Raw genomic sequence first — 576,716 nt, 5'->3', positions numbered from 1 at the left:
GTGGCTGTCGTGTTCTCCTTGCATAATGTGAACAAAAAGGGAAATATAGTTAGCACAGCGCTGAGCGCTCGGCGACTGAATATGCAACCGCAGACAAAGCTTATAGCCAGGTTTCCCTGTGTAGAAGCCTGGGCTGTGCATAACAACAGGCTTCTCTTCTTCTTGGGCTTTTAGATACATGCTGAAGTTCTCAATCTTCCAGATGAAAATACCATTACACTGCCGTGCTTCCATTTCAGTAATTTTTTCTTCCAGATTTCGAATTGTGCGCTTGAGATTCACCATGTGCGTGCTCTGTGTCTCCATCTTAGCAATCAGTTCTCGGATCTGGTGATCTTGTCTTACCAAGCGACCTTCCAGTTGCTGAATGGTCTCCTTGAAGTTCTGGACTTCGAAACTACATTCACATTGGGTTGGAGGGAAAAGTGATGGGTCAAAAGGTACTTCTCCAACGAAAGACATGGGAGATGGGGTAGAAACAATGATGCCTTGGAGCGCCTGAGCCATCATTCTCATATGAACCGGAGTGAACTCTTGAATATGGCGTGCCAACTCATTCCTCTGCATCTGGAATTTGAAAACACAATGGGGCTCATAAGCACTTCCTTTGACTAAAATCAAACATCTAGCCTTAGTGTAGGAGGGGGAAAAACAATTGAACTGGAAAGCGGAACTGGCTTATCTTCCAGTAAATATCTAAAACAAGAACTGAACAGGAGAAAAGTGTTACTACTGCACAGGTGAGGAAGCAATTTAGATTACCTTACTGATAAGCACAAGGAGAATTCCCCAGGTATAAGCAACTTATTAGTAGATATGCAGAATGTGTAGTAACAGTATCACAAACCAGCACTGTACTCTGACTTCTTCAGTTTCTCACAAACATTTCACATGAAGTTTTCTCATTTAAAAATTTGTAATTGGCATGAATCTAAGCTTTCACTAAGTAAAGCAACTTTTTAAAACTCATGGTTGTAGAGACAGATTTGAAAACATGTGGAGGCACAGTTTCTGATGTAACAAACTGATTTTCCTCCTATAAATCCTATTATTCCACTCATACTGAGCATACTGCCCCTTGAAAAATATCCTAACTAGTTTACTGGGAAGAAACCCTTAAACAGTGATTTCAGAAGACAGCTAGCTGAAAAACATTCATGCAGAAACATCATTTATAAATACAGGTGACAGACATAATTCTTAAAACATAAATTTGATTAATAAAGAAATTTCATTTGTTGGGTACTTTAGTGCATCTACACAGAACATTTTTATTATTTATACCTCACATAAATAATTTATTTAGCAAATTTTAATGCCACTTTTCTGGGGAACCTGCTCAAGGTGGCTTACAAAATAAACGTAATACCAATGAAACAGTAAATGTTATTAATTAAAAATTCAGCATTACAGACACAGACACAGTTAAAAAGCCCCAGACAACTGAGCAGCTTAAGAGTTTCAGACTACAAATACACACACACACACACTAAAAAGGTGTTAAAAGACTCCTTAATTAAAAGCCTGGGTGAACAAAATCCTTTTGCTTAAAAGAGAACAGTGTAGGCATGAGGCAAGCTTCAAGGGGAAGGGCATTCCACAAATGAGCTGCCACTACTGAAAAAGCACCGTCTCTGGCTATAGTAAATTGGCTAAGAGAGAACAAATTGAAACTAAACCCTGAAAAGACAGGGTAATGGTGGTTGGGAAGACGGATATGCTCAAAGACATTGTGCTCCCAACTTTTGATTGAGTTCAGCCCTTGTTGACTCAGTTAAGAGCCTTGGGGTTATACTGGACTCAGTGTTATTGATGGAGAAGCAAGTTAATGCAGCTGCAAAAAAAAGGCTTGCTTTCAACTCAGCCTAGTCTGAAAGATGACCCCTTACCTTGACACAGCTGATCTGGCCACCTGGATCCTTGCCACAGTAACCTTGAGACTAGAATACTGCAATGCACTATAACTTGGTCTCCCCGCAAAATAATTTGGAAATTCCAACTGCTGCAGAACATTGCAGCTCTGTTATTATCAGGCACTAGACTGAGCATGCATCTTACTCCCATGCTACAGTTACTCCACTGACTGCACATCAGTTATTGGGCTTGATTTAAGGTATTGACTATCACATACAAAACCATTAATGGCCTTGGACCCTCATATACACTATACTGCCTCTTCCACTGTGCACTGCCATGACAACTTCACTCATCTGAGCAAGGTTTTCTGCGGGTGCCCACCTGCAAATGGGCAAAATCAACAACTGCCCATATAGTGCCTTCTCCGCTGTGGCCCCCACTTTATGGAATGGCCTGCCTGAGGAGGTCAAGAAGGCTCCCAATCTCCTGGCTTTCCGCAAACATTGCAAAACTGAATTATTCAACAGGGCTTTCCTGTGGAGACAATAAAGTTGCACTGTACTAAATGATTCACAAAGTTACGTGGCGAAATCATTAGGCCCTGTGGACTATACTACTGTGTTTAGCTTGCTGAAACTAGGATCCTACTAGATAATTTTTGCATCATTTAATATGTTAATACTTACGCTTTCCTTCACTTTGAGAGTATTGGCTATAATGTATGATATGCAGGTAACACTCTAACTTACTTTTTCTGGACATCCAAAGGCACTGTAAGTACACGGTACTGGAGCAGTAGGGCAGTCATTGTTATAGTGGTTAACCAACTAAAACAAACAATGAGAACACTGTCATTTGGAGCACAGATGGTTGCTTATGATACACCAATCTAAAACACTACCATATATCATTCATCCCAGACCAAAATAACTAACAATTAACTACTGTGAAATTAATAATGCTTTCCTGGAACAAATGTACACTTTATGCTGAAAAAAGCTACTGGCTAATTTACTGCTCAGCATATGACAATTTTGTTTTGGTAAGCCAATTCCTGATTTTCTGGAGGGCTAACGCTACATTGTATTTTGACACATTTTACTCCTAATACATTCTCTCTGTACACAGACATGTCTGGAAACCCTCTGGGTCTTGATTAGAAGCCTGATTTAGAAGAGTAAAGGAAACCAAAGCATTTACTGAAAGCATGACATATGAAATCTCTCACATAGCACAAGGCACAAAAAGGCTTCTTTTCACTGCTACTTGGCTACTCCTAAACAAGCCCATCTCATAACCCCTTTTGAAAAAGAAATACGCTGATCTATGAAGTATCAAAATCTACACTGCTATCCTGCTATAGTAAGAGAGAAAAAAAAGATAAGTTTCTTACCTGCTCTCTGATTAGTTCTGTATCGCAGTATTCACAGAAAACACTTGCCAAGGGGCACTTCTGATCATGAAACTTCATTTTAAATGCAAAAGGAAAAATAATTAATTTCACTGAAAGCGGACTGATAATTATTTTTAAGTATAGTTAGATGTACTGTGTGATAGGTAGATAGCAGTACTTAAAAACAAGGAAACTATGGGGAAACGTTTTAACTACACTGACATTTTGGTGGGACTAGATGGAATCTACATGCTACCAATGGGAAATCTCTAGATATATTGCATGGCAAAATGAATGTTTGTTAAGTAGGGCAACAGACCTTACCAAGAAGTAAATGATAATGTAAGGATGTAAAGAACTGTTGGAGAAAGAACTGGGAGACAGATCTTAATAAAGACACCTTCGTTTTTAACAGAATGTGCAATAAAATACAAAATAAAAACTACAATTTGATTTTTGATATTTAAATTAATATTATATACACTTGTCTTTGGAGAAAGGTAAAAGGGGTCAAATCCTTGTGACTATTCCAATAAAAGCTATTTCCAGTTGTGTTCCAAGTAACTTTATATTCTGAATTAGATCCATTTCATAGACTCATAGAATTGGAAGGGACCACCAGGGTCATCTAGTCCAACCCTCGGCACAATGCAGGAAATTCACAACTACCTCCCCCCACCAAGTGACCCCTATTCCATGCCCAGAAGATGCCCAAGATGCCCTCCCTCTCATGAACTGCCTAAGGGCATTGAATCAGCATTGCTGGCAGATGGCCATTTAGCCTCTGCTTAGAAACCTCCAGGGAAGGAGCACTTACCACCTCCTGAGGAAATCTGTTTCACTGAGGAACCGCCCTAGAAAATTCTTCCTAATGCCCAGATGCCTCTTTTGATTTAATTTCAACCCATTGGTTCTGGTCCAACCCTCTGGGGCAACAGAAAACAACTCAGCACCATCCTCTATGTGACAGCCCTTCAAGTACTTGAAGATGGTTATTTCTTAAAGACTATACAGGAAAAAGTGACTTCCCAAATGATCAAAGCATTTGTCAATGTCTTATTGAAAACAATTCTAACACACATGTAAATCTATACAAAACAAAAAAGAAGCAGACTGTTCAACACACACACCTCTTTATCTTCATATGCCATACTCATGACACAGTTGGGACAAGTGACTTGCCGTCTTGGACATTCTAGCATGATGTGTTCTTGTAGCTGATTCTTTCGGAAACAGCCGTGGCACTGAGGACATTCCTCAGAAGCAAAGCCACAATGCAGCTGATGGTCCTGTGGCAGAGCAACAACAGACCACAGACTCAGAAACAATTTTTTTGAAAATTAGCTCAAATAATTATTTTGCTTCAAGACAGCTTAAACTGATTGCTATGCAGTCTTTGACACATGCTGAATTCAATGATAGTCAAGGGGAGGGGCCATGGCTCAGCTTGTAGAGCATCTGCTTGGCATGCAGAAGGTCCCAGGTTCAATCCCCGGCATCTCCAGTTAGAAGAAGAAGAAGAAGAAGAGTTGGCTTTTATATGCCGACTTCCTCTACCACTTAAGGCAGAATCAAACCGGCTTACAATCACCTTCCCTTCCCCTCCCTACAACAGACACCCTGTGAAGTAGGTGAGGCTGAAAGTGTGTGACTGGCCCAAGGTCACCCAGCTTGCTTCGTGTGAAGGAATGGGGAAACAAATCCAGTTCACCAGATTAGCGTCTGCCGCTCATGTGGAGGAGTGGGGAATCAAACCTGGTTCTCCAGATCAGAGTCCACCGCTCCTAACCACTACACCACACTGGCAAGGGACTAGGCAAGTAGGTGACGTGAAAGACCTCTGCCTGAGACCCTGGAGAACTGCTGCCAGTCTGAGTAGCATAGGGTATCTGGACAAGCTTGTCGCGGACTTATTTGAAAAGCAGCATTGAACCAAGGCTCTGAAGCCTCTTATTCAGTGGCACTGAAAAGACATTAGCTGCTTAAGCCATTTCAAAATCTTTAAACAAAAGTACCAAGGACTATTCTGTACTGACCGTGTATTTTACACTCCTAACATTTTAACTTGCTCTAGGATCAGGGTTAGGGAAGAAAGTGTCCCTCTCACTGGCTGCAAAGGATTTGTTCAGCATTAGCCTTATAAGCCAAAGGCTACTTTAAATAGCACAGAGTTTGGAATGGAAAACACTGCTGTGTAGGAAACTGTGTGCAAGTACTAAGAAGCCACATCCAGCCTCCTGTAGCTCAGCAGCCACAGTTGTGACGTGCATTCAGTCTCCATACTATTTTCTCATAAAAATGCTTGCAGAAAGTTCATCACATTTGCAATGCCCAAAGATCCACTCATTTCTGGTTGAGATAAGCAGGCCTCACAGCAAACAGCCACAGATTTGCAGCACAACAAACAGCTTTAGCTACTGCAGTACAGACAGAGGTTTGGGCTATAGCATCTAAGGTACATCCTATTAAATCTGGCAGAATGTTTACCTATCTCCCAGCCCTATAAGTTGGTGTTCTGTTTCTTTCTGATGCTAACCAACAGTGCATACACTTGGGCTGCAATCCTGAGAGGAAAAAGATTTTTAAGAAAGGTTTAATGTACCCCTACCTCTAGTTGCCTTAGTTCCATCTTCTGATCACAGCCATTGTTAGGACATTTCACTGTCAATGAGAGAATTTCACGTTTGGCAAAATTGTCAGGAAACAGCTGATTTTCTAGTAAGATTTCATTGTCTATTGGACATTTCTGACCAGCATCTCTGTGAAAAAGAAGAAACGGTACCATGAAGACAAGTATCTTCCTCCACATATGGCAAACAGAATAAAGATATGCAATGGATCCCGTCATTATTACATAGCGTTTTTGTTGTGTGAAGTCCTCAGTCATCTTGTGAGGTAGATTATTATTCCATTACAGACATGGGAACTAAGCCAGACTCATCAAGAGCTCCTATGGTTGAAATGGAATTTCCCAATATTTCATCCGTATCTTGTACCACATACAGAATGGTAAACAGTACCTGGAATACCAGCCAAGGGAAATAACCATGGTTATAGGCTATCGTGTCCCTCCCAGCCCCATTCAACTGCAAGGGAAGGAGTTGGTAAAAAACAGGAGCATGGGACTAGCAACAGATTAGGCTCTTCCATCTGTTCATACTTACACAAATCTTAGCTATTCCTATCAGAATAGTCTAAATATGCAGGTTTCCGGCACAGCTGGATGAAACAACAGAGGACAAACAGTTTCAGAGAAAGCTTTGGGTATACAACAATGGAATACATGTTGTTATACTACATTTTATATAGGAGGTATAGTACATGTATGGGTAAGTGAGATGATGGCCGAATTACTTTAACAGAATATCTAGCCTACTTTTAGGTTTTAGTCCAATACACTCACAGCTACACTGGAAGACAATGAAAGACAGGACTTCAGCTGAAGAAAAAAGGAAGCTTACATTCAACGTTTTATTAGTCAGCACCTGTCCACAATATTTCATTTAAAGGAAACAGACTTGGTTTTGAAACTTGAGAGGAAACTTGTTGAAGTGGTTTTGCTTTTTTTCCCCAATGGAACAGGGACTATGACTCAAAGCCTACTATTTTTGACCTGGAAAAATAAAGCAGTCAAGAATTGCTATAGATCTTATAGACTCACAAAGCCTGTTACAAACATCCGGTTTATATTCCAGTTCAGGTAGCTGCTAGACCACAACTGCTATCTGAGGAACCCAATTTCCAGTTGCAAAATACACAAGGTAACTAAGCTTTCACCTGCAGTCTAAATGACAACGCTCTAGTTCCAGCTTTAAGAAGCAGGCTGTGACTGTCTTTTGAAGACAGAACCTGAATATTCCAACATTAATAATAATATGAAATAGAGGACAGTGGGAACTGCTATCTATTTACATATAAAGTGCCTTTCATTATTAAACATATAGCATGCATAGAGAGAGGACTTTTACACTGTAGAGAGTCTTGGGATGCACAGAAACTTATTACGTTGCATTTTATATGTGCAGTGGAATTTTACTCCTGCTACAAAATTGTCCTGGAGTGTGCAGTGCTTTATTTTTTCTCTCCTAGTGAAGTATTAGTCATTCAGATATATGCAAGACAATGGGAGAGACTCTAATTTACGAGGGTTGTTCCTGCCTCTGCAACTTCAAGGGGCAGGCTCTCCCACTGTAGACAGCAGTCAGCTAAGAGAAGGGAAATGTTCAGTGGGATCCACTGAGAACATAACCTGCTTCTACTAATCATTGTTATCCTGCCCTTTGTTTAAGAAGCTCAGGGTGGTATACATGATTCTCCTTTTATCCTCATAACAAACCCCGTGAGGTAGGTTAGAATGGACCGGAACAAAGCCAATCAGCAAGTATCATAGGTTGAGGATAACCCAAGTTGTATGTTCTGTATGAAACTGGAGTGGGCAGAATGTTGGAAATTTGTTTCTCTTACATCTTTCTCATTAGGGAAAGAGATGAGTGAGGAATTAGTGGCTTGTAAGTCCTTAATTTTATCTGCTAGTAATTTAACATACTTAACATATAACAGTTGGATCTTTCTATGATTCTTTTAAATAGGAAGAATTTTTAAGCCCGCCACTTTCCCAAGAGTTGCAATTAATAGGCACAACTTCCAGTTGCAAGCTAGCCACTTGCTGTGTTAAGCAACATTCTCTGTAGTGGCTCCCACCATGGGTAACAGATCAGGAAGGCTCCCACACCCCTCATACCACAGAATGGGCAAAAGTAGAAATGTTCAAGAGGAAATTTACATGAAGAAATCAGAATAGTCCAGGAGGGTACCTTTGTAATGCAACAGGACTAGGGCTGTGCAGCTTCCCCCCCGGTATTTTTTGGGTTCAGGTTTAATAAATCTGAAAAGCCAAATGTAATGGATTTGGCTTTTTTAATTCATTTAAGTATTGTTCAATTAATTAATCAATCTTCAGAGTGACAATTTCTGGTAACAAAACATGAACTAGCACACTGCCAAAACACAATAAACAATTCTTAAAAGCTACGACAAAAAAAATCTATATCATGTTAGATCCCAATTAAATAATTAGAGGATGCCAGCTTGCAGTAATCGAATATAACTTTTTCTTACAGACTTCCAAAGGGTATCAGGATTGTTGATAGCATTTTAGCTATCTTGCGAATTGCCATACCCTTCCTATCTTTGCTATATTTACAGATAATAAATGTTAGATTTAATTTTTAGAAATTTACGCTGCAAGTCTGGGACTTTGGCGGCAGTGATCTGTAGCTTTGTGTTCCGAACTATCAGTTCCCCCCATATGACTTCAGAATACAATTTGTCTGGAAACTTGTTCAGTACTTTTAAGGTGAGGACATTTGCTTTTTCCGAAGCGGAGTCAGTACTGTACATGGGAGCAACTTTGTTAAATACCTGCCAGTTACACAATCATGAATGCAATATACTTGAAACTTTTCCATTATTCCAATACTGATCATTATAATTTTTCTTTTGCATCAGTTAAGGACCTTTGCTACCAAGCGGCTGGACACATTTCAGAACTTCACAGTCCTTGATTAATTTCCCCCCACAAGCTGATCTTTACCTGATGGATTTGACAATGCAAGCTTTGCAGAAACGGTGTCCACATCGCGTCTGTACTGCTTCTCGCAGAGCCATTAAACAAATAGGACATTCGTATTTACTTTCCAGCGGGGGGTCAAACTCCACGTCGTAGCCCTGAATGTCTTCTACGAAAGAGTTGGAAAGTGTCCCACTAGTCCCGTTGCTGACACTGCCCACAACGCTCTCCTCTTTGGCTCCAGAGCTGCAGGCGCTGGCCATAGCTGCACAGCAGCCACTCTCTTGATCACTGGTTTCAAAGCTGGTGTTACTATGTAGTAGACTCATAGTAATTAGTAAGGTGCCAAGGTATTATCTGTGAAGAGAGACAGAAGAGAGAATTGAGCTCCCAGGGTTCTGCTTTGAGTGCAACAGTTTGCTATATTGTGACCACTTTTTTCCAGGAGGCAGGAAAAAATATCTTTTCCAAAAACCAACTATTGCTTTTCTTTTGAACTACTTTCGCAATAGAGAGGATGCTCCAGAAACACGGCCTCTCTTCTCAAGCCATATTACCATTGGGACACCAAAAGGCCAAGGAAACAATCAAACAGAGACTCTTGGACCATGCCCTTTAATCAGATAGGGCTCAGATTCATAAATATTCAACCATCTTGCAATACATCAAACCTTTCCACCCTGCAGACTACCCTGGATTCCTGGAAGTATCCAAATATCGAAGGGCCTTTACTCTTGCGTGTTTCAATGCCTTACCTTCAGCTCTTCTGGAAGGCAGGTACCTATCTCTGTACTCCCTTTCACCAACAACTATGCTCATGCAAAACAGAGAAAGTGGAAACAACAGAACATGTTCTGCTGCAATGTCCCTTCTACAACGACATAAAATCGCAGTACATTCTCCCCATACTGTCAGCCTTTCCTGGGAGAACTGAAGAAGTTAAAGTTTCGCTTCTCTTAGCAGACTCCTCTCAGGAGATAACCATTCTAGTAGCCAAATTCTGCCTCTGGTCTAGTGGGATTCGTAAACGGCTAATTGAAAACCTTTCCCCATAGAAGATCTTTCCTTCTCTTCTTCAAATCATCCTTCCTGGAATCATCAACTTTTTATTATTTTATTTTATTTTATTATTTTAACCTAACTTTGATTTTTATTCAGAGCTGATATTGTATCGAAATAAAACTTGATTGACTGATTGAACTACTTTCACATTTGCTCTGCGGCAACAAGAGTACTGCTTCTTCCACAGCTGCCAAAGTGAACACATTTAATTTAATCTATACCTTATTTCAAGTTAATTTTCAGTAGCAGCAGGGAAACAGTTAAAAAATCTAAAATTAAATCCAAGTACAAATACCAGCCACTTATTGCAAGAGCAAGAATACATAGTGTCGACAAATTAGGAATAGAAATGAGCCACGTATTAGGGCATAAAGCACAGAATTATTATTCTGCAGGTAGGTTATTGCTTGCAATTATGAGAAGTCTGACATAGCTCTGAAACAACAGTATTTTGAAATAACATTTTGCAGGAAAGATACTTAAAGAAAGCCCTACAATATTATTTATTAATAGTCCCTCAGTTTCACCACTTTCCCTCCGCCAGTATTATACCTGATGTTCACTCTGGCACAATTCTTAGCATAGGCTTCCAATCTGATAAGGACATTTTGGACTCATATCAGTGAATAAGTTCAAATACTTCATAACACTCTGACGCTGACCTGCACATGTGTCATCAGACATCACATTTAGACATCAGACATTACAGCCTGTAACTCCCTGCCTGTGCATCCCTCCCCCACCTACTCATAAGCCCTCTCATAGCTTGCACTCATAGCTGACCACTTTCCCTGACAGTGATGAATGCAGCTGGGCCCACCTACAATGGGTACCAAGAGTGCTACTACCAAGCACTACCTGCATGCTCTTCCCTAACAGCATCAGGCAGCATATGCAGCTGGGAGCACTCACAAGCGAATGGGTGGGGGAAGGGCATGCAGGCAGCAAAAGAGGTGCAGGGATGGGGGGGTCAGTGGCAGTGGGCCCCACCAGAAGTCCGGGGGCATGGCAGTTGCCCCACATCAGCATATGCCAATGCCAACCCTGATGATAAGACCAGAAGCTACACTGGGGAACAGTACTGGGAAGAGCCACAGGTAGCGTGTCTCATGAGCCATTGAGCAAGTATCTCTGCTTTAATATATATGCAGAAGCAGACATAGTTTGCTTGCTATTCTGTTCTCCACTAGTCCTGCATCTGCTAACTCGACAAGAGCTAAAGTTTGCATGTATGCTCTGAATGCAGACACTAAACTAGGGTGGAGGTAGAGAAGGAAGTTACAGCCCCACCCCCCTTCACGCATGTTCTTTGGAAAGCAGGCATGGGGAGGCAAAAGAATACAGGCAGAGAATACAGGCAAAAGAATACAGACAGAGACTAAGCTATATCCATTCCTCTTGTTTTAGGCAGTTACAGCGGACAGTGGCTTACATTTTTCTTGTGTTCTCCAGAAGGCAGAAAACTGGAGAGCAGGCTGGGAAGGAAGGGAACAGAAGTCAAGGCTCCCTCCACCATCAAAAAGAGCAAAACCATTATGAAAGACAAAACCCCACAAAAAGGAAGGATCCAATGATACAGTTAAGATCACATTTCTAAACTATCTTGACACTTTAAATTTCACTGAAAACTGACCACATCATTTTTTCAAATCTCCTTCCCAGATGCTGTTAGAGAAAAATCTGCTTTCTAGGGGAGAAGGTCATGCACCTGGGATTCATATATAAAGAGAATGCGGCTGTGTTTAGAGATATAACATTTCCAGAAATTTTGGAGCTACAGACAACCACCGAAATTGGGGGTGTTGACAGGTATGCTTTCTTTATTTACCTTTTTAGTGCTGTAACAATACAGAATTTTAAAATTATCATATAATAATTATAAAAATTATCATATAATAACAGTCACACAGCCCGGATAACCTACAAGAACCGATATCATATAATACATTGTAGTCTTTGGCACATTTTACCAAATTTACAAGTATAAATGCCTTAGAGCCACATCCAAAGCCCTGGCACAAAAGGGTTTAGGATGGGGTCGGAGCACCACGCTGGCATATCTCAAAGACAGATAAATGGAAATCCCTTTACATGTCATGCCAGTCTAACCACAGAATTATGTTTCCCAGGAGTGTGCTCCTGGTGGAGCAGGCCTTTGTTGGCTTCCTCTCCAGTTTCAGGCATAGTCCTGATGCCAGCACAATGTTCTTCCCCCAAAAAAACACATACACACACACCCTGGCATAGTTCAAATACCTCCCATACAGGCACATGCAAGGGAAAAACCCACTTATCCCTTTAAAGCTGCCAATCATGGCTCTCCCAAGCATTATATACTGTAAACCCTAGCCAGGACACACATAGCTCAGACGATAAGAGTGTGTGGCATGGAGCCCGTCTCTCTGGCTCATGTTGTACAAAGACTGAAGGACTCTGGTGGTGGGTACCACACAGAAAAAACACAACAAGGAGGCACTGAGCACAAACAGCCAAGGGCGACACCGAACACTGCTGTTGCATTTGCCTAACACTGCTCTGCTCAGAACCATTACAGTACCCCACGCCAGGAACACAGGCATTCGAGAGAAGACCCTACTCCCCCATAGGGGAGGAATCTATCCAAAACAAGTCAGCACCTGCCTAAAATGAAGACTGGTGTAATCATCTCACCCTGCAATCACTCTATGTATTTCTTCAACCATCCTTACTCCCACAGCTAAAGTAGGTACAAAGCTGAAAGAGATAGGGCTGGCAGATATGTTGGCACTCCAGTAGCATACTGTCAGCACAATCCCATATTGGTGTCACCTCCTCTTTGGCAGGTGGAAGATACAAGAAGCACAAGTGCAGTCTTGGGTGGCGACCAACAACTCCACTCCAAACTGTGCTACTTGCTGACTAAACACGAATGATGCCGATTGCCTTAGAGGATCAGAGAGCACCATGAAACCGCCCCAGCAAACAGTGCAGACACAGTTCCACTGCAAGGGATTAGTAAGTGTTAGCTCAGTTGTTACACTACGTCCCCCAAGAAGGGCACCCCATCACGTGGGGAGCAGCTGTGGACCCTGCCTGAACACCACAAGCAGAATTCTGGCAGTCATTTGTTAGTGCAGAACATGACTCATTACTGCCACCATCTCTCTTCAGACTCTGCAGGTAGCCACTCAAAAGGGTGGGGGCCAGGAAGGACAGCATTCCCAATATGATGCCAACCATCTGCTGAATCTATGGAATGACCAGTGGCTGCAGTGACCAGTGTGCATCTTGGTGCTCTGCTGTGGGGTTGCCAACTCTCTTAGAACAGCCTATCTCCTGTGCCATTGCAAGCTGTTCAACAAACAGCTGTTTGACTACCATAGTTGCCTTATATACACTATTGGGACAATTCTACCTGTGACTCTATAGCTTGTCACTGCAGCTTGCAAAGGCAGCAGCTTGCAAAGGCACAAGAGCCTTATTAGAGCAAGAGAGATTGCAACCTGTCTTCTGATCTAATTTGTGTTCTTGATGCTGTTCAATAAATGTGGATCCCTCAACAGCCATGTGTCTGAGACTCCACCATTAGGTTCAAGACTCATACCCTGCTCATTCCTAACCTTAGCTGTCTTCAGCAGGCAGGTAATATAGGGACAGGGCTGAAGGGGTTACCTGGAAGGGGGGACAGTTATGCTTTTGCATGGAGAAAGGGAAGGTTGTTCAGGATGACACTTCCCCACACCACTGCTGGTGTCTGATAGGCCATGCAGCTTACATAAGGGGAGGGTTCAGGTGGGGATGGACAGAACATAAAGATCGCTGTGGCAAATGGGAACAGAAAGAACTCATTATCACAAGAGCAGGAAATGGTGCATGGGGGCTCACTGGCCAAAATCATGGATCTGTAGGGCAACCAATCAGTATGTAAGCTGTCTCCTCCAATGATAGCTGATGGGGCAATATCTCAGACTGTACTCAAGAGTCCAACTGCTGCCTCTGAGATTTTTTCTTGTGGGATTGAACTGGAGCCCTTGGATACACTATACCTGTGCCATTCCATTGCATCATGCCACTATCTCTGCACTCTTCCCTGCTCTGTTGTATTTGGCCACTGTTGAAACCAGGCCTGCTGGGGGATGGCTAATGACCTCTGCTGTGTCTCATTCCTGAGTAGCCAGATGGTTGAGAAAGAATTCTCTCAAGTAAGAGAGGCATGGGTTCTAGTCCAGCCTCTGGCCCCTGGTTTGCTGCTGCTCCATCTGTTGCTGGGGAAAAGGTTAGCTTTGGCTTCTGGCCAGCACCCCACTCACTGTGAATTGATGCCATGCCCCCCTCCGTTTGCCACATGGGTGCTTCTCCCCAGTGACCAAAGGGGTGACAGGATTGCTTTTGGTGAAGGAGCACTTGTAGGTACCCTTGTTGCTACCCTGGTGTCTGCATTTCCCCTTGCCTGGATAAGGGGAACCCAGCTATCGGAGGGGATTCAAACCCACTCCAGTGCTCCTGTCAGTTGTGCCACAGAATTTTATTAACCAGAACTAGTGGGGGGCAGTATTTCGAAATCATACTCAATTAGAGTTTACAAACCACTGATTAGTGTGTGTGATGTCTTCATGCAGCCTTGATGGGAATTAACCATGATAGATTATTTTTAAAAACTGAACTAACTTAATAAAAGCCGTAATTCACCAGTGTGAATTTTACTATGATACTTTGCACTGTGAAGTTATTTGCACTGGTTATTTATAATGCAGCGAGCCTACTTACCGAGAGTAACCAGACCAGAAGAACAGCATACCTCATTACTTACCAAAATGGTTTCAAGGCATCTGATTTAACACAGACTAGCTTAAGTTGCAATCAAGAAAATTTCTCAAATTACTGTTTGCATTATGTTGTGTGCATGTAAAGTACTGTCAAGTCGCAGCTGACTTACGGTGACCCCTAATGGGGTTTTCAAGGAAGAGCCTTACAGAAGTGGTTTGCCATTGCCTTCCTCTGCATAGCAACCCTGTAATTCCTTGGTGATCTCCCATCCAAATACTAACCGGGGATGACCCTGCTTAACTTCCAAGATCTGACAAGATCAAGCTAGCCTTGGCCATCCAGGTCAAGGCTTATATTACATTACTGATTGCCAAATCCTTTGTTTTGTCTCCCATCCAATGGTCCCCATAAAACTTTGAACATAGATGACTTACAACAATATTTGTGAAGTCTCTTGAATATCTCAATAGAAAGTAGTTTCAGTGGTAAATAACAGGAGTAAGTGTTTACAAATAATAGCTGGGCATAGTAGCCAACCATTATTTTCTAACATTTTTTTAAATGGAAAGGAACTTGTCTCCATAACAGATAATATGCAGTATTTCTAGAAAGTTAAGAGAACCCTTCTGTTATTCTCAGTTTCTTTACCCTTCAGGAAAAATAAATGCCATCCATTATCAAGGTAACATTTCTTACGCTGTGTGTTCAATCTATTTTTACTTCATCTATACCCTGCCTTGCACCCCAAGGAGGATGAAAAGTAGCTTACATTCTCCTCCTCATTTTTATACCTCACAGGGTTGTTGTGAGGAAGTTAGGCTGAGAGTGTGTGACTGGCTCAAGACCACCCAGCTAGCTTCTGTGACACAGTGAGAATCCAAACCTGGGTCTCCCAGTTCCTACTCTGTCACATTAACACTATATAACTCTGTCTCTCCTTCTAGCTCCAAGACTCCAAGCACTTCCCATTGTATTTAAGTTGCTTACTCAAAGGGAAATTTGAAATACTTATAGTGCAATCCTAAACAGAGTTACACTAGTCTAGCCCACTGAAATGAATGGGCTTAGACTGGAGTAACTCTCCTTAGGAATGCAGAGTTAGACTCCATGGTGCAATATTAAGCAAATATTTCCTTTAGAAAACGTTCTTTAAGCAACCTAGCTTAAATATTCTATTCAATAGTAAATGTTAAAAGTTGTAGTGGTTCAAGTGTTGCCAAAAATGTAAGTCAATACTTATTTTCTTGCAATAACTCCCATGTAATTCCTGTGGCGCAGAGTGTTAAGCTGCAGTACTGCAGTCAAAAGCTCTGCTCACGACCTGAGTTCGATCCCGACGGAAGTTGGTTTCAGGTAGCCGGCTCAAGGTTGACTCAGCCTTCCATCCTTCTGAGGTTGGTGAAATGAGGACCCAGCTTGCTGGGGGTAAAGGGAAGATGACTGGGGAAGGCACTGGCAAACCACCCTGCAAACAAAGTCTGCCTTGGAAACGTCGGGATGTGACGTCACCCCATGGGTCAAGAATGACCCAGTGCTTGCACAGGGGACCTTTACCTTTACTTAATTCAGAGAGACTTACTGCTGGCTAAACATGCACAGTACTGGGTTCACAGTATATTTTAATTTGTTACAGTAGTTTGAAATCATGTTTAAAAGAACTGTAATTCAAAGTTGGGGTTTCAAGGTATGGGAAGACATTCTGCATGCATACAACAGGAGGGGTATAAGGTACCATTTTCTCACCCATTCTGTGCAGAAACCTCCTCCTAACCTCACTGTCAGGTTATGGGCAAATTCTGATCCTGTACAAAATGCCAATTCATATAATGCATGTGAATTACTGCGGAATAACTACCACCTACTGGTAATATATATTAACATTTATCCATAAGCATAAATTAAAGGGAGGGACAGCTCAGCCACCTCTGATACAGGGGGTGGAGCATATTAAGTTACGTCAAAAGATCTTAAACATGTATCGTAAAAGACAAACATGTATAGTAAAAGACAAACAAATAGGTAGATATCATGTACAATCATCAGTAGTACCTTGGTAAAAATCAGGGTATCAGAATAAATATCTGCTCAATATAGACAACAGCTTACCAAGTCATTGAATTCTGATCATGGTAAGTTATTACTTGGTAAATGGCATCTTATATTTACTCCAGGATTGGACAAGCTAAGCATTTAATACTATTTGTGAGAATAGAGCAGGGACCTTTCCATACCTTGCAAGGAATCCGTCCCATCATCCAGAGAACAGCACTTTAAAAAAAGCAGCAGCAGAGGTTTTAATCAGATTTTCTTACATCAAACTCAACTAGCTACTAAACCATCCAAGCAACAGAGGAGTTTCACTTCCATTGTGGACTGAAAAGCTTCATTTGTAATCTTGGTTTACAGGGACATGTTTACAGATACGCAAATGTTATTCAGGCCAAACCTCGGCAAAAAACAGAAACGATCTTGTGGTGAAACATTTACAACAGCCATCCACCTATGAGAGTACAACGCTATGTTCTCCCTACACACAGTACTGGACAGTTGCTTCGACAACTTCTATAAGGTTAGTACCAGACTGGGGAATCCCCATAGTTGTTAAGCACTAGACAGGACTTCCGGGATAAGTTTCAGTTTCTGTTTCAGGTAAATAAGGAAACAGAATGTAGTTTTAATTACAGAGATCTTGTGTTGGTTGTCTTAAAGATGCTGCAGTTGTTAACACTTTGCTTTGTTAGTATTAATTCAAAATTAAAATATTAATTTAAAACTGTGAAACAATAAATATTCTTAATACAGAGGCAAAAAGCATGGCAGAAAATGAAAAATTAGGGAAAAGGACCCCCAAAATTGAAATAATTTCTCAGCCATGGTTATATGAAACAATTATATATAATGTGGATTCTTGAGTGAAAATTTCACATCTACTAAAGAGTACAGCCGTGAATCATTAAAAAAACAAAAAACCTCTCCCTGTACTCTAGTTTACAAGTTAAGATGACAGAGGTCAGACAGCTTGTATTTCAGGAAGTTATGTGTGATTTAACATTATGAATCAAAGTTCCTAATTTAAGAGAGCGCAGCTCTACCAGGATCTATCTCATGACAACCACATTTCTTCCTGTATAGTCTACTTCAAGAAATAAAGATTGCATTGCTAAATAAAAAGACAAATACCTGTTTGTATTTAAATTTTCCTTTTAAAGTGCTTTTTATCTTATTTATACAAATATTAACGTTGGATGCATCGGATCATATTTACAGATTTAATAGACGATCATAGATGTTGTTTTTCTTCTTATTTGGGGACATATAAGTAAGAAACATCCAGCAAAACTCTGACAACGGCATCAGATCCATTTTTCCCATTCAATAGCGCCGAGTGGTGGCAGCTTGTTAACCAACTACTGCTTAAGCTGCTCCTGGTTTTTAGCCGCCTACTTAAGCAGGAGTGGGTGTGTAATATTTTTACAGATTATTTAGAGTAACTATTAATATTATTTGTACATTGCACCATGAACGTGCATTAGAACAGAGGTAGAAAATGTTTTCAGCTGAAGTACTGAAACAAATGCACTGTCCACCTGTTAAAATACTGGCGCATGGCCTGACAAAAGGGGAAGGTCACAAAGATGAGGCTTGTGCTTGGCCAGACATACTGGGTTCCTATGGGTTCCTTAGGGGAGGGGATGTGGCTCAGTAGTAGAGCATCTGCTTGGCATGCAGAAGGTCCCAGGTTCAATCCCCAGCATCTCCAGTTAAAGGGACTAGGCAAGTAGGTGATGTGAAAGACCCCTGGCCTGAGACCCTGGAGATCCGCTGCCAGTCTGAGCAGACAATACTGACTTTGAAGGACCAAGGGTCTGATTCAGTATACGGCAGTGTTCATGTGTTCAATAGGTGGAAGAGCACAGCCTGAGCCTCAGAGACTCTCTTTGGACCCAGGTGGCAGCGGTGTTGGACCCAGGTGGCAGCGGTGTTGGACCCAGGTGGCAGCGGTGTGGGTCCAAGGGACTACGATGCCTGTTGCCTTCTCCCACACCACTGGCCCAGCCAACACTAGTGGGGCTTGTCTTGATTATTCTAGCAAAGAACTGGTCCTGCGTGCCAGGTAAAATGATCTAGCATAGGCGCTGTTCAGCACACATGTCAGGGCTTGCTTGCTCCTGGCACAGCACTTTATCCTCTAACAGCAAGAAAACAAGTTCTTGTGTTGAGCTGCTTAGAATCTAAAGATTGTATACAGAAGTTAACAACAGAAAGAGGGTAGGAAAATACAGCCTAACACGAGAAGTATATACTTAATGGGAAATATTTTTTATTGGGGGGGGGGGAACAACTGAATATGAAGGTTATGGCAGGCAGTTCTAGGTTTAATGGGCATTAAGAATGTCATTTGAGGGAGCATGGGACCTTCATATGGTTGAAGATTACAGGTACTGGGACAATGAAGAATAGGATAAGAAGAAGAAGAGTTGGTTTTTATATGCCAACTTTCTCTACCACTTAAGGCAGAATCAAACAGTCTTACAATCGCCTCCCCTTCCCCTCCCCACAACAGACACACCCTGTGAGGTAGATGAGGCTGAGAGAGCTCTAGAGCTGTGACTAGCCCAAGATCATCCAGTTGGCTTCATATGTAGGAGTGAGGAAACTAATCCAGTTCACTAGATTAGCATCCTCTGCTCATGTGGAGGAGTGGGGAATCAAACCTGGTTCTCCAGATCAGACTCCACTGCTCCAAACCACCGCTCTTAACCACTACACCATGCTGGATAAAAGAGAGATAAGATAAAGCAGGATCCGGAAAAGCTTTAATAGTAAGGATGTATATTTTTTCTGGACCAAGACGTAGATGGAAAAACAGTGAAGGAATTTAAAACGAAGGATGTGAGAGAAATGAGAGATATAGGTAGTTTTGGCAGCAGAGTTCTGGATGGAGGCAAGGGAGCGAAAGTACAACCACTGAAGTCCAGCGGCAGCAATCAGGGAAGGACTCATTTCACCTTGGCCCTAAACGTTTTTCTGCACAGCTTCCTGACAGTTTCTCACTCCAATGTCTTAGGTTTGGGGCACTCGGCACCAGACACTTTTTGTCTTTTTAAAAATGGACAGCACCGGAGCTTAGGGTGGAAGAGCACCGCCGCTGAAATACTAATGTAGCAGAGCATAAGAGGCAGCCCATAACTGACAGTATCCCCGTTTGTGTTTACCTGGCAGGGCTGCACACCCGTTTCCGAACAGCAGCTCTCCCTTTCCTGGTTCAAAGCAGTTAACCTCCTCTCTACCCAAAAAAATGAGAAAGAGGGGGAAACTTGACAGAAAAGTGTGGGATGGGAGGAAACAGAGAGAGTGCTTGAATGTGGGGCGTTCTGGGCATGGTGGGGGAGAAAAGAAGACAGATCTGGCTAGGAAAGAAGGCTCTCATCAGTCACCCCCTTTTTAAAATAAATTTTATTATATCTAGAAAGGGTACAGAAGGAGAAAAGGGGCAAGGGAAAAATTGAGATGTCCAGCATACTATTATTAAAAAAGTTAAGTACAAAAGTAAATCAGGCAGACTATGGGTGAAAACACATGGGAGGTTTTGCCTTGGATTTGCCGCTCTCTTGATGCACATTTTCCCTGTCTGAATTCTCAAAATTCTGCATGGGGGCTTACTGTTGAGTTTTGAGAATTTGGCTGGGGAAAAGGTGCATTTAGAGAGCTGGCAAACCCCAGGCAAAACCTCCCATGCATTTGTCCTGCAAATCTACACCGTTTTGTGGTCAAATATTCACACTTATTAAATTAAAAAAAAGATATGTAAACATATTTAAACTCCCCCCCTTTTTTAAAATAACCATTGCACTAACCAAAACGACGGCCCACGCTTAAGGAAACCGCCCGCCCCGGCAAGCCCAGCTTGCTCCTGAAAGCCTGCTGAAGAAGCTGCTGATAACGCCCCCCCCCCCCAATTTGCAGAGACAGTCATGCTAGGAAAAGGGCAAGAGTCCAGGAGCACCTTAAAGACTAACAAAAATATTTTCTGGTAGGGTATGAGCTTTCGTGAGCCACAGCTCACTTCTTCAGATACAGCTAGAATGCGAATCCATCTGTCTTTAAGTAGAGGAGAGTGAATTCAGACAAGCATTAGTATGTAAATGTTAACAGTATGTACATGTGAATAGCAGGCATACCACACCTAATCCCATCACGCCTGCTATTCACATGTACAAAATTGTTAACATTTACATACTAATGCTTGTCTGAATTCACTCTCCTCTACTTAAAGACAGATGGATACGCATTCTAGCTGTATCTGAAGAAGTGAGCTGTGGCTCACGAAAGCTCAGACCCTGCCAGAAAATATTTTTGTTGGTCTTTAAGGTGCTACTGGACTCTTGCCCTTTTCTACTACGGCAGACAGACTAACACGGCTACCCACTGGGAATTATGCTAGGAAAAGTTGAGGGCAGCAGGAAAAAAGGAAGACCCAGCAAGAGATGGGTTGACTCAATAAAGGAAGCGAAGACCTTCAATTTGCAAGACCTGGGCAAGGCTGTCAAAGACAGGACATTTCGGAGGACTTTCATTCATAGTCGAAAAGGGCAAGAGTCCAGGAGCACCTTAAAGACGAACAAAAATATTTTCTGGCAGGGTATGAGCTTTCGTGAGTCTTTTAAGGTGCTACGGGACTCTTGCCCTTTTCTACTACTGCGGACCGACCAACACGGCGACCCACTGTGAATTATTTTCATTCATAGGGTCGCCATGAGTCGGAGGCGACTTGACGGCACTTAACACAACACACACACACATAACACAACACACACAAACTGGCAGAGAAACCAAACTCGGACCCGCCCGAAAGGAGAAGCGAAGCGGCTCGGCGCCCTCGCCCACCCAAGCACGGCTCAGCCACGGCGGGGGGGGTGGGGGTGGGAGAGGCCGAACCCAAGCCCGACGGAAGCCGAGAGGGGGGCGGCCGCGGGGCTGGCGCGAGGCCTGGCTCCGAGCTGCCCGCCACGCCGGGAGGGAGGGGCGGAGGGGGACGCGCGCGCCGCCCTCGGCAGAGGCCAGGCCCCGCGGCCTATACGCCGCCCGGCCCGGGAGCGCCCCAGCGAGCAGCAGGCGGCCGCGCTTACCTCATCCCCCCGCGGTCCCCTCGCCATCCGCCGCCCGCGGGAAGCCGTCCCGGCCGGCCGAGCGAGGAGGCGGCCTCACGCCGAGCGGCGCTTCCGTCACGGGGAGGCCAGAAGGGCGCCTGTGTGCGCGAGAGGCGGCGAGACAGCGCCCCTCGGCGCTCGGTCTTCCCAGGCCTCTTCGGGCCTGGCTGGAGTAGCAAGTCGGTTCCCCTCAGGCCAGGGCTGTCGGTAGAAATCAAAAGTGAAACCCGGGGCATCAGCCGAGGGAGGCCGGGGGCTGTCCCCGAAGCCGGGGGTGGGGGAAACCAGATAAAAAACACCACACGGCGTTGCTCCGGGCGCGGGCCGATCCAACCCAGCGGCGCGGAAAGTGTGCGCACGCGCGTGAAGCGCCGCCGACTCGTGGCGACCCTATGAATGAAAGTCCTCCAAAATGTCTATAAAATTATGCATGGTTTGGAGAGAGTGGACAGGGAGAAGTTTTTCTCCCTCTCCCATAATACTAAAACACGGGGTCATCTGCTAAAGCTGGAGGGTGAGAGATTCAAAACAGATAAAAGTATTTTTTCACACAACGCATAGTTAAATTGTGGAACTCCCTGCCCTAGGATGTGGTGATGGCTGCCAGCTTGGAGGGCTTTAAGAGGGGAGTGGACATATTCATGGAGGAGAGGGGTATTTATGGCTATTAGTTAGAATGGATACTAGTCATGATGCACACCTATTCTCTCCAGGATCAGAGGCGCATGCCTATTATTTTGGGTGCGGTGGAACACAGGCAGGACGGTGCTGCTGCAGTCGTCTTGTTTGGGGGCTTCCTAGAGGCACCTGGTTGGCCACTGTGTGAACAGACTGCTGGACTTGATGGGCCTTGGTCTGATCCAGCAGGGCCTTTCTTATGTTCTTATGAATGTCCTGGAAAAGCTGTATAATACATACAATGAAACAGGATTACAAGACGGAAGAATAAGGCAACAAAACAGTGATATATACATTAAGCGTAACAGGATGTCAAGAGAAGGCATTCCTACAAAAATATGGGCCCTCCTATGTTATGAAAGGCTTTATCATGACCAGACTTGCCATTTACTTCACTGAGTGAAATCCTGGGTTGGTGCTAGGGTTGCCAACCTGCAAATGGAGCCTGAAGATCTGGCATTTACAATTAATCTTCAGACTACAGAGACCAGTTCCCCTGGCTTAAATGGCTGCTTTGGAGGGCGGACTCTATGGTATTATACTCTGCTGAGGTCCTGTCCTCCCCAGGCTCCACCCCAAATCTCCAGCAATCAGAATTTTTATACTGTGAAAAACTGCCTTAAGAACGATTTTATCCACTCTAAACGAGAAACCATTTCATAGCAGTTTTTCTCCCTGGTTCTCCACCAAATTTTTCAGTTTCTTCTCAGGAAACATTGGAAAAAAACTATAATTGTTGAGAACTCTATGGTTTCATCACAAAATTTTGTCCAAGTCCTAAGGAAGTGTGACGTCACTTCTGGCTTTCCCTGGAAGTGATGCTACACTGTCAGCTAGAGGCCATTTATTTGATTTTAATTTTCTCTCACCACTGCTCTGAGTGGACACCCCTATTTGATGTTCTCACCACTAAACCAGTTCAGGGGCTCTATGCTACCCACACCAAACCATCAGCAATCAAGTCGAAGGGCCATTTCATGTGCAAGATGCATGGAGCCCCACCTAATCAGGAACTCTGAGAAATATGTGCCTATCAAATTAGCTTTAAACACCTTTGTAGGGACTAAGCATTCTATTTTTAGCATGTTCCATACATACACATGCTAAAAACATAATATGTGAATAGTCCTGAGAGTCCTGCTACTCAATACTACATGCCTACTCAGAAGTGAACTCTGTCATGTAAAATGGAGCTTATTCCTAGGTAAATGTGCATAGGATTGAAGAACAGAAAGTTATATGGATGTTTTGAATAGCAGACAAAGCAATTTTGTATGTTCACCCTGCCATCTTGTGGCATTTCTTTTGAATAACAGCTTGACATTTCTAGCAGAAGAACCCTGGGGACAATGAACAATTGTAATCTGCTGGGACCAAGAGGACCCAAGTATAAGCAATTATATGACAAAATCTGGATGTGATGAAAATATGTATTATCATTATCATCATCATTATTGTTTATGCTTATATTCCACTCTCCCCCTGTCTAGCAGGGCTCAGGGAGGCTAACAACCAACACAAACATAATAACAATAGAATGTAAAACTATTAAAACCACAGCAAGTGAATTCAATTAATTGCATCTAAAACCATATAAAGATGGTGCTTAATAAAAACCGACAAATGCCGGATATCATGTATGGTCCTGCAGAAAACCGGGGGTGGGGGGAGATACATCAGCTAGCGGCAGCCCAGGTGAGAATCGGGAGGGCTGGTGTGGTGGAGAGACTGGTTGGCAAACAGTGGAGAGGGGTCCCGCAGTCCAGGCTGGCATATGGTGTTTGCCATATACACCGTTGCTGTCCGAAACTATGGGCCTGGTGGAACATCCCCGTCTTGCAGGCCAGGCGGAACTAGGCCAGATCTTTAATGGCCCAGGTCTCCTTTGACAGAGAGTTCCACCAGGCTGTGGCCACAGCTGAGAAGGCTCTGGCCCTAGTCGAGGAAGGCCAGGTGGCCTTCTAGCCAGGGACCACCAGGAAGTTGCCAGTGGATGAATGAAAGGCTCATACTCCCAGGAATGAACCGTCTAAGCAGTTTACAAATTCAAGCTCAATCTTGATTCTGAATGAAAGGCTCTCTGGAGCTCTCTTTACTGGAAAAGGCGGTCCCGAAGATACGAAGGTTCCAGACTGTTTAGGTCTTTGAAGGTAAATACCAATACTTTGAACCTGATCTGGAAAACAATCGGAAGCCAGTGCAGCTGCTGGATGTGTGCTCTCCAGGGGACCCTTGAAGGGGAACACTGCAGCTGCATTCTGGACCAGCTGCAACTTCCAGAGCAGCCTCAAGGGTAGCCCTGCATAGAGCAAGTTATAGTAATCAAGTCTGGTGTGTCTTGTTACATGGATTCTATTCTCAGACCCTATGCCGTCAATGTCCTCGGTTATGTGTGAGACACAACAGACTTCCTGAGAAAAATACAATCTGTTAACAGTCTTCCAGGAAACACTATTTTGGCCACCGTGGATGTTGAGTCTTGGTACATCAACATCCCACTCAAAGATGGACTGCAGGCTATTAGGAACACCATCCCTGACAACCTTGCAACCAAGATCTGCCAGTTTGACCTCACCTGCAGCTACTTCAGATTTGGTGAGGATGTATTCCTTCAGATCAATAGCACAGCAATGGGCATTTGCAATGCACCACAATATGCCAACATTTTCATGGCTCATCTGTAGCAGTGTTTCCTCAGCTTGCATCCATTAACATTTATCTTATCCATGAGATTTATTGATGACATTTTCATCATTTGGACACATTGGAAAGAAGCACTGGAGAAATTTGACTAGGCCTTCAGCAACCTCCACCCCACAATCAATCTGACCATGAACCAATCCATACAAGAAATACATTTTCTAGATGCCACTGTACAAATAAATAACGAAAGCATAAAAATCACCTTATACTGGAAACCTACTGATAGACAAGCATATCTACCTGCCTCCAGTCACCATCCCAAACACACTAAACAATCCATTGTCCACAACCAAGCTCTGTGCTACAGCCGGATCTGTTCCAATCCCTCAGACAGATATTTTCATTTGAAGGAACTGCAACAGACATTTTTGGAATTACAATACCCATCTGACGTAGTAAGGAAACAGATCAACAAAGCCAGAATTTTACCAAGGGATAACCTCATACAAAATAGGCCCAAACGAAACAACAATAGTGATCACATATAGCTCTCAAATCAAACTGGTTCAACACATCATTAGCAACCTACAACTAGGGTTGCTAGATCCCCCCTACTGATCGGCAGGAGGTTTTGGGGGCTGGGGTTGAAGTGGCCACATGCGCGGGTGTGCTCACGCAATGACGGCACTTCTGGTTTTACTTCTGTAAGTGCCGCATCTCCGCAGCTGTTTTAACACTGAAACCCCCGCACATGCACACAGCTGCAGCCCCGGAGTGGCTGGGTGGATTGCCCGCCAATACCATCCACCTGGCAACCCTAAATACAACTCATGCTGGATAATGATGCTCCACTTTCACAGGCATTGGGAGGTAAACTTTTTCTTGCTCACAGATAGCCCCCTAACCTTAAACAACTTCTCACCCATAACAACACCCTTCCTAACTTGGACATGGACTCTGGAACCAGAGCCTGCAACAAACCAAGAAGTCAACTCTGTCCTAGGGTTGCCAGCCCAGGTTTGGGAAATACCAGAAGATTTTGGGGGTGGAGGGCAGGGTTTGGGGAGGGGCTTCAATGGGTTATAATGCCATAGAGTCCACCTTCCAAAGTGGCCATTTTCTCCAGGTGAACTAATCTCTATCACCTGGAAATCAGATGTAATAGCAGCCACCACCTGGAGGTTGGCAACCTGCTCTGCCCCCATATTCTTCCTGACAGCACAATCACTGAACCAAATAACACCAGCCCTACCATCTCAGGCTCATTCACTTGTTCATCTTCCAACATTACACATGCTATCAAATGTTATGCCTTTTCACTCTCTACATCTGGACCGGAATTCCAGAAAGGCAGATGCTACTTAATCTTCAACATTTCTCCCCATTTACATTTGCTTTCTGTACCAGCCAACCCGAAATACATACGTACCTCACACATTAAACAAAAATCATAGCAGCTTATAACACTTAGTAAAATAACTAATTTCTAGTCAACCCAGTAATCTCCAGCTGGAGAGTAGCAGTCACCCCACCCCCACCCACCAAACAATGTTCCTTGATGAGCTGTAATTCCAGAGGGGTAGTTGTGTGACTCAGTAACGGATAGGGATCTAGTGGGACCTTAAAGATTATCCATTTTTTTTTAAAATCAGAGTAATATTTTGTAGACTAGAACCCACTTCTTCAAATACGACATGGTGGGTTCTCACTAGGCAGCCTTTGCAGGGGGAGCAGGAGGCAAGGGGCCATGAAATGCAGGAAGTACAGTGCGTAATAAAATCAGGTAAAATTAAAATCCAGTCATAAAAAGTACAAAGACCATTCACTAGTTATGCTAAGCCACTTGACACCTATAATGGATGGGAAGTTCCGCATTTTGCTAAGATCATGAGCACCGGTGTCAGTCTTTACGTTGCCAGAAGACTTCTGTTTATTTCTGATGAGCTGTGTGTCTCTTTTTCCAGGGACTGAATAAGATTCCATGCCTGTAGTGACTCTTGCTGCTGCTTGGAAAAGGATGAATAGGCACATTTGCATGAACACCAGCTGAAAGTTCCAATCAAAAATTGTTTGTAGCAGATTGAGAAACGCCCCCCACCCCCTTTTCCTTTTTCTGCTGCTCCCTGATTGGCTCCAAGCCCACTCAATCTTATGATCTGATACAAACTGCAAATCTAAACTGAAAGTATATTGTGCAAGACTGTGCTAGGTGATCTATTTAGACCAGCTGTCAGTAATTCCTCTTTCTGTCTGTATTCCTCTTTTGGTCTGCAGTGCTGTACCATGGGGATCCTTGAATTTAGGAACCAAGAACCCCCACTCCAGAACCAAGTCAGAACTTTGCTAAGACAGTAAAAACTCAGTGGCAGTTGCTGAGAAAAAGGAAGCCAGGCTGAGAAGGTGATTTGGTAAGTTCTGGTTAAAACTGGGTAGAGCCAGTTAATGAAAGACCCTTGGCTACATATCTGGAGCAAGAGGGGGGAAAGTTAAGAAAATTGTGGTTATACAGGCCCAGGTATTACCTAAATACATGTGAAGGCATCTCCTTTCTAGCACAGAACAAACGCATGTATTTTGGGTACTTCAATACTTGGGATCTATCCTGTGTATACTAAGGTCCAGATTCAGATCAACACTCAGAAAAACAAGGGGGGGGGGAGAAGTCTCTTAAACAAACGGGATTTAATTTTATAAACAGAAAGAGAAACCAAATTAATCCAAGTGATTTGCAGAGCACAGGGGGAGTTACAGAAAGGAAAATTCATAGTGATAGCTACAGTACAAAAACCTTTCCCTAGAAAAACTGCCTACCTACTTGGTGAGAAAAACTAAAAGGGGGACATGGAGACATACGAGTATGTTTCTGGAGAGAAGGGGGGGTTGTCTCAGCAGCATTGGAGCAGTGTCAGGGGATGCAACTGACCAGGTGGGGAAGGAGATGCAGAGACAGGTCCGTGAAGTAGAAAAGCGAGAGTGCCGATCGAGAGGCTGGGATAACAGGATGCATTCCAAACTGGCTACAATTGGATTGAGGGGTAACTCTTTATATCCTTTTGCTGAGACTAAGGAGGGGATGCAGTTTTGGCATCAGAATGTGGAAATAATAAAAATGCAATCTTTCAAAGATGAGCCAGGTTAAAAGCCCTGGTGTAGCACAGGATAACAACTACAGCCACAGCCAATCGCACCCTGTCCCTGCAGTTGTGATCGAACTAATACTTTCAAAATATTCCCTTATATTAATCTAGGTGTTAATTTGATGATCTTCCCTAAAGTCACATGTTCAAGTAGGCAGTTCAGTTAGTTGAGAGTGCTTGCATGAACCTGTTGGAAATGCTGCTTAGATTAAAACTGTTTGAATTACTCCTCATTCCTCTGGTCTCTATTTTACATTACATGGTGTCAGAAGTGGGGAATGAGGATTGTGCTGGCTTCCACTGCAATTTATTTGGTGAATTAGGAGCTGCTCAGGCCCCACCTGCAGCAAGCCTCTGTAAGTAGCTCTTATTCAGCATGGATATGTTGCAACCACCATCAGGCCTGCAGCTCTCTGGGGACATTGCAGACAATTGGAAAAAATGTAGACAGCGGTTTGAACTTAATCTGGCAGCTATTGGAGCTGATGAGAAACCTGATTAGGTCTATTAGTTGTCTATTTTTCTGCATATTATAGGAGAGAAGGCTTTGGACATTTATAATACTTGTAGCTTTGCAGAAGGTGAACATATGAAACTTAAGGTAATAACAGATACGTTTGAAAAATACTGAATGCCTGAAAAATACTGAATGCCTAAAAAGAATCAGTTACACCAAGCAGAGGGGTCTCCTTTTATTGGGGGAAATTAGCTGGAGACTGGTAAAGCTTTTACTTTGCAAGAGGTTGGCGTGGGGATCTTTAAACCAATTTCTACGCCAGATGAGCACACCAGTGGAAAAGGTTCCCAATAAAGAAGCATTTTGTTAATTTTGAGGTTTTTAATAAAATTGTCAAATTAGTTTGCACATAGAAACAAATTCCCAATTCAACAGAACTCAACAGAATACAACAGGGGTTGGTCACAAGAATTGAAGGAATTCAGGGGGAATTATATTTACCTTCCGAAGAGCAAGGTCCAGATAGAGGCAGCTGCGTGGAGACAAGAAGTGACCTGCACTACTTGCAAGGAAAGGAAAACGATACACGCAAGAATCACGGCACACACTTTGGATCCAGAAAAGCATTAATAATTTGCTGTGGCAAATGGGGCTATATTTACACACGCACAAATGTAGTTGGAGGAGCCAGCTTGACCTGAAAAACAAGAGCTTGACCTTGTAACCTTCTCTATTAAACACACAAATGTATTTTGTGAAATCTGTCAGTGCACAGATTCTTTCTACCACACGATGGTGCTAATTGAATAGGAAAGTAAACGTGCAGGTTAATAGCAACTCTGTGCTAACCACTGCAGTCTTCATGTCTTTTGCCATTTAACCCAATTGGTGTCCAAGCTGCTGAAGCCAGGATGGTCTGCACCATGTGTTCTTGTAAAAAAAGACACATACACTGACATTAACTGCAAGACAATCCTGCAAGATGCAACATGAGAATGAGATTGGAAGAAATTGACAAGTGCCATTTTACTCATTCCTGTAGTAATGTGACATGATAAGTAGCACCTGCTAAAATCTCCTCTTCTGTATAGTTTCAAAAGGCATTCAAGTGCCATCTTTCTGTTGTGTGTGATCATCCTACATGTGTGTGCGACTTGGAGCTGGACTCACTCCACCCTTGTCAGAGTATGGACCCTAAAATAAATTTGAACCAGGACTCAACTCCAGGTCCTGCTTTTCATTGCTAGGACTGATAAATCTTGGGACATGTGATATAATACAGCAGTGTATGTCTCTTAATAGGTGTAGAATGCATTTATTTCAGTAATGAAATAACTACAATCAGACCCCAGATATCTGGGATTATGGATGATTTCCCCTACATTTTCCCATACTGACTGCTGCCACATTCTATAGGCTTCTGCTTTTAAACCTTTGCTCTGTTTAAATGCTACTACCTAACTAATGTAACCTGTTTGCTATTCAGATCATATGACTTTTTCTTATATGACTTTTCCCCACTGGCTTCCTTTTGTCGTTTCATCTTGTGGTTACTTTCAAATGTCTCCACAGTTCCACTTCCCTACTCTTTCTTTATGTGCTTCTGGTTAACCCTAAAATTACCACTTCTCTCCCCTGTATCCATTTTTTTTCACTTGCTGTTTCCAACCACCAGACTGCTCTTCCACTTTGCATCTGGCTTGCCTCTATTACTACATAAAGCGCAAGCACCTGCAAATTGTCTTATCGCCTAAAGACAGTGTTTGTACACATGTGTGCAATGGACCCCTTTGGGCCAGGCTACTTTTCTAAGCAACAGCAAGTTTATATTTCTCCACTCTAAATTTCGATCTGAAAGAACCCAAATGACCTGGTGCAGATAAGGAATGAGCAGGGAAAGGATTAAGCAAATCAAATCTTAAGCAGTCCATCACCCAAATTTCTTCTCCCAAAAGTTCTTTTGCTTAGAAAAAAAACAGAGCATGCCTGTGAATATATTGCAGAGCTCCCCAGCCTTGCTGAGCCTACAAATATTTTTACAATTTTGGGGTTGGATCTAGTGCAAGGACCTTGCAAGGTCTGTGCGAAGGTCCCCTGTTTTCCTGATTTCCCCCTGCCCTCAGAAGACATTTCCAGCCATGAGAAAGTTTATTCCTGGGATTCTGGGTTGTGCAGAGAGTATAATCATAGAATTAAAAAGTTGGAAGGGGCCTAAAGACCATCCATTCCAACCCACTGCACCATGCAGGGTGACCTAAAGCATCTCTGACAAATAATCGTTCTATCTCTACTTCCGAGGAGGGAGAACCCACAACATCCCTGGGCAACCACCCCTGAACTGCCCTTATTGTTAAAAGGTTTTTCCTAGTATCATGCCGATGTCCCCCAACCCATAATTTAAACACATTGTTACGAGTCTTATCCTCCACTACCGAAATAGTGTCCTACCCTCCTTTAAATGGCAGCTCTTCAAATATCAAATTCCTTACTAAAATCCAAATATACAATATCCACAGCATCCCGACCATCTACCAGATCTGTCACCCAATCAAAAAAGGAAATGAGATTGGTCTGACAGGACCTATTAGAGACAGATCCATGCTGACCGCTTCTTATCACCAAATTATTCTCTAGGTGTTTACAAATCAGCCCTTTTAAAATCTGCTGAAAGATTTCCCCTGGGACAGAGGTTAAACTGACTGACCTATAGTAATGGCCATGTGGCTCAGGAGGGTGTAGTGGGGAGGCTCAGAGGGTGGCTCAGGAGGCTATAGTGGGGAGGGGGAGGGAAGGAGGCTAAATTATCCCCTTCTTCTGTGAGTAGACCTGCAGCTACGCAAAAGGCAAGAGGGGTGATTTCACCCCCTTTTGCCAAAAGGCAAAAGGGGTGATTTCACCCCTTTCTGCCTACTGCAGCTTGTTGACACATATGCACACATGAAGCTGCCTTATACTGAATCAGACCCTTGGTCCATCAAAGTCAGTATTGTCTACTCAGACCGGCAGCGGCTCTCCAGGCTCTCAGGTAGAGGACTTTCCCATCACCTACTTGCCTAGTCCCTTTAACCGGAGATGCCATGAATTGAACATGGGATCTTCTGGATGCGAAGCAGATGCTCTACAAACTGAGCCACAGCCCCTCCCCTAAAAGGGTAGGGACCCCTGTTCTATCATGTCCCCCTTAGCTGTCTTGTTTTTTGTAAACTGCACAGTCCCAGACTATTAAACCTTTCCTCATAGGAAAGGTGCTCCAATGATTTGTCCACCAAGCTACCGCTACTTTAAGTGGCAGCAGCCTTGCAGAGTCGTAGATTGAGGTTTTTCAATCACCTACGATGCACCCTTTTAACAGGAGATGCTGGAGACTGAACCTGGGATCTTTTGCATGCAAAGCAGATACTATACCACTGAGCCACAGTCCCTAGACCCACATGCATATTATTCCACGTGCATTGCACGACCCTGGGAATAAACTTTCCTAGGGTTGGAAATAGCTATTGAGGGGAAGAAGCCAGTAAAGACCCACAGCTGTTACATCTTTCTGTTGATGGATTGCAGGCTTCAACCCAGAGAATGGGCACTATCACAAATGGTTGCCATGGGGCACTGGAGCCAATTACAAAGTGACAGAAGGTTCTAACTCAAGCATCATCCCATGAAGGAGGCATTTGTTTATAGAAATATAGAGCTGGAAGGGACATCAAAGGTCATCTAGTCCATCCCCCTGCACAATGCAGGAAATTCACAACTACCTCCCTCACCCCCATCCTCCCAGTAATCCCTACTCTATGCCCAGAGGAAGGCAAAAAAAAAAAAGTGTTCCTTGTAAATATAAAGATGATGACTCCTGGGCTCTTTTGAATTATCTTCTGCACCAAGAAATCAGAGGAAATCCAGGATTGGCTCTCATTTTGTTGATGAAGGAAATGGCCAGAAAAACATCAGTGAGCACCATGGCATCATTTGGTGCCTTGTTAGGGATTGCTGACATATTGTATAGTTAGTCCCTGAACAGAATATGCATCTGTTGACATAGGTGGGTCTCCAAAGATTTGATTTTTATTATGTTGAAGGGACTGTAATTTGTTATCTGTTTGTTACAGAAAATCCAAGCAAAAAGTACTCTTAGTTCATTTTTTCACAGAGGTTTGCAGCGGTTTCACTTTTGTTTTGCCACGCTGCTAATTTTTGATTTTTCATGACTGCTTTGAATTTTAGGGGGGAAAAACGCTTCATCCCCGCGTCAAGTCAAACCTGTTTTGGTCCGTTCTTTCCTTTTGCTACGCAGTTTTTGGTGCAGATCTCCATGAAAAACTCTCTGGGGTCGGATGTATTCTCCCCACCCATGCAGGCAAATTTCTCCTCCCTCCCCGTGACTCGCCACTCATGTGAACGGTGATTGGATAAGGGGAGTTTTGTGCTCCGACATGTATCGCAGGCCGCCATTCCACCTCCACAGAAGTCTTCCGGCCGGAGATGTGTGCGTTTCCTCTTCATAGGAGTGCCGGGCGGCGCATAGCTGCTGCAGATCGCACTCTTTGTTCTTTGGAGAGCGAGTGCCGCAGCTTTGCTTGTGGGGGGAGGGTATGTTTAGGGGATCACGCCCAGGGGACAGCCTCCCTCCAAGTCAGGACGGATCAGCATGCTGCGAAGGGAAGGGAGAGTGTTTGGCCATTTATGCATGGGAGGTTTTGCCTTGGGTTTGCCACTCTTTAAATGTACATTTCTCCATTCAAATTCTCAAAACTCTGCTTTGGGGGCTTATTGTTGAGTTTTGAGAATTCGGATGGGGAAAATGTGCATCCTGAGAGTGGCAAATCCAAGGCAAAACTCCCTCCCGTCACCCTTCTGAGGAGGGGCAGCCAGTCTGCTCTGGATGTCCCTCCTCTCCCCCACCCCATGCATCCTGTGCACCCCCAACCGAACAGAACAAAGGAACTATGGAAATCTTGGGAAAGTGTGCGGATCTGCATGCTGCAAAGGGAAGGGAGAGTGTGCATCCAGAGAGCATCCAGAGAGCGGCAAATCCAAGGTAAAACTCCCCATACATTTGGTTGCATGAAAGTGGAGTCGAGTGGTTTGGTCTCTTGAGCGCTCGCCACCAAGGTTCACCCCCAAGGCTGCCAGCCCTCCTGGATGGAAGTTCCTGGCACTGGATGGCCAGAGCTGTACTGGGGGTGGGGGCACAACAATGACCATCTGTCAAAGTCTGGGAAAGGGGGGAGCATCGCCAAGTATGGGGGTGGGGGGAAACGGGGAGCATGGTAAATAGAAAAATTATATAAGGAAACCAGAGGGACTGGTGCTTGTTTTTCTGCACTGGGGACATGTCCACAGAGGTGAACCGCACAAGGTAATCCGCTGGGTGGAGTTGGGGCGTAGTTGGGGGCGGGCATAAACAATGAGCTTATCAGAAGGGGAGGGCTCCAGAAAAGGGGCAGACCAAACCTTTGCAGAATACTGCCTGCTTTGTTCCCATGAAAAACCAAAACTTCGGGATTGACGGGGATGATCCGCGGCCATGAAAATTTTTTTTAAAGGTTTTTTTTTTTTTTTGCTCCATGGCAAGAGAGCAGCAAAATCGTCCATGAAAAGTTGACCTTAGTCTTATGGGTGGCATAGGTACATGAACTGGCCTAAAACTGGGTGCTAGGCAGAAGGACAAATGTCAGCCCTCTTTCCAGGTAGGGTTGCCAGCTCCAGGTTAGGAAATACCTGGAGATTTTTGGGGCAGGGCCTGAGGAGGGCTGGGTTTAGAGAGGGGAGGGACTTCAGTGGGGTATAATGCCATAGAATCCACCCTCCAAAGCGGTCATTTTCTCCAGGTGGACTGTTCTCTATTGGCTTGAGATCAGTTGAAATAGCAGGAGATCTCCAGCTAGTACCTGGAGGTTGGCAACCCTAGTCCCAGGTGTTAGAGCCATCTCTATAGCTCAAAAATATTTCTTCATATTTTCATATGTTTTCTTGAAGTTCATTTAATTTTTCATTAACTGCCTACTCCCACATGAACCTACCCAACCACTCTGGTCATCTTCAGAAACCCTGCCTTGGGTATGCCTGGCATCTGAGGCTAGACAGGCTGGCAACCGGAGAAAGGGCCTTCTTGGTTGTGGTGCTGAAACTTTGGAACTCCCTCCCCAGGGAGATTCTTCTGTCCCCCTCTATCATCGTTTTCTGCCAGTAGATGAAGACTGTTCCCCTGTTGGTGTGTCTTTATGTGTTGATTTGCTTTAAAGTGTATTAAATATGATATATACATTTGTTTTTTAGTACTTTTAAATATTTGAAATGTTTTAACGCTCACAGCCTTGGGGCATCTAAATTCAGTGGAAAGGCAGCATAGAAATGTTTTAAATAAATAAATTTTATTGGCGGCTAGTATGTCAGATAAAACAGGTAAAACAGAAACTGACCATATAGAGTAGATGTTTACAACCAAGGACAACAAAATTAGGAATCATCCAATTTTACATTTCCACAGATTAAGGATGTACATTAAGGTGATGTAGCTTCATTGCTACTGCACAATATTTTGCAACCTGGGTGGTGATTGGTGAGCTGTCTTCTAGCAGAAACCTTTTGGTCCATTCACCCTCATCACCAGAGCCCATTCCCCTAATCAAAGGGTCAATAATATTGAAGCGGGCTGACTTTTAGAGGGGACATCTAAAAAATACATGCTCAATGGTTGCCAGCTCCCCGGTGTTACACAGGCAATATTTTAAATAATATAAATACACGAAGCTGCTATTGAATCAATGTCCATATAACAATGACAAGTTCTTTCCCCCAAAGTGTTTCACATAACACCGTTCACTAATCCTGAGACAGCCCTGCATGGTAGGCCAGTATGATTTCCAGGAACTGAGGCTTAGGCTTAGCTGACAGCTCAAATCCAAACAGCAACACCCAGCTCATGCTATTAACCATATCCATAATTGAGGAGGATGGAGTACACATCATATACAGGTCACAATACCTACCCAGTTAAGCTCCTCATAAAAAGAAGGTCAGACTCTTCAGATGTCCGTAACATTTGTGTGTCCCACGGGAAAGCGTTGTTTTGATAAGCTGTGTAACTCTGGCATGGTCAAAACAAAACAAAACAGGTGTCAGCTGGAGTTGGAGCTTTTCAACTGTGAATGATCATAAGCCACTTGTGGTTAGTAACCACAGGGGTTGGAAGGGATAGGGCTTGAGCAAGATCAACAACGCCACAGGAGGCTTTAAAAGTGTGGCTTGGAGAGGGGGAAGCATGTGGATACTTGTGTGTGTGTGTTGGGATGAGATGGACCCAGATGCTTAGTGCCAACTGAACAGATACACAAACATCTGGAGCTGGCAGACAGGTAGGCTGACCAAATCCATTGCAATTTTCCAGTTGTTTGATAGAGCTTTAAGAATGTGTCCAGTTGCCTTCCTCCTCTTTTGGCTTTGTTTCTCCTATCATCGAAACCGCAGTCGCACTTTCCTACAACATTGTGTCATTAAAATGGTGTCAGTTTCATTCACACAGGATATGTTCAAGAGGCTCGACTCTGGGTATAATTCCTAACAAGAATTAATGGACTATTGGCAGCTTTCTGTTGCCCTTTGGATATATCATAATGAGACACACTTCCTGTAATAATGCAGATCTAATTGTATCGCTTTATCCAAATTTCCTTGAGTTAAAAAAAAAGTCTTAAAGTTTTTGCCCAGGAAATATTAATAATTAAAATGCTCATGGTAATTGCCTGCCTGAATTGAAAACATTACTGCTCCCAATTTGTAAAGGGTCCTTTTTCCCAGCTTAAAATAATTTTCTTCCTTTTTGATATTAAAAATAAAAGCTGCAAAACATTTATGTGGAGGTAATTTTAGCGATATATGAATTCCTGATGGGGTAAACACCAGGGGCACAATACATCGGGAAGTGTTTCTGAAAAACAGAACACAGTTTGATATAGATGTAGTCTGTGAGGGCCAATCTCTAATGGTGTTCTCGGTTCAATCATCTCCTAAACAAGCAGATGGAATGTATATTACTTGGTACCTGAGACTTGGAAAAAGTATTCGATGAGGGGGTTGTTGTAATTGGGACATTTTCCCCTGGCATTTTAGTTCTGAACTTTTCAGAGGCAGGTGAACAAATCAATCTTAGGTAACACCTGAGCTGCATAAAAGACAGCAAGTATTGGGGTGACACATGTGACATTATCTTCATGGAAGCTTTACCCATGGTGAGATGGTTTTATAATTACCTTGCCTGAATGATATCCATGACTGCGTGGTTCATCGCGATGACCTAGAATGGGAGCAGGACCCTACCTATTTTATTCTGTACTTCCAAGTCAGAGAAGTGCCAAAAAGGATGATAGTGCTTACTGCGCTAGACAGAATTTGAAGGACTTTATATGCATTATTTTGTGGTTCTTAACAGCAACGGTTAGGGTTAACTACACATTACTAGGAAGTCTGGCTGGCATCACTCTTTCTCCTTGCCCATCCAGTAATATTAAAAAAATTCCAGACATGATGACAGCATTATCCACTCTGCAAACGAGACAGGGAAGAATGGGGAAATGCTGAAGGACATAATAATTCCATACTTTTCTTTTATAAAATGTTACTAGAGAGATGCAAGTTGGTGAGAGCAACGTATTCCCCATGAACAAATATTGAGGCCACTATTATGCATGTCATAGCAAAAGGAGGAGGGGAGGGGACAAACTTACTCAAGAATAAGTAGTGAACTGATGGCACAGGTGAAGTTTGAACCAGTCTGTTCTGACTCATAGTGCATGTTCCCAATTAAGACACAAAGGACAACTATTGTGAGATAAAGAACAACTATTGTGAGGCAAACTGTGGTGTACATGACAGAATGCAGTAAACATTCCTTCTTTCCCATTGTAGCAGGATCAGCCACAGGAAAAAAACCAGATCTTAGGTCTCAACTCAGCAGATGATAACGGTGAGGTCAGATGCAATAGAGTGTGGTGTTCTAGTACCTTTCATAGGTAGAAGAGGGAATTTTGGCAGCTGCAGCTTTCCTTGCTCTATAAGTGCTTGGCATGACAAGCAATACCTCCCAAAGTTCCTGCTCCTGTTCAGCTGTCAAAGGTGCTGTTGTCTGTTGTATCTTGTTACCCTAATATGTAACTTCAGCTGGAAACTCTGATGCTGCTGCTACCATTAAATATTTCGTGAAAAGAGTATTTTTATGCTCATTAACTTCCTGGGGACTAACATCCCAGTCCCAAAGACAGGACTTCAAGGGGACTAATATCCCAAACATAGCATATGAAATGTGGGGCTTATTTTCACATAATATATTTAGGACTGGCATATACAACAGCTTCAGTATGATTGTATGGGTTACGTGTAAGGTCTGACACAAACATTTCTTATAATGGTATCTGAAGAAGTGAGCTGTGACTCATGGAAAGTCATACCTTGCCAGAAATTTTGTTAGTCTTTAAGGTGCTACTGGACTCTTGCTCTTTTCTACTGCTGCAAACAGACTAACCTGGCTACCCATCGTGATCTATTTCTTATAATGGTATATGATCATTTAAACTAGTATGCCAATCTGTTTAAACCACGTGACTAAGATGCAGAATAGACATTATAGAATGCAGCTGGGACTGAGCAGTGATCATAACGATGAGAGCAGCAAGCATGAAGGGCTTTCTAGCATTCTTGGGTAGATTGCTTATCATTGATATATGGCTCCACTGATAATTTACACTTCATGTTTTTAAAAGTGTGCAATGCTTGAGGTCAAGATACTCCAATTTTCTCGTTCCCTATATGTCTTGCCAAGTCGATTTATACTCTAATGCACCTCAATCAATGCTCATATTATGTATCTCAGATGAAGCAAGCTGTTACATATAAAAGCAAAGCTGTTTGTTCTAATTCTGTTTTTGAGGACAGAATACACATATGGACAATCTGTGCGGTTTCAGCTTCCCTATATGGCAAACAAATGTGCTCTCTAAAGCTGTCTTTGGTGTCTAGATTTAAAGTAGAACAGGCTGGGCTGGATCCAGACTAGTTTTCCATGGGTGCAAGGACTTCTGCCCATGCAGGGTGGTTTTTGCGCCTTCCTCCTCACATGGCAGCCTGAACACCCCCCCCAATCCTGTTCCTGTGGAAAAGGGAACTCTGCATGCACAGGTTTTGCACTCACAGAAACATTATTTTGGATCCAGGCCATTGTTCTTAACAGCCTCACCAGCCTGTGGTCATAAGCAGCCTGTCCTTTTAAGCTAAACATGCGTTTAGAAGGTAGAAAATAACTGAATCCAGACTGTGCCCCATCCTCCCTCTCCTTTTGAACTGGTGATTAGAGCTGTCAATTTGATGACATTAGTTATCTGTTTAGAAGATGCATGAGTGTAGACTCACGTGCAGCAACAAGCATGCAGTCTACTGCTGCATGCAAGTTCTCTGGATCAGGGCCAAATTTGTAGACTTGCATATGAATGAATGAACCAGTGGATCCAGCAAAGCTTATTTCCCAGTAGCCATGCTCAAAACCTGGCTGCCAGGCTCCAGTCTTGTGTAGAATTAGGCTACTTTGAGTTAAGCAGCTTATCTGTGTGCAGGACTGGAGCCCAAAACATTATTTTTTAAATAGCTGCACATTGATTGAAAGCCAGCATTTTTTTTAGAAAAGTACAGCCCAATTTATATTGCTTTAAAGTAATACAGTAGATCTCTGTCACCTGATAGCTGAATGCCATCTGGTCAGTTTTTAATTGTAAAAATCTGTACAGAAGTATTTCCAAGCAGAATTTGCTGCATTTTTTTCTCTTTCAGAAAGTAAGCCCCGCCTCACCCCTATGCAATGGACAGGAAACACGTAATCAAACATATAGCCTACTCCATTCTTCTGGCAGATCGTTCATCTATTTTATCCTTCAAAGTGCTGTTTGCATCTTTAAACAAGCAAAAAGTCAAAATCTGCCTTTAAGAAACAAAAACAAAACAGCATTATTTTTTAAAAAATTTCAAAACCACTTCAAGAAGAAGAGAGATTTGTAATGCCACAGGCACCAGCACTGATTAGCACAGTGTAGAAGAATAAGAATAAGGGCACTTTCACACAGCCCAAATAATGCACTTTCAATCTGCTTTCAATGTACTTTGAAGGTGGATTTTACTGTGTGAACTGGCAAAATCCACTTGCAAACGATTGCTAAGGTGCACTGAAAGTGGATTGAAAGTGTATTATTTGGGTTGTGTGAAAGTGTCCTAAGAGTTGGTTTTTATATGCCAATTTTCTCTATCTTTTAAGGAGAATCAAACTGGCTTACAATCTCCTCCCCTTTCCCTCCCCACAACAGACACCTTGTGAGGTAGGTGAGTCTGAGAGAGTTTGAAGAAAACGGTGACTAGCCCAAGGTCACCCAGATGGCTTCATGTGGAGGAGTAGGGAATCAAACCTGGTTCTCCAGATTAGAGTCCACCGCTCTTAACCACTACACCATGCTGGCTCTCTGGAAAAGCTGAACACTAGGCCGCTTGATCTGAGCAAAGCAAGGGAAGTTGACCAACCTAGGGTGAGTCAAATGATTTGACAAGAATATGATGCGCAGTTCTGGAGTTCAGCGAGAACTCCTTTAATGTACATCTGTACTCACCCGAGGTTGGTCAACTTTCCTTGCTTTGCCCAGATCAAGTAGCCCACTGTTCAGCTGTCATCCTTGTAGATACATGTGTATTTGTACAACATATTTCCATGGGAAAACCACTGGAACTGTTGTTGTTTTTTAATTTACCATTTTCATTTACCAGCATGGTGTAGTGGTTAAGAGCGATGGTTTGGAGCAGTGGACTCTTATCTGGAGAGCCGGGTTTGATTCCTCACTCCTCCACATGAGTGGCGGAGGCTAATCCGGTGAACTGGATTAGTTTCCCCACTTCTACACATGAAGCCAGCTGGGTGACCTTGGGCTAGCCACACTCTTTCAGCCCCACCCACCTCACAGGGTGTCTGTTGTGGGGAGGGGACGGGGAGGTGATTGTAAACCGGTTTGATTCTTCCTTAAGTGGTAGAGAAAGTCAGTATCATGGAGCAGCAGCAGATAAAAATCAACTCTCCTCCTCCCCCTCCTCTTCCTTCTTCAACACCCTTAATTCATTTTTCGAAGACTCACCCATCTCTAGACTGGGCATGTCAATATATTTTCAGTACTTGATGGGCATTTCTGCTAGCTAACCGGTAATGCCAGGAAGCCTCATTTACTAATACTGACACTTAACAGCAGCATTTATTTACCCTTATAGCATTCACTTTGCATCACTTAACTTCTTTTCCAGCTTCTCACTGTCCTTTCTTTTTCCCCTCTTAGGCAATTCAACATCTGCCAGCCATGGAGATGCTGGCACCACCAAGTGTGAACTTGTGCTCCACATCAGAACAAACTCAACAGCCATATAAGAAGTTTTCAGAATGGAAATTCAAGCTCTTCAAAGTGAGATCTCTTGAAAAGTCACTTCCTGAAGAGAGCCATCTGGCTAACAACGATAAAGGAAAAGCGGCAGCCTCTTCGGACAAAGTCAATGATGCAATGCCTTTAATGCCGCCAGAGCCCTTTCATACAGGAAAAAATCTGAACAATGGCATGCAGGCTATAGATAAAGAGGAATTTTATATAAACCAAAGAGAAATTGAAGCACACCGAGTAAACTTGCAGCACCTCTGTCGCATATGCGGTTGTTCGTTTAAAAATGATCCTTGTAAGGGAAGCCACCCAGTACATGGGCCAGTGGATGACGAAATGCAGGCCCTTCTGAGAAAAAAAGAAAGAAGGGCCACTTCTTGGCCTGATCTACTTAACAAGGTCTTTAAGATTGATGTGAGAGGCGACATGGACACAATCCATCCTATCAATTTTTGTCACAACTGCTGGAGCGTTATCCAGAGGAAGTTCAGCAGTGCCCCATGTGAAGTGTATTTTCCACGGAAAGGCACCATGGAGTGGCACCCCCATTCAATGAGCTGTGATGTTTGTGGCACTTCCTCCCATGGAATAAAGAGAAAGAAGCCAGCCCCAAATCCACAGGCGAGCAAAAAGCTCAGGATCCTTGCTGAACGTGCTAGAAAGATAATGTATGCAAGAAACCAAAAGCAACTCAACAGCAAAAGCATCATGAAAAAGATTACCAACTGCAAAAAGATCCATCTCAGTACCAAGATGCTCACAATAGACTATCCTGCAGATTTTGTAAAGTCAATCTCTTGCCAGATTTGTGAGCATATCCTGGCTGACCCAATAGAAACAACATGCAAGCACTTATTCTGCAGACTCTGCATCCTTAAGTGCCTCAAAGTAATAGGAAGTTATTGCCCAGTCTGTCGCTATCCTTGTTTTCCGACTGATCTGGTGAACCCTGTGAGATCCTTCCTGAACGTACTCAACACTTTGGCTGTGAGGTGTCCAGTGAAAGACTGTCACGAGGAAGTCACTCTTGGAAAATACAGCCACCACCTTTCCAGCCACAAGGAGAAAAAAGACAAAGGGACTTACGTGCATGTAAATAAAGGTGGCCGACCAAGGCAACACTTACTTTCACTGACCCGGAGAGCCCAAAAGCATCGCCTGAGAGAACTCAAGCTTCAAGTGAAAGCATTTGCTGAGAAAGAAGAAGGCGGAGATGTGAAGTCTGTGTGTCTAACCTTATTTCTGCTGGCTCTGAGAGCGAGAAATGAACACAGACAAGCTGATGAGCTGGAAGCTATGATGCAAGGGAAAGGATCAGGACTTCATCCAGCCGTTTGCTTGGCCATTCGAGTGAACACTTTTCTCAGCTGTAGCCAGTACCATAAAATGTATAGGACTATAAAAGCGATAACAGGAAGGCAGATTTTCCAGCCACTGCATGCACTCCGAACTGCTGAAAAGGCCCTTCTGCCAGGTTATCATCCATTTGAATGGAAACCACCTTTGAAAAATGTGTCTAGTAACACAGAAGTAGGCATTATAGATGGACTTGCAGGCCTACAACATTTGGTTGATGACTACCCAGTAGATACCATTGCAAAAAGATTTCGGTATGATGCTGCCTTGGTGTCTGCCTTGATGGATATGGAAGAAGACATCCTTGAAGGACTGAAAGCTCATGATCTGGATGATTATTTGAAAGGACCCTTCACTGTGGTGCTCAAAGAGTCCTGTGATGGAATGGGAGACGTCAGTGAAAAGCATGGCTGTGGCCCAGCTGTCCCCGAAAAAGCAGTTCGATTCTCTTTTACAGTCATGAACATCACCATGGCTCATGGCAATGAAAATATAAGAATTTTTGAAGAAAACAAGCCCAATTCAGAACTGTGTTGCAAACCCTTATGCCTAATGCTTGCTGATGAATCAGACCACGAGACATTCACTGCTATCCTGAGTCCTCTTGTAGCAGAAAGAGAGGCCATGAAAAGCAGTGAACTGATACTTGATATGGGTGGAATCCCAAGAACCTTCAAATTTATCTTTAGGGGCACTGGATATGATGAAAAACTTGTTCGTGAAGTAGAGGGCCTTGAAGCTTCGGGTTCTACATATATTTGTACACTCTGCGATTCAACTCGCTTGGAAGCCTCTCAGAACTTGGTCCTGCACTCCATCACAAGAAGTCATGCTGAAAACCTGGAGCGGTATGAAGTATGGAGGTCCAACCCCTATCATGAAACTGTCGATGAACTACGTGACAGAGTAAAAGGTGTTTCGGCCAAGCCTTTTATCGAGACGGTTCCTTCAGTAGATGCGTTGCACTGTGACATCGGCAATGCCGCTGAATTTTACAAGATATTCCAGTTTGAGATTGGTGAGGTATACAAAAATCCCAGTGCATCAAAAGAAGAGAGGAAGAGATGGCAGTCAACGCTTGACAAGCAGCTGAGGAAGAAAATGAACCTGAAGCCTGTAACAAGGATGAATGGAAACTTTGCTAGAAAGCTCATGTCAAAAGAGACAGTCGAAGCGGTCTGTGAACTCATAAAGAGTGAAGACCGACAGGAAGCACTCAGAGAACTTGTGGACCTTTACCTAAAGATGAAACCAGTATGGCGATCTTCATGTCCCAGCAAAGAGTGCCCAGAACTACTGTGCCAGTATAGCTTCAACTCTCAACGTTTTGCAGAGTTGCTGTCCACAAAATTCAAGTACAGATACGAGGGCAAGATAACCAATTACTTCCACAAAACTCTTGCTCATGTGCCAGAAATTATAGAAAGAGATGGTTCTATTGGTGCTTGGGCAAGTGAAGGAAATGAGTCTGGAAACAAACTATTTAGGCGTTTTCGGAAAATGAATGCCAGGCAGTCCAAGTGCTATGAAATAGAGGATGTCTTGAAGCACCACTGGCTGTATACCTCAAAGTATCTGCAGAAGTTCATGAATGCTCATAACACATTGAAAACCCAGGGGATAACAATCAATCCAGAACAGAATGTGGAAGATTTTATTACACTGGAAGACTCATTGCAAATTACTGATTCCATGGAATTTTAAATATATGGAAATTTTGCAGAGGTCTCGCAGTTGAGTTCCCTTTTATAGGGAAGGTGTGGGTTTTTTATACTAAGTGGTAAAGAATTCTGTCCTTAGTCAAAGGAATGTGATAGTGTGCTGTTCTGGGCAATGGATCACAGAACCTGGTGATGTGTGCAGCATACTGGTATGGTTTACCAACAAGTTTGTTGAAGAAAGTTTGTAGGAGAAAAGAAATGATCCTTTTTTTTGGCTTTGGTTTCAGTCTACTATTTAGTAGTTGTGTCAAAGCTCATGAGGTTTTAGAAAAGCTTGTAGGCTTCAAATGAGCATTTTAAGATACAGGATGGTGGATTTTTTTTATTTCTTTAACTGTATTTTTAACACTGGGTAACAACTGGTTTGTCCTTTTTTATTACTTGCCACCAGTTTTTGTTAAAAGTAGATTCTCTGCATGGAGACATTTAGATGAAAGTCTTTTAGTGTATAAAAGCTGAACTCCAAAGGTAGATATCCCCTGCTGATTAAATATTTTTAACATTTATAACCAGGAAGCAACTTTAGACTTCAAACAGGTCCCAATGCCTTAGATACTGCACAAGCATAAAAGTAGGTTGAGGTTTAAAATAATAATATCTGTATTTTTTTAAAAAAAATCAGAAAGTGTTGTTCAATCTGGCTATAAATGCATTGTTATACTCCTTCAAACACTGAGGATTTATTTAAAATTTTATGATAGCTGATAATTGTAACAGCACTGTCTGTAGGAAATTACAGAATATAACAATAGCATTTAATTATCTTTGAAGTATAATAATATAGGATGTATTTAACAGATATGGCCCTCAATCCAGAGAAAGCCAAGCTCAAGTTTCAATAAAGTTAATGGCAATTAAGCACAACTAACTTTCTTTGGACTGGGGGCAATCTGAGATATAGTTGAACGTTTGACCCATTTTACTTGTTTCATGTAACATTCTTCTATAATTGGCATAACGTTCACAACACTGATTAGTCGATCACTATTTCTCTTCATCAGAGTTAACAAACTAGAATAATATCTTCTTGTTTTCTGTCCTTGGTTCTCATCCCACATGACTGTATTCTTGACTTTTCCAATGAATTAACTTTTCTGCTTCACCTCCCACTTGATAAATGAAAGCTTATTTACTTATTTTGTTCTGAGAATATTTTAATGTTGGTCAAGCCTCTTGAAACGGTGACAACATTAAGTGTGGCTAATAAAAGTCACTTTTATCATTCTGAACTGTATTTTTAAAACTATTAGTAGGATAGTGTATGCAAAAATGCCACAGTTAATTGGTTCACAAATAGATATACAAAGTACAGTTCTTCCTAATATATCTAATTCTTCACGAGACACAGTTCCACACATTTTTCTTTCTCTCCTTCTTACCATCCAGTGAAAAACAAACACATGGATATGATGTCATAACCCTTTGCGCTTTCAGATTCCTCACAAGTGGTGGCCAATGAAATAGAGCCAGGTTGAGAAACTCCAAGCACAATGATGTCATGGCACACGTTTTACTTAACTCTATGTTATAAGGAAGACAGGCAGAAAGAGATGTTGGGCTATGGGTTGGAGAGGAACCCCTAATTTCATGTAACATCTACTTGCACACTAAACAACAGCAGCTGTATAAGTGCGCAAGAAATCCCACTGATTTGATGTAACTAAGCTTGCTTAAATGTAAGCTTTGGTTTTAACTGCCTTGAGGGATTGTGATTAACATAATTTATACATCTGGTTGCTGCTTATCTATTTGTTCCTTCATTAACTTTTTAAAAAAAATACACTAGGATGCCTATCCAGGGTATTCTGCTCACTAGAGCACACACTTTTTACTACATTTTGCTGGCAAGTTCAGGAAAAAGCAAATGTAATATTTTATCTTTTAATGTTCTTTTACTCAATTTCTTTTTAGTCAACACTGTTTATCTCTATAGCAGACGGTGCCAATGCTTTATATCCTTTGTGGTTGTCTGCTTTGACTACTATCTGTATTTGTTCTTTACTTTTAAAATAGTAGTTTTCTGATCCTGAATTAGTGCTTCTGATCTGATGCTAAGCATATTTGAAGGTCTTAAAGTCTCTAGTTGCACACTACCTGCATTAAAAGCCACTTTCAGCCAGTTCAGTTAGGTTTGGATGAGCATCGTGATACAGATGGAGATGTACACTTTCATTGGTATCAGTTATGTACTTGCAAACGTGGATCCACCTTGCTGCATTGGTGTACGTTAAAATACATAGGACAATTCCATGCAATGGCTTAAGCAGAAGGACATCTGCCTACTGAGCATGACTTTCTTCCCTCTCCCCTCATATTGTAGCCTGAAATGCCATTCAAAATGTTGTTCTTGAGAGAAAAAAGGACATTTGGGAGTAGCATTTCAGGGGCATTTTAGGCTACAGCAGGAAAAGGAAGATGAGAAACTTGTGCTCTGCAGATGGGAATCCTTCAGCCCGTAGAAATGTGCTGGATTCAAGCCAATGCATTTGAGCTGAGCTGTCTGACAGCGTGAATACATTTTGCCCGATCATATTGTTGCGTTTTAAGTACGGATTTGCTATATAAATATGATATGCACAAGAGGATTACAAGGTGTTGGTAGGGAAGCAGGTTCCAGATTAGAAAATTACATTTTATTGTGTAAATGTTTTATTTTTATTTTAAAATTGTCTATGGTCATACTTTTCTGCATGTTTATTATTTGAATGTGTATGATTGATGAAGAATTGAGGTGGCCAGAGCAGGGGAGCAAACAAAATGCTGAGTCTTTGAAATTCCAGTGGTAGTTACTTTGACAATGTTTCTGACAGTGTCAGGATTCCTCCTACAAGAGTAAGTTTGCACTAGGAAAAAGGAGCAATTCCTCTGTATTTTGGATTGTATTGGGGAAAAGGATATATTCAGCATCAGCAGCAGATTTTTCAGGTCTTTGTTGCTGTGTCTATGGATTATTGACATTTGGAGAATCTTGCACTGTCGACTTGGCTGATGTTTAACCACTGCATAAGCCACTATAAAGAGGCTACATTTCATTTACAGACAAGTCAAGTAGGCTCAGCAAAATCAGGACTTCCTTTTGCACGATATTTTAACTGTCAAACACTGATCTTCATAACTTTTTCTACCTCATAGCTTTAGGCTCTGCAACTGCATGGCTGTATGTCAAAACTGTTCCAACGCACCCTTCTATATCCTGTTGGCATACATGGGTGAAGCAAGGAATGTGCAGAGAAATCTATCCATGGCTAGGGCAAATACACATGCCTGCACTGTGGTCCCTATTCAACACTTGTGAAACTAGAAATGTTGCTGAATATTTGGCCTACTGACTCCAATTTCCCTCATGGATAAGGCTGTACTTGACTCAGTATATGTTTGCCCTAGTACTCTCAACCACATTGCTTCTTTGTTATATTTGTGCCTTAGAACAAAACCATGTAAAATATTCTGATCTAAGCTATTAGTTTGGAAGTTACACTTATATCCCCACTTGGCAGGCATGACGTCTGGTATGCTGCCAAGGAAAGTAGAGGGTGGCTGGTTGTAGTCAGTACTTTTTTTTTTTTTTGGTTTTGTATAAACTTGGATTTAGTTTGTCTTCTCTTTGTCTCACATCATTTAAATAAGGCATCTATTTAGTTTAAATGTTTAGCCCCCAAAAAACAACAAAAACAAAACAAAACCACACCTTCAAGTGATTCTTTTGTGAAGAATGGCAAAAAGCACAGTGGGACCAGCATCTGAACACAAGTGATTGTTTGATCACCAAGAAATGTGATTTGTGCTGACTCATGACAAAATGAATGGTTTGCTGTGAAGTTTGGGAAGCAGGGCTGTGCAACAACTTTAAATAGGTGAAAACAACGTATAGTCTTCCTACTCTGAAAACTGCATTTCTTTTCTAGTCTTAACCATTGGAATAAATACCTCAGATGCTTACTTTGTTGGATGAGAAATTTTGTTGTTCAAGTGTGCTGAAACCCCCGCCCCTCATTTTCTGTAGTTTTATTGTCTTGTATGAGGTGTTTTATCAGGCAGCCGGCCCACTGCCAAAGAACTTGGATTTAAGCTAAGTTAATTAATTCAACACGTTCATTAAGCTGAATTAATTCTTCAATGTCACTTTGATTTCATTGGCTCGTGGATCAGGAGACTGGTGGTTGTAAGGTGACCTGCTCGACGTTTTGCCAATGGGCACTGTTTTCCATTCTACTGTATTCTTTGTTAGCGTAATCACTATTGAAGTTAATGGAATTGTGCTTGATTTCAGCGTTGCCTGCCGTAAATATTCTAAACCTGTCAGTTAGTCTTTCCAATCCACCAATTACGAAACTAATGTCATTATTATTTTTCAATGAATACAAACATGGACTTCCTGTTTACCTGATCACCACTTTCCAAGGTTTTACAGCACACCGCAGTTCTGTATTCAAACTCTGGCTGCAAGGTGAGGAATGACAGAATCAAGGAATTGCCAGCCCCAGTGCAGTGAGTACTTTCAACCCACTGGGAGCTCTCTGGGTTGGATCCAAAGGTTGTTTTCCATCAGCAGAAAGGAAGATCAATCTTTGTCAATTCCTCCTTCCTACTGCAGACCCCCTACCCTGTTGCTCTTGAGTGTTCCTTGTCCCTCCAGAAGCAGAATTTCAGGGAATTCAGTGGGTTGCAGTGGGAGCATGGAATGGGTGAAGACTGCTCTTCTTTTTCTGGTGTAAAATGCTCACAGCAACAGAAAAGGACCTCTAGATCCAGCTCCCTGCAGGGGAATTGCTTCATTAGGGCGCTGCCTAACTTAAGACAACAACAACAGTGATTCTCATTCATTCATCTTTTCATTTTTAAGGATTTAAGCAAGTCCTGAGTTCTTAACTTTGCCATCATAAGAGTCAAGGGACTTCTTCAAACCATGAGATTTTTTCATGGTGAGAACTGGCCACTCCATGATGGATTTTCAAGTGTTATGTCAGACATTTGTCCAGGAATTTTATTTTTTACTCTGGTTTATATTATAAAACTTTGTATTTTATATTTTAACTTTGAATAAACTGTTTGATTCATACTTATTTAGCTTTTCTGTATGTTTATTTAGCTTTTCTTTGCTTTTCTTCTGCTGCATAAATCTCACGCTCCCGGGAAAGGATATTTACCACACATTAATATGATAACAGTTAAAAACTTACAACATTGTATAGACAGGATAAGACAATGTTTGGGGGATGGGAGGATCCAAGCACTCCTTCCCATACTCCCTTCCATTCTCCTCTACCTCATTTCCCTCCTTCCTGCCCAACCTGCTGCACACCTATTCGTTCCCTTAGCACTAACTCTTTTTCCTCTAGCCTTGCCCATCTTTCATTCCAAATTTGCTTCTGCCCATTTACCCAATATTCACCCTAGCATCCCCTTCCATTTTCATCACCCTTTCTCTTTATTTCCCATCTTTCCACCTCCCTTTCCAACCCACTGGTTGAGTGCCTCTTACCTTTCTCTCTGCTTCCCAATGACTCCTGTTTCCTTCCTGGCACAACCATAAGCATAAGTAGGGGAGAAAGGGTAACTATATCACAGCAATGACAATAGGGGAAAAAGTTAAATATCCTTTCCCCTCAGTGCCAACATCACACCCTCACCCCACGGCTGCTTTTAAAGTAGGAGTTGTGGTAGAAAGTGCTGTCAAATGAAAGCCAACTTATGGTGATCCTGTAAGTAGGGTTTTCAGTGCAAGAGAAGTTAGAAGTGATTTGCAACTGCCTGCCTCTGCAAAGCAACCTTTGATTTCCTTGGTGGTCTCCCATCCAAGTAGTTACCAGAACGACCCTGTTTAGCTTCTGAGATCTGATGAGATCGAGCTAGCTTGGGCCATCCAAGTCAGGACTAAAGAAAGAGATGCCTTCTCTTATGCTTTGGCCCTATTTTCCAGCAATTTACCATACAAGCGTTTTACTGGTTATGTTTAGCATCATTTCATTCATAATAAAGAAAAAAGTATGACAGTCCAGTGGCACTTTCAAAAATAACAAATTTATTGTGGCATAGGTTTTCAGGAAGTACATTTGTGAGTACATGCATGAGTACACAGAGAGAGAATTCATGTATTTGTTTAGCCATAGGCCGTTACAAAATATCCTTACATATGTACAAGAAGCTTAAAGAGTATACAGGAAGTACATGCACAGAAGATATAGCCTGAAGAAAGGTGTGTGTGTGTGGATTTTATTACAAAATGAGGCCAGAAGGCCCAAGAATGTCAGAGAGACCATGCAGAGCAAAAATGAAAATGAGATTCACTCAAAAGGGTAAAAGATTGAAAGCGAATAAGGTTGACCTACTTGAATAGAGTCAATAAATGCCTGAAAAAGGAACAATTACTTCCCATCATGAGTTAGCTGGAGGAAATGGACCCTTGAGCTGTAATCCCAAATGGTCACTGCCACAGCACACTCTAAATAAGTAATAGAAAAGAGCAAGAGTCCAGTAGCATCTTAAAGACTAACAAAAATATTTTCTGGCAGGGTATGAGCTTTCGTGAGCCACAGCTCACTTCTTCAGATACAGCTAGAATGTGAATCCATCTGTCTTTAAGTAGAGGAGTGTGAATTCAGACAAGCATTAGTATGTAAATGTTAGACCTTGCATTCATGGCTTATTACCAATGCTGATTTCTCCACACCCATCTCTCCCCTGGACATCACAGACTCTTCTGCAAACCACACCTAATCCCACCATGCCTGCTATTCACATTTACATACTGTTAACATTTACATACTAATGCTTCTCTGAATTCACTCTCCTCTACTTAAAGACAGATGTATTCACATTCTATCTGTATCTGAAGAAGTGAGCTGTGGCTCACGAAAGCTCATACCCTGCCAGAAAATATTTTTGTTAGTCTTTAAGGTGCTACTGGACTCTTGCTCTTTTCTACTACTGCAGACAGACTAACATGGCTACCCACTGTGAATTATCTAAATAAGTAAGTAAGGGATTATTGTGGATCAGAATCTCAGTCATAGCAAGGATTTCAACTGAAAACCGTGTTGTTATTTGCACAAGACAGGATGTCCTGATCAGTGGAATGGCAGAGTGAACAGCCCTTCAGGTACAAAAACAAACTTCACATTACCAGGAATTAAATACCACTTTGTGTAGCCTTGATCATGACTTTGCTATACTACTTTTCTTCCATAATGAAACACAAAGTGTACATGTTAGCTTCCAGGCACTGATTGAACCCAGACTGCTGCATCCCATCTCTCGGGTCCCACCTAGCCTTGATATGGTCCTTGCAATTTCCTATACTGAATAAAGCTCTGGTAACAACAGTTTTGGCTGGATCTGATCATGATCATTGTGCGAGGAGTTACATCAAATATAGATAGGACAAGCCTATTCTGCTCCAGGACTGAGTGGGTTTTAATGAGTTCCTCCTGGGCGAAGACATGCTTTGTGAACACAGAGTGCTTCTGAGCAATTGAAGCCAAATGAGGAGAAGTCATAGCTATAGCCTTGGGGAGCCAGCTAGCAATACACTCCAGGATGGAGTCTTGGTTGGAACATACTTGGGAGAGTAATCTCCTAAGCAGGGCCATGTCCGCACTTAGCATTTGCGGCGCCGGCTTCTGCGGGCTTTCCTTGCATGTTCCCACTGCAACTAGCCCGAAGGATTCCGAGGACGTCTCCAGAGCGCAATTTCGCCACGTTAAGAGCATCCGCTTATTCGTCGAATTAAAAAAATAAAACGTCTTCCACCTCCGCAGCCTTAAAGTGGGAACATGCAATGAGTATTAAATCCACTTCCTGCTGCCAGCCAACCCCCGCACTCCCCCCGCCTCCCTTACTAACGCTGGACCAATTGCCGTCCTTGCTTGGAGCGCCGACTGGGCATGCGTGGGAGCGTGCCGGTCTGGGCTTTTCAAATGCAGCGGAGAAAGGAGGCGCGGTGGGAACAGGAATTTAAAGGCGTTTTGGATACTTGCGTACTGGACACGTGTAACTTGTGAGGTAAGTGGCTAGTGCGTTCACGGGCCTTGTTTAACAAGAAGCAAGTCTCGTTTTATTCAGTGGGATTTGCTCCTAGGAAAATGTTCTTAGCCTGAGACGATGGCCTTTTATGCAGGGATGTTTCCCTGCGGTCACCCCTGCCAGCTGCTTCGGGGCTTCCTGTTGATTATGCATGCCTTTTCCGACAGTGAGAGGTTGCCTCGCTCTCCCCACATGTTTCGCCCATGTTTTCCAGAGGCTGTTTTAACTAGAATCTGGAAAACATGGGCAAAACGCGCAGGGAGAGTGAGGCGACCTCTGACGGGCAGAAAAGGCATGCATAATCAATAGGAAGCCCTTAAGCAGTCAGCAGGGGTGACCACGGGGAAACAAATCTGCATAAAAAACCAATATTTTATGCCAATAAAGGTTTTGATATATATATAAAAAACCAATATGGCTGGTAAGTTGCAAACAAGCTGGCTCATGATGCTGGCTCACAGGGGAAAGTCCTGCCAGTCATTTCTCATTTTCTCTGCTCAAAAATGCTTCTCCTGTCTAGGCTGTGTGCTGTGTTGAAAAACTAGCGATCTCCTCACTCGATAGGGTTGCCAAACCTCCAGGTATTAGCAGGATATCTCCTACTATTACAACTGATCTCCAGCCGATGGCAATTGGACTCTATGGCGTTGAAGTCCCTCCCCTCCCCAAACCCCACCCTCCTCAGGCTCCACCCCAAAAATCTCCCACTGGTGGCAAAGAGGGACATGGCAACCCTATCACTGGACCATGAGGAAAGAGGAGACAGAGGCAGTAAGCCTGTTTTCTCCAGCAAACCAAATCTCCTCTTCTTGCCATCCTCCTTTCCCCTCTGTGGTCTTTCCTCCTACAGTTCCACTCTTTAAAAAGTTGAAAAGCAATATTTAAAATCAAAATAATGTTGCATTTAATTTATAGGGTTTTTAAAAAAGTGTGTGTTCTACCAGCCCAGTCCATTTTTCTCTCTTCTCATATTTGTTTTTCTGTCACTTCCTCCTCTCCACTGTCCAAGGATACCTTTATCTCCTATTTTCTACTGCATCATTCCTAATGATACATAAAGGTGCAGAAGACGCAGAATCCACTAGAGCGTAATTATGTCCCCTGTCCCCCTGAAACCCTTATGGTCTCTGGCCTGGAGGGAGATGGGGATAAATAGGTTGTATCAGAAATTATGTGTGACAAGTGATGTTTTACTTACATAGTTACTTGGGGAGTTGGCTGTGGATTATTTGATTGAAGGAGTAGGTGTGCAGTTGTTGTAAGTGAGTAGGACTGTAGGGTTGCACAGTAAGCAGCTTTGACCCACACAACTAGCTATCTTGGCTAGCAGAATCACAAATACAGCTGTCCAGTGAAAGAGTGGTAAGTGAATATAAACAAAATAAACAGGGCTGCTTAATCAAAGAGACTCTTCTGGAAGTAGATGGGAATGTGACAGAATGTGACGTGATCATACTCTTGTTCAGTAATTTACACTTATTGTAGGCAAATGAAAAGCAACGCACTCTCTGCTTGGTACTTACATAATATGACTATGTTGTGGGAAATGTTTTTCAGTTGTTTATGCATCTTATAACTACAGACTGAGCAAATGTGGAATGACTGACTGATTTATTTTTAAGTTACTTTAAAGAGTCATGATTTAGGCATCCAGGGAGGCGGTCTTCTCTCCAAACGGCTGTCCACAATTTTAGCTGAAGATAAAGGAGTAGCTGAGGTGACCTTTGCACATAACAAAACTCCTATAGCGAAGTCATGTCTGTGGATTATCCAACATGCATCGGTGAAGATCACACATGAATGTTGATTGCATGTGTATAAATAATTGCGTTCTCACATGCTCTTTGAAGAAGCTCAGACCAATTTCGTTTTATTCTCGTAACGATTCCGTCAGGTAAGTTAAGCGGAGAAACAGTGACTTGCCCAAAGCTACATGAGAAATTTCAATCCAGATTTCCCCATCCAAGTCTTCCACATGATACCAGCAATCAATATGCTCCCCTTGTAACACACACACACACACACACACACACACACACACACACACACACACACAGTAATCTACACATGAGATTCATGCATACTTCTACACAGAAATGAATCGCCTATAGGAGATTTTCTTAACATGTCAGAGTAATAATAATAATAAAAACCCCAACTTTTATTTATACCCTTCCCTCCCCCGGCCAGGCCAGGCTCGGGCAGCTAACAACCCCAATTAAATATACAATGGAACATAGTGCTACAAAAGTTAAAACATTGAATTTTAATTTCCCCCCTCAAATCCTATCTTTGGTGCCAAAATGTATTGCCTGTAGGGAGGGATGTCACTACAGCAACAGTTATCTGCTTTAATAGCATATCTCAGGAAGGAGAGTGGACTGCAGCTAACAATAAGACATATAGGGAAAACTGAGAGGACAAAAAGGTAGGAAAAGACCAGGAAGGGAAAATAGGGAAAAGAAGGGGAAACAGGGGGGAGAGGAGGGAAGGGGAGGGGTGGGGTGGGGAGGGGGGAGGCCAGCATCTAGATGATACCGTCACTGCCTTCAGCCATAAGCCTGGCAGAATACCTCCATCTTACAGGCCCTGTGGAACTCATCTAAATCCCACAGGGCCCGGGTCTCACTAGACAGAGGGTTCCACCAGGCTGGTGCTAGGGCCGAGAAGGCCCTGGCCAAGGAAAGCCAGACACTGTTTGGGCCAGGGATTTCTAATAGATTGTTATTTGCCAATTGTAAGGCTATTTAGCCTTACAAAGGTTATATTGGGAGAGGCAGTCCCGAAGATACAGTAGTTAGGGCTTTGAAGGTTAGAACCGAAACCTTGAACTTGATCCAGAATTCAGTCTGGAGCCAGTGCAGCTGACGAAGCACACTGATGGGTGGCATGTGGAAACCTTCTCCCCAATTGCCACCCTCTGTCCCTGGCCATGGAGAAATGAAGACAGCCATTGAAGGGCTGTCCCATGCACTCCAATGCCGGTGAGGCGGTTGGTCAACAGCTCTCAGTCAACCATGTCAAACACTGTTGTGAGATCGAGTAACACAAGCAGTGCCAACCCACCCTGATCCAGTTGTCTCTGGAGATCATCTGTGAGAGTGACCAGCATTTTCTCCATCCCATGGCCAGACCAGAAACCAGATTGAAATGGATCCAGTGCCAATGTTTCCTCCAGAAATTCCTGCAACTCTTCTGCTGCCACTCTCTCAACTACCTTGCCGAGAAATGATAACTTCGATACTGCGCAGTACTTGGCAGGATCGAGTGGATCCAATTATTTTCAAGAGCGGCTTCGCCACTGCCTCTGTTAACATCCTGGAAAGACCCCTGAAGTCAGAGGTCAGTTTATAAAGTCTTCCAAGGGAGGAGGAGGAAGAAGAAGAGTTGGGCCGAAAACGCACGGGCACTTACTCCTGTCTCCGCCCAGTCTCCTCCCTGCTTTTTTCCATTTTCAAGCCGGACCAAATTCTCGCAAACGGACGAGACCTTGGATGCTGCTGGCCGAGCGTTGTGTCGACCTAAAATGAACCTGTCTTAGCGATTGAGGACCCAAACCGTTACCCCTGGCTCCCTTCAGATGAACAGGAGCCTATTCTTCGGCAGTCACGACGTCCCACACGCCTCCAAACCCCTCCCTGCGCAACCTCACCCCCTTTTGTTTCCAAATTTTTTGAAAAGTGGGAGCACAGGGCTGTCATTGGTCAGTGAGTCAGCGAGTCGGCCAATCACCACCGGGAGCATGCTTTGCTGAACGGCCAGGAAGTGCGTGTCTCCAGCGTTTTCTGTTTTGACGGGCAGATCAGCACGCTGACTCGCCACGGATCAAGAGAGGTTCTGCGCACAGATTGTCTCCCCGCCCGGTTTGAACTGATCCTGGCTGGAATGGGGAGGACACTGGGAAGAAACCGGAGTAAGTGCCCGTGCGTTTTCGGCCTTGGTTTTTTATATGCCAACTTTTTCTACCTTTTAAGGAGAATCAAACCGGCTTATAATCTCCTTCCCTTGCTCTCCCCACAACAGACACCTTGTGAGGCAAGTGAGGCTGAGAGAGTTCAGAGATAACTGTGACTAGCCCAAGGTCACCCAGCTGGCTTCATGTGTAGGAGTGGGGAAACCAACCCAGTTCTCCAGATTAGAGTCCACTGCTCCTAACCACTACACCATGCTGGCTCTCTTGTACTCCTCCCAGGCTAGCCTTGACCAGCCAGGAAGTCAAGGAGACAAGTTTTTGGCTTCGCAGCTGAAAAGATCCTGTCCATGTCAGAGTGTGAGAGGCACCTGAAATGATCTAATATTGGACCTGAAGGCAGCCAAAGGGTCTCTAGTTCACTCACTGTATTACACGTAGGCAGGAGATTATCACCTAAACAAGGAGGAGTTGGGAGTCCCAAACAGACCTTCAGAGCAAAGTGGTCTGACTATGGCACTCTATCCATGGAGACTGGACCCAAGTCAGCATTGTTTTTGATGTTGAGTATTACAATCCAAAGTCACACAGCCACCAATGTGAGTAAACTAATCTACAGCATTAGTTCAATACCTGTCTTCAACTCTTTATGGCTTTAATACAATAAATGGGGTTTCCCTCTGTATTGTGCTATGTAACTTATGTGCTGACTGGGTCTTTTCTGGGGGCAGGACTCCTGGCTGGGAGATGGCAGACAGGGCTCCCTAGGCAAGCATTGGTAGTCTTGGCAGGCAATGCAGAGGCCGATACAGAAGAACAACCAGTGGGATGTGGGGTGTGGCTGGGCATACATAATGTCATGTGGGGCTGGTTGTAGTATTGGCAATGTTGGGTTGAGAGGGTGTGCCCCATGGCCTCTGAGGGAGGAGCTGGAGACTGGGGGGGGGGGGCAGGAAGGGCTAGCTTCCTAGGGCAGGTCCAGCCTTAAACGAGGTAGTGCTGGGCAGAACTGGCAGAGGAAGAGCTGATGGGACCTAAGATGTAGAGAAAGCAGGGAAGTGATGCGGAACTGTCCCAACATGGGGCACAGCTACATTATATCAGCTCATGGCAATAAAGAAGTATTTGTTGTTATAGTCTGGCTTGAAGTGTCTTTGTAGCTTCCATGCACACCTGGGCTCCCCCAAGCCTACTATGGGCTCTCATCTTGCAACCCCCCCCCCCAGCTCTGCAGTTACACCTGGGACCACACACACACTTATTGATTGATTATAATAATTGATAATAATTGAATAATTATACTTATTAATTATTTTTGATGGCCAGACTTTTTACCTCTTCTGCATAATAGAATCTACCCTACATAGTCTCTCAATCAGACACAGAACAAGAGCAACCACCTTGTACAAATTAATCCCGCACTTCATAACAAACTACTCTTCCATTGGAAAAATGCCAGAGGAAGATGAAGTCAGTTTTATACTCTGTAAGCTAGAGTGAGGTCTGCAATAGTGCCAAAGCTGTAGGTGATGTGTTACCTCTTTCACTGTGGCAAGATTTAACAACATGTGAGCTTCCTTCTACCACATATCACACAATAATCTCAGAGTAACACGGAGAGTAAAACCGAGCGAGAGTTCGCGCATTGTTGGGCTGTCCAACCCCTCCATACACAACTGAGAACCCTGGGAAAAGAGGGAAAACTCACACTCCATATTCAAGCTTCCCTGTGCCTGTTCTGTAAATGAAACTTTTAATAGCTAATGAAAAAGAGACACTTCTTGTTTGCCTGAAATTTGGCAGGAAGCATCTCTGGATGGAACAGTATAAACCACATTGGATTGAAATTGGACTGAAAACAATATAGTTGCAGACAGAAATGTGTTCCCTGTTGAACCCAATGGACACAAATAAAATAGAATAAAGAGTCCAAACAGAGTCCAAATAATTGGTTCGTATAGGTTATCCGGGCTGTGTGACCGTGGTCTTGGTATTTTCTTTCCTGACGTTTCGCCAGCAGCTGTGATTCAGCTCAAACCCAACCCCTTTCTGACTATATATTACTCTTCCTACACACTTGACACTGAGAGACACTGTCCTTCAGTGTTACTCCTCTGAAGATGCCTGCCACAGCTGCTGGTGAAACGTCAGGAAAGAAAATACCAAGACCACGGTCACACAGCCAGGATAACCTACAAGAACCAATGAACTCTGACTGTGAAAGCCTTCGACAATATTTAGAGTCCAAATAAAATAACGAGTCCAAACAGGTGTAATAATAACCATTTAAAATATAATGAGTAAAACTAATTAAACAAATGAACCAAAAACAATCTGGAGAAAATTTCTGTGTACATCTCTGCTAGGTAGTATAAAGGCTTTTATAACCCAAACTGAAGTTTACACTTTATTAATCTAGAAAAAAAATCCATTAAAATGAAAGAACAATCAAAGCACTAGTAGGAAGCAGTCTTTGGTTCGGGATATCAGTGCTGTGTCTCAGCTAAAAAGTTAATCCCAGTGTGAACCTATTCAAATAGTTTTCGGATAAAGGACTTTTTCATAGGAGTGGCTATCTTCATGGGGGTTCTCCTGCGCAATGCTTTCATTGGTTGCTTTTCCACTGGTATCTTCTCCTTGGGAGTTTGCAGATCCCTGGTGAAAGGTACATGTTCATTGCAGAAGTATTTGACATTTACCTGAGAAAGGTGAAGCAACATGTTCTCAGACAGTTCCATGCATTGGGCATGGACCCAATGGCCGTCTCCATTTGAACAGAAGATCATTGCTGGCTTGTTGAGCTCTGTTGAGTAGAAGGGCACCCAGGTATTGATATCAACATCACAGCTTTTAGAGCAGGTGATCCAGTAGCCTTCTGACTCATCTTCTTCATCATCTTCATTATGAGTATCAATATAGCTGATACTGTCAAAGCTGAAAGAAAATTCCTCTGAATCTTCAAAAGGAGTGGAATCTCCTGGATCTTCTGTAGAACTTTGACTGCATACTTGGGTCATCTCTTCAGAGTCCTGCTCACTTTCTCCTACTTCTTTGCATCTCAACATATAAAAATAATTTGCATCTAAATTTAACTGCCTGTTGTCCCCTGGTATACCGAGCAGTACAATTCCATTTCCCATATCACTCCCAAACCATATCTTGCAGTGCTTGATATCTGGGGTCCATTCTGGTGCCTCCCTTCCCATTATCACTATCTTGTTATCTTCTAGGTTTATTGTATTACAAACCATTCTTTTCTGGTTGTCAGAATGGTAACCCCCAACAATGACAAATTCATTTTCTTTCACCTGTGACACAATGGCGCTGGAAACCGAAATCCCCCCAGACAAGACACAGCAGTTCACAGCCGGGCTGCCTATGGGGAGATCAATTTTTATCTTATAGAGGTTTGGAGGTCTGGTGTTAGTTTCAATGGAATGGCCCCCTATGATGTAGATGGTATCATTTCTGGCAAGGGAGAGATGAAAAGAGAATCCACTCTGAAGTTCTGAGAGAACGTATGAAGTACAGCATCCAAACTCAGGGTCAACCAGAAAAATCTGTGGCATGCAGTCGACCACTCTGTTCCAGTTTTCTGTGGTCCTTTGTCCAAGAGCCATGTATGACCTCCCTCCCACTATAACAATCATTTTTTTCCCTTGATTATAAACCACATCAACTGTATGGCCGTATCTAGCTTCAGGGATCTCTCCAACCAATTCCTTCTCAATGCATCTAAAGGTGGATTTCTTGCTAGTTTTGCTTGCTATGTTCATGATGTACAATTTATCAGAAAGTTCATTGTTTGGATTTTTCCCTCCATGGATGATGTACTGGCCTTTCTCAGCCTCCGTACTGCTTTTCATTGTGCAGACCGCAGGGTAACGCAAAGGGGGAAGGTAGCAGGAATCTTTGGAGAAGGACGCTGGCCTCAGTTTGAGCTCATCCTTTTTGAAATCAAGAAGGAAAACCCCAGTAGGACAGGACCTCTTTGGCCAGCCTTTCTGTCCAAACAAGAAAACTTGGCCATTGAAGTTCAGCAAAGAAAATCCTGGTTGGATCAGGGAAGAGTTGTTAATAGTTGGTATCATCTGAAGAGACATCTTCTCTGTCAAGCAGGCCACAGTATTACCGATATCTGAAAAAGAGAACCAGAAGATGATTGCACATACAGGCTGAGGGTAATTAAGTCAGTAATTACTTGGCTAAGTGGCTGAACATATTAGATAACGTCTGTCATCACAGTATCATTAGAAGTAGTACCTTTGAAAAATGCGATGAGAGCCACAAAATAAGAAAGCTATGTGAAATCAAACAGCAGAACAAGGTATGCCTATTTAATTACAATTGCACTGCTGTATAGAACAAGGTCAGGACTCATGAAAAAAGGTGAACATACACAGGTAGGGATGCCAGCCAGATGGCAACAAGCAGGAGTCCAGGCGGGTGGGGATAAGGGAACGCCAGTAGGTTTTACCATAGAGTTTTGGTAATTCCTACAGAGGTGTGATGTCACTTCTAGGTTTTTCCCTGAACTGATGTAACACTGTCGTCTGATGGTTTTTTCTTCTTCTGTCCTGTCGGCAACCAGAGTGCAACAGGAGCTGGGAAGGGAGATGCCCCATCCCCAGTGGGCAGATGGCAAGCCTATTCACAGACATGGCTTTAAGTGCCCTTCACAGAAGCAGAGAAAAATAAGCCAGTGAGGATATCATCATCATCACATGACATCCCTTACTCCGTGTTCAAAGAAAAGAGAAGTAAGGAAAAAGAAGGTTATCAAGGTGTGCCCTTTATGAGAGCTTCTGATAGACAGCTATCTGCTTATATATGGATCACAGATCTTCCCCACTTTCCTTTCTTCTCAGCAGTCCCATCAGATCCTGGGAAAGTTGATACCTAAAGATGTGGGAGTCATGTGGACTGATAGCCACATGGGCTGGTGGGATGCAGTGAGGAGGGGGAAGGGAACAGTTCTGTCAGGACAGCTCTGCTGAGGGAAGAAGAAGAGTTGCTTTTTATATGCCGACTTTCTCTACCACTTAAGGAAGAATCAAACCGGTTTACAGTCTCCTTCCCCTCCCCACAACAGACACCCTGTGAGTTAGGTGGGGCTGAGAGAGCTGTGACTAGCCCAAGGTCACCCAGCTGGCTTCATGCATAGGAGTGGAGAAACAAATCCAGTTCACCACATCAGAGTCCATCACTCCAAACCACCGCTCTTAACCACTACACCACGCTGGCGCTCCCACTGGAAGCCCACTGACCCATATGGTTATTACTCTGTGCATGTCCTGTGATCCCCCGTAAATATAGTCTGCCTAGTAAACACTAGGATGTGATGTCACCCCATGGGTCAGTAATGACCCAGTGCTTGCACAGGGAACTATTTTTACCTTTATCTTTAGAAGCCTTTCCAAGTTTACATTGAGCTAATATTCTTTTTGTTTCTAAATTCTGAGCCTGGAGCATTAAGGTTTTGTGGCCCCAAAAGATCTTTTGCATTTGCAATTCAAATGGAGATGAACAATTGCAAAATGTGCTGTAAGAATATGGAAAGGAGCTCATTTCTTCACAAGCAAGAAATAATCCTTGTCCTAAATCAGTTATCCCTGTCTTTTCATCCTCATATATTTTTAATTGCTATCCATATTTAAAGCCCTTTTGTTAACTTACTTCATTGTAAATTCACAATTTTTTTTAAAAAGGTGAGTCTTACATACTGCAAGTGTTGTAGTGTGTAGAACGTTCCACAAATAGTTCTTCTGTCTTCACTTTCCCTGCATATGAGTTCACAGTTTTTTTAAGTTAAAAAATTGTTCACCTGAATTATTTATATTCCTGACATCAATTATGCTTTAAAACCTAAATAGTGCTGTCCCGAACAGAGCGACACCCTTTTAAGTGCATGGATTTAGAAGGGTATAACTCTGCTGAGGTCTGCACTGTGTAAGGGATAGTTTCAAGGAAATGCATTTCCAAGTCCTGAGGACCAAGAACCAGGGAGAAACCTAAGCCATGCATTACCATATTATTATTTATGATTATTTGTCCAGAATTTAGAAAATTGTACATGACAGTTTCCCCACAGAGGTCACTTAGAATTGTTCCACAGGGTGGCAGTTACTGAGTTACTGAGCTATTTATTTATTTATTTATTTATTTACATCATTTATCGTCTGCCTTTCGCACTGAGATTCAAGGCAAATTACACAGTGCATATTTGTCTCAAACAGTCAATACATTCAACATTTATGACATCCAGGTGGTTCTTGGGGATTTCATAGGTTACAGTGGTGTGCGCGGAGTTAACTGGGTTCAACATTACCAGTCATGCTGAACCCTGCTGCCTTAAAGCTTGAGGGTAGACTGCACGTCTGCGTGATCAACCATGTGTTGGGGTTGCCCAAACTAGGTCCAGAATGGTCAGTTACTCATTTCATGAGTAAAATGCATGCTACATTGGGGATCCATACTCGATCCTCCAGCAGCTGTGGAGGGAAGAGACGAATTGGGAGTCTGGCTGCAATGTGTATATGCTAATACTTTTCCCTTGTACTATTTTTCTTGAATAGCATTTGCTTTCCCCAAGTTGCAATAGGAGAACATACAGGTACAATAGGGATGCCTTGTCTTCTTTTTTTCCCCATACTGAAACTACTAGCAGCTGGGAGGGGAATGTACTGAAAAACAAAATGGGGAAAAAAGTAACTCTCCCCCCGCCTCAGCACTGTGCCATCATTTCAGTTTAGTTTACAGTACTTCTCTGGATATTTAGAAACACTGAAGGGTTCTGTTTTTATCTTAGCAAATGAAATGAAGACTTTGATTAATATAATAGCTGGTAAATTAAAAAAAAAAAGTCTATGTCTGAATAGTCTTGCCAAAATAATTTTTTTGAAAAGTAGACACATAAGAACTGTGTTGGGGAATAAGGAGAGAGGCCTTTTTATTCTCAGGGAATTCATTTGTCTAGAACAGTGGTTCCCAAACGTTTCGGCCCACCGCCCCCTTGGTTCCACAAACACAACCCCAGCGCCCCCTACCCTATCCTATAAAAAGCCTTATTCAAAATAGGGGTTTGCATGACTCACTAAAGAAGATAATAACAGTAAAATTTCAAAACAGTAACAATTAATTGCACATCTGTTCAAAATCAAATTAAAACTTTTTAGTTGAAATTGATTCAACAAAACTGATGAACTTGATCCAGTGGTACCAGCTCTTCAAAGTCTGGGGGGAAATTCTGATAGTTTCCACCAAATTTGCCAGCAGGGTGCCATAGCTTGATCTATTGTAAATTAGTGAACAACACAGTTGAAGGAGCCCTGCCTCTAGCGCCCCCTGCTTCCCTCTTGCCTCTTAGTGCCCCCCTAGGTAATCCCCCCCCCAGGGGGTGGTACTGCCCACTTTGGGAACCACTGGTCTAGAAGAAGGAACACATAGTGTCAAAACTACTGTTTCTTAAAATAGAAAAACAAGTAACACCAGTCTTGCATATAATTTTTTTGGTCCAAATGGGGTAGATTTCAATAATAGTGCTTTCTGATTAACTGCCAAATTATCACCATTCAACTGGAATCACTAGTAATTTAGTAACTGCAGATATTCATCTAATCAGATAGCAACCTACTTTGTGAAGTTACATTTTTTCAGATCGAAGTAGAAAAATCCTGTAACTTCCAATCTTCTTTTCGTTATTCTTATCTTTATCCTTCTTCTTCACATTACTAGTCCTATTACTACTATCACTTGTAATTTCAATTTATTTGGCATTAGTATTGCATGTGATCTGCGTGGAAGGTCTGCTATTGAGAAAATACTAAAAAGACACAGGTAAAGGAAAGTATGTGTGCAAACTACTGTGCAAACAAAGACTTCATTTCAGATATATGCCAGTGATTGTCTGTTTCTTAATTTCATGTCAGAGAATTAATGTGAATTAAACCATTATAAGGAGTGTGTGCATGTATGTGTGGGGCCATGATGCTGATCTTTAGTGATATGTAGATGGGAAGAAATTTGAGACAAAACTGCCCCACTTTTACACATAAAACTTCCCTTTAAAAATCCCCAGGATTTCAAGACAAAACCCCAGGCCAGTTTTCTATTACCAAGAAAAGGCAATACAACACCCAAACTCTTTGTAGTTACCCATTTCTAGGCTGCTCTCTCTCATTCTTAGCCGCGCTAGTGCTGAGGTGTGCAAATACCATTTCTCAAACGATTTCTTTTTTCTTTTTTAATTTGCATTTGGGTAAGATATGATGGTTTTGGGACCTACCTGAGTGATGGAGGCTTTTACTTCTTACTGATATATTTTCACCAAAATCGAGATTCAGAAATCAGCACTTGTGGATTCTTCTTTGACTGTTTTGTATCACAGAAAGAAGACAAGCAGGCAAACTCTTTTGCTTAGTCTACAGATGTGTTTTGGAGTATTCATTGATGTGACTAACTGACTGTGACCATTTTCCCCACTTCAGATGGCACAAAAAGAAACACACCACTTGCAACTGTTTCAGCTTTAACCCTTTCAGGCTCTGCTAAACCTGAAAAACAACAGGAACTAGTCATATTTTAGGCTGAGTATTGTCAGGAAATCATATTTCCTTCTAATATTTAGATAGAGTCCCAAATAAGCTTATATATGGTAGTGTTTTCAGATCATTACTGCAACATGGGATATCACATTTTGCACTGTCACATAATTTAAGGTATTAAAAAGTAAGATACTATAATGTTGCCTTGAACCCCCACCAAATAGCAGGAAAAATTAGGAATAAAAAGCCTGTCTGCATCATGATAATCTCTACTCTCCAAGTAATACAGAATATGTGACCGTGCCAAAATCAACCCATTTCTCAGAGTGAGGTATAACGGAAAAACATACATGTTTGGACTATTTTTATTCAATACATAAGGGATGAAATTAAAGACAGGACTACATGAAATTAAAGACAGGACTGGGTACAACTGTGCAGTGTGCTTGTGTCTATATCACTACAATATATTGACTACAATTTACTTGAGGGCCATTTCAAATACTATGAAGATGCTACCTGCAATAGTAAGTGGAAGCCCATCATAGTATTGAGATGTTTACCTGTAAGATACATGATAAAAAGACATATCCATATTTAAACATCTTGGTGATACACTTAAAGCATCTTAGCTTAAATAATGTATGTGAATGAGCCCTGAACTGGTGACATACAAGAGAAATTGTATTAAATAGTGCATTTTTTTCTGAAGCAAATAGAATGCTTCAGTGCCAGAGGAGAATAGAATCCAAATGTTTCTCCTGCCAGTTCGAAGAAGATTGAAAAGTACTTTTCTTATTGTTTTCAAAGGTTCCAGTTTGGTTCAAAGAACTATTCTCCTAGGTAATGGCCCAATTACCTCCTTTCCCTTGCTAATTTTTAAAGTTGATTGGAAATGTGAGAAGACATTGAAAATCATATCAGCTAAATGAAATTGGACCCTGTAGCTACAATCAAAAGGGATCGCTATGGGCAATTGCAGTTAATGTTTTAGTACCACAAATTTGCATTACCACAATACCACAAATACCAGTGCTGCTGCACCTGACACCTGCACACATTTTGACAGTACTACAAATTAGCAGATTTGGGATTTTTTCGGCACTTTTGGAAAGACAAAGATTCTTGACCCACATCTACCATAGACAAGCTTATTGCCACATTTCACGTCAGTACTGCAGCATCCTGGTTCCTCCACTTCTGGCTTCGGATTGCTCAGTTTCATGCAAGTTTTTTATGGTGCTTTAGAACTTATCATTATAGCCATTGCCAATCTAAAAGGATCAGGCGCAAAGGAGGACAGGTCTCTCATACTTTTAGCAGTCTCGTAGAAGAGGGAATATCAGCATATTACTTTTCTTCCCTGGAACTTCTTAGAATTCACTCTTCTTCACAATTATTAAAGGTACCAGTGACCAGTCCTCCTTGCAGCTGATCTTCCAGTTCCAGGGTTGTGTTTTATGCTGATGTGACAGGTGACATGTGCATCAGGGTTTTTGTGTGTGTGGTGGTACTGGTACTGAATACCGGCACCTTTTGGGGGGCTGATGGAGAAATCGGTGCAGTCTCATATGAGTACCAGCACCTTTCTTTGGGGGTGGGGGGGAAGCACTGATGTGCATTAAATACAAAACCCAAATTAGGGCAATGCAAAATGGCGCTGTGTGCAACAATATGCGGCATCAATCCTCACCTACGTATCTACTTCATTCCAGAGTTTTATTTGATATTAAAGATGTGGAAGCACATTTCCTCTGAATGTAGTAGTAGTACATTTATTGCGCCATTGCCCCAATAAAGATTAAGAACATAACAGCAATGTTACCACGAGTAACCTCTGAATGTATATTTCCCTCTTGGATAATGAGAAAAAAGCTAATAAATAGTACTGTTTCTTGACGTACCACACATATAAGGCATCCATAGCTTTGGTGTGCATGATTTCCAATGTCATTTAATGAGGGAGAAAGAAGTGGAAATTGGGCCACCTTGCACATCAGCTAATGTTTTGCACATTTCACGCAATGTTCCAGGTTTCACACAATGTTAGTGAGGAAAGCGTGAATTGGCCCTTGGTTCAGAACATGCAGATAACAAGTACAGCTGTGTATCAAAGAGTTTTCTGCATAGCAGTTGCTGCTTTAACTTGGACATTGAAACTTTTCTTTTCTGTCTTGTCTTTTCTTTTTACTCTCTTCCTTAAAATTCAGGAGACTATGAGAATCCTAGTGTAGCATTCAAATATGATGTGTATAATGGGAAGCCTGTTGCCAGGGCTATGATTTTCCATTGTTTAATGGAATTAATAACTATGTAATTGAAAGCATGCTAATACTCAGCTGACCTGCCTCCATGATTCAGCGGTGGCATTCCTCATTTGGCTTAAACAGTGGGGAGGAAGATTCCCATTTGGGGATGCATAAATTGATTCCGCACAATCTGCTGATGATCAGCAAAGCTTAATGAATGATAGCCTCAAGTAACCTCATTACAAGAAACCTGGATGGATGAGCAGGAAAAATGCATATTTTTTCAAAGGAAAAGAAAGTGGTTTCTGCTTCAATGAATCATTTTAGAAGCCACAACTCTATAGCTTTCTCTTCAGACTTTTCAATGAGGGAAAAGAATCATATCATTGGCATTCTCTATGTCTTTAGAATAAATTTTGTTGCTATTCATATTTGATGGGAAAATATTTTTTATTTCATTAATATGGATTGATGCAGAGCAGACCAGCAATGCAATCTAGATAGTCAGGTGAATCTAAATCAAATTGAAATAAATGAATTTGTCTTTTCTTTACTTCTCTGCTTTTGAGCCTCTTTCTTTCTTATAGCTATTATTATAGTTATTACACATGTTTATTATCTTTAATTTTCAAATACACATGGGAGTGATGTCATTAGACTGAGGGTTCTTCAAGCAAAGTAAGTTTCCCACTGGTTGCCACAGAGGACCTGGCAATGCTAGCTACCAGCCATGTCTAGTAAAAGGAACCTCCATATCCAGAGGCAGTAAACCTCTGAAACCCAGTGCTAGGAAACAACATCAGGTCAGGGCCTTGGCCTCTGGGCCCTATTTGCTGGTGCTGTAGGGCAACTGTTTGGCCACTGTGTGAAACAGGATGCTGGACTAAAAGGGCCATGGGCCTTTTAGTCTTCTTATGTTCTTACCTATCTGTCCAAGATCACGATATTCCGTGATATTCGGGTAACCAAAGATAAGAATTTAGAACAAGGATTTCCAACCCTTTTTGAGCCTGTGAGCACCTTTGGAATTCTAACACAACATGGTGGACACTACCACAAAATGACTGCCCCAAAATGGCTGTCGCGGGAGGTAGAGCTAGTCACAGAGTGGCCACCACAGCTTACTTTCAGTCGCACAGTGAAGATCCTTGGCTGTGGTGGCAGCTGCTACCAAAGCATTTTTTTTTAAAATCTGCACAGCCAATGAAATACCAGTGGCCAATCAGAAGCCTTGCTGGGAAAAAGCCCCACCCGGCCCCACCCACTTTCTGAAAACACTTGGCAGGTGCCAGGAAAGGTGTTGGTGAGCACCATTGCACCTAAGGGCACCACACTGGGGACCCTCGATTTAGAATGACACTGCACAAGTAGGAGGAGGCTTCATTATCAGTTGCTGGGGACATTGATCACTACGGCAAGAAACACATTTAACTCTCACTCCATTTAGAGTTGCATACTCCGGCTTGGAAAATTCCTAGAGATTGGGGGTAATGCCTGGGGAGATTTAAGTTTCAAGAAGGGACATAGCTCAGTAGGGAGGTGATACCATAGAGTCCATCGTCCAAGCAGTCATTTCCTGCAGGGAAAGTGATCTGTGTAGTCTGGAGACAATGCCAGGCCCTACCTAGGGTTTGGAAATCCTAACTCCATCAGTGACTCTAAATCACTGCTTTATTTTCTTCTCTATAAATGAATAATTACTATTTGGTTACATAGGAAAAAAACTTAATGGGAACAGAGTGGGTGTAAGATCACTTACACTACCACTGACCATAGATGACCTGGCAATTATGGATAGGTAGGGTTGCCAGGTCTTTCTTTGCCACCAGTGGGAGGTTTTTGGGGCGGAGCATGAGGAGGGGAGGGTTTGAGGTGGGGAGGGACTTCAATGCCATAGAGTCCAATCGCCAACGCGGCCATTTTCTCCAGGTGAACTGTTCTCTATTGGCTGGAGATCAGTTTTAATAGCAGGAGATCTCCAGCTAGTACCTAGAGGTTGGCAATCCTACTGATAGGATCCCACCATGGGTTGTACCTTTCAGAGATCCTTGCTAAATACCACCTTTCCCATTGCACATCATAACAATGGGCTTTTTTGCTAGTGAGAATAATAACTATTGGCACCCATATCAAATCAGCAGGGCAAGATACAATTTTTCAGAACTATGGCGCTCTTTCACATTCTCTAATGGAAGGTGACGAAGAAGGGCAAGGCTTTACTATGATTACTCTGATTATTTATTGTTGCCTGGGTGCTCATACATTAAAAAATTTAGGCTCTTTCATAAAGGTCTCGCAATGTACCACAGCCTACCACACTGTGAATGGTGCTCAGAGTAATGACTGTAATAACGGAACAGTAATGAAAAATAAAACAACGTTTCTTCCTCTTGAAAAACCACTAGAATTTGCATAAACCACTCCGATGGTCTGGTAAATGATTATCTGCACAGTCAGTCCCTAGAGAGATTAATATTAGTTTGTTTTTTGTGAAACTTAAAATCTATTTTGGTTTCTTTAAAATGAATGCAAAACAATGCCCTTTTTTCCCTATCAATATCTCCACAGAGTTAAGATGGCATTAGAGATAATGATTTATTTTGGTGTTGTATGTGAAGCTTGTCTTTTATAGTCTATCCTAATTTTTTTTACACAATGTGATATAATAGATGGGCTTAAACCAAGGCCATTTGGATTAGAATCTGTTGTGAGAATATAATGGAGGAGAGGAGAATAATGTAAACAGCTATGAGTCCCCATTAGCAAGAAAGACAGGTTATAAATAAAGTAAGTAAAGAAATAAATAACATGAAGCTTGCTGTGTGGCAATGATTCAATTATTGCCTGTCCTCCTAACCTACCTCACAAGGTTGTTGTGAGAATAATGTATGGGTCCCTGTGCTGCCTGGAGGAAGGGCAGGGTATTTTTTCTTTGCCAGCAAGTCACAGCTGATTTAAGGCGAACCCCTCAAGGCAAGAGATGTTCAGAGGTGGTTTGCCATTGCCTGCCTCCATGTCATGCCCCTGGTATTCCTTGGAGGTCACGTGTCCAAATTCTTGCCAGGGTCAAGGCTGAGAGTGTGTGACTGGCCCAAGGTCACCCAGCAAATGGCAGAGTGGGGATTTGAACCGGGGTTTCCCAGATCCTAGTCCTCGCTGGATATGTGCACTTAATTCATTTTAATTGGTTTTTGGGGTACAGAAAAAAGAGGGGGGTAAAAAGGATAGGGGGGAATAATACACGTTATATGTTCTCTGCAACCCACTTCTATTCTAAGTAGGGTTGCCAACTGCCAGGTAGTAGCAGGAGATCTCCTGCTAATTCAACTGATCTCCAGCCGATAGAGATCAGATCACCTGGAGGAAAATGGCCGCTTTGGCAATTGAACTCTAAGTCCCTCTCCTCCCCAAACCCCGCCCTCCTCAGGCTCTGCCCCCAAAATCTCCCACCGGTGGTGAAGAGGGACCTGGCAACCCTAATTCTAAGCCAAGTCCCGCTTCATATAAACTTAAACTATATATTTCTAGATTATTGTTCACAACTGTTATCTATCTCTAACTCACCTAATTTTTTTATTCCTAATACCATTAATTAATTTTGTTATAACTTGAATATGTGCACTTAATTCATGAGTGACAAGGGAATAGATCACTTCACGTTGCCACTTGCTAGATGATTTCATAGGATCCTTGACTAGATGGACCCTATTATTGAAGGACTTTTAATAACTGTAGAAATACTCCAAGCACCAGAGTGTTGTTCACACATAATGTTCCCTGAATTATAAATTGTAGGAAACCAGCTGGTTAAACTGAAGTCCATGTTTTGGTCATCCAAAATGCCTCCTTATAATGCAAAACACCATTGTAAAGTTGTAGTATTCCATATCATGTAGCTCAGTGTGGACAGTTTATTATGACATAGTGTGCTCTCTCTGCTCATCTTAGGACAGGGGTCCTCAAACTTTTTAAACAGGGGGCCAGTTCACTGTCCCTCAAACACTGTTGGGGGCCATCCCCCCCGCCCAAACGGGAAGGCAAAGAAAAGTTAACTTGCGCCCAGGCAAAGAAAAGTTAACTTGCGGCAGGAGGACGTGCCGCCCCTCCCCCAGGTGCCTCTCCATGGCCGACACTCCCCCCTTCGCTGGGCTGAGAGACCCCCCCCTGCCGCCGCCGCGCACCCTCCTTTCCTGCCTCCTGGAGTGGGAGGCGGGCTGGGCTGGCCCCCTGCTTGTCAAAGAGCGCCTGAGGGGAAGGGGGAAGGGCGCAGGAGGAGGCCGGCGGGAGACGGGGGTCTCTCAGCTCTCCCCTCCCCAGAGGCGCTGCCACCCAAGCCCCCCGCGCGGGGGCCCCAGCGCTCGCTCGCCCGCTCGGCTTGCAGGCAGACGGGGATGTTCTTCTTCCAGTCCGGCATGGCTCCTTCTGCGGCAGGAGGAGCAGCGGCAGCGAGGGGCACATTGCAGTCCGAGGCGGCACCTCCCGTCCCCCGAGCCGCGCGCGCCTGAGGAAACGAAGGCAGAGGCGGCAGCTCCCGGGTCGGCGCAGGTGTCGCCGCTGCGCGGCTGCCACCGATGCTTTATATGGAGAACGGCTGCCTTAGTTTGGGGAAGGGACGGGCGCGACAGCGGCTCCGGAGGGAGGAGGGGGCCAGGTTCAGGACCCTAACGGGCCGGATCCGGTCTGCGGGCCGTAGTTTGAGGACCCCTGTCTTAGGACATTATGCCTCTTCCTGCTGAAACCAGAAAAAAAGCAGCAACAACACTAACAACAAAAATCTGTGGCAGGTATTAGAAAGCTTGACTGCCCTGCACTTCGCTCATGATGACTGGCCATTTTGTGGTTACTTTAAATGCAAAGAGTACAAAGAAAATATATCAACATCACAACAGGGCTGTAATCATCAGGCAAATTAAGTTACAACAATCAAAGTGTCTGCACTGGAGCAATCGCCCATGGAAGTCAATGAGACTACTCAAGAAGTATGTGTGGCTTACTGATTACTCCTGAGTGCCTTGAGGGAAGCAGCGTACGACTTGGGTACTTCTGTGTCTTTCCTTGTGTGTCCCTGGGGTAGGAAGGAACATGGTTGTGGCAGGGGACACAACCTCAGGGCATCAGGTGTTCATTCCAGGGAATGTACTGCTCACACCACTGATCTCCATACAGTTGGGCATTGCTTCCTTCCCATGGTGCATTTTGCATGTGAAGGAAGAAGGCTGATGTCAGGCTGGTGTAGTGCCTGCTTCTCTGATGTCAGTGCCTGCTTCTCTGCTTGGCTGCCATGGAAGTGATGTTCGCATGCCAGGCTGTGATTGGTGGGTGTCACTGGGGTTACTATGACTCTGCAGTTGCTATGCTTTCAGCGCCTTGATGAGGGTGTGTGTGTCTTTCTTACATATATTTCCTTTCTGCTGACCAAGCATTGGATCCGGACTAGTGGTGTGGTGTTGGACCAGTGTCAGCAACATACCAGTGTCTTAGTATAGGCTTTGCCTGACTGTGATGATAACATCTATCTACTTAAGAGATTCACAAAATAACATACAGTACTGTACTTACCCCAAAGGATAATGCACCCTGAATGTAAGATGATGACTCTCTTTAAAATAGTTTCTATACAAAATGTTTTTTTTTAAATTATGGTACATACCTGTACCTTGTATACAAATGTTAAAGGGCACCCTATATTCTTGATGGCATTCCTGGGAAAAAACCCCAAACAAATCTTCCTTTCAGGTAAAGAGCATGAACAAAGGCAAGTCCTGGCTGAAGAATAATACAGCTGAAATTTCTTCAGAGAGGAGAAGCAGGGAAGGAAGGAGAAAGGAGAGGTTAAGTAATAAGCAATGCAAAGGGGACAAATAGAAGTAGCTGGACTCTGAAAAGGTGGACTCTGATCTGGAGAACCAAGTTTGTTTCCCCACTCCTACACGTGAAGCCATCTGGGTGACCTTGTGAGGGGAAGGGAAGGTGATTGTAGGCCAGTTTGATTCTTCCTTAAGTGATAGAGAAAGTCGGCATATAAAATATTGTCGAAGGCTTTCACGGTCAGAGTTCATTGGTTCTTGTAGGTTATCCGGGCTGTGTAACTGTGGTCTTGGAATTTTCTTTCCTGACGTTTCGCCAGCAGCTGTGGCAGGCATCTTCAGAGGAGTAACACTGAAGGACAGTGTCTCTCAGTGTCAAGTGTGTAGGAAAGGTCAGAGAGGGGTTGGGTTTGAGCTGAGTACTGTCCTGCAGAAGTAATGTGCTAATCATTGTCCTGTAAGTATCAAGATAATGTACTAATGAGGGTGTGGTATGTTAATATGGAACCATTGTATCCTGAAGAGTTTAAGAATGAATAAGGCTTGGCTTCCTGCCCTGAAAAACCTCCAGACTAACAAAGGCTACAGTCAACAATAGCCATGCAGATTAGCTTTGGATTTCACACATTAACAGATCACTTCAGGATACAAAAAATTAATCCTGTTGAAAGGGAACCTGCCATTGGCACATACACTGCTCTCAATTGACTCAATATATCTAGCACATCACAATCATTTCACACATTTCACAGTCACAAACTTGAGTTTGCTACTGAGTGTGCATTCCCCAGGGAACAGCAATTAATCCTGGCTCTCTCAGGCATGTACTTTAGTTGCATAATATCCTTTTTTCAAATACTAACTTGCCATATTAATACTTTATACATTTAGGTATATATTTAAAAACACTTTAGGAACCAGCATGGTGTAGTGGTTAAGAGCGGCAAACAACCTTCAGGTATAAGCTGGAGATCTCCTGCTATTACAAATGATCTCCAATAGAGATCAGTTCGCCTGGAGAAAATGGCCACTTTGGCAATTGAACTCTATGGCATTGAAGTCCCTCCCCTCTCCAAACCCCATGCTTCTCAGGCTCTGCCCCAAAAAACCTCCTGCTGGTGGTGAAGAGGGCCCTGGTAACCATATTCAGAAATGTCTCAGCCTCACCTACCTCATAAGGTGTCTGCTGTGGGGAGGAGAAAGTGATTGCAAGCTGCTTTGAGACTCCTTAAAGGTAGAGAAAAGCGGGGAATAAAAACCAACTCTTCTTGTTTATCCATCAGCCTTATTTGAATGGGATGTGTGAAAGCAAGCCCTGAGAGCTGCACAGATCACCACCTAATACCTCTGAATACCCAATATCCTAGCACAGTTCTGGTTTATGTCCAAACACTGTGTCTCAGGCTTGCTTCATGAATAATCACTAAATGGCATTAAAAAAGTACTTTAAATCAACCTTTGAAAATGACCATGTCAGGTTCATATTGCCCAGCTGCATTCTATTAAGAGTAATGCCCTCATCTTATTCCAGAAGCAATGCGTTTTCCAATTACACCACGTGGCATGCTCTACTGATTGGCACTCAGCACCTCGCTTGTCCTTGTCCTTCAGACAGAGCTGAGTGCAAGTCAGTCGCAGGCACCGGAGCAGAGAACAGTGGTGGGAAGGGAGGGAGAGGAGGGGGTGCCGAAAGCAAATGCTCCCAGCTCCACTCCCATGGTGACATTTCCACTCCCATAAAATCAGAGAAGGTCACACTTTCACTGATCGGAGGATAAATAACTGGATACTGTGTAGCAGACAGCAGCAGACAAGTTTAGATCCCCGTTCAGGCATACAAAACGGATATAAAAATGATAGCATTTAGTCCACCCCCTTTCTTTTTTGTTCTTATGTCCACCTCTAAATACAGGGGTGTGTATGTCTGTATCTGAAATCCAGGGAAAATAGATGGTCACAACAACCTGAGAAAATGTATTTCTATGCAAAATCATTCATTCTGTGTGTATGTTTCAGCTTTCAAAATACCCAAAGGCTTCAGTTCCTATTACAAGCTAATGGCCTGCAAAAATTCCACTTAAAGTGCAAAGATTTTCAGAGTTGTAACAGTACAAAAAATGCCTTTTATTGTACGACATTTCCATTTTCTTCATTTTCCCAACTAGAAATAACCATTTGGATTTAATGAAATGAAGTTTAAAAATGGAACAGAAGTAGTTGCAGGTTTATTTGATAAATGTAGAAAAAGAGTTTCTTTAATTTCCACAAAAGGGGCAAGCTTAACACATTTTCTGGTTTTGTAAGCTTTTCTGCCCAGTTGCATAAACATGCTTACTGTGATAGTGGCAGGCATTTGCTCCTTTCAGCAACAAAGTGCACATTTGTTTGATATCCTTGAATGGTCAATTAGGGTTGCCAGGTGCCCCCGGCAATTCACCCCTCTGCCTGCCAACCACTTGAGGGTCGGCGGGAAAATATGCACGGGTGCGCACAGCACTTCCAGTTTACAACCGGAAGTGCCACCTCGCGGGGGGCCTTTTCCTCTTAGTTTGAGTGGTAAAGGGCCGCTTTACCACTGAAACTAAGGGGGAAAGGGCCCTCGCGAGGTGGCACTTCTGGTTGTAAACTGGAAGTGACACACATGCGTGTCGGCGTGCACGTGCAATCCCAACCACAGCCCTACAGCTTCCCGCCGGAGGAGAGAGGGGACCTGACAGCCCTAATAGTCATTGGCATGCATTAAAAGTCACCTTGCCAATGAACATATATGTTAACTCTAGCTGTGGATAAAACAGACATGAAGGAGTTGCATTGGCACCATAATAGAAACTGCCCCCCTGCTCTATTATCAGTGTTTTAAAGGGCAAAACATATGTCCTTAAACCTCCCATCCCCCACCGTATAATGCTAATAATGAAGTGAAGAGCCTGGGTTTCAATTAGTGAAACCAAATGGAAATTGAAGGGTTAACTTCTCCCTTCCTTACAAGGCCCAGGAACCAAAAGACCTACAAGGCCCCTTTCAGACTCTCTAATTTAGGATGAGTTGTCTGTTAACCTTCCTCTCTACCTCTTTGGTGGTCCTCAGAGCCTGCGGTGTATATGAAATGCCTTCTCTCTGGCTGTACCTTTTTCCTCCTTCCTTTTACCCATGACCCCATTTCTTTCTCTTCCCACCCTCAAAGCGATACAAATGTAACCCATGGAAGCTGAGAAACATGTTCCAACCTGCCCCTTCCATTTACGGTTGTTCTGCTACTTAGAAGTTGCTATTATGATTGCTTCATGCACACATTTGAAAGGGGCTTGCCTGTGCCCAAGTCCATGGTGGAGCTGACATATGAATCAGGAACTGCCCAGATCCTAGTACATGCTCATAACCATTACATCACATGAACACATATATGAATACATGAAGCTGCCTTCTACTGAATCAGACCCTTGGTCCATCCAAGTCAGTATTGTCTACTCAGACCGGCAGTGGCGCTCCAGGGTCTCAGGCGGAGGTCTTTCACATCACCTACTTACCTAGTCCCTTTAACTGGAGATGCGGGGATTGACCCTGGGACCTTCTGCATGCCAAACAGATGCTCTAGAAACTGAGCTGCAACCCCTTCTCCACATGTACAGTGGCTCACAAAATTTTGGGGGGTTACAGTTACCCCAACTGTATTTCTGTATTGCCAGCAAAAATATCCCAAAATGATGGTTTGCGTTAGTTGAAGAAAAATCAGCCTAAGCATTTGGTAAACTCCACCACAAGAACCTCCTACATGGTATTATTAGGCACTACATTTATGATATTCTTCTTTCTTACTGAAGGAATGAATTACAATACCATCACTGCCATAGCGTTAGTTGCTACTGTGAGAAAACTTCTATTTAATTTCAGTGGAGAAAAGCCAGTATTCTTTGATCCAAAGAGGGGGAAATGTAGTGCTGTGTCATTGTGTCTATAAAACCTAGCATACAAATAAGCCTTTTAATGCTGTTATTTTGCAGAACTGCTTGAAGAGCAAACGAAACAAAACAGGACGTTGGAAACTGACTGACTACTTTTGTGCTTCCAGGTGGCATTCAGCTGGCATTTGCTGTGCTGTTTCGGTCAGCATCATTTAATTCCCCGGTGAATGTTCACTGGTGTTTTTAGTTCACAGTCCATTTGGCAATATCTATTTGCTTCCTATTATTCGTTAATCATGCTGGGGGCTGAGGGTGAGAGAAAGGAAAGAAGCAAACTCTAAACTTCTCAACATAAGTGGCCATGAAGGCACTGTACAAATGTGAGTTTAATGGCACACAGTACGGCTGAAAATAACACAAGGAATGGCAATAAATTTACTTTAATTTAAAAAATGGGCCAATAGGATGGTGTTATCCTCCAGAGAAATTTGTAGGAGGCCTCGTATGAGTGGATTTGCCAATAAAAGCAACTAAGCAGTTCAATAAAACTAATTAAATTAATCTGTCATCCCCAGGGAACTTAAGCAGGGCATGAAATAAGGAAACGGCGTCAGTTCAATGGTGTTTTTTTAATTGATGTGTTTTACTGGATCATTGGGGGGAAAATCAGTCGGGGGAAAAAAGGGTTTGTGTTTTCTATTGATCATAAATTTAGTGACCATTTCCTCATATGCGAAGAAATCAAGTATCACTTAAAGCAGGCCTTTGGGCAAGAAAACGTCCGTGCTCAGTTTAAATCAGCAAAGGGGCCAAGGGAGAATTGTGAACTAAGAATTATACCCAAGAGTCCTCTGCCAGATGACTTGTGCAAGCCAGCCAAATCATATCTCAAATCATTTTTGAAAAACAGAACCTTCCTCCAAAAGTCTCACTAAAAGAGACCATTCTCCATATCTGTAATGTCCTTTCATGATAGTTAAGACTAAAGGGAACTGAAGACCACCAATTGCCTTTGTCTGTTTGTTCAGTTCCCACAGACCCCTTCAGTAGGTGTTGGCTTGAAGCATGAGGACAGAGGCAAGACCAATGACTGAACTGGCATCATGAAGTATAAAACCTGTTTTTTACAGGACAAAGCTAAGAGAAAGATGGGCTACTTTTGTGGCAAAAGGTGGCAATTGTTCTAGCATTCACAGACTATCCTTTGAAATATGCAATGTGGTCCTATTTATATTTACCCTGAACAAAGTCTCACTAAGTGCAATGGGTCATACTCCCAAATAAACATGCTTAGGAATGCATACTTGAGAAAGACATGAAGAGATTGGTGGGCATTTTGGGCTACTATAGGAAGGCAGAGTTGAGAAAATTGTGCTTCTGCACTAGATGCTACACTGGATCCAGGCCACAATGAGTAGTGTTGCCAGCTCTGGGTTCCTCAGGCTCCACCCCCAAATCGCCAGGTATTTCCCAACCCCACCCATTGCAGAGCCAACATGGTATAGTGGTTAAGAGCAGCGGACTCTAATTTGGGGAACCTGGTTTGATTCCCCACTTTTCTACATGAAGCCTGCGGGGTGACCTTGGGCTAGTCACAGTTCTCTCAGAACTCTCTCAGCCCCACATACCTCACAAGGTGCTTGTTGTGAGGAGAGGAAGGGAATGTTGATTGTAAGCCACTTTGGGAAGAAGTGGACTGGGTTCTGTAAGGCTATTTTGAGGCATTCTCAGTTATTTATTTTTGGCACACAGTTGTTATGTTTTTCAGGAGGAAAATCCCCCCCCCTTTACAGGAAATGTCAGTGATCAGATGAGCAGAAATCTTGTGATTCAACTGAGTGGGTGAATGCATTCAAATATGGAAGGTTGTTAGGGGTGTTATTGCTGAACCATGGTAGAGAAATTATGTTTGTCAAAGGTTGGATAGCTAAGAAGTAGTACTACCAGTATTATCTCAGTAAAGGCTAACTAGAGGCTAAAGGTGAATTAAGACATACAAGGAATGATTTTAGCACATTAGATTGATGCTGTGCTAACAGACAGTGAAAAGTACAGAAAGGGAATACTTAAGGCTAACTCTTATGACCCCCAGAATCAAGAAAAAACTGTTTATAATGGAGAATAGTAACCACTGTGCTATGCAATATTGTGGCCTGTGGCATTGTAAGCAAACTCAGGAGGTTGCATCTATTGACAGCTGGAAATTATACACCTGAAAAACTCTGGTAATTGTGTAGTACTCCTCTCAAATTTTGTGCTCAACTACTGATCAGTGGTTAATGCACAGCAAGACACAATCTTTATTATAGATATAGCTGACAATGAATCACAAAATAGACTATTATGTACAGTTGTTAATAACATTTCAAACTAAATGCTTGTGCACCTAAGACTGCTAATGACTAATGGTGCAGTCCTAAAAACATTTTCCTGGGAGTAAGCCCCATTGAATACACCTGAGTAGACCTGTTTAGAATCGCTCTTGAACACAGCAGTCCTAAGAAGAGTTATAACTTTCCAAGCCGATTTACTTCAATGTTCTTTGAAGGGTTGACTCTGTTCAGGATTGTGCTGCAAGTCTGCTAAACTGAAGTTAAATATAAGATAGCACTACTGTACTAAGAACAGTATTGTAATATAGGGTTGCCAGGTCCCTCTTCGCTACCGGCAAGAGTTTTTTTGGGCAGAGCCTGAGGAGGGCGGGGTTTGGGGAGGGACTTCAATGCCATGAGTCCAATTGCCAAAACGGCCATTTTCTCCAGGTGAAATGATCTCTATTGGCTGAAGATCAGTTGTAATAACGGGAGATCTCCAGCTACTGCCTGGAGGTTGGCAACCCTACCGTAACAAGAGGAATCAATCACTTCTGGTGGCTTTTGCACAATCATGATCAGATCCACCTTCATTTAGTGGTTAGAATGCTGAACTAGAATCTGGGACTGCCAAGTTCAAATCCCCACTTTGCCATGAAGTTTGCTAGATGATCTTGGCAATCCTACTACTCAACTGTACTTGGATTTCGCTGTCAAGGTTTAAAGAGATCTTTTGCCACTAGTATACTGCTTTTCTGTTACTGCTTTTCATTGGATTAATGATAAGAAACCCCCATTAACTTTTAAAATTAGTGATGAAACATTGGCCTTCAGGTGGAGATACAGAGCCAAAGGAGTTTCAGAATATGATGCTAGACAGGGTAACAAGAATGGACATGGCAAATTGGATATGTTTTTGAAAGACAGGTGTTTTGTAGGCTGGTACACTGCTTTGAGTGACACTTGGTTATGAGGAATGGTACATACATTAATCAAAGACACATATTTTCTTTGCACAACACCTTGCTGTTATTTTGTTAGCTGCTTTGAGTTACTGGCAGAAGAAATTCTGAGCTGTAAAACTGAACTTATTTTCCAGCTGATTGATTGTGTCGACATCAGTTAAGTCTTCTTTCTCTGCACCTTTGTTGTTGTTGATATTATGTCTTCTGCTTAGGGCCTTCTTTGTCCCATGTTCTAAAGACTGGTGTGGTGCATTTGGATCTTGGCAAGTTGAGTGTTACAGCTGCAAATAATGAATCAATTATCATCTAGCCAGCGGGAAGGTAGACCAATTCCCTTTGCTGGCTGAACTGAAGTGATTTCTCCTTGCTATCTCCTTCAAAAGTAAGGATGAAAATACACAACTTGGCAGCCTGCAAAATGCTGATGCAGGGCTTTATAAAAAAAAAAAATCACCTGTGCCCCAAATGTTCTTTTAAAAATACTTATTCTTATGTGTGAGGGAATGCTGTAAACAATGTAGTCCAGAACCCTTCAATGCCACACTGAACCCTTCAGGAAGTTCTTGGGACCAGAACGAATGGATTCTGCCCAAAGAAGCTTCTTTTCTTAACAGACCCTTATACATTAGCTCCAGCAAGGCATCCATTTTAGATGAAGTCTCTCACTAAATTGTGTTCAGTAGATCTACATGAATTGTGGCAGCTGGTTTTCAATAAATGAAGCAAGAGTGACTCTGGCTTGTCAAAATAATTATGCCCTAGGCTAGTAGAGTGCTGGTAGATGAAACTTCTGGCAAATCTTCATTGTCGTCATTATTTTTTGCGTGCATTTTTGCTAATGCCCTTTTGCCTTCTTTAATCCCCTCCTCATCCCCTGCTATTTTTCATTCTTATACTAGTGAAAAAAGCATTTTCATTGCTGCTGTGAACTTTTCTTCCATTGAAAGGCTGAATATTTTGTGATAATTGCTTTGCAATTCACTTGGCAAGGAAAACAAAAGATGATCAACTGTATCTTAACCAAAGGGCATGACATTTTATTTATTTATTTATTTATTTATTTATATCCTGCCTTTGTCACTGAGACATGAGGCGGGTGACAGAATACAAAAATGCAATGTAATATTAAATTATAAGCCATCCAATTAATAATGCCATAGGACTGGAATCACAGAATTAGAAGACAATGCAAGTAATGTGGATTACAGAATACCAGGGGGAAATCCTACTGTGTGACCAGTGCAATAGGATCAGGATTACAAAATGCAAACAACAAACTGCCCAAGTCAGGTGTACTATTAACAATGCAAAGAACAGAGTTACAAAGGCAGTAAAACCAAGGTGATACCCAGAATAATCATAGCAGAAGACTATGATACTATTCCATTATAAGGTTGCCTTCCTGGTCTATTCCCAACAGTTACAGTTCTAGTCCCTTTGCAGAAATGTCTTCCTGAATATTTCTGTTTTGTACATTCTGTGGGCCGAAGTATGAGAGTCATCCTACCTGCCTCAGGCAGAGCATTTCACAAGGTAGGATCCACCAGAGAGAATGTGGGTGAACGGACAGTTGCTGATCTTGCCCATTTGCAGGATGGCACCTTCAGAAGGCTTTGCTCAGATGAGCAAACCTGTTGTGATGGAGCATAGTGGGAAAGGTGGCCTTGCGCCTTGTTATGTTTGTCCAAGGCCATTTGTAGGTGATAGCTAAAACATTGAATTGAACTCAGTAACATTTTGGTAACCAATGAAATGTCTGCAGAATGGGTGTAACATGCATGCCCTACCTGGTTCCCAATAGTAACCAAGCTGTGGCATTCTTTACCAACTAGAGTTTCTAGGTTGCCTTTAACAGTAGACCCATGTAGAGAGCATTGCATAGTCTAGCCTTGAGGTAACCATAGCATGGATCTACATGGCCATATCAGCTGAGTCAAGGTAGAGGGGCATGTTCTGGGCTCTCACTGCCGGCGTTCCGGGCCGCATGGGGACAGGAAGCTGCCTACAGGCAGCTCTGCCCCAGCATGCCCCAGGAATGATGCCGGGACGCCCCCTGGAATGCCAGCACAGGCCTTTATGCTGGACCTCCCCATGGGGCCTCCACACCCACAGGGATGTCTGGGCTCCCAGCCAGCGTTGGGGCCACTCATGATGGCGTAAGTAGCCCAGGCATTGGCGCAGGGGGCCCAATGCCAGGGCAGCCCCTTCCTGGTTTCCTGAGGACTTTTGTCCTCAGAAGTCAAGAATGGGCTGTAAGTCTGTCACTTCGTTTTTAGCCTAACCTACCTAACACAGTTCTTCTGAGGACAAACTGGAGGAGAGGAGGTCTATGTGTCCTGCTCTGAGCAGGAAGGAGTGTGAGAAAAAATGTGATAGACACATATGTGCTGAAAAGATTCTTGCTTTCTTATTTGTTTAGCCTCTTAAATGGAAAATAATAGCTTTTTCAGAATGTGTTCACTTGCTTAAAAAAGAATTACTTTCAGATGTGTGACAAGGGAGTACATAGATGTCTGTCTATGATATGAACATATGTCCAGATATAGTTTTATAACTATACCAGGACTGCCAAAAAAAACCCAAATCAGTGGGTTATAGATCAAGCCTGAACTGACGCTAGAAGCTAAAATGACTAAACTGAGGCTGTCGTATTTTGGTCACATCATGAGACGACAAGAGTCACTGGAAAAGACAGTCATGCTAGGAAAAGTTGAGGGCAGCAGGAAAAGAGGAAGCCCCAACAAGAGATGGATTGACTCAATAAAGGAAGCCACAGCCTTCAATTTGCAAGATCTGAGCAAGGCTGTCAAAGATAGGACATTTTGGAGGACTTTCATTCATAGGGTCACCATGAGTCGGAAGTGACTTGAAGGCACTTAACACACACATAGTTCTATAAATTATACAAATGGTGGTTGATTTCTGAAATTTTACTTTGAGATGGCGGGGTGTGCTTGCGAGAATGACTCAGATGTATTTTCCCCCTCTTTCATCATGACTTTTTAATCCAGTTATGCATGTATCTTAAGTCTAACTGGAGTTTCTGCCTCAAGGAAAAATGCACAAGCACTACTTTGAAAGGCATATTTTGTTTGCCAATGAAGTAATACATATTATTCTAAAGCTACAAACCTCAGAGGAAAATAAGAAACATGCCCCCACCCTGAGAAACCATCAAACCGTTCAAGGAAATATTACATTAATAGTAACTGAGTTTAAATGAGACACACTGTTCACTCACTACAGACCTAGTTTCTTGTTGGATATATTTTGTTTTCTAATGTGACTCTCCCCTCCCTTTGCAGACAAGGTGAAGAAAAGCCAAGAACCCAAAATGGATTCCTTCAAACAACCATTTCCCATGCTTGAGTTATCAAACAGAAATAAACAGAATGTTTCACCTATGAGACACAGAGAAATGTCAGTAGCTCTCCCATCACAGTCTGTGGATTAAAAACAAACAAACAGGTAACAAGACATACCTCAGACTTCCTGGGGTGGGCAGGAGAGAAGAAGTCACAGTATGTATGCCTAGAATAGGAGGAAATCTTGACTTAATTTAGGTGTCACATAGTGTGTAGGGAGACTGAAGAAGAGAAACAGAATAGTGTACATAAGGGTAAAAAGGTAAAGGTAAAGGTCTCCTGTGCAAGCACCGAGTCATTTCTGACCCATGGGGTGACGTCACATCCTGACGTTTCCTAGGCAGACTTTGTTTATGGGGTGGTTTGCCAGTGCCTTCCCCAGTCATCTACACTTTCCCCCCAGCAAGCTGGGTACTCATTTTACCGACCTCGGAAGGATGGAAGGCTGAGTCAACCTTGAGCCTGCTACCTGAAACCAACTTCCGTCGGGATCGAACTCAGGTCTTGAGCAGAGCTTGGGCTGCAGTACTGCAACTTACCACTCTGCGCCATGGGGCTCCTATGTGAACATAAAGATCAAATTCTTGGTTTGAAATAAAATCCATAATTGCTATATTGCACAGCATAGCATGTCCTACGAGAGCCAGGGTGGTGTAATAGTTGGACCGTCAGATAGGATCTAGGAGACTTCATGGAAGCTCGCTGGGTGACTTCAGGCCCATCATTCTCTTTCAACCTAATCCACCTCACAGAGTCATTGTTGCAAGGATAAAATGGAAGAGTGGAGAAGAATGTTATAAACTGCTTTGGGTTCCCCTTAGGAGAAAGGCTGGGTCACAGTGGAATCCAACATAAAGCAAGTGAGTTCTCAGAAACTGCTTATCAGGTTCCATATATATTGTGTGTGTTAAATGCCATCAAGTCCAACTGATGGTAAGTTGGCGACCCTATGAATCAATGTCCTCCAAAAGGTCTTATCACTAACAGCCTTGCTCAGGTCTTGTAAACTGAGGACCATCTCTTCCTTCACAGAGTCAATCCATCTCATGTTGAGTCTTCTTTTCCTGCTGCCTTCAACTTTTCCTAGCATTATTGTCTTTTCCAGTGACTCTTGTCTTCTCATAATGTGGCCAAAGTATGATAGCCTCAGTTTAGTCATTTTAGCTCTAGGGGGAGTTCAGGCTTGATTTGATCTAGAACCCACTTATTTGTTCTTTTGGTGGTCCACGGTATTTATAACACGCTCTTCCATATATTAAGCAGCTAAAATTGTGTTAATGTAAAGCTATGCATGAGATATCTGTGGATAACTTAGTTATGTACTTTATGCCCATCCTTGTCCATTAGCATACTGTCTTCAACCATACTTATCCACATAGCTGTTTTGTGTCATGCTGTGATGATACATCTTATTAATTATTTATTTAAAATCTTTATATTTTACCTTTTGTTTCAAGTAACTTTCAGGTCAGCTATCAATAGGATTGCTAATTTTGAGATGGGGCCTAGAGATCTCCCAGAATTGCAACTGATCTCCAGACAATGGAGATTTGTTCAGCTGGAGAAAATAGCTACTTTGGAGGGTGGACTGTGTGGCATTATACCCTGCAGAAGTCCCTCTTGTCTCATCTCATCTCCTCACCAACCCCCACCCTCCACAGGCTCCATCCCCAAATCTCCAGGTATTTCCCAACTAGGAGCTGGCAACCCTAGCTAACATATTAATGCTAACTATGTTATCCATAAAAACCAGTACCAAAAAATCATTTCTGAGTGCAATGAAATGGGATTCAATTACAACGGCAAAACCATAAGAAAAGAACAATCAGTTAAGTGCTCTGTGAAAAACATGGTCTTCAGCTGCAAGGTGTAATGGTTAAGAGCAGTGATTTGGAGCGGTGGAGTCTGATCTGGAGAACTGGGTTTGATTCCCCACTCCTCCACGTGAGCAGCGGAGGCTAATCTGGTGAACTGGATTGGTTTCCCCACTCCTACACATGAAGCCAGCTGGGTGACCTTGGGCAAGTTACAGCTTTCTTAGAGCTCTCTCAGCCCCACCTACCTCACAGAGTGTCTGTTGTGGGGGGGGAAGGGGATTGTAAGCTGGTTTGAGTCTCCCTTAAATGCTAGAGAAAGTCGGCATATAAAAACCAACTCCTCTTCCTCCTCCTCCTCCTCCTCCTCCTTCTATAGTTAAGTGTCTTGGGGACAGAATTTGATAACCAGGAAACTGCTATGAGAAAGCACTATCTCTGATGATATCCCACCTCACTTCTGAAGATCAGACTTCCTGTTATGAACAGGTTGGTGGCTGCAGAGTAGGGTTTTTTGCTACTTTTTCATAACACAGTGATGCACAGTGGGGGGGCTTTAAAAATGGAGACCCCAAACGGGAATAACTTCATAATGTAATTATGCACAGCAGAGCTGGGGAGGGGGGACTGCAGGAACAAAGCCCGCAAATGGAAGGAATTCACAAGGGGTGGGGCTTTCACTCCAGAAACAGAGCTGCAAAATGCCAAGAAAATTCTTGGTATGGAGGCAACCAGAGGGAAAATTTAGCTCCCATGCTCCTTTGCTAAACTACAAGAGAGGCACAGTGAGCATGCGTGAAAACCAATCATGTATTTGTGCATGTTGTTGTGCTACATGAGAAGCTGCCTAGTGAACTCAGATGAATTGTTCAGAGATCACATTATCCCATCATTGAGCAACTGGGGAGATGATCACGAACGGTGAATATGATATTAGCTGAACCCACAGGAGTTTGCACATCCCTAACTACAAACAGCAAGCACCATTTGCTACGCACAGACAAATAAAACTGTTATGCAAAGATGCTGATCTAGTTTGCAGATCCACTGTTCCCCCATTTAATATCTTATTTTCATTGTGGCCATCATAGCTAGGGTTGCCAACCTCCAGGTACTAGCTGGAGATCTCCTGCTATTACAACTGATCTCCAGCCGATAGAGATCAGCTCCCCTGGAGAAAATGGCCACTTTGGCAATTGGACTCTATGGCATTGAAGTCCCTCCCCTCCCCAAACCCCGCCCTCCTCAGGCTCTTCCCCAAAAATCTCCTGCTGGTGGCAAAGAGGGACCTGGCAACCCTACTCATGGCTGAACTAAAGAAATATCTGATTTGGCTGTTAATCAATAAGACACCCAGCTCTTTGCTTCCATACTCAAACATGCCTTTAGGGCTGAATGTGGCTATATGAAAGGAAATTACCCTTTACAGTAACTTTCATAGTAATGGTTTGACAGCAGAAGGTTTGTGCTGTTTTCTCATTAAAAAAATATGGCCCACTCACCAGAATAAACTGCCTTTTGGACTTACTTTAACCACATGGGATTTAGATTTCTGCCTCATAAAGCACCACAAGGCTTCCATTATCCCTTAGTTAATGGAACATCCTAATATTTGTCTTTGTTACTACAGTACAAAAAGTTTCAGGCATGACTGCACCTTTTTGTCACATTAGTATCTGGTGAGACAAAGACAGCAATAATTGAATATGCAGGGAAACAATTGCTAAAGTTGCAGCAGGGAGAATTTGCGATGCATTGATCCCTAGAGTCTTTATGCCTGCCCCAAAGGGAAAGAAAATATATAAAAAAATAGGCTGCCAACTAGCACATACTTTCTGCTCCAAACATTTATTTTGGCCTTATGCTGACTGAAATCTTCCAACATGATAGCTTTCAGCCCCCAAAGGTCTTCTGCTTTCTTAGCATGATCCTCTCTTTCTTCCATGTTTGGAATGCCTCTCCTTACATAATAACCTCCTTGCTTCAGCTATATTGATTCAAAACATTTATACTTCACTCTCTGGATATGCCCAGCTCAACAGATGCAGTGTAAAACAATACGACAGTTAAAAATAAAAACCCAAGCAGCATAAAAACCAAGCAAACAGTAAGCAGTGTCAAATAAATATTTAATAAAAATAATTACTTTGTAGGATTGTTTGAAGATCTTTTCTTTGAACTAAAGCGAGACAATTAAGCATACTGTACCTGGTTTACCTATGATTTTTTACTGGACATTCTTCCAGGATGCCAATTACATTGAAGTAGAAGATTTTTGGCACAGTTGGCAAATCTAGTCGAGAAATATGAATAGGTATGTTTGTCTTTTCCAACAGTGGCAGTTCAGTGTCTCCTACTGTAGAGTATTTATTTTTCTTTAATATTTTCAAGGAGACTTTAATAATAAGAAAAAAAAAATCAATATTTCTAGAACATTGTTTTAATACTAAACAGATTATAGCCAAGATCCCAATTGCATTTTTCAAAATGCTCTCCTGAGTTAAGGGACAGACGGATGCCTCTTGAAAGAAGGCTTTTAGGAGATATCTTACACGTACCAATCAGACTTCATTCTTCTGTAGACCTTAGTTTGTGATCATTATGGGCAGTGCTATGCACATGGTGGAACAGAGAAAAACACAGAATATAGGGCAAAAAATCTCACTTCATGACAACATCAGCTTTCATTTCCCCTCAAAAGCACATTTCTAGCTGTGGAAGCTATGGCAGTGAGAAGAGAGAGAATGTAACTCTGCTGCAGCAGCGCTCTGGACGTTAAGGATTTATTATGTTTATTATTATACTGTATTGAAATGCTTATTTGGCTCAGTAAAACAAGCTTTCTTCCCTAAGCCATCTCCAAATCCTACATGAAAGCCAAATAAAACTCTTGCTAAACTGACACTCTTATCCATAGCTTCAAATTCCCCATCTGAGAAGTCCCCCCCACCTTTTTAAAATGAGGCTTGCTCACCTTTTAGTGGATAGTTTGTTGAAAATGTCAACCCAGTGTGTGGCTGCTGTGAAAAAGGCACATTCCATGCTGGCCATAATTAGAACAGGAATAGAGAATAGCACTGCCCTACACTGCCCTTATACACATCTGTGGTGAGACCACACTTGGAATATTGTGTTCAGTTCTGGTCACCGCACCTAAAGAAGGATTTTGTAGAGCTTGAAAATAGGCAGAAAAGAGCAAACCAAAATGATCAGTGTACTAGAGCAGCTGCCCTGTGAGGGTTGGTTAGAACACTTATGGCTGGGTTGGTTTTTTTTTTTTTTTGCCGTCAAGTCACAGATGACTTATGGTGACCCCACAGGGTTTTCAAGACAAGACATTTTCAGAGGTAGTTTGCCATTGCCTGCCTCTGTGTCACGACCCTGGTATTCCTTGGAGGTCTCCCTTCCAAATGCTAGCCAGGGACAGGGCTGAGAGTGTTTGACTGGCCCAAGGTCACCCAGAAAGTTTCCATGGCAGAATGGGGATTCGAACTAGGGTTTCCCAGATCCTAGTCTGACACTTAACCACTACACAATGTTGGCTCTCTTGTTTAGCCTGGAAAAAAAGATGAGTAAGGGGAGACATGACAGAGGTTTATAAAATTATGCATGACGTGGATACAGTGGACAGGGAGAAACTTTTCTCTCTCTCCCATAATACTAGAACCTGGGGTAATCCACTGATGGGCGGGAGATTCAGGACAGACAAAAGGAAGTATTTCTTCCCACAGCATATAGTTGATTTGTGGAACTCACTGCCACAGGATGTGATCATGGCTGCCAACTTGGAGGGCTTTAAAAGGAGAGTGGAGAAATTCATGCAGGACTGGGCTATCCATGGGTACTAATCATGGTGGAGTTCGACTCCCTCCAGTACCAGAGGTAGCATGCCTCTTTAAATCAGTTGCTGGGGACCACAGGCAGGATGATGCTGTTGCAGTCTTCCTGTTTGTGGGCTTCCTAGAGGTAGATGGTTGGCCCCTGTGCGAACAGAATGATGGACTAGATGGGCCTTTGGTCTGAGTCAGCATGGCTCATCTTACGTTCTTATGTTGTCCCATCTAGTAGAATTCCATGAGCTCTGATTGGCTTGGATTTGCTTGAGACCAAAATCACACGGATTGGTGGAAAGCCCCGGAGGGGACTTTTGGGGATTATTGTCACACTAGCCCTTGTGGTTACAAAGATATGCATGAAACTAGGTGGATATGTCTGCTAAAATTTCAGAAACCAGAGAGGTTGCAGAAGATTTCTAGAGGTCAGAAGTAGGGCTTCAGAGTCCAGTACTGTTCCTTTCTTTCCACATGATTCAAAACCCAGAAAAATTATGCAAAATAGAACAGATTATGAGGGGGGGAAAATCACAAAAGGTCACAAAATTTAACTTTTCCTTGCCACAGAATGGTCATTGCTTAGGTTGAAATTTTTAAAAAAACCTCTGAGTATACATACATACAGGAGGTTTTGGGGGGCAGAATCCAAATCTTTAGTTTTGCTGGGAGATTTTACCAGGAGTCTGGGCATCTCAGTAGATAGGAGATGCGTTTGGATTTGTAGATTTGGTAGAAGAGTCTATAAATTGCACCAAGAAGGATTGCTTGGAAATGAGGTTCCATATACAGAATAATAACATTTAGTTAACCCTTCCCAATCATGGACTAAGTAGAAGTATAAGGCCAAAATCCCATGAGGCACTTCAAACACTTTCCCTTTCTTCTCCAGCTGTTGCTGTGCATTTGCATTGCATCTTAAAATGTGCTTGTCCGGGTTGCTGAATTAACGGATGACCATGCACAAAGACTGATTTACAATCACATTTCAAGCATCCCATGCTTTACAATACATGTTTGATTTGCATCTAAGGTGTCTGATTGGTTCCAGATGTCATAAGTAACTGGGCTGAAGCTGGGATGGCTCTTGGTGAGGTTCTATTGGCTATTATGATATGCTTCTTTGTGACCTAATTAAACCTTTGGGATTGTTGACTCTGAAGGGACTATAGAAGGGGTGATAAGTTTGTAGACATGGCAACAGTCATAATCACAGTTTTGCAGATTTGAAATGTGTTCAGTAAAAAAGTACATTTGGGTTCTATTTTACACCTCCTTTGTTCTGTACTTGCTGTGACTCAATTCATGTGGTATAGACCCACAGGGACCCACAGAGATTCAGATTTTTTTTTTTACAGTACTCCACACTCAAAACCCTCCACATGGACTGAATGCTTCCACTAGAAGTTGGGTTATGTGCATGAAGTTGTATGATTTAGAAGAAAAATGAACATCTATCCCGAAATGTTACATGACAGAACTTGAGTTAACCCCTCACTCAGTCATTCAGATTACCATTCAGGGAATGAGGCGATCTTGCCAAGTTGGAACAAAGACTGCTATATGAGTCCAGTTTTCTAACTAGATCATGATCTTTTCAGAATAATTTCATAATTAACCCTTGTTTAATTGCACAAGTTTGTACTGACCTGAATTTGTGCAATTTTGCACTGGAGATGTGCAAAAGTTCAGTTGCTAAGTTATCTGTGAGTGTGATAACCTAGAAGGGTAAAAAAGAAGCAAAGCCCTCTGCCATATGTGCTCAGGGAGCGCACGAGATAAAAAGTTACTCACAAAATCTACAAACAACACTGTTAGTAATTCCAGCTGTAGAGACATCGTGTTTACGTCTTATATCTTTAGCAGCCTGAGTGCAGCTGCCTTCACAGGTGCTGTCCCACCAGGCCAGGTACATGCAAGGATTCACCCCTTGTGGTTTTGCCATGTTGCTCTGTGCAGATGACACTTAGCTTGTCAGGACAGGACACCTGAAGAAGCAGTGGCAGAGGTAACAACACTCGCACCACTGAATGTACAGGTAAAGGAAGTCTTGTCTGGCTGCAGAACACCAAGCCATTGTTGAGTTGACCTACATCTGAATTTGTCTGTTTTGGGAAATGTTTCTGTAATGCACTGGAAGCATAGAGGACTACTCGCAGCCTTGCTACAGTCAAGGAGAGAAGAACTCTAGGGCGATAACATGAAGTATCCAGTTGTGCAACGATGCTTATCTTTTCCTTGGAAATTTAAATTTGGTTGTGATCAAACCACACCATTCCTCCAATGAAACAGCATTTCTATTTACGGAAGAGGGGGCAGCAATTTCTGCAGATTCCCCCCTCCCCTTGCACCCCTCACTTTGTTCCTTGTACTATTGCCGAGGTCTTGCTGACTTCCAGGAATAAAATTTCAGGGGCTCAGTGTGCTGCAGTAGGAAGGGAATATGATGAAGTGCCACTCAGTGCCACAGATGGTTGGATACACACCAATGGCACACACACATATATATTGTTCACCACACACACTGAAACAGCCTTTTCAGCTTCCTCATTACTCTATTCATGCAATAAAGTTCCCTTTGCAAGCACCGGGTCATTTCTGATCCATGGGGTGATGTCACATCCCGACATTTACTAGGCAGACTATGTTTACAGGGTGGTTTGCCATTGCCTTTCCCAGTCATCGACACTGTACCCCCAGCAATCTGGGTACTCATTTTAAGTACCTCAGAAGGATGGAAGGTTGAGTCAACCTCGAGTCGGCTACCTGAAACCAACTTCCGTCGGGATCAAACTCAAGTAGTGAGCACAGCTTGGACTGCAGTACTGCAGCTTACCACTCTGTGCCACGGGGCTCTTACCATGCTATACCAGACTGCATTTTGCCCATTATAATCTTCTTAACTCTGTCACCTCTTATTTGGAGGGGGGAAGGCTACCTGGCCATGTCCCACCTGACTGGGAAGGGCCCACTCTTGAACCCATCAGCAAGATTCACTTGGACCTGGGTTGGAGCATGGGCAAGACAGTGCAGCCCGGGTAGCCTCAGCAGCAGCACAACAGCTTTGGCAGAGAGCTACAGAGAGCCTCAGAAGGTGTGGCAGCAGCTGGTGAGCTTGGACCAAAACTCTCTGGGCCCAGGTGGCTTAAGACAAGGTGTGGCTATGGAGAAGAGGAGCTGGCAAAGGAACAGAGAAGAGGAGGGTAGAGCTTTGCACAAGGAGCAGGTGTGGAGCTGGGGATTTACAAAGGAAAGAAGTAGAAATGGGAGGGGGATGGGTATAGGAAGAGGATCCAGAAAGGGAAAAAGTTAGCAGTGGAGGTGGTGGTGGTTCAGGTGCTGGTTCTCAGGAGAGGACACAGATTATAGTGTCATGGCTCTCTTCCATGGGGGTGGTTGAAGCTAACCACACCTTCAGGTTAGGGTTCCCAACTACTTGGTTGTGGTGGGCAATTGCCTGCCAATCAACCTGGCTGCCCACTGACCAGCTGATGGTCAGTGGGTGGAAGCAGAAAGGAGAGAGTGCTCCCGGGAACGCTCCAGCCTCCCTTTCCAAGCTGCATGCCAGATTGGTCCTGATCTGGCTTGCAGCTTGGAGAAGGAGGCGAGAATCTTCCTCCTAGCCCTGCTGTCTAGGCACTCCGACTCCAAAGAGCGTGCACACAGAGGGGTTTTGGACTCTCCAGCCTCCCTTTCCAAGTTGCATGCCAGATTGGTCTTGATCTAGTTTACAGCTTGAAGAAGGAGGCAAGAACCTTCCTCCTAGCCGTGCTGTGAGCACGCTCTGACTCCACAGAGCACGCACACAGCAGGGCAAGGAAACAGGAAGTAGTATCAGGAGTGCGCACAAATCCCTCCACCCAGCCCCGTCCAAAAGAAGCTCCTGCCAAAGGTAAGTGGGGACCTGGCAACCCTACTTCAGGTGTGTGGGTAGGACAATTTCTGATAAGCTGCTTGTGCAAGACAGCTGTGTCTAAGGTGGTGCTTTCTAGACTCCATAGACTCCACTTATAAGGTTCCCCTGCACCCAGAGGGCACCACACCTTTACACACTTTTAACATGGAACAGACACAAGTTCAGGATGAGTGCTGAAGGCAGGTCTCCCTTGGACACATGTGGCAAACAACAATCCATGTAGTGTGAACCAGCGTAGTGTGAATAAAAGGGACATGCCATCCACATTTTAAATTCTCTAGGAATTTCCCAACCTGGAGCTGGCAACCCCTCAGGCCTGGTCCCAATGAGTCTTCCCTCAAGGGCCAAAATATGCCAGGAAAGGACCCTCCCCCCACCCTTTTTACTCACAGAAACCCAGCCTGGAATACCTGCCTAGCAACAGCCACTGAGGGAATCGGTTGCTTAAAGCTACAGGAGCTCCTCTTACCATTTTGGGCCTTTAAAACCCCCAAGGTTTTTTTTTTTTTTTTTAAGATTTCACATTTTTCTGCAAACCTGGTGCCCTTTTCAGGTTTGTAGAAAGATCTGTCTTTCCTCAGATTTGGCCAACTTCTTCAGAGTGGGAACCGAGGGAAGAATAACGCAGGTGCCCCTGAGCATGTGCCCCAGCCAAAGCAACAAGAAAACCTGAAAATTAAAGTTACTTTTGCTAACTTTTGCAACCAGTTCCAAATTTAAAATCCTTTCCTCTCTTGGGTCTCTTGGCACCTCCTCTCCAATTCAGACCCCCCCAAACTTGAGACTTGTTTCACAGCCTCCTATCAGTCTCCAGATGGTCATGACCTGATCATCCAAAGGGTCAAACTGATCTGCTGCCTCCTCAGTGCCTGTTAATTAGCATTAATCTGAAGACAGAGTTGAGTCACCCCACCCATGCATAATCCTGAATGAGAGAGAACTGTTGCAAACATGTCTCTATTGCACCTGTGAAATGTTGGGGAGTATGTCTTTAGTGTTAGAACAGGGACACTTGGTGAATGCACTGGTGGCTAACTCAATTCTGTGCATATTTGCTTCCTTCTGTGATATAACGTATTCTATTTCTACTTCTCTTGGAAAGGAGCAGAAAACTCATAGTTAAAGTATATCAACAGATTGTGCTATCGCAACATGTAGGCTGACTTCAGTCCTCCTGTGTGGTTCATTTTATGTGTTTGTTGTTTTCTTTCTAGAATCCCCATGGTCCAGTGCTGGTGTTTTAAATTTACAAAGCAAAAGCACATGTTAACAGTTAAGGTTCAATTACAACACTTACTCTAGTGCAAGACTAGTTTTTTTTCCAGGTATGCCATAAAAGGGGGATCCTCTTCCATTTGCACACAAGTTACAGTTATGTCCTGTAAAAATATTTTCTTGGTGTAAAAAATAAATAAGGTGGTACATTTTTCAATCGAGAGCCAGCATGGTGTTGTGGTTAAGAGCAGTGGACTCTAATCTGGAGAACTGGTTTCGATTCCCCACTCCTCCACATGAAGCTTGCTGGGTGACTTTGGGCCAGTCACAGTTCTCTCAGAACTCTCTCAGCCCACGCAGAGGCAGGCAGTGGCAAACTAACTCTGAAGTCTCTTGAAACCCTATGGGAAGTCAGTTGTGACTTGACAGCACTTTCCACCACCACATTTTTGCAATCATTAGCAATGCTTATGCATGGTAAGTCCATATCTGAGGTGATATGAGTACTAACTGGATTATTGGTCAGGATAAAATGTCCCTCCCCCCCCCCCAGCTGATCTGGCAGCTTTGAATCCATTTTTAGCAGTAGCTCTGATTGCCAGTGAGTTAATTGGGCACATTTAAAATCATTAACTAGCAGAATTTACTAAAAGATCAAAAACCTGTATAATGATAACTTGTTTGCATCATGCAACGTTTCCTGATGGACGGAACGGGGAACCACATTGGATTCATATTTCAATTACTCCTTTACTGGTGATTATAAAAATGATTATCCTAATATTTTACCCTCTTGTCCTGTAAATTATTACTCTGTTAACTATTTGGCTTTTATGAGATGCTCCATTTGATTTGTGGCAAGGGAAGCTCTTCTCTGCTTGTTCCACTTGAGGAAATCCTTCACACAAAATCCTCAGTGCTTTGACCTCTGAAGAATCTACAGTGAAAACAAAAACTGCCAGCAGCAGTATGGTATTTCTCACCACAGAGTGCTAATGAATTGAGTAGATGTTACCTATTTATTCATCAGAAGAAACTTCTCAGGAAAGCAAGCAGAAACAACAAACTCAGATGTAGTGAGAACGTGTTCTATGGAACAAAAATTAAATGGCTTTGGGGAGGGGCTGTGGCTCAGTGGTAGAGCATCTTCTTGGCCTGCAGAAGGTCCCAGGTTCAACCCCTGGCATCTCCAGTTAAAGGGACTAGGCTGGTCTGAGTAGACAATACTGACTTTGATGGACCAAGGGTCTGATTCAGCATAAGGCAGCTTCATGTGTGGCTTGTGCCAAGCTATAGAAAGCTATATAGCTAGGGTTGCCAACCTCCAGGTACTATAAACCAAAATGGTCACTTTAGCAATTGGACTCTATGGCCTTGAAGTCCCTCCCCTCCCCAAACCCCGCCCTCCTCAGGCTCCGCACCCAAAATCTCCAGGTATTTCCCAACCTGGAGCTGGCAACCCTACATAAAGCTGAAAGGGCACCCTATATAATTTTGTTTCCACTGTCCTGGAGCAGGATGATATACAACTAAGAAATGGGAAAAGTTAGGATTTAGATTCTGTGGATGTGGTACTAACCAAATTGATTCTGTAAATTATATTCTTTTGGATTGGCCTGGATTTTCAGATTTGAGAGCCAAATTTATTTTTTCCTTTGCTTAAGCAGGACTTTATCTTTCTAGAATCTAGAAAAGGGCAAGAGTCCAGTAGCACCTTAAAGACTAACAAAAATATTTTCTGGTAGGGTATGAGCTTTCGTGAGCCACAGCTCACTTCTTCAGATACAGCTAGAATGTGAATCCATCTGTCTTTAAGTAGAGGAGAGTGAATTCAGACAAGTATTAGTATGTAAATGTTAACAGTATGTAAATGTGAATAGCAGGCGTGATGGGATTAGGTGTGGTATGCAGAAGAGTCTGTGATGTCCAGGGGAGAGATGGGTGTGGAGAAATCAGCATTGGTAATGAGCCATGAATGCAAGGTCTTTATTCAGCCCAGGTAAATTCATTGACTTTAGTTTGAATATCAACTGTAATTCAGCAGTTTCTCTTTCCAATCTCCCTTTGAAATTCCTTTGTAAGAGAACTGCTACTCTTAAATCTGCAACAGAATGTCCTGGAAGGCTGAAATGTCCTCCCACTGGTTTTTGAATATTGTGGTTTCTGATGTCAGGCTTATGTCCATTTGTAGAATTTAAGTTTTCTTGGCTACTAATAGATGAAGACAAACAAGTAACTTTGTATGTAGCCATAGTAAAATCACATTAAAATCACATTTGTAACTCAGGTTGTAAACCTTAGTCTTCTCTTTTAGTGTGTGATAGCTTGCTGCTTATGACTTTTGTCATGGAAACAGTAATTAAGAAGAAGATGATATTCAGGTTATCATATTTTGCCAACCCCAGGCCAGAAAGAAAGATATATTTCCAGGCTCTGAGGTCTAAAAAATTACTTGTTTTAAAATAAAAGCTAGGCTTGTCAAATATCTAGTAGATGCTATGCCAGAAGATGCTAGACCAGATGGATCACTGATCTGACCCAGTATGTAATGGTTGGTGATACTGCAGATGAGGCAGCCCTGCTGTATACATAAGGAGATAAGGAACACTCTCATTCTCCTTCCTGATTCCTACCATGCGTAGGGCTTTGTATCCTCTGATCCAGCCCAGTGATAAATACCAAAACTGCAAGGAACTTCAGCTATTACATTGTATCGCTGGGTAAGGTATGGAAATATATGAATGGCGCATTCTAGGGGGCTAATGATTTCTAAACTTGTACCTCTTCTGTGGATCATAGGATCTGATTAGATGATATGCTAAACACTAGTTAGGTTGGGAGAAACCCTCAAACCAACTTGTGTTTAATGTGTGACCCAGGACTCACCTTAAAAATAATGTGTGTAGGCAGCAAATCATCTCCTGAGTGCAGCATGCCCGCAGGAGGAGCTTCATTATCCCTTCCATTCCACCCCACACTCTTTCCCTAGTACAAAAGGGCCATGGGTGGGGGCTATTTGCCTTACTGCTGGTTCCATGTATCTTCTGGGCAGATACATGGAACTGACAGTGAGGCAAACAGCCTGCCCCCCAAGCCCCTTCCTGCTAGAGAAAGCACATGGGATGGACGGGAGGGTATGATGAAGCCCCTCATGCCTTCATGTTTCACTTAGGAGACAATTTGACCCCCCCATTTTTACGGCGAGTCCTGGGTCACATGTTAAATGCGAGTTGGGTTGGGTTTTCTTCAAACCCAACTATTCTCTAATTCGACCCATATTGTATTATAGCATATAGATATAAAGAAGAATCAACTTGCAAGAGGGAAGGTGAGGTTTGGGGTTTGCCTTAAAAATCTTTGTTCTGTCCCCTGTACCTGCAACTGAACTGAGGCTCAATATTAATTTTGCACTTTGGTCATTTATGAATGGGAGGTTTTGCCTTTTATTTGCTGCTCTCTAGATGCACATTTTCCCCATCCAAATTCTCAGAACTCAAAAATAAGCCCCCATGCAGAGTTTTGAGAATTCAGATGGGGAAAATGTGCATCAAGAGAGTGGCAAATCCAAGGCAAAACCTCCCATTCATAAATGGCCTTAGTGTGTCCCTCAGATTGACTTCCTGGTCCTTGGGAATCACAGCTGACTGCCTCCATTGCCATTCAGTTTGTCAAATGGGTTGCAAATACAGTAGGACTTGCTTAGCCTGAGCTGATAACAGCCATTGTAGATTTGGATAAAAACTGGTTGTAATCTGGACAATAAGGTTGTTCATGAGTTTTACTTACATTCATGACATTTGATGTGCTACGGCATAAAAAAAATGCAATGAGTGTGACAGTGCTACAAAACCACCTAACGAAGTGACTCAATTAATAGTACTCGCAAATTTAGTAACTGCCTGCTGCTTTTCATGTTGTACCTGTAAAAAGAACAGAAGATAACAGAATAGCCTGGTTTGTAAATGTGTTATGTTGGGAGGCTGGTAGAATCCCAGGATTATATCAATATATCATCCAAAGAAGCAGTGCTCTGCGTCAGTAAACAAGGTGGGTTTCAGATGCTTCTTAGTTTTAAGATATCAATGGCTCTTCAATTATATCTCTCTATATGGTGCCACTGGCAGCATCCAAGGCATCCCTGCTTCTAATTAATCACCTCCACTGAGAATGTAATTAGCAGCTTAATTAGGAGCATCATCCCCTAGCACAGTTTCAGCAGTCTAAACCAGCTGTGAGATACTGGCTAGATCTTAACGAAACCCTACAGCTCTCATAGAATCTCCCACTGAGACAGAAGGCTGTCAAGTCTCCCTAATTTTTGTATCTGAGAAAGAGTCTCTTGATTAATTGCTATCAGGCAGAGGAGCATTTACTGATTATGCTTTCCACCTGGTCAGAACATGGGAAAGAGAGACGGGAGAAACAACACCTTTTAAATATATATATGAACTGCCTCTCCCCCAGGTTGGCTTCCACATTCTGACAATAATGATTGAAAGAGATCGGAAACATTGTTTGCATTACTAATGAGCCTTTCAAATGAGAAATGGTGTCTTGCATGTGATATAGCACTTCTCGCAGAAAGCAAAATGATACAGTCCCTTTTGTTGTCCTAGTTCTTAAGTGGTGCCTTTTGGTGGTGATGCCAAATGGTTGCTTAACAGATTTTCTCTTCAGCTTCTGCTCCCCCTTCTCCTTCTCAAATCCTGCACTTGGAGAATAAAACCACTTCACAGGAACCCAACATGCATATCCTTTATATGCTACCAGCACTGAGAACATGAAGGCATCTGACATGATACATTATGACTGGTTTTACACAGATAGGCTTTCAAGGAGCCACAGGGTACTTTAATGTAGACATTAATATGCTTTAATATAACTGAATTGGTCCTGTTGGGCCCATTGTTACTGTGAGTGGCCAGCAATACATCAGCGATACATGTACTCCATGTGAATCTAGCCTTTCCAACTGGAGCCCACTCCCACACTAAAATAGCTCAGGGTGAGGGAACTACCTCCCTCCCTTTGGCGTCTTACTCCTTGCCTTGGAAGCAGTTGGCATATGGCTCAGGAACGCCCCCTTTTTTTTAGCGCTGCAGCCTTTGCTGGTGTCTGGACACCAGCGGCAGGCTCCGGCAGCATTGCCCGCTGGTGCTGGGGCCACAAATGCCGGTGTGCCCCACCCAGACATCAGTGTTGTGGGCCTTTGTGCCGGCATAGGCCTTTGCCGGCCTCCAAAGTTTTTTGGTGCGGACCACCAGCCCTTCTCAGGAATGCACTGTAAGCCATGTAAGATCTATGCCTTCACTGTAGTAAAACTTATAAAGTAGTTCTGGTTCTATACGTTCCCTAACTACCATTTTCCCTCCAAGTCCATTCCTTGCACACTGTTCAATAATTCTTTGTTACTTGGTTGTAAACTTGAAAAAGCCTCTGGTGTCTCATTTCTACTGATGTAAAATAAGTAAAGGGACTAAGGAGAAAAATTAAAACTCCAATCGAACATTTTGGAAAGCAATCTCTTGTTCGGTATGCATGGATCGTGATAAGCCTAAATATGGTCAAAATCATAATGAAGATTAAAGAGAAATCATACAGCACATTTTTAAAATTATTTTTATTTATTAAACCAAAAAAGGGAATACTAATGGTTAACTGGGGCACATAAATGCATAATCTAAATAAAGGGGACTATATGCTAATAAATACAGCAAGGAATGAGCTACCTGATTACACCCAACAGTCTAAAAAAAAAAAAATCTAATGGCAACATCTAACTACAAAGCAAAGCAGGAACTAATACAACAATAAGCTACAAAAATCTAATCACAACATCCTAAGAAATAAATGATGGTACACAAATTAAAACAGTTTGTACAAAATACGAGAATCAATGACTAAAATAACAAGGGGAGGGAGTTTTCCAATTATTTCAACATATATACAAAATGTAGAAGATCGGAGAATCTCAACAATTGAGGTTCTCTGGTGGAACAAATGGGTTTGAAATCACCCCCCACAAGTCCATGAGAGTCAGGCGGATAAATGCCTCCCCCCTTGTATAGAAAAGATCAGTCCTTGGGAAAAGTTGTGACCCTCCCACAGTTATCCGAGTTGTAGTCTTGTTTTCTTGTGGTGCAGTACTCTCTTGAGTCAAGTCAATATCTGTTATAAACTAAAGAGTTTCCTTTTCTGATGATTTTTCAGAGACACAGACTTTCAAAATATTCAACGGCTTAAAAGCTTTCGCCGTCTTTTCCTTCATCTCTTTCATCATGTTGGAGCATATCTGTGGCTTAGTTCGTTGACATAGGAGGTTATTTTTCTCATACGAGGGAGTATTTGACTTTTCTTCATTCCCTCTTCTTGCCTTTCTTGAAAGACACGCGGAGGTGATGTTTAGCTTGAGAGCTTTCTTACTTTTCTCCTTAAACACCCTATTAGGCCAGATTTGAAAGGATGCCAAGCGTTTCCTCATCCGTAGGAGAATACAAGGTATGATATTTTGATTGAAGGATAAAACCCATACATCACGTGAAAGCAGGGGAATTAGCTATCTACCTATACATCTGCGTGAATTATGTTTAGTCCTACTTTCTTTCTTCAATCTCTTCCTTTTGTTCTGTGTTGGCCAGAGACTGACTTTGTTCTAATGCAAAACATGCAGAAAAGTGGGTTTCATACAACAAGATGAAGGTGAAAATTGGGAGAGACAAGGCAAATAGGCCACAGTGATCTTTATGTTAATGCTTGAAAGTGTCAGGGAGCACCATTCAAATCCTTTCCTGGAGTGTAATTCCCATTGTAGATCCTTGATATCAGTTACTGGGACTGGGAGTCAGACAAGCTGCAGTTCAGTATGGGGCAGGCAGAAGTACAGTTGACCAGGCAAGAACAGAAGGCCAGATTCTACCTTAAGATATCCCCCACAACTGCAAAGGAATATGAATGGTATTATGTCTTTGTATGGCTGTTGGTATTTAAAAAATCTCTGATCAGCAGACAGGCTCAAGGACTTTGATTCTTCCTCAATATAGCAAAACATAGGTGGTGCAAGGTAGCATTTATTTAAGCCTATTATTCAATTATTTTTTCTACAGGAGTTTTTAGTATTGCTTTCACAGGGGACCACAAGGATGTTGACAGAGCCTTAGGGAAACCAGTATTGAACCAGCAGTTCACAATTTAATTATTTTTGAATAAACTAGTTATGATAATTATCCTCTTTGTGGGAATAGCTTCTGCTTTATGATGCATGCTATTATGTAATATAATAAATCAGCTGCTGAAGTACATCACCTTCTTGTTTGTTTCTAATTTTAGCCAGTTTTTATTATTGCCATATACACAGACATTTCCAACAAACCACTGCAGCTTAAACAAATCCTTATTATATAGATAATAATAAAATATTTCCTATTCTGAGTTGTCTGACAGTGTTAACTTAACCTAGGTAAGGTCTCTAGTAGTAATATGTTTTTCAAACAGAGGTTCCCGGGCTCAAACTCCAGAATTTCTAGTTAAAGAAATTGAAGTAGTAAATACTGAAAAGGCCTTTCTTTACAGATATCCAGATTAGACAATACTGAGGGCCAAGGTAGATGTTACCTCTGATACAAGTTGGTTTGGGGGAACCCAACTTGACTGTGTTATTTTTACAGACAGACGTGACATCAGATATGACATCATGTTCCCAAACACACTGGGACCCAATTTGACTCAGGAGTGTAGGGGGATGATAGGCTTGAGCCTTCCCTCCTGTGCTGTTTTCACAAGGTGAAACAGCCGCAGGGTCCCTATTTGTCCTGTTGTGGGGCTCCACATGCTGCAGTCAGCTTGGCTGAAGACCCTCCTCCCCCTGCACTACTATCCTGAGCTGAATTGGGCCCTGGTGCACTTGGGAATGTTAGTTCCCAAATGACATGTCTGACTGGGTCTAAGTGATGTCTGAGGTAACATCTAGTTTGGTCCTGAGCAGTACTGGGACATAGCATGATTAAGTAGTTAAAGTATCAGACTAGGAGTGAAGAAGTTCACTGCATGACATTTTTGGCCAATCATTCTGTCAGATTAAACTATATCATAGGGATGCCATGATAATAAAATGGGGGAGGGGAGAACCATGTAAACCACTTTCATGTCATTGGACATCTGGATGGAAATGTATGGGTAGATACACAGATGACTAGAACTAGATGGACCAATGGTGTAAGGAAATATCATATGTCCAGCATGCTTTAGTGGTTAGAGTATTGGACTAGGATTTAGGAAACCCAGTTCTGAATTCTCACTCTTCCATGGAAGCTTGTTGGGTGACCTTGGGGCAGTCATACACTCTTATCCTAAAGTACCTCACAGGGTTGTTGTGAGGATATTATGGAGGAGAGAAAAATGATGTAAGCCACTTTGGTTCCTCACTGGAGAGAAATGATATCTGTCATGATATATATATATCTGTCATGCGAAAGCACTGAAAGATCCTTACCCTAAAAACCATGTGAATAAATGTCCAGTACAACTACTTTAGGTCTTTAAACTGTTAGGGATTTTTTTTCTACATTAAAATCTTCTCCAGAACCTCAGAAAATCTGTCATGAACCCTCTGAATGCTGCACCAGAATTTGAAACATATAAGGCCCTAACCAGGTCTGTTGGACTTCACCAATAGCCTACATCAATTGAAACTGATTCAGTTAACACAGTTAACAATAGGAATGTTTTAACCAGGTTTGGCAGGTCAATATCTTGTGTTGAACCACTGAAATCACTTGTGAGACTAGCCTCAGATCTGTTAAGTTCCCTGTCATCCAGGCTAAGCAACTATTGAATAGGTTTGCAGCTGCACAGTACCTGTGAATGTGGAGTTTCGTTCCATTGTGGTAGAGTGTCATCTCTTTGCCTTGTTGACATTTTTGCATCTGTGCAGTAGGTGAAAATGATTTTCCTCCAGGGTCATGGATTACCTGGTCAGGTAATTAAAAGATGCAGCAAGAGATAAGAACTACACCCCCCTTAAGGTTGTGTGAAAATGTGCATGCACAAAATAAATTTGATAACACCAATGACCACTAAATGGTAAGACTTTTAAAACAAAATGTTTTTAATAAGCACTGGCTGACTGATGGGTATTTATCTATACCATTGGCTGCTGTGTTGCAAGCATGCAGTGACAACAGGCATGTGAGGGGAAAACTAGAACTCTCATCAGGCTGTATGAGACTGCATGCATGCAAAACTGCCACTTGTTATGTACTGTACAGTTTGAAAATGCAAACAGGAGCCTAATAAACAGGATTGAACCACTCATGAACAACCAATTAATAAAAATACAATTTCCCTGTTCATAACTGGCAAACAAAACATGAGCCAAACAGGCAGATGCTTGAACACCTCTACTTAGTACTCTTGTCTAGCTGCAGATTAGAAGGGAAGGTCAGAAGTAGTGGTCTATGCGTCTGATCTTATTGAGAAGCCCCCTGAGAAGTTTTCAAGGAACCCGAGATTCTGTAAAAACAAACTTTAAAAGTTGCTACTTTAGGACACATGCAGTCAAAATGTAGCTCAGTTGCTCAGTGGCTCATCCTTTGAAAGCTAACTATGTCATTTACTAAACAAGAGCAAGAGAGCTCAATCAGCAGCAATCATTATATATTTCCGATTCAAATTGCCCTTTCCCATCAAAATTTTAGTTCCAACAAAACCAGACATGAAGGTATGCAATGCTTGCAGCTTATTTCAGCTCGTTAAGTTTCCTGACAAATGAAGGAGAGCCAACGTTCATTATAGGGCAGAGTTTTTTTAAATTTAATCATCCTATGAGAAAATTGCAATTTGAAGATTGCATTTTATGAAAATCAAGCACTGTTTTTAGATTCTTACAGAGCATTCCTGACCTTCAAGGGCGAAAGCCCTTAGGAGGCCAGGAAGGGGCCGCGCCGGTATTTAGGCCTCCCATGCCGCTGGGATATTTATGCCAGCGTAAGTGGCCCCACGCTGGTGTGGAGGCCTGGATGTTGGTCTGCCATGGCAGCGCCGCCCCGGAACACCAGTGGAGCCTTTCGTTGGCGTCCCATTGGTGAAAAGGCCTGTACCAGTGTTCTGGGGGGTGTTCTGGCATCCTAGGAGGCATTCCTGGGGCGTTCCGGGGGGAGGAGCTGCTGTTAGGCAGCCTCCTGTCACATTTCAGCCGGTGCCAAGAATGGCGTTGCTGTGCCTGCTTTTTTGCAGACGCGGCCTTGCTATTCTCTATGGGGCTTTTTGCCCCATTTTACATGAAAAAAGCCGGTAAAAGGCTTTTTTTGTGCTTTCGGCCATGGCGCCTCCTCCCCACTGTCCCTGCACGCCGAAAGCTCAGGAATGGGCTGTTATAGTATGTATGTGTTAAACCAAGATCAAGAGATGTATGTTTAATAAAGAAATGTTACTTTAAAAACTGTTTGTGTTATTATGAGAAATATTTCCTATGCTGTGATTTTATTTTTCAACTGGAAGCTTTTCCAAGATATTTTCAAAAAGTGTAATGAGTGAAAGATTTGTATCAGTGTCTGATTTTGTATCAGATATGGGTGTCCTGAATGATTTTCACATTCTTGGCACATGACTAAATACAGCAGCGTCTCCACACGATACAATTTTTGTCATACAAGTGACAGGTAAGTATGATTAAAAAGGTACAAATAGTCCCCTGTGCAAGCACTGGATCATTATTGACCCATGGGGTGACGTCATGTTTACTAGGCAGACTATGTTTACGGGGTGGTTTGCCATTGCCTTCCCCCAGTCATCTACACTTTACCCCCAGCAAGCTGGGTACTTATTTTATCAACCTCAGAAAGCTGGAACGCTGAGTCAACCGTGAGCCGGCTACCTCAAACCGACTTCCGTCGGGATCAAAATCAGGACATGAGCAGAGCTTGGACTGCAGTACTGCATCTCACCACTCTGTGCCACAGGGCTCCTATGATTATGTGAATGAAAAGCATATCATCGGACTTGGTCCTGAATTTGACTTATGATAAGAAACACCACAAAAGATAGGGTAGATGACCATTCTTGTAGAGGCAAAGAGAAAAATTGGTAGATTGAATAAATCATACTTATTTCCAATGTGTCATGCCCTAATTAGCACATATTATATAGGCCAGTTCTCCCCACCTGCAAAGATAAGTGGATATATATGGTGATTTTTACCATGGGCTCCTTTCACATCTGAATATGTTATTGCTTAAGTAAACTTTTGAAAGTTTATGAAGAGGGAGTGTTCACCTATGCCACAGCAGAGTAAGAGGGAATCAAAGTTCAAGAATACTGCACATGTTTCCATGCATAATTTCCCAGGTTCAATCCCTGTCATTTCTACTTTAAGAAGTAGCAGGGCTGGGAAACATCACTAACTAAGGCCCTGGAAAACTGATGTCAGTCAACAAAGGCAATCTTGGTGTGATAATCCAATGGTCAAATTCATCATAAAGCAACCAATTCAAGGAGAACTGTAATTCAGGCTGATGAGCTAATTGCCACCCTAATGTGCAGGTGTTTGAGAGAATCATTTCTGAGATAACACTTCTCACTGTGATGAGCTGGAAGAATGCATAAATTAGAAGAAGGCATACCAAGAATAGCACTTAGGTCATGCTCCAAATTTTCTACCGCTGGAGGTGCACAAAGAGGCACAGATGAGTCTGAGACTGCGCTTAGTTAGGAAAGCCTCTTTGTGGACCTGATAGGGGGATCAATGATTAAAACCAATCTAGAAACTATAAAGTATGTTAGCAAAATAAATTGATTTAATTAATAGATGTATTAAAGGGGAATCAAACATCTTTTCTCCTGAGGAGAACAAAGCAGCCAGGGGGTGGGGGCTGAGTTTTTGAAAAAAACATGGCATAAGAAAATGCCCGAGTAACCCCTTCCTTTGTCCACTGCTGTGATCAGATTTAATGGCTTCATTTGAGGGTTTTTTTTTTAAAGCCATTGGGAGATTGCTCCCATGTTTGGGGATTTAAACACAGTCCTCACAGTCCAAGTTCAATGCTGTGCTACACCACTCTGGCTTTCTTATCCATTACACACACAGTTTTCCTTCTGCACTAGTGTCCTTTGGCTATTCCTCCTTTCTTAAATGCTCCTTTTCCAATTCTAAACTGCTAATCCTTTCAGCATTTTTTACAGGTTCAGTAGAATAGGGAGAGAAAACATGCTCTGCGTAATTTAAATGAGAGAGCAAAAGTTGCTGATAGCCCCCAGTTATGTAAAATAAGGGTCAGGAGGGGCAGATCCAGGCTTTTTAGTTCCCTCTATTTGCACATGTATTAAATAATGGGACAAAGCAACCAACACTTAATAGCCTTTTGGAATTATCAACTTAGGATGTTTTATTTACTATGTTTCTTTCTAAAACAGCCTCTAGCAAAATGTTCCAGTTATTAATATGAGCATTAGATTCTTTCCCCCTTTAATTTGAACGTGCAATGACTGGAAATGAAAATGATTCCCCCTTCAGAGGTGTCTCTGTTCACGTAAATCATATGGGCAATCTTAAGGAAACTGGCAGTTCTTTAATAGAGCACAAATTCTATTCCCAGAGAGCCTCCAAAAAGATTTCAATTAGATGTTAAATTAGACACCTGGAACTCACATATTTCTCTCACCTCCTTAGGCAAAAATAACACGATAATAACTTGACTCACTGTAGGCTTTCTTCATCTATGTGGAGTTCAGTGTTCCATAGAGGAGTTTCTTTCTTTTGAAATAAATTGGAATTTCACTTTCCAGTTGAAAGATATTGTGGATTACGTGCCAGTATTGAAGTGGTATATATAGAAGAAAATCTTATGAAACTGACAAAGCTTCTATGATCAGCCAAGGTAGCAGGTGGTAACATAGAGAAGTTGTCATGCAGAGGCAATGTCTCAATTTTTTCACATGATGAGAATAACACATAGACTAGCCTCCAGATACAAAAGACTTATAAACCAAGGATCTAGATCTTTGTGGCTACCCTTGTGCTACTTCAAATCTGGTGGCATTGCATGTGCCAGAAGTTAGGTTTTCATTTCAAGATAGACTTCAAGAAAACTGAGAAAAGCTTGGGGAAATTCCACATAATGTTGATCAATGTACCCTTTTTACATATGCTGGCCACAATTTGTGAAAAGCCTTCAACCTACATGGTTAGCATACCATCCAAGCAATTCAGATCATAAGAGTTATACTGGTATGCTAAACAACATATTACAGGCGAGAGGTCTTTTTATATGTACCCAAATCACTATGGGAACAACTATGGGATGGAAGCCTTTATAGATCTTAAGCATGGGAGTTTTACCTGGGGTTCAATGCTCACTCGATCCACACTTTTCTGTTGTAAATTCTTAAAATGCAATGCACCAGCAATGCAATGCACCAGCACAAATCACTGCTTTGTAATTGGCTGTAGTGCTTACTGTGAGAAAAATGTCTAGTTCCCCTCTCTTCCCGACGGAAACCCAAGTGCCATTTTAAAAAATTTCCCAAAATGGAGCTCTTTAAAAGGAATGGGGTGAGGGTGAAGGAGAAACTCAAGCATCATTTAAGAACCCATTATTATGTGAGGCAAATGTCTGCTCAGAAAGAACTCTGGGTGGGAGACAAAAATCAGGAAGCATTTGAGCATTTGAGTCCCCACCCCTTGAAACACTGCTTTGTAATTGGCTATAGTACTTACTGTGAGAAAAAAGTCACCCCCTAATTCCCCTGTCTCGCACTTTGGATAATGCATGGAGATGAGGACGATTTGACCTGGGCTGATCTCAGAAGAGATCGAAGAATTGGGAAGACTCGGAATTTGCGAGGGCTGGGCACAAGGTCATCTCTGAGAGATGGAAAACTCATGCATAACTCATGCATAAGTCATAACAACTGAATCAGTCCGGGGGCGAATGTGAGTCAAATTGCCCACGCATAAAGGACCTTAGAGCAGGGGTCAGCAAACTCATTAGTCAAAAGAGCCAAATATCAACAGTACAACGATTGAGATTTCTTTTGAGAGCCAAATTTCTTAAACTTAAACTATATAGGTAGGTACACTGTTTATTAACTTAAGAAACTTTAATTAAAGTTTTAAGTCTTAATTAAACTATAGGTACTGAATAAAACTTGATATCATACTTAATAGTGATCTTATTTATTGATAAAAATTAAATTGTAAGTCCCTGCCATTTCCCCCTCCCCATCCGGAGTCCTCGTCTGGAGGCCTGGTCTACCGCCATAAAAGCCTATTGGTAGACCTGGCCTCCGGCTGAGTCCCATTGGGAGGCCAGGTCTACCCATTGGCTTTCTTGGCAGTAGACCTGGCCTCCGGAGGCCCATAGAAGCCAATTGGTAGACCTGGCCTCTGAAGGGGGACTTTTTCCCCTCCTCGGAGTCCAGGTCTATCGCCAAGAAAGCCAGTGGGTAGACATGGCCTCTGAGGAAAGAAAAATAAGTAAGGTATCCATAAAATTAAATCATGACAATGACTTTCAAACACTTAATGTGAACAATATGAGCAAACTTTTCTCTAGATTCACAGATGCAGTAAACACATGAGAACATAAGAAAGGCCGTGCTGGATCAGACCAAGGCCCTTCAAGTCTAGTAGTCTGTTCCCACAGTGGCCAACCAGGTGCCTCCAGGAAGCCCACCAGCAAGACCAGTGCAGCATCATTGTCCTGCCTGCGTTCCTTAGCACCTGATATAATAGGCCTGCTCCTCTGATCCTGGAGAGAATAGGCATGCATCATGACTAGCATTCATTTTTATTAGTAGCCATGGATAGCCCTCTCCTCCATGAACAGGTCCACTCCCCTCTTAAAGCCCTCCAAGTTGGCAGCCATCACCACCTCCTGGGGCAGGGAGTCCCACCATTTAACCACGCGTTGTTTGAAGAACTATATAGATAGGTACACTTTTTATTAACTTAATAAACTTTAATCAAAGTTTTAAGTCTTAATTAAACTATAGGTACACTGAATTAAACTTGATATCATACTTAATAATGATCTTATTTATTGATAAAAATTAAATTGTAAGTAAGGTATCCATAAAATTAAATCATGACAATGACTGACAAACCCTTAATGTGAACAATGGCCTTGCACCTCCCCGACCCCCACTGACCTCTCAGCGGCCGCCCTGGTGCATCCTGGCTGCCTCGGCCTCCCACGCTCGCCTCTCGGCCTTCTCCAGAGGTGTGTCCTCCCCCCCCCTCTCGCTGGCGTTCTCCAGCGGTGGAAGGGAAGGGCAGGCCATGAGGGGGACGCGCTGGAGCTTGCAGGTGAGGAAGGTGGGGGAGGGTGTGTGTGTGCTGGATCGGAGCCTCCCTCCTTCTCCCCGGTGCTCGGGCCAGCACGTTGCAAAGATCCGCCCCCCCCCCAGGAGCGGTGGCGGCTCTGGGCTGGCAGAAAGGCGGAGAACTTTTGTGGGACTTCTGCGTGTGTGCAGAGCCAGGCCGGGGCAGGGAAGGGATGCCAGGCTCTCTTCCGCTGCGACGTGCAGCCCTGATCCTCCGCCGAAGGAAGCCAGCCCCCCCGCGCCCTCCATGCCCTGGGAAGGTGGCTTCTCTCAGGTGGGCGGCCGCGATCTTGCAGCCCAGAGCCGCACTCAAGGGGCCAAAGAGCCCTATAAACTGAGAGATGGGGCTTACTGTAACAAGAGGTGAGAATTTGTGTACAATTCCTGTTTCTTCAGCTACAACCGAAGGGGGGAAACCTACAGGCACTGAAGAGGTGGGGAGCCTCCTTTTCAGGACAAGTCAGTCCAAAGGGATGATTGTGTAAACATTCAGATAATTTTTTTGCTGCTGTACTCATTATGAAAAGTGTGGGGCATGTAACCATGCCACAGCCACTACTTTCAAAAAGGGAGTCTGAAGAACTGAGTCAAATTGAACGGATGAGAGATGAAGTTCTAGATCTATTGGGGGAAATTAAAAGCTGGTAAATCTCTAGGTCCTGATGACTTACACCTGAGTGTTCTTAGAAAACTCTGTGAGATAGTTGATCTACTAACTTGTATATGTAACCTATGACTAAATTCTGCAGCTATACTAGAAGAGTAGAGAATAGCAAATGTTACACCAATTTTTAAAAAAGGGTCCACAGGGGAACCAGGAAATTACCGGCCAGTCAACCTAACATCTGTCCTAGGCAAATTAGTAGAAACAGCAATCAAAGATAGAATTATTAGGCACACAGAGGAACAAAGCCTACTCAGGGAAAATCAGCATGACTTCTGCAAGGGGAAGTCCTGCCTCAGCAACCTTTTGGAGTTCTTTGAGAAAGTGAACAAGCATGTAGATAACAGTGACCCAGAAGATGTATATACTTGGACTTTCAAAAGGCTTTTGACAAGGTATCTCACCAAAGACTCCTGAGTAAACTCGGTAAACTCAGGAGTCATGGGATAAGAGGATGGGTTCTCTTATGGATTAAAAATTGGTTAAATGACAGGCGTCCATCAACGTCTCATTGATACTGAGTTCCAAAATGACAATGCTCTTCTTCCTAACTACTTAAAAAACCTCAGGTCATGGATAGGCAGTTATTCAGCGCCTTATCTAACCTCAATTACTTCCCCAACATTAAGATGGGCCTTTTCTAGGGCCCGATTTGATGCCCTTCCATCTCCTGTACTTTCAGGAAGGTTTCTTCATTGCCCAAGAGAGACATGCAAATGCTCTTGTCCCATGGATACTGTGGAGACGCTAGCACATATTTTGCTCCACTGTGAACATTATAATGATGCCAGAAATCGTTTAATTACTCCTATCTCGATTTGTACACTCTCACACCTCTGAGGCCTCCTTGGTAGAATATCTACTGGAAGATAGAGTGAGCTATATTTCATATTCCGTAGCAAAATTTTGCTCCTATGTTTGCTGGAAACGGAAGGCATTTATGAAGAACAAAGACCTTATGGACAAACCTTCAGATTAACTAGTATGGATAAGATGTTCTAAGTGGTAATTGTATGATTTTATTATAGGATGTATATTTTATATTTTATGCTGGCCTTTGGCTGTAAATAATAACAATAACAATAACAATAATAATAAATGATTGTTTAAATGACAGGAAACAAAGAGTAGGAATAAATGTGGCAATGAAGTTCAATGTTGGTACCTGTAAGATGACTCACATTGGAACAAAGGGATTGAAAATAAAACATCCAGTATTATAAGGCCCCTGTATAGATCTGTGGTGTGGTGTCACTTGAAATACTGTGTAGTGTGTACAGTTCTGGTCACCATATCTCAAAAAGAACATCACAGACCTGGAAAAGGTACAAAAGAGGGCAACCAAGATGATTAGGGGGTTGGATCACCTCCCTATGAAGAAAGTCCTAGTAGTCTGGGATGTTTTCAATTTTGAAAAGAGATGACTAAGTAGGGACACAATAGATATTTATAAAATTATACATGTGGTGGAGAGAGTTGATAAAGAAAACATTTTCTCCCTCTCCCAAATTACTAGAATTTAAGGGCATACAATGAAGCTGATGGCAGGAGATTCAGGACTGACATAAGGAAATCCTTCTTTACACAGCAAGTGATTAAAATGTGGAATTCGCTGCCAGAGGATGTAGTGATGGCCATAGTCATAGACAGCTTTAAAAGCTGATTAGACAAATTCATGGAGGATAGGTATATCAGTGGCTACTAGCTCTGGTGATTGAAGGGATCCTCCATGTTTTGAAGCAGTAAACCTCTGAATACCAGGGCCAGGAGGCAACATTCAAGGGAAGGCCTCAGCCTCTACGCCCTGTTGTTGGCTCTCCAGAGGGTCTGGATGGCCGCTGAGTGAGACAGGATGCTGGACTAGATGGACTACTGGTCTGATCCAGCAGGGCTCTTCTTATGTTCTTAGCTAATAAGAAGTCCAGATGCAAAGGAAAACAAGGCTACCAGGTGTTGAAGAGTAGATCTGATTCACAGGAACCACCCACCTTTTTGCAGCAGATGGAAGTTGTACAGATTTGATTTATACTAAATGTGTGTGGATGGGGCAAAGTCTGAGGTATGGTTCTATCCTCAGTTTATAAAGAATATATAAACTGGCCTGTCAAGCAGTGTCAACAACCAAAAAGCAATCCAGAAACCCTGACTTGATAATAGCAATGACTCAAAGAGATAGAACTGATCTGGCAAACCAGCCTAGAAAGCTAATCCAGCCATAATTTCCCCCCTATAGTAGTATTTGGCAACCAACATACGTATTATAGGCTTTATTTCCCCTGTTTAAACATTTTCTGAAAGACGTGAATGTACCATCAAATGTGTTATTTGCCGAACATTTGCTACTAAACCTTCAAATAATCCTTCCATGGCTGTTCTATTTTAACACTTATTTATTTATTTACTTACAATATTTATTCCCTGCCTTTCTACCTCAATAGGCCTCCCAGCTGGCTTTCCCCGTGGGAAAAATTGGAATGGGAACAGCATGAGGCAAAGCTGTATTTTTAGTGAATAAATAGAATAGGAATACTAGATAAAAACTGATATGTTGCCCTTTAGTTAAAATCTTTGAAAAATACAGTTGACTTCGTTGAGTTTTGAATCAAGTACTTGAAATACATAAGATATTTCATTAAGCTACTGTTTTCTTAAGATCTCCTAAGGATTCTATCGTCATCTCTGTGTTATCTCAGCATGCCTCCATAAGTCTTTCTGTTACAGTGTTGGAAAAGAGGAAGAAGAGTTGGTTTTTATATGCCGACTTTCTCTACCACTTAAGGAAGAATCAAAACTGCCTTACAGTCACCATCCCTTCCCCTCCCCACAACACACACCCTGTGAGGTAGGTGGGGCTGAGAGAACTCTAAGAGAGCTGTGACTAGCCCAAGGTCACCCAGCTGGCTTCATGTGGAGGAGTGAGGAAACAAATCCAGTTCACCAGATTAGTGTTCGCTGCTCATGTGGAGGAGTGGGGAATCAAACCTGGTTCTTAAGATTAGAGTCCACTACTGAAGAAGGAACCGAAACAGGAATTATCAGCTGGTATTCCTGTCTTGTTGTTGAAATCCTGCTGTGTGACTTCATTAAGAATTTAGAATTTGTTAAGAATTATCACTTATTATTACTACACTTTTTGATGTATGGCCTTGTTGTTGTAATTTTGCTATTGTGACTCTGTTAAGAATTTAGACTTGTTAAAAACAAATTATTTTTGTATTTAACCTTTCATATATTTTACACACAATTTTTATATAACGTTTTGAATTCTTGTTGTTGACCTCTGGTACTGGGTACCTTTGTCTTTCTGATATTTTGAGGTTTTCCTTTACCTTTTTTCTACCTGATTCAGTCTAAGGCAGCTTCATGTTTTCATATCTTCATGTGTTCATATGATTCCATTTCAAAAGGTGAGGTCTGTACCCTAACACCAACAGGATCACAGATAGAGGTAGGGTTAGTTCACTCAGCTGGTTTTGATTTGATTTCTCTGAATTTGATTATTGGTGACTTAAAGCTGAATGGACTGTGTTGAAAGAATGTTGCGTTGAATCCTATAACTTTGTTTTGAGAAGTGAGGAGCCATGCTGTGATGTAAGAAGACTTCCTTAGCAGGAACAAGTTTCCCTCCACAAGAACAAGTTTCTTTTTGCTAAATCAAGGAGTCAAAGAAACAGACTTATTGCATCTGGCATGATATTTAGGGTTGCCAGGTGCCCGCTGGTGGCGGGCAAACCCCTGGCAATTTCCCCCTCTGCCCGCCAACCACCTGAGGGTCAGCGGGCAGACGTGCACGCATGCGTGTATACCGATACCACGCACGTCACTTCCGGTTTAGAACCGGAAGTTCCGCCTCGCGAGGGGCCTTTTACCTTTTCGTTTGAGTGGTAAAGGGCCGCTTTACCACTCAAACTAAGAGGTAAAGGCCCTTTGTGATGTGTCACTTCCGGTTCTAAACCAAAAGTGAGTGAGCGCACACACACTTAACAAGAAGAGCCTCCCACCAGAGTAGGTAAGGAACCTGGCAACCCTAATGATATTTGATGGGTGGACACTGTATTTGACGCAAAATCACTATCATCTCCGTTGAAGTCAAATGATCGATGGGTATTCATGACCCTTGGATGGGATGCTTATGAAATATGTGTATCTGTCCTTTTTCCCACCCCTAACTCACAAACTGCATCTTTTGAAAAGAATGAAAGTAACCTGCTATAGGGGACATCTCTTGGAACTAAGAGCAGGTTCTAATCAGCGCCTCTAATTTAATTTTTCCCTTCCCAGTCTTCTTCAGCATGACTTCTTGTCAAGTTTGATAGGAATGGTAGGTTTTTGGGCCTCCCAAACTGAATTTGGAAGGCTGCAGAAACTATTATTGCTATCAACCGCTGCGATCTAGTGACTTCTGAGTAAGCACCAACTGCAGCAATTAGCTGGTTGTGTGTGTATGTGTTGATGAATGCTGCCAACTGTGGAGACTCAAAGGCACTTGAAATTCTGCTCATCAATATGAGCATATGAGTTAACTGAGAATAAATGGGCATTGCTAGCAGCGTACATTTGATTTTTAAACACATAATTTGAGATGGTTGCAGCCATAGAGGTGACAGAAAATTTCCCATCCTGGTGTTATATCTGAGATTGCCCCAAATATATGTGGAAGTCATGATTTGGTGTTGCATTTTTGAACACCGATAAACCAGGCCTTAGTAGTTGAGAATTTACTGTGATAAATGAATGAAAGACTGGACAATTCTACCAACTATTTTGTCAGATTGCACAGAGAAGCCATTGAAATTCATAAACATCAGCACAACTTTAACAGAAAAGAAGAGAGTTTAAGAATGAATAAGGCTTGGCTTCCTGTCCTGAAAACCTCCAGACTAACAAAGACTACAGTCCACAATAGCCATGCAGATTAGCTTTGGATTTCACGCATTAACAGATCACTTCAGGATACAATGGTTCCATATTAACATATCACACCCTCATTAGCACATTATCTTGATACTTACAGGACAATGATTAGCACATTACCTTTGATACTTTTTGCAGGACAATGATTCAGCTCAAACCCAACCCCTTTCTGGCTATATATTACTCTTCCTACACACTTGACACTGAGAGACACTGTCCTTCAGTGTTACTCCTCTGAAGATGCCTGCCACAGCTGCTGGCGAAAAGTCAGGAAAGAAAATACCAAGACCACGGTCACACAGCCCGGATAACCTACAAGAACCAATGAACTCTGACCGTGAAAGCCTTCGACAATATTTTGAATGAAAGTATGTTTTTCCCCCACACACCTGATTGAAATGAAGATCCAAATCACCACGGGCTATGTGTGTGTGGCTATGTATTTGCAATCTAACAAGCAGTCCCAGGTCCTTTTAAGTCTTGGACATGAAAATTGTCAGTCCTCTAGCCCATCATGCATTAGCCCGGTATGTTACTCACTAGGGTTCTGGTACTAGGCTCGATGAATGCTGAATGTTGATTCTATTTTCTTGTTTCCTGTATGTGTTTGAACTCCAAGCAAATGTGTTTTGTGATTGCATGGCTGGGCACGTACAACTAGCCAAGACCTGAAGGAAGTTGGATGTATCCTTGCGGCTTAACAGAGCTCTACATAATTTGTACTGATCCCTACAGTCCTGCTGCTACAAGGGTGGAAATGTATTCAATGTGTGCCAGGGAGGCTTTTCTGATTCCTTGCCTTGAGCAAAATTAGTTAATAATATTCATTCAGTTACAGTACAGTACAAATGGGGCACATTAAGTGGCTTAAATTAGGTCAAATTGAATCACTGAATTTGTTCTTTAACTTAAAAACAGCTTAATCAGCTCAGAGTGCAAGAGTCTTAAAATAGTTTAATTAAATATTAATATGAGGGGAGAGTTACATTTGGAGCTTTTTGTTGAACACCACCTACAGCAGTTTTATTTATTCTTTGTTATTTCCCCCCCAGAATCAGCCCTTTGGTGACAAAGTTCAGCCATTCTCTTCTGATGATGAATTTGGCTATAATGGTGGCAATGACTGCTTAATTTCCCGAAACTAAGGTCAAGACCACTGCAGGCAGTTCTGGGAAAATAAGCTAGTGGGGGAGAGGGGGATAAGGACAAACCTCAGCATGGCAAGACCTGCAAAACTATTTACCATTCTTGGCAGCTGAAATATTTATAATGCGAGCAATCTCTCAGATTCATGTCCTGCCTTTTAAAGGCAACTCATCATCGACCATGTACAGATGATCCTTAAAAGAAATTAGCACACCATGGAACCTTTTGTGGCAAGCCATAAATACATGTCTTCTCTCCAGGTCTGTGTGCTGTTACTGGGAAGCTAACATTTCTGACACAACTAAAACTCTTTGCTAAAGACCAATTTTACCTCCAGCCAGGACTTCTGATGCCTATATAGACTGCTTTGTGATTGGACTGTGTCATTATGTCTGTTATCTTTTATACATCTCTATGAAGCTGCTAAGGGAAATCACCTGGATTATGATGTTACCAATATGCACGTGATATCAAATTCTTGTAAATTTGGTCCCCTTCAAGCAGGAGGCTTCTATTCCAACAGGTTCTTACCACCCCAGGGGGTACATGACTGTCAGTAGGAAGACACAGACTCCAAAGTGTTACTGAAAAACAGTTTATTGGAAGGCATAACTGCACAATACACCACAAAAGCAAATTGCAAACTGAATCAGATGCATGATACAGGAATAATTTAACCTGCAGGAATATATAAAGAAGACAACAGATAAAGCCACTTTTTTATTCTTAGATGCTGAAAAAGCGTTTGATATAGTGGAACACCAATATTTGAAAGAAACCATGCTTAGTTTTGGTTTCGGAGAAAATTTCTACAAATGGATTAACATAATTTATAATAACTGTCAAGCTAAAATAAGAATTAATGGGGAAATAACAGAAAGTTTTGACATCATGCGAGGGGTTAGGCAAGGCTGCCCTCTGTCTCCTCTATTATATGCTCTATCTCTAGAACCTTTAGCAATCTCAATAAGAGATAATAATCAAATTAAAGGCATATGGATTAAAGGCAAGGAATTTAAATTAAGCCTTTATGCAGATGACACAGTGCTCTTTCTAACAGAAACTGATAAATCTGGAACTGAGATTAGAAAAGTTATCACAGAGTTTAGTAAAAATATCTGGATACAAATTAAATGCAAATAAATCAGAAACTTTTTTTAACTTTGACAACAAAAAGGAGAAACAAATATGGGCAGAAGATCTAAGAAAAGCAGAAAACATTAAATATCTAGGTATCTGGCTAAGTAAAGATAGAACTAAATGTTTAAATTTAAATTGCGGGAAAATAGCTAAAGAACTAAAAGAATATGTCCAAAAATGGCTTCCTCTAAATGTCACACTTCTAGGTCGAGTCAATTTAATTAAAATGATAATCTTACCAAAAATAAATTTTATTTTCAATAACTTATTTGTAGATATACCAAAGAAAATGACTGAAGAATGACAAAAGATCTGTAATAGATTTATTTGGCAGAATAAAAAAAAACATATTCAGAAATAGCAGTCTATATGAACTTAAAGGCAAAGGTGGGGTAAGAATGCCAAATTTACTAGTATATTATCAGGTAGCTAGGGTAAAGTGGTTAAAATCATGGGTAGTAAACGATGAAAAGGAACCTTATGTTAAAATTGAACAAGATTTTGTTAAATTTCCGCTAAATAGATGGCCATGGATAAAAAAAAAAGATAGGAATTTTTTTTATAATAAAGATAATAACTGCATTAATACCATTCTAAAACAATGGGATGTATTAAGAGAGAAACTAGCCCCAAATATTTCCCCACTGTCTTCCTTCCTTTGGAACATCTTAGCCGAGAATCCAGAATTCCAACTCCCTCGCAGAATAAAGACAGATAAACAGAATGATTATCATTATTGGATTAAAAATAATAATAATAATTTAGAACCTCTAGAAAAAAATTTGGATAAGAAAGAAGTTAATATTACCTTTATAGAATATTTACAAATGAAAAAGTATTGGAATAATTTAAAAGAAAAAGAATTAACTAAAATTAGAGAAAAATCTGAGTTTGAGAAATTAATGCTTCAAGATAAAGTTTCAACTTCAAAAATATATGCAGTTTTAGTAAAAGAAAATTTAAATTCAACATTAGGCTATAGGGACAAATGGAACATTTACTTAGATAAACCATAGAGTGATCAAGAATGGGAATATATTTTTTCAAAGGGATTGGATTTCTCAGTTAGCTTGCAAGTAAGAGAAAATCTAATTAAGATGGTGTATATGTGGCATTTAACTCCAATTAGAATAAGTAAAATCTACAAATCAATGAACGATAGTTTCTGGTACTGCGATAAAAAACAAGCAGACTTCATTCATATTTGGTGGAAGTGTGAGAGAGCTATAACGTTCTGGACTGAAATAGTGAAATATCTGTCTGTTGGAATGGAGATTGATATCCCATGTAAACCTGAGAAACTTTTGTTAAATTTAGCCCCTAACCTAACTAAAGATAAACAAGGTATGGGGTTACACCTGATAACTGCTGCTGGAATGACTTTTGCCAGACATTGGAAACAAAAAACGACTCCAAAGATAGAGGAATGGTTGGTTAAAGTAAAAGAAATATATGTATTAATTAAGTTAACAACACATCAGAAAAATGGTGATACAATGAACCTAGACGAGCTATGGTTACGAACTGTAAATAAAATGAAAAATCTTATAATCAAGGGTGGGAAAGGACAACATTCTGCGATGACAGTCTATTTTATAGAGAACTAAACAGTGAAGCTGTAATATAGTCATTCAGGGTGTTTTTTTTTTTTAAGTTTACACACATATATATTGTATTTTAAATTATGACAAGACTGCTACATGTTTTTTTTGTATTTTAAATTATGACAAGACTGCTACATGTTTTTTGGGGTTTTTTTGCTGTTGTTAATTTTATTGAATAAATATTAAAAAAGAAAAAAAAATACACCACAAAAGCAAATTGCAAACTGAATCAGATGCATGATACAGGAATAATATGAAAAAACATGGATTCACCACTAGGCACCACTAGGGTCAGGCAACCCTAACTCCCACCTACCGAGCACAGGGTGAGAGCCTGTCCTTACTAGGACTTGTTGGAGGAAGGGCAGTAGGAGGGGGCAGTGATATTTTGGTCCCACCCTGCACATTTGCCCAGGGCCCCATAATCTTTGGCCCTGAGAGGTAACAACCCATTTAGAGAAAAGACTGGCCTCTACTGGAAGCTGGGCTTTCTTGGGGGCTGCCCAAGAAACCTAAAATTCTTTCCCATGAGTAATTGGCTTTGGTCCATGTAGGGTTGCCAGGTCCCTCTTTGCCACCAGCGGGAGGTTTTGGGGTGGAACCTGAGGAGGGAGGGGTTTGGGGAGGGGAGGGACTTCAATGCCATAGAGTCCAATTGCCAAAGTGGCCATTTTCTCCAGGGGAACTGATCTCTATCAGCTGGAGATCAGTTGTAATAGCAGGAGATCTCCAGCTAATACCTGGAGGTTGGCAACCCTAGGCTCATGATAGTTTACCTTCTACAGAGAGATAAAAACTTGTTTCTTTCAGAAAACACTTGAAAATGGATATTGTAAGATATTTTATTATTATTATTTCTCTTTGATTTTGAATGCATTTTGTTATCCTGGTTTTATGGTTTGGTGCAATGTGATAGGTTTCATGTTGGGGCCTTCCCATCAGGGACTCAACATACTTTGCTGCTCCTCTATGCAAGCAGCAGTGTGAGCTTCCATTTTCTGGGATTGAGTCTCTGCTATTTCCATAGGCACGAGTTGTGTCCAAGTGTGTCCCTCAGTATTTGTATTCTGAGGCAAGAACAGAGGAATCCCTGAAATATTTGAACTTCTACCGCTTTATGTTTCATTATTCACAGGATGCACCTAGATGTCTCAAACATGTGTGAAACTTATATATGCATTCTGCCTGCTTCTCTATGGCCTGGAGAAATCTATATACTCTAAAATCAATATTTTTCTTTTGGGGAAAAAATACTTTGCTAGTGTCTCTTTTGCTGTACTGCAATTATCATCACCACAAATGTCTGGGAGAGTAGCGGAGAAGCCATATAGCTGGATACCAGCATAGTGCAAAAGGGGAACATGCTTTTCTGGTGTCTCAGTTTATTTCCATAGTACGGTGCTAGATTTCCAGTCTCTGGTTTCATTTATCCCAGTGGTGTCCTAGAATCATATATAAGAATCATGGGGATCGAAAAAAGGAAATGAAGTGACCATAGCCATTGTGGTTTGTGTTTTGTCGTGAAGAAAGCTCTCTATATATTCCCATTCCTTTTTATGAGGGAGTACCTAATTCAATGCTTACCTGGCTGAAGAGGCTTCTTTTTTTGAGGCAGGCAACACTATTTCCCCAAAAGCCCATTCCAAGCTCAGCCTAAGTTTACAGTTCATCACTAGCGTAAGATGCTATTCGCCCAAGAATAGGATGAGGAGGATCTTTGCAGTTAGACCGAGTCTGGCTTTATTCAGAACCACTAATTTGAGTAAAGAGGACAAAATGGAACTCACTAGATAGTTCCATAGTAAGGTACTCAAATGAGGCTGAGAGAATGTCAGTGACTGCTGTTCTCTCCTTTTCAACAAGGTTCAGGTGGCGTTGGGGCATGTGTCTTTGTTTCATTAAAATTTTGCCTTTCCTGCCATCTGCCTTGCTTTCAGCATTTTTCTCCCTGCTCAACTGACTTTCTGTTAGGGTTACCAGGTCCCTCTTTGCTACCGGCAGGAGATTTTTGGGGCGGAGCCTGACGAGGACGGGGTTTGGGGAGGGGAGGGACTTCAATGCCATAGAGTTCAATTGCCAAAGCAGCCATTTTTCTCCAGGTGATCAGATCTCTATCGGCTGGAGATCAGTTGAATTAGCAGGAGATCTCCTGCTACTACCTGGCAGTTGGCAACCCTACTTTATTTCTTGAGGCCTGGTGAGAGAACAAGATTCAAGTTCCATGGTACCATACACAGTGGGTCAAGGTTTCGCTTCTGTCCTATACACTATCATTTGTAGGGTTGCCAGGTCCCTCTTCTCCACCGGTGGTGGTTTTGGGGGCAGAGCCTAAGTAGAGCAGGGTTTGGGGAGGGGAGGGACTTCAACGCCATAGAGTCCAATGGCCAAAGCGGCCATTTTGTCCAGCTGAACTGATCTCTATCGACTGGAGATCAGCTGCAATAGCAGGAGATCTCCAGCTGGTACCTGGAGGTTGTCAACCATAATCATTTGTTTAAATTGCCTTACACATAAATAAGAGGGATTTAGAGCCCCGTGGCGCAGAGTGGTAAAGCTGCAGTACTGCAGTCCAAGCTCTGCTCATGACCTGAGTTTGATCCCAACGGAAGTTGGTTTCAGGTAGTCAGCTCAAGGTTGACTCAGCCTTCCATCCTTCCAAGGTCTGTAAAATGAGTACCCAGCTTGCTGGGGGTAAAGGGAAGATGACTGGGGAAGACACTGGCAAACCACCTCGCAAACAAAGTCTGCCTAGTAAAAGTCGGGCTGTGACATCCCCCCATGGGTCAGGAATGACCCGATGCTTGCACAGGGGACCTTTACCTTTAAGAGGGATTGTTTCAGTTTCCCCCCTGCTAAGGATAGTAGATATTGGGAGGGGGTATTTTCTTCAGGGAACAGATCCAGTTGTTCTGTGCTTTTATGTGAAACTACAAATCTTGACAGATCTAACATCACGATTCAGAAATTGTCTCTGACACAGAGAGATAATCTAACCCTTCCTAATCACTGATGTCTCACATTTGGTCTAGTTTGGTATGTGTGTGTTTACTGTAGGAGTGGCAAACCTTAATCTCTGCATCTAACTGCCCCCCCCCCCATAATATTGCTGGAATAACTATTGCTGATGAGGGCAAATCCTGGCCATCACCCTCTGCATCCCTGTTTGGTTGCCAGTGTATATAAGGGAAGCATTTCCTTCTGTCCCTAGCAAGGCAGGTAATGTACCTATCATGAGAGGGGGAGAAGTAAAACCTGGCCATTTGCCTTTATCCCCCACCACCATTTCCTGGCTGAAGAGGCTCCTTTTTCTGAGTCACCTTTTTCTGAGGCTGTCCCCTGCATGGCAGTTGGCTAGGAGGAACTACTTACCTGTCAAATGGGACAGCAAGCCTTTATCCACCCATCTGCCATGTTTTAGAAACATACAAGAAACATTTCCCACTGGCTTGCTTAGCCCTGCATGTTTACAACACCAAATAACAGAAACCTCATAGTTACATAGATTCAGAAAGCCATTCTCAAAGCCATTGTCACAGTGCAATGATTGGCAGAAGGTGGAAATGCTGAGCAAAAAATGCCGGTCAAGATGAATCTGTTCAGTGCCCTGTCATGGCACACAGGAACTTTTATGATATTTCCAGTTGGACCATGGTTTTGGTCAGATTTACATTTATAAATGCCCCACTATGCTTCTTTACTGAGACACAGCTGAAATCTAGTTTCAGTTCAGTGTTAGTTTGTTAGTGCTGTGGTAAAAGATGGCTCTTTGTGCAGTGTTAGGTTCATAGATAGATGATGAAAGCAACTCTTGACATGTGAAGCCACATCTGAAAGATGAGGGAATCCTTGATAAAGACTTTTATCACTCTCTCAAGATGAGTTCCCTGTACCACAGAGATAAGCAACTGAGATAGGTCAGGGCATTCCCACCACTTCAGACTTTCTTCTGGTAAACTGTCAGTTAGCACAGGTGGGTATGAAATGCCACATGTGTTATGCTGTCTTGAAAGGAGTATTTTTTTTTTTTGCTCTTATAGGTTGGCTGCCATGCAAAATGCCTGGTTCTGTAGTTCTACCAGGTGTTCATTGCCTGACTGTACTTTATGAGAAGAAAGCACAGCATGTTCTTGAGGTGTTAATTAACTTGTAATTCTCCTCAAGCAGTTGCTGAGTTTGGGATTCTTTGACTGACTTAGATATCATCTTCGTCTAGTCTGAATGTACCTGTCATACATTTATACTTTGCACATATGAAACATTATATGTATACAGAGGGAAGGAAGCAGAACTGCACATCTTCCACCAAAGATATATAATGAGCACATTTTTGAAAGCAGGCCTGAGAAGTCCTTACTTTTGTTAGAAAAGAGATGTATGCAAATGTGATGCTAGAAGTGTAATGTGTATCTTAAGACAAAGTCATGCAGATAAAAGTATGAGCATCTGTGCCTGAACATCTGTGACTTAAAAATGATTCCAGAAGAGACTATTTTGATTGATTGATTTACTTCATTTGTAGCCTGCTTCCTTTGATACCCTCAAAAGACATCTTTTAAAGTACAAACATGATTCAGTCAGACTAACTGTTGGGCAAAATTGTTTTCTCACAAGTGACCAAATTGAATCATGGGACCATAAAAGCATAGACAGCTAAAATTCAGGAAAGGGGCAGACGAATCCATGGTCCTGACCATGGGATAGAGTCAGGGCTACCCTCTTACTGCATCTAATGCTGTGTTATTGATTGCTTCAAAACTGAATAAAATCTCACCAATGCACAAGCCATAGTGTGCTTAGTGCGGCTTCTGACATACTTTCCCCAAAAGCTGCCCACAACTTTGTCACATGAGTCTCGATTCATTTAGCCCACCAGGCCATTTCATTAATATTCCTGTCACAGATGGGTAAGTGAGACAGAGATTCGGATTAGTCCAACATCACCCTGCAACGTAATGGCTGAACAGGGTTTTAAACTGAAGACTTAAGTCCAATGCTTTAATTCATGGATCAGCTTGGCTCTCACTTGGGTGTAAAAAAACAACAACACAACAAGTGATCCATTTATATCTCATCTCCATTACTTAATTCTATAGCACCATTATTGTACAGAACAGAATTTACAGGGAAACATAAAAAAGACAGATCCCTGCATGGAAGAACTTGCTAGCTATAATGAAAAGTGGGGGAGATTGCAAAGGAAGGAAGAGAAAGGGACGAAGGATGAATGTGCACTAATGCATCTATGCTCCTCTCTCATTATGTATCTGGATTAAATAGTTAATCAACAGGCCTCTGGAAAAATTAGCTACTGAGGGGGAGGGACGAAAAAGAGCGACCTGCCATCATGCAGGTGTATTGGGAGAAAGGCTCAGGCTTAGAGAACTCCAGGGTAGAATAGGGAAAGTTATTTAAGTGACTTCTGTAGTAAATAAAATAATCCAATCTACTCTATTATAATCTACAAAGAATCTGTGTGGCATAGTGGTTGGACTGGGTTTGAATCCACACTCTGTCCATGGAAGATTGCTGGGTCACTTTGGGCCCATCACTTAGCCTAACCTATCCCACAAGGTTGTTGCGGGGAGGATAAAGTGGAGAAAAGGAGAACAATGTGACTGGGCCACTGTGTTCACCATGAGGGAGAAAAGTGGGAAATAAATAAAATAGTTGTTTTATAGTGTGCATTGTCAAAGTTGTTCAGCCAAGCACTTCTCATGCAGCAAAGATATAAAGATTATATATGGACTGGGACCGCACCTAGTTGGCCACTGTGTGAACAGACTGCTGGACTTGTTGGGCCTTGGTCTGATCCAGCAGGGCCTTTCTTATGTTCTTATACCAATGTAAAGTGTTAAATTATTCTGTTTTGTAACATTGTTAGTAAATATATTTTTAGAAATTTATTTATACCCCGCTTTCCCCCCCAATGGGGAAGTAAAGTGACTTACATTGTGTTCCTCTCCTCTATTCTAACCTCACAGCAACTCTGTGAGTTAGGTTAGGCTGAGAGTATATGGCTGGCCCAAGGTCACCCAGCAAGCTTCCATTGCAGAGAAGGGATTTGAACCTGAGTCTCCCAGATCCCACCCTGACACACTAACCACTACACCACACAGATTCTCAAGCAAAACTAGTTTCAAAACCACTAAATGTTGGGATGCTTCCAGATTGAATATGATAATAAACAAATGTTTAGACTCTTGATTGTTTTCCTGATTACACAAACATTTGATGTTTGAGTTTGACTAGCAGAGATGTGCTTGTGTGATACTGGGATCATCTTCTATGCTACAGCTGTGAACATATTTCCTCTGACTGGGTTGCTTTTATCATGTGGGATGGCCTGAACACTCCATAAACCTAAAGATTCATGGTTATAGCTGAATTCATCTTCTGTTTTGTTTGTATGGATAAACCTTTTGCATATCTAATATGTATAACCCTTAGAAAGATGCAAACACTATTTATCACATTACCCACATTCCTTGGTATAACTCAGCTACTGAACGAATACCACCCATTACTTTGAACTGTCAGCTCCGCCATTTAGATTTGCTGCAAATTGTGCATTCATTCTTTAAAGGATGAAAGTTGAGATGCATTTTGTGTGTCTGTGTCTTGCCTCAGTTGGATTTACAACCAGCTCCCTTAAATATGACAAGACATTGCATTAATCCAATGAGCCACTTTCTAGCCAGATAAAATTTTACAGTAAAGATGGAAGGTTGGTGTCTGTTCCAGGCACTGTTGGTGCTGTGCTAGTATTTTTATGTGTGAGTTTAACATTTACAAACCTTTCAGAAACAAACCAGCGGGGGAGAAGTGATGGCGGACTTCTTCCTGAATGAAAATTTAATGCAGCTTTGTTAAAAGTCTGTTTCTTGTATGCCAGTAGATGCGCACAGAGTCGTAGCACATTCTTTTACTGCAAGCAGGGGATAAGAACTATTCACACCACACATTTCTCTCATTAGGAAATTCCACAATGAAATAGGCGGTGGAAATTATGCAGCCATGAAAATACCATGTCGGACCCAGATTGCATGATAACCTGTTGTGACCTTTTTGCTAAGCCAGTCACAGATAAAACCCCTCCCCTCACCAGTGACTAACTCCGGTGTACTAGCAGACTAGAGCAGTCAGAAAGAACATACTGCAGAGCTCAACTGAAAGCCTATGAGGTGATAATGGTGAAGAAGACTTTTTTTTACTGCTACCATTGGGTCTGCTGAATCTCATTCAATTCAGTCATGTAAGGTAGTTCAAAATCTGATGGCTTCCTGAATGGATTCAGCTGGAGATAGTTATCTGGCTATAAACGGTGACTTTTTGCAAGTCTCTTTGCAGACAAAACCTTGCAGATTCAATCTAGCTTGGATGCTAACTTGAAAAAAAGAGCAGGCTGTAAAGGTGTCCGTAACTCTGTCCAGTCATGTTGTTATGAATAGATGCACACTGATCCTTTTGATGGAAGCTGACACCGTTCTTGTAAAAGTCACAAATGAAAATTAGATACACAAGTTTGTAAAATCCTGCTTGGAGAAAGCTGGGGTTCTCTTCCCTAACATAAAGAATCGGTCTCTAACAGAATGAAATATTACTGCTCCTTTGAAGGCTGTTATGAGACTCAGTTTGCAGGTGGATATGGACAACACATCTTTGCTGTTCCTGTTGGATCTGATGATGAAGAGGAAGAGTTGGTTTTTATATGCCGACTTTCTCTGCCACTTAAGGGAGACTCAAACTGGCTTACAATCACCTTCCCTTCCCCTCCCCTCCCCACAACAGACACCCTGTGAGGTAGGTGAGGCTGAGAGAGCGTGACTAGCCCAAGGTCACCCAGCTGGCTTCATGTGTAGGAGTGGGGAAACAAATCCAGTTCACCAGATTAGCCTCCGCTGCTCATGTGGAGGAGTGGGGAATCAAGCCCGTTTCTCCAGATCAGACTCCACCGCTCCAAACCATTGCTCTTATCCACTACATCACACTGGCTCTCACCACACTGATGGCAGCCTTTGATAGAGTAGGCCACTTTGTTTAGTTAAATCATGTGTGGAGTTGGGTGGATGCAAGTTAAGTGATATAGACACAGAATTAGTGTTGGACTGCTAAGAGATAATCTATAACAGGGGACCCCAACATGGTGTCCGCTGACACCTTTCTGGTGCCTGCCAAGTTTTTTTAGGAAGTGGGTGGGGCCAGGTAGGGCTTTTGCCCAGCAAGGAGATTTAACTATTGGAGATTTGTTGGCTGTGCAGATTTTTTTTTTTAATGTTCCTTTGGCAGCAGCTGCCACCACAGCACAAGGATCTGCACCATGTTACAGAAGCTAAGCTGTGGCAATCATTTTGTGGCTGTATATGTATATTTAGAAAGGATGCTGAGTTCCACTACTTCAAATTGTAAAACAAGAATTTTTGGTTAGAGAACAAGTGGGATACAGCCCCGCAACCACTTTTCGAATCTTGGGGAATGAGCATCAAGAGACAGTTCTGGAGTTGCCAGTTTAGGCATGACAGTTGGGGAAATGATGGTTAGAGGAATAGTATACTGGTTAGGGGTTAAAAATGTAGAATGATGAAGTCTAGGAAACTATACGGAGAAAGGTTTTTATTGTTAAAGAGTTCTAGTCAGAAACAGTTACAATTAACAGTTTAGGATATTTTAGAGTATTAATATATGATACCATTAATCTAAATAGTTGATTAGTATATATGAAAAAGCTTCTATAAAACTTCTGGATCAAATCCAGCTGCTAACAGCGCAATCCTAAGCAGAGTTAACACCCTTTTATTCCCATTGACTTCAATGGTTTTAGGAGGATATAACTCTGCAGAGGACTGTATTGTAAAACGGTTTTTAATAGTCATTCATATTTGAATATTTTATGTTTCTTTGCAATACTTTGTTTCTTTTTAAAATGCTTAAGAATATCTTGTCATCCTCTCAGGCCTATTACCCAAGTACCAGGGGTAAAAGAAGAACGTGATTTGTCCCTAAACTGGACTTCACAATAGGGTTGAGAGGTGCTGATAATGCATACTCAGAGATGCAGTTTAAAGAAAAGCTTGCTGGAGAGTCTCCCAAAATGAAAACTAATACAACAAGTGTTGGCTGTGGAGTCCACTGTGCATTAGACCCCCCTTTAAATTTGGTTATTCCTTATGGTTCTCTTCCATGTGGCAACCACAAATGATAAAGCACACGGGGTGGGGGAAAAGTGTAATGCATCAGTTATAAATCCTTTTTGTTCATTCATCATTTGGCTTTTAATTGATGCATATTACCAATGCCTCAAGATGCCTTTAACTCACAGTTTAATAGACCAGTCATTGTTAGACAGAAAGGCCACCTTTAATATTTTCTTTCCCATTCCCCGTTACAGAACACATCAAGCTAAAACAGCTTCTGAAATTAATCAAGTGTGATCTCACCTCCTAAATTTGTCCCCACTGATTGATTAATTGAAACAGTAGTTGGTTAAATGAAATCAGTTAAATTTATTACAGCTTACAACCCTAGGGAAAAAAAAAAGACCCTACTTGCCAGAATCTCTCCAATGTAATTGTTATCCAAGAAATCACAGAATGGAAGGCAAAAAAAAAAAAAATGCGGGGTGCAGGGAGAGATAGATGAGCCAATGGAAGACCCATTGTTTAAACATCAACAGTGGAATTAGGAGGTATGATTCTGGAAGGGCCTGTCAGTGAAGACAGCAAAACGCTCCTGTGCTCATTGCTTGCATCTCCATAGCCTCGTCCCCTAATGCTTTTCTGTTAGTTCTATTCTGGTAAGAAAGCTCAGCCAAGGAGAAAAATGCCTGGAGGAACAAACTGCAAAGATGCAAGCCATGTGCAGGACAAGATTCCACACCCTCCATGTTGCTCTAAAAATCTCCTATCTCAGTTTATATGTGATTGGAAAAGCCCTGGATTTACCCAAACGCTTTTGCTGCCATCATACCTAGTTTGGCGCTTGGTTGATCAGTTTATTGGACCAGTTTCCTTTCCACTGGGGAAGGCAACCAAGCTTTTGAATGCTCTTGCATGGTTTAGTGGTTAAGAGCGGTGGTTTGGAGTGGTGGAGTCTGATCTGGAGAACCAAGTTCAATTCCCCACTCCTCCACATGAGCGGCGGAGGCTAATCTGGTGAACTGGATTTGTTTCCCCACTCCTACACACGAAGCCAGCTGGGTGACCTTGGGCAAGTCACAGCTCTGTTAGAGCTCTCTCAGCTCTCACAGGGTGTCTGTCGTGGGGAGCGCAAGGGACGGTGATTGTAAGCTGGTTTGAGTCTCCCTTAAGTGGTAGAGACAGTTGGCATATAAAAACGAACTCTTCTTCTTCTTCTTCTTCTTCATCATCATCATCATCATCATCATCATCATCATTCAGAGGAAAACATTGCAGGTTTCCTTTAAAAAAAAAAAGCACATCTGCTTTCCTTTTTGTGGTAAGTATTTTCTCCAAAGCTGAACTGATAGGTACCATCATGTCCACAGCATCAGGAAAATCGCATCTGCCTTAGAGTGCTGTTTCTTCAAAAGGACTGGATTTTGGCTCACTTGTCAGTTTTGTTTTGCTGCTCACCTTTCCTAAACCTTTTATTTCAACGTGGAATTTCATCTGTGGTCCAAAGCACAGATGAAAACAAAAGGCTGCGAGTCTTCCAGTGGTCTCCTGTCTTATTAACATTCAGAAAAGGTGTTCGGTGCCGAATTCAAAAAAGGGAGAAGGTGCTGATTGCTACCTCAGAGTGAGGTTTCTCTTTCTAAAATGTTAATTATTGTAGACACTCTGGAGTTTTCTGCAGTGTCTAGGTCACTGGATTTATTTTTTATCATCGTTGATGCAGTCTTTCCCAAGATAGGAGAAAACGAAGTTTGCCTGCCTTATTTCAGGTAAACTCTCCAAGCTCAGAAGTACCAATTACACATAAAAGCACACCATTTTATAAAGCTTTATTTGAATCTCACAGAGGAGGGGGAAAATCAGGCCTAGAATTCAATTAATTTTCCACATGAAAAAGTGCTTCGTATAGGTAATTTCTCCTTACGCAGTTTCTTGATTATGTTTGGAAGCAAATTGCCTTGATTATACCTTTGATGGGAAGGAAAGCCTTTTAATTAATTTCATATATGCTGTAGAGGTGCTAAATCACATCACAGAATGATAAAATTGGTTGGTACTATAGAACATGGCACATGTTGCAACACGTAATGTATAATCTTAAAGAGAGTTACACCCTTCTAAACGGAGTAATTTAATGGGATTTAGAAGGATGTATCTCTGTTTAGGACTGAAGAAGAAGACTTGGTTTTTATATGCCGACTTTCTCTACTTTTTAAGGAGAATCAAACCAGCTTACAATCTCCTTCCCTTCCTCTCATCACAACAGACACCTTGTGAGGTAGGTGGGACTGAGAGAGTTCAGAGAGAACTGTGAATAGCCCAAGGTCACCCAGCTGGCTATATGTGTAGGAGTGGGGAAACCAACCCTGTTTACCAGATTAGAGTCTGCTGCTCTCAACCTCTATACCACGCTTAGCAGTGGCTCTTTTCAGACATTAGATTTTAGTGCTCCAACTGCATGAAACAAGAGTGAATGCTATGCTTGATCCTCCAAATATTTGTGGTTGCCATTTTGTCTGAATGGGGCAACATATGTATTTCCCATGTACTCCTTTGCTATGTACACCATTCACACAAAATGGTGACCGTGTGTATTGGGTGCATTGCACTTAAGTGCTTATTTCCATTACATGAAGTCGGAGTACCAAAAAAGAACATTTGAAAAGGCTAGTATGAATTTTGAATGTGAGACTCACTAGAGGTGTGTACATTTTTTTTTCAGCTGCCTCCTCCAGGCTGTAGAATTAAATCTCTCAGGAGAGGAGACGAGAACTATTGCTACAGGTATCTCAAGATGTTTTTTGTTCTTAAAGGCCTTAAACTGAACTTGGTTCTTCAGCAACTGAACACCTATATTTACCAGACTTGAAAATGTAGCTGCCAGTTTTTTTGTCTTCAGTAATGTCTATGTACATGAAATAACATAGGCTGAACTGGTGAAGCTGTACATTGCTTATCAGAAGGGCTTGGGCAGTGGGGGAAATGATACATCTATTTATGAATTTGACCTCAGAGTGCAGATCAGAAACTGCACAATAATACTAGGAAGAAAAAAAATAGGGAGGTTTATCCCCCCTCCCCAAGGAGAAATAAAGCCTGTGCAACCACAAATACTGAAACTCAAACAAACAAGCAAAATCCAAATGAGATGCATTGCAAGTTTTCAGCAGCATCCTGGCTAGAGGTGACTTGGAGCAGAAAGCTCCCCACAGGCACTTACTCCAAGCCCCCACCCCCCATTAACTGGCCAGCAGAGGGTGGGGAGAGAGAGGACTGGAATAAAAAGCATAGCCTTTTTGATATACTGCTTTACTAGGTTGATACCTGCACACGGAATATATGAGAGACTTATACTAACCAGTATTACAACAAGAACCTATTATACCAGATGTTAGAGTAATTGGTAATAGAAATTACAACATATACACATGCCTGGTTGGGTTGGAACTGTTTGTATTTGTATTCATTATTGTATTTCTGTGTATGTGTGCAGGCTTAAGAAAGGGTTTTAATTAACCACTGATGAAGGCCCCATAGGCCGAAATGCGTTTGGTATGTGGTTACAGTCATCACCCTCAGGATATGCCATTGTGCTATTTTAATGCTTTTAAAGAATTTTAAATTTTACATAGCGCTTCTAATAAATTATACTTTCAATATTTACACATAGACCTATATGTATTTTCTTTTCACCCAACCTTGGGTACTCAGAGACTGGGGTTGGAGCAGAAGGTGTGCCAGACATACTTTCTTCTCCAGCTGGCTAGTGGTAGTTGGGGACAGTCTGAGTGGAAAGCCCACCATGCACCTTTTCTTCCCAAAGCTGCTGTTTTGCATTGTACAAGCTCCTCCCGCTTCCTTAACGCTAAGATCCAACCCACTATATTTATTAGCAACAGAGAGGACTGTGGCCAGCATGATCTAGTGCTGAAGAGTGGTGGACTCTAATCTGGAGAACCGGGCTTGATTCTGCACTCTTATTTATTTCATATTTCATCTTCCACATGAAACCTGCTGGGTGACCTTGGGCCAGTCACAGTTCTCTCAGAACTCACTCAGCCCCACTGACCTTACAAAGTGCCTGTTATGGGGTAGGGGAAGGGAAGGTGATTGTAAGCTGCTTTGAGACTCCTCACAGTAGAGAAAAGAGGAGTATAAAAACTAACTCTTCTTCTCATCCCAAACCCCATTTCAGTGATAGGGCCTACCCCCCCCCCCCCAGTCATTAAACTCTGGCTGACAGACCAAAGGCAGAGACTGAAGAAGAAAATGGAGCTGAAACTATGTCAGTCCTAGCAGCTTTGAGTGATCTAGGAGGAGCAAGGAAAAATAATCCTGAGACCGTGTCCCACTCAAAGACTGCATTCAGAAGTAATCAGAAATAAGCATCAATATATCCAGTTGTTTGCAATTTTGCCTAAACGTCATCACTGTTAGCTTATCCATTAGCTCACTCAAAATTCATGACTACACTGGGCAATGTCCAACTCCAAATTTCCCTTTTTGTTTATTCCATTATATTCAGGAAGCTCTTTGCAGGACCAAGCTCTATCCCAAACAATAAAGAAAAGGCTATAGTCGGACCACGGATAGAGAACTTATTTCAAAAACAGCAACAACCCAGTTCTCACGTTCCGTGCTGACGATCCAGGGGGCAGAAAGTGGGTGAAACCCGGTTTTGCAACAACCTTAAGCCATCCTGATTTCGACTACAACCGGGAGGGAAAGAGGGGGGAGAAACATCGAATCCTGAACTCCAGGCAAACGTGTAGTCCAGAGACTGGGAGGTGGTGAAAAGAGTCAGTTGCAACTTGACGGCACACAAACATCTCTTACCTGGATGGCTCAGGCTTAGTAGGGTTGCCAACCTCCAGGTGGTGGCTGGAGATCTCCCACTATTACAATGGATCTCCAGGCAACAGAAATCAGTTCACCTGGAGAAAGTGGCCGCTTTGGAAGTGGACTCTATGGCATTGAAGTCCCTCCCCTCCCCAAACCCCATTCTTCTCAGGCTCTTCCCCCAAAATCTTCAGATATTTCCCAACCTGGAAATGGCAACCCTAAAGCTTAGGGATGCCAGCCTCCAGGTGGGACCTGGGGATCCTCTGGAATTACAGCTCATCCCTAGATCACAGTGATAAGTTCTCCTAGATAAAAAGGATGCTTTGGAGGGTGATCTCTTTGGAATTGTACCCCACTGAGGTTCCCCAGGCTCCACCCCCAATCTTCAGGCGTCTTCCAACCTGGATCTGGCAGCCCTACCCTCCATCCCCTGCTAGTGGCTGGGGGGACCTGGCAACCCTACCCAGGCTTGTCAGATCTTGGAAGCTAAGCAGGGTCAGCTCTGGTTAGTACTTGGATGGCAAGGAAGTCTAGAGTTGCTGTGCAGAGGCACGCAATTCCTAACCACCTCTGTTCATCTCTTCCCTTGAAATCCCTACTGGGTCACCTTAAGACAGCTGTGATTTGATGGCACCACCACCACCTGAAATTCTGGGCTTTGTGCCTCAAACATTTGAGGAAATTCAGGCATATTATTATAATGCTGCTTTAGAACAGATGAATACGGAATCAAATTAATTCTCAGAGTAAGCCAACTCTATTTTTTTGATGGTGTTGCTCCAGGGATGAATTTGGTTTAGAAATGCAGCAACTGTTGTAATTTTATGCCTCCTCTTTATAGAAAAATGAGATAAAGAGCATGATTTGGGAGCCTTACATTCAGATGCGGATTGATGAATTAATAACCTAAATTGTGCTTTGTGAATAGAGAAAAGGAACATGAGACTCTGAAGTATGGATTTCTGTCCTATTGAATTTGCACAAGAGATTAATAGATGATTGAGAGGCTTGGGAGGAAGACTGATTAATAGAGAACAATACAATGGACAATAACTAGGAAACCATTGCCTGGGGATAAGTGAATGCCGGCACAATAGGATTGTGAATGAGGGGACCGTGATTGTACCCCACTGATTAGGATCACTTAACATGCTGATCATTGCCTGCATTGATTTTCCCACTCTGAAGTTCAAAATAAGTCACAATAGGAGAAGCATATTATTTAGAACCCCTGAGTCGCTGTATGAAATGCCATGATAAAGAACAGTGAACTCAAAAAAAAGCCTTGTTCCAGACTGAGGACGCATGGGGGCAGTGTTGCGCCACTCTTGAAGAAATGCTATTTCCCAGTATTATATAGCAACCATTCATTAAAAAAAGAAAAGGAAAGCAGATGCAGTACAAAGGGGTTTTAACCAAGGAATATTAGATCTGTACTTGGAGGCACTGATTGTGTCTTCTATTAAAATGTATAACAGGGGATGGTGAGAGCAACACAGTTATCCTTTTAAGAATATTGCATATGCAAACACAGACGCATTGCCAGGTAGTTCTGTGGCCGTGAGGCAGTTTGTCCAAACTATTGAAAAGAATAAGTTTTTTTAAAAATCTGATTAATTAGTTTTATTCTGTAAAACTAACAGCTCCTGCCAAAGAAGAAGAATTAATATAATAGAGCAAACCACCCAGCAGGAAAAGCAAGCCATGTTTCGCTACCTGGGCACAGTAAGGCAGCGAGTTCTCTTTCTATTTCACTGCTGATGAAAAAAAAAAGAGCTTTATCGCTGTAACATTTTTACCACAAACTCTCCATCTCTTTCATAAATCTCTCATTCTAAATGTAAGCTCCTCATAACTTGAATTCTCAATATATCTTTGAAGAGCTGGCGTTACCGTTAGCTGTTTAATGCACTTCAGTGAAGAAAGCTTCGAGCAGGACATTATCATGAGATTTCTAGCGAAGTGATTCAGGCAGGAGCACTTGGACTGAATTTTCTAATTGGACCCTGTTGAGGAGATGTGGCAAAACATCTAGGAAGTCTGACCCAGGCTTCATAGTTGACTGAACTCAGGGGAACAGATCACATTGTCAGGTCAGCCCTGCAGTTCATGATTTCGTCTTTGTTAGGTGACACAAGTTAGTCGCAGAATGTCCAGCTCCCAATCCAAAGGCTACCTTTGTGTTTAACTATGTGGCAGGGTAAAGTTTGAAAAATCACATACCTGTTGATGTTTTACAGTAACTAAAAGGAGTTGTCCCTGGCTGGGAAAAACCAACTCAGTTTAACCAACCAATGATTTCTTATAGCTATTATCAAAATGAGGACTATGGAGAGGTTGACAGGTTCCTTATTTCTCCTTTCTTCCACGTAATAATAGTTTCAATTAAATTGTTTATCCCCATGCAGTCCTTTGGTCCCTCATTAAATATCTGGAAAACTGTCTTGACTGTGGCATTCCTATTGGAATGACAACACTAATTTACTATTTGAATACCACTGTGTTTCCTTCCACTGCAGAATTCACCCTTATGTAGTTGTAGTTTGATGTTAGATTTGTTTTGGTCATAGCTAGAAGATCCATCAACAGATCTGGGCGTCCCTGGATAAATAACTTTAAGTAAATCTGCATTCTTAAAATAATTAGTTTTATTTGGCTCCTATTAAAGGCCATAGAGTAGAAAGCAGACTGGAACATTTGGAATAATTATTGAGGCATGCTAATTCCTAGATATCTACATTTGCATGCAGTTTAGAGAGGAGGGAGAAAAAATGGTAGGACATATTAATTCTTTCTAAATTACTTCACTGTTTACACTAATTTTAAACAGGGCAAGAGGTTGGCAGGTTTGGAATAACAGATTTACTGCAGTTCAAATGGAAATACATCTGGGATGAGTTGTGTGTGTTCTTCCTCTATTCTCCCCCTCACACACCTAAAAGTAACTAAGTCTGTTTCTACACAGGTTATTTGCCCCAGGTTTGATGCTGTTGGGAAGTGTCTCTTTGTTCCTGCTTCTCCACTATTGCGGTACATTTGTGTACCACATGGGTTTTCCACATCTTTTCGCTGATCTTTCCTGAGCCTGCTTTATTTGAATCCAATAATAAATTTCAATGGTTAAAAGCAAGATGACTAGTAATTAGTAATTAGTAGGCAGCCCTCCTCTGCAACTGTCATGGTCCAACAGCAATGTATGGAATGATAAACCTTCCAGGATGATAGAGGATAAATTGATCTTCATGTGGGTAATTATCCCCCACACCTTGCACACACATGCATTAATATTAAAAGCCATGCTTCTCCAAGTTCCATACCATGAATTTGTTTTGAAATTCAGATGCCTTAAAGAAATGAAATAAAGAAATGGCATATTTTGGTAACATGCAGACTAAAATGAATGGTATTCTGTAACAAAACAAAAACAGATCCAACATGACAGCTTAAGAGGATCCATTCCGGGTTGAAAATAGCCTTTTGCACATTCTGAGTATTTCCCTTGAAGAAAGGATTCATCTCATCATGCCTCACAGCCAGACCATGTGTCTCCTTCCCCTCATTTATACTTCAACATGAAGATGGTGAGTCTCCCCAGGGAACACATAAGCCCCTTTCCTATAAATGGATTTTAGTCACATGGGACCACCCCCAACAGATAAGTTCCAAGCCCTCCCAGTCCTTGGTCATGACCTCTCTTCTTTTGTTCAGTAGCATCCTGCTTTTTGTGTCTGGGTTGGAATGAGATACATGACAGACCGGAATGTGAAGCACCGTATCGTCAATTCAAGTTAGGTTTATCATGCTATGGAGGCGCTGGCAAGCCTCCAGCAGCACAGTTCCTCACATGTCCTTTCAAGTGATCGTATTTCCGATTTACATGAAAAGTCTCAGAGACAATATACCACTTGCTAAACCAGCTAGGTCAATAGTGTTACAGACAGCATGGACTATGTGCTGTACGTACATCAGGAGTAATTGCAATGTTGTATACTTAAATAAACAAACAAATAAATTTTATTTGCGGCTAGTATGCCAGATAAAGCAGAAACTGACCATACAGAGTAGACCATATACCCTCAGTTTGTGATCTATTTGAGGGTGGATAGCCGAACCAATTATATATTATGGTTGGCCTCTTCTGCTGCAGTAATCACTTATATATGGCGACCATCTTTTAAATTAATTGGGTTGTTTTGTGGTTTTATGGTTTCATATATTTTATTGTTTAATGTTACACTGGAAATTTTTAATATTGTAACCGGCCCTGAGCCCGGCCTGGCCAGGGGAGGGCGGGCTAGAAATACAAAAATAAATAAAATAAATAAATGTTTACAACCAAGGCCAACAAAATTAGGACTCACCCAGTTTTACATTTCCACAGATTAAGGATGTACATTAAGGCTATGTAGCTTCATTGCTATGGCACAATATTTTGCAACCTGGGTGACGATTGGTGAGCTGTCTCCCAGCAGAAACCTTTTGGTCCATTCACCCTCATCACCAGAGCCCATTTCCTAATCAAAGGGTCAATAATATTAAAGCGGGCTGACTTGTAGAGGGGACATCTAAAAAATGCATGCTCCATGGTTTCCAGCTCCCCTGTGTTACACGGGCAAAGTCTCTCCACCCTGGGGATCTTCTTAAAGTGTTGTATACTTACTTACCCTGAAATGTTAGTCCATGGGGGCAGTTACAAGGGGGACAGGAGATGGAAAGGGGACGAGCAGAGTGGGGAGGAACAAGGACACAAGGAAAAGGTCATGTTGGCAAAGAGCTTTGCAAGATTACATAGCTGGGGACAAAAATGGTTCAGAAACAGCTCAGAACGGAAGCAAGACTGCCCATCCTGAATATGTCACTTAATTCTTGATTCATGAAAGTCTATAGGGTGTCTGGATTTCATGCACCTCCAGTTTCCTCATGAGTAGATTTAGTGAAAGGTCTGCAATGCAATTATTTGTATTGATAAAAGTAATGGTTCTCAGAGTAAATCGGTATAGGGATCTATGCAGCTTTCTAATAGCAATGACTTTTGATCGATAGCTGCTGTAGTAGTTACTGTTCTTGTATGTTGTGACCAATAGTGGCTCCCTGAAAGTGTTATCTTGCCCTCTTCAATAAAACAACTACTCATCTCCTCCACATCCTTATTCAAAGGAATTTTTCTGTTGTTCATCTATTCAGTGCTTGTACCAAGTTCCTACCTGCAGTACACTTCCATAAATAATACACTATTATTGGGTTACACTGTGCAATTTTCAATACTTATTGCTCTTCTGGTTTCTTTATTGGTCTTGTGAGGATAAGAGATCAGGAGGAGCTTAGTTATGTGCTGTTGATCTCAGTAAACAGAAACAGTCACAGGTAAAAAAAAGGACAACCCTTTATATCCTGGCTGTTTGACTTTTTCTGTCTTCTTTTATTGAAATCTGAGTTTAAATTGATTAGAAAAATGAAGTGGGAACACATTTATTTCTATTAGCAAGCACATATTCTTTTCTCTTTTGTAAAATACACATTCCCTTTATGTACCAGAAAGGTGTGAGGTTGAGCATTTTTCATTTAAAAAAAACAACGAATGGGAAGATTAATTTCTACCTGCTTTAAAACCAAAACCAAAGGCCTTTGGCTATTCCCACCCCGCACCACACACCACACACCAGTGAAATGTAATAGTTCTCTGGTCTCAAGCATCAGCTAAGAAAAGATACATTTATCGGTTCCTCCAGTATTGATTAAAAGAACAAATTATGCTCCCGGCACTTTATATTAATAGTGAAATGATCCTCCACAGCAGCTTCTGCCAATCTTGCTTAGAGGGAAGCTTGAGCAGTGTTTTGTACTTAGCAAATGAACCCCCACAATGCTTTGCAAGGATTCATTTGAATTTGCTGTATTTCTAGTGTGTGATGTGAAACTGTTACAAATGATGCAGCACTGATGGAGGGCAGATCCTGCGAACAGTCGCCTAAAAGAAGGAAATATAGGGGATTTGGCTTTAATTATTAGTTGAAAACTGAGGTACTTTACCTTTCCCAAAATTATTTTATTTGACTAGTGGTCAGGAGACACAAATAACCACATATATGTGTGTGTTAAGTGCCGTCAAGTCGCTTACGACTCATGGTGACCCTATGAATGAAAGTCCTCTAAAATGTCCTATCTTTGACAGCCTGGCTCAGTTCTTGCAAATTGAAAGCTGTGGCTTCCTTTATTGAGTCAATCCATCTCTTGTTGGGTCTTCCTCTTTTCTGCTGCCCTCAACTTTTCCTAGAATGACTGTCTTTTCCAGTGACTCTTGTCGTCTCATGATGTGACCAAAATACGATAGCCTCAGTTTAGTCATTTTAGCTTCTAGGGTCAGTTCAGGCTTGATTTGATCTATAACCCACTGATTTGTTTTTTTGGCAGTCCACGGAATCCGTAACACTCTCCTCCAACACCACATTTCAAAGGAATCTATTTTCTTCCTATCAGCTTTCTTCATGTATAGATGTTATATAAAACTTGCTATTTAAAAATAATGCGTAGAAGACTACAAATATTTTATCTGTGTTGTTTTTATTTTTTCAGACGTGCATATGAAATCAGAACAAATAACTGAATTATCTCTGACTTTGATGTCCAATCACTGAAACAGATAGTACAGCCTAATTCATGCAGGTTTACTCACAAGTAAGCCTAGTGGTAGCCACAAAAAACATATCCATTATCCAGATATTGTAAGTACTGCAGCCAGCGTGGTGTAGTGGTTAAGAGTGCTGGTTTGGAGTGGAGGACTCTGATCTGGAGAACTGGGTTTGATTCCCCACTCCTACACATGAGTGATGGACGCTAATCTGGTGAACAGGATTTATTTCCTCACTCCTCCTCCTCCTCCTCCTCCTCCTCCTCCTCCTCCTCCTCTTCTTCTTCTTCTTCTTCTTCTTCTTCTTCCAAAGTGGTCATAAACACACATATTTGGAAGAATTGGAATTGGTGGGACTTAGTGCTGCTTCATATTTTTGTTTCATGCACCCCATTTCCTCAGGTGGTAAGGAACACTTTACCTGAGTTGGTTCCCTTTGGAGGACAGAGTGCTGGAGACTTAAAGTGTTTTGTGGTGTTTGTAGAAGAGCCCAGATAAAGGCACAAAAGCACTCCTGCAGGGCAGCAGATCCTCTATATCCGCCAGGCTTATGGCTGAGGCCAGCAATGGTTCTCCCTATAAATACTGGCCTCCCTAATCCTTTTTCCCTCCCTACTGCTGAGCCCTTTCCCCCATTTCGGGGGGAGGTCAGTTCCATCTATTGGGCTGCAGACAACTGATCCTGGAAAGAAAATACCAAGACCATGGTCACACAGCCCTGATAACCTACAAGAACCAACTGTTCTGTGATTTTAGTACCTGTTATGTATGTAAAAAGTTAGGCAAGTAAGCAGGGGGAGACCTAGGAACTTGAGTCCCCGACGAAGGCTCCTAGACCCTGCACGTGCCATTGGCCCCAGCCAGTGCACCCCATTGGCCCTAAGCCAGGACACGCCATTGGCGACCCAAGGATTGTTCCCCCTATCACGGATCAGGGGGAGAGTGGCCGCAGGCGGCCAGCGGGGCATATAAGCAGGGCCGGGTTACACAGTTCCCCAGTTCTGTTCTGTGCTTCAATAAAGTGGTTGCTGTTTGAACTCCATCTCCGACCTCGTGTGTCCTCCCCACGCGGACTTAACAGTGGCGACAAAGGCTGGTAGGCAGTCCGGCTACCCCTGCTGAATCACTCTCGCTGAAATCTCCTTCGCATTTCCGCGACCTCACAGTGCCCAGTAGGCCGGCCTGCTCACCTTGGCTGATTCATTCCGACACACGGGAGATGAAACACACTGAACAATGGCCACCATCGGATCCATGGAGGCGTTCGACATCTCCCGCCCCTGCGAGTGGGAGAGCTATGCCAACCGCATCAACTTCTTCCTGACCGCCAACGACATCACAGACGCCGAGGTGAAGCGCACCGCATTCCTCAGCGTTTGTGGCCCTCGGACGTTCCAGCTGGCCCAGAACCTCCTGGCTCCTGCGAAGCTGGGCAACACTTCCTTCAACACCATCATGAAGGTTCTCGGTGAACACTTTGCACCGCAGCCCATCCAGATGGCCCGTCGACTGGACTTCCACTTGCGGGACCAGGAACCCGGAGAGTCCGTCACCGAGTACCACACAGCGCTGTGCCAGATTTATTGGAATTATTTGGGTTATTTTAAAATGTATTTTAATTATATTTTAAGGTTTTATTGTTTTTATTATTCTGGCTTTTGTAAGGTGCCCTGAGCCCAACCTTTAGGCTGGGGAGGGTGAGGTAAAAATGTAAACAAACAAACAAATAAATATCACATCACCGGAGAGATAGATAGACAGACAGACAGACAGACAGACAGACAGACAGATAGATAGATAGATAGATAGATGGATAGATGGATAGATCGATAGATCGATAGAGAGAGAGAGAGGGGGAGAGAGAGAGAGAGAGAGAGAGAGAGAGGTTCTTCAGCTAACTCACTACAATATATTTCTGCTTCTCTCTCTGTCTCTTCTGTAGCCTGAACTTCACTTTCATTTCACACATTTTGCCCCCTCCCTCCAGCTAGAAGGGGAGCCCAAGTCTTTAAAGCCAGAGTAGGAGCTTGGCTGCAGCCATCTCCTCCTCACACTGACAGTGCATTCCTGAGCTTGGGGGTTGAATCGCCTTAGGAGGCACCATGACCCCAACACCAGTGTTCATGCCACTTACACCATGCAAATTGGCACGGACGCCGGCATGGTACCAGCCCCCCTGGATGGCCGCAGCAGCAAGGTTCTAGGACACCGGTGTGGCCTCCTACTGGTGTCCTCCTGGCGCAAGTCCTCCTGCTGGCGTCCTGGGAGACATTCCTGGGGCTTTCGGGGGGGGGGATGACAATGGACCCCTTTCAGGCTGGGAATGCCCCCTTATGCTGCAGCATTGCTGTGCCACCTTTCTGATGGTGCAGCCTCACTGATTCTTCTGGGGCATTTCCCCCCATTTTCGGTTTTTCCACTGGAAACCCCCCTTTTTTATGCTAGTTGCGGCCACGAAACCTCTTTGGAGGCACTGCAGCAATGCCGTCCCCAACCGCTGCAGGGCTCAGGAATGAGCTGTGAAAGACCATTGAGGAGATAGCTGCAGTTGTTAAGAAACTTTATGAGAACTAGAGTAGTGTAGTGGATAGAGCAGCAAACTAGGATCCTGGGAAACCTGGTTTTGAATCCCTACTTCTGCCACGGAAGTTCACTGGGTGATCTTGGGCTCATTGCAAACAGCCTCACCTGCCTCGCAGGGCTTTTGTTGTGGGAAAAGGGAAGAGGGGAGAATGACGTTCTAAAAAAGCCGCCTTGAGTCTGAACTGGGGATAAAAGCAGGTTATAAATAAACAAATAAAGGCAAATGCATGTGTGCATAACTATTCTTTCATCATATAGGGTAGACTGATGTGAAGTAATCAGTCTGCAAGCTCATAGCAATATGTATGTTGGAAGTGGCAAGACAGGAAGCATGGCAATTTTTTTCTGGGTCTTGTGCAAAAAGATTACATCCAAATACATGTGTCTCTTGTCAGATATGATGGGTACCCATATATAAGCACATTAAAAAAAATACTTGAAAGTGGGAGTTGCATGTTTGGACATTCATCCATCACAGAAGTAAAGAACTGTTTCGTTGGTGTTTGTGGTCTGATCCATCCTAAAGCATCAGAAATGGTTCAGGCTTTAGACTATCTTGTACAGTCTCTGCCATGAGACATACGTCTGTGAATATGCTCATAATTGTGCCAGAGAGCTTTGACCAATCACAACTCATCATAGTATGAACACTATATATTATTTACATGCATGTACCTACTTTCACAATTTATGGTGTTTGTCATGAGGCATGTGGTGTATATACACACACACACACACATATTATATTATCTATCTATCTATCTATCTATCTATCTATCTATCTATCTATCTATCTATCTATCAATCAACAAAAATGATTGGCAGGTTCAGGGAGAACTCTTTCTTAACATATTCTATATTTGTCCTGATACAAAATCATATAATTCATCATTCTGCTCCCCCCCCTTCATCTAGCTGCTATGATGATGGCAATTGCTGCTGTCCAATGTGTGTGTTCATATGGATAATCCCGAATGCTCATGAACTACTGTGAGTAGTTTCTTTCCTGTATCTAGTTCTTTGTGTATTGTGTGGCATTCTGAAACAGACCACACTGTTTTCCCTCAATAATGAAATGCGCATAGTAGATATACTATCGACAAGTTTGTTGTTGCAGTTTTAGAGATTTAAAAGGCTGAGGGAAAGAAAACCTGTCCTCCATGTGGGTTAATCTGTTTGGGCCTCCCATTTGGTTTTCTTTAAATGTTATCCCTTGAGGTGTGTGTGGCCATTTCAGAATAATTGCAAATGTCACCACTTGATATTCAGACTTTAGGCTATTTAGACTTCAGGGATAAAGGTACTACATTTGCCAGTAAACTTTGGTTTAGAAGTACTTTGTCCTTTCCGTCTGTAACACAGCATTATGTAAGTAGCCTTTCTTTCCTATCCTGCGGCAAGAAGAACTGATATTTATACATTACCCCCCCCCAAAAAAAACCTTGATGTCCTGAGATGCCTTACAGTTAACTAGTATAAGCATATGGCTTCTAAACTTAAAGAGCTAATAGGAAAGGCCCTACAGGAAAAAAGAACCCCACACAAATGTTTCTAAAGATTTGAATCTAGCTGTTCTATTAACAGAAACTGCAAGTATCCCATCACATCAAAGCCCCGATTGAAAGTACAAGGAAAGAAGATGGAGGATACAGTAGAGAATGCAATGATCTAAGAAGCCCCACTAAACTGAACAATATGATTGTAAATAGAATGAAACATGCACAACCAGCATCAACAGACCATTCCATATCTTCTTGAAATTAAGCCCTGTTGCACTCAGTGAGATTTACTTATAAGACAGTGATCTTCCTAGGGACTACTTTATATATTACCTACGGAGACATCATTAGTATTGTTCCACAGAAGTATCAAAACCATACCCACACCCATGGGACTGCTGAGGGTATGGCTCTTAAGCTTGTAAATGGTACATCATTTAAGTCAGGATTTAGAGCAGGAATTCTGTGTACCTTGCTGCCATTTCAAGTGGACAAAGGTGCAGAATATCTGCCTCTAAAGTCCCACCACCTGCCAGCAGAGGATGCCAATGTCTTCTTTTTGTAAAAACCACTTATGTTACCTGTAGACGTTTGCCAACACTAAACAGACTGAGACAGCCCAGTACTCAGAAGCCCCATCTTTGTTTTCTTGCTGCTGCCCTTTCTAGGCAAAACAAGTGGCTCATGACATACAACGATAAATATGTGGAAGGTATTTTACTTATTAGCTCAGCCATTTTGTGTTTGGAACTAGACTTTTACCAGCCTGTTTCACCAGAAACCTGGATTCTGGGTTCATAACGCAAGGCTATCTCTTGAAAGAGACATGGACCTCTGTTTGCATCAAAATAAGCTTAGCATACCTATTGTCTGGCTTATTCTCAGACAGAGAATAATATGATGGAAACCAATGAGACCATTTTAGACTAAAAGAAAGCTTGAGAATACCAGTCTATGTTGACAATCCGGAAACTGGAAGTAACTTCCACTATTTATTTATATATACCCCTGCTTTTCTTTCCAATGGGGACCTAAAACAGCTCATAACACTTTGTCTTCACAACAAGCATACGAGGTAGGTTAGACTGAGAGAGAGTGACCAGTCCAAGGTTCCCTGTAAAGCTTCCATGACAGTGTCAGGATTTGAACCCGGGTCTCCCAGATTCTGGTCTCACATTCTAACACTGTGCCTCACTGGTTCTTCATTTGAAGAATGAGGCAGTGAGCCTGCTGGCTGCTCCTAATTCAAGGGGGCTGGCAAAATCGATTCAGGTGACAGAAAAAAGCAGTAACTAGTTCATACTTCTCATGAGATGCACATTTCCTTCCTCACTTCCAATGTAAAACTACGGTGGGAGAAGCTGCCACCTGGATTCAAATTTGCAGTCTTCAGTAAGTGGTACTTAGCATATGAAGAAAATTTTCTGCTATCTCCTTGTTGTTGTGCCATTATCACAGTGGTTTTTAATAGGTTTCCCAGGATTTTTTCTTTTTGCCAAGAAAGCATGCTGTTGCACTAGCAAGGTATAGATATGATGCCATGAAATTGTTTATGTTGACTTCAATTCATTTTTGTTTTTTTTGTTTATGAATTGTGGCTGTCTTCTCACTGTCTTTTCCCATTAATCAGATATGGAGCATACCAGTAGAAGCACTCATATCCAGGGAGAGTATACCTATACTGTTGGTGGTGGTTGAAACTAAGTAGAACCAGTGTGAAATAGTACCTATAAATCCTGTAGAAGCTACTCATGATTAGCCATAAAGCAAGTGGGTATCTATAGGGAAGTCATTCACTTTTCAGCATAACCTACCTTAGTAGTTGTGAAGCTATCTTGCCACTATCATGTCTTGGGAAGAAAGAAGGGGAAACAAATATAATAAGCATTAAAATCATATTGAATTAAAGTGTTAATATATGGCATAATTTCTTTTGGTTTTCATTTTAAGTCCACATTAATCATTTCTTGGCTCAACAGAATCAGCTAGAGTGTCAGTCTAGGATCCGGAGGATCCAATCCATACTCAGCTATGAAATGTTTGGTGACAATATGGGGAAAACCATGTATGCTGCCCTGAGCCCCTTGTTGGAAGTGTGGGACAAAAAATTATAGACCGATAGAATCATAGCTGCCAAGAGCCTCCTTAAGTCCACGGACAAAGTTTCCATGTCACTGCCTTCACACCTCCATGACTAAACACAAATGTTGCATGAAAACAAATTACTTGACTAATTCCAAAAGGTACCCAGAATTAGGGCTGTTGATTTGGTAAAAACTGAACTGGAAAAATACCGAATAAATGCAAATTTGGTAAATTTCTGGTTCGGGTTTACCGAGTCCACAAAATCCTGGAGGTTGGCAAAGCCGAATTTTGCCATTCCTGAATATCCAGCTTTTTTTAGCAATGTCTTTCTGTGGCTCCTCCAGGGGCATTTTTGCAGGTAGAGGTCCCAAATTTTTATGGTACCTAGAAGGGACTCTCCTTGCAAGAACTCCCAAGTTTGGTAAAGATTGGGTCAGGGGGTCCAGAGTTATGGGGTCTGCAAGGGGTCACCCCATCCTCCTCCATAGAAATACATTGGCAAAGTGGCTGGGTTTAGACTCTTTAATCTGATCTCTTCAGTGTATTCAATGGAGAACCTGGGCTTTAAACGGTAGGAAAGTTCCCCCCACACCTCCATATTTCAATAGCCCTACCCAGAATTTTGTCCCCCAATGCCCCCTCCTGGCAGCCCTTGTTACAATAGCACATGGCTGAGTCATATAGAGCTGGCACCTAATGCATCTACAAATGGATATTTGTGGCACATCACGGTCTGGATTTTGTGAGCTGCTGGGTGTTCAGTAGATGCATGCTTCTACCTTGTGGTAGGAGTAAGACTAGATGGCCTTTTGATCCCTTTCACTTATATGAAACCATGTCAAACTGGAGTTTCCTAAATTGGCTAAAAAAATTACAGGAGCCAGAGTGGGTTGCACGTGTTTTAAAATATCTGCCTGCAGGAGACGAAAGGAAAGGACCATATCAGCAGTACAGAGATATATTACTTAACATGGGTATTTTTGCTGTAGGGATGGGCCTCAGGGCTGTCTTAACACATGGGCACACTGGGCAGTTGCCCAGGTGCCCTACGAGCATAGGCCCCCCCTGCTAATCTATGTATGTTGTGACTTGCATATTTAGCATGTGTTTTACTAAAGATAATGAACAATATTAATACTAATTTGGGTTTGGGTTAAGAATAAATACTGAAGTATAATGTAAGAAAGGACTTGTTCATTGGAAACACCAATAAATATATCTCTAATTTTATCGACAATTTACATTTTTTATTCCTGTGAGTGGTTGTGTAGGTAGGGCCCCCAGTGCACTGCTTTTCCTGGGGGCCTATAATGCTGTTAAGACAGCCCTGGCAGTTCTATCATGTGGCAAAGTGAGTTGACTATTCCAGGTCTGCAACTGTGGGTGGCAGAGTGATCTAACTTCACCATGAATTTCTCCTGCACAAGTCCTATTACAATAAGCCTAATGAGGCCTGTGCGAGAGAGTTGCTAGGATTGTGCCATATATTAATTAATGAGAAGGGAGTATTTTAGGCACAAAGATGCCCTAGGCCCTGCAGTGTGCACCAAATCAGACGTGCCTGCTCTATGATTGGCAGGAACCAACACAATCTAGAAAAAATAATCAGTGACACTCCTATTATAGTCAAATTGGGTATGTAAAGCACTTTACAAGACATACACATAAGAAAGAAAATTAAAAGCCACGGCTCCAGACCTTGTACAAAATAAAGGTAGAAACCCCTGTTTTCTTGATGAGTACTGCTGAACATTCCTGCTCCTGTATGGCTGGGATTATTACAATTCTCTTTTTAGTTTCAATCTACATAATCGTTAGTATAGAGTGATGGACCTTGGGTGAAATCCAAGTTGTTAGTTTTGAATGAGTTTCTGAAGTTGGAAACAAATATTAATAATAATAATGCTGTGGGGCCTGAAGCAGACTGGCAAGGCTCTGTTGTTAATGAAAGAAAATTTCACGTATACCAAGCAGAGAAAGACACAAGAAAAAAATCTTTGAATGACTCCTTTATTTCATGTCACACTAGCATTATAATGTGAGGCTGGAGTGCAGGAGAACTTGTTTATTAAAATTCAAAATACTTTGAGAACGCAAAAGTGTTGTCCCTTAGATCAGAATTTTTTAAAAAATCAATTTATACCCCGCCCTCCCTTGCAAAGCCGGGCTCGGGGTGGCTTCCAACAAGACAACCATAATAAATTACAACAGATCAGAATCAATCACATTCTACATTTATACTAATGAAATCAATCCCAATTTAAAACTTGCCTCTGTAATGATATGGCACCTTGGTGCCTGTTCGCCATCGGCAGGAGGTTTTGAGGGCTGAGCCTGAGGAGGGCAGGGTTTGGGGAGGGGAGGGACTTCAATGCCATAGAGTCCAATTGCCAAAGTGGCCATTTTCTTCAGATGAACTGATCTCTATCGGCTGGAGTTCAGCTGTAATAGCAGGAGATCTCCAGCTAGTACCTGGAGGTTGGTAACCCTGTCACCCCTAATGCTGTGGCTGGATAAAAACTTCAAGAAGATGAGATTGGGAGACCCAATGAATGAAGAGAGATGCTGTATTTCTCAACCGGGTCCAACAAGGAAAGGAAAAAGGGAGGGGAAGAAGAAAGAAGAAGAAAGGGAAAAGAGGGAAGAAATGGGGGGGGGAAGGAAGGGAAAGGAAAGAGGTAAAGAGGGAGAAGGGGTAAAGAAAAAAATGAGGGGAGGAAAAAGGGGGGAAAGGAGGGCAGCTTGTATAGAAACCATTGCTGTCCTCAACCATAGGCCTGGTGGAATATCTCCATCTTACAGGTCTTGCAGAACTGAGCAAGGTCTTCTAGGGCCTAGGTCTCACTGGGAATAGAATTCCACCAGGCTGGGGCCAAGGCCAAAAATGTGCTGGCCCTAGTTGAGGACAGCCGGATGACATGGGGACCAGAGACCACCAGGAGGTTGTTTCCCTTGGAGCGTAACACCCTCTGGAGGTGGTCCCATAGATACAAGAGTCCCAGACTGTTTAGGGCTTTAAAGGTTAGTACCAAAACCTTGAGCTTGATCCAGTGCTCCATCTGGAGCCAGTCCAGCTGGCAGAGAACTGGTTGTATAAGTGCTCTCCTTGAGGTCCTTGTGAAGATCTGTGCCGCCACATTCTGGACCAGTTGCCATTTCTGGAGCAACTTCAGGGGAAGCCCTGCGTAGAAAGAAAAGATCTTCCTTACTCTTTTATTTGCAAGTGGCTTTCTCACTGTTGGCAGCTTTTTGTGAATTTTGTGAATAGTAAATGCAAAACTGTTTAACTCAGAGTGACTAAGCTTAAAATGATATTAGGTATTAAGTTATCAGGAATTAAGTTATAAAGGATCAAGTCATGTGCAGTACACAAAAAGCCATCTGGTTTGCACAGATTCATGCATGAATCAAATTCAAGTACAGTTAGCTCAATACAAATAGGACATCACTGTGACATGGAGAGAAACGCACAAGGCTTTAAATGGCAGAGAGCTAGTTATAGAGTGTAATCATAAAAGTGGAAGAATGAACAAGTCCTGCCTATCTGTATCAGGGTAACAATATGAGAAACTCTTCTCCTAGGAGTGAGCAAATCAGTCAAATCTGTAGAACGTGTGTGTGTGTCAGGTGCCATCAAGTCGCGACCCCAGCCAAGGGCTTTCAAGGCAAGTGATTAAGCAGAAGTGGTTTGCCATTGCCTTCCTCTGCAAAGTCTTTCTTGGTAGTGTCCCATCCAAGTACTGTCCCTGCTTAGCTTCCAAGATCTGATGAGATTGGGCTATACTATACCATTCCACATCCCTTGTAGAATATAACAGACAAATAATCATGGTTGAAATTTGCATTATGTAACATTTCCTACTTGGTTGAAGCACATCACTCATTTCCTGGATTTTTTAAATTCTGATTTTAAAATCTAATAAATAATCTAATGTTCCTAGTCTTTAATTGTGTAATATTTTTATGCTCTCAAGGTATTTGATTGTGTCCAACATACACTGTAATTGGGGACACAGTAACCTTTATCAAAGGGTAACCACTTCAATTTAACCAAGGCTATATGCATTTGTACATATCTTAATTAATTAATTCTCTCTGCATCCTAGGGATTTGTACCGCAGTACATTATAACCAATCCTAACATTCCCAAAGGAACATGGATTTTGATAATGTCTGTTTCAGCAATGTAAAGATAAGGTCAAATCTTCCCATTGGGTTAAATAATCTTTGTGTAATTTGCTGTATGTTTTTAGTTAATCACTTGGATTTGGCTTTACTTGTGTTCCTATATATGCCAGTCCCTTACGGCTTCATTTAAATATATCTATAAATGTCAATGCATTCAACTTTCCTGAAATCAAACATCTATTTTCATACTGTATGTCTTATGGGCAGAAATTCAACCATATTCTTTTTCATTGTTACGAATTGTTGTGGGACAGATTTTGAAAGGTCTAAAATATAGTATAAAATTTATTTCACATAAAATGTTATGTAAGACATCTTTTTCACTCTCTGATAATGATTTTCTGTGTCTTTACTGAAATGGCAAAGAAGAGAACAGTTCTGACATTTATGCAGTGGTAGATATGATGTGGGGGAGCGTTTCACAACTTAAATTCTTTCCTACAGAAAACCTTGTTCCATTTTGAAAGATGATCAGATGGGCTTATGAGAAACCAGCTCTGCTTGTCGGTTTCCTCCCTTATGCCAGATACCCATGGGAAAATTCCAGTAGCCTCCTCTTTGTCATGACTAACACTGCCTCTTTCTTGACTGTAATTAATTTCTTAAAAAGGAGGTGCAAGGCGTCAGCCCTACTGCAAAGTGCCTGGTTGTTTAAGCATATTAATTTATTAAGAAGAAGAAGAAGAAGAAGAAGAAGAAGAAGAAGAAGAAGAAGAAGAAGAAGAAGAAGAAGAAGAAGAGTTGGCTTTTATATTCCAACGTTCTCTACCACTTAAGGAAGAATCAAACCAGCTTGCAATTACCTTCCCTTCCCCTCCCCACAACAGACACCCTGTGAGGTAGGGGGAGCTGGGGGAATGTGTCTACCCCAAGGTAACCCAGCTGGCTTCGCGTGGAGGAGTGGGGAAACCAACCCGGTTCTCCAGATCAGAGTCCACTGCTCCAAACCACTGCTCTTAACCACTTTGCCACTCTGGCTCTCACCAATTTAACCAATTTATATGCCACCTTTTGGTTCCAACTGGGCTCCTCAAGGCAGCTTGCAACATTTTAAAGACCATTTAAATTGATTTAAAATGCACACACACGCACCATTAAAAACATGAAAAAGAGGCAGTCAATTAATCTAAAGACATTCCAGAACAGACATGTTTTCAGTTTTCTCCAGAAGGCCTGCAGAGATGGCACCAGCGATGGGGAAGGATTTCTGCAGCCTGGAGGAAGTACTTTAAAAAACCCTCATTTGGGCCTCTGCCAATCTTAAACAAAGCCGGTCCTTGCAGGAGAGCCCTGTTCATTAATCTCAGGGTTTGGCAGACTGATATGAGAAGAGACGGTCCTTTAGGTCCTGTGGATGCAAACCATTTAGAGCCTTAAAAATCAATACCAGTACCTTGAATTGGGCTTGACAGCAAACTGGAAGCCAGTGGAGTTGAACCAGGTGTTATGCTTGCTGCTGTTTTCTGAACTAGCTGAAGCTTCTGAACCTTTTTAAATGGCAACCCCATATAGAGTGTATCAGGATGTTACTAAGGCATTCATGGCAGCGACCAGATTGGCTTTTTGCAGGAACAAATGTGCTTGGCAAATCAGGCTAAACTCCATTCAATCCCAGTTCTTTTGGTGCTTTGGTTATTCCATGTTATGTGCTCAGAAATTGTCTCGTTTGTTGCTCTTTTGTATTTAAGGGTACAACTAATTCAACATGCACTCAGATTGAAATGAACCATAGGCTGACATATAGGTATCCCCAAGGGCAATTTTGGAGATTTGGATCCTGATCAATGCATGTGGAAGGAAGAAGGCAACTTTCCCAACTTCCCCCACTCACTGCAGCCTACCCTGTCCCCATAATTGTGCTCCCATGGGGCTGTGGACCTGGAGGAACTAGCAAACTGGGAGTCTACAGTAGAAGGGGAATTCAGCAAAAACCTCCTTCCTTTCCCCCCACAGATGGGAAAGCTGTTCTGTTAGAGAAGCTGCTGCTGTGTCAACAGGACAGCACCTTGGGATCCAAGCCAGAATGTTTTATGTGGAGCCTATTTTGGACTTCAGAAAAGGCACCTTCAGTGTTGTTCATGTAATTATTCATTTTATTTTTGGACTTCTGGGGCTTTGTTTGGCTCTAAAAAATAAAGTTACTTATTTATTTATCTACTTCATTTGTGTTCCGACATCATTTGCCTTTCCTCCTGAGAGGTAGGTTGGGCTGAAAGTGTATGACCGGTGCAAATTATCTAGCTCTGGTTGCTGACCTCCAGGTACTAGCTGGAGATCTATTATTACAACTGATCTTCAGCCGACAGAGATCAGATCACCTGGAGAAAATGGCCGCTTTGGCAATTGGACTCTATGGCATTGAAGTCCCTCCCCTCCCCAAACCCCTCCCTCCTCAGGCTCCGCCCCCAAAACCTCCTTCTGGTGGCAAAGAGGGACCTGGCAACTCTACACCTAGCAAGTTTCAATAGCAAAGTGGGAATTCTAACCTGGGTCTCCCAGATCCTAGTTTGACACCCTAACCACTATACAACACTGGGTTTTACCACTTCTCATTACTAAGGGTTTTATTTTTTTTAATTTGATTTGATTTCTCTCCTGCCCCCACCTCCACTGCAGTGGGGCTCGAGAGGGCTAACAACACATAGCTTATATGATTAATATCCAATAAATATATAAATACATAAAATTGAATATCGGGATACATGTTTTCTACAAAGGGTTGAATATACATATTTTAAAAATCCCTAGGCAGCATTACTACTGTCTTCATTCTGAAGTTATGGGAGGGATGTATAAGTAAACACTTAAAAATGCACTCCTTTACCTATTAATAATCATCTATTAGCAGAGTGTTAAGCTGCAGTACTGCAGTCATAAGCTCTGCTCACGACCTGAGTTCGATCCCAACGGAAGTTGGTTTCAGGTAGCCGGCTCAAGGTTGACTCAGCCTTCCATCCTTCCGAGGTCGGTGAAATGAGTACCCAGCTTGCTGGGGGTAAAGGGAAGATGACTGGGGAAGGCACTGGCAAACCACCCCGCAAACAAAGTCTGCCTTGGAAACGTTGGGATGTGACGTCACCCCATGGGTCAGGAATGACCCGGTGCTTGCACAGGGGACCTTTACCTTTACCTTTTTATTAATTTCAACATTGTTCTCTTAGTAATAGCAGAAATCAGCCAGCTTGTAGAAAGATTGGGACAATATGAACATTTTGCATGACTTTCACTAACGTTTTGGTTTTCAAACTCTGTTCCAGGGAACATGGGGTTCCTTGGAAGCATGTCAGGGCTTTGCCATTTTAAAGAACAGTAAGAGCAGACCAGCTCCCCTGAAAGACAGCTTGCCTAACAATAGTGAGCTCTGTAGAATGTCCTACAAAAACTGTATGTGACCTCATCCATCTCCAGAATGCTCTGCAACACATTTGGTTACAATAGCAAATGTTTAAGGGTCTAAAATCAATATGAAAACCATTCCCTCACGGTACAGAGTATGAAAACCACTACACTAAAGCTACAGGAACTGGCTACATGGCTGAGTAATGGAGAGCGAAGAAAGACATAAATTGATCAAATAACATCTGAAAATCACCACTAGTACAACCTATCTCTAACATTGCTTGTATACTGCAGATCTTTGCAGAACTGAAATCAAGAGATGTCATATACTTGAGTGAATCAAGTATTCTTTTTCTCTTGGAGAAAAATTGGAAAAGTGGATGGGGGGGGAAGCATTGTGTATGCAGCCCATTGGAACTGTACTGAAGACAGATCAAACACAGTTTTCATTAGGACCTGTCCAAAAAGAGTTGATGGGTTTTTAAAAGAGTTTGAGCTAGCAGCACTGTGCAAACAAGGATGAATATCAAATGCCAGGTCTTTTATTTCAGCATCCACTTTGCATGAAATTTGGAGATTTTCAGAGAGTTGTTAAGGTCAGCTCCATCTGTCTGTAGATGTATAGATGGGGCCATTAATACCCTTTCAGTTGCCTGTGCATTGGGATATCCTGCTGAGTTAATGGTTCGGACTCACTCACAGACTATCAAGGGCACACGTGAAACACTGGAACCCAACAGGCAATGAAGTGGTGAATTCAGAGACTATGAGGTACAGCATGCATTAGACAGGAAATGTGCTTCATTTTGAGTTTTGTGGATAACCACAGCTTGGAATGGAGCTGTTGAAATATTTTAAAATGTTCTTAAATTGAAAACAAATCTTGTGAAGCGTACAAAACAGTGTTTTAGCAAGAGCTTTGCTAAACAGAGAAACAACAATGAAGCTTTTTTTAAACCAATGGAACCTTTTCTATCATGTTAAAGGAACTGGTGAAAGTGATACCAAAATAACACGTAGTTATTGTTGAGTGTGATTCCTTACTCTATGTAAGCAAATATTGGTAGCACAATCCAAGCGGAGGCGGGATGTGTGTGTGTGTGTTAGTTTTGCCACAGCTGGGGATGGGGAAGCCACGACACAGCTGGGTCACCTCCTGAGTGGTTTGCTGTGCTGAGGTGAGCAACCTGCTCAGGCAGATTCCCCAAACCATTGTGGAACTGCTATGCCACCATTTTTGCTGGCGTAAATTCACATTGGCAAAAATGGGCGTTCCTGGGGTGAAAGGACTTAGGGAGCTGACAAAAGTCAAACTTGCCCCTGGGAACACTTCCTTTGGTGTGGGTGCGAGCCCTTATGCTGGAGGAGCGTTGCTGCCAAGGCTGCACCAGCGCCCATGCCTTGGGCTGTAGAGCCACTCCTCGGTGCCAGCGTGTGGCTCTGCGCCAGTGTTAATGCCCATTTGGATGGCGCAAAATGCACTTACGCCAATGCAGGGGTCATGCTGCCTCCAAAGGCCTTTTGCCCTCCTTAGGATTGCTCTGTTAAAGATATTTTTTAATAAATGAAAGAAAAGAAAAAATCATGTTACAGTCTTCACAAAGATGAAGAGGAATAGGCTATGCCTCAGATATCTGATGAAGTATAACATGTCAATATTTCTGCAGGCACAGTTTATTTAAACTACCTATTCTAATACACACTACATTCAAATTCTCAAGGTTTTTTGTCCTGTATATAATCTTTGCTTTTGCAAGAACTCATCTAATTGGTGAGTTGCACCATCTGTAATGTACTCCAGACCCTATGTCCACTGAGAGTTTTCTCTGGATTCCAAACAGTTAAACATTTGCAGCGAGGTTTATCATCACATCAAGCCAACTATAAAACAACTTGCTGACTATAACGCATGCCCCCGTTGGTCGCTTTTTCATTCCAGGGAGTGGGACTAGCTGAGCTTATTCTTTCAGTGTGCTGGTTTGTATGCATTTTTATTGCTCAGCTACTGAACTTGATCTCTTGCATTGCAAATGCAATGGACTATATCAGGGAGCATAGCCCATTTTTATACAGTAGGTTGCATCCAAAGACTCCCTTCCCGTTAGTGAGAGTCTCCCTCGATCCAAACAAGATTACTAATTAGCAGAAGAGAATCTTTGGATCCAATCCTTTGGTACTGATAAGAGCCAAGGCACATTAATAACCCAACTCTAAGCATGATTATTTAGAAGTATACATTCTAGTAGTAGTTACTTCCACTAAAGTATAAGTGGAATTGTAACCTCTTTCTTTTTAATCTTGCTCTATACTGTGCAAGGGAAAGGTTAAACAATGTTTTAAATGGGATATGCTGGAGATATTATTCTCTTCAGTTTCATTGTTACAGGTATGTACCAGAACAAAACATCAAAACCAGAGTATGCTAAATTTTTTAGAGAAAATTGTGTGTACTATTATGCCATTTACATCAATCTATCTGACCTTAAAGGAGCCCCATGGTGCAGAGGGGTAAGTTGCAGTACTGCAGTCCAAAGCTCTGCTCACGACCTGAGTTCGATCCCAATGGAAGTCGTTTCTGGGAGCCGGCTCAAGGTTGACTCAGCTTTCCATCCTTCCGAGGTCGGTCAAATGAGTACCCAGCTTGCTGGGGGTAAAGGGAAGATGACTGGGGAAAGCACTGGCAAACCACCCCGTAAAAACAAAGTCTGCCTAGAAAACGTCGGGATGTGATGTCACCCCATGGGTCAGGAATGACCCGGTGCTTTCACAGGGGACCTTTACCTTTTATCTGACCTTATGCCAACAAAAATAATGAATTAAAAATAAGAATTCTCAATAGGTGCCAAGCAAAAAGTTGCCAGCAATGTACACATCGTACATTTTTTTTGTTTGACATAAGAAATCTACCTTCTGGAATTCAAACTTTTTACAAATTAACCATCAGTCTCCATGAACATTTTAGGGAAATTCTTGTAACACAGGACAACAAACGTAATACACATATCATCTGTTTTCACACTGTGATAGACACTTAAACATGCCTCATATAAAGGTAACATCCAATCAAAACCTCTGAAGGAAGAACTTGAAATCTCATCAGGGTAAAGGCCCTTCTAACAGAAACTAATTTAGTAATTTCAAATAAATTTGAGCTTGAAATACTGTGGAGCACCTGTACAAATAGTTACTGGAGCCATATAATTTTGGAGGGTAACATTTTGTGCTATCAACAAGTTTACAATGAATTTTTTGCTGCATCCTTTAAAAGTTAAGGATGCAACAACAAATAATCATTGGAAACATGTTGCCAAACATGGCTGTCATGGTTTAGTGGAGCCTCAGACCAGGGGTCCCCATATGCTAGACAGGAGCTCCTTCCCTAGCTCCTCATAGGCTCACCAAATGAGCAAGCATCCCTTAGTGCCCCTGCCCATGAAGCCTCAGGCCCCTGTGCCTTCCCAGCTCCTGCACATATCAGTGTTCCTTTGTTGCTTCCTTGGTCCAGTAGTTTCCAGGAGTCTCTTAGACCCCCTTGAGTCCTGTCCCCAAAGTCCTCTGCTCTTTGTAACAAGACCTGCCCCAAGTCCAAAGCCTTATGCAGAGATGCCCTGGCTGTCCCAGAGTCCTTACTGTCAGGTTTGAGGCTCACCGCCTCTGCCCCACTGGATGGCTCACAGCTGCTCTTTCTGCTCACTCTCTTGCCTGCTTGGGCATCTTTTCCTTTGCTTGCTGCAGCCGCCCAAATCTCTGCCACGTGCCTTTTCCCCTTGGTGGCTGCGCAGACTATCTTTGCTGCTGGCGCCCCCTCTCCTTTGGGCACTGCCGCCTCTGCTTCTGCTGCAAGGCTCTTTCCTGCTGTCTCTGCCTCCTTCTTCCTCCCTGATCTGCTCTGCTGGCCGCCTCCCTCCCATGAGTATGGTAGCCCCTTTTTAAAGGTTCTGGCTGCCTATTTGGAGCCCCCCCCCCCCCTGCTCAAGCTGTGGGAGAGCCCTAGCTGCTAAGCAGGCCTGCTGGGATCCTCTGGTCAGTCTCAATGGCCTTATCTAGGAGAAAAATTGCTGGATTTGACAAGGCATGTCATTTTACCTTTATGTCAGTCACCTGATAACTGAACACCAAGTGATGACTTGCACTACGAATAGGTCCTCAGAGATATAATGCTAATTAGAATGTTATCATCTCACATTCAATGATTTACTGTAATTTTGTCATCAAAGTATGATTTATCAAATGTGGAGCAATTCAGTGTAGAATAGTCCACTGATATACGTGTGTGAAGCATCATGAGCCCTCAAAAGCTGAAAAGCCATTATTTAGCCTCCCCCTCCCTCCCTTACTTATCTGCACTTAGCTTTGGTGCAGCAGCAGAGCTCTGTTGTCCCGCTGAAGCTAAGTGAAGGTAAGTAAGGGAGGGGGGAACCCCATGGGGGGAGGGGAAGCAAACTGAGGATGGGACTGGACACAGCCTGGATTGCTTTCATATCCGCACCCCCCCCCCGCCCGGCCTTCTCTGCACCCCAGAGAAGGCTGGCAGGGGAGAACTGATAGAAATCCATGCCACGCCGCCTCTCAGAGTCCAGAGAAGCGGTACAGCATGGATTGCTTTCAGATCCACCCCAGGCTTTCTCCGGATCCTGGAGAAGGCGGGTGGGGTAGATCTGAAAGATGCAGGGGTTTTCAGTATTTTTGAGGTTTGGGTTTATTAACCCGAAAATTCTCGAAAAATCCAGGTGAAATAAACCTGAACCCAAAAAATACTGAAAAAAGTTGTGCACACCCCTAGCTGTGACTTGATGATACCAGGGCATTTTATTCTAGAAACACTGAGCTGAAAGTTATTGCATGATGACTGCATCTCATATAATTGCCTGAGTTGACTTCAAGAATACAGGTTAATGTAATACATTTTTAGGAACAATGCTCATATTTTACACAGAATTATTGGGTGCAATAGAAAGAAGTTATAGAAAAACATATTGTCTTATCAGGGTATTTGCTCTCCAGATCACAGCACTATTTCTTCTCAGCCTGATATTTTCCACAGTAAAGTTCACTTTCTGTATTAATTTGGAGCTGAACTCCACCATAAGCCTTTGATGATCAAATTTACCAACTTCAAAGATGACAATGCCCTCTGAAAAGAGCATTCCTTTTTTGGGGGGGTACTACATGGACACTTCTGCTTCTTGTCCCTTGGTTCCTTAGTCACTGAATTGTTCCACTATAATACTGTGACCTCTTGTCCTTCTTTTACTCTTCATGTCTATGAAGATGAAAGGTAAACATTACCCATGGCATCATACTATTCACAACAAAGTTCTGTTTCCATGTTACATAGAGTGTTACTCTGCCAGTTCACTATGTACTGCACTCTGTTCTTGTGGGCACAAATTCAACGCAATTGTAAGAGTCTATTAACACTTTTTAAAGACACACTAACTTCTAAGTAGTGAAATGGAAGCTGACACATGCAACAGAGGTGAAATGGCTACCCAAAATTATGTTGGTCATATGGCCTATATCCCTGAATTATGTCCAGTGGGGGGTATGACTTTTCTTTCAGGCAACTTTTTACATCCAGATCTTAGAAAGCTAGGTTGGATCTACCAGTCCCCTTCACTGACACCCAGCAGCATACAAAAATGATAGATAGATGGCTCCAAGAAGAAGAGAGTTGACTAATAAATTGGAGTTGAACAAATTGTTACTAAACTTATATTGTTGTACCTTTCTTTACAATTGTAACATTCATATTCATTCTCGTTTAGCATCCTTTCTTTCCAAAGCAAAACCAATAAAGCCAGTCACATGGAATAACTCCAGTGGTTTCAGCTTGTAAAGAGTAATTTAGATCGCCATGAAAGAAGGAATCAATTTCATTTTGGTTCAGTAAGGAGCTGCTGTTTTAAGGTCAAACTTTGAAAAAAAATGGCCTTTTTTTAGACAACCAGGGGCCAGCTTTACCTGCTGAGCTTTCAAAGAAACAACTAATTAAGAGCTTTTTCGCAACTCAAGTTGATCACCCCAAATAAAAAAGTCTTTTAAAATCCCAAATGACTCTTGATAATTTCAGCTTTTGGCATTATACTCATTTGACACAGTTCTGCCTAGAAGCAGTATTTTACTTTATTATTTCTGTACCGTCTAGAAATTTAATCAAACATGAAGCACCTGAGAATCCCCTTTACTGCTCATCATTTTATGACATTGATGTTAGCACTAGCAGCTACTTTATTGCAGTGTCAGTGGTCTTTACAGCTATTGCAGGAAGTCTAAATTAGTTGTGCATTGTGTCTTATTCGTAGTCTAAATCTTTCAACATTGTCATGGACAGACTATTACCGTCTGATGCCACTGAACTTAACTCTTCTGAGCCCTTTATGGATAGTGGACACTTTATGGTGGAGTGAATTGAGTTCAAAAACTCCCAGGTGAGGAGGAGGCATGATTCTATTAACCTTAATGGCTGCCGGGTGGATGGTTTGGAGGAATTATGGAAGAGCCGACTAATAATGTTTTTCATCACATGCAGTCCCCATGTTCTCTGCACCGTGCATTTCAGAAGAACTTTTAATTTCTCTTTGCAGCAGAATATGTTCAGTCCCTTCTTTGGATGAAGATTAAAGACTGCCATTCAGGCTTTCCTAATAACCTTGAGGCTAGATTACTGTAATGCACAGTCCACTGTGTACATTAGGTTTTGGTGTTGACTTTCAGTTATAATTCAGCATGTTAATTTTGACTGGTAGAAACTGCTTGATATCTACTTTCCTAATTGACTACTTTGTCTCTGTCACAATTTCAAACAACAAATGAGAGCTCCCTCCTCACAACATCTGTGTACAGAGAAGTATCTTTGGTGAATGCTCCATAATGATGAAATTCCTTCCTCTTGGAGATTTACCATGGAGTTAGGGTTGCCAACCTCCAGGTACTAGCTGGAGATCTCCTGCTATTACTACTGATCTCAGCTGATAGAGATCAGTTCACCTGGAGAAAATGGCCGCTTTGGCAATTGGGCTCTATGGCATTGAACTTGTGGAGGCTAGGGAATATGTAGCCCCAGCCCCTGTGTACACACTTCATTCTACAGTGAGCATAGGGTTGCTAACTCCAGGCTGGGAAATCCTTAGAGATTTGGGGTTGGAACCTGAGAAGGGTAGAATTGGTAGGGAGGAACCGCAGTGCAGTATAATGCCAAAGAGGTCCATACTCCAAACTTGCCATTTTCTCTAGGGCCGAGGTTCCCAAACTGTGCTTTGTGAAACATCTCCTAGTGCTCCATGAAGAGATTGGAAAGAAAACTACTATTATCGTTTGGTTTAGTATATAGGTGCTAGGTGAAAATTAATGCTACGTGATGAATTTCTCTCCTGAAAAGTGCTCCATGACTCAAAAAGTCATGGGAAACTCTGCTCTAGGGGAACTAATCTCTGCAGTCTGGACGTGAATGATAATTCCTGGGGATCTCTAGGTCATACCTGGAGGTTGGCAACTCTACACTATACACAAACCAAATATGCACAGGTTCTGTATTTTGGCGTAACCACGTATAGTTAGGCTTTTAAAAAACAATATGGGTTGCTTACAATCATGCCATCTTTTGCTTTCAGTCTTCAACATTTTTTACATTCAATTCATAAGGATCCCTATTTTGGTTTTGGTTTGAAAAAAAGCACAACAAATTTTACATCACTCTGACGAGACAGAGTAGAAATCTAAGCACATAAATTAAAACAGTCCACAAAATGGTGTAAAGAGTTCCAGTTTCAAAAAGCGAAGACTAGCGAATTTTGGAAAGACCACTGAGCCCTCTGATTGCCATAAAATGGAGAGATTAATTTCTCTCTCTTTAGGGATAAACTGGAAGAACCATTAAAGCTCAGGTAAATCCCATGATGCCTTCCCTTTAATGGCATGCATTTCTGGAGCTATAAAGGAATATAGGAGCAGAGCAGCCGTGTGTGTGGAGAGGTGGAGGTGGGGAATCGGAAAGAACAGACATATTAAATTAGATGTCAGAAAAGTGCAACTTTAACTATTGCAACTTTAACTTTTGAAGAGATGTATTTCATATCCCGAGGACAAGAAACAGGAGGGAATTCAGCATGGTCAGCTAGTGTACAGATGAATCTCATGGTGGAGCCGCACATTACATTCAACTCTGTGGTTATTTTAAAAGGCTTTCCCCCCCTTTCCACAAGCAGCTTCTGGGGCTGCCTTTTTGAGGGGGAGACTTCTGTGAGGAAAGCCTTCTCTTCTCTATGAAATGAGGGGGAGAATGTATGGGTACCTGTACTTCCCCCCCAGTGGGAGAAAAATGGCTAGGAGTTTCATTTTACAGTAGGAAAACAGAAATAGAGGAAAGCCTCCCCCCGCCCAGGTTCTCCATCTCAGAAAGAAGCCCCAGTGTCTGCATTTGGAAAATGAAATGACCAAAACCTGGGTGTGGGTGTGTGTGGATTGGGTGACATCATGCATCTCTAGGAATTGCCAGAAACTCTATGGTAAAACCATCCTGGGGATTCTTAGAATGAATTGATGTCACTTTCTTGAGAACATATGAACATAAGAAAGGCCCTGCTGGATCAGACCAAGGTCCATCAAGTCCAGCAGTCTGTTCACACAGTGGCCAACCAGGTGCCTCTAGGAAGCCCCCAAACAAGACGACTGCAGCAGTACCATCCTGCCTGTGTTCCACAGCACCTAAGATAATAGGCATGCTCCTCTGATCCTGGAGATAATAGATATGCATCATGACTAGTATCTATTTTAACTAGTAGCCATGAATACCCCTTTCCTCCATGAACATGTCCACTCCCCTCTTAAAGCCTTCTTGTTAGCATTTTTCTTCCCCCCAGATGGTGGAGGGGCACAAGGCAATGGCAGCTGGATGATGGGAGATCTCCTGCCACTGATGGCAACTTGGTAAGCCTAGTTCATTTCAAGGTACTGGTTATCACTTACAAAGACTTTCAAGACTTGGACCCAGATATTTTCAGGGCTACCTCTCCTGGTATGCTCCACAGTGACAGCTTTGCTCATCTGAGCCTTCTGCAAACCACTCTGCAAATAGGTAAGCCATTTTGCAAGTGCATTCTCTGTTGTGGCCCACACTTTGTGTCATTAAAAGGGTGCATGTGGTACCTGTATTTTTTGCCCCCCTTTTTTTGGCCGAAAAAAATAAATGACTTTTTAAACTCTAGCTGGTAATCCTGATCCCCAAAAGTTGAAATAAAATCAGCCTTTTTCTAAAATCATTTTGAGATTGTTGGCTACAGCAGTAGAAACCCTCTTTAAAAGAAAAAAAATGCTTCAGCACATTTGTGCCGAACTATGCAGTGCTTTAAAGTTTAAATCCCCCCCTTTCTTCTGATCCATTATAGTCTATGGAGAATATTACTGAGGCTCTGAGGGGTATTTTTAATGTAGAAGCACCAAATTTTATGGGGGCCCTTTTTCCCTCAATTGATGGGGCTCTTTGAGGCCCATAAAGCTGGACCCTCTGACCCAATCTTTACCAAACTTGATGGTTCTTCTATGAAGGGTCACCAAACTCTATGCTGAAAAATAGGTGCCTGTACCTTAAAAACAGCTCCCCCGGAGCCCCAGAAAGATTCCCCATAGGCTATAATGGAGCCAATTTTTTCAGATTCCCCCCCAAAAAAAACCTTACTAGTATGGGGATTCAGGAATATTTGTGAATCATGAAACGTTTCGGGTCCAATATACCCAAATCTGAATCCCCCATTTTTTTTTTTGCATACTCCTATGTATAATGGCCTGCCTGAGGAAGTCAGGAAGGATCCCAGATTTCTAGCATTCCAGAGATTGTATAAAAAAGAATTGTTCAGGACAGGATTTTTATAAAGGGTGCAGTATAATGGAAAGATCCTGAGGATGCTTCTTTATCCTGCTGTTACTATTGTTTTCAACTTCTGCAATTCCATTTTCTGCATAGTTAATGGTATATCATGTCTGATATCTTTTTCATTGTTTCTAACTTTGTAATCTAGCACTGTTGCATTGTTTATTGGATGACTTCTGCTGTCATTACAGTGTTTGGGATGGGGGGGGGCAAAAGTCACACTGAACTGGGAAAGGGAAAATGGGGGCATTATAGAAAAGGCAGGAGAGGAGATAGTGTCATTGGACAGTGTGTTTCAATGCAAATGTGTTCTAGCATTGATCATTAAAAGTACTTGACTTAGAATGTGCACTGTGTCATTAATATCTGACAACTCCAACACACAGAATAATGTCTTAGTTTAAAAAGCCTCAATTAAACATTGAATAACAACAACAACAATGATGGTGATGATGTATAACAAAATACTAATACTAATACTAATAATACTAATAATATTTCTATCCTGCCTTTCCTCATAGTTGAAGGCAGCTTACAAGTTACAATTAAAGCATTATAATTAAAACCAATAGAATAAAACCCAGATTCCCCCCTTCCTCTCAAGTTGCCTACAGATTATGTATAGGGTTGCCAACCTCCAGGTACTAGCTGGAGATCTCCTGCTATTACAACTGATCTCCAGCTGATAGAGGTCAGTTCACCTGGAGAAAATGGCCGTTTTGGCATTGGACTCTATGGCATTGAAGCCCTTCCCCTACCCAAACCCCACCCTCCCCAGGCTCCATCCCAAAAATCTCCAGGTATTTGCCAAACAGGAGTATCCAAGAACCAAAGAGCTCACATTTATAATGGCCGTTGCTCAGCCATGACTTAGGCCTTGCTTTCTCTCAGTTTGTAGAGGCCTCCACTTCATTGATTTACCTCAAGACACCAAGAAGGTGACTACACTGGCCACAGAGGTTAAAAATGGTTTCATTTGTGCCTTGGCTTTGTGTCTTAATTCTGCACTTCAGTTCAGTTGTCATTCAGTCTTGATTCTGTACAACAGCACATGTTGCCTGTTGTGCAGTTATAAACAAGATTAAAAAAAAATTCCCTGACTTCTCAGATTTAATGAACTGAAATCCTTGACTGAATCAAACAGATGCCATCTGTATCATGTGAGGAGCAATTGTGTGAGGCACAGACAACACTGGGAAATGAACTGAGAGAGGTGAAAAATTACCCTGCCTTTAAGGCATTAAGAGCTCCTTGATGAGAATGGTTGCTTGGCAGCTGGATCTGTGCCAGCTCCTGCAGACACACAAAATTTTTGGTAATTAATCCATGGAGGGAGCTAAGTAACAAATCAAATGCAATAGGGGCCATTTCTTAGCACAGGTAATCTCATCCCTGCTTTCGGAATAGAATAAATTGGCATGGCAGGTTTGCCAGGTTGAATGTAGTCAACACCCACAGCATGGAATGAACCACTATTTGTCAGTGAAGCTGTGTTTTTCTCTTTTAGGACAGAAAGGCAGAAAGCATGATGAGGAATGGAGCCACTCGGAAACTTCAGACCTTCAGAACCGAGGATGTTTTTAAGCACAGGGAGCACAAATTCATTGCCATCTTTTTAAAAAAACACGCACACACCTTGAAATCCTTTCAAAATCCTTTGCTTCATTAAGGAAAGCAAGCAAAAGTGGATTCATCTCATGTCCTAAGGGCTACTGGGAAAGAGAATGAATGAAGCAAGGTCTCTTGTCACCTAACCCCTTTGATCTCAGGAAATTGATCTTTGCTTCTTCCTGAGTAGAAGAGATTATCTGGGAACTGTACAATAAATGGTGGTGAAAAAAAACTGCCCTAGTCCACATCAATTTATCCCTGAGGGAAGTTATTTATTAATCCCAAATTAAAAGATCAATTCTGGCTCCTGGATGAGGGCAAGAATAATAACAGTTAAGCATCTAATCCTATTAATGATGTTAAGTACCATTAATATTAAGAAAGGGGTCTTAATTCTACATCATAGTGTTTCAAAGGTTTTTGGTAATTTCTCCACATGTTAAAGATTGGACAATCTTTTACCTATATGGGATGAGGAAGAGGATGCATGCCTTTGATTAGACATGACATCCCATCTCATAGAAAATTAGAAAGGCACATGCCACATATCAAAGTGATTTGTCCCATTCCTATCCCAGTAGGGTTGCCAGCCTCCAGGTACTGGTACAAAATGAGTATAGGTATATCCTACATCAAATCACTAAGATGCTAAGTAGGTTTTGGTGATAATAGTAACTTCAATATACATTCAGTACAATAACAAAAAAAATATACAGGAACCAACAGTCCTCCAATTCTTTGAATTGAAATGAAAAGTCTCTGCTCAAATACACCTAATCAAAGGCGCATACAAAATGCAGTTCAAGTTCACAGGTCAAAAGGTAAGCGCAGCTGGATGGAAACAATCCTCTGTCCTTAGACATGCTAACCATATAATAGGCTCCGTAGCGTAGGTGTGTTGTTATCTTGGAAGAATTTCTCAGTACAATGCAGAGTGCGCCCCAAGAGGGGCAGACAGCCTTCCCGGGTACTTGTGCTGTTTCAATTCATTCCATCAGTGTGCTCTTCAAGCTATAATCACAGATTCAAAAAACAATTGTGTATCAAGAGCTGCCGACGCAGTCAGTCCCGTAGTGGGTGGTCATCCATATTACTGCAGAAGGTAGGGAAACATACAGTAGGGTCTTGGAAGGTGTTCTTGAACTTAGAAATTCAAAAGTTCAATTGAGTTTCTAAAATCTGGTATCAAGCAGTACCTGATGAATGCTAGGGTCACTCCCTTCAAAATGAAGCTTCTAGAGATGTAAATGAGAAGTGCTCTGCCATGGAACAGTACAATATAACTTCCTTGAATGACATTGAATTGTTCTTTCTGTAGTCTCCAACACAAATGGGTAACATTAATTAATGGGTAGATTCTGATCTCTTTTTTCTAACAAGTGTGTGCTGCCCCTTCAGTAGTTGGAGTCCCCTAGAGACTCAATGCCCAGTATATCTGGGAAGTTATGATTCCTTGGAACATGATCCTGGACTGAAATAATTATGAAAGAGGTTGCTATGAGAAGAGACTGCAGGTTGAGTTCACAACAGTGCAACATTTCCATACCCAGTCCCATATTCAGCTCTAACTTGCAAAATAGAGCCAACAACTTCTTATCATATATGTGTATCTGCCTGTTTCTCTCTTCATTCTCCTCTTCTTTAAATAAAATTGCAATGGCACCACTGGTATGACCTAGCTTACATCAGCATATGTCCTCATTCTGGATTACAATTCATCTGGAAGAACAATGGTGGACAGAGCTAGTTTAAAGCTAGTTATAGAAAGCCAATTAAGGAAACACATTTATAAATGCATCAAGTGAAAGGTAGCTGTAGATTTTCTGTGACCCAACCATCCCTTGTGTTAGAATGGAATATATGGAGCATTGTGGTATAAATACTTCTGTTTTGATCTCTGCTGCCCATAATTTGTTACACAGCTTGCCCAATGATATCATATTTACTTATGTCATTGATCGGCTTAGAGCATCCTTGTTTTTATCTGTAGCTGAGATATGTTTAAAAAATGACATCAGAACACTGGTTTTTCCCCCCAGTGAGTTAAAGTTAATGTGCAACGAGCACAAACTAATTGGTTCTAATGTGTATGACGTGGGGATGCTGAACGGTATAGTATTTCATCAGATCTCAGAAGCTAAGCAGGGTCGGTACTTGGATGGAAGACCACCAAGGAAGACTCTGCAGAAGAAGGCAATGGCAAACCACTTCTGCTTTTCACTTGTCTTGAAAGCTGGTTGCTGGTGTTGCCACAAGTCGGCTGTGACTTGACAGCACTTTACACACACATACACACACACAATGTGTATGACAGTTCCTGATACTTTGAAAAGTATGCTTCCCATAGCACATATGATAGTTGTGGGAAATAATTTTATGGCTTCTGCAAGTCTCACATTTTCATGTCTCACCATTGTGGATGAATCACTGAAAATATAAGGTTCCAGGACTTACCTGGAGCCTGGGTTGCGGGATCCGGGCCGAGGGGAAGGGCAAAAGGACAACTGGTAGGTTGGGGTGGGGTGGCTAAAGGCACGTGGCCCTAGAAGGTGGGGAGGGCACGTGGCAGGGCACCTCACCAGGGGGCCAATGGTTGAGCCGCCTCCTTATTTGGAGTTAGGGCTGTTGGGGTGGGGTTTTTCACTCAGGTCCGCTCCCAAGGTATAAAAGAGGGAGCGGGCCTGGGTGTCTGACAGAGCGCCGCTGGACGTTGCGGGGAGAAGATCGGCCTGCTGCGTCAGCCAGCGAAGCTTCCGTCAGCAAGAACGAGCGGCTGCTCTCACTGAAGGGGTTTGGTCCCCTTGTGGCGTATAATAAAAAAAGTGAGAGCTTGAAATCGCAGGCATGTGGCTCCCCTTGCATGGGGTGAATTGCGGGCCTTGGACAGCAGATTGGCGGGTGCTTAGCCGAGTGAGCATGCCTCCAAGGCGCACAAAACCGGCAAAAAACCCCAGCCCCCTGCCTCGGATGAGGAGTGGGGCCGGGGCAGCCAGGCGTTCCTGGGAGCATTTAGCCCCAGGACGCCACGAGGCGGTGGAAGGGCCTGAGGCCGCCGGGACTTCTGAGCAGGGCCGAGGAGCGCTGGCTCAGCACACACGCAGCATCCAGCTGCGGAGGAGGCAGGAGGAGGCTGCAACCATGACGCCAACGCGTGTCACCAGATCCTCAGCTGGGCGGTCGGAAGCTTCTTTGCAGGAGCTGTCAGATGCAGTAGAACAGTTAGCAAATAGGGTGGAACTACTCACCCCACCACCTAAGCTTACTGAGGGCACGACTTCCAAGGGAAAGAGACGCATCATGAGTCATCTTCTTCAGATTCTAGCAGCCCAGTTTCAAAAAAGCGCAGGTCAAGTAAAAGGGATTCAGGATCCAGAAGGAAGCATGCAGGTGGCCGATCGGCAGGGCGCACTTCAGAGGGTGAGCATTCCTCCAGCGGGGACTCAGACACACGGGGGGGGGGGGACTACTGGCTGGCGTCTGCTAAAGTGCCAGGTTTGCCTTCCTGGGCACTCCGACGGCGAGCTTCCCAGAAACCCAACATACAAAATGACCCTGGCCAAGTTTGGGACATTGATAATCCAGAGGTTCAGTCCGCTTTGCCGCCCCAGTTTACGGATGGTGAAGACCCCCTGGGTCTCCATTTACCAAGGGATTTGTGGGAGGATATTTTAGAAGGCTTTTACATTGACCTCTTCACGTTAATAAAGCCTGAGGTGGAGGAAGGGCATAGATCTTATTCATCCTCCAAGGACAGGAAAAAGGAGAAGGAAAAGCAGAGCAGCAAGGAAAGAACATTAGACAAGTGGCTATCAGGATACACTATATTCATGGGAGTTGTAGCTTCGACCTACCCAGACCGTGGTTGGCATTTGGCCAACCACTTGGCCAATGTGCTTCAGGCCCATTCTTTGGCCGGCAATGCGGCGGCTATTGAATACGACAAGGCCTTTAGGAAATGTGCCTCTCAAAATAGCGGGACTAGATGGGATCTTCTTAACGATAAGTTATGGCTGATAACTGTAGGGCCTAATATCAACCCAAGGAGCGACAGCAGGAAGAGTGACAGATGGTTTGGTCCACGTCGGGAGGTCTATAGGCGGGTCTGTTGGGAGTTTAATCAGGGCAAATGCCTGAGGGTGAAGTGCCGTTTTAACACGTTTGTGAGAACTGTTTTGGCTCCCATGCCAGACTTAGTTGTTCCAAGGGAGGGGCAGGCAGTAATTCCTTTCGAGGAAATAGGCAAGCGGCTCCCGGACCCCGCAAGGATGTGTCAGTCACCAGTAGCAGCAACAATGGGGGCAAGCAGTGAGCGCCATCTGTTCACGCTCACACATACCCCAATTCAGTTGACAGCATTGGCTTATCAATTATCCAGATAAAAGGGTGGCACGTTATCTATGGGAGGGGTTTTCTAAGGGATTTTGCATTCCTTTCTTTAAGCCACGGCGTCCCATGTTCGCAGGTAACTTAAAATCAGCACGGGAGATGCCTCACATTGTCAGGGAGAAAATAGCCAAGGAATGCCGGGCAGGTAGGGTGGCTGGCCCCTTTAGTTTACCCCCAATGGTCAACCTTCGGGTTTCCCCGTTGGGGGTGGTGCCTAAAAAGGCCCCTGGAGAGTTTAGGCTCATCCACCACCTGTCATATCCTAAAGGGGCTTCAGTTAATGTTGCCATCCCCCCGAAACTCTGCTCTGTACGGTATCAGTCATTTGACCATGCGGTGGCCATTGTCAGATCCTTTGGCCCTGGTGCTTTGATGGCAAAGTGCGATATACAGTCCGCCTTCCGCTTACTGCCGGTTCATCCAGCGGACTTCTGCCTCTTAGGGTTCCATTTTGAGGGCGCATAGTATGTAGACAAAGCAATGCCAATGGGGTGCTCTGTGGCATGTGCGGCATTTGAGACTTTTAGTTCCTTTTTGGAATGGGCTGTCATACAACGGACAGGTTGCAAGCAGGTTACCCATTATTTGGATGATTTTCTGATGGTGGGCCTGGCTGGGTCTGCCATTTGTGTTACCCTGTTGACAGCCTTCACTGATTTAACAAGGGAGTTGGGCGTGCCTTTGGCCATAGACAAGACGGAAGGCCCTGCCCCTTGCTTGAAGTACCTGGGCATTGAATTGCATACGTTGTCGGGCACTTCTAAATTGCCCGCCGACAAACTGCTGGCGCTACGGGCACTACTGTCCTTGCTGTTAAGAAAGAAGAAGTGTACCTTGCGGGAAATGCAATCGATTTTGGGGCACCTTAATTTTGCATGCAAAGTGGTGGCGCTGGGGAGGGCCTTTTGTGCCTGCATGTACAGGGCCACGGTAGGCATTAGGGCCCCCCACCATCGCATCAGAGTTTCCCATGAGTTGTAGGACTTGGCTTCAGTTTCTGGACCAGTTTAATGGTGTTTCCATGTGGCAAGAAAGCTGGGCGCTGGGATCTGAGTTACAGGTGTAGTCCAATGTGTCAGGGAGTATTGGCTTCGGAGTTTATTTTCAAGGAAAATGGTGCGCACAGCCATGGCCAGCTCATTGGTCTGATGCAGAGGTGGTAAGGGATCTTACCTTCCTGGAACTGTTCCCGATAGTGGTAGCAGTTAGGGCTGTCAATTCGGTTCGGTCCGAACTGAAAATCAACCGAATTTCCCCTGATTCGGTGATTTTCAGTTCGGACGGATCCGAACTCAAATCTGGCGGGCAACCGGGGGGGCCGAATTCAGCGAGTTCGGGAGTTCGCGAATAAATTCAGCCAATTCGGCCCCCCCTTCAGGGTAGCCCGCAGAAGGGAGGCGGGCTGTCATTGAAACTCATCTACGCCTCCCGCCCGGGAGGCGCAGATGAGTTTCAATGACAGCCCGCCCCCCTTCAGGGTAGCCCGCAGAAGGGAGGCGGGCTGTCATTGAAACTCATCTGCGCCTCCCGCCCGGGAGGCGCAGTTTCAATGACAGCCCGCCCCCCTTCAGGGTAGCCCGCAGAAGGGAGGCGGGCTGTCATTGAAACTCATCTGCGCCTCCCGCCCGGGAGGCGCAGATGAGTGTCAATGACAGCCCGCCCCCCTTCAGGGTAGCCCGCAGAAGGAAGGCGGGCTGTCATTGAAACTCATCTGCGCCTCCCGGGCGGGAGGCGCAGATGAATTTCAATGACAGCCCGCCCCCCTTCAGGGTAGCCCGCTGAAGGGAGGCGGGCTGTCATTGAAACTCATGAAATCCCCTTCAGGGTAGCCCGCTGAAGGGAGGCGGGCTGTCATTGAAACTCATCTGCGCCTCCCGGCCGGAGGCACAGATGAGTTTCAATGACAGCCCGCCCCCCTTCAGGGTAGCCCGCAGAAGGGAGGCGGGCTATCATTGAAACTCATCTGCGCCTCCCGCCCGGGAGGCGCAGATGAGTTTCAATGACAGCCCGCCCCCCTTCAGGGTAGCCCACTGAAGGGAGGCGGGCTGTCATTGAAACTCATCTGCGCCTCCCGCCCGGGAGGCGCAGATGAGTTTCAATGACAGCCCGCCCCCCTTCAGGGTAGCCCGCTGAAGGGAGGCGGGCTGTCATTGAAACTCATCTGTGCCTCCTGCCCGGGAGGCGCAGATGAGTTTCAATGACAGCCCGCCCCCCTTCAGGGTAGCCCGCTGGGAGGCTCAGATCAGTTTAAATGGCCCCCGCGCGCCTTCCGGGAATCCCTGAAGGCGCGCTTCGGCTGAATTTTCCCCCGAACTCCGGATCCCCCCGAATTACCGGGGATCCGAAGCGGGGGAGTTCGGACTTCGTCACGTACCGACCCCACAAAGGTCAAATTCGGCCGAATCCGAACTGTACCGAATTTTTTTTTTTGACAGCCCTAGTAGCAGTGACAATTTGGCGAGCTCAATTCTGTAACAAGCGCATCACGTTTTGGTGCGATAACCTGTCAGTTGTCCATGTGGTCAATTGGCAATCTTCAAAATCTCCCCGGGTAATGCGGTTAGTCCGAACCTTTGTGTTAACCTGTTTACATGCTAACATCTCTTTTTGTGCATTACATGTTCCTGGTGTTAATAATGGCATCTCAGATGCTTTATCTCGCCAACAGTGGGAGATTCCTTGCGTATTCGGCGCTCAGGGGAGGGCCAGAGCAGTGGCCGGCTCTGGATGAATGGATACTGAGATATGTGGCCCATTTGAAAGAAAGTGGAGCAGCAGCGAAAACTATCAGCGTTCACCTAGCAGCGCTGACTTTCTTTAATAGGGCACATGGGGATGAGGTAACGGGCACCTTGTATATGGCGCGCAGGGCCATCGTGGGATGGAAAAAAGGAACCCCTCACACGCCGGACCAGCGATGTCCCATATCAGTTGGTATTTTGTCAGATTTAATCCATAGCTTAGGGCACATTTGTTGCTCTGATTTTGAGGTTGTTTGGTTCACAGCTGCCTTCACGTTTTTTTTTTTTTTTTTTTTTTTTTACGGAGCTCTTCGTATTAGCGAGTTGGTGCCCAATGCAAAAGGTGATACTTCCAACAGGGCAGTCCAATTAGCTGACATGGGGACTCGGGGCGCCCAGCTGGTAGTCACCATTCGGCTGTCCAAAAAAGACCAACGAGGGCGTGGGGAGCTCATTAGGCTGAATATGGCTATTGGGGCTGGCCCGTGCCCTGTTTCAGCCATGAGACATTGCCTTAGGCTGCAGCCGCTGTGCACAGGACCCATTGTTCGTCCATTCCGATGGCGCCTTTCTGACTCGTTATCAATTTATCCAGGTTTTCAGGCGATGCCTTGGATGGTTGGGTCTACCAGTCATGGAGTTCGGTGCTCATTCGTTCCGTATTGGGGCGGCCACGACGGCCGCTCAAGGGGTTTTTCCTGAAGCACGGATCAGACAAATTGGCAGGTGGTGCTCTGCAGCTTTCTGGGAATATATCCGCCCTCAGTTAAGCTTATATTAACATTATGTTTTGAGTTGCAGCCGGGCGTATCAAGCAAATGTGGCTGGTTGGACACAGCTGGGTGCAGCGAGCTTACCAGTACGTCAAGTCTTCCGGCTGGGGTACGAATTTGGGCCTGGACGAACGAATCCAGATTATATGGATGGGACAAAGTGGAATGCGGTGGGCAGTGTTGTTTCCCACCCTGTTGGCTGCAACCCAGCAGCATGGGGCACCTGATGCACTCGTCATCCACTTGGGCGGTAATGATCTGACGACCCGGAAAGGGAAAGACGTTTCCAAGGAGGCATCTGCAGACTTCTGGAGAATGGCGGCCGATTTTCCAGACATGCTGATTTGCTGGTCGGACATGACTGAACGGCTAATTTGGCATGGGGCTATTAAACCCCATAAGGTGGATTTGTCCAGAAGAAAGGCCACCACAGCCATTGGGAAAACGGTCTGGTCCCTTGGGGGCCTGGTGTTTCACCACAATGATATTTCATATAAGCAACCGGCCTTATTCCAACGTGATGGTGTTCACCTCTCTGATTGGGGTACAGACCTTTGGCTGTTAAGTATCAGGCATGGCCTGATGGATTAGTTGCAGTGGTGAGGCATTGGCGGTAGCAGGGAGGGGAGAGGCTATGTGCCTCTGGCCCCCGCTATGTGGCAGGTGGGCATCTGGGCTAGATATTTGGGGTCAGGCTCCTGCAACACCTTAGTAAGAAATCCCCTTAATGGTCTGTAAAGGCATCGGGCAAATGGGTTGCCGGAGCCTGATGGCAGATTTTTACCTAGCGGTTGTCACCCTGGTGATATAACGATCTGCCAGGTGTACGGGGGATGCCAGTGGGATCACTGGTGGCAGGAGCCGTACAAGTCACATTGGGGTTGACTTTTGTTGCGGATCAGCCCAGAATGCCATGCCAATGCTTCACTGCTGGGGTGGTAGCCAATATATTTCCAAAGTTTAAGAAATTCACAATATTTCCAAAAAGTTGTTGTATAGCCTATTGTTATAAGCAAAGTTTCTTTGAATTTATTTGGGTATTGTCTTCTTTTGCAATCTTCCCCAAGTTATTACCCTGGATCAGCAACCAATTGTTAATTTTTGCTAGTAGTTGTGGGCACAAAGAGGAGGAAGACAGGGTGTGCACAGTAGTAGCCTTGCAAAGAGTTCCACATCTTGGCTGCTTCCCACCCCCCCCAGCACTGCTGAAAATAATTTAGAAAATTTTTATCTGTGATTAAAGCTTTCACTGATAAATTGCCCAGGCAAATTGATGGCATCTTGCAGCCTTAGGCAAGGGTTTGCCTGTCATGAGAGAGCAGATAAGCCCTTACTTAGTGTTTTTGTTCAGTGAATTTTGTAAGAGGTTCATCAAGCAAACCCTTTCTGTGGGCCTTAGCTATCCATCACCGTATTTAAAACATATTTGAAAACGTTTACTTGTGATTCAAGTTCAATTGCGATTTATTCATGTATAAACATGTTTCAAATAGAGGCCCACAACTTTAATCAACTTCATTTGCATCTAGAATTGAACATGTGAAGCTGCCTTATAGTGAGTCAGACTACTGGTCCACCTAGCTTGGCATTGTCTACTCAGACTGGCAGTGGCTCTCCAGGGTCTCCAGTAGAGGTCTTTCACATCACCTAACACCTGATCTGTTCTTCAGCTGAAGATGCTGAGGATTGAACCTGGGACCTTCTGCATGCCAAGCATATGCTCTACAACCAAGCCACAGATGCTTCATTATTTGAAATATTTTGTAATCCTTATGGTGGAAAGTACCGTCAAGTCACAGCTGACTTATGGCTAGGGTTGCCAGGTCCCTCTTCGCCATCGGTGGGAGATTTTGGGGGTGGAGCCTGAGGAGGGTGGGGTTTGGGGAGGGACTTCAATGCCATAGAGTTCAATTGCCAAAGCGGCCATTTTTCTCCAGGTGATCTCATCTCTATCGACTGGAGATCAGTTGAATTAGCAGGAGATCTCCTGCTACTACCTGGCAGTTGGCAACCCTACTTATGGTGACCCTGTAGGGTTTTCAAGGCAAGAGACATTTGGAGGTGGTTTCCCATTGCCTGCTTCTGTGTGGGCTGAGAGAGTTCTGAGAGAATTGTGACTGGCCCAGGGTCACCCAGCAGACTTCATGTGGAGGAGTGGGGAATCGAACCCGGTTTTCCAGATTAGAGTCCACCACTCTTAACCACTACACCACGTATTCCTTATAGTCTCTACAAATTCCCCTAGGGCTTGTTTAAGTGAGAATGATGTCTCCTGATTTTTTCTAAAGTCCGTGTCACAGGTGTAAACATTATGAACTCATTCTAGTTGTATAGATCAATGATTTTCAAACTTTCTACCTCCTTGGAACATTTCCCCTTCACTTGGTCAGCCAAGAAACCTCTGCACATCTGCCATGAAACTCCTGATGCTAGGATGCACACTCAGTTAATCAGGGGCTCTGGTCAAGCCTGTAGGGACTCAGGCCATTTCCACACTAATTATTGGTACTGTTTAATGGAATGTTTTATCTTTTTGTGTCTGCACCATTTCCCCTCCGTTTGGTATCAGATAAGTTTTCTAGCTGTTTAATCTCCTTGTTTTTAACAAACACATATATGACAATGTATGAGGAGCCCCATGGCGCAGAGTGTTAACTTGCAGTACTGCAGTCAAAAGCTCTGCTCACGACCTGAGTTCGATCCCAACGGAAGTTGGTTTCAGGTAGCCGGCTCAAGGTTGACTCAACCTTCCATCCTTCCGAGGTCGGTGAAATGAGTACCCAGCTTGCTGGGGGTAAAGGGAAGATGACTGGGGAAGGCACTGGCAAACCACCCCGCAAGCAAAGTCTGCCTTGGAAAGGTCAGGATGTGACATCACCCCATGGGTCAGGAATGACCAGGTGCTTGCAAAGGGGACCTTTACCTTTTTTATTCAACAATGTTTCCCTTTACTCTGTTTCCAAGACAACTTCCCCCAAGGTGCAGACAAGTTCATTAATTTCTCTGCCCCTCTGTGGTCCACACCCACTTTGTTGCCCATTTCCCTCCTGTTCCCCCTCCTCCCTCCCCTCCCTGCCCACCAATCATTTCCCTGCTTTTTAAAAATGTAATGTATTTTGACTAACGAAGGAAAGTGGGAACATTGAACTTACCCCCTCCCTTGATTGTGTCGCTTAATCCATTTCTTAGGAGACATAACCCTTGAAAGTTGGAGCGTTAGGAAACCTCCCCCCTGATGTACTGCTCCATGTTTCATCACATTGCATGGGTCTTTTTCTTTAATTTTGGGAAAATGCTTCTTGTAACTCAGCTTGGCATTGTGGAGAGCGAGAGAGATCGCGTGCGAGAGAGAAAGTGAAGTGAGGCTAGGCTTTTAAAGCAACAGCTGCCCTCTCTTTCCCTTCCTGGCATGGCTCCCTCCACCCATTTCCCCTTGCCTTTTTTCCTGTGGCTGCTCAAAGAAATTGGGTTATGAAACAAAAGAGGGGGGAGATCTGGGCATTAACACACATGGAAAGGTGAAATGAGATGAGGAATTAAATGACAGTTTAAACATTACCCCACCACACCTTTGCAGCTGAAGCTGGTGTTGTTGGGATCCCTCTGGTACTTGCAAAGCAAACCAGAGGAATGCACTTGGACTTTACTTGTTTGAGGGGTATGGCATGCAGATGTCTCTAATCATGAATTGTGCTTCATTGTGGGGCATCCATTTTGTGCAATTTTTTCCAGGGGGAAGTGGGGGCAGTGTCCAGAGCAATCATCCACCATGTCACAAATGACATGAGGCTCACCAACAGAAAATATCGTATTGTTGAAGGCTTTCATGGTCAGAGTTCATTGGTTCTTGTAGGTTATCCGGGCTGTGTGACCGCGGTCTTGGTATTTTCTTTCCTGACGTTTGGCCAGTAGCTGTGGCCAGCATCTTCAGAGGAGTAACACTGAAAGAGACACTGTTCTTCAGTGTTACTCCTCTGAAGATGCAGGCCACAGCTGCTGGCGAAACGTCAGGAAAGAAAATACCAAGACCACTGTTACACAGCCCGGATAACCTACAAGAACCAGAAAACATCATGTTTAAAGGAGAGCATGGGCAGGATTACACGAACATAAAACAATGTTGCTTAGGTAGGCGTGCGGACAAAAAATTTGAATGTGCTGCCAAACCCCACAGACCAACCACAAGGATACTCTAGAGTATTATTAGCCTCAATGCCATTCTATATGGATCAAGAATGTGCTCTAGAACATGCAGAACACTTTGCTGCAGCTGTGCACAGAATGATGGGCAAGCTGCATTTCAGAGAATCTTACCTTTCATTCTTGATTGTCTCATTAAGGGGGCCTGACAAGCTCCCAATAGGCTTTGGAGATTCCTGGTAGTTTGAAAACCACTAATATAGATGATGATGTATGTATGTGAAAGCAACATTTGACGAGAACATAACTAACAGCTTTGAGTTAAATGGAAGACAGGCTTCATCGCATATACCAGCCAGCAGGTTTTATGTTTTCATAAGCCTCTGCACTACAAAAGCTGTTTGCTATTAATAAATCGTTGATACACAAAAATATTGTTACTGGGTATCTACTTTTTTCCAGAACAGTGAGTAGAAAGCAAGCTATGAATTTCACTCCTACACTAAGATAAGGGTGTGCGTGTGTATTGTATCCATGATTATTCTTGTGAATAAGACCTACTTTGAATCCATTCACTTTGATGGTATTCATGACCTATTTATTCACCTTTCTGTGAGCATTCAGGTGAAGGAGGCTTTGTTTACAGAAATGCTAATACGTATTAGCATAACAAAACTGGTGTATATTAAATATATTCATGAGAATTGTTTGCATTGGAGGTGATATCATAGCCATTTTGAAAAAGAAACCCTCTCTTTTATTATTCACACAATACCTTTGTGGAATAGCTACAAATATTCACAGATAATTTGCAGAATAAAGGACCTGTGTTAACAAAGCACCAAGTAGCCATTGAGGGAACAACAGAAAAACAACGACAAGAAACCTGTGTGATATAAATCACAGACTACATGGTACAAATAACACCCAGGCATCTCCTTCTGGGAACAAAGTATGGATACAGGCGTTTGTTCTACTTGAAGTTTTTCTTCTTCTTCTTGCCTCCTAATATAAATGTGATAATTAGACACATTGGCAAATGGTTCAATTTTGCTGTACTATAAAAACTAATGTGGAGATGTAAACTCATGCAAGCTACAAGCAGATGGCAACCTTCCTGCTGACAATTCTGTCACCAATATGTTGTAGAGAAGTCACATACTATCTGGTGTCAAGGAGCTGTGATTCTGGGGTTGAAGCCTAATGTTCCCTGTTTTTGCCACAGCTCCAGGATCTATCCATGGAAGCCTGTCAGCAAAATGGCTGTCAAAGCTTCCATTACATAGGAGTGGCTAGCATGGCCAACTATTCTGGTTGCCGTTATCATGGGAGACCACCTTCTCAGGGTGGGAACTTCTCGGAGAGCAGGATGAAGAAAGAAGTCAAAACTTGTCCTGAGAAATACATTTAAACCAAGAGTACCAGCCAATAAGAATGTCTACTGGTTCCTGAGTCTTTAGTAGACTTATCAGGACTGATCTTCCTTCTGCTACCTGGTCTATGTGACTAGCAGCTATCCTCCAAACTAGCAGACTCTTTTTAAGTGGAAGAGACTAAACATGGAATTTTCTTTTTGCAACCCATGTGCCCCACTACTAAGTAATGGTCCTTCCTCATAAACATCTAAAGACAGAGCTTCCTTTTGCATGCCTTTGGTAGTATTACAACAGAAAAAGCTTCCCTTGGCAGGGCTTATCTCACACCCTAAGCAAGAATCCCCAACTAGACCAATGAACTAGAATCAACAACAGTGCTGCGGCCATATGACTTTTTGTAATTTAGTGGTAAATACTTTTTAAAGCCTTTTTGCCATGCAGAGAAATCTATTTTTACCATCTATCCATCATAAGAAATCCACCACATGATTGACTTAAGAATTTAATTTCCCAAGCATGTATTTCTTTTGAGGCAGAGAAGGCATTGGAGTTCATGGTACAACTTTAGTTTTGAGCAACAGAAAAAAATACTAAGTACTCCCCTTACATTTTTTAAAAAAATAAAATCTCCCGCTATCAAATTCTTCCAGGAAATCCATGCCAGGTTCCACAATCTAAGGCACTGGCATATAAAAGTACAAAAAGCCTCCTTGATCAATCTCTACTAATTTGCTGCTTGAGATGCAATATGAAAAATGCATCATATTAAGACAGGAGCTTTCCTTTCTTTTGATTATGTCTCTGGAGTCAAGTAAAAAAAATGCAATACAGCCGTTAGAAGGTTATCTAGTGTAACAACCTATCTAGTAAAAGGCAGAGGCAGAAGGTTCTATTCCACCGTGAGTTGTTTTATGAAGTATCTCATGGCTGACAATCAGTGAACTAAATCCACTTACAAGAAGAGATTTACAAGGACTTGTCTATGAAGACAATGTGTTTTCACAGACTTCAGGCAGCTGTGGGACCTGGGATTAGCTAAACTAAATGTATACAACTCACTGAATGCCACAACTGGGGGCTTTCTGTAGGAAACTTTGTGTAAATATATCTATGGAAAAGATCACTAAAATGCTGATCAGAAGATGCATAGGTAGGGTTGCCAGCTCCGGGTTGGGAATTACCTGGAGATTTTGGAGGTGGAGTCTAAGGAAGGTGGGGTTTGGGGAGGGGAGGGACTTCAATGCCATAGAGTCCAATTGCCTAAGCGGCCATTTTCTCCAGGTGAACTGATCTCCATCGGCTGGAGATCACTTGTAATAGCAGGAGATCTCCAGCTAGTATCTGGAAGTTGGCAACCCTATACATAGGTTTTTCAACAAATAGACCAGCCTTCAGGTTGCTCTTTCCCTTCATTAACCTTAACACATAAATGAAGTTCTCCAGAGTTTTTAAGAGCAACTCATATGAGAGCATGAGTTTTGAAAGAGTCTGTAAGCCCCCCCTTTTAGGGAAGCCATACCCAACCAACGATGCTTTGATCCTGTAGTCATTTTCTGTACTTTTATCCACACTGAGCATTGGAGCACTAATGAAGAGTTTTAACACTACAAACTGTTTAATATTTAACACTCAAACATTACTTAATTAAGCAATAAGGCTCAGCAGGTAGTCTGTTTCTGAATGGTTATTGCATGCCTTGGGTGGTATTACAGCCGAAAAAGCCCAAAGTCTGATTACCTTTATTAACCACCTCAGAAGTGAAGTAATCAACTAGTGGAAGAAATGTATTGCCTGAAGAGTACCAGATACATTATTATCAAATAAAAAGAAAATGAAAATCATTGGAGTCATGCACCAAGTGGGCATTATTGCCATGGATGAGACATCTCTGTCAGATAGTTAAACATCCCACTATAATCAAAAAGACACATTCTAGGCTATTATGTAATGGGTGACCTTTAGCAGCAAGTAATTAAGTATGACACATCAGTGTAACACTTGGCATGTCCTTCCGTTAAGTTTTCAAGTTCCAGAGGCTAGATTTCACTTTCTGTATTTTTAGTGTTTTGAGTCCTGTGTTTAGACCTGGGGTGGCTTTTAGCATTGGAGAGTTTGTGTGGACCCAGTTCTTCACAAGTGCAGAAAACATTCAAGTCAGTGCTCCATCCAGAGTGAAGAAGGCTTACTGTGCCATCATAAGGAGTAGGGTTGCCAACTGCCAGGTAGTGGCAGCAGGTGGTCTCCTGCTGATTCAACTGAACTCCAGCCGATAGAGATCAGATCACCTGGAGAAAAATGGCCGCTTTGGCAACTGAACTCTATGGCATTGAAGTCCTTCCCCTCCCCAAACCCTGCCCTGCTCAGGCTCCGCCCCAAAAATCTCCTGCTGGTGGCGAAGAGGGACCTGGCAACCCTTATAAGGAGAGGGTTTAGAAGGGTGTAACACTGTTCAGGATGGTGTAGGGTTGCCAACCTCCAGGTGGGGCCTGGAGTTCTCCCAGAATTACAGATGGCAGAGATCAGTCCTCCCGAGAAAATGGCTGCTTCGTAGGTTGAACTCTATAGCATCACATCCTTGTTGCTCTCCTTCACCATCCCTAAACTCTGCCCTCCCCAGGCTCCATCCCCAAATCTCCAGGAATTTTTAAACCTGGAGTTGGCAACCATAGGATGGTGTTGTATACTTCTTTTTAAAGAAGCTAACCCAGAAAGCCTGAATGCAAGCAGGTTTTAGGTAGAATAGGATGAAAAGAATTTCACTTGTTTTCCATTAACCTTCAGGACCGCTGTGCTTATACAAACTGTTCTAAATCCAGCCAGGCCAATTCTGGGCCCAGATGGACCAGAAGCACTTTTAGTTAAGTGTTGTTACATTTTGTTTTCAAGCCAAGTTGTCTGCTCTGAAGTTTTCAGTGTCCAATGGGCTGAGAAGGGTGTAACTCTGCTTAGGATTGCGCTGAGTTAAGGAAGCTGAGTGTTTGTTTTTGCTCCACTATGTAACAGATGGCATTGTGAGTTAGTGGCTGCCTGCTCCAGCAACCCTATGTGTAGGCTTACCAGGAGACGTGGCTCCATTGGCAGGAGCCTTTCTATATCTGCCTGGTACGATGTGTGCATGCAGCCCGCACAACGTGCCTATCACTTCCGGGTTTACTCGGAAGCAACACGGACGCTCTATCAATCTCGGCTGAGTTTCAGCCGAGATTGATAGAGCATCCGTGTTGCTTCTGAGTAAACCCGGAAGTGACATAGGCATGTTGTGCGGGCTGCGCGCACACATCGTACCAGGCAGATATAGAACGGATGCAACACGGATGCTCTAGCAACCTCCGCGGAAACTCTATGGCGTGCGTGCATGAGTTGCCTGCCAGCCCTCAGCTGGTTGGCGGGCAGCCCGGTGGATTGGTGGGAGTTTACCTGCCACCACCGGGCATTTGGCAACCCTACCTATGTGGGGGTTCCAACCTGGGGTCTCCCAGATCCTAGTTCATCACTCTAATCAGTATACCATGCTGGCTTGACAGGTCTGTCATATCACAGTGTTACCAACTCTGGGTTGGGACATTCCTGAAAATTTGGAGGTAGGATTCCTAGGCTGCAGCAGGCAACCCCTAAGAGAAATGGGGTGTGGTGCAGCCTAGTTAGGGTTACCAGGTCCCTCTTCGCCACCGGCAGGAGGTATTTGGGGCAGAGCCTGAGGAGGGCGGGGTTTGGGGAGGGTCTTCAATGCCATAGAGTCCAATTGCCAAACAAATAGGGTTGCCAACCTCCAGGTACTAGCTGGAGATCTCCTGCTATTACAACTGATCTCCAGCCCATAGAGATCAGTTCACCTGGAGAAAATGGCCACTTTGGCAATTGGACTCTATGGCATTGAAGTCCCTCTCCTCCCCAATCCCCGCCCTCCTCAGGCTCTGCCCCCAAAATCTCTCGCCGATGGCGAAGAGGGACCTGGCAACCCTATAAACAAAGGTTAGGTGTAATGCTATTCAGGCAAATGTAGGCAAAGAAACCTGATTAACTGAAAAGTTACCTATGTTCTAAATGCAATGACAGTGCTTTCAAAGAGCCTCCTGTGATTTTTAAAACATTCATTGAGAGATATAGTGTGAGAGGTTGAAGGAAATGCGATTAACAGCTTTGAATCCAAAAATCAATGCTGAGGGCATTTTGAGAAAGTTACAATAGGCGTCTCTCCAATAGCTGTTTACTTTTCCAATGTTAGGTAAGTGCCTCTTATGATTCCTCTTGTGTTGATAATATTAAGAATCCTTTCTTTTTATGTAATTTCCTTGGAAATATGTATTAACATTGTGCAAAACAGAACTCTTGTTTTTTTCTCTCTTTTTTAACTTTCCTTATTTCTTAGACTATGATCCTTGACTTGGTGCCCTTCCTTGTATTGTCTTTGCTAGTTTCAGCTTTGTGAGCAGAACTACAAAGAAAACCTACAAAGAAAAAAAAACTACAAAGAAAACCAGGCATGTAAGGCTGTGCATGCCATCTGCTGCCCTATTTTTCTATGGCTAAACAATGATTATTGGAAGAGGCATCAATGTGTTGCTTTCTGCTGAGAATGTGCATTTTTAAGGGAAAGTTAAGATGGCATTGGCCCTGTGCAAGTTCAGGATCTCATCATTCAAATTACATAGTGACATAGATGCTGTTATGAGTAAGATACAAGACTGGCCAAGCCACAGAGATGACAATACTTTGCGCTTCTAGAAATATACTGGTCAAAGTTGAAGCATGATTTTTTTTTTTTTGCTGCCAAGTCACAACTGACTTATGGCAACTTATGACTCAAGGCAAGAGACACGTGGAGGTGGCTTGCCATTGCCTGCCTCCATGTCATGACCCCTGTATTCCATGGAGGTCTCCCAACCAAATACTAGCTTGGTTCAGGGCTGAGAGTGTGTGACTGGCCCAAGGTCACCCAGCAAGCTTCCATGGTGCAAATCGAGATTTGAACCTGGCTTTCCCAGGTCCTAGTCTGACACCTTAACCACTATATCATGCTGGCTCTCTCCAAGACAAAACACATGCATCTGAATCCAAAGATCTGATCTAGGTCAAGCTGCTTACTTACTTAATCATTTTATATCCCATCATCAACTTAAAAAAAGCCTCAGAGTGGTCATTACTACTACCATTGCTGCTATTAATATTATTAGTTATATGGTACTATAAGCAAGAACCGACTCCTATTTTAAGAAGTTCACAGTCTTGTTTCCACCTTCCCATCCAGCTGAGGTAGGCCACTATTATTCCTGTTTTACATATCAAGAATTGTTTTGCAAGACAGTGATACTATGATTGATATCCATTTCCAAGATCTCAGTTCAAATCCTGGCCCATCAGATTACTCTAGCTCTTGTTCAATACAGTGAAATATCTTGGCTCATCACATCCAGCTTCAAACCCTAAATAACATTCACTGAACCGCCTAGATTGTAACTCGTAGGAGCACACAGTTGCCAACAATAAAGTGATTGTTGATTTTCTGTGTTTTCTTCTCCAACGGAGGAAGAAGAAAGATGGGGTTTGTAGCTGTCAAGAGTAAAGATGAAATTGGAAAGGGACATCATTAATACTTTTACTGGCCAATTTTCAAGGAGTGGCAGGTGTCTGCAAGTACACTCAGGAGAGCTTTCCATCTACTTAGTGTTCCTCTGAATAGCTGGTAGGTATCCAAGTTTTGTCCTCAGACATTATAATTTAGTGCCTGAAGCAGCACTTTATCTTTTATTTGGACAGATGCTCCATGCAGAGGTGATGTCTCCATTTCAATGAGAACAATTATTATGATTTTGTGTTTTGGGCATCTTTTTGCTTGTTGCTACAATAATACCATATCTACCAATCTCATTAACCCTAACAGTCGTGTGGACGTTGTAGAATTCTAAAGAACTTGTCACTATAATTTCAACACAGTGTTAAGATTTCAGAACAGATTTTATAAACTGTCCTATTCACCCAGCCTTACTGGGTGAATGCAGAAATGTAGATTCTAACACTGTAGTTGTCTTTTAAGTCTTTAAATTATTAAATAAATTAATTATTGATAATGAATGTTAGCTGCTGATATTGTAAATATGTAGAAGTCCCATTCCTCCCTAATATCTCCCATAATAGAAATGCAGTGGTATAATACCATTGAAGACTGTTAAATTAATTGTGCATAAAAGGAGGCCAAATTGGAAAAATACTCAGGTCTACTAGCAAGTGCCTCATTAAAAAACTCTGTCAATAATTCTGAAAGACAGAGCATCTCAAATGTTTGGCTCTCTGCCTAGACCAAACCAGGTTACTTCCTTTATTAACACATAGCAATGGATGGGAGTCTGTTCACTGAAAGAATATCGTTAACAAGTACTGAATCAAGAGAAGACACTGTTTTCTAATCAGCATGATACTTTGTCATCAGAGAGTAGGGGAAATTACTCTTGACTTCATCGGTATAATACTTTGCAATTATTCAGATCCTTTCTTTCAAGAATCTTAAAGTCTTTTCCACATTAATTGATAAAATCTTCATTTGCATGCAGTAGAGAAGCCCATTTGCAATCTCCTTTACCTCTACCTTCATGGAATTACAAGTTCATACATTATCTAAAACAAAGAATTGGGTATGGAAACCTCTCTATCTCCTCTGAATGTGGTACTTCATTTGCATGTATGCTAATTTAAAAGCTGCTTAATGAAGAGGATCAGTACACAGATAAATAAATAAACAGAAGAAATGACAAAGTGAAGCTAGCTTATGACTGGTAAGACTCAGATGGCAGCTTTGCTGAATACAGTGGGAAGCTATACAGAAGAAGAAAGAGTTACACATTAGAGACAGGTATTTTTCTCTCCTCTTGCCAGCTCTCCTTGCTATTCCAACCTGCTCAAGGAAACGGTCATCTCTTTTCTAAATTGAAAAGCCCCAGACTCTTCAGTCTTTCCTATAGGAAAGGTGTTTTAACCCACCAGTCATCTTGGTTGTTCTGTTCTTTTTCCAGCTCTGTAATGTTCTTTCAGAGATACATCGACTAAAACTGCACACAGTATTCCAAATGAGGCCACACCTTAGTTCTATATGGGGCATTATACTATATGGGGCAGTTTTATTTTCAATCCTTTTCCTAATAATCCTCAGCATGAAGGTTGCCTTTTTCACTGTTGCCGCCCACTGAATTGACATTTTTCATTGAGCAGTGAACTATGATCCCAAGGTCTTTTCTCATTTCCATTTCAGCCTGTTCAGACCCCAGCAGCATATACTTCAAGCTGGGATTTTTTAAATAGCAATGTACACGTACCTCACTTTACACTTAGACTGTACCTATTATAATTGTATTTTTTTTTAAAGGAGAGGTATAGATACACCAACCCATCAAACAGAGAGAAGAATGGTAACGTCAGAGTAACAGAGAGGTAACTCCTACTGATGACACCTTTGATTTATCACCTGTGTCAAGGTATTAACAGATTGATAAATTGCTTTCTATAGGAAGATGATGACAGGGCAGGTTGCCTACTTAAGTAGGATGCAAGCGATAGTTCTCTTAAAAATTATATTTTATTATCTGAGTGAGAACATTGGAATATAGTCTAGGTAAGTCACCTCAGCTGACTCACTGTTGGCATTGGCCAATCTCTTTCTTTACTAAATGAGTTTACAACTTGATGGGATTTAATATAGGATAACAGGTTAAAGCAGAAATATCACAGATAATAGAATTTGATTGGGTTAATAAGTATATTAAATATCTTGGATTAACTATTAGTAAAAATATAGATGACTTATCAAGATATAATTTATATTAAATATTAAAGCTGAAGAACATCTGAAACACTGGGCAAAACAGAATCTATTTTGGTTAGGCAGGATAGCCATTTTAAAGATGAAGATTCTTTGGAGGTATCGGTGTTTGTACTCTGCTGTCCCAATTTTGATTTCCAACCAACATCTGGCAAAAATTCAAGAAATGTTCACCAAATTTAACTGGAGATGTAAAGGGATCAGGCTAAAGAAAATTTGCAAGCTTCTAATGATGACGAAGGATTAGAAGCACCAAATATATTATATTGTCCTTATGTTAAAAATCATTATAGAATGGTTCGTGAATGAAGGAATAAGGTACTATGGGATAAAACAATTTATTTGAATAGTGTAGTGTAATAATTAAAATATGGGACTATGGTTGGAGTGACCTAGGTTCAAACCCCACTGTGTGATAAACTCACCCAGCAAAGTTGAGTGAATTCTTTTGTAGCTTAACCCACACCATGGGGTTTTGTCAGGATAAAATGGGAGAGAGGATGATATATACCACCCTGAGCTCACTGGAGAATTAACAACTTAAAAATAAAATAAATAGATGCACAGCCTCAGATAATTTTATTTCACAATTGTTATTGGTCTGCTTCTTCTGTAGTACATTCATGATTTGTGGCTGCTGAAAATGTTCAAAACCTTTGGGAAGACACACAAAGCAATGACACTTCTTCAGCACTATATATAAGCAGCTACTTCACAATGAGAAATTTAATCATCATCAAATAATGTGGCAGAAGAAAGTGGCAAAGTAAGAAAAATAAACTATCCCACTTGGTTTCAAAGAGATTAAAAAGTTAAGCAATTCTGTTCTTTAGCAGCTTGAGCCTGGCAGTAACAAACAGGGAGAACAATATTGCTTGGGAGCAATTTTGCTGGAGGGCAAAATGATTTGTTCATGTTGACAAGGATATTATACAAGAAGGTACCCATGCTAGATTTCAACAGAACTACTCACTGCTTCATCCCACTCAACCAACACATGGCCCTTGTCCAGTTCGCCCCTCTATATGAAGTCCAAACTGTTCAAATGCTTCAAGTGTCATCCAATGAAAATGTAAATAGGAGACTCAGAAGTACTGCTGATATCAAAATTTTCAATTATAATATGGTATGCAATTTTTAGTAGTCTTCCTCGAATTCAGTGTATCTGTCATAGGGCTGTGCATTTCCCCCCCTGTAAAATCTCTGGTTTTGGTTAAATGGTCCCAATTTTTTGGGCGGAGGAGAAGTGAAATAAGCCAAATACCCATACCGGTAAATGGGTATTCAACTTTTTAAAGGTTTTCCTGAAAAATTTGGGTCCATTATAGTCAATGGGAATTTTTTTAAAGCTCTTGTGTGGGCATTTTTCGAGGTAGAGTTACCAAATTTTAAGGGTAGCTACAACAGACTCTCCTTACACAAACCCTGAAGTTTGATAAAGTTTGGGACAGGGGGTCCAATTTTATGGGCCTCCGAAGGGGTCATCCCCTTCTCCATAGGAAAGCACTTACTTACATTGCTTTCCTATGGAGAAAGGGGGGGCGACCCCTTTGGGCACCCATAAAATTGGACCCCTGTTCCAAGCTTTACCAAACTTCAGAGTTCATGCAAGGAGAGTCTGTTGCAGCGACCCTTAAAATTTGATTACCTCTAACAATGCCCCCACAGAGCTCCTGAAAAACAATTCCCATCGAGAAAAGCCTTGGGAAAGCCAAAGCCTGAAAAAGCTGAATACCTATTTGGATTTTTTGGAGATCGGCTATCTGGCTTAGGCTTTATTTTCTGTTTCAACACTGGGCCTCAAATAAACCCGAAAAAAGCCGAAATGCCTTTTTCCAGGTTGGTAAATCTGCTATGCACAGCCCTAATCTGTCATCTTAATAAGGGTTATTCAGCTGCTCTGTGTTTTAAGCATTGTACAGTAAAGGTTTAAAGGAACTGTCTAGCACAAAGTTAAACTTACTAATGCTGTGCTGAATTTAATGAGATGCTAGCAACTTAAATTATGCACCAGATTGTACCTTAGTTCTCTTATTAGTCTCCTAAAACTTTTTTTTTTTTACCCCAGCATATACTTTAGCCCTGATCCTAAATTCTCCCTGATCAGAACAGTTGCCTTATAGGGGAAAGTTCAGGAACACCCTGAAGAAAAGATCCTCCTATTTCCCTAATCTTTGCATGCAAGCACAGACCAGTTAGCCACAGGAACTATTCAGTTGTATTCCAACCTGATAGTGTGGTTTCACATCACAGAAAAGGCCAAAAAGCAGCTTATTAAGTGATTGTGTTTTGATGCTTCCAAGATAATGTGTGTACAGGAAACTCAAATATTTATTTTCTTGCGAGATATGCAAGCACTATTCATTAGAATGCTGTGCACTTTGCTGATAAGACACAAACGAGTTCCGTATTTCCCAGTTTGCAAGTTTATAAAGTTCACTATGGTCATTTATACATGGTCTCTTTAACCTCATTTATTCCCTGTTTCAGCCAGGATCAAAATTTTCAGTATGCACGATACCTCATTCCTTGGAGGCTCAACGCTGTTTCAACGCAACACGAACCTGGCTTTTCCCATTCCTCTTCTGGCCCAAATTAAACCGTTCATCCTGGCTCATTCCAGAGTCATAGAGCATGCATACTTTGTTCTTGGGTTGAGCTTCCCTTCACCATCATGCCCCACCCTTTTCCAACCCCCTCTTCAAAGGAGCACGCAGAGGGAAAAACAAAAGATTGGCTTCTCTCACAGCCCATCACAAAGCAGTGTGTAAAGAGGCGGGGATTCAAGTGCTTCCTGCTTACCTCGGAGCTCTTTCTGAGCAAAAGAAAGGCTTTTTTAAAACAAGGCTTGGATTTCTCCCCCCTCCCTTCTTTCAGATTGCCCCGTTTTTTTTTTTTTTTGTTCTTAAAATCCTTTTTTAATGTGGCAGTTGGGTCTGGGGGGAAGGAAATCTTCTCTCACGTGGAGCAATGCGAAGTAAGCCAATTGCAGAGCAGCATTTAAAGGGGTGGGACTTGATTTGAGCTTGGGAGACTGTTTTTCTGTGTTCATGGTTCGATTAGCTACTGACCCAAAACTTTAGTTTCAAACAATGTCCAGAAGTTTCCATTGATGCAAATTTTGGGATACAGACTGCGACAGGCTAGTAAAATTAACTTATAGAGAAGGGGCTTCTGAATAATTTTGATAGAGCAGAAAAGGTGATTGATTTGAAAAAGTATCATTCTTGATAAGAGGATTCTTTCCCATGCCTGTGATTTGCTGGGGGTGCACCCATACTGGTCTTTACTAGAAGCCAGTATGTTGGTCAACATCAGGTGTAAGCAAGTAGCCATCGTCATTAATTCTGTAATCAGTTTGGCAAATAGCTCATTATGTGTTTAAATTGTGCCTGGACGGTAACACTCCAAACTGCAGGTGGAGCCGGATGCTCTATTTCCCCACTAATTCCATTCAAACACAAACTAGCGTATTAGTGAGAAGTCTAGGAAAGTACCCTGTTCCCTGTGTGCAGGAATTCTTTAGATAGTGCAAAATGTAATTATGTAAGCTCCTAAACTGTGGTGCAATCCAGGGTAAAAATTTTGGGCAGGTGGGTTGAGCACAGTTCCTACTTTCAATAGGGTTGCCAGCTCCAGGTTGAGAAATACCTGGAGAGTTAGGGGGCAGAGCCTGAGGAGAGCAGGGTTTAGAGAGGGGAGGGACTTCAATGCCATAAGAGTCCAATTGCTAAAGCGGCCATTTTCTCTAGATGAACTGATCTCTATCAGCTGGAAATTAGTCATAATAGCAGGAGATCTCCAGCTACCACCTGGAGGTTGGCAACCAAAACTTGCAATCTGAAGCCCAGAGACAGATTTACTACCTTGGTGAGAACTGCAGTCAAAGTTAAATACTCAAGAAACTTCATTGCATTTTCTGGTCAATTATTTTTTTCGATTACTGTATTCAAAAAAACATTAATAACACTAGTGGTTCTAAACTGGCAACAAAATATTCTTTTAAAGCTATAATTCTGAATGTTGTCTAAACAGGCACCTTCAAGGGAGCTCTCCTATGTTGGAATTTAATCAGATAGATTAAAAAATGAATAAAATAAAAGCAGATTGCAAAAAATAACGCCATTAGCCAAACCGTCATTCTTGCTTTTAAATTATTGTTTCTGAAATTTATTTTCTCCTAAAAGAAATTAGGAACATGTTAGTAAAAATTAAATGCCAAATTGGTGCTCGTCTCGCACTAGGATTTTGTTTTGTTTTGTTGTCAGCAGTAAGGCTCACTCTGCTTAATGAGCTGAGAGCAGCAAGAAGGAATTATTTTGAGAGATTCCATATCTTTTCCTTAAAATAACACAATCAGCTCTTCTGTTTCAGGGAAGTTGGTCCCTTAAGCTAGAAATGCATTCTGATTAGTTATCTCATAAGCAGTGAAATGGAACAGAAAGGAAGTGCAGGAGAAATCTTTCTCTGATATGTTTTTCTCCCATGTACATGGAAACAAACAGTTTGGATGAAAGAGCATCTATAAATATCACACATTTGTGGTGTATGAAGGGACCAAATTGGTCCCTGTGTTGGGGCTGCCACATAAAGAACACCCCCTTCACATGAAGAGCTACATGTCTGTCGAGCTGGCCCTGCGCATGGAACTGGTCGTGCTTCTGAGAATGCTACATTTGAGGTCTTGGCCTTTAACTTTCTGCCTAGTAACCTAAGTTTTTCCTCCAGGGCCACACAACTACATTTCCCCTTCAGGTTAGCCTGAAGAATAACTGGCACAAAGACATGCAGTGAACTTCATGCCAGAGTGAAGAATTGAACCCAGATCTCCCTAGTTGTGACCCAGCTATGCTACACACTGGTTTATCAGAAAGCCAGGCTGTAGTTGGTTGCTTAAGATCACAGCATTAAATACTTCTCCTCCTACTCCCCCTGTCTTTCACATATAGATACACATTATTCAGGGGGTGGGGGGGAGGAAGCAGTATGGCATTTTGCTAGCATATGTTCTAATGCTGTATACAGTCTCTGTGTCTAACTAGTCTTTATTCCATCTAAGTACATGCAAGGACTTCATCTGCCCATCCTTTATTTAGCTAGCCTCTCCAATTCTCCCCAAATATTAGACTTCAAGCTACATGGTGTGGAGAGATAGCAAGACCACTCTTTTCTGCGCATGCAGAAAACACTTTATACATTAAGGATTTATACAACTGTGTGTGTGTGAAGTGCCTTCAAGTTGCAGCCGACTTATGGCAACCCCTTTTTTGAGGTTTTCATGGCAAGAGACTATCAGAGGTGGTTTGCCAGTGCCTTCCTCTGCACAGCAACCCTGGTATTCCTTGGTGGTCTCCCATCCAAATATTAACCAGGGCTGACCCTGCTTAGCTTCTGAGATCTGACGAGATCAGGCTAGCCTGGGCCATCCAGGTCAGGGCATTTATACAACTACGGCTACTATTATAATCATTAGGGTTGCCAACCTCCAGGTAGTAGCTGGAGATCTCCTGCTATTACAACTGATCTCCATCTGATAGAGATCAGTTCACCTGGAGAAAATGGCCGCTTTGGCAATTGGACTCTATGGCATTAAATCCCTCTCCTCCCCAAACCCTGCCTTCCTCAGGCTGCACCCCAAAAACCTCTCGCCAGTGGTAAAGAGGGACCTGGCAACCCTAATAAACATTATTACTCATTACAGGTGCTCCAGATTTTTTGTTGGCTCCTAGAGATACTTTGATTTTCTTAGTCCACAACTGGAAATCCATAATACTGATTTCTACTGTAAGTGGTGATGAGTGGAACTACTTAGGTCCACTTTGAAAATGTAAGGTAAAGAACAGAAAGACTGCATTCCATGTTTCATGGTTCTAATCCTCTGGCACAATGGCAGAATGATATCAGTGTCATCACTCTCCCACTGTTCTTGAGGCTGTAGAGCATGGAAGGCAGGGGTCTAGTGTACATGGGGACATCTCTGGAATCTGGTCACCTAAGGCTGCCAAATCTTAGAAGGCATAAGTCGACAAAGAGGTAGAGATATTGGGGTCAAGGGTTCAGGATGCCAGAATCTAACCACTTATCATCACTATGTTAAATGGACATCCTTTCACTGATCATCACTATGTTAGATGGACATCCTTTCATTCAGAGCTATGGTTTTCAATATATTAAGGAAACCTTAGTAATAAATGATTACTACATAGAGAAACAACAGGCTCTTCCTGATTTCCTTGACATCCATCTCTGTCCAGTAATTTGAGCTGGACAAAACCAATTCTCTAGCTACTCGTGTTTAATTCCAGCAAATGTGTGGATTGCTTGGTTCTCAATTGTAGTGTTGATCATCATGATACAATTTCATAACATCAAAATATCTTGTAGCCAATTAGATTTTTCAATGGAATGACATCATTGAGAAGGAGGGCTATATATATATTTTTACATCACATTGGCTTCCCTATGAATGGATATTGTGCAAAGTAGCATGGACTCTATCTGAATACAGGGATCCTTGTCCTAGATCCTTGCATAGTAAAAACTTAAAGGAAGTAATTTTTCACACAATGCATAGTTAAATTGTGGAACTCCCTGCCCCAGGTTGTAGTGATGGCTGCCAATTTGGAAGGCTTTAAGAGGGGAGTGGACATGTTCATGGAGGATAGGGCTATTTATGGATACTAGTCAAAATGGTTACTAGTCATGATGCGTACCTATTCTCTCCAGGATCAAGAAGAGCATGCTTATTATATTAGGTGATGCGGAACACAGGCAGGATGGTGCTGCTGCAGTTGTCTTCTTTGTGGGCTTCCTAGAGGCACCTGGTTGGCCACTGTGTGAACAGACTGCTGGACTTGATGGGACCTTGGTTTGCTCCAGCATGGCCTTTCTTATGTTCTAGCTTTCATCTTCTTTGGAGCCCTCTACAGATGAAAAGAGAGACTCTTTACACTCTCTTTGTATGTGTGAAAGTGTTGGTGGACAGCACACCCCTTTTCCAATGAGCTTTAGGTTTAGGACTTACAGGCAGGTTCCTGTTGTCCATGAAGCTTTTGCTTGATTTTGCTTTACTTTGCTGTGCCATTTGTTCTTCAACTTGATTTCTTGCTTTATGAATAGTAGCTAGCCTTGGAAAAAGTGAAGTTTTTCTTGACTTAACGGAGGTCCTTTGAACAAAATTCTGATAACCATTGCTTAAAAACTGTTAGATGAGGCAATGTATCTGTTGAGTGAAATTGTAAAGGCATTGACTTCTAACATCATTTTCAGCTTTGTAATAAAATGAAAGTGTAGCTGAAACTGACAAGCATGCACTACACACCTGACACAGGAGAGATGGCTCCTTGTTCCCACTACAGCAATGAAACATTTCCAGCAGCTCGCTCAATTGAAAATTAAACCTCTGTAGTGCACATCTAGAGAGCTATGTTAAGATTGACTAATTAATTAGTTAATTAGCACTTTGAAGCAAGTATTACCTCAAAAATAAGATAGGCTAAAGTTGGGATTCTTCATTTTAATTTCTATTTTGCTTTTCGAAAGTCATTGTCTGCACCAGACAAATCCCCAAGTTGGTTGAGAGTCATCACCATGTGTTTTGCCCTGCAGCTAATTGACTTTGGCCATAATCTGATCCTTAGGAAGTTGGCATGCAAATGTTGTAAAGTACTTCTTCTAGTAGAGTAGACTCTTCCTTTCAGACTTGCAGGCTGTGAACGCTCATAACTCTGAATGGTCACTTAGCGAAAGGCTGTCCAAAGTACTTTCTAATCTGTTATCTTACAGAAGATATGTTATCTTGTAGAGGTACATCAATATCAACACACTGACTCTAGTAAGTTGAACTGCTTGTATTTTGGAACAGGCAACATTTATATTTCATGTGACCTTTAGCTTTTGTTCTTATTCCACCCAATTATGGTCCCCAAGACAATCAATTCAGTAATTCAGTAATATCTAAAACTGAGACTAAGATGGACTCATTGCCACAGGCCTCTTCCTTATCAGTGGTGCTGTCCTTGTATGGATGACCCATTGATAAAACAATGACTCTGTAATGAGGCATTTAAAAAATTGTAAAGAATTTATATGCTGATTTTTTTACTTACCACAGCCCTTTGAGAATTACCTTGTACAAATCTTAGTGTCCTCTCAGAATACATTAAACTCCCTGAGTCAATACCCTATTCAGATCTTCTCTGCCCATGCAATATGGGTGAAATTGAAACCTTGGACCATTTGATGCTTCGTTGTCCTCGCTGGTCTCAGGACAGAGAGGCCTTTATTGCTCTAATTCTTACCAACTTGAACCTTCCTTCACATTCCTGGGTGTTGTCATTTTTGCTTGGCGATTCAACAATGGTTTGGTAACATCGAATGTGGCATGCTTTTTGGCCAAGGTTGCTGCTCTTAAGAAGAAAGAATTCTCAACGCCTACCTTTGGTAACCTTTAGTTAGTTTGCTCCACCCCTAGTCTAGCTTAGTTAGGAAATTTTATTCTCCGGGCTGACGCCTGGTTTTTAGTATTGTTAATCAAGTATTGTTTTTATGCCTTTTATGTTTCTCTATGCTTTTTAACCCTTCCCTGTTTCCCCATCCTTCCCTCCTTTCTTGGTCCAAGACTGCGATCATAGACCTAATAAAATTGAATTCCAAACTCCCTGAGTCCTCTAAAGACAGATATTGAGATATTTTTGTGTCATAGATTAAAATCTGTGAACAAAGGCCTTATTGGGAATGATTTTTGAATTCCTCGTCGTTCAATTCCTTTTGCACACTGAGAAGGAAATCTTTCGTTACTTGAAAATGCATAGTAGGTGCACTTTTTGTAGCAACAAAAAAGTCTTTCCGGAATATCAGATAGGGATATGAGAAAAGATTTGAGTTTTCAAAGGAAAATGGTTCTAATGGAGAAGGCCATTCATTAAAAAGACAGAAGATTGCTAGAAAAATAGAAGCTGTAAAGGTCACCTATAAAAATTATAATTTCATTTATACAGAGTACAGATGCAAAGTGGCTGGGGACATTCTACATAAGAACAACACAATAATATATAGAAACCTCCACATTCAAACATTTTTGAAAATATGTTTTTATTATAGATTGAAAGGAAAAGATACATTAAGGAGAACTAACACTAGATCCTCTAAAATCCCTTTAGGTGCTTTTAAAAAGGAAAGCAGAGACAGATTACTTCTGACAGAAACCAATTCCACTCGAAGAGACCCACCACAGCTGAAGCCCAATTACCTGTATTCAGACAAACAGATCTAGTCAAGTAAAACCTCTGAAAATGCCTTTGTGTGCTTTTTTAAAAAAGGGGAGGAAGGAGAAACAGAGATGGACATCTGAACTAATTCCACAGAAACCTGCAGCAGGAACCCTATCATCTTCTAATATACCGAGACAAGTAAATGTAATTGAGTCAAAAATATAGCATAATATGGCATATTGTTCTCTTTTCAGGGGTTATTGAATGGGTTCAAATTGCCATGTATAAACAGGAGACTTTTGTCAAAACCAGTTTGATCTATTTACATAATTAAAGAAGAACAAGAGAGAAATCTGTGAGATTCTGATGGGGAACATCTGAAGCTGCTTTACACTGAATCGGACCCATCTTGGCCCATCAAAGTCAGTATTGTCTTCTCAAACTGACAGTGGCTCTCAAGGGATCACTAGCAGAGGTCTTTCATGTCACCCACTACCAGGCCAGGTCTCTGTTAGTAGAAGGGTTCAGGCCTTAGTTGGACTGTTTCCCATTTAGGCCATTGCTGGAATGTCCCAGACGTTTTCCCTTCCTCCTTCCCACCTCCCTCATCCGACCTTGGCTGTCTCAGGCTTGAGTTAACGAGCTCTTCTGCTGCCTTTGATGTGTATTCAGTAGCTTAGCTCAGCGCTGTTATCACTTGGTTCTCAAAACGTGCAACTGGCATCTGTAAATTAGAACTGTTTATATTCTAGCCCTTTTGACTATGTGAGCACTTGTAGCTTTGGACCATGTAGGCCCTGACCTTACATGATGCCTTCCAATAAACTTACCTGCTTCTGAACGGTCGTCTGAGCGAGTGATTTTATGGAAATTGCCCAGGGAGGTTGGAGAACCTCACACTCCTGCCTATAGAGATCAGTTCCCCTGGAAAAAATGGCCGCTTTGGCAATTGGACTCTATAACATTGAAGTCCCTCCCTACCCAAACCCTGCCTAGCTCAGGCTCTGCCCCAAAAACCTTCTGCCGGTGGCAAAGAGGGACCTGGAAACCCTAGTATGGAACCTCACTGTGGCATTCTGCACCAGCTTGAATTTCCAGAACAGTCTTGAGGGCAGCCCTACATAGAGCAAGTTACAGTAATCCAGCCTAGAGGTAACTATTGCATGGATCACCATGGCTAGGTCAGGGCAGGAGAGATAAGGCACCAGCTGCTGGTCCCGGCAGAGATGGGAAAAGGCTGCCTTGACCACATCTGTGACCTGACCCTCCATTGTTAAAGAGGCATCTAGGATCATACCAGGCTCTTGACAGCAGGCACAGGCGTTAATTGCATGCCACAGGTGTTAATTGACAATCTCTCCCAGGAGTTCCCACACCACATCCAGACTGGCCTTCATCAACCAGAACGGGCCCAGGTCTAGGCACGTGGTGGGCCTCACAGCTAGCAGGATCCACTCATGTGGAGGAGCTAGCAGGGGTTTGCCCTCCAATAGTGGGCAAATGGCATACCTAGTGCCTTGGCAAGCATTATGGATGCAACTGCAATGCATAGTGCTGGCCAAATTCCAGCCAGGGGTTTTGTGACATCTGAATATATGCAGATTTCACAAATATATTGGGAAGGGTCTATTTTTTTTTATTTTTTACAATTTTAGATTTTGGTGGAAACTAGGGGATTCCACTGAGTTTGCGGAACCCTTAATGGCTTCATAAAATGGATTTCACATGATGGCAGGGTCAGTCCTTGACTGCTAGATACAATGACAATGACTGCAGATAAAATTAGCCAGTGTTGTGACTGTTTCTTCTGCTAGACCCCCTCCCCCAGAAACATGTGGATAACTGACCAATACATACAGCCTTCTTAAACTGGCAACTCTGTCAAAGAAGGAAACACGACGAAAGCCCTGCAGTTCCATCCAAGAAAGATTTAAAAATTCCTTGCCTGTTACCAGTCTAGCAGTAAGCTCGATTCTCTGTATGAAAATTATACCTAACTGCTCAGCCTTTCAAGAATACCTTCTCAGACCTTTAATAGAAGTCTTTGGTGCCAGTATTACGCATGTTAGTCTCCTGGAAAACCAAAGCTAAAATGATGCCGGATGACTCCTGCACATAAAGTGGTGGCTCCTTACATGATTTCAACCTCTCACTATGTTACACATACCTTTTGTAAAAAGTGAAAGCTGAGAACAGCTGACAACAAAAGATATAATGTGTTACTCTGTGGATGATGTTTTGTGAAGGCCTATGGCCTGGATGGCCCAGGCTAGCCTGATCTTGTCATATCTCAGAAGCTAAGCAGGGTCAGCCCTGGTTAGTATTTGGATGGGAGACCACCAAGGAATACCAGGGTTGCTGTGCAGAGGAAGGCAATGACAAACCACCTCTGTTAGTCTCCTGCCATGAAAACCCCAAAAGGGGTTGCCACGCCATAAGTCGGCTGCGACTTGAAGGCACTTTACACACACACATGGCCACATAAATAAATTTTTACTTACAAAAGATAATTCCCATGGTTTTCAGGTTTCGGGGCAAAGAGATTATTGGGCTACGCTCTCAGCAATATTTACAGATGCATTCCTGTTAATGTATTAATAATTAAATGTCAAATAGAATTTTTGCTGTAGCTATGTGTGTAACAAAACCTCAATTGCCCCTTTTCCACTGTACAGGGTTCACAGGATGTTATTTTGCCAAGGTATAAGTGTGGGAGTGCTTAAGCCTTTCCCTGGTGGCTAATTTCACTCATAAACGTCTGTGCCCTAGCTCCACAGAGTTCCAGACTCATGTTTCCAAAGTAAATAGAAGTCCAGAATATGACACAAAAGGAGTTTCAGAGGGAAAATGTTGACGGAGGAAACAGCGAGTGCTCTATCATCTTCTGCAAAGATTCCAAAGGTGCTTTGCAACAGAGCAGAGGATTGGGGATCAGTGACACATGTTACTGATGAGTAACATGCAGCTTGGTCGTAGGAACATTTGTTGTGTTTCTTTCCTCAGACCTACCCTACAGCACTCCTAAGTCATTATCCACCTAGCCATATTCTATGACCTGCTCCATGGTTGACACAAGCCCTGTCTCCTATTTCTGCAGACCCAAGCAAACAGAAGAAAATCAAGAATTTGTCTCATCTAGATGGTTTGTCATGTGTGTGTGTGTGTTAAGTGCCATCGAGTCACTTCCAATTCATGGCGACCCTACAAATCAGTGTCCTCCAAAATGTCCTGTCTTTGACAGCCTTGCTCAGATCTTGCAAATTGTCATACACAGCTGTAATCTGGAACTTTTTTTTTTTTTTTTTTGCTGTCATGTCACTTCTGACTTATGGTGACCTCTGCAGGGGTTTTCAAGGCAAGAGACTTCAGAGGTGGCTTGCCATTTCCTGCCTCCTCGTCACAACCCTGGTATTCCTTGGAGGTCTCCCATCCAAATACTTGCCAGGGTCGACCCTGCTTAGCTTCTGAGGTTTGACAAGACCAGGCTAGCCTGGGCTTTCCTTGCCAAGGCACGGGAACCACATAAAGAACATTTTAAGACAAACATCCTGGATTAGCAGGAAAGGATGCTAATTCTTTATCTTGCACCAGTATCAGTCGAGAATAGCTCTTTAGTGTTAATTTTTACTGTGTGAAATCCAAACCTTGTTCTCCTTGAGGTAGTAAACCTTTATCTGAACTTCACAGGTGGGGCTTTTTTTGTACGGAGAAAAATTCATTCATTCGAGCCCATATTTGTAGTCTGAAGTGGTACGGCGCAGAAGAGAATGCTCCTCCGAAGGCTGGGTTGCAGATTAGTGGGTGTATTTGGATCGGCATTAAAGTGTGTGCGTGCGGAGGGGGGCATTTTCAAATGGCTGCACTAATATGTCCATTAGCAGCTGTAATAGGATTCACACAGTTCTATCCTCTCAGATCACACTGAAAGCATGTGTTTCTGATGCCTGCCTGCAGAAGTAGAAGGGTAGGGGAGAAAGTGACATTTCATTTCCCCCTCTGTGCTTCTTGAATAATCGCCTTGTATTTACTGAGAAAGTATGACAACTTCCTCTAATGTTTGATTCTGGAGACCAGCTCCTATTAGTTTTGTTCTGGGAGTAGAGGGTGGGGGAGAGGAGAGGTGTCAAGGGGGGGAATGGTGGTAGGAGGAAAGGATTAGCATGGTCTTCATAAACAATAAAAACCTGAGTCTTGATGGCTTAAAACTCCAGCTAATCCTAACAAGTTGCGAGGCAGTGCAGGGAGATAATTTGAAATGTAAATGTGACATTCTCCTCCATGGTAAATTAACAAGACATGACTGCAGGCTCTCCTTGTCGCAGCTGTCACATTCAAAGAGTTACTTGCGTCCTCCTCTCATCTAATGCTATGACAATAGGCAATCACCAGGAGTCTTCTTCAAATAAATATCAAGTCAAACCTTCTCCCATATAGAGGAGTGACATATGCACTGCATTATCTTTTATTCATGATCCTCAGAATCATGTTTCTATAAACACTGCATGACGGGATTATGCAACAGGACAATTGCTTGCCTCCCCTCCTCCTGGAAAAGAATGAATTCCCTACTCACAGGGCGCAAGTGCGAAAGGCTTCCTCCTCACTTTCTCTTGAGCAACACCATATCCATTCAAACCAAAGTGACAAGGATTCTCTTTCATTACGCCAATCTCCAATATAAACAAACACTCCTTGATCTCATTCTCTGATTGTGTTGGATTTTTTACTTCTAAAGATAAGATACACTTCAAATGACACAGTTTTGTGTAATAGGCTGTGTACAGATGGCAATTTTTTTAAAAAGAAGTCTTTCCCCTTTACCATTCCCATTTTTAAGCATCTATTTTATAACATGGCCATCATTTAGAAAAAAATGGAAAAGCCTTGCTGAAGAGGACATTTACGGTAGTCCATTTTGAGGGGGAAAGAAGGGTTCATAAATCTTTTAAACAAACAAAAACTAGTGCAATGCATTAAAGAGTGTGTTTTGCGAAGGAAAACAACAACAGGAAGTTATTTTTTGTGTAGCATTGATTCTGGAGAAGGAGATTTGTCTTTGTGGCTTTTAAGGAGTTACATGAGTGCTCATGCTGTGCACCATATAAGTGCTCACCCTAGAAATCACTTTAAAAAAACCAGAACCAACTTCTCTGATAAGCTAAAAATGGTGCAGCCACAGAGGGGAAGTGAACATCTCCCTTGGATCTACCAAATGCAAGCACAGTCACACTATTCCCTCATACACAGTATTCTAAATAGCCATGGAAATACTAGCTGGGAAGGAGAACCATATTTAATCAGCAACCTCCAGCTGTTATTTCAGTCTTAAGCTGCTGAGCACTGAACAGAGATATTTCTTCTGTCAAAGCTCCCTGCTAGTATTTTAGGGACAGACTGGCTATTAAGGCCACCTGGAAAGGTCATGGTGAACAGATGGCCAGGGTGGGGTGGGGCGGGCTGCACCATCCTGACAGGGCTGTCCCAGACCCAAGTGAGGGGCAACTAGGGTTGCCAGGTCCCTCTCTGCCACCGGCGGGAGGTTTTTGGGGCAGAGCCTAAGGAGCGTGGGGTTTGGAGAGGGTAGGGACTTCAATGCCATTGAGTCCAATTGCCAAAGTGGCTATTTTCTCCAGGGGAACTGATCTCTATTGGCTGGAGATCAGTTGCAATAGCAGGAGATCTCCTGCCACCACCTGGAGGTTGGCAACCCTAGGGGTGACCTTCACTACACACAGGGCAGGTTGCACCAGGTGGGGCCACTGTGAGCTTTCACCCTGCATGTGGTGTGGAAGGAGGTGTTTGGCTCAGCATCGCCCCTCATGGCATGGGGAAGGATGCACCAGGTCTTGCCCACCGCTGCCTATGGAACAGTTTGTCCAGCTGAACCCCATGTGGCAATTGGGCACACAGTCAAGCCATGTCCAGCGCAGGGCTTGCTGGGCAGGCTGTTAATCCTTCACTCCCTCCTTTGGGGGTAGGGCCAGGGTGGACTGAGAGTGGGGCCCTTTTCCAGGTACATTCTTCTTCCCAGCCTTGTTCCATTCCATTAGGGTGCCTCCAAAGGATCTATATTAGAACAATAATTAGGGGTCTGGTAGTCTAGTTTATTGTTGACACCAAAGTATTCAGGATGATAAATCTGAAAAGAGTATGAAGAGTTCAAAGGTTGACTGAATGGGCCATAGAATTGCAGCCGAGGGCAGCATATGTAAATACAAGTGATAATGCATCTGGACAGAGAATCACATACACAGAGATGGGCTCAGATGATGGCCGAAACAATCCAGGAAAGAGAAGGGGGGTCTTGTAGCAGACATTTCTCCCCCAAGGGAGAAATATAAATAGGGACACACACACACACACACACACACACACACACACATTTGACAGATTGCATGTTTAACACAGGCTCAGATAAAATAAACAAACCAAATGGTGGGAATGCATTGCACTCATAATAGGTTAAAGGTGAGGAGAGGGGTACCCAGCCCTAGCTTCCAGCTCCCCTTTGCTAAGACTTTCCTTTCCCTTTGCCCCGTTTTCTCCTGTTCTCTGTACCCTCCAATGTCTGTCTTTCTATTGTCCCTTGACCCTCTCCTCTGCCTGATGTGCCCTCAGATCCTCCTGGTCTCTAATCTTTTCATTGCCACATAATGTTGATACGCCTTTTACAGACAGCTTTAAACCTGGAAGGGACAAGTGAATCCATTCATATCAGCGGGGATGAAAATAGAACATGCAGCTCCAGAAGTCCTATACCTCTGTTTGGGGCCTTCTGGGAATGAAGAGCAGTGCATTCAACTGGCCTAGATGTTTGTAGCACTAAATTGACTTTTGATCTGATCCAACATAGAAATTCTTAAATCTCTATGAATATTTGTGTGAACTACAAGTTAAAAATGCCTGTTGACCAAAGTGCAGGGTTTTTTTAAGCTATTAGATTTCTTTGTTTTACATTTGTGTGATGTGTCCGTTTCATCTTCTAAAAAAAAAAAAGTTAAGACAAGGAAATACAGTATTTAGAATGTTTTTATTCAACAAGATCTCTTTGGCTGAATATGTACTGTATGTGGAGCATTGCTGTTTTGACAGATGTTGACATTGCCGAAAATAAAAAAAAAATAAAAGGAATTCAGAGAGGAACAGTAAACATCATTTTCCCTGACACAGTTGGAATATGAAAACTGAGGAGAGCATAGTTGGCAGGGTTTTAAAATTTGATAGGTATTTCATCCTTGGTGCTCATTTGATGCATTCCCAGTAGCTGATTTGCTGCTCTGTTTACACATCAGACTCGCAGAGATTACTTTTTTTGCAAAAGCAAGAGCTGGTTTACAGTAGGATTGATTATGGGATGGGGGGAAGGGGAAACGATGACCTGGTAGAAAGACAAACAATTTTTTTGCTGAGAAAAAGCCACCCCAAGTCAGCAGAACCAGAAATTTCATACCTACTGAAGCTGAACACAAGACCTCTGGATACATTTATACCACAGCAGTCAGGAACTGGGAGCTTTGCCTGTGATCCTTTGAAGAAAGAAGAAATCAGTGTCCTTAAATCTGCAAAGTGTGAGCTCTGCCACTGGAAGCTGACACCTTTCTTGTTAAAGTGCCATTCATAAATGATGCTGTCTGGGATTATTTAGAGCTGTGGGAACAGTTCATTTTTTAAAAAACGACAAAAACATATAAAGTGGGCTACAGAATGTGGCTGGAGTGTTTTTTCTCTTGTCTTTCAAAGGAAAGCACTATACTTATCCATTAACAGTTTTTTTTTCTAGAAGGTGAAACAGCTCCTAGATGGCTGCTTTCCCACTGGCTATAACTAGGGCCATTAGCAGCTGTGCTTGCTAGACGGAGCAGCCACATTTTCATACAACCTAACAGAAAAACCATCATTCTCTCACAACCAAAAGAAACTTCTATACACTTTTTGCCAAGCCAAGCTTCTAAATATACATTAGTGTCTCTGGATTGTTAATGTTAGAAATGGATATTGGTAAACAGCCATCATTTTAATGTTTAGAAACCTATAGACTAACAGGAATGCTTAATAAATAATATGAAAAATCTTCCTAAAGTTATTCCTCAGGCTTTGTAAGCTCCCTGCCATGCTCAGTCACAGCAGCTAAAAGATTTGCCCAGAATGGCTTCATAACGATTAAAACAAATAAGAAGATAGTAGGCTTGAAAAATCCACCCTAGATTGAAAAAAAAAAATGTGGGTGAGCAAAACTGGGCAGGTAGGGTGCATGAAGTTGGAAGTACTAGCATGAGAGGGGGGCACCTGTTATAAAAAAACCCCTTTCGTTCATTAAATGGGAACTAACTTCATAAGTTTAAAAGCATATGCAGTATTCCAGATAAGGTGGGCACCCACTGGCCCAATCCTGTTAGGTGGTGGACACAGCAAAGCCCTGATGACCTGGTACAGAAAGCCAGCAATGGCCAATCAGGGCCCTGGATACCCTCAAAAGGAGAAGGGAGGGAGGAACGGGCAGAGGCCTAGGCTTGCCAGCCTCCAGGTAGAACCAGGATCCCCCCCTCCCCCGAATTACAGCTGAACTCCAGATGACAAAGATCTGTCCTCCTGGAGAAAATGGAAGCTTTGGAGGGTGGGGTGGGGGTCATTAGGGAGAGGCTTCAAGGTTGGGGGGGTTGTTGGGGAGAGCTTCAAGGGTAGAGGTCATTGAAGAGAGCTTCAAGGGTGGGGGGTCATTGAGAAGAGCTTCAATGGTAGGGGCTCATTGGGAAGAGCTTCAAAGAGTGGGTCATAGGGGAAAGCTTCAAGGGTGGGGGAGAAGAGGGAATGAAGCAAAGTGGGGGGAAGGGATGCACCCTCTCTGCAAGTTTCTTATATGTCCCCACTTTTATTATACTATTATGAGCTATTCATCTTCCCTTTTCAGTGTGAACTACTGAGCATAATGTATAGTGTAAATGATAGATTTTTGTAAATGTTGTTTTAAAAACAAAAGAAAAAGAAAGAAATTAATTAGCTACACTCAACAAGAATTCAGCTGCATCACTTATTCAGCATTTGAAGAGGCCATCACGCATGTCAAGCTAGACATTCAGTGAGTTTTATGATTATCTTTTTTCCCCTCATAGAACATTTGCCTCAAATTTATCTCTCTGCTATATTTCACACAGCACATAAATGGATGAACCTCTCTCAGAATAACATGGAGCTGTTTCTATCAACCTTTACAAGGCTATAATATTGATATGATTTCATTCAATGTGTCTAATTTCGAACTCTCTCCCTTAAAACCATGAAGATTAAATGACAGCTTTAGTGACCAATGGCCAAAACAATTGATTTGATTTGACACCCGTACGTCAACACTATGTAATAATGTCCACACATATTTTAGCCTTTTGCACTTGGAAAGAAAGACACATAACTTTGTGAAAAATCATTATGACAGTGATTTAGGGGATTCAAGAATGCTGAAGCTTGTGTGAAATTGTATGAAGTGTAATGAAAAAGAGAGAGAATAGATAAAACGTGTAAGCTCAGAACTGTAGTTTCCAATATTTCAAGATTCATAACCTATCCTATTTTGCAATGGGGGACCCTGGGGTCCATTTTTCTCGTCTTTTTTCGGCCTGATGTAAATGTGATGCTGGCAGGAGAAAAAGAAATTGCATGATTTTGTATGCTCATGACATCTCACTTGAACTGTGTTACTATGTGTACAATCAACTATGTGTGATCGCCCAGAATATTCACAAATATTTGAACTGCTCAGGAGATATACCTGCAGAATGGTTTCAGTCCTATTTCTATGAGAAAAGAGAAAATTGAGAGTGTAGGTCACACAAGACCAAGGGATAGGAATGGCTTTAAGCTGAGGCTGGGATGAGGTTGCAGAACTGTGGAAGTTAGTGGGCAAGGAGCATACTAACAATATGGTGCAGGTAATGGTGCATAGTAGGCAAAAGATGAGGAACTTTTACAAAGGTTAGCAGAAGAAGAGAAAGGGGGAGGAAGCTTGAGGCAAAGTCAGAGGAGACAGGGAAATAAGACAAAAAAAGGTAAGGAAGAAACATCACAGTATTTATGGACTGGAAGAAGAAAAGCAGACAGGCGTGTTATGCAGTTGTCCAAAAGAAAAAGTGGCTAAAGACAATGAACAAAACAGGCAGTTGCCTGATTAATAGGAACATAAGGAAGGAATGGGTGGGAGAAATACAAAGTCGAAGGAAGAAGGAGGCAAGGTGAAAGTAGGAGTGAGGCATTAAAACCTAGGTATAAAGGAAGCAGCACACTATTAAGATAAAGGGAGTGGGCACTGTAGGGTCAATGGACACACGGTTATCATGTAGCTGTAGAAAAGAGCAAGAGTCTAGTAGAGTAGAAAAGAGCACAAGTCTAGTAGAACCTTAAAGACTAACAACATTTCTGGCAGGGTATGAGCTTTCGTGAGTCACTGCTCACTTCTTCAGATACCAGGTATCTGAAGAAATGAGCTGTGACTCATGAAAGCACACGCCCTGCCAGAAATGTTGTTAGTCTTTAAGTTGCTATCTGAAGAAGTGAGTTGTGACTCACACAAGCTCATACCCTACCAGAAATGTTGCTAGTGTTTCAGGTGCTACTAGTCTCTTGCTCTTTTCTACTGCTATTGTCAGACTAACACGGCTACCCACCATGATCTATCTCCATGGTCTCAATCAGTGATGGCAAACCTTTTAGAGACTGAGTGCCCAAACTGCAACCCAAAACCCACTTATTTATCGCAAAGTGCCAACACGGCAATTTAACCTGAATACTGAGGGTTTAGTTTAGAAAAAACAACTGGTACATTAACATCCCCATTTCAACCCATGCTAGCGGAGTCGCTCTGCACAGGATCGCGTGGCCGAACGGTCTCCGAGGGGCGAGCCCCTCACCTTATAGAGTGCATAGTGCAGGTACAGGTAAGGGGTGTGTCGCTGGAAGTCATGCAGGGTCTCGGCTGGCGGGTAGTGGAGCTGGAAGATGGGCAGGGTGCGCTTGCAGCACCGCAGACAGGAGGCACGCCACAGGATGCGCCCGAAGAGCTCCAGCTCAGCCAGCCCCTTGTCTGGCACGGCGCCGGGGCCCAGCTCTCCAAAGGCCAGCTCCCCGAGCCAGGGCTCTCCTTACCGCTGCCGCCGCACTCCTGGTGGCAGTGCACCTCGCTGTCGCACAGCAGGTGGTGGAGGCACAGGCTGGCCTCCAGGGCATGGATGCTCTCCTTCCAGCCCTCGTCCTTGTACTGCTCCAGTGGTTAGGCGTAGGTGTGCTGCAGCGGCAGCAGCTCTGTCACCGGGAAGCCGCGGAAGCTGTACTTCTTGTACTGCACGCCAGCCAGGGCGGCCAGCAGCAGCAGCGGCAGCAACAGCCCCTGGCTTTGCCGCTCCATGCCCGCCCCACCACTGCTGACTGATGCTGCTCCGGAGCAGCAGCGGCAGCAACAGCCCCTGGCTTTGCCGCTCCATGCCCGCCCCACCACTGCTGACTGATGCTGCTCCGGAGCCGCTCGGCCGCTCGGAGGCCCATCAGGAAGCCCCGGGAAGCAGGGGGGAAAGGAAGGCTGGAGGCAGGCCCGGCCGGTCCCGCAGGGTCTTAGCACGGCCGGTGGGCAAGGGGAGGGACCAAATGGCCAAAATGCACGGGAGGTTTTGCCTTGGATTTGCAACTCTCTAGCTGTGCTGGGGCGACGACGCACATGGCCACAGAGAAGGCTCTGCATGTCCCCTCTGGCAAGCGTGCCATAGGTTCGCCACCACTGGTCTAAATCCTAGTACGGCTGCCGAACCTTTAGAAATTTGCATAGAACTGGATTGTGGGTTGTGCGTTTTATGGACACTGTATTATTGTGATTTGGCAATCCTCCTAGAGGGTTCAGTGAAGATCCAGAAGGAACAAGAAGCTATATTTCACATACCGACTAGAATTAACTGTCTGTTTTTGTCCTTTCAGGCTTGTCATGCATTAAAGGAATATTCTGGGGTTCACTGAAATTCATGTGAGATGGGGGGCACGATGGCTCGAAAAACATGGTACTACTGAATGACAGCTTTATAGTATTACATTGCTAGCACCCGTATGGCAGTATAACTCTATGCAATTATATGTCCACTTACTCAGTTTTCAACACAATGTGCAGGTTCATTGGTTGTTTCTCTGACTCTATCAGTATTTTTGAACTTTCTGGGACTGACTTCCAAAAAGCATGTCTAGGATCATGATGTCAAGCTTAAAGTTTCCAAAAAAGTATACATTATATAGGGTTGGTGACCTCCAGGGGGGCCTGGAGATCTCTTGGAATTACAACCGATCTCCAGACTGCTGAGATCAGTTGCCCTGGAGAAAATGGCAGCTTTGCAAGATGGACTCTATGGCATTAATACCCTGCTGAGGTCTCTCCCCAAACTTTGCCCTTCTCAGGCTCCACTCTCCAAATCTCCAGGAATTTCCCAACCTGGAGTTGGTATGATTTCTATATTCAGCCTTGCTGCTTAAACACTTTGGTCTATTTCATCCTGCTAGAACTCTCAGGTAGACGATTGTGGTATCCTGTTTCTGGTGGTGCCTGGCGAATTTATCAAAGGAAGCTCGAAAGCTCTTATAATGCAAATAATTGCATTATAAATCCCCACAGGGGGCAAATGTATTCCTGACTCAAGCTGGTGATCGGCTTATGCCTTGAAGCATAGGGACCAGTATACCTTGTAATTTTATCCTTTCTAGTGTAACTGCAGATGTTTTTCTTATAGAATTCATATGTGTCTAATCCTTCCTTTTCCTGAATCTTGCTAAGCTATTTGCCTCAATAATTCACTTTTCCTTTGCTCTAGGTTCTGATGTAGGTGAAGATTTGTAATATTCAGAATTGGTTCCAAAGCCTGGTGTCTCGGTTCATCACAATTCACAAAGAATTCTGCCTCAAGGATATTAGTCATGGGTTCTTGGAAGTGTGGTGATTATACATAATGAAATGAGGACATTAAATAGCATCCTAAGTTTTGCAGGGTGTCTACTGTATAATACAGTGCATGTTTACAAGGTAATACAAATGAATACATATGTATTAACAAAATTAATGGTGAACAATTGCCATAATCTAACTTTACTTTCAAAACACCTCCTGTAAATGAATTGGGTTAATAGTAGCCTTCTGATTGGGTTTATCTTGTAAACAAGACAGTGAACTATGTTCACAAATTCACTTCCACAACTCTAAGACTGTAAACCATAAACTGGAAAATGCAAATTGAGAGAAACTTATGAGGAGCAGATATAATTAAAAGTGTGTCATTGCAGTGCTGAGCAATGCATCACATGCTGTTTAGAAATACTTGCAACAAAACTGCATATCAGAGGAAACAGGGGCAGATTAGAAAGAGGAAGGATTCAGTTAAACTATCAGCTACAGCTCCCAGCTTCTTGATATGCCCCATATGACTTTCCTGCCTTGCTTTCATGTTGCCCAGTCCCTCCCTCCCTCTTTATATGGGAACATGCACACTTTCCCCTAGATGGTAGAATTTAGAACAGCCATAGCAGGACCAGAAACATCATCAGTAGGGTGTGCTCCAAGAAAAAAAAAAAATCATATAATTTTGGATCTGGGATTTGGGTAGGGTTGCCAACCTCCAGGTACTAGCTGGAGATCTCCTGCTATTACAACTGATCTCCAGCCGATAGAGATCAGTTCACCTGGAGAAAATGGCTGCTTTGGCAATTGGACTCTATGGCATTGAAGTTCCTCCCCTCCCCAAACCACGCCCTTCTCAGGCTCTGCCCCAAAAATCTCCTACCGATCGCAAAGAGGGACCTGGCAACCATCGATTTGGGGGAGAAACTTTTACCATGGCTGCCGATTTTGCAATAGGACATTACCAGTTCAGGACTGAAATCCATGTATTGTTTTTTTCAGGTTCCAGAATTTCAAGCCCATTATTTTCAATGGGGAACCAATTTGAAGGTCTGAAGCAGCTGTTTTTAAAGTCAGTGTCCCGAAATTTGTACAGAACATAGTCCATCCTCTAATCTAAAGTATTCCTAAATTTCAAGTGGAATGGACAAAGAGGTTTAATTTTGCAGACCCTTAATTAGATGTCTCTCAGTGCAGACATATTTCTCTCCACTGATTCCTATGGGGGGGGGGGATGGCAGTGCCCCAATAGGAGAGCACTGACCACCAGCATTTTTTCCAAAAATATCCTGGCTGCATCAGTTTTTTAAATATATTCTTAGACTGCCTCCCCACCCCCAGCTTTTGGATGAAAACTCCACATTTGCCAACCTTCCTTGTTGTGGGCTGCTGTTTCCTTTCACAAAGTAAGGAAGGCTTCCTTTGCAGATCCCTATGGTTATCTTTGCAAAGAGTTCAAATTAAAAAAAAGTACAGCATATGTGTGTGATTTAGGGTTGCCAACCTCCAGGTAATAGCTGGAGATCTCCTGCTATTACAACTGATCTCCAGCCGATAGAGATGAGTTCACCTGGATAAAATGGCCGCTTTGGCAATCGGACTCTATGGCATTGAAGTCCCTCCCCAAACCCTGCCCTCCTCAGGCTTTGCTCTGCCAGTGGTGAAGAGGGACCTGGCAACCCTAGTGTGATTGAATGTGATGAATCAATTCAGTTGCTATGAGACACATCTTCATGCTGGCTATCTACTAACTGTAGAAGCAACTTAATTAGTAATTACTACTACTACTACTTAAGGAGTTCACAGAGGAGGAGGAGCTGTGGCATGGGAGTCCAAGGGCTAGGCTACATGAAGTTTGTTTACTTGTTTGTTTATGAGTTGTCTGCGGATTCACCACTTGGATCAGAGCCATACATCAGTTACAAACATGTCACTTTAAAAGCCATAGAAGCTGATTTTGCTGATGAGGGACAGCATGGGTGAAAGAAGAAGAAAGAGAAGGAGGAGGAAGAGGAGGAGAAGGAGAAGAAGAGTTGGTTTTTATATGCTGACTTTCTCTACCACTTACGGAAGAATCAAACTGGCTTACAATCACCTTCCCCTCCCCTCCCCACAACAGACACCCTGTGAGGTAGGTTAGGTTCAGAGAACTCTAAGAGAGCTGTGACTAGCCCAAGGTCACCCAGCTGGCTTCATGTGGAGGAGTGGGGAATCAAACCCGGTTCTCCAGATCAGACTCTACTACTCCAAACTACTGGTCTTAACCACTATACCACACTGGCTCTTGCTTCCCCCTAGCCTTTTTCCTGATCCTAAAGTGCTCCAAGTGGAAAATTATTCACATAAATTTGGAGCTGCATGTGGAGTAGTCTGAGCACTCACAGCTCGATACAGACTCCTCCACAGAAATACCGTCTCTGGGGCTTATCTCCAAAGGTGATTGGCTGCGAGTATTCACCTCCTGATCCCTTGCAGGTATCCCAGCCATTGCCTGGGAAATTAGAAGACTCAAGGAAAAACAAGATGCTGCCTGTTGCTGACATTGAGTACCCGGTCATGAGAAATTACACCGATTTTTAAGGGAGTGTTTTTATTTTTTTTGTAATGCCTAATAATCCTGGATAGGTAGTAGCGCTTCAGAATATCATGGCTTGGGAATTTCAGAATGCACACCCTAATCATTAATGAATTCAAAAGGGTGGTGCCAGTCAGAGAGGAACCCTTGCTTTTTCTCCTCTTTTTTTCTCCACTGTTGAAACCTACATTGTAATCCTTTCTGCTCAAGGTCTTGCCTTCGTTGCCTGTACTACTTGGTATGGCATCACATGCAGTGATTTCAGCCATTAAATCTGTGCAGAAATAGGTTTATCCTTGAAAAGAAATGGTGGTTGGTGTAAGCAAGAACTCTGCACAGTGAGGTGGTTACAGAGCAGTTACTGAACACTCTGGAGTGATGCCATTGTCCATGGGTAGACATCAACCACATTCTGCAAGTTGCAGCACACGTGTTCCCCCCATGTTCATAGGAAACATAGGTAGATATGTACTGTAGCTAAGAGATCAAATTCTCATATGCATATACATAGGGCCTATTTGCATTACAGGTGCCATGAGCTTCAGAGCAAACATATTTGGATGGTAAACGTGCCATTTTAAACAGCTGCAATCAATCACGAGTTCAGCCTCATCTCTCCTCACACCCTTTCCATCTGACTGGATCAATTGACAAGGAGCTTTGAAACTGTGATGCAGCTGTGGTAGTAGAGTTCCATTTCCATCTGCTTTGCATTACAAATTAGACTTATGAGGACTGCTTGCATCAGTACAGTAGGTGAACTTAATTCTCTCCTAATGTTCTCTCCTGGGCAACCATTTCTACTGGGAAAATGGGCTGGAAGAGAAAGGGTTAACCCTTAAAAAGTCAGTACTACAGTCCTGATCCAACCCCCCACCCATGCAGCTACTTTTTAATACTGAAGAAAACACTAGGTGATACAATCATAGATATCCTATAAAATGTGAGGTTTGGCTTTGAGCTAATATATTAAGAGCACGTAGTGCGGACAAAAATTGGACATGCAAACACAAAATATTGTTATTCTATTTAAGTTGGTAAGAAATTGTGAGGGGAAAAAAGGATGGAATAATGTCATACAAGAGTGCCTGAGCACTATCTAAGGACATGAACAGATGTCATGTAAAGGAGCCTTCCTTTAAGTCTAAACAGGAAATGCAGAAGCCCACTCTAGATGTTATATGGCAGCTGTATAAAAGAATGAATGAAAGGAGGTTTCTCACCCTAAATGCCTAATGATAACTCTTTAATAATGTGCAAAGCACATTATGGTGTATTCTTTTATATCTCTCTATCTCTAACTCTCTATCCCATTCTGCCTCTGCCTCTGTCTCTATCTCTGATGTTAAGCGCAGCAGTTTGGAGTGGTGGAGTCTGATCTGGAAAACCGGGTTTGATTCCCCACTCCTCCACATGAGCGGCAGTGGCTAATCTGGTGAACTGGATTTGTTTCCCCACTCCTCCACATGAAGCCAGCTGTATGACCTTGAGCTAGTCACAGCTGTCTTAGAGCTCTCTCAGCCCCACCTACCTCACAGGGTGTCTGTTGTGGGGAAGGGAAGGTGATTGTAAGCCGGTTTGATTCTCCCTTAAGTGGTAGAGAAAGTCGGCATATAAAAAACAACTCCTCCTCCTCCTCCTCCTCCTCCTTCTCTTCTTCTTCTTCTTCTTCTTCTATCTCATCTATCTATTGATCTATCCCATCTATTTATCTATCTATCTGTAGCTCATGTGTAGTTTCTTCTTTATCTCTCCCCCGCACCCACTTTTGCTGGTTTTTAGATTGTTACAGCTATATCAATTGAGTATTTCTGTTGCACAGCTGGGACACATGGATAGAAACAATTTGGACTTGCCCCAAGCCATGGCAATTTCAGGATTAAGTAGATGTCTCACTGGGATTCTGGGGCTGGAATTCCAGATGTATTCTTTTGACACTAACAGCAGTTGTGGGTGTGGGTGGAAAGAGGAGAATATGGATTGAGGCTATGGTGTTGGCAAAGGGAAAGTTAACTCCTTCTACCTGTGTTGATTCCCAGATCAAAACTGGATACCCCCAAGTTGCCCTAAACCTGGTAGGCAGGGGGAAAAGACAGGCCCCTTATCTCTTCCTCAGTGCTGCAATCCTGATCTAGGAATGCCCTGCTGTATCTTTAAAACCAGATTACACATTAAGTATTCCAAAATGATTAACATGATTTAACTCTCACATATCCTTGCTCCTGACATTAAATGCCTCCATATTATTTCAAGCAACAGTATAGATTAAAGTTCATCCAATAATCATTAGGGCTTTTTTCCCTTTCCAATAATTACATCATGCTCAAAATGCAAGTACAGGGATGAAAACTTGATAGGAAAGGGTGCTTGCTAGTTGTCAAAAGAAAGTAATCAGTCTCATCTCCTGAGTAGCTATGCATCATAGAGTTGCCTACAGTCTAAAGTGAATCCTTTGCAACCATTTGCCTAGAGGCAAGAAGCAGCACAACTGCACTACGGATATACGCCAAAGAGATCCTGATGATTCTAGCACCAAAGCCCACACCTAATAACAAAGGGAGGCCTAAAATCATGGCTACATTGTCCATTTCTATAATATCAAGCTATTATCCAATATAATTCAATTTGACAGAATTGTTCTGTAATAAAGATATAAAATATTATCGTCCCCAAAGAAGTCTCAAGTCCTTTCTTCTCATTTTGAAAACATTTTCTTAATCCATTTGCCACGCCATTTATTTTTGTAGTGAATCTCTTTCTTTTTCTTTGCACTTTCTTTTTTCAAGAAAATGGCAAAAAATATATCTTAATGAAGCTGTTTACTTGTAAAAGCACACAGGATTAAAGATAAATCTGCTTTAAGCTTTCACTGTAAAATCTGAGGAAGGAGAATGGGAGCTATACAAAGTCAAATTCATCTTTGCACATTCATCTGTAAAAGCAAGGAATTATATTTGTAAAATCCTATTATTAATATCACTACCATTGTCATTACTTCTGTGCAAATAATGTAGCAATGTGTTATTTGCTGAGGTACTCAAGGTATCCCTTTGGCAGCTGCATGGGGGGTTGCTTGCCTCCCTGTTTATTGCTAGCAATGTTATTTTTAAATAAAAGGATATTGTTGCCATGATTCACTCAACTCATTAATCCATATTATTAACAAGGACATAAAGCCCAGTTAATAAACAGTTATTACTCATGATACCACAGAGAGCATCCAGGATCAGAAGAAATGCACTCCTGAAGACCATACACTGGAGACAAAACTCATGAGAGAGCTGTTGTCTTTCATGAACTTTTCTGAAATGTCCATCTGGATGCCACTGGAACAGAATGCGGGGCTAAATGAATATGTGGCCTGAACCAACAGGGCATGTCTTACATTTAAAAAAAAAATACAAGTCAGGCCAAGATGAGATGGCATTTCATCCACTCACAGAGTGCAATCTTCAGCACAGTTACTACTTTGTCAGTCCATTGACTTACTAGGATGTAACTCTCTCTAGTATTGCACTGTAATTCTTTAAGACAAGTTTAACACAAGAATAATGTTTACTCTGAGATGGTGTTAGTAGTATATAAGAGGCTGCTTCTTTGCCTGGTAGAGTTAAGATATACTGATATGTACTTGGGTAGAGGAGAGCCAGTGTGGTGAAGTGGTTAAGAGTGGTGGACTCTAATGTGGAGAACTGGGTTTGATTCCTCACTCCTCCACGTGTTCATTTGTGAATCGAGATACCTGTTTTATTATTGAACCCTAATAGGGTAGAGATATGAGCCCATTCAGGTAGAATAAAATGATCTTACTGGATTTCTCAGATAATGAAATTTCTTTCATTTCTCAGAGACTGATGATTTACAGAGAGATCATGATCAACAGTAGTGACATCAAAAGGGGGCAGAATCATTATATTTTCCATTAATGGTGACTATATGTACTGTCCAATAAAGTCAGGGCAACAAGGTGATTTCTTGGGCAGCCTTTACTGCTGGTACTGTGATATACAAAGAGACAGGCAGCAGATGATTTTTCAAAAAGTGCAATTAAATCAGGATTGAAAATGTGCAAAGTTGATCAAAGAAAAAAAGAAAAAAATGCATCAAATTAATCATCCCAGGGCCATGCAATCTAGCTGTAAACCCTTAGCAATAAAAATTTAAATGAAAAGGAAGTTAATGTTTTAAAGAGGTTTAAATTTTCCAGAAGAGAACATCTAAGTTTCAGCAGGTTTGGCCTTTTATGAAGTTAGGGATGGAGGCACAGTAGAATCATATGCAAGGATAAAACAATCATAGGCCTCCCTACACTCCAAAAGCTATTTTGACTTACTTTGTTCTTTTAAAGTCAAATTAAAAAGAACTTTGTTCTTTTAAACAAATTACTACCTCATTCAAGACGCAAAGTAGAGTTAGGACAAAATTTTAAAAAAACATTTTATTTTTCCAGTGGCCATTGACATGATTATTTAAACAACTGGGGGAAAGCAAACCCCATGATTTATTCAGGTTTCCAATTTTCCCCACTCTAAGGATGCTTTCTTGCTAGTATTGGAACACCTGGTTCAGTGAAACATAAAAACACAATAGGAATTAGAATAAAGTACTTTATAGAGAAATAAAACATGTCAAATTTCATGTTATTTTTATTCTCATAATGTATTTAGACAGCTATTATAAAACGATATCTGCTTGCAACTAGCAGCAATGTACATCTTTGTTATTGGTAAGGTTCTTTAAGTGGTGTAGTGGTTAACATCAATGGTTTGGAGCGATGGGCTCTAATCTGGAGAACCAGGTTTGATTTCCCCACTCTTCTATATGAACAGCGGAGGGTAATCTGGTGAACTGGGTTGGTTTCCCCACTCCTACACATAAAGCCATCTGGGTGACCTTGGGCTAGTCACAGCTCTCTTAGAGCTCTCTCAGCCCCACCTACCTCACAGGGTGTCTGTTGTGGGGAGGGGAAGGGAAAATGATTGTAAGCCAGTTTCATTCTCCCTTAAGTGGTAGAGAAAGTCGGCTTATAAAAACCAACTCTTCTTCTTCTTCTTCTTTCTTTGTTAAAGATAAGATACCTTAAGGCAAAATGGAGTTGGAGAGAGTTGTGTATACACTACCTCACATGAAAGTGGCCAGTTATAAGACCATAACAAGAGCCCTGCTGGATCAGACCAGTTTTCCATCTAGTCCAGCATCCCGTCACACAGTGGCCAAACAGTTGCCCTGAAGGGCCAAGAAATAGGGCATAGAGGCTGTCCTTCCCCTGATCTTGCCTTCTAGCCCTCGTATTCAGAGGTTTGCTGCCTCTGTCTATGGAGGCTACTTTTATAGCCATTGATGGACCTATCCTCCATGAAACTCCATGACATACAGCTTTATCTGTTGATGGATGGTCATTCAGATTCTGCCCCGGACACAATGACCAGGTGCTTGAATGCCATGTCTAAATGGCTGAAAAAAGACAACTGAAATTGAATCCATTGGCTACGTCAGGTGGTTTGGGGATGGGATGTCAGCTCCCAGGTCTTGACGGCATGCAATTAACACATGCGCCTGCCATCAGGAGTCTGGGTGTGATCCTTGATGCCTCCTTATCAATGGAGGCTCAGGTCACAGCCATGGTTAAGGTGGCTTTTTTCTGTCTCCGCCAAGCCTGGCAGCTGGTGCCTTACCTCTTTTGCCCCAATTTAGCCACTGTTATCCATGCAACTGTCACCTCTTGGCTGGATTACTGTAGCTCACTCTACATAGGGCTGCCCTCGAGACTGATCCAGAAGCTCCAGCGGGTGCAGAATGCCATAGCGAGACTCCTTACAGGGAACTCACTGCAGAAGCATATACTGCCAGTACTAAGTCAACTTCACTGGCTCCAGCTGGAGTATCAGATCAGGTTCAAGAGGCTGGTTTTAACCTTTAAAGCCTTACATATTCTGGGACCCTCATATCTTCGAGACTGCCTGTTCTGGTATAAACCCCCCAAAGGAGATTACAATCCAAGGATAATAACTTGTTGGTGGTCCCTGGTCCCAGGAGCGTGTAGCTGTCCTCCACAAGAGCCAGGGCTTTTTCGGTCCTGGCTCCGGCCTGGTGGAACTCCCTCCCTAGTAACATCAGGGCCCTGCGGGACCTTAAAGAATTCCACAGGGCCTGTAAGATGGAGTTATTCCACCAGGCCTAAAATTGAGGACAGCCGTGGGTGTCATCTGCTGGCCTCCCTACCTCCCCCCTCTATTAGTGTGATCATTTTGTGAACTTGTGGGGGGGATGTCTGATCACAGAGCCTTTCAGTGGTCACTATTTTAATCGAGTGTCATCTGTTGTTTTACTATGTTTATTGTAAGGTTAGATTTTTGGTTTTAATTATATGGTTTTATATTGTGATTTTATTGTTGTTATCCATCCTGAGCCTGGCTTTGGCTGGGGAGTGTGGGATAGAAATTTGAAGTGTAAAATAATAAAATTAATAAAATAAAACTGTTCAATCCACTTTTATAGCTTCTGTGCTCATGGCTGTAGCTATATCCACTCTCAGCGAATTCCACAATTTAACCACTTGTTGACTAAACAAGTATTTCCTTTTATCTGTTTTAAATCTGTTGCCCATCAGCTTCATTGGATGCCACTGAGTTCCAGCCTAGTATCATCTTTTTAACAGTGCCCATCGCTGAGGCAGATGATTCTGAGATATGAAACCAACTGCCCATTGAAGCCTTTAGCTGATAGCAGCTGGCATTTAAAGTTTTACTACTTGTGAACCTGGAGATTCCGGTTAGCTATCAAGGCTAACAGTTATTGACAGTTCCACCATCCATAAATTTGAGTAATCCCCTTTTAAGCCATCTAGGCCATTTAAATCTATCATCATATCTTGTGGCTGTAAATTCCACAAGTTAATTATGTGTTGTGTGAAGAAGGATTTTCATTGCCTGACTAGAACCTTATTGCCTTCAATCTACTGCCATGGATTTCATGCAGTGACTCCATGTTCCAGTATTATAAGAGAGAGAAAAGATAGCTCTATTTACTTTCCCAATATCATTGATAATTATTAAATAATAGGGTGTATTAAGTTCAGATTTTGATTAGTTTCTCTTCAACTACACACTCCTACTAGTAGAAAAGGGCAAGAGTCCAGTAGCACCTTAAAGACTAACAAAAATATTTTCTGGTAGGGTATGAGCTTTCTGTATCTGAAGAAGTGAGCTGTGGCTCACGAAAGCTCATACCCTACCAGAAAATATTTTTGTTAGTCTTTAAGGTGCTACTGGACTCTTGCCCCTTTCTACTACTGCAGACAGACTAACACGGCTACCCACTGTGAATTACACTCCTGCTAGAGAGTCATAGCCAGTTCAGATCCCATATATCAAATTAGGATCCCCCCTTATGCATCTTATGCATCTTTTGAAATGTACATAAATCAAATGCAATTGGCATTTGATGAGGAATTCTTACAGTCTGTTGTGGGTTTTCACCTTTCAGAATAATTTCATGTCATTTTTTTAAAAAAAGATTTTATTTTCATAAATAAGGCATTTTGTTTTTTCTCACATTTACCACTTCATGTGATCACATAGTTGATTTCTTTAAGGTGCTGGACCAAAACACATTGTTTTATCTAGGATTTTTTAATTAGATGTTTCATTTTCTCTCTGTGTTAAGTGCTGTCAAGTCGTTTCTGACTCATGGCGACCCTATGAATCAATGTCCTCCAAAACATCTTATCTCAGCCTTGCTCAGGTCTTGCAAACTGAGGGCTGTGGCTTCCTTTACAGAGTCAATAAATCTCTTGTTGGATCTTCCTCTTTTCCAGCTGCCTTCAACTTTTCCTAGCATGATTGTATTTTCCAGTGACCCTTGTCTTCTCATAATGTGACCAAAGTACAATAGCCCCAGTGTAGTCCTTTTAGCTTCTAATGTCAGTTCAGGCTTGATTTGATCTAGAACCCACTGATTTGTTTTTTTTGGCAATCCCCTGTATCCATAACACTCTCCCTCACACCACATTTCAAAGGAATCTACTTTCTTCCTATCAGCTTTCTTAATTCTCCAGCTTTCACACCCATACATAGTAATAGGAAATACGATGGCATGAATTAACTTGATCTTGGTTGCCAGTGACACATCCTTACACTTAAAAATCTTTTCTGGCTCCTTCATGGCTGCCCTTCCCAGTCTCAATCTCCTTCTGATTTCTTGGCTGCAGTCTCCCTTTTGGTTGATGATGAAACCAAGGAATAGAAAGTCTTGAACAATTTCAATTTCCTCATTGTCAACCTTAAAGTTGAGTAATTGTCCTGTAGTCATAACTATTTGTCTTCTTGATGTTCAGCTGTAGTCCTGCTTTGGCACTTTCTCCTTTAACTTTCAGCAGTAGTCGTTTCAAGTCTTTGCTATTTTCTGCCAGTAAGGTAGTATCATTGGCATATCTCAAATTGTTAATGTTCCTTCCCCCAATTTTCACTCCCCCTTCATCTAAATCTAACCCAGCTTTCATTTTACCCACGTTTAAAATGATCGGCTTCTGTTTTATGGATAGCTTTTACACTGTTTATGTTCAATGTCTTGTTTTTTAGTAGCTTGTAATGTTGTCTTGATTGTAAGTCCCCTAGAGCAGGACTCTGAAGCAGCAACATACCAATATGATTCAGTATTTGGTTCTTGTAGGTTATCCGGGCTGTGTAACCGTGGTCTTGGAATTTTCTTTCCTGACGTTTCGCCAGCAACTGTGGCAGGCATCTTCAGAGTAGTAACACTGAAGGACAGTGTCTCTCAGTGTCAAGGGTGTAGAAAGAGTAATATATAGTCAGAAAGGGGTTGGGTTTGAGCTGAGTATTGTCCTGCAAAAGTATTGTCCTGTAAGTATCAAGATAATGTGCTAATGAGGGTATGGTATGTTAATATGGAACCATTGTATCCTGAAGTGATCTGTTAATGTGTGTAATCCAAAACTAATCTGTATGGCTATTGTTGAATGTTGTCTTTGTCTGGAGGTTTTTCAGGGCAGGAAGCCAAGCCTTATTCATTCTTAAACTCTCCTCTTTTCTGTTAAAGTTGTGCTGATGTTTGTGAATTTCAATGGCTTCTCTGTGCAATCTGACAAAATAGTTGGTAGAATTGTCCAGTCTTTCAGTGTCTTGGAATAAGACCCTGTGTCCTGTTTGTGTCAGTCCATGTTCAGCCACTGCTGATTTCTCAGGTTGGCCAAGTCTGCAGTATCTTTCATGTTCTTTTATCCTTGTTTGTATGCTGCGTTTTGTGGTCCCGATGTAAACTTCTCCACAGCTGCAAGGTATACGATATACTCCTGCAGAGGTGAGGGGGTCTCTTTTGTCTTTTGCTGATCGTAGCATTTGTTGTATTTTCTTGGTGGGTTTAAACACTGTTTGTAGGTTATGTTTTTTCAAAAGTTTCTCCATCCTATCAGTGACTCCTTTAATAAATGGCAAGAATACCTTTCCTATGGGAGACTGTTTTTCTTGAGTTTTCTGATTTTTGTTTGGTTCAATGGCCCTTCTGATTTCATTCTTGGAAAGAAAATTCCAAGACCACGGTTACACAGCCCGGATAACCTACAAGAACCAATGAACTCTGACCGTGAAAGCCTTCGACAATATGATTCAGTATTGTTTCTTTGCTTGCATGGGACGTTTGAGTTAAGAACGATCCCCCTGAGGAAACGTATGTGAAATGTGAAGGGGCAATTTAAATATTAAATACTTTCCCCTTGTACCAATTGCTGTTTTTTTTTTTTGTCTTGGCTTTATTGTAAGCCACCTAGAGCAGGAATCTATAGCAGCAGCATATCAATATCCTAAATAAATAATTTTAAAAGAGCAATATTTTGAGTAGTTTTGTGTCATTCCAATGGCAGCACTGAGCATGGTGTCTGGGTGGATAGCCTCTGTGGGCCACAATTTATGGGCTGGCTGGGCGTACGGATGCACCAGTTTCAGGGTAAATATTGGCAGACTGTGCATCATTTAGAATAAGCTAAATTTCATATGTATGTGTTGATTTCATGCCTGAACAGTCAACAGCAAGGCTGGATTAAAATATGTGGAGACCCTAAGCTAGGTACAGTTTTAAAGGGCCATAGACTCTTAAGGAATTGAAATGTCCCACACAGTAACACAACTTTCCATTCTGTATTAAAAAAATTATTTCCATTGCTCAAGATCCTACTATATGACTATTTGGAAACATGTTCTCTTCCACAATGGCACTATTTCTCACTACATACCCCCCTTTTGCTCCCTTATTTAAACCTCATTAATTATAACCTGTCCTGTTCTCTTTGATAAGTGTTTGAAAGGATTTAAGTTCTTTTCACTTTGTTATTTGCCAGAGTCTCTGCTCATACTTTTATTTTATTGTTTATTATCATAATCACATTATTACACAATGATATATGTAAAAATGAAATTAAAAAAGGATCAGTGGCTTGGCTGGCTACAAACTGAACTTACAATGTTTACCATCTACTCAAAATGATGATAATTTACAATTGATTCATGAATGCTGTGACAGAACCAGCCAGCTGGGACAGAAACAAAATTAATCGGGAAGGCGAAAGAGGGGGATAAAATTTAAAGAGACAATAGTGTTGACAATCTCCAATAGCCCTTTGACTGTTCACAATTGCAGCTATTGCCTGGTACTATCATTGTGTTTTAAGTTTATATAATTGCTACAACTAAGTTTGTGAAACAGCGGAAAACTGCGTGCATTTCCAATAATATTGTCTGGGTTTTCTTTTAAATCTGAGTGAATTTAATGGCTAAATGGCTACTCTGGAACCTTCATTTGACATTTGTTTGACATTTGTTTCTCATTAATTGGATGGATTAATTTGCTTTCTCAATTAAACCTTCCTCTGCAAAAGATATCACTAACATTTAAAGAGAAGATACAGAAGACTTCTTTTTCTAAAGAATTAAAACCCTATATGAAACTCTGGGCAGATTTTCTTATGCTTCTAAAAACCAGACAACAGAGATTTGGGTAAAGCCTATGTATATTCATTCTAATGAAGTGATAAATGCAGGAAAAATTGCACTGAATTCCTTAGTAATTGATATAAAAATAATCAAGTGGCAAAAAAAACCCTTTAACAACAAAAACAACTCTAAAGAATGAAGTAAATTAATTTCCAAAACAATATAATGCCATTCTAGACTTGGCTCTGACAACAAACCATCAAGTTAATTTAATTCCGTAAACATCATTGCTCCAACAAAATGTTGTTTAAATAAATTCATTCTTTCATTAGGCTTCTTAAGAGCACTGTGGAGTGATGAGAAATTACCAAGACGGCTTTCATGTATCAGGATCCCTTCAGTTTCACTTCATTTTCCATCCTGACATGGAATTAATGTGCTGCATTTGCATGCTAAAACACTAGATTTAATTGTAAAAGTGAGGTTGTTAAATTACCTTCCAATTAGTTTATTGTAAATGGTTCATTAAAGTTTTGAAATCACTCACTGCACAATTGAGTCTCTATACTGCTTTGATGCATTACGTCTCCTACCAAGAGCTGACATGAAGACAGTAGTGCCTTTGATGAGTCGTTTTTTGCCCACCCATCTGGTTTTGATCTATAAGCAGCCACTCAAAGACTACTTCATCACATTTGTTTGCACACACAGCTCTCCCTCTCCTGAACAGCATATGCATAGGCACATGCTTAACACTTAAGGATGAAACAACATGCTCTGCACTGAAAGTAGACTGCTGAAATGGGGTGCAACATGTCTTATGAAGTAGCTTGCTGTTGTTGTTTTTAGTAGTGCTTGGTATCAAACTTGTGTATCCAAAGTCCCAGGATATAGTTGGAGGGCACATAATGTGGCATTCGTGTCTATGGACAGAGACACACCCAACTCTAAATGATAGCTCCTCTGGACTACTGTGGCTGAGATTGGAAGTTCTGGAAGCACTGAAGCACCCTCAACTCTGCAGTGGCCAATGAGAGAGGTGTGATGGTGTTGATGTAAGGGAGGGAATTCACGTCTCATGAATGTGGAAGTTGTCACAAGAGGTCAGAAGCCCCAAATCTGCAGGTACAACTTGTTGTTGTGCACTCTTCAAAGGGCTGGGACACCAGCTGATGATGAGCCATTAAAGTTACTGGTCCAGGATGGTGTTAGAAAAGTAGAAGGACCTGGCTAGTTTAAGACTATCTTCCCATTTGATTTTAGGCCATTGGAGATGTAAAAGGGCTGAGTGGAGTACAAGGCTAGAAGCAAAGCCAGGGGAGCAGATAGTCCATGCCTCACTTGACAGTTAGATCTGACATTACTGCTGGGAAAACAGGCAAATCTCCGTCTCCATCTAGTACAGAAGTCATATTCCCCATTTGACCCAGTTGATCTGGCCATGCTGATGCTACAATAAACATGAGGCTAGATTATTGTATAACACCGTACATAGGACTGCCCTTGAAGACAATTAGGAAATTTCAGCTGGTACAGAATGTGCAGTTCTATTATCTGGAGCTAACTGAAATGTGCAAATGTGCACCAATTCTGATAGTGCTTTACTGGCTTGCTGCTAGTTTCCAGGTAAGTGCTGGTAATTTCCTATAAAGCTGTATCCTTGGGGCTGTCTGTTCCAATACATTCAGCAGTGTAATCTTCATTTTGTTGATCAAGGCTTGCTGAATATGGCACCTTGCAGACAGATCAGAATAGCATCTGCTCCTTCCAAAACCTTTTTCAGTGATAGCCCCAGTATAGTGGAAGGGCCTTTCTAAGAACGTCAGGAAGTCCCCCCCCCCCGCACGATATCGATATTTTGGACATTTTGCAAAGATGAATTATTTAGTTGGATGTTCTTATGAATGTTAGATCTACTCTTCGTGTCATCTGTTTGTAGAATTAAAGTTCCAGTGCTTACTCATAGATATCTTAAAGATTTTCGCAAGGCCTATAAGATGGAGTTGTTCCGCCAGGCCTATAGTTGAGGGCAGCAACGGTTATCATCAGAGCTGGCCTCGCTACCCCCCCTCTCTGTTCTGTTTGTCATAAATCTACATCTTGGGGCCCTGACTGCTATCCAGGACACTCGGGCCTATATGTTGAGTACTACTTGTTTTAATTGTTTAATTAATTAATTGACTACAAATTGGGAACTGTTTAAATATTTTTGAACTTATATTTATGGTTTTATTGTTGTATATATTGTTGATGTGAGCCGCTCTGAGCCCTGCCTTGGCCAGGGATTGAGGGCGGGGTATATGTTGAAATATAAATAAATAAAATAACTATTATGCCATTATTTTATCTAACTTTATTATTGTTTTAAATAACATCGTAACTCACCTTCCATCCTTCTTGGAGAAAGGTGGGATAAAAGCCCAATATACCAAGAATCCAGCAACTTTATTGAACTTCACAGGTATAGGTACAGGGCACTTAATGAGAACATCTCTGGGTGTATTCAAACAGCTGCCCCTTACTCATCTTTTTTTTTTAAATTATTTTTATTATTTTCTACAATTCAACAAAAATAAACATATCTCAACAATATATTCAGTTGTAACTACTTGTAACAAAAAAAGCTCATTGCTATTACTGAGAATATGTTATCTATAGTATTCAATGCTATCTGCTATATATGACTTCCCCGCATCTTCTTCAGTCACTAATTCTACTGGTTAACACTTTTGCATTTCAAATTAATTTCTAATCCCTATTTTCTCTCATACAGACTTGCTTTAAGCTATCTATACTACTTCTATAAGCAATTTCAAGTCCTACCTAGTTATAATATTATCATCATTGTCTCTATATAACATTCTATTATTCTATAATAAAGGGATTAGATCAATACATAAACAAATTTTCCCATTAGAAATTCATCAAAGTAAATCCACCGTGCCTCCCTTACACCCTAAAAATAAGCATCATCTTAGCCATTATCTTGTTTTGGGAGGGGATCTGCCAGTCCTTCTTTATTTCCCAATCCCCACCCCCCGTTTTTCAGTATAGTAGCTGCAATTCTGGCCTCTGAAAATGCAAAAGAAGATCCCAGTGATTGTATCCACTGGCTTTTTGTTAAAATTTCCAGCAGCTTCTTGGTAAAATCCTTCGTCATGTCTCCCTCCATCGCTGGCTGCCAGGAAGTGTTTTCTTGGGATAATAATGTTCCTCCTGTCAGCAGTAACTCAGACAAGTAGATTGTAGAGGTATTGAATTCTCTCATGTTGCTCTCTCTCATTGCCAGCTGGTCACTTGCAACTACCTCTTTAAAAATAGATTGTTCTAATTCATTGTCATTTTTTCCAGGTTTTATCACCATTTCCACATAGCATTCAATCATCATCTCCTTAGTAGAATCTTTTTTTCCCATTGACATAATTGTTGTCGTATCTTGGGTCTTCATATCGTGGATCTTCTCAATAATAGTGCCCAGTTTTCTATTAATTGATTTAAATAGGATATTCATCATCTCAGCTAGTTGAAATACTTGATGTGAGAGCGCTTGTTGTTTTTCAAAGTCTAAATCTTGTTGCACTGCAAACATGTCCATTTGTTTGAGTAACATCTCTTCCATCCTCTTGTTTGACATATCTGCTTGTATTCTTATATAGAAGCAGGCTTTGTAATTTTCAAGATATCCTCAATTACGCTTCAAAACGGCACAGATAAAGAAAAGAAAGTAGACAGGAAACTGCAGTATCATAGACCCTGCGTCGTCTCATCTCGGTGGTTAAGTGATAGGAACGATTCGATGGTTACACCGGGGAGCTTCACTTCAAGTCTTCCAGTCTGCCCTGTCTTTTCGATGGTAACAAAGCCCTTCTTATTATCTTCCGGTCTTAAGAGGCGACGTGGCTGGACATTGAATCAAAGAGATCCAGAAGTGGGGGGGAAGGTTTTCGTCTCCCTCCCTCCCCTCAAAGCATTTAATTGGTTGTTGTAAAGTCATTCAAAAGTCCCTTTTATTGCATCTACTCACTGATCAAGTTGATAAGGTCTTAGTCAGTTCATTTAATGGCATTTGTTTATTTAAAAAGTCTCGTTACGCTGGGCAGGGAGTCGCCGGTTTTCGTAGGTGTTTTTATCGTCATTCAGGTCTTCTCAATCAAGATAAAGGCAAAAAGTGTCTTTTTACTCACTCTGACTTCCAAAGGTGAGGCTTCTTGTTCTTTTCATAGATTCTTTGATGGTAATGTATAGAGGAGGTCAAAGCCTAAGGCCAAAGAGTCGTCCGTGGCAATGGTAGCCCCTATGTGCCAGCGGGGACAGCTTCCAAATCTACGAGAGGCTTAATGAAAGCTCTCTCAGAGAATATGGGAGTCCAAACCGCTCTTGAAGGCTGCAGGGGAATTTCCTGCTTCCCGATCCACTATTTAGGATCGAGTTGGGGTGCTTTTTGCACTCCAAATCTAAACGACTCTTGGTGTCTCCTGGGAGCCCCCAGGAAACAATGGCGCTCGGACCAAACGCTCTACAGGAAGTCATCTTCCCCTTACTCATCTGATGGACTTATTGCTTATTGTGTAACACCTGAAATTGTATTTATTAATTAAAATGCTTCTATCTCGCTTTTCCTTATGGTTCAAGGAGGCTTAGAATAATAGTTAAAAATATTTTCAGTTAAAACCAAAAATAAAATAGCAAACCCTGAATCTCTCCTCCCTTCCCTTTCATAAAAGATGCCTACCATTCAAACCCCCACAAAGCCCTGCAAATCAGCAGGCCTTGCAGGAACTCCTGAAGATTTCCAAGTAGGGGCTTCCCTCACCTCCTCAGAGAGCCCATTTTACAGAGCAAAAGCCACAATGTAAAAGGCCCTGGCTCTGGCCAATGCCAGACAAACCACCCTAAGTGGTAGGATAGGTAAAAGATGGCTGCCTGATGACCATAGCTGGCACACAGGAGCATATGGAAAGGAGACGATCTTTCAAATATGTGGGTCTCAGGTCGTGAACGCCTTTAAAGGTTATAACCTGCACTTTGAATTGAACTCAGAAACTAGGCTTTCCAACTCTGGTTTGGGAAACACCTGGAGATTTTCGGAGTGGAGCTTGGGGAAAATGGGGTTTGGGAAGGGGAGGGACCTCAACAAAGAATTCCCCTCCAAAGCAGCTATTTTTTCCCCAGGGGAACGGATCTTGATAATCTGGAGATCAATTGTAATAGCTGAGATCTCCAGGTACTACTTGGAGGATGGCAACCCTATAAGAAACAGACAGGAAGCCGGTGTGGCTAATTCAAATTGCCTCTGACAATTTTAGGGGAATACATCTAATCAAACTCATAGAGACTTACTTCTGAACAAGTGCACTGGAAGACTAGCTTTAAAAGTGGTGCACTGTCACTCAGATACCCAGGAGAGAAAAGTAGAGATAATGCAGTATTTAACAGTATATGGTTGCTCTCTTCTCATGTACCCCATGCAGTAACTTTAGGCATCTTCCATGTGATGGTGTCTACATCCATCCTTAGTCTAGCTCATTGATTTTATATGAATGCCTTGACAAGAAATAAGATGCTGCTTTTTGATCTGGGACTGGTCAAATCAAATGGGTTGCTCCATCACTCCTTTCCACATTCTGCTGCAGGTGAAATTGAAATGGGGGTTCCACACAGTCTGCAACAAATGCTATATGGAGGGTTGCCAGGTCCCTCTTTGCAACCGAAGGGAGGCTTTGGGGTGGAGCCTGAAGAGGGCAGTGTTTGGGAAGGGGAGGGAGTTCAATGCCCAAGAGTCCAATTGTCAATGTGGCCATTTTCTCCAGGAAAAGTGATCTCTGTCGGCTGGAGATCAGTTGTAATAACATGAGATCTCCAACTAGTACCTGGAGATTGGCAACCCTAGCTATATACCTCAGAAAAATATATCCATATGGGCAGGATCATAGATTATATGTAGTGAGAAGTTGGTCCCCTTCAGCAAAAGCTGTCCTGCTTCTTTCTCCGTGCAATTTCCCCTTTGTTCTGTTATTTTCAGGCTAATTAATTTGTTGCTGTGTACTTAAAGCTTGGTGGTTCTCTCTAGGCATTCATAAATAAATATTTGATTATCATTTCTTGTTGAAGGGGAAAGGGGAATGAAGGACTTTTTAAAAACTTTGTAGCAAGCCAGCATTATTAATATGTGTCATTATAACAGTACTACAAAATAACCACAAACCAATAAGCAGGTCAGTGGTGTGGCTTGCTTCCCTCTTCTTAAGCTCCACCCCACAACTGATAATCAAGCATTTATTCATGACTGCGAAAAAAAACAAAAACAAGGAAGCCTGGAGGAACGAGCAAGTAATTAATCAGTCTGGAAAGAGAATGATTTTTTTAAAAAATGGGACAGTAGCCTTAGGAAGCCTCAATAGATTTTTGACTGTCCACATGAGACAATTTGCATTTTAAGTAGAACAAAATCACCACAAATTAAGGACACAGATTACCACAAATAAAGTCTTAACAAGCACAGAAGAATGGGAGGGGGAAACTACAAAAAATACTGGGATGACATGGGATGGCCATGATCTTATCTGCATGTAGGTCTGTCAACTCCATACTGGGAGATTCCTGGAGATTTGGGCATGATGCCTGGGGAGGAGATTGGGGAGGGACAGGACTTCAGGGGGTATAATGCCATAGAATCCATCCTCCAAACCAGGCATTTTCTCCAGGGCAATTGATCTTTGGAGATCAATTGTAATTCTAGGAGGTCTTCAAGCCACACCTGGAGATTGGCAATTATATCTAGGCAGTCTGTAAAAACCAAGTAATTAAATGGCAAGTCTAGGACCAACCTTTGAGTTGGGAAGCTTCAACAGCATTTTGTCTGTTCACATGGACAGTTTAACAGTGCAATTGTATTTTAACCCGAAAAAAATGCCACAGATTATGTCTTTAAAAAATGCAAAACATTATGAGAAGATAAGAGTCACAGGAAAACACAATAATGCTAGGAAAAGTTGACGGGCAGCAGGAAAAGAGGAAGACCCAACATGAGATGGATTGACTCTATGGCCGATAACGAATGGCCATTTTGTCCAGGGATTGTTTCGTGAATGTAGTGAATCTCAAAAGTTAAAAGGCATGTCCTATTCCCATGCACACGATTGACCCACCTTCTAGCGACACATTTTCGGGTTTTCCTACTGCTGTCTTGTTGCGATTTTAATTGTAATTTCGCAGCAATTCCAAGCATTTGCTGTTGCATTTTTGGCACCCGGGTTGACTCCCTGCTGGGAGACTGTTCGGCCCCAACAGCAGCAGCTGCCACCTCCACCCATAGGGGAAGAGTGTCAGAGTCAGCACCTCTCTCTCTCTCTCTCTCTCTCTCCCCCTGCCTCCACCTCCCCCCTCTCCACTTGGCAACTCGGCCACCTGCCTCCACTTGCAGAGGAAGAGCGCCAGAGCCTGCGCCTCTCTCCCTCCTCCACCTTCCCCCTCTCTGCTTGGCAACCCCAGTGAGGTGGAGATGAGTGAAGGCTCACCTTCTTGACCATGCGTTCAATTTTTTGAATGTGTTATCAAAAGGTGCACAACAGGGGAGGGACAAAAAGTTGCTAAGCTTGCCATGCATTAATGGCCTATAAAGGAAGCCACAGCCCTCAGTTTGCAAGACCTGAGCAACGATGTTAATGATAGGACATTTTGGAGGACATTGATTCATAGGGTTGCCATGAATTGCAAGCAACTTGATGGCACTTAACACACACACACCCATGCACACATGCACAACAAATGATGAAAAGCCATTCTCAGAATTTTCTCCATATTTTGGAGCCAAGATGAGGCAGTTACTGAAAGCAATGCAGCTCAAACCCAACCTCTTTCTGACTATATATTACTCTTCCTTCACACTTGACACTGAGAGACACTGTCCTTCAGTATTACTCCTCTGAAGATGACTGCCACAGCTGCTGGTGAAACGTCAGGAAAGAAAATACCAAGACCACGGTCACACAGCCCGGATAACCTACAAGAACCAATGAATAATGGATGAGTTATCAAGTGACGTACATGTATGAGAAGCAAAGAACAATCATTGGGAATACTGGTGTCTCTTCCCCTCCACTCTAATGTGTGAAATGAGGATCATGTCAGGAAGCTCCATGGCACTCGTTACGGAGGAAACTGAATCAGGAAACACCATCTTCGAATTCTTTTTAATATTGAATCAACTGTAAGCAACAATAGCAAATATTCCATTATTTATTTTAATGTTCTGTTTGTTAATCCATTGTATTTGTATTATTATTTGTTTGTTTTAGTAAACCGTGATGGCCAATGGCTATATACAATGAACAAATAAATACAAATGAACAAATGAAGCTGCCTTATACTGAATCAGACCCTTAGTCCATCAAAGTCAGTATTGTCTACTAAACCGGCAGTGTCTCTCCAGGGTCTCAGGAAGAGGTCTTTCACATCACCTACTTGCCTAGTCCCTTTTGTCTAAATTAAGCACATCACACAATGGCTATTGCCAGTGTGTGTCCAACTGGGATTTAAAGAATGGGAAGCAATAATTTTCCAGAACTTGTGTGTGTGTGTGTGTGTGTGTGTGTGTGTGTGTGTTAAACTTACAGTGGGGACACAGATGTCATATTTTATTTCTTCATTTCCTGGAAGCCAACATAGGGCAAGAAACAAGTGGAGCATCTGCAGGATTCTTCTCTAACAGGCAGAGGTCATTTTTGCATGGTAATTAGGAGCCCCGTGGCGCAGAGTGGTAAAGCTGCAGTACTGCAGTCGAAGCTCTGCTGACGACCTGAGTTCGATCCCAGCGGAAGTTGGTTTCAGGTAGCCGGCTCAAGATTGACTCAGCCTTCCATCCTTCCGAGGTCGGTAAAACGAGTACCCAGCTCGCTGGGGGTAAAGGGAAGATGACTGGGGAAGGCACTGGCAAACCACCCCGCAAAACAAAGTCTGCCTAGAAAACGTCGGGATATGACGTCGCCCCATGGGTCAGGAATGACCCGGTGCTTGCACAGGGGACCTTTACCTTTTTAATTAGTAGCACGTTCCAGGCTGAATTGCCCCACATATTTTTTTGAAATATGTGAACATATTTTGCACGCTGAACCATCATTCCGGAAGTGACTGCGAAGCCGTGCTTACTGGCTTTGCATTACTAAAGAGGCCATTTAATGCGACCTTTGGTGTTTGCCATGAAGAATTCCCCTCAAGGAACAATGCAAAACAAACAGAGGCGCGTTAGCTATGCAGGTGAGTGGGGGGAGTGACACTTTTCCTTTTGTGTTGGGACCGTGAAATGGCATTTTTAAAGTTGCATTTTAAAAAAGAGCTTTGAGCGAGCCTCAAAATTGACCATGCAAAAACAGCCACAGAGAGACAATGGTTTCAGTTTCTGTACTGAATCTGGGATTATTTATGCGTGCTTAGTGAACTGCATGTTTCAGTTTGCTTCGAGCCAGGGTTTTGATACAGAATGTTTAGGGCCAGATGCCTTTATGGACATTAAAGAGCTTGGAAAGGCTGCTCTGCTGATGCAAAATGTGTGCAGAACAAGCAGGGTGAGCACCAAGAGAGGAAAACCCTATGATTTGCTGAGAAGTAGATTGATTGATTGGCTGGGATAAGTCTAATTACTACAGTATTATCAATAGCGACATACCCAGATTAGGAATAAAGTGTATTTATGTCTAGCATAAATACGTATTTAGAAGACCCATGAGTACAACCCCTTAATACTTTTGTAATCAGTGTGTTTAAGTGGACTTGACTGGTTTCTGGATCGCGGCCTACAAGGATAAAGGGCAACACATGTTTGAGAGTCACTGATTGTGGAAAACTGGAAAAATAAAATGGATGGAATGCTACATGCAAGCAAATTAGGAAGAGGAATTCACTGTGTAAGAAGTTTACTAGGGTATCCAAAATCTATAGACTTGGAATACTAGGAAGGTAGGATTGCCAACCTCCAGGTACTTAGCAAAAATATGACACCTCTGTGTACACCCAATAATTGAAACAAATTCTGACACAGAAGGGCTCACAAATACCACAACTATGTAATCAAAAAATTCAATACAAACATGAGTTACAAAAACATACACATCAAAAAATCTCACCACTGAAACATACACATCAAAGGATCTCACTATTGACAAAACAAATACACTCAATATGTGGAATAATCAACCATACAATAATATATAGTCCACTGTTAAATTCCTCACAGGTGCAATAAAGTGTCCAGACTAATGGTTATAATATCTCTTTTCCAGGTTGCAAAGATGCTTTCCTGAAGTCAGGAATTCCAGAAGGAGGAAGACGGTTTTCTCGAGTTACCCTGTTTCAGAGTCCTTCATCAGTTCCGTTTCAACAATTTTTTCTTATTCTCTAGTATTCATTTCCCATGATACTGAATACACCAATCTCCATATTTGATCTGTTCCCCTCAGGGATACTGGTTCACCTGGAGAAAATGGCCACTTTGGCAATTAGACTCTATGGCACTGAAGTCCCACCCCTTCCCAAACCCTGCCCTCCTCAGGCTCCACCCCAAGAACCTTCTGCTGGTGATGAAGAGGGACCTGGCAACCCTATAGGAAAGGGATACAAGGGTAGGGTTGCCAGCCTCCAGGTGGTGGCTGGAGATCTCCCGCTATTACAACTGATCTCCAGGTGACAGAAATCAGTTCCCCTGGAGAAAATGGCCGCTTTGGCAATTGGACTCTATAGCATTGAAGCCCATCCCCTCTGCAAACCCTGCCCTCCTCAGGCTCCACCCCCAAAATCTCCAGGTATTTCCCAACCAGGAGCTGGCAATCCTATACAAGGGGCATTGATTATGTAAACATCATTTAGGACAAGCAGACAGCTAAAATAAATCATAAGGATTCTGAGCATGTAAGAGCCTTGGTTGTGAGTTTCTTTGTGGTTACCTCGAGATAATAGTGCCACCGCTGTACTTCCTGCTACGGCAGAAGGTTCTTTTCAAGTCCTAGCTAGGCCAGTGAAGATAGGGATAGGGTTGCCAGGTCCTTTTTTGCCTCCGGCAGGACGTTTTTGGGGTGGAGCCAAAGGAAGGCGGGGTTTGGGAAGGGGAGGGACTTCAATGCTGCAGAGTCCAATTGCCAAAGCAGCCATTTTCTCCGGGTGAACTGATCTCTATTGGCTGGAAATCAGTTTTAATAGCAGGAGATCTTCAGCTAGTACCTGGAGGTTGGCAACCCTAGAACGGGGCCAATGGAGACCTTGTCGTGGTCCCCAGTGACTTTCTTCCTGAGCTGCAAGTTCTTTCCTCTTTTTTGGCAGGAACTCTGGGGGTGTACAGCCATGCATGTAATGAGGGATCAGTACGTGTTCTTCTGCTACTGCATGAGCTCACCCTCCTCCTGCATTCACTCCTCAAATGATCTGCAAACTTCTTCACAAACCAAAAGTTGACATCCACTTCCTCTTCATTCCTCGAATGCCTTTCAATTTTTATTTCAAAAATATTATAAATGTATCCAATTAAGTATTGGTTCACTGCTTTTTTGGGCAAAAGCTTCTGTGGGGTGTATGGTGGCTCCATGATTTTGACCATGGCCATCCAATCAGTGTGGTGTGCCCTTTGGCAACAAGAAGAACTGGTTTCTCCTGAGTCAGTTCTTCAATGCAGATTGGATATCTGACTTGTACTGGGTAAGTGCAGCAGTTCCGTGGAGTGCTTACTGCTCAAATCATATATGTCTAGATGCCTTCTCTTTTCATTAAGTCTGCAATGTTTCCTTTAGTGAGATGCAATGCTGTATAACTAGGAGCATGTCAGCCCCCCCCCCCTCAGCATTGTACAGCAGTTTACTGTTCATATAGTGGATAATTTCTTAACACAAATTTGTAATTTCAAGGCTCATTTTTCCATATCAGCATCAAAACATGACAGATGGATGTCAGCAGGATTGTCAGTAATTGATGATAATGTAGAACAGAGCTGCTGTTTGTAAGGATTCATTGATTTGACAGCATCTCTTGAAACCTTTACCCAGATGTCAGCACGGGAATACATGGCAAGGGCAGATAGACCATGGCACTATTTCATATTCAGTCTTGGATCTTTGTGAAGGCTACACTTGGCAAACAAATGACTAGGTTTTTTTAGACACATACCAGTTTTGTTAATGCTTATATTTCCTGTAACCCACATATTTCAGGTTCTAGAACCACAACAGTTTTTGAATGACTCTTTGGATGGTTCATAACCAGTGTACAGCAAATGGCTTCACTCAGCTTTTCTCTAATAAAACTTCAAAACGAAGAAGGAGGAGAAGAAGGAGGAGTAGGTTTTTCTATATCAGCTTTCTCTACCACTTAAGGAAGAATCAAACCGGCTTACAATCACCTTCCCTTCCCCTCCCCCACAACAGGCACCCTGTGAGGTAGGTGAGGCTGAAAGAGTGTGATTAACCCAAGATCACCCAGCTGGCTTCATGTGGAGGAGTGGGGAAACAAATCCAGTTCACCAGATAAGCATCTGCCACTCATGTGGAGGAGTGGGGAATCAAACCTGGTTCTCAAGATCAGAGTCCACCGCTCCAAACCATCGCTCTTAACCACTACACCATGCTGGCTCTAAGCTACAGGAAACAAACAGTTGAAGGAAAGGAGAGTTTTTTTGTGGTATATTCATTGTATACATCACAACAGAACAGTCTTTCATCCCTTCTCTTTCCCTTCTTGCAGCTGCCATCAAGGACATCCTCCTCCTCTTATCGGTAATTATATTTTCCCCTGGGAACTCCATATCCTATGTCCACCCCTCCTGCCTTTTATTTCCTAGTTCTTGAGTGTGTCAGGTTTTGTGTGCGTTTTGCTCTATGTGTGTGTTTAAAAGTTATTTTTGCAATAAAAACCAATTAATTGTTAAACCAAATCTCCTATTTATTAAGAGTTTTCCACAGGGATTTGATCTCTGTATAAAAATGGAAAATATTCCAGTTACCCCTGCCTCTTACAAAATATAGTCTCCCCAGCTAATTCCCCAACCAAACAGGGAGACTATCTAATTTAGGTAACAGCTAGTTAAAACCTGTCTGTTGCTGGATCTTAAGAGCAAGAACCTAAGTGAGTACCTTATTCCTTATTTGAAAACAAAAGGAACATCACAGCTTTTAAAGGAAAAAATCCCACCCCAGTAAAAAATATCCACCTGTTTTCCCCATTTTCCCCATCTGAAACAGCCAGATTCTCCAAGGTAGAAAATACTCAGAATAAATGCTATCAAGCTTTAAAATTTGCTTTTCATATGCTTCTCTCCCCCAAGATAGCAACCACCCATTATCTTGAGTTCCTCTTTTGAAAGCAATTAATGAAACTTCAATTACTGTAACACAGAGGCACCAATAAATGAAAACATGAAATGAAATAAATGAAAACGTGTAAATTGTGAGCTTGTTATATAGATACAATCACGCTCAGAATATAACGCCTATGCTAGATTTTCTAGACGCATCATTCTGTCATGGGTAAATATTCCTGTGGTATGAAATATCCATATGGTAAGCAGCACCATGCTTTGGCAGGATATAGCTGATAAAATTGGTTCTTGCTTATGGAAACTTAGTAAATGAATCAGTCTTTAAAATGACAAACTACTTCGTTATTGTGGCTGCAAAGGACTTGCATTATTCCCCTTATAGAACTACATTTTATGTTCAGGATGAGAAGATGGGGCCACAAATGGTGGGGGGGATGCCATAGCTGAGCCATAAAACAGTGGAGTCACATGCAGAAGGTCCCTGGTTCAATCTCTGATTTCTCCATTTAGAAAAAACTCAAGTAGTTGGTTTGCAATCTGGTATCTTAATCTTGGTAAAATGGTGTAAATCAGAATAGACAGACCTGAGTCAAGATTAGGAAGATTCATATATGGGTGCTGTCTTCACTGCTCCTTTCTCTGGAGGCCATAAAGTATAGACCTGCCACAATGGCAAGAGTGCTATTCCATCAAGAGGAAGAGAAGATAGTCCATAGTTAGGTTCAAAGGCCTTCTATGGATCTAATCAATATTAAATTACAAAAGAGCAATATATTACAACAAGCACTTGTCCAGTGTGGTGTAGTGGTGTAATGGTTAGGACAAATGGACTCTAATCTGGAGAACTGGGTTTGATTCCCAACTCCTCCTCATGAATGGCAGACTGTAATCTGGTGAACCGGCTTGGTTTCCCCATTCCTATACATTAAGCCAGCTGGGTAACCTTAGGCTGGTCACAGTTCCCTCAGAACGCTCTCAGCCCCACCTACTTCAGAAAGTGTCTGTTGTGGGGAGAGGAAGGGGAGCAGATTGTAAGCTGGTTTGATTCTCCTTAAAAGGTAGAGAAAGTCGACATATAAAAACAAACTCCTCCTCTTCTTCATCTTTCCTTTCCTTTATGAATAAGCTCCTTTTACTTAATGTCTTCAGCATAATCATTAAACTAAAATAAATACTGTCAAAACAAAATTAAGCAGTAAAATAAATAGTCATTATTTTATTACCTCATAATACCTAGAGATAAAGCTGCTCCTAGAAAATAAACCACACATGGTCTGAAAACATGGGAGGAGGGGCTTGACTCCCAAATGGCACATCTGCTTGAGTTCCTTGTGTAGGTTCTTTATCTATTTATTTGTTTAGAATATTTCTATGTTGCCTCTTCACAGTCCTGCTTGAGGTATCTTATAATTAAAAATCACAGAATGAAACACAAGCCATTAAAAACATAAGGCATTAAATATGTGGCATGAAAACTATCCATAGCACAGAGCAGACCCTTTTAAAAGCTGATAAGATAAACCCCGTAATTAAAAGCCTGGGTAAAAAGATGTGTTTTAGCCTGATGCCTAAAACAAGTAAAGTAGGCATCAGGTGATCCTCGAGGGGGAGGGCATCATAATAACATAAGAAAGGCCATGCTGGATCAGAGCAAGGTCCATCAAGTCCAGCAGTCTGTTCACACAGTGGCCAACCAGGTGCCTCTAGGAAGCCCACAAACAAGACATCCCAAAAGCGAGGTGCCACCACAAGAAATGCACTATCCTTAGTCATCACTCAGCTCTCAAGGCAGGGGCACAGAGAGCAGGGTTTAAGAGGCAGATCTCAACTGGTGGGATGGGGGGAGGAGGCAGTCCTTCAGGTACCCTGGTCCCAAGCCATTTAAGGCCATAAAGAGCTAGTACTTTGAATTGTACCTGGGAACAAATGGGTAACCAGTACAGATCCTTCAGCACAGGGGAAATAGGATCCCTGTAACCACCCCTGGCAGTAGCTTGGCCACTACATTTTGGACCAACTGAAGTTTCTGAATCATTTTCAAAGGCAGCTCTATGTAAAGCACATTGCAGTAATCTAACTTGAATGCGATCAGACCATGGGTCACTGTTATCTATCAGTGGGGACAGGATGAGTGCAGAAGAGGTGTCAACCATTCTCTTTTAATGATCAGATTAGCCAGAATTCATCACTGCAGGATGATAAAATCTGTAGAAGATAAAGCAAGTATTGGAGAAACACATTAATTTATCAGAACAATTTCTTGCACGGCATCCTGAGAACCGAAAGAAGGAAAAAAAGAAGCTGGTACAAGAGTGCAAACATTAAATAGAAGAGATGAGGAGTTTGTGTTTAGGTTTTGGGGTTTCTGTTGCTTAACTTCATTTCTGAAAGTGAAAAGCTTCTTCCTCCGACTGGGAAAGATGTGATGAAAATGTAATTGTTCATGTCTCCAAAAGGTATTAAATGTTCCAAATGTCAACTTTTATGCTCGTTCTTGCCTTTTGTTTAACTAAAAGTAATTATGTTTGCATCAGTTTAAGGACTGGGTTTTTATTCTTTGGTAGCACAGTTGAACTCTTTCCTTACTCCCACTTAGTTACCATTCGGTCCTTGTTTCATTATCCATTATCCATTGTGCCCACATTGATTTCTGCATACAATTTAATTTGATAAAACCAAAACGTGCAAAAGTGAGAGTTCTGGAAATGTGCTTTCCCCCATTTAAAAGGTTAGGTAAATCTTATGTAATAGAGTATTAACACAGTGTTCTTCTCTGTTGTCTCTACTGGTGTGAGGTATGCAACCCTAGAGAATTAGAGTTAGGGAAACTTCCAAGACTGAACCAGGATTCACTGAATCCCAACTGTGGTAAATAATTCACCTCTAAGGTGGAAAAATTCAGTTTTCAACTCCTCTTGCACCTATGTTGATGTGGGATGAGGCACAGCACAGCTGTGCCTAAATTGACTCCCAGATTTTTATCAGTTTTTGCCTCAAACAGCCTCTCAAAAAAAGAGGAAAAAGCAAACAGTAGGGAGGATTTTTAGCCAGTGCAACTTGACTGTGGTTCTCTCTAAACTGTCTTCCTGAACCTGCATGTTTTAAACATTTATTCCTGCTTCAAGCTCTCTCTGCACCTTCTCTGAACTGTCCCTCTTGCCTCATAGCCTTGAATTAATTCCCTCATTTGTTTGGGTTTTTGTATCCCTTTGGCCTATTTGCTATGGACCTGATCCAACTGCATCACCTGCCCAGAACTTGATTCCAGTTTTGGGATTCTGCTGAATGTTTAACTACCTAATTTATATAAAATATTGCACTTCTTGTAATCCTCAGCTATAGCCTGTTTGAATCAAGTGCCTTTTGTCCCGGATTATTCTTTGCTTAAAATGTTAAATGGTCATTGTTTAGCAGAGCAGGTGTGCAATTCCAGCTGCTTTATGGGTACATACATAGAATCTTTAATGCTCTCAGTGACTGATGTAAGTACATGAACAAACTACCCATCCAATCAGCTTTTGTCTGGTAAGTATCCTCTGCATTTGGGCCAATTTCCATGAATTTGTAATGTGATTGTTCTACTCAGATATCAAATTCTGAACTTGGCCAAGTGTGTGGATAAAACAGTCCTTATGGTGGGGTCATGTACAGATATGGGAGATGCTTGCAGAAAAATCTGAAGCTTAAAAATTAAAATGGGACTCCCTTCCCAAATCAGACAAATGAGGCCTGCAAGTGTGCAGAAACTGCAACAAGAAAAATATGGACAAGATACCATGGGCTCTAGGGCTCCCAGGTTCCTTTTCGCAACCAGTGGGAGGTTTTTGGGGCAGAGTCTGAGGAGGGCAGGGTTTGGGGAGGGGAGGGACTTCAATGCCATAGAGTTCAATTGCAAAAATGGTCATTTTCTCCAGGTGAACTGATCTCTATCGGCTGGAGATCAGTTGTAATAGCAGGAGATCTCCAGCTAATACCTGTAGTTTGGCAACTCTAATGGGATCACAGGTACCCTTTTGGTCTTCCTAAATAACCCAAAACAGCACACATAGCTTGAGTGGCTGAAGATAAGGGGAAGGAGGAATTACCAGAGGGAGGGGGTAGATGGTTTCCCTCCCAACTCCATCCTGTCAGTGAGGTGTGCCCCAAATGGTGAGCTCGTAAAGGGAAAAAATTCAACCCAGGCCCCAAACATATAGGCTTCAAATTAAAATTTCTAAATAACCAACAGTGTTGATGATCTGTAATAAATGCAAATGACCAATATAAAACCAAACTAGCCCCGTGGTGCAGAGTGGCAAGCTGCAGTACTGCAGTCCAAGCTCTGCTCACGACCTGACTTCGATCCCAACAGAAGTTGGTTTCTGGTAGCCGGCTCAAGGTTGACTCAGCTTTCCATCCTTCCGAGGTTGGTAAAATGAGTACCCAGCTTGCTGGGGGTAAAGGGAAGATGACTGGGGAAGGCACTGGCAAACCACCTAGCAAACAAAGTCTGCCTTGGAAACGTCTGGATGTGATGTCACCCCATGGGTCAGGAATGACCCGGTGCTTGCACAGCGGACCTTTACCTTCACCTTTACCCTCTATAATGAATTATCATAACAATTTGTATAATATTAGCTCAACTTTTAATTCTTTCTGCCCGCATATACCCCTAGGTTTATATTAACAGTGGCCCCAGTGCTGGTTGGTTTTCTGTGTACTTTCACCCCCCCTCCCGAGATAGTACTGTAAATTCTTAACTTTAAAAATGAATATTGCTGACTATATCAGGAATTCTTAGAGACTGGTGCCTCAGTGGCTCATTGCTATCCTTGTTATCAGCCAGCAGAAGCTAATTTGATTTTATCAAGGCTCTCATTCCTTCCACTTCCTTCTTGGGTCACAGAATTCCATGCTTTATATAATTATTAGTATATTTTTGCATGGTACCATGTTTCTTTAGATATGGAAAAGATTGCTATGATTCTTTTCATCAGGACAAAGTGCTGAGACAACAAATAAGGGATTAAAAATGTGTTTAAGAAGCTGCATAATGAACAGAGATGGATGACCTGCCATGACAAACAATATATATTTTGTTCCCATTGAGCTAAATGATTTTCAGAGTCATCTGGCTGCTAATGAATCCTTGTGGGAATACAAGAAGGTGACCTCCACAGAAGAAAATAAAAAGCCAAACATGTGCCCTGCTTTAAAAATAAGCCAACAAAAGCCAGCTTTTACATCTGTTTTAATAAATGTTAACTCTTTGTATGGTGGTGATACAATGGACTGCGTCCTTTAAATGGGATATCCAACATACGCTACTATTGTCATCTCCTGATTAAGTATGCTCTTGAACTCTGGATTTTTAAGGCTTTTCTAAAGAACAGTGTTCTTGACAATGAATGTGCCCATTTTCAGCTTTCTTGGTGACCTGGAAGTATTTTAAATATTTGCAGGTATATTTCTTCTGAAATTTCTTGGAATGGACAAAAATCTTCCTTTTAAATTTTCCTAGTGATCAGGGTTTCTTCTGAAATGCAGCCCACATATAGGCCATTAACACATGGCCATAATCGAATTTGTTTGTCCCTGCTGCTCTCCTTGCCAGGGCTGGGTAGTGCCTTCCTCCCGGCAGGGAAAGGAGCTGCCGCTGCAGCCGGGGCCCAGAAGTCTCTCGATGGGGAGTCGATCCGGGCGCCTGGCACGCATGGGCGAGCTCCTTCCTCTGTTGCGTGACTTTCATTTAAGTCGCAATAACTGAGGAATTAGTTCTCCTGGGAATGTAGCAAAAGACAGAGGGGTCAACGTGCGCTTGTGGAAAGCACGTGCGTGGGGACCTCGCCAATTCGCTGCATTCCCGGGAGAAAAGAGGGGAAAAGCACCCATGCGTTAATGGCCATAGTCTAGAACAGTGGTTCCCAAACTTTTCGGGCCACGGCCCCCTTGATTCCACAAACAACCCCAGTGCCCCCTATCCTATCCTATAAAAAGCATTTATTCAAAATAGGGGTTTGCATGACTCACTAAAGAAGATAATAATAAATTTCAAAACAGTAACAATTAATTGCACATCTATTCAAAATCAAATTAAAACTTTTTAGTTGAAATTTATTCAACAAAACTGATGAACTTGATCCAGTGGTACCAGCTTTTCAAAGTCTGGAAAAAAAATTCTAATAGTTTCCACCAAATTTGCCAGCATGGTGCCATTGTAAATTAGTGCACAACACGGTTGAAGGGCCCACCTGTAGTGCCCCCTGCTGCCCCCTTGCCTCTTAGTGCCTCCCTAGGTAATACCCCCCCAGGGGTAGTACTGCCCACTTTGGGAACCAGTGGTCTAGAAGAAGAAAAAGAAGAGTTGGTTTTTATATGCTGACTTTCTCTACCACTTAAGGAAGAACCAAACCGGCTTACAATCACCTTTCCTTTTCCTCCCCACAACAGACACCCTATGAGGTAGGTGAGGCTGAGAGAGTTCAGAGAACTGTGACTAGCCCAAGGTCACCCGGCTGACTTCATGTGTAGGCGTGGGGAATCAAACCTGGTTCTCCAGATTAGAACCTACCACTCTTAACCACTACACCACACTGGCTATAGTCTAAAACATTACTTGAACCTGCAATTTGAATTCCACATTTATGCCGGCACTGCTCTCCAATTTTATTTTGAAAATAAACATACATTGGCTCTTTCTTTAAAATAGGTGTACATGTGTTCACTGTTACATGAGTCTAGGGCTGAATCCCTCATTTGAGCCAAGCAATGTAAAAATTCCCAGTTTTCAGATTTTTTCTGGTAAAAGGGGTACCTTTTGGGGCCCTAGGTCACAAGGAAGTACCCCAACAAGTCTGATATCCTAATATCCCGTGAGCAAGCCTGTATTTGGAAACATCTGTATTACGTGCAGTCCTCTGCCTCGCAATGCATATCCAACAAGGCCATCAAACACTGGCTATTACTGTTTTGAAATGTCTTTTCTTTAAAAGAATTATAGCTGGGGGATTGGATACCACAAGGGTAATGGGATATGAAGCCTTTGACCTTGAGGTTACTTTTACTAATCCGGCACAAATCTACAGCAACAGAAAATTATTTAACACCAGTGGCCTATGAGCAAGAAGCAGTGTGTCTTTCAGCTTTTTACTGGGCAAGAGTCAAAACTGGAAAGTAATCACCACAGACAGAAATGACTGGAAGTGTCGTGAAGAAGATATAGGGCTGAAAATACTTGGCCCATAAGTTTATTAATTCCTTTACTTCTTAAAATATTTATACACATATTTATATGCTGCCATTCCCTTTGTGGTTCAAGGTGGCATACAATTCATAATTAAAACAACATAATTCCATTTTTAAATATGCAGTTTAAACTCCAGAAACTGCTTATAGCTCACACCCCATTAAACTGCTTGGCAAATAAAATGGCCTTGCAGTATCTCCTTTAAAAAATCAAGGAGGGTGCCCACCCACATCCTAAGGGAATCCATTCCATAAAGTGGGGACCACTACTGTGAATGAACAGGCCCTAGTAAACACTAAGCAGGTGGCTTTAAACAGGTGGATGATTACCAGAAGGTGACAATCAGGGAACTCTGGCTGGCACACAGGGTTGCCCATAATGAGCATAAAAACATAAGAAGAGCCTTGCTGGATCAGACCAGTGGTCCATCTAGTCCTCCTCACACATTGGCCAACCAGTTGCCCTGGAGAGCCAACAAATGAGATCTACAGGCTGAGGTCTTCCCCTGATGTCACCTCCTAGTACTGGGTTTTGAAGGCTTATTGCCTCTGAATGTGTTGCTAACCTCCAGGTTGTGGCTGGAGATTTCCTGCTGTTACAACTGATCTCCAGGTGACATAAATCAATTCACCTGGAGAAAATGGCCACTTTGGAAGGTGGACTGTATGGCACTATACCCCACTGAAGTCCCTCCCCTCCCCAAACCCCACCCCCTCAGGCTCCACCCCCAACATTTCCCACCTGGAGCTGGCAACCCTAAATACCATGCTAAGTAGCCATTAATGGACCTATCCTCCATGAATATTTCTAACCCCTTTTTAAAACCTTCAACGCTTGTGTAGTCATTTAAAACCATCAGCTGTGACTTAACACAACATACTCATTGAGAAAAGAAGAATTTTGTTTTGTCTGCACCTATTGGGGGCGCCCATTGATTTCACAGTTGTCCATTGTGACCAAGCTGATTCACATATATAGGCCTCTTTAAGCCCTCCCCCTTTTTAAGGAGGAAGATTCGAACAAATGATCACTGCATCAATTTGTGGTTGTTTTTGCTGTCAAATCACAACCAACTTATAGTGACCCCACAGGGTTTTCAAGGCAAGAGGTATTCAGAGGTGGTTTGCCATTGCCTGCCTCTGCATAGCAACCCTGTTATTCCTTGGTGGCCTCCCATCCAAATACTGACCAGGGCTAACTCTTCCAAAATCTGACAGGATCAGGCTAGCCATCACATCAATAGTTACATTATAGGCTTATGGACTTGTTACAACCATTCATGTGTACAATCAGGATGTGCATTCAGATACTAACAGATTTTCTGTTCATTAATAGTCACCCCATGGGTCAGGAATGACCCAGTGCTTGCACAGGGGACTTTTACCTTTATAATAGTGCAGACTATTAATAGATTAATAGTTCATTAATCTTTCCCTCTTCCATCTCCCCAGTACATTTGCTCCCCCACGGTGTCCCCATCTGCACCCACATCCTGTTTCCATACTGCCGCCACCTCCATCCCACATGATCTCCCACACTCAGCTTCCTCCCCATGGTGCCCCCCTCTTAGGGTTGCCAGGTCCCTCCTCGCCACCAATGGGTGATTTTTGGGGAAGAGCCTGAGGAGGGCAGGGTTTGGGGAATGGCTTCAGTTGTAATAGCGGGAGATCTCCAGCCACCACCTGGAGGTTGGCAACCCTATCCATTTCATCCACCAGAAGGCCTCCTATATGTGGTTTCATCTCTCACAGCAGCACTTGGATGCTGGTCATCCCCCTCTCCATGTGCTGCTTCACTGTTGCCATCTGGTCCAGGTGGGCCTCCTGCCAGCACAGCCGTGAGCAAAGTTCCTGTGGGGAAGAAAGGGTGTGCCAGGCCTATCCCAGACCCCCTCAGACCCCAGCCTGTTTCAAACAAAACAGAAAGCAGGATCCATTGTAACTGTCTAGAAGAGTACCCCCCACCCCCCTTTGCATAACAGGTCAAGCCTGTTGTTCAATAAACTACGCCACATCCATGCTATACAATGAAAAAAATGAAGGTATTTATGTGCTAAATTTGATTAATGGGCTACACTAAGATAATTTCTCTGCACTGACAAGAATCCATTACCCACTCATATAGATTGTAATTTTTTTCAGTGCGAAATTGTGGTTTAGAAAATAAGGATAATTGCAAGACTGATAATTAGGTTCAGGGTACACATTTAGAAAAGTCATATCTGATTGATGTACTTGAAATGTTAGTGATAAAATTGAGCTCTGTTCAGCATAATTAGGGATAATTGACTTGGCTTTGACATTGACCATAATATAGACACATTCAATGTTGCTTCAGATTAGTGGGAGAAAAATTGCTAATTGAGGGAGGTTTGTTAGGAAAATGGTTAATTAGAGGATTTCATGAGAGGAGTTCAGTCATTGTTACTTCTGCCAAGTTCACAAACATTTGCACGTATCAAAGCAAATGATGCAATTGGACCAATCTGAATCTCAGGCTGGATTTAAGCACTAAAGTTACCAGCAAAAGTAGGTTCACACTTTATTGTGAGGACAATAAACATAGAGATCTTGACAGCCTATGTTGATTTTTAAATCTCCTTGCACAGAGAATTATTCATTCTGATGCTTACTCTGTGTGCTGGCGCTTACCATCCCCCCAATTAAATGTTTACGAGTGGGTGTTGAGAAACAGCTAAAACACATGTGAAGGTTTTATGTATATAATGAGAGAGAGATAAATGGTTCTATATTTAAGAAGGTAATTATACTAAGAAAATGTAAAATTAAGAAGCAAATGTGATATGATTTTACTTTTGTGAGGGACGTATAACTGGGAAAGGAACTGAAAATAAAATGGTCAGCGTAATAACATGTTTGGAATACTGTGTATAGTTCTGGTCACCTCACCACATATCAAAAACGACACTGTAGAACTAGACATGCTGCAGCAAAGGGGTTGGAGCACCTTTGGTTGAAGAATTTGGTATTTTCAGTTTAGGGAAAAAGTGACTAACTAAAGGGAACGTAATCAGGATTTATTAAATTATTAATAATGTGGAGAAAAAGGATAGGAAAAACTCCCTCATCCACAATATTCAAGGTCACCCAATAAGTTTGATGGATTCAGTAGACAAAAAAAAAAAAAACATCTTTGCACACAACGTACTTATAGAATTCTCTGCCTCAAGAGGTAATGATCAGCAAAGCTGAGAACTTGATGCCAAATATATTTGGCAGGCAAACTTACCATTTTTGACAGTTGCGATCACATGCGAGCCAAAGCTAGGATCTTCTCATCTCACTGCTGCCTTGACTTGAATAGTGTGCCAAACTACTTTGTAGTCATGCAGTAGCCATGAGTGCTAAGTTTCATTTCTTTCTGATTTACAATGTTCCTTGGCACCTGAGAAATAGGGGATATTATCCAGGGTCATTTTTGGGTATTGTCATTAAATTGCATATCACTCAGTTTGCTTGCTCTTATATGCATGTGAAATACTGCCAATTCAAACAGATTGGCAGCATCTAATGTTGGTAACTTAGACTCAGACAAACCCCAAATCCTGAGACTTAAAAAATTGCTAAGACTTCTTTTTTGAATCACTATGACTGACTGCCTGGTTTCCTAACCTTTATTTAAACATTTGGCTGCAGTGTGGCGTACAGTGATAGCAGGCCTGTGGGGGTAGGGATAACTCCAATTGGGCTGTGTGAGAACATGCATGCATGAAATGCTGCTGATTGCTTTGTACAGTATTATTTGAATGTATTTATTTATTTTAAACGTTTATTACTGTCTTTCTGCTTTGTGGAACTCAAGGCAGCTTACAATGAAACTAAAACAACAATGTATGGAATGGAATGTCCCGAACAGGCTCAAGTTGCTCAAGAAAAGCCAAACTGCACAATGAAAAATCAGTTCCCACCTTGTGACAGGTGAACACAAGAAGCAATTGAGCTGATAGGAGCTCCAACCATCCCTAGTAGTGATGCTGCTAGTCTGGGTGGCTTTAAAAGAGAATTAGACACATTTATGGAGTGTAGGTTCATGATATTGCCAGGATAACTAAATGGAATTCCCATGTTCATAGGCAGTGTACCTCTCTACACCAGTTACTGGGTTCCACCAACATGAGAAATCTTTGGCATCAATATATCATTGTAGGTTTTCGAGGGACATCTTCAGGAATTGACAAATGTTTGGTTTGATTCAATTAGGCTCTTATATTTTTAGACAATAAATGGTTTCACCCCATGCAGAACGTTATTAATTTATCACTGTGTAATCACAGCCCTTATCCACTTCTAGGATTAGTTAGAAACACTTCTAAGTCAGATAGTGTAACTTCTGGATAGTCTTGAGCCTTGGCCATTAGAACTTTAGAAACTAAGCATAACCACAAGCCTTGCTCTCAGTGCCCCCCAGTTGCGGAAGGGAGGTGAGTTGAAACTAGAATAGTGAAAAGAAACAGGGCTTTCTCAGGAGTGGCTCCCCAATTGTAGCATGCCCTGCCCCTTGAACCTCGGCTGGCACCTACTATGTTGACTTTTAAGCACTTAGCAAAAACATTTCTCTTCATGGAGACTTTTAGCTAATCTTTTTACACATTTTTGGTATTTTAATGTCACTTTGTACATCTTGTCCACTATTGTAAATATTTTTATGTTGCTGATTTTACTGATGATTGTTTTTAACACTGATAATTTTGTAGAGGCAGGATACAAATATTGTAAACAAATAAACCCACCCCTAAAGAGGTGTACAAAATCATTACTGTGCCAGTAATGGAGATCCTGCTTACAGGGATTAACAGTTTGTTGCTGACAGGGAATGGCAAAGAACTACATTTAAGAGTTTCTGGCAAGCTAAACATTTGGTTTAAGTACATAATCATTCAGCTACTGAGAGATAATTGTAATGACTGCATTTTAAAATCTAAGCAAACAGCTATATACTGAGCACTATACACTAATGACACCGTAAATCCTGTATCCATGAAACTTGATGTGGATCCAAACTAAAAAACACGAATGCAGAAGACAGATTTTTTTTTTGTACAAGCTGTTTCCTAGTTCTGTAGATCAGTAGCCTGAAGTTTTGTTGCAGTGGTTATTACTGGCAGACATTATTTTTAAGACAATATGTTATTTTAAAGGAAATCATCATTTAGGACATACCACAAATGCAAGCAAAGGACGTAAAATCTTGCAAATGCTCTCGAACTATTTGATGCTAAACTAAGCAAGTGTCAAACAGAAAAAATGCCCTCCTGCCAGCCTCCAATTAGCTACCCCAGGAAGAATGGGTCTACTCACTGACTGGCTTGAGTCTGCTTCCTGCGGGCCTGCTCTTTCTGTGAGACTACTGATGCCCCCAATTTTCTCTCTTTTCCTGCTGGCTGCCAGATCCTTCTGGGGGGGGGGTGTTGTCATTGGGGCTGTTGCCACATTCCTTTCTGCTGGGCTGGACTTCTGGGGTTCCCCCATCCCTTGGCCTGCCATGGTGAGTATGGGACTGAAACTCCTGTGGCTTCAGCCTGCCTCTGTTCACAGGGAAGGGCTTCAGGGGTTAGGGGCAGGTCTGCAAGGAATCTGGGGATGGGCTTGTCTCCGGACTAGGGTTGCCAACCTCCAGGTACTAGCTGGAGATCTCCCACAATTACAACTGATCTCCAGCTGATAGAGATCAGCTCCCCTGGAGAAAATTGCCGCTTTGGCAATTGGACTCTATGGCACTGAAGTTCCTCCCCTCCCCAAACCCCGCCCTCCTCAGGTTCTGCCCCAAAGACCTTCTGTCGGTGGCGAAGAGGGACCTGGCAACCCTACTCCGGACATTTCAAGATTTTGAGAAGCTACTTCCCTGTCTTCTAAACATTAATAGAATTATGATCCACAACTTGGAAATAATTCAGTCTCGAGAAAAAAAATTCTACAAATTAGCAATGGGTGAACTGTTGTTTGATGATTTGAAATCATCAAAGTGTTTATGAGATTTCTCAGACATCATTTCCAAAAATCTTGTCAATTTTCCTTCTCCCCATTTTATATTGTTGGTTTACATATTCAGTCAGTACCACACACACATGCACTATGTCCCAATGAATTACAATTTGGTTTCACCTACCGGGCAACCACCAAACAACTCTAACCATGGCAGAAATTCTCATGAAAATTCAGTCACACCCTTTCTAACAACTACAACAACAATAAAAAAAAATCAAGGAACAGGGTTCTACCTCTGGAATGCAAACAATAGCGGCATACAATATTTACAATTTACGGCCCATTCCTGAAAGGGGGGCAGTTAGACAATGGCTGGAAGCAGCAGAGCCATGCTGCCTCCACAGAGGCTTCCTGGCTGCTGAAAATAAAATAAAAGGCTTTTTAAAAAAGTTAAAAGGGAAAATGCCCCCACTGAAAGCTCAAGGGGACCTTCCCAGGTCCAAAGGGGTTAGGAAGTTGCCTAAAGGCAGCTCCTTCCCCAAGGATGCCCCTGGAATGCCCTCCTCCCATGCTGGCATGGGCTTTCCCTTCCAGGAATTCCTTGCTGGCATGGCTGCATTGGGGGAAGGTGTCAGTGCAGCTCCCCGGCTCCCCGGCACTGGTGTGTTTGCCCCTGGGATGGCATAAGTGCCCATCATCCCGGGATAAATGGGCACTTATGCCAGTATGGGGTCATACCATTCCTGAGGAGCTTTGCCCCCGCTTCAGGACTGCAGCCTTAGTCACAATCAAGAACTTATGTGGACAAATGATTGCGTCTGTGGTCTATACTACTGTGCATAGCTTATTGCAAGTAAAATCCTATTGTATAGTTTCTGTACCACTTAATGGGTCATGAAAATACTTATGCTAAGCTTCTGTTCTTTATGGTGGTTCCTGATTTCTAAAATCCTAATGCACTGGTTATTGAATGGCCCGTTTTGTTGATTGTACTGACTCAATCAACCAGCATGGTGCAGTGGTTAAGGTGTCGGACTAGGATCTGGGAAACCCAGGTTCAGATCCCCACTCTGCCGTGGAAACTTGCTGGGTGACCTTGGGCCAGTCACACACTCTCATTCTTGACCCAGGCCTGGCAAGCATTTGGATGGGAGACCTCCAAGGAATACCAGGGGTGTGATGCGGAGGCAGGCAATGGTAAACCATCTCTGAACATCTCCTGCATTGAAAACCCTATGGAGTTGCCATAAGTCAGTTGTGACTTGACAGCAAAACACACACACTGACTCACACTGTGTAATCCATCTTGAGTCCCTGTGAGAAAAGTGGACTATAAATAATGTAAATGTCTGTCTGTCTGTCTGTCTGTCTGTCTGTCTGTCTATCTATCTATCTATCTATCTATCTATCTATCTATCTATCTATCTATCTATCTATCTATCTATCTATCTATCTATCTATCTATCTATCTATCCTGGCCCAAACATAGAATACAGAAAACACTACTTGGACAGGTATTCTGGTCATGTTTCACAATAGTCAATGAGAGTTTTATCAAGAGTAGACGTTTTTCCTTAAATCACTTCTGTACCTCTGCTTATGTAACAGTAGATTTTGAAAATGTGGCCTATGGAACACTGACCGTGCATGTGATTTTTAGACTTACCTATGAGCCCCAGTTTGTGGGCCTATGCTTGAGAGGGTCAGGAGCTGGCACAGAGCTGAGGCGCTTGTCCAGTGAGGTGAAGGTATAATAAGGGTTTTGGGGGAGGTCTGGAATAGAGACATCCCCAGTCAGGGCTGCCAGGGTGGTGGCTTTCTGCCAAGTGGCAAAGGACCACGCTGCAGGCTTCCATCCAAATGGGCCCCACATACTGCCATCCCAGGCTACTCCCAGCAGGCAGACTGGGAGTAGGATGCATCAGTCAGCAGGTGGGTTGCGCCGATGCCTTGGATCCAGCCTCTATGCAACACCAATGCCTGATGCTGTAACCAATAAAAGTTGTGGCCATTTCCATTCCAGCAACTGTCTCTGCTTGTTTAATTGTATGCTAAGGTCATCATTGTAAAAGGGTCCAAGGGTGGTAATTGCATGCCAAGGGGGGGCAGCGTTGGGGGCTGCAATAGGTCAGGGACTCCAAGACATTTCTCAATTTGACATTAGGGCAGCAAAGAATGTCTGGTCAGAAATAGAGCTTTATTTGTAATACAGCTGGAGCATTATTAGTTTGACAAATCCCTATACAAATTTCTATATAAACAGCTGATAATTTCAAAACAAACATGATCAACATTCAAACTTACTGTGATAGAGCTTTTCATGTGCAAGTGAGTCAGATTCCTCACTGGATTGCCTTGATGTTTTTCTTTAAAGTTCAAATAAAATGCCATGCCAAACAAAGAACTGACTCACGTTTTCTTTCTGAAGGTGCCAGTGTTTGAATTGCTGCTATTTTGACATGCCTATTTAGGGGATAGTTCAGACAAGAGAAGTCAGCAAAATATGAGATATGAACATTTTAATAAATAAATATAAATAATTATTTGTTAAAGAAGAACATCTATTTTGGAGTATCTTTGGATTTAGAATTAGCTCCAATTAATTGGGGCTTTGCTAGAAAGCATTATATTGGACAGCTATGCATTTAAATTCAGGCCTGCATTTTTTGCACTCTGTTAGAGCTTCTTCATACGGGTTTCTATATGTATATTCTACTGTGGAGAAAATTGGTGAAGTTCTGGAAATTAATTTGTGAAATTTGCTTTACCGCTAAAAAGTACATTTAATTTCCAAATGTATTAATCAACAAGGATGACACACACATATAACTTCAACAAGAGTAACGGATATTACCTCACTTTGAGGACTCAGTAAAACATTGCACACAAAATTTACACCATTGAGAGCCATGCAGCCCCCTGTTTTGTCCCCCTCATACCTTTTATGCCAAACTGCATAGAATTAATTGAATTAACAATTCTTTATGGCAGCTGGTCTGTTCAACAAGGTTTATGATTTATTTTGTACGAACATTTGTAGGGTAATAGATCTTGTGAAATATTGTTCTGCACGGGAGCACCTTGTTTTGTTTCATTTAATTGAATATCAATAAATAGCTGTGTTTTTTTTTTTTACAGAACATCTTTCATCTGTCACCCACCAAACATTCATTAAACAACAGCTTTATTTATTTTTCCCCATTGACAATATAAAAGATTAGTGCTTGTGTTGAAATCTTAAATCAGGGATTACAATACACACATGTCATAAAGCAATTATTGCATCACCCTTTGGAAAAGCACTCCAATCCTTAAATTATGCCCTAATGATTTCAAATAAATATGTTTAGAAATGCAGTTTCAGAGCAGACCTGGACATTAAAGTTAGGTCAGAAGAAAATAAGGGGAAGAAAATACATATGCTTTATCTTTTAGAGTATTAACCAATATTGGCTGTTTACTGGTAATTGGTGTCAACAGGCTTAGATTGGAGTAACTCAGTGCAGGATTGTATTACCAGATCACAAATTTAAAACTGGTTTAAATATAAATGTATGAATGGAAAACTATGATATTTGAAACAATGGCTTAACTGCTGATGTTGTCTAAACTGACTCTGGGGCTCTTAGTTCTAGAATGAGCCAGTGGATGTTTAACAAAAGGTTTCATCATTGCTTCCAAAACTACACTTCGCAGAGTCCATGGAATGAAATTAAAATCAGTTACATCAGTTAGAATCAACTTGTGTTTGTAGTGTTCATATGCCGTTTGTCATTTACCATCCAGAGAGAACAATTCTAAGTTGGTCTGCTCAGGTCTATTCAATGGGGCGTACTCCTAGGAACATTTCTTAGGATGACTTTGTTAGTTATCCTTTCTGAGTTATCCCTAATCTTATAAACTAAAGCAGTAGAAAAAGACAACAATCCAGTAGCACCTTAAAGACTAACAAAATTTCTGACAGGATATGAGCTTTTGTGCGTCACAGCTCATTTCTTCAGATACAACTAGAATGTGAGTCCAATGGAGTCTTGCCCTTTTCTAATGTTACAGTCTAACATGGCTAACCATCGAGATTAGTAAACTATAACTGTGGTCTCATAGAAGATTTTTTTTCTTTTGTGTTGGATTATCAGATAGATTAAAAAATAGCTCTGCCTCATGCATGGCATGATTATCATTGTCAAAGCAGCTGGAGCTACAGCTGTCAACAACCTGTGGCAGAAATTATAACAATAAAGATCAGTGGCAGTGATGATGATACAGATAACAAGCAAAAAGCGATTGCCTGGCAAGCATAAAGGCAGCAAAAACAGAATTAAAATTTCCTATGATATTTCTCTATATGCTAAATCAACATACATGCTACATCTCATGGGTTATTATTCCCATTATATATGAGGTCTTGAAATATATCCATAAATGGTTAGTGCCATTATGACTGTGAAAACCAGTAAGCATACAATTCCCAGTACGTTAAGGTGACAGGACCTCCTGCAAATAATCACACATGTGTAAAATACCTTCTTTCTTATCCAAGAGCAGAGTGAAGTGGGTCGGTGCCTTTCAGTTGGCTATGCTCTTAGAATTGACCCCTTCCTAAGAAGCGGTATGTTATCATATTCAGTTAGTCACCTACTAAGCAGGACTCAACTTAATGTACTTATTGTTGAAGGCTTTCACGGTCAGAGTTCGTTGGTTCTTGTAGGTTATCCGGGCTGTGTGACCGTGGTCTTGGTATAAAATACCAAGACCACGGTCACACAGCCCGGATAACCTACAAGAACCAATTAATTTACTTAATTTACTCTTTTTATTGAATAGCTTCAATGTAATGTATGTGTATATGCAAGTATTACAAAATCTTAAAAGTGTTAAAAGTGTATAGAAGAATACAAGCAAGTTCTACATACTATTTAGTTTTAAAATCCAATACTTAAAATATAACAGTTAAAGAAGTCTGATTTAGTTAAAAGAGTCTGATTCACATTATCTAGAATAGCATATATAAGTAAGTTCATACATACCAAAGCCAAACTGTTCTGAGATCCTCTCAGTCCAAAGACTTCGAGAGATCTAACTTTCTAGCCTTTCCCTGTGTATCTTTATATTGTCCAGTATCATTTTCATCTTTTAGTTTACATTCCAAGATGTACGTCAACTTCAGCTGTATGCTACTTCAGCTGAAATCTTCAGCGGAAATCTTCAGCTGATTTCTTCAGCTGCTTACTCCCATATAAGGAGTTCCTCTTCCAGCAGGGCTATCTGCTGACTAAACAGTTAGTACAAAATCCAGTTATTCTAGCTAATTCATACATTTATAGTATTTCATTTTACAAACATCTTCATATTCTAAGGAACACGGTAAAAATGAATATATTCTTAGTATCCTATTATTATTCTAACATATATAAACCTTAAAACAGCATTACATTTATATAACATCATTATAGAGTAGTCTTCTGCTGAACAGAGCAAACCACTTATTCAGAAGAAAACCACTTGGATCACACTAATTTAGAATTCACCAAGAGCTGAGGGAGGAATGTTTACTTTGAAGTATTTCCTCTGATAACATATTTGGCACAATATCAAAGAAATTCCAGCTGTATTCGCTTTTAGCTGTTCACGTCTAGCTCACTTCACATTCAATCCACTTCACATTCAGCTCACTTCACAGTGTAAGCAGAAATGCTTTTGTAAAGGAAAATAACTCAGATCTGTTACTTAAATGGAATGGAATAGGAGACAAGCCCTGGCTTGTCCTTAAAGGCTTTTAAATGGCTTTTTATGAAAACTCATGATTTTACATAGGATAATTCTGTCTATACACAATACTAATACATCAGTTCATATGTTCCATATGTTAAAGCCTGTAACAAGAGGAGCACACAGCAGCAATATTTCAAAAGCTTAAAAAGCTGAGGAGAGGACAGTTACAGCGTTAACTTGAGCAACTGAAGTAACTTAGAAGGATGCAACTCTGCTTAGAAATGACGCTGAAAGTCTACTGATAATTCAGGTAGAATTACATTAAAACAATTAGCCTAATCGTGGAAGACATTGCACTGTGGTGGAGAAGGTATTCCAGGAAAGGATATTCTTCCCTCTGCAATTTCTCTTTTGTGTCACTCTTTCTAAGGGCTGGGTCTATAGAAAAACCCCTTCTCTCTAGGATGTCCTTTGTCTTCCCCAAAGCTCCATTGAATTCCCAAGGTAGTCTTTACCTTGTGGGAAAGGACCAGCAACAGAACACATTCCCCATCTATATAGACATTTATATAGTTCATCAATAGCATTCTTCTAGCATTTGAGTGCATTTTAAACCACAAACAAATCCCAAATCCTATACAATACAACACCTTTGTTTCAGAAATGGTGGGGGGAACAGAACAGTACATAGTCAGTCTGTACCATTTGCTTTACTTTCCAGGAGGGTTGCAAAAGTTAGGGTTGATTTACACAGGAACTCAACATGGTTGAAATTATCCCTGATGTTGTTCTTGCAATTGGAGTCTTTGGGGGTAAATCGAACATTTTTCACCAGAATAAAATTGACTTGAAAGCAAAGCAAACCCACTGGTTCCCCTTCACATTTAAAGTGTTACAGTATGCAGCTCTCTAGTATTAGATTCTAGCAGCGTGACAGATTACAATAATAAAATGACAAAGAAAAATACACTTTCCACTTTGCAGGAACAAAGGAGGCATCAATCAAATATAATACTTAGTGAAGGAACAGAAGCAGGGTCTTTTAAACATAAAGACTGGCTAAAAATATTTAAAATGCTTTCCACATATACACACACATGCAGAAAAGAAAATATGAACTGGGTAGGCATTCTAAATATATATTCAATAGGCAGACATAAAAGAATATGATTCTTTATTAAAGATGTCTTCTTACTTTGCAACACAGATTAACTGAACCTTGAGATATAATCAAGCAAACTTGTAGAATTCAAATCTTTTTTAAAAAAATCTATTTTGTACAGTGAAAAATATCTTAAATTTCACAAGTACAAATAGAAAAATATCTGATCTACACCTTCTGTTTCTCTGATGACACTGAAGAATTAAGCTGATCAGAAATTTGTAGAAGGTTGTTTGTTGTAAGGCAGATCTGTTTCATTTGAGATGCAAGGTCCACTTCTCCTGAGTCTTATTCATAATCTCAGCCTTGCTTCTTGTGATTCCTCAGTGGTAAATGCCAACCCTGGGTTTTATACATACAATGCTGCTGACAACATAGCCAGCTCCTCCTGGAACAGCCTGAACTAGATGGGAATTTATGCTTTTTTGTGTATATACATAGCAATGCCTTGTCTTCTGAGCATTCCAATCCAGATGTCAATGAGTGCTGATCTGATGTTCATATGCTGTCAGTATTCATCTGAGTGTTTAAACCATCGCTGTGTATGTTTCACACCGCCAGCTGCACACTTTACTGAAGTAAGCCTACATCTTTCATGATGATCATGAGAGTTCTTCTCTCTCTGCTTGGTTTGAACATAGCTAGCAGAGCATTACTGTTACACGTTTGGCACTGGAGAAATTTCAAAATCAGCAGTGGTATCCTGAGCAGAGTCAAGCCCTTCTAAGCCCATTGAAGTAATTTAGCTTGGAAGGGTGTGATTCCATTTAGGATTGTGCCATACTCTTGTAAACCTGGGTGCTGTTTCCAGCATATGTCTCTTCATGCTGCACAAAGAACTCTAATTATAAATCTCATTAAGAAGGGAGGATATCAGTAGTCCATAAAATTGCATGACAGTGGGGGGGGGGCTGTGGCTCAGTTTGTAGAGCATCAGCTTGCCATGCAGAAGGTCCCAGGTTCAATCCCTGGCATCTCCAGGTAAAGGGTCTAGGCAAGTAGGTGATGTGAAAGACCTCTGCTTGAGACCCTGGAGAGCCGCTGCTGGTCTGAGTAGACAATACTGACTTTGATGGACCGAGGGTCTGATTCAGTATAAGGCAGCTTCATGTATTCATGTGTGTTCATCCGTCAGTGCCTCAGGTCAAAACCAAAGTTTTCTAACTGTCAGGGCTGCAGGTTCTCACAGCCTGGTGCCTTTACTTCCAAGCTGCTTTCTTTCCCACAACTCTAACCACCACCCACATTTACAATGTCTGTATTCAAGCCTTTAGCTGTCAGATCTCATGGTGAATGTTCAGGTGGTAGATAATTCTGCTGGCTGTTTTGCTGTGAGATTGACTCTGAGAAGTTGACAAAAGTGAACCCCAGTTTTTACAGCAGGCTGTAATAGATCTGACTTGGAAGAAATATAGGCTGCAGAGATGCACAGTAACAAGGTGACCAACCTGCATCCATTTGCAGGCTTGCAGGGTCCTTTCAGGCTAGTGTTGGAATCTTTGTGTGTCTAAACTTGAATCTTAAAAGAGACAGAGATGCAGCCTCCTCAGCAAGGTTTGGACGGCCCACAGCTCAGGTGAAGGACCCATAGATTGGTAGTAGAACACATGCATAAGGCTCACATTCAATAATTGGTGAAAGGATCACAAGTGCCAGGGGTTGGGAAATAAATGCTCTTTCGTAACTTGCTGCCAGTCAGAGGCATGCTGGGTGAGATGACAGTGCATGGCAGCTTGATATATTCAAACTGCTGTTGCTAAGTTTGGATTATATTTGCACAAGGCGGTTATGCAGATTCAGACCGACTGATACACAGAGACAAAGTCAATCAGAACTCGCTTACCTATTAATTACCCTTATCTTCACCCTCATCTGTCAGAACAAACAATTTCAATTCTCCTGGCCTTCTCAGTTTTCATGCATTGGTTCTGTTTACTAATTCCAAGATGGTAACTCTCGGCTGACATGGAAGGCATAGCAATTATAAGGGGTATCAATTAACAGAGAAAACACGCCTGGCTTAGTTAAACATTCAAACAATCTATCTTGAAAGTTGCTTTCCATTTGTTTTCTGTTCCCTAAACAAGGCGTCATTGTTACAATGGGTCAAAATCTATTTCCACTTTCAGCTACAAAAACCAACCCCCCAAAACAACTCTTTAAAAACTTCCTTGCTCAGCTTCTAATATTCTAATAGACTGCACAACTTTATTCTACAGATCCTGTGTCTGTGTCTGGACTTCCACATAGGGAAAAATGAATCCAAAATTCCAGAATCTGAGAAAAACCCAAATTGGAATCATAAAACGGTATCAGCAATCCCAAATATTCAGGATAATGATAATAAAAATGGTTTCCTTCCTGAAATCTGGATCTCAAATCATTACGAGGTTTTTTGAAGTGCACAAGTCTAGCGACAATGTTACAATTCCTTTCATTTTTAGCATTGTCTTGAAGCTGGTGGCTAATTTGGAAATTCCTCCCTCTATCTTATGAAAAGTTCTGCTTGCCATAGACAGACACATCTTTTTATTAAGATAGATTTGTCATGAGGTGCAAAGATTTCTCGACTTTTGTCCAGTTTTCATGTGCATGTTGTGAACTACACTCAAAATTTCATGCTCATTCGTCTTGGTGGCCTGTAGTAGGGCAACTCATTTCTTCAGGAACAAATTAATTTCCCCCTCCAATACTACTATCTTTTCAACAATTCAAAAACAACGATACCATACAATTTCTCCCTATTCTCTACTGCATCTAGTCCTCAAAAGCTACTTATAAGCATCCAACTATCTATTGTAATTGTTGGAAATTTCCAGGAAAAGGAAAAAAAGATGTTTCCTGTATTAGGGATGTGTATTTCAAAAATTTTCATAATACTTTCCAAACTGGATTTTGGGTAGGGCGTTGTTTTAATTATTCTGATTTTTTAGAACTGTTATCAGTTCGAGTTTTGTTTGTCCAGGAATTTTATTTTGGGTTCTGAAAATTCAGGACCATTATTTTTGTCATTCTCTCCCCCCACCCCAGGCAACAGGAGCTGGGAGGGGAGGGAGACAGGAAGCCAGCCCCAGACGTATCATGCTGCTATTTTCCCCACTGGAGGCTTCTCCCTGCTGCCAGCATCAGAGGCAGCACAGCCCGCCCCACAGCCAGAAAATGGTGGGGTGGGCTGGCAGATTCTGGACTCCTGCAAGAAAAAAAGAAGTATTTCTTCACACAATGTATAGTTAAATTGTGGAACACTCTGCCCCAGGATGTCATGATGGCTGCCAACCTAGAAGTCTTTAAGAGGGGGATGGATATGTTCATGAGGATAGGCTACTAGTCAAAATGAACACTAGTCATGATGCTTACATACTCTCTCTAGTATCAGAGGAGCATGCCTATTATATTAGGTGATGTGGAACACAGGCAGGATGCTGCTGCAGTCATCTTGATTCTGAGCTTCCTAGAGGCACCTGGTTGGCCACTTTGTGAACAGTCTGCTGGACTTGATGGGCCTTGGTCTGATCCAGCATGGCTTTTCTTATGTTCTTAAGTCTTGACTATTGGTCAGCCACTGCTGCTCCCCTGCAACTGAAGAAGAAGAAAAGTTGGTTTTTACCGACTTGCTCTACCATTTAAGGGAGACTCAAACCGGCTTACGATCACCTTCCCTTCCCCTCCCCGCAACAGACACCCTGTGAGGTAGGTGAGGCTGAGAGAGCTCTAAGAGAGCTGTGACTAGCCCAAGGTCACCCAGCTGGCTTCATGGGTAGGAGTGGAGAAATAAATCCAGTTCACCAGATTAGCCTCCACCACTCATGTGGAGGAGTAGAGAATCAAAGCCGGTTCTCCAGATCAGAATCCACCGCTACAAACCACTGCTCTTCACCACTATACCACGCTGGCTCTGCCTAATGAGTCATAAGGGAAGCCCAGAAGAAAGGCCTTTGCCACTCCTTGGGAGCATCAGCCTGGACAGCACCACCCGGTACAACCCACTGTCAGTGCAGGAAAGCACTGGGAAGACATCTGCCAGCCCACTGCTGGTGGCTGATCATGGTGAGGGGGATGGCATATGGGTGCTTTGGGGTCAGAGGCCTCTTTTGCTACCACTCTAGGACTGGCGGAGCTCTGGCACCCTAGGCAATTGCCTAGCTTGCCTACTGGATGGGCTGGATCTGCACTAGAAAACTCCAGGTTATAAACAGGAATTTTTAGAACTTTTAAGGTCAGCTGCTCATTTTAGGCCAAGGGCGGGGGAGAGAATGAATCCACCAGCTCTTGGTGTGTTGCTCAGTTTGAATTGCTACTAATTAACAACTGCTGTCTTACTTCAGCGTATCAACTGGGAATAGTTATTTAGCTCAAGTAAGCATTAGAAATGCTTACATCACCATCCTTTACCATTTATGGCAACTGATTAGGATATTATTAAATCTATAAGGGAATATTTCTAGAGACGTTGGTTTTAAACTTAGCATAACATACATTTGAATTACACTAACATAATTCAAGAGGGGAAAACCCCAATAACAGAGGGGCAAAATTAGTACCCAAGTCAAAATGAATACATGGTGGAGAAACTAGTTTAGGTGTCAGCTTTTTAATATGATTCATTTTGGTGGGAAATACTATGCAAACATTCATGAAAGAGGAGAATCAAAGGTCTTTGCTATATTTTGCTAAAGTGCTTTGTATATATGGCTTTAATTGCACGGCTTACAGAATTCTGAAGCCCTAAGGCTTGCACTTTCCCACAATTAAAGCAATATAAGTAACACTTCAAGTGTTTTTTTTTTTTTTTAAGCCAGAACAGATATATGGTTCAGTGCTAGAGAAAAGAAGACAATTCAGCAGTAACCTTTACAATAGAGTTACTGGGAGCTACAACAACTGGTTTTGAACACCCAGAAATTAGTGATGTTACAGAAATTAATGACAATTAACTTTGTTCAAAACTGAAGTGTCTTTTGATGGTTTCTGCACACTCAGGATGGAATTGTAGCAGCCCTTTTTCTGAGCATATAAATAATAATATAAATGGCATAAAACATATACATGGCATTAAAATGTGAAAATATTGAGTGGATCCTAGGATGTGTTGATGGAAGGTGCTGACTGTTGCTGATCTTCCTGTCTTTTTCCTTCCCCCACCAGTCATTTCTGCATCAGCAAAGTTTATTCCTAGGGTTGTGGAAGCTTCATGGAATAACACCTATGTAGGTCATACAGCTGCAGTGGGGAGGGGAAAGAGGGTGAAATTTTTCCTTCCTGCCTCTTATTTGAGTAGAGCTTCACTGATGAAACCCCCTTCCCACTGCAGCCTGCTAGTCCAAAGAAGTCTCATGGCCCCTGGAATAAACTTTCCTGCTGTTGTGTGTGTGTGTGTGTGTGTTGGGGGGGGGAGCTGAGAAGACTGGCAATCTTTGAAGAGACCTTGCACTGGATCCAATTCATGGTGTAAAAGAAACAACAAAAACAGATGTTTGACAAAGGAAATGATCTTCTGGATTATGAACATTTTTTTTTAATCCATCCTTACTAGTGGTTTCATTTTCTGCTAGTGTCTACTGAGTAGAGCGTTCACCTAGGTTGACAGGTGCTCCCTCACCACCGGCAGGAGCTTTGTTGTGGTGGGGTGGGGGGAGTGTTCTACACATGTGCAATGCGTGTACCACGACAATGTCGCTTTGGGGTTTACTCTGGAAGAGACGGGGATGCTCTAGCACATTCCTCCAAAAACTCTATGGTTTCCATAGAGGTTATTTTTAGCAACATGCTAGAGCATCCCCATTGCTTCTGGGGAAACCCAAAAGCAACATTATCACGGTGCATCCCCCCCATGCACTCAGATTGCACCCCTTCAGCTGGCCTGCTTCCACTCACTGGCCAGCTGAAGGGTGGCAGGCAGGCCCATTAATTGGTGGGCAATTGCCTGCCATTACCGGACACCTGGGGTTTCTAGCACTCATGCAGAGAACTTTCCTTCACAACCAATGATCTCAAAAAGAATTTGGGAACTGTCCTGGACAAAACACGATTCTTATAGTTCAACAGGCAAAATTATTTGTATTCCTTACCTAAATTTACCATTCAGAACACTCTGCTTTTTTCTCCTTTTAAGCCTAGAGCAAATATCTGTTCAGCAAGTGTTTTTCTACACTGTGGTGCACAGTTTACTATTGTACATGAGAATTAAGGTCTATGATTGTTTGTATGGGGTTGATGCACATACAGAGCTTATGCCCTTTTAGTTAGGATGTTGCACTGAGGTCAGGGCAAGGCTTGTTGACATGCTATGACTTTCCCCTCGACATTCATTATACTCTGGAATCAGCACAGACCTATTGCTTTTTTCTATTATCTGACAACACCTTGTGTCCATTATACCTCAAAGGCTCATACAGCTTAAAAAAGGAAAATGACCACAAAATTATGGAGATGTAACACGCTGGCAGAAAAGACCCCCCCCCATCTCTGCCATGGAATAAGTTTTAATATGAGCTTTAGTTTGTCTCCTAGCTGTATCCCTTGTCTCTTCATCACCCACATCCCCTCAAGAACCAAGGGACTACCTGCACTGTAACAAGAAAAAAATGACACAACTTTGAAGAACAGGGTTCTAGTGATGTCTATTTTTTCCCGCTGAAATGTTTCAAGAGCTGTGATTTCATCCCTCAGCTTAAAAGAACCCACTTGAACCATCAGAGTTTGAGTTGAACTTGCAAAGATTCAAAATTGTTTTACATCCTTGTTCAAGGACAGGAACACTAATAGTACTGGTACAATAGGCGGTTAGAGAAAAAAACAAAATATTCCAGTTAACTGAAGTTTTCCAATAACACACATATGGACCATATGTATACTTCATCCTTCTTTGTCTCTCCACATTCAGATATAATTGGACTCTCTCACACTCTCCACAGAAGAAAGGCTTCCTAGAGGCACCTGGTTGGCCACTGTGTGAACAGACTGCTGGACTTGATGGGACTTGGTCTGATCCAGCAGGGCCTTTCTTATGATCTTAAGAGAGACCACCATGAAATGTACAATAACATACACACACAGGTTCAGATGAGAGAAACATTTCTTTTAAAATATATTGATTTTCTAAAGGATAATGACATCACACCCTTTGAAAAAGTAAGTGGGCATAGGTTATTATTAGAAATTGAAACCTACAGTCCTGTGAAATCTGGATAACAGGATTTTGAATACTCTCATAATCATTCAGTTTTGGCCATAAGCCAAAATAACTGTCTAATCCAAGATTTATACAATGTCTTCATAGCAAAGGATTAGGCTATAACTATGAATAGCCTGCAGCCTTCTCAGCATTTTATGCTGATGCTATTATTTTCTCAGTTTTTTAACTTTCATCCATGCTATACAAAGTAAATTCTTCTGAGCTGACTTTTATTAATTTGTTTCATTTGGCTATCAGTTCCACCCCAATATGGAGTCCTTTAGCAGAGATCATTACATCCCCAATAAAATATTTTGAAATCCTCGTTGCAAAAATATGCCCTGCCCAACAAGCCAGGGAATTACTGCATTGGAGCATGTTCAACCCAGCCAGCCAGCCAGGCATGGGCAGCCGGAAGGAAGAAGCTGGGTGCAAAGAGGGGGAAGGCAAAGGGGCCCTGTGCCTGCTGCCACTAGGGTTGCCTGGTCCCTCTTCATCACCAGCAAGAGCTTTTGAGGGTGGATCCTGAGGAGGGTGGGGTTTGGAGAGGGGAGGGACTTCAATGCCATAGAGTCCAATTGCCAAAGCGGCCATTTTCTCCAGGGGAACTGATCTCTGTCTCCTGGAGATCAGTTGTAATAGCAGGAGATCTCCAGCTAGTACCTGGAGGTAGGCAACCCTAGCTGCCACCCTGCAGCAGCGTCACAGCACCTGGACAGCCCAAAAAGACAGGGACTCATCTGCCGTGTTGAAGCATGTTCAGCCCAAACCCCTCTCCACCCAAGCCAGTTATGGACACCTTGAAGGAAGAAGTGGGAGTATGCAAAAGAAGGGCAAAGGTGCACCATGCTGGTTGCCCACCACCCTTCTGCAGTGGGGCATGGCACTTGCCTGAACCAACCAGTTGGGGAGTCAGGGACTTACCATGCTGCAGCACATTCAGCCCGTCCACTGCCTGCCACCCCAGCCAGGCATGGGCAGTCTGAGGGAAGAAGCCAGGTAAAAAAAGGGGGCTCTTCTTCCTGTAGCAACCATTTTGTGGCTGGGTGTGCCTCTCATGGTGGCCGTCTTGTGGTTGCACCCACCATCCTGTGTCAAAATTCCACAGTCTCCAAAACGCTGGGGACCTCGCCATAGAGAATAAGAGAGAAAATTATAGAGCATTGCAGCCGTTTTTCTACTGCTCTTTAACTAATGGTGCGGGGGTCAGGATTTCAGTGGGATCTTCCCTCCACCCCCAGACAAATTTGTAGACAAGGGGCTTTTTTTGGGAGATGAGAGATGGATTACAGTCACAAAGAGCAAGTATACTGCAGCTGTATTTTGTCATGTCAGTCAAATAAAACTTTTGTTGTCTTTACAAACTGAGTCATTGTCATCTCTGAAAAAATCTACTTGGCTGAATTGCTAAACTAGGCCACAAAATTACATAACAATAGCTAAACATCTTAAAGAATGAAACTTGCTGAGGAAGATCATCCTGGCTTTTGCAAAGGAAAGCTTTTCCTTGTAGTGTCAAGAAATGTGTTTACAGTGGTCTGACCTTTTTGCATTTCTGGTAAAAATATTTTTTGTATTTGTATTTTTGTTATTAATACTCAAAGCCAGTTGTACCTTAGAAAGAATGAGTTGCATCGAACTAGTTTTTCCATTAGTGAAAAATTACAGAAGATAGCCCTTTAACCACTAAAAAATTAAACTGGGGATTGCGGAAAACACATAGACAAATGCCGTGTGTGTAATGAGAAGGGAGATTTGGGTGAGATTGACCAAAAAAGAGGGCTGAATGCCACCCATGGTATTAATAGGGTTGCCAGGTCCTATTCACCACAAGTGGGAGGTTTTTGGGGTGGAGCCTGAGGAGGGCGGGGTTTGGGGAGGGGAGGGACTTCAATGCCATAGAGTCCAATTGCCAAAGTGGCCATTTTCTCCAGCTGAACTAGGTTTGCCAAGTCCCTCTTTGCCACCGGTGGGAGGGTTTGGAGGTGGAGCCTGAGGAGGGCAGGGTCTGGGGAAGGGAGGGACTTCAATGCCATAGAGTCCAACTGCCAAAGTGGCCATTTTCTCCAGGTGAGCTGATCTCTATCGGCTGGAGATCAGTTGTAATAGCAGATCTCCAGCTAGTACCTGGAGGTTGGCAACCCTAGCTATTTAGCTAACTAGCTAGCTACTTAACACACAGCAAAATCCAGCCAAAGTTAAGCACCCCAAAATATCACTGATTGCCTTAAGACCACACGCCAGTCTATTGCATTAAAATCAGTAGGCTAGGCAACTGCCTGTATTTAGCTGGATTGTACCCTAACTTAACTAACTAAAGGCAGATGCTAGGTAGAATTATTGAAATCTTATTGATTTCAATGAGTCACTTTAAGTACCTACACAACTCTCTTATTGAAATCAATAGGGCTTTTCCTTATTAAAAGCATCTTCTCCATTTTCTTTCTTTCCAGCTAATAAATTCCATATGCAAAATAAATTGTAGTAGATTTGTTTTTTTCAAACACATTATATATAGCATCATGAATTTAGAACAAAATTGGATGCAAATTTCATGGGAGAATATGATAATAACTGAAGCCACTGAAATGACTAATCATAATAAAGCATATGCTTCTCATAAGAAACAGTATGATAAACTTTGCTGTAACCTTTTGTTCTAAAAGTACAATGATAGATAATACAAATACAGGATCATGTAAACTGCAATATGTTTTCATGCCACTGCCTATAAAACTGATCTCATCATTCCCCCCCAAAGGAACTTAACTGAAGTCATTTGTGAAAAACAGAATGCCCACGTACATCTTTGTATTCTGGCAGACTCTTGTTTATTTTAATATATAATAGCATTGGAATCCAGTCCTCAAGGGGATCTGATATATTTTTAAATAAAAAGATTACCATTACAGCATAGATATTTGTTAACAAGTTGGACAGTGGCCAGGGAGGGAGCAGCTGTTATTGTTTCATGGGGAAAAATGACTCTTTGAAATGTGAAAATGTTGTCAGGATATTTTTGATTCCAGATAATCTTCACTAGAGTGTTACATGATCATTGACCTGCGGATTTCCTGGGCTTTGGTTTTGTGTTCTACTACATGGAGCATAGGGTGTGGAGAGTTGCCAAGAAGGCCGTGTTAACTCCTTAATTCTAACAAAAAACCCTCTGTGTACAACAAGCTTCCATTCTCCTGACACAGCTAAACCACCCCACCGTCAACATCTGTTTTTCTCCCAAAAGGTTATAAGTACAACTTATGGTGAAATGACATCACATGTCACTATGATTGCCAATTCAGGTTGAGAAATTCTTGGAAATTTGGGGTTGGAGCCTGGTGAGGGTGGGGTTTGGGGAAGGGAGGGATACCAACAGGGTATAATCAGGCCAGAACAGGAAAGGGGCAAGTGGGCCAGTTGGCATGGGCCTACTCCCCCTGGTAAAGGCAAATGGGGGGGGGGGCTCTGGTAAGGAATATTGATATTGTAAAGAGAGTCGAGGGGGATCCTTTAGCATAAAATGTAAATATTTTAAAGAAGGTTCATAAAAGATTAATACAGATAATGCAACAATTTTGAACATCCACAGTGACAAGGCAAAGTTGCTTGATTTCTCTAGTATAATTGATGAATTTGCCCAAAGAAAAGCATGTAAAGCATTTCTGAATGTGAAGAAGTGATGACAATTTCCAATCTGAAATAACGAATACAGAATAAACATGAATGTACTTACTGCTTCTTATTGTCTTATATACACCTTGAATAAAGTTGCTTGCCATACCATTACCTTGCCATTACCCTTTTTATAAATTGTTCTAGTTCTTTTATTCTGTTCCGTTATTTATATGTACATCATATACACTACATGTACATGTATATACCCATTAAGGTTGCCAACCTCCAGGTGGTAATCCAAAATAGACACCTTTGTGTATATATTATAAGCCGCTTTGAGACTTCTTACAGTAGAGAAAAGGTGGGGAATAAAAACCAACTCTTCTTCTTCCTATTTGTGGAACCGCTTCCCCATAAAGTATGCTTCACGTCACTTTATCTTTTAGGAACCAAGTTAAAGCTCTCATTTCCCCATGCATCTAGTGGTTGATGCTGGTTCTTCTTTTACTGCTATTTTAATATGGACTTTATAGTTGGTCATTTGAAGTATTGTTTCATTCATTGTTAATGTTTCTATTAATTATAAGCTGCTTTGGATGCTTAATAAATGAAAGATTAGGAACTTTTTTAAAAAGAAAGAAAGCCATTAAATAAATGTTAGGGGTACATTAGTGCATCTGTTATGCTGAAGAATGTGCCTATCTTCCTGGTCTCCTGGAGAAACACAAGAGAGCCTTGGACAATTAGCTCAATTTAATTTTTGAATGCTGCACCATCAACCAGGTGGTCAGCAAACATCCAGTTAAATATTCTTGTATTATTTCCTACTCATAAGAGATATAAAAACCCCCTTTGTGTATCTTGTAAGTAGGGTTACCAACCTCCAGGTAGTAGCTGGAGATCTCCTGCTATTACAACTGATCTCCAGCCGACAGAGATCAGCTCACCTGGAGAAAATGGTCACTTTGCCCATTGGACTCTATGGCATTGAAGTCCCTCCCCTCCCCAAACCTCGCCCTCCTCAGGCTCTGCCCCAAAAACCTCCCGCTGGTGAAGAAGAGGGACCTGGTAACCCTACTTGTGATATAAAAATACTTTTTGCTATCGGTGTTTCAAATCCAAAGGGACAAAAGTAATCTACATTTTTGTGGCTTTACATCATCATGAAATACAGTCTGCTACAGGGGGAAAAGGAGAACGGAAATAAAGAAACAGGCAAAAATATATCTATCAATCTTTATTAAAACAGCCATAGACAAGCACAGCTCTTCACAATTTACCATTGAAACCCTTAGTATTACACTCTAACCACAGGTTTATACAAATTGTAAAAACAGTTGTTTGCACAATTATTACAAACTAATACTACCCATTAAAATTATCGGCATACCGATGTTCTCAGCAGCATCTGACAGATTCTAGAGGCTACTGCACAAATCTTTGCCATTCCTGCTGTAACCTGTGGAATTTCATCTATAAGCAACATTTTAGTCGACTCCAGACCTGAATGGCCAACTAAGCCAGGGGAAGATAAACTTCGAACGAACCTCTTGATATAGTGGACAGCACAGTAGAACATGCTCCATTGTTTAAATTTCTTTTAAAGCACAGGGACATACCCTATCCTCCACAGGAACCTTTCTATATCTCCCACCCACAACCACTGAGGTAAGAGCTTGGCATCTAGCAAGGGTGAATGCTTTTCTGTATCTGAAGATCTCTAATTGGGAGAGGTAGGAGGCAGGAGAGGCTACATATACATGTATAGTACACAACCCTGTGGAGAAGCAAATTCTATCAGGACCGGTAATCCATAGGAAAAATGGGATACTGAGCATGTGATAATAGTTGCTGTATCTTATGTGGTGTAGCTGTAATCGGAGAATGGCCAACTTTCCTTGAGTGCACAATTGTGACATCCTGAGTTTACACATCTATGTATCCATTCATAGTCTGAAATAGCATTCAGTGTAGATAAGGACTTGAGATCTTATGAAATTCTAGCTGTAGAGTCATGGAAAAGACTTGAGGGTCATCAGGATCTGATAAGGCAACACTTTTGAAGCTTGTAGAAAGGCACAATTGCAAAGCTCCCGTGTACAATTCTTGACTGATGTTATCCATCCTGTCTCAAGTTTTTTTTTTTTTTTGCAAGTCTAGCTTTGTACCACATCACTTAGCACTAATGAAGTACATGTGAAGGCAATCACTCTGGAAAGGGGTTATACTCATAACTACCCAATGTCAGTAGCAGAAGGCAGAAAAAATATAACAAGCATGAGTGATTCAGCAATGAATGTCATACCTTCCTGTAATTTTAGACAAACAGCTGACTTTACCTGGCAATTAATTTGGAAATCCATCATTTAGTTATTAGATCAAGGAACAAAGTAAATGAACAACATCAGCACCTACTTACAGTACGTGTTTAATAAGATTAATATTTTGCCTTTCAAATTTCAGCCATTGCCTTGGAGTTGTTTTTTTCAATAATGAAATGATTAATCATTTGTTTTGCAGTGCATGGGTTCCTACCTCTTTTGCAATTTTTTAAGTTTGAAAATTAATAGCTCCTTGGCAGGAGCATTCTGTTCACCATGATACATGAGCTTTTGTGCTTCCCTTTGTCCTAAATGAAATGTATTTTTTAAATTAGTTATGTTGCATTCACAGATAATTAGATCTATTTTACCTGCAAATGTTCCATCTCCCTGAAAATATGAAATCAATTAAGCTGTGTAAGATTGAATAGTCAGCATTATGTGCATGTAAGGCCAATAAATAAAGGTGCCATTTTCACCATGTTCAGTTTTGCTTATTATCTATTTGATAATTAACATAGGACATGGGACAAACTGAGAGCACAATTACACTTAAAAGTTACCTCTCTTCTAAGACATTTTTAACATATCTAAGAGTTCCTTCCTTCTTCTTGATACATCTGAGCTTGAACTGGGTGCTGCACAAATGTATGGGTTCACAGTAAGTAAGCCTAATAGAAAGGTAATGTCATTATAACTAGGGGTGCGCAAAAAGAAAATTCAGTAAAATTCGGATTCAGTTCTAATGAACCTGAGAAGTCTCAGAAAACCTAGACATTCCTGAATACCCCTACTGGGAATATTTGAATCCCCCAAAATTCAGGTCCATTAGACCTGAATCCAATTTTACCCTCCCTTCCCCTCTCCCCTCACTTACCTTTACTCAAGCAGCTATGGTGGCTGCCACTGAGCCCCACATGGAGGCTGGAGGTGGCGGTGGTGGCTGGCAGTGAGTTGCCTCCGAGTCCATTGTGGAGGCCGGAGGTTGTGGCGGCTGGTGGCGCAGAGCTGTATGCCACCTTCAAGACCCACGTGGAGGCTGGAGGCAGTGGTGGCCGGCAGCGCAGAGGTGCACACCAGGCCCGATTTGCAGCTCTGCACAACCTGACACCTCTGAGCCCCATGTGGAGTGCAGAGGTGGTGGCGGTGGAGTTCTGCCCCAGTCTGGCCACCAGATAAGTGAGAGGGAGAGAGAGGGAGAGGAGAGGGGGGATCCCCCCAGTCTTAATTTTTTTAAGCTGGCAGCAGGACCAAAGCAACCCAAAAATACCCCCTGCCCAAATCAGCACTTTTGCGGATCTGCTTTTTGGCTCCCTTTAAATCGCTGCCATTTTTTGTGTGTGCCCAAAACATATCCCTAATTATAGCAAACCCAAATCTCATGGAGAAGCCTTCAATTTTTACCTTTACCCAAGAGTTTTATGTCATTACTAGGGTTGCCAGGTCTGTCTTCGCCACCGGCGGGAGGTTGTTGTGGTGGAGCCTGAGGAGGGTGGGGTTTGGGGAGGAGAGGGACTTCAATGCCATAGAGTCCAATTGCCAAAGCGGCCATTTTCTCCTGGTGAACTGATCTCTGTCAGATGGAGATCAGTTGTAATAGCAGGAGATCTCCAGCTAGTACCTGGAAGTTGGCAACCCTAGTCGTTATTCAAGTTCATTTTGCAGTATTGTCTCTTAGTAAAGGTCCCCTGTGCAACCGGGTCATTCCTGACCCATGGGGTGACATCACATCCCGACGTTTACTAGGCAGACTTTGTTTATGGGGTGGTTTGCCAGTGCCTTCCCCAGTCATCTTCCCTTTACCCCCAGCAAACTGGGTACTCATTTTACCGACCTCGGAAGGATGGAAGGCTGAGTCAACCTTAAGCCGGCTACCTGAAACCAACTTCCGTTGGGATCGAAGTCAGGTCGTGAGCAGAGCTTGGACTGCAGTACTGCAGCTTACCACTCTGCGCCACATTGTTTCTTACATTAACACTAATTGTCAACCTTTATATGACACTGAGAACAGACATGACCTATGAACAGACCTGCAGCTGTTGTTTTTTAAAATTAAACACCACTCACAGGGAACTCTGATGCATACTGAGGCTACAGAATAGGGGCAGAGGTGGATGAGTTTTGCTCCCACTGCTATTTTCCCAGTTGCAATAGACTCCTGAAGTGCTATTTGCTCAGCATCAGGCACCATATGAGTGCTTCTATGTTTCCCCATGAATTACAGAACAGCTTGAGGGAGGGATGGAGGCATGCAATGAGGAAGTGGTGGAAGAGCTCTCTACAAGCCCCATGATGCGGCTCTAATCTGAATTTGGCTCCTGTGTAGCTAGTAGTTTCTTTTAAAATCCACAGGAAGTTCCTACACCCTATGGGTGTTAAGTAACTGAATGTAAAATAGCAATCATGGAACTTTCAGACATGTTTTTTCCTAGTTAACAGTAATGCAGATGCAGAGGTCATTCTAGGAAAAAATCCATGAGAAGGAAAGGGGTTGCCTTCTCCTGCCTGCTGATTCTCCTCTACAACCTTTCCCCCTTGATTCCTATCCCCTACGACCTTTCCCATTTGTTTGTTGTGGTAACATTTAGTCTCACCTTAGGCATCTATACAGAAAACACATGTGGTATAGTGCTCAAGGTGTCAGACTAGCACCTGGGAGATCAGGCTCATATCTGTACTTACCAATGAAGTGCACTGGGTGACCTTGAGCCAGTCCCTATCTCCTAGGCAAACTTACCTTTCATGGTTGTTGTGAGGATAAAAGCGGATGAGACAATAAATGACTCTCTGCTCTGAAGCAGTAGAGTAAGTGAGTACATCATAAAATTGATTTTGGGACCTAGCTGATGAAGAAAATCACCAAAATTATCATGACGCGCTGCTGATCTCTCCAGCTAGATTCAGTCATTGGGTACTGCAAGCATATATTTCCAATTACTCTTTCCTGATCAGGACTTCCATGGATGAGATATTTCTTAGCACACAACATTTATTTTAAAAGCATGTGGAATTTCATCTTGGATATTAAGCAACCAATGAGTTGTTAACCCATTCTTCCATAGTAAATATTGCAAGATATTCTTGCGGAATTAAAATTTTTCAGATGATTTATTGCCAGCTTGTGTTTAATGGTGGTTGACAATTTGCACCCATAAATTATCCACCATGTACTAGGCTGGTTGCCATTAAAGCTTGTTTATTTCATACACAGTGTACATTAGAACTCGTAAACCTAACAAAGCCCATCTAATCATCACATATTATGTTAGTTGAGAATTCTAAAGCTTCAACACTACAGCGATATTATTGCTTCCCGATGCCATGACAACATTCTGAAGTCCCTCCTGCATTCAACTGATTATGGTTTGAAACAAAAAAAGCCTGAAAGATGTAATGAATTCACAAACAATAATTTTATGATAGCAACGTATCTCCAAAATACAGTTTGATTTAACGTGAACATTTGGGCTGATGCAAACTAGCATCCTGCATCATTCCTAAGACAAAATACAATGCCAAACCATTGCTTCTAGCCCCTAACCCATTTATCTAGAACTTTTCATCTTGAGTAAGGATGTGCATTCAGAAAGTAACCAATCAATAGCCAACCTGAACATGCGCTACTAATTAATTAATTAAAATAGTTTAAATTAATTAAACTGTTTTAATTAATTAAAATGTATACTGCCTTTTCTTTTGGCTCAACATTGAACATTGTGAGTTATGTCATTAAAAAATTACTTCCAGTTTTCAGAAACTAGGCAAAATCTGGCTCTTTTCCTGGCAGAGTTGCCATGTTTGCAGCAACATTCTGCTTTCTGATTCCATTTCTGCTGCTGTATTTATATTTGCATTTTCCTAGGACAGTGAGGAAAAAGGCGGGGCACACAATAGATACCCTGTGAGGTAGGTGGGGCTAAGAGAGCTCTAAGAGAACTGTAGCTAGCCCAAGGTCACCCAGCTGGCTTCATGTGTAGGAGTGGGGAAACCAACCCAATTCACCAGATTGGCCAAGGGCCAAGGAAAGATGGGGTGAGATTGGGTCAGGACCTGGGGGGAGATGGGGCAAAGACCAGAGGATATGGGATAAAAGGAGGGCTCCTTGATCAGGATGGGAAGGAGTGAGGAGATGTTGAACCTGGCATTAAGGCTCAGTGCTCCCAAGGAAAAGGGTTGGGTGAAGTACCCCTTGCCCACATCCTGTTCTGAGGCCTGGGGAGACCCAGCCAGGTAGCACACCACAGTGGAAGAAGGCAGAAGTGAACTAGCAGCAGGGGTGCTCACACAGCTACTATTGCCAATCTTCCCCCTTCTGCCAGCTATCATTTTGAATTAGGGCTCCTGTCCATGGACAGAGAGCAGTCACAATAATTGAAACACAGGTGTGAATTCTTGGGTGGGAGACATTCCTCCACACCCTTGAAAAAAATCAGATCTATCATAACAAATAAACCATCAAAAACACCAAACTACATAAAAATAAATAAAACCCTGCAAAAACTGGCAGTGCAATCCTAAGAAGAGTTAGGCTTGCCTAAATTAATTGACGCCAATGGGTTTAGAAGAGTGTAACTGTTTAGGATTTTGTTGTAGATTTGCCACATTACTATACTGTACTCATTATAAGCTCATCTTGACCTGTCTCTTGAAAGAGGAGAGCTAATGAACCTGTCTGGGGAGATAATTCTATAATCTAAATCTCACTACTGAAAAGGGTTCTCCAGTCTGCCAAAGGTAGACCTGCATAGATTCAGTTTCATATAATCGGCAGGCCTTCAGGTACCCTGATCAGACCGGTATAGCTTTAAAGGTTAAAATCAGCTCTTATATTTCCATTCAGAAATCAGTTGGGGGAGAGTAAAAGCTCCGCACACAGTGAGTACCATTCAATCACCTTGCCACTTTAGTTTCCAAATAGTCTAGGACAGATTCAAAGTACAGCACATCACAATAATGTCTTGTGTAAAAGTGCAACATTGACATTCCTTCAGCTGCTGACATTTCCGCCTAACCTGATAAAAGGCGGCTACAACAGCAAATACAGTTTCAGGAGCTTTCCCAAGCTGTGGATCTGGTTTTTGAAGGGAAGTGTACTTCTCTTTAGAAGGAAACAAATTCCAGTTAATATTACTGGAACCTTCATCATTAACATCTTATCTTGAATTAGTCTCACTCTACTATCACTTATCCTACCTATCACTACCTTCAAGTAGCACTTCAGAACTTAGCCATCTCACTTAGATCAGATGAAATGTAAAGATGCAGCTGGCTGTTATCACCATATGGATAGCATCCATCTCTAATAATTTGAACAACTCAGGGAATAAGATGGAACTCAGTGTTGTGGATGCACACAGTATAGGGTTGCCAGGTCCCTCTTCACCACCGGCGGGAGATTTTTGGGGGTGGAGCCTGAGGAGGGCGGGGTTTGGGGAGGGGAGGGACTTCAATGCCATAGAGTCCAATTGCCAAAGTGGCCATTTTCTCAAGGTGAACTGATCTCTATCGGCTGGAGACCAGTTGTATCAGCAGGAGGTCTCCAGCTAGTACCTGGAGGTTGGCAACCCTAACACAGCATATGCCACGGCTGGAGCAGCAATCCTCCAGCACTACCTTCAGCCTGCCAGGTAGAATATAATAGACCTTTCCTCCTAAGTAATAGACCTTTCCTCCTAAGGTAATAGACTTTTTCTCCTAAGAGAGAGAGAGCACAATATACGCATTAGGAGATTTCTGCAATCAGTGTTAGAAAAGTGTTAGACATCACAAATGGTAGACATAAAATAAATGAAAAAAGGTGACTAAATTTTAGTAAATACGCTGCATTTGGATTTTTACAGAAATAATTCGGCCACCTGCCACAGCTGCTGGCGAAACGTCAGGAAAGAAAATACCACGACCATGGTCACACAGCCCGGATAACCTACAAGAACCAATTCAGGCACCATTTGAACTCCTTGAACATAGTTAGAACCCTGACCTAACTAAAAAGCCTGGATTTAGGCCAGAACCACATATAAAGTAAGCTTTCTTTGCTGTCATCGCTGAATCCTAGTCTCTCAGTCTTGATTCACTTATACTCTAGTCATTCACCCTGCTGATTTATTATCCTAAGCTCCTTGGTATACCAGCGGTAAACAAGTGGTCATATCAATGGTCCAAGAAATTCCCCTAGGCAAAGATCAAATGGAGCTTCAACAAGATCTCCAGACATGCCAACAGAGAGATCCAAAATGGATGACAGGAAACAACTTCACTTTGTCAGGTGTGCAGAATTCCCTGAAAGCCGAAACCTGCCCATATTGTCAGCAGGCTGGTCAACAGAGGAGTACCTCCATACCTCAGGATATAGCTTCCTGGTGCTTCCAGCTCCTGAAGACCTAAATGCAAAAGCAGGGCCTCAAAACCCTGAATAGGGCTTTACCCATTTTTATGGCTTCCAAAATCAACTACACTAAATAAGGAAATATATGCACATATCTTTAATCTACATATTTTACACAGGATGCAGAATTCTTCTTTTTCTTGGCACATATTTTTTAATACACCTTTGCAAAGCCTCGTAGAATCCAGAGCAAGTTTCCATTTTCCTTGTGGAATGACTTCAGAAGTTTGCAGGCACAACTAACGTTCAGTGAAATGACAAGAGATGCTGGACTTAAGCTTCCTGTTCCTGTGCTGACTTTCTCACCACCTCTTGCTGTTTCCATGGACAGATGCTGAGTGACTGGAGTCGACCTTCTACTGCCCTGCGCATCTGCTTGACTGACTAGCATTGCCCTTGTGGTGTCCTGTCCACCTGCTGACTCTCCAGCTTCGCTTCCCCTCTAAGAATCTGGCAGTGATGTCTTCCTGTGCCTTCCACCTGTTTAGAATATATCATCCAAATTGATCCTTTCCCTCCTGAGCCGCCGTTTGTGTACATAAAGCTTAATTTCTCTCCTCACAATATCTTATTACATCCCTGCCTTCAAGTGGCTTGACGAAGTGAAATATCTTCTTATTAATAGGCTTAGTGGCAGGGATGTAGCAGCTTACTGTTGTTTCATTTTTTTTGCGGGGGGGACTGCATACATGTGAGTTAAATTAACTTCAAGTGCCAGTCTGTCTGGTATACAGAGTAGATAAATAGGAATCAGGATTCCTGAGAGAATTATTTCAAGCTTTTTTGAGTAATCTTAATCCATATACCTGATTTAACACATCTGCCCAATAGATCCTGCAGTGTCCACTTTGATGATGATGGATGGATGGTGTATTCCATATAATTATGATTGCCAACACTATTCTACCTGTATTAATATACTATAGTTACCAAAAATTTCTAAAACAGATTTCAGATGAAATATTTAAGCCTCGTGTCAGGAACCCAGGGATAATTTATCATATTTAGTTGGAATGGTAGTTATCTGTTTAAAAATAAACTTAAAACTTTAAGAGTTTGTATCCACTAGGGCTCATACAGACAACAAGATTTTCAGAAATGCAGAAGCACTCTTGTTTTCCTCTAATTATGCATGATACATATTTTTTTATTTTTATTTTTGCTGGATTACCACCAGAAGCAAATGGTTTTGTGTAGTTATTTTAGGAACACTTGCTAAAATTAGAATATCTCATCCCCTATCCAGAAATTCAATCAATACTGTTGTGACAGGTCCAAGCTAGGCATGGTCTGAAATGCTTGGCTATGTAAATAGAAATCTTGTGCATTCTTTTCCTCCAGTACTATTTCAGATATCTCTTTTAGAAACTGGAGTGCACAGCGCGCGCCCCCCCCCAACGGAAAGGTTCCCGGGCTTACCTGGAGCCTGCTTTGCCATCGTGGGCCAGGAAGTAAGGCAGAGGCCCGGTCAGTGGTGAGGCTGCGTACCTGGGAGCAGCTGGCTGTGGCTCCGTCTCCACCCAACTGCTGGCTGGGCAGGCTGGTTTGCCGCAAGCCCAACCATTGGGCTTTCGGCCCATTGATTTAAATAGGCCTACCAAGGGCCCTTGGACGGTGGGGCGGGGCCAGTCAGGCAGATGGGGAAAGAGGTTTTCCCTCTGGTCACAGTATTTAGGTAGGTGTCTGTGTCTCACCAACCTTCAGTCGGCTTCGGTTCAGTCCCGCCCTGCCCTCCCAAGTTTCTTAGGTTGTAAAGTTATTTATATTCATAATGTCACAACTTTAGCAGGTGGAGCATGGGGCTGGATTCGGTTTATGGAGGAAAGCAGCCTGCGTGCCCCTTTCTTCTGCTTTGGGGGATCCCAATAAGGGATTTTGGGGTGAGGATTTGGTTTCAGCATGCCCGGAGCAGGGGTGTCTGGATTGCCTCATCCCAGGTGGTGGGGGAACCACCAAGTGGTGCACGTCCAGGTGAGTTTCCAAACCTGCCGTCCCTGCTACTCTCAGCGGGCTTGCTGAGAGTAGGATGTGCACATCAGAACGCTTGGGGTCGCTCAATATCCCTGATCTAGCCCTCATGCTTCGCCAAGGCACATTCAGCTGTTGCCAATAAAAGGTTGTGGCCATTTTCTCCAAACTGTGTCCTGTATGTTCTTGGTTGCATGTTGTTATACTTCAGGTGTGTGTGTGTGTGGGGGAAAGGGAAACAAAGCCTTATGAGCACTTAGCCCTGGGACAACAATATGCTTTATTTATTGTGACCCCAGTAAATTCTAGAGGGGTAGCCCTATTAAATCTGTGGTGGCAAAACCAAAAAGGAATCTTATGTCATTACAAAAAGAAATAAACAGATGCTTTGTAGTTTCAGCTTTCATGGTTAGAATCCATTTCATCAAATGAATGAAATGTATTTTCAATTTGCAGTTATAGCTACACACATAGGAGAACGTTTTTGTAAGGAAGGGAAGCCATTGCAATTCCTATTAAAATGCATACTACAGAGCTGTGATACTATGTAACGAATTAGAATTGTGTGTGTGTTATGTGCCATCACTTCTGGTTTATGGAAAGCCTGTGAATTAATGACTTCCAAAAATGTCCTATCATTAACAGCCTCACTCAGGTCTTGCAAACTGAAGGCCGTGGCTTCCTTTATTGAATCAATCCATCTCATGTTGGATCTTCCTCTTTTCCTGTTGCCTTCAACTTTTCCTAGCATTATTGTTTTTTGTGTGAGTAACACATATGCAAGGAAAAAAGACTAGGAGCAAGTCCCATTGAATAAAATGGGAATTCTGTAATCTATCCCATCAAATTGATCAGGACTCAGGAGCACATCCTGGAAATGATTTTCAGGGTCAATTCAATTGGCCAGTCTGCCCCGATCTCCTGCTTTCTTTGCTTTCTTCAAGGAGGCAACGAGAAGAGAAGAGAAGAGAAGAGTTGGAGCTGGTTGGATTTCAGCATCCAGAGATGAGATTTACTTTCTAATGATAGCACAGGCTCAGGAAGACAGCATCATTTGGAAACTTGCTTCACCTGCCTCCTTTCCCTTGAGGATAAAAACAACTTCCCACATCTTCCCAATTTATCTTCACCCATTAAGCATCTTTACATTGTTGTGAATTAGCTTTTTGTGTCCTGTGTTATTAGAAATATTTTTAAAGTATTTTTTCAGTTGAGTAGTTTTTGAGAAAGACTGATTTCTCACTTTATTCAGTGGGGCTTATTCTCAGGTGACTTTTGTCTCACCTATATTTAGCTGATAAGTGTATTTCCATCTGGCTAGGTCCCTTGGCTGGTGTCTTCCTTATTCTGCTTGCTCCTTATTTTTGGCAGCATATCCAAATGCAATGTGCACTGTAAATCATAAATTAAGTAAAATCTATTCTTTAACAATCCTGTCCCTTTTTTTTAATGTTTCTTGCCAAGTGAACAATTATTGTTACTTTCTAGAGAGCTTGCAGAGCCCTTATCCATCATCTTCAAGATCTCTTGGAGGACAGGAGATGTGTCACAAGACTGGAGGAGGGTGAATGTTATCCCAGTCTTCAAAAAAGGGAGGAGGGATGACCCAGGAAACTTCAGGCCAGTCAGTTTGACCTTTATCCCAAGGAAGATACTGGGGCAGATTTTAAAGAGAATCTGTAGGACAGCTTGGTGATCCAGATAAGTGAGCATGGATTTGTCCCTAATAGGTCCATTGCCTCTACACACCACAACCCTGGTATTCCGTGGAAGTCTCCCATCCAAATACTAACCAGGGCCAACCTGCTTAGCTTCCAAGATCTGACAAGGTCAGGCTAGTCTGGGGCTATCCAGGTCAAGGATACCCATCCACATTTGCAAATATTGTTCAACAGTTAACATGTAAATATATATAAATTCTACAAGTTAATTGCTTTAAGCTGGTGCCTGAGTGTCTCACTTACAGTTCTCAGAGGTTAGAGAGAGGAAAGAGTGAAGAAAATGTGAGTTATCAGGTAATATATCTGACAGAGATGTTTTCCAGTTGGTAGAACGGACTAGATATTGTCACTGAAGAGTACCGAACTAGCTTTCTACAGTGTTTACACCAATCATGTAGGTCACTCATGGGCTAGGGGAAGCCTACCAGACAAAAATCCTTGACATCAGGTAGCCCTTCATACTGGGAGGATGGGTTGAGGAAAATACTACTCTACTCCCCCTCCATATATCTTGAAGTAGCTGTCCTCTTCTGTCAATATATTGTCTGTACCCAACAATCAGTTGGGTACAGCAGAGCTTGCTACATACTGTACTGTCACAGTTCCCTCAACCAAGTGGTGCCAAACAAGTTCCAGTAACAAATGTAGTGAAACAGAAACAAATTTTCCAACAAGAAAATGAACCGATTTTTTTTTTTTTGGTCCATGTGCATCCATAGTTTTTTGAAGTACTGCTGGGGGTGTATGCGAATTTCAATGTCTTTTGAGTTCTTTAATGCTTGAGGAGGACTAATTCTTCCCTTCTTACATTCTTTCCCCCCAAAAGCATTGCTTAGCTGTTCAATCACACAGGCAATTGTTTAACATTAGTTTTTGGCCTGTTTAATTCCTCCCACTTTTAGTATTTAGTGTTTTCCAAACAGATTCTAAGGTTTCCAGTTGTGTAAATTATGTCAGCTGTTGCATAATTAATGATTAAATTAATGACTGGGGGAAAAACCCTGCATGTGAAAATCCCAAGCTGACTGTAAAGTGCTTTCCTTTAAACTCAACATTTCTCATGCTGATTCAGTTATGTGAGTGCATAACACAAAGTGTCAATTGTTAAGGATCATTGCCTAAATGTTCTCTACAGAGCAAAGCCATAGGGACACATACACTGATCAAATGTCACATGGAAATACAACCACAAATTCCTGCAGAATGCACTTCACCGTGACCAAACAAATTGAACAAAATGCCATGTGGATCAGAAGCTTACATGGGGGACACACTTCTTATAAAAAAAAAACAACCTCTTAATCTCTGCCACATCTTATTCTACTGAGAGAGAGAAAAAATGAATACTTGTATCTTTTCCCCTGTGGGCTGAACAGCTTGCAGAGAGGGATTTTGATGAGAAAACCACTCTGCAGAGAAAGCAATAAGTACCCCCATTCACACTGCAGATGTTTTGTGAAAAAAGAAAAACCAAACCCTCAAGGAAAATATTCATGCATTGAGTCTCAGGTGTAGTTTGACCCAGAGAAAGGACAGAGCAGAGGATGCTGGCTAGCTGATGCAATTGGTGCTACAACAGTGGTCTGCTGCATTGAGCATTCTTCTCGTACCCACAAGCCTTCTGGTAGCTTAAGAAAACGGTAAGGAACAAATGCCTTACAAAGACATATTGAAATGAACAAGGAAATCCAATTTCCTTGCAATTTGTCTTACCTCACTCAATATGCTTTTAAGGAGCAAAACCATGAACAAAGACACATGCACACACAAAGAGAGTGAGAAAGAGAGATTAATTCTGCTATGAATAATAGACAATCACCCTGCTCCTGGTAGTGTTGGATGCAAACATAGTTTACATTAAAATAAATACTTCTTTGCTTTCCAGACACTCCTCAGTTAAATGTCCCTTTGGTGTTTTTGTTCCTTAGATTACATAAATACAAAGTGCTGATGTCTTTGAGAATGGCAAGGGGATGCCCCAAGATACTGCAGTGGTGGGAAGTGTGCACACTTAAAGTGGCAGCAGCAGTCAGAAAAGTATGTCTTTAAAAATCAGCCTTGAAATGGGAGGGGGGGATAGAAAACACATTCTTCCCAAGCTCTTTCTTTAATGCTGCATTTTCTGCTCAGCAGAATCATATTCATAGTCAGATTATTCATTATTAAGAGCTTATTTCAGATCAAAACCTGTATGTCAGTAGATTAGGACATGGAGGAAGATTAGCTTCTCACTGTAGGTGGTGGGAATAAGTTCTTTATCTTATCATTAGTATGGACTTTCATGGTTTTTGATCATAATTATTAATTCTGCCAGTAGACTGTTCCACAAGGATTAAAATGCAGATAGGTGTCATTTAAATAACATAATCAAGTTGAAAGCGAGGTTTACTGGCAGGCAAATCCTCTGTTTTATGACAGTCAATTTCGTTTTTGGGACTCTTTTAAATACCATTTATTTGATTTTTTTTTTAAATGTTGCTTATTTTCATAGATATGCAACAGAATTTTACTAGCCTCTTTCTTCAACTTTTATTGTGATCAATACAGCTGGCTCAACAATTTTTTAAGGCTATACATCTTATGCAAACAATGCCTACTGAATATTGTTGAGTGCCTACTGAATTCAGTGGGATTTATTTCTGAGTAAATATGCTTAGGGGCAAACTTCATGTAATGTTGCTGCACAACTAGAGAAAAATTCGGAGTGAATTAAAAAATTAAACCCATCCCCCTTTTTCTTCCTCTCTGATCTCATTGTGCTTTATTGACTAATTGATTAGAGATTGGTTGATTTTACAATTGTGATTTTTTTTAAAAAAAATGTTCAGTTACTTGAGCCAAACATGTTGAAGGACAAATAGAATCTATATGTCTAATTGCCAAGTCTGCCCCCTGCCTGCAGATACTTAAATACACAGATGGGGGCAAGCTGACCCCCTGGGTCTGCAGAAAAATCTGATTTTTTAAAAAAAATACCTGGGGGGGTTTAAATACCCTCAAAACTAAAGAAAGCATTCTCTTCACATGCACAAAGAACACACCTATCGTTGGTGGCTGCCAGCTGCAGGCTCGTCAGCTGAGACTGGGAGATCGGGAAAGGGGTGGCTTCTTCGGCTGGTGAGCCAACAGTGGGATCGCCAATTGAGATTGGGAGTGGGGCGGCCACAGTGGGCTCAGCAATGGGGGGAGGGATCCCCACGTGAGTTTCATGGGCCCCCACTTGTTCTCTAATAATTCTGGCTTTGTCTTCATTTATCAAAATCTTTGCATGTCTATATTCAAGCATCTCAGAAGTATCAGTTAGTCTTCAGCAAGATGACTGTCTAATGTAGCTAGTCAGTGCCCTATGCTACCTGAGCATTGAGAAAATAGGTACAAAAACAATTTTAAAGAGCTGAGAGTACAATTGTTCTGGCATCTGATTTCAACCCATCATTTGTATAACTGCATGCCTACAATCCCTTGTCAGTCGCAATAAAAGTAGCCAAGCATCCCACACCAATGCCAACATGTCTCCCTGATGTGGTATATTTATTGTTTATGCTATAATAGAACAGTCTCCTTCCCCACTCTGATATTTGTATGGGTTTAGTCTCTTAGAGTAGAGTCCCTAATCATTAATTCTGTATGTTAGTTAGAAATGCAGTTTGTGTGAGCTCCCTTGTCCTGAAACTAGTGACAGGTGCATGGAAACTGGCCCACACCCATGGGAGGCTCTCATCTGAAGGGAGGACAGGAGGCCCTGCAAGGCAAGCACAGCCTGCAGGGCTGCTATTTAAAAATGGGAGCGATAGGGCTAACAAGGAGATGCCATCTCTTCTTTCCTTTCAGTAAAGAAATAACAGCACCACAAGACCACCAAGTATATAGAAGATCCTAAATAACCATTTTATAATGCAATCCCAAAATATCAATGCACAATTCTATACAAATACTACTAAGGTTAACATTACAGATGCCATTCAAAACCACACAGAATACTCCATGAGTTCTTCATGTATATAATCAGTCTAATTCAAATCCAATGTGCATGAAAAAACACTGGTTGAAACGATCCTGATTGGAAATCGGGGACAGAATTGAAGAGGAAGGTCACAAGCCGAAGATGACACCTCGGTATTCAGTCGCTTTGTTTAGCTTCCTTGGTTCAAACTCTAGCCATTAGAAAGGAGATGTATATGCATGAAACATCTTCCCTGGAATTCACAGCATAAATTAACAGCTGAGATGCTGTTAACTTATGCTGGGAATTCCAGGGAAGATGCTTCATGCATTCTCCTTAAAGGAAGAGAAAAGCGGGGTATAAAAACTAACTTCATCATCATCACTAGGAGCCCTAGGACAAACACTATCCAAGGAACTTCTGAAAAGCAGGTTCAAATCCGTTCCCGCCCCCCGCCCCCCCCCACAACATTTTCTTTTGCCAGCAGACATACAGTGAAGGAATCAGAGCCACTCCAGTTGTGGCACCCACATGCCTTTGCATGTGGATTTCTCCAGAATCTAGGAAGCTGTCTGGTACTACTGTAAGGGAACTATTCTAGATATTTAAAGGAAGGATAAGCACCAGTCATTTTAACAGATGCCAAAGTATCCTTGTTCTTGTTGATCTCTACTTTGTTATTTTTTACAGGAGTATACTTATGATTATTGACAAGAGAAACAGTCTTGGCAGTGCTAGAATGAGGTCTTCATCCTATGTTAAAATTATATCTATCTCTCTATCTCTGTCTATATCTATCTATCTATCTATCTATCTATCTATCTATCTATCTATCTATCTATCTATCTATCTATCTATCTATCTGGATTGCTTCACACATCTTTCCCTTTGAAAGTTACATGAGGCAGGACTTTCAAGATAGGTGTGTGAATGCAGAAGATCTAGGAGAAGCTTGGCAGGGTTTTTGTTTTCATTTCATCTGCACTACTAGTGGTTCCCTCTTGATACATTCAGATAAAGAATGTGTTACAGGAGCATTCTTGTGTTGTAAAAAAGTAACATGCAACAAAAGATACAAGAATCATCAAGATGGTATGATTAAAAAGCATGATTGGAGCATGATTATTTGCTCTCTCTCTCTCTCTCTCTGTGTGCGTGTGTGTGTTTGTGTGTGTGTGGTGGCATGTATCCTGCCCTCTGTGGAATACACAGATTTCCCCTTCCTGCTGTACACACAAGGAAGAAGAAGAATGTGTCATTGAGTCGCATCTGAGCCATGAGAACCCCTTGCGAGAGGCATTCCAGGCATGAGATGAGATGGTTTGCCATTGCCTCCTTCTGCATAGCAACCCCAGTCTTTCTTGGTGTTAGCCCAGAAAGCTTTTCCAAAAATTTGTTCTTGGGGGTCAGCAGATGCTTAGGAAGTTTGTTTCTGGCTGTTAGGGTATGGGATGCTGTTGTCCTGGTGCCTTCTCCGACTCAAAGGAGGCATGCATCTGTGATGGATTTTGCCCTGCCTGTGGGATTAGTGCATGGAGAAAATTTATAAACCTCCTCCTGTACAAGCATCACTCACATGCTGTTTCTCACTCACCCTCCCTAGGGGTTGTGTGGATTAAATGGTTGCTTCCGGGCTGAGCAGAAATTTTTGTGTGCCATATGATCACCTTTTTAGGGTTCCTTTTCTTCCTGCTGCCTCTGGAAGTTTTTTAATGCCTAGGCCTGGTCTATGGTGAGGATTGCTCTCTAAGTATTTGAAGGGCTGTCACTTAGAGGAGGGCAGGGAACTGTTCTTGTTGACAGCACAGGATAGGACTCGCAATAATGGGTTTAAATTGTGAGCAGAAAGCTACCAGCTGGATATTAGGATTTATTTTTTTTACAGTAAGAGTTGTTTGACAGTGGAATCAGCTACCTGGGGAGGTGGTGAGCTCCCCCTCACTGGCAGTCTTTAAGCAGAGGATGGACAAGCACTTGTCAGGGATGATCTAAGCTGATTCTGCATTAAGCAGGGGGTTGGACTAGATGGCCTGTATGGCCCCTTCCAATGCTATGATTCTGTGATTTTAGTTTGGCAATAATAGGGTGGGTAGCTCATGATAGGTGGGGAGAATTTGGCAGGCACCCTGTGGCATCATGCTACAATGAAGGGTCATTTCCTGAAAAGCCTATCAATTGTTGTATGGCAGGGTGGTTTCTGGGAAGGGGCACCATGGGTGCTGAGCAGCAGCATCCAATACCTTCATTGTTGTGTGGCTTGGGATGGAGGGCAGTGAGGCTTGGCATCTCTCAGTCCAGCTCCTGTGCAGGCAAAATAAACAAAGCTGGCAATTATTTGCTGGCTACATTTGGAGCCAGGGTGTTGTTGTTACCCAAATGAAGGGAGCCATAAACGGGAATACTGGGCAGCATTTCTATTTTTTTAAATCCAGTTGTGACTGTTTTAGAATATTTGTTTTAGCAGAAGAAAGCAAAAAAAAAAAGGGGGGGGGAGGTTCATCAGGTTAGCAAGCATTTACAGGATTTATCACATGAACAGTGTAATTCACAAACTCACCCAAACTCTTTGAGAGTTTGGTTTAACTTTTCCCACGTGAAGAAGTGAAGCCTACCCTAAAATCTGCTTACTCTTCCACTCCATTGAATGCTAAAATCATTGTTTTGCTAAGAGTATTGCCTGGAGCAAATTATATGGTCAGGAGCTACCACGCTGACAGCTGAATTCTTGTCACATTCTTCTCCCACCCTCCAAGCACATTCAGCATGACAGGTACTGCTTCCTAAGTAACCCTTCTTGAAGCCTGAGACTAGAATGAAGTTTGGCTTCCCGGGTTGTTAGCACTTGTTGCATAGAAGCAACCAGCACATCACATTAACAAGCTATTCCATTTGATACACATTTTATTCACGAACTCAGTTGTACAGACACCAACAATGCCTTTGGGGGTCCACTCCTAATCACTGAGGTGCATATTTTATATGCAGCAGTATTATAATACCAATCAGCTGAGCAGATGATGACTCTATTCAAGAGATCACCCTCTTTACATAAATGAAGGTAATTTATTTCTTCCTTCTCACATCCCTGCATATGCTCTGCTTTGATACTGACTAGAACAGGTCTCATTCAGTTTCTCCTCTTTCCTTCCCATTTTTTCAAACATGCCAGTGGCGTTCTTTAACAGTTGAGCTCTTGTGAGAATTCATTACAGCTCAGTGGAGGCAACAGCACATTTTATTTCATTCTGCTGTTCAGTACTGTTTGTAATAGTTTCCTGTTTGCTTTATCACTTTCAGCTCTCACCTAAGAAATAATGGCAGATTGACTAACAAATAAAGATAACATTAATGGTCAGGAGTTGCTTTACGTTCATCCCATCCACATTCTAAGAACACTATAGCAATGTGGAGGCTTATTACAATGGTTTTCCTGTGTTGGACTTAACTCCTTTGTTTCCTTAACTCCGGTTAAGGGAGTGTTACACTTTGCTATATGTGAGGAATACATTTGCTCTATTTAATTATTTAGGGCACAATAAATTCTGTGCTGAACTTATGACATAAGAATATAAGAAGAGGCTAGCTGGATCTGACCAATAGTCCATCTAGTCCAGCATCCCGTCTCATACAGCGGCCAGCCAGTTACTCTGGAGGGTCAACAACAGGGCATAGAACCCAAGGTTTCCCCCTAATGTTGCCTCCTAGCAATGGTATTCGGAGGTTTACAGCCATGGCTAGCAGCCACTGATAGACCTATCCTCCACAAATCTGTAAAATCCCCCTTTAAAGCCATCTATCCTTGTGGCCATCACTAAGTCCTCCAATAGTGAATTCCACATTTTAATCACTTGTGTAAATAAGTATTTCCTGTTGTCCCTCTTGAATCTACTGCCCTTAAAATTCATTGCATGCCCTCAAGTTCTAGCAGTTTGGGAGAGAAAGAAAAGTTCTCTCTGTCCACTTTTTTTACCCAGTGCGTAATTTCTATAACCCTCTATCATATCTCCTCTTAGTTGTTCCTTTTCTATGTTGAAATGTCCCAGACTTTTCAGACTTTCCTTTAGGGAAGGTGCTCAAACCCCTTAATCATCTTAGTTTCCCTCTTCTGTACTTTTTCTAGCTCTGCAATGTCCTTTTTGAAATATGGTGACCAGAACTTCACACAGTATTCCAAACGAGGCCATGCCATAGAACTATATAGGGGTATTCGCCATCGCACCTCACCGGGCTGGCATTTCCACTGTGATCACAAGGTCTCTCTCCCTCTAAGTCTCAGCAAACTCAGGCTTCATTGGCATCTGGTTGAAATTGAGATTTTTTTTTGTTCCAGTGTGCATCACCTTACATACATTTAACTTCATTTGCCGCGTTGTTGCTCACTCAACTGATTTGTGGAGATGCTCCTGGAGCTCCTTACAGTCAGCCTTGGTTTTCACCATCCTGAATTTTTTTGGGTCATTTTCAAACCTGGTCATTGCGCTACTCACCCCCAGTTCCAGATCATTTTCTAACAAATTAAATAGCACTGGCTCCAACACTACTCCTTGTGGGACCCCACTACTTATTTTCCTCCATTGTAAGAACTGTCCATTTATTCCTACTTTCTGCTTCCTGTTATTTAACCAATATTTAATCCATAAAAGGACCCATCCTTTTATGGATTAAGCTTACTCAGGAATCTTTTATGAGATACCTTGTTAAAAACCTTTCGAAAGCTCAAATATATGATATCTACCAGGTTGCTGTTATCTTCATGTTTGCTAAGTTTCTCAAAGAACTCCAAAAGGCTGGTGAGGCAGAGCTTCCCTTTGCATAAGTCTTGCTGATTTTCCCTTGGTAGTCTTTGTTACTCTATCAGTGCATTCCTAAGTAGAGTTACTCCAGTCTAAGCCCATTGAAATGAATGGGCTTAGACTGTAGTAACTCTGCTTAGGAATGCACTGTATGTGCCAATAATTCTATCTTTGGTTACAGTTTCTACAAATTTGCTTGGGACATGTATAAGGCTAAGTGATCTGTAATTTCCTGGTTCCCCTCTGAGCCCCCTTTTTAAAAAAAACCAGTGTTAACAGTTATTGCTCTCCACTCTTCTGGTACAGCAGCTGATTGTAGCAATAAGTTACGTATATAGATTAAGAGATCAACCATCTCACATTTGAGTTCTCTAAGAACTCTTGGGTGTATGCCATCAGCACCTCAAAACTTACTGATTCCTAATTTTCCCAGTAGGTCTAGAACCAGCATGGTGTAGCAGTTAAGAGTGGTGGACTCTAATCTGGTGAACCGGGTTGGTTTCCCCACTCCTACCCATGAAGCCAGCTGAGTAACCTTGGGTTAATCACAGTTGTCTTCGAGATCTCTCAGTCTCACCTGCCTCACAAGGTGTCTGTTGTGGGGAGAGGAAGGGAAGGAGATTGTAAGCCAATTTGATTCTCCTTAAAAGGTAGAGAAAATCGGCATATAAAAGCCAACTATTCTTCTTCTAGAACATGTGTGTCTTTTTACAGACTTCTAATGAACTCTGCTTTACATCTGTGAACTTTGCCTCCACTCCCAAGGAGTTAGACAGTAGCAGGCAGCTGACTCATCTCACTCAGCTGAAGCCCCTCCCAGCAGGACCATGTGCTTATGTGCTTCTAGACTACTCACCAAAGTTAGAAGGAGGTATTCTGACAGGCACACCCCAAATGTACATCACTGAGAAGTGAATAGCAATGAGGCAGGAGGGAATATTGCACTTGGAGGGAAGGATTCAAGGTGACACTGGCTCATGTCTGTTTTTATTTACTTATTGATTCATTTTTATGCAAATTAAATTTTGCTAATTTCCTCTTCTGGCTGTGGAACTTGGAATAAGAAACAATTTTTGTTTACTATTACATTATTACAGTCTTTGTGTGACTCTTACAGGCAACACACACATTAGGGGTGTGCATTGAGAAAAAATTCATTATAATTTTGGATCTGGGCATTGTGGAGATAGGGGGAATATTTACTGTGACTTCTTATTTTGGGGTAGGAATTACTGGTTCAGGATTTAGATGTGTGTGGTTCAGGAGTTCAGGACCATTATTTTCAGTGGGGAATATATATGAGGGTCTGTGGTAGCTGTTTATAAAGATAATCCCACTGAATTTGCATAGAACACATTCTCCCCATAATCTAAAGACCCCCTAATTTTCAAGTAGATTGAACAAAGGGGTTGAATTTTACAGACCCTAAATAGATGACTCTGCGGAGCTGCACTTCTCCCTATTGATTCCTAAAATGTCAGTCAAGATGAACCCTAGCAGGAGAGCTCTGACTGTCCACAGGGTTAAAAAAGAAAAGCCTGTTTGCATTTTCATATTCTTACAGTGACTGACTAGCAATGAAAATGTCTTACCTTTCCACTGAAAACTAGGCCTTTGTCACCCTTCCTTGTCATGGCCCCTTGGTTTTTTTCACAAAGTGAAAGTGGCTTTCTTCACACAACTCTCCCTCATCTCTACCCATTGGTCTGCCCTTATTTCCTGTGGGGGATTTTTTGGGAGGGCTGGAGTGGCTGTTTTTCAACCAAATGACACCAAAAATGCAGTGGAATGAGTGCTGCCTATTCTGTAAAGAACCTCCAAGTTGCAAGCAAATTGGGCCAGAGGGACAAATTCTACGATCCCCTGAACAAGGTTCCCCAGTTCTCTATTTTCCCAGAAGTAGGAAGTTACTAAAAAGGGGGGGAGGGCGATGTCCTGCCCAAAGGAGCAAGGGAAAGAGAATTGCAGCTCTCTGGGCTTGTTTCCAAAGCTGATTGGCTGGAAGCCCTCTGCTCCTGCCTTGCAAGCATCCTATTGGAAGGGGGAAATGCCATTTCTCAGGAGATCAGTAGCATCAAAGTAAAAGACAGGCATTTGCTGTAGCCCGCTAGCAGCACCTGAAAATGAAAAACAACACAGATTGTTTTGGGACAGATGGGCATCTTAAAACTCAACTATGTTCCAAGAGGGCCCATTGGCAGAGAGCAGAGCTGCCCCACGTTCTAACTCTGGATTGGGGAAGGGAGGTTTTCCTTTCCTTTTTTGTTCTGGGTTCAGGCACATGGAAACCTGTCCCAGGGATGGAGGGAGGGAATGTGTTGGCTCCATCTGAAGGTAACTAGCATGATGGAGATCAAGTAGATATATGTTTTCCTTTTGTTTCCTTAGTTCTGTATTCTCTTACTATGTTGGCTATTTCCATGTACATGCTCTAGTTTAAGCTGTAGCAATAAAGCTTCTTCCCTGTTTAAGAAAGCAGACTGTGTGTGAAATTTTACCCCCATGGCAAGACCTCTCTTACATGCTAAAGGACATGCACCCAAGGGGGGAGCTAAGGTAGGGTTGCCAGGTCCCTCTTCACCACCGGCTCCGCTCCAAAAACCTCCCGACAGTGGCGATGAGGGACCTGGCAACCCTAACAGTGGAGCATAGTGGGAGAGGTGGTCCTGTAGGAATGTTGGTCCAAAGCCAGTCAGGGCTGTGACATTCTGCTCTAACTGGAGTTTGAGTTGTCTTTAATGGCAGACCTGTGTAGAATGCATTTCAGCAGTCTAGCCTTGAGGTAACCATAGCATGCATCCATGTGGCCTGGTCAGTTGTAGGAGGAGGAGGAGGTTTTTATATGCTGACTTTCCCGCTCTGAAGGAAGGTCATCTTGCAGTGTTGGGTGTTTCTCGTCCCATTGTGTTCCTCGCCCTGAGACAGGAAATAGTTTAATTTTTAGTCCTGCCTCTCCAAGCAATGGGATGAGAAACACCCAACACTGCAAGATGACCTTCTACTTCAGAGCGGAAAGGACCTTCTCGGTGAGTAAACAATGTACTTTTCTCTACCACTTAAGGCAGAATCAAACCGGCTTACAATCACCTTCCCTTCCCCTCCCCACAACAGACACCCTGTGAGGTAGGTGAGGATGAGAGAGCGTGACTTGCCCAAGGTCACCCAGCTGGCTTCATGTGTAGGAATGGGGAAACAAATCCAGTTCACCAGATGAGACTCCACCGCACCAAACCACTGCTCTTAACCACTACACCACGCTGGCTCATGGTAGGGGGCCATCTCCCATGCTAAAATAAGTTAGTAAAACACATTTTTGCAGGTGCATATAATGTGAAGCATGTACCACAAGATCCCTTGCGACATTGCAAGAAATCCTTGGTACACCTCTAGGATGATGTGACAAAGCTCTCTTGGAAAACAAAGTGTCTCAAGCTGGCCCCTTGTTTGGTCTAAATACAATAAAATGAGAGTAAATGAGTGAACTTGTTAAAACAAGAGCAACAAACAACTCTGTTGCAAACTGGCACCCAAAATAGCAGAGAATGGGGAGTAATGTATAGCGACAAAAGGAAGAACATGGAGATTACAGATTCATTCAGAACTGATTGTAATTTGTAGTGATATAATCATGTAATTTGGGGAACCAAAATTGTGGTATCTGTCTCTAACAATCAGTCTTGCTGCAACTTAGTGGTGCACTATTACTCGCTACTAGTATGACATTGAAATGGATGAGAAATCTTAGGAAGAACAAAAAAGGCCTTAACTGAAAGTGACAGAACACAAAACAAACAGAAATACCAGATAAGAGACTAAAGAAAATATGGCATTCAATAAAACATAACAGAGCTCCAGAAATTTAATTTTTTTTGGCTTGAATATGGGCATCTAAGAACGTTTTTAGATCACAGCATCTGAATCTTCCATTTCCATTTTTAAAGATAATACTTAACCTCTTTGTACATCTTTCTGTCTGTCAGGTCGACAGTGTATTAATGGTGTGTATGTGGGCCTATTTTCCCCCCCGAAGTGGTCCAAGGTCCCCATAACATAATGCTCTTGATACTTCAATAGCTAGCTCATCTTTCTAAGAACACAAAAAAGCTACTTTGGTATAGTGGGTAGAGTATTGGAGTTGGATTTGCGAGACCTGGGTTAAATTCCTGCTCAGCCTCAAACTTTGCAATATGACCTTAGGATAGTAATCATCTGTCCATGTAATTACCTCACAGGGTTTCTAAATGGATAAAATGTGAGAAAATACCATGTAAGCCATCCTAAACTCCTTCAAAGAAAGACAAGAATTCCACATTACTGGATTGGAATAATGTCCCATGACAAGTTGGGGAGGGGTGATGAATAGGGTTGCCAACCTCCAGGTAGTAGCTGGAGATCTCCTGCTATTACAACTCCAGCCAATAGTGATCAGTTCCCCTGGAGAAAATGGCCACTTCGGCAATTGGACTCTATGGCATTGAAGTCCCTCCCCAAACCCCGCCCCCTCAGGCTCCACCCCAAAAACCTCCCACTGGTGGCAAAGAGGGACCTGGCAACCCTAACCTTTGTACATTTGATCAGGAACCCTATGAAGAGGAAGTCTCCAATTAATGAAAAGAGCCTGGACATTTAAACTTCTACATGCACAAATCTTGTTGAAGATTCATCTGAATGTATGGCAATAAAGGATGCGACTGGCATGCCCTTGTTTGTCTACACTATTGTCTTAAAAGGGCTTGTGCTTTTCTAAGGCGTTTAAGCTCCTGCAATAGCATGATGCTAACAAAGAATTTCTAGATGTTTCATATCAGTAAGTAGAAAGCAATAGAGCAGGTAACAAAAATAAGCTTATAGAAAAGGTGAAAATACAATGATTAGATTTAAATAGACACCTTAGTTCTTCTGCAAAAAAATTGACAAAAAAAAATCCCCTGAACCAGCAAGTAATCTGGAAGATAACAGTTACTTTAATTTGATTACCAAAAGATCAGGGTCACAACAACAGCAATTACCTGTAATTTCCCATTCTGGCAATTATATTATTATGAAAATGATCACTTGCTAACTGCACTAAAGCTTCTAGGGGCACTAAAGTGAATTCTTTTTGCTTTAGCATGCTTGCTAATTGTGTCAGGTCTTTAGGGTAATGTGATTACTGTTGCTTTTGTTTCCCTCTCTGAGCAAAAAGAAAGAAAGAAAGAATAACTGAATGCGGGTCTAATGGTTATTTCAAGTACATATTCTGCTCTGCAAGTCCATTGGGAAGAAGTCCTGATCTGTACCTTAGAAAAGAATTAAATTATTGGTTAATTTTTTGTTGTTGTTTTCATTATTCATTTGGGATTGTTCATTATGTCTATCAGCATAGGAACAAAGACCTTGAATGTATGGACATCAGTCAAAGAAAGGTGTCAAAGCTTTCAAGTTTTAAAGCAAATTACAAAGCACAGTAGCACCTCCAAAGGAATTTTTCAAGAAACAAGAAAAAGTAGAAGAGGTCTTATTAGGGTTGCCAACCTCCAGGCACTAGCTGGAGATCTCCTGCTATTACATCTGATCTCCAGACGACAGAGATCAGTTCACCTGGAGAAAATGGTCGCTTTGGCAATTGGACTCTATGGCATTGAAGATCGAAGAGGGACCTGGCAACCCTTATAGATTGCTCGGTGTATGACGAATTTGACCTAAGGAATTCACTAAAGCTAGAACCACACATGGTTGCACTATCACAGACAGGATAACAGCGCTCAAAGGGCTGGATTTGGCCCGTGGGCCTAATCTTTTATTTATTTATTTTTATTTATTTATTCAATTTATAACCCACCCTCCATGGCCAAGACCTGGCTCAGGGTGGTGAACATCACACATATAATATTAACAATAAAAATAATAATTCTAAAATTAAACAATAAAACCCAATTAAAACCATTAAAAACTCCACATGGCACTTAATTTGGCCCATAGTGCTCGGAATAGGCAGTAGGTTGCCCCCCAATGAGAGTAACATAGAACAGGGGGGGATAGGGAGGACAGCAGAGGATGATACCCACAGCTGTCCTCAGCTGTAGGCCCGGCAGAAAAGCTCTGTCTTGCAGGCCCTGTGGAACTCTTTTACACCCTTGCTGTAAATTGTTTTTCAAATATTTTATGCATGCATGTTATTGTAAAGTAAGGTCTGCAGTATTATATGCAATATTTGTATTTTGATATTTTCTTACGTGATAAAAATATTTTGTGCTTGCACATTTTTACATTGCCATGTGGGAACTGTAGCTTGTGTGTGGGAAGAGGGCATTGTTTTGGCTAGGAAACCATTTGTTTGTATCATGCATTCTGCCTGTGGTCTGTCAGAAATAATCAGATAATATTGATAGTTTGAAAATGAGATGGGCAGCTGATACATACGTATGCAACAAGTTTTGTCGCGTGAGCACATAGTACCCCAGTATAATCACTTTGCTGGTAGAGGACCGTCATGTTGTCATTTAGGAACCAGTCAAAGCAACTGTCTTTAGGGATGCCACAACGGCATTTCAACAAAATGAATTTTTATGGCACTTCAAGAAACTGCTTGAAATATAAAGCAATGTAATTGGTTTGTAATAAACCTAAGTGCAAGACTAAGATTTGAGATAAAAACCTGAATCAGTGCGATAAATCATATAATCCTCAGTTTTATGCTCCTGCTGCTTTGTATTGCTGATACTAAGTGTTCATTCACATGACACTTCAGTGAGTGACAGCTATTATTCAGTATGACTGCTCCAATAAGTGGAGAAAAAGGAATTTTGCCTCAGATGTTCTGATTGAAACATGGGTTGATTGCTGGAATGCTGCGCTCAGCCCAGTTTGTATATATGTCCATTTGGACATGTTAGACTTCACATTCATATAACAGTGTAAACTAGATTCTCTCTTGGGTGTGCATTTGATTAACTTTATTTATTTAGGAGATGTATGTGCTGCTTCTCTAGACACATGCTTGGGTGGCTCAAAACCATGAAATTGATCTTAAATATAACTTTAAAAAGATATACCTACTCAGTTAAAAGCCTGGATGAAAAGAAGCAAGTGCCAGGCAAGCCTCAAGGAGGCATTCTGAAGGGGAGGTGCCACCACTGAAAAGCCCTATCCCTAGTTACTACTCATCTTACTTCTGCAGGTCAAGGAAAGGAAAACCTGCATCCACTCCCCACCTCGTATAATCTGTGGAATTGCTTTTAGCAGCCTAACAAAGTCTCCAGACTTTGGACCATACATGTTGAGGAGGAGAGAAGACAATCTTGAGACACTCTTGTCAATGTCAACCCTAGTTTACTTTCGGTATAGTTTGTAAACTTTGAGTGTCCAAAAGGGTCTGTACTTTGGAGCAGTATGAGCTCCTTGGTCCTTATTTAAAGTATGTACCATTTAGGGGTCAGACACCAATCTTTTTTGTCATTTGAGTTTATATTTGAGCTAGAGGAATTTGTTTTCAAAGGAAAACTTGAACAAAGTTTTTTTATTGTAGTGTTCTGCATGCATACTCAAGTTTAGATTTACTTTTTATAAGTGGAAGTACTCTTCTACACAGTAGATACTAGTACCAGCCAACAGAAAATTGCAGTGGTTTCAAGAAAAGATGTGTGTAAAGTGCTGTCAAGTCGTATGGTGACCCCTTTTGGGGTTTCCATGGCAAGAGACTAACAGAGGTAGTTTGCCAGTGCCTTCTTCTGCACAGCAACCCTGGTATTCCTTGGTGGTCTCCCATCCAAATACTAACCAGGGCTGACCCTGCTTAGCTTCTGAGAACTGGCAAGATCAGGCTAGCCTGGGCCATCCAGGTCAGGGCTCAAGAAAAGATACACACCAAAAAATTACATCAGCTTTCCAAAGCATCTTCTAAGGAATTGTTATATGGAAGCTTTGACAGGGAGAGATGCCAGAGACATTGGAAAGATTCCCCCTTCCCTCAGCATATTTTAGAGAGGGAGAGAGAAATGAAGAAGACAGGGAGGGAATTAACTTACCAGTACACAATGGAAAAAACGGCTGTCCAAAATAACTCATTTTAACTCACTTACCTGGAAAGCATTGAAGAGCTCTCTTGCAGTGGAAGAGCATTTGCTAGAATTTTAATTCAAATAAAGAGTTAAAATTAATGGAAGATTCCCAGAGAAGCTTGCCACTATTGCTGAAGCCCCGAGATGCTGATAGAGAGCATGAAAACAAAATGAGACTGGTGGACTTTTCAGGGCCTCCTGAACAACCCACATCTGAGGAATTTTGTTCCTTTAGTTACCCTTTCTTGGCGGCCGTGATGACAGAGATTCTGATTTTACATTTTACACAACCCTGCTGACAGAAGGGATTTCTATCAGCGGAGTGAACTTTCCCTGCCTACCCATTGCAGCCACAAATGCTTCCCTCAAAGTTGCTTCTGGGGTCAGTGGACCCCCAGGAATAGTATGAAGTGGGAATCAGAGGTTTATAGTGAAGATGAAGAGGAATCAGCAAACCCCTCATTCAATCAGCAGAAATTGTTAACACTATACTAGCTGTATACTATATTAGCTCTGTGCTGTGGAAATTATGGAGTCACCATATTTTAACAAAAATACTTTTCTGTTGTAATCTAGAAGCATCTTTATTAGCAATGGTCTTTTCCCTGCCCCCCCGCAACTGATCCAATGACTGTAAGTGTTGGTGGGCCCTATAGTAATGTGAAAAAAAAAACCAGAACAACCCAGCAGCAACCAAGCTGACAAGACTCCCCCCTCTGACCTCACCAGTTTCACTCACAAGTGAGCATATAGGAAGACAGTAAAGGAAATGGTAAGGGGGCAGAAGAGCAGGTAATACAAAAAAAAACATGAAATCTCTAAACATGTCACCAACCACTTTTCAGTAAAGCAGATAATGGGAATACATGGAAATACAATTATATAGGAAGAACGTCACAGGATTGTCTGGAATAAATGAGTGAATCAATTGTGTCGATTCCAGAGTATAAGGCAATTATAGAAGCATCCACAATTTGTGGCCGCAGATACTTGGAAAATCTGTCCTGTGAGACTTCAAGTGCATTGACAAAGTCATGTTTGCAATAGAGCTAAGTAGACAATAATGATAATTTCCATTTCTGTATCATCATCCATCTGAAATCTCATAGCAATTTGTAGTCATTAACTCCCCAAGCCTCTGAAATGATTATGCCAAGCATTTTTATTAATGTGTTTTGTTGGGTAAAAACAAAACACTTCAGAATGTTCTCTGGATTAATAGTGATGTGTGGGGGGGATGTTGTACTCTGGTGTACACCACTATTTGTGAAGATCATATACTGTATGTGTCCTAAGGGGAAACACTATGTGCAAATCAACATGGATGCAGAACTTTTCAGTTTCCTTTTGCTTCAATTGCTGTTTCACAATTCACTTAAATCTATAACCCACCCATGATCTCATACTGGAACCATTTTCCATACCGATATTGCTCTGTGAATGGTATCATGGCACCAGCCAAACTGGAATCAGTTTCAGTTGTGTGTTGCAAAGGTGTTGTTTAACAAGGTTGTGTTTGCAGTTGTTTTGCTAATTTCTCCGCTGTTATCGGGGCTTGGAGCTTTGTGCGTGGGCGGCAAGCTCTGCTGAGAGATGCACATTAAGGGTGGGGGGACCCCTTTCAGGGCCCATATCTCAGCCCCCCCTGACCCAATCTTTACAAAACTTGGGGAGTCTTTCAATATACGTCCTTTGAAGCTCTGCTGAAAGTTTGGGACCTCTAAGCCCAAAAATGCCCCCCCCGAGCCACGGAAAGGCGCAGTTGTGCACAAGCACCCCCCCCACACACGAGGATTTCGCTCTCTCGCTCTCTCTCCCTGGCCGGGCCGCACATCAGCTGATTCCTCCAGTACTCAATCCTGACTGATTGGCCAGAAGAAGACCCAGCTTGCCCACCGATTGGCCGGGGGAGGAGAATGCTGCTTACTGACGGTTATGCTGCTTACTGACGGCCGAATTTGCCGAATTTATTCGCGAACTCCCGAACTCGCTGAATTCGCCCCCCCCCCGGTTGCCCGCCAGTTTTGAGTTCGGATCCGTCCGAACAGAAAAGCACCGAATCAGGGGAAATTCGGTTGATTTTCAGTTCGGGCCGAACCGAATTGACAGCCCTAATAGGGTGTCCTGGGTTAACAGAGACAACTACCTTTCAGTATCTTTTGAGTTTTCTATTTTTGATGTCCAATCTAAGGTTTTTTTTTAAAAAATGGCATTCTTTTTTTCTCTTTTTTTAATTAAATGGAATGACCAGAACTGGTACTCATTTGGTATATGTGGCCATTCCATAGATTCATACAATATAATTAAGTTTGCTGTTCTGTGCTGCCAGACAAGACAAACAAGAAAGAAAATGAGTTAATGGAAAAATACATTCTGTCCTCTCAGCAGGTATCAAACATGCAGTTCTGCAGAATGTAACACAAAGGCATGAAAATAGTAAATGGGGCAGGGGAGTCCAGTTCTTCTCAAGTTAAATATTTATCACTGTACTGATTTTTTATTATATGCTTGATATGGTGACTTTAACAGTTTATGCTGCTAACCGTCAGTGGGCTTAGAAGGATATAAGTCTGTTTAGGGTTGTACCACAATTGCTGCCTGCACTGCTTGTAACCTGCCAGACCAAGCGTAGCTCACCTATCATTCAATAAGAACTTCACTTTTTGATAACTACTTGGGAGTGTAAGTAGGGTTGCCAATCTCCAGGTACTAGCCGGAGATCTCCTGCTATTACAACTGATCGCCAGCTGATAGAAATCAGATCCCCTGGAGAAAATGGCCGCTTTGCCAATTGGACTCTATGACATTGAAGTCCCTCCCCTCCCCAAACCCCACCCTCCTCAGGCTCCACCCCAAAAACCTCCCTCCGGTGGCAAAGAAGGACCTGGCAACCCTCCTAGGCCTGCCATATGCTTAGAATACTAGTATTTTAAGCATGTGGCAGGCCTAGGATTACCAGCCTCCAGGTGGGGCCTGGAGTTCTCATAGGATTACAACAACTCTCCAGACAAAAAAAGGATCAGTTCCCCTGGAGGAAATGGCAGTGGGGGGGCTATATGGCATCACATCTCTGCCAAGCTTCCTCTCTTCTCTAAACTCCACTTTCTCCAGGCACCATCCCCAAATCTCCAGGAATTTCCCAAGCCAGAGTTGGCAGCTGAAGGGGAAAGGTGAAATGTGAATGAGCCATTGTGTAACCATGTCAGTGAAGGCCAAGTAAAGAATTGAGGGGAATGTTTGACCTAGTGCTGAGCCAGCACTGTTATCTGTGCTTTCAGATGAATTCTCCAAACATCTGCATTCCTCGTCTCATAGGGCAAACTAACCTTTAACACATATTCTGTTTCCTTAAACAAAGCAGTCAGCAATTCTTCTTATGCTAGTAGAGTGAGATAGATAAGGTTAGTAGTATTCTTAAAAGTATGTTAAGAAGGAAGTATTGATTGCTTTTCTCTATTGGCTACAATCTAGTGCAGTCTTGAGTTGTCACTGTGTAATTGGTGGAAAAGTTCTACAAGATTCTGCCGTCAGCTTGCCTAAATAGGCTTATGTTTTTGCCTGTAAAGTTGTAAGCATCTTGAACTTTCTTAGGAATAGATGCTTTCCTTGATCATGATCAATGAATAAAAAAAGAGTTTCTACTCTAGTTATCAGTAGTGATTTGGACTCCTTCTTTGCACCCACCTAACATTTGTACTTTTTCCCATCACAGCCCAAGACAGGCCTGAATATATTTGTGAATTATGGCCTGCTGTCAGCTTGGAGGGTTTCCAGTTGTGAATTATTTATATGGACTATTTGCCTTCAGGAGAGAAGACTGAGGGGTTACATGATCATTCTTCAAATACCCAAAGGGCTGTTGCACAGAAAAAGGAGAAAACTTGTTCTTTGCTGCTCCAGAGGGTGGGACTAGGTCTAATGGAGGGTACATTTGGGTTGCACATTAGGAATACCTTCCTAAGAGTAGGGTTGGCAGCTCTGGGTTGGGAACTACCTGGAGATTTTTGGGGTGGAGCCTGAGGAGGGCGGGATTTGGGGAGGGGAAGGACTTCAATGCCATAGAGTCCAATTGCCAAAGCAGCCATTTTCTCCAGGTGAACTGATCTCTGACAGCTGGAGATCAATTGTAATAGCAGGAGATCTCCAGCTAGTACCTGGAGGTTGGCAACCCTACCTAACAGTAAAGGCAGTTCTATAATAAAACCAATTACTGGGGGAATCTCCCTCACTGGTTGTTTTCAAGCAGATGTTAAGGATGTTCTAGCTTTGAAATTCCTGAACTGAACAGGAAGTTGAACTAGATAGCCTATAAATCCCTTCTAAATCTGAGTCTAGGATTCTATTGTATCAGAATTTCCTCAAAACTGGCTTGCGGTTGCCAAACCATTTTTTTTAAGTTAGTGTTTAAAAAGAACTGGACCAGAGAATTCAAAATATTGATGAACCTGAAATAGAACTGAACTCAAATTTTAATAGTTTTTATTTTTTTCCTATAAGGTATAGTTATGTCTACAGTGCAATATTTCCCACTGAATTCTCTTCTGCTAATAATACCTTGTTTTTAAGCCACATCAAAGAGTCAATTTGCAAATGTCTGTTGTCATTTCCATTTTGTAGATTATTTGAAGCAAGCTCTTCATTCTGAAATTTCCAGATGCTGTGGGAAGGGAATGGAAAATGCTTCTTCTTTAAAGGAGCCACTAGGGTTTTTGAGTATCATAGTATTCAGAGATGTGTTTTACACACAGCGGTAGCCAAACATGAAGTGTTAAATGGTTGTTCTGGGGCCAATACAGAGGCAATTTGGCATGCAAATTATTTGCAGGAACACTGCTGTTTTTCATGAGTTTGATACATCCTAGTTGTCCCTGAAGATACTTGTGGGAAACTGGGGTGAAAATTACAGAGTATTTAGGAATTTTAATGTTATTTTTATTGCATTCTAGTTTTTAATAGAATTCATAGCTTGAAATTGCATTTGAAAAGCAGCTGTGAATGGGCTTTCTTTACACTGTTGCTTTTATCTTACTATTCTGAATAAGCATCCATGGCCAAACATTCCTGTTATTTAAACACACACAGGGCAAAATATTGGAGACAGAATTCCTTCAGCCTTATAAACCTTCAGAAGGAGTCAATGTTTTTGAATATGCTAAATGTTCCAGCATGTGTTCTGACATTTCACAAGTCAAACAATCTCCACAACATAGAAATGATTTTCTTCTTCTCTTAACTGCTGTGAATGCAGATGCTTTGGATTCTCCAAGAGTGCATTTTACTTCTCTAATCATGAAAAGTAAAATCCTAGGACTTACTGTGGTGGGGATTTTTTGTTTGGTTTTTGTTGTTGTTGTTTAGTTTGGTTTTTTGCTGCTTTAGGAAATAAAGGGCAAGGTGAGGGTTCCAGGCATAAACTGAATCGTGTTGTCCAGAACTATTGAGGTGCTGAATACCCAAACATTCAAAGTAAAATCTGAAATTGTTATTTGTTACCATTGTGAGCTCCGGGTTTTGGGGAACCTTTGTGAAAGATGACACACGTGGCCCTTTCCTTCAGTAGGCCATCTAATTCTCTCCATTCGCTCTTGCCTTCTCCCTTTATGTGGTAGAGAGTGAGCAGATGTGATGAGAAGGATTGCTCCAACACCCACTTTAACTCAGCTGCTACTGCAGCTCCTCCTCCTTGCTCCCTTCTCAATTGCTGATCTCCATTCTCTGTCTGAGTGACAGTAGGGATTCAGCCAGGCTTGGACTCTGCTCCCACTGGGGAAGAAGGCACAAGCAGCAGCGGCTCCTTGCTCCCTTTGCTACCCACTCTCTTTCCTGACACCTTTTCTCTGAAAGAGCAAGGAGTGGGGGACAGGAGAACCATCAGAGGGGCTCTTGTGATCAGCAATGGGCCTGTTGCCGGCATGTAGTCTTAGGCAGATACCCAGGAGTGTCACGTGCTGATGATGGTTCCACCTATGCTCCCAATTTCATGGCTGCCTGTTCATTGCCCCTCTTGGCTACACCTCCCTCGAGTCTCTCGCTCCCTGGTTTGAGGGGGGAGGTTTCAGTTGTGTGTTGCAAAGGTGTTGTTTAACAAGGTTGTGTTTGCAGTTGTTTTGCTAATTTCTCCGCTGTTATCGGGGCTTGGAGCTTTGTGCGTGGGCGGCAAGCTCTGCTGAGAGATGCACATTAAGGGTGGGGGGACCCCTTTCAGGGCCATATCTCAGCCCCCCCTGACCCAATCTTTACAAAACTTGGGGAGTCTTTCAATATACGTCCTTTGAAGCTCTGCTGAAAGTTTGGGACCTCTAAGCCCAAAAATGCCCCCCCCCCAGAGCCACGGAAAGGCGCAGTTGTGTTTTTAATGGCTTTATTCGGCCGAATTTGTTTCCGAACTTTGAATTCCCGCCGAATTGAACGGATCCGAAGTGGGGGAGTTCGGACTTCGGCATGTACCGAACCCACAAGGGCCAAATTCGGCCGAATCCGAACTGTACCGAATTTTTTTTTTGACAGCCCTACACCCTATCCCATCTATATGATATTATTTGACTTGGCTCACTGCTTGTGTCCACTGATGTAAAATATGACCTAGTGTAGTACAGAATCTTTTTCATTGTTTTTGTTTATTCAGCAGAGAATATAAAGGACACTTTCACACATGCCAAATCATAGAATCAAAGAGTTGGAAGGGACCACCAGGATCATCTAGTCCAACCCCCTGCACAATGCAGGAAATTCACAACTACCTCCCCCCACACACACACAGTGACCCCTATTCCATGCCCAGAAGATGGCCAAGATGCCCTCCCTCTCATCATCTGCTTAAGGTCATAGAATCAGCATTGCTGACAAATAAAGCACTTTCAATCCACTTTCAATGCACTTTGCAGCTGGATTTTACTGTGTGAAATGGCACAATCCACTTGCAAACCATCATTAAGATACACTGAAAGTGGACTGGAAGTGCATTATTCAGCATGTGTGAAAGTGCCCAAAGAGTCCCAGAGATGCTAGAGAATTCTGCAGGCTACTTGTGTATGATGGCACTTTAGTTATTCTCCAAACTCATTCTATTTTATCTTGCTTTGCTGCCAAATATTGCCCCCCAAAATGGTTCATAAGAAATAAAACAGTTCACATGCCAATAGATATAAATGTTCCTCAGAGTGGGGATTCTCAGCTGACTACTTACTGCTTTTCAGCTGGATGGGAATTTGAAGCTGGAGAGTGAAAGGACGCTCAGCCCAAGCTGGATCCAAGCCCAATGTAAGCAAACGGGTTGCCTATCTCCCGGACTGGTCATGGCACCCGCAAACAGTCTACATGTGCGCCCTGTTCCAGCCGCGCGCCTGCCCTAAACGCTACAGGGAAGGCTAGCGCGCATGCCAGCGAAACTGACATGACCGCTCCTGTGTGTTCCGAGCAGCCAGCAGCTGAGAAACAGAGGCCAGAGCAACCTCCAGAGAGCCCGAGAGATGCCATGTTCCTGGTCACCTCCGTTCCAGCAGAAGCCATGTCAGAGAAAACGCACAAGCACGTAGCCTGCATCTGCATTTCCACTCACTTGCATCATCAAACTGCTTAAGCTAAGCCATTCAGAGACATTAAGTTATTGATCCTCGAACGTTAGCAAGATCATTAAGCTCATCAGCGAGACTCCTTGTTTTCTCCTGAGGTTGTACAAGTCACTGGCATTAGAATAGATTTCCAAATTCCAACCTCCCCACCCAGGAAGACGACCATTAATGGGTCTGCCACCTTTTGTTTTAGCTTGGGAACCACCTGGATAATCCAGACAGCCCCCACCCCCTGAAAGAGTATAACTAAGGTCCCAAAAGTCCATACTACCACTTTTAGGTTTCTCTTTTCATACAGACTGTCACTCTGCCGGGGTGGGCAGCCATGCTAGAATACGCATGGGGCTACCCCTGCTCCCTGTTTATTCGCCATGCCCCCCTTTTCTTCATCTTAGTCTACTGGAACTTGGGACAACTCCTCTACTGGAAATGTGAAGTATTCCCCCACCAACGATCTCTAGCCACATTGGCATCCGTCCTTGCTCTACTACCTTTTTATTTCTTAGATTCTCTATATGTTTGTGTTGCACTATTGAATGCTTGACTACATAAACACTATTAATTTGGAATCCTTTTGCCTCTGTCGTTATTCAAAGATCACAGTATACTAACTCTGGTATACAAAGGTTGCACCCCACTTTATAAATATTGTAGTTTCCGATTGCTCATGCTAATTTCCCCATTTAAAGACCAATTCAGATAACACCAATGCTTAGCTTTTGTGTGCCCACCTGTGAATGGCATGATCGATGGTAGATGGATGATGGTGGGAGAAAGCCATAAGTATGAGCCAGAGCCATGAATGCAATGGAGAGTTCCTGGCACTGTCTGCACGGGAGCAGCTACAGCAGGGGACGGGATAGAAGCTGTTCAGCTTCTGACCATGTATTAGTGTAGAATAGGACAATTGCTGCTTCCCTTCTGTTCTTAAGATATTGTTTGTAATAAAATGGCTGTGATGAAATGCATGCTCCCAAAAAGGAATATTACACCCCACTGGGGAGTTCCTGTTGTTGCGCTTGTACATGCACACACTCATGAAACATCTCTGGTTTATGCAAGCCCTGCAGGGAAAAAAATATTTGGCAACTCTCCCTTTTAGGGTGGGAGCTATTCTTTGCAATTCAGAGTTATCGCTGTATTCTGTTTGTAAGTCTAATCAGCACTGGATAGGCAGGAAATCAAACCATTTAGTGCTCACGGGGTAAACATGAGGATTTGGATCAAACTGCAGCACTTAGTCCATAGCTTATCCAGATTGTCCCCCTTGAGCTATTTTCAGAATTCATCAGCAAGGAAGTTATGTAAAAAGGCCCTAAACCATATGTTATAAAGTTGTACTCACATCAAATACATTAAGACCGACTGTAGAGGGTTGTCAAAATGCACTACATAGTGCCTCGTCTGGTTTCTCTCTTCTTTTTCTTTTGCTGAAACAGATTTGGATAATCTGTCACTAACTTTGAACCAGGGGAACAGATGTATAATGTGTACAGCCATTGTGTTTTGCTAGTAGAACCACCACTGTGGAAATGTGGACACATAAACACTTCTCAAAGAAGAGAGCCAAAAACTCACTTTGTTTATGCCAAACATAATAAGCAGAATGTGTCTAGGAGTGAAGTCGGTTAACTCATTTGAGAAAAGATTAGGGTTAGCATATGCACTTTGGTTCTTTGGAGGGGGTTCACTTATATTTCTTCGTGACTTTTTAATGTTCATTTCATTGTTACCTTCATATTTGGCTTTTAGAGTAAACTGCATCAACTATTCCTTAGCTACCAAGTCTGGGAAAAAATGCATGTGTGTGTGGTGCTCTAGCTTTAGGCATGACAGAGGTTATATAGGAAGTGGCTGCAGCAGAATATACAAACAGACCCCTTTTTCATGCTCCTGAAGACTCAGAAAGTTCAGCAGATTATCTTCTGATGATTAACACACATTCGGAAACCTCAGTTGACTATTCCGAGTCATCAACATAACAAAGGAGTTGTCAGCAATAGGGCTGTTGAATTAAAAAAAATTCGGTATAGTTCGGATTCGGCTGAATTCAGCCCGTTTAGATTCGGGATATGCCGAAGTCAGAACTTCCCCACTTCGGGTCTGTGTAATTCGGCGGGAATTCAAAGTTCGGGAAAAAAATTCGGCCGAATAAAGCCATTAAAAACACAACCACGCCTTTCCGCGGCTCTGGGGGGGCATTTTTGGGGGTAGAGGTCCCAAACTTTCAGAGGTGCTTCAAGGGACCTTTCTTGTCAGACCCCCCAAGTTTTGTAAAGATTGGGTCGGGGGGGGCTGAGATATGGGCCCCGAAAGGGGTCCCCCCACCCTTAATGTGCATCTCTGAGCAGAGCTTGCCGCCCAAGCACAAAGCTCCCAGCCCCGACAAACAGCTGATGAGAGCAAGGGCGGGGCAGGTGCTAAGAACTTTGCAAAGCAACACAACCGCAAAGCAACACCTTTGCAAACATGCAAAGGGCGGGGCAGGTGTGAAGAATTTTGCAAAACAATACAACTGCAAAGCAACACAAGCACACAATGCAACACCTTTGCAACAGTGCAAAGCAACACCTGACACCTGGGAGTTTGCAAACCATGGAAAGGCACAGAGGCAGCTAGCTATGCATAATGAGCAGGAGGGGGTGGAATTTCTCCTTTTGCATTGGACTTGGGACCAGGCAGATGCATTCTTTAAGTCACCATTTGAAAACCAGTTTTGAGCAAGCATCAAAATAACCTAACTGATCTTATGAATGAGGGAAAACCTGAAGACATAAAAATGAAGCCCCCCCCCCTCAAACCAGGGAGAGAGAGACTGGAGGGGGAACACACACCCCAGGCAGAACCGGCAAAAGCCCCCTTTGGCTTCCCCCACCCACCCACAGAAACTGCTCCCTCCCCACACACACACAGACTCTGCTTCCCCCCACACACACACACAGAAAAGAAAAATTACAGATTAAAGCCCCCAAAGGGGTCTTACTGTGGCTGTCTTCTGTTCCATCAGGAGGGGCTGGGAGGCTGGGTAATCCAATATGATTCCATTTGTATCCAATATGAGATCCATATGTATGCATCTCTCGAGGGTGATCCATTCATCCCAATAGAGAAAAGGGGAAAGCCCATATCTCGGGGGCCCCTGACCCAATGTTTACAAAACTTGGGTGGTCTCTTAAGAAGCCTTGTCTGAAGCTCCGCTGAAAGTTTGGGGTCGGCACACCCAAAAATGCACCCCCTGCAGCCACGGAAAGAGAAAAGGGGGGAGCCGATATTTCTTCCCCCACTGAACCCATCTTTACAAAACTTGGGTGGTCTCTTAAGAAGGATTGTCTGAAGCTATGATAAAGGTTTTGGGGGCTGCACCCCCAAAAAAGCGCCCCCTGCAGCCACGGAAATGGAAAAGGGGGAGAGGAAAAAGGGGTGGAGCCCATATCTCGGGACCCCCTGACCCAATGTTTACAAAACTTGGGGGGTCTCTTAAGAAGCCTTGTCTGATGCTCCGCTGAAAGTTTGGGGTCGGCACACCCAAAAATGTGCCCCTTGCAGCCATGGAAAGAAAAAGGGGGGAGCCCATATCTCGGGACCCCCTGACCCAATGTTTACAAAACTTGGGTGGTCTCGTAAGAAGGTTTGTCTGAATATCCCCTGAAAGTTTGGGGTCTGTACCCCAAAAAATGCACCCCCTGCAGCCACAGAAAGGAGCGAATGTGCACAAGCACCCCTGCACACACACACACGAGGATTTCCCTCTCTCTCTCTTTCCCCGGCAGGGCCGCACATCAGCTGATTCCTCCAGTACTCAATCCTGACTGATTGGCTAGAAGAAGACCCAGCTTGGCCACCGATTGGCCGGGGGAGGAGAATGCTGCTTACTGAAGGTTATGCTGCTTACTGACGGCCCCGAATTGGCCGGATTTATTCGTGAACTCCCGAACTCGCTGAATTCGGCTCCCCCGGTTGCCCACCATTTTTGAATTCGGTTCGTCCCGAACTAAAAACCACCGAATCAAGGGAAATTCGGCTGATTTTCAGTTCGGGCCGAACCGAATCAACAGCCCTAGTCAGCAAGCAGACCAGTGGCAGTAGGATGAAAAATTACCTTTTATTTATATCCCCCTGCCCCCCCCTGCAAACCTGAACAATACCCTGACCTGGATAGCCCAGGCTAGCCCAATCTCATCAGATCTCAGAAGCTAAGTAGGGTAGGGTTGGCCCTGGCTAATATTTGGATTGGAGACCTCCAAGGAATACCAGGGTCATGATGTGGAGGCAGGCAATGGCAAACCACCTCTGCTAGTCTCTTGCCTTGAAAACCTTATGCCTATGGGGTTGCCATAAGTCAGCTGTGACTTGATGACCCAAAAGCAAAAAAAACAAACAAAAAAACCCTGAACAATATTAATACCTATTTTTCCTGATTGTTCAAAGAATTCTAAAAGGATAATAAGGCCAAATTTAGGTTCTGGCAGGGAAGAGAATAAGACCTCTTACAGACTGGCATTTAGTTAGTAATCAGGAAGCAGAGAGAAAGAATAAATCGGTACTTTTCATATTGGAGAGCAGTCAATAGGAGAAGTTCCAATACACCTCCCATACAGTCCTGCCCACCAACTAAGATCATCATCACAACCACTGCTAATGGTACCCTCACCTGCAGAAGTAAGGAAGTATCAACAAAGGATAGGCATTCTCAGCAGAGGTACTCTGGTTTTGGAATCTAGCTCACCTGACATCTATCTGATTCTGGGTCTCAGGTAAAAACATTTCTCTACAACCTGGCTTTTAAATAACCTTTTACCCAGTTCTAATGCCAGAGCTGTTAGTCTGTTGCTGTAAAATAAACAGAAGCTCAGTGCCAGCTTAAAGATGAATAACATTTATTCAGGCATAAGCTTTCATGAGTTTGAGCTCACCTAATTAGATGTATGTATCTGAGACATGTGACCAAGCCCCGCCTGCCCCTATGGGAGCATCTGTTCTCTCAGAGGTCCCTGGTCAAAAACATTCAGTACTCTGATGGGTTATGAATGTGCAACAGCATGTTGTCAAAATCCCTCCTTTTGATCACTTGGCTGGGGAGTGAGGGCAAGCCATAAATCTTTCCCCTTCCCTCAGACAATCCCCTCCCTGTCTTTCTCTCCTCCCAGTAATCTACCCCCTTCTTCTTTTCCCCTAACTTTAAGAGCAGTGGCCACTGCGGTGGGTCCCCTGGGGGCTGCTGGGGCTGTGGCCTGCTCATCAGAAGCTACAGCGGCTGTGACAGAAGGCATCGTGCTGACTGCAGGGGCCCTGGGAGCTGCTGCTTGTCATGAGCTATGGCAGCTGTATGAGGAGATCCTGTGCTGACTCCAGGGTCACTGACTCCAAGTCACTGTGATTGGAGCAGGAGATGCCATGCTGGCCGCAGGGCCCCTCGGTTGTTGTGCACATGTTCAGAGAAGTCCGTTTGGGATTACAGACTGCCCATCAATTTTGAGAAAGTTTTTAGATTTTTTTCTTCATACCTGAGGTATGCCCCAAGTTTGGAGAAAAATCTTCCTTCTTTCCACCTGGCCCTGACCTGAGGAATTAAGTATCCACAGATGGAGCCAGGTTGAGAATTAGATATATAGGTGGATTAATATTTCCTTTTCTATCCTTCTTTTGTTTATTTGTTTCTGTTTGTTGTCATTGGGCAAAAATGCATGGTCGCTTTAGCCTCCTTTGTTCCCTGTTTCAGCCAGGATTCAGCCAGGATCGAACGCAAGTTCGGCGAAATGCATGCGTTTGATCCAGGCTGAATCCTGGCTGAAACAGGGAATAAAGGAGGCTAAAGCGACCATGCGTTTTCGCCCATTGTGTACTATTCCATTCACCCATTTTCATTGGTGGTGTTTGGTTGGATTGTATGCATTTGTATTCATTTTTATATTTTATGGCATTTACATATGCAATGCTCTTTTATTAACACAAAATAATGGCAAAAATGTTTTATGGGGAAAACTCGGCATGATGAAACAGAACATTGTATGAAAATAAAGCCTTCCGGGTTCAATTTGTACAAGGCAGAGGCAAATTCAGACAGAAGATGTTCAAAATCTGCCAGCAACTTTCTGAAATTCGTTGCCATCCCTTGAAGAACAGTCATATGGACCTGCCATAAACCAGTGAAGAGAAGAATGTGTTCAACTATTAGTTCTGCTGCCTTGGGAAACAACCTCAGAATAGTTTTTCGCTATACTCTGGCTCAGTGAATTAAAACATATTTTATAAATCTTGGATGAAGCGTACCAAAGTTTTGCATTCCTTACTATCTGACTTTTTACCTAGTAATCTTCTTTAATGGACATATGCCGAGGAAACATATCTTACTGCCTGACAGGTAAATTCTGTATTAGAAAAAATCTCAGTCTCCTCCCTTCAGTATTTCTTTTAATAGTGTTGAAAATCATGTATCTTCACACAAGATGTGCAGAAGCACTGTAGTTAATATGCAAAGCTGTTTCTTAACAGGGTTTGTTCTTCTCTTAAAAGTGACACTGAGAGCTTAGATGCCCTGTTTTTAAATTTTTAAACCCACTAATTTCATTGTGCCTTGCACAAATTGGAATATCTTTGGTGTAATTACTGTATAACAGCTATTTTCCCCACAAAGTAGTAATTTTCTTAAAATTAACTGGACGTACTCAATTATGTAAATTGAATGTCTTGCTAATGTAACGGCTGCACTGGGAAGAGCACAAAAGAACACAATAGGAAGCTAACCTGGGCAAAATAGTACACACCAAATATAGAGATTCATTTCAGATTGAATCAGAGTCAATTATTTGCCATGCTGTTAAGCTGACTGGGACAACTTTCCTTTCTTACTGATTTTCTTTTATTTTGAAGTCAGAATGATACTGTGTTGTATGCAGGCAAAGCTCAAATGAAAAGAATCAATGGCGTGAGAAGTACATGATGGATTAAGTAAAAGCTTATTTTTGTCTGATGTTTAACATTGTCTGTGCTTCTGCAGACCATATCCACACAAAATTCCTTCCATGTAAATTTAAAAGTTCCAGTTTCTCTTGTCCTGTTAAGCATACTAGATATTTTCTTTTTCTGGCTTAGATTTCTAGAATGATTAAAAATCTAGAAACTCTTTATTTGCCTCAACCTTCCTTTTCCTTTTCCCTTTCCTTCCTTTTCCTTCATTGTGGGCTTTTAAATAAGGATAATAAAAATCTGCAAAGGAAACAGTGCCTACCTCTATACTTTTTGTTTAGGAGTACTAGTTTTTTTTTTGGGGGGGAGTACTAGTATTTTGTTTTTGAGTACTAGTGATTTGAACCAGGCAAGTAGGTCAATTAAAATGTTAGGTAAATGGAAACTACCAAGGAGCATTGATGGAATCCCTGTTATCACCTTGTGTCCATTTTGTCCCAATCCCCTCCATCTTGGTATTTTGAAACCTATTTTCTAGCATGTTTCATGCTTTTTTTATATATAAATATTTTTATTGGTTTTCAATATTAAGTGGGGATACAGAAAAAAGGAAAAGGGAAAAAAAACAAAAAAAACCCTTCGATTAAACAATATTTTGCATTAACAGAAGAAAAGAAAAAAGTATTAGTAAAACAAAATGCATAGTCCTCCCCCTTGTAAAGCTCAATATTACACTCAAAACAAACAAAACAAACAAAAAACAAAACAAAAACACAGCATGTTTCATGCTAAAAGTGAGTGGACAAGTCTCTGGCTAGAACAGAACAAAAGACAAAAGCTGAAGGAAGGACGCACAACCAGAATGAATAAATGGATGGCATCTGAAAAATGATGGAAGGGGAAAGGCCCACCTGGAAATGACCTTTAGAGCATTAATCAGTACTGCTCTCTAGAGCGGTTCCTCAGTGGAACAGGCTTCCTCGGGAAGTGGTAAGCTCTCCTTCCCTGGAGGTTTTTAAGAAGAGGTTAGATGGCCATCTGTCAGCAATGCTGATTCTGTGACCTTAGGCGGATGATGAGAGGGAGGGCATCTTGGCCATCTTCTGGTCACTAGGGGTGTGGAGGGGGGAGGTAGTTGTAAATTTCCTGCATTGTGCAGGGGGTTGGACTTGATGGCCCTGGTGGTCCCTTCCAACTCTATGATTCTATGATTCTAATTAGGGGTCTTTTGCCAAGCAGACTCTGCTGCCATTAGCATGTGTGATTTCCATATTCAGGATCCATGCACATAGTTTGGCTTGCCAACCTTCTTTGCCAACCCTTTGGTCAGGTTTGCATTTGACCCTGGAAGTCCCCTTCCGCTGCTAGGACTGCCCCTAATTTTAGACTTCTCACCTGGTGCTTGCCAATTTTAAAGTCACCCTTTTTGCCCTGTAACTGGGGACGGAATCCCTCCCCAAAGGGCACTTTTTGCTTGTTCCAGGATCTTCCATGTTTTGAGAACTGCAGAGTTCCAGTACGGCACAAAGCATATGGTTCCACATCTCCCTACTGGATTTATTTACTGTTAGTATCTCCGCATTGCTGCTGATCCCTCTATTGCATTGGATTCCTGGACTGGTTATTGTAGATCTCTCCCTCTCCTCCTGTCTCAGTCCTTGTCATTTCCCTGTCGGAGTTGAAATAACTTGCTCAGACTCTAATTCCTTGTTTCCAATGGAGGGAAAACAGTCTTCTTTACTCCAGGGGAAAAGCAAAGAGGCATGCCTGTGAGCAACTACAGGCCAATGCCTCACATCCCAAGAACCAACACAAGCCCAACAAAACCAAACCAGAACCCAGTATCCCAGCAGAACCACATGCCAATGTGGTGAAGTCTAACAGAACCAATGTCAAAACAGAGAATCACAGCACAAAAAAATCAATCAGGGGAGCACTTTTGCCAGGACCACTAAGGCAGGGGTCTCAAAACTGCGGCTCCAGAGCCACATGCGGCTCTTTGGCCGGTTGAGTGCGGCTCTCCGAACTTGGTTCGGAGCCCCTGCTCTTGCGCCCGCTCACACCGGCAGCCGGGCTGCGGAGCTGGCGCGCCTGAGAGAGAGCGGGTGAGCGGGCGCGCTGTCTCTCCCCCTCCCCGCCGTGGAGAATGGCTGGGTCCCCCTTTTCCTTGCCCTCAATGGTTGGGAGGCTAAAGCCTCCCCTCCCCTCTAGCCGCGCGATTGCTGGGCGGGCAGCTCGGCGGTTCCTCCCCCCCGCCTATCAGCTGTTGGGCGGGGCGAGCTTCCTTTGGTAGACCTGGCCTCTGGCTGAGTCCCATTGGGAGGCCATGTCTACCCACTGGCTTTCTTGGCGGTAGACCTGGACTCCGAGGAGGGGAAAATGTCCCCCTTCAGAGGCCAGGTCTGCCAATTGGCTTCTATGGGCCTCCGGAGGCCAGGTCTACTGCCAAGAAAGCCAATTGGTAGACCTGGCCTCCCAATGGGACTCAGCCGGAGGCCAGGTCTACCAATAGGCTTTTATGGCGGTAGACTAGGCCTCCAGACAAGGACTCCGGACGGGGAGGGGGAAATGGCAGGGACTTACAATTTAATTTTTATCAATAAATAAGATCACTATTAAGTATGATATCAAGTTTTATTCAGTGTACCTATAGTTTAATTAAGACTTAAAACTTTAATTGAAGTTGATTAAGTTAATAAACAGTATACCTACCTATATAGTTTAAGTTTAAGAAATTTGGCTCTCAAAAGAAATCTCAATCGTTGTACTGTTGATATTTGGCTCTTTTGACCAATGAGTTTGCCGACCCCTGCACTAAGGCAATACAAGACCAGCAGAACCTATGTCAAATGTGAGAATCCCTGGAGTGGGAATTGAAGGGGTGTGTGTGGTTGGGGGTATTTTGCAAGCCCAGAGGAAGGAATGACAATGCAGAATGTCCAGCAGAATTTAGTGCCAATCTGCCAGTTCAAGCTCAACAAAAGTAATGTCAAACCAGAGAATCTCTGGAGTAAAAACTGGTGTGTGGGCACTTTTGCTAACCCAAATAAACCAAATGCAATGTGCAAGTGCCCAGCAGAACCCAGGCACACTCTTGTGGTTAACATCCAATGGAACCATTGAGAAACCACAGATTGCCAGCATTTTCCAATTTTTTTACCCCCCCTTCACATCTAAGGGCAAGAAGCCTGGATCAACATGCAGGGGGCCACTTTCTCTAGCCAAGCAGAACCAACCCAGAAGATCATCACTTCCCAGACCCACTCAGGAAGTGCAAGACCTGCAGAACCTATGCCAAACCAAGAATCTCTGGAGTGGGAACTGAAGGTGCAACTGTGTGTGTATGGGGGTGGGTTTGCAAGGCCAGAGAAAGGAATGGCAGTGCAGAATGCCCAGCAGAACGCAGTGCCAGTCTGTCAGTGCAAACTCAATAAACCAGAGAATCTTTGCAGTGGAAACTGAAGATGGGAGCACTTTTGCTAGGCCAGATGAACCAAAGGAAATGTACAGGCGCCCATCAGAACATAGTGCAAGCCCAACAGAACCATTATCAAAACACAGAATGCCAGCATTTGGGGTGGGTAGGTGGTTCCCCCCTTTTCCACAACCAAGTGAAACCCATAGAAGCCTTGCAAAGCAATCTTCAGTGCAAGAGGGGCTCTTTTGCAAGCTCAGGAGAACCCTTGGCAACGTGCAGGTGCCCATCAGACCTAGGCCCACTCAGGCAGTGCAAGAACAGCACAACCTATGTCCCAACAGAGCATCTCAGCAGTGGAAACTGAAGGGAGTGGTTGGGGATCTTGCAAGCCCTGCAGAAAATATTATAATGTGCAGAAGTCTACAGAACTAAGGCACACTCTGGCAGTTAAAGTGGGAGGGTTCCCCCCTCCTTTTTACAGGGTTGAAACTGTCAATCCCATTCCCAAAATAAGGTGGGTTTTTTTTACTTTTCCAGATTGGAATTGCTGGTTACAGTTGGTTTCTGCTGTTTTTGTTGTTGTTCGGCTGAATGCATACCCCAACGAGGCACAGATCCTTATTACTGGTGTGTGGAACATGGCTCTGGGTCACATAGCAACATCATGTGCACAATTGTATACAAAAAAAATTATTCAGTGTTTTATACTTGTTCTACTTCCTGAGGGCTGTACTACAAGTCCCTCCCAGTGTATCTAATGCTGCAATTCGAATGGAGACAGGGGAAGTAACGATTGAAGCAAGGATGTAGATTGTCTCGATCTCCTATTGGCTCAAAATAGCTTCACGTCCCAAAGGACTTGGTAACTTAATTTTATATGACACTTTTGTTTCCCCCTGGTTGAAAAATCTGATGAAAAAACTAGGCTACTATGGTCTCTCACAATATCTGCTCCTATCAATGGACTATCCACAGGCCAGAGCCCTGATCAGGCAAAGAGTTCTGGACGTGGAAAGGCAGCATGACCTAAGCAGAATCAAAAACATGTGCTACAATTGCAGCACTCTTACCTACGTGGTCCCGATGTCTTACCTTTCCCACTTAGATAGCCCAGAATACAGGAGGGCTTTCACCCTGATGCGTTGTAACGCACTCCCTTCAGCCGTCTTGGAAGGGAGATACAAAAAGATACCATATGCAGGACGATTATGCCCCTGCTCTGATGGGAGTATTGAGACCCTCGAGCACGTTGTGTTTGAATGCAAAATCTACAACAAGATACGAGAAGCCATTCTTTCTGTATTATCGGACCTCCCAGGGCGATCCAGAACCTTTAGTCTTTTTAACATGCTCTCAGACAAAGATATGGAGATAACTTTTAAAGTGGCCAAATTTGGGTGGCAAGCAATGAGGACCAGGCGTGCATGGGTTGAACTTAATGGTTGAGCAATTTTATATTTATATTTATACCAATTTTAAACATGTAATATTTTTAATTAAGCGCTTAACGGCTTTTATGAGTGAGAGATTGTAAGATGGTATAGGGGTTCACACTTGATGCACTTTTATATGTGTTATGTTATGTATGTACATCTGGTATGTTTTTATGCTGGTCTTGGACCGTATTAAACTCTCTTTGTACTTTGTACTATACTTGTTCTACTAATAGTGATGGAAAACTATGAAGAGCATTAGCAAGCCAGAAAAAGAGCACCATTTAAATCCATTGATCTATATATTCAACCTGTCAATCAGTTCCTAAGTTATAGCAAAATTTCCATTTCCTTTATGAATACTTATTTATACTTTATGAATACTTTTTTTGTCATCTTCTATGGAGCTTTAATCTACATTTGAGTTTCAAATAATTTGGAAAAAGATTTTTGTTTTATAAAACACACAGATTTTCTCAGAAACCTCCTGGTTTTCCAGTCTTCTGCCAGTTCCCTGTTATTTCTAGACATGTAATATACTAGCTTAATTCTTCTTACACTTGTAAAGTGATGCAGTATTAATTTTACCTTGCTCTCATCAGAGTTTCTACAATTTATATGAGGCAGGCTCACACATACTTATGCACTGGTATTGGGAATGGATGACTCATTCTTGGAATCTCTTTTTGGCTCTTGAATTGAACTGTGGCTTGCAATGTATGATTTGTGTGTCCTTCAGGAGGTGAGAAAAATGCATACCTCACTAGTAATGAAAAAATATAGTAGATGCATGTGAAATCTCAATGAAGAACTTAATCTGGAAATAAATTTTCTGATTCCCAAAACCAGCTTCTGTAGGAAAAACTGGATAGCCCAGCCTACCCTGATCTTGGAAGCTAAGAAGGGTCACCCCTGGTCAGTATTTGGATGGGAGGCCACCAAAGAATACTAGAGTTGCGACGTGAAGGCAGGCAATGCCAAACTACCTCTGAATGTCTCTTGTCTTGAAAACACCATTGGGTTGCCATATGTCAGCTATGACTTGACGGCAAAAAGGTTTATCCAGCATTAATAACTTCTCTCTTCACTTATAAACCATGAATAGTTTTCTACATGCTATGTCACTCACAATTGCATTGTATCATGGTTTTTGTAGTCTTAAAGCTGTATAAAGAATAATTCTATTCCTACTATAATGATTTATTTATATAATTATTTAATTTACTTTATTGATAGCTATCCTTTCTGATTGTGATTCAAGATAGATAGCACAATATAAAAATGCAATGTGGCTGCAAAAAATATATAATAAACAATGCAATTGAACTAGGGTTACAAAAAGGAAAAAAAGAAAACAATGCAAAAAATATAACATGACATCATAAAAGATGCCAAAAATGGAATTACAAAAGTAAAAGACAATGCAGTAAGAGCAAGATAATGTATACCATAAAATGGAATAAACAACAATCATGTTCCCTTTATAAAAGCACCCACCTGAACCATTTCATTATACTACAGCCCTATTCCCTTTATAAAATGCATTCCTCAATAATTCTGTTTCACAAAATCTGATAGATGTGTAGGAGCCTTCTTGACTTCCTCAAGTGGGCTATTCCACAAGGAGAGCCACAACAGAATGAAAGTGTCAGTTTTACCCTTCAGTAGGGTGGCACTTTCAGAAGGCTTTAATCAGAGTGGAGCTATCATGTCAAAGCAAATCATGTCAAAATGTCCTATCATTAATAGCCTGGCTCAGGTCTTGCAAAGGCCATGGATTCCTTTACTGAGTCACTGGGTCTTTTGTGGGAGGGAAGAATCAGTGAAAATCACCCCTTCCCTTTCACCCATACAAATCTAGGTGGGATCCAAGCCAGAGCGAAAACCAGTTCAATTTTATACTAGAAATAACTGTGACTGAATTTAGACTCTACTTCCTTGGTGTCACTCAACAGATTAGAATTCCTAGGACTGACCTATTGGTTCCTAGGAACCAATCAGCACATTTTCTGACAAGTGCTCTTATGTGATCTAGGTGACTGTGGGTGCTGATAACTCTATAAGAATGGGAAGTTGATTCCATCCCCTTTCCTGAGGTAGCAAGTCCCAGCTCCTGTTCCTAGAATATGGAGATTGCTTCATTGTCATGTTAGCTAGATAGGCATGAGAAGGATTTATTCTCTGTCCTTATAAGAGCTTAGGGTTTTTCCCTGAAGTACCCTCACAGACCTCTAGTTGGAGAAACTATGTTTTCCTTTGACAAGGCAATATGAAATGAATTGTAGTGGCATCAACAATGTATCAAACATTAATTTATAAACCACTGTGTTGCAAGAAGGCTGTCAAAGTTACATAATTAATGATTAATTTTTTTCCTTATTGATAAGGATCAACCCTTTGGGAAGATATTATAGCCCTTAAATTCATTTGTACTCTCTCAAAATACAAGACTCAACTAAAGAGATGGTAATGACATCATTTACTACACACAGATTCAGCTTGTTCCTTCTGGACATCAGTTGGAGGGATTTTCAATTAAAACAGAGAGGGAATTTCACATCACAACTAAAGCTAAGAACCCAAGGATCTGTAATAATGTGATTTATTTTCTCTGATAACTCACATCTTTGATGTTTGTTATTAGTAAATAGGCAATAGTTAATTAATGGTTCAACAACATTTAAAGTTTGAACAATATGTATATAGCAAGTGTGCTCTTAATTTTTGACATCTAAAATCATCAAAACAAATTTAGCATATGTTTCTTGAAGGCTTTAAAATTAATAAATGAAGACAAAAGAGGACAGTAATTATATAGCAAGGAATAACTCTTTTAACACTCATTTCAAAGTGATGACATGTTGTAGTAATACTTGTAACTAAAAAATGTGTTGGCACAGTGAAAGCTGTGTCTTGTTCACTGACCTGAAAAACTGTTCAGAAAGGTTTATCTCAATAGCTTCACTGACACTTGTTCTTCTGCTAGGACTGTTGACCTCTTCCACATATATACCATATCATAAGTAGTTGAAGAAGAAGTGTGGGTTTTTGTAGGAGTCTCAAGGTGGCCTTCCCCTCCTCACAACAGGCACTTTGTGAGGTAGGTGGGGCTGAGAGTGTTCTGAGAGAATTGTGACTAGCCCAGCATCCCCCAGCAGGCTTCATGTGGACGAGTGGGGAAACAAACCACCAGATTAGATTAGAGTTCACTGCTCTTAACCACTGTGCCACACTGTTCATATAAAGTATCTGAAGATATAATAAAACTTAGTCTGGATGAAGCATTTCATTCGAAATATCCCACTAATTCTCACCAGGTATGCTGCAAATATTGTAGACAGATCATCATTTGAACTTTTTTTTAATTTAAAGTTTATTGTTTTTTAATATTTAATATATAACATTTACTATCAAGCAACCGATCCCTCCCATAAATCAACCTTCTTCCCTAGTCCTAACTCACAATTTATATATTCTAGTCAAGCCTCTAATTAGGGGTCTCAATGTTCTGCAAGTGGCACCAATCCATAATATTTCCCACTGTACAAACACCTGTTACTGCTATTATGAACTTCATTAAACATTGGAAGTTCGGCTATGGATCCTTGTGTTGCATGTAATTTGGCCCATACGAAATATATGAAAAGTATAAGTTTGCATTTTGTGTATGTCTGTGAATATGTATTAAAGAATGAGAGAGGGGGGATATGAGTGAGAAAATCAGTGCAAGAGAAAGTATGTTTTGTCAATATTTAGGATCCGGAACACTTAGCTTCTGTTGCTATATATATTTCCGAAAAATGTGCTGGAGCTATATTCTTTGTGCATGCAGTTATATATAGAATGGACATTTTGAAATGGGATTTCCTTTATCTTCTCAGGTCCCTCAGTGGAATTTGAGTAAAATATATATCTTCCAAGCCAACAAATATCATCTCTTTTACCTCCTTCAGGGTTAAAGCAGTGCTGGATGCTTTATTTAAATGTGTGCTTGCTGTCATAGCCTTAGGAGATACATGTTTCATTTCCACGAGCATCCTGGGAGACAAGAAGCATATGGCAAGGGCTCAAGTGTCCTACTGTAAACACTATAATGAAAATTGCCCAGAGTAACTGGCAACCGTGAGCAGTCAGGATTTCAGTTTCTTCGGTAAAAATATATGAAGGAATGAAAAATGTGGTTTCTTGCAGATGGGATTTAAGAGTTGTAGTGAACAAATCACTGCATCTTACCCCAGTGTGATAAAGATGTTTTAACATTTTTTAAAAAATATTTATTCAATAAAATTAACAACAGCAAAAAACAAAAAAAAACAAAAAAATATAGCAGTCTTCATAATTTAAATTACAATATATAGAGAGGACTAAACCGTGAAGCTGTAATATAGTAATTCAGGGTGTGTGTGTTTTAAGTTTACATATATATATGTAAACTTAAAACACACACACCCTTAAATATATATATTTAAGTTTACATATATATAGGGCTGTTGATTTGGTTCGGCCCGAACTGAAAATCAGCCGAATTTCCCTTGATTCGGTGGTTTTTAGTTCGGGACGAACCGAACTCAAAAATGGTGGGCAACCGGGGGCCCCGAATTCAGCGAGTTCGGGAGTTCAGGAATAAATCCGGCCAATTCGGGGCCGTCAGTAAGCAGCATAACCTTCAGTAAGCAGCATTCTCCTCCCCCGGCCAATCGGTGGCCAAGCTGGGTCTTTTTCTAGCCAATCAGTCAGGATTGAGTACTGGAGGAATCAGCTGATGTGCGGCCCCGCCGAGGAAAGAGAGAGAGAGGGAAATCCTCGTGTGTGTGTGCGGGAGTGCTTGTGCACATTCGCTCCTTTCCGTGGCTGCAGGGGGCGCATTTTTTGGGGTACAAACCCCAAACTTTCAGGGGATATTCAGACAAGCCTTCTTAAGAGACCACCCAAGTTTTGTAAACATTGGGTCAGGGGTCCTGAGATATGGGCTCCCCCCTTTTCTTTCCATGGCTGGAGGGGGCGCATTTTTGGGTGTGCCGACCCCAAACTTTCAGCGGAGCATCAGACAAGGCTTCTTAAGAGCCCCCCCAAGTTTTGTAAACATTGGGTCAGGGGGTCCTGAGATATGGGCTCCACCCCTTTTTCCTCTCCCCCTTTTCCATTTCCGTGGCTGCAGAGGGCGCTTTTTTGAGGGTGCAGCCCCCAAACCTTTATCATAGCTTCAGACAATCCTTCTTAAGAGACCACCCAAGTTTTGTAAAGATGGGTTCAGTGGGGGCAGAAATATCGGCTCCCCCCTTTTCTCTTTCCGTGGCTGCAGGGGGTGCATTTTTGGGTGTGCCGATCCCAAACTTTCAGCAGAGCTTCAGACAAGGCTTCTTAAGAGACCACCCAAGTTTTGTAAACATTGGGTCAGGGGTCCCCGAGATATGGGCTTTCCCCTTTTCCCTATTGGGATGAATGAATCACCCTTGAGAGATGCATACATATGGATCTCATATTGGATACAAATGGAATCATATTGGATTACCCAGCTACCCAACCCTTCCTGATGGAACAGAAGACAGCCACAGTAAGATCCTTTGGGGGCTTTAATCTATAATTTTTCTTTTCTGTGTGTGTGTGTGTGTGGGAAAGCAGAGTCTGTGTGTGTGGGGGGAGGGAGCAGTTTCTGTGGGTGGGGGGGGAAAGCCAAAGGGGGCTTTTGCCGGTTCTGCCTGGGGTGTGTGTTCCTCCTCCAGTCTCTCTCTCCCTGGTTTGAGGGGGGGCTTCATTTTTATGTCTTCAGGTTTTCCCTCATTCATAAGATCAGTTAGGTTATTTTGATGCTTGCTCAAAACTGGTTTTCAAATGGTGACTTAAAGAATGCATCTGCCTGGTCCCAAGTCCAATGCAAAAGGAGAAATTCCACCCCCTCCTGCTCATTATGCATAGCTAGCTGCCTCTGTGCCTTTCCATGGTTTGCAAACTCCCAGGTGTCAGGTGTTGCTTTGCACTGTTGCAAAGGTGTTGCATTGTGTGCTTGTGTTGCTTTGCAGTTGTATTGTTTTGCAAAATTCTTCACACCTGCCCCGCCCTTTGCATGTTTGCAAAGGTGTTGCTTTGCAGTTGTGTTGCTTTGCAAAGTTCTTAGCACCTGCCCCGCCCTTGCTCTCATCAGCTGTTTGTCAGGGCTGGGAGCTTTGTGCGTGGGCGGCAAGCTCTGCTCAGAGATGCACATTAAGGGTGGGGGGACCCCTTTCGGGGCCCATATCTCAGCCCCCCCTGACCCAATCTTTACAAAACTTGGGGGGTCTGGCAAGAAGGGTCCTTTGAAGCTCCTCTGAAAGTTTGGGACCTCTACCCCCAAAAATGCCCCCCACAGAGCCGCAGAAAGGCACGGTTGTGTTTTTAATGGCTTTATTCGGCCGAATTTTTTTCCCGAACTTTGAATTCCCGCCGAATTACACAGACCCGAAGTGGGGGAGTTCAGACTTCGGCATATCCTGAATCTAAACGGGCCGAATTCAGCCGAATCCGCGGAACGTTGTCCTTTCCCACCCTTGATTATAAGATCTTCCATTTTATTTATAGTTCATAACCATAGCTCATCTAGGTTCATTGTATCACCATTTTTTTGATGTGTTGTTAGCTTAATTAATACATATATTTCTTTTACTTTAACCAACCGTTCCTCTATCTTTGGAGTCGTTCTTTGTTTCCAATGTCTGGCAAAAGTAATTCTAGCAGCAGTTATCATGTGTAACCCCATACATCGTTTATCTTTAGTTAGGTTAAGGACTAAATTTAACAAAAGTATCTCTGGTTTACATGGGATATCAATCTCCATTCCAACAGACAGATATTTCACTATTTCAGTCCAGAACGCTATAGCTCTCTAACACTTCCACCACATATGAATGAAGTCTGCTTGTTTTTTATCACAGTACCAGCAACTATCGTTCATTGATTTGTAGATTTTACTTATTCTAATTGGAGTTAAATGCCACATATATACCATCTTAATTAGATTTTCTTTTATTTGCAAGCTAACTGAGAAATCCAATCCCTTTGAAAAAATATATTCCCATTCTTGATCACTTAATGGTTTATCTAAGTAAATGTTCCATTTGTCCCTATAGCCTAATGTTGAATTAAAATTTTCTTTTGCTATAATTGCATATATTTTTGAAGTTGAAACTTTATCTTGAAGCATTAATTTCTCAAACTCAGATTTTTCTCTAATTTTAGTTAATTCTTTTTCTTTTAAATTATTCAACAACAACAACACAATTTTGTTCCAGTTGAGATGAAAGTCTTTCTTAGCTGATCATTTGGGATCAAAGTCATAATTTCATTTCCAGTGAAATTTCATTCCAAACTGAGCCTATACTAGAAAAAACTGGGCGGGGGGCAGGCAAGTTGCTGATTGTAAGAAATGTACAGAGGGAAGGTTATCATGAGGCTTCCTGAAGTAATAAAACATCGTAATTTTTAGGGGGGAGGGTATGAGTTGTAAGGGAGAAGTCCTGCCTCTTTTCACAACAATGTAGCTCCGTAGGCCTATTTAATGAAAAACACCCTGTCCACATCGACAACATGGAGCAGGCAAAAAAAGGGGGGGCTTTGCATGTGGCCTGTCCGGCAAACCCCTCCAATTTCCTGTTTGGCCCTACAATAGTGACCAACTAATCTTATGCTGAACACAGGGACAGTGGGTAAACCAGCTGCAGAAAAATGCTGAAGGTGAGAAGGTGCAGCAGAATAAAAACCAAACTCCTGCCCTCTCCTGATTGGCTGACAGGATTCTCTTTGAATTGCATCCAGTGCCACATTTGAAGTTAACAAGGCCAGAGTAAGTTGACCACAGGTTTCTCTTCCATTGATACAATATGCAGTAGTTGTAAAGCAAAGGAACCTTTTAAAGAATTTTTTTTAGTCATCAGTAGGAATGTTTATTAAAAGAGAATGCTCATTTTTAAACAAAAAAAGGCTTACTTTGAAGGGGCATTTGTTATTTAATTATTGTTGTTTTAATGCTGCAACTCATAGATGTGCTTATTCTATGATCTACAATATTCATGGGTGTGGGAGTACACACTGATTTGATTTGGATTTCCCCCCAATCCTTGAAGTTCCATGAAATTCTCCAAAAGATAATTGGAGTTGATTCCCTAGATTAAAGATAAAAGTCCTAACTCAGATGCAACTGGAGGAATCTGCCAATCCCTGCCTTTTCTGCCCCTTAAAATGAGACCTACAACCCATTCCAAGAAGAAGAAGAAGAAGAAGAAGAGTTGGTTTTTATAAGTGGTAGACTTTCTCTACCACTTAAGGAAGAATCAAACCGGCTTACAAATCACCTTCTTTTCCCCTCCCCACAATAGACACCCTGTGAGGTAGGTGGGGCTGAGAGAGCTCTAAGAGAGCTGTAACTAGCCCAAGGTCACCCAGCTGGCTTCATGTGTAGGAGTGAGGAATAAAACCCAGTTCTCCAGATTAGAGTCCACCGCTCCTAAACACCGCTCTTAACCACTACACCACACTGGAGGAGCAGATAGTTGACTGCTGGGGATGGTGCAGTTGTGCCACCTCAGAGAAGATCCTGAGGATTGCACGGTTAGAATAGTAATTGTAATAACAAGAACTTTTGTCACTGATAATGGCTAACAGTATAATAAAAAGTAAAAAAGAGCAAGAGTCCAGTAGCACCTTAAAGACTAACAAAATTTCTGGCAGGGTATGAGCATTCATGGGCCACAGCTCACTTCTTCAGATACAAAAGCTCATACCCGGCCAGAAATGTTGTTAGTCTTTAAGGTGCTACTGGACTCTTGCTCTTTTCTTCTGCTAGTGACAGATTAACACGGCTACCCATTGTAATGTAATAAGAAATCCCACATGTTGCTTCTCCCTCATTCTTCCTTTGGGAGCCACAATGCCTTTCACCTATGTGATGATTTGTGCAATACTCCATGGTGTGTTAATGTAGACCCTAAAGATCAATATTGTTTATGCTATAAGGAAAATTAGTTTATGCATGATCTCAGCAGGGTTAAACCATTGATCCCTCAAATAAGACAATCAACAAATACATTGGCTCAGGTTTTCATCTGCTCATTGAGATCTTCTCGCATAAACATCTATATTTGCAGCTTTTAGACCGCACAAATCTTTTGGAGATTTAACTTTAACCAAGGTTTGTAAAGAGAAAAATCTGCCTCTATGGGATCACCACCAATGGTCATGGATGAGTCATAAAGACACCAGTAGAATCCTAAGTAATTATAGAACATCGGGTAATATCAAACCACAACATTTTTACAGCAGCATTTCCAACTTTTAGAAGCTCTTACCTCTCCTCCCAATATTGTGCCACTTCCATACAACCCTACATAAATGTTAAGTGCTATTCAATCATAATCACAAAATAGCAAAAGCTAACTTCGCATTGCACCTGGAGCATTGCAATACTCGTTTCCTAACATTATGTACTATGGCTGCATGAACCTTTGAGCAGTTATAATAAATATGATTTGAGACTATCAATGTTTACCTTGTTTTAAATGCATAAAATACATTAAATCAGATTCGTATAGAAACCAAAGTGACCAAAAACAGTACTATAACAGTAAAAAGGACTGGCAACACTGTTTCCTTTACACATTCTGTTAACTGTAGCATATACCATTGCAATTCTCTGGCAAATTACAATTCATCACATCTTTATGGTACTATTTTCCCTCAGGTATCCTTGAGTTTTTATGGCATCTTAGTTTGTATTGTGGCTGTTTACAGTATTCATCAACAAAAAATAATAGCCAAACAGCCTTCTGATGTATGATTCACAAGATAGTTGCTGTTAAAACAATGTATCTTTTCCCATTCTATTTCTGATTAGCTGATTTTCTTGAAAGCACATAAGGGAAATAGTGTGCTTATGGTACTGAATGGAGAATAAAAAGAACAGAGCTGCTGAAAATTCCTAAGCAATCTTTTTGGAATGCTGCAAATGTCATCAGACTACTCTGAAGGTTAAAGGAATAAGAAGAGAAATACAAAATGTTTGAGGTAGGGTTTCCATTCTGAAAGAGCCCCAAATATGGTATTAATGTTTAAAACCTCCTTCTGTTTAAATAACTAATTAGGATAGGAAGTGAGTTCAAAATCAAGAACATATGAAGAGCCTGGCTGGATCAGACCAGTGGTTCACCTAGTCCAACTGCTCCAGCATCCTGTCTCACACAGTGGCCAACCAGTTGTTCTGGAGGTCCAACATCATGGCATAGAGGCTGAGGCCTTCCCCTGATGTTGCCTCCTAGCACTGTGATTCACAGGTTTACTGCCTCTGAATATGGCAGTAAATCTTTTAGGCTTAAAGAAGGGAAACTGGAAAATGTAAAATTGTACTTCTTGTTTGCTCACGTTTTTCCTACCACCTGTTCATATGCGCTTGGCAGCAGGAGTTATTGTTTCCATGGAACTGACCTTTACTAAAGAGCACAAACGGTCTAGTAAAATGTGACCAACCTGCCTAGGTGCAATAGGTACGGCCTACACAAATGGTCCCATAAAACCCAGACAGCGCAAATATTTGAGAATAATATGTAAACAGGTACAATTAAGGCAGACTACAAGTAAAAGAACTAGGGCTGTCGATTCGGTTCGTCCTGAACTGAAAAACAGCCGAATTTCCCCTGATTCAGTGGTTTTTATTTCGGATAGAACCAAACTCAAAAAAGGCGGGAAAACGGGGAGCCGAATTCAGCGAGTTCGGGGTGTTCGGTGAATAAATGGAAACATATTGGATTACCCAGTCCTCCAAGTCCCTCCTGATGGAACAGAAGACATCCACAGTAAGACCCCTTTTGGGGCTTTAATCTATAATTTATAATTTATAATCTATAATTTTTCTCCTGTGTGTGTGTGGGGGGGGGGGAAGCAGAGTCTGTGTGTGTGTGGGGAGGGAGCAGTTTCTGTGGGTGGGGGGAAAGCCAAAGGGGGCTTTCGCCCGTTCTGTCTGGGGTGTGTGCGCCCCCTTGAGTCTCTCTCTCCCTGGTTTGAGGGGGGGGGCTTCAGTTGAGTGTCCTCAGGTTTTCCCTCATTCATAAGATCGGTTAGGTCTATTTTGATGCTTGCTCAAAAATTGTTTTCAAATTGTGACTTAAAGAATGCATTTGCCTGGTCCCGAGTCCGATGCAAAAGGGGAAATCCCACCCCTCCTGCTCCTTATGCTTAGCTAGCATGCCTCTGTCCCTTTCCATGGTTTGCAAACTCCCAGGCGTCAGGTGTTGCTTTGCATGGTCGCAAACATGTTGCTTTGCATGGTTGTGTTGCTTTGCACGGTTTGCAAACTTCTTCTGTCCCTTTCCATGGTTTGCAAACTCCCAGGCGTCAGGTGTTGCTTTGCATGGTTGCAAACGTGATGGTTTGCATGGCTGTGTTGCTTTGCATGGTTTGCAAACTTCTTTGCACCTGCCCCGCCCTTGCTCCCCGCAGCTCAGCTGTTTGTCGGGGCTGGGAGCTTCGAGTGGGTGGCAAGCTCTGCTAATTGCAAATGCACATTAAGGAGGGGGGACCCCTTTCGGGGCCCATATCTCAGCCCCCGCTGATCCAATCTTTACAAAACTTGGGGGTTATTGCAGGAAGGGTCCTTTGAATCTACGCTGAAAGTTTGGGACCTCTGCCCCCCAAAATGCCCCCCGGAGCCACGGAAAGGTGCGATTGTGATTTTAATGGCTTTATTTGGCAGAATTTTTCCCCGAACTCTGGACCTCATGCCAAATTGCATGGACCTGAAGTGGGGGAGTTCGGACTTTGGCATTTCCCGAATAAAAACGGGCCAAATTTTGCTGAATCCGAATTTTACCAATTTTTTTTCCAACAGCCCTAAAAAGAACATCAAGGTAGTTGCTGGCTAATATTTACTAACAGAAACATGTACATTCTTCTCCCTAGGAATGGGTCCAAGACTGTAGGCTGTTAGAAATCAGGTGTCTAACATCTCCGATCTGTCACCTGCCATGGAACTGCAGGAGCCTATCCCTTGATACTAGAATCTTGACCCTGAGCTGCACCCCAGGCTGCATTATTCATTGACTTTCCCCCTAATTTGGGAGTCCCCTTCTGGGGCCAATCAGAACTTGTAGTGCAGGTTCAAATTTCTCTCCAAGATGACTCTTGACCAATCACTTCAAAAGTATATATTTAAGGAATTTGGCACACAAGGGTTAGAATGGACAGTGATAATTGATCCAAAGAGCCTAGCCCAAATGGTGAACTGGGACTGGCAATATGGCTGCTCCCTTGCTCATCCATTAAAATAAAATATTGCCCTCTTCTAGGAATGTAACTTGAGGATCTTATTTCCTTCCCTCCATCAGATACATCTGTGATATTCTAAAAAGACATTAATCCTTTCTTAACAGTGATAATAGATGCTGCTGACTGCAGAAAGCAGACAATGCAATGTTTCCAATGTTAATCATTTAAAGAAAGCATCCAACTGTGCAGGCACGAAAATGGGATAAACTGCAAGACAAGTTGGTCAATTTAATGATCCCGCCATAACTTGGAGTGGGGGAGACACTGCCTCTTCTCTGGTAAATGAAGCAATTTAATTTCTCAGACTGAGCAATATCAGCTGCAAAAACCTGATCCTGTAGGGCAAGTGGCTTTAGCCCAGGCACGAAACTGGTGTGGTGCTATGCTCATGATAAACTTCACTAAGGAACACCAAGACAATCAAATCAGGAGCTTGCCTTGGGTGTAATGGAGAGAGTTTGAGCAAGACTGAATTCAGTTGGTGATCAGTATGTCTGGAGTTATCAGTATGTCTAGTTATCACATGTTTCAATATTGTTTGTGTTGTCCTGGCAGGAACCTATACCACAGTAATTATAGGAAACAATACTTTTTCTCTGGCATCGTATTTGGGATGGAAACTTTGCCAAGTTCACAATCTCATCAAAATTGTTGAAATGGCTCCTCCATCTCACATGAAGCTGCCTTGTACTGAATCAGACCTTTGGTCCATCCAAGTCAGTATTGTCTACTCAGACTGGCAGTGGCTCTTCAGGGTCTCAGGCAGAGGTCTTTCACATCACCTGCTTGCCTAGTCCCTTTAAGTGGAGATGCCAGGGATTGAACCTGGGACCTTCTGCATGCCAAGCAGATGCTCTACCTCTGAGCCATGGTCCTTCCCCTCTGTAGTCTATGAAAAGGGTGAAGTGCATTTCAGTCTAACACTAACATTTTGTGGGAAATAATAGACAAACAATATGTCCCAGTAAATATTAAGAAAATCTTTTGGGGATATGTGGGGTCACACCAACTTCACAGCATCCTCATAGGGGTGCCATGACAACTGGAGGCTGCCCAGTTCTGGCTGTTCATTACAACTTCAGTAATTTATATAGTGAAGCAAAAAAAAAAAAAAACATGGCAACTACACAGGGAGCTGCAAAAACTCAACACTGTTTCCTTCTTGATGAGTCCTTGTGTATGGAGGTGCTCTTAATCTGAATGAGGTTTAAGTGTTTCAAGCTTTCTAAACAAATGTTCATCCAGTGGTATAAGTGTTCATATTAGACCAACTGTCACAGTCAAGACAAAATTCTTACTCATAGAATCCTGAGTATTATAGATAAGGCTAGATAGAACAATAGTTCCAGGTATCTAGTTCTCCAAATGCAGGGAGGTTAAAGATAGAGATATAGAAATAGATAGATAGATAGATAGATAGATAGATAGATAGATACATAGATACATAGATAGATAGATAGCGAGAGAGAGAGAGACAGACAGACAGACAGACACATATACACACATTATATATCCATCTGCAATATAATGGAACATTATATATCCATCTGCCATATATAGATCTTTTCAACTGTGAAAGGTATGTTGCAATCTTATTTAATCCTCTCAGCAGCCTTGAAAAGTAGCTTGTTATTATTCCCATTTTATTGAACTGAAGCTGTGTCCACTTCATACATCAGTTCCCCTGGAGAAAATGGTTGCTTTGGCAATTGGACTCCATGGCATTGAAGTCCCTCCCCTCTCCAAACCCCGCCCTTTTTAGGCTTTGCCCCCAAAACCTCCTGCTGGTGGCAAAGAGGGACTTGGCACCCCTACTCTCTTTGCTGTCATGCTCTACTGGTCAGGTTTTCCCCTCAGGCCTCAGAAGTGGGGCAGGGAGGACGTAGATTGAGGCACCACTGGTCCTTCCCTTCTTTCTTCTCTTTCCTCCTTGGCCTGACTGTAGAACCCCTCTTTTATTTCTCCTCCAAACCCCTGTTCCACACATTCTTTCCCTTTTGGACCAATCACAAACATCAGGGTTAGACATTTTACAGGAAAACACTGATATTTAAATATGTAGAGTTACGCATAAAATCATATCAGTAAAATAAAACATGAATGCAATACTAAGCTATACAGATGTCACCATCTCTCAGATCAAACTACTTACTATGTATTTTTTCTGTGGTAATAAGATGTCTAGCCACAGCACACTCCTCCTCAGCTGTTTCTTCTTCCACAAAACAGCTCTCAACAGTCTTTAACTGTCCCAAAAGCTGTGGGAGCTTTTGTCCATGGGCTCCAATCTGTTTCTTCCTCCCAGCACCATCATCAGCCTTTACAGCTCACTATGAAAACCTATGAGATATATATAATTTAATACTTCTTCGCAGAAGACAAAGACAAGATTTGAACCAGTGATATTCTAATATATAGTTCATGGCCTTAGCAAACATTATGTTTTTAAAATGTGATTTTATTATGTATGTTTTAATGTGTTAGCTGACTTGATGGTCTTTTTGAGGGTAGAAAGGTGGGATATAAATTTTATAAAATGAAATGACTAATATAATGCACCAAATCACTAGTCTCTGAGCACCTCCAGCTAAAATATTTGTTCACTAGTGACCATAAACCAGCATTGGCTCATTGGTTTAATATACAGACAAAGGAATTTGTTACTTTGCACCAATAAGGAAATCATCTTAAACTGCAAATTTAGACATATGCAGAGCCAGTTAAAGCATAAACATATGGCAAAGTTTATTATTTGCTGATTTTCAAATGCACAATTAGAAATCCTCTTAAGTATTTTCAACTAAGGTTGAGAATTCTACCTAGATAAGAAATCTTATTAAAAGTCTACATGTTGTCGTCACTAAGACCTGATAAGGCAATCACTGCTGATGTCAGAAATAAAACCAATCCCAATGCAAGAGTGTCTGGGAGTAACACATTTCCAAAACGTGACTCACATGTTTGCTGACAGAAGATATACAGATATGTAATGATGTTCTAGGGAATTCTTTGTACACCAATACAGTAAGACATCACTTAAAATTTTGACAGTGTAGTTTTAAATGTGTGGTAATACAGTATGATCATTAAGTGTACAATGAGGGTTTAACAAGATTAAGCAGAATCCAACTGGCATAAGGCCTAACCAACATTTCCACCTTAATGAAAAAGAATTATAGTGATGCAGTAGAATGGACTATATGAATTCAAAGGGCTTTTCTAAAAAAAAAAAAAAAAGTGACCCTAGGGTTACCAACATCCAGGTGAAGCCTGGAGTTCTCCTGGAATGACAACTGGTGTGATTGAAAAGACAGGGGATATGGTTAGAGCACCAGTGGAAAAAGACTCAGGATGAATCTGACAAGGTATGGGCTAAAGCTCATTTGGAAGCCTACTCCATGGTGGCGATGGCAGTAAAGAAGCAATATTTTCCTGCCACCATTGCATCCACACAGTGTAGACCCACAGAATCTTTCTGGGTGATCAGGGGCCTATTAGGTTCTGGCCAATGACAGGAGGTGTACTGCTCTGCAGCCTGCTGTGATCATTTTGCTAAACACTTTGCAGATAAAATCTCTTGCATCCATTCCAACATGGACTCTGCATTAGCAGCAACAAGATTAGATCATCCCAGGTATTGATTTGTCCAGTTGTGTGGCATACCATTCAGCTTGTGCAGTCTGAGGATATGGATAGGATTCTGGAAAGTTTGTGACCTACCACCTGTTTGTATAAACCTTGCCCCTCTTGGTTGCTTAAATCTGCTGGGGGACTGGTGGACTGAGTTCAGGCGACAGTAAATGCCTTCCTGAAAGATGGGTTGGTTGCTCCTGCCTTGAAGCAGGCAGTGTTTAATCCATTTCTGAAAAAATATACTCTGGACCCCAGAGAGCTGAATACCATCCAGTCTCAAACGTACCATTTTGTGAATAACTACCATCCAGTCTCAAATGTACCATTTATGATTCATCCATTCCAGAAGAAACATACTCTGGATCCAGGAGAGTTGAATAACTACCATCCAGTCTCAAATGTACCATTTGTGAACAAGGTGATTGAATGAGTGGTGGCTGGCCAACTTCAGAGATTCCCAAATGAAGCAGATTGTTTAGATCTGGTTTCAGGACTGGTTATAGAATTGAAACAGCCTCGGTCACCCTGGTGGATGACATGCACTGGGAGAAAAAAAAGGGTGGGGGAGATAACTGAAGAAGCCACTATCCTTGTTCACAAGTTACAGTGAATGCATGTATAATCCATGTATAGTGTATACTTGATTTTTCTGTACATGTGCAATTAATAATTCTCAAGTTACTTTCAATGTATGCAGAGTTGAACATGTTTTAAACTCCACATTTATCCAGGTACTAGTCCCTAGTTTCATTTGTAAAGTGAATGCATGTTGGCTCTCTCTTACAAACAGATGTACACATTTATGTGCAGGATGTACAAGTGTTTACCTAAGAACTAGAACACTTCCCTGAGTGTAAAACCATGGACCTGAGTAGGATTCTGAATAGACTTGTTTAGGACTACTCTCTGAGTGTATCTTGATTTCTGCAAAATGTTTGACAAAGTCTCCCATAATATCTTTATGGGCAAGATTGGGCTGGACAATACTGCTATTAGAGGGATTCATAACTGGTTGATCAGCCCTACTGAATGAATACTTATTAATGGCTTTTTATGAATCAGGAGTTAAGTGTCAAGTGGAGTCTCACTTGGCTCAGTTCTAGGCCCTGTGCTGATCAACACTTTTATAAAGAAGAAGACTTTTATAAATGACATGGATTAAAGGCATCAATTTGCAGACATGACATGAAGCTTGGAGAGTTAGCTAACAAAAAACAAAACAAAAAAAGACTCAGGGTTCAAAATGACCTTGACGGGCTGGGACACCATGCCAAGACCAACAGAATGCATTTCAAGGCTTGCCCTCTTCTCCATAAAAACCAATGCAAAACCTTTTGCTTAGGGCTTAGGGTTATCCATGGCTACTAGTCAAAGTGAATACTAGTCATGATGCATATCTATTCTCTCCAGGGTCAGAGGCGCATGCCTGTTATATTAGGTGCTGTGGAACACAGGCAGGATGCTGCTGCTGCAGTCGTCTGGTTTGGGACTGAGATAGTGAAAACTCACGGGAGGTTTTGCCTTGGATTTGCCACCCTCTAGATCAGTGATGGCGAACCTTTTAGAGACCGAGTGCCCAAACTGCAACCAAAAACCCACTTATTTATCGCCGAGTGCCAATGCGGCAATTTAACCTGAATACCACCCCCAGAGGGGGCCCAGAGGGAGAGGCTAGGGTTGCCAAGTTCCTCTTTGCCATGAGTGGGAGGTTTTTGCGCCTGAGGAGGGCGGGGTTTGGGGAAGGACTTCAGTGCCATAGAGTCCAATTGCCAAAGTGGCAATTTTTTCCAGGGGAACTGATCTCTATTGGTTGGAGATCACTTGTAATAGGAGGAGATCTCCAGCTAGTACCTGGAGATTGGCAACTAGTTCCTTAGTGTTTTCTCTCTACATATCAAGACAAATGGAAAGGTGTTTGGAGGATGGCTTGTGGGCACTTCAAAGGTGGAATAGGACTGCACGCCCCTCCGCCCGCACAGACCCAGAGGGCGCCGGAGAAGCCGCTGGAGGGAAAGAAGGAAGGAAGGAAAGAAGGGAAGGGAGAAGGAAAGGGAAGGGAGGGAGGGAGAGAAAGAAAGAAAAAGAGAGAGAAAGGGAGAAGGAAATGGAGCAAGGGAGAGAAAGAAAAGTAGGGAAAGAAAAGGACAGAGGGAGACAGAAAAAGAAAGTGGCCATTTATGCATGGGAGGTTTTGCCTTGGATTTGCCACTCGGTGGGGCGTGGCGGCGGCGGCAGGCTAGTGAGAGACGAGCAGGGTAGGGCAGAGGACGCCTCCTTCGCACCCACCGGCCAGCCACGCCCCTCCACCCGCACAGGCCCAGAGGGCGCCGGAGAAGCCGCCGGCCATACCGAGTGTGGGCGCTCGGCTTCTGTTCCCCGCTCTCCCACCCACCTGGCCGGCCACGCACGCTCCAGTGGCGGCAATGGCTGCAGCTTCTGTGGGAGAGTCCGGGGGCCACCGCCAATGATGTCGGAGGTTCCCCACCCCTGGGCTACAGCCTCCCCCATCCGGGGCAGGGCAGAGCCGGAAAGGCCAGCGGCTTGGAGGAACCGCGCGTGCCGGCAGAGAGGGCTACGAGTGCCGGAAGTGGCACCCGTGCCATAGGTTCGCCAACACGGCTCTAGATGCACATTTCCGCCTTTCTAATTCTCAAAACCCAACAATAAGTCCCCATGCAGAGTTTTGAGAATCTGGCAGGGGGAAATGTGCATCTAGAGGGCGGCAAATCAAAAGCAAAACCTCCCATGCATAAATAGGCAAGGAGAAATAATGGGAGGTTTTGCCTTGGATTTGCCTCTCTCTAGATGCACATTCCCCCCAGCCAAATTTTCAAAACTCAACAATAAGCCCCCATGCAGAGTTTTGAGAATCTGGCTGGGGGAAATGTGCATATGGAGAGTGGCAAATCCAAGGCAAAACCTCCCTGGCTTAAATGACCAAGAGGTTCACCCGGCCGTCTCCCCGGGTCTCCCAGGGAGTCGGCTGGGTGGTTCTTTAAAAAGAGTCCCTCACCCAAGCCTGGGTGCTACCCTACCTAATAACTAGTGCACCCTTACACAAAGTTAACCACCAACATCACAATTCACAAACAAGGCAGCTACCTAGAAGCAGATGGATCTCCCCTGCAGGCAGGAATCACACAGGTGAGGAAGCGCAACACTCTAGGAACCCAAGCTAACTTCAACCAAAGTACACTGGATCCCCCCCCCCCCCGCAGGCAGAGACACACACTGACCCACTTAACTCCAGCCAAAGTTGGCAACCACAAAAAACAGCAGGAATAACACTCCCACAAAGGCAAGCCCACCCCAACCAGAATATTGTAATCCCCCCCCCCCCGAACCAGAACAGGCCATAAATCACAGCACACACACACAGAGCAACAACCCAAACATCAAATTTAAAATAAAGAGCCCCAAACCAGGCCAAGCTTAACAGAGACTGTCAGTAAAAGCCTATGCCAACTCCAGGCCACAGCAGGAATTAGAAAGCCAAACTTGGGAACAGCAGCACAGGCCATAAATCACAGCCCGCACACACAGAGCAACAAACCATACACCAAATTGAAAATAAAGAGACCCAGGCAGAAGCCTGGGGCTTGCCCCAAATAAATACAGCAGAATCTGCTTCCCCCCAAGTTATAAAGAAAAGCCCCAAATTAAGTAAAATGATAGGGTCAAACTGTGGATGTCCTCTTCTCTTCCACGTCCAGGGACCACCACGAAGCAGGCAGGCACAGTCAGGGAATTGTAATCCAGTTAGATAGATCCAATTCCAGCAGGCAGGTTCACCTCAGGATCCCAAGAGAAGCACTCACAGCAGCCAGCACCAGCTGGATAGAGTCTATAAAATTGTGCATGGTGCAGGGAGAGTGGACAGGGAAAAGCTTTTCTCCCTCTCTCAAAATAACTAGGACATGGGGTCATCTGCTGAAGCTGGAGGCTGAGAGATTCAAAACTGATAAAAGGAAGTATTTCTTCACACAATGCACAGTTAAATTGTGGAACTCCCTGCCACAGGATGTGGTGATGGCTGCCAACTTGGAAGGCTTTAAGAGGGGAGTGAAGATGTTCATAGAGGAGAGGAATATTCATGTCTACTAGTAAAAATGGATTCTAGTCATGATGCATCCCTATTCTCTCCTGGATCAGAGGAGCATGCCCATTTTATTAGGTGCTGTGGAACACGGACAGGATAGTGCTGCTGCAGTCATCTTGTTTGGGGGCTTCCTAGAGGCATGAATTTACACTGTGCAAGAACTGAAGGAGATCCTTCCAGATCCATTGCAGTCAATGTAGGGTAGATTTTGAAGCTTGCTCAAATCTCTCTCTCTCTCTCTCTTTTAAAAAAACTCTTTTAAAACCTTTAAAATGACTATTGACTGTCCCGATGCAAAAGGAGAAATTCCCACCCCACCCCACCACACTCGCCTGCTCGTTGTTTGCATATGTGTGTTAAGTGCCGTCAAGTTGCTTCTGACTCATGGTGATCCTATGAATCAATGTCATCCAAAATGTCCCATCTTTGACAGCCCTGCTCAGATCTTGCAAACGGAGGGCCGTGCCTTCCATGGTCCCCGCCAGCGGCAGGATTGCCTGGGAGATTGGGGGGGGGTGGAGAATGGAGGGGGGAAGGGCAGGTGATCCTCCTGGCCCCCGCTGGCGGCAGGATCGCCCGGGAGATCGGGGGGGAGATAGGAGGGGGGAAGGGCAGGCAATCCTCCTTGCCCCTGCCGGCGCCAGGCCCCAGGAGAGTGTGGTGGGTGGTGGTGGGGGAGGAGGGAGGCAGCCGGGTGGATCTTCAAAAAGACCCGCGCTGCCTGGCGCCACCCAGACGCCTCCCCGGACTTCCTGCTGAGCTCTTTTTTGTTTTGTTTAGGAAGGCAGGAAAATGGTGATTGGTGGCGATATGGGAAGGAACGCCGAATTTATCCGAATAAATTCGACGTTCCCTCGAACTTGCCAAGCTCCGTTCATCGTTTTCCCGCCTTTTTTGACTTCGGTTCCATCCGAAGTAGAAACCGCCGAATCGTGGGAAATTTGGCTGTTTTTTCGGTTCGGACGAACTGAATCGACAGCCCTAGTGTGGAGGCATCCATATATAATAATGAAAGTTGCAAAATTCTTTATTAGAAACTTAATGAGAATATATGAAATTCTGCATGTCATTTTGGGGTAATGCAGTTTCTAATGCAGCTTGGAGAGAATTCAGGATACTAGTAATGTAGAAGGCATAGCCAAAATATGAAGAAACAAAAGATCAAGAAAGAATGGATTTGTTACCTGTAACAAAAGGAAAGATGTCTGTGACATGTCAGAAAGCATGGCATATGAGATCTAACAAAACAGAGCGTGCACAGTCAATCAGCCTTTAATTGTTTATTGCCCTTTAATTTAAAGTTAACCTATTTCACTGCATGAACACTGGATGATACCAAGTGCAGCACTGGTAACTCTTTTCTTTAAATTCAGAATGATTGATGCTCAGTTCCTGCTAGGAATAAAGGTCATGAAGCTTGCCATCTGTGAACTCTGGCTTAGTTTGAGCACTGAGCGCTCCTACAGAGGTGACTGCAGGTGCATCTTTGATGTGCCTGTGATCAAATGGCACAATAGCCCTCAGAGTACTGTGCGATTGTCATGCAGTGGGTGCAAAAGAAGAAAGCCCTCCATGCAAACAGATCGAAAAGAATTCCATTTTTTTTCACACAGTTAAGTAGATCAGTCCAAGTGCCCATGACCAAGAAATAAACCATTAGGGAGACCTCCTGTGATACAGAAGCTGTTATAAACTGATATGCTGCAGTATTTTATATTGCTTTCAATAGAAATATAACCAAAGCAGTATATCTTATGTTTTTAATCAATTTCCCATTTGATAGCCTCATTTTCTGAAGAGGCAGAGTGAGGGTTCTGCTAAGCCATCACTTCAGAAGCACCAAAATGACCTCTGGGATACGCTTTGCTTCTAATAAAAAGTCATAACTAGTAAATATGTCATCCTTATTTGGTATTGATTGATATGTGGCAGTTAAACATGTTTTTATATAGATGACAATCTTGACATCCTATTAAACTGTAAGTAGGATAAAAAATGTTTTTTCCCCCTAGGACAGTATGAATGCACATGTAGATTATGAGCCACATTATTTCCCTGTCTACTACCTGCAGAGAATTCAGCCCTGTTCAGGTGATATAGAGGCTCCCAGATGAGAATCTTCTGAGCATATCATCCCCTGTCAGGCTTGCAGCTCATCAACACTGATATGGAGCCACTGTTACGAGAACAGACATTTTTCTTTGGTGGTGGGAAGTGCTGTCAAGTCACAGTTTACTTATGGCGACCCCGTAAGGTTTTCAAGGCAAGAGAGCTTTGGAGGTGGTTTGCCATTGCCTGCCTCTGCATGGGCTGAGAGAGTTCTGAGAGAACTGTGACTGGCCAAAAAGTCACCCAGCAGGCTTCATGTGGAGGAGTGGGGAATCTAACCTGGTTCTCCAGATTACAGTCTGCTGCCCTTAACCACTACACCATGCCGGCTCTCACTTTCTCTACATCAGGGGAGAGGAACCTTTTTTCTGCCAAGGGCCATTTGGATATTTATAACATCATTCGCGGGCCGTACAAAATAATCAACTTTAAAATTAAGCTGCTATATTTGGTCAAACATTTAGCTAAGAGGCATGACCGGAGTGGCTCTGAGTGTTTGCCACATAGTTTCTCCACGGCCAGGGTGGGAAAGGGTTAATACCGTTTCTTGGGCGGTCCTAGCAGCTCAATAGCTAACGACTCTTCTGCAAGGGGGGGGGGAAAGGTTCCTTTTCTCGGCAAAACAAACTCACATCCACCTTGAATAGAGGCTATTCCTGTCCATGGGAGGGGGTAGATCACCAATCTTAGATCCTTCTGAGATAGAGATCTGCCAGGACCCAAGAAGGGCCAGACCAAATGATTTCGCGGGCCTTATACGGCCCCTGGGCCTGATGTTCCCCACCCCTGCTCTACATGAAGGCTATCCATGTAGTGTCATGAAAGCTCTTGAATGCAATTGTGCAAATGCAGTGAGCGCATTAAGACAGCCCCCCACGCAGAGGTGATAGTTCTCCCAAATGGTAACATAGTCTAACAGCTGCCCTAGAATTCCCCAAATATGTGAATGGTGACCACCTATCAATCCAAACAAGCTCTACACAGCAAGAGCTGAATTAAAAATAAAATTACACTCCAAACAATCTAATCAAGGAATCCTGCTCGGCTTTCGTACCATAGGGAAAAATTCCAAATATGTCTACTCAGAAGACCCTTTTTATTTATTGGGTCTTATTTCCAGAAGAGTGTTTTTAGGATTGCTGTAACATTCTTTCAATATCAGCCCACATCTTGAATAGGGGTGTAATACTAAAACCATAATTTATACATATGATGTAAAATAATACTGAGTTAATGTATGTAAAAAAGAGCCCCGTGGCGCAGAGCGGTAAGCTGCAGTACTGCAGTCCAAGCTCTGCTCACGACCTGAGTTCGATCCTGATGGAAGTTGGTTTCAGGTAGCCGGCTCAAGGTCGACTCAGGCTTCCATCCTTCCGAGGTTGGTAAAATGAGTACCCAGCTTGCTGGGGGTAAAGTGAAGATGACTGGGGAAGGCACTGGCAAACCACCCCGCAAACAAAGTCTGCCTAGTAAAAGTCAGGATGTGACGTCACCCCATGGGTCAGTAATGACCCGGTGCTTGCACAGGGAACCTTTACCTTTTTTTAATGTATGTAAAACTTGTTGAGCACATAGAATGTACTACATAACTACTAAGTAATATTTTTATCACAATGCAATATGGCTGCTTGCATTCTTTCCAAACTATTTTTTTCCTTCAAGATTCTTATGAGAATAGATGTTTTTAATTCTCTGCTGCACCATATCCTTGCAACTGTAACCAGCTCAATCAATAGAATAGGCCTAGCATAAAACTGGTATAGCACACTGATGAATCAGTCCCCTTATTATTTACTTGTATCCTAAACTGTTATGTGGTCTTGCAATGGACTGTAAAACAGCTGATGATTTTTCCTCTAGTTTAGGCAGTACTGCTAGTTTCATTACCTTTTACCAACTCAGAAAACTGTGTTGTTTTCCTAAAGGACACAGTTATTGATAGCATAAACTATCAAAGGATTGTTTTGACTACATATAAATATTGAAATATTAGACACCTGGATAAAGGCTAGGGTTGCACTTTTGGTTTGCTTATTAACAAAATGTTTCATTTATTAATGTGGTGAAAAGGAATTTGGAATTGAAAAATGAATGACAACGATCTTCAGTGATTCCCAAATCATGCCACTATTTTGATACCTGGCTGTCTGGCTTAAAGTGAAAGATCATTGGAGAAAAAAGAGTGACTCGACAGGTATGGAACTGACCAGGCCCGTTGACGCACTAGCAACTTACCTCGCAAATTACTCGCATCCAGTACACAAGAATCCAGACCGCTTTTAAATTCCTGTTCCCACTCGCCTCCTTTCCCCGCTGCACTTGAAAATCCCCAGACCGGCAAGCTTCCAGGCATGCCCAGTCAGTGCTCCAAGCAAGGGTTGCGATTGGTTCAGCTTTAGTAAGGGAGGCGGGGCGAGTGCAAGGATTGGGGCTGGCAGCAGGATTGAGGACGCATTGCATGTTCCCACTTCAAGGCACCGAGTGTGGAGGACGCTTTATTTTTTTAACTTGCCTTATCAGCGGATCCTCTTGCTGCGGAGAAACTGTGCTCTGGAGACGTCCTGGGAATCCTTCGGGTGAGTTGCAGTGGGAACATGCAAAGAAAGCCCGCGGAATCCGGCGCCGCAAATGGTAAGTACGGACACGGCCCAGGATTTTCCCATTCAGCTGTATTAAAAGCAGAAGAGCAGCCTTGCTGCATCATACTAGTGGTCCATCTACTCCAGCATCCTATTTCACATAGTGGCCAATCAGATACCTCTGGAAGGCCTGCATGGGGACCCCAGAGCGATCTAAGCTAAGTGGTCATAACAGTCTACTGTGGCAATGAGTTCCACATCTTAATTATATGTTGTGTGAAGAAGTGCTTTGTTTTGTCCTGAATTTATTGCCTGTCAGTTCCATTGGATGTTCTCATTTTATAGGAAGGGGAACAAAAAGTTCTTACTACCCACTTTTTCAAAACAATGCATAATTGTATACACTACTAAGGACAAGAGCTTCTTTGGTGCAGCGTACAGTCCCTGAAAACGTCATTTTAATTGGATGGAGAAAAGTTAGAGCCAGAAATATCTTTCCTAGTGAGAAAAATATACAATAAAGAACATGAACATGTGTAGAACTTTAAAAATATGTGTATACCTCCCTAACATACACCACATGGAGCTAAAATTCTTTGATGCACCCTCTTGTCTTATTGTCCCTGCCTGTTCAATAGACACAGTTCACAATATGGCACACCTTGGAGGGGATCCCTATATAGCTCAGTTGAACCCATTACCTCCACCTCCCTTGCCATTTCCCAGCTGAGGACAAGGAGTGTCACGAGCACTGCAGTTTATCCACCCATGACATCTCCTTATCTAGAATCCACCCATTCTATGTCTGACAAATTTGGGATCTTTTAGGAGAGCAATTGAGCAAGGAGACTCTTGATCTGATTTACCCACTATGCCTGAAACATGTAATTGACTTTTGCAGAATGACACTTAGAAAGCTTTGCAGAGTAAGTACCAAAATAAAATATATTAACCTCTCATCTATCCATGCATTCATATCTTTGGGTGGCTAAATCTACATGTATGAATTGATTACTCGATACAGGCACTCTCTTCCTTGGGGCTTTTATACAATTTGCCAGGATTTGTTTTTGCTTGGACATTTTACACCTGGCAGTGCTCTCTCACATTTCAGTCCAAAGCTGGTCTCATTATCTTCTTTCTTTCATCCTCACTTTTTGCTTCCTTATGTTAGGGAGTTGCCTCCTTTTCTTATTCTCATTAAAATTACTTTTTACTTGCACTGTGATAGCACAGCTTGCCTGATCATCTGGTATTCTTCAGTTCTCCTTAAATTATTTATTTTATATTTATTTATTTATTACATTTCTACCCCGCTCTCCCCAAGCTTCTTCCCCTACCCATTTCCTCATACCTGCTTCCCCTAGTGCCCAAGGGCTTTTTTGCCAACTTTTTTTGGGGGAAAGTAGTATCACTATATTAGTACAGTGATACATCTACTACCATAAAGAAAATCCCATGGTGGGTGGAATAGTGGACATGAGAGAAAGGTGAGGAGAAGACATTGGTGAGTGGGAAGGTGTGGAAATCCACTTTCCCATCCTCAATGTAGGAAACCCCAATCTGATGTATCCAGAAGCATCAGATCAAAGCAATCATTCCATAAACATCAGTGCAAAGGAAGGGGAACCACAGAAGATGATGGAAGAGGACGAGGAGGATGTCATGTGGATGCTCTAAAAACACTGCTGCAGTATGACTGCTGGGGTGGAACAGACTGTTCATTTGGAAGCAGCCATAAAGTTAGTTCTCTGTGAAGAGGTAAACCTGAGTATGGCTGTTCTATGTCAGACTCAAGCTCTACATGAATCTATATTAAAAGACTAGCTTTAACCTGCCTGTATTTGTAGCCATCGAAAGTGTGTGCCCTGGCTCCCAAATGATACCAAAAGCCATGAATATAATGCATGTCATTGAGAGTAAAGAATAATCTTGATGTCTTTTAAATCAGAGAAGCATAATCAAGAGTTCTTCTCAACAGTTTCGGGTCATGCTCTTTAGAACACTGGGGGGTGGCACTAATTTGCAAAGGCAACTCTGCAGCAGTCCTTTGCTGCTGCTGTCACGACCATTACAATAACACCTGCAACACAGACACAAGGTTGGGGCTTCTTTATTACCCCTCAGCAGAAGCTTCAGCAGCATCAGGTGCATAAAATATTTTCTGACTTTACCATCTGAGTTAGACTGAGGAATCTGTATTTTCACTCTCTGCCTTTTCTAAGCCATTGCCAGAATTCATGTGGCTCTGCATGCAATTCTGGGCCTTTTATGAGCTTAGATTTACATATTTTAAAAAATCTCCCTGTGCATCAGAATCTCTTTTCTGGCTGTGTGGGCAAAGTCTCAAGGACCCTGGAATTATCTGCAGAACTTAACGATTCTTTCCGCTTTCTCTTTTCATGCTTGTTGTTGCATTTTAATTTTTTGCTCATTTAACCATTAATACATTCTTTCACGCTGCTCCTTAGAGGCTGTCTAGAATTCTATACCATAGTTGTTGTTTTTTTTAAATCTTTTGATTTCACAGTTTGATGCAAAACAGTTTGATAACAGGAAGTGGCCATCGCCGAGTGGACCAACACTGTGGAGGGCTGCTACAATCAGATTAAACAATGGTGGGCCGACTGTATAAACAGGGATGCGTGATCACCTCTTTATTCTAATTACAATTTTTGTGTGTACAAATGATAAGCAGGCCCCTCAAACCTTGGGGGAAATGTTCAGTTGTTTTTTGAACATTTGAAAGCGGATTGAAAATGTTCTGAATATATGTGTTCCCTCCCTGTTTTCAACATTGCTCGTTTTTGTTATATGCTTAAAAACCACCTTCAGAAAGGGTATTTAAATCTGGTTTGAGGAGAGGAAGCTTTTTTATAGCTTTCTTAATTTATTCCTTATTGGTACAGTGTTCACTGGGTCCAGACTGCAGATACCTTGCCATGAATGTCCCTCTCCCTCTTCCCCATCTGTTTGCCCTACACAACTGACAGGAGGGGGGGGGGGATCCTTTAATTTACAAAAGAGAATGTTTTCTGTGTAGACTTGATCCTGCTGGGGTGTGGGGTGAAGGAAGCTATCTGGCTCATCTCTCCAGCAGTCCAGCCTTGTCCATTCTGCTTTCCTGCCTGACTCCCGAAGCAAAGCATGCTAGTTTTCATTCATTAGACATACATATTCTCCCAATTCCACCTGGGAAGTGAAATTTGATCCAGTCAGTTTTCAGCATGCACCATCATGGCGGATGCTGGTGACTGATGGATGCCCTGCAGAGACACCAAAGCAGCACATACATGTGAACATAGCTCGTTTTAAATGGTGCCCAAAGGGGCCGACCTGCCCTAATGACTCTTCCCCACTTGCTATTTCCATCAAGCGCAGGCCTTTAAATCTTTGGGGTTTGGTTGGTCCTCCACTAGCTATCTTCCCCACTAGCTATTTCCATCGAGTGCAGCCCTTTAAATCTTCGGGGTTTGCTCGGTCCTCCACACACATTTAAATTGTTTCCAGCACAGCTTTGGGGAATCCATTCTTTCCCCATACTTCTTCTGGCTGCTGTTTTCCTGCGAAGTTAATGTTTCTGCAAGATCCATTTGCTGCATTGTTAGTGGGGACCTTTCTCTTTGCAGCTTTCCCTACCCCCACTTCTAAGATCAAAAAACATCACACAAACCTTCCTATCCCTCCCTTTGAACCCCTCCCTTCCCTCCCAAATGTCATAGAGGCCCATCTTACCGGGTAGAGAACAAAAATGCTTTCCCATAATTTCTTTAAACATCCTCATCTTGCCAACCTCCTGTAGAGAACTCCAGGTAAAAGAAAGGTGAGGGGGAAAAACAAAGTATCCTCACCTTGCCAACCTCCTGTAGAGAACTCCAGGAAAAGAAAGGGGTGAGTGGGATTAAGCATCCTCGCCTTGAGAATCCTAAAACTGGAAAAGTATAGAGGATTGAGGAGATTCAATGAAAAGGCTAATTGTTGTTTGCTTTATGCTTGCATCCGGTGAATGTGTGTATGATTAACTTGAGAGAAGTCCTGTAGGGACAAAACACCCCTTCTGGAGCCCCTCATTTCTGTGTTGGGGACCCCACAAAAAGCACAGTTCTGTCCAATAATACATTAGTCGTTTATGCATGGGAGTTTTACCTGAGGTTTGTTGCTCGCTAGACCCACACTTTCCTGTTGGGAATCTATGCACCAGCATTCTCCAAGCTTAAATCAGGAAGTATTTGAATCCCCACCCCTTGACTGCTGCTTTGTAATGGGCTGTAAATAGAGAAAAGTCCCCCCCCCACTGAAGCACAATAGCCACATAAAAAAGCATTTAAAGAACAAAAAACAAAAAAATGGAGCTATTTGAAAGGAATGGGGGGGGGAACCCAACCCTCATTTTTAAAAGCCTTCTGCTCAGAAAGTACTCTGAGGAATCAGGAAGCATTTGAATCCCTGCCCCTTGACATGCTGCTTTGTAATTGGCTGTACTGCTTGCTGTGAGAGAAACCAAGCTTCTGGGTCCCGCACTTTGCCTTATGCATGGGGATTTCAAGCAGGCTGAGCTCAGGGGAGAGGGAAAAAATGGGTTAACAGAGGGATAGGAAGTCCTGGGATTTGTGAGGGCTGGCAGCGAGGTCATCTCTAATGGAGGGGAAACTCATGCATAACTCCAAGGAACAATGGAGACAGACGGGGTGGGTGGGTGAATGTGAGTGAAAGTACCCGTGCATAAATGATCCTTGATTATATTAAGCAACCAAATAGAAAGCCCTACCCTGCCATTCTCGTTTTTTTTTTTTTTTTTTTTGAGCTTTGTCTCCAGGGCAGGAGATAGCAATCTAGCTGTGCACTTCGAAGGGGAGGAGAGAGCACTTAGCTCTGGGTTAGAAGTGCTAAGATAGCATTTCAAAGACAGTTGTTCCAGCCAGACCTCTTATGAATAACAAAAGCTCAAAGAAATACAAACAACTTGGCACCATTCAGCAAGGAGGATGTTTGCATCCAAGAGAGAAGAGGATCATTTAAAATGTAAATGCCCAGAGACCACGCAACACATGCCGGCAAAGCCAACAGCCAATAGTTTTATAACACTAAAAAAAAAGTAAACAAAAAAAGATGGTGGTAATGCCTCCTGGGGAAAGCAGTGCAGTTTGGAGAGGTTGGCAGATGACATGCAGCAGAGCCAAGCCTAAGCTTTGCAACAAAACATTAGAGTGGGGAGTGACAGCAGCCACACTGAAGCTGTGGCTTATGCTCTCGCTGTGGGGAACACTAGCAGAAAGACCTATGTGTGGAAAAGGTCTAAAGCTCAGGCTGGAAAAAAGACAGTAGTTTTCAGATTCTTGACTCTTGGGCAGAGATCATGGCTAATGGAATCTAGCACTCTTGTGTGCGTATGACTCATTTTCTTTTGCCAACTCTTAGGGTTCATTTATACTACAGACTTAGAATAGTTCTATACCAGTTTAACTGCCATTGTTTTCCCCAGGAAAACCTGAAAACCATAGTTGGCTGAGGGTGGCGGGTGCAAAGAATTCTGCTTTACAGATTCCTGTTTCCACTCATGGAACTATAGTTCTCATTGTTATGTCAGAGTTATCTGGGATGAGAGAATATTTGTTAAACAAAACTATGGGTCAAAATAGATGAGAAGCTGGAAGATTTATGGTCAGATCTTCCAAGCATTTTTAAACAGTTAATTACAGGCACCCACAATCCTAATTCAGAACAAGGCCACCTGTGTGAGAAATATGGGGGTCAACCCCTCCACCTTTATGTGGTCTCACAAACCAAGCCCCCTACACTAGGGTTGCCAACCTCCAGGTACTAGCTGGAGATCTCCTGCTATTATAACTGATCTCCAGCCGATAGAGATCAGTTCATCTAGAGAAAATGGCCGCTTTGGCAATTGGACTCTATGGCATTGAAGCCCCTCCCCTCCCCAAACCCCATCCTTCTCAGGCTCCACCCCAAAAAACCTCCCGCTGGTGGCAAAAAGGGACCTGGCAACCCTACCCCCCCCACACACACACTCCTAATAGCCTTGGAAGGAACAGGCAGGGGAAAATGAGCGCTTGGAAGTCTGTGTGGTGGTTTCCAATAGGTAATACGATTCAGAGGTGTAAGGATTAATGCTTGGATCCTATGAACAAGTTCTATGCACCTTCCTTTAGGCCATGGAGCATTTTCCTCTTACACTAAAACTTCAATTTGTGTAAGATCAATAATTTTCAATGGGCCCCTGTGCAAACAAAGGTTTTAGTGGAAGAGGAAGCATCCTCTACAACAGAGACTAGAGCACCTGGAGCTCATTCATAGGATCCAAACCTAAATATCCTAGCCCTTTGTGCAAGGCAGTGATCCAAACTGGGGCTATGCATACTGGGAAATTACCTTTAAAGGATGCTGGGAGCTCCATGATCTCAATATCATATGTCTGAAAGATCACTTCTCTAGTCTCCATTTGTAGCTTGGCCAGTTTGTTCCTACATCGATAAGCTTTTTCATATATCATATCATATTATATGATATCACAATATAAGGCAGAATTAGAGTGGGTGGGTGGATATCAATGGAAGATTTAAGTGAACTTCCTTGTAGTTTCTTTGATGATGCACTTGTAGTTTACATTATTGAATAAGAATACCAAATGTAAATAAGATGGTTAAAGCATTTAAAATAACAACTCTCAGATATTTAAGAATCAAACAGCTGTGCAAGCACATGCATTGCACAAACAAGCTTATCAGGTTTATGCAGTGCAAACAAAATTCCTTTCTTAAAAGTAAACTTTGAATTCAAAAGGAAGCAGGCATTCTAATAAATATCATTGCAATGCAAAGACATGATTCATCCAAGTTTGATATTTTAAGCTGACAGTTCGTTGTTGGAGGTATCCCTTCCACTGAGAAAAATTATTGTCCTTTGTGGCCACCAGGGCACCTGGCTTCAGCTAAATGTAGTCTTCAAAAGCCAAACAAAATACTTAATTATGAAATTATTAAGAACATTTTAACATTGTGACCATCTGTGCAGTTCTACACTCACATGCTCAAATCAAAGTGGTACTAACGTAGTGGCTGCTTTGTGTGGCAACTAGGGTTGTGCATATCGATAAACCCAAACTAAAAATAAACCCGTAATTAGCCATTTTGGTAAATTTCAGAATGCGGGTTTTCTGGATACCAAAACCTAAGAATAAAACCGAAGCCAAATAGCTGTTTCATGAAAAAGCTGAATAGATATTCTGCTTTTATGGTTCAGCTATTTGCCTTTGCTCAGAGGCATGGCTCTGTGCTTTCTCCCCTTTTTCTTTTTTTTTTTGACTGGCTTTATTAGGGCCCCATAGTTGGGGCTCACCCAGTCCTGTCCTAGTTGGGGCTCACCCAGTCCTATTAGAGTAGTGGGCTCTAATGTGCACAACCAGGTTTGATTCCCCACTCCTCCACATGAGTGGCAGACTCTAATCTGGTGAACCGGGTTGGTTTCCCCACTCCTACACATGAAGCCAGCTGGGTGACCTTGGGCTAGTCACAGTTCTCTTCCAGTTCTCTCAGCCCCACCTACCTTACAAGGTGTCTGTTGTGGGGAGAGGAAGGGAAGGAGATTGTTAGCCAGTTTGATTCTCCTTAAAAAGGTAGAGAAAATCAACATATAAAAACAAACTCTTTTTCTTCTTCTTCTTCATCATCATCTTCTTCTTCATGTCATCTGTCAGATACTGTTAAATGCAGATTTCTACTGTATAATATTTGGGTTGCAAATGCTGATGCATGAAAGGCAGCCACATTCTGTTGTTTTGTTTATATGTGGTCCTTTTCCCAAAAAGCTGAGAGCAGAATTCTATCCTCACAACAATTTTGTGAGCTAGGTCATTCCAAAAGGTAACATGATATGCTCATAGAGAACAATCCTAAACAAGTTTACTCAGAATCTTGCTCAGAAAAGTGTTCTTAGAGAACTGATAGCACTGATAGACATTCATAGCTGCGTGTACATTTGTAACTTTTCATTTACTTATTACACATCTCCTGCTTTTCTTCCAAACATTTCAATGCAACTTCTAGGGAGTCCCAATTGAAGTAGTGAAGCCGCATGAAACCTGGGCTGCTTTCACACTAACGATTTCCCACATGTCAGCTACCTGTCTTGTGCATTTTTTATGTTTTCACATGACATCATCCTTCAACAACAACAACAAAAAAAACACCTCTGCTTTATGTTAAGCCTCTTAAAAATCAGCATTTCCCAGGCAGGGCACTATCAGTATGAGCAGTTTCTTAAGTCCAAAAGGAAAAAAAAAAAGACTTCTGTGAGGTGCTAGTCAATTGCAGAAATTAGCACCACAGAAAAGATTGGCCCAGCCTGCCTTTTTGAGAGAGAGGAAAGGGAGGGGATCTTTGGAGGTGACTACAACTCTCTGGAGGTTTTTGTTTGTCTGTATTTAAAAGCTATTGCTCTATTTCTATGCAGTATGCTTTTTTTTTTAAAGAAGAACTTTGCTCACACCTGAATCTGCCTTTTAGTGTCAGGAGCAGGCCTGTTTGGCTCCTCGGCTCCTCTTAGGTGTTATGACTTTCTCGCGGCTTCTCGCAGCTGCCTCGCTTTGTTGTTCTAACAGACACTTTATCTCGTGCATTCCTCTCCCGTGGGAAACTGAGTTACTATGCCAACCTGCCATATCAGCTATGCTAATATATATTACTGATTTGCGCCAGCCAGCCATTCTTGGCTTAGTTAATTTGCAAGCACTGTTAACCCGTTTGATTTCCAATAAAGTCAACTTGCCTTAGGACCACCTGTCTGGGTTGTTGCTTTTGGGGATTCTTCGGGCCAAGGGCTTACATTTAGAGAGGGGGAGGTGTCTTTGCAGATAGATGGAGTTTAAAAAAGGTTTTAAAAAGACATTCCATTCTTTCTATGTAGCATTACCCATACTTCTTAAAAATAATTTTAAAACATAAAACAGAGTGGAGGAGAACCCTGATGGTTACATGAGAACACAGCAGTGGGGGGTTTCAGTGCATATTAGGTGGGAAAGGGAAACCCCAGCTAACAATGGAGAGAAAACAGATTACCCTCTGATGTCTAGAATCCCCATTGCAATCTGACCACCACTTAAAAACACCCTGGTGTGGATGGAGCACTGCAGTTTAGGTCAGCAGTGGAATTTTGTCATGTGACTCCAGACTACTCTCTGGGCCATAATTAAAACCTGAGTGTTAATTAACCTAATGAATCAATTTTATTTCATTACCCAAACCTTACACACTCTCCTTAGTAGTTGTCAATTGTTATACAATTGCATCCACTGGACAGGCAACCAATCCTTCTCATTGGACACCATTATTTTTCTAGCACAGTCCTTGTAAAGTTAAATGCTGTGAAATCTCATTAATTTTAGTGGAAGAGTAAAGCATGTGGCTAAATCTTTTCTAATGAATTTAGAGTGTTTCACTGTGGCTGGATTGAGCCCATTCTCTCACATTTATAATTACTGAATATTTTTTCCCATGAGATGATTTTATGGAGGTGGGGAGGAACATGCCCAAGTCTTTTTTTGGCAATATTTTCACCAAGCCAATTGCTTACTTTATGCTTCTTTGACTTAACATTTCTTGTTACCCATTATAATTCTTCCTTAAAGTTTTTCTGTTCTGGTCTAATTGGATTATGAAGTACAAGAGCCTTTATTCTCTGAACTGCAGCATTTTTACGATTTATTGTGCTGCATATTATGCAGGATGGATTGAGCACAACCTGCTTTCTCAGATCCACTGATGTATTTAAGTTTTGTATGTCACTGCTAAAAAAAAATGCTTATGCCATTTTCATTTAATCTGATATTATTAGCATATTATTGTTTTCAGCGGAGAAAAATATTTGATAAGTCCAACCCATTAAACCCAACAAATCTTAAATTTCATCTAACTAGTAGCATGGCAGTCGCAAACCGTTCCTTTGGGCCCCATCTATCTCTGCTGTGGCTATTCAAGCACAGAAAATTGGGCCCATTTGAGACCTTCTCCATTCCAAGGGCAGGCTAGATGGAGGCCATCATTCATGTGTCTGCCCTAGTCACATGTAAAATGGAGAAACTGAAGTCTCACTTTACCAGCAGGAGTATATTGGAAAAGAGCGTTGAACCTGCCCTCCCCACCCTCATCCTATGCCTAACCTATCTGTAGTCTGTTTCTTCAGGCACTTAATTCCCTCTTCAGCTCTAACACTGGATTTGAGGCAAATGTGGAGAAAATGCTTGGATTTGGAGGATGCAAAGCACAGAAGAGAACAGTATGCAGCTCCTTTCTCCTTTCATGTATAAGTAAGCCCCTTCCATCACAGTGTTTTGTATGTGAATGGGGCAGAAATGTAAAAAGAAACACATGGCTGCCACTGTGACTCAAAGATCAGCCTTGCTAGCAAAATGAGGAACCAAATTCACTCTTATTCTCAAGGTGAACTATGTTAGTTAATTATAAATCATGTATTTTATAATATTTAGGTTAGGAACGATGGTTTTAAATGTATGTATTGTTTATATTGCATGTATTGGTTGTTGGAAGCCACCCTGAGCCCGACTTTGCCAGGAAACGTGTGGGGTAGAAATGACATAAAATTAAGTTTTAAAATTGTCTAATTTCTAAAGGGCAGTGATCAGGCGTAAAGCTTTCTAAATCTCAAGGGGGAGTCTTTTTTGATCTGTTCTCCCATGAACCGAGTGGACTATGGATTCTATAGGATAAACTGGAACTATAGGATAAACGTGGATCTCTGTGTTAGCACCATGATCAACATAGAATCATAGAACTGGAAGGGACCACCAGGGTCATCGAGTCCAACCCCCTGCACAATGCAGGCAATTAATGATGCTACAGCTGTACCTATGTTGCCTGGTTGTACACACAGGGCATATCTTTCACCACAGTAAAAACGGAGTGTTTGCTTTGATTCATACTTCATGGCCAAAGTAGATATGATGGTGGTAGTTAAGCCATATAAACACAGAAGGGACCAAGTCACACCAACAGAGATTGGGATGGGATCCAATCTTAAAAGAAAAAAAAGGAGTGTGCTGGTGAATGGAGCTGAATCCTGCCCCCTCCTATGGTTTTACCTTCCTGCCATCCCTCTCCCAGGAGATCTGGCTGTTGGAGATCTAGCTGCCACTAAAGTGCTCAGGGAAAGGGACTGTGAGAAGGTAAGCAAAGGGTAAAGAGAGGCTTCTGTATTTCTGACCTGGAAACCCATTTTTCTTTCAAAATCCGTCCCTCTATCCTTCTCCATGAATGAAGTGGTCCCAGTTTAAACACAAAGAACGTCTAGTTTGGCTTTGATGTAGGTGTGACAGATGGCCAAATGTCCTACCCCTGAAATACACCAATCCCCTTTAGTCCTTTTTGGTGTGGGAACAGAGCAGCTAGCACCCATTGAGGATCCCTGGAAGGGCTGAAGGAGCCAGATGGGAGTGGAGAGTGAGAGAGAAAAAGCTGTTACATTGTCAGCTCAGGCTGTCAGACAGGATTTGAACCATCAGAGAAAGAGAGACTGGAGGAATGCTGTCTTAGAATTTGCCTTGTGTGTAAGCAACCTGAACTAATTGATGTGTGGTTTGCACCTACATAGTGCTAGTTGAGAGAGAACCTTTCTCAGGAGACATTGGAAGTCTCAGAACCTGCCTTTGGTAATAAAGCAGGCTAACTTGAGGAAGAGACTGGCTATGTCTCAAAGCTCCATTTTCACAAGATATTCTGATGCATTTATTTTATCTTCACAGTAATCTACTGGGATATGGTAGGCTGACATAGTACAGAATCTAAAGGCATACAGTGAGCATCATGGCTAATTGAGGCCTTGAAACCAGGCCAACCCTGCCTAAGTCCAAAACTTCTTGATATAATAACTGTGTCATTAACATCAAGCCAAGCTGCAATGGAGAAGGGAGAAGGGCTATTAAGGAACAGTCCACCAGCAGGTGAATTAGGTAAATAAGATCAGCAAGCCCAAACATTCAGGTTCTCCCTATATCTGGAGACTATTGGCATGCATCCTACCTCTCTCCTGAACACAAGTTTGGTCAAGTCCAAGTGTCCTTCCTCATGCTCTAAGTAGTTTTTCCACTATAGGAAGAGCCATTTAAGATTGAGGAAGTCTCCTTGGACTGAAGAAAGGCTTCAAAATTTGCTGAGCAGAGTGGTTGGATACATGCCATTATCTGCCTCAGTGCATTGCCTTTTAATATCCTGCCCACAAACCTTGATTTACAGACTATTGAAACTGGTGTCAGCTGTAAAGTCTACATGCGAGTTTGGAAGAGAAGAACTGTGGTCCATTGAGCACCCGATGCACAAGTCTGTTCACATCGGCTTAATGGTGTGTCCAAAGCCAATGAGGTGTATGCTTCTTTATTTCAGGTCAATCATTCTGATTGCTTTTCTGCATGCAAAACTTCCCTAGTAAGCATATTAACTTCTGATACATTGTGCTACAAATGTTTTAAGAAGGCAATCAAACTTGAAGTAAACATAAGATCAGCTCTATTTAAGCATATTTTTAATATTGCTGTGAACTAAAAGGCTTAATGGTTTTCCTTTGCCCAAAGCTAAACTCTTTCAATCTGCTGTGTGAAGAGAGAGATATGAAATTATAACCGCAGCTAGCTGCTTATAGAGCAGATCATCAAATCCCTGAAGATTAGGTCCTCAGTTTGAGAACTGTTTATAAATAATTTCATTTAGAAATGTTCAAAATTACATCTACATTTCCACAAATGTTCAATGGATAGAAGAAAATGAATAGGATGCTGGCATTTACTGTGTTAAAAAAGAGACTCTTCTAATGGACATACAGTAATCTTCAAACAAAAGGAAGAGCATGTCAACAATACCAGCAATTAATCTATGGAATTAATGACTGTTGGATATTGTCAAGACAAAAGTATAGCCGATTAGGGATGTACATTTGGATATATCTGGTGTGAATATGTATCCTAAAAATACCATATCTATAAAAGCTGGATATATTGGGGTATCTGGAGTGATACTTGTGTTTTCTAGAATGCCAATAACAGGGCCCTGAAAAATTCTGAAATTTTTCAGGAATATTCAGGGCTGCACTTTTAGGTTCCCAGGTCAGTTTTGCTTCAGTTTTACAGGATTCCTGAGCAATGAATTGGAGATGGAAGGAGGAAGCTCTCGAGGGCAATGAGATCAGACATTAGGAGGAGCAGTAGAATGGCCTATTCATGATTACTGGATTCTCTGGTTTTGACATTGGTTCTGTTACACTTGCAACTGGATCCCTTGCTTTAGTTGTTGTGGGTTGGATTCTCTGGTTGGACATTGGTTGTCCCAGGCTTGCCACACTGGCCTGCAGGTCTGCTGGGATGCTGATTCTGTTGGGCTTGTTGGTCCTGCATGGAGGCTGTTGACCAGTGGTTACTCTTGTGTGTTGGACTATTGGCTTCTTTGCCCTAGAGAAAGCATGGAATTTCCCCTACAGAGGAAACAATGGAGACAAGTAGGAGGTCTGGGGGCACCCTGTTCAGGGGCCCATGGAATTGGACCGATTGATTTAATTCACTTGAAACTTGTGGAGTGTTTGCAGTGGAAAGGCAGGAGTATGTTTCCTGCTATAGTGGTGTTTGGCTGAAAGACAGCCACAGTTCCCAGGAAAGAATCCTCCACAGAGAACAATGGACCCCCAGAAATTGAAATTAAAAAACAACCACACTCCTGAATTTTGAGATGGTATTGGGGACCTGTATAATCCGAAATATCAGTATGGGTACCCTTCCCAAAAGCACATCTCTGCAGCTGATTAGAATACAGATTGAATGCATTAATTGTGGCAGTTGACTGGAACAACTGGGATAAATTTTATGCTCAATTTATATCCAGTTTTTAAAAATACACTCTAGTTGTGAGCCCTCATTTCCTATGTGTCATGCTTTCATCACATGGTAACCCTGAGGCTGAGCATGACCCAATATGTCCGCTGCAGGATTAGCATTGGATATAGAAAAGGGAGCACAGCCTGCATTCTGTTCTTGACGTGAACCCCATTTCAGCATGCCATAGCATATGAAGTTCCTTATACTGAATTAGACCACTGGTCCATCAAGTTTAGTATTGCCTGCTCTGATTGGCAGCAGCTCTTAAGCACAGATCTTTCACATCACCTACTACCTGATCATTTTATATGTAGATGCTGGGTATTGAACCTGGGAACTTCTACATGCCAAACAGATGCTCTACCACTGAGCCATGCCCCTCACAGCTCCATCAAGAGATTTTTACCAGTAGGTTACTAGATGCTTCAGTGAACTTTATTCTACCGTTGATTTAAGGACCAACACAACACCTCTGTAAAATTCTTAATTCAAGCAGTTCTCCAGTAGATGTGCTTAAGCCCATCAGTGACTGGCCTAAAGTCATGAAGTTAGTTTCATGGCTCAGTGTGGATTTAAACCCACCCTATACTGCACCACAAAAGCCCTGATCAAAAGTTACAGTAAACAAATGTACATTTGACAAATGTAGAGCTGAATTTGTCATTAAAACCCCACATATATCCCAGTATAGTCCTTGATTTCATTTGTAAAGAGAACATGTGTTGGCTCTTTTTTACAAACATGCAGGTTGTAAGTGCATTCATTATAACATGTGAACATGGCTACAAGCTCTCATTTCCAAGGCAATGATTTCTGTTTGTGCCCATTTTTCTGCATCTTCCAATCCCTCTTTGATCTGGCATCCTTTTAATGTGGCATCAAAATAGGTACATTGATTCCTCACAATCTGAGGTGTAAGTACCACAAATGAGTGGTGTGCTTAATGCATATTAAAATTCCATCTGTGTAGGCATGGCCAAAGAATCAGCATGACAGCTATCTCATGTCTAGAAGAAGAAGAGCAAATTATCACCAGTTCTGTAAACTAAACTCACACCTCCTGTTTAATCCTCTTGGATGAGCCTGACTATTTAAGCACCTGATAAAACCCTCTTTGAATATCTTCATCATGCATTTGTTATTGTTGTTCACTGCAGTCGAAAAAAATCCTTCTAATTATAGATTCAACTGACAGCTGTGCTTAGAGCAGCGTTCTTACTTTTTTGTCTTCTAAAAATCATTATCAGTCTTTCTAAATTATTATTTCTAAGTGATTTCTTTGCCTTTCATTCCTTAACCTATAAATTAAACTTGTCAACACATTCTGTGCATGTTGGAGGGAAACAGATTTAACTTGGGGCTTCATGGTGGGAGAGGGGAGAGGGGGAAGGATGCAAATGGATGCATCAAATGCCAGATTAGTGCACACACCATGACTTTCTTTCATGCAGGTGGTTTGCCCAAGGGAGCACTGAAGGGAGCAGCAGCCCTGGAAAAAAGTATGAGTCAGTCGGAAGAACAGGATGTGCTGGTCCTCGATGGTTTGATGGACAATTTGATTCCATACTTGTGCTTCTGCATGCAGCAGCTTAGCAAGAAGGAAGTAACAGGGACTTTTCCCAACTGCAGTTTGGATGTGGGTGCAAACAAGACCAAAATGGACCACAAAATTCAGATTTGTGGTAATTAAAATGTCACACTATTCTTTCTTTCAGGTGCAATTGTTCAGCATTGTTTAGCTGTGGGAAATGGTTTCTAAAAAGAGAGTGAGAGCCCAAACGAGCTCAGAATGGTACCACAGGAGGAGGAAGTACTCCTTCCTACCCCCAAGCTGTTTTCCTGCATGAAAACTGCACTGGAAGGAGTTATTTCCCCAATCCTGAAGATCTCCTGTTATTACAACTGATCTCCAGTCGATAGAGATCAGTTCACCTGGAGAAAATGGCCGCTTTGGCCATTGGACTCTATGGCATTGAAGTCCCTCCCCTCCCCAAATCCTGCCCTCCTCAGGCTCTGTCCCAAAAACCTCCCGCTGGTGGTGAAGAGGGTCCTGGCAACCCTAATCTCCCCCTTTCTATTTTTTTCTTCATTGTTTCCTTTCTCCCTTTCCAGCATTGTTTACAAGGATACCGAATTCTCACCTTTCAACTTTGGCCTCACTAAGGACCAACCTTGGAGATCTTTAATGTCCTGTTTTTAAATGGCTGAAAGCTCCATAGGGGAGTGGCATTTCTGAATAAAGTTGTGATATCGGGGAATGGTTCTACACTGTTTCTCACATGCCATTTTCCTACCCATAGGGAAAACAGCCTGTCTTGCAGGGGGAGGGGAAAATTAGCACTGAAAAAAAAGTGTGGGGAAAATAACCTTCTCTCTCCCAGTGCTGTGCCCTCAACCTCATTTATGCCTCCAAGCAACTTTTAGACATTAAAACCTGTCAGGATATTGGGATAAAACCTCTCATAGGGACTGCCTAGTAATGGTTGGCCTTAACAGAGTATGGTTATTTTGAGCTCTTGCACATATTGAAAAAGTTCTCTGTCCTTTGTGTTGTCAGTAGGAATCAATGAACGTCCTGTGTTTAATTCCACTTTATAGTTATTTATATTTTGCCATCTGTTGAATGTCCTGATTTCTCTCCTTCAAAATTGCATATATTGCATAGGGGAAAATCAATGTGAAGCAACAGAAAATGGCAAAAAAGAACCAGGATTCGGATTTGCACAAGGGAGGACCAAAAACAAAATGGAACATTTGAGGTCTCAGCAGAACACTAAGCCATCTTAATGATGTCTGTCACTGAAGCGGGGGGGGGGGGGGACGGGGACTGTGAATGTGTTTAATGTTTTAAATGAACTGTTTGGACCCACTCATTATGCAGCTCCTGTAACGTTTCAGAGCCGGAATCAATTTGGAAGCACATGGAGGCTGTGTGCTGACAGGCTAGCCATTCCCTGTTGAATAACATTACTGTGCTTCACACAGAGTTTTCTCTTCTGAGCCTCCCTGTCTGTTCATTGGTGTCCTGCACTCTGCAGGCAGGCCTGGTCAGGTTTCCTCTGGAGTAGTGCCCTCAGGCCTCAGACTTGAGAGTGTGGACTTGAGCCAGAGCAAGGACCTGGACAAGGAGCGTGTGCCTAGTGGACCTATTGATCCAGCAAGGTAGCCTTCCCAAGCCTGAGCCTAAATAGGCAGGGAGGCTACAGGCTCAGCTGTGCTGCTGGCAGATGCTGAAGCTCCTGTGGCTGCCATGTGCTTTGGCCAGGATCTGGAGAAGAAGTATTACTCTCACTGCATGGTTCTAGAGATGGGATTATGTGCAGTTATTCTGGAATGGTAAACACAAAACTGGGATTCTTAGGCATTATACCCCCCCCCCCCCCCGCAATCCATGTTGTTTTTTTTGTATTCAGGTGTTCACCATCAGCAGCAGTCTTATTTTTCTTTGACACTCCTGATATCTGTAACAGCAGCATTTATTCCTTCCAACAGCATTTCTTCCTTGCAATCCTTGCAAAGGATGAGGAACACTCTTAGCCAATCACCATAGGACACAAGTCATAGAGAAAGATCTTTTAAGGCCAATGGCTACTGCTCTGAGCCAGACAATATTTTCAGAGAAATATGAGACCAACACTCATCAGCAACACCCATCAGGGATTGGAAGATGCAGAAAAATTTAGTTCACTGACTCTGATCACTTGTTGATGGTGATCAAACTGCAGACTCTCAATGATAAATTAATGTAATAATCAGCAGGGCTTTGCTCAAGCTAATGTAATTTTGTGAATTTTTTTTTTTACCTTAATTATCTGTGTATATAAACTGCTATGCCATTCATTTTGCATAGAATAAATTATTGGTAAACTTTCCATATGCAGATGGTATGTTCTCAGGTATGTTTTTTGCTGAGAAAACCATTCCTAATTATGTAGGCCATGTTTGATAAGGCATATACTAGAACAATGGAGAGGAAATCTATTTTCTATTATGGGAAGAAAGTTTGAATGATGGATAGAAATGTTTAAAAGATTGACTAGCTCCTTGTGGAATCAGTGAAAGAGGAAGTGGCAACATTACAGGAATGAATGGGAAATGAAGTCACAGAGGATGGCAAAGGAACTGAAGCATTAAATTAATTCTTTACGAAAAAAACGAACACTAAAAATGTGCCATCTGAAGCTATCTGTTGTATCCACTATCACGGATGACTTCCAAGCTAGTGAGGCAGAGATATTGAATAAGTTAAGAAAAGTTGAAACCAACAAATCATCTACACTGTATGAAACTGGTCCTACTATCTTAAAGGAGCCCAGGCCTAGGAAAGCCCTTGCCTATTCCTGATGCTCTAAATGTAGCATTCACATTGTCAGACTGGGTTTACATCAAAACAGGAAATATGCTGTGTCCAAAATGCAGTGAAAGTAGGTCCTTGTGACTGAAGGAAGGTCACATATCCATAGGATCAACAGGATTTTAGCTCTTCGTGTCTTTTTCACTATCCCAAAAGTTATGCACATTTCTGAACCAAAGTAATTATATTTCTAGAGGTATTGGAAACTTGGTGGCTGTGAGTGTTTGCATATGAATTATGGCCTATTCAGAAGACCACTGCCGAGAGCAACTTTTGCAATTAGGCTTTTATTTATTTACTAATTCCAATTCTGCCCCTCCACCCCCATCAGAGTCAGCTCAAGGTAGTTTACAAAGCACGTGTGTACCAAAAGGCACAGTACATAATACATCCAAAAGCCAGGGCACCAAAGTGTCAACAGTAAACACCACAACTCCAATTACCAGTAATCTTTGAAATGACAACCACAAAGCAACACAGATTAGCCCTCCTAAACAAAACTGTTTTACAGTGTTCCTTGTACAATTTATAGTGTTGAGGTGGGATCCATCCTTGAGTCTTCTGGAATGATGTTATATAGGGAAAGTACTATTGCTTAGAAGGCAATCAAACTGAGGCAATTCTAGTAGTCTTGGATGGGGGAAATATACAAGATAAACTACTGGGAGGACTGACGTTGGGCCCATAGCAGAGTACTCTTGTCCCCCCCCCCACATGCCTCTTCAAATGCTGAAATATCCATAGGGACGGAGGACAATCATGCTTTACTGTGGGCCAGATCAGAAGTGGGCCCAAGTGACATTTCAAAATGTCTTTAACATGGTGGTAGTATCCTCGCGGTGACCAGAAATACACTGTCACATTTAGTTTGGACCATAGTCCTTTAAGCACTGTGAAATGAATCCTGAAAGAACAGGTAAACAGTGATAATATTGTAAAATAGATATAATATGATCAACAATGCATGCTCCAGTATTCATGCTGGATAAAGTTTCCATATTGTCTTCAGACTAGCCTTAAGGTTAAGGAAGCTTGGATCAGAGAAACTGAGACTTGAAAAGGAGATAATTTCTAGCCTATATGCAGCTGCGGGCAAGGATCCTTGGCGACTACTTTGACAGGATCTTCTAAAAACAAAGCTGGATGTAAAACAACTCTTAAACTCTTCATAGAGTACATCAAAGCATACACACTGTTAATATTTATTTAGTATTCCAATGGCATATTCTGTGTACAACATTATTTGCAGTTCTTATCTCATAAGGACGCTGTGAGAGATGGTTGTTTGCCCTAGGCTGCCCAGGGAGCTCACGGTTGAGATAAGATTTGAATCTCCCACATGCAGTCCCTTCATGCTAATGATTTCTAGGTATTGCACTCTTGTGGCCCGCAAGATCAATGCACTCCATAAGTTCTGCATCTTGTGCACATCCTGCCTCAGTATATGCTTTTTAATCCACCTGGGCTTTAAAATGTGTGAATATGTTTGCAGATGATTATATGTAGGGGTTTCTATTGGACCATTTCAAGTGGATAAACTCCACTTTTTAAATCTGCCCTGTTTTATGAGAATTTCTATTTAACTAAGAACCCACACGCCATCTCTGCCACTCTTTGTCCCACAAACCCAAAAACCATGGCTGCTGTGGGATCGTTCAGGCCATGCCTTGGTTCCTTTAATCTGCATGCTTGTCATACTAGAATATGATATCATTCATTTGAATGTCCACGGTATAAATGTCATCTGAGGAGTTTATGTCTTAATAAATCCTGAAAGATCATTTACCTTGTTGATGTTAACTGCAGTAAGAGGAGTAAAAGTAAACGCAGAGCCATATACCTGCAGTGAAATATAGGTACAGGGGGAATTGCGATCATGCAGAATGCAGAAGAGGACACTAGATAGTGTCATTGCCCATGATGGAGTTTAACTTTAATCTTTGATGATCAGAGCTTAATAGCATGAATCTTCTTGCAAAATGGCTAATTGGAAAAAATTATTTTCTCCCACACAGGTGCTAATTCTATAGCTCTGTTTCACATCACTTACATCTGTCCAGGTCTTAATAACATCTATGCTTTTGTCACTGGTGCAGTTTTGTTACCTATTCTCTTCAATATGTATATGAGGTTGCTTTGGGGTTGTGTGTCATCAATATGCGAATGACACTCATTTAATTATCTAAGCCACAAGATGCAACTGTCCTGGTCCTGAACCAGTGTTTGGAAGCCATGTATTTGGAAGCCAAGTATTCAAGGCAGAATAAAATAGAGCTGAATCCAGACAAAATAGAGGAGATGCTAATTGGGAAGACAGATACTTGGGAAGGTTTGCATCCACTGGTGGTGAATGGAATGGAGATGGCATTTGCAGAACAGGTTAAGAGCTTTAGGGTTCTCATGGACACATCCTTGTGTGGTATAGCCAGCATGGTGGGGTGGCTAGGCATGGTGGACTCTAATCTGGAGAACTGGGTTTGATTCCCCACTCCTCCACATGAATGGCGGACTCTAATCTGATGAACCGGGTTGGTTTCCCCACTCCAAGTGTCCTGTATTCAAGTAATACAGTGGCAGTAGTGAGGAAGTTCTGAAAGAAGGTTTAATCTACTTTGTATATCCCATCTTTACTTTTCTGTGGCTGTCATAACATCTTGCCAATGATAACCTAAATCCACTATTCTGGGAAACTTGTGATGTCCCAATATTTTGTAAATGGTAATGTGGCTGAAAAGTATTAAAGGAGCCAGGAGATAGTTGTTTTTGATACCTGAGACTAAAAAGAAAAGAAAGCTATTGTATGTATGTATGTATGTATGTATGTATGTATGTATGTATGTATGTATGTATATACGTACGTACGTACGTGCGTACGTATGTATTTATGTATGTATGTATGTATGTATGTATGTATGTATGTAGTTAAAACATTTCTATGCCACCTTTCCATCCAATTCAGGGTCCCTAAAGTGATGAACATTAAAACCATTATTAACTCATTAAAATAATTTAAAACACAAATAAATATAAAATATTTAAAATCATTGACTAAAATATAATCCTTGACTAAAAGATATAAACACATAAAAACACACATGGCTCTATAGTTTCCATAGAGTTTTACAAACAGTGGTAGAGCCTCCCCCAGTGCAATGCTGGTGCTTCTGCATCACATCAGAAGTGACATCATCATGCAGGGACACAGATCACCCCCTCCTTTTGGCCAGCCTGCTCCGCCCGCGAACAGCTGAGTGTAGGCAGGCCACTGCAGCAGGAAGCCCCTGAGAATCCTACTGATGTAACACTGAGTAGCCTGGTGGATACAGTTGGGAGAAGTTAACCCCTCCCTCTTCCCCAACCAGGTCTCATTGATACATGACAGTTCAGTCTTCCCATCCAGGATTAAATCCTGGATGGTTGCTCTTTTTCCTGTGACTGACCTGGCATTTAGCAGCAGGATTTCATAGCATGTCTCCATTCCCAGCCCTTCCCTTCATCTATTGCCAGGGAATCAGAACCAGGCAGAGTTACATCAGAATACTTCCGCCAACCCCAAAATGTCAGAAATAGTTGTTATTGTTTAAAATAGAGCATTCCCAATCATTACAATGGTGTGTGGTTTGGTTGAGATCACAATTACTACATTTTCAACTGCAGATCCCTACAAGAGGCCAACTCACATACTTTTTTGGGAATTATATACAGAACAGTCCCAGTTCACCATTAAACTGGAATCATGTCTTTTGTGTAGTCTCACATCACTTGTTTTTTTTACAGAATAGCTTAAAATAAAGCAAGATAACTGATGAAAACCCTGGTATAAATCTCACAGCATCATAGTGCAGCATATTCTAAAGCTTTCCCCTCCCCTAAGTGAAGAGCTTGTAAAAGGTAACTTGGATGAATGTTTTTTTACAGCAATGTTTAGTGATCCAAATCCATCACTGGATTTTATGTCCAAAATGCTGCTTCCTCAAGGAAGAACTATACCATCATTAATCTGATTTGTTATTTGGGTTTAAACGAATTGTACATCCAGAAGACAACTTTTGGCCTTTTGTAATATTTTCAGAGAGGAAGAATGACTCTCCACAGCCTTGTGTTGTATTGTCTCTTTGTATTACATCAGGGACAAGCCCAGCATCTTTTAAGTGAGTTAAATGCCCCCCCCCACACACACACACCATCTTCCACTTTTCAGAAGACATTGTGGATTTCAGTCATTAAACAATTGTGGAAAACGTTGGGGAACAAAACAGAGCCTTTTCCTTGGGGGTAGGGGGGTGGGAACCTGCATAATGAGTTACCCTCCTGAACTGGACATAGTGTAAGTTAGCTGTTAAACCATCCAGATCACCTGTTGGCATTGTTCATATTTGGTTTGCACTGGCCCGTTTTCACATTGCCTTCAATGCAGATAGGACTTTGTAGATAGGTCCAGGTAAACGCTACTCATAAATATTGCTTGTTTCCAGATAATTATGTACAGGAGGGACAGACTCCTCTTTCGACTCTTGCTGTATGTTAACTGGAGATAAGCACCAAGCAAATTCAAGTAATCCAAGTTCTCAGCTTCTTTTTAATTTTGTAGATAGAGGGCTATAGCCAACGTGGGATAACTGGATGTACCATTCCATTTGGGATGGTACACCCCACCTTACTGTGTTTTTTAAAAAGCTTTTACATTTGTTACATGGCTGTTTCCACACAAAAGAGTGAGACGTTGTTTTCAGAATAGGAAAAAACGGGTTAAAAACAACCAGTGGTGGAAGGGATCACACGCTCTGGCAGAAGAAATACTTAAGTTAATAATTAGGCATATGAAAAGAGAATTTGAGGAGCAGGAGGCTAAAAGCATCAAGACCAACAATAAATGTGGGGCTTGGCTAGACCAGGCACCACCATCTGCCTCACCTCATGCGTGGCTCAGCCATGCAGGGTGCCACCATTTTCTTTGCTTTGTGCTGGGCTCAGTTGGGGCAGACACCACAATCTGTCTTGCCTCATGTAAGCACCAGCCTCTACCTCACCTTGCCTCATGCAGGGCTTGGCTAGGCAGTGCCCTCTGTCTCGCCTCATATGGGGCTCAGCCAGGCTTCACCCTCTGCCTCACTTTGCATCATGCTGGACCAGTTGGAGTGCTGCCATCTGCCTTGCCTCACACAGGGCTCTGCCAGGTGCCACTGTCTGGCTCAACTCACAAGGGACTCGGCTAGGTGCCGCTGTCTGGCTCACCTCACACAGGGTTGGGCTAGGCTAGATGCCAGCGTCTAGCTCAACTCAAGCTGGGGTTGGCTGGGTGCTAGTGTCTGCTTTCCTTGAGTGGGTTGGGCCAGGTATCAGCACCTCCTATGTGAGGCCCTGTGGGCCAGGCTCTGTCTCCCTGCCTCGCCTCAGGCAGGCTGGGGGCCACTTCTGTGGTGCTTGTGTGGGTCTGGATCAGCTCTTATGTCAGAGAACTGGCTGGCCCAGTTGGTGGGGGGAGGCAGGTCATTGGCTCACCTGGAGGCATCCAAGTGCTCTCAATGGCCTGTGAAGTAAATTAGGCAGAGAATGTGGAACTGACTCAAGGACACCCAGTGAGTTTTCACAGCAAAATGGGATTTTGAAACTCTAACCATTACACCACACTTGCGTTCATGTGGGGGGCTGATGTTAAACAGTAGCGAGCAGCTCGGCCTAAGTAAATAATGGAAGTTGGCTGGTAGGAAGTTACCCACTGGAAGTCACTCCTGGCCCTGGCTCCAATAAGCCCTCCCTCAAAGCCCAAAATATCTGAGAAAAAGCCTTCCCTCTGCATTTACTGACAGAAACCAAGCCCCCATACTCTTCTTTTTTCCTGCCTTCTTCCCTTTAGGGTCCAGGTTGGGAAATCCCTGGAGATTTGGGTGTGGAACCTTGGGAGGCAAGGTTTGGGGAGGGAAGAAACCTCAGCAAGGTGTAATCCATAGAGTCCTCCCTCCAAAGCAAATATTTACTCCAGAGAAACTGATCCCTGTCATCAGGAGATCAGTTGTAATTCCAGGAAATCTCCAGCCTAGGGTTGCCAGGTCCTTCTTCACCACCGGCAGGAGGTTTTTGGGGCAGAGCCTGAGGAGGGAGGGGTTTGGGGAGAGGAGGGACTTCAATGCCATAGAGTCCAATTGCCAAAGTGGCCATTTTCTCCAGGTGAACTGATCTATATTGGCTGGAGATCAGTTGTAATAGCAGAAGATCTCCAGCTAGTACCTGGAAGTTGGTAACCCTTCTCCAGCACCCAACTGGACCACAGCAAGATGGGAATTCAAACCTGGGTCTTCCAGACTCTACTTGGAAGCTATAACTGCTATACCACACTGGCTTTCATAGGGTAGCTGCTGTTGAACATTAGAAAGCAGCCAGCTCTAGTTAAGTCATGCAAGTCGGGAGGTATCAAGTCACCCAGAGGTGGCTTCCAGACGTAGGTTTGCCATCCTCCAGGTGAAACCTGGAGAGCTCCCAGAATTACAACTGAATTCCAGATAGAGATCTGTCCCCCTGGAGAAAATGGCTGTGCAGGAGGGTAGAATCTATGGCATTACATCCAGCTGAAGCCTCTCCCCTCTCTAGGGTTGCCAGGTCCCCTCTTCTTACAGGCAGGAGGTTTTTTCTTCTGTGTTTGGGGGAGTGTTTTGGGAACCCAACCCTTCCCCAAAGTCTGCCCTCTTCAGACTCCACCCCATAATCCCCAGGAATTTCCCAACCTGGAGCTAACAACCCTAGTCAGGCCCGGCCCCAATGAGTCCTCCTTTAAAGGCTAAAATAGGCCTGGAAAGGACTCTGCCATCTCTCCCTGGCTTTTACTGATAGATCCCAGCCTGGAATTGTGTGGTTGCTTAACATCAGCCACTGAAAAAATCTGTTGTTTAAAGGTATAGGTGTATGATTTCTGCTAATTCAACTGATATCCAGCTGATAGAGATCAGATCACCTGGAGAAAAATGGCCCCTTTGGCAATTGAACTCTATAGCATTGAAGTCCCTCCCCTCCCCAAACCCCGTCCTCTTCAGGCTCCGCCCCCAAAATCTCCCGCCAGTTGCGAAGAGGGACCTGGCAACCCTATTCATTTTAGTGTGATATTTCAAGGTGAATTCTGCGGAGCCTGTATTTGGTTTGTTTCCTAGGACAAAAACTATGGGTTATATTATGCTCTGCTTTCCTTATGAAATATCATGGGGAAATGGAATGTAAATGGAATATAGATGACATGGAAGTGTTTTTCTAAATAAGCACAAAATAATAATAATTTAGCACACAAATTCATTTTGATCAACATGGCTTTTCCAAGACGATCAGTATCTCATCGTCGTACTCAAATCTTCCTGCAAGCTGTCAGAGCACAACTGCCATTCCCTTCTTTTTAATTGCATTCTTTGACTGTCTCAGAGAAAGCTGATTGTTTGGTTCAGATCAGCAGCTTAAAACTCACCTGAAAATTCTGCTCTATTGATATTGTTCTGCACCCACAACCTGATCCCACAATTGACTGATTTTTTTTCTTTTTACATAACAGGGTATCAGCTACAAGAACCTATGAACACACGAAATTGCTTTATATTGAGCCAGACTACAGATCCATATAACTCAGTGATCTCTTCAAGAATGGCAGTAACTCTCCAGGTGCTTAGGCAGAAAAGGGCATTTTCACAACACCTGCTACCTGAGACCTCTTAACTGGAGGTAGTAAAAACTGTATCTTGGACCTTATGCTATACAATGGAGCCACAGTCCCTCCCATAAAATCCCCTGGCCTAGAATTTAGACCCCCAAAAAAGTGAATGTAAAACACACACATATATACTCGCACTCAATCTTGTTTCCATACCTGGCAACCATAAGCCTCTATCTACACTTCAGCAAACTGATTTTCTTTGACTTGCCCTGATGGCAGGTCACCATAAAATGGAATAACATGTTGAAAAAAATGAACAAAGTGATGCTCCTTATTTCAGTTTTCTTCACAAAGGTTATATTCTCTCAGCTTGCAAATCAGAAATATATTACAATGGCTGGGCAAATTGATGCACGTATCAAATTCACTTTTAAATGAAGGCTGCACCTTAGATAACTGCAGGCAGGATTGCTCGTTTTGTTCAGTGCAATAATTACTGATAGAAACTATGTCATGGGAGAAATGTCATCTAAATACTGCTTTGTCCAGTATTTGGACTTAATTCCAAGTCCGCACTCTAAATTTCAAGAAAATATATGCTAATAATTTTCCTTGTACAATGGGAACTTTGCTTAATCATCTAAAAAGATATCTCAGTTCTAGGACAATGCCCAGAATAGCAGCATTAAAATTCTTCAAAGTTAAAAAAAAGGGGGGGAGGGGGAGACCTCCAGGGGTCAGTCATCTGGGAAGACGCCCCATCACTAACTAGAGCTTGTCTATAAGGAACTATTGTTTATATTTGTATGCTTTATGTGAGAAAAAACTCAGGAGTAAGGCACATGCTCAATAAATTCTTGCAAGTCCATTTATTATTTACAACATATACAAAATTATTAAAAGCATTAAATAGAACATATAAACACATATAAACACAGACGGGGAGGAGGGCTAATAAGAAATACTGAGGGGGAAAACAAAACAAAAATATCTTCATCCACTGATGGAACACAACAATAGAGGGAGACAGATGAATCTCCCTGGGAAAGGCGTTTCGGTGCCACGATAGAGAAGGCTGCTTCTTAGGTTGCCAGATAGTGGGGGCAGGGCCTCTGAAGATAATCAGACTCTGAAGATAACCAGAGTGGTCAGATAGCTTCATGTGGCAAAACACAGCCCTTGAGTTATGCTGGCCCCAAGCCATATAGGGCTTCAAATGTCAACATCAGCACCTTTAATTAGGCCTGGAAGCAAACTGGGAGCCAGTGTAGATATGGTCGCTACATCCTGTTCCAGTGAACATTCTTCAACTATAGTTTCCAGACAAGGGCAGCCCCATTTAGAACACTCTGCAGTGATCTAATCTAGATTGTACAGGACATACATATACTACAGTGGCAAGACCTCTTTTGCCCACCAAGGGCTGAAGCTATTGAAAAGTGCCCCTGACTACCCTGAAAGATGCCCCTGGCTACCCTTGCTACCTGTCTATCCAACAGGAGGCCCTGGTCCCACAGCAACCACCAAGATGCAAACCTGCTCTTTTAGTGGGGGGGGGAGTGCAACTTCATCCAGAACAGGGGATAACCAATTTCCTGGGTCTGACGTTCCCCCAAACCAGTAGCACCTCTGTTTTGTGGGGATTGAGTTTCAGATTGTTAATCCTTAATATCCCCAAACTGCAGGCACCTGTGCACAGGTTCCACAGCCTCCCTGGGATCTGCTGCTAGCATGAAACAGAGATGAGTGTCCTCTGCATATTGATGGCAACTCAGATCAAATATCTGGATGACCTCTCCCAGTGGCCTTACATAGATGTTGAAAAGCAAGATGGGACCTTGAGGAACACCACAAGCCAGATGCTGAGGGGTACAGCAGCATTCCCCCTGTACCACCCTCTGAAACCTACCCTCCAGGTAGGGCTGGAACTGCTGCAGAATAGTGTTTCCTAGTCCCAGCCATAAGAGATCCAGGAGAATTAACGTGGTTGCACTCCCCCTGTCCATCTCCCAGTGCATATCATTCACCGGAAGACCAAGACTGTTTCATTCTGATAACCAGACTTGAAACCATATTGGAATGGATCCAAACAACCTGCTTCATTCAGGAATCCCCAAGCTGCCCAGCCACCACTTCTTCAATCACCTTACTCAACAATGGCACATTTGATACTGGACAGTAGTTATTCATCTCTCCTGGGTCCGCAATAGGTTTCTTTAGGAGTGGATACACCACTGCCGGCTTCAAGGCAGGAGCAACCCCACCTCTCAGAGGGGCATTTACTATCTCATGGACCCAGTCTATCAGCTCCCCCAGCACATCTAAGCAGGCAGGAGAGGCAAGGGTCATACACGCAGGCAGAAGGTCTCAAACTTCCTAGAATCCTGTTCACATCATCAGATTATACAAGCTGAAATGTAACCCACACAACTGCACAAATCACCACCATGGTATCTTCAGATCCTGTTGCTGCTAATGTACAGTCCAAGTCTGAACAGATGCAAGAGATTTGAGCAAATGTTGAGCATAAAATGTTGAGCAAAATTATTGCAGTGGCCTGAAGAGCAGTACAACTTTCTCCTGTAGGAGAGAACCCAATAGTCCTCTGACTACCCAGAAGAGTTCCACAGGACTACACGGTGCAGATGGAATGGTGGCAAGTAAATATTATTTGTATGCTGCCAGCACTACCATGCAGTAGGCTTCAAAATAAGCTCTAGCCCATGTAGGGTTGCCAACCTCCAGGTAGTAGCTGGAAATCTCCTGCTATTACAACTGATCTCCAGCCGATAGAGATCACCTGGAGAAAATGGCCACTTTGGCAATTGGACTCTATGGCACTGAAACCCCTCCCCTCCCCAAACCCTGCCCTCTTCAGGATCTGCCCCAAAAACCTCTCACTGGTGGCAAAGAGGGACCTGGCAACCCTAACCCTGTGCTTTGTCAGATTTGCCATGAGCCTTTCTCCAATGTCACTCTAGCTTTTCCCGTTGACTTTTCATCATCTGAAGTTCCTCTGTAAACCAAGGTGCTGCCCAGGATCTTAGACCTGAGAAAGAGTGTCTGGGAGATTGTGTCAATTGCCTGGGTCATTTCTTCATTCCAGAGGTCAACCAGGGCATTGACAGGAGCACCAACCATACCAACAGGGAAATGCCCTAATGCCATCTGAAAACCAGTCAGATGCATCAGGCTGCAGGGGGAAGATCATCTTTGCAGCATGCCTTTTGCGAATGTCTATGATCTTGCTTTATTTCAGCAGCAACTCTAAATAAAAAAAGATTATTGATCACTTGGCAATGAGCCACAAGAGGGAAGCAAAATGCTAACTAATCATATTTAACTTTAAAAATCAATGTCATAGCATTATGACAGCCTGTGGGAATAGTTCATGAAATTCAGTGTCTCTTTGCAAATACTGAATGAATAGTTCAAGGTCAAGAGCATAATATATTGCTGTACAACTTGCTTCCCTTTAAAATGGCATTTTAATACATTTTGCATATTCCTGCAAGAGTGCAAAGCCACCCTGTACTTACGAGTATGCAGTGGCTGAGGTATTGTTCTGGGGGTGCAGAGTAAGGGAGGAATGTAGATGGGGCTAGCTGGTTCCAGCCACTTGTTGACTGTTTCATTGCCCTTGGCTCCCAGAATGGAACCTGTGGGTATTACCCACAGTGCATTGCAAGAACACCTAGCATATCTGAATTAGAATGTTAGTTCTTTTATCACCCCATGCAGAATACACTCTTGATAACAGCTGTGCATGTACATTGCTGTTGAGGAAGCCAACACGTGTTTCAGCCCTAGGCTTGTTAGGGCCCTCTTTGCCACTGGCAGGAGGTTTTTGGGGCAGGGCTTGAGGAGGGAGGGGTTTGGGGAGGGGAGGGACTTCAATGCCATAGAGTCCAATTGCCAAAGCAGCCATTTTTTTCCAGGTGAACTGATCTCTATCGGCTGGAGATCAGTTGTAATAGCAGGAGATCTCCAGCTAGTACCTGAAGGTAGGCAACCCAGCTCAGCCCACCTGGCTCCAAGGAAACATATCCACAAACAGAAGCTCTGTTATTGCTTTCTGTGTGTTGCTGCTGGGGAGGAAGGGGAAATGATGGAGTTTAATATTGCTGCAGAAGTTTTAAAGGTCTCTGGTCATTATTTCATAAATACTAAAACATGGACCACCACAAAAGCATTTGGCATTCTTGACTGAGGTTTGTCTCTGTGGTCAGTTCCATTTCCAAACAACCTCAGAGCTCAGACCTTCCTTGACCATTTTGAAATTTCAGAGAAAGAATCATATTCTATGCATACCTCACAATCATAGAAACATTTGCTTTCTTTTTATATTTTCAATTTTATTTTAATTGGGTATACCTTTATATGCATTCCCAATGTAATACAGGATAAATACTTTAAAAATAAATAAGTGAAATATATTTTGCATATTCCCATTGTTTAGGAGCACACCCTACCTCCCAATTAATTTTCCTTCTATCTTGATAGAACAGAAAAAAACGACTTTGCTGCAAACTCTCTTGAATTCCCCACTACAGCCTGGGCAGAATGCAAATGAAAGTTGAGCTGCAGAATATCAGATGATAGAAATGTTTAAAGAAATTAAGGCTTGAGGAAGGGAGTGGAGGAGGGAGTCTCTTGCTGCTACTGTCCTTTTCTCCTTGAAGAAACCACTTGAGTGACATGGAATTGAAAAGAAAATATAAATTAAAACTGCTAAATTGGGCAGGCTGTAATTATTAAAATGATTTGGATTAGACAAGGGAGTGTTTGAAGTGTTAGAGTTGCTTTTAGTCAAGAATAAGAAATGAAAGCTGTGTTGAAATAGGTTAGTTCATGCCACGTTTAAAAAACGGAGAAAAGACGTCGCTCAATTTCACTGAGCAATGCAGTTTTTTAAAAATGATATCCTACTCTTTATTGGTGACATTTCTTATCCAAATAGGAATATTCATGTGATATCCTGGAATAGGTGGCAGTCACAGCTTTTACAAAAACAACAAACAGCTATATGTCACGTTCACCAGAGAGATTAGCATTCTCCTGGTGAATTCCTCCTCCTTCAACCTCAAATATAGCATTTAGTGTTTATGACAGGGGCACTAACAAGTAATAACTCCCGCACATGCAGTAAACTGTACTAAACTTCTACTTTTTAGACATAACAGCAAGAGCCACAGCTTGAGCATGAAGTCAGACCACTGTTTTAAGGTCATGCTAGCTCCCAGTCCTGCTCCAAGTTTGAGATACTGGGACTGATTGGCCTGTACAATTCATTTTTGTGCATAGCAGCTCCAGGCTGAGACCACTGAAATCCACCAGCATAGACTGCAGTAACTCTGCACAAGATTACATTGCATGCTGGACCTACACTGCAGGGATTCTCCATTTTGCATTCATTGCCACTGCAAATGCAGAGACATTCACATGGCATCAAAGGTCCTGCACAGAAGTTTTAGCCACTATTTTTCTTGCATTATCCCCTGTCGTGTTTTGAAAAGGTATTTTTTTTAAAAAAAAGAATCAGTAAAGTGTACAATGTTATAGCATCATAGTGTTATAGAACTAGAGTGCTATAGCAATTGTCAATTTTTTATAGGTCTATAAAATTTCTAAGATGGCATGACAGGGAAAATGGTGGCTGTGAGGGGCTGATGGAAGAAAAATGATGCGGAAGGGGGATGGGCCCTATGAAAATTGGCACCTTTCTATCTAGATGGTGTGATAACACAGATGGACTGCACTCTTCCCCAAAGCAAAATACATTAAAAATCAGCACACTGAGTATGGGGAAAGAGGGCCTGGAACATGGTTACAGTATAACATTGTGTGGATGCTAAAAAAAAAAAAGCATTCTTGTTTGCACACCCAAACTGAGAAAAACCTGTGGAAGCAACCAATGTTGTACAACTAAACCATTTTCAGATAAAACCATACACCAGTAGTTACTAAATTTTCTGTTGTTAAGGGGTTCTGGAAGTGATGGTTATTTAGTTCAAAATGTCAATCAGCTGATTGATTTGACAGGACTGTCTGATTGAGAGCCTGTTCATACAAGAGATAGTATGCACATTTACTTTGAACATTAGCAGGGTTTTTAAATTGACACAAAGATGTTATTTGTCTGAACTAAGTTTTCTACATTGGGAATGTATTGTATTTAATTTATTTAATAAATTTACATACCACGCATCTTAAAAATTCTCAAGGGGACTTAAATTCCTTATTCCCACAATTTTTTTAATGTCAAGTGACAACTAACTTATGGTGACCCATAGAGTTCTCAAGGCAAGAGATGTTTAGAGGTGGTTTGCCATTGCCTGCCTCTGCATAGCAACCCTGGTATTCTTGGTGGTCTTTCATCTAAATACTGACCAGGGCCAACCTTGCTTAGCTTCTGAGATCCAATGGGATCAGGTTAGCCTGGGATATTGAGGTCATGGCGATTAGTGATTTAAAAAGAACCTGCTGCCCTCATGAAAATACAATAAAATACAACCTTTATTGCTCATTGACAGTCTTAAGGATTGACATTGTATAGGAAAACAGTTTTACCAAAACAGCATGATCCCTTAAAGCTTGGTATAAAATAGAACCTTAAAGCTTGGTATAAAATAGATAAAAATCAAGAGCATTTTAAGGCCATTACATGCATTAAATATTTCGCAATCTGTTAAATTTTGTTGGTATCAGCATCGAGGTCAGATAGAAGAAATGGCATAATCCAAGGTTCTAAAGGGAGATCGTATTTGGCTAGAATAGATATATTCCAGCAAGTTCTCTCTGCCTTCCAATTTTTGCAAAAGAGAACATGAAAATTAGAAGTGGACATGAATTCACCACCACAGTTTTCAGTCAAATATTGTATGTTCAATTTCAGAAAATCTCTGTAATGTTTGAGCCTCAGTTCAGGTTCCACATTTGGCTCCCATTCATCATGCTTTTAAAAACGGAATGAAGCAAAAGAGAAAGAACAGGCAGTTTGAGAAGAAGGATTGGTCTAGGACTGGTCAGTACCTGGGTCCTTGGGAATTATATACATGAGCTACCTAAAGTAAGGGTAGGATGTAAATTAATCAATCCCCATCATCATCAGCTTTGAGAAGAACAAAACAGGAGCAGCTGCCTTTGGAGCAGATTCATCCGAAGCTATGATATATTTGAACTGGATGATTTATTTATAGAAGTATGTTGAATAGGAGTGAGAACTTAGAGAGAAACCAGGCAGAACTACATCCAAACTGTTTGCGGTGATGGCCAGATTAACCAACATGATGAAAGAAAAGCCGATGGAAGAAACACGGAAGAAATGGCAATGTTATTTTGAATATGTTAAATGGAAAGAATAGATTAAAATTTCATAAATAGTGATTATATAGATAATGTTTAGATTATATAGATACAGGATTTATTAAGTATACTGTATTACTGTATTACACTGAAATAATCTTATAAGAGGTATTAGATGTAAGAAGAAATCTATTCCCTGAAGGAATCTATTCCCCGAAGGAAAAGAATCTGTGTGATTGTAAATGCATGTGTGTTGTTGTTTTTTCTTGTTAAAAAATTAATAAAATATCTTGAAAAAAAATACATCCAAACTGTTTCTTAACTCTTAGCATATTCTCAGATGAGTCAAATTGGATTTAAATCCCAACACTTGGAAGATGATGAGACGACTCCTCCTGCCCGTCCTAAGGTAACTTCTCACAAGCAGACAGATGGCCTGTAAACCAATAATGGTTAGCAACTGGTTAACAGGCAAAATTAGTAAACTATTTATTATTATTATACATGTGCAGGAGTGCTAATCTTGTGAATAATTCATAACACATTGCTCTTTTAAGTTGGAGACTAAATAATAAAAAAGCAGCATGGTTTTTCCCTTGGAGCAAACATTGTGATCAACCCATTCTGAAATGCTGTTTGATAACCTTGGAAATAACCTTTGAAACATGTTTATTTTATCTTCTAAATTGAAACTTTTCTATTGGCTTTGATACCTAAGTGATCCAGATGGCTTTCCCAGCAGTTTCTTTTGTGATTCTAGTTAGAGATACATAATTACAGTAGGCAGAGTTTTACTTAATGGCAATAGTAGCACGAGCATTTTACCGCTAATCTGATTCTTCTATTGTTTAAAAACTAATGAAGTACTTATCATGATGATGAGGGTGGTGCGGAGGAATCTATAAAGTGTAATGCCTCAGCAAGTGGTAGAGGTGGATTGTGGGGATAGTTTTCCCACCAGTGGAGGGCAGATTGCCCCAAGTTTGAGGGCTGAACTACGTGTGATGTTGGTAAGGTGTAATAACATCTCTTGATATGTAATTTAGCTGCAAAAAATCATCTATAGGGAAATAGCACCGGATCAGAGGGAAATTTAACTTTCCCTTAAACCATATCTCCCATTGAAAATGCTGCCTCAGACTTCTTTAAGGGGAAAAGACAGGCACAATACAGGTACATCCCTCTTTCCCTCCACAGTGCTTAAAGCAGGGATGATAAAAAAATTTTTTTATTGAGAACATAAGTGTGTTGGGGAGGGTGGATCTCTCTACTTGAATGTGACTGCAGCCCTGATGCATTTTTCCTCCCTTATATATTGGATAAGACAGGCGGTGCAATAATAACTTCCAGTTCTCAAGGGCATCACCTATTTGCCACCACTATGAGATAGAACTGGACATCAGTGCTCACCACCAAAGTCAAGCCATTCCACTAAAGGCCTTTCCTTTCCTTCCTGCCTCAGTGGCAGTATTGACATTTTCTTCTTTCAGCCATATCACAGGCCATCAGGTTGAATTCTGCTTACTCTTGGGATATTTGAAATGGTAAAGTTTCAGTCTGCCAGCACCAAGCTATGATACAGGTCCCATTTTTGAGACACCAGCACTACCCAATATCAGTAGCATCCTATGGTTCAAGCTATCTTCAGCCAAATGTTCACACACTGACAGAGAGAGGGAGAAAGAGACAAAAACCTGTTCAGTGTTTAAGCCCTTTGTAATATGAAAGTAAGTAATCTTAGCAAGATTAAGAATAACCACATAACCTAAAGCCATAGTGGTGCATAACTTCTAGGTTTGGTTCATATTTGATTCCTACCCTGTTATAGCAAGTTACAAGGCTCTCAATGATAAGTGGCCATCACCACTAAGCAGCAACTAAAAGGCTTGTACATTTAGTACCAGGTGATGAAGGATGGTCCTGGAGGCAGGGAACAGTAGTGCCATCCAGTGTGCACAAATGATCGCTGACTAGCCTCCTGTGCCCAGTATGGACCTGTCATTGGATCACTGGAAAGGATTTGTGCTATTTTAAATCACTTGATACTTGGTGCAGTGGTTAAGAGCAGGGGACTCTACTTTGGAGAACTGGGATGGTTTCCCCACTCCTACACATGAAGGGTGACTATGGGCTAGTCACAGTTCTCTCTGGATTCTCTCAACTCCACCTACCTAACAAGGTGTCTGTTGTGGGGAGAGGAAGGGAAGGAGTTTGTAAGCCTGTTTGATTCTCCTTAAAAGGTAAAAAAAGTCAGCATATAAAAACCAACTCTTCTTCTCCGTCTATAATTTCTGAAATTGAGCATGTCAGTAAGGGCAAAATTATACAATGCATACAAAAACATGCCATTTCAGACCAGCATTTGTTCTCTAGAGTGAAAAGCCACTTCAGAGGGAATGATTAAGAACACAGCTGCAATAGAAGAAGGTACAGTTTTCTTTTAAGAAAGGGAGAAACCTTTCAAGTGAACTGGAGCACAGAAACAGTGGGCTGGTGAAAGATTAAGTGCATGCCCTCTTCTTGCCCTCAATCACCCTCTCTGTATGAAGCTTTGTAAGCTAAAAAAGAGCTGCTGGGATACAGTTACAAGTTTTCATATGTGGTCAAGAAGGCACATGAGCCATAGACACATGTCAACATGAATGTAGCCTGCTTTTCAACCTTATCCTAAATCCACATTGAAACAGCCAGAGCATTAGGAAGAAGACCTTCTCATTTACCACCACTCTTGCCTCACCTACTGGAGTTGCTGGCTTCATTTCTACACATGGTACAAAGAATACCCCAGTCTGGGCAATGGCCCATACAATAATTCTAAGAGATCTTTCACAAAGCTTAGAAGGAATACTGAGCTCTTGATAGAGTGCAAACAGTAATAACATAGTTTACTGAAAGTCATAAAACATAGACAATCAGAAAGCAGTCACAGTACTATCAAATATATAGACTCAACATTAGACATCTCAAAAAGGAGCCGGTCATTCTAAGCATCCAACCACTGTGCAAGTTACTACTCATACAGAGAGGCAAGAGACTAATGTAGAGAGGTGGCTATAGCTTCTCATCTATTCAAGTCTTAAGTGAATGTCTAATCCTTAAGGCAGGAGTTTCAGCATCTGGGCAGCAAATAATCCAAAGGTAATAAAAGAGAAAGAGAATGAGGACACTCTTTGCACATCGACAAAAACTTCTGCCACTGAAAAAAATTGAGTGGTTTGGAGCCAGTAAAAACACACCATATCATATTTCACTATGGCGTGCGACTTTTGAAGGGGGAGATTCTGTCTCAATTATAGGGCAAGTGGCCAGGCTCAAAATAATTTCTTTCCAAGATTGACAAGGCGTAAGGAGGTGTAATACTGGTAGGTCAAAGGGGAGAAATGGGCAGTTTATTTACTGGAAATACATCCAAAGATAAAAGAAAATATTCTGAATCTGAGGCACATTGGGGAGGGGTAGAATTTAATTTTATTTGTAATATGTTCAGCCAGAGGCTGACCAAGGGAGGTGCCTCCTAGACAGTCATTCTGCTCCAGGTACCATAATCCAATTTAGTATGGTCTTATGCCTCTACTAGTTCTCATTTTTCAAAGTTATGGTAGTAACCAGAAAATATATAGTGAATTAATATGAAGAGAGAGGGGAGAAGCTGATAGAAACAAGGGGGGTATGAACTAATGGAGACAATATTAGCTGCCCACAATAGACTATTTGAAGCCACATTAACTATATAAATTAATGGTATCTTAAGTTGCTCAAAAGTCACAGAAGCAATAGTAGACTCTGTATATTATAGCTATTTACATTTGAGTCACCACAAATAAATGCCATTAAAAAATAAAAGTTTCTGATTTATTCCATATATATATGGCAAAATTTTTGGCATCAAAAATAGTTCATTTTGAAACACTGTAACTACACAAATCCCATACAGCAAGTCAATGTTTTTTATTATTATTTTCTGACTTTGATTTATGAAGGCCAGGAGTACATTTTGCTTTGTGCTCAGATAGGTTTTATGATGCAAACTACTACTTTGCAAATTTTGAGCTCTCTCTGCTTGCTCCCCATAGCTCCACTTTATTAATTCTCAAGAAAGCATTCCCCCGTAGACCTCAACATATATATTTTTAAAAGAAGCAATTCATAATTAGTTGGCTCTATTTCTGAAATCAATATAAAACTACACTCCATTCAGGAGTGGCTCATGCAGGGGTTCAGTGGCAGACTTCCAGCTTCTGCTACTGAGTGCAGTTGCATGGGGGAAGGTGACCTCATGCCTTACCAGAGGGCTTTGTGAAATGGTGTTGGCAGCATGGAGATGTTACTTCAGCACAATACAGGGATGAGCTTGGCCATAGAGTACATCAGCTGGTGTCATCAAAAACAGATGAGGAAGGTGCACATTCCATGAAGCATCTGAATACATCTGAGCATCTGGATGAGCATCTGAATGGGCATGTGAGAGCCAGCGTGGTGTAGTGGTAAGAGTGGTGGCTCTAATCTGGTGAACCGGGTTTTATTGCCCACTCCTCCACATGAGTGGCAGACTCTAATCTGGTGAACTGGGTTTGTTTCCTCACTCCTACCCATTAAGCCAGCTGGGTGACCCTGAGCTAGTCACAGTTCTCTGAGAACCCTCTCAGCCTCACCTCACAAGGTGTCTGTTGTGGGGAGAGGAAGGGAAGGCAATTGTAAGCCAGTTTGATTCTCCTTGAAAGGTAGAGAAAATTGGCATATAAATACAACTCTTCTACAAGGAATGATGTCACCAGCATTTATAATTATTTGGTTGAGAATACCATTTAGTGGCTGCGATGCATCCACATGAATCACAAGCCAGTTCTAGGTAGAGGAACAATTTTTATTCATGCTGAATTTCCAATCTGCTGTCTTCCATGGCTGGTATTGGGAACTAGGACTCCTAGGAGGCAATTTAATAAAGTGCATGCAGGCAGTACCATCAGCATGCATAGTCCAATATCACAAGCCACGAAAGAACTCTTGATTAAAGAAACAACTGTTCAGAATGCCTGCTGAGACAGCTTGTAATGAATGTTCCAGTTCTGAACTGAGGTGAAGTGAATTTTCCCCTCACTAGAGAGAAGCTGTCCTAGCTAAAGAAACAGGAGATGTTAGAAAAAATAAACTAGGACACTGTAAAATTGTCCCCGTAGTAGAATGCTGCCCTTCCTGGCTCTAGGTCCCTGGTTCAATGCTTGCCACCTCCAGTATTACATAAAACATATCTGGGATCTCTGCCTGATTCTCTAGTGAGCAAATGCCAGCTTGAATAAACAATACCAAGCTAGCTAGACAAATGATTGGATTTAGTGTAAAGCAGAGATGTGTTCTTAAAAGGATGTATTTGTATGCATTACTTACTTCTGTCAACTAACAGTTATCATGGTTTAGCTTTTCTCCCTAGTTTAGTTTTGTCTACTTCAGCAGAGACAGTCTTCTTTCATCTTCTGGGACTTTACCATGTATTGTAGCCTTACTAAGAAGATTCTATGGCATTTGTCTCATTATGAATTTGTTATGTGCTTTATGAATGGTTAGCAATTGCATCTGTGTTGTTGTGAGCTTGGGTCTAGTTATTGTGAAGGAACCTATCCTTTAGGCTTGACCTAAAGTAGTATGCCTTATGGAAACCAGAGACTAAGGTAATGTTCCTTAAAAACCATAAACATCACCCCAGTGGGTCTTAGAGAATGGGTCTGCCCCAGGGGCGAGGGTAACATACCTGTGTTACTGTGTTTTTAGGGAGGTATGCTCAGAAGATGGGAGGTACCATTTTGACTATTCTCTTTCTAGTACTCCATACCAACCCATATTGGCTGATTTTTCTGTGTGCTATGTCCAGTCGCCCATCAGGGCTTTGAAGACCAGGCACCTCTTGCAGTTGAAGGAAGGGGTGAGAAAGAAAAGCAGCCTAGATTCTGGTACAGATAGACAGTGCTGTGAATTAACTGAAATATCTTGGGGGGGGGATCTTTCTCTCCCAGTGATGTGGGATAGCAGATCTGCTGACCTGTAAAAAGGCCGCTTTGCCTTCATATATACTGTACCTGTGTATTTGTAAAAAAAGCACATGTTACAAAAGAAAAAGTAATATAACAGAACTATTCCTGAGATTTCGGCTGAATCCTCATAGGAGGTGGCGTGACCTCCCCATCAGCATAAGTGCGTGTAATACACGCACTTACACTGGCGGCGAGGCCAGTCCCACCGGCGGCCGAGCACTGCGGGACTGCGCCTCGCCCCTCTGCTGGCATGGCCTTTCTGTGGCGCAGGCCACTGCGTAGAGTGGCCACACCGGCACAGGGGGGCATTCCGGGGGCAATCCGGGGGAGGAGCCACTGGTTAGGAGGCTTCCTATCCTGGTCCGGTCTGGTACACCGGCGCTGGGAATGGCGGTGCTGTGCCTGCTTTTAGCAGGCGCAGCCTTGTTGTTCCCTATGGGGCGAAAGGCCCTGGTTAAACAAACAAAAAAAAAGTCGTGAAACGGCCTTTCTTTGTTTAACAACATAAGCAAAACGGCTTAGGAGGAGGTGCAGCTGCGCCTCTTCCCCACTGTCTGTGTAGGCCATCAGCTCAGGAATGGGCTGTCTCCAAGGGGAGCCAATCTAGGTAAGCACTGATCCTGGAACATGTAACTATTTGGAAAAATGGAGAGCTCATAAAAATGTACCCTATTTTGTAGATCCAAAATTCTGCTCTTGAAATACAGTGCAAATAAAGTGCACCTATTTTTTGTTGTTTTCTTTCTTTCTTTCAATTTCAGGTTATTAAAAGAAGTAAAATGGTTTGGAAAGGTCCCTGGTAACAGAAGCTGCAGATGTAAAGAAGAACACTGAGACAAGTACAGCTAAGTAGAGACAGGGATGAACAGTTTTTCCCTATTTTCCTTCTTTTTATGGTTATTTATAGTTTTGGCGATTGCCTCCACTTTTTGTTGTTGGCTTTTTCCATGCCTCTCCTTTATTTTCAAGTCTTGCCTGAAGTCCTTCTCATCCCCATCCTGCTTGGCATCTTAAAATGTACTTAATATACATACAGCCCATTCCTGAGCCTTAAGGACAAAAGTCCTTAGGAGGCCAGGAAGGGGCTGCATCAGCATTTGGGCCCCCTGTGCTGGTGCCCATGCCACTTATGCCACCCAGGGCGGCACAGACACCGGCAGGGGAACCCGGACGCCATCCTCCTGGCACTGCTGCAGCAGCGCCACCCAGGGACACTGGCCTAGACTAGTGCCAGCATCCTGATGGTGCACTTCTGTGTTCTGTCCTCCCAGGGGCATTCCCGGGGGGCGTTCTAGCACCGGGCCAGGGGAGGAGCTGCCTTTAGGTGGCCTCCTAAGCCCTTTCAGCCTGGGAACACCCCCTTTCCCTTTCCTGGAGGTATGCCACCTTTTGAGGTGGCGTATTCCCATGCAACCCTATGGAGCAGTTGCACGGGTTTTCCAGGGCCTCATTGAGGGCCTCATTGAGCCCCCCCCCCGTGAAACCTCCTTTGGATGCAGCACAGCTGTGCTGCCTCCAGTCACCAGTGTAGCTCCCCCCCTCAAGAATGGGCTACCAGTAGCAAACCTTAGTTAATATTTTGGGCTTGGTGGCCAGTTTTCAAACATGTAGCATTATTTTCTGATGAGTTATGCCTGCCACAAACTGAGACCCTTCGCTTCCACTACAGTTAGCACAGGTGGGGTTGTCTTGAGATAACCCGGCCCAGGATATTCCCATGCCTTTCACGTTTTGTCCCTGGAACTCCCACAATCATACTGAAGATGGTGGCCAATTTTAAGTCAAGTAGGTTTATTTTCTGATGAGTTATGTCTGCCACAAATGGACAGATGGACAGACAGGCTGATTTTTTATTACCATAGATTTATGGTAACAGCAAGTCAATGATATTTGGTTTGGATTGGGGTCATATGAGGGGCAGGTGGAGTCTTGGTCGGAGGGGCGTAGTGGCTCTTGGCAGCCCTAGTCAAATGCACTGCAACCAAGCAGTAGTTCAGAAGCCACAGAGTGTAATTCTTGTTATTTTGGTGTGGGGTTCAAACTGTAGCCATTCTAGAATTATTAAAGTACTGTAAAATTGGCATTGCAATCATACGTAGTTTCTTTGAGTGCTTCAATGCTTTCCTACTCCATTTTTATTAGACACATTATATGGCAAAATTATCGACAATGAGGGAAATACCTTATTAAATGGATAATTCCAGTTTCTCTTTGTCCATATAATTTCAGTTTGGTACTGTTCATCAAGTCTTCTTCTAACTAGTTAAAAATTATTGCTCCGCTGCATTTCAGCAAATGTGCAGCTGCATTTTAGACTATATTAGCTGGCTGCTCTTCAGTAATGCATGTTCATTCCATATTCTTGTCAGATATCTTTGCTTAAATACATTTATGTCCCTTGACTGAATATCATTCATGTGGCTGTGAGATGCCTCCATTGACATCAATGGCCACAAGGTTAGGCCTCTTGGAAACAAGACACCGTATAAATATAATCCATTTCTTTTTCATTACCAGCATAGGGTTCTACATTTGCAGATAATTAATATAAGATGACGGTTAAGTCTGAGTGATATGGAAGCCCTGGAGATGGAGGAATAATGAACGCAAGGATTTCCACTCATGTTAGCAGACAATGTCATTGCCTACTGATTCGTGTGCTAGAATACAGTATGACAGATTCATTTGTAAACAAAGCTTGTAAAGTGTTTAGGCTAGGTAGGGGGAAAGGAGCAAGAAACAAAGCTAAAGACTTTGCAAAACTTCTTGTCCATATCCTGAAAAATGTAGAGCCTATTTCAAATTTCTGGAGATGAACTGAACTATTTTATGGACTCCTAGGTAAATAATATTTTTAGAAGAACAGAGATAAAATGTATGTTGTTTGTCTTTTAACTCATATGGTGCCATTTTGTAGAATATTAAAACTTCAGCAAATATTGAAATTTTATAGCAGATTTGACCAACTCTTCTGAAACTAGCTGAGAAGTCACTGCAGACAGATTTTCCTGTGTCCCCCCTTCCCGTTACGTCCCATGTGACTTATGGCAACCCCTGGTGGAGTTTTCAAGGCAAGAGACATTCACATCACACCCCTGGTATTCTTTGGATGTCTCCCATCCAAATACTTGCCAGGGCTGACCCTGCTTAGCTTTTGAGAGCTGGCGAGGTCAGGCTAGCCTGGACTATCCAGGTCAGGGCAATTTTCCTGTTAAACCCACACACAACCCACATTTCCACAGCTGCATGCAAACAATTATTCTGGGGCATAGATATGGAGAGGTAGTGAGAAGACACTTCAAATAGACTTCTGAATTTTCATAGCCAAGTACCTGCATTGAATATTCAATAATTTAGATATTTGCTTCAAAGTTAGTACATTTGTTTATATCACTAATGCATTACATTATTTCAGTGGTGTTATTCTTTAACTTACCTGGGTGCTTTTCTTTGCAGCATTATTTCTTCTTTTTGTTCTTTGCCTACGTATATTTATTTACACATATCCTTGAAAAGATCACAGCTGATGCACCATGGTGACATCATCAACAAGCTCACATAGGTCCACAGCAAATCAGATTAAACAACAGTGAAGACAAATGAAACCAAAGACAGTGAAGGCAATAAAGAAAAACAATAAAAGTGCTAAAAAGAATTAGCATCCAGTGGATCAGGAGGCCATCAAGTAGCAATGAAACAATATAAATACCTTTGAAATAAGCATCAAAATTGGTTGAAAACAGGAGATATTGCTTGATGCTTATGAAAAGAAACAGAAAACAAGGTAACTTCTCTGCATTATTGTTTCTTAGTCTTGCAACCACATCCACTCTTCTCTGTCTCTGAACCAAAAGGTGAATAAATACGTTATCTGATGTTACTGTTAGGGCCCTCTATCAAATATGTGTTTGTAGCGGAGGAATTTAGGGGAGTTTGGGAACAGTGTGGCGGCAGAGACTCTAAAAACCTAATGAAATATTCGGGGATATAATGTAGTCCCTGAGTTAGTATTTTGGAGATTCAGGTAAAGGAACATCAGGGCATCTTCTGCCTGTTCAGGACAACCCTCTAGCATTTTCAGTGCGGGGTTAGATAAAGATCTGCTTGTCCTAGCATTTTCATATGTGAGACCGATATTGTCTATCTGGATGGCACTGAAACTGGAATTATGAAACATCCATCAGATGTAATGTCTGCAATGATACAGAAAGCACTTTCATAAAGGGGACAAGGTTGACGTTGATTGCACCATTTACTGTATGCATTACCTTGTTTTTACTGCATTGCTTTCTAGTTTGTGTAAGACCGTTTTTGCATTGTTTATGGCATATCTTGACTTATACTGATTTATATTTGCATTGTTTTCTGTTGCCCCAGGATCCCAAATAAAGGCATGAGACCATCACATGGGTTTAGCTAGTTTATTCAAATCACCATATTTTTCGTTCCATAAGACGCAATTTTTTCCTCCTCAAAAGTGAGGGGAAATGTCCGTGCGTCTTATGGAGTGAATGCCGGCTGGGCGCGTGTGCGTCGGGACGGCGCGAGCCAGCGTTCCCTGTGCCGACGGCCAGCTGGGAGGCAGGCGGGGCCACACAGAGCGAGCCGGTGCACGTGCCCAGCCAGCTCTGTGCAGCCCCGCCTGCCTCCCAGCTGGCTGTCGGGGCGGGGAACGCCGGCTTGCGCCGTCCGGACGCTCACGCGCCCAGCCAGCTCTGTGCGCCCCGCCAGCTGGGAGGCGGGTGGGGCACACAGAGCCGGCTAGGCGCGTGCGCATCGGGATGGCGCGAGCCGGCGTTCCCCACCCCGACGGCCAGCTGGGGTGAGCAACCCAGCCTATCCCTGCCAAACATGGGGGTTAGCTTTGCTTAACACCCCTTTGTCCCATGTGCTCGTGATAACATTGTGCAGGCCTCCATGTAGATCACCAAAGTGCAAATTCATAGCTTCTGATTGGTCAGCTGTATCCTTCCTCTCAGGCCCATTGATGTTAGCACCTTCACTTACGTAGAATGCTGCTGACCAGTGAACAGCTGCACACCTACACAAGGCTATTTCTCAACACCCCACAAGGAAGAATGTGGATCACCCTTTTCTTCAGTTCTAGGGGCTGTGACCACATTCAGTGTGCAAAGTGCCATCAAGTCACAGCTGACTTATGGCAAGCCAGTAGGGTTTTCAAGGCAAGCAACTTCAGAGGTGGTTTGCCAGTGCCTTCCTCTGCACAGCAACCCTGGTATTCCTTGGTGGTCTCCCATCCAAATACAGACCAGGGCCGACCCTGCTTAGCTTCTGAGATCTGACGAGATCAGGCTAGCCTGGGCCATCCAGGTCAGGGAGACCACATTCTACCTGTGGTCTATTTAAACAAACAAACAAACAAACAAACAAACAAAAACTTATCCAGGATGCTGATTTGTCAACCTTACCTGCACATTATATACAACCCTGGTACAGTTTAACACTACTGCAATTGACTGGATGATCAATATCCAGTCATGTTTATCACTGCTAGTAAATACTGTCTCCAGATGATGATTTCTCTTCAACAAATCTAATCGCTGAAGTGTAGTGCTTTTGCACATGTGCTGCACTATTTTTTTTTAAATTTCACTGGCCTGGGATGTGAAAGCCTAATGTGCCAACAACAGATAAAGTGATACAATTGTATGTAGACTACTGAAGGATGGTATGACTGGGTGCTTGCCTACAGTAGGAAAAATCTCTGAGCCATATAGGGGATGCAAGATACCATGGGATGGGAGGCTACTTGACAAGGTCTTATATCAGCAATATCAGTCTGATCACAAACTGGCAGCAGGCTTTAAAAGCCCCTTCTAGTCAGGATCCCCTGTCCAATACAGTAGTGTCCAGATACTGTAGCAAAACTAGATACTAATTGGAAGAATGCGGATGAGTTTTAAGAAATTGCCACCTCCGGGGGCTGGGTTTGAAACTTGCACAAGCGAAAGGACAATAATACTTTCACCAGAGAGGAATAATTTCTGCCTGTTCCTGTCACTCTCTACTGCAGCCCTTTGTGCCACCACCCACACTCCTGAGGGAACCCCAACCCACAGGAGTGGCTTTTTAGGGGATGTTGGTAGAGAAAGAAAGAAAGAAAGAAAAAAAGAAAGAAAGAAAGAACGAAAGAAAGAGAGAGAGAGAGAGAGAGAGAGAGAGAGAATGAGAGAGAGAGAAAGTAAGTAAGTAAGAAAGAGAGAGACAGAGAAAGAAAGAGAGAGAGAGAGAGAGAGTAAGAAAGAAAGAAAGAAAGTAAGAAAGAAAGAGAGAGAGAAAGAAAGAGAAAGGAAGGAAGGAAGGAAGGAAGGAAGGATAGAAGGAAGGAAGGAAGGAAGGAAGGAAGAAAGAAAGAAAGAAAGAAAGAAAGAAAGAAAGAAAGAAAGAAAGAAAGAAAGAAAGAAAGAAAGAAAGAAAGAAAGAAAGGACACACTGTTTCCACACCACTGTGCTTGTGGTTCTTTGGTTCCAAGTCAGAATGTCATACAGGATCTTTTTCCCCCCTTCCCTGGAGCTGGCACACAAAAAGACTGTAACTGGTTTTTTTAAAAAAAACAGAAAACCCTCAGGATCTCATTCAGGAACTTGTTCTCCACTTCAGAGATATTAAAACAATATAGGACACTCTTCAGGCAGTCTCAGGCATTGTAAGAAACTGCTACATGCCAGGATTTTACAAGAATATTTTCTGCTTCTCCCTAACAAAAAGAGGTTAGTTCATTTTCAAAATGTTTTATTTCTATCTTCTGCTGATAGTACCTGATTTGCCTGCACCCATGAGGACAATAGATCATGCCCCACATTTTGAAATCCAAGTCCGCCCTCTGTTGGATCACTTCATCTTTGCTCCTGCAATAAGGCTGTGTCAATGTGGCGCTATCCAATGAGAGAATATTTATTCGGGCTACACAATAAGCATTTAAAATGAGAGAAGCTGGAAATGTATCATGGAAAGTCCCTTCTCTAGAGTGACAAAATTGCTACCACCACCATCTCTATTAAATGCTTCAAAATTACAGTATAACAGCTCTGAAATTACATGTGACATCTGCATTAATACCAAATTGCTTCATTATGTTCAGCACTATTATAAAAAAAGCACTCACTCAATTTTGTACTGATTACAACTCTCACAAATTAACAGTTACCCGAGCAAACCTATGGCCAATATACATACATTATTTAAAGACCATAGTTCAGGGCAAATAATCATGCAATATACCAACAGGTGCCATTTCAGACTAGAGTATCTTCCTACCTCAATCTCTCCCCCCCCCCATTTCAGTGTGCTTCATATTTAGGTACGAGGGGGAAATCCCTTTTTAATCTGTGTATAAGTATGTCAAGCATGTCTTGTCATTCAATCTTTCTCATTCACTCAAAAGAGAAAAAAACCACAAAGGGAAAAAAAAGAAAGTGATAAATGTTCACTTTATGCAGAATTTGCCTTTTTGAAACCTCATTCCCTATTGCATGAGTTGGAATTTTATAGAGATATAAATCACAAAGAAATAAGAAGCCAGTAATGAGAGAGAAGTATATGTGAAATATGGATGCAAATCCTCACCACCTGCTGAGCCAAAATAGTCTGCGGAGAATGTCCTCAAAACTGAACTGCCATTAACGTCTTGTAAGCACTAAATTTGGAGATGAAGAAGAAGAGCTGAATTATATGTCTGCAAAATGCCAAAGGCCTGCCTGATTTATCTCTCAGCAGAATGTTTCAGCCACATCTACATAAATATTTTAACATGAATTTAATTTTCATTGGAGTCACACAATAAATCTTTTCATTGCCTGCCATCATTTTGCCTCAAATGAGTTGCCTTTTTGTAGGTATTCACACACAACTGATGCTCATTCTGCTTTGGGGGCTCAATCTTCACTTGTATCAATTGCTTTATTTACACAATCATCTCTGTCTTGCTACAGGCAGTTGTTTTTTTCTTGAACACTGGGTATTTGGTTCAACATAGCTATGTACTATTATTGGCTGATTACTATCTAATGCAACCTTCCAACATCTGAATAAAATAAAATGGCTACAACGGAAATGTTCTCTGCTGGTTGGCACAATCCATCCTTTCATGTGTACATGAGAGCCAGCATGGTGTAGTGGTGAAAAGTAGTGGGCTCTAATGTGCACAACCAGGTTTGATTCCCCACTCCTCCACATGAGTGGCAGACTCTAATCTGGTGAACCGGGTTGGTTTCCCCACTCCTACACATGAAGCCAGCTGGGTGACCTTAGGCTAGTCACAGTTCCCTCAGAACTCTCTCAGCCCCACCTACCTCACAAGGTGTCTGTTGTGAAGAGAGGAAGGAGAGGAGATTGTAAACTGCTTTGATTCTCTTTAAAGGGTAGAGAAAGTCAGCACAGAAAACCAACTCTTCTTCTTCTTCTACATCAAGAATACTTGCCCTGAACATACAGCCTCTTGTGGACTGGGCTTGTTACATGTGTATGGTACATAATGTTAGGGATGAGAGTGAATTTTGAAAGCTGTCTTATTCAGTTAGAATATCCCCATTTTGATATTGAGTGTCAGACTATGATTTAAGAAACCCAGGTTGGATTCCCTCTCTGCCATGGAGGGTTATTGGGTGACCTTGGGCCAGTTGCATACTCTCAGTCTAACCTACAGTACCTCTCAGGGTTGTTCTGAAGATAAGATGGAAGAGAAAAGAATGATGCAAGCCACGTTGGATTCCTGATAGGGAGAAAGATAGGATAGAAACGTTCCCCCTTGGGAGATGCAAGCCCAGGAACCTTTACTTTTATATCATGTTGTGCTAAAATTAATGCATTTCTCAACATAATTTCCCCATCAATTGTATAAAATTTGTGCACAGATGGTGTGTAAGACAGTGATGGCATAGCGATGTCATGCACATATAAATGGTCTGTACATGGCATAAAAGGGGGGGGGGGGAGAAAAATGCTAAAAGCAGAGAACAAAAGAATCCTTAATGACAGCAATGAAAAGTAGGCAAAATGAAGCCAGTGTCAATAACAAAATCAAAATCAAGAGGAAATTAAAATGATCATATTAGCCATATAAGGGCTACCTGACCAGAAAACGGTAAGCACACTGCAAAGTGCTTTCAGCTACTTGAATGCCTGTGGAGAAGAAGGGTTGAGAAAATGCACAGAAAAGGTTGGAGCATGCCTTACGTATGAATATACTTACTGGTTTAATGAGTATATGTACTGGCAAATGAACAGTATGAAATACGACAGTCCATTGTAACGACAATGATGCTAACACCAGTGATACCTTCGTGTTCCAATCATATCTTATTGTCTCTGCCCTTCAGATGACACTACTGTTAGAGTATGATTGGGAATAGTTTGTTAATCTTTTGAGACATCCCTGAGAATCACAGGAAGACCCCAGACTCTTCTTATTCTTGTTACAGCTAAGACAGTTGTGCTGAAATGAGTTTGTGTTTCGAATACTGGAGTTCATTTTAGTGACAAGAGGTACCCGGGTCTGTGGTACTCATATAGCTACAAGGCCATCGAGCCCACTGTCAGCTTCATCAGACATCCCATGTTGACTACTGTTTCCCAAGCAAAGTGTGCCCTGTCTGGTTTTATCATGAACCATGTTCTTTACTTTCATGGCCAGCTCAGCCTCTCTTCAATTGTATTCCAGAACCCAGGTGTTTGACCAGTTTGTTCATGTAATTTCATCCACACTGATCCCCAAGCTTCTGCTTAATTCGGTGCCTTTATTTCAAGCTGAGACCTTCATTTATAAGATGGGATTCTCTTTCACACATCCAGATTTCTTTTATCCCTGGTGTTTCTTTTAATTCTTTTTATCAGAATGGAGGGAAGTAGCAAAAGAGAAACTGTGCTTGAAAACCTAACTTGAGCAAATCTGGATAGATAGCCTGAGGAACCAATGCAGTGCAGAACTTGGCACTGGAAAGTGTTGCTTTCCTCAGCCAAGTGCATGTCCACAGAAAGAGTGGTGCTGGTTTTTGGCTGCAGTGGTGGAAGGGTACTTGGAGAGTGCTGGAGGAGGGACTGACAGAGCAATCCTAAGGGGGGTAGTAGGGGAGCACCTGGGGATGGCGCAGCTAGGCCACCTCCTGAGCAGCTTGCTGCCTCGGCTCAGCAAGCCGAAAATGTAATTTTCAGAAAACCCCGTGGAACTGATCCATATAGTTCACACCAGCAAAAAAGGGCATTCCCAGGGCAAAAGGCTCAGGGAGCTGACTAAAGCCCTGGGAACACCCCCTTTGGTGCCAGTGCAAACCTCTTTCAGCTTCCTCTTTCAGGATTGCTCTGCCCATCAAGTTCTCACTATAGCAAATGAATCATCATAAAAGGTAGATGGGTAGGGCTGTGCAAAAAACAAACAAACAAACACCCCCCCCCCCCAGTACATTTCAGGTTCAGGTTTATTGGGCCTGATTTTTTTTGTGTGTGGGGGGGGGACCCAAAATAAGCCGAATTCCCATGCTGGTAAATATGGGAATTGGGCTTTTTTCAGGTTTTCCAGAAAAAATTCATCACATTATAGCCTATGGGGACTTTTTGCAGCTTTTCATGGCTCCTGGGGAGCATTTTTGCAGGTAGAGCCCCCAAATTCGCAGCACAGCTGCAAGGGGCTCTTCTCGCAATAACCCCCATGTTTGGTGAAGTTTGGATCAGGGGATGGAGTCTGGAAGGGGTCTGGAAGGGGTCACCCCTCCATATAGAAGCTCATCAGATTCTCGGATCCTTGCCTAGATGCTTATGTTTTTCTATGGAGGAAGGGGCAACCCCATCAAACCGGACCCCCTGACCCAATCTTCACCAAACTTTGTTGTTCGTGCAAGGAATGTCCCTTCAAGCTACCTTGAAAATTTGGGAACTCTACTTCCAAAAATGCCCCCACAGGAGATTTGCAAAAAATGCCCAATAGCTTCAATGGTGGGAACTTTCAATTAGCCTACTTGCAACATAGATGTGATGTGGAGGGACTGAAAGTATCTAATATTTATCTGGCTTTTTCAGGAATTGCAAATTCAGGTTCGGCTTTCTCTCCAGGTTGAGGCATTTGGTAAACCCGAACCTGAAATTTACTGAAATGACTTTTTTTGGGGGCGGGGGCGGGGGGGGGGGGTTCAAGTATACCAATATGCACATATAGATGGGCAGATCTCATATACCTCTGTAATTCAAGGACTGAATTTAGTCTAAGTGTGAATGTGTGTGGTATTCTAGGGCATGTGGTATTCTAAGGTATTTGCCATAGTGCCTAAATAGAACACATACCAAATCCCTGTGACAGCACCCTGCACCACACAAAATTCAGTTTCCCTTTCCAATTACTTGGAGACTAACAGTAGATTTTTCTCTATGAGTCTCTTTGGAATTTCACATTCTATTTTAATTAATTAAAATATTTTTTGCTGCCTTTCCACCTGATGAAGCTCGCCAAGATGGCACATATACATGTGAACAATTAAATACATTTAAAATTACACAACAATTCAGTAAAAATGCATAAACAAGCAATACCAGAACCACGGAGGAGAGCCACTGACCACTACTTGGGGTATGCAAAGAAAACAAAACAAAACAAAAAATCCACAGGTGTAAGACACCAGTAGAGGGAGGAAGATGAATCTCCCTGTGTGGGGACTTCCAAATATTTGAGGCCACAACACAGAAAGCCCTTTCTCAGGTCACCACCCATCTATAGTTTTATAACTGTTGTGGACATTTACAGCAGGCTTGTGTTTCCCACCAAGCCTAAAACATAGGGTTGCCAACCTCCAGGAACTGCAACCAAAGAACAGCACAAAATAATTTGCAAATACAAATATATTAGTGATAAAGTGCAAAGGTGAATGTACAAAATACAAAATACAAACAACAATGGCTATTGAGCCATTGTGAAAAAGCCAGCATGGCTTGTTGAAACTTTGAACCTATTATGGTGTATTAATGATGGTCTAATCTTTTACATGATTAGCTGATGAAGCTGAAAGTGAAACATGTGTTATGATCTAGACAACACGTCCTGATGATCTAGAATTGAGATTGCTTTGTTGCTTGTTCCATGTAAAGTCTATAACTTCATTCTGAAAAAAAGGAAAGTGACACGTTTATATCATATCCAAGAATACTTACCTTCCATACATTGTATATGGGACTGCTGCTCTCCATACATTGTTTATTGGACTGCTGTTGCTAATTTTTTTGATTGGACTTATTTTTCAATATCTGTGCCTATTTGTATTCTCCACATTGTTAGTTGTTGTTTGTATTTTGTACATTCACCTTTGCACTTTATCACTAATATATTTGTATTTGCAAATTATTTTGTGCTGTTCTTTGGTTGCTATACGTTACATACAGCACAGAGCCCATTTTTGCTGAACCTCCAGGTACTAGCTGATCTCCTGCTATTACAACTGATCTCCAGCCGATAGAGATCAGTTCACCTGGAGAAAATGGCTGCTTTGGCAATTGGACTCTATGGCATTGAAGTCCCTCCCCTCCCCAAACCTCGCCCTCCTCAGGCTCCGCCCCAAAAACCTCCTGCTGGTGGCAAAGAGGGACCTGGCAACCCTACTAACTCATCTTCTGCTTGTGAGACATACAAGATTGCCTGCCTGGTACTTGACAGCTCCTCCATTCAGTCACAGTGAGATTTAAAAAAAGGAGATTCAAGGAACATCTGGTATATGGTGGGCCGTGTTTGGTTGGAGCATCACACATTGAGCAGGCCCAATTTACATGATTTGCTTTCTATTTCTTTTCTTAAAGCTATACCAAAATGAAATAATACTTGGATTTCCTTTTTTTAAAAGGCTTCATATTTAGCAAGTGCACAGCTACAGGAAAAAAATAACCCAAAACGGCATGATTTCCAGTATCACTCTTAAAGATTGTTGCCCAGATGCTTTCTAAGAAATTAATGAAGCAGGGGTGTAGGTTGTAGAATACTAGATGAAACAATATATCAAATTATATTATTTCTGGAACCAGGAACCCTAAGCAAATGGGAATATAGCCAGGGCCAGGTGTTAAATCATGTTCAATAGAGAAAGATCAATAATGCTTCAGCTGCTGGATTATAATTGCAAACCACATCCTGTAACCAATGCAAACATGTACAGACTTCTATAGTGTTCCTACAGTTTCCCTTTTTGAGAAAATAACGTGTAAGTTAACTTATTAACTGAGTCTACTGAAAAATAGGAACACTAGAAGGAAAGCAATGTGGTGTGTGTGCATGTATTTGTATGTGGGGGAGAGGAGGAATGTGTAAATTCCTTCCGCCAAATCTCTTTCTCCAGGATTAGGATCTCAGGGGTTTGAGCATGTTAATTTTCCCTCCTCTTCTTTTTCCTCTTTAACTGATGCTTGACTGCTTTCAACATTCTGTCCCTCTTAGAACATAATTAATCCTGATGTGTTTCCCCCCCCCTTTTGGTTAAAGTCATATTTTCCTGTATACCTAAAGTGTCCCCTATGTAGGTAGTGATCCCTCACTTCTCTGTAGATGGCCTGGTTTTATAGTTTCCATAACCCTTTAAGGGACCAGCTGTTTGCTATTAGATAATTACCACTGTGAAATGGAATGATACGGAAAAATATTAGCTGGACTGATCATCCAGAATGACCAAGCTAGAACAAGTAAAATGATACTTTTCCTCAGATCAACTAGTTGTTTGAAGAACTGTGGACAACATATGCTTTCAAATGTCATGTTATTCAGTCACAGATGTTAAAAAAAAAAAAAACCATATCAGAACAAAAGTGTATAAGTGTAGATGCTGTTATATGTTGAGGTTGATCGTTACGAAGCCAAGATTCACACAGGTTAGAACAAAGGAGCAGAAAACTTACCTATACTGATTTTATTTACCTTTGCTGAGGGGAGTGTTGGAGGTCTCAGATCACACATGTCTTTTGAGATAAACTGAAAAAACTAACAATGTAATTATCAGAATGTAAGGCATTGATCTCAATGCTTGTATGAGTACTATGAAATCTTCCTAATGTTTCCCCAGTAGAAACAGGAACATATTACTTTACAGAAACCTGTATAACTGTTTACTGAAATGGCTTCTGGGTTTTCTAAACCTGTTTGGAAAATTCTACATTGAAAGTCACAGAACCTCCCCCCCCTCCACACACACACAACATACACACACTGAAGTCAAGGCCTGTGGTAACAGAATTATGGCAGGTAGACCCATTTCTGAGTTACACTCACACAGACCCATCACACAGAAATTCACTTTCCATGTATATCAGTCCATTCATGTGTAGTATTGGCACAACTATGAACAACGGCTGTACCATTGGTCCCTCAATGCACATGCATATGTGAACCAGTCTTGCTATTATGATTTTTCTGTAAAAAATATCTTCCTAATGTCCAGCCGGTAGGTACCTTTCCTCCCATAATTTATACACATTATTGAGAGTCTTAACCTCTGCTGCCAACAGGAACCGTTTTCCCCCTCTCCTCTAAGTGGCAGCCTTTCAAATTCTTAAAGAGGGCAATCATGTCCCCCCTCAATCTCCTCTTCTGCAGACTAAACATTCCCAAGTCCCTCAGCCTTTCCTCATGGAGCTTGGTCTCCAGGCCCCTGATCATCCTTGTCACTCTCCTCTGCATCCATTCCATTCTGTCCACATCTTTTTAAAGTGAGGCCTCCAGAACTGCACTCAGTACTTCAGGTGCAGCCTGACCAATGTGGTGTACAGCAGGACTATGACATCTTGTGTTTTGGATGTTATGCCTTTGATGATACACCCCAAGTCTATATTAACCTTTTATGCTGCTGCATCACACTGACTGCTCATATTAGCTTACAGTCCACCTGTACCCCTATATCATTTTCACACACAGTGTTACCCAGAAGTATATCCCCCATCCAATATGTATGCTTCTCATTTTTGTTACCCAGATGTAGAACTCTGCACTTGTCCTTGTTGAGATGAATCTTGTTCACATCTGCCCACTTTTCCAGTGTGTTCAGATCTTGTTGGATTCTATCTTTATCTTCTGGGCAGTTTGTTACTCCTCTTAATTTGGTGTCATCTGCAAATTTAATGAGTAATTTATCCACCCCCTCATCCAGATCATTTATAAAAAATATTGAAAAGTACTGGGCCCAGAACCAAGCCCTGTGGCACCCCACTGGACACTTCCCTCCAAGAGGGCTCCTGCCATCTCTAAATGACACTGCTAGTTCTCTGCAGTTATTTATGACATATCAAAATCAAATAGATGCTCAAACAAGAGACTAGATATGTCCAGCATTACCAGCAAAAAGACATCTGTAAATGATATTTTGTTGGGTGGGGAAAGGTCTGGTTGAGAGATGGAAACAGCTCCCCTTTTGTTATTGATCTTTTGGCTTATCCCTTGGAGCAGCCTAAATTTGTGGTGGCTTACTGCAATGACCATTGAAGATCCTGGATATAGGGGGTTATTCTACTCACCTATACACTTCTCATACTCAGAAAAACAGATAGGCATAAACAGAGCACTGAAAGTGAGCAAGAAACTTAGTATAAATAAACCTTTGGTAAATGCAATGACTGAAATCCTTCTAAGGAAGTAGTAGAGATATAGACTCCTTTGAGATTACCATTCTAAAATGGATGCTATCTGTTGTTGGCCCGATTCTGAGAAAAGCGATGTAGGGACGGGCATGTCATACAGATTTTTTCAATCTGTCTATGAGCTGTCTCTAAAGCGCTCTGAAGTGTCTGGCCATTTCAAATGGTGCCATGCTCCTTCCCCCCCACCTTTTTTGCATCACATTCTTTTTCATCATTAACAAAATTTCTAAGATTGGTGCTATAGCGCTATCGCACTATTCTTAGAACGTTTTTAAAAAGCCGAGAAAGAACACGCCATGAAGAAAGGTGGGAGAAAGCGGTCCTTTCGGAAGTGCTCCATACAAGTTAAACAGCACACTGCAACAATTTAGAAGTGCAAGGAAGAACTGAAAATGGGAAAAAGAGCTTTTTGTAAAAAAAGGACTGAGCTCCAGGATGCCAACAGGACACAAGTGGCTTTGACTGAAAATATTTTTTTTTAAATCCATTAGCAGCCAGGAGCCAAAACAGTTGTGCCTAAAAGTCACAAAAATTTGTTAGCAACCGGCTGCTCAAATGGATTATAAAGGCACTTTGAAAGGGGCCATATTTTAATAAACCTGCTTTCGATGAAGCCTGGAAATGTTTCTGCTTTGTGGTATAATCACAACTGCATGGCCCAGTTCATAAATGGAATTTATGAAGCCAAAGAATATAAGACTCCGGTCTCTTTGGACAAAAAAGATGGGATATTACTTTAGTCAGCCGTTTCACTAATGCTGGATCCTCCAGCAGATGAAACATTATAAGGCATAGTGCTAGTAATGAGAGTGTGCACAGTTACCTAATGTTCTAGAACAGCCATTATGAATGGCAAGTATATCATTGTTTCCTTCTATCGAGAAAGTTCCTATTGTTCTATCTATTGGAGCTATTAATTTTACTTGGTACCAGATTAATTTGTTGGAAAAGTTTCAGGTTTTTTCCCCCTTTGCTCTTGGTTTCATTGCATTATTTCCCCAACATTTCATCCTGAAGTGGCTGGGAGACAGGAAAGCTGTGTGGGTGTCAGTGACTCAACAGTTTAAATGGTTGGATCTCATATAAATACTAAGAGCCTGGCTTTCTGCATCTTCCTAGTCAGCAGAGCTGAAACTTTAGCCTCAGCCAGAGATCTCAAAAAACTTGAAGTGGGTAAAACACCATCCACATCTAGATTCAGCTTCTTCAGCCCAGCCTGGTCCTGACAGTAAGGGAGGAACAAAAAAGGGCATTTCACTAAGGGTTTCTAAATCTGGATTGGGCTATATATAAATGCTTTTTGTGGACCCATAACAAAGATCATTGTGTGACCCAGAAAAAACCCTAAAGGGAGAGTGATGCACATTTCCCCCCAGTTCAAAATTCCTACCTAACTTTGAGTTGAGCCCTGACCCCTTCAAATAAGGACACAGCTCAAAATGTGGTTCAATCCATAAGCTTCTTGCCACTTCCCCTCCCCCCTTAACAAAATCTTACCCTTATGGAGGGGAAGGGGGCAGATGGAAACCAGACAACTTGCTAAATGCTGGAAAAGCTCTTTGCAGCCTTCACATCAACATTGACAGCAAGCCAAAGGTTCTTGGAATTTGTTTCTTTCCTGGTCTTATGAATAGGGTTGCCAACCTCCAGGTATTGGGTGGAGAACTCCTGCTATTACAATTGATCTCCAGCCAACAGAGATCAGTTCACTTGGAGAAAATGGCCGATTTGGCAACTGGACTTTATGGTCTTGAAGTCCCTCCCCTCCCCAAACCCCACCCTCATGTTTTGCCACAAAAATCTCCCGCCGATGGCGAAGAGGGACTTGGCAACCTTACTTATGAGATTAGTTTTCTCTGCCTCTCAGTTCAAAAGTCAGAAAAATTAGAAATCTCAAGGCCAGGTCAGAAATCTGGGGTAGAAATTAATAAGAGACTTTAAAGAAAAGCTGCTCTGTGAATAAGGAACACTTGTTGCCATGATCTTAGTCTGTGACCAGCCCACCTGTTATATGAAATTCAGAAATTCCAGTGAGCCCTTGTCTAAGAGAACCATGTAAGCAGAAGAATAGGTGGGAGAAAGGCATATTGCATGACTGAATTATAGCCATGAAGGCATAATAGCTAGCTTCATGAGGCAGAGAAGCCCTGAAATCTGAAGCCAGACTCCATGGGAAAAAAACAGGGAGAAAAGGGCCTATATCAGTAACCACTGGCTGTGACTTTTATACTATACATTAAGGTCCAATCAAGGTACTTTTCAGCAACCTGTTGTCTTGCCTTAGTCTTGCCTAACAAAAGGACCTTTGGTGACATCAGCCTGAAACAATGAGTGTTGCTCCCAAGCTCTGAATGCCACATCACAAGATCGGGAAATGCTTTAATTGGCTACTGAAGTTGGCTAGCTTATTCACAAAAGTTCTTTAAAACCATTGCTCTTGTGACATTGAGAGAGCTTAAAATTTAGTGTCCCATACCAACCTGTTTCAGCAGAGGTACAAGACACAATAGACCTTTATGCGATATTTGAGAGGGTTGTACAATGCTCCCTCTCTGTAGTTAAACATGAAACATATTCTGTAACTTATCCTTCCTGCTGGCCTCTTCTCCCTGCCCCACCCACCCCCCCACATCCCGAAATGAAAGGTTGTTTAGCTATTGTAGTAGCAAGGACCATATTTTTAGCTATTAATTTCCCAGTAGGGCTGGTTTTCCTGTCTCTCTTTTCCACTCAAGCTTTAATTTCTTCCTGCAGATATTAAGCACAAATCCCAAATGACCCAATTCCCCACAATGCCAGCAATTTGAGCGCCGCTCTCTGCTTCTTTGCTGCAGCTCTAATTACCTAGCTGGCTGGGGTCAAATCTAACTTCCTCTTGATTTCAATGGAAAATGACAATCCCATGTTCTCTGAAGCCCCTGCAATAGCTCTGATCACTCTTTCAAATGAAAATTGCTCATGATCTCAAGAAAAGAACAGAACAAAAAAAGACAAACGGTGCCTCACTTTGATTCTGTGTCTCACCTTGGTAGTCAGTTGACCTGACTTCATGCTCATTGAAAATCCTCATCATGCTCTGCCTAAAATGAAACAGGAGTTGCTTGACTTTGGGGGGGAAATGACATAAAGGAAATTTGGATGTGGAAGAAAGGGGCTAGTTATTAACAGCGGCTATAATTTCACTCAGGTTATTATTGCACACTGGGTTTGAAGGGCTATGTTGCTAGGCAACTGATCCATGTGTACTCAGTAGGAAACTTGGTTCCACGGCATTGTACTTCTGTGGCACATACAGGTGTGCATACACTGGAATCTGAGCTATCATTTTTGGCAACATCTCTACCTTTTTTTTAGTTTCCTAGCCATTGGCAAAAGACAAAAAGTGAAGCAGGAATTATGCGCAATTTGCAAAACAATGCAACAAGGAGGAAAAGGTAGCTTCAGTTTTGAAGCACAGAGATTGTGTGGATCGAGTCTATGCACAGCTTGCTTTTGCATACACCTTCTACAGAAGGTCAAATTAATACACTGAGAGGGTGGGAGGGCAGAGTCAGTGGTTGTGATTCTCATACCCCCATCCCAGTTTCCATGCTGCCCAGAAATGTTGTTTGTGCAGGGCAAATGTCTGTATCATTCCAATTTCCTAGTGTTAAATTTGTTTTTTGGTCTTCGCCTCTTTTCATGAGGATGATTGGTATTGCTACCATGTGAGCCAAATGGAGTTACCTTTCACAGCGGGTTGAACATGAGTAGTTCTAATCACTGTCATATATTTTATACACTGATGTCAAAGGGCATCTAACAAAAGCAAGGGGGGAAAAACACTCGATCTCTGAAACACTGCCAGGCAACATATAAGCAGACAAGCCAGAACACCCACTACTTCAGTTTGTCACAATCGTGGGAGCTGGGCTGGTCATATTGTGGGTGAACAGCTTGAACCTGCTGAGTAAAGAATTGCACACTTGCACAAGCCCACAAATATAGCCATTCCTCCCCTCCACTGTCACATACCAGCTTCAATGATTTAACAAATTATAAATATTGTTTTACAATGATAACAGTATCCTTTTGATAGCCCAACCAAGACCATAGGACTGAATTCCCCCTATTATATAGGCAAAGTATTTGCTGCAAAGCATGCAATAAAGGAAACTTTTTGCAGTAGCAAAGCTGCTTGGCTGTGTGTTGGAGTCAGGCAGCGGATAGTGACTCTGGGAAGAGCCAGGATGAGTCTTGGCTTGTGCATAGGTCACAGCATCGGTGGTAACCTATGGGAGGAGTTGTCCTCAGTCATGGTATTGGGGAAGCTGCTGGGTACCTCCAAATCAAGGGAGAGGGAGGAAAATGTGTTTTTAAAAATTGGCTACCACCCAATACTTATGAAAAAGGTGCCCAAAGCAATACATTTTGACTCAATCAGGACCTTGGAGAGGGACACTTTTGTGCTGCCCTGGGGAATTAAGTAAGAAACCTGGGGAGTAAAAATAACCCTTTCCTTGTTTCTGTGAGGTAGCAAAGCTGAAAGATTTTCTGGGCATGGACAGGGTATGCTCAGGATACAACAACTTAGAAGCGACTTATTCTAAGTAAAAACAAAGCAATTTATTTGGACATAAAAAGTAGAAAGGATTGGGGGAAGTGGAATGAGCATAGATTGGACTGAGGAGTCAAAAGGGTTCTGCCTCACAAAAGTAAAAAAGAAATAAAACCATAAATGCAAAGCTTGTTGGATATGTTCCCTAACAATCTCTAATACCTTGTGTAGGTGATGGACACTTAGATGACATCAAAGAAGAAGAAAAAAGACAAATGCCCTAAGCATACTCAGTCACCATAGCTTATTCTACCGCAGCCAAGGCTAGAACTAGCTGCTGTTCATGGCTGCACAATTCATGTCAATGACTAGTAATGCAAGGGTTTTGCAGGAAGTGACTGATGTCTTCCTGGCTGTAGTACTCCCCCAACTCTTATGAGCAACATTTATTTAAAAACAGGCATGGAGTTCCTACTTCGTATTCTAGTTACACAGAAAACTGCACAGACCAGCAAGATCACTATATATACACATAATATCTCTCTAGCACAGTTCAGATCCATTCCATATTACTCAACTCTACTATACACTTTGAGAGAAGGCAGCATAGGAAAACATGAGGGAAGCTTGTCAGATTTTGAAAGCTAGGCAGGGTTAGCTTCCTTCTGCAGAGGAAGACAAAGGCAAACCACCTCTGCTTCTCACTTGCCTTGAAAGCCCCTTGCTGGGGACACCATGAGTTGGCTATGACTTGACAGCACAGACAGACAGACAACCACAATATGCTTCACATACTGCAATAACATATCTTTCAACCTGAATGATAAAATTATGACTTAAATTTCAAACCCCACCTTTTCAGCAAAGAAAGCACTAAATACTATCGTAGCTGTGTACTGCTTCTGTCCATCCATGTGGCCCTGCTTCAGCTACAAGAATGACCATGCACTCATAAGCAGAGCTGATGTTAATCAATTTAGGAATGCACTATAAACCACCTTCATTCCCTTCTATCACCGTTTTATTTTCAGGTCACTGCAGTCTCCTGAGTCCTAACTGGGAGGAGTTCAAGCACCTAATATGGAAACAGCCTGCATCTCCCTCAGCTTGAGAATGTCAGGGACATGTAAAAACGGTTTCAGATTTGAGTGTTCTCAGAGGAACAGGAAGTGAGACTCGTGGGCTTCCTGTTAACTCAATCAGCTCCATCACACCAGAAGCCAATCTAAGGTAAACTGTGCATGAAGGAGTCTGTCAGGAGGAAATAATTTGTTTCTCTTCCCAGTGGCTCTTCTGAGGTATAGGAAGTACAACATCTTCTTACTTGGCATGCTGATAAGAAATCGAAGAAGAGGAAGAAGAGTTGGTTTTTATAAGCTGACTTTCTCTACCTTTTAAGGAGAATCAAACCAGCTTACAATCTCCTTCCCTTCCTCTTCCCACAACACACAACTTGTGAGGTGGGTGGGAATGAGAGAGTTCAGAAAGAACTGTGACTAGCCCAAGGTCACCCAGCTGGCTTCATGTGTATGACTGGAAATTCCCAATGCAGTTACCACTAATAGTCAGACTACTTGTTTTAAATCTTTCCATACAGAGGAAGTGTGCCATACTGACATCATTTACTTTTCAAATACAGTGGGGGGATTTTCTTCAGACGATTTTGACCATCTCCATGACACCTAGAAATGGATTTCTTAACAATAGTAGAACAACATTACACTGCCCATATCAGCTCTTTGCAGTCTGCTGCCAGGTGCATCAATCATCCATGACAGAACATGTCCTATTCGTCATACATGTGCAATTGCAGATATTCTTTGTTTGTATAACATTACTTTAAATGAAACAAGCATGGTGTAGTGGTTAAGAGTGGTGGACTCTAATCTGGAGAACCCAGGTTTGATTCCCCATTCCTCCACATGAATGGTGGACTCTAATCTGGTGAACCAGGTTCGTTTCCCCACTCCTACCCATGAAGCCAGCTGGGTGACCTTGGGCTCTCTTCAAGCTCTCTCAGCCTCACCTACCTCACAAGGTGTCTGTTATGGGGAGAGTAAGGGAAGGAGATTGTAAACTGGTTTGATTCCCTTTAAAGGGTAGAGAAAATTGGCATATAAAAACCAGCTCTTTTTCTTCCTTTGGATGCACATCCCAATGTGAGATAGAATCAGCCTAGTTGCCTTTGCCAAAAGATGTGTTCTGAAGTTGGCAACCCTCCCCCAATTTCTGTTTTGAGTCAGTTCCTTCATTAATCAGGTTAGGATAACATGAAATTGATAGAGGACGTATTGCTGTGGAAGTGGTTTTATTATACAATTACAGTTTTCTGGGCCATTTGTTTTCAGGCAGCAAACAAGCAAATATGTGTTCAAACCACTTTCATTTCCACTATTGAATCTTTATCTGCCTTCACCCAAAATCTTTTGGGGAATAATTTTTCAACTTTTGCTCTTAACTAGAAAAACATATTTTCAGGAAACGCTTTCTGGATTCTAAAAGAAAGATATTTCCTCTTAATGTCATTTTGTTTATAACAGAAGTACTTAAGAAGTGAAATTTTTTTAGTGTGAATTTATACAATCACCAAATTTTACCTCTTGGAAAATTAATCCTGCACTCCAATCCCTTGACGAGAGAGAGGGCGGGGGGGAGGGGGAGAGGGATAGGTTGAATTTTTAAGAAACATAGTGCTTCTAGAATAAATGCATATGAAGAACAATCCCCCCCCTGAAAATTTTAGGACTCTCCCCTAGGCTCTCTAAATACCAAGAAACTGTAATGCAACAAGTGTTTCATAAAAATGAGAGGAAAAAACACTTTTCTTCTACAGAGAGTCAGATCAGCTTTATCATTGCTTGACAGATGGGTCTTTTATCCAGAATTTTTCAAAGACTAGAGTATAGTGAAAAGGAGAGAACTCCCATACATTTCTAACAGAGCTGCCCTTCACAGCAAGAGCCTCCTCAAGAAAGCAAGGCAATGCCTTCTTATAGAGGGGAACAAGACCACGGAGAGTTGCGGGGGGAAGATGAAGTAGTGGTACAAAATTTCCAGTCCCTGAAAGCCAGGCAGCTGACCTTCCTTTATTTACTCTCTCGAGAAAGCAACAGGCACCCAGCAGGAAGTTCTGGACTATTGCTAACTTTAACCTTTTGCTTAACTTGAAATAAAGCAATGGATGTCCAGCAACAAGAAAGTACTCATTAACTTCTCCAGTTAAGTGATAAAATCTGAATTCCGAGAGAGGCTTTCTCTGGTCTGTTTCTTGAGGGCTGGTGAATCCCCTTATGTGACTACTCCTCAATGGAAGAAATGAAATAAATCCATCCATCCATTCATTCTTTCATTCATTCATTTAATTAATTCATTTCAAACCCACTTTTCTCCCCAATGGGGACCTAAAACGAATTACATCATTCTCTTCCCCTCCATTGTTTCCTCACAACCACCCTATGAGATAGGTTAGGCCAAGAGAGTGTAACTGGCCCAAGGTCACCCAGCAAGCTTTCCATGACACAAGTGAGGATTAAAACCTGGGTCTTCCAGATACTAGTCCTACAGTCTTAACCAAGTTACTGGGGCTGACTTCCCTTCTTTTTCTTCTTTTGTTACTTTATAAGACAGGTTCTTGCATGTTTGTCCAGGATCCCTTGGCAGTTTAAGAAAAAAAATTAAGATACTTCAATTTCTTGCAACCAACATGCCAAACACTTACCACCTGTGTCTGTATGTTTCTTACTGTGTCCTTTTTCATGCACTGATTAAACTAAAAGCAGATTAAACTTGTGCTATAAATATCTAACGAAGGGTTGGTGGCATGATATAGACCAATCTCATCAGATCACGGAAGCTAAGCATGGTTGGTACATGGATTGGAGAATACCTAAGAACAGTCTACAAAGGAAAGCAATGGTAAACCACCTCTGCTTCTCACTTGTCTTGAAAGCCCCTTGCTGGGATCAACATAAGTCATTTGTGGCTTGAAAGAACATACATACAAATAAATATCTCATAAAAATCTCAGAATTGTCCTAGCCTTCTCATAGAGCTTCTGATAGACAGGTCAGTACTCGAGCTATAGGGGAGTTCTCCATCCACATACCTCCCTTCCCTCCAAGTGCTTCCCAGGTGTGCAGGGGGGGATGAGGGTGTGTTTAGGTGTTTTGCACTTCCAGAAAATCTAGAAATGACATGGCCCAAAATGCTATACTTTAACAATAGAGATTTGGGCGAATCAAAGTTGGCCTCAAAAGTTGACTGGAGAAATTACCTCATGAAAGCACATATTAGAATAAATTGTGTTAATCTTTAAGGTGCTTCTGTTTGATTTTGCTGCAACAGGTTAACACTGCTACTCTAGGATTTATTAGGCAGTAATAATATTTCACACTGCTATATGGCAAGCAATATGAAAACCTCTAAACAGCTGGAGTAATTACAGTAATGTAGAATTGGAAATGCACGACCTTGAATTTCTTTTCAAAAGAAATTAATATTTTCAGTTAAAGGAAAAAAAGTAGGAAGAGGGGTGGGGCAGAGATCAAAAAGGTACTAGATGACACTATCCAACTATACCTTGAGCAGTGATTAAATTCCTTGGGAATTTTATCTCAATGTTTGATAGCTATCTCTTAATTCTTAAAATTATTTTAAAAGTTACTATTTCGACTGCAGTGCTAAGAAGCTATGAAGAGTTCAGACTTTACAGAATAAACATCTAGAATGTAAAAACATGCTGTTGGGTTTTCTGAGGGAGCAGAAGAGACTTCTTCTTTTTTCCTTCAAGAAGGCTATAAGCTGGAGGCAGAGTTTGCAGTGAAACCTAAAAAATGTGTTGCGGTCTAATTAGAGTTCTGATTTCAACATGAAGCTCAACCTGGCTGCTACCCATGCAGAGCAGCTGTGTGTGTTTGCTAGTTCTGCAAAAGGCCAGTGGCCCAGATGGGTGTTTCATTGGCACGGTCGCTAAGCTGGCAAGCTTTGCATGGGGAGCAACCCAGGCTACATGAGCCTGTTGAACCTCCCCAAACTGTCATATTTAAAGCAGGCTTTGGGAGCACCAAATGAAGAATGCAACAGAACGTTGACATCTCAATCTTGAAAGCATTTACTTAGAAGTAAGACCCATGGAAATCACTCGGGGGGGGGGGTAAATGTGACATCTCATTCTACTTCCAGCAGAAAACAAATACATTTTCAAACGGAGGAAACTGGCGCAAGTGTGAGGTGAGAACATTAAGCTGTCAAGTGAATGCATCTCTCAGCTGTCAGCCTTTATCAGAGCTTGGCTGTCATCAGTTTCCAGGTTACTCATCCTAGAAGCTTTATTCCAGCACAGAGAAGCTGGAAATAAACAAACAGCCCCCTCCTCAACAACCTACATTTCTTGAAAAGCCACAAGCTAGAAACAATAAATGAAAAAAGTTGTTTGTGGCATGGGTGCCCTGGAGCCACAACATTGGCTTGGTATTAGAATGAGAGAGAAAAGGTTCACCGTGAGGTCTTGTTTAAATTGTCTTTACTAGTACTATGTCCTAATTCTATTTTACAAACAACAACAACAACAACAACAACAACAATAAATTTATCAGATTTGTTTTTGCAAAACAAATGTGATTATACAAGATTATGTTGAGACATATTATCTAGTTCTGTATTGTCTTCTGTGATAAGCAATAACTCAAAAAAAGAAAACAAAGGGGGGGGGACCCAACCAGAAAAGACAGATTGATCAGGTAACCAAAAAGGTTGAGGAAAAGGGGGGAAACACCCAGCAAAATGGTTAAATAGCTCTATAAAAACGGAATAATGTGATATATTGAATTAGACCTTTGCAGTCTTTTTTGACATTTTTAAAATACTTGACTCCTATATGCTATGCTTGTATGGCACATTTCAGACTTTTTTGGATGTAGAAGAGAGGTGTTCTTATGATTCATTAAAGGCATTTGTTTATTTTTTATTTAAATATTTTACAATGTGGCTATTTTTTTCTCAACCTTTGGGCTACACAAGCAGTAGCTTCCCAAGGGCTCAGACAGGGTGCCCCACCCCCATCTTCATTACTGGAGCCACCAAATATTGAACCTAGGGCCTCCTTGCATGAAAGGGATGGGCTGCCCTTATTGAGGCATGTCTTAGACAGTGGGGTGGGGGAAGTTGGAGAAAAGGACCATTTTGGTGATGGTATGAAAAGGCCCAATGAAAGGGGGTGCAGAGGTGTTCCATAGGGTTACCAACCTCCAGGTACTAGCTGGAGATCTCCTGCTTTACAACTGATCTCCAGCAAATAGAGATCAGTTCACCTGGAGAAAATGGCCATTTTGGCAATTGTAGTCTATGGCATTGAAGTCCCTCCCCAAATCCCTCCCTCTTCAGGCTCCAAAAACCTCCCACCAGTGGTGAAGAGGGATCTGGCAACCCTAGTGTCCCGTCTTATGGCAGCCGCCCTAGCACAGTCTCCACTGTGGTAGCACCCATGTGCCCTACCACTGAATACCAGCCATTTTTCCCTTCTTTTGCACCAGGCTGAGGTCAAGAAGCATTGCTCTCACTCCCAAATGTCAATCAGTTCAGAAGCATTGCAATGCCATGTTTGAAAAACTGCCGTATTACGAAAGAAATGGTGTGACTGAGAGCAGCGTCCAATAATTTCAGTGGTTTTCAAAAATCTTGGGCTTTGAACATTAAGTACTTTCTTCATTCTCTGAAGGAGTCTTGCTGGCACTGAAGTGACAGCTCTGCAGTAATGACTTGAAGGTGCACAAGATCAGGATCAACAATTCTGTTTCTATTTATCTCTGTTGGATAAATCATCCACATGGCAATTTGGCTTCTTGTGTCATTGACCCACCAGCATTATAATGCTTGTACAAAGCCTGGGAGGGTGCTGGGGAGAGAGGAAGGAGTTATGAAAGATCTGCTAGATTGCCAGAAAATGTCTGAAATGCGTACATTGTTTTTTTAATTATATTGATGTTTTATGACAACACTGAATGTCGCATGTTTTGAAGGCTAATGGAGCAGGCTGTGTGACTTGCCATGCCTAATACGCTGTGTTGCCTGCGACAAGACGAATAGCTGTCTGTGCTGCTTCTCTGAAGTTGTCCCTTGAGGTCATGCTCCAAGTTTCTATAGCAATGTGTGAACAATGGAGCTATTAAATCCATCTCCAAAGCTTGCTCGGCTTGCGCAAGAATGAAAACAGGAATTTTGCCCGATTTTCTCTGTTTCTTGTATCCTCTATGCTGTATGGTATTATGTTTGGAGGACCGACTCTCAGCATCAGTTTATCAGAGGGCATGGGGGCAGGGGCTGATGGAGAAAGGGGAAGGTGGAAGGATCAGTGTGCATGAACTCCTTCAATTTGTGCCAACTTGGATCCAACTCTGAGAAGGAGAGCAGTTAATATGCGTTTGGAAGCAGACCCCTGCCGCTCCTCACCATGTTGTCCACCCCAAAAGGGAAATTGTTCCCTCCATTCTGCTTCTTGTAAGGGCATAGTGATGCTTCATTTTATTTTCTTGTGTACACAGTAATGTGGAAATTGGCCTTTATTTCCCATCTCTGCCTGTAGCCTCTTATTTTTGCTAAAACCCAATGTGTTCTACTGGTTGGCCAGCTAAATAAGTTGGAAGACTTCTGACTACAGGAAAGTTGATGAACTTACATTGTTCCTATTAAGTAAAGTGTCCATCTCTGAATAGCTTCAGGACAAGGCTGTTTTCAGCCATTCTTCAACATGTTATAACTTAATTTGTCCACTACGCTCCCAGCCCTAAGCATTTAGAAATGGTCTGGTGAAATAATGCCTCTGCTTCCTTTATATTCTCTCTCAGCTATTCATTTAGTACCTCATTGTCTAACTACCAGCAGCAGCATTCTTGACCTTGGATGACAGCATGGAAAATATAAATCCTTTATTACAGTCTAATCCTAACCATGCTTACTTAGAAGCAAGCTTTTTCTGTTACAGTGAGAATAACAGCTGTTCTATACATTGCAGGAGGTTGAATTGAATGTAGCAGGTCATATTATGTTATAAATTTCTCTCTCTCTCTCCCCCCCACCCCATAATTTACTGTGTATGTAATGTAATGGTTGGGATGTTTAGATCTCTGAAGCTAAACAGGGTTGGTACTTGGATGGGAAACCACCGAGGAAGACTTTGCAGAGGAAGGCAATGGCAAACCACCTCTGCTTAATCACTTGCCGGCTGTGACTTGAAAGCACTTTTCATGCACAATGTAATGGTTATATCACTGTCCATACCAGTGGATGGTGCTGTTGCATATCTGAGTGCTTAGATTGGTTCTATATAGGTTCTAGTTTTGTTCTGTGTCCTGTGGAAGTTGACTGTTTAACTGTAGTAACCATGTGTAAGATTTTTGCTGGAGACCAATTAGAAACCTTTTATTCATGTTTGTTCCTTAATAAGCAGTGGCTTCAAGATGGCAAAAGCCTTATTGCCTGAGAAGAAATTTCCTGGTCACACAGGTGGACTGGGAATCATTGAGTGAGTACCCAACTGAATCTGAGCTTTTGGTCTCTGTGAATGAGTGTTCAGAAGGCATCCCAGTACCTGGCAGCATTTTTTGAGAGGGAGGCCAAGGCATTTTATCTGCATCTCCCCTCTGCAAAATGTGGTTCCCCCATACAGCTCTGCAAGCACTTAAAAGGCCAGTATGAAGGTGGCCTTTCCCTTCTGAAATACAGAAAGGAATGGCAAGCAAGGAGGGGGAAAGAGGGGTGAGCTTTACATATTTGCATGCTCTGATCAGGCTTCCTCTGCTCCTATGAGCCCTAGTGACAATTTAAATGAAGCTGATACTGCCCAACAAAATGTAGAGCTGGCAAAGCAGAGAGGGGCTTATGTACTAGTCATGATGCATACCTATTATCTCCAGGATCAGAGAAGCATGCCTATTATATTAGGTGCTTTGGAACACAGGCAGGATGGTGCTGCTGCAGTCGTCTTGTTTGTGGGCTTCCTAGAGGCACCTGGTTGGCCATTGTGTGAACAGACTGATGGTCTGATCCAGCATGGCCTTTCTTATGTTCTTATCCAGTGGCAGTCCATGAAGGAATCTTGTCTGAAAAGTCAGTTTATAAATGGATTGACAGAGAAGTTTCTTGTTAAAGAAGATGCCATTGTGGCCCCACGGGCGAATGGCTCCCCGGAAAAAGGGGGGAGGGAGGAACAGCAAAATAAACACACACACACACACTGTACTTTTTGGGTAATGAAAGTGGCCACAGCTTTATTGATCACAGCAGAATGGAGCATTGGCAGAAAACCATGGGGGCGGATCCAAGTATCGGATGACCGCCCTGTCATCCGAGGTATCGAAAGCATCGATAAACGGTCCAACCGCCTGTTGGGACAGCACCGGAGTAACACTTAGATGGCCCCACCAGGACGGGAATCTCTGTGTGAGGCCAGAGCCACCTGGGATTAGAGCACTGAACACAAGCCCAGCTGGACAACGTTGTTGTACTCCATCCCAAGACCCCTTATGGGGGTCCCCACAAATGGGAAAGAGAGGCACCTCTTCCCATCTTGGATCAGACCCCATGCAAAAACCGCCCCAAAGCTGTGACGAAAAGGAACTACAAAACCATAAAAGAGGGAGGGAGGGTGGGCGAGTCTTCCTGCCGCCGTCCCGCACGCAAACAGGATGGTGGCCGGGCTGTGCGCTGCTTTAACTGGCGCGGGGGTCAGGTGGCTGATCTGATGTCACTCCCCTGTGCCGCCCCTGATTGCCAGGAATCCGTGGGGCTGGCGGGGCCTCACAAGACGCGTGGAGCCCCCCCGCCTTGAGGACGCCCCCTTTTACCTTCAGATTCGGCCCGGGTAAGTCCACAACCCGCAACTTGTTCAGTCAAGTTGCGTTCTTTTTAGACAAACCAATGGACTATTTTGTACACAGATGGCAGAGTGTGGAAGCAGAAATGAGTGTTTCCTTAATGGTATCCAGAGTTATTTCTAGTCATTCTTTCAGGACCTCAGCAGCCTACCATGAACCACTTGCCACAGTGGGGGCTGAGTGCATAAAAACACCCACTTGCAAACCATTCACAAGCACAAGATCTGTGCTGTAGACCATTTGGAAAATCTTTTAAAAGTTTGTTCCTTAACCACTGTGTTACGGTAAACAACATTTAGTAATATGGCTTGCTACCTGCAGCATGAAGTGGTTCAGTTTGCATCAGTATTTGACCTCCCTCATATATCACCTTAGTAGTACAACACCTAGTCGGCGTAATGTGCAGAATGTCTTTAATATCCTAATAAATATGCATCCTTAGGCTACCTTGAGAAATAGGAATGATTTATCATACTTAATTCTTTTGTCCATGATATACATATTACACACATACATGACATATACATACATGACATAAATATTATACACATTTAGTAAAAAAAAACCTGTACAACATACAAACAGAACACAAACAAACTATGTAACACACAACAAAAATGGAGAACTGAAATGACTGACATAAATATGAAAGACTATCAGAAGAAACAATAAGAGAAGCACTGGGGTCATCCCTACTAGGGAAGAGGAAATTACACCGAAGTTCACATTGAAGAAATAGACAGATTTTTCAGGCTCATGGATATTTGGAAAGAAGAGAAATGCATTGTAAAAGCAAGCCAGAAAGGAGGGGCAAACCTTTCGATCCACACTAGGGAACAAAAGCAGCAGCATGAACTCATTCAGGCTCAGAAACTCCTTTGCAAATCTTACAGTCAACATGATTGTAAAGTTAAAACATATGATATGTATATGGATGATGCAATATGGCAACAGGAAATTGTAGTCTCCTTGGGAGAGGTGAGATATTGTTCCCAGGGTTTTAATCAGAGGTACTGGCAGATGTTAATGTCTCTTGGGATTACAGTGTACTGGAAAGAGTGAAAGGTCTATATGCCATTTTCAGAAAACAGGAAGTCATGGCAAGACACAGGCTAATTGCTCTATGCTACTTGGGCATATGGAGGACTTTGTCTTCCACAGTCCAGTTGGTGCCAGAATGTTGCTGCTCACTGGAGTGGCCAGTTTTTGCTTGACTTTAGAGAGTAAGGATGATGCAGCTGTAAAGCCTCACCTTGTCACCTTGGCTGGGAGAATGCTGCAAAATAGCAGATGGTTCTGAATGCGCTGCCATGAATCATTGTCAACAGCTTGTCTCTTCAACCTGTCTACAGAACAAAGAGCTGATGAAGCCTCACATTATATTTTCATTACAATTAATGTCACTGATCTCAAGTATTGCTACTGACATGATCTTGATTATTAAAATGATTGTCTTGATTATTAAGAAAAAGGACTAACAATGGAAAGGAAATCATAGTGGTTCAATGTCTAACAGAGATTTCCACTTAAGAAAATCAGAGTGATTCAATGTCGATTTCTACCTTATCATTTGCTGGTAGGAGACAATGCATGGAGAAAGCAGCCGTCCTTTCTACTCTGCATTCATTAAGAGTCCATAGATCTGAAAGAAGCTGTCAGTAAAAAAAAAGTGTAGGCAATCCATGTTTCATGTGTGCCAAGAAGAAGCAATGTAAAGTGCTATATGGCAGCCACACAATATTATTATTATTTTATTCCTTGGTCGCTTCTTGGCCATCAAAACTCATTCCTTCACTGAAAAAAATCTGAAAATGAAAAGCTCTACAAATGGGTTGAAAAAACAGAGAGAACCGAGCTACGTATTTAAAAAGGCTAAAAGATTTCAGAAGAAGGGCAATTTCTTTATTCATTAAAACAGACAATTACTTAAATTGAATTTTCAATTATGTACAATTAGGTAAGTATAAAGCACAAGTGGGGGACCCAGAAGGACTTGCAGAGGTATCTCATTTTCCTCTCCCCCACTATTTCCTCTTTTATTTCCCTGAAAACCATCATAGCCTCTCCCCTTTTCCTGCTTCCTTCATTTCATTAGGTTTTGTGCTTGGTTTTGTATTGAAAAGCATTGACAAGCTCTGAGTGAAGCTGAGATACATACTATGAATATGTTCATATGGTTCTGACACTGGCATATTGACAGCATGAATGACAACTGACAAAAACACATAGGTAGCCACAACCAAACAAATTAAATGGCAGCGAGGACAAGTGAAATTGAGAACAGCTGGGGCAAATAGTGACAGAAGGGAGAAGAAGCAACAGCAGATAAGGAGTCAAAAATGCATTGAATAACATCAACGTAACGTGACTGCTCAGTGAAGGGAACCGTTCAGTCAGTGATCTTATCCAAGGCGTCTTGTATAAAACAATGCATTCATTGCCAACAGATTTTTTTTCTTATTTTGTGTGTGTGTGCATTTGTGTGAGGAGCGGGTAATGGTGGCAACTGACTACTTTCAAGATTCCAGTGATATAAAATATAGAGGACAAGTGGCAATTGATCTTTTTTCTAACGTTAGTTTCTCCCACTTCTTCTTTTTACCTTTTGTATATTTCATGAAAGTATAATCACAATGTTAAATGTAATTTCTTCCTTTTACCTGCTAATATAATGTTACGCTGCTTAAATCAAGAGTTTGTAGTGATAGGATCATCACAACGTAGGCTCCAAAGGTAATTTCTGAGAACATTTGCAAAGAGCATATTTGTAAAAGACCATCTGGTTTTTCAAATTCATGTTTATGTTCTTTTTTGGTACCTACTATCTTACCTATCAAATAATACTTTCTGAAGTAATAGGTATTGCAAAAGCACAAAGAGGTCCAAAAACATGGTTTGCAAGATCTTTCTGGATATCACTGACATAATGGTCTCTGTAACTTAACCTTTTATGAAATGTCTTTATTCCCAAGGGTCTCATCATGAAACTGACTTGACACCAGGCTAGAACTACTTCCACACAGGGAAGGATTTTAGGGTTTCCTCACTTCTGATATGGCTGCAGATAAAGTGCAGTAGCAACAGATCTTCTATATGGCAGGTTTCCCTGCAATTTAAAAAAGCCCTGATCCCCCAGAATTGGCCAACCCCTCTCCCCTGGGCTTTGCAAATGGGACCAGGGCTTTGCAAATGTTTTAAATCACCACTAGAATATAGTTATATCAATATACCTTTGTAACTATAGGTGTAGCAGGCTCTTTGAGTTTCCAGCTTTGTTCTTTTTTAATGTAAGCCACTAGTTCTTTCGCTTGCGGACACATGCTTTTCCTTTTTTTCTCTACAAGGGAAAAGGCTAGAGACTTACTTTATAAAAATGAAAGCTGAGAATTCAGAAGACCTGCTACACCTATTGTTACAACAGTATATTGATATAATTATAATGCCATTTTTTAAAAAAAGCTTCCTGCAGGTTAGGGAAGAAATGGCTGTTATGGGGACAGGGTCAGAGGAAAGGCTGCCAAGTGTGTGCTTTAAGTATTGTCAAGTTGCTTCTGACTCACGGTGACCCTATGAATCAATGTCCTCCAAATCATCCTATCATTAACAGCCTTGCTCAGGTCTTGCAAACTAAGGACCGTGGCTTCCTTTCTAGAGTCAATCCATCATATGGGTCAGAAAATCTGAATTTTCCCACCCACACTGCTACTTTCTGGGTTTTCCTGCAATCTTTCCCAAAACTTTGGACTGCAGTAGGTTTGAGAAAGATTAGGGAAAAGTTGGGGTACCCTTTGGATGTGTATGAATGCATCATGATGCTAGAGGGAAGCAGAAAAAACAACACTTTGCTTTCCAAAAGCATTGAACTTGGGTGGCAAATTTCTAGGAAAAGTCATCTTAGGCAAGAATATGTGACATATAAACTGTTATAAACTTTACACTTTACAGGGATGTTATACACTTTACAAAAAGCCTATTCAAATATATCTTGTTTGAAACACCCATTTGGGCCATCAGATAACTCATATGAGTACTTGAATTTTTCCATCTACTCAGCAGCAGCATTCATTATGGTGGGGGTATTATTGATACATGCTCGTAATTTGTAGGCTTCCTTTGATTGCACGTACCTCACTGTAATCAACTAACTGAGTATGTGTTATTTTTGCACCTGCACAGTTGGCACTATTCCTTAGTTAGTGACATTCATCATCCTCATTCAGCTTTGGGCAGATTCCCAGGTGTTGGTATTTGGTCAACCCAAAACCTGAATATTGCTAATTTCGGGTTTATTTTCGGTTCGGGTATATCAATATGCACAAATCTAATAAACGTCTGCTTCCAAACAGCAGTGCAAGAATGAATAAATCCGATTACTACAAACAAATATGAACATGCTTGGCTTTAGGAACAGAGCAGGAAGGAAAAATGGGCAACGCAGGGACACTGGCAAGCTTGCTTCATCCAAGGACTGGTTCATGACAAGTGGCCTCTTAGGGTGCCACATTGACAACGGTGGCACGATTGCCCCAGTGGATGCTTTTGCCTTCCCTGCCTGCTATTTGGCCATCCTCCCTCCCTCTGCTGCTTCCTCCCGTCCTGATTGCTAGGGGTGTGGCGGGGCTTCATGAAGATATCTGAGTCCCTCCAGTTACAGGTTAGGGTGAGAGATTCAAAACAGATAGAAGGAAGTATCTCTTCACACAATGCATAGTTGAATTGTGGAACTCCCTGCCACAGGATGTGGTGATGGCTGCCAACTTGGGAGGCTTTAAGAGGGGAGTGGACATGTTCATGGAGAAGAGGGCTATTCATGGTTACTAGTACAAATGGATACTAGTCATGATGCATACCTATTCTCTCCAGGATCAGAGGAGCATGCCTATTATATTAAGTGCTGTGGAACACAGGCAGGATAATGCTGCTGCAGTTGTCTTGTTTGTGGGCTTCCTAGAGTCCCCTGGTTGGCCACAGTGTGAACAGACTGCTGGACTTGATGGGCCTTGGTCTGATCCAGCATGGCTTTTCTTATGTTCTTATGAGGAAGGAGGAAGAAAAAGAATGGCTGAGAGCTGGTAAGACCAGAAAACACGTTAAAATGAAAAGCTTCCTTCTCTGTCCAGCTCCCAGACCTTCTTGTTCCCTCTTATTACAAAGCAGTTAAAATTAATAACATTGATATGGTCATTTTTATGTCCACAGTTCATGACCATATCATAGTGTTTATAATATATCTTATTTTCTGTCGCTATATTTTTCATTGATACGTTGTTTTGGCCCCCAAATCTAATATACTGTGTTTGAAATCTAGTGGAACATTTATTTGTCTTTCCACTCCCCTTTTGGATGTGGGATATAATTCTTCAGCTAATATATCTGAGCTTGATATAAACCCTACTGAAGAAGTTGGGAAAATAGAGCTGTAGTTCACTGAGCACCATAACCTCAAGGATCAAATAAAAAAAAATCCCCTGGCTGCTCGTAGATATGAAAAAGAAGCCAAACTTCAATTTCATTTCTCTACAACACAGTGAGGTGTGATGTGAAAAAATGTTAGGAAGAATTGAGCTGTGCAGCACAATCCCTAAAAGAAAACAAGAAGTGCATGAACTTGAAAAGACCAAGGTTCTACATACTTTGTATTCAGGCTATGTACTCCAATCAAGTTGGCTTTGTATAGGTGTCTACATCGAAGGTATCTTAAAGCCAACAGCAAATTAGATGAAGCAATAAAGAAGAAATGTTCTAGTTGAAATCTATAGATCTGCCGTTTTAGCTACAATTCCACAGCACCCTACCTTTTGAAGACTGCGTGTAATCAAATGTACATCTCATGGAGAGGATATGGACAAAGACCTATTGGTGCCTGAATAGTAATAATAATAATATTAAACTATATAATTTCCTGCCTTTTAATCTTCCTGAAGCAACCCTCCTCATCATGTCTGATGAAAATGAAAGTTCTAATGTTGGAGCACTTGCTTTGCATACATGAAGTCCTAGATTCAATTGCAGGTATTTAGACAGAACTGGTGTGTGTGTGTGTGCGGGGAATCCCTGCCTGAGAATTACTGCAATTCAGAAAAGCTGATATTGAGCAAGGTGGCCCAGCGGTCTGACTCAGTATAAGGCATTAATATTTTCTTTGGCAGGAAGGGAGGTGGGTGGCAAAAACTATAGTGAGTTGCACATGAAGAAATGTAAGACAAAAGGCATGATGCTCAAGGTAGGCTTTTTACCAATTCTGCTATTTTCAATTAATAGAAGTTTTGGCATATGGCTGGTTATGTCATATTTATGGGAGTGATCCAGGCAGCATACTCTGAGTGGGGCTGGCACCTGACTACATGTGCAATGTTTTGTGGGCTCAGGAACTTGCAGGTGATAAGACGTCCATGGATTATGATGATGCCTTTCGAAAGTGTGTGTCACATAGCGATCACAGCCAGTAGGACCTTATTAACAATAAGCTTTGGCTTCTGTGGTTTGGCCCCCGGATCAGGGGTAATTTCGACTCTGGCAGGCCCGCAAGGGGCATGTGGGGGGCTGCTGCTTGGGGGCCGGGGGTGGGGAGTGAGGATGCAGGCACGCCGGCATTACCCATCCTCTTCGCCTTGTGTGCTGGCAGCGGTGGACCTGCCTTCCTTCCCTGTATTCAATGTTTTGTTCTGCTTTTGTCTCAGCTTAGGCGGTTTTGGCATTGGGCCGGATCCAATTGGGGGAAAATCCACCTGCACACCTAGCTTTCCCCTTTTGGGGATACCCATATGGGGCCTTGGGTTTGAGTCCTACCACAGATGACTAACTCGGTGGCTATTGTGTGGCGCCACTCTCAGGTGGCAAAGGGACTAATTAGAGATTTATGTCCTAATGGAACCCCTAGTTGCCCCCCAACAGGTTGGGGATTGCTACATCGGCTGACAGGGTGGTCACCCAATGCCTGGATCTGTGTCCTATGCTTTGCCAATGCTCCATCTCCGGTAATCAATAAAGCAGTGGCCTTTGTTAAGGGCAGAAGCAGCTCCGTGACGGAAATGGAGAGGGAAATAATAGACACAACTACACAATCTCTTGTGTAGTTGTGTCTATTATTTCCCTCTCCATTTCCGTCACGGAGCTGCTTCTGCCCTTAGACCCGTAAAGGGTCAAAATGAGTATCGGAGTAGTGAAGAACTGTGGTATGTTTTTATGTTTTCAAATAATTTAGGAGATTGATCACATAATTATTTAAATATATGAAAAGCAATTGCCATCCTTGCCGGAAAAAAGTCAGTGCCATTATAGCTTTAGAAATCTTCACTTATGAAAGGAAGGCAAACAAATTTATTACCTAAGTCAAGGTTTTATAAAATATTGAGTGGGATTATGTGTTCTTTGGAAGCAATATTATTTTAATCTGTCATTAGAGATTCAATCCCTATTTATATGAGAAGATCAATCAAATAATATGATTGAGTGACAGATAGAAAGAAGTCCAAAATGTGAAACCTTTTCATTGCAGCAAACTCTAAAGTTTTTATTCTCAGGTGTTTTTTTTTAATTATTCTATACCTGCAGTCAATAAAGGAGTTTGACATATAGGTAGTTCAATCAACATTTGTCCTGGGCTGATGTGAGTGCAACCCTATCCAATAATGGAACATTTAGCCGGACCCTGACCATGGCAAACCTCAGCAATACTGAGTAGCTAATTACCCATGGTCCTGCAGTCTTGAATCAAATGCAGGTCTGTGACTGATCAGTAGGGTTGCCAACCTCCAGGTGGTGAATGGAGATCTCCTGCTATTACAAATGATCTCCAGCCGATTGAGATCAGTTCACCTGGAGAAAACAACCACTTTGGCAACTGGACTCTATGGCATTGAAGTCCCTCCCCTGTCTAAACCCTGCCCTCCTCAGGCTCCACCCCCAAAATCTCCAGGTATTTCCCAACCCGGAGCTGGCAACCCTACTGATCACTGTCACTGGAAAAGCTCCTGAGCAAGGAGAAGCAAGCCTGCTATCCTGCTCTTCTGAAAACAGAAGCCTTATCAGGAACTACAGCAACTTCTCTGGCCAGTAATAGCAACATTAATTGTTATAGTCCTGCATATTTAACCATGTGATAAGCTAGCTCTACACAGCTAGTGTTTGTTGATGCTCAAGTGTCACAGGAGGTTGAGAGATCACAGTAGCTGCTGCACATGCTACCGTTATTTTAAGGACAATTCTAAGAGGACCCAGCCAGAAGCGGCCTGTCACATGGGTGAAATATGGAGGATATTTTCTGCAGCTTGGTTGTAGTTGAGGCCTATTAGGCAGGTAGGTTTATCTCAGTTAGGGTTGCCAGCTCCAGGTTGGGAAATACTTGGAGATTTTGGGGTGGAGCTTGGGGAGGTCAGGGTTTGGAGAGGGGAGGGACTTCACTGGAGTATAATACCATAGAGTCCACCTTCCAAAGCAGCCATTTTCTCCAGGGAAACTGATCTCTCTCACCTGGAGATCAGTAGCAATAGCAGGAGATCTCCAGCCACTACCTGGAGGTTAAATCTCAATAAATCACAACGTGTGCTGAGAAAACACTGGTTAAAGGGAAAAACAGCACCAGCTCCAATTAACAATAATCATACTGAATTTTATAATGATTACTCAAAAATAATTCAGTATTGGTGTACTATTCTGTACATTTGTCAGTGATATAATCAAAACAGTCACAACCAAGGTGTCACAGGTTACCCCACCAATGAAAAATAAAAGTATTAAAAACATCAAAATGAAATAGAGTCCAAAATGTACAATTCGAGTTCAAATCAAAGTCCAATACTGAGTCCTCTTAAGAGAAAATGAACTGGTTCCGGGAAGATCCAGAAACCATCTGGTATGAAACTTGCAATAATAACAGTGATCATCAAGGTCCAAAGTCCAACATATCCAAGACAACACCTCCGGATTTGAGTGTGTTTCGCCTGGAAAGAGCTTCTTCAGTTGATTAATCAATTTTCATAAGGGTACAACGACCTCAACTTCTTCAGTTGATTAATCAATTTTCATAAGGGTACAACGACCTCTGTAATAAATAAATATATCCAACAGAACCATATTGTATCCAAATTCCAATTAAGAAAATTATTATTAATTAATCCAAATTAATTATTTTAAGGACAATTCTAAGAGGACCCAGCCAGAAGCGGCCTGTCACATGGGTGAAATATGGAGGATATTTTCTGCAGCTTGGTTGTAGTTGAGGCCTATTAGGCAGGTAGGTTTATCTCAGTTAGGGTTGCCAGCTCCAGGTTGGGAAATACTTGGAGATTTTGGGGTGGAGCTTGGGGAGGTCAGGGTTTGGAGAGGGGAGGGACTTCACTGGAGTATAATACCATAGAGTCCACCTTCCAAAGCAGCCATTTTCTCCAGGGAAACTGATCTCTCTCACCTGGAGATCAGTAGCAATAGCAGGAGATCTCCAGCCACTACCTGGAGGTTGGCATCCCTGATCTCAGTCAAGAAATACAGGTGTTCAGCAATCATTCAGTTTTACTAATGATTTATAATGAATGACCACAGAGAAAGTGGCCCTAAATGGCTTGAGGCCAAGTTACCTGAACCTCCTGTACTGCCCAGCCTGCCACATAAGAGACCGCCTTTCAAGGTGTGCCCTCTGTGTTCCTGCCTTCAGTGGTAAGCTGGATGGTGACTAGAAACAGGGCATTTTCTGTGGTAGTACCTCACATTTGGAATGGCCTCCCCCTTGAAGCTTGCTTGGCACCTACATTATAGGCTAAAATATATCTTTATACCCAGGCTTTTAATTAAGGGGTTAGTTGTCTGCTCTGTTTTATGGATAGCTTTTATGCTGATGATGTTTAATGGCTTATGTTGGCTTGTGTTTTCAATGGCTTGTGTTTTATACTGTGGTTTTTAATTGTAAACAGCCTCAAGCAAAACTATGAAGAGATGACATAGAAATATTCCAAATAAATAAGAAAGAAAGAAAGAAAGAAAGAAAGAAAGAAAGAAAGAAGGCCTCCAGTTCCCATTGCCAATTCTTCTCCCTCTTCAACATCACCCTCAAACAGTTTCCAAGCTCAACATTTTTTTCTGAAATAAGGACAAAATGAGAAGAAAAACATTAAACTCACACTGAGCTTCCAGGAGTAAAGGTAGAATAAAAGTGCAAGAGCCAGCTAAGAAATATACCAAAAACTGAACAAGTATTGCTACCAGTTTTTTTAATCTATTGATTTATATGGGACCTGGAATTGTGCTCCTAGAAATGCCGGCGTTTGGTAATTTGCAGAATATATTCACATGCAGCTGTGATCTAAGCACAAGACTGGGAACCAATGATCCTGGACTTCTACTCTTTGCTTGCTAAAGAATTATTGCATAGCCTCAAGCTAGCCACTTTTTGCTCTTGTTTCTCAAAAAAAAAAAATGCAGCTATAAACATTTACCAGGCTTCTGTGAGATTTAATTAAGTGATGTTGTCTGCAAAGCCTTGAATCTTTATTGCACGACATAACTACCGAATGCTATTATTACTGTACCACTAACAATAGAAGCTGTCAGCAAATGGTCTAATCTATATAACTAAAAATATCAAAATGTAAAAGTTTCCACAAGCTTCAGAAGAAGAAGAAGCCACCAAAGCATACTCTGAAACGAAACTCTGCTGGGCAGCATACTTGAAAAAAGTCACCACAGGATCCACACCATCACAAATCGCCTCATGTAGTCTATTCATTAGGCTTTCTTTTGAACAGACAGAAGATCTTTAGAAAGTTCTTGTGTAAAATAAAGGGAAAGGATTTTTTTTATGCAGAGAACACATAGAGCCTTTCATTTCATTGCCATTCACACTTTGCGTGGGCAACCAGTGGTTTACCTTACCCTTTGCCCAGATTTTATATGTAATTATTTCACTTTTTCATGCATCAATGTCTTATGAAATTGTTCAGTTTAAAATGATATATAAGTGTTGACAATTGTAAAAGAGGGAGCAATGAAATATACTAACATGAATAAAATATATAAGAATGTTCAGACCTTTCTTTTATGAGAGCCACAATGCCATTCTTTCCTGTGAGCAAGCCCTCTATTGGAAACAATGGAGAATGGATGGGGGCAGCCTCTTTGGGGGCCCATAAAATTGGATCCCTGATCCAATCTTTACCAAACTTGGAGGTTCTTCTAAGGAGAGTCACTTGAAGCTATGTTGTAAATGTGGTGCCTCTACCTCAAAACACAGCCTCCCCATAGCCCCACAAAGATTTCCCTAGGCTAAAATGGACCTGAAAAAGCTGGGGGAAATTGAAAAATTCAGCTTTTTCAAACTTGCCTTTTTGGGTGCATTGAATTGGTGCCTCTTTTTTGGCTTAAAAAACAGCTGAAACAGCTTTTTTCGGGGGGGGGGGTCGGTTCAACATATCCGAATGCACACCCCCAGTTACGTGGGAGCCCTATGAGACTTATGGGGGGATCCTATCCCCCCTCACTGGGTTGCCCATTCTCCAGCCTGCCTGCCTTTCACCCTGCAGTCAATGGCTGCCTGACTCACATGGCCAGTTTGAGGTTTTTTTATTTTCCTGAATACCTGTGGGGGGTTCCCCCCCCCCAGATCTGCAGAAGAATACTCCCTATCTGAACCAAGCCCATTCTCTGGGTTTTCCCCCGCATTCATGGTGACCAGGTTCAGAATTATATACATGATATATCTTACAATAAACAATATGCTTTAAAAGCAGAATAAATCCACAAGGAACAGTGCTCAAGACAGGTAATTAAACTGGCAGCAGAATAGCCGAAAAGTTGCCGTGAAACATTTATGTCAACTTCAGTCTAGAAAGCCAATGGGGAAATTTTTGATTCCAAGGACACTTTTTAATGGCCTTGACAGAAAAAGGAAATCTCTGAGGAGGTGGTTGTGGAACAGATCAGCATCTAGGATAGTGTTCTATTCTTCTGAGAATGCAGAAAGTCTACAGAGAAGTATATACAATTTGGCTTCGAAGTAAACCTTTTCCTGATGACAGGAAAAAAAATCACATATCTCTTCCTCCATGTTTATATTGCAGCCAGGGGACATCCTGAGCTGAGGAATGTAATTGCTACGAAGGGCTTTTAAAGCATTTTTATCAATAGATTAATTAATTTGACTAATGTATACTTTCTCTAAATTGACCTCTGGTAATAAGGAATAGCTGAAAATTCTGAAACTTCATCTTATCTTACTTCAGCTCACTCATCTTATCTTGGTCAAAGAGTTCTCCTCCTCCCCTTCTTTTTCACAGTCTTTGCTTGAAAAAAGGAGGAGAATCTGTGTGTATGAGAGGGGGCTATGGCTTTCCACCAGCCCTCCCTCTCCCTGCATTCTTCTTCAGTAGCTGCCACCACCCAAGCTCTGCCCTTCCTTATTGTACCCATTGCTTGAGATACAGGTATGGGCTTTGTTCATGTTTTTGTATGTACTGCCTCACACACATCCTCCTCCCTAGCCAGCTAACTGTAGCCCAGTCAGGGGTTTCTTGTCTATGCATAGAATGACCAGTCAGGCACCCTGTGTGAGATTTTTTAACCACAGCCTGTGATCGCTAAAATGAACACAGCTTCCCTCCTGAAATGCAGTTTTAGTATATTGACATGATACACTCAGGACTGCCTAGAAGCAATGAGAGAAGAGACAAGCTAATTCACTTCACCAACCCTTTCTTTGGTCTGACAGGGCCCAAACCAGGAGAGTTCTATTTTATAGTATTTAAGTGGCTGTAGAAAAATCACACCTAAACTGAAGATGTGCTCATGCACCCATCTGTCTACAGTTTCAGAGAGTCCTGGGCTGTGGCAAGAATCTCACCATGACAAGGCTTATACCTCCCTGAGGTAATTTTGCAAATTATCAACATAGCTCATGGTGCAAATGGCCTCTGTAATCAGCTTTCCCTCCCAGTGAGCCTTGATGCCCTGACCAGCAGGTTGGAGTCAAGTCCCAACAACCACAGGGTCTCACTGCAGGGGTTCTCAAGTAATAGTCCAACGTCAAAGTTCAGGGTCAGCTAACACAATCCAAGTGCAAGGTAAGTCAGTCTAATGTCTCAGTCCAGGGTCAAAGCATATGTTTCAAAGGCAGGGTCCAAAAACTGTCCAAGGGTCAGGTAACAATGTTCCACAAATCAGTCTCAAGCAGGTTGGGCAACTATTAAGACTGCAGCAAGACAGCATACACATTGATCCCATGTTGGCACTAGCCTCCATGCAGCCTTACATAGGGCATTTCCCTACAGGTGAGACTGGTTCTACATGACGTTTCTCTCCACAAGTTGAGTCAGCTCCTTTATGCATGAGGAATAGTGGGGGCCTGATCCTGCAATGACTTACTGGTTTCTCCTGGCATTCCCTCCACAGAGGGGAGGCCTTGGGCCACCAAGTGTACACTTTTGCACCTGGTCCAAGCCTCAGCCCTTGCCCTTTACCTTCTCTACTCCTGTGGTCCTTCAGGAGACCATGGTGGGTCTGGCAGTTGTGTCCATGCTGGAACCTCCTGGGTTGAGGACCCTGCTGGCAAAGAGGGTGGCACTGGTGCTAACTCATGATCCCTTTGGGAAGGCCCTTAGACACTGGACTCATGGGGAAGGTCTGCCAGGGCTTAGGAATCGGATGTCCTCCTCCTTCTCCAATGAGATGAACATGCGATCCATATTTGTTAAAATTTCCTTTGGGGTACCTAGTCTGGCAAAGATAAAAATCAAAGCATCCCCCATGCAGTTGGCATCAATCTTAGCTATGGTTTGAGCCTCTGGAAACTGGATCACATCAAGGACAAAAACTGATCCTCCTTGTGAGTGGGTTTGGGAAAGGGCCCTAGGATGTTCACAGCCACACATTCAAAAGGCACCCCAATCACTGGCAGGCTTTTCAAGGGTGCCCTGGCCCTATCTTGGGGTTTTCCCACCATCTGGTATATATGCTGCAGGACTTGCAGAGTTTAGCCCTCCCCTGACCAAAAGAAATTCTGTTCCAGTCAGTCAGCTTTTTGGGCCTCCAAACGCCCACTCATAACCTGGGATTTCTTTAAAGAGGATGTAATTCCCATTTAACTCCATCTTGGTCTATTTTGGAGGCTTCTCTGGTATCCTGGATGGAATGCATCCATTAAGGTCTATTCATGCTAAAATAGGTCTTGTTCCTCCTGCATTTTCTGCAGTTAGAGAATTATGGTACTTAATATCACATGCTAAATTAGCAACTTGGGCCAATCCAGATTTAAAAATTGGGAAGAACTCTTTTTTATGGAAGACTTGGACAGATAGGGTGATTTTTATTTTTGGACCAATGAAAAGACTATGACAACGAGTTTTTGGTTTTTTTTTTCTCAGCTGAGGTCTAGATACATTGTCGACCTCTGTTGAATGGTCATAAGAACATAAGAAAGGCCCTACTGGAACAGACCAAGGCCCATCAAGTCCAGCAGTCTGTTCACACAGTGGCCAACCTGGTGCCTCTAGGAAGCCACTAACAAGACGAGTGCAGCAGCACCATCCTGCCTGTGTTCCACCGCACCCAAAATAATAGGCATGCTCCTCTGATACTAGAGAGAATAGGTATGCAGCATGACTAATATCCATTCTAACTAACAGCCATGAATACCCCTCTCCTCCATGAACATGTCCACTCCCCTCTTAAAAACTTCTCCCTGTCCACTCTCTCTAAACCATGCATAATTTTATAGACTTCTATCATGTCTCTCCTTAGCCACCTTCTGTCCAAGCTAAACAGCCCTAAACATCTTAATTGCTCCCCATAGGACAGTTGCTCTAGTCCCCTAATCATTTTGGTTGCTCTTTCTGCACCTTCTCCTGCACTGTAATATCCTTTTTTTAGGTGTGGTGACCAGAACTGTACACAGTATTCCAAGTGTGGTCTCACCATAGATTTGTACAAGGGCAGTATGATATCAGCAGTTTTATTCTCTATTCCTTGTCTAATTATGGCCAGCATGGAATTTGCCTTTTTTACAGCAGCTGCACACTGGGTTGACATCCACTACCACCCCAAGATCCGTTTCTTGGTCTGTCGCTGCCAGCACAGATCCCATCAGTGTATATGTGAAGTTGGGATTTTTTGCCCCAATATGCATCACTTTACACTTACACTGAATTTCATTTGCCATTTTAATGCCCATTCTTCCAGTATGTAGAGATCCTTTTTGAGCTCTTCACAGTCCAATTTTAATATTTACAACTGCAACATCTGTTGGTATCAAAATATGGCTCTGCAGCACTGTTTCAGAATCTCCTTTACTCTTGGAAACTCTCATTGAATCAATGCAGAAAAGGAAACCTATAATATTTGTTTATAAATATTTGATGTTGATTAATAAGTATGATATGTGCAATTTCAGAAATGAATGGAATAAGGAGTTAGACAGCACCCTATTTCACCAAAGCAATGAGATATGGCCCTAAATTTTATACCTGTTGTTTCTATGGACCTTAAGCTATGACTTATTCAGCAAAATAAGTTTGTTTAGAATGCAATGGACACCACGGTGACATTTTAGTAAAGGACTAGAAAAGTGTCTAATTGTTGCACTGTAACCTACAAGACATGTCTTTTAAACATATGCTTTGGGCCTGTCTAGTGATTCAATATTTTGGGAGAAAGCAATTACTCATATCAATTTCGTATTAGAATATTCATTGATCTCTGAGGATGCTTGTGCACTTTTAAATTATTTGCCTGACTCCTGGAGACTAACGGATGGTGTACAAAAGTGGACCCACCATGCTGTTACTGTTGCTAAAAGACTTATATTACTGTACTAGAAAGGTTAATGCCCACCTCCAGTAATCCAAAGGACTGAAGACCACCTTACAACTTTTATCTACATCTGAACATATGGCCTATAGATGATTATTGTACAGGGACATATTTGTAGATATTTGGGACCCTTCTCTGCTTATCTTAGATGCCTGTCTGTAGATCTGCCACCATTGTTTTTATATTTTGTTATTTGTTTTATTTCTCTCGGTTTAGGATAATTTTAAAAATTAAAATGATTTTTTGGGTCTGTAGCCTTTGGCACAAATAGCCAGTACCTAGCCTGCCAGGTTGACTGGTGCCCACAGGGAACAAACTTTCAGTACCACAGACCTTCCTTACCACAAACTGGGAGGGCAGTTTTTTGGACAGTGCTGCTGGGTCCACCTTTGCCTCCCTCCAGGCATCTTGCAAGCTGGGGTCTTCTCTCTGTTGTCTGACAAAATCAGGGGTGGATTCCATGGATGGGAAAGGACCCTGCTACTCCATGCCGGCAGTGCCCTTTCCTCCCCATAAGAACATAAGAAAGGCCCTGCTGGATCAGACCAAGGCCCATCAAGTCCAGCAGTCTGTTCACACAGTGGCCAACCAGGTGCCTCTAGGAAGCCACCAACAAGACGAGTGCAGCAGCACCATCCTGCCTGTGTTCCACCGCACCCAAAATAATAGGCATGCTCCTCTGATACTAGAGAGAATACCGGTAGGTATGCAGCATGACTAATATCCATTCTAACTAACAGCCATGAATACCCCTCTCCTCCATGAATATGTCCACTCCCCTCTTAAAGCCCTCCAAGCTGGCAGCCATCACCACATCCTGGGGCAGGGAGTTCCACAATTTAACTATGCGTTGTGGGAAAAAATACTTCCTTTTATCTGTTTTGAATCTCTCACCCTCCAGCTTTAGCAGATGACCCCGTGTTCTAGTATTATGGGAGAGGGAGAAAAACTTCTCCCTGTCCACTCTCTCCAAACCATGCATAATTTTATAGACCTCTATCATGCTCCCCTCAGCCGCCTTCTTTCCAAGCTAAACAGCTCTAAGCGTCTTAACCACTCCCCATAGGACAGTTGCTCTAGTCCCCTAATCATTTTGGTCGCTTTTTTCTGCACCTTCTCAAGCTCTGTAATATCCTTTTTAGGTGTGGTGACCAGAACTGTACACGGTATTCCAAGTGTGGTCTCACCATAGATTTGTACAAGGGCAATATGATATCAGCAGTTTTATTCTCTATTCCTCGTCTAATTATGGCCAGCATGGAATTTGCCTTTTTTACAGCAGCCGCACACTGGGTTGACATCTTCATTGAGCTATTATCCACTACCACCCCAAGATCCCTTTCTTGGTCTGTCGCTGCCAGCACAGATCCCATCAGTGTATATGTGAAGTTGGGATTTTTTGTCCTATATGCATCACTTTACACTTACTCACATTGAATCTCATTTGCCATTTTAATGCCCATTCTTCCAGTATGCAGAGATCCTTCTGGAGCTCTTCACAGTCTGATTTTGTTTTAACCACCCTAAATAATTTGGTGTCATCTGCAAACTTGGCTACTTCACTGTTTAACCCCAACTCCAGGTCATTGATGAACAGGTTGAAAAGCACCGGTTCCAACACAGATCCCTGAGGCACCCCACTGCTCACATCCCATCATTGGGAGAACTGACCATTGATTCCTACTCTCTGCTTCCTATTTTTCAGCCAGCTCTCAATCCATAAGAGGACTTGTCCTCTTATTTCATGACTATGAAGTTTGCTTAGCAGTGGGGGACTTTGTCAAAAGCTTTTTGGAAATCCAGATACACAATATCCACAGGCTCATTCCTGTCCACATGCTTATTGACACTTTCAAAAAACTCTAATAGGTTAGTGAGACAGGACCTACCCTTACAGAAGCCATGTTGGGTTTTGCCCAGCAGACCTTGCCCTTCTATATGCTTGACAATTCTATCTTTAATAATGCTTTCAACTAATTTACCCGGGACAAACATTAAGCTAACTGGCCTGTAATTTCCTGGGTCCCCCCTGGAACCTTTTTTATAAATGGGTGTTACATTGGCCATTCTCCAGTCCTCTGGTACAGAGGCTGATCGAAGGGACATATTACATATCTTTGTTAGAAGTTCAGCAATTTCCCATTTGAGTTCTTGAAGAACTCTAGGATGAATACCGTCTGGTCCTTGTGACTTGTTAGTTTGCAGTTTGTCTAGACGTTCTAGGACTTCCTGCCTTGTTACCACTATTTGCCTCAGTTCCTCATTTTCCCCTCTCCAAAATCCCTCCCCTTGGAACGTCACCATGCTGGCTTCTCCACCTGTTCCTCCTGCTGCTGCTTGGTTGAGTCTGCAATGCATTGGACATAAGAGCATAAAAAAGGCCCTGCTGGATCAGACCAAGGTCCGTCAAGTTCAGCAGTCTGTTCACACAGCGGCCAACCAGGATCCTCTAGGCACCAACCAGGTGCCTCTGAGAGAAAGTGATGGGACACTGACAACTAGGGTTGCCAGGTCCTTTTTTTTAGAGAGGTTTTTGGAGTGTAGCCTGAGAGTTTGGGGAGAGGAAGTACTTCAATGCCACAGAGTCCAACTGCCAAAGCGACCATTTTTCTCCAGGTGAACTGATCTCTATCAGCTGGAGATCAGTTGTCATAGCAGGAGATCTCCAGCTAGTACCTGGAGGCTGGCAACCCTACTGACCACCTTTGGCTGGCTCAGAGCTTTTCCTTTCTCTTCTCCTCTGCCTCACTCAAAGCAACACAGCCCTTGTCCCCCGCCCTTCCATTTTTTGTGCAAGGGGTTCTGCTGGCTCACTTTCATAGCGCCTCCTCAACAAATTAATTCCTAGAAAGAACTCCAGCTGAGATATTCAATGTGTACCCTGGCTTTTGGTAGTTTGCAGACCTTGCACACCAAAGGTTGCACTAAGACCAAGTGGGATAATTTGGTCAGGGCAGATCAGACTGTGATGAATTGAAGAGAGCTCTGTGAATGTGACCCTTTCCACAAACATCGGCTTTCCCTCTGCCACAACCCAAGCGGAGGAGGAAAATTCCTTTTCTCCAGCCTGCTTCCTTCTTGGGAATAGAGAAGGATGCTCTTTACAGCTGCAGGTTGCGTTGGCACCTCTTTGCACTTTCGCAGGGTAATTTATGTGACTGTATCCCTTCTTCTTGCAGCCAAAACAGGTCTCTCTCCCAATGCAATGTGGCAGGTTTGGAGCTTGCAGAAGTGGGGGCAGGCTTGGAGTCTTCACCCTGCTGGGCACTCCTTCTGTGTAGAGTTTTTTTTTTTTGTTTTCATCTTGTCTTGTCTTATCTTGTCTTGTCCTATCTTCATGAAATTGGGCTTGTATTTGGTCATCTGCAAGCATGCACCTCCAGATGGTTAGAGATGGTGAATTTGCAAAAGTTGCTGAATAATACATTTCACTTACAGAATCAATTCCATGTTATCACTAGCTGTTCAGCTGTCTCTTCCAAGCTTCTCATCTTGCTGTACCCCACAACTACTTATTTTCTCTCTAACCTACATCTGACACACTGCCTAGCATGGGTCCGCTTTTTTAGCAGCGATTTTAATTTCGGCATATGAAATGTTTATGAATTTCAGTGATAAAAGTCCTTATGAGTTATTTAGCATGCATGATATGATATTTAAAGTGTCTTATTTTGTGTCTGGCTATGCCATCTGCAGTACAACTGGATTCCCATTTAGAGGGCATCCTTAAGATAGTAGTTCGAAGGATCTTTTTGTTCGTTCTCATAAAGGAGAGAAAGAAATGTCAAGCAAAGTACGTTTTCAAAAACCAGGTGTATGGGAGGAGTCATTCGATGTTATATTTTGAAGAATTCCACAGTTTAGTTTTTAAAATCTATTTGTGAGTTAATGGACCAAATAGGGTGTGGGACCTGACTCTAATATATCAAGCCCAATGAAACACAGCTGGAGAAACACCCCATGTATTTATTAACCACATCCTCAGGAACGCTGAAAGGGGTTGCCAGCTCTCTTATCAGGCTTATTTGACAAGCCTCAGAGTCACAGAGAGCCATCTCACAGCTGAGGACAACTGTGCTGATCAAATAACTGTCAGTTAAGCAGTTTGTAGTGCTGTAGTAGATAGGCCAGAATGAGAGAGTTGGCAACCTTATAAGCAGAGCAGCTAGATTCATATTGACCACTGCAGCTGTTGGTCATGTTATAGCCACAGCAGATTATTGGTACCATAGCAAGTCATGGTACCACAGCATGTCTTTCCTAGCCTCATCCCCTGTTGGTAAGCAAAGCTCTTTTAAGCATGTGTTGTACCAAAGGGCTGGATGCCGAGAATGAAACAGTTGTTTGGAGGATACAAAAAAAGAACAAATGGAATATGCTCAAATTATGATAGGTGGATGATGTAATGTGGCAGGTCACATTATGGGTTGCTGCAATACACCAGGAACTGGATGAAGACAACAGAGAAAAACATGTGAATTGAACGCAGGAGAAAAATACACACTTGAAAACTCTCAGAAGGGTTTTAAAAGGCAATTGGTATTTGTCAACCCAAAGAGGTCTTATTTGTTTTAGCAATTGCACATCTCTTCCTTCTGGGGAAATGTTTTCTACCTAGTTTCCTGAGTTATGAATGATAAAAACAAGAGGTGTAAATCTACAGAAGGATTGTGCCTCTTATCAGAAGGCTGAAAGCACCTTCCTGTGCCATTTTACTATCACCACTGACTGATACTGACTGATACTGGAAGTTACAGGGAATGCTTTCAATTGCAGCTAAACCATTTAATAGGTGTCCAGTGATAAGAAATGCAGCACCTTGTTTACAAAGCATATTTAGGTTGCACAGTGCATTCCACCTAATCTCATAGCTAATGCCTGATGTGATTTCTGCCTTAGTCTCTGGTGTTTCAGAAGCTTTTTGCAGAAGAAAATGTATTGGAAATGCATGCATAGAAATGAAGAAAGTAAGGTTGTTAAAGTAATACAATCATCCACATAAGATCAGTGCTAGAAATACAAACCCTGTCTCTTCTTAACAGTGGCAAGATGTCTGTGTGCATCCACAGACAAAAGCATAAACAATTCTACTTAGTAACAATATATATATATTAAAGGTTACCTTAAAGAGGGTTGACAAACATAATTTAATCATATGCACTTCCATAGTTATATCACTTTCTTCATATGTAGTGGAGGGAAACAACATTTTCTGTTTCAGACCTGAACATCTGCTGCAGGGTTGCAAATTTTTGACAAATTGACACATTTTGGTATGCAGTATTTTATGGAAAGGAAAATAAAACTTCCAGGGTATTAAATATTTCATGCCATGCTGAAAAACAAAACAACATATTGGACCAAAGTAACACCTTGTTTTCAATTCAGAACCAGTGGCTGAGGAATGCACAAGTTTAAACAGTGGCTTGGCAGAGATAATTGTTCTTATCTGAAAAATACTCTACAGCTGCGAATTGCAGGTAATGTTGTCAGCTAACTCTTGCCATAAATATGTGTGGTACACTGAAACAGTGCTTAGCCCTCAGTCTTCCAGCAGTCAGGACTAAATCGTCAACTGTATCAAAGGTGCTGATAGATCTAGAAGAATCAACAAACATGTTCATGAAGGATAGGGCTATTCATGGCTACTAGTAAAAATGGATTATAGTCATGATGCATACCTATTCTCTTCAGGGTCAGGGGAGCATGCCGATTATATTAGGTGCTGTGGAACACAGGCAGGATAATACTGCTGCAGTTGTTTTGTTTGTGGGCTTCCTAGAGGCACCTGGTTGGCCACTGTATGAACAGACTGCTGGACTTGATGGACCTTGGTCTGATCCAGCATGGCCTTTCTTATGCTCTAACAGTGCCAGCATGCCTTTATCCAGATGTAAGCAGAGATTGTCATCCAAAGCGAGCAGTGCTGTCTTGTCTGAGACAGCAGGGGAAAGGTCTGGTTCAGTATAAGACAGCTTCATGTGTTTAGACAGTAGGGGAAGAGTCATGGTGAATGATATGGGAACCGGGTGATGCCTGTGCTCCTGACTCTGTGAAACTAACAGATAAGCTATGCAGGCACCGAATGTTGGAGTGCCACGTATTAACTTCGAACTAGAATAAAAGTTGTTGCCCCAGAACAATGGGGCTCAGTCTTTGTGCTTGTTAATGCGGGCTGAGCCGCAGCTGCAATAAAACTGTTTTCTCGACTAACGGTCTCGGGTCTCTCTCCTCCACGAACCCCCATTTTCCCACAACATGTCCCCAAAGCCAGGTCCGAAACCCAATTGAAAAGGATTGAGGGCAGATGTCTCATTCAGGTAGACCTGGAGCTGCTCAACCACCGCTCGCCCAATTACCTCCCCCAGGAAAAGTAGATTACACACTGGTCAGTAATTGACCAGCTCTCTTTTTTAATCTAAGGAGGGTTTCTTTAGCAAAAATATAACAATCAGTTCCTTAAGGCAAACCAAAGGGATGGTCAACTGTTGTTAAAGTCCCTGAAGACTAACATTCTAGGGAAGCACAGCATCCCCATTGCCACTACTTCAGACAGCCTCAGAAGGGAGTTTGCTGGTGAGCTGGGTGAACGGTACACCAGCAGGACTCATACCTTCTCTCCAACATCCCAAGCCAGGCCAACACATTCAAGGCAAGTGATTTTTTAGTGCAGAGATCCTCTGGAAGGGAAAACAGTCTCCGATGAGAATCTCCACTCCACCCCCATGAGTTAGTTAAACCCATGACATTGTCTGAAGTCTTTATTTGGGGTACTGGGGTATCTCCAACTGGAACTATAGTCAGCGTGTAGTCAATTTTCATTCAGATAGAGGAGACACCAGGTTACCAGGGAACTAAATGAAATGTGGAGAAGTCACATAATTATATAAGTTGGTGGTGAAGAAAGAGAGCTCCTACTACTTTCCACGCTTGTGATTGTCAGGATTTTAGGTTTAATGACAAAGTGAAATATACAATTTGCACATATCACCTTTACAAACATAATCCAATTTAACTGTCCTGGCTTTCCCATCAGAAACTCTGGGCATTGTTTTGTGAGGGGGCTTGAAATCTCCAGGAATTTCTAACTGAAAATACTCAGCACATTCCTAAAATTACAGCTCCTTGGGAAAGAGAAAATAGTTAACTGGGCTTTAATTTATTTGATATGTGCAGTGTTGATGACAGCCAAGGCCATAACTGGAAGGGGGGCAAGGAGGGCAGCCACCACTCCTGTGGCATGCAGCGAGGGTGGCAGAACTGCCTCTCCTACCTGACACAGAGGCACCTACAGGAGAGGCAGTTCTACCACCCTCGCTGCATGCCACAGGGATGGCAGTTGTCCTCCTCTCCCCCACTCCCCAGTTATGGCCCTGATGAGAGCAATACGCAGGTACCTCCATCATCTGAGGTTAGATGGGTGGAAACCTGAGAAAAGACCTTCTCAGTCATGGCACCAAAATCATGGATTCCCTCCCCAGGGAGATTCAACCGTCCCCTTTTATCATAGTCTTCTGCCAGTGGGTGAAGACTTTTCTGTTTTGCTTGGCGTTCCTTCACCTATTCTCACTGATCCTCCTTCCCATTGATGTGTCCACATTTGTTTTAATTCTTTTAAATTGTGTATGTATCTATAGGTGTTCTTAATTTGTTTTAATGTTTTTATTGTTAACTTGGGGATTGAAGTTGGGCTAAAAGGTGGACTGAAATGTTTTAAATAAATAAATATTCAGTGGGCCTGTGGAACAAGTGAGATTTGTTTCCATTTAGAGTATATTCCCTGTTTCGATTCCTTATGGATAGGCACATTACAAACTTTTATTGGCACTGACACTAATTGACACAGTTTTCACTGCCTGGAGTCTAGGGATGAATTGTCACAGAGACCGAACTTTCTTTCTCTTTCCCTGAGGTGAATTTTGCAAGAGTGAGGCTAGACAATCTTCAGCTGTTACTGTCCATTCTGCCTTTGTGTTTATGATAGGCATATTGTGCCTTCCAGAGCCAATCAAGAACACTGACAGCTAAAGTTTATGCAGTATACTAGCACATGCAGTCCTTTCCTGATTTCTGCCTGTAGCATGCAATCAATTCCTGGCTTATTCTTACTCAAATTGTGTTATGCATCTATAATGCTTTCCTATCTTTCTCCCCTACCTCTCTTTCACATGTACACACAGGCCAAACAAATCACAGTCATCATTAATACATAACTGCAAGATATCAGACTGGCTGAAATTGGGCAGGCAGGTTGGGTTGTAGGAGTCCAGCAGCAAGAGAGGACACAGGGACATCATAAATCAACAGTAAGAAGATACAGGTCAGTTCTTAGTTCAGAATACACCAGGGACTGCCTTGAATCATTCTCCGGGATCTCCAAATGCAATTGACACTTGTCTATTTAGCCAGCAGGGGACTATGCAACATATCTAGACATTAGGAAGAATTTTCTAACAGTTAGAGCGGTTCCTCAGTGAAGCAGGCTTCCTCGGGAGGTGGTAAGTTCTTTTTCCCTGGAGGTTTTTAAGAAGAGGCAAGATGGCCAGCTGTCAGCAATGCTGATTCTATGACCTTAGGCAGATCATGAGAAGGAGAGCACCTTGGCCATCTTCTGCACATGGAGTATGGGTCACTGGGTGTGTGTGTGGGGGAAGATAGTTTGGAATTTCCTGCATTGTGCAGAGGGTTGGACTAGATGACCCTGGTGGTCCCTTCCAACTCTATGATTCTATGATTTAGCATTACCAGGAACTGGACTATGTAGAAGACATGATAGGACTTAGTTCTCCAAGTCTCACTGATTTTTATAATACAAACATCTTTAATTTGGGGGGAGGGATCAGCCTTATGGGGCAAAAAATGGCTTGACTGGCAAAGTGGAATAGAATGCAGTGAAAACAAATTCATAACATTGCATACTTGACCAGAGTTAAATTATTTGCTTTATAGTAATGCCTATGTAACTGATAATGCTAAAATGTTAGTATTTATGGATGTGATTGAGCTATTATGCTAGCAAATGCTGGCTTTGGCCACCATAACTCCAGTGGTAGAAGGAATAAAGTAAAACCTGGAATTAGAAGAGATGAGCTGAAAAGGTGGTCTAACTGTTTTGTTTTGTTATACATGTGATTCTAGGCAGTTATTGGATCCTGTCTGGTACAAGGAGCTCAAATCTATTATAATTTGCGATTCTACCAAATTCCTATTATGTGCTGCTGTTACTGTTAACTTCACACAGTCATCTCTCATTTGAACTCCTTATCTCTGCCACATATACTTAAATCACTCTTGAGAATAAAGGCCCTCAAAGTATTCATCATGATATCCTGCAAGAGCTAATGCTTACCAGCCTCTTTCATTTATTGCTATCTAATAGGATAAATCTGTTAAACAGATTACGGTATTTCATTTTGGTCCTTCACTAGGGGCAACACTTCCTCACTTATGGACATAGTGCAAAGACATTGGTCACCAGCAGTATCCTTATAGGAACTGTAAGACTGTGAATGTAAGCTCACCCCCGAAAAACAAGACTTTGAGGTGGAATCTTAATATTCCCAACATGATAGATATATCAGTATGTGGTCCTGTTTATGTTGTATATTTTTTCTGTTTGAGTTAAATATGTTTTGTATCAACAAAGTGTGTGAGTGGGAGATGACAGTCAACATTTAAATGAGGCCCTAGGTTTCCTGGTTGGGGGCTTAGACCAAGAGGGGAAAAGATATCCTAGATACTAGAACATGGCCTTTCACTTGTATTCAATGAATTCCATATAGGGTCATCAGAACGGTCTGTACTCTTCACACAGAGATGTCCCTATGATACTTCTAGATCTTCCATTTGATCATCACTCCCTCCTTAGAAAGAAAAGCACAGTACTTGAAAAAAATTATTGTGGAGGAGCCAGCGGGTGGCTGGTTGACACCAGAGGGAGAATACAACATGCCTTTGTGCAGAGCCAGACGTTCTCTGAAATATGCAGATCCTTGCTCCCATATATAATGTCTATATATCATGAGGAACACTTATCACAGTTATGCAGACAACAATTAAAGGTAAAGATAGTCCCCCGTTCAAGCACTGGGTCATTACTGACCCATGGGGTGACATCACATCACAATGTTTACCAGGCAGACTATGTTTACAGGGTAGTTTGCCATTGCCTTAATTCTACAAGTAGGGAACCTGCAAAGACTTGTGGGTGTCACGTCATTTTAGCCTGTATGTCCTTCCCCACACTATTTCTTCTTTTTATCCTGGCAGCCTCCCTATCCTCTCTTCTTTCCCTACTTCCGTCTCTTCTTCCCACTCACCAACAAACCTTTATTTTAGTCTTTCTTTCTGAAAATCTTCAGCTTTATTTATTATTTATTTACTTTATTTATAGCCCATCTTTCTCCACGATTGGGACCCAAAGTAGTTTACATCATTCTCGCATCATCCGTTTTATGCTCACAACAATCTTGTGAGGTAGATTAACAGCTCATTCCTGACTTCTGAGAACAAAAGTCCTCAGGAGGCCAGGAAGGGGCTGCGCCGGTATTGGGCCCTCCACACCGGCGCCCGGGCTAGTTACACCGCCGTGACTGGCCCCAATGCCAGCAGGGAGGCCCGAATGCTGGTCTCCCAGTGCTGCTGTGGCAGCGCCACCAAGGGATGCCGGCTGGGCATTCCACCGGTGTCCCACTGGTGAAAAAGGCCTGCGCTGACATTTTAAGGGGCATCCCTTAAGGGGCATTTTAAGGGGGGGGGTGTTCCGGGGGGTGGAGCTGCCTGTAGGGGGGGTGGAGCTGCCCTTTTGGCCCCGGACGCCAGCACCGAGAATGGCAGTGCTGCGACTGTTATTTTGCAGGCACAGCTTCGCTATTCCCTATGGGACATTTTGTCCCATTTAAACTTAAAGAAGCCAGCAAAAGGCTTTTTTAAGGCTTTCGGTGGCTGGGAAACGAGTTAGGAGGCATCATGGCGGTGCCTTGTCCACACAGTCCCCAGCCACCGACAGCTCAGGAATGGGCTGTTAGTTGAGTGAGAGTGACTGGCCCAAGGTCAGCCAGTAAGCTTCTATGACAGAATGGGGATTTGAACATGGATCACTCAGATTCTAGTCTGACACTTTAACCACTACATCATACTACTGCTCAGCTTTCCCTCCCAACTCCCAGCAGCTTTTCCCTGGGAAAAGTCTGGATAAATTGCAAAAGTCATGCAGTAGCAAGTCACTGAAGTGAGTTGTATGGCAACCACTGCCAGGCCTGGTAAAGTTGTGCAGAGGCTGCCAGTGAGCCCAGGTAATTTGTGTGGCATTACATTGTCGGTAGCCACTGCCACACCTATATTAGTCATGCAAATTATATTGTCTAGTCATGGTTCCAGTCTCTGAGTTAAAGTATCCACAGATGGGGCCATGCTAAGAATTAGATACATTGATTTATGTGGTTTTATGAGTTTTGGTGTTGTGCTATGGTTTAATGAAGGTGTTGGTTGTATTGTGACATGTTATTGAGTTGTCAAATTTTCACGATTGTCAGTCATAGGTGACCATTCTCTGGTTTTCCCATACTCTATTGCAGTGGATAAAAGATAAAGTTGCCATGAATAAATTGATTGGGAGATGCAGCTATGTAACTGTGTATGTGTGTTAATGAAAGGGGGTACCTGTTTGAATACTTTCCGCTCTTGAAATGTACAATACAAGTGCCCAACACTATTATTATCATTGAGGTGTTAGGATAGATTGCCATTCTGTGTGATGGCGAATCTCTATAGATGTGTATGTGATCTTTGGATTGGGGTAATAACTGAAATCAAAAGCCCCCTTTCCAAAGGCCCTCTGCCAGTTGATATCAGCAAAACCTGAAACGGATCCAGACAAATCCCAAATACTCATGAATGCTCCCACACAATGACTTTCTGTTTTGTTCTAATTTTTTTAACACATCCCATTAATGATACCACAATTATACTGAAATTTCTGCAGAGATTTTGGTTTGAAATGCTGGTTTGGGTCAGATTTCCAGTAGCTTGGCCATGAACAAAAATATACTTTATCATTTGGAATCATGGCTGAAACAAGCCGATCCATGCCTCCCCCCTCCCCCCCCCCCAATAATCAGTTTATATCAGGTAGGGCACTTAGCAAAGAGACACCCAGGGCTTCTTAGGTGCATAACAATGGTTATTTTGCTGATAGTGGTTTGGACTTAAGTTATGGGCAGAGCACACATTGCTGAATTGCAGGCAGGAAAAGAACACTTGACAGAGAAAAGGTTTAGTCCGAAAAGTACATTTCTTTAATAAAACAATACATTGAAAAACAGAATGTTAGCAGAAGAATGAGAAGGGAGTTAATATCCTGATTTAAAAATATGTAATGTGAATCTTTTACTTGTAAATCTCACCTTGGGGAAAAATAGATCGACCTTGAATTCTCTCCACTTTTTAAGTTTCTTTTGACTTGGTGGCAGTTATATTGCAATTCAAGCTGTAGAGTCCAGTGGGCTGCATAATATCAAATGTTATTGGGAACTAACTGCTCTTGGAACATAAAATGAAAATGGCAACAGTTCCTCTCTTGCTGTATTACTTATGTGAACTAAATCCCTGAGGGCTGTAATTAGTGAAATGTCATTAGAGGTTGTTTGATTTTTTTTTTTTTTTTTTTGTAAACTTGCCCACTCTTACACAGAGGACATTTTAAAAAAAAGAAAACATCCAAGGTATTACAAATACACTTTTCTGAACTTTAGAGTCTCACAACAGAACTCACCTATATATGAAAATAAAGACAAAGCTACTGGACTACTTAAGATAGCATCAAAATTCAGATGGGCCATGTATCATAAAATAACTTTTTCAGTTCAGAAAACAACAAGCCATTATGAATAGAGGGCAAACCTGCAGTGATAGAATGTATAAATTAGAGGCATTCCATAATAGATGAAAGTGTTAAGGAACTATTCATTTGACATGAGCTTAGTTCTAGAACAAGTCTTAGAGTATGTTGTACAAGATGTTGTAGTTGCTTTTCACATCAATATCGCTTTAAACCATTCTTCAATCTGTTACACTATTATGTGGATACAGAAACTTCACAAAACCCTCTTGAAGTTGGGTTTGGCTAATGATACCTTGCAGTGACATTAGCGCTCTCTGTGCCAGACATAGGGTTGCCAAGTGCCCGGTGGTGGCGGGTAAAATCCTGCCAAACCACCGGGTTCCCCCTGACCAGCTGAGGGCTGGCAGGCAATGTGCGTGCACACACTGCATGCACGCACTGCATGCACGCACTGCATGCACGCAGACGCTCTAGCAACCTCTGCTAAAACTCTATGGAACCATAGAGTTTTAGTCGAGATTGCTAGAGCGCCCGGGTCGCTTCCGGGTGAACCCGGAAGTGATGTAGGCGCATTGCACGGGGTGCGTGTGCGTGCTGCAGCCACACCCCGGGAAAGCTCCTGCTTGTGGAGCTATGGGCCTGGCAAGCCTAGCCAGACAGACTTTCCTGTACCTCATTCCTCTTCTTTCTCAAACCTTTTCACAAGAGAAGTATGTTGGTGTCAAGGAGGGGTTCATGTTCCAGGCCCAAACAGTCTTGTGTTCTTCTGAATATGAGGTTGGATCCTACCAGCATTTCTTCTGGTCAAATAGGTAGGAAAGGTCCCCTCTAAAGACCCAAAAAGGTCATGCTGGGGCCTGCATGGACAAACGTTATGTGGGATTAAGGCTGTGGTAAGGAGGGGAACTGGATGGCTGAGTGAAGAATCTTCTTGGATCCAACCGGGGCAGTTATAGTGATTCTGAGGCCTTGGACAAAAAGTCCAGGATGGGGCCCCAGAATCAATGCCCTCCCAGCCACCTCCTGCCACCAGGTCCAAGCAAGGGGTGGCCTTCACCCCATGTGAGGCATGCAGGTGCCTCTGCTACTGGAAGCTGACTCCTCTCAACCCAGACAAGGCAGGCAAGAGTAGCAGCAAGAATCTGTTCTTTTTCTTCTTTCACACTTCTGTTGGAGTTGGGGAGTGGTCACGGGTGGTCACACACACACACACACACACGCCCCCATGGATCCAGGGGAAGCTGCCCAAATTGCTCATTGGATAAGGGCACCACTAAAACTCATGCATTTGTAACCTCATGGTTACATATCTGAAGGACTTTTTCCTCCCATATATACCAATATGACTGCTCCGTTTCCCCATTCCCACCTGGCATCAACCACAATCCATGCCTTATCCATTGTAACTCCCATTTGGTGGAATGGGCTGCCTGAAGAGGTGAGGGGAGCATTGTCTTTAGAAAATTTTAGGAGGCACTGAAAGGCCATTTTATTTGCCAGTGCTTTTGATGAAGTATAAACTTGAGGAATCTCTTGGGGAGAGGGGATTATTGAGGTTTTATTTTGTTGGTTTTCAACTATGTTTTAATTATGATTTGTAAGCCAACTTGAGCCATGAGGACAGGGTGGATATAAATATTTTAATAAATTAATAAATATTTCATTTTTGGGGGTCCAATAACTATTGTGTTCTGATGAGACATTTCTTGTTAGCTAAGACTGTTTTGTCAATGATTTGGACCAAACTTTTAACTGAAATTCTTAGTAGAACCCACACAATCTTAAACCTTTGCCTTTGAATTTTAATGGTTTCTCACTGTGTTCATTTTTTCCCCATTTATATACTGCCTGTCATCTAGGAACCCAAGATCACATACATAAGTCTTCCATTCATGCATTCATAAGATAGATTTATCAAGCTTTCTTCATCATGTATGCCATCCAATGAAGCAAATGTTTCTAGGATCTTCCTCCATGCCAGGATATGTAATAAAGTCACTAGCTGAACTCTATTTCCCATCCCATAGAGAACAACATCCTAAGCATTGTTTCAATAACTATAATAATGGTACTGTTCTTTAGCTAGCTATATTAAGAAGTAATTCTCCCATACTTAATAATTCCTTACCATGTCAATCTTTTAAGCAAAAATGATAGGACTCCCAAGTTGTGTTTCCAAGAAGGAAAGAGCCCAGTCAGACTCAGAACATGATGAGGAACATTAGCAAGACATAATACTTTCTCAGCTATCTATGACCTTTAAAGAGAATTGTAGTTATTACCTTACAATATTCTCTCATTTATTACCTGTCCCTTCATTGGATTCCAATGCCTTTATGTAACAGAAATATAGATGCTTGGCTTCAAAATAGAGAAATATGATTTGACTATTACCATGGCTCCAGGCACTCAAATCTAATTCAATTTTTTTTCTCATTATGACAAATTTTTTGAAGATGATGGTGGTTACTAGACCCAGCAGTTCACTGGAGACCATCAGACAAGCTTATATCTTGCGGCAAAATTGTCATAAAGAAGTAGTTTATCAGATCTAGCAGAAGTTCATTAAAGTGATTATATATGCTTCTGGGACAGTGATCTAAGTAATTATTGTTGGTAAAGTCCTTTATATTCTAAGCAAAATGAGAGCTATCAAGAATGATGCATAAAATTCAGAAGATTTTCAACCACCAAATCCTAGGCCCACAAGCCTTTTTTAGGTACAGTCCAATGTATTTAGCAATAATAGATGTGTTTTCCCCTACTTTCTGATCCCAGGTGTTTCTGTGTGCCTTGGATTTCATTCCCCTGGTTTCATTTCCTTTGCTGTAGGCACAAGAGAAACAGTATGCCACAAAGTCAGCTGTAGCTATATAATCAATAACTGCTTCATCTTCATATATTAGTTCTTCCATGTAGCAGTTTTAAAAATAAGATACAAGTTGTACCCCCGGTTCTTTCCTCCAATTTTTCTGATCTGCTCTTACACCTTGCTTTGCATACCTACACATATGTATGCTTGATTTCCAGTAGACATGGCAGTGTGAACCACTACCAACTACAGAATACTAGTATGCTACAGTGAACAATGGTCTTTTATGCATTGTGTTTCATTTGCAACAACTTCAGGTCTTTGTTTTGATTATGCATGTCGTTTCTGACTGTCAGAGGTTGCCTTACCCACATTTTCAAATTTGTGATAAAACAGGTCCCTGAAAACACAGGAAAAATGCAGGGAAATGCAGGGGGAGAATGAGGTGATCTCTGACGGCCAGAAACGGCATGCATAATTAAAACAAAGGCCCGAAGTCATCAGAAGGGTGACAGCAAGGGAAACGGCCATGCATAAAAGGCCTCTGTCTTTTAAAGTTTAAGTGAGTGGATAAGTATAGCTTATCTTCATATACTAATTCTTCCATGTAGCTATACTTATCCACAGTAGAAAAGAGCAAGAGTCCAGTAGCACCTTAAAGACTAACAAAATTTCTAGCAGGGTATGAGCTTTTGTTAGCCGCAGCTCACTTCTTCTGATACTACAATGGGTAGCTGGGTTAGTCTGTCGACGGCAGTAGAAAAGAGTAAGAGTCCAGTAGCATTCTTTAAGACTAACAAAATTTCTGGCAGGGTATTTTAGTCTTATCTACTATATCTTTAAAAAATCATTTGTAGCATAGAGAAAATTGCCTCTCTTCAGATCTTTAAGGTATTTTACAATACAGTCAAACTAACAATAAATCTATTGTTGAAGGCTTTCACGGTCAGAGTTCATTGGTTCTTGTAGGTTATCTGGGCTGTGTAACCGTGGTCTTGGTATTTTCTTTCCTGATGTTTCGCCCGCAGCTGTGCCAGGCATCTTCAGAGGAGTAACACTGAAGGACAGTGTCTCTCAGTGTTACTGTCCTTCAGTGTTACTCCTCTAAAGATGCCTGCCACAGCTGCGAGCGAAACGTCAGGAAAGAAAATACCAAGACCACGGTTACACAGCCCAGATAACCTACAAGAACTAACAATAAATCATTTTAAAATCAAGTAAAAAGAAAAACAACAATAAAAACCCATACACTAAGCTCACCCCCACAAATTTACTACCCTTCCTGAAAACAGCCAGGAAAGTTGCACTGTGTGCCTCTAGTGGTAGACCAATCCAAAAACAAAAAACCCTAGAATGTGCTGCCACTGACCTCACATCCCTATATGAATGGACTGGACAACTAGGAAGAGTTGCTGCGCTATGACTTATGTAACTGATAGAGGCAGTCCTTCCGATATGTGAGTTTGAGCTGCAAATAGGGTTGCCAACCTCCATGGACTATCTGAAGATCTCCTGCTACTAGAACTGATCTCCAGCCGATAGTGGCAATTGGACTCTATGGCATTGAAGTCCCTCTCTTCCCCAAACTCCGCCCTTAGGGTTACCAGGTCCCTCTTCACAACCGGAGGGAGGTTATTGGGGCGGAGCCTGAGGAGGGCAGGATTTTGGGAGGGGAGGGACTTCAATGCCATAGAGTCCAATTGCCATAGTGGCCATTTTCTTCAGGTGAACTGATCACTATCAGCTGGAGATCAGTTGTAATAGCAGGAGATCTCCAGCTATTACCTGGTGGTTGGCAACCCTACCCGCTCTCCTCAGGCTCCCCTTCAAAAACCTCCCACCAGTGGCGAAGAGAGACCTGGTAACCCTAGCTGCGAAGGGCTTTATAAGTCAAAAACAATGCCTTGAATTGAGCTGGGAAACAAATTGACTGTGAACCCGAAGATTCAGAACAGGTTAACATGCTGTAGCCTTTTGTACTCAATGGAGTTTCCAAGCTGTCTCAGACAACATGTAACATCATGTTCTGTCACTTTGCATACATTCAATAGTGTATGATTGTATATACACTGATATTTTAGATGGTGGCATCTTTCATATTAATGATTAGCAATACAACCCTAAGAGCAATTTAGCTGGAGTAAACCTCATTGAATAGTCCTGCTCTATTGAATCATCATTTTGGATCCTGTCATATGTGTACACTATATCCTATCCAGTGTTGATGTAATCCACAAACCAGTGTACAGTTACATACTTTATAACATGTATTGAGTTAAATGATAGCATTCATACTGAGACTGAAATTATTTTCTAGATCAACCATGGCCAGACTGATTTAAGCTGCAGCTTGATGACTAAATATATCAGCACTGTTTAAAACTGCACTGCAAAACCCAATCATCTCTATTCAAATCATATTACAACATCACAGCTAATGAGCATTGTTTGGAGTCTGAATGAAAATTTCTCTTCTAAGTCCAGCAGAAGTTTAACAAATTATGTTAAAATGTATTCACAATGGCATATCTCAAGGCCTCTGTCCTTCCTCTTATATTCATTTGTTTATCCTTCAGCCTTGTAATTTGGATTATTGTTTAGGCACATATTATTTCTCCTTCCATTTGTACAGACTTGCCTTCAACACATACAAATTCAACTTAATCATTTGGATAGACGGGACCATTGGTTTCCACACTTTCTACCTTCTAGGAATCTTTTCTACAATGCCTGCCCTGCCAAGTAGGGCTGTTGGGGAAAAAAATTCGGTAAAGTTCGGCTTCAGCAAAATTCGGCCCTTTTAAATTCGGGCCGTGCCGAAGTCCGAACTCCCCCGCTTCGGATCCCCGAAATTCGGCAGGAGATCCGGAGTTCGGGGAAAAATTCGGCCGGGTCTTTGAAGTGCTGGCGCCGCCTACCCAGGCGGCGCTCACCACTTCAAAGAGTCGGGAAGGGGTTGGGGGTCTTTAAAGAGCCCCCCCGCGGGCCTTCAAGGGGCTTCCATGAAGGCGTGCGGGGGGCTCATTAAACAGATCTGCACCTTCCAGCTGGAAGGCACAGATCTGTTTAAAGGGCCCCCTGCGCGCCTTCAGGGAAGCTCCGTGAAGGCGCGCAGTGGGGGGGGGAACAGATGTGCGCCTCCCAGCCGGAACACATCTATTTAAAGCCCCCCCACGCCTTCAGGGAAGCCTGTGAAGGTGTGGGGGGGGCAGAGGGGTTTAAAGACCCCCTGCCCCTCTTCCCGGGACTCCTGGAAAGAGGGGCGGTGGGTTGTCAAGCCCCTCTGCGCTGTCTGCTCAGGCAGCGCAGAGGGGTTTAAAGACCCCCCCACCCCTCTTCCCGGGCCTCCCGGGAAGAGAGGCGGTGGGTTGTCAAGCGCCTCTGCGCTGTCTGCGCAGGCAGGGCAGAGGGGTTTAAAGACACTCGCCCCTCTTCCTGGGACTCCGGGGAGTCCCCTGAAGGTGCGCGGGAGGGCTTGGAATAGATCTGTGACTCCCGGCCGGGAGGCACAGATCTATTTAAAGCCCCCCCCCCCGCGCCTTCAGGGAAGCTCCCTGAAGGCGCGCGCGTGTGGGGGGGAAACAGATCTGCGCCTTCCAGCTGGAAGGTGCAGATCTGTTTAAAGGGCCCAGATTCGCCGAATTTATTCAGGAACACCCCGAACTCGGGGGAAATTCGGCTGTTTTTTTGGTTCGGGCCGAACCGAATCGACAGCCCTACTGCCAAGTAACACTTTCCTTCTCACCGTGATTTTCTGTGCCTTGTAGAAAATTCTGGGACACATTATTGTTCATCCTGTGTACTAAAAGGCAAGCTGGATTTGATTTACCCTTCATGAACTTGGAATACACCTTAAATAGGGTTGCCAACCTCCAGGTACTTAGTCAATGCAGGGCAATCACTATGGCTATTAATCAAAAACCAATGATAACAATATTCTTAAAGGTTTAGTTTCTTATTCATCCTCTGTTCCTTCACAAAGATACAAAATATACATAAACAGTATAACTGAAAATCAAAACAGGCTTCCGGTAAATCTCCTGTTTCATATAAACTTTCATCAGTTGGTAAGTATAGTTTCATAAATTATAGTTCATTAATCCTTTGTTTCTTTTTTTTTTCAGATTCTTTGCTGAAGAATTGTTGAGGATTATTCATGCACAATGGCGATCCCACGTTGTATTTCTAAATAAAATATTTTCCCAAAAGCTATCATTGGAACTCATTATATAATTGTAAATATATGCAGCACATCCACATAATACAAATATAAATTATACTCACAGACTACTTTTCCACGTCTTTTATATATTTAAATTCTACCATTCGTATGGTGAGTGTTCTTATATCATGGTGGGATAGAGTAAAGAGAGAGAGGGTGCAATATTTATTGGAAACGCTCCTGTACGGCGTTAAGCAACGAAATTCACAAAAAGGCAGAATAGTCGCATGCCGAGTTCAATCCATTGGGGGCCATAGTATTAAACATGGTAATAAAGTGGGCTTCTCTTTGAAGAAGAATCCTATCTATATTTTCCCTATTAAACCGTTTCTTCTTATATTGCCATAAAGCAAAAAACCTCAGGTCGGTGTCATTATGTTTTGCCTGTTTAAAGTGCGCGATGACCGGAGCCTCTAACACGGAGTTCCGTATCCTCGATCGGTGCTCTCCGATCCGTATTTTCAAGGATCGACTCGTTTTGCCTATGTACATCAATTCGCAAGAACATAGAACGGCGTAAATCACGTTTTCTGAGGAACAATCCGTATATGACTTAATTTCAAATTTAAAGCCTGTTTTAATATAGGTAAAACTCTTAACAGGGAGCGCATATGGGCACATAGTACAAGATCCACACCGATAATGGCCCCTCCTAGTGGTTACAATGGGCCGATCAATTCTATCGGTGTGTACAAGTTGATCCTTAAGGGACATGGTTCTTCTATACCCTAAGAGGGGTGGTTCAGAGCAGTCAGGCAAAGAAGCAATCATATGCCAGTGTTTATAAATAATTTTCCGAATGCCACCCACTAAAGGAGTGTACTGAAAGGATGAGGTTAATTTAGAAATTGGTCTCTTAGAACGAGTAAACATCTGTTCCCGTACCTGTACATCCGCCCGTTTTTTAGCCGAGTCAATTAAAGTTATAGGATACCCCCTTCTCATGAGGGCACCTTTTAAAGAAGAGGCAGCGGTATCAAAATCTATAGTATTGGTTGAATTTCTTTTAAGCCTCAACATTTGGCTATATGGTAAATTTCGCTTTAGATGGCCCAGATGATTAGAGTCGAAGTGTAAAAGGGCCATTCTGTCCATTGGTTTTTTATACGGAGACACCCAGATTACACCATCAACACTCTTATGTATATTAATATCCAAAAAATTAATACAATTGGAATGACTTTTAAATTCAAATTTGATATTAGGATCAACATGATTAAGTTTTTCAAACATCATATTATAATTATCCTCAGTATCTATACCCATTACCAGATCATCCACAAATCTAAAGTAAAATGACACATGTTGTTTAAAGAAATCATCTGAAAATAAATATTTGTACTCAAATGCAACCATATAAATATTTGCCACCGAAGGGGCTACAGCCGAGCCCATAGCCACCCCCTTAATTTGCTTATAAATTTGTTCCTTAAACCTAAAATAATTATTCTCAAATAATAAATCTACAAGATCCATTAAGAAATGGGTAGGTGGATGTTTATTCTCTCGTGATTCCAATTTAAGTTCAATGATTGCTCTAACCTCAGGGAGAGGGATATTTGTATATAAAGAGACCACATCAAAAGTGGCAAGAATAGTATCTGTAGGTACCTTGGTACCTTCAACCTTCTTTATAAATTCCCCAGTGTCTAATATATACGATGGGGTGTCTGTAGTATAAACATGTAAGTAATGTTCTAAATACTTAGAAATTGGGTCCAATATCCCATTGATACCCGAAATAATTGGTCTCCCTGGGGGATGGTCTAAAGTCTTGTGAATCTTGGGTAGTATATAAAATACCGGCATTCTTGGATATTGATTGTAAAGGAGCTACGACGAAATAGAGGACGACGGGCTCCAAAAGAAAACTGCAAACAAAGACCATATAAGAATTAAGGCAAATTGAATGTGGATACATGAATTTACGGATGCATGAATTTACAACTGAAGAAGCTAATGCGAAATGTACACAAGATCCGGAAGTGTCGTTTTGTCTTCTACTTCGTTGAAACTCTTTGTTTGCAGTTTTCTTTTGGAGCCCGTCGTCCTCTATTTCGTCGTAGCTCCTTGCCTATTTTACTTATGAAGCTTGTATATGAACTTTCGACAACGGTGGAGTAACCACTTGTGGATCCTTGGATTCAAAAATTTTTTTGGGGACTCCTTTGGGACTATTTTAACGGCTTTCCGCATATCATTGATCAGGACTATATGGTGAAGCAACCAGTTTATTTGCATTTGTACTTGATTTATTACTTAACCATTGTTGTCATATTTGCGTTTTCTATTGTAGGCTGCTTGGATATATATTTTTTGCTTATACCTAAATGAAATGTGTGATTTCCATTTAACTCTTTTATTTCTATTCATTGAGCTGTGGTGCTGCCCAATTGCCTTAACTACCTGGCAGTTGGCAACCCTACTTAAATAGAAGGATTCTCAATAGGGTTGAAAGGTTTGACTTGAAAAACTCTGGAGATTTGGGGAGGGGGTGCTTTGCAAGGCTGTGATGTCACTTTGTGATGTCATGAATTATGATTTCCCTTTCAGATTAAAGGCCAAGTGATGGCACATTGCTATGTCTCTTCTGGGATGCTCACCACAAACCGCCACTTGCTGTGATGTCACTTCCAGAGCACTCTCCAAAACATGCTCCTTGCTGCATGTCATCCCCAGGTCACAACTCCAAACCCCACCACATTCTGTGAGGTCACTTTCTTCTTTCAAAATCTCCTGCTTTACTTCAATCCCCCCCTCCCTTGTTTCCCCAGCTTACATTACTGGTAGGTTTTGTATCCAGCTAGGTGAGTCTGGCCGTAGGTTTCTCCTTTGTAATGTGAATGAGTAAATAATAAAAAAAAAATTCTACTTTATAGCTCCAAATCACCGTTTTTCATTACGTATGTGGGTGGGGGAACTTCTTAAACTGGGATGATAATATATATGCATGGGAGTAGCATTTCAAATATGAATGGTTACACGGATGCATGACACACATACACACACACTCGGCACTTTGAAATTTGTTGTAATCATTCCTCATGCTGCACCTCCCTTGGCAGAAAAAAAAGCTTATGTGTCAGGCATATCAGTGTTGTTCGCTTTGTTCACATCCTACCATCCAGACTCAAGGAATGTTATCCCTACTGAACCGCAGCCAAGGTTGCAAAGACTGTTATGCCTAACATTTTCTGTTTGATGTTCTGGGAACCTACTTCGCTCTGGGAACTTACTTTTGTTTTCAATATGTAATCTCTCACCCTTTCCATGCATCTATAATACCAGGTTTCAGCAAGACAGTTTCATAGCTGTCTCCTTTTCCTTTATGCTCTGTTATTCTATTTGACCAGTAAAGACCAGCTTCTTTGGACCTAATTGTCTATGTCGTGGTTTCTGGTTCTTTGGACCAAGGGCTTACAAGGGCAGAAACAAAGGGCAGAAACCAAGGGCAGAAACAAAAATGGGCTTATTTTCTGCAAATTTCCAGTAAATCGACCCAGTAAAAGTAACCATTTTAACTATCTTGCGGAAGGAGGCAAAGGTGCAAAGAGGGTGACAGGGATAGGGCCATCTGGTACACAGTTTTGGAATTACTGATGTTCAGCATGGCTTGCTGTAAGTACTTTTTTGCCTACCCTTAATCTACTTCCCTTTCATGTCACTGAGTGTCCCTAAGGTCTAGCAGTATGGGAGGAAAACCTTTCTTTATTAAGGACATATTTTCTTCTGCCCTTGCTCCAAATAGCACAGGGCAGTGTACCTCCCTCATCCATTTTATCCTCACAAGAGGCTGAGCTGGTAGGCTGAGAGAAAATGATGGACCAAAAGCCACCCAGCCAGCTTCATGGCTGAGCTGGGATTTGAACCTGGGTCAACCAGATCCTAGACTGAAACTCATCTACTTTTTCCATACCACATGTTATACTATAAATCTCAATTCTGAGTTGTTGTTCTTCCATACTGAACATTCCCAAACACTCTAGCTTTTCTTTTTAGAGAAGGTGCTCCAACCCTTTGAACACATGTACACATGAAGCTGCCTTCTACTGAATCAGACCTTTGGTCTATCAAAGTCAGTATTGTCTCCTCAGACCAGCAGTGGCTCTCCAAGGTCTCAGGAAGAGGTCTTTTGCATCACCTACTTGCCTAGACCCTTTAATTGGAGATGCCGGGGATTGAACCAGGGATCTTCTGCATGCCAAGCAGTTGCTCTACCACTGAGTCACGGCCCCTTTGATCATTTGGGTTGATCTGAGACCTTCCAATCTATACAGGGCACATGCTCTACCACTGAAGTGGGGGCTTGCTTTCCCTCCATCAACTGTGCACATACTGCCCCATATTGAATCAAAGCTGCAGTCAAACCCCAAATGACCCTTACTCTCTCTTCTTCTTTATGGAAGAGATAAAGCCCATACTGTCTCCCTGTATGTGCTTATCCTCGTTCCTTGTTCCCTCTCTTTTAAGCTGATATTGTAAGATCTTCAGGGCAGGGGCTTGCGTTTTTTTTTCTTTTTTACATTATAAAGTGCCATTGATGATCCTATATATTGGAGGTTCCCAAACTTTTTGAGTCATGGAGCACTTTTTAAGACAGAAATTCATCATGGAGCATTAATTTTCACCTAGCACGTATATACTAAACCAAATGACAGTAGAATTTTTCTTTCCAATCTCTTCACAGAGCACTAAAAGATGTTTTGCGGAGCACCAAGTGCTCCATGGAGCACAGTTTCGGAACATCTGCTATATATTATTAATAACCATCAATTGCTAATAAACTCCTTATCCTTTCTTCTCATCTTTGTCTCAGTCATCTATGTACTCTCTTTTCCAGGTACAGCTTTTATAATTTCAATGTCCTTCACAGCATCTAGTTGGGAAGGGGCTGTGGATCAATGGAAGAGCATCTGATTTGGATGCAAAAGGTCTCAGGTTCAATCCCCAGAGTTTCCAGGCCAAAGGATCAGGGAATGGGTGATGTGAAAAACTTCTAACCTGAGAATGTGGAGATCATAGAATCATAGAGTTGGAAGGGTCCACCAGGGTCATCTAGTCCAACCCCCTGCACAATGCAGAAAATTCACAACTACCTCCCCCACACACACCCAGGGTCCAGAAGATGCCCAAGATCCCCTCCCTCTCATGAACTGCCTAAGTTTATAGAATCAGCATGGCTGACAGATAGCCATCTAGCCTCTGCTTAAAAACCTCCAGGGAAGGAAAGCTTACCACCTCCTGAGGAAGCCTGTTCCACTGAGGAACCACTCTAACTGTTAGAAAACTCTTCCTAATGTCTAGATGGAAACTCTTCTGATTTAATTTTAACCTGTTGGTTCTGGTCCGACCTTCTGGGGCAACAGAAAACAACTTGGCACCACCCTCTATATGACAGCCCTTCAAGTACTTGAAGATGGTTATCAGTCTTCTCCTTTTCAGGCTAAACATACCCAGCTCCTTCAACCTTTCCTCATAGGACTTGGTCTCCATACCCCTCACCATCTTTGTTGTTCTCCTCTGGACACATTCCAGCTTATCTAGATCTTCTACCAGCCTGAATAGAATAGATGGTAGAACATCTGTTTTGCATGTGGACAGTCCCTGTTCAATCTGGCACCTCCAGTTAAACAAAAGGTTTAAGACTTCAACCTGAGGCACTGGAGATCTGCTACCAGTCCTAGGAGTAGGGTTGTACAAAAATAATAATTAAAAAATGGTAAATTTCGGGTTTGCGTTTATTGGGCCCGACTTTTTCCAGTAAATCCAAAATAAGCTGAATACCCATACCAGTAAAGGAGTATTCGGATTTATTTCTGGGCAATTTTAGTCTATGGGGATTTTTTTCAAAGCTCCTGTGGGGGCATTTTTGGAAGTAGAGTTCCCAAATTTTCAGGGTAGCCTCAAGGAACTCTCCTTGCATGAACCCCTGAAGTTTGGTGAAGACTGGATGAGGGGGTCCAGTGCTTCTCTATGGAGGACAGTGTACAATTAAATGTACCATTAAAATGAATACTCTATAGAAATATATAGATTAACATTTAAAATTTTACCAAATATAAAAAGACAGTGCCCCCACAAGACGAATATCAATAATGGGATGAACAATCAAAGAGAATGCAAAAAGAGAGGAAAGGAAGGGAAAAGAGAAAAGAAGCGGGGACAGGAGGGGGGGAGGCCAGCTAGAATGGAACCATCACTGTCCTGAACCGTAGGCCCAGTGAAATTCTCAGCCATTTTTTCTACTGCTCTTGAATTTCTTGAGGGTGTGAGTTTGGGGCTGGAGGTGGACAATATTCCACTCTAGCAGCCAAATGGCGACCCTGTTGGGGTGTCTTTGTTCCTATATACGTTTGCTGACAGAAGGCATACAGGATAGAATACACTCTCTGTTTTGTCCTAGCAATTGTACCTTATGTGAATTTTCAGCCTCTAACAGTCATACCTAATATAAATTTTGCATCCATAAACAGGTTTTTGTAAATTGAATTATCCTCCAAATGTATTTTGAATTCATGCTGTTGAAATGCATCAACAACACAACTTGCATAAAAATGAATAAAACAAAAATAGATCCAGTTGAAAGGAATTCCCTTTAACCAAGCATAGCTGAATCCATAGCTGCAATGAAACCTTTTTTTGCATACAGTTTCTGAAATGCAGCATATTTTTTATTATATTCTCTTAAACGTCAATTATCTTTTATACATCCATCCATCCAACCCATGAACAATATATTTTAAAATATTATTTGGTATGTTCAATTCACTTTAAATTTCTGATGTGCTATGTCCATGGATGTTTCTTATATAACTACAACAGATCATAAAAATCTAAGGTAAGAACAGGTATACTGTATTAAGTTTAGAAAATGAAATAAATGGAAAATAGCAAAGTATAACATATTCATTTTTTCAAAATGTTCCTGTTATGCATTTTTTTTGAAATGCTGATTGCCTGTGGATACATGTTTAAATATTAATTCTGAGTCAGAACATAATTTATATAAAAATATTTTAAAGATGCAAAGAAATACACTTGAAGATGACAAGTTTTGTAGATTTGTCTCTTTTTTATCCAGTCATTTTAAATGCCTCCTCAAGATATGCTGGATTTATTTTCATGAGCTTCATATTAAGAATTTTTAAAAACAAAATAACTATCAAGATGACATTTTAACTGATCATAAGACATTATTTTTAAACAAATAACTGATAGAGTTATCTTATTCAAATGCGATGCAATCCTCTTACTTGACTGAATCCCTTCAAATTACCCTTGTGAAGCATGTTAGTTACATGAAAATAGAAAAATATCCTCATGGCAATAATATAGAATGTCGAGGATACATAGTAAATCTTCTTATTCTATCATGGTAAATTATGGATCAGAGGCCAGTTTTCCATGAGGATAGGCCTTTCAACAGTTGGTCCCATTTGCAATCTTAAGAGATGCTGGTAACTGTGTAAACAAATAGCTGGCTGGCAGTCCCTCATGTAGATAATATAAATATGCAATCAATACGTGCCATCGGAGATATGCAGTTTTTATAGATTTTATAGGGCTGTTTTTATAATTTATTGTTTTCAATTACATTTATGATGTTTGATAGTATATTGTATATTTATAGGACTATGCGAGCCGCCCTGAGCCCGGCTTTTGCTGGGGAGGCAGACTGTAAGTTTGACAAATAAAAACAAACAAACAAATAAATAGAGTATGAATGAGGTGATATAAATTGAGGATAAGAACAAAATTATGATACAACAAGTGAGAGGACCATGGGACTCATGTGGAGATCCCATCCACCCCTCATTGTGGCTCTAGGCCCCCACCACCTACCTTAAGCCCTCCGCCACAGTGTCTGTTGCCACAGTCGGTGAGCCTGGAGCCACTACAGGCATCTGCTGCTGCTGCGGCCAGGCCCAGAGCCACTCCATGCTTCCACAATGGCAGCAGCCAGGCCCAGAGCCACTCCAGGTGTCTGTTATCTGGAATCTCTGCATTTGCAGCCATCGCTATTTCAAAAGGTAGGTGTGCTTTTTATTGGGGGAGACTTTAACCCCCCCATGGTGTTTTTTTAAATGTCAGATTTTTATGCAGACCTACTGTATGTTTGCCAGGTCCCTCTTCGGCACCAGCGGGAGGTTTTTGGGGCGGAGCCTGAGGAGGGAGGGGTTTGGGGAGGGGAGGGACTTCAATGCCATAGAGTCCAATTGCCAAAGCGGTCATTTTCTCCAGGTCCTAGGAAAGGGTGAATGGTGATCTTTCACTCAAACATCTTCAGAGGTTGCTTGCTGCAACTCAGATGACAAAGGACCAGGTGGCAGCAGCTGCTGCCATAACTGAGATTGGTCCAACGTTATTCTCAGTTTTGCTCTGCTCCCTGACCTGACTTCACCCTCTTCCTCTTCCAGATAAAGGAAGAGAGTAGGTGGCAGCCTTACTGGATAGTGGTTACTTGCTGCCATAGAGGGCGCAAGATGGTTTCAGCAACTGCTGTCTTGCCACCAGGTTTACTCACATAGCTGTTAGGCCTGTGTCATCTTTGGCTACGCTCCTTCCTTGATGTTGTACCTACTGCAATGACTAATTTCCCTCCTTTTCTTCTTGTAGATACAAGAGGAGACCAAGTGGCATCCCCTCCCTCCCATTCTTCTTGTAGATACAGGAGGAGACCAAGTGGTATCCCCTCCCTTTGGACAGATGCCAATTATTCACTAATCATTCATTTGCTGACTCAAGCAGGTAGCTAACAAGCAGACAATAATTCAGTAGAGGAGTCCTGGTGGACCTGTTGCCAGGAACCCCCTGCCTCAAATCCTGAACCGGGCATTGCATAATAGGCACTCATCCCCCAGTGCTAAAACAACAATCCTGGTGCCAGAAAATCATGTGCAGTTGGCATAACAACACTCATAAACAGCTTCTAAATACTTTCATTTTACATATGGCTTTTTTCACTGCAAAGATCCTAATGACTCTCCTAGATATATAAATAGTAGATTGTTTGAATGTTATTAAGTTATCTGGGGCGATGTTGCCATGGAAGGATATAATTAATATCTTTGTTAATTGAAGCTGCAGGGGGAAACTTTAGAGAGGCAAAATATAATTAAGCAACTTGGAAGCTGGCCAGCAAACTTATGGATAGCACCTCCTTAATGTTAACGTAGGTCCCTTGAAATTGTTAATAACCTCAGTTTATAAGTTTTAGAGTTGCCACCTGGCTGGTTTAAAACTAATTTAACAAGTGTTTATTTTTGTTGTTGCATGGGGAATACAGAGCACAGTCCATTGGAAATAACTCTTGTACAAGCTTTACTGAAATTAATGGGAACAGTGCAAAAGAATGTTCCCATAACAGCAATATGTCCCCATGTGGAGAACTTCCCAGTGGAATATACCCTTTATATTCCCCCTCTTCCTACCTGGATTCTTCCACCTAACTCAATATTAATTATATTAGAGATGCTACCAATATTCACATTTCTCCTCAGGCTTTTGAACTCCAAGTCACTTACAGTGCAATCCGATGCACAGTTCTACCAGTTATATCCGTTGTTTCAGTGCATTTAAACTGGAATAGCTCTGCATAGGATTGCATAGTTAGTCTTGTTCCAGAAATGAAATGGACAGATTAGGAAACCTCCATTAAAAAAAATATTTTGGATTTTGCACAGACTGATCTACATGTACAGTATAAATGTACAACTGATCATTTGAATCTTTCCACCAATATAATTTACTGATGGGCATTTATTAATTGATAAACCACTGAAAAAGAACAAAATGTCATTTCCCCTCTAGTTGTATCAAGACCTTTTTTGTACTGCTTTATCAATGCACAGGCACATACATAAACATTAGTAACACACTACACCAAAAAAATTATAAGTATATTTGCAGGACTGTCTCTTCTGTTATACCCCCCAAAGTGCTTTGTGCTCCTCTTCTGACAATCTCCTGGTTATTCCTGGCCCAAAGACCCTCTGGTTGTTCTCAACCAAGGCACGGCTTTTTTGGCTGTGGCCCCTGCCTGGTAGAACTCACTGTCCATGGAGACCCAAGCCCTAATGGCTCTTTTCAAGTTTCGAAGGGCCTGTAAGACATAGATGTTCCACCAGGCCTACAGTTGAGGACAATAATGGGTTTACATCTGTGGCATATAGGATTCCCGGGTCCCTCTTTGCCACCGGCGGGAGGTTTTTGGGGCGGAGCCTGAGGAATGGGGAGTTTGTGTAGGGGAGGGGCTTCAATGCCATAGAGTCCCATTGCCAAAGTGGCCATTTTCTCCAGTGAATTGTTCTCTGTCAGCTGGAGATCAGTTGTAATAGCAGGAGATCTCCAGCTACCTGGAGGTTAGCAACCCTAGTAGCATCCTATTCACTGGCTTGGACCTTTACACTTTCCTCCCGCTTAGTTCTTTTTCCAGTCTCTTCCCCCAGCCTCCTCTTTTCTTGGTTTCGTTCAGGCTGGGTTTGTCATTATTCCCCAGGTTATCTGAAATACAAGCTGGACATTAGGGGTTGACAAATGTCCAGATTTGTATTTTAATTGTGTTTTATATTTTGTTATCTGTTGTTATTGAATATTGGTTTAATTGTTGTTGTAAACCGCCCTGAGCCCTGCTTTGGCAGGGTGAGGGCAGAATAGAAATAAAATATTGTATTATTATTATTATAAATCATATGCATCATTGCAACAAGATGACTATTTGCATATTTTTGGTATGTGCACATTGGTAGTATAGGAGGAGGAAAGATACAAAAGAACTGAAGAAAAAGAAAGCAATGACAATTCAGGCATGCTCCACTTCTGGAGTTAATTTTAAGAATATTCCAAGTGCAACTGGCATTAAGTAGGAACAAAATGCAGTGTGGTGCAAATTTATGGACTAATAAGGGAACAGAATGGGGAAATCCACTGATCCCTGTTGATAATCAAAGGGACAATGGAGCTCTTTCCTTGAGGTGTTCAAGGAAAGGCTCAACACAGGCATTTCTGGAGTATTTTATGCAGCCTACCTTGTAGCAGGAAGTTAATACATTAGGAAGAGATAATAAATTGCATAGTAAAGCTGGTTTTTCCCCTCAAACTTTAGTTTAGCCCATCATGAAGGCTGTGTATTCTTTTTAGGGTTCAGAGGGGCAAGGAATGGTTCACCTGTGGCACCTTTGGTTTCCAGTATCCATATATATCTGAACCATGACATATCCAAGGAGAAGCAAAACTGGTAGACTGCAAGACAGATTGGCCTTGTGGATTTCAAACTGTGGGTATCTGTGCTGAATGATGACTCTCTTTGAAACAGTGAAATTTCAAACACAATTTGTGATATGCCATTGAGATGTATTGTTCGTGATAGCAGAGCTGAATCTCTGCACAGCGGAGTCCTATAGTCTGGCTGCTTGAGGAATAAGTTCACACTTAGGCTTGTTAGAAAAGAAATAGATGTTCTTTATTGTGAGGGAACTCCATATTAGAAAGGAAACACAGAGTAAAGACTTCTAGCTAGCTATCTAAGCTAGGATTGCAGAAAGTATGGTGGACAGAGAGAGAGAGAGAGAAAGAAGGAAAGTTACCAGAAGGACGGAAACCCCTGAGAGTAGCATTCTGGGTAACAAAGGGAGAGCAGCAGGAGTGAACAAAAGAAATGTCAGTGAGACCCTATCTACCACTATACTAACTATCTACTGCCCTCCCTTGAGACTCCAAAGTCTGTGCTAGCATTAAATGACATTGCACAGTCCATTCTTTCCAACAGTAAACTATCTAAAATCCCACTGAGATGGTAGACCTTTGAACCTCGTCCATGGGAGGTAAGCAGTGTACTTTTCACACACATGACACATCTTATAATTTACCACTGTATTACCTCTCCCAGTTGCAAGTCAGAAATCAGAGCTCCTGAACTCTTGACTCAAGAGAAGTTGGGAAGGAGCTGATTTGCATGAGCAGGCAGATGGAAGAGTCAGATATCATGATGCTATCTCCTTTGTTATGCCATTGGGGGTGGGAGATGAAGGCCAGATAAGGGCCTTCTCTTTTTGACCACCAACAAGGGAGACACCCACCCTCCCTCTCTTTACTACAGAGTGGGAGCTACCATGGTTGCCCATTTGGGGGCTGAGTAGAACCCCCCTGGTCGTATTGGCACTAGCCTAGGTTGTATTTTCACCTATTGTACTCTGAAAATGGCAACAGGATATCCACCAGTTTTAGTAATGCCTAGGTATTGGTATTCCATGATGGTGGTAACAGGGTGGATCAAGTTGTTTGAATGGTATGCAGGACAGCTTGGGTGAGCATGCTGGGGAATCATTTGGATGGTGAAGCGTTAACCCTCAGACCAGACCTGGGTCCTCAGGGCCTTCATGGACCTCAGACAGGAAGCCCTTGAGGGGTGTAATTATCCTTGATCCATGGACCTCAGGGGGACAGGGGCACACCTCACTAGAGCATTATGAAGGCTTGTCAAGGAAGGGTCTGAGCTGTATGTATACGATGTCCCATGGCTTGGAGCTAGGGTGACTTTGCATGTTAATTCAGGGATGCACAAACAAGAGGAGGCCTGACTCTTCTGCATCTCACCAAGGTCCCACACTGTGTCTTGGTTTGGAATGGGATTTTGTGGTTTTGTCCTGTGGGTGCTGCAGTTCGTTTTTGATCAATGTAAACAACAACAAAAAAAACTTGGCCCTCTTTATTACACTACAGAAGGTGCCAGCTCTCCTTATTCCAGATCTGCATGCAAACAGAAGTAGCTGGCCATTGTGATTGTGAGATAAATTTGTCGTATTCAGATTTGTCTAGTAATATACTACTTTCTTTCTGTTCAGATGAAAAAAGCCATGAGTCAGGTTGCATTTTCTACTCAAGGGACATACTTCCCTCAGAAATAAGGAAGGGTTGAAAATGAGTTGAACACCATCAAAGAGATAGACGGCAGCAAACCAACTGGAAAGGAACACATCTTGTGCACTCATCTTCACTCTCTTGTAGAAGTTCTCTTGAGTTTCTCTTAACAGTATCAATTTTGTCTCAAAATCCAATTCAGAGCAGAAAGTCTTTTTTTAACAGTTTCCTGATTTGTCTTAATGCACAATTGCTTTTGGGAGGAGAATGAAACAAATCATGCCAAAATTAATTCAGCCATTCCTGAATCCTGTTCCACTTGCCTTTTCCTTGTGCACTTCATAGCTTCTTGTTATTTTCCCAGAAAAAAATATGAAACAATTCTGCTACTGTTGATGTCCCAAAATTCAGAAATATAGCACCAATGTTCTTCTCTTGGCATCAGCCTCCATTTCATCTGCATGCCATATCATTTGATTTTTTAATGATCTCAGAATGAAATTGTACCACTTTTGAGAAGACCCAAAAAAAAGAACAAAAATGAAAGAAAGAAAAGCTTGGCTGGCTGTGAAAGGCACAGCTTTCCCAAACCATTGAGGCAGATGTTTTCACAAGTTGTCACTGTTTCCCTCTTTTCCCCTTGCCTGTCGTAATGTTATGATCTCTGATCCTATCCATATGGATAGTAGCTCAGCCTGTTCCAAATGCCTGAAGCAGATTTCATGTTTGTCATCGTAATTAGGAGAAAAAGCAATGCTTCAAATCCTTCTATCAAGGAATACATTCGGAAATAAGGCTTTAACTAAGGGGGGGATGCTTTATGCTGACTATTTCATACGCTGTGAAAAGTACCCACTTTGGGGACAACTTCTGAGAAGCTCTGAAAAAGTGGGCAAAAAGTTTTGTTCATTGTGGATGGTCTGTCACTAGGGTTGCCAGGTTGCTCCTCGCCACTGGCGGGAGCTTTGCAGGGGCATGGCTGGTGGCTGCAATTGAGGCACACGCAACACAATTAACAACAAAGTTCTGGGTTTACCCGAAAACAATGTTGGAGGGTCGCATGGGTCATGCGCTTGCTGATCACGCCCCCCTCCACTGGCCCTCTTCCACCCGCCGACCAGCAGCGGATCGGTGGGCAGCCCAGTGGATTGGGGGGCTTTTGTCCATCCCCACCAGGCAGTTGGCAAGCCTACCTCTCACGTTGCCTTGTGAACCAGGCCACAAGCTACACAAGCATCAGATTGAGCAAGCTAGCCCTTATTCTAAACATAACCAAACAATATTGGAGCTAGGATAGGCTATCAATTCTTAAAGTTACAGCAATTTAAAAGTCCTCTATTCTAAAGTTTAGGGGGGTCTCTCCATTGTCGCACAACATGTGGTCAAGATGGAGTCCAAATGTAAACACAAATGACTTAGCCTTTCATCACTAAAGACAAGATGTCAAAAAACTTCTCCCTCATGTTCAAAGAGTTAATAATCTCCCACAGCCCTCCTTTCTCTGGGTAAGCATTTATTTTCCTGTTCTCCTCAAGAAAAACAGATACAGTCTAGGTTTATGTATTATTTATTCAAAATATTTGTTAGACGTCTTTCTTCCTATGAAGCTCAAGGCAGCTTACACTATTAGTAAAATACATGAACAATTAAAAAAAATCACAATATAAAACTAAAATTTAAAATCACAGTTTAGGACTGCGATCTGGAATCAGCCCTGCCCTGGCTCTTACGAGGTCCTCGCTGCTGCCTTTGGGCTCCAGCTGCACACTGCAGGCCTCTGCCTCTGATTCCTGGCTGGAGCCTGAAGGCAGCAACCTGCAGTGCGCAGATTTGCAAGATGGGATTGATCCCACCAATCCTGGCTTGCAGCTCAGCTCAGTCTTTGCCACCACCTCTGGGCTCCAGCTGGGGCTCAGAGGTGGTGGCCTGCGCATAGCTGCAAGCTGGGATTGGCCCTGCCAATCCTGACTTGTAGCTCTGCCCAGGCCATTGCTGCTTCCTCAGAGCTCCTTGTGGAGCTCTGAGTCTATGCCCTATGCACAGCTGCTGGTCATCAATGCACCCTCCGGGCTCCACCTGGGACTCAGAGGCAGCTCTGCTCCCCTCGCAGCTGAAGCCAGGGAAAAGGTAAGTGGGGGGGAATGGAGGGGGTAGAATTCAGATTTGGGTCCAGGTAGTTTGAAAAGTTAAGCAGCAATAATGCCAACAATTCACAATAACGAAGTGTATTTAACAATAGTGTGAGTTACAGGGACAACAATATCACAATAACACAATATACCAGGTAGTAGCTGGAGATTTCATGTACAGTTGGACTCTATGGCTTTGAAGTCTCTCCCCAAACTCCGTCCTTCTCAGGCTCCACCCCAAAAACTTCCCACTGGTGGCGAAGAGGGACCTGGCAACCCTACAGTGAACACTGATTTGATTCACCAAATTATCGTCTAACAAAGGGAGGGCTGAATTCTTTGTTGGTGACCACAATGCTTTGTCCAACATATACAAGTTTAGCTCATTCACCAGCTTAGCTTAGAAAGGAATCTTTACTCAACATGGACTCACCAAACTGCCCAAAACAGAGGTATTTATTTTGACATGGCAGCAAGTTGATTAAATAGCCTCATTTTATTTGTGAACACCTTTGGGGCTTCATATCCCACATACAAAGTAACTGGACTCAAGCTGATTTGAGACTTAGTTGAAATACAATGCATAGCCATAGTAACAGAGGAAGCCCTGAACCAGCCCTGAAACAGGAATCCTTTTGTAAATAGGAACAGGATCTTGAGCAGTGTAAATGAAAATAGATGTTTTGCAAGGAATCGTTATAAACACATAGAACTACTTCATCCCTTGGGGTGAATCTAATGGAAGGAGTTTCCCAAGGAATAAATTTGGCCACGTGTATTGGCAAATGTATCATTTACTCAAACAGTTTAAATGGATTTGGCAGGAAATGACCACTTATCTGAAGAACATTGTTATTTTCCAGGATATTTCAGTTTCTGTTCATTCATAGCCTAATTTCCTTGTTAGCTCCAGGAGGTCTTGAGCACGTTTGTGTAATTCTCACTGTGAGCATGTGTCCAGTTAATTTAAATCACATTAAAACTCATTACTGTTTTCTTCTGGTCTCTCTGAAATTATGTTCTCAGGTTTTAGCTTTTAAACTGTGTCAATGTGACTTCACTCTGTTAGCCGAACTGCTGGCTTCCTGCTCCACATTATAGCCTGCAGAGGGCTGAAAATATCACTCAGTCACGTAATTTAGTTGGAAATGAGAACACTGCTTCCTAATGATGATTTCATTTGAATTGCAAAACTTTGCCTTCATATTAAACTACAGCTTTGGAAAGCAGTCCACAGTATACCCATGATATGTTTTTTTTTTTTTTTTAAATAGATATGTGAGCCATGGGGAGTGGACTGTAATAACATATTAAGATGTGGAATGTTCCTTCACCCATACAAGTCTCAGAATTATTGTTATATCTGGGAATAATGAATAAATGTATAGTCCTTCTTTGAAGATGATAAATAATTGTCTTGGTGAAGGAATTTAAAAAATGAAGCTTCGGAGTTTTAAAAAGGAAGCTCTTGACCCACACATCTGGCACAACATTTTAGTTTCTCCAGTGGTTTGGGGGAGTCATTAACACTTTGGTTTTATTTCCTGCATACTGGCTTTACAAATAGGTGTACCCTCACATTTGTTTTCATTTTTAGCGTAGATACCAAAGTAGACACCACAGATGTTGCTGGAGTTATAATAATGAATTTTCAGGCTGGCTAAGTATCTTAGTATGTAACCCAGTGCCTACAGTTGCTAATTCTTGCAGGGCGAAATTGTGGTGCCAAACTAAGGTTATAACTGGAAACAACAGCATCAAGTGGTAAAGCATGATGACAGCATATGACAGAACCCAGTAATGAAGGGGTAGAATATGGTCGCCAAAGGACAGAGAGCCCAAAGAAAATTCTCTGTTCCACTAAGACAGGCACTGTAGTTGTTATATGTGCTTACAAATCCCCTGCCTTAAGCAACACTTTCTTTACAAGCTAAACAGCCCTAAGTGTTTTAACCACTCCTCATAGGGCAATTGCTCTAGCCCCCTGATCATTTTGGTTGCTCTTTTCTGCAACTTCTCAAGCTCTGCAATTTTAAGTGTGGTGAACAGAACTGTACACAGTATTCCAAGTGTGGTCTCACTATAGATTTATTTTATTGATTGATTGATTTCTTACTTGCCCTCTCTGGCCAAGGCCTGACTCAGGGTGGGTCACATCCTTTAAAACATACATCAACCATCAAAATTTAAAACCATAAAGTAATAACATTCCCATTAAAATCAAACAAGTCTCAAGATGGTGCTACTGACTTGACCAAGTAAACAGGCAGGCCACACCCTCAGATGGATTCCAACATATTATACAACATATCATACAAAAAGTGGGGGACAGGGGATGTACAAGGGCAGTATGATAGCAGCAGTTTTATTCTCTATTCCTTGTCTAATTGTGGCTAGCATGAAATTTGCCTTTTTCACAGCAGCCACACACTGGGTTGACATCTTCATCAAGCTATCTTGGTCTGTCACTGCCAGCATAGCTCCCATCAGTGTATATGTGAATTTGGGATTTTTTGCCTTAATATGCATCACTTTACACTTGCTCACATTGAATCTCATTTGCCATTTTAATGCTCATTCCTCTAGTCTGAAGAGATCCTTTTGGAGCTCTTCATAGTTGGATTTTGTTTTAACCATCCTAAATAATTTGGTGTCATCTGCAAATTGGCCATCTCGCTGTTCACCCCCAACTCCAGGTCATTGATGATCAGGTTGAAAAGCACCGGTCCCAACACAGATCCCTGAGGGACCCCATTGCTCACATCTCTCCATTGTGAGAACCGACCATTGATTCCTACTCTCTGCTTCCTATTTTTCAGCCAGCTCTCAATCCATAAGAAGACTTGTCCTCTTATTCTATGACTATGAAGTTTGCTTAGCAGTCTTTGGTGGGGGACTTTATTAAAAGCCTTTTAGATACTGTGTTATCTTTGTCAAGAAGTTGAGGTCCCTCAGTTTCTTGGACTTCATTATTTCCTTGGTTCAGGCCTGGAGGCCTATGAGTTTTGTGCTATTGGGATGTTAGAACAGCAAAATAGTTCCATTTTGAAAGCTGCTTCTAGGGAGGGAGCAAGATAGGCAACCAGCTGCTTCTCGTTAAACCTTTCTCTCCCCTTTCTGGAATGCAAGGCCGTGCGTTGCCACGGTAACTAATCGGTAAGCCACTATCTTAATGCTTGTGACGACATCCAGGTGCAGGGAGTTCTGCAGGCTTCACCACTTGAATGCATCAATGAGTGAGTCAGCATTCTGACCAAGCGATTAATTAACAGCTAATTACTTTCGTTTTCTCAATGGGCCTCTATGAGCTCATGCCATTGAGAAAACGAATATAAGGACAGACCAGTCCTGAGCAAATCATGCACACTTTGGGGTACAGCAGGAGAGCTGTGCTGGCGGCATCAGAACCTATTTGATTTTGGCCCTTGAGGGGGAAACTCTGGTCAAGTTGACCTTTTGGAGAAACCTTTGGACAACCTTTTGAAACTCTTGTATGCTGAAAGAACTCTTGAAACTGGTAACTATTGGAACATTGCTTTTGAGAAGCCTTGCCAAACCTCTTGAATATTAGAAACTGAAATATTGTATGAATTAGCTATGCTAAATCATTTTGTTATTTTCTTGCTTAAAACTTCATGACTTTTCCTGTAACCAGCATAAATCTTATAAAATAAATAATTAGCCTTTTAAATTGGCTGTGCTATGACTCTGGGATTCCAAGCCTAAATCTAAGTGTCTTGTGTGAGTGTAAAACCACCTACCAAAAACCTAAGACAGTTTTGGGAAGTGTGAACAGTCCTGGCTAGGTCTCACCCTGGCAGGAAAAGTGTCACACTGAATTTGGAGCTTGGCAGGGGTTACTCTGGACCTCTTGCCTGGAGGCTTAACCTTTGGTCCAGAGTTGGTGGCAGCTACTCATTGAACTTGGGGTGAAAGCCTGGAGTTTAATGTTTTTTTTTGGGGGGGGGGGACTTTTGACCAAACCAAACCAGCACAACTGGTGGAGGCTGGTTGGAGCTCTTTGACAATCTTCTCCTGTCCATCTTAGATAGGATTTTTTAAAGGTAAATGTGTGGTTTTCCTCTCTGAACATCCTCCTCTGGTCTGGCAGACAGCCAAGATGCCCCCAGACTGGCAGGTTTAGGCACAAATGGACTAGTTGACAACCACATTAATCCTCCTGATCCAGTAGTAGGAACTGCCCTTATCACTTGTAGGTCTTAAACTACTCTTGGGCCTCAAAGTTTACCTGCTGATAAATACTTTCAAATTCACCTGCTTTTAACAGAGATTGCAATTGGACCAAAAGTTGGCATCGCTTACCAGTGGTGTAACCATGGATCAAGGACTAGACTATGGCTAGCATCACTTTAGGGTTGATTGTCCTCACATATGGGGGGGGGAAACATCTTAGTGTGCACAGTTTCACTTTGGATCTACAAAAAAGTTGGCAACCGCCTCCCCCACTCCATTCTGGTCTCCTCTGAAGATATATATCCTCAAAGGAGTTGTTAAATATGTGGTTAATTGACACTATATATTGTTGACTACAGTGTAATTGTAGCTGCTTTGCTTGCCTAAATGATACAGAGAAGCCATCAAATCTGTGTGGAAAGTTGTGTTCAAAATGTGTCTCTTAGGGATAGTCTTTATAAAGAAGCTTAGCTTCAGTTCAGGCTATTAGAGCAGATGATTTCAAGCTCCTCTTCAGCACTGTTGTTCATTAAAAAAAATTATCACATTCAAAAGAGTGTATAGAAGAGAAGCATTACATGAGATTACACACAGCATTACAATACAATGGTTTGGATCCCATTTTATGCATGATGAGTTTGCTGCCTGATTGCAATGAATGGGTCTATCATATCACTGTGGTTTGGCTTCAAGTGGCATCTGAAGGGGAGGGGATCAGAGTTTTTGACAAAAAATAATTTTAATGTTATATGTAATTTAGATGTTTCCTGTATTGACACTAATTGTTAGAAGATGGTCCCCTGATAGCTCTTGAATGAGTTACCTATCAGAGTTTGGAGATGCTGTCACCTCTCCAGCTGAGGGCAAAGAAAGGTCTGTGAGCAAATAACACTTGGCAGTTTGTAAGAGAGACAGAGCTAGGAGCTGGCTTAAAGTGAGATGTAGAGACTCTTTCTATGAGGATCGAATGTGGCTGGAAGTTCTGTCACATTGTAGGAGTGTGTCTTTGCCTCCATCTCTTCTGTTTGTACAGCCCCAATTATTTATTTTTAAATTGCTTTTTGAAAAGTGTGTTGCCAGTGATTTCTCAAACCTAAGAAACATGGCAAACCTTGGAACGTCATGCCACTCAGAGAAGTGTATAACCATTCAACAATTGCCTGTTGACAAAATAAAGGAAGGAAAATGAAACAAATGTTTGTTTCCTTTAACTCAATAGTTATTCCTTGGCCATATTAAAAAGAAGAAGAAGAGTTGGTTTTTATATGCTGACTTTCTCTGCCACTTAAGGGAGAATCAAACCAGCTTACAATCACCTTCCCTTCCCCTCCCCACAACAGACACCCTGTGAGGCTGAGAGAGAGTGCCTAGCCCAAGGTCACCCAGCTGGCTTCATGTGTAGGAGTGGGGAAACAAATCCAGTTCACCAGATTAGCCTCCGCCGCTCATGTGGAGGAGTGGGGAATCAAACCCAGTTCTCCAGATAAGACTCCACTGCTCCAAACAACCATTCTTAACCACTACACCACGCTAGCTCCAGATGTTGGGGAGTCAGCTGACCAATCTTTATATTGTTCCTTAAAATATATATTAAAGGGTGGCATGACCTGCTTAGTCATGTGGAAATAGAAACACCCAGTCCTCCCCATAAGCACCCCAAGTGAGTCCTAAATGGCTTGCCACTTGAAGTATTTGAAATTCCGTGCATAATGCTCTCCTCCATGCTTTTTTATCGTATCATTTTAGCAAATTAATGGCTTGTGTTGTACATTTCATAAGAAAGGATAGTGTTGTCTCAGTGTGCTCTCAAGGTCCTTGCAGGTATTCTTGCTTTAAATGTCTGGTCAGATGGGACCCATCACGGAAAGCACCACATTTTGGCTCTCTTCACTCACTAATTATTTCCCTTTTTTGAAAGTGTGAATGGAGATGACCTTGGCATTGATTGCTGACATACTGTCAATAAAAGGAATAGTGACAGGTGCTTAGTCTCAGCTCAAAACTGACATCAGAAGCTCGCATCAGTAAAAATTCTTTCACCTATACTTTATTATTAGAACTGAACTGAAATAAGGATGCATTTTCATGAACACTTTTGCCTCCTATGCAAAGTGTGCCAACATTTGGTATTTTTTTTTTTTTTTTTTAGGATGGCAGTGAGTATGGCTGTTTCAAATGCTTCCTGTATAAACTCTAGGCTGGCACAGTGATATTATTATATATTCAAATTTGCCTGGCTACATGGCAATGATCCGGCCACATTGCATCGCGAGAGACAGGAGGGCTCCTAGCTTGTGTGCCAGCCCCGATCCAGCCAGTGTGCATGGCGAGGGGGGAAGAGGAAAGAAGGCCCCTGGATTGAGCGCTGGCCATGATCCAGCCACATTGCATCGTGAAAGACAGGAGGGCTCCTAGCTTGCGTGCCAGCCCCGATCCAGCCAGTGTGCATGGCGAGGGGGGGAGAGGAAAGGCCCCTGGATTGTGCGCTGGCCATGATCCGGCCACATTGCATATTGAGAGACAGGAGGGCTCCTAGCTTGCGTGCCAGCCCCGATCCAGCCAGTGTGCATGGCGAGGGGGGGGAGAGGAAAGAAGGCCCCTGGATTGCGCGCTGGCCATGATCCGGCCACAGTGCATCGAGAGATTGGAGGGAGATAAGAGGAGGCTGGCCGCCCCTCTTCAGAAAAGTGATGGTAGGGAGTTTTGACTTGGGTTTTCCGCTCTCAGGATGCACATTTTCCCCATCCGATTTCTCAAAAATCCCCCCTCCCCTTTGAGGCAGAAGGGCCAACAGCCCCTTCTCTTGAAGATCCCCCCCACTGCCCTAGACTGAGCTGCCGCCACCACCACCCCCAGCGCGTGAGGAGCACATGGCGTGGCCCCGCCAGTCTCCCCCTGGAGCCGTCCATCCAACGTCCCCCTGGGCTTGGAGGTGTGGGCCCAGCTCCAAGACCCATCCCGGGCGAGGGGCGGGGAAGGCGTGCGGGGACGGAGGGAGAGAAGTGCCAGGATTCTAGGCAGGCAGGCAGGCAGCCAAAGGGGCGGTATTCTTGTCCGAGCGCAAAACTCCCCCAGCCAATCACCGTTCTTGGGGGAGGAGAAAGGAGACGTCCCGGAGAGAGAAGCAAACATTTTTTCATGGGCATCCGCGCAAGAAAACACATGTTCACAGGAAAGATCGTTTCAAAAGTGGTTTGGATTGCCTCTCTTTTAACCTGGCTTATTTTGCTAAGGGGGGGAAACCACGGATCTGCAGTGAATAACCAAAATTTGACTCCGATGCAAATCAGCATCGAAACAGCAGCAAATGTCCGTGAAGAATACCCCTATAAGAAATAGGGTAAAATCCTAGAGTTTCCAGCAATTCCTAGAGACCTGACATCACTTTCAGGTGTTCCTCAGATGTGATGTCATGGCATTGAATCAATGGCCTTTTTTTGTATATTAACCACCACCACCCCACCACCCTGCTGCTTTGAGAGATCGCAGGAAGCTGGTGGCAGGGAAACATTACCAACATGCTGAGAGTATGAGTTTGGCACCTGATAATTCTCATAAGTATTACAAGGATGGGGATGTGGAACAGTAAGAGGGTTGGAACTTGGATTGGGGACCACCAAGAAAGGGTTTGAAAATGAAGGCAGTGTCAAACTACCTCTGCTTCTCACTTGCCTTGAAAGCCCCTTTCTAGGTCTCACCATACATCAGTTGTGACCTGATGGTACTTACATATGTATCACAAGGAGAAGCTCTTTTGTTTTTTAATTTTAATTTTAAACTGAACACTTCCCTCATTTTTTGTTGTTGTTTTGCTTCTGTATGCTCTGCAGCACACCTTCAACTAGTCAATGAGGAAAAGTTGTTGCAGTCCGAGTGTATTTGTCATTTATTCCTCCTCATGATTATTTGATTATAAAACAATACCTTGGCTCCAAATGACTTCATGCTAGCTGCAAGCATGGGTGCTGCTATAAAAAGCCATCCCAGACATGAGACTCAGAACACTGATACCCTTTCCAGATGGTCTCAGACTCCATGCATATTTTCTAACAACAGCAGCCAATCACTAAACACCATTGTTCAGGATGTTTGGAAGAGGGAGAGAGCCAGATAGTTGCCTAGGTGATACACCATCTCCTGTCATAGAGGCATGAGAAATAATTAGAGACATGCAAACAACAAAATATGCAGTTTATAGCTAATTTAGAGTTCTTGGATTTAAAAAAAAATCAGCATTCTCCTTTTTTGTTCACCACTGGAAAACCTGTTCCAATTCAAGAACAGGAAAATGTGCCCACCCATACTCATATCATCTTCTGTAATATGTGTTGATAGGAAATTTGATTCACTTAAAGGTGGTATATACATGCAGCAATAAACAATTTTTTCAGAAGTGACGAATGAAAAAATTGAGCACAAATGTGTTATAATGACTAACTGCAGGACATCAGCCATATTTAAAAATTTTGCCTCTCTATCTGTCTCCTTGCCTGTCATTTTATGCTTCAAAATAAACTAATTAGATCTGATCACCTTTCTCCCCTGTCAATAAAGCTAATCAATGTCCATTTAAAAGGAAATGGCATTTACACAGTGCTTTCCTCCTGGTCTCTTGATGTAAAATTAGCAATAAGACTCTGTGAGTCACAAGAGTGGAATCCTGTCCTTTTGCTGCCTTATCAATAGACACTGCTCACAGATTCATTTTATACAGTCCAAAATAAAAACCTTCTCCACCATTCACATCCTACAAGAAATAACATGAAAACTTTTGACCTCCAAGATGAAAACTTATTTTATATTAATATGAGCATCTCAGTTCTGAAGGAAATGAGTCAGAGTGCGGCTTGAACAATCTGAGTTTTTCCTATTGCTTATTTACTGAAGAGATTTACCTTTACTGGCAAAAAGAGAATGAGGGGCAAATGGAATTGGAATTGGGGTAGGGGAGCTAAAATGATGACCAAATTCTGGAGGATGCTTAGAAATATTTTCTGAATGGATTAACTGTGTTGGTTGCTTAGCTCCAAATTACTTGCTCTAGAAACTCCATAAGCCAGCTCTATAAAGGGATCAAATAACACATTTTCCTATTAGAAAGAACACTTTGAGTACTGTTTTTGTTTTTCAGTTTCAATAGTCCAGGTGTATTATTACATATGTTACATGAAGGTTGAAAATGTAGTGAATGTAAAAGTGCATGAGAAAAGTTTATAGCCAGCCCAATCTATTCTGAGTTCTTTGCAATAGCTGGATCATACTTGATTTGCAGCCTGCTCCAATGCTTTCTAATGGGGGGATGGGGGCAACCCCTTCTAGACCTCATAACTTCAGACCCCCTGACCCAATCTTCACCAAACATGGGGGGTCTTGCAAGGAGAGTCCCTTCAAGCTATCCTGAAAATTTGGCCCCTCTACCTCAAAATATGCCCTCCCCGAGCCGCGGAAAGCCGCAAATGTGTTTAAATGGCTTTAAATGGCTGAATTTTTCGGGAATCCCAAATTTAAACCCAAATTCCTACCTATACCAGTATAAGGGAATTTGGGATTCAAGATTTCCCGGGGGGGTGGGAAGGCCATTTAAACCCAAATCTGAATTATACCGATTTTTTTTTCAACAGCCCTAAAACCAACTCCTCTTTTTCTTCATCCTTCTACGCATGTTGAGGTCAATGAATTTAGAAAGGTGCAATGCGGCTTAAAATGGCACCACTATACTTTTCTTTCTCCCTAGACAAACAAGTGATGAGACTAGCAGCTAGTTTAATAGCATCTGAGGTTGGTTCTCCAGCTGCCCCCATTCCCAGAGAAAACTGACTTGGCCACCATCATGTGCACTTTGATAATATCCAGATTAGTCTACTGAAATGTGCTATATACACAAAACACGTGAACGCATGAAGCTGTCATACTGAATCAGACTCTTGGTCCATAAAAGTCAGTATTGTCTACTCAGACTGGCAGCAGCTCTCCAGGGACTCCGGCAGAGAAAGGTATTTCACATCACCTACTTGCCTGGTCCCTTTAACTGAAAATGCCAAGGATTGAACCTGGGACCTTCTGTATGCCGAGCAGGTGCTCCACCTGTGAGCCACGGCCCCTCAGTTCATGCAAGGTGTGGTTGCCAGAGTGCTGACTGAGTTTTGCTGCAATGAGCATATAACACCAGTATAGTGTCTTCTGTACTGGTTGACTGGTTTGTTTTCCAGCCCAATGAAAAGTATTATTTTTGATAGTTAAAGGAAGCCTTAGGCCCAGAAATATCTGAAGGACTGCCTCTACCCATATAACTCAAATTAAGTTCTGTAATCATACACAAAGCATTGTTATGGAAACCTGCATTTCTGGCACCTCAGTTAATTGGAGAGCAATCCTCAGCAGGCCTACACAAATGTTATTCAGTGAGGCTTACCCTCAGGAAAGTGTATTTAGGATTGCAGCCCTAATGGCATTTTTGGCTGCTGCCCCTAACATATGAAAATTTCTCCCCTCAAATGGCCTTTGCTGAAAACATGCCTTCTGGAAAAATCTGAAGTCCTGTCTTTTCCAGAAAGTCTTTGAAGGAGTTTGATTATTTTCTTTGGGGTTTAAATTAACTATATTTTTGGAATTGTATTGGTCTTTTAAAATCCTGATTGCTACTTATGTTTATATTGTGAATTGCCCTGGGTGTTCTTTCAGTAGAAGAAGTACCATATAATTTTTTTCTAAAATACATAAATTGGGGGTGTGGAAAGGTATAGTGTAGGCTGATCTCTTATCTCAGAAGCTAAGCATGGTTGGTACTTGAATGGAAGATCACCAAAGGAAGACTTTGCAGAGGAAAGCAATAACAAACTACTTCTGCTTAATCACTTGCCTCAAAAAACCTATGGGATCACCATAAGTTGGCTGCAACTTGGCAGCGCTTGACACACACACAACACATAAATTAGAATGGGAAAGATGTAAAGCCAACTAAATACACATTATAACTTGCTGTAGGCCCAGGAACAAGCACTACTGCAAGGAGCAGTGTATAACCATAGTAGCCCCAAGATTCTTTAACAGCCATCCCCATGAGGTGCAAAGTTGTGCCTTCTTCATGGCCGTATTCTAACCACCGTTGATCCAATATTTGACCTGTAAAGAAATTCCACCCTACTACTGTTTAGGGTATGTATAGAGTGTAGGGTAAGATGATTGTGCTAAGATCAAATGTAGTGAGTGTGTTTCATTGGGGGTGGGGTTGGATCCTTGCTTATCCTGATGCTCAAACAGATGATATATACTTCTTTTATTTTTGTTTATTAGACTTCCTTATAGTTTGAATGCTCAAACCCTGATCTCTATAAACATACCACATCTATTCAGTTTTGCTATAGAAAGAGTAATCAATGGCAGTCAGTGAGCATGCCATCCCTTGAGTATGATAGCTGGTAGATCATCCCTGCACCAGCTAGTACAAGTGAAGCAACTACATGGCACCTTTAAATAACAATGCAGATACAGAGTACTAGATGTGCAAATCCATCTACAGGAGATACTCTCAGATTTGTTGGTGGCAGTGGTTATTACCCGGAGAGAAGTTTGGTACTTTTTCAGGAGAAGGGAAAGGGGTAGCAACACCGAGGAGAGACTTGGGATGGCCATGGGGGTTTTAATCTCCCTAGACTTGAGAGAAAATGGGCCTTGCAAGTCCTTTCCTTCACAGGCACTACTCTGAGTAAACCCTTCATGTTGACAGCTACATTAACACCTTGTACTAGGATGCTATTGTATACACCTTTAGTTGTAGCCTGCAAGTAGTAGCATAAAAACAATCTGTTTATTACAACCTAGTGCTAATAGATAGCCCAAGTACGAGACAAACACTATCCATCAGAAAGCCGTTTATAAGGAAACAGTTGATGAGAGCTATTATTAGCTATGCGACTCTTCATGTGCTTGCATAAACAATTACATCATTTCATCAGTGAGTTAATTCAGCTTGTAATTATATCTTAGCTTGTTGTCCTTAATAAGGTTGTAAAGTAGAGAAATGTTATCAAAATAGATTAGGGCAGTGATTCTGCGTGTATCTTTTCAGACAGAGCAGGTGGCTGCATTGCAATTGGTGAGTTTGCGCACTATGGGAAAAGATAGAATATATGTATGGATTAGGCACAATAATTTGCAATAAAGCCATATCTAAATGTGTTAGATAGAAACACTGTGACTTCTGTAGGAAAATAGGTAACAGTGCTGATAATTATAAAGTATAGTAGTGGGATTCGCGGTCTTGGAAACCTGAAGGGATGCCTAGTATCAGTGGTCCCATAAGGGTAATGTGGTATCTTCATTTTAAAGTTCATATGAGTTCAAAGCAGCACACATATCTGTTTCAATATGGATCTTACCACTTCTCTATCACCAGTGGTAGGGGGATTGCGATAAAAAATATGACATAAAGGCCTGTTTGTAGTATTTCCCATGTCACAGCTATCAGCATTCAGCAAGTAAAGATAGTGAATTTTCTTGTGATTCATCTGAAAATGGTTGCATTTTAACAAGTAGACTCAAATACTCAAAAATGTTCCACAGGTATTTGCATGAGTTTGATAGGTTGCTCAAAAATGCTTGCACATACAGAAGGGCTCTTTTCTCTCCTTACCAGTTGCCCTACTCCAAAGCCATAGGGCTATTACCTTTTTTAATACATATATTTATTATTTTTCAACAATAACTTACATATCATTTGACCATACATCCTCTATATCAATAAAAAATAATAAAGAGTTTAAAAAGTTATTAGGTGTATGTCTTCAATTTTTGTATACAATTAAGAATAATTGACTTCCCCGCCGTCTTCTTCCCTCTCTAAAATATCTAAAATCTCCTTTGCATTCTTATATTCGAATTCATTATAAGTCATCATATTCATATTATACTTTCCCCTTATCTGGTGTCTTTCAATAAACAATAGTCATATAATGTTAATAATAAGAAGGAAAGAGAAATAAAAACATTTAAAAAACAATGAGATACAAATCTCATTTAACATAATTTCCTCCAGTTGTTCATCTCAAAATAATTTGTATAGATCTTTAAAAAATTAAAAGAAAAACCTTATATATCCCAAATAAAAAATCATATTGATAATATTTTTCCTCCACCCTGCACCTTTCCTGTATTAAAAAGTCAAATTAGTGTTCTTCCAACTTTCTCAGCCTTTCTTCTTATACTTTTTCTTCTGTCGGGAATTTCTATCGCCATTCGCTTGCTTTCTTGAAGTGGTCTCCTGTCTGGAACAGCCAATACCCTGAGCTCCGTGGGCTGTTGAATCTTCTTCTTGTATTCCAACAGTTTGAGTTGACAGCTCACTATTTCTTGTCAAAAAATTTTCAACATCTTCCAGTGAGTTGATAGCATGTTTAATTTGTTTGTAAGTAAAGGTAAGTCCTTGTGGTAGCAACCAGCTGTATTTTATTCCTTTATTTCTTAGCAATTCAACAAAGTCTTTATATATGGCTCTCTTTTCAGTCAGGTGATGTGGAATGTCTTTGAGAATTATCAGTGGTGTGTTATCGACACTCAGTTGATTCTCCAGTTGAAATTTTATGATAATATTTTTCATCCTGATGTCAAAGAAGGAGATCAAGATCTCTCTGGCTTTTGTTTTCTGTACCCGTGTTGATAAAGGAATTCTATATATCTTGTTTATTGCATCATTCAATTCTTGTACATTTAAAGGAAATATTTCAGCCAGTGATCTGATGATATCTTCTCTGGTACCCCCAAGTCTTTCTGGTAAATTGTGTATGGGTGAATTACATCATCTTTGTTGTAAATCCAGAATAGCTAATTGATCTTTCATTTGTTGTTCCTGGAGTTGTATTGCTTCAATTTGTTGTGCTTGGGATTTCAAGTCTTTTTTAAGTCCTTTCAAATCTTCCGTATTATTTTTAATTGAAAGTTCCATCTTGTTCATGCCATCTTTCATTTGTATAACTTGGTCTTTTATTTCCTTGATCTCCTTTATAATGTCAGCAGACTTCTGGGTAATAATTAAAGTCATTTGTGTAACTGATTGTCTTGTTGCTTGGAGACCTGTTCAAACTTCTTCTTTACTAATTCATTTATTAATTCATTTTGCTTAGCCAACATTTCCTGTATCTTCTGATAATTTATTTCCGTGATTCTCTGTGGCTTTTTCTCCTTTTCCCCGACTAAAAATAAATGTAAGCAGGCAATCCAGTGTTAGAAAGCTACTGAGTTATGAAGAGAGTCTATTGGCTTTGGTGCTGTTGCTAGGCAGAACAGGAAGATACGAGGTTGTGAGCCTTCCATGACTCTCACTCTAATTAAAGAAGGTAGGATCTATTTTGTTGCTGCACTGAGTGAGGCACATCCGGCTCAACCCTCCTCTTTGATTTCCAAGTCCTAGAAAGGTCACTTCCTGAGTACGTGCCTGGAGGACTCTTCCAAGATAGCCAAACGGGGAAATCGAAAGCTAAGGAATACTCCTCCTCCCCTTCACACTGCGGTCGCCGATTGGAAGCTATCGATGCCACTCAAGTCTTTCAGGTTGTTTTTATTTGCCTGCTAATTCAATTTTTACTAATTGAACAGTCTTTTTAGTCGGAAGATCATTTAAAGTCCTGGGTAATGGGGTGCAGAGTCTTAATCGTGTTTTAAAAAGTTCCAGTCATCCTAAATCAGATTTGATAAGCAAAGGGAGTTCATGTAACTTACATGGAGATTGGAAGACAGGGTTCTCTGTTATTTACTTGTTCGATATTTGGTGTAAGGTAGAGGAGATCACAGCTTCAATCCTTGAGGCGTTCACGGCGATGGACATCCTCCTCAGCCGGCGGGACTTCAACCAACCCTCCTCCTCAACGAGAGCTCTCACGGGAGGGGGTTGGGAGTCAAACCGCTCTTCTGCGGCAGCAGGGGGTTGCCTGCATTCCGATCCACTGTTTAGGATCGGAGATGGGGCTTTTTGATGGGCCCCTGATTCAAAACGCCTCTTGGTTCCTCCGAGCGGACTCGGGGGACATGGCACTGGGTCAGCGTCTCTACCGGAAGTCACCGCCATAGGGGTATTACCGACCCTATGGCAGGTCATGTATGCATGATCAGAGAGAAATATTTTTAATAACAACCACCTTGACAGTCATAAAGTTTCATATCTAAGATTCTTAATCTTGAGCTTCAAACAGCTCCTCAAGCTATTCCTACTTCTTATCTTTTAGCTAAACTGACTTTTTCTCTTGTCCACTGAATTTGCTCCTACCTATCCTTTATGTTTGACTTGAAAAACAAAAAGCATCCGAAACAAGACCCCCTCATGATTAGTTTTGCAGCTGTTACGTTTATCTACTGACAAATTCAGAAAAAAATTAAAAGATTCAAAGATACCTGTGGAGAACCAGCATTTCCAAAGGTAATTCTGAGTTGGCTTTTTCCTTGTGTGTAATGTTTCTATCAGTTTTCTTTGTCCCACCCACCTCCAGCCCACTTTTCAATGATTAGACTGTCACTATTGTTAAACTCCTTCTCCCCCCCAAGACAAGTGATTTCCATTTTATTAAAGGCCCATTTTTGCAATGATAGTGTGAAGAAATTAAAAAAAAAAGTTTGTGTGTCTCTAGCATCTTGTAGCATCTTCTTTCCTGGAGATATAAGAGAAAAGGCATATCTTCATGAAAGAAATGACTAGAGGCTTACTTTTTTTAATTATATGAAAGCTGGGAATTCAGAGAACCTGCTTAAACTATCACTGTAACACTGTAGTGTTATATCACTATTGTAGGGCCATTTAAAAAAAATAAGAGGGGCGCTCTGATGCCACTGCTAATAACACCAATGATGACAGCACCCTCTCTTGAAAATCTAGGAACACCTGAGTTGGTCACCATCACTCCCCACTGAAGGGTTTCCCTGCGAAACCTACAGCCTTGACTCCAAATTGTAGCCACTGCAATTCATCCACCACCTCTTCAAACTCACAGCTTTTTTTCTTTGAGAGGTGTTACCACCAACCTTTTTTATTTTTATTGTTTGCACAGTGGTTAAAAAAAATGGCAATCAGAGTCTGATCTGCAAGGGGGAGATTGACGCTTGCGAAAACATTTACGAACGCCAAGAGCAAATATACAGATAGGAAAAAAGGAACCTTTCAGCAGAGACATGAGGGAGAGTCAGCCAAACCCCCCCACCCAACTGCAAGCTCTGGGGTGATTTCAAAATATTTATCCAACTTTTTGAAGGAGACAAATAGAACCATCCAGAACTTTTTGTTGGATGAAAAGCACATATGTACACTTTAACTATGAAAGGTTTGATGTCAACAGACATCAGCGTAATAACACTATTGTAATGTTGTTGTTTTAATTATGCCAGGAATTTTCAGTGTATCATTGATGGGCAATTTGGAGGAAAGAAAGGGAGAGTAGAGTTGTATGTTGTATGTTGTGGTGATGCTCAGAAATGGGCAGAACTAAGCAACCACAGATTAAGGAACTCCACACTAAAAATCAAGCAAGGGGAAATCGGCCACACACAAAAACCTTCATGCAAAAAGCACATCCAGGAAAAGTGGGGAATCCCTCCACTTCCCCATAATTTGCAGCAAAAGGAGCCAGGGTGAGTCTGACTACCTGAACAAAATGCAAAGATTTAAAGGGCCAGACTCACAGAAAATACCATGTGTGGAAACAGTCAAGTTGTATTTAGCCCCTTTTGGTTTCTCTTTTCTGTCTGTTTAGTTACCCTATTTTAAAAACATAAACCCACCCACGGAATTATATTAAGGCTATCATTGGCTGGGTGGAGCTATCACTTTTAATACCCTCACTTTCCACCTAATGTGTTTTGATCTTGCATTACGTTCTTGCAGGGTGCATTGTACTAAATGCCCCATTTAGCACCACATCACACAATTTCACTAACCATACTCCATTTCTGAAATCATAAAGCTGTTGCATTATAAATCATTCACATTACTTGTCCATGTTATGTGTGTGTGTGGGAAAGGATATTGAAAACAGAACCAAATATTTGTGTTCTAGTACCAGAAAGAGTCTGTAGCTGAGATGGTGGTATTGACATTACTGATGTTCTATTTATTGGTATGTTACCATCTAAGTCACCCCAAATTTATAAATCCATGATAGGCAAATATAGATGATAGCAAGGGGCGCACTGTTCAAAAACCATATAAAGACTGAGGAACCTTTCTAAGAATGTGCACTGGCTAGGACAAGCAAGAGTCATTCAGCCATATGTCCTCTACCATGGAAGCAATCCTAAACAATACCCTTGTTTCATATAAATATATGGCCATGTCTTTTATTAGGGGTCTTCACTCTGGGTTAGCACAAATCATGCTCCCAGGATTCCATGCTGTGTCTTCAGGCAAGAGAGAAAGAATTAGATTTTTTGACTCAAAATGACTACCTTTTACTTTGATACTTCTGTAGCATTATAAGATATAATTTACCTATTGTATCAGATACTTTCAATATACCAATTTGCTCTTTATTTTTCCTCAACTGCAATTCTGTTTTTAGAGGTATATTAATACCCTAACATCTTGGCTAAGAAAACCTCTGTGTTCTGATATGGGGAAGATCACCATCAGAGCCAAGCCAAGACAGCACTGGTTAACTGTTTAAAGGAGCTTGGCAATTAGGATGGCCAAATCTGGAAGACAGAATAAAATAAATTCATAAATATAGAATATTGTGTGTGAATGTGTGTGTGAGAGAGACAGACACATATAGACACAGAGTGAGAATGTCACTGTGTATGTATCGTTTCAATTTATGTTCATATTTTTTATGCCATGGAGCATGTCTGTGATTATCATTTCTTCCTGAAGTTTTCTTTTTTTCATGCTGAAATGGATGCTTCTCCAGAGTTACGAACAAAACAAAATCAAATCATACTCTAACACCCCCTTCAGCATTAAAGTGTCATCAGCTACTTCCCCTGGCAAATTTTGCCGGGTTGTTTTCCTCTCCAAATTTCCTGACTGATGTGAAGGCTCATGAAGTGTCATATTAAGATGCTCCATCATGCATTCAAATATGTGTACCTAATGTGACCCAGACAACTTGAAATACTACATCTTTCAAATCATAAAGCATCAAGCAGTAAACTGAACACAGTGGGGTTTCTTGGGATAGAGACATGCTAAGAAACAGCATTTCATATATTTTGAAATCCTTCTGGAATATTCTGTGTTCTTTTAAAAGTTGTGACTGCTTTGTGGAACCCACTCCCAACAATTCGGAAACCTGCCCTGCAGTGAAGAGAACCCAACAATAGCTCATTGCTGTCGTGATTGCTTCCTGTGGCACTACAAGACCAGGCAAATTTGTTTCTTCCCCACATGCCTTTTCAAGTGCCCAAAAAGTATTGGGTCTTCACCCATTTTTAAACGGCCAAATTATTCTGTAAAATGGTTTTGGCATCCACAGGTCGGACCCATGGATACTGTAACATCTAGTTTGACCCTCAGCCTAACCCACCTCAAGGGATTGTTATTGTGAGGATAAAATGGAGGAGGGGAGAATGATGTTGTAGGCTGCTTTGGATCTCTATTGGGGAGAAAAGCATGCTATAAATACATAATGCGTATCTTGTTAAATTATTTTGTACCATCAATGTACATGGACCTTCAGAGAGAACTATAAACAAGTATACTCTAAGGAGATGATATCCCTTCTCATTCCTTTCCTTTACATGCCCATGTCATGAGGAGTCATATACCACAACTAATTATCTGTGCTTATGGGAGGGTTAAATACACCCAGTACATAAAAGAGGAACTTTTATACAACAATATATCACAATATATCTCTCACCTCTTGTACCCTTCTCCCTTTTCAACCACTCTGTGAGATTGGTTAGTCTTGTGGATAGTGACCAGCAGAAAATCACCTAGACACACACATAGCTGGGGGGAGGGGGATTTGAACCATTTTCACCTAGATCTTCTGCAGCATAGTATAACACCCTAAGCATTACACCACTGTCTGATAAAGGAAGAAGGACAGTGGCAAGATTACCAAGGGATGAATAAGAGCAAAGTGGTCAGCTGAAGATAAAATGAAAATTCACGGATGTGAAATATCTCAGGCAGCACTCAGTTTATATTAAGGACAAACACCTATTGGTTGATTGTGGTAAAAAGTAATCAATGTGTTATTTGATGATTATTTTGTAGTTTTTTTTGGTGGGAACCCCACCATTAGTGAGTATACAGCAAAGATTAGCTATGGCTATACTGAACTGACTTTGGATACTCAACATGAAAGCTGAGTATCTCTTCCCTGCTGAAATATCTGAGTAAGTTTCAGCTTGATAAAAAGCATGCTTCCTTTTTAGCATTGCAAGCACAATTGAAAAGAGGTAGACTTGGTCACGTTGAGAAAAATCCACATTTCTATTTTGTTAGATTAATCTTAACTTTCTCTTTTTATTTTATAGAAAAGTTTTGTTATGACACATCTGTCTCCACATTATCTGTTATTACTCCATTTCCATTCCTATTATGATGTCTGACTATATTGTCATTCTAGGCTTGGAATTTTCCCTTTCAGTGTATTGTATTCTAGTTTCTCATGTTAATTTGTAATGTTTGGAAAAATCTATTCCTGGTGACTCTCTGTTTCCTGGAATATTAGTTCTGATTTTAACGGGACATTCAAGCTAAGCTTTACAATCCCAAACAGCCTTACACTCTCCTTCTCCCTTCCTAATACAGACCTAAGGATACTTCTTACCATTTCTAATTGTGCATTTTTGTTTATATTTTTCAAACTCAAGGAATGCTTCCTCTGCTGGGGGAGTGGGGGGGGGGGTAAGATAATGGTTTATTTACAGAAGGTGATGATGGTGGTGGTGATGATGATAATGATGACCACCACCACCACTATTATATTTTAAGCCACCTTTATCATTGTAAGTGAGTCACACCAATGCTTAACATTCACAGCATAGCATTTTGTTTAGATTGGCACCTATATGGCAATCTAATTCCTCATCTATGTAGGGATATGTGTGTGAAAACATGCTCCTTTGCAAAAAAATGTTATATCTGTTTCAGAATATTTTAGTACAAAATACTTCTGAAAGGCCTGGGGAAGGGACTATTATCAGAATAATGTCATATCTCAGGGTTTTTCTCCCATCCTTTTGTACATATAACATTTGTAAGCCAGTGCATGCTAACATTTATTTATTCTGTCAGCGTATAAAAGGACCCCCCCCCAAAAAAAGCCTGCATCTTTCCAAAAAAGGAAGAAAGTGTGAAGACAAAAGGGATGCAAAAAGAAAAGGAAGGTTGTTGAATGTTTCTCTAAAACCTTAAATTTAACAGTTTTGAGTATCCTCTCTTCTTGGAACTGTAAATTGGAACTGCAATAACATACGTGTAGCCAACATTGAAATGTTCATAACTACAGTGGAAATAAAACAAAAGATGCAAAATTATTCTCAGCAACCAGTGCTAGTTTTAATAGCTGGAAAAAGATTTCTTGACCTTGGGGAGTTCAATGCCTATATCTTCTCATAATATGGAAAAGAAAAAGGATGGTGAAGGGTTTTAGCCAGATGTCCTAACCTTTTTAGGTGGCAGAGCATTCTAAACTGGTCTTCCACCTACAATCTAAATTGCCATAGTTCAGGAGAGTCTGGAATATATAGTTTTCTCTGTGTTTGAATTGACTGTTTCCTAAAAAAGGGATAAAAAAGAGCATCCAAGGTCAAAAAGACGTTTTAGTCAGTTGCTATGTGATGTGGTGTAGGAATAATTCAGTTGCATGGGAAAGCTGGCCCTCTTAATCCAGGTGCATTTCCCCAGGTCCTTCCTGCAGTCACATATGGGCAGTCTTATGAGATTGCTGCCTCAAACTTCGGAGCAACCAAACCCTGTACGCCATGTGTGTAAGGAGGTGGACTCTATTTTGTGATCAATGTCACAGCCATTTAAAAAGTAGTCACTGAGAAAATTGTTGTTTGGGTGTACAAGTTGCCATATTGAACCAACACAACACACATGAGATTACGGTTATCCTACATGTGTGCCAGAATGTGTGGGAGCACCATATTAATTTAGCTGACACCATTAAGAAGCAAGAAACACTATAGTTCTGTTTTACTATTTAGTATTTAGTAGTGCTAGAGACAAACATGTGTTTGTAAGAGATAAACATAGTGCCCCTTGTGTACATTCACATTTCTTTTCTACCACTGTAATTTCTGCTTAGACAGATTTTATGTAATTCTTGTTTGGCAAGACAGAACAGTAGAACTGAAAAACTAGGCATACCTACTACAAGCAATGATTGCATACCACTTTCAGCTCTCTGAATAATCTATCAATTGCTGCTCTCAGTTCCTATGTACAGGCAATTGGGAATTCTTCCTGCATTTGCAGAAGAAATTATATTCTTTATGGCATGAAGCATACAAGAACAAAAACAGTCATTCACTGAATCATTGGAAGCCAACCGTTCGTTCACACATGCTGCTTACTACTGTGTTGTTGGCCAACTGCTGTGACTGGAATGGAGCACCTTCCTTTCCTCTCTGGGCTTGACTGTTTGCCTAGCAAAAGAGAGCTTGTTTACCAGCTGCATAGGTTTGTAGGGCTGTTGATTCAGTAAAAACCGAACTGGAAAAATACCGAATAAATGCAAATTCGGTAAATTTCTGTTTCGGATTGGCAAAGCCGAATTTGCCATTCCCGAATATTCGGCTTTCCACGGCTCCTGCGGGGGAATTTTTGTAGGTAGAGGTCCCTTATTTTCAGGGTAGCTAGAAGGGACTCTCCTTGCAAGAACCCCCAAGTTTGGTAAAGATTGGGTCAGGGGGTCTGGGGTTATGGGGTCTGGAAGGGGACACCCCCATTTTCCATTCAAATGCATTGGCAGACTCTTTAATATGATCTTACCAATGTATCTGAATGGAAAAGCTGGGCTTTAAACGGTGGGTGGGAAAGTTCCTTCGTAGAGATACAATGTGATACACTTTGTCTCTATGGAGGTGTGGGGTGAATTTACCCACCATTTAAAGCCCAGCTTTTCCATTTAGATACATTGCAAATATCACATTAAAGAGTCTGAACACAGCCACTTTGCCAATGCTACCCTGAACATTTGGAACCTCTACCTGCAAAAATGCCCCTGCAGGAGCCACAAAAAGCTGTGAAATGCATTTAATGTGTTTAAATGGCTGAATTATTTGGGAATCCCAAATTTAAAGCCGAAATCCCACCTATACCGGTATAGGGGAATTCGACATTCAGGTTTTTCCGAATAAAAAAAGGCCATTTAAACCCAAAACTGAATTAAAGCAATTTTTGTTTTGTTTTCAACAGCCCTATAGGTTTGTGCTTCAAGGAGATTTCAACTCCCTAGGTTTGGGCTCCATAGAATGTCCTGCAGAACTGTTTGTTGCTCTAGGTGTTAGTCACTGCTGTTGGGTTGCTGAACCACATTATAAGGGATGCTGCAATCTCTTCCTGGTTTGTTCACTGTATGAGGATAATATGGTTACTGAACTGCTGCTGACATGGGTCATTGGGTTTTGCCATGAATTGATTAGTGCCTTCCATATACCTCTAATGTGGAAGTGTCATTAGCAAGTAACGTTTTGGTCGTGCGGGTAGTAGAAGTATTGGCAGGAGTACTGATGTGTATCTTCTAGCGTTGATGCACTGGATTTGCTTTCAAGTTATCTAGATAGCTGGTAGATCAGACACAGCAGTTCCCCAAGAATAACAGAATGATCAGATCAACTTGACCATCATTAAAACACATCTTGCAATGCCAGTCCCCTGAAATTCTATATAAACTTCAATTTTGTATTATTTAAAAAGGAAAAGCACAGGTTTAATTTCCTTTAGACTTTGAGAAAGAAAGAAAGAAAGAAAGAAAGAAAGAAAGAAAGAAAGAAAGAAAGAAAGAAAGAAAGAAAGAAAGAAAGAAAGAAAGAAATTCCACAACCCAAAATGACCTCTTAAGTTTGCTGAAGAGTTATGTACCAAAACTGGCTGAAGCACCTAGGAATTTAAAAGAAATTAAACGAAATAGGGGTTTAAAAAGTAGATAATTGGAACTGTTTTGAAGAGGGGGGAATGGACTTTTAAGTGAACTTGTGGAAAATCTAATTCATATTAGAGACCCAATCACCATTCTCTACACACAGCACTAGTAGGGGCTGATGTATTAACAGAACCACAGAGCAGCCTGCATTTAACACACTCTATAATTGAGTCTTTATTCATTTCTTTGTAGGATTACTTATAATTGGAATGGGGCACTCGGTCATTTGGTTGTGGCCCGCTATAGGAGAGAACATGCATCCAATTGAATTAACGCAAAGTGCAACAGTGAGGGAATTAAACCAGACAAACTAAACAGAAAATGAATGGAACAATATATTAATGTGGGCTATGAACTCTCGTTGCCTTAGGGCAGACCTATTTTGAATAGCAAAGTGTACATTCAATAAGGATAAATAACTCACTACAGTGAATAAAAAGTAGTAAGCAAAGAAAGGAATGCATTGCTAAAGATATCTTTCCAAGGTAATAAGAGGATCAAACAGAGGTTAAATAAAGAATGATTATGATGAATACGATTCTTTTGGCTATGTAATGTTACCAAATCACTATACCTGTATGCAGTTCCATAAATGGTGATTTATTTTTAGTTGTTCCAATACAGAGAATATTATGATAAAGAAAAGTATCTGACCACAGCAATCCTGAAAAGCCCACTATGAAAAGTAACATGTAAAGATGTCAAAAACAAGATTTGTCAACAACATTACAATACATGGCTTTCCTTTTTTGAAGTTTTTGAGGACGTATTGCTGCTTTAAAAAAAAGTAATCAGTTAATAATTACAGTGTTCACTCATCTCTTTTTTTAAAAAAATGCTCACAGGATATGCATTGCAAAGCAAAGAATCCTTGTTCCCATATTTGCTGAACTTCAAAATAAAGCGGGGGGGGGGGAACCCTAATTTGCATTTCAATTCAGTAGGCAGCCAGCCATTTAAGTCACATTGTCCCAAGGCTAGAACTTTTGTTTCTTTTGAATTCGAGAGGCAAAAGCTTTAGAATACTATATAAGCAGCCTACAGTTACATGAGACTTTGGTTCTAAAGAGTGTTGTGTATATGGATTTTGGGTTTTGAATTGCAGACCAGGTAATTAGCTTGCTCTTGTTAGGGTTGCCAACCTCCAGGTACTAGATGGAGATCTCCTGCTATTACAACTGATCTCCAGCCGACAGAGATCAGTTCACTTGGAGAAAATGGCCTCTTTGTCAATTGGACTCTATGGCATTAAAGTCCCTTCCCTCCCCAAACCCCACCCTCCTCAGGCTCCGCCCCAAAAATCTCCAGATATTTTCCATCCCCGAGCTGGCAACCCTACTCTTGTTGCATGCCTCCTAAAGCATAGTACATTAATTTGTATATGTATATATAAATCATACCTTTTTCACAACTGAAAAATTCTAATCTAGTCAGCAGATGGAGTCCATTATCATATATATTAATTATGCTGGCCATAAAAATACGTTTTCTGCCGATTTTTCTTGGAACATTTGCTCTTGGACAGAAGAAGAGCAGAAGCAGCAGTGAATTATTATACTGAGGTAATTTGCGAGTGTTTTCCACCAGCCAATCAGAACTTTCACTATCCTCATCACCCACACAGCTGATGGATGGCTGGTGGACTGGAGAATGAGTTGTCCACCTCTGCCTTTTAAGCATCCTGTGCAAAAACTGATGGGAAAGCCAGTGCCATTCTAAACGTATGGTTATGTTTCTTAGTATGACAAATTGGGACCATAGATTATTCTAGGCTAAGATGCTGCAGAATAGGGATTTGGCAGCTGAGTACTGGAATGAATAGTGGGAACTGCACTTGTCGTAATAAACACTACAAGAATTAGAAGATATACCATAGAACATGGCCTACCAAACAAAGACACAAAGGCAAAGCAGAAATTGGATTGGAGAGAGAATGAAAGGAGAAGGGGTGAAAGCAAACAAGGAACAGAATGGAGTTTGGGAGAAATTCAGATTCCTAACTGTACTAAAGTATAACATGGTGAATGGAGATTTACTTGAAGAATTCTTACTGGAGGGCTGTAAGATACATAGATTCTAGGGGTGCCAGCCTCCAGGTAGGACTTGGGAGTCCCCCAGAATTACAGTTCATCTCCAGACTACAGAGATCAGTTTTTCTTCACAAAATGACCGCTTTTGAGCGTGGATTCTACAGTGTTGTACTTAAGGTTGGTCCCTGCTCTGCTCCGGTGGGAGGTTTTTGGGGCAGAAGTGAGGGAGAGATCACACGCGCATGCTGATGTGATTGCATCACTTCCACTTTACACCCAGAAGTGCCGCATCGCAAGGGGCCTTTACCACTCAAACAGGGAGTTTGAGAGGTAAAAGGCCCATTGCGATGCAGCACTTCTGGGTGTAAACCAGAAGTGACACAATCGCGTCAGCACACGTGTGTGACCTCTCCCTCACCTCCGCCCCCCAAAATGGGAGTTTGAGTGGTAAAAGGCCTGTTGCTATGTGGTGCTTCCAGGTGTAAACCGGAAGTGCCATGGTGCAGTGGGCAGGCATGCATGCATGCATGCATTGCCCACTGATCCTCAGCTGGTCGGCGGGCAGACAGGTGGATTGGCGGGGGTTTGCCCACCACCACCTGGCAATTGGCAACCCTAGCTGTACTCCATGGAGGTCTCTGTCTTCCCCAGGCTCCATCCCCAAATCTCCAGGAGTTTCCCAACCTGAATCTGGCAACCCTACCCCCTCATCCCCTGCCAGTGGCCAGGAGGGACCTGGCAACCCTAACAGATTCATGAGCCTGTTTAGTGATTACTCTTTGTCATTTAAGGAACACATGATCAAATCATCACAGTTTATTCATTAGTTTAGATTTAAAGCCCACTGATCCCAATGTTTTTATTTTGCTGCTTCCCAAACCCAGACTAGATATATAAAATATCATCAGATTAAAAACACTGATATTTTTTCAACTTTGCCCACCTAACTCAAAGCCCCCACAAAATTCTTGCCATACTACCAACAGTTTCTCAGTTTATAGTGGTATGTTTAATCATTCACTGCTTGATACCTCAGTACTAGTACTAGTAAAGCCAAAATTGAGCATGTAAGAAAAGACAATCCAGTTCCAGCCTACAAGAAAAGTACATAGGATGTCCCAGTTATTGGAAGGGCTTCTTCTACATTTCATGTTTGAAAGGCCACCCATGGTCACTGCTAAAAGCACAAAGGAAATGGAATTTTTTTTGAGTGCAAATATTTGCTATAAAATGTCTTCAGTTTTCTCTGTTCTGGGTCTCTGAGTAAATATACCAGAAAATAATTAAAACTACTTCACATGTCTGGAAACAGCGTGACTGCTAATGCAACCAGACTTAAACTGAAAGTGAGATTTATTTCTGTTTTGCATTAATACAGTGCGAGAAAGGTCATCTTGAGAAGTCCTTCAAAGATGTATTTATCATTTATAGCCTCAAGAGAGAGGAGAAGTATGCATTTCTGCAATATGCAATGAGTAACATATTTTTTTTCAGTGTAGCATTTAGAGTTTTTTACAGCTTACACACACACAGGGTAGCCTTCTGCCAGATGGCATTTTAACTACCTTTTTGTTTGTTCGTTTGTTTATGTGGTAAACGGCCTCTGGTGATGTGTTTTACACCTGGAAGTGCCACATCGCAACAGGCCCTTTACCACTCAAACTCCTAGCTTGAGTGGTAAAGGAAGGCCCCATTGTGATGCAGCACTTCTGGGTGTAAACCAGAAGTGCCACGATTGCATCAGCGCGGCCGCGTGCACGATCTTGCAAACACCAGCAAGTGGTGGCTGGAGATCTGCTATTACAACTGATCTCCAGCCAATAGAGATCAGTTCACCTGGAGAAAATGGCTGCTTTGGCAATTGGACTCTATGGCATTGAAGGCCCTCCCCTCCCCAAACCCTGCCCTCCACAGGCTCTGCCCCAAAAATCTCCCACAGGTGGCGAAGAGGGACCTGGCAACCCTAATCAGGGAAGGGGACTGGGGCTGGGCAGCTCTCATCATTTCAAGTATGGGCTAGGATAAATGAAGCTGGTGATAGCTGCTGCTGGCCAAGTTTGGATTGGCCAGAAAAAGTGGATTTGCCAGAAAAAGAGGCAGCTATTGGATAAGTTGTCTAGCACAGCCTCCCTTCAATTAAATTATTAGCATAATTTACTTCATGATGTAGATCAGCTGCTTTAAATAAACTAGTTAAACCCAGGAAGTTGTCTCAAGTCTTTATTTGGGGTACTGGGGCAATTTCTCTTAACCACCCTACTGAAAAGTCTAGGATGATGACTGGACCTAAATTGTTACTTTTATACACTTTCTACTGGGATAATAACTGTTGGGACAATAGTTATCGGTTGTGACCCTTCATAGAATGGCTATGGTTGGTCTGGTTATTTGGATCTGTGTTGCTATCAGGGAATTCAAAAATATTTAAAAGTGCTCTGAGGGAGGGGCTGATGGGGTGTGGGGAGGTTTTAATGACATGATCGAGCTACCAGTGTTGCTAGCCACCCACATCTTTCTGTTCCCCTAGAAGCCCCCTAACATCCTGAAAAGCCAATACTGGGAATTGAGGGAATCTCATGGCCAAAATACTGTAAAGAGGAATATGGGTAATCATCCCTGTCCCTCTTGGATAAATAAAAGCTAGCTATTCCACGCTTCAATTCAATTTCTTCAACATGTACTGCACTGTCCCACCATGCCATGTCATTTTTTCCATGAGGAACTTTACCCCTCAGTGTCATCTTTCTTGGTAGGTTTAGGGGATTATTGGGTGAAGGAAAGTAGGGGAAAATCCAGTTTTGTGTGTGCCTTCTGCTTATTTGTTTATTTTATTTTTATCTTTTTTATTTGTCTTCATTTGTAACCAACTTTTCTCCCCAATAGGACCCAAAGTGGCTTACAAGATTCTCCTCCATTTTATCTTCCCAACAACCTTGTGATGTAGGTTAGGGAGGGTGTGTGACTGGCCCAAGGTCATTCAGCAAGCTTTCATGGAAGAGTTGGAATTTAGACTTGGGTCTCCCACATCCTAGTCCAACATTAATCAGTATAGAACACTGGTTTTCTGAATCCAATCTTATGCATTCTCCAGTGAATGTGAGAAGAAGGCCTTGAACATTTCAGAACATGTGATGAATGCAAGAAATGTGTTCTGTTTCATGGAACAGTAATCTCAGCTATGTAATGGAAGAAAAGCAGCTTGAGCTCAAGGCTTTCCACAGGCAGGCCAGATTGTAATGTTTGAAGGCTACCTATTAAGCAAAAGGGCATTAGCTAGTCTTTATCTGTTTCTCAGTTTACTACTGCCAGTGTTCAGCATGATGTCAACAGTAGTTCTGCTTTCAGAAAACAAGACGCCATTTCTACACATTTGCCTATTACCTGGCAATTCCAGGACCTTAAATTTGTGAACCTCTGCATAAAATTTGACATGAAACAAGGTGGGTGTTTGTCATTTTTTTAATGTCTACATGGCCTTCTAGGGATTTGGTACAAGGAATTTGCTGGTAAAGCTATCTACAGTCCTAAGGGCAAATGCAGTGCTGCAGCGGAAATGGGTGAAATGAAAACATGATACAAAGAGTTGGGTTTAAAATGGCCACAGCTTTATTTATTTATTTTATTAAGCCTATACCCCGCCCTCCCCAGCAAAGTCGGGCTCAGGGCGGCTACTGATTACAGCAGATGGAGTATTGGCAATGTATAGGGCATGGATCCGGGCATTGGGCGACCACCCCATCGGTTGACGAAATGCATCCCCAACCTGAGTGTTGGAGAAAACCTGGAGTGGCAAGGCAGTGGTTCCACACGGGCACAGACCTCTAAGTGGTACCCTATCCACCTGGGAGTAGAGCCATGTAACAGCCCCTGAGCTGGAAATCTGCCATAGGACTTGACCCCCAAGACCCGTTATGAGGGTCCCCTAAAATGGGAGGGGGCATGCATGCAGGTGCAATGCCCCAACATAAATGGATCTGGCCAAATGCCCAAAATGCCATAACCTGGGACAAATAAACATAAAATATAAAGACTTGAACACAGGGAGGGACAGTGGGTCCACTGTATCTAAATAACGAAGGTGAGAGCCAGGCGATGGAGGCTTTTAAAGGGAGGGGATGGGATGGGAGGACACAGCCTGGAGCAGGCATCACGCTCCTGTCCCCCACTCCCTTGAAGGGAGCTCACCTAGCATAGCCCCTGATAGGCTGCAGCTGGGCAAGGCCTGACCTGGCCCAGCCAGCATGCAGGCAGGCCAGAAGCCGCTGTGAAGCTCTCACCCAGCTGCCTGGCCCGGCCCTCATTTCCAGGTCAGCTGACGGTAATTCTGTGGCCGCTTTTTATTCACTTTATTGTATGGTCAACTGCCCTTTCCCAATAATACAATACAGTTGTTAAAACAAATGGCTTATGTTATTTGTGCATGTTCCTTCATCACCCATAATCTTGTTTCAATGGCTATTTTTTAAAGCCGATCTTTCAGTAATATATACTTTATGCCCAGAAGGAACAGTGTAACTAACAGTGTGATCCTTAACAAAATTACCCCTTTCAAAAAGCTTTGAAGTCAACAGGTTTAGAAGGGTGTCATTCTGTTTAGGATTGCACTGGAAACCTTCCCCTGAATGGCCTGGTAGACTAGCCAAAAGTCAAACAACTATTTCATCTCAAACTCCTTTATGTTTCAAAATAACAGCATATGGGCTGTAGTATTAAGTCCGCACCACAAGGATCGAAATGATTGTTTCAAGAATTTTTTTGTTAAATCTCAGAGATGGGTTGCTTAGCTCTGATCGAAAACAATGGTAACAATTGTTTATGTAGGTGTAAGGTTTTTTAAAAAAAAATACAGTTAAATACAGAAATGGGGCAAGCATAACTGTAACTAGTATACCTGCTGGCACAAAAACAATGCAGACAATAAAAATATGTATGTGTATAGAGACTAGCAGGATTGAACTCAATGGCTCCACCTGTGATATATGCATTCAGCTGAATGACTGCAGGAAACATGGCTCCACCTGTGATATATGCATTCAGCTGAATGTCTGCAGGAGACACTAGGGACATACAAGTTCTAGAAGGCTAAGCCAGGCATAGGTTCTCTCAAGACACAATTACTGAGGTGGGTGCCTCTCAAATCACAATTCTATCTCCTGCGAAGCAGTAGTTTAATTCCTTCTCAGTCATAGGTAAATGTATTCTTTGTCATCACACATGACTTCTGATATCAAGATTTGAAAAGACATTTTACCACCACAGGCTTGTACCATAAAGAAATACAAACAAGTCTGGTGTTAAAATCCTGAATGCTAACTGAAACCTGCATAAAAATTCCACTGAGGCAGAGCATAGAGTCAGCCTCATCGGAGAGAGGGAGGGAGGAAAGCTTGTAGCTCCTTTCAGTGGTGCGTCTTTAAATATTGCTTAGTTTGCAGTTTTGCAGAATAGGCATTATCTAAATTAACATTGTTTCACACTCAATTTGTTGTGCATAGTTTACCCTGCCTTTCATGCCAATTAAATTTCAAAAATGCTTGGTGTGCAGGAATGAGGGAGATCTAAATGAATTAAATTGGAGCCTAATTGTACTATATGGTAATTGTACTCTGCAGGTTTACATAGTGGTCTCCATTAATGCATGTGTGTTTTAATAACTCACATCTGTAATTCAGCCTCTGCAGAGGAACAGCTGAGGAAGATAAATCCCATAGTTCTTCTGGGGTGATGGTTCATGTCATCAGAGAAGGCAAACAGAACATCCAAGGAACCCTAAGCAGATGCAAATCCCATAAGGTTTGCATTAGCAAAATTTCCTCCTTCAGTTGACTGCTTTGAAGGAGGGCAAACATTTTCTGTTGTCTCCTTATTGTTTACTAGTTAGTTCTTCTCTGAATGCCTAGGGGGAAATTACTGTTGCAGCAATAGTATCCTTTGGATGTAAAGCTCATTGTTTAAGAAAATTACATCTTATATTTACAAAACTGTTAGCTACAGACTCTGAGGAACCAGCCACTCCTGGGATATTCAATAGTTTAACTGTGTAGAAAACAGCTCATCACCCTTATGTGACTTCTCAAGACTGTACTTAAAGAAAAGCAGCAATGATGCCAAAGGATTCAAAAAGTTTAATCTCTAGCCCTGTTCTCAAGTTATGATGAATGCATGTACAACCTATGCTCTCTGTACATGTGATTTTTCTTTGTACATGTGCTACATAATTCTTATGTTACATTCAACACATGCATAGCTAAATATGTGAGTTAAACCCCACATTTATTGAGGTACTAGTCCTCAGCTACATTTGTAAAGTGAGTGCATGTTGGCTCTTTCTTACAAACATGCTATGTACATACATGCAGAGTGTATAAGCATATACTGTAACATGTGAACAGGAATTTTTCAGTTTGTAGGAAGCTGCCATTGCAATCTCGTCCATATTTTATTATCACTATAGCTTTGGACTAGAGATATGTTCCTCTAGCCCTCTGAACCCAGGTCTCTGCCATTTGTGCGTGGTGGTGGTGGGGACAACAAGACAACAGTACAGCCTAAGAGCTCTCTAAGAAGGTAATCTTGACCAGTTTTCTTCAATCAAAACGCATTATGCTTCACTTGCTCCTAAGCACCAGCACAGCAGCTCACTGGGAATTTTCTCAGCAGGATAAAGGACCAGTTTGCCTTTGACTTTGCTTACAAAAGGGTAATGGGAGATATTTCCTAAGGCTCTAAGGAGTATTTTTTTAGCTCTCTCCTTTACATGAACATATGAAGCTGCCTTATACTGAATCAGATACCCTTGGTCCATCAAAGTCAGTATTGTCTACTCTGACTGGCTGCGGCTCTCCAGGGTCTGAGGCAGAGGTTTTTCACATCACTTACTTGCCTAGTCCCTTTAACTGGAGATGCCGGGGATTGAACCTGGGACCACCTGCATGCCAAGCACTGAGCCACATTCCCTAAGGCGAGAAAAAGTGAATGCAATTTGATAGCAGTCAACTTGGATTTAATACTCTTCAATCATGAAAATCCACTCTGAGCATCTGTTCACATATAGGATGAATGTACTCGTGGCTCAAGGTGTCTTACAATTTACAACTAAAACAGAACACAGAGGTGGCAGCCCAACACCGGTCAACCTCTGTTTGTGAGCTTGAGTCACTGCAGAATCAAGGCTGGCAGCCACGTAGGCTGCTCAGCCACTGATGAATTGCACCTGTTCCTGAATGACTCAGCAGGGTTTTCCTGATAAAAACAGCCAGGAAAGGGTGAACCAGCATGGAAGCCATTAGTTCTCAACCCTCATGTGCCTGCTGTGGTGTGTGCCTTGTTCTAAACTTCAGTGTAACCATCTAGACCATGACCTGGCTTGTGCTCTTTGGATTTGCCCTTCTCGTTTGATGCTTGGACTTCTGAATACCTGTTTCGACCCTGGACTGTGTTTTGGACTATGTTTGTTGCCTTTTGCCCCAGGTGCCTGTCTGAACCTGGACACCCCCCCAAAAAAATGCTTACAGTTTATACCCCATTAAAATCCCTGGCTAATAAAATGGCTTTATAGTGCCTCCTAAAGATTTATGATAATGACATCCCTGTGTTTTACATTGGTAATGGAACAATAAAGATGATGCAATTTAGTAAGTAATAGCTTTCTATTAAAATATAGATTTTTTAAAAAAATAAATGGTTAGTGGCATTGTTCTTAACCTTGAAATATTTTCTATTTTTATTGGAAATGGTCAAAGTTTGTGTACCACTTTAAAAAGTAAAACACCCCTGGTTGTTTCTTAATGAAATCCAGAAAAGCCAAATTGACAGGCTGTGTGTGAGTGTGGTACTTAAAAGACAAGGGAGTAAAGAACAGCATGATTTATCCACTTAGATATGTTGTGAAGAATTGCTGATTGAGTTCGATATGTTTGCCTGGAGACATGACCCACATCAGTACTAATTTTGTAGGCTGAGTAACCCAAGAGTAATTAGAGGAGCTGCCTGCTATTAGAAGGTGGCACATATTATTTTGTTCTCGTGCATTTTGGAGGCAGTCTTCCGTTTATTGAGAGCAAAGCTTACTACACCATCAGAATTATGATCTGAAATACCATGCACTTTACCTTCCTTAAGAGAAATAACTGTATAGCATCAGCTATTACTTCTGCTCATCTCCACGTACTTTCTGTCCCTGAAGAGATTTTGCTCCTTTATGAATTCAGTAGAAACAATTTTACCGCAAGAGTGGTAATCAGCTTACCTTTAATCTTTTGTTTTTTTTATAAATGACAAAGATTTAGTCCTCTTAAACTCTCTAAACCAAAGTCAAAGATCATCTCAGAGTATTAATCTCTCTCTATAACCTAATTTCTGAAAACTGGGAAAAGGGGATATTCTAGTGCACGCAAAAGAGATGAAGCAGGGTGGAGGAAAGATACTCGTTCCATAAAAGGGGTCTGACTTTGCAAGACATTAGGACATCTGGCTTTGGATTTTTCCAATAATTTTAGAAGACTATTAGAAACTCATTAGGATACTGTCATTAGGATCAAAACTGTGTATGTGTGTACACAAAATTCTTCCTTCTCAGCCTGATCACACCATTGAAACTACAGCTACCTATGCTTTTAGTCCTGGAAAGGGGAGGGGAAAGCTTGTAAAGAGAAGCTGTCTGTATCCCCTCCCCCTTGTTCAGGGCTTAAGGTATGAGGGAGAGTGATTTTAGCTGACAATGTCATGAGGAAATGGAAAGGTGAAAATGATTCTTCCCTAAACTGAGGGCCCAATTTGCCTTTAAAAATAATGTGAAGATCCAATTATGGATCTCCTAGCACATTGTCTAGTTAGGCCACAAGAGTCACAGAATAAGGCAGCCTACACAACTGGCAACTGCTTACGGCCAAATCCTTTGCAGATTTAGGCATGCCTCAGCCATTGGTTTTAATGGGTTTAGGAATACAGAACTGTGCAGAGGACATAAGCCGAATGCATTTCATTAGCCATGAATGGGATCATACTGGGGTTTGTGGTTTAGGCTTTGCAATGTGGGTGAAAAAGTGGCTTCAAGCTGGTTACAAGTGTAACAAATACCAGCTTGCAGTGTGTGTGTGTGTGTGTGTGTGTGTGTGTTAGGAGCAGTGCTTCAGGAAACAAGAAAAGACATAGAAAACTGTTCTGCTATAACTTTCTTCGTTACGGACAACTGCATTAGAAATGGAGGAATAAAATTCGCTCTGCCTCTGTCATAGATGGTGGAATACTTCCCAGTATATGGTCAGCCTCATTATTGAAAGCTGTATCATCTGATACCGGGGAAAATATCTGCTTTAATATAAAAAAACTTGAAACTTTGTGATTGCTTCAGGACAGCATAGTAAATGCATTCTACTTGTCCCCAGAGTGCTTGTTTATGGCCCTGAGTCAGTAACATACAGGGAATCTAAAAGATGTCAACAGCCACAGGCCAGTCTTGCAGACATCCCTCCAGTCCTATCAAAAAGCAAATGTGCATTTGGTGCCCTTTCAGAAACCTTAGGTTTTTCTGAGTTTATATCTGGTAGGGGAGTGGGAGAAGCTGATCCTGTCATTTGAGAGAATTCCAGCTTATTCTAACAAAAGAATTCTCTCGGGAGATGGAAGCCTGCAGCTTCCCCCACTCATGAAAGGATGGGTAGCATGAGGTTATTGCCACTCGCTTCATGGAGAAAATGTATAGGGAAATATTTTATATGGAAAAGAAAAAGGAGGCCAACTTTCACTATTTAATATATACATTTTCTTTCTTGAACTTCCAGGTCTTCAACTGGAGCAATCAGCAGAAAAACATTTCTCCAGAACACTGCTTGTCTTTTCAGTCTCCTTGAGATGAAAAGCAGATGCTGGCTCTCAAAATACGTGGATGTTGCTGGTTCACAGTGCCATAAAATTACTGAAAAAACACACTGTAGAAAATGATACAACATTTATTGACTTTCATTATTTTCCACTGTGTTTCAAGTTTTCTTTTGCAAGGTTGTAGATCAATTAAATAATTTAAGAAATGATAGATGAATAAGTTAATTGTTTTACACAGCTCAAAATGTCCAGTTTTTGGATCAGCCCGGATATCAGATGTCCAGATAAGGGATATTCAACCTGTATTTCAATCTGTATATGACTGGACACATGTAGAATGGGAGATTTGCTACAAAAAAAGAAAAAATGTTATTTAAAAAAAGAAAGAAAAGAAAGGAATGATTGACATTTATCCCACTATAAGTTTTTGGTTCAATTTGCTTGGTTCAAAGAAGAGCCCTTTAATGACAGAAGGCCTGACAACTTCCACTATTTGTTGAATGACAAACAGCAAAACAACAACATATGGCTTCAAGAAAGAAACAGTTTTGGCCGTCAATGGGAAATTCTCACTATTGAGTTGTTAGAACAGCACAACAAAAATCAGACATTTTGTACTTTACCAAGAGCTAATCACTTATAAAATTCTCTGAATAATCTGGGGGAAATCTAAACTGTAGTAAATTACAAAAGAATGTGATTATTTATTGGAAAAAAATCCATCCCTCATTTTAGTTTAGGAAAATCGACAAGTCGCTTAAAAGCATTAACAAAATTAAGAGCAAATTTAGCCAAAAAGAAAGAAAGAAAGAAAGAAAGAAAGAGAAAGAAAGAAAGAAAGAAAACACTAATATGAAAGCCACAACTGAACTAATCATAACAATTTAATAAATGGAGCAGCAAAAAGAGTGAAAAAAGTATTTGCAACACATTTATTATTAATTTTTACTACATTTATATCCCACCAGTCTGCAAACGTAAAATGTTAAAGTACAGATTAGAGACATATGTAAAAGCTACAAGCACCAACACCCTAAGCAGCTATAAAATTTGAAGCTCCATATAAAAGCAGCATAAAACAGCAGTAAAAAAACAGATAAAAACTAACAACCCACCAAAATAACTTCAAAAACAGAAAGATCAAATAAAGCACAATAAATAAAACTAACCAGGACCTTCAAATGCACCATCTTTATCTCCAGCAGCACAGGAGTAAAGAAAGACCCAGAGTATTGGAATCTCTGTTGAAAAGGCCCTCCCTTGTGCTTAGGGTTGACAACTCTGACTTGGGAAATTCCTGGAGATTTGGGGTAGTACCTGGGGAATGTGAAGGTTGAGGAGGGGAGGGAACTCAGCAGGATATGATGCCACAGAGTTTACCCTCCAAAGCTGCCATTTTCTCCAGGGGGACATTTTGTTTTGTTTTTACGGGGTCTTTCGCCCCATTGAAAACAGAATGTAATGATCCCCCCCTTTAGCTACTTGATACACTTACAGAAAGAAGGTCACCTTGGTAGCTTTTGGTCAAGTTAATACAGCATTTCTAAGCATTACTCATATTCACTTGGAAATGTGTCCCATTGAATTTAATGGGGCTTATTCCCTAATAAGTGAATTTAGGTTTGCAGCCTTACTTGCGTGGGTTATGCTATGCTTATTTGAAAACTGCTGCTTAAATCACAACAGAATTCGATGCATTGGTTCTTGAAATTTGTGCTTTTACACTCACAATAAATTTGATATGAGTTCTAAAATGTTCTTCTAAACTACATGCTGTGCATTTCTTACTGTTTTAGGCATTATTCAAGACAATTATTCTTTTGAAGTTGTGTGCAGTTCAGCTTATTGTACAAATACACAGTCAACATTTTTACAAGAGCTGATATATTTCCTTGACAGGGGCCTGCTGTAATTTTTACAGAAATGGCAATATCTCAAAAAAATAAGAAAGCTAAACTTTTTTCTTCTATTTTTTAAGCTACAAATGACTATAATAAATCTAATAGCAGTGCCTTCTTGAGCGGTGCCTTTATTTAGATCGTGCAAGTTTCTAAGGCAGTTCAGTCCCTCCACCGATTAAGCCAATTCATCTGGATGATAGCCAGAATCCAGAAAAAAACATGAGTTGCACCATCAAAAAAAGCACTTTTTAAAGAAGCAATCTGGTCTCAATTGCTTATTGATCATAATTCATAAGATTTATTTTTCTATTGTGATGTCATTAACTGATCCCATCCATTGCCTGCCTAGTGTATTATTTACATCATAAACTTACATTTATTTAAGGGGTCAAGACAGGTAACAAAAGAGCACATATAAAAAAATTCAGAACGGAGCAAATGCTAATCAGAATGAGCTCAACTATCTAAAAATCACCCAAATGGGAAACCAAGAATAACATACAGTTTTTAATTATCTATATTAACTGAAAAATCTTTGGAAAGAAAGGCTTTATATTTCTTTCTAAAAGATGGTACTTGGCTTACAACCTCAGAAAGGATATCCATATGTCTGGAGCATGTTACAAAGGAAGAGACTGTTCTTAAAAAAAATGCCAAGCAAGAATGGCAAGAGTAACAGTAGAAGAAGAAGAGTTGGTTTTTATATGCCAACTTTCTCTGCCGCTTAAGGAAGAATCAAACCGGCTTACAATCATCTTCCCTTCTCCTCCCCACAACAGACACCCTGTGAGGTAGGTGAGGCTGAGAGAGAATGACTTGTCCAAGGTCACCCAGCTGGTTTCGTGTGTAGGAGTGGGGAAACAAATCCAGTTCACCAGATTAGCCTCCGCTGCTCATGTGGAGGACTGGGGAATCAAACCCGGTTCTCCAGATCAGACTCCACCGCTCCAAACCACCATTCTTAACCACTACACCACGCTGGCTCTCTCACCATGCTAGACAGTGAATAGGAAGAACTGGGCAAATCTCAAACTGTGTACAGGTTTATAATTGGAAAAGTGGTAATAAACCAGCTGCTTGTTCACATGAATTCTTTCCACATGAATAGCAAAACTGGGAATCCAGCCTAAGCTGGATAGCTGATAGCCGAAAAAGCCAAATAGGTATTCAGCTTTTGTCGGCTTTGGCTTTCCAAGGCTTTTTCCTATGTGAATTTTTATTGAGGTGTTCAGGGGTAGAGTCACCAAATACGCAGCATTGCTGCAAGGGACTCTCCTTGCATGAACACTGAAGTTGGGTAAAGTTTGGGTCAGGGGGTTCAATTTTAGGGGCCCCCAAGGGGTTTCCCCATCCTCCATTGGAAACCACTGTAAAGCTTGCAATGCCCCCCCCTTGGGGTGGCTGCTGTTGAACAATACCAAGCAGCCAGGTGGGTGAGTCAAGCAATTTGTGTGGTATCAAGTCACCTGGTGGTTGCTGCCAGGCTTGCTGCCAGGCTGCTGCCAGGCTTGGCCCCAATGATTCTTCCCATAAAGGCCAAAACAGTCCCCAAATGACCAGAACAGATTTGGGGGTGAAGCCTTGGGACCGTAAGGTTTGGGGAGGGAAACAACCTCAACAGGGCAAAGAGTCAACCCTGCCTCGTTCTCTCTTTCTCAGTCATTCACCTTTTATTTGTCTCTCATCTTAAGCTATATTTATTATTTATTTACCTCATTTATACCCCACTTTTCTCTACAGTGGGGACCAAAGCAGCTTACATTATTCTCCTCTCTTCATTTTTATCCACAAAATAGCACTGTGAGGTAGGCGAGGCTGAAAGGAGGTGACTGATCCAAAGTCACTCAGTGATTGCAATGTGTAATCTTTGTTTCTCTTGAACTTCAGTGTGAACATGCCCTGTTAAACAGCAAATCTGCCCAGTTTTTGCAGTGTCTACATTTTGATAATGAGAGGAGCAATACAGACATTAATTGTACAGCCAGGAATATTATGAAAAGCTTGTCATACTGAGCTTTGATAATTTAGAATTTCCAGTAACAGTTCCCCACAAAAGGATAAATTTTGGATTCTAAGAGGGCCTCTTAATTGTAAAATAAGTCTTGCTTTCACATATACTTTTTTTGAGATGACAGGTGCTAGAAATGTTTTATAGCATTATGACATCAGGGGCTAATCATGTGACCTGTTTTCTCCTGAGGGATGTGCAAAGCTACCTCTAACTGCTTGGTTTTATTTAATCAGCAGCCTTATAATGAATGTAAAAAAGAAAAATTCACGATGATCCATCATCAGCCTGGTGCCTTGCTCACCTTACTGTTCTTATTGAATATCCAATATACTGTGGAGATTAGTAAGCGCTCTTGGCCAAGGAATGCGAAGAAGATGCAAGACAGGGCCAGGAGTGTGCTGAATATAAGCCAGTGGCAGATTCTGAAAGACTAGTGCCCATAAATCCCTTCAGAGAGGGGATTTAAGATAGAAATTCTGAAGGTTGCTTAGCCGAACTGGTTTTAACGCATCACTATCATAATGTAGAATAATTAGACTAATCAAGATGCATCCCCTGACTTAATTAAGCTTCAGAGCACTGTGTGAGGAGTAATAAATTTCTACAAAAATAAAAGTAGAAAGGATTTAGTGCTAGACTGGATTGCATATTGATTCACATGATGGTGAAAATTATGTATATGGACAAACCGCTAATTAATGGAGAAACCAGTTGTAAATCATACTCCCCAAACAGCCTTTTTAAAGATGTATTTAGACTGAGCATGCTCAATCACCTCTTTTCTCAGACTGCAGTTTGCTCGCAACTTCCATCCAGCACTCTTGAATACTCGGGGTGGGGTGGGGGTCATTTTGTTCTGAACATTTCACAATGCCTGGAGTTGGATCATAAATACTCTGTACATGCACAGTATTACAATGTTTGGCCTTTATTGTTGGTTTGCCAGCTGTCCTGGAGGAAAATGTCTTGCCTCGGACTAGAGGCACAATGTATAGATATGGGCATTTGAAGTTTTCATCGCATGAAGCGTCTGTTCAAGAGACATGACAGTTTTCCTCCAGACCTTACATTACTGTTCCCTTCCTCACCCCTTCTGCACCCATCTGCCCACAGGGTGGACAAGTCACATACTCTCAGATCCACCTACCTCACAGGGTGTCTGTTGTGGGGAGGGGAAGGGAAGGTGATTGTAAGCCGGTTTGAGTCTCCCTTAATTGGTAGAGAAAGCCAGCACATAAAAAAACCAACTCTTCTTCTTCAAAGAGAGGGGGGAATAACTTCTGAAGAAAAGCCATTTTCTGCCCAAAGGAAAACAATCACTTTACTAAACGGAATGAGCTCTCTATAGTCAGCACTTCAACTTCCTAGCCTAGAAGCTCTACTGGCATTCAAGCTAATACACAGAGTACATTTCAAGGGTGTTGAAAATGGAATTTAACTGTTTGGTGGTTAAGAAATCTTCAGTCGGTATTATTTTAATCCTAATTTCAGTTATCCCATTCAACCTGCTATACTGAGTGTTCCTCCAATGTTTGAAAGTGACAAATGTCATAATCAGCCTAATCAAAAGTCAATGGGTTTAGAAAAATGTAACTCTGTATAGGATTGCACTACAAGGATTTTAGTGGCTTAGAAAATGTTGGCCAATTTCATTTTCAATACACCTTCATTTTCAATCCCAGGCACACTTACCTGGGAGTAAGTGGGCTTTAGGTATCTGTTAGAGTATTAGTTTGAATGAAAGTGTAGGTGTGTGATTAGTACTGAAATGAAATTGTCCAAGGTTTTCATTTCTGTAGAAGTACACACTTTCAGGAAAGAGAGACACCCCCTTCCACCCAAAAAAGAAGATGCAAGATCTGATGCTCTGGAGAGCAATGGTACAAGATGAGATGGACAAATGCTGTTGACTGATGATGAATACCAACCACATAGGTGCAAAAGCAGCATATCAACCATAACATAGCTAGTTTAAAAAGAGACATCCCATGATGATCTGGGTCACAGTAATTAAAGATGCCTTTTCAGCATGTACCTGTCTACCATCCATGTTGAATGCTGCTCCTGGCCCGTGAACGCACTAGAAACTTACCTTGCAATTTACACGCGTCCAGTACAAAAGAATCCAATACGACTTTAAATTTTCTGTTCCCACCGCACTGCCTTTCTCCGCTGCATTTGAAAAGCCCAGACTGGCACGCTCCCACGCATGCCCAGTCGGCGCTCCAAGCAAGGACGGCGATTGGTCCAGCGTTAGTAAGGGAGGCGGGGGGAGTGCGGGGGTTGGCTGGCAGCAGGAAGTAGGTTGGCAGCAGGAAGTGGATCGAACATGCATTGCATGTTCCCACTTTCAGGCACCAAGTGTGGAGGACATGTTATTTTTTTAATTCGCCATATAAGCGGATGCGCTTAAAGCGGCGAAATCGTACTCTGGAGACGTCCTCGGAATCCTTCTGGTAAGTTGAAGTGGGAACATGCAAGGAAAGCCCGCAGAATTCAGAGCCGCAAATGCGCAGTGTGGACATGGCCCTGTACAGATGCAAAAAACTCCTTGAAATAGTGCTTAACTTAAATTGAAAGCAAATCTTCAAGGCAAAAAAAAATGTTTTTTGACTGGACAAAAAACAGGCTTTCCCAAACCAAGTAACTGTGAACACTGATTACATTTTTTTAACAAAGGTCACAGTTTCCTTGATGATGATTTACATCATTAACACATATGCCGATAAGAACATAGAGTTTCTCCTGTCTTCTAACTTAAAGTTTTGCTAATATGTCCAAAATTTGGTGAACCTAGTCATTCATATGTGAATTATGACAATCTCAGATTAATTTCATGAAGTGTATCCCCATTTTTAAAAACTAAAGTTTTTTTCTATTGGTTTTGTCCCCCCCCTCAAAGAAAAACCAAAGAGGGAAGGTGGCAGGATAGTATACTGTATTAGCCGGTCGCCTTTGGGGCTAAGCAGGAATTTTGGGAGTTTCCTCTTATTGGCTATTGAGGGGGCCTTTTTTCACTGGCTTTGGGATTCTGCGGTAGAGGGGGTTAAATAGGCCTGGTCTGTGGACTGTTTAGGCCATAATTCATTTGGCAGGGATAGTAGCGGCTGATCACGATAGGTAGGGATGATTGGCAAGCATCCTGAGGCATAAACCGTGATAGAGGGCAGGTCTGGAACAGCGCATCACTGGCTATGTGGCAGGGTGTGGCTAGGAAGGAGTGTCTTCAGTGCTGCACAACATCTTTCTGAACCTGGTAGTGGCTGTGTGGCACATTGGGGAAGGAGCTGGGGCTGGGTACCTCTGGGCATATTATGTGCAGGTGATGATGGACGAGGCCAGTGGAAGACTCAGGCTGAGTTTGGAGTCAGGGTGGGTCTGCCAAACAAAGGCAATCATTGCCAGCACAGCCTGCCCATTTAAACATATTAGCATATTTATGACAGGATATAGATCTGCATAATTAATTAATTGAATTTGTTAAATTTCAGTGCTGTTGTCTCGTGTCTTCATTAGAGGAGGATGCCATGGCAACAGTTTTACAGAAAACGGCTGAGGAGCACCCTATGGAAGTTATCAAGGACTTTGCTGCAATTAGATTTCATACTGAATTGTGATGGGTAGGGTTTCCAACCTCCAGGTACTAGTTGGAGATCTCCTGCTATTACAACTGATCTCCAGCCGATAGAGATCAGTTCAGCTGGAGAAAATGGCCGCTTTGGCAATCGGACTCTATGGCATTGAAGTCCCTCTCTTCCCCAAACCCCGCCCTCCTCAGGCTCCACCCCAAAAACCTTCTGCCGGTGGCCAAGAGGAACCTGACAACCCTAAACATGTAATAATAGAGCTCTTAAGGAACTTGTCATGTGTCTCTAATACTTGAATCCCCAATCTGCCATGGAAGGTTGCAGGTGACCTTGAGCCAGTCACATATGCTCAGCCAGACCTATATCACAGGATTTTGGGGAGGATAAAATGGAAGACAGGAAAACAATGGAAACTGCTTTGGGTCTCCATTGGGGAGAAAGGTGGAGTATGACATTTGGTATAAATAGAATTTTGCCTACAGTTCACCAACAGTATTAGACCACATTAAAAGGAAATAAATTTATTGCATACTCCAAGTGCACAAGTGTATTCAAGTTCAACCTTGTTTGAAATCCTTAAAGTATTTTGTTTCCTACTGTTGATTTGTTCTGCAAGATCATGCAGTCTTCTGGGAAAGAAAGGTCTTCAGCCAGTCCAATCACTGAATTGTGATGGGTAGGGTTTCCAACCTCCAGGTACTAGCTGGAGATCTCCTGCTATTACAACTGATCTCCAGCTGATAGAGATCAGTTCAACTGGAGAAAACGGCTGCTTTGGCAATTGGACGCTATGGCATTGAAGTCCCTCCCCTCCCCAAACCCCACCCTCCTCAGGCTCCACCCCAAAAACCTCCCACCGGTGGTGAAGAGGGACCTGAAAACCCTAGTGATGGGCTTTACCTGTAGATGTAATCATATATCCCCCTTTGTTTACTGGAGCAAAAGAATGATCAACCCTAGTCCTAAGGTTAATTATGTAAAGATTTTTGACTTTTGGACAAATCCACAATATACATTTTAAATCCACTTCATGTTAATTACAATGGCAAACCACAGTTTAATAAATTTTCCCATTTAAAATTGGTAATGTCCGCAAAGTATAGTATCTTGCAATGGCTTTCCCTGAAGTCTGTGCAAAAAAGCACTACTGCAAGGAGACACTAGAAGAACTTTCTTTAAAAAAATTGCTTCTCTACTTCAACTGGTATCTCTATGTTGGTAATTCTTCCACACTTTAGATGAGAATTATTCACTTCAAAGTCTTCCAATCTCACTAGCCAGTAAAGTTTTAAAAGTCTATTTTGGTCTTAATAGGCAGAAACGCCAGAATATTACCTGTATTGTGCCCCTCTTTTTCATCTGTTTTAACAGCACAAACATATACATGAATATACATGAAGCTGCCATATACTGAATCAGACCCTTGGTCCATCAAAGTCAGTATTGTCTGCTCAGACCGGCAGTGGCTCTCCAGGGTCTCAGGCAGGAGTCTTTCCCATCACCTACTTGCCTGGTCCCTTTAACTGGAGATGACAGGGATTGAACCGGGGACTTTCTGCCTGCCAAGCAGAGGCTCTACCGCTGAGCCACAGCCTTCCCTAAAGGATGATATTTCAGTGTGGAAATAATGCCAGGGAAAGAGTTCAAACTCCTTTCCCAGTGTCCTGGTTCTAACCTATAATGGTACCCTGACAAGGCCAGTTTTTGAAGGTGAAATGCACATTAGGCATCTGATACTACAATGGGCAACTGCTGGTCTGTTTCCCAGTTCCTATCTCAGTTCTTTACAGGCTCTGGGGGTATAACTTCTTCATCTTCCCGCTTACTGCTCTTTCTTCCTTCCCTTTGTGGATACCAGCAAGTAATGGAGCATAAATATGTTGGCCCACTGATGCCATTTCAAAGCTGCTCGAGTCCGGGACCACATCCTTACTTCGGCCAATTGCAAACCTCTGGGTTGGAGAGAGAGTTAATTTCCCCAACAAGTTCTGGTTCACGGCCTGCAGAAATAGAATCAGGTTGCCTTTTTAATTGTCAACATTTATCAGGAAAATAAAGATGTCTTGTCAGGCAGGAAATGTGAATTCATGTCCTGGAGATTCTGAGTCCTTTCTGGCTACCATCTGCTTTGCCTGGCTGGGCTGTCATTCTGCTTAACAGTGCATGAAGCTGGCTAGACATCTGAACAAGGTGATCTTCAGAGAATTTGCTCATTTGGTAGCCAGTCATAAACATTTAGCATACTTCCTATCGTGTAACATTTAACAATAACTTCTCCAGAGCCGGGCGCTTTTGGGCTGCTAGACTGTGTGACAATTTGGAGATTTTTAATGCACAATTGAAGTGAATCAAATGAATGCATTTTCTCCTCTGTTTTTTGACAGGGTGGATAATGTTTCAAGCAGGAATGGATTTGAGCTTACCATAAGTCTTCGACAACAATAATCATGCCTTTTACAGCTTGCCTTTTCTCTCAGTACAATTTCCCCCAATTATTCTAGCAGTCGTAGAAGCTGATGGCATGATTTTGAGTTCCAAATACAAGCAGCCAGAGAGTTGAAATTTAAAATTAATATAAATTGGGGGGGGGGGAGAGTCTGAAATGCTAGCTTTCCTCGTATTTAGCTGAATTTTGATGTAAAAGGATGAGAGTGAGAAAATTGTTTAGAAGAGCACTTATATGCTCTCTAAAATGTATCTGGAAAATTCAAAAGAACCTTTAGTCTAGGGATTCTGTCAATCTACATAACTACAACAGTACTACAAAAAATCCAGCAGCTTCAGCAGAGTCCTCAGTGTCTGAACTTTCATTGCCCCTGTAGAATGAAGACACCAGAACTCTTTATGTGTGTTAAACTATGACTTTATCCAAAGCTATCTGCCAAAACGTCTTAAACACCACCTCCCCTGCAGCCTCAGCAGTTATCACTGGCTAAGATCTCAGCATATAGGGGAAAAACAGCACCAAAATACAAAAAATTGCAAGAAAAATACAAATTATAGTTTACTATATGTACACAATTAAACAACTGTGGGTGGTGGGGCATGGCCGTTCTTAGTTGGTGGAGCGATTTGTCTGGTTAATTCTGATAACGAACGAGACTCTGGCATGCTAACTAGTTATGCGACCCCCGAGCCTGGCTGTTCACATGTCTTTGCACCTGGATATCTTCTTTCCTCATGGCAACATTGGAATGCTACCATTTGCCTATGTACTTACATGGCTGTTTTTATTTTGATCAATTTCATTCCTATTGTCATCATTTCTGAGTACATTGTTACCAGGTCTGAGGTATAGGGGGATATGCTCATCGTATACCCCCTCGTTATTTGTTATTTGTTGTAGGTGTTACATAGTGTGTGGTTTGTTGTTGTTTAATTGTGTACATATAGTAAACTATAATTTGTATTTTTCTTGCAATTTTTGTATTTTGGTGCTGTTTTTCTCCTATATTCTATTTTACAGTACCTTACCTTTCTTGTTTTAAGATCTCAGCATGGCAGAACTTGTGCACCTTGTTTTCCCTTACCTGCACACAAAGCAGGTGATGAGCCTCATCACTGTGTCACCAAACCAGTAAACATTTGAAAACCAGCAAAGCAGGACTGTCAGTGGGAGATTAGCCCGCAGACAGCAGGGGAATCTTCAAGGACATGGATAGAATGCAGGCAGCAAAGAATCAGTGGTCAAAGATCAGGCAAGATGTGAGAAAAGGCTGGATATACCTTATATTGAGTTTATCGAACTCAGCACAGTATACTTTGACTTCCAGCTGCTCTTGGCAGTCTCAGGTAGAGAAATGTCTTTCTCAATACCAGTTAATCCGAGATCTTGTAACTGGAGATGTCAATGACTGAACCTGGCATCCTCTGAATAAAAGCATGTGCTCTACCACCGATCCGCGTACTCTCAGTTCAATGTTAGAACAGGTTCTGGTACACTCCTGAGAATCTACACATAGTTCTTAAATGGAACCTTTCATATTGCTAATATTACTTTAGAGTATCCCTGATGTACCATTTGCCCTTGTACATTAACAGCTCTTAGTTGTACGTATGCCAGTACAATGTCTCCAGGGATTCCTACAGTAAGCTTTAGCCTCTGTAATTATGATAGGTATCAAACTATTTTCATAAATGTCATTAGAAATAAGAATCTGTCATATGCTTGAAAATCCAATAATCTGATTATTACTGTGTTATTTTAACCTTCTATTAATTAGAGAGCTCCAGTTCAGGGGAGAGAGAACCAAACTTGGCATTGTTGTTATTGTTTTCCCTGTAGGAGACCAAGATGGGCTATGATGACAGGAAAAGAAGTTCCGTGTCATTGACTAGAGGCTTAATTACTATCAGATCAGCTAGTTTAGATTTACAGGGTATTATTAGCTAGTTAATGGAACATTAATTAAGAAGTGTACTTAAGGGTGGATTCATATTGAGAAGAAATGGTCCTTCCTGAATTCAGCATATAAAGTTTATTGATCAGTACCTTGGAGAAAACACCACCATATGCAAGCGTACATTATCTAATTAAGGTAATTGTAGCCATTTTGTGTACAATTATTTTCTTTGGGCATTTTATACTGCTTGTGTTGTGTTTTACTTAACTAATGTTATCTTCAGGGGCCCTTAGAGTAAGGAAAGGAGAGAAATGGAAAGAAAGGGACAATCATTATATTTCAGTCTAAAGCTTCCTTCATTTGTTCTTGGGAACTGGCTGGCTGCCACTGAAAGGCAGTAACTCAGAAGTGAGCACGCCCTCTCAGCTCTAAGAAGAAACAAGGGGCGCCAGTGAAAGTAGCAATCACTTAGCCCTTTCCAAGTTTACTGATTTTGTAGCAGAATTGTGATGGAGATTTCCACTTGGCCATCAGAAAACCACAACTTCCAGTGTTATCTGGGAAAAGGGAATGATTACTGAACACACATTAAACTGCCTTCTACTGAATCATCATCAAGGTCCATCAAGGTTTGCACTGTTTACTCAGAGACTGGCAGCAGCTTTCCAGGATCTCAGGTAGAGGCCTTATATATCACCCACCACCTGATCTTTCTTTCTTTTTAATGGAAATGCTGAGGATAGAAACTGAGATCTTCTGCATGCCAAGCAGAATCTCTACCACTTAACCATGCCCCTCCCCACATATTGTACCAGTGTAAATCTATATTACAGATATAGCATAGAGGGAATAATGTGATCAGATAGAATTCCATTTGGTATGAGTGTAATTTGAACCAATGATTGTCTATTTTCTTAACAATTTACCTGATGCATCAGCAATCACAGACCGATAGATTTGTGTGGCAAAATGCATTTATGTATTTCTCCAGAATTTCTGAAACAAAGACATTTCCGAAAATAAAATATGTAAATCAGCATGCCCATCCCTAATGTCTGTGCCACACTCCAGAACAGCTGATTTGCATAAAGAGCATGATGTAGCAAGTTTTCTAAATGGAAACCAGAGAGAACAATTTTACACATTTGGAGTAGATTAAATATTGTCTCTCTTAATATTCTATTTTTTTTAAACTGGATCCAATTGCTAGTGTTGAGTATCTCCATGATATCCCCAGCAATACTCGTTTCTACATGCTGTCAAAGAATCTGTTTAATGAAGGAGTTTCTTTAATCTTTTAGCCTTGGTTTTAAACAATGTGTTACTTGAATAATTGATGCAAACAAATGTCAATTAACAGGATGTTGGCAAACTCTTCACTTTACTTATTTGCATATACTTATTTATCACATGATTGATTACTTAAAGTCATATGGTGTTTTATTCCTTTATTGGCTGCCAGAAGCCTTTTCAGAAGAAGGATAAGTGGCAGTTAGGAAATGATTTTTTCAAGTTCTCAATTATTTGCACATTGTACAATCTAATAACATATGAAGAATCAAAATATAGAGGGTGAGATTACTCTAGATAATGGAGTTTTCACCAGGAATGTCATGCCAGGAGATTCTTCCCAACAAAGAGAAAAAGGGTATAAAATCACTAATGGGACTTTCTACATTTTTTTTTTTTGCAGTATTCTGTGTTTTTTTTTTTATGTTGTTCTTTCTCCCATCCTTTAGTTGTATGGGTTTTATATTTATTATTTAGTGGGCTCCCATTATCATGTTTATTATTTCCTTCTGTTTCAGTTTTGTGGTCAAATTGAGTTGCAAAAGGAGTATTTAATTGTTGGCTTGAATGGTTTGTATAAGTTGGAAGTGATCTTGTTTTATATGTAATTAATCATATTGATTTTATTGTCATTATTTACAGAAGTAGTTCAGGGGGATTGTTCTGGGAGTGTGAAGTACAAACAATAAATAATAAATAAATAGAAAGAACTCTGGGACATTTTTAAAGGATTCAAAACACCTTGCACTCCACAGGTATCCACTAAAAACCAAAGCCAGTAAAGGAAACATATTTTCCCTATTAACAGTTCACAACTGAGAATAGACTTTTCATCACCAGGATGCACTGCCTATCCAAAGTACTAGCTGAGAAGTCACATCCACAGCTTAATTCTAAGCAAACTTTCATAAGAGCCACAGCTCATTCCTGATCCCTGCAGTGGCTGGGGACAGCATGGCCGTGGTGCCGCCGTGGTGCCTCCAAAAAGCTTTCCCAGCTGCTGCAAGGTGAAAAAAAGCCTTTTAGAAAATAAAAAATTGAAAATGGGGGAAATAGCCCCATTGAAAACAGCAATGCTGCACCAACAAAAAGCTAGCACAGTGCCACTGTTTCTGAAAGGGGTGTTCCCAGTCTGGAAGGGGTGAGGAAGCTGGCTCAAGTCAGCTCTGCTCCTGGGAATGTCTCCCCAGGAGTAGCCATGTGAATCTGTTATAGCAAACTAAGAAAAACATCCAGTGCCACCATAAAGACTAACAACATTTATTTCTATATGAGCTTTTGTGAGACACACCTCACATTGTTAGATGGATATGTGAAGGAAAATTGTACTGGTAAAGGTTGGGGAAAGAGAAATCAAGGCTTGGTGTGAATTATACATGGTGAGTCTTTCAAATGTCAATATAAATGTGAGGGGGAAGGGAGGAGTTGATATAGAAAGGCTGGGTATGAGACCTGTCATAAATCAACAGAATTAGGAGTTACACATACTGGATGGTGAGGGAGGTCAGACATTTAAACAGATAAGCAAACAGTTTAAGAGAAAGTTAACTGATATTGGTACAAGGTTATAGTAATCTGAAAAAAATATGAACAGTCAATTACAATTTCTAAAAAGTGAATTCTGTAGAGCTATTATTGTAGTGACTGGGGAAACTCACATCTCTGTTTAAGCCAGGATGACATACAGTGTTTAACTTTTCAAATTTGTTCTGATTCAGCACTTTCATGTTGCATATTCTCGTTGAAGCGTTATTATAGAACAGTGACTTTCAGGTCTGTAACAGTATGTCCAGGGAGATTAAAATCTTCTCCCACTCATTTCTGAATGCTGTGATTTCTTATGTCCAATTTGTGTCCATTGATTCTCTCACAAAGACTGACATGTCCAATGAGAGATAACGATAATGATAAAGATGCCTAATCACAGAAGCAGCTCTCTGCGAATGTGCAACATCAAGTTGAGCTTTGTTGAATTCAAAATTGAGTCCAAGGGTCGTGATTATACACTACTGACCTAGTGTTGTCAGTGCTGTGGCTTGGATAGCCTAAGCTAACCCACTCTCATCACATTTTGGAAGCTAGAAGGGTTGACCCTGGTTTGTACTTATATGGGGGACCACCAAGGAAGTCCAGAATTGCTAAAGAGAGGCAGGCAATGGCAAGCCATCTCTGTCCATCTCTGGTCTTGAAAACCCTGTGGGGTTGCCATAAGTTGGCTGTGATTTGATGGCACTTTCCACCAATGCTGTCAGCAGCCTTGGGAAAAGACCACTACAAGAGCAGTCCTAAACATATCTACTCAGAATCCTACTCAAGTCTACCTAGTGGGGCTTACTCCCAAGTAAGTGCCCTTAGGATTGCACTGCAAATCTTTTATCTCAATAGAGTGAACCCTATAACTGACTAAAAACAGACAAGACAAATGATAGGAGCCTTCATGATATATCTGATGCTTGACTGCGCTATTGCATTCTGTATAGTTATGTTAAGAAAGGAGGTGATTTTGAATGTTCTCCTTCCACAATCCTCTAACTTCCTCCCTATGCAAAGCTGTTCCAAAGAATGTTTTAAGATATGGTTATTGTTGTTATAATTAATGTTCAGATGAATCCTTTTTAATTCAGAGTCCAGAAGCATTAGTAATTGCATTCTGTCTGGGTTTTTTTTTAAATCAAATCATGCATGTTCTGACAGGGGAATTTATTGCTGGTCCCAGGTCATTGAATACTATTGAAAAGCTGAATTATCATGTAGAGTGACTAAAACCTGCTGTGAACAAGTTACAAGTAGGTGTTTCAATGATCAAATGAAATATATTTGCCTTCCAGAAAACCAGTAGAAGAGCGGGGTTGAATTCTTTAGCATAATTTGAAAGGCTTAGGAAGGTTCTCCTAACCACTACATTCTTAAGCACTGTATAATTTGCAGTTCACTGAACCTTACAGTGTGAGTACTATTGCTGTAGAAAACTCTCGTGCACTGTAAGAACTCACCGAATAATATCTGGTCTGGAATATTTATGCAGCTGTCAACTGCAAGTCTGATATTTGAATGTGGGAAATAGCTGAACAAAATCACAAAGACATAATGGCAGATAACCTGACTTTTACCTGACATTTTGTTCGTGCTTAGCATCTGATGTGATTCCTGAATACCCTACATGCAGTCACATTGCACTTTTAAATTTATTTGCTGAACTGCCCGTTTATTAATGCAGCCACTGTCCTCTAGGGCATCACCACTTGAAGCAGAGAAATATGGTAAGAATCCAGAAACTGAAAGAAAAATGTCTGATTTTATTGGGGATTGTACTGTTCAGCTGGGTAAAGCAAATTTTTATACACTCTCGGTGATACCCTGAGCAGGGTTATACCCTTCTAAGCCTATTGACTTCAATGGGGCTAGAAAAGTGTGGTTCTGTTTAGGAATACACTGTCAAGCTATGAAAATGAAAATGCAATTTTAAAAGGCAGAAATTAATCAAGAACAACATATCATTCTTCTAATGAAAAAAAAACAATAACGGAGATGCAATTGCACAAGATTTGGAGAACTAGGAAGGATGGAGGCATTCCTGATAAACAGAAGAAACTTCATATGAGTTTGGGAACAGGGACAGCGACAGACCTAGCAACTGTTGGTTTATGTTCAGTACAAATGTAGACTGGTTTTAAAATCATCCCCTTTCCAGAGGGAACCAAGGTAAATGTAGTTCTGCGAAGAGAGGCTAGGGATCTCTAACAGACAATTTTCAACACTTTCCCTCAAACTGTTATTCCAAGGATTCTTCAGGCTTAGGATCAGAGGAAAACCTTTGAAGCTGCCCCTTCTTGACTATGGAAGTCCTTTCATCTGGGATTAAAAGTGTAATCAACCCTAGGGGCCTTGGACTGGCTGAAGACCTTTCTTTCCCAGAAGACTGCATGATCTTGCAGAACAAATCAACAGTAGGAAACAAAATACTTTAAGGATTTCAAACAAGGTTGAACTTGAATACACTTGTGCACTTGGGGTATGCAATAAATTTATTTCCTTTTGATGTGGTCTAATACTGTTGGTGAACTGTAGGCAAAATTCTATTTATACCAAATGTCATTCTCCCCAATGGAGACCCAAAGCAGCTTCCATTGTTTTCCTGTCTTCCATTTTATCCTCCCAAAAATCCTGTGATGTAGGTCTGGCTGAGCATATGTGACTGGCCCATGGTCACCTGCAACCTTCCATGACAGATTGGGGATTCAAGTATTAGAGACACATGACAAGTTCCTTAAGAGCTCTATTATTACATGTTTAGGGTTGTCAGGTTCCTCTTAGCCACCCGCAGGAGGTTTTTGGAACAGAGCCTGAGGAGGGTGGGGTTTGGGGAAGGGAGGGACATCAATGACATAGAGTCCGATTGCCAAAGGGGCCATTTTCTCCTGGTGAACTGATCTCTATCAGCTGGAGATCAGTTGTAATAGCAGGAGATCTCCAGCTAGTACCTGGAGGTTGGCAACCCTTTACATGTTGGTTCCAGTTCTGGTCGGGGAAAGGAGGAAGCACGCCACAGATAAGCTCCCGATTTTTAAGCCATTCATTCTAAATTATTCTAAAGAAACTGTAATGGCTGGGTTATTTTAACTTTTTAATTGGAGTCTTGTTCTGCAACTGAACCTGGAAAGAACAACTTTATCTTGCTAGCAACTGTGGGGAGTTACCCGGAGCTTCTTAAAAACAATTAAGCTGCCAAAAAGCTCTGTCTGAGATAAGACACTGATAAAGACGCTATACTGCACTGCAACTCCCAGCACAGTTTTATGAGCTAAATTTATTTTACTTTGGCCAACATAAAGATGGGGAATAAAAAGTATAAAAAGAAACAGCCATGAGAACAGCAGGAGACAAGTCCCCCCCACAGAATATCTAAGCAACTATGCATAACAGACTTGCTATCTACCCAGACCTGTGATTCCTTAGCCTTAGGTCCAATTCTTGTCCCGTAAAAAATTGTTACCTCAGATTCTGAGATGACAAGCAAGTCTGTAGGAGACTCATGCAGGGACGCAGGCAAGATGGCAATTTGCCAAACTAAACAACAGCCAGCTGGTGATACTGATCCTTGCAAGAATCATCAGCTAACTCTGACTGAAAGTCAAAATGTAACAGATGAAAAAGCTAACATTTCCTCTAGTCATCGCGGAAGCAATCAAAGCATAAGTGATAAAGAGCAGCAACAACTTAAAGAAACCTTGCAGAACCCATGGACATTAATTGCCAACTTTGCTATGCTGGTGGGCGAAACTATGAAGTTTCTAGTCCACCAACTAGGGAATATATCCTCCCAGATAGAACTACTGCCTACGCAAACAAACCTTTATTTCCACAAAATCAACTCAATACCAATTGCAAAAAAATAGAATAACATTCCTAACTGAAGATGAACCCTGGAATAGAGGCAAATGGAAAGCCAAAAACAGCATAATCAAAGCATTAAGCCAACTTACTAGACAGCTAAAAGAGCAAGTGGACCTGGTTGAAGTTGAATATCTACCTGCAACAAACAGGTCCCAAAGACTCATGCTGACATTTACGAAGCCTCATATGCCAGATATCTTACTACATAGGAGAAACCTTCCTCACTCTTATAATATCTTTCCGCAAAGAGTATTTAAAAATAACATGAGAAGTCCACTCCTACGAACTGAAAACCCTAAGAAGGTTCTTACCAAAACAGAATCCCTAACAAATAACCTTAATGCCGGTCTGCAGGCCATGCAAGCAGTCTTAAAAGCTACTGACTCAATTCTAGGTAACCCCTCCGAATCCTCCACGTTAAATCCACTCAAGACAGATGTGCCAACTACAGCTCTTGTCCCACCAACAAAAGACATCTCTTTTCAACAACATGTCTCGGCAACCACGAAACTCATTACGACTATACATGTTGCCTATCCTGGTCCAGGATGTTCTGGTCAGCCTGGTCCAGGATATTCTGATTCCCTTCATTTTTTGGTACTGCAGCTCCCATCATCACCCTGAGGTCAGTGACCAATTTTCAAACATGGACCATTATTTTCTGATGATTTATGCCTGCCACAAATGAAGACCCTTAACACTGGGGTGGGGGGTTGTCTAGAGATATCCTGTGCCAGGATATTTGGCACTGGAAGTCTTGTGATCATCATGAAGCCAGTGGCTGATTTTGGGATTCCAAACTTCATTTTCTGATTAGTTAAGCCTGCCATAGATGGCTGGGAATGGCAATTATTTTATTATTTTAGATTCGTAGTAACCGCAAGCTCAATGATTTGTTTTGTTACAATATTTGGTTTGGATCAGGATCATATGGGGCAGGTCCAAGTGGAATCTTTGTCTGAGGGCCCCTGGTGGCACTTAGAAGCCCTATCAGTAGCTACCATGCAGCAGCCTAAAATAATGGGTTGAATCTAGAGTTAACAACCTCCAAGTGGGGCCTGGAGATCCCAGAATTAAAATTGATCTCTGTACTGTTAATCAAATGTGAGATCGGTTCCCCTGGAGAAAATAGCAGCCATTGGGGGTGGATTCAATGGCATGATATCTCCACTGAGGTCCCTCATTTCTCAAAAATCTTCTTTCCTTGGGCTCGGCCTCCAAATCTCCAATAATTTTACCCCTTCTCCCTCCCTTACTGTAGCCTTCTGACCTGCATGACTGTTAGCTCACATGGGTCTCTCACCCTGGGAATATACTTTCCCATGGTCAGAAAGGACTTCTGGGGGAAGGAGAATGGGAGAAACATCTAGAAACTTTGTATCCATAGATCATGGGTTCCAGCCCCTTGTATCACTGAATCAAAATGAATACTTTCATTATTTCCACATATAGACGTAGATGTATAAGCTGCTTACTCCAACTTCAACTTATTTAGGTTGTTAGAGCAATAAAATTAAAAGGCCATGTTCCCTATTGTCTGATGATTGCTAATTTCCTAGAAACATGTCAACCTCAAAGTCTGTGTTGCCATTATTAGATCTGCCTTGCCACTGTTAATTACTGGAGTTATTCCTTTTTTAAACTTCTTCCTATTTATTTTTGTTCCCACCTGCTTTCCCAATCTGCCTTTTATCAGAAAATTGATGTGGGGCTGTCAGTCGTTTCCTGTATCCTTAATGTCTTCTAGTAGAGCACAGTGAGTCTGATTAAACTGGGAATCATTAGGCGAGAGCAACACATCGCTTAATGTTGTAAAGCAAATCAGCTTTCCTTTGCTGTTTTGCAAAGGGAGAGCAGCGGGGAGCAACCATATGCAGTGTCAATTCAAGTAAATGACATCTGCTGTAAAATTTCATCTTTTCCCTAGACATGCATTAATTGATGCCAGCACACCACAGTTGCAGAAATCTGGAACTTTATAAAGCAGTGGGATTGACAGACTACAAGGTGATCAATAAGGTTTGCTATTAATAAAGTACGTATTAATTGAAATGAGGTTTGCTATTAATAAAGTTCATATTAATTGAAATGGCAAACGGTGGAAAGTCCTATTTGCAGCATGGATTGCAACAGGCTAGGACTGAGCTGAAGGCAATTGCCTCATCTCGTGCTTCTGTGAATGTTGATCACGGCTTCCCATTTCAGCAATTGTGTGTGAACACATCCATGTCATTTCCTTGCTTTCTTCTAAGTACCACTGTGTTTTGCCTTCAGAATGCTTTGCCTCATTTGCCCATCTTTGCTGCCGAATGCTACAGGGCTGTGGTGACCTGCTTGATTGTTTTGGTGATGGCTACTTTGGACTCAATTTCAATGCTTATAAGCCAATCATGTAACTGGATGTAGCCAATTAGACTGGATGGTGGCACTGGCTGAACCTGTGGGGGTAAGAAAAAGAATAGCTGGAGATAAAAAACAGCCTTTAGAGTAACAAAATAGTGTCACACAATGTTCACAAAATGCAAATTCTTTTTCAATAATCTATTCAGCAGCATCATGTTTGCTATTTGCCAAACACATATCAACATTAGAAGAATTTTCAGCACAGCCCAGTGAAAGAGATCCTTCATCCTGCTGAAGTATAACTGTCATAATGAATGGATCAGACCAGCATGCCTTGTTCCCTTGGGTAGTCCTGGATTTAGTTTGCCAGAGTCTATTGTGACCCTTTTCACACACAGGGCTTTCTTCTACTTTTTGCTGTGGCAAGATCAGAGGCTGCAGCTCCAACTTGGTTGCTGACCTTCCCCACAGCAGCATTTTTCAGCAGAACACACAGCCGTGGGTTTGAATTGGAGCCGCTGCATGTCATCTGCTACCTCTTCCAAATATTGGGATTTCCCATGGGAGGTGCTTCGCATCATGGTGGCATCATGCCGCTGCCGGCTCCCTCTCTTTTTGTGTGTGTGCAGACAGTAGCGTTACTACTGGCAAAAGGAAAAAGGGACAATATAAGTGCAATGGAAACGGGGCAGAGATTTACGAGTAAGCGGGGAGTGGTGTGGAAATCTATGAATGGACAAATCTGGTGTTGATTCACTGGTAGACGTCAAGAACCTCTAGTCTGAGGGATTCCCAGGATGGGCAAGCAACATACAAAATTACAAAACTCTGGGATGTGAGTCCTCACACCTCAGTCTTAGTAGCTGCCACCAATCTCCTTTTAACTACCCAAATAGCCAGAAGCTTCCAACCTACCTGGGATTCAAGTCAAGAAAGCCCCCCTGCAAGGTAGACCTTGCAGAGTGAGTTTCACAAGAAACATTTGGTAGGTGGAGCCACTCTTGGTACGTGTAGCCACTCAGTCCTAAGATCTGGAATTAAACAAAACACCACAAGATTATAATTAAAGTGATTTATTAAAATTGTTCCAGAATATTTCTAAAAGAAACAGTGACAGTGAGGTTTAAAATAAGAAAGCTAAATCAAGCAGAATCACACAGCAATAGCATTGGTTCAGTTTACCAGATGTTACCCTTCCAGCTGAAGTCCTCCAGCATTCAAAAGTCCACTCTTTTCCAAGAGCAAGCATGGTCAGACAGCAAGTCTGACCCACAAAGTAGGCACAAAATCAAAGGTCCAAAATTGGAACAAGGAACCATGAGCAAGGCACCAAGAACAAAACTAGTGTAAAGAATGAGCAAGTGTAAAGTTATGTATATTGGAGCAAAAAATCCCAATTTCCCATATACACTGATGGGATCTGTGCTAGCAATGACAGACCAAGAAAGGGATCTTGGGGTGGTAGTAGATAGCTTGATGAAGAAGTCAACCCAGTGTGCAGCTGCTGTAAAAAAGACAAATTCCCTGCTGGCCATAATTAGACAAGGAATAGAGAATAAAACTGCTGCTATCGTACTGCCTTTGTACAAATCTATGGTGAGACCATACTTGGAATAATGTGTACAGTTCTGGTCACCACTCCTAAAAAGGGATATTGCAGAGCTTGAGAAGGTGCAGAAAAGAGCAACCAAAATGATCAGGGAACTAGAGCAATGACCCTATGAGAAGTGGTTAAAACCCTTAGGGCTGTTTAGCTTGCAAAGAAGGAGGTTAGGGGGAGACATGATAGAGGTCTAGAAAACTATGCATGGTATGGAGAGAGTGAAGCTTTTCTCCCTCTCTCATAATACTAGAATGCGGGGTCATCTGCTGAAGCTGAAGGGCGAGAGATTCAAAGCAGATAAAAGAAAGTATTTCTTCACACAATGCATAGTTAAATTGTGGAATTCCCTGCCCCAGGATGTGGCAATGGCTGACAACTTGGAAGGTTTTAAGAGGAGAGTGGACATATTCATGGAGGGGAGGGCTGTTCATTGCTACTAGTAAAAATGGATACTAGTCATGATGCATACCTATTCTCTCCAGGATCAAAGGGGCATGGCTGTTATATTAGGCGCTGTGGAACACAGGCACGATAATGCTGCTGCAGTTGTCTTATTTGTGGGCTTCTTGGAGGCACCTGGTTGGCCACTGTGTGAATGCACTGCTGGACTAGATGGACCTTGGTTTGATCCAGTGTGGCCTTTCTTATGTTCTTATGTCTTAAAACTAGAATGAAAATGCTAACTTTATGGACAGAGTGAGTTGGCCTGAGCTTAATTGACCACTCAGATATGTGGTTGGTGATATCAATTAACCATGTAACCCTGTTACTAGCCGTGTTACTGGGGGGGGGGGGTCAGAAGTGTGATGGCATGGCATAACTAAACTTATCTGCAGCTCAGTCCAGCCCACCACTCACAGGTTTGGGCTCTCATGATCTCAGTTCTGCTAATTGGATGGTACGTGGCCCCACAGTTCTTGGCCTTGGACACCAGAAGAGAGTCAAGGTAGATACTCAGAGTCTTGTTAACTTCCTGGATCTGGATTCTATTATCTGGGTTGCTAAAGATCATACCTCACTAGGTTTCAAGCAACAGCACAATTATTTTCCAACTTAAACTTTTCCATGGTAGACCTGAAGCCTGAACCAATCTTTGATAGAACAAGAAACTGCACTAAAAGGCTTAGTTTCTTGATAGTAGATTCCACTGTATTTCTCTGCAATTCACCCCCTCTTTGTTGGGAATCACACTTCTTTCTGTGCCAGCTTTCCCATTCACTAGTGAAGCCAGCTATATTTTATCTTTAATGCTGTCTAAGGTATGGTCGGTTAATAAGAACCATCCTTCTTCCTTCCCCACTGCCTCCTGTTTTTGCTCTTCTCAATCTTGCAGGCATTTATGTCTATGGAGAGATCAGCCTTCATCCCTTTTAGCACAGCCAGATGCACCGGCTCTTTGGGCTTCTGCTTTTCAGCCTGGCTGTGGTTTTCTCCAAAGGTAAAGAACCAGGAAGCTCTCTTGATCGAACTTTCCTTCTCTTTCTGAACCTGGGATCTTCAGCCCTGGAGGTTACAGGGAGGCGGGGTCTGCATGACATGGTGGTGATGCTTGGAAATGGGCAGAATAGCCACGGATTCAAGACTTCCCCACTAACAATCCATTGAGTGGAAATCGACCCCCTCAAAAAAATGTTGAGGGAAAAGCACATTGTAAAGATGTGGGGAAATCCTGGCTAATCCCCAAACCTACATTGAAAGCAGCCAAGGCAAGTCTGGATAGCTGACCAAAGCCTGAAAAAAAAAAAAAAAAAAATATATATATATATATATATATATATATATATATATATGGGGGGACCATTCTTCCTTCCCATTCTGATTTTCCTGACCTTTTTCTAATTCAACAGACATGAATGAACCATTGAAATGCCAACAGTGTTTAATGCCCACTAATCAAGCCTTAATTTACCTCTTCCTTGCCTGCTTTTTAGAATTCTCACATTTTTTCCTCCTAGCAAATGGGGGAGTCTTTTACTGCATCTCAGGTTCCAGCTCTGTTTTTGCAATCTACACCCTCCATAATCCTGAGATAGGGATTTTTTCAGACCATTAGAATTAGTATTATTTTGTGCAAAGGAAGACTGATTCCCTGCCAATTTTTTTCAACATCCCCTCCCAATCTTCTGGAATGAAATAAAGCCTAATTATTGTTCATATACATCCTGTCAAATAAACCCTAGTTGAACAGTGGATATTATCTACTCACTGTGTACTACCAATTTATGTACCTTACTACCATATTATAAACATCCAAAAAAGATGCTAAAACTACTGTCCAGTGTATGCTGTTCTTCAGTGATGATGCTCCATTCTTTGGATCTGGAAACACTTTCCCTACTTTGAGGTCTCCCTCATGCTTTAGTAAAAGTATCTGAAAAGAAAAGCAGAACAAGCAAAAAGATGACACTCCAGATCCTTCCAGCTGTTCCCATCTGCCTCAAGAAATATCCTTGCAGGCAGAATCCAAGACCGAATGGCAGAGTCTCAGCTGGCAGAAAGTAGCCTGTTCTATTGCCAATGTCTCATCCTAAAGTAGCTTCAAAAGCTTTGTCCAATTAGGCACAGTTCTTTAGCTGTCCACTTGCAGTGGTTCTGCTCTCAGTCATCTTATCGTGGGGCAGAAGGCTTGTATGGTTGTCTAATATGTTTACAACATCAAGGTTTAATGACTCAGTGGTCAGACTCAAGGGGAACTTCTTTCTCCTGAGAATGCTGTTCAGTAGCAATGTTTGTCCCCTGAATATGCACATTCTTAACTTCTGTCACCTAAAAATTGACTTAGTTTTTTTTTTTATCACCTATCACTTGGCTTGATGACCCTACATGTTTTAAGCTATACCTTTTCAGTCGTTACTTAGGTCTGCTTTGTGTTGTATGGTTTTGGCACTGAATGCATGTGCTAAAGCTGGATTGAGTCAGGAACCTGAACATGGGCTGAACCCCAAGGTCACTTTCTGCCAAATGAAGGTACTTCCATCAATAACATGGAGTTTTCCTGCCATCCCTTCCCCTCTGCAGCCCACCGAGCACTCCAAAATGCTGCAACTGGGGAGCAAAGGGAACAGAATGGATGAAGAAATGAGAGGCTTCCAATGGACATGGAGATGGCTGAAAATCATCCCCTCCCCATCTGCAGGTAGCAAACAAACTTGTGATTTCATTCATTTGTATTGGAATGATGTGGATACTGACATAACATTCTGTATATATACCACAGACATACAGAGTTTTTAGGATTCTATGCCATACAAAGTGTATTGAAAACATGTATGTCTTTCCTGTAATATTTGAAACAGATATGGCCTCTTGGAGCAGTGGACTGGGTTTGATTCCCCACTCCTCCACATGAGTGGGGGATGCTAATCTGGTGAACTGGATTTGTTTCCCCACTCCTACACATGCAGACTGCTGAATGACCTTGGGCTAGTCACACTTTCTCAGCCCCACCTACCTCACAGAGTGTCTGTTATAGGGAGGGGAAGGGAAGGTGATTGTAAGCTAGTTTGATTCTTCCTTCAGTAGAGAAATTCGGCATATAAAAACCAACTCTTCTTCTTCTATCTGGCATGCAGATTGGAGAGGGAGGTGAGAACATTCCTCCTAGCCCTGCTGTATGCAAGCTCTGACACCAAGGAAAATGCAGACGGGGGGGGGGGGCTAGGAACCTGGAAGTAACAATATCAAGAGCATGTGCAAATCCCTCCCTCTAGCCCCACCCAAAAGAAGCTCCAGCCAAAGGTAACCCTTTGGACTTGGCAACCCTGCATGGAGTATTCAGCAGGTTATGCTGGTCTGAAACAGGACATCTTAAGAGTTCGACAAATGAAATGCCACACTCCTGGTGCCATTCTGCACCATGCAGATATATGCCATATCAAAGATTATATTACCTTATGTCCTAAATCTTCTACTTTAGATATATAGTTGTTTCATATGAATACCTCACTGAAATACAAGAACTTAGAGATTCACAAGCAGTTTTCTTTTTTGACAGAACCCTGAATTAAGATGGCAGAGAAACTGAAAATTCTATCTGCATTAGCAGGGTGCCCAATTATACTGTCTGAAACTTTAGGATAGTTAATGATGATGGTGCATTAAAGCAGAAGTCATTCATTGCAAACATTTCTGTCTAATGCCAACCTTGGAAACATACTCCTCTGCCACTCACCATAAATAACAGCCCACATCTCTCAGAGATTTTGTTTCCAATCCAAGTTTGTTATAACTAACGTGTCAAAAGCAGCTAAACATGATGCCAGTAATGACACTGCCAATTCTCCATGCTAAGGCTAATAACCATCTTCACTGGAATTATTTCATGCAGATATAAATACAAGAAGTCCATCACTCCCCCTCCCCCAAAAAAATATTCAAAAAGGCAAGTAACATAAATCCAGTTTGTGTGACAAAGAATGAAAGTGTGCAAAAGCACTTAACAGATTCCGTGTTTACTTTGATGATCTAGGAAGACAGTCAAATGCATACCAAATGTAATGGCATGCAGACAGGGGCTAGGAACTTGGAAGTAACAGGGGGATTGCTCTCCTTTTCCTGCTTCTACCCACTGACCATCAGCTGGTCAGCAGGCAGCCCGGTTGATTGGGGGGAACTGCCTGCCACAACTGGGCAGTTGGGAACCCTAATTGTATGGGTAGGCAATAGTTCCACTCCAACAAGAAATCAAGGTTGAAACCACAAGATCTGTATGCTGAAGATATTTTCCTATAACAGTCCTGACATTCTCCTGGGGGTTCTAAGCCTATTTTAGAAATAGCATGAGGAGTGACCATCTCATGTTCCAGTACATTCCTAGTAGAGCTGCACTGACTTTATATTGTCAGAGATGCCTGTTATAAGGAGGATATTGCCATCACCCTCTTTCTACACTGGTGGCTTGGAGCATACAAAGGAAGGACTGTGGGCTTCCATATTGTACATTTCCGTAGGAAATAGAGAATACTGTGGCCAAGTTGGACTTCTGCTAGGGCAGCGGAGTGGAGCAGTCGCCTCCCCTGGAGCTTGGGGAAGGGGAACCAAGAACGTCGTAAATAAGGGAGCTATTGTGCCCCCCCCGATTCCTAAACAGTGGAACGGGTATCAAGAAATCTCCTGCAGCCTTGCTGTGCAGTTAACTCCTGGAATCTCTGAGATCTATGACTTGGAGACCCAGTAGCAGTTCCGCCCACTAAGGAGACGCTTCTTGGAATTTTAATTGGCTTCACTCCCCCCTACCTATCTACATCTGGCAACTATATAAGTAATTATATCTGCTCTTCTGACATCTGAGTAAGTTTGAAAGACCTCTTTTGTTCTACCTGGATCTGGAAGTCCCAGGAAATTCTTAAGCTTTTCTGTTGAATCTGTCTCTCCCCACTCAACCTTTAAAAGACTTTTTAAAGTCAAGAAAGCATCAATAACTTGCCAGGAGCTTTATCAACTTGATCAGTGGGAAGACATAACAGCTAAGATTTTTGAAAGACGCTTTAATTGCCAATCAGGAACTATTACGTATTAAGGGGAGGGAGGAGTGGAGATCCCCCCCAACTCAAGGGCAGTCTTTTTAATTAAATAAAAGCTTCCTGCCACGTCCTTCCTGGCAACAGTTTAGCATCGCGAGAAAGTCAGAGAACTTGGAACCGGAAGTCTGATATCAGTGTGTAACCAGTAAATGATTCCTAAGCCTCTGACTACAAAGAAGGAAGGTTTATGACTTTGATTCCTGTAGTACCTCACTGTTACTCATCTTGAATTTGCCTGGATTTCACTAACTGAACTTTAACAGGAAATATTGTCGAAGGCTTTCACGGTCAGAGTTCATTGGTTCTTGTAGGTTATCCGGGCTGTGTAACCGTGGTCTTGGAATTTTCTTTCCTGACGTTTCGCCAGCAACTGTGGCAGGCATCTTCAGAGTAGTAACACTGAAGGACAGTGTTACTACTCTGAAGATGCCTGCCACAGTTGCTGGCGAAACGTCAGGAAAGAAAATTCCAAGACCACGGTTACACAGCCCGGATAACCTACAAGAACCAATTTAACAGGAAAGTTTGGAGGTGCAATCATGGCAATCATGGCATTCACGGCAAATATGATTTAACAGATGGAACAATTCATGGATTTGATGAACACCTCATTTCAAGGTCTCATTCAGAAACTGGACATTATTTTAGAAGAAACCAAAGAAATAAAAACCTCATTCACCTCAATGAGATCAGAGGAAGCACCAAAAGACTTTTTGGCTGACAAGAGAGACAAAGAAGAAAGGGATCTTGTAAATGACATGGGGAATTTTACAAAACAATCTGCAGCAACTCACTGGATAATAATGGATTGGAAAGAGACTGAGTTTCATTTTCACCATCTGGATTTGTTTGATGATCTTCTCAAAGTGACCAATTTTGACATGTGCTACCTGGATATATCTGATGGATTTTACAACAGCTGCTTGGAGGATTTGAGGAATAGAAAAACTGGGTCAGTCAAGATTCCCTTCTTTGGATTTGGGATGGAAGATAATGCAACATGGATCTACTATGCTACATCTGCAGAAAAGAATTTACCAACAATATCCAAGGATGCCTTGCGTCAATTACTTGAAATGTGGAAAAGGCAGAAATGCTGGAAATTCAGGATAAAGAGACTAATTTAAAAGAGTCTGGTTTGTTCCTGCTGGTTAAAATTGACAAGTAACTGAATAAAAGGATTGGTTATAATGGAAATGGAATTATATAAAATATTAATCTACTAGAAATGTCATGCAATAAATGAATGCTAGGAAGAAATGGAGGATTTACAAATTAACTAATTTTCACTAGAAATAATTATATGCTTCTTACTATACTAATCCATCTTTTATTAGGGAGATTTAATATTTTTTTCCTTTTTTAAATCTTTTTTTTCTTTTTTCTCCTTCTTATATGATGTTATTAATTGAATTCTTTTTTTTCTCTTTTTTTGGTTTTGTTATAGAAAATATAATTAAGTGATTAATGATTAATGATTATTAACAATGGTATTAGGGTTAGAAATTTATGCAAAAGAGATTACAAGTCTATTGCAGGATGGAGGGAGAAGCAGGGGAAGTCAATTTTTCTTCTATTCCATATATGTTATTGTTAAACCTTTTTATTAATAATTTTGGATAATAAAAATTCTATATAAAAAAGAATACTGTGGCCAAGCAGAAGGCCTTTCTACCACAGCACCCCCTTCACATCACTTCTGTAATCTTTAATCCACCCTTCTCATAGTCTCCTAAACACAAGGAGAACAAGTGGGTAAAGGATATATACTAACAATCATGGCACGTCCATGGGCTTAGCTCAGTGATCCTTAGCTCAGTGAACATCCATGGACCTTAGAAGCCAACCACCTTTGCCAGGTGCTGGAATTACCCATGCTCACCAATTGCACCAAGCCACACAGCCAGTGGAGTTTATTTACACATACAGCAACAAATTCAACAACACAATAGCTTCAGAAACAAGTGCCAGGAATAACACCTACAGATATACTCACAACATCCTTGAAAACTCAAATGGCACCCAACAACCATGACACTGCTTGCCAAAAGCACTCCCATGTTACCTGTGTAATCATTGTGTGATGATGGCTCCAGGAGAGAAGACAGAAAGACCAATGGCATGACCTTTATTGCCGCCCAAGGAACAATGCATGACATGGGCCTGCCCTCTTTCTCCCCCTTCCATGTGTAAGAAGGGTCCCAACCACATAGCTTGCTAATAAAAGGACTTATGTGGAACCACAGCTCAATGGAAAACCACACACTTTACATACATGAGGTGCCACATTTGATTCCTGTGTATGGACTCCCATGACAGAGACTTGGAAAGAGTCAACAACACATATGAGAAAAAGCAGTGGCAACAGAAGAATCTTGACACTGACGATATTTTATGGTCTGGTCTCTGGTAGAACCATCTCAAAATCTCTGTGCAGATGTTGGGGTAGAAGAGGCAAGCAGGAGTTCATGTACTCTCCACATAAAGCCTGCACACATATACCTAGAAAAGCAGGGAGAAAGCCCTTGTGCACAATTTGTACACCCATTGGTTCTATATAGACATTCAACTGACTTAGGCTATTTATGCACTGCTGTTTCCTCGTGGTAACCCAGCCGATTATTTCAAGGCTTTGCCTTGATTGTGCATGCATTTTCTACTGAGGTTGCTTTGCTCTCCCCATGCATTTCCGAGCGTTTTGCCCAGGTTTTCTGGATGCTGGCTACACACGAATCCAGAAAATATGGGCAAAATGCATGGAAACATGAGGGGAGAGCGAGGCGACCTCTGACGGTGGGAAAATGCATGCATAATCAAGGCAAAGCACCAAAGTGGTTGGTGAGGTTACTACGAGGAAACAGCCATGCATAAATGGCCTTGAAATTAGGAGAAAGGTCTTTTATGAGTTTCTCCTCACATGTTTATTATAACATTGTCCCAATACTAAAGTGTGCTGATTTAGTTGGGCTAGTAGAAGAATCAAGATGTTTTCTGCCCTTAAAGATGATGGCTTTTGAAATGTTTCAGATAGTACCATATATTTTCATTTCTGGGTGTTTCCTTTGGTTTCCCCCCCCCCCCAGTTTTGGGTGCTACTCTTCCTTTTAGACTGCAAACATTCCATAGTACCACATACCATAGTTTTCATATGGCTGGTAGCCACATGTTATGTTGCCAGCTGATTAGCTCTACAGCTCTACCTTATTACAAGTGTTCTTTCTCCCATATAACCATACTACTTTCCCTTTTGAGTTCCATGTTGGGAGCTTGTAAGCTCTGAGTGTCAGACCAAACCCAATTTAGCTCACAAACTCAAAATCTGCTCCTTTCCCAAGATTGACTGTGTGACAGGAAGGCTAACTGGAGATGTCTGTCTTCGTCTTCAAACCTTTTAAAAAATTCCTGCCCAAGAACCACATGTACCAATTAAGTCACAGTTTGGCCACTCTGAGTTGGCTCACTCTGTGACCCACCAACTTAAACTGGTTATATCCCAGTCATATACAGAGGCCCACAGGGATATCCACCAATCTTTTGTTTTTCTGACTGCCTTGGATTCAGACAGATGCTTGTTAAGCACCTAGCAGACCATAGTACATAGTGGGATGTGTCTGGTTGTGCTGATCTGCATTTATTGAACAGCAAGGAGTAACCACAATGACAATGAAATCTGGACACATCACAAGTCTGCATTTATTCTGCTGTAGTCTTCTGTAAAAAAGAGAAGTGCTTGTAGCTGGTGGAGATTGCAGGAGCCCCAGAGAAGAAATTCTTCAATTGGTAACTGTATTCGCTTACAAATGTTTACTGCACAATTTCTCAGTCTCACTGTGATTCTTGTCAAGGAAAGGATTAATGCTGTGCCATTTTTGCTACAGCACTACTCATGTAATTTAGTAGATATGAACTACATTACACTTCAGATAACAGCCTTTGACTAGTTAAGGGGGGAAATTACAGAAAATTAATCTTTTGAAGAGACCACGGGTAAGATTTGCCACCGCTTTGAAAGTGGTGTCACTGATTACACCACTGCAAAGTAGAACTAACTTCTCCATTCTGACATGAGCATATCTTATGAGAACAATGAAAATTGAATGCTTAAAGCAATGCAGAGTGGAGGGTAAGCACAGAACAAAAAAAAATTAAGGCTTGATTCTCTGCCCCATTTGCTAGTTTCATATTAAAGCTTACTAAAATCAGTTGAGTTAGACTGGAACAAATGGGGTCTAGCACTAAAGAGTGAGTACTTAAAGTTTAATCTTCCTGCTTCTTATGAGACATACCCTGCATTTGACATTATAGTCTAACATTTATCTGTTCTTGATTGGCACTATATATTTCTGCTTGGTCATGCCCACTCAAATCCATTTCAATACCTGGATGACAGGACTTTATAGAAAGTAGAAAGAAAGGTACTCTTCTCAAAGCTTGCATAACATGGTGCCCAATGTAGGCTTTAAGCAAAGTAGCAAGGCAATGTAATAAAGGGTCTAATCTGCTCCTTCAGTCTCTGATTGGCCTGTTTGGGGGCAAAGTGATTTAGAGAGCAGTAGCAACTCCAGGTCTTCTTAGATAACTCATCTGCTCTGGACCCTTTTCAGGCCGAGCGATGGAACAGAGATGATGCTGTTGGCTTCAGTTAATGATATACATCAGAGTAGACAAGGGACACACATCTTTTCTGTTCCTATTGGATAAATCTGCACTTTTTTGATCCAATGGTCCATGACATCTTGGTGAGGTGTTAGGAGGCAGAAGTAGGCATTGGGGGTTGCCATTGGAGATGAGTTGTCAGCCGGATTTGGCTTATAGGGTTCCATAGGGTGCAGTCCTGTCCTCCATGCTGTTCAATTTCTATGTAAAATCCTGAGGAAAAATCATCCATAGTTGTGGAACTGGCTGTAATTATTATACGAACAACACACAGTTCTGTATTACCTTATTCACATTTCCTGTTGATATGGTAGAGGTCCGGAATCACTGCCTGTCTTCTGTAGTTAAATGGTGTCTGGGGGCAGACTTCCCCCCTCTGCACTTGCCTCTAAGGAGACTGAGGTGGAGACTGAGAGCCAGCATGGTGAGGTGGTTAAGAGCGGTGTTTTGGAGCGGTGGACTCTGATCTGGAGAACCGGGTTTGATTCCCCACTCCTCCACATGAGCGGCAGAGGCTAATCTGGTGAACTGGATTTGTTTTCCCACTCCTACACATGGAGTCAACTGGGTGGCCTTGGGCTAGTCACACACTCTCAGCCCCATCTACCTCACAGAGTGTCTGTTGTGGGGAGGGGAAGGGAAGGTGATTGTAAGCCGGTTTGATTCTTCCTTAAGTGGGAGAGAAAGTCAGCATATAAAAACCAACTCTTCTTCTTCTCCCCAACTCACCACAATGCCCAGAGGTGCTGGCAGGCTAGGGGCTGGCCAGCAGCAGCAAACTCCTGAGGGCTGACAGCTGAGGCACAACACCATAAGGGTGGCAAAGGAACAGCAGAACCTGCTACAGGTGATGGTGCATTCCTCACCAGTTGTGGGAGCCAGGAAGGCTTCTTGGAAAGGTGGGACAGGGAACAGGCTGCAGTGAGCTCCTTAGGCCAGCAGGGGGAGGGGCAGGGGAAATGGGGTCCTAGGCAGGCAGCAGCCCATTGAAACTAGGGCTTGCCACTCCCATAGGCCCATCCCCCAAGATAGTGGGAGCGGGTGAGGCTAGAGTTGTCCTACCTCCAGATACCCCTTTAAAACGTGCACTCTGGGAGAGCCAGGGAGGAAGGGACAGACCTTACCTTATGCAACTAGGAAGAGAGGATACAAGTGGGAGTGGGTTGCTGTAAATCAGTGTCCCCAACATGGTGCCTGTAGGTGCCATGGGGCTAGGGTTGCCAACCTCCAGGTACTAGTTGGAGATCTCCTGATATTACAACTGATCCCCAGATGACAGAGATCAATTCACCTGGAGAAAATGGCCGCTTTGGAAATTGGACACAATGGCATTGAAGTCCCTCCCCTCCCCAATCCCACCCTCCTCAGACTGTACCCCAGATACCTCCCGCTGGTGGCGAAGGGGGAACTGGCAACCCTACATGGGGCCCACTTATATCTTTTCTGGCATACACCAAGTGTTTTAAGGAAATGGTTGGGGCTAGGTAGGGCATTTGCCCAGCAAGGCTTCTGATTGACTATTGGAGATTTGATTGGCTGTGCAGATTTTTAAAATGTTGCTTTGGCGGCAGCTACCACCACAGCACAGGGATACTGTGTTACTGAGGTTAAGCTGTGGCAATCATTTTGTGGCTGCACCCACCATGTTGTGTCAGAATTCCAAATGTGCTCTCAGGCTCAAAAAGGTTGGGGACCCTGCTGTAACCCCTTTCTCCTTGCTCTCTTCTGAGGTTCTTCCCCCAGGGCGAATCCTACTTAAGGAACCCTGGAGAAGGAGACAGCCCCAGGCTCTAGCCCAACACCAGAGTCTGATACAAATGACTAAGATTGAACAAGCTGAAACTAACATCTGAATAGACAGAGATAATGTTAGTTGGGATGGCAGAGATCTTAAAGGACATTGTGCTTCCCATCTTTGATGGGTTCAGCTGACCCTTGCTGACTTGGTCAAGAACTTCCGTCTTTCCAAAAACTACATAAAACAGAATTTTTCAGGAGAGCATTTCTATGAAGGTAATAGGACTGTATTACGATGGAATAGTTCAGGAAGTTGCTTTGAAACTAAGGACAAGAGAGTCGTGTATAGTTTGCGTTATCTCTGTGTTGTACACATTGCCCTGCTCCCACTACATTGTCTTCTAATTACTATTTTCTGCATTGTTTAATTTATCACGTTTGATACTTTTTGCTTTGTTTCAATTTTCTGCAACCCTAGTCCAATTACGTTGCTTATTAAATGTCACAGCCTATTGATTGTGATTACTTACATTATGCAATATACTTTGAATCTTGCAAATTCGTGCAAATATCTCAGCATCCCTAGCCAGGACTTTCCCATCCACTTCAACGGAGAGCATATCTATGTACATTGATCTTTTTGAAAGCTGCATTAAGAATCTTATCTGTTGTCCACTTTAAAAAGGGGGTAATGTAAATCTCAATGCTTTCAGAATTATTTGACTCAAGACAGGGCTAAACATATGGTTGATGCAATGACACATACTGAGGTTGTGATACTAAAGGCTACTGCAACACAGAGATGGATCAGAAAACCAGAGGGAACAAAAACAAATCAATAGAACACTTTCAAGCTTTTGCAAATTGTAATTATAAATTAGGTTCCTAATTGCACCAAAATACAGAGAATGCAGGCTGTGGGATGATGCACTGCACTTATGACTCACTGTGCTGACATAATACTAGGAATGGTGTAAGGATGGCTTGCTCAAGAGAAGCAAGACACAGTTAAACTCATAAGAAAAATGTGTACAACTGGTGCTGCTTTGATGGCTCCAGAAATCCATCTAGGGATTTCTGGGAAGGGGCTGTGGCTCAGTGGTAGAGTATCTGCTTGGCATGGAGAAAGTCCCAGGTTCAATCCCTGGCATCTCCAGATAAAGGGACTAGGCAAGTAGGTGATGTCAAACACCTCTGCCTGAAACCCTGGAGAGCCACTGCCAGTCTGAGTAGACAATACTGACTTTGATGGACCAAGGTTCTGATTCAGTATAAGGCAGCTTCATGTGTTCATATGTGTTAAAATCTGACATGTTTTGTTTCTTTTAAATTAGGCCTGGTTGGTTCCTGGCCAGTAAAATTCAGTAAAGTTCTTCACACCTTTATTGTCCATACGTTTTATTGTTTTGGAATATTTTTCTTCCTTTTGTGGAGAAAAAAAGGCTTGATCATCTTATCACCCAAAAGTCCAAACTGTTGAGATTGGAATGATGGACTAAAACTGGGGTGACCCAGGTTCAAATTCCTACCCAGTTTCAAATCCCCTCTCAGCTATCTCAGTCTAGCCTAACTGATAGGGCTATTGTCAGGATAAAATGGAGGAAAGGAGGATTGTGGTGGGATAAAAATGCTGTCGATAGAAGGGAAAGAGCTTCCTTATCTATAGTGCTGCTCAGCTGGTTAGTACAGTTCTTCAAAGAACCACACTGCTTCTGTTCCCCTGTAGTAAATGTACATGAAAGAGGGAATGAATAAACTAGATGGATAAAAAATTCCCTTTCAAATTAGTGCAGCTTTCTCCTAACATTTTCAAGTAAACCATTCATTTTGGTTTTTAAAGATTAAGTGGAGAGTATCAAGTAAGAATTTTAACACAGTGTGGACTTTTATTAGAAAATAAGGTTGATAAAAGAGGGCAATTATCACAGTCATATAAATTGATCACAAATTTGAATTATTTTTTTTTATAAAGCTTCTTGGGCAATCTTATGAACTCTGAACATGAGTACTGATATATCCATATTTGGGGACATCGTGATAGTTTCAGCTAGGCTTCAGAGTAATTTTCTTTCTATTCATACCCTGGGACCCAGTTTACTGCTAAGTACTCCATGTGTCTTTGAAGACTACAGCTGGTTCAAAATTTAGCAACTGGTATAGACTACAGGGAACATATCTCTCCGCTGTTGAAATAATCTAACCACCTGCTTATTAATTTCTGAACATAATAAAAGGTCTGCTCAGGGACCAGGGTATCTAAAGGACCAGCTTTTCCTATTTCAACCTTCCTGACAACTAAAAAATCTACTGTGACTATGTTCAGTGTTCTTCAAAAGTGAGAAGGAGTGGTCAATGAGTTAGAGTTGTCTCTGTGGTACCTAGCAAGGCAATGCTATGAAAAGCTACTCCAGTATAAGCCTGCTGATTTTAAGTATTGCAGAGCAATAAAAAAAGCACAGAATAGGGCAGCCAAGATAATTAAGGGGTTGGAACACCATTCCTATGAGGAACAGCTGAAGACTCTGGGACTTTTCAGTTTAGAAAAGAGATGATTAAGATGGGATGTGACAGGGACTTATAAAATTATAGACAGAGAAGAGAGAGCAGACAGATAACTTTTTCTCCCTCCCCAAAAATACTAAAACTCGATGGCATCCAATGAAATTGATGGGCATTAAATTCAGGATGGACAAAAAGGAATACTTCTTTACTCAGTGAGTGATTAAATTTGGAATTCATTGCCAGAGGGTGTAGTGAAGGCCACAGACAGCTTTAAAAGGGGATTAGACAGATTCATGGGGGGTAAGGTCTATCTGCAGCTACTAGCTATGTTGACTAAAGGGAACCTCCATGTTCACAGGTAGTAAACCTCTGAATATCAGTGCCAGGTAGGATTGCCAAGCTCCAGGTGCTGGCTGGAGATCTCCCACTATTGCAACTGATCTCCATGCAATAGAAGTCAGTTCCTCTGAAGAAAATGGCCACTTTGGCATTGGACTCTATGGCATTGAAGTCACTCCCATCTCCAAATCCCGCTCTCCTCAGACTCCACCCCCAAAATCTCCAAGTATTTCCCAACCCAGAGCTGGCAACCCTAGTGCCATGAGGCAACATCAGGGAAAGGCGTCAGCTGGTTGGCCGCTTTGTGTGAGAGAATGTTGGGCTAGATGGACCATTGGTCTGATCCAGCAAGGCTCTTCTAATGTTCTAATGGGCAGTCTGGAGTAACTCTGCATAGAATTTCAGTGTTAGTTATGGAATTATGTCCTCACAACCATTCATCTGGTGCCTATTAGCTAACTTTCAGATGCCATCTGACAACATTTTATTTTCCTGGGTTCTTGTAGTTTGATATTGGAAGCAGTTGGTGATTGCTGCAGGTTTTTTCCCCCCTTAACTATTTTGGTGTTTGTTTGTTTTTTGTCAATTTGTTTTGTCACAAAGCAGGCAAAGATCTTGATCAGGTATAAGACTTATGGAATTAATTACAAAAGTAACACACAATTCTAGTTTGTCCTAGGAGCAATAATGATACTGTATATTGAGAACCAGAGCCAGGGTAACACAGAAATCAACATCTGTTGGACCTGGCCCAGGCAAAATCATTGCTTTTGTGTGTTTGTAGACATGCTGAGATTCTCCCTTTCTTCACACGACTGCCTTGTAGCCCATCATAAGGAGGATCAGCATACAGGAGTCTTGTAGTTGATCTGACAAATACCAAATCAGAAATAAGACAGAATATGCATGTTCAGTGGGGAAGTTTTGGCACATAACCTGTGAAAGACACACTCTCAAAAACAGGTCTGGAAGTGGCAGCAACATGTCCTAAAAGACAGAATATGTCTGAGGATTCAGTCTACACGTGTTGATTATGTTGTAGACTGGAACTGACAAGAATCTCTGCATTTTAAGTATGTTTTAATAACAATGATTATATACTACTGCCATTTTGCCGCACATTATAAATCGTGTCCTTCCCGTAAAGCTGAAAATTATTGTGATTAATCCGTAAAAGGTTTTATAAAATAGCAGGTAAATGATTGTACATTGATAATTGCCATTTAACAGTAGACAATGGTGCAGTCAGGAAGAATGACAACACAGAACTTTCTAACACTTGTTGGAGGCAATGCTGGTGTTGTTAGATGAATGTGGAACAAGCAATGTTTCACTATATGACTCCGCAGCAACCTGTAATTTAGATTTTCTTTTCCCCAGTGATAATTACTATGGTCTTTTAACCTCTCACATTCCCTATAATGTGAAGGATATTTTTCCAACTATTCTTAACACCTACTACCAGAAGATAATCATAAGGCAGAGCAGCTTGAGCAAGAAGGGATTGTTTATTTGTGAACATTTGTCATCAGAGCAATAGGTAGAAATTTTGTTGTTAGATTGAAGAATTGATTTATCCCATGGAAGACAATGCTGACACACAGACAAGCACAGCTCTGAATGGAAAGCCACTGAGAAGTTGAATAGGTTCAACTTCATGGTTTGCAGGTACTCCTGTCTTTATAGGTGCCATCAAGGTACAAGAAAAGTCAAACAAGGTCAAAATATTTTAAGTATACACTCATATATTTCATGTCTCAGGAATTTCTTATATCCTTGAGTCTCTTATTAATCTGGTAAATTGGTGGGGAATAAGGCTGAGCTTTCAGAGCCAGGCATGGAATTGGGTTAAGCCTAGCAGCTTGGACATGGCTCTGGGTCATTGTCTGAAGCCCCCATCCTGTAGAAACTAAGCAAGTCTGAGCATGGTTAGAGCATGGATAAGAGCCTGCCCAGAGAGCCATTCAGAGAACCCCCATGTACATCCCCCATAAATTCCATGGAAGAATGTAAGGAAGAAGAAGAGTTGGTTTTTATATGCCCATTTTCTCTACCTTTTAAGGAGAATCAAACCGGCTTACAATCTCCTCCCCTTCCTCTGGCCGCAACAGACACCTTGTGATGTAGGTGAGGCTGAGAGAGCTCAAAAAGAATTGTGTCTAGCCCAAGGTCACCCAGCTGGCTTCATGTGGAGGTGTGGGAGAACCAATCAGGTTCACCATACTAGAGTCTGCTGCTCATGTGAAGGAGTGGGGAATCAAACCCTGTCCTCCAGATTAAAGTCCGCCACTCTTAACCACTAACCTTAAGCAGACAATGAATCTCTGCAGAACAAGAACATTGTTTGTGGCTTTTAAAAAGATAACTGAAATATGTATGTGATATACTTTAAACATTCTAAAGCACTGTATAAGTACTAGATATTATAAAGGGTCATATCCATCTGTTTATAAAGGGTCCGATCCATCTGTTTACAGGTCCCTTACCATAACTAACTTGACCAAAAATAAATGCAACTGGGGTGGAAGCTGAAAGAATATTCATCTGAAAAAGGAAACAAAGTGACTGAAATCAAGCAGGAAATCAAGCATATCAGACCAACTGCATGTAGCACTTTTGTCTCGTACGTATAATGACTGAACAGGGCTTAAGTCTGCAGGCAATCAAAGCACAGCAGCAGGAGGTATAAACTTCTGGCTGTTTACCCATAACTTAGATGAAAAGGCATGTGGCTACATCATGCTGACCTCTGTGCACACGTTGAACACACAATTGGGGACTTTGATAATGGGCACCCTGGTGAACGGGCATTCTACACTACAAAGGCAGATAATAGACATAGGAATAGCATATTAATAACACTAATATCTGCAGAATCCCTACATAACTCCAGACACAAACACCTAACAGGATCCACTATTTTACTCCTCCATTTGGGAAAATAACGATAAAGCACTCTGTACAGGGAAGGGGAAATCTCATGCCACAATACCTTTCTCCTTAACTAGCACTTGCAATACTAATATACTGCAAAGAAAAGGTTGAGGGGGGCTGTGATGTATGAACCCCCTTATGCAAGGTAAGCTCATGATGTGCAGGCAATGTGGAATACAGATACCATTAATAGTGAACATCTGGTACTCCATACTTCACTGCTAGCCAACCATACTCAGGTTGTGGGACATGTTTCTGAGGAAACATGTACTGGATTGATTCTACAGAGCAAACAAATTTGAGAGCCTAGCATAAACTAAATGTAGCCAGATTTTTTTAGTCTAATTCTCTGTAAACAATGAATGAGTATTGTCTGAAAACTTATTTCAGATCAGTGTCTCCGTGTGGAGTATGTTAGCAGCTGAGGGTTTCTTCTCCACCATTACATTCACTCATCTTATCAGTCTTCAGGGTGGGACTTTCATTGAAGGGCAGGGAGTTGTTTACCATGTTGCCTGCAACTTCTCTAGCATCTGGCGACCCCACCAAAAATTGTCAGATTGTCTCACTAGCTCACAACCCCCTTGGTTATTGCTGGTGAAACAAATTGTGCACTTGATCTGCTTAAAGGGAGAAAGGATGGATAATGGGCCAACGAGCAGTGCCCAGTTAATCAAATTAACCAAGGACAGGTGCAGCTGGCAAAAAAATAAATGTAGGCGACAAAGAGAGGCAAAGGTACCTTACAGCTAAAACAGACACATCAGGAGATCTGTGATCAGACCTTACCCCAGCATATTTTGAACCAGAATTCCTAACTGTATGACAGCCTATTGGATGGGCACCATGTGGGGAGAAGACAGGTGTTTAAATCCTCCAACCCAGAATAGTTATAATCCTTTAAAGACAGATACGTATCTTCATTCATTTTTTCTAAGGGCCAGTAAAAGCAGAGTGAGGGAACAGAGATTGTGCAATTCACTCAAAGAAGTAAGTCTCAAGACAACTGTCATCAGATTCTTCTGATTTTCCTTCAATAAGAAACTCTTTTTTAATCAGGGTGAAGAGCACTCATCCATCATATACATTCTGAGTCAACTATAGCATTCAATTAATGGCATCTAAAATTAGCCAACAGACATGGAAAACAAAACAATGGCCCACAGACTGGAAATGATCCATTTACATTCCAATTCCCAAGAAAGGAGACATCAAAGATTGCAGCAACTATCGGACCATCGCATTAATTTCTCATGCAAGTAAAGTGATGCTCAAAATCTTACAGCAAAGGCTGTTACCATACATGGAATGAGAAATGCCTGATGTTCAAGCTGGTTTCAGAAAAGGAAGAGGCACTAGAGATCATATTGCAAATATACACTGGTTACTGGAGCATACGAGAGAATTTCAGAAGAAAATCAGCTTGTGTTTCATAGATTACAGCAAAGCTTTTGACTGTGTGGATCACGAAAAGCTATGGCTGGTTTTAAAGGAAACGGGGGTGCCACTACATCTGATAGTTTTGATGTGCAACCTGTACTCTGGACAAGAGGCCACAGTTAGAACAGAATATGGAGACACGGAATGGTTTCCAATTGGCAAAGGTATCAGACAAGGATGTATTTTATCTCCCTATCTCTTCAATCTATATGCAGAACATATAATTAGGAAAGCTGGATTAGATTTAGATGAAGGTAGAGTTAAAATTGGAGGAACATTAATAATTTGAGATATGCTGATGACACTACATTATTGGCAGAAAATAGTGAAGATTTGAAACGACTATTGCTGAAAGTTAAAAGAGAAAGTGCCAAAGCAGGACTACAGCTGAACATCAAGAAAACAAAAGTAATGGACTTCCGGTGGTGACGCTGGGGTGAGTGCCACGTTCCCCCAGAGCTCCTGGGGGGAATCCAAGTTCGCGTTAAATAGGGGTGATTTATTTCACCCCAACCCAACCCTTGCAAGTGGGTTGGGTAGCAGGAACTCCCTGCAGCCCTCTGTGCGGTTTGACCTCCTAGATACTCTGAGGGAGCTTCCTTAAGTCCCCCAGAGATCTAGATGCCGGTCCCGCGGGCACCAAGGGAATACAATTGCCAAAACGCAACTTCGGCTGAAGAATCTACCCTCCACCATCTCACTCACAACATAAGGATAACATCAAGATAAGTACCTCACCTCCAGGCGCCCAAGTGAGTACATGAGAATTCTTCGTCTCTTTACTGGTATACCGAATAACAGAGGGGGTAGAAAAAATATTCCTAGTAGCCTTGGCCCTCCCCAAATGTAACCAGATGAATTTGGACTAAAAGATCCACCAGCATAAACGGCAGGAACCTTATCAAACTGATCAGCTATAACCAAAACAACGAGCCGGATGGATAGACTTGTGATGGAATGAACTCCTAACCAATAAGATGCATGTCTTTTAGAGGAAGGGGAGGGAGAACAACTTTTGGACTTCCTGGTTTAGAGTCCTCCAGCCACGTTGTAAAACAGGGGATATCCAAGACCGGAAGACACTCTGTATTGTTTACTCCCTCTCTATCATCTGAGTATCTCCAGAAACCAACCCGCAGGACCGGAAACTCGTCCCACTCGCGTCACACTGTTATAGTTCCTGAAGGAAATAATCAGCGAGAAGAGGCGGTAGAAGGTCCGCGGTGTAAGGAACTTCCGGAGCACTTCCTGCTTTTGCCGACCTAGAGCGTCCGGAAACTCGTTGGTATTTTAAAACTTTAAAGGACTATTTCTACGTGGAAAACTGCTCTATTTGACCCGAACTTTTTTTTAAAAAGCTGATCAGGGGCTTACCTTCTATTGACAGTTTGTTTGAATCCTGCCAGAGGTGACTTTCTTTTCCAGCTTTAAACAAATGTAAATGTCTGGCTGCCCTCGTTCCAGCTCATTACATAGTCCTGCCTTCACTAAACTTAAAGAAACCACACAGAACACCATGGATAAGCTGGATTAATTTATCTAATACATGACTGTTAGATCTAGAAGGATTTGACAATATAAGTGGATGGCACGGCTATTTGTGGTACAATAAAATTAAGATACAAGCATCATTTCGTAATCATATAATCAAGTCCTCCTTATTTCATGTTTGGATGAGGTATAAACACATTTTGGAACCAGTAACACCGTTATGGATCTCACCTCAAGAAATGCTAACTTTGCGCCCACTTAGACCAGACAAGTTTTTAACCTATCAAGATTTGATTGTTTGAGATGGAACAAAATATTCATTAAAAGACTTTCAACTCTTAAAAGAAGACCTGCAATGGCTCCAATATTATCAAATTAAATCTGTTTTCTTGCAAGATATGAAGAATGGATTTGCTAAGGATAGGTCAGTGTTTCACAAACTTTTGTTAGATAATAAGACTCAACTGATCTCTAAAATGTATAGTCTTCTTCTAACAATCTATTGTGAGCAGGAAATAATAAAACCAACAATGATTGACTGGGCGCAAACTGTGGGGCATAATATAACCTTAGATAAATGGGAAAGACTATGGTCAAAGGATTTGAAAGGAATAAATGCACAATCAATTCGGGAGAATATTTATAAAATGATGTATAGATGGCATCTAACACCTAAGAAAATTGCAAAGATATATAAGGTGACTTCCCCTAAATGTTGGAAATGTAGTAAAGAAATTGGTTCCTTTTATCATATGTGGTGGACTTGTGATAAAGCTAAAGACTTTTGGGATATGATTTACAATGAAATAAGAATAATTCTTCAAAGAAATTTACCCAAAACACCAGAATTGATGCTACTCAGCATGATCCCAGATGATGTGATAATACAAAGGACATTTTTGATCTATGCTACAACAGCTGCAAGACTGCTGTATGCAGCCAAATTGAAAGGGGCAGATATTCCTGAAAAAAAAGGACTGGATTATAAAAAATGTTTGAACTGGTGGAAATGGCGAAACTTACAGCTACTTTAAATCAAAAGGACAGTGAACAATTTATGGGGGAGTGGGAGGTTTGGATGAATTACTGTAAACATGAATTAAGACTGGGAAAAATGGAAGAATACTTACTAATCTGATCCATGTGATAATAATAATGTTAATAATTAATATTGAATAGATTATATAGTTTAGGAATAAAAATGTTATGGTTTTATTGGAAAGAATTAGGATCAGAACCTATCATGATGGAATTTAACCATTTTATTAAGAGGCAGACGGAGGTGAAGGGGAAGTCAAAATTTCTTTCTTTTCTTTTTCTTTTTCTATTATTATGTACTTAGAATATTAGCAACATACCTAGACATTTAAATGGTATATATTTTTAAATTGTTGCTTGTCTAATGGAAAAGATATAAAACCAATAAAATTTATTAAAAAAAAGAAAAGAAAAGAAAAGTAATGACTACAGGAGAATTACACAGCTTTAAGGTTGACAATAAGGAAATTGAAATTGTTCAAGACTTTCTATTCCTGGATGGAGAATCTAAATGAAACGATAACAGTAGACGAATGGGAACAGATCTTTCAGAAAAACTCTAAATTCACTCTATCCCAAAGTATTCAGGAAAACTGTCTAAAGATGTTGCATAGATGGTACATAACGCCCAGTGACATCCAGAATATGAACAGTAAAGCTTCGGGACTCTGCTGGAAGTGCCATAAAACCAGAGGCACCTTCTTCCATTGCTGGTGGACATGTGAGGGCGTGCAGAAATATTGGAAAAAAATTCATAAAAACCTCGAAGGCATTGTAGGGCAGAGCATAAAGTACGATCCAAAACTCTTTCTCCTGAATAAAACTCCAAACACCATGAATGAGGACCAACAGATTGTAGTAAAATATCTAACAACTGCGGCAAGAGTAGTTTTGGCATCACTTTGGAAAACGAATAAGATCCCAACACTGCAAGTATGGCTGGATAAATCCCTGGAATATATTACTATGGCTCAGTTACAGACTATCTAAAAGATATTACACGAGAGCAGAATTACGAGAGATGGAGACCTTTTTATGATTTCATGAAAAACACTAGATAAAAGATACTTTCGAATTAATCCATCACCAGAACAAAAAGAGGGAATACTTACAAATAGGAGTAGTTAATGCGAGATATTATCATAATGATATGTAATTAATATCATTTTTCCTTTCCTAATCTTATCCTAATTTTACAAGGTGGTAGTGCTAGATATATTAAAATGGTTTAATATTTGTGCATTCAATGTATTTTCCTATGCAGTTCCCCCCCCTTTTTTTCTGTATCCCACTTTAATTTAAAATCAATAAAAAAATATTTATGAAAAAAAAAGACTTTCTATTCCTTGGCTCCACCATCAACCAAAAGGGAGACTGCAGCCAAGAAATCAGAAGGAGATTGAGACTGGGAAGGGCAGCATTAAAGGAGCTAGAAAAGATTTTGAAGTGTAAGGATGTGTCACTGGCCACCAAGACTAGATTAATTCATGCCATCGTATTCCCTACTACTATGTATGGGTGTGAAAGCTGGACAGTGAAGAAAGCTGATAGGAAGAAAATAGATTCCTTTGAAATGTGTTGTTGGAGGAGAGTGTTACGAATTCCGTGGACTGCCAAAAAAAAAAAAATCATTGGGTTATAGATCAAATCAAGCCTGAACTGACCCAAGAAGCTAAAATGACTAAACTGAGGCTATCGTATTTTGGTTACGTCATGAGACGACAAGAGTCACTGGAAAAGACAGTCATGCTAGGAAAAGTTGAGGGAAGCAGGAAAAGAGGAAGACCCAACAAGAGATGAACTGACTCAATAAAGGAAGCCACAGCCTTCAGTTTGCAAGATCTGAGCAAGGTTGTCAAAGATAGGACATTTTGGAGGACTTTCATTCATAGGGTCGCCATGAGTCGGGTGCGACTTGGCGGCACTTAACACACACACACACACACACAAAATTAGCTACATTTCATTTTATCATGCCTGGTAGGAAAAGACAGTGAGACATGTGAAAGTAGATGAACTTAGGGTGTTTTCACACATTCTGAATAACACACTTTTAATCCATCATTAGTGTACTTTAGTTTGCCAGTGAATTTTGCTGTTTCACATCATGGGGTGCATTGGAAGGGGACTGAAGGTGTATTCTCCACTCTCTACACAGTTGTAGTCTAGGTCAGCTGTATGCCCAGCTGGGTATCTAGTTAGAGGCCTGCATGTGAGGAGTGGGGGTCTGGTCTGGTTCAGATGAGCTTTTGATTAGTTATTATCTAAATGCATATTTGTAGTGAATATTGTTACTGTTACGTACAATTGTATTGCTCTGTTGGGTTTAATGCTTGCTTAGCTGGCTTCATTAAACTGCCTTGAGCAACCATAAATGGTGGGAAAGGTGGGACAAAAATGATTTAATGAAGAAATAGAAAAGAATAGACATCAGTAGAACTGTTTATTTTATTATAGACCACAAGGGTTTGAACCCCTGAGTGAAGGCAAATAAAACCATACAATGTCAGTTAATTGGTTGTTTTTTGTTGTCAAATTGCAGCTGACTTATGGTGACCCTGTAGGGTTTTCAAGGCAAGAGACCTTCAGAGGTGGTCTGCCATTGCCTGCTTCTGTGTAGTGACTAGGGCTGCCAGGTCTCTCTTTGCCATTGGTGGGAGATTTGGGGGCGGAACCTGAGGAAGGCAGAGTTTGGGGAGGGGAGGGACTTCAATGCCATAGAGTCCAATTGCCAAAATGGCCATTTTCTCCAGGTGAACTGATCTCTATTGACTGGAGATTAGTTGTAATAGCAGGAGATCTCCAGCCACCACCTAAGAGTTTGACAACCCTAGTAGCGACCCTGGTATTCCTTGGTGGTCTCCCAGCAAATACTAACTAGGGCCAACCCTGCTTAGCTTCCGAGAACCAACAAGATTGGGCTAGCCAGGTCAGAGATAATCAGCGTTAATATCCCCATTACCATTCTCTCAAATGGATTAAAAACTTCAAAAAACAACAACAATATAAGATAAAACTCACCCACTAGTGCAGGGTTGAAAAACAAAATGAAAAACAAAATGAAACCCAATATCAAAAAGCACACATCATAGGAAGTACAAATGTTTTCTGTTTTTCCTTTTGAAATTTAACAGTGATGGCACTTTACACTCACACACAGGTCTTTCTTTCTCTGTTTGTGTTCCTAAGGAGCTGCTTCTATAACAAAGAACCTATGAGAGACAGCTCTTGCAAAGGAATGCAGGCATGGATGGCTCTGAGGTCTGAGATCAATTTTATGGAACACTGGTATGGAGTACATACACTGGCACAAGTACGTCTTGAGACCCTAGAGATAAGAGAGGGAACCAAGGGGCCTCAAAGGGCCTTATCTTATAGTTGTCACATGTGACATTAAACAAAGGCAAGGGGGTACATTCCAGCTGGTTGCCTTAGAAACAAGTTAGCATGAAGCACAATCATCCTATCACATATTTATGAGTACAAAAAGGGACAAATTCCTTCTTCGGGGTTCACCTGCTTCCATCCTTGGGGAACCCTACTTGAGCAACAAACAGCATGTCCTCTCCTCTAAGGCTATGGCCAGCTAGGTAAACAGTTTGTCTATGCGTGTTGTGTGTCTGCCTGAGTAAAATTCAAGCACTCTGTTTGTTCTCTGTTCTGCTTCTTGTTATCGCTTTTTAAATAAACTTTGATTACTTTAAGAGCCTTCTTTGTGTTACCATGGTGAATCAGAACTCTGCCACAGACAGGTCAAGTCAAGTTTATTTAAAACAGTCATAGACCAGAATATAAATAAGAACACAATTAATCCATAAGTAAAATAGCTTACATACTACCAATATACATCTTATTAAAATATGAATTTACATAAGGCATCTTTATACGCCACTCCGCCTTTTCTTAATTTTAAGAACCAGCCAACCAAATTTGGCAACTTTACAGGTAATCTTCTGCTGCTTATCCGATAGCAGGATTGAAAGAAGAGACCTTCTATTTTCATGAGGGTGACATGCAATTATAGGCAGAATCAGGGATTCTCTAATCTGCCTATATATTCTACACTCAAAAAGAATATGTTCTAAAGTCTCTACAGAGCCATCACCGCACTCACATAGACAACTTCCATATGGCACGCCTCTATATCTTCCCTCTAGAACAGCTGTGGGTAGCATGTTATATCTTAACAGGGTAAAAATTCTCCTATATTCCTGGTTATCCAATAACTTAATATATGGCATCATGACCACCCTATTCAACCCACTTATATCATAAAGAGGGCTCCTTAGCCTATTCATATCGTGCTGTCTTTCGACATCCAATATACGGAGTTTAACAATTTCTCTTGCCTGAGCATAGTCATTTGTTTTGTAAAGTTGTTTCGACAGGCCATAGTAGCTCAGTTTTTGCTCAATCATCTTACTCCAAGGGGAGACAAAGGTATCTGCCAGGGTGAGTGAAACAAGTCGCCCAGGGAAGTAAATCAGCTTAAGCCAGTAAAAAATGGCAGCGATCCAAACTCTAGCCTCGACCGTAACCATTCCAACCTCCAGTCGAATGGCAGCATTTGACACTCCAGTAGATACTTGGAGGATATTTCTTAAAAATTTAGATTGAGTTTTTTCAAGTAACATCTTATTTGCCATTATACAGAGTGGGGCTCCATATAATAATTGAGCCAAGGATTTCATATTAAAAAGCTTAATAGTGGCCGCCACATTCCTACCCCCCTTAGACCAATAAAATCTTTGAATAGCCCCCGCACTCATCTGAGCATTCAGTGAGACATGGGCTAAGTGGGCATTCTTCGAACCAGACTCTTGTAAAGTTACACCTAGATATTTATAGGTATGTACCTGTTCTATCGGGGTAGTGTCTATACGCCATGAGTGGTTTTTTGGCCTCTTAGCAAAGGCCATTATTTTTGTTTTTGAATAATTGATCTCCAAGCAGTTCTCCTTACAGTACTGGTTAAATGCATGGAGGGCCCTTCTGAGACCAATGGGAGTTCTAGATAATATTACTGTATCATCAGCATAAAGAAGAAGATGTAGGTGTTTGTCAGCTAACTTAGGGGGATGAAACGCTGGACTTCTCAAATAATCCACAAGATCATTAATGTAGAAGTTAAACAGTAAGGGAGCCAATATACAGCCTTGTTTCACTCCCTTTAGTGTTCTTATTTCCTTGGTCAGCTGACCCTGGGGATTACATCTTATTTTAATAGAGGTGTTTTCATGTAGAGCTCTAATCAGAAATAACAGTCGCCTATCTATATTGGTTGCTTCCAGTTTTTCCCATAGGATGATTCTAGACACAGAATCGAAAGCTGACTTAAGATCAATAAATGCTGTATATAGGGAGACCGTTGATTTAGAGGAGTATTTAGCTATTAAATGCTCCATAATCATACAATGGTCCAAGCATGAGCGACCCTCTCTAAATCCGGCTTGTTCTTCTGAAAGGCAATTTTCCTGTTCTAACCAATCTCTAAATTTCCATTGCAGATGTCTTGCGTACAACTTACTAATTATGTTTAATAGACTGATAGGTCTATAATTGGCTGGGTTTTCTTTGCAACCTTTCTTATAGATAGGGACAATTATTGCTAGGCCCCAATCAGGAGGGATCCTACCTGTTCTATCAACTGCAGTGAATAGTGCGGCCAGGAGGGGTGTCCACCATTCCACATTCCTTTTAATTAGGTCTGCAGAGATTAAGTCACTTCCCGGAGCTTAACCGTTCTGTAGTGTACCTATAAGATTCCTCACCTCTGCATATTGCACAGGGGGCCAGCATGGGACACTATTCAAGTTCTCAGTGGAGGGGGTTGGGCTCTCCAAGCTAGAGTAGAGGGATCTAAAATGTTTTTCCCATGCTTCAGGTAGAATAGTATTATTGAACGCCATAGTGGAATTGGTTAAACGGCTCGAGGTCAAGGACCAAAATAACGATGAGTTTTTATCCCTTATTGCTTGTGTTAGCTGTTGCCAAGCTAACTCCATTGACTCCTTTTTTTCTTACAAATGAGGGCTTTATAATGAGACTTTAAGCTCTTCATTACCCCCATCAAGGCCTCATTCTCACTACATCGATATTTAATATAGGTGGCACTAAGGGCCCTCTTGGCTTCCCTGCATTCACTGTCAAACCAGGTTTTGGAGTGTACATTTATCCTCTTTTTAAGTATATAGTTAGGCTTAGTAATCACTTTGTATATTTCATCCGTTATCTGTTCATAGCATTCTAGCTGTGTGTCAATGTTTTCATCATCTAGTAATCTTTGAGCTAAGGCATTTAGAGGACCCGATTGAAGGAGTTCTTTAATACTTTTATCAGTTCTATCATTCCACCTGACTCTACAGTGTTTTCTCTCGTAAGTAAGGGTCTCTTTGTGTGTTTCTGTAATGCGCAGGTTAATATCTGGAGATTCAAACATCATGATAAGTGGTAAGTGATCACTATCATAAAAAGAGGACACCTCAAAGGATTCAACAGCTTGGACAAAGTTGTCAGATACCATAATATAATCTATAACACTCTTCCTAGTTCCTGAACAATAAGTAAATTCCGCCGGATGGTCGTTAGGGTATGAGCCATTTAAAATTAAAAATTTGCAGCTGTTTGCCATCTGTGTCATCCTATATCCGGCATAATTTGATTTTAAATCTTTGGAGGATCTAGGAAATGGAAGAACTGGATTCCTAATTTCGGGAAAGCAAACCTTGTATTTCATGTGTAAGCTATTGTCATCCCTTCCCACCCTGGCATTAAAGTCCCCGCCAATGATCACATAAGTTGTCGAATTGACCTTTATAAGATGTCCTATGTAAGCCTCAAGCCCCGCCCATATAGTCTCAATTTGAGATTTAGTTTTAAAAGGGGGACAGTATATATTAATAATTAAATAAGATATCTGCTTATAAAATATGACCACAGCCATAGCAAACTTCAAGTAAGGAGCTAAAACTTCAACTCTAATATTCAGGGCTGTGGAAACTAAAATCCCCAGACCCCCTTTTGCTCTACCATGAGGGGAGGGATCAGCCGCTAAATCGTATGCTTTAAAACCATTAAGTATTGGAGTATGTAAACACCAGGTCTCTTGTACAAGTATAAAATCAAGTTTAGTTAAAAAATTATATGTATCCTGATCCCTAATCCTAGCCTGCCAACCCATAACATTCCAGGAGACCAATGAAAGAGTCTGTGGTGCAGTTACAGAGTTCAGTAGTAATGCCCCATCCAGTCAGTCTGCAGATATCATATCCAGTTGTCCAGATGAGTCTATGTATATTGAACCGTTTTTACCAACACACCAGTTCATAACAGCATTTATGGGATGTATCGAAGGTAATTCAATTTCATCCCTCTGCTGAGGCTCAATACATGCCTTTCCCTTATTAAAATGCGGGGAGATGATTGGGAGCACTGGTTGGTAGGAGCACTGCAGGATGTCCTCAGTTGATTGGAGATCCGTCTGATTCACAGGCACATCCCCCATTTTCAATAAATTACTCCTAAACTCATCCAGCCCGTTAATGATATCCTCTTGATCAACTCTTGAGAGAGAGGGAAAGATATTGAGTATTTCCTCTTCCATCATGTTGTTAAGCTCCTTACAATCCAGACTGGTATGAGTTACTGGTGATTTCTCTTCAATAGGGTTTTTATCCATCTCTGCCTGGGTAGTGTGGTTTCTCTCAGCTGGAATAGGCACCAAGGCCAAATCCTGCTCAAGTATTCCCGTCTCAAAATCCCATTTCTTTCTCCCACAAACAGTCTGCTGGTTTGGGAGGAGGGGAGTAATCAGTAAGTTAGAAAAGGCTCTTACTGGAAAAATTCCTTTACTATTCAGCATATCCTTTTGTCTCAGCAACGTTGAGGGAATTCTTGAACTCTTGAAGGTGAGCATAATTCTCTGGGCCTGATTCCAGTTGCTTACAGTTTCAGCCCGAGTAATGTCTATATTGGGGCCACTCATACTGAGCAACTCACTCAGATGTTTGGTGGCCAGATATTTAGAATTCCATGGTGGCAAGTACCCTCTGTATTTGTAAACTGTTAAGCAAATCTTATGAGGCTGAAGAATCAGTAGTTGTTGGCAATTTTTGCATTGCTGGTTCCTCTCAATTTCCCTCTTTGCTGACTCTTCAGGAGCCCTACTTGCAGTTGCTGAGGTAAGGGGTGGAAGCCAAGGATAATTAGAGTGTTCCTTATGTTTCGATAGAGTCTGCATCTTATCTGTTAGAGATTGTACCATTTGCATAAGCTTTTTTAAATCAGCTGTGATGTTACCAAGATGGGCAAAAATAATATCAACTGTTTTAGCCGTTAATTCAGAAAGTTTCAGAATAACTTCGGCCTGTTCCATCTGCTCTTCGTTCTTATCTGAATCCTTAAAGGGAACAGCGGAGTTATTTACATCTTCATCTACACCAACACTGTCCTCCTCATTTATGTTGACTTCCAGAGGAGTAAACCGATTCTCAGTAGGCACATTAAAAACTGTAACGTTCCTTGAGGGAAAGTAGTCAGCTATTGTTGTCTGTTTGCTGGCAGGAGGAGAGGATATTTCCTCCTGTTCCCTTGGGCGTTTCCCACCTCCCATATTAAACTTGATAAGAGTTTAAGTCCGTCCAACCAAAACACAAATGCAGAAGCTGTCTAACTCTCCCAGCAGTGTTATGCAGAAATAGTCCAGGTGGCATGAATAAGGGATAAGGAGAAAGAAAATATTGTTGTACTTGCGGAGCATAAGACTGCAGCTACTATCCGGTCGCCATCTTCGCCACAGACAGGAAAGATCAAGGTGCCTCTCACTGGGGAAACCTGATCACTTTTTCCCGGGACAGACAGGCCAGCATTTCAGTATTAGTCTGGAATCCTTTGAGTATTTTATAACGGTACATCAGCACATCAGCTGATGCTTTAGAAACTCTATGGTATGGTGTGTAGGTTGATGCCACATCCACTCCCTACTGTTCCTCCCCCCCCCCCCAGTCCTGGAGTGGGAGGGGGCTTTGGCAGAGAATACTCACCCAAAATGGGCATATGGCACTCCTAGTTACCATGGAATAAATGGGCACACGTATGTACCTTTACAATTGCATCTGAAATATGGGTATGGGAACTCTGCGTCCATGTATACATACAAATGTGTTTGGAAGCGATAGAAAGGACAAGGAGACATTTCTAGTTTAAAGATTCACTTTATTGACTACAGGAGATATAAAAAGTGGAAGAGAGGCAAATTTATTGCTAATGCAAGCAATAAAGCAGCTTGCCATATAAGCAAGAAAAGTATTGTCAGTTTGGGTAACCAACCTTAATAAAAGATTTCCAAGTGGTCTCCAGTACAGATCTTAAATCAGTTACAACAGTAAAACTGTAACTCCCCCAGAAAACAGAACACCAACTAGAAAAAAATATATAAAACCAACCCAATAACTCAGATGTGCAACAGCACCACCCATTGGTAGCGAGAGATTCTCCCTCGCACCCTATTGAAGACTCTGCACTACATAGTTTTCGAGGCTGTCCCTGTGCGAAGACTGATTAGCCACAGAGACCTTCAGGGTTTATCCCATTAGAGAAACTTTTCTGCCTCTAACTCTTGATAATGCTGAATATTAGGGGGTGAGTTCTTTCTCTGAACTATCAGCCAGCAAACCAGACAGGACACCTGCATTAATTTTTATCTTTTATTTGAGAAAAGAAAATATTTTTGTTGAGCAAGACAAAAAAAAAATAAAGGCACCAAAGAATTAACCCCACAAATACGGTGGAAATGAATGCTAAAATTAGTAGGGTTCATAGCATTGCTTAATAATATTATAGCTAATAATAGTTTTAAAACAAATCAGGTCTCAGGTTTGGTCTTGCTGCTTTGGAGGGGAGGAAGAAGAGTAAGTTAATGGGAGACTGGAGAGAACTGGTAAACCTGAAGCTCTTGAGAAAGAATTTCTGGAACAGAAAGCAGGGAAGGGTAAAGAGCACAGAAGGGAGTTGCAGCATAGAAATTGTGGAGCTCCCTGCCCCAGGATGTGGTGATGGCTGTCAATTTGGAAGGCTTTAAAAGGGGAGTGGATTTGTTCATGGGGGACAGGGATATCCATGGCTACTAGTCAAAATGAATACTAGTCATGATACATACCTATTTTCTCCAGGATCAGAGGAGCATGCCTATTATATTAGTTGTGCAATACAGGCAGGATACTGCTGCAGTTGTCTTGATTGTGGGCTTCCTAGAGGCACCTGGTTGGCCACTGCATGAACAGACTGCTGGACTTGATGGGCCTTGGTCTGATCCAACATGGCTTTTCTTATGTTCTTAAATTTTCTACAAATACGTTTCTTTCCGTTAGCAAGATAAATTTGGGGATACAGAGAGAGAGATGGCTGCCAAGAGGTGCATGTGAAAGGAAGGGGAAGAGTCGAGTTGGGATTGGTTGGTAATGAGGTTCCTCGAGGGAGGCTGAGAGTGAAGAAAAGAAGGTTGCAGGTGGGTCTCTCTGTGTGCGGGGGGTGTTGTTGTTGTTGTTAAAAACTCATACTTAGCCTGATCTTGGAGTATGAGCATTCTCCTGTTATCCAGGTTTAAAGCATATTGGAGGAAGGAGTCTTTGGGGTAGAAAAAGGCCCAAGTTCTCCAGGCTTTTTGGTCATGTGGTTTGAGAGGAGGGGTAGGGGTGGCAACACTTAGGGGCACTCTGGAAACTGGGCTAATTTGTGACAGGAGCTGGCTCTACATTTTGTCATTTAAATCAGGGAGGGAGTTTGATTGCCCTCCTTGGTGGCTTGGGAAACTCCCAGATGTTCAAGAATGGGTTTGGGGAGAGCACAGGCACAGATCATCCTGACCTTTTGTTTTGGGGTGATCTCAGAAAGTCAGTAGTCAAGGTTTCTGAGCATAAAGTGAATCAGAGTTGAACTACTTTACAGTTTTGACTTTTTTTCTTTGTTTGTTTAGCACACTGGTTCCCAACCAGGGGTCCGTGGACCCCTAGGGGTCCGCGAGAACTAAATTAAGGTCCGCAAAACAAAGTTATAAACCCATAATAAATTAATATTTTCAATTAAAAGTTATCTATTATAAAATATATATATTCAAATATTATTCTAAGTTTAATGTTTAACTAACAGTTATGATTAAAGTTTATTTTCAAATTCTCTGAATTTTTATTTTGAACTTTGGGGTCCCTGCACCGAACAAAAAAGTTCTAGTGGTCCCTGGTCAAAAAAAGGTTGGGAACCACTGGTTTAGCAGGTGAACATGGAATCTGTTTCTATACCTTCATCTTGTTGGACTCAAATGCATTCTGGTGTAACACTGCATTTAGGAAGCTGGTAAAAAGCCTTTTATAGTAAGGTGTTTAGGCTCATGGAAGTACATTCAAGTATCTCTAAACTTGTTTCAAATTTATGTGTCTGGTTATTTTGATTCTGATGTAATCTTTTCATTGTTTCTTTTTTAAAAAAATGCTCACAATAATGGCTTGTCTTTTTATGTAGATTTGTCATATTTTAATGAACAATGAACTGCCACAAGAGCCCTCATCAGTTGGATAAAAAGGATTGAAAACTGAGAAATAAATACCAAGGAGAAAGCTTTTAGATTTATGCTATTTATGACATTTCAGCTTCCTACACACATAAAGATTTTTACATGACATGCTTTCTATTCTCCTATATGCATCCTGATGAGCTAAAGAAGCTCAATCAAACTGACATATGCCACTTTTAAAATTGAAACTAAAGAGTCACTCAGAGTCACTCAAAAAGTATAATTTTATCCTGATCAAATCCCAATTATATGCTATATAGAAGACCGGGTTGGTACCAGTGGACATTTGGAAACAGTTTTTACCTAATCTTCACATATACACCTCATAAAAGGCTAGAGAAACCAGTCATGTTAAGGGACACGCTAACATGTGTTATGTGTGGTAGTACTGTTCCTGGTATCAATGTATCATTCTCAACATGGCCAAATCTGTGGATATTTAAACAGAGAGAGTAGAGCCATGAACAGACAAGACAGACAAGCAGCATCAACCTGAAAGGAAAGGAATTTGATCATCTTCATTAAACCAGGAAACAACTGCTGATTTAAACAGCAATTTATTGTTTTCCTCTAATAAATTATGGAAATATCTGTGCCTATTTCTATTTTAGATCTGATCATTATTGCTGGTTGACGTTCGAGGGCCTCAAAAGTGAAGAATGAACACTTGTTGCAAAAAGACTCAATGAATCACAAGTAAATCCTCAAACTAAACTGAGAATGTCAGAGTCCAAACCATATTATAACCAATTTAAGATGCTGCACATGTAATAGAATCAATAGACGATTAAGTTTAGTCTTCTCCAAAAACCAAAGCAGTAAAATTAACAGATCACAATCATGAGGCCAAATCTAAACCAAGCACAAATAATGACTAGGAATTACCGTCTGTAATAGTAATTCATTCAAAGTATTCTTCTTTCCTGTGGGTTTGACCTAGGTTTATGTGATCAATCAAGATTTATATCACTAGTTTTCCTCCCAGTCAGAATTATATGGAATACAAGAATGTGTTTAATAGCCTGAACTAATTAAGTTGATTGTTTTACACATTCATTTTAAGATGGATAAGGTTATAATGATTATAAGTGGTTGGAATGTTAGTTTACACATCATTCAAAATGGATTAAAGTCTGCAAGGTGAATTTAGGATATAGTAGTAAAAAAAACATGTTAATTTATCCCCTCTTTTTAGGGGCCTTAGAGGGAGAGCCAGCATGGTGGTTTGGAGAGGTGGACTCTAATCTGGAGAACCAAGTTTGATTCCCCACTCCTCCACATGAGTGGTGGATACTAATCTGGTGAACCTGGCTGGTTTCCCCATTTCTCCACATGAAGCCAGCTGGGTGACCTTGGGCTAGTGACAACTGTCTTAGAGTTCTTTCAGTGTCACCTACCTCACAGGGTGTCTATTGTGGGGAGGGGAAGGGTAGGTGATTGTAAGCCGGTTTGATTCTTCCTTAAGTGGTAGAGAAAGTCGACATATAAAAACCAACTCTTCTTCTTCTTCTTCTTCTTCTTCTTCTTCTTCTTCTTCTTCTTCTTCTTCTTCTTCTTCTTCCAGCATTTACACCGCATTCCTGAGATCTAAGGGCAAAAGCCCTTAGGAGGTCAGGAAGGAGCTGCACTGGCGCTCGGGCCCCCTGTGCTGGCGGGAAGGTTCGGGCGCCGACGGAGCCTTCTGCTGGCATCCGAAGGCCATCAAAGGCCACGCCGGCATCCCAGGAGGCATTCCCGGGGTGTTACAGCACCAGGCTGGGGACGGGGCTGCCTTTAGGCAGCCTCCAAAGCCCTTTCAGCCCAGGAATGCCCTTTTTATTTTTGAGGGTTGCACAGATTTTTTATGCTGGGAGGCAGCGCAGCTGCATAGCCTCCAAAGCCTGGCACAGGCATTCCTCTCAGGAGTGCACTGTTAGTGTACATGCAGCCCTGAAACAGCCCCAAAAGCACCCACTGAACTGTTTTAGCTTTGGAAATCAGTTTGGGGTGGGATGGTGGAGGCTTGTCATGACCATGGTGCCTATCTGAATTGGGCCTCATGACACTTGGAGAACAAAGTTCTCCACAGCTGCTGTGTGGCTGCAGGGAAAGTGAGTAGGGTTAGGGGAATCTCAACCCAACTCATGGCCAAGTTGTGTAGTTTGGACTTTAGACCCCAAACCTAAGCATATTTATATGAATTTATGCTATTATCAGTGGAGTTCCTTCTAAATTAGTGCCTGTAGAATTGCATTATACAACTATTGTTCTTTTGTCACTCCCAAAGAATAGAAACTTGATGCTGGATATTATCATTCTAAGGAACTTTTTTTGTAGCTTGGTATCTATTAAAACTGTTCCTATTTCACTGTTTCTTTATGTTAAGCAAACTGAACTCCTAAAGCAGATATGAAAACATAGTCTCTTTTAGCTGTTATGAATCATTGGAGACAACCAATCAGATCGCAGTTCAACTTTTGCTCACACTGGTTTTTGAGCTGTACAGTTTTCTTGACTTTTGATTTGACACTTGTGCACACAAGATCGATGAAAGCCATCAAGCAGAAGAATGGTCTGGCAGAAAAAGCAACTAGTAAGATGATTTCAAATAAAGAAGCTTCACTATCCTTAGATTTTCCATCGAATATTTTTCTACTATTATTATTTGGGGCTTTCTTTAAACTTCCACTCATTCACCTGTGTTGCACTGTATGCTACCATGTACTCAGCCCTATATAGACATGCAATTTCCATTTCCTGTCATTATTGTCCAATTAAAATGGCTTCACCTTTTTTAAAAAAATGAACAATGAAATAAAAAAGTGCCTCTTTTTCTGCTTTGCAACCTTCCAATTTTGTGGATATTTTTATCCTCTTAGTAACGCATTTTTGCATTTCTGCACTAGGAATTGCTCTTTTAGCTCCTACCTTGGTGTGACTTTTTCCTTGCAGTGCTGTTTATTTTTGTCCATCGATTCATAGCCATGATTCTGGCAGGTTTAAGCAACTCCCACAAAACACAGGTGCTTATGCTGGCAACTCTCCTCCTGAAAGGGGTTCATTCATCTGTTACTCACCCCTGTGAAAATGTTCCACAGTCAGACAGCTCCCATGGATGCAATAACCATGCTCAGCATCAAAAACCCAAAATAAAATAGATCATATTGATAGTGGCTAGTCTTCCAGAAGCTTTTATTCTCCCACCCACCCTTATCTCCTTGTTGGCTTTCTCTCAACCTGACTCAAATTGCTGATTTTAGTCTGAGTTAAATCACTGTCCAATTGCAACAGCTAGTCCAATTTGTACCAATATGACTGTATTTGGAATCTTTGTTTTCACAAGCTGGATTTTAAGATCTTAGCCAGACTCATTCATTCAAACCCTTTCTGCTTGATATTACGATCAGCAGATGAAAATTTATATGTATTTAATTTTATTTATGTATACCCCACCTTTTCCCACCATTGGCATCCAAAGTGGTTTACATCATTGTCTTCTTGTCTATTTTATCTTCACAAGAATCCTGTGAGGTAGGCTAGGCTGAGAGTGCATGCCTGGCCCAAGGTCATCCAGCAACATTCCATGGCAGAGTGGGCATTTATCTCTCCAGTGTTATAATGAAAGTCTTTTAGTGGTAGTAAGTGCATGGAGAGTCCATATTTGTTGACCATCAATTAGCCTCCAAGAGATTGAAATAGTTAAAAGTACATAAGCATCATCAAAAATCAATGAACATTCTAATACAAGATATTGTCGAAGGCTTTCACGGTCAGAGTTCATTGGTTCTTGTAGGTTATCCGGGCTGTGTAACCGTGGTCTTGGAATTTTCTTTCCTGACGTTTCGCCAGCAACTGTGGCAGGCATCTTCAGAGTAGTAACACTGAAGGACAGTGTCTCTCAGTGTCAAGGGTGTAGGAAGAGTAATATATAGTCAGAAAGAGGTTGGGTTTGAGCTGATTGGGTTTGATTCTAATACAAGATTGACATGAATAATAACTTCTTCCCAAAACAACTGAATGGCTGAACATGCCCAAAGTGTCCTGTAAATTTCAACACCAACAATTAGACACTTTATTCAGTCCTTTGCTGAAGAGTCACTTTGGTGTCTAGTATATCCTAAACATATTTTTTGTGTGGAATAAGTTGCAACTTATGATCCTTGGAGAGAGCAGGTATAAATTCTAAGGCCATGTCCCATTGTTCTGGCAAAACAGCACAATTGTTTTGGAAAAATAGGGCGATCTAGCTCCTTATTCCATTAATTCCTGAGACTCTGAAGATGTAATTTCCTGCATTGATTCAATTAGAGTTTCCAGGAGCAAAGGGGACTCCAAGACACTTAATGCCACAAGTCCATATTTAGATGCCAACAGATGTTGCAACTGTAAATATTTCCATTCAACAGAAGATTAAAAGTCATACCTGGACCTAAGCTGGAAAAAAAAATGACAGAAACGTATCATAATAGGCAACCAGTTGGTCAAAATGTAAAAATCCCCCCCTTGGTCCAAGTCCTCTATAAAAAAGATTTCTTCCCAATTTTTAGGTCTGGATTGGTCCATAATGTTAATTAAGCATGCAAAAAGGGATCAAATTGATATTGCCATGACATTATTCACTATTGTTCTAGCTGCAGAAATTCATTCCACTTAGAGAGGGGCACCAGAAAAGAATCCTCCAAAAGCAGTCAAGATGGATAGTCCAACGCAAGGAGCAATCCCAATAATTAGTACAAATTGACAAGTATGCCTGATGATATAAACTAAGATCGATAAAACCAAATCTTCCTTCATTGAATAGAAGTTGCATCCTCTTTAATGAAATCCAATGTGTTAAGGAACCCCACATAAATTTCCAAAACAATGTATTAATTTTATGAAGATATCGGCAAGGTATGTAGAAGGGAATGGCATGTAAAATATAAATAATCCTAGGTATAATATGCATTTTGAGTGTATTTACTTTGCCCTGTAAAGTCAAGTTTAAAATTTCCCAATTGTCCAAAAGATACATCAGCAATTAGCTTATTAAAATTTAGCATAATCATATGCATAATATGCGTAAGATTAGCCACTACCAGCTAGTCTCCCCTCTTTTCCGATTAAACCTTGAGTCCTTGTAACTGTCAGGATCCAAGATGTATTGCCTATAACTGTGTCCAACCTAAAGCTTGGCTAGTAAGTCATGAGCAATTGGCTTGGATAAGCCTCCCTTTGAGATTCTAATGTATTGGGGGCAATCACAATCTATGGCCATTTATGCTTGGTAATTAGCAGTGTGTTCCAGGCTGAAGTGCCCTGCATATTTTTTTTGAGTTTTTCATGTTGAACCATAATTCAGGAAGTGACAAAAATGACAAAACCTCTGGAGACACCCCCCCCAAAAAGCAATAGCAATGACATATATGCAGCAAGTAACTGTTAGAATTAGAAGCCATCTACATAAAAAATGCTTGCTAATTGCAATTAGAGGCAAAGAATGATTTCAACAGATGCTGTGTAACAAATTTCAACTCATTCCAATTATTTGGTTGCTCATTACACCTGTAAGCATATTACATCGCTTGTTTCAAAAATCTGTAAAGCTGTTATGAGAAAATTCATCACTACATTTGGCTTTTCTGGGACAGGCATCAAGACTCTAAGCTGACTCTGCAATTATGGCAAATACTTTCTTGCTAATTATATATAATTTTTCACAACTGAAATATAATTAGTAAATCATCACCAGCAGGTGTTGGATTACTTAGCTAGCTGGAAGAAGAGCTGTATTCTGAGAATACCACAAAATGATAAGATTTAGAAGTGACCAAATGGGTATCTTTCTGTTGGTTGTCTTGATTTCCCCCCCAGATAATTAATATTTCAGAAGTGACTTTTTGTTAAAAAATTTTTTTACTTTGCTCCTAACTGTATCATGTTTACATAATCAGGTGTCAGAGGGTGTTGTACTGGGGCTGTTATTTCAGTGTTATCATGAAACCCAGTGAGAGAGAAACCTATTGTTTTGATGGTTAAAACAAACAAACAAACACCTCTCTTCTACTCTTGGTAGGGAAGGGAACTTTTAATTGTGTAAATTCTGGTATCTGGGCAGGGCCAGGGAAACCATAAGAAAGCATTTCAGTAGACTGAGAGTGATGGAGTCCAGAGTGATTGGAGTTAATAGTGAAAGTGTTCTTTTTTCTTCTGTAGTTAGTGCTGGTTAACGTGGCGGTTATGGTGTTTTATTGTGGGATGAAGAAGCTGAATAGGATAGTGTGTGGGAGAGCAGCCGCCACCATTTTCTCTACTAGGGTTACCAACCTCAAGATGGGGTCTTGAGACCTCCCAGAATTAAAACTCTCAAGCACTGACCCCCAAATCTGCAGGAATTTCTAATATTTCTTCACATACCCCCTTACTCCTTTTCTTAATCCCTCTACTCCCCAGAGCCTCATTTACTCTTACCCCTCTTTATTCCTCTCCTGTCTTTGTACCATTTTCCTGTGCCATTCCCTATGCAAGAAACAGCTTTCTCTCTTGCTCCTTCCAATTCAGTCTTGTGTGTGTGTAAAGTGCCATCAAGCTGCAGCCAACTTTTGCAACCATGTAGGGTTTTCAAGGCAAGAGACTTACAGAGGTAGTTTGCTGTTACCTTCTTTTGCATAGTGATCCTGGTATTCTTTGGTGGTCTCCAATCCATTTGCTAACTAGGGCCGAACCTGCTTAACTTTTCAGATCTGATGAGATCAGGCTATCCTGGGCCATCCAGGTCAGGGCATTCTGTCTTAGCTATGTTGTATTCATTTAATCACCTCTGAAACAGTATTTATTTCTACAAAATAATTGCATTATAATTCAATTTCCATGCAACACAGCTGAGCTAGACTTGAACCTACCTACACAAAGAGCCTGTTAGGGATCTGCCTGACTGCAACTCACAGTTAAATATGATTTAAGAAGTAAGTAGCACTCTTCTTTCTTACTGGGAGAAACAGGAATGTTGGGGGAATGTAAACAATAAAACAATTAAAAGCTACAACAGAGGAAAGGACTCACAATAATGGGTTTAAATTATGGGCAGAAAGGTACTGGCTGGATATTGGGGGGGCGAAATTTCACAGTAAGAGCTGTTCAACAGTGGAATCAGCTTCCTAAGGAGGTGGTGAGCTCCCCCTCACTGGCACTCTTCAAGCAGCGGCTGGACAAACACTTGCAGGGATGCTCTAGGCTGAGGTTAGTAAAAGCAGTCAAGCCCACCTAGCTTCTTGACAGTAATTAGATTTTGTATTCAGGAAGTCTTACCCTTGCTGATGAAATTACATTGCTAGATCTAAGTGGATGCTTGTCTATCCAAGCCCCTGTGGTGATGGGTAGGCATGAAGATGCCCCATCAGTGAATCAGTCTACCTCCTTCATTAGCATAGCCTGAGGAGAGCTTTGACCTCACTCTCCCAAGCGTGACATTGTTAGCTCCTAAAATGGCTGACAAAGTGAATTTCTCCAAGATGGAGTCAGAGCAGACAGCACACATTGTCAGTTTCTTCCAGGGTGCCCCCTTCTGGTGACTAACTTTGCCACCCCAAAACCTTCCTTGAGGCTGGCTTCCTTGGCCTCAGCACAAAGAGTGAGGGCTGATCTGCCTGTCAGCCTCTCTTCCTCCTTTGCTAGCTTCCAGGGAGCCTTCTGACAGACTGAAGCTTCTCCTCCTTGACCTCTGCATTGGCCTGGAACTTCTCCTCCTTGGCCTCTGCATTGGCCTCTCTTGTATTCCCTAAGCTCCTTCCCCTTCCCCTTTGTCCCTGCCCCTTCCAAGGCCATCAAGGCCCTAGGGTGCTGGACTGCTCTTGGGTGGTCTCTCTCACAGCCGCCCGTCTCCAGCCACTCTACAGTTTTGTGGTCTCCCCTTGAGGGCTGACGGGCAATTGACAGAGGTAGGGCTGTCTTCTGAGCTGCCCGGCTTGGACTGAGGGCTGCCTTCGGCGCTGTGGCTGTGCTGGCTATGTTGGCTCAGATTTCGGGCAGCGCATTGTTTCAGCTGCTTGTGTGCCTCCTCCCGAGCTGGGTGAGTGCCTGCGGTTCATATTCCTGCCACAGCAAGGGAGATGTGGGGCCTGGGAGAAAGGTGATAGGGGACCCAGGGCCAGTCCTGAGGTGCGAGAGTGCATCACATGACACACATCTAGGAAGAGGATCCTTGGTAACAATGGCTGTCTGTTACAATTGAGCATGGAACAGTAAATCACATGACAAAAAAAAGATGAGTCAGTCTGTGAACCTGCATGTTCTTAAAAGGATTATCTCCACCACTGAGCTAACTTACCCACTGTCTGGCTGCTTCTTTCCATGTGAGTGCAAGGAGATGTAGGAAGCACGATGCCCTTGCTGTCTATGAATGAACACAAGCAGTTTTCCCTGGAAGTGACATAACACTGTTCGCCAATGACACCTCCCTTCTTTCTGCCCCCACAGGCTCTCAATAGTTGCCAGTCACTGGCTGCTAACTCTTCTAGTATGGTAAGCCAGGAGGGCCAATGCAATACAGTTTGTGTAAAACCCTGAGAGGTTTAAGAATCATTAAAAAAAAAGTTTCTAAGTAATATGGCAAAAGTCTTTTTAACACTAGGAACTGCATATTTCTGCTTTGTTTGGAAGTCATAACTCAGTTTAGTGACACAGAAAAAAATACGCACTACATCATTTATGAGTTCTGATTGCTGTGCAGGCGCAGCACAATTCAGTCTAAATCAAATGATACCATCTTGCAGAAATAATTCATTTGCTCCTAAACAGAGAAAAGAAATCACATTTATTGCATATTATTAGCTTTGCTAGGGCCATAGTCGTCCATCATATTCTGAAGGAAATCCCATTCAAACCTTGGCAAGCTCTAAGTGTAATCAATAGATGCTGTAATGAAGATGATATTAGGCATAAACAATCAGGTAATATTGTTAAAATTAAAAGCCATTAAGGACAATAACTTTTGTGTAACTGATCTTTTTTTTCTCTTTCTTATCTACATACGAGCTGAAAGTAATTTAATATCTTACCTTTCACTTGTGGATACTTGGTTGTACCATTGTATTACAAAGATTATTACAAATGAGTTAACTCAGTGAGCTGTTTCCCCAGCCAAACAAGTTGTCACTACTCGGTCTTATGCTAACCTCAATCACTTGGCAAATTGTCTGCCATTTGAGAGGGGGGGGACTGTTATGTATGTTTATGTACGCTTATAAATTTTGTCTTTTGCCTTATTTTTAAAAAATGAAAACATTTTAAAAATAGTTGCAAACTTCAAGGACTGGTTTGTCTGAGTGTGTCTCTCTCTGTGTGCAACCAGTAGATGCCCACATCATCAGTAGATGCCCACATAGAGAGCAACAAGTAGATGCCCACATGATCAAAATCTGAAACTATAATTTTCAATGCTCTTCCCAAAAAAAACAGAGAATATATGTTCGTTTAGAAGACAGTATCAGGGCTACTAAACCATCTCCACCACCTGTCTTATTTATTTAATTTACATTTCTGTCTTGCCTGGCTCTTCAGACAGGCCTAATATATCAACTATACAGTACCATTGAGGATAACAGAATTCAAGATTCTTGTATGAATATGAGATTTAGTGATATATTGTGTTGTGCTCTTGAGTCTCTCTTTGAGTGATCAAGTCAGGTGCAAAATTAAGGCCCAGGGAAAGGGCAGCTTCTTGTTGGTTATGCAGATAGAAATTATTTCCACAATCCTATTCTTTTACAGATAAAATTCACTTTTGCACTTTCTGGCTTTCTTACACAAATTACTCTCTGCATTCTCACATAAATTATTATAAATAGGTAGCCACATTGTCCAAAAACCACATAATACTTTCTGTTAGGATCAAACAAAATGACATAAAAATGATACTGTGCAAGCTTTTGAGTTTTCCAGAACTCTTACAGCCCATTCCTGAAATTTGAGCTGAAAGGCCTTAGGAGGCCTCCGCCGGCCTCCGCTGGAGCAGGGGCCCACAACACTGGCGTCCGAAAGGAGCACGCCGGCGTGAGTGGCCCCAGCGCCGGCATGCAGGCCAGGATGCCGGTCCCTGGCCGCGGCCATACTGGGCCCGGATGCCACTGCAGCCTCCCACCAGCCTCCGGACACCGGCACAGGCTGTGGGGGCGAGCCGGGAGGCGTTCCGGCACCAGGTGGGGGTGTGACCAATGTTAGTCGGCCTCCCGAGTCGTTTTGGTGCCGAAACCTCTTTAGGAGCCCACGCCGCTGGGTTGCCTCCTAAAACTGGCACAGGTATTCCTTTCAGGAATGCGCTGAAAATCTCACTGGATGCTAAAAGGAAGGAGTAGGCTCTTATTTCAGACCATGTTATCAAGGTTCTTTGTATGCATCCTGTAGGATATAAGTGGGATGCTTTGGTTACTTCAGTGGACACAGGGTGTGGTTAGCTGTGAAGGATATACCATATTAGGAATAGAAGACATAGGAGGGTTATACAGATGACCTTTTCTGTAATGATAAAAATTCTCATCATCAAAGCTCAATACATCATTCTTCCATAAGCATTGGAAAAGACACTGGCATGTAAGTAGTTGAAGTATAGTACCCAAAGTGGGCAAGATATATTTTCGTGCATCATGGTGTTGTGCTGATGATGCTAACTATAGATTGGATCAGTTCTTTCCATGAGTGGAGGTTGTTTTTGGATCCAACCTGAGGCATACATCTCAAACAGCATTTAATTTCTTTTAGTATTTATCATAGTTTGGGTTTTGAATGGACAAAGTACATGGAATGTTTTTTTGCCATCTCCTTCTGCTTTGGCCACCACCCCCACCCCCAGCCATGGTTACTCTATCTCCCTTCCCAATTGTACCCCCCCCCCCAATTTCCTATGAAAAGCATCCCTGACAGTTTGTGGACATATTGGGAAACAATATGGCATGCTACAAGGGAAGGATGCACTCCCATATGTTGCATTCTGTATTGGCGATACAGGAATTGTTCAGATGGTGTTGTCTATTATTCTGGATTGGCATGGCAGAATTTTAAGGGAATGTTCTGGGGAAAGACGTGTACTGTTTTGCTGTGAAACATTTTGATGGCAGTGAGCCCACGAAACATGCCTTGTGGGCTGCATAGCTCTATCAGCCATATGGATCAGTGGAGACCAACATGGGTTGAAGTGCCTTTCAGTTCTGGACTGCAGTACTTTTACTTCTCAAAACAGAGCCATCTGGATGGTCCCTAAAATAATAGGAAACTCTACACATATAGGGAAGAAGGAAGCTGTTCAGATGGCTTACAGGAGAAAAAAAAAACAGCAAGAGAAGTAAAATGTAATTTTTGAAAATGTTGAACCTTCTGTTTATGTAGTTATATTATCCAGCACAGAAGGATATTGTCAGCAAATAAATATGGAAGAAAGTGGACAAGTCTAGAAAATGCCTTTGGATTATATTTGATAACCTATCACCAAAATACCAAAAGTGGACTTCGCTAACTAACAGCATAGGCTGTCAAACCATTAGGTATGTCTTGACTTTGCTAGAAATAGCTAAATTATCTTTTCAGCTCCATATTCTGTGATTGACAAGAGGAGACTTAACTGTCAAAGTTAAGTCACCTCAATATGAAGAGATCACTACTAAGTCCCTGGGAGTCTGTTATCCCCTTCATTCTCTGTTATGGTTGCCTGCTGCTTTTCCTGGTATTACTACCACCCCAAAATCAATATCATGCCAGCTTAGCACAAAGCCAATGGAAAATACAAAACATTTTTGCTTATTGACCTCTGAAAACAAAACCATTTGGACACTAAATTACGAGGCACTCTTTTTCTGCCGTGAAATAAACCCTGTTTACAGAAGGCGAATTTTATTTTGCTGAGTTCTACAATGGGGACTTTTTGTACAGTTTGTTCTGCTCCTTTGCCTCTCCTTGAGGGAGGTTTTATTGCAGCCTAATTAGACTGACAATTTTGTAAAAGCTAGTTTTATGTCATAGCCCCCCATAGGCCAAACAATAGGAAGTGCTTGTGAAGGAAAACTCTATAATGAGATACAGACTATTCAGAAATGAAGCTGATCCAGACAGAATCAACAGGCCATGCTAATTGACACATCCCTTTGAAACAGGACTCTCTGTGTAGCTGTTTTTCAGCAGAGAACAAAAGTGAATTCATGGAATGAAACGGCTAGTTCTATTTTACAAGTATATTAACTAGCAGCAGCTAACAGCAGTAATAGCGGAATATCTATGTGGATGGGGGATATTTTCTAAAGTGGGATAGCTTTATGTCTAACAGTGCAATCCTAAACAGTTTTATACTCTTCAAATTCCACTAAATCAACAGGCTCAAAAGAGTATAACTGCTTAGAATTGCACTGTAAGTGAATAAGCTATGATCCCAAAGGTGTACTCAAATCAGCCTCTGAACCTCATGTGGCATCAATAGTACTGACCTACCTTATATTACTGTTACTACAGTAATATATATGAAGCACTTTAGACACCAAAAGTGCGATACAAACGCTATACATTAAACCCTATCAGCACCTGTAGTATTTTCCTCTTTCCTGGCTGTTATTCTCCCACTCATTTTGGTTTGATGTTGGCTTAGGTTAAATTAAACAGTATATTGTAGCATGAGATCCAGATAGTATTGGATGCATGCACTGGATGTTTCCTGATTTTCTTGTCTGCTGTAGCAGGCAAAGAAGTAGCACATAAAATCTGTTGTTTCTGTATTTTTCAGCTTCAGCCATGTTGCCTCATGCCCATGTCATGTGGAACTTTCATTCCTGTGGAAAGATTAGTCTGACTGACTTTTCCAAACATTTTGTTCAATCTCTTGAAGAAATGATTACTTTTTTCTCTCCAACATCTGTACCTGCAGGATTAGAGCAGTCATTCTATGCACACTAATGCGGCAAAAAGTAAATATTTTGAATATCACATTGTATATCTCCACCATTTGCATTTAATCCCTGGATGTTTTTATCGCTCAACAGAAATAAGAAATCATCATTTGAAAGAATCACCTGGAATATGTGCTGCCCCTGACTGTGTTCCCAGAAGAGCACATATGAAGTGGTGGTAGGGTTGCCAGCTCTGGGTTGGGAAATACCTGGAGATTTTGGGGGTGGAGGGTGGAGTTTGGAGAGAGGAGAGACTTCAATGCCACAGTCCAATTGCCAAAGTGGCCATTTTCTCCAAAACTGATTTCTATTGCCTGGAGATCAGTTGTAATAGCGGGAGATCTCCAGCCACCACCTGGAGGTTGGCAACCCTAAGTGGGGGTCATTTGCTAAGTTCATCAGGTATAGTTCATGACTGAACTTTGTGGTCCTAGGGTAGGGTTGCCAACATCCAGATACTAGCTGGAGATCTCCCACTATTACAACTGATCTCCAGCTGATTGAGATCAATTCACCAGGAGAAAATGGCTGCTTGGAAATGGGACTTTATGGCATTGAAGCCCCTCCCCTCCCCAAACCCTGCCCTCCTCAGGCTCTGCCCCAAAAACCTCCCACTGGTGGCAAAGAGGGGCCTGGCAATCCTATCCCAGGGACCAATGGGGCTGACATGGCCATTCCAGTCTTTCTGAACTCATATTAGGAAGGGTTTAGAGTGACCTCTTTAACACTGGCTAAGTGTAATGCCTTGTTCCTTTAAGTGATGTGTAGCCTTAATCCCAACTGCTGTGTCCACCTGTTTCTTCCTTCCTGTCTATAGCTCTTTGCATGCAGGAAGTAGTGAACCATATTGTTTGTAAAGGAATTTATAGCCAGACACTTTCTCTTCTGTAAATTAACAATAAACTGTTTCAGCATGGTGGAAGGGAATTAACTCAAAGAGTTTTACACAAACACATAAAGAGAGCATTGAAAGTGGAGTTTGTTTTATCAAACACCCCCTTAGGAAAAGTGATTACTCACTGTTCTAAGGAGGATGTTTATAAGAAAGATTTATCATGCAGGCATCAGGCCATCTTAGGTTTGTTCATTATTTCTGGAATAAAAGCAGTCTAACAGCCTACAGAAGGCCAAAAATGAGGGAGTGAATCAGGCAGGAAATCCCAATGCCTGGGGCCACAGTTTTGTAGCTTAATGCAGGCAAGGTGACAAGGCAGAATTCTTAACATCAGGTTTTATTCGTCTGTTCCTCTCCACCCCTGCTATACTGTCTCCCCCGCTTTCTTTTTTCTCCTCTCTCTGCTTTCTCTTTCAGTATTGAAGGGCCAAATCCACCCTCTAATGCACTGGTTCCCAACCAGGGGTCCGTGGACCCCCAGGGGTCCGCGAGAACTAAATTAAGGTCCGCGAAACAAAGTTATAAACCCATAATAAATTAATATTTTCAATTAAAAGTTCTCTATTATAAAAATATATATTCAAATATAATTCTAAGTTTAATGTTTAACTAACAGTTATGATTAAAGTTTATTTTCAAATTCTCGGGATTTTTATTTTGAACCTTGGGGTCCCTGCACCGAACAAAAAAGTCCTAGTGGTCCCTGGTCAAAAAAAGGTTGGGAACCACTGCTCTAATGGGACACACTTATAAACATCAACAACGAGAATACTTGCAAAACACCTATAAAAAGATAATACACAGCCTTAACAACGTTTCCCAAATGTGCACCAGCCTGCTGCAAGGGCACTGGCATCGTCTTAGCACTATACTATGAGAAGACAAGGAACATTACCCCGTTGCCTCTATAGGCAGGGATGCATTTCCTGTTGTTTTGTGCTCAGCTGCAATAGATAATGGCCTTTTATGCATGGCTGTATCCCTCTCAGTCTCCCGTCCAATGACTTCAGGTCTTTGTTGGAATATGCATGCCATTTCTGACTGTCAGAGGTTGCCTCGCTCGCCCCCTGCGTTTCCCTGCATTTTCATATTTGAGATAAAACAGGTCCCTGAAAATGTGGGCAAAACACGAGGAAAGGCAGGGGGAGAGCAAGGTGACCTCTGATCGTCAGAAACGGCATGCATAATCCAAACAAGGACCCTACGTCATTGGAGGGGTGATGGCAAGGGAAACAGCTATGCATAAAAGGCCAATGAATCCTCTTCAAGAGGTGGGTTTCCTATACCCAACCTTCATAAGATATAGGCAAACCCTGTCACCCCTGTTCAGGTGCTTCCTAAAAGTTCGTACAGTTTTTTTTTTTTAATCTGAGGTGAAATGTTTCTCAACGAAGTACTCTTCATATCAGCTGTAGATTTGGTGGGAACTAAACAGAAGTAATAATGGAACAGCAAGTGTAAAAGCCTCCCAAAGCTAAACCCTTCTCAATCCCATTGATTTCAATGGAACACATTGTTAGGACTTAGAAGTGCTATATTTAGGTTAGATTATACCCCGAAACTGTGTGACACCTGCAGTCCATTTTTATTTTGGCCTTAGATGCCATTTAACATTTTGTGATATGTAAATTATAGGTTATGCTTCCCACCCCAAAAAATATGTGTGCAACTTGAAAGGAATTGGAGAAAGGATCTTCTTTACATTACAGAATCTGTTAAACACAAGAATCACCAAAAGTTAATTACACTTCATAACAAAAATGCAAAAATGACGGAGAACAAATAAGCTCTTGGATCAGGGTAAATCTACAAGATGTTCTTAATCAAATGCACACTGTTAATTTCCCATCTGCCTTTTAATTTTTCATCAGAGGAAGATAATTATCTTCGTTGTGTTGAGATTGAGTTTCAGATGAAAGCTTGCCATTTTCTTATATTTGATTTTTCTGTTGAAGGTTACATTCATTTTCCTCAGAAATTCTCAGGCTCTCATGAAACACTTTGACTGATATAAGTGAGAACTGTGATCTCGTAACTATGCACAGTACTGCAGCTTTTTATATGGCTGTAAGTAGTCCTGTTTAAATTTGCTATATTCTAGGTTCTGGCACAGTCGTAATTTATTACAGACAATATTTCACATTCTGTAATGTAATACACAAACCAGATTCCCCACCCCCTGAAAACAAGTTGGGTAATGTTTGGATTATTCCTCTGTTTTGGACAAACTGACTACAGCATAGTGTAGTGGTTAAGAGCAGCGGACTCAATTTGGAGAACCGGGTTTGATTCCTCACTCCTGCACATGAGTGGTGGACTCTAATCTGGTGAACCAGGTTTGTTTCCCCACTCCTCCACTGAAGCCTGCTGGGTGACCTTGGGCTAGTCACTGTTTTCTCAGAACTTACCTTACAAGGTGTCTGTTGTGGGGAGGAGTGGGGAAGGCAACTGTAAGCTGCTTTGAGGCTCCTTAAAAGTAGAGAACAGCAGGGTATAAAAACCAACTCTTCTTCTTCTCCTCCTCCTTTCTGAAAATGAGGCAGCTAACTCCCTAATAAAATCAAGGTGACATCATTGACCTAAAGCCAAATATATAACCTGATTAGCCATTTCCTCCTCTGACCATCACCAAGGTCATGATTTCTTTTGGGCCAGCCACATTCCCACCTTCCTGTGTCCTTCCTTCCCCAGCCCATTTGTAGAAAAAGAAGAGTTGGTTTTTATATGCCGACTTTCTCTACCACTTAAGGGAGACTCAAGCCAGCTTACAATCGCCTTCCTTTCCCCTCCCCCCAACAGACACCCTGTGAGGTGGGTGAGGCTGAGAGAGCATGACTTGCTGGCTTCATGTGTAGGAGTGGGGAAACAAATCCAGTTCACCATATTAGCCTCTGCCGCTCATGTGGAGGAGTGGGGAATCAAACCCTGTTCTCCAGATCAGACTCCACTGCTCCAAACCACCGCTCTTAACCACTACACCACACTGGCTCTGTAAGCCTTCTCATTGACTGTATGTCCTTTCCACAATGGTGTCGGCTTGGTGTGCAAAAAGGGACAGTTCCACTGTGCCTACCAGGAGTGCAGCCATGTTATATGACCTGCATATCTTTTCCTGGTGGGGGGGGGGTTGGCAATGGGCCCTGCCAGAAGCTCTGGGCCCCAGCAGCTGCCCAGTCTCAGGGTTTGCTGACACTGGCCCTGCTCAGACTTGAAAACTGTTGGGGTGTGTGTGTCTTCCTTGCCTCAATTTTATCCCAGTACGTACATGTGCAGCAGTATGCATGGATGTGCAAAACAAATAAATAAAAATCCAAATAAATGAACAATTGCAGGGAAATTGATCAGAGGGGAAAAAGGGATTCCAACATTAAAGAAAACACCCCCCGAAATTCTGTTACCTGGCCCCAGAACCAAGAAACTAGACAAACTAGTTTGTTGGCAATGCTAATAGGTGTTGCAGTACCTCTCACATATTCTTCCCAGCTTAAAAAAAAAAAAGAGCTGGAAAGAAAGCATTTCTGGAAACTCAAGACAAGAAACTCTCTTCATATCAGCTATGGGAAATGTTGCCTCTGCCCTGGGGCAAAATATAGAATATAAATGCTACCTTTCCTGTTAAACACAATGCAAAATGCTGTCATTCTCTCAGCTTTCCACAACAAGAAATTTTAAAAAAGAGTTTTCTTACCAATAAAAAAAATAGACTGGGGTTTTAATTTTCCTTCTTGAGTAATCATCTAGGCTACAGATAATGATGATGATGATGGTGACGATGATGACGAAATGAGAACCTAAATGACTAGGCACTATACAGAAATAATTATTACAATGTTCCAAAGGAAGTTCCCAAATGATTGCCTCAAAATTATCTGCTTTCCCAGAGGCTGTACAAAGGGAAAAGTCACCAGATAAACTAATTTGGTAAAAACAAATCCTTGATTAATAAATTCCAGCAAAAATAAGTTGATCCTACAAGCTCATAATTGTGGTTAAACTCTCTAACTGGCTAGTCACTAACAAAGACTAGGCTGTGATACTTTTATTAGCTCTGGTAAATAAACTGGATTTTACTTTGAGGGAGAGATAATTCTTTTAAAATATCATGCCTATCCTTAAGGGTCAGGCTGGTGGAAATATTATACAAATGAGTGTGTGTACTTTATTTAAATATCAAACCAAATAAAAGTCTTGCCAAGCTTATTTAGTAAATTACGATGGATGAAAAGACTCCTGGAAGCCAAATTGTCTTATGGCATTTGTGTATTTTAAGTGGAATATTACTTTTAAGAGGTGTAGCCAGAATATTCTTCTTCTGTAAATTAGATAGGCATAGAGCAGCCCATTGCTGAAATGGAGGCAGTTCAGCAGCAGCCAGGAGCAGCGCAGCCACACTGCCTTGAAGTAGTCAATCACTGTACTTTTGTGACTAGATTTTTGGATTTTGTGATTCACTAAAAACCACGTTACCTTAGTAAACCAGCCACTGTAAGTGATTATGCAACGTATTTTGAATTGTAAAACAATTCCTTTTTATTGTAAATACATCAAAAAATAGTAAAATGAAAAGATATATGCACAATATATACAAGCTTCAAACAAAAGAATATAGATCTATAATGAAATACAGATACAAATCAGTTACACTCAGTAACCAACCCATCAATGATCATGCCACGAGAAAGTTCTCAAGCCAAACTGCACACAAACATATTTGGTAGAGAAGTTCCCATACAGACTGTTAGCGACAAGTCTGGGGGATAACGTCCCAATTTATCTCAATTTTCAAGCCCTTTTTATACAATTTTGTGGCTGATATTTTGGGAACCAATAAGATGGGGTCTTGGGAATGTTGTCATTTCCCCAGACTTTGAAGCAACTTCAAAGGACTTGTGCTGCATGGAATCAGATTAAATGTCTGTTCTCAAGGATCTACCTTAACTTTGATATCATAAATTGATAGGTGACATCAGGAAATTTTCATATAAACAATATATTTCTCAAAACATTTTTAAAGGTTTACATCCATTGTCTGCTCAATGTCTAGCCATTAAGTCAAAGCATCTTTGATCTTAAAGTTAATAATCTTTAATCTTAAAGTTAAAGATTATATATATATAATGGGCAAATTAAATGGGCAATTACACTGGTGTGGGGTCATGCAGGCTCCTAAAGGAGTCCTGTCCCCTTCAGGATTGCAGCCTTAGAGTTGAAAAACAGTATGAAGCAATATAAATGTAAATTTAAAACGTGTATGTGTGGGTCTTCCAGAAAGAAGCTCTAATCTTTGATTTCTTAAATTATTGAACAAACCCATTAGAAGGTAAAATCATTAATCAAATTCTGAGTCAGCAACTGTCCCATTCTAGAAATTCCATAAGGACAGCTCTTTGACAGCTTCAAGGTCAAAATGTTACTGGGTTTTCATTGGGCTGTTCACTGCAACTCAGAAGTGTCAATCATTTCAGAGTCTCATCTAACATGTCTCCCTTCACACTTGCTGATTGCTTTTAATGTTCCCAACATCTGTTGTCAACAAAGCAAAACAAATGAAATGAATTTTGATTTGCATCATTTCACAATAATACATTTGAAACATGTGCCACCTCTATTAAGTGTATGAAGACTTTAGAAGTTTATCTATTTTGCATGACAAATAGAATTGCTGTACCCACAAATCATAAAGACTGCCATTTCCAGGCAGGTCCATTGGCCACAAAAGGGAGTTCAATGTATCACCCAAAAAGGGACTGTTGTAACCCCAGGTCATTTGGTGGCCATGGACAAAGCTAGAGTATCAACCTAAATGGAATGGATTGCAGGAAAGTAGAAGAAAAACAAGAGAATGAACACTCTGGCTGCACCATGCAAGACTGAACAAGACATGTAAGCCCCAGGTACATGGTTGAAAAGGCAAAAACAGCAAGCAAAATCATGGAGAGGTAATGGGCTGTGCGGGATTGACACCATACTAGAAGACAAAGGTGATAACAGTGCCTGAAGTGTAGCCAGATAGACCAGAAGTCTCCTGGCTTAGAAAAAAGAGCACATCAGAGAGAAGGGTTGGGTTCAACCCATCTCAAAACTGTACTTTGAAGAAGAACATTCCAGAATCAGCTTTAGAATTTAAACACTTTATTTTCCTGTCTCATTTCACATAATTCCCAAAAAAAATAGAAGAGGCAGCCAAAAATAATAAAAATCTTACTCATTTTTTGCCTCTTACTCATTTTTCTCACAAGTCATTGGTGAGGCATTAGACTTGTCTGAGCTGGGAGCTGTATGTGACAACCAATGGTGTCTTGTTACTATCTCTTTCAGGCCTATCACCTAGGCTACTGTTTCCGGGTACCAATCTGGCTTCGTTGATTTCTTCCTTCACTTCATTGGGTGAATACCATCATCCCAAAAATGTCCCTTGCAAGTCCTTTAATTATGAATAGCCTACTTCAGGACAGGCTCCACTGTGAGATTATTTTCTGTCAAGTTTGCAGAAAAATGTGAAATCTTTTTAAAAAGAGGGGTTTAAAAAAAACAAAATGATAAAAGGAGCACCTGTAGCTTTAATAAATGGATTCCCTCAGTAGCCCTTGCTTGGCAGCCCCAGCATTCCAAGGCTTGATTTTAGTGCCTAAAAGGTAGGGGGAGGGGGCAAGGTCCTTTCCAGGGCTGTTTTGGCCTTTGAGGAAAGAGTTATAATTACCAGGCCTGACAGCAATCACTGGATGACATGATACTATCTGTCTTGATTGACTCACCTATTCTTCAACAGAGGCCACCCTATGAAAGCCAGTGTGGTGTTGCAGTTAGACTTTCACGTTAGGGTCTGGGAGACCCACTTTCGAACCCCCATTTTACTGTAGAAGCTCACTGAGTGATTTTGGGCCAGTCACATACCTTCAACCTAATCTCCCTCACAGGGCTGTTGTGAAGAGTGAAAAGGAGAAGAGAATAATGTAAGCTGCTTCTTTCTATGGAAAGTAACTCACTGCTGTTTCCCCACTCTTGCTGTATGGCATGGGGCTACCTGGCAGCCTTTGCCTCACCACCCAGTGTGAGTATTTTTCCCATTTGTCTCCCCTTTTATCTTGTCCAGGTAGTTTGTAATTGTCACATCATTTGTTACCAAGACTTTCTAATCAAACAAGGAGTATGCGAGGAATAGTGCATGTTTCACATCTGTTAGATCAAGGCGTTCTGTACCCTTTGCTCCAGAACAACTACATGGGCCAAGGAGAAAGCTTTAATTTGTTAACTGCAACACATATAATACCTGCTTCTGTCCCAAGTAGTTCATGGCCTTCTATGGATGGAACAACTCCTAATGGGTAGTTTTATGATTATGTTTACTGTCATGTTTAATGGAATAGAACTGCAGGGGCTGGGATTTAAACAGGAACATCAGTGCAGTGAAAAGCAGAGCTATTTAAGTTTTGTTCTTTTGCATTGTTTTACCACCAAAATTACACTATGAAAAATTGACACACGGCTGTATTTTCCCTCAGTGTAAATGCAGCTTGAGGATGCTGGTTCTCAGTAGGGTTTCACATGTGTGCATTTTTTTAATGGTCAAAATTTAACTCATTATAGAACAGCATACAGTCCATCCCTAACTTAAAGCACTGCTGGCTCTCTTCCATAAGGTGCATTTTCTTACCATAAGAAATGGAAGAATCCCTGTAAAGCAAGCTGGTGTCTGAACAGGACTTACAACTAGGCCCTAGAGGAATAATGACAGCTTCATGGTGCTATAATATAATGCACTTCAGTGGAAACTGATTTTACAGCATCCTGCTGATTTTTGAGGTATCATAATCACAGATGTTCATTCATGTATTCTGATCAGACATCAGGCAAATCAAGAGCAAAATTAGTATTGTTGCTACTCTGAAGATATTCATTATAAATATAGAATGCTTGTAATTTAGATTATCAATGCCTTTCAGTCCTTTGCTTAATACAGAAATGTGGGTGGTATTATTATTATTATCTTGTATATTTCCTGGTCATGATAAGGCAAAAACACAGTCATTTTAAAAGGTAGTTATGCACTTAAGAAACCACCACCCATAGATCAGCGACAGCCAAACAAAAACCTTTTGGAGCAAGCAATAAATGTGATGCTTTAAACAAGTGAATTGAAATGCAGACTAAATGGCGAGGACCCTCCCTTAAGAAAGAACTCTGCAAAAGATATACAAAATGCTTCCCCAAGCACAGATCAAATATGTCAGGGGAGTCTGATTTCCCCCCCCCCAATAGTGGGCAACAGAATGTAGGAGGCTCTGTGTCATGCACCTGTCTCCAATCTTAATTACTCACTAACTCCAACATGGCAACATCATCACTGAGGTCAGTTATGCATGGGAGATTTACCTGAGGTTCGTTGCTGGCTAGACTCACACTTTCCAGCTGGGAATCTCTGCACCAGCAGTCTCCAAGCTCAAATCAAGTCCTGCCCCTTTAAATGCTGCTTTGTAATTGGCTTACTTTGCAGCGCTCACTGTGAGAGAAGATTCCCCACCCCAAAACCCAATTGCTGGATAAAAAAAGCATTTTAAAAACAAAAATTTAAAAATGGAGCAATCTGAAAGAAAAGAGGGGGGGGAGAAATCCAAGCCTTGGATTTAAAAGCAGTGATTCCCGACTTACCGGGAATCATCCTTTTGCTGCCTGGGCTGGGGGGAGGAGGCAGAACCTGAAGACTGGGAGATGAAGGCAGGGTGCAGCATCAGCTGCATGTCAGAATAGTTGAATAGGCTCCCATTCTGGCTCGCGGTTCTCTGGCCACCCAGCCAATTGGCTCCTGAGATGGGTTCAAATTGAACCTATCGGGAGCTGGGCCTCGGTGGGGTCTGCAGGGTGGACGGAGGAAGGGAGGTTCTCCCTTTGGTCTTTCTGGTCTTCATTCATACACACATGAAGGTACACTTCTAAAAATGTTCATTAAATACTTGACTGAGGGATCAGGAATCAGGTTACATTACACACCTAAATCATCTGGATTTCCTGATGGGAATAATCTGCTGTAATTCTGAGCTCTATGGACATGTGGAGTTTCCATTTTTGTTGATGGCAGATGGAGATTTGCAAGTTGGCATATTCTTTCTGTGGAAGATAATGGAAGAGGTCAATTTATACACATGGAGTTTGATCATGGTTCTGCATGGTAATAATCAAGATTCTGAAGCTGCTGTGGTACATATGGCTCACTTTAGACATGGAGCAGGTCAGTGAGACTGAACATTCACCTAGAAGAGAACAAAGAACATAAAGATGGAGAGCAGTCACACTTTTCCCATAATGAGGACACTCTTGCTAGCTTGGCAAGGGACTGAATTAGCTCTGTATTGCAGGCTTTGTAAGCTGTCATAGAGTTTTATATATATATATATATATATATATATATATATATATATATATATATATATATATATATATATATATATAAACAAAAACCTTGCACCTACAGTCTATAATCCAGTGTCACAGATGATTATTTTGCAAGCCCTGGAAATACTGAATGAATATAAAAATATGACTTGTGGTATTTCACATTAAATGCAATTCACTCAAGCCTTAAATCTCAACATACTGGGGTGATTATTATTTAGAGGTGCTGTAAAACTGGCAATTTACATTTTGACCTCTTAATTCACCTTAAAACACACAATTATATTGTATATTACCGAGTAGACAAGCTTTTAACAAGCAGTAAAATATACTGCATCTAATTTTGTTTCAGGAACATAATTAACAACATTGGCATATACACAGTTGCTGTGTACAAACTCCATTTGATGTATTAATGATATGAGTATATGAATTAAGTTGCTTTCAGTATGCCAGACTGATCACAATTTTATATGCTCAAGAAGCATAATTTATCCCCAGATGGGGGAATGAATCAAATATGAGGCTTGGTATATTCTTAATAGATGTCACCACATTATTCTCTTCTCTTTTTTCACATTCATAGTACTGATTGAGAAAAATATATTTATAATCATTGACCTTTTTTATAATTCAGTCAATAGATAGAATTACAAAACTAAAAACTGCTATTTTTTCCTGCACCTACAGCTGATTTCTGAGGAAATCTTTGCATGTGTTTATGTATTCATGAAAAGTATGTGTGCATCAAAAATATGAAACAAGGTAAGCTTGAAATCGTAAAATGAGAAATGGAACATTTAAACTTTGCAATCCTGGGACTGAATGTACTAAAGTGGACTGGATTAAGACATATTCAGTCTGCAAATTATAACTTTTTTTACTTAGGAAATGACAAACACAGAAAAAATAGAGTTGCTCTAATAGTGAGTCGAGATGTACCACAAGTAGTTAGAGGCTATAATGAAAGTCTGATAGAATAATATTAATCAGACTTCAAGGAAATCCAATCAACATAAGTGTCATTCAAGTTATGCCCCAAGTACAGATGCTGATGAGGAAGAAATTGAAAGCTTTTAAGAAAATGTCCAAGAAGAATTTGGTCACATGCCTAAATGAGATATGCTAATAATCATAGGGAACTGGAATGAAAAATGGAATACAAAGTAGAATCAAATATTGTTGGAAAATTTGGGCTAAGAGCATGAAATGAAGCTGGAGAGCAACTCACAGAATTCTGTGAAGAGAACAATTTGTTAATTGCAAAGACATGTTTGAAGCAACTGAACAGGCAATTGTCTATATGGGTTGTTTATGCATAGGAGTTTTTCCTGAGGTTCATTGTTTGCTGGACCCACACTTTCCTGTTGGGAATCTATGCACCAGCAATCTCCAAGCTCAAGTCAAGACGTATTTGAGTCTCCAGTCCCACCCCTTTTTGCTGGGGAACAACACAAGGACTTCATATATCACATATGCGATGGGAGTTTTGTGCCTCCCAGACACACACCAACACTTTTCTGTTTACAACCTCAACTTGCAGTGAGATGTGGCTTTTGCCTCCTCCCCATGCTATTTTTGCATCTGTAAACTGCCCCACAAAGCTGCTATTGGGTCCATTGCAAAAATCATGTTATTTATGTGGCTACATGCTAGCTTCAAGATGGAGCCAACAGCTGCTCCATGAGACTGTTAGCGAACATGAAAACAATGTGTGGGGAGGAGTCAGCCACTTCTTTTTGTGTGCAGTTGTTGTAAACAGAGCCATTGTGTATCTGGAGAGCACAATAAAGTCTTCATGTTATCGCACAAAAAACAAAAAGACTTTGTTGTTTGAAGCCTTAGGACAGTGTTCTTATTTTCTCAATGGGAGGGAGTGATCTGCTTAGAATAGAATGAAATATCTGCTTAGAGGTAAATTAGGATAAGATGTGATGATCTGCTTAGAGGATAATTATACATGTACACTGAGCTGCAATGAACAACTGTGCAGACTATGGAAATCAAAGTCAATTCACTGAAAATTTATGATCAGAACAAAGGGCTACAGCTGCTGGAGGAAGGGGAAATGTTCCCAATGAATCTTATGGCCATCTATAGTTAATTAGTTTGAGAGATTTAAAAAAGCTCTAAAAGCACCAAAGTGAATGCTGTAAAAATATATTCTCAGTTGTATTCCTTCGCAAGGCAGACATTCGTGATTTATTCCAAATAAAATTAAACCATTCAACAATTATCTCTAAACATTTGTCATTTATATGCCTGAACATTTCATAAGACAAATTATCTACGCTGAGCAACAAATCCTATGGCCATGTTATACCTCATTAAATTCATTAACTGTGAATCTAACATTATAAAAATCATCCAAATTTTCAAGCACACAACCATGCACTTAAAAAAAGAAAAAGGAAGAATCTAGACCCAGTAAAACAGCATCTATGTAATTTACTACAATGGTTATATTCAAATAGCTCCCATGTTTTCTATAGCAGCATCTCGATTTGTCAGTGACACACATGAACAAGTCATGCCCACGTGCTCTCCACTCTCCTTGTCTCATGTGCAGAGCATGGACAAAAGTATGGGAAACCTTGAATCAAGCTCTGATTTGCCATGATGTCCACATAAATCTGTCTGCTGCCAATTAGCATATTCTACCACAGCCTGGGAACTGGGATTGGGGAGGATAGTTAGAGAAGAGGAGAGAATTCTTCTCTAAATTCCAAGTGAGAAAAAACATCTTGAGTCATAACGCTCACTTCAGATAAGGGGTGGACAGTACTGTAGAAATTTATGTTGTAAAACTAGGGAATATGAACATTAATTATGCTTAGAATACACACTTTTAATTCTATCCCACTGTGAAAGATGGGCCAAAGTCCTGCCCATATCCTGAAAGCTACCAATCCCTTTTAAAACGGGTTGGATTTTTTTTTTCTGACAGTGAGCAAATAACAGCTAATCTGTCCTTGGGGGAAAGAGAGGGGGTAGTAGACCTGGCTTCCAGTATGCAGAGGCCAGGCCTACTACCCATTGAAACAGCCGCCCTTTAAATTTCTCTGAGCCACTAGCAGTCTATTTGTACACTATCATCACATTACATAGTACCATCAATAACTGTTTCTTATATCTTGTATCCAGTTGAAGCTGTGAGTTACGTTTGTAAATGTCTTCAAACCTCAGAGGTGGGGCCAGCTAGGGCTGTTGAAAAAAAAATCGGTAAAATTCAGATTCGGCAAAATTCGGTCTGTTTTTATTCGGGAAATGCCGAAGTCTGAACTCCCCTGCTTCGTGTCCGTGCAATTTCGCATGAGATCCGGAGTTCGGGGAAAAATTCGGCTGAATAAAGCCATTAAAAACACAATCGCGCCTTTCCGTGGCTGCGGGGGGCATTTGTGGGGGTAGAGGTCCAAAACCTTCAGCGTAGCTTGAGGGGATCCTTCTTGCAAGAACCCCCAAGTTTTGTAAAGATTGGGTCACGTGGGGCTGAGATATGGGCCCCGAAAGAGGTCCCCCCTCCTTAATGTGCATCTCTGACAATGGGGGTTTGCAATTAGCAGAGCTTTCCACCGACTCCCGAAGCTCCCAGCCCCGACAAACAGCTGAGCTGCAGGGAGCAAGGGCGGGGCAGGTGCGAAGAAGTTTGCAAACCATGCAAAGCAACACATTTGCAGCCATGCAAACCATGCAAAGCAACACGTTTGCAACCATGCAAAACAACACCTGACACCTGGGAGTTTGCAAACCATGGAAAGGGACAGAGACAGCTAGCTATGCATAAGGAGCAGGAGGGGGTGGAATTTCTCCTTTTGCATCAGACTCAGGACCAGGCAAATGCATTCTTTAAGTCACAATTTGAAAACCAGTTTTGAGCAAGCATCAAAATAGACCTAACTGATCTTATGAATGAGGGAAAACCTGAGGACACACAACTGAAGCCCCCCCCCCTCAAACCAGGGAGATAGAGACTCAGGGGGCACCCCCCTGCAGAACAGGCAAAAGCCCCCTTTGGCTCCCCCCCACCCACAGAAACTGCTCCCTC

At 42.0% G+C, this 576,716-nt stretch overlaps 3 protein-coding genes across 3 annotated transcripts in view; 1 reads left to right on the top strand and 2 right to left on the bottom strand.

Moving 5' to 3' along the window:
• Positions 1-9,173, bottom strand: part of TRAF6 (TNF receptor associated factor 6) — a 9,491-nt gene extending 318 nt beyond the window's left edge. Inside the window, exons 1-6 of the mRNA XM_056852181.1 lie at positions 8,844-9,173; positions 5,859-6,009; positions 4,381-4,539; positions 3,251-3,322; positions 2,607-2,684; positions 1-567 (exon numbers count right to left, since the gene is read on the bottom strand). The exon at positions 1-567 is cut by the window's left edge and continues 318 nt beyond it. Coding sequence (XP_056708159.1) covers positions 1-567; positions 2,607-2,684; positions 3,251-3,322; positions 4,381-4,539; positions 5,859-6,009; positions 8,844-9,148 — 1,332 coding nt within the window. The 5' untranslated portion in view covers positions 9,149-9,173. The remainder of the gene's footprint in view (positions 568-2,606; positions 2,685-3,250; positions 3,323-4,380; positions 4,540-5,858; positions 6,010-8,843) is intronic.
• Positions 9,174-41,061: 31,888 nt separating this feature from the next.
• On the top strand, positions 41,062-44,193 carry RAG1 (recombination activating 1). Its single transcript, XM_056851919.1, has one exon. The coding sequence runs from the start codon at positions 41,062-41,064 to the stop codon at positions 44,191-44,193; it is 3,132 nt and encodes a 1,043-aa protein (XP_056707897.1).
• Positions 44,194-58,665: 14,472 nt separating this feature from the next.
• On the bottom strand, positions 58,666-60,260 carry RAG2 (recombination activating 2). The gene has a single exon (XM_056852184.1). It carries the CDS (start codon positions 60,243-60,245, stop codon positions 58,671-58,673), a length of 1,575 nt encoding a protein of 524 aa, XP_056708162.1. The 5' UTR covers positions 60,246-60,260; the 3' UTR covers positions 58,666-58,670.
• Positions 60,261-576,716: the final 516,456 nt, after the last annotated feature.

This window comes from Euleptes europaea, chromosome 6 (genome assembly GCF_029931775.1).
Source record: "Euleptes europaea isolate rEulEur1 chromosome 6, rEulEur1.hap1, whole genome shotgun sequence".
Lineage (NCBI taxonomy): Eukaryota > Metazoa > Chordata > Lepidosauria > Squamata > Sphaerodactylidae > Euleptes > Euleptes europaea.
Note: the sequence above shows the minus strand (reverse complement) of the source record. Positions and strands in the feature narration are given on the sequence as shown.

Coding starts and splice junctions, on each gene's coding strand:
- RAG1 (XM_056851919.1), top strand. CDS start 41,062: ATGGAGATGCTGGCACCACCAAGTGTGAACTTGTGCTCCACATCAGAA.
- RAG2 (XM_056852184.1), bottom strand. CDS start 60,245: ATGTCTCTTCAGATGATACCAACTATTAACAACTCTTCCCTGATCCAA.